Raw genomic sequence first — 576,716 nt, 5'->3', positions numbered from 1 at the left:
CTTAGAAATCATCTTTCTAAATTCACAAGCCAAGAACAAAGAGTCAGTGCCCTATTTCTTTAGTTTACCCTAAGAGATGAAGGGTTCTGGTCACTTAAAACTTTGCAAAATCTAAGTTTCAATCAAGTTTCACAAGACACTTGCCACAACAGTGAATTTGAACCCAAGAGGAAATAGCAATTCTGTAAAAGTCAACTCTTGATTGCAATCTACAATATGATGTCTGAACCAACTGTTCTCCACAACAGGTGCAACAGATGGTATCCCTCTCCAGTGCTCACTCAGAGGCTTTATTCTGCCCTTTTCACCAGTGGTCAAAAAAGCAACACTTTACTTTGGTGAATTGTGATCTTCTCAGAGGGCAGAGGTTTTGGCTCCCATTTCAATGGTCTGGTAGTTCACAGTGGAGAGACCAGGAAATTTTCAGGTCATGCCACTGTCTTTAGATTGTGAGAAGAAAGAACAGACCAAGCCTCTGCAGGGTCCATTTGGGATCTGTTGAGATATGTGCTGGATTTTTTTTTTTTCATAAATTCATCAAAGTATGATTTCCTCTGCTTTGGAATTAAAGACATCTATGATATGGGAGAAGAGATATTCCACCTGTTAAGTTATGGTGATGTCTACAGAATGCTCTGGAAAAAATCTACTAAAGGCAGTAATATTAAAAATAGATAATGAAGGGACTCCAATTTGGAATGATAGGAAAATTCAGACATTGTCAATATCATCTAGGAAAATAAGTGAATGGGGGTTTAGAAATGTAAGAAATATAAATGTAAAAATTTAGAATTCCTGATCTTAAATCTAAATGGTAACTTAAAGTACTTCAAATACATAAATTGTTTTGATATTGCCAGAAATGTAAGCAATCATCAATTTTATACCTCTATTACATGTGAATTTTAGCAGGAAGGCTTCAAGATGTAAACTACACAAAGAACATCTTTCTTACCATAAACAGTGCTATACTTCAGCGGTTTACTAAAGGAACAAGCAGTACAGGGACATATCATAGAATTTCAGCATAGTTAAAATCCCCCAATGAGTTCACAGGAATCTAATACGTGCACCATGGATGTCAAATAGCTTTTCCCTAAGTGCTTTCAGTAAAGAGAAAATCACCATCTCAAAAGGCAGGCCATTCTGTTTTCAAATAGCTTGAATCATTAGACTGTTCTTTCTCATTTTAAGGGTGAAATCTATGCCCTGTAACTTCCATCCCTTAGTCTACTCTTTGGAACTATAAAAATAAGATTTTTCCTCTTCTGAATTAAAGCCCACTAGATATATAAAGTTCATTATTTTATTCTGCCTAAGTCTTTCCCCTTTCTTAGATAAATATCCTCATTTCCTCAAAGCATTCATAACAGAATCAATAATATTTCATTCCTCATTTATCCTCTCCGATTGTGCTCAAGTTTGATCTTTTGAAATCCCTAGCACATTCCTCTATCTTGAAACTCTCTTTTCCTCTTTTACCTCTGAGTGGTTCCCCTCTTAGAACAAGCAAGCAAGCAAGTACTCTCTTTCTTACCCTCTAGGTTCATTTTATTTCTTCTTTAAAGTCAATGTTTTCAAAAAAGTATTTTGTGCTCACTTTTCCTGTTCCTCCTTTCCAAAACCACTGCAATCTGGTGTCCATCTTCACAATCTGCTGAAATTATTTACGGTAATATCACTGTTGACCCTTAGTAGTGAGTTGGCAAAGGAGCCTGAGAGTGGACCAAGGTGTCAGACAGGTGTGGTTTCTGGGATTCACCAATTGCAAGTTGTGTGACCTTAACAACCTATTTAATTTCTCTCAGTCTTAGTTCTAGAAGCTGCCTATATCTGATTATAGTTTATCGGCCAGAACTTACGATCTGGCCACACCCAGCTGTACTGGAGAGAGGGAAATGTAGTTTGGCTTAGTTAAAAAGTGAAGATATGACTTACCATGGAAGTAGGTCAACTAGCAGTCTGCCATGATCTGCCACGAGTGCTACAATTCAACCATGTGTTATCCATCTTACCATACATAGACTACACTCAACTCTCCCTAAGGGAGGTGTGTTAGTTTTCTAGGGATGCCATAATAAACTACCACAAGGTGGATGGCTTACATATTAGAAGTTTATTGTCTAACAGTTCTGGGGGCTAGAAATCCAAGATCAAGGTGTTGGCAAGGTTGGTTCCTTCCAAGGGCCAGACCTCTCTCCTTGGCTTATAGATGGCCGTCTTTTTTTTTTTTTTTTTTTGAGACAGAGTCTCACTCTGTTGCCCAGGCTAGAGTGAGTGCCGTGGCGTCAGCCTAGCTCACGGCAACCTCAAACTCCTGAGCTCAAGCGATCCTCCTGTCTCAGCCTCCCGAGTAGCTGGGACTACAGGCATGCACCACCATGCCCGGCTAATTTTTTCTATATATATTTTTAGCTGTCCATATCATTTCTTTCTATTTTTAGTAGAGATGGGGTCTCGCTCTTGCTCAGGCTGGTCTCGAACTCCTGAGCTCAAACAATCCGCCCACCTCGGCCTCCCAGAGTGCTAGGATTACAGGCGTGAGCCACCGCGCCCGGCCTAGATGGCCGTCTTTATATTCACATGGTATTCTCCCATGTATTTCTCTTTTTTGTTCAAATTTCCCCCTTTTATAAGGACAACAGTCATATTGGATTAGGGGCCCACCCTACTCCAGTATGACTTCATTTTACCTTAACTAATGACATAGGATACAACCCTATGTCCAAATAAGGTCGCACAGTTTGAGATGCTTGGGGTTAGAACCTCAACATATGAATTTTGGGGGAGACATAACTCAGCCCATCATAGATGATAACCGCTATTTTCTATCCTGTTTTGAAATTAATCCTGAATCTAGGATCCTTTAGGTCAAGTGCCCACACCTGGTTCAAATGGTTGTGGCTGGTGTGCTGGAGAGGAGGGGGGGACATGTTACAGTTGTGACTGCCTTTGTCTGCCAGATGGCCAGTAATATGCTCCAGACGGTTTCCCTTGGAAGGGGGCATGATTAGGTTTATCTGTACCATAGATATGCTGGCTAAACCTACTGACCATGCTGCCTGCCTAACACTTTCTCTGCAGAGCAGCAAATGCTCCCTCTGTTGATACATCTTTTCTCTAGGCATTTGTGTGGCTTAGTCAGATTCCATTCAAATATTTCAGATTCTGTTCAGGTTGACCTTCATGAAAAGGCCTTTCCAGGCCACCCTATCTAAGACATCCCTCTATATATGCCTCCCTCATCACTTTTTAGCCCCTTAGGATGTCTTGTTTTTCTTTCATAGCACTGATCACTACCTAAAATTAGATTAAACATGCCTCTGTTTATTCAACTCTAATGCTCTAATTCAACTCTATATGCTAGAATATAACTCCATTATGGCAGAGACTTTGTATATTTTGTTCACCTCTGTAGCTTCAACACCTAAAACACAGTGCTCAATAAATCGTTGTTGAAGGAATGAATAAATCCTTCAATGTTTTGTTTACCTTATGTAGATCTCATAATCAGTAGATGGAAAATATTCTGAGAGTGGGAGAATGAGTTCTCTAAATTTTGCTTGTGGGCTGATATTTCTGTGAGGTTATAATTCTGTGACCTATAAGGTAAGTAAGCATATAGACATAATGGCTGTTTTTGAGGCTTTGCTTGGTTTTGAGGATTCCACTTAATGTTTCTAGTTTCGCTGTTATACATGCACCAAGGCATAGGTTCTTATTAGAGCAATGTTTTCAAACTACAGGTTAGGATTCATTCGGGGTCATGAAATTAATGGGTCACAGCTAGCATTATTTGAAAAAGAAAAAGAAGAAATACACTAGAATCGATATCAGAACTTGTCACATATTTTAAGAATAAATACTATTTTGTAAAATGTCATTCAATGTTCTATATCTATGTCCACATGTACTGTGTTGCGAAGTAAAATATATTTCCTACTATGGGTCATAGTCAAAAACAGCCACTGCTTTTGTCCTCAGGGAACAGAAATTCAAGAAGCTTATCTTAATGTGATTTTTTACTTATTGAATTTTAACTCATTTCTTCAATTCAGTTCTTTTGAGAACAATTTGGTTAATACTTTTGTTTTTCAAAATAATCTCTGCCCTTGAAAAGCTCATGTTCTAGCAGGGAAACTGGAAATACGGTCTAGTATGGAAGATTCAACATACGGCACAACTTTACAGGAGTCCACAGCAGGGAATGATTCATTTTGCCACGAGAGTTTTCTAAGAAATATATTCACAGTTAGATTTGGGAGATGCATATATCTCATGCTCATGAGAAAAGCACTGAAGACAAGTTTTGCCTCTTTCACACTTTTGATTAGCCCAAGCCCAGGTGGAAGAACAATCTTGGATTTCTAGCTATTGAAACTGTTTAGAGCTTGATTGCATTTGGATACATTTTAATATGAGATATATGTTAATATATATATTTTTCTCCCTTCATAGTTTTGTGTATGGAATTATCCACAGGAATAATCAGATAACATATATTTGTTCTGGCACCCTTAGGAGTATAATAACAATTTTAATGTAGATTTTAGGAACTATAGTTTAACTCATTTATGGAGGACTAGTCCAATTATGTGTCTTTCCATATGATGTCTATTGCCGTCAGCACCCCACATTATGCCACCCATACATCCTAGATTTTTCAAGGTATTCCCATTACCATATAATTTTATTTCTTTCTAAAAAGAGGATACATTAAATATTCAACAAAGTACCACTGGACATTTATATATTTGTAATAATTTGATATAGAAAAATAAAAAATACTAACCACCCCTTTTCACACTAGGAATCCTGATTTGGGGGCTCTAAAATATGGCCAATAGACTCAATGATAGGACTCATCATTTATGGAATTGTTACAACTGGGCCTCAGCGTCTGTTACTCAGAAATTTGGGTTGCAAGTGGCGGGAACCAGAACCACAGCTGGCTCGAGAGGTCACGGGAACGGTCTACCTTTCTCCGCTCTGCTGTTCTCTGCGTGTTGCTTTCATTCTCTCACATTGGCTTTTACTACATATCAGGCAACAGCTGCCAGCAGCTTTTCTCCTCATTCCTCCCTGTTGCACCACTAGGAGGGACCAAAACTCTCTCTCACACTCTAGTCCTGAGGAAACAAACAAAACCTATAGCCTGAGGAACAGTCTGAATTATTTCCACAGAAGTCAGGTACTCCACCCTGGACCAATAACCTGTGTGCAGGGGTGATAGTCTTATGAATCCAGTTTCTGTCAGATGAACATCCCTGGCCCAATCAATGGAGGTGACTAGGTGGGATTTTTAAGAAAGTAGCAATTTCCCTTTTAAGTATATGGCTAAGTAGAGGAAGTGACCCATCTCAGGAACAGGTGATATTTTGGACAGATGAGACCATAAACGTTCACGACATGAGCATAATATTAAGTAGCTTACCCATATTACTTAAGAGAATTCAGCAATGGTACACAGGTAACACTTAAGACTCAGCCCAGTCTGCCATCAATTTGCTTGGTCCCCATGTGCAGAAATACAGGTGCTTTGGGGTCTATCCATGAGGTCATTCTTGAGGGGAAGCCTGATGAATTCTAGAAATTCTGGTCTTATTTGCTAATCATGGAAGAACAGGTTTTATTAATGTTAATAGCTACTATAGAACGTACTATCAGAAAACTCCATGAGAAGGTTTACCTTGAATTTTTCTGTATAAAAATGCTGATTTGACTTATTCTCCCCATATGGGCTGACCCTCCTTCTCTGCTGCTCCTAACAGCTGCTCTGAAGGTTACAGCTCTGTTGCTTACACAGCTGCTTTAGCAGAGTGGCCCAGGCATAGCTCTAGCCTTCAGGCTGTTTGTTAACCCCTTACCGGCTCTTACAGAAGCCTGGTGAGAGAAGCTTATTTTATAGAGAAGAGCTTGCATTCTAATTCCGGCTCAGCCAGTGGGACTGATGATATTGGAAGCTTCCTTCCTTCCTTCGTTCCATGCTCCCTCCCTCCTTCCTCCCTCCCTCCCTCCCTTCCTTCCTCCCTTCCTCAGTTCCTTGCACACATGGGAGAACAGATTGATTTTGTTTCCTTTCTAAAAGGAATGTTACCTGTTACTCGCCCCCCTTCCTCCTCTGTCACAACTCTGGACTCAGTTTGTGTTTTCACTTTACCCTTTTCCCTCAGTAGCATTTCAATTTAAAAATTCCATTAATTTAAAAAATAAGCTCTAGCATGCTATAATTTATTTTAATATATTTTTTTACATATCACAATTCGATTTGTCAAATGTTACTGCCAGAGATATAACAAGGCAAAGATAGATTGTTGGCTGTCATTTCAGATTGGTGACATACTTAGATGTATTATAGTGACAAGAACATGAGAAGTAGACTGGATTCTAGAAAGACATGAAAATTGTCTGCTCAATCAAAACAACCCACAATTGAAGTACTCTTAACTATGATGGCTTATTGACATCATTTGATATAAGATAAACGGTACATAAATGCTATTTTGGCCTGCTCCAATCAAGAAACTATGAATGACAGAAGTGGTTTATTCAAGGATTTATCATGTCAGACATGTGCTAGTCATGAAGGTATGTAAGTAAACAAGACTGATACTGTCCCTGATATGACGGAGCTTACTATTTAGTGTAAGAGACATTAAATAAATATTTCCCCATGTCACTAAATTACAATTCTTATGAGAGTTGTGAAAGAAACATACAGGATGAGATGAAAATATGTAATATGGGGCTGATTCCTAGTCTGGTGTTTGGGTGAGGGGGGAATTGTATGGACGATGTCCCTGAGGCAGGGACAAATAAGGATAGACTGAAGGTGAGCATAAGTTGGCTAGACCAAGGGAGAGAGAAATAACACGTGTAGAGGCCACAGTCTGGGAAAGGGCATTGGCATGTGTGAAGAACTGAAAGACTGGTTATAGTACAGTGTGGGGATGAAAAAGAGGAAACACGGCATAAGGCAAGACTTGAGACTCACAGCAGGCCTTTTTGGTCATATTAAGGATTTCTGAGTTGATTTTTTATGAAGCTGTATCAGTCAGCTATTGCTGCATATCCAAGAACTGCCAAATCTCAGGAGCATAAGACAACCATTTATTTCTTACTCACACAAATCAATCAGGTGGGCTTGGCTTCAGGCTGCAGGACTGAGGGTCAGCTAGCGTCTCTACTCCACATTACATTCTGGCGCCTGGGCCTCACGGCCAGTAGCTACCTGAGTGAGCTCTTTTCATGGTGAGGGCAGAAGCACAAAAGGGTAAGCCTGACTGCAAGCAACAGGTTTCTGCTTGTGTCACATGAACTACCCCGGCACTGGCCTCAGGAAGTCACATGGCCCAGCCCAGCACCAATGGGAACAGAGGTATATTCTTCTAAAGGAGGCAGGTGGGGGAGGAAGTGCTTTTTCTACCATAATCTAATCTATCACAGAAGACACTGAGGGGTTTTAACCTAAAAGTGGGGGAGAGAGATAGATTTGGTTTTAAAACAGGTATATTGATTGGTGTGAAGAATGGATTAGAGGATTCAAGAGTAATTATAGGAAAACAAGTAAGGAGATTACTGTGCTATTATAAGGGAGAGATCATGGTGGCTTGAACTAGATGGTGTGAATGGAGTTGGATTGGATGAATTAAAATATATGTAGTAGACAGAAATACCAAGATATGTTGAGAGAGAAGGAAATGTCAAGAGCATCACCCTGGTCTTCGGTTAGCTCCTGGGTGGGTGGAGGTACTACCCATTGTGATAGAAAAAGAGAAGCTTTATCAGGGGAGATGATGAGTTTATGCTTATCTCTACTAAATTTTTGGAGGGAAGGTAGATGTTTAAGTGAAGAATCATCTGTGTCATCATTATGAATCATATCTTACATATCCAGTGCTTATTTTCACAATTTCTCCAGAATAGTTCATATCATACTCATATTTGCTAGCAATTAGAAGAGATTGCAAGCGGATATTTCAACAATAACAAATAAATTTAATTTGATAGAGCTTAGAGATAATTTAGTCTAATCCCTTCATTATCAAGAAATACCCAGAGAATTATTTTATTCTCTCTTGAATAGATGCATTATTTTTAAAAAGCATAGCCTATGTACACCAATTAATAAACACATGTTTATGGAACATTTATGGAATGTGTCATACTTTAATTGTATGGTATACAAAATAACTATTACTACCAGTTATGACAATGACAGTAGCAAATATCTTGTAATTGTTAGGTGCTGGGCATTATATGGAGTATTTTTCATGTATCATCTCATTTATTCTTTACAAAATAATGAGGTTATGAAGAAACTGAGATGTATAAAGGTTAACAAAGCTGTCTGATGCCTATGTTCTTAATTATTATGCTATATCATTTTCATTCCTAACTTCAAGCAACCAAAAATATGGTGTGTGGTGAAGGGGCAGACACTACAAAAACACTTAGAAAATTGTAAGGAAAACAATTAAATACTAACTTGTGGTGTTATAGACTAGAAACTTATAAACTTATATGGCTTGGGGAATTCAAACTAGAAGGATAACAATGTAGGCTTTATGTAAAGTTCGGTCATCCTAGGTTCAGGATAATCTTTTTTGTTTGGCATCCTATAGAGATTGTTTAACATGATCGAACTTTGATCTTTTGTATAAATTGACTGTTTTGGGATGTAAACCTTGTGAGCTTTATCAGAATCCTTTGACCACTTCCTTCTTGTTCTTGTTTGGCACTTTGCCTACACTGGGATCCTTTTGCTTTTGGACTTGGATGAAACCCCTCAAGGTAGAGCATGGACTGTACAGTCCTGAGCAATTATCCACAGAATGGAGGTGTTGGGGAGTGATATCCCTTGGAGTAAATCTTATAGATGGGAGATGGATAAATTCTCCCTCCTTTCTCTCTCTCATGGACTCCTTCGAGGTCTGGTTTCTCCGTACCGCCCTCCCAGAGCGTTCCCGTGTGCTGTGTGAACCCACCTAATCCACCTCTAGGATCGTCATCCTGACCTGGAGATGGGCACTGTGCCCTGAAGGCAGTGCTGTGCACCTCACCCGACCTCACCTTTCCCATCACCCTCGTTGCTCATGGCTGGTTCCCCTCATATAAAACATTAGCATCTTAATCATTGCTTTTGGTTCTGTTTTCTTGAAGACATGGGTTAAGAAAACATTTAAGGGTTCATCTCTTTGCAACTGACATCAAGATTTCATCCTATGTAGTAATGTTTAATTTTCTTGAGGCAAGAATTTGAATCATGTGCCCATCATATTTGGCGGGTGGGATCGAGTCACTGGGATAGTGAGTGAACTCTGAAAAGTGCTAAAATTCTGCATGAGAGTGGGGCTTGATTAGTCTATATTCATTCTTCATCACACTTTTGGGTATAAAGCATATACCATAGTGTTCTCAAAAAGTATTAGGATATCAGTGACACATGCATTAATGCAAATATGTATGTTACTTCATTGGTGATTGGCTCTGGGACACCCAGAACTCCCAGCTCTATGGGCTCGCCCTGGTCATTTCAATAATCTTTGAATAATATAATTTTATAAGAGAGAATTTTGTGGATCCCACTTATAGCACCATGGTCAGTTTTAAATATATTTCATTCCATTGTTACATTCAAATAAATGGACATATTATGCATTAGAATGCAAAACTGCATGTGAATTTTAGAAGATAAAATACAAGACTCCAAAGAAATAGTGTGCTTGCCATAGGCTACTTTGAGATAACATGCCCAGTTCCTCCTGGAGTTCTCACTTGTTAGAAGTAATTAGGTTGGAAAATTTGAGAAACATTCTGTGGTGTATGTATAATTTTCTCCCATTAAATATATCTGTACATCTACAAAGTGAATTAAAAAATGTTATTTGAAAAACTTCCCTCATGTCTGTTCTAGGGGGAGGTAACAGAATTGTTTGTCAAAGAAAGATTGCTTTTTAGTTTGGAAAAAAAATTTTCAGCAAGCCTTTTGGTTTGCAAAGTTAAGTAAATCCCAGAAGCTAGTCTAGAAGGGAAAGGTTGAAACATAGAGGGGTGGAACTCCTTCCTCCAGTAGTGTAAACAGCTGTTGTCATTCAGCATAGGTTAGTAACTATTGCAGACTATTACAGGACTACTTAGCTTAGCCTTGGCTGGTTTGGACTAAGGGAAAAGGAATGTTTGAGTTCCAGACACAGGGGGAGAGGCAAGAGCCAGATTCTCATCTGACCTGCACTGGTTCCAGCGACCCAGCAGCTGGCTCGGGGCTCTGGAGGAGACTGGACCCCCTCTTCAAGGGTGATAGCTAATGCAGTGAAGAGAATGAGAGCAGACATCCACATTTCGGTTCTCCTGTTCTTCACTGAAATTCTCCTATGTCCCTAAGTCTTCAGTTGTGTTCTGGAGGTCTGTGTTTTGGGGCAATGTGTGCCTGCCTGCAGACTGTTGGGGTAGCATGTAAAAGCAATGATGAGACCACCAGAAGTGATTAGGAAACTCTGGGAAGCAGCAGTTTGGCCAGAACAGCCAACAGCAGAAGAACGTGAGCATTTTCTGGGTGTTCTCAGAATCCCACGGGGCTCTGGAGTTCGCCAGGCACAGGGGTTTCAACGTGCTTATTAGAATAATGGCTACGGAGTCATCACAGAAAAGAGGAGAAACTTGGGATATCAGTTACATATATATGGTGTTGTAAATGAAAATATGGCTTGTTTATCACTGATAGGGTACCTGGAGCGAAACAAAAACAACAACAAAAAAGACATGGGTCAGTGAATGAGGCCCTTGTCTGGGCTCTGAGGCCTCAGAAGGATGGAAAGATGCAGCAGTCTCTGAGGGCAAAGTCGGGGTTGCACAAGGGTTATAGGATTTTGACAAAGATGTCTTACGGAAGGGACGTTACACAGAAAGTAGAAAGGGGAATAAAGAGTGCAGGGTGACGGGAAGATTACGAGAGTGAAGACATCACTCTTTAACATCAGCCACAAGGAGTTCTTCTTATACCAAGAGGGACCTTTTAAAAATCCAAATCCAATCCCATCGTCCATCCATTTGAGACACTTCCACAGTTTCCCATTGCCCGTAAAATGAAGTACAAAATTCTTACCTTGCTTGGTGAGACTGTCTGAGCTGGCTCATACCTAACTTTTCAACCTTTCTCCTGTCATTCTGCTCTATGCTCTTTCCACTTCAGCCATGCTGAGTATTTATTTATTTGCTTTTTAAACTTCAGTTTGTTTCTATCTGAGCCTTCAAACAAAGTTTTTCTTCCACCTATATCTCTCTTCCCTCTCCTCTTCTGCTCATGATTTAAGCATCAGATGGAATGCCATTTCTTCAGGCTACCCTTCCTCAGCCCTGTGGACTGGGTGACATCCCCTGGCATGTGCCTCCGTGGCACTCTGTGCTTCCTCTTGCATATTATGCATTCAGCAAGTATTTATTGAGCCGGGCACTGTTATATGCACAGGAGACACAGCAGTGAAGGCAAAAGACAAAAACCCTCACCCTCACAGAGTTCTCTGGGGAGGCAAAACGTTACTTTCCTCTCCTAGGGGTCCAGCTTGGCCTGAGAATTAAATTGCCATAAGACAAATTAACAGGAGAGAAACATACAGATTTACTTAATATAAGTTTTACATGACACAAGAGCCCTTATAAGGAAATTAAGACCCAAAGAAGTGGCAAAATCTAAATGTTTTTCTACTAGGTTGAACAGAGAGGCAGTTGTGAAAAATTGTAACTAAAATACATTAAGAGCCTAAAGGAAGGTAATTACTTTAGCACAGTCTGTTCATACAGAATTCTTTTGGTCTCAACCTCCCGTCCTTGGTCATGAAAATGTTTCTTCACTCCTGGTACAGGGAGGGCAGATCTCAGGTGGGAATTTTACCTCCTTTTTTTTAAGAAACAGAAAGGGGACCCAGAATGTCCTTTTCACATCTGCTGTTTTTCAAGTGCTTTTAACTCAAAATGGTCAAGATGCTGAAGTGGCATACCTGGGGGAGGCAGGTTCTGAACTCCTTGAGCTTACATTCACCATACTTGGATTTGTTTACTGTTTCTATTATCTGTTAGATCCAGTTCCAGGAGGGCAGAGAATGTACCTATCTTTTTTTTACCATTTTATATTCCAGAACCTAGTTTCAAGCCTGACACACTATAGGTGCTTAGTGCATATTTGTCAAAAGAATGAATGGTTTAGAAGTTGGAGATTCACTGGGACTGATAATATCTGTAACCTGGAGGTTTTAAAATGCCTTGGCAGATAGTTTTAGCATAGTCAATGGCATAAAACTAAAACTATTCATCGAACTTGGAAAGCCACAAAACTTGCTAGAAATTATGATTGATATAAAAAGGTGGACTGACCTGCTAGATGGACACATTGCAGGCTTTCTAAGCCAAATATACATTTTAAAATGTTTTAAAAGGATTTAATGTTGAAGTGAGTAGGATGGAGCAAGAGCAAGAGCACCATGGCCACAGTGGCTTGGCAGAAGCCTTGGCTGGCCTCCATAAACACTTACTGCAGAAAGTATTTTGAAAGCAATCTTACATTTGTTTGGGGGAAGTTACAGTTGTAGAATGCTTAGAATGGTCATTTCTTTTATCTCTGTATCTGTTGGCATGAGAAAACAGAACTAAGTGGGAAAACTAATTTTGCTTTCAAAAATGTATTCTTTTGTAAATTAGTTTTTAACTACAAATAAATACTGGTTCTGAATGAGAAATTGGAAAGAAAGGAACTGTTCAATTCTAGACAGTAAATTCTTTTAGGACAGGGTCTGTATCACATTCACCTTTGAATTGAAACTAGAGGAGAAAACTACATTAAGAAAACATCCTTAAGAAAAGTCAGCAATTTAGCATGACATTTGGCTCTGAGTTTCCTGTCAGCCAATGTAAGGAGGAAAACATGATAGAATACATATTTCTCATTGTCCAGAAGAAGGGAAAGTCACAGTTCATCAGCAGAGACAAACTTTTTCCTGGCCCTGAAATCTGAGATAATTTATCATATTGGTCTTTATATAAAAGACAGGGAGAAAAATAGGGGCAAGATCCTTAATGTCAATTTCAAAAATAAAGATGAAAAGACAATATATGTAATGCCACTTCTATTTTCAGCAGTGGATGAGAGATGAGGACATAACATTCAGTCATGTTTCTACAAAAGCTATTCCCTGAGGGTGAGATGAACAGTTTTTGTTTCTCTGGAATGATATGGCATAAAATTTGGAGAGGATTAAGAACTGAATATTTTGTATCTCCCTTGGTTCTATGTGTCTCAGAGTCCTGGGATCAGTTGAGGTGTTAGAGGCCAACAGTAGGGCAGTGGATGAGTTTGTGGGGGCTTGGAGGGGCAGGGGAGAGATTCACCCCTACTCCTTCCTTTGCTTCAACCAATGATGTTCCTCTCTTATAGGTTTTATATTTTTAGGTCCTTGTAAGATTTCCTTTGAAAGAAAAGTTCTGCTGGGAGATGTGCAAGTTTGTAGTATTACATACATTTACTAATGAAGCTTTTCCCAACCACCCTATCTAAAAAGCACCCACCTGGCCTGACCCAGAAACACTCCCTATCTGCTTTCCCTGCTTTATTTTTCTCAACAAAACTTGCCACAATTTAATTTACTATGTAATTTACTGCTTTATTTTTTGTATTGGTCAGGATTATAGCAGGAAACCGTATCTTTGAACTGGGTGATCTGGGGACAGTGTAATAAAAGAACTATTAACAAAGGTGTGGGCAAAGTTTTAGAAACCACCAAGGGCTAATGTAGTGTGTTGGGGCCAGCAACAGTGGAAGTGTTGGTGGGGCACCATTGCCACCCCCAGGCTTGTAGGGACAAAGTGAAAGTACAGTTACTGAGATGTAGACAGGCACCTAAAGAGGATAACAACATGGACAGAGCTGCTTTGGGAGAAGAATGCAGCCCTCCCTTGGTGAATAAACTCAACAACGTTCTCCTTTTGTTCTTTGCTCTCTACTAAGTGCCTCCCACTGGCTAAATCCAACTGGAGGTGGAAAAGCAAGTGAGCTTTTTGTACAGTCCAGACAGGTGGATCTTGCAGGGCACAGATCAGGGTGGAGAAGGCTGGAGAATGGGTCAGGAGGCATATACTGAAGATATACTCTATATTTCATTTGTTGTCTTTTTCCTCTCCCTAGAATGTAAGTTCCATAAGGCTCGGAGGTTTATCTGCTTTCTTCTCTGTTGTATCCTCTATGCCTGGAACAATGTTTGGCTCAGGGTTGGTGCTCAATAAATATTTTTTGAATCAAGGAGTATCAATGGTTTTAATGTGAGTTTCAAAACTCAACTACAATGGAACAGTTATTACAGGCTATTCATAATATATCACCATGGGAGACACTTTTTCAGTTGGTTTTTTGTCTCCTTGATTTATGGGTAATAAATGGTTGATACTCTTTCTCTCTGTATCTCTATGTATGTATCTGTATATGTGTGTGTATATATAAAATTTATGTGTGTGCTTATAGCCCCAAAGTAGTATGCTTAAAATTATTATTAACCTTTTTTGAAATGGTCTTCCACTAGATTTTGAGTACCTATATTTAGAAAAACCACCTGCATAGGCATTTTCTGTATAATAACATAATTCAAATAATTAAATCATCTTTACTTCATATATGTCCCCTGTTGCCAAGGATAGCATTATCTTCTTAAGTCCTATACATTTCAATACAGAAATAATCACAGCATAAAACATCAAGTACAACATTTATACTACTAAACTGGTAAAGATTTATCATACAGACAACTGTTTTGAACACTCTTCTGCTAGAGGGGAAAAAAAAGGAAGGTCAGTGATTTATTTGAATGGACAGATGGCTCATAATATATTCCTTCATAGTGATCTAATTTTTTCTCTGACAGGCTGTAAAAAGAAGTGACTCAGAGTACAATGTCCTTCATGGACACAAATGCAGGGCTCCAGGGGAGGAGCTTCTCTACCTACCCTGTCCCAGGGGCTGCACAAGGGTTGAGGTCTGTCTCTTTAGGTATCGGGATCATACAGTCTTGGAATTACAAAGACCAGGAACAACACCTTGACTCCCCTCAAGGATCCTCTAGGAAACCAGTGCCATCTGTCAATGTCATAGGAGCTCAACTCAACATGGCAGGCGTGGCTGAGAAAATGAGCAGGTGTCTGCTGCCCTGGCAGAATCTCATGAACAGTCTTGAGACTTGGGCTCCATAGATGGCAATACTAAGGTAATTTGGGGATGCCAGGATGGGTCTCCACCAAAATGAGTGTGGTAGATTGTATCATTGCTCAAAATGTGTGCTGCCCCTCCGTGGTGTGCTGCTCCCTGAAGGAGGATTTTCCATTCCCTCTGTTGTTATCAGGAGTGGCCGTGTGACTTGTTTTGTTGATGAGTTGGGGACAGAAGCTTGTGCTTTGCCGTGCTTCATTTGCCTCTGCCACAGGCTTAATATTCCCTGGAAAAGTTGTTCCATTAGCTTGGGTCCCAGAGTAAAGACAACGTGCCAATTGGCAATGGACATATAATATAAACGGCAAATAACCTTTGTTCTTATAATACACTGAGATTTGGAGGTCATTTGTTACCACAGCATAACTTAGCCTACTCTGACTAATAAAGGAAATCCATCTCCCACTGTCCCTTTCTGCCCACCCTATGGCAGGAAACAGCTGTTACTGTGGGCAAACTGTCAGTGTGTAGAGCTCACCAGCCATGTAAGATTATAACACAATGAAAGCTGATGAAGGTGAAGAAGGCATTATCAGGGTAGTGGGGAATTAGCAAGACACGATGATTGCGTACTGAGAAAGAATTTGAACTCAAAAGTGGCCTTACCCAGGGTATGTCGGTTGTTAAAGAGGCTGTGACGGGCTCTTGCTGGTCTTTGGACTCCCTAAATGACACATGAAAGGGGGCCAACCAGTGAACTGCGATAGCAGTCTATGCCCAAGACAGGGAAACCACTGGCATGTTCGGGCAGTAAGTACTGCCACAATGTAACAATAACATCTGGAATTGGCACTCCAGAAAGACAAACATTGGAAGTTGTAGGAGGTGGAAGCATTAATAACTGTCAAGTGCAGAGCAGACAGGCTGACTTAGTGGGTGAGCTCAGCCACTGCGGGGCTGATAAGTCCTATCACTCTCCCTCTCTACAGTCGCTCCTCCTAGGAGGCGTATAAATCATAGCCAATGACCTAATAAAATAATAAGGTTTGCCTGAGTTTTGACAACAGAAAATAATAGAGGACCTCAAATTCAGAGAGACAAACAGGCATTTTAAAATTGCTTTCTCACCAGAATAGGGGAAGGCTAGAGATCGACAAAAAGTTATACTCCATCCACAAATTGTCAGTTTTCTGAAAATACTCACAAATCTATGACACTTTAGAGAAGCTACAAAAAAGGTTCAGGTTCAGTGGGATTGTTTTTCTGCTGGTCTTTGTTTCTGTATGGTGCTCTTTCTGGCATGAAATTAATTTATTGGAGATTGATCTTGCTCTTTCTTTCTTTCTTTTTCTTTTTTGCATTGCTTGATGGTACATGGAAAAGGTGGGCTTTTAAGTTAGGCAGATCTGAATTTGAATCCCAGCTCTGCTTTCTAGGCCCATGACACTGGCAAGGTACTTAATTTTTCTAAGTCCGTTTCTTCAGTAGTGTTGTGAGCAATGAAATGAAACAATATATTTAAGGTGCTTGGCGCAGAGCATGACACTTAAGAGCTCAATCCTTGTTAGCTTCCTTCTTTAATCTTTTAGAAATGCTTAAAAGGTGAGAGAGGATTGGAGCTGCTGTTGCATGTTACTCTGGGCATATTGACTATAAGGTGCATTTGGTAATCATTATAATTAAAAGAATAGGTGACTACTGAGTATACCAGTTGCCCTGTTAGGTCACCTCCATTTGCGGTTCCCTACCCCCAGGCCTCGGACTGGTACGGATCCATGGCCTATTAGGAACCAGGCTGCACAGCAGGAGGTGAGCGGCAGGCAAGCAAGGGAAGCTTCATCTGTCTTTACAGTCGCTCCCCATCTCTGGCGTCACCACCTGAGCTCTGCTTCCTGTCAGATCAGCAGTGGCATTAGATTCTGATAGGAGCGAGAACCCTACTGTAAACCACACATGTGAGGGATCTAGGTTGCATGCTCCTTATGAGAATCTAAAGCCCGATGATCTGAGATGGAGCTGAGGTGGTGATGCTAGCACTGGGGAGCGGCTGCAAATACAGATTATCATTATCAGAGAGGTTTGACTGCACAGAGACTATAATAAATCAATTGTTTGCAGACTCCTATCAAAACCCTATCAGAGAGTAGCAAGTGACAATGTAATAAAAATAGAAATAAAGTGCACAATAAATATAATGTGTTTGAATTATCTCAAACCATCCCCCACCCTGGTCCATGGAAAAATTGTCTTCTATGAAACCGGTCCCTGGTGCCAAAAAGGTTGGGGGCCACTGACCTACATGACCTGTCCAGCCCAGTGTTCTGTTCTAAATATCTGTACCAAATTTTCAGGTGACTGGTTGCTGGGTATGACGTGGTACAATGACACCTTTTCTTATTCACTAGGAGCTGGTAGTTTGTGCCACTAGTTAACATCTATTGAATCCTATAAGCAGTTGAGTCCCCATTACAGGCAAGGCACTGGGATAATTTATGAGACTGTCCAGTTCCCCGCCATCTTCTACTCTCCAGTTAATGGAAGAAAAGGTGTTGCTATTCCTGTTGTACCCGCGTTCTCAATTCCATCCTTTCCAGACCCCCAGGGAACTTGCTTTATCAGTGATTTCTCGCTTATTTATTGTCAGTCTCCTTCTTTCTGCTGGCTCCTTTTCCTCTGCTGGGATGGAGAGGAATAAACATCCCTCTCCTCAACACACAAATACTCACAGGAGCACCATTACACAGAAGTGAGGCACCTTCTTCAGGCAGCCTCAGGACATGAGCATGAAGGGGGAGAAGTGTTTGGGGCAATTATCAAAATAAATAAATGTATTCAAAGGAACTGGGCTAGTTGGACCCCTTTTCTCTCCCCCGTACTGAGCAGCAGGTAGCAAGTAAGCTCACTGCCACCAAATAAAGTTGTGGAGTTCTGACAACTTATTAAATAAAGTGAGTGAAATTTGTGGTGCTGATCTATCATGAGTTATGAGTCTTGAGAAAAAACATGAGAGTCATCTGGAACTCTACAACAGTTAGGAGCAGGAAAGAAGGAAACAGGAGACTTCATCATGTCCTGCTAGCATGAAACCATGATGGAGTTCAGTAAGTGTTCTGATGTGAGGGCTGCACGTGGGGGTGCTAGCACCAAAGGACAGGGGACCCCCCACATTCAATGCACCAGCCACCACGATACTCTGCTGTATTGGAAGCTGGAGCCCTCTTACAATCAGGGGAGGTGGAGAGTTGTAGCATTTGGATAAAATTTTTCAAAACAGATCTAGTATTGTCAAATTCTTTCTTTGACAAGTGAAGAAAATTGTTGCTGCTATGGTCTGAATGTTTGTGTACCCCCACAATTCATATGGTGAAACCTAATCTTCAAAGTGATGGTATTAGCAGATGAGGCCTTTGGGAGGTGATTATGAATGGGATTAGTGTGCTTATAGAAGAGGTCCCTAAGAGCTGCCTTGCCCCTTCTAGGACACAGTGAGGTAGCACTAGATATGAACCAGGAAATGGATTCTCATTAGACAAGCAATCTGCTGGCACCTTTATCTTGGCCTTACCAGCCTCCAGAAATGTGAGAAATAAATGTCTGTTGTTTATAAGCTACACAGTTTATAATATTTCATTATGGCAGCCTGAATAGACTAAAATAATAGCTATGGACTAAATTGTACCCTCTCCCATTAACATGTTGAAGCTTTAACCCCTAGTGTGATGATGGTATTTGGAAATAGGACCTTTGAAGGTAATTAGCCTTAGATGAGGTCATGAAGGTAGGGCCCTGATGATGAGATCAGTGCCCTTATAGGAAGAGACATGAGGGCGCTTGCTCTCTCCCTCTCATGCATTCTCTCCCCCCCACCCCACCCCCCGTCTCTCTCTCCACCACGTGAGAACACAGTGAGAAGATGGCCATCCGCAAGTTAGGAAGAGAGCCCTCACCAAAACCTGACCATGCTGGCACCCTGATCTCAGATTCCAGAACTGTGAGAAAATAAATTTCTGTTGTTCAAGCCACCCAGACTGTGGTATTTTGTTATGGGAGACTGAGTAGACTAAGACAATGATCAAGTAATGGGAAGGGGTCAATATGTTTGCCATTGTACTATTTGCTTTGTCTTATTAAAAATTCTGATATCATATTTTTCATATTACTATGAAACATCATAGCCAGAAAACTGAGTCCTAATGTGATAGATAGGTTCAGGCTATTCAAGATACTACCTATACTATACAAGCCATTCAAAATCATAAAACATGGTTTTTAAAATTCATAAAATAAATCTTGTCCTTTATTCAAGATAGTTTTGACTATTCTAGATCTTCTGTATTTCCATATAAATCTTAGAATCAGGTTATCAATTACTGCTTCTGCTCCTTAATAGAACACTCTTGACCCACTGATCCATTTTGTTGAACTTGAGCTATATACTATCAATAGCAAAATGTAAATATAGAAAATGTAAACAATAACATGTAACTAGCACAAATACGTGAATAATGTGCAACTAATGTGAAAATACATAAACTTCCACAGGTAGAACACACACGTAGAACATAGGTAGAAGCTGTCACAGCTTAATTTGGAGGCAAATGGGCTGCGTAGTATGAGGGAGAGAAAAGGGGTACAACTTGTACAGCTCCTTTGGATAGAGTCCTTTAATGAAAATGTGAAAATATGTAAATAATGTGAAAATACATTAACTGAGAAGAAACTTGTGCTATTAACTGAGTGTTAGCTGAAATGAACTAATTTATGTCCTTTCGGTACTTGCACAACTTTTAAAAACTCGTGGCTATTAGAATGTGATGAGATTTCTGTGAAAAGTCTGTCTTGGTCTATTCAGGCTATAACAAAATACCTTAGAGTGGGTAATTTATAAACAACAGAAATTCATTGCTCACAGTTCTGGAGACTACGAAGTTTAAGATCAATGAACCTGCAGATTTGGTGTCTGCTGAAGGCCTGTTCCTCATAGATGGCACCTTCTAGAGGACACCATGTGTCCTCACATTGTGGAAGGGGCAAACAGCTCCCTTGCACCTCTTTTATAAGGTCACTAGTCCCATTCACGTGGGCTCTGCCCTTATAATTTTATCACTTCCTAAAATGCCCCACCTCTTAATACTATCACATTGGCAATTAAGTTTCAACATATGAATTTTGAGGGGAAAAATTCAGACCATACCAAAATCGTTAGTAATCTAACATTTCAAATTGGGGAAATGTATGTGAACAAAATGGTTTCAACATCTTTTCCTCTAAAATTGTCAAACTGCTGGCACATGATTCGATAGATCCCTGGAGACCACCAATTAACCATGAACTATAAGAAACACCAAAAGTCAAGGTGACAATGTGAATTTCAGACGAAATGGAATTTAAGGTTGAGAAATGCCACACTGGAAGAATAAAGATATGCAATTTTAAACCCAGTAGAGGAAATAAAGTTGAATAAAGAAAACAACATAAGCATTTTCTCATGTCATAAAAAATTTTTCAGAATGTTTCCTTTAATTAGCTATTTAATATTCTACTGTTCAGTTGACCAGCAAACTGAATTCACCAGTATAGTAAAAGATTTCTCCATCATATCAAAATGACAATGACTTATTATTAGAACTTTCATTAACACTATAAATCAAATCAATAGGTTCAGAGAAAAATAACAATAGATAGCAAAAAGGCACTTGATAAAGTTCCACACCAATTTCATGTTTTGCTATGTTCTTTAATAATTTTTTACAGCACAGAGATTTATAGTTCCTTGAATATTTGTAAAGACTGAAAAAAATCCTTCCAAATAATGTTTATTTTTAGGATACTGATTTGATAAACTTTTCATTTCTTGGTTACTGATGATTATTGATCTATTCAAATTTTCTTGACCTTCATAAGTCAATTTTATTAATTTATATTTTCATAGAAAATTGTCTAGTTTTTAATACTAAAATTTATGGGAATGAAATTATAAATAGTCCTCTATTATCACACATTATTCTTCTTTCTAGCTTTTATAATAGCTCACTTTTTGTCCCTAGTTTTTTGGTTGTGATTTTCTGTTTTCATTGATTAGATTTGCCAGAAGTTTGTCTATTTTTTCTTTTTTTTTTCTTTTTTTCTTTTTTTTTTCTTTTTTTTTTTTTTGAGACAGAGTCTCACTCTGTTACCCAGGCTAGAGTGAGTGCCGTGGCGTCAGCCTAGCTCACAGCAACCTCAAACTCCTGAGCTCAAGCGATCCTCCTGTCTCAGCCTCCCGAGTAGCTGGGACTACAGGCATGCACCACCATGCCCGGCTAATTTTTTCTATATATATTTTTAGCTGTCCATATAATTTCTTTCTATTTTTTTAGTAGAGGTGGGGTCTCGCTCTTGCTCAGGCTGGTCTCGAACTCCTGAGCTCAAACGATCCGCCCACCTCGGCCTCCCAGAGTGCTAGGATTACAGGCGTGAGCCACCGCGCCCGGCCCTTGTCTATTTTTTCATCAAGAAATTCTTTCTTTATAAAAGTTACTGTTAAAAATTCATTAATTTCTGCTTTTATCCTTATTAATTTTCTGATTTATTTAGAGATTTTATTTGTTTGATAAATTGATTGCTGTTTATGTCTTTCAACTTGAGTTGGATTATTTTCTTTTTAAAATTTTAATTATAAAAATCAAGATGATATATTTGCCTTTCACTGGAATTATTAGCTTATTCAACAATCTTATTGAATGTCTGCTGGGAGCCAGGCAATATTTCAGGTGCTGGGGTTACCACAGTGAACAAAAAAAAATCTCTGGCTTCATGGAGCTTACATTCTAGTAGGAGATAGTGAAAATTAAGTCAAAGTTGTAACAAATTATGTAGTATATAAGAAAGTGATAAATTCTAGGAAAAAAATAATAGCAGAAAGGGGATATAAGAAATTCTGGATAGTGGAATTTATAATTTAATAGGTTAATTTTATTTTTATCTATATAGTATGAATTTGCATTCCTTTTTCTCATTTGCAAATAGTTACTGAGAAGAATGATTTAAATTTTATAAATTGATTTAGAAACTCTTATTATTCATTTCTAGCTTTGTTGAAGTGTGGTTAGAAGATGGGGCCTGTACAGGTTTTGCATTGGTGTGTTTATTGATGTTTTCTTTATGGCTATGTCAGTTCACATTGTCCTTACCGAGGGTGCCTGAAAACCCAACAGAGAGACTTGAGTAAATAAGGGGCTGATTTGTGCCCTAGAACATGTCCAGAAGAGAAACTCCAGGGCTGCCTTGAAGGAACCAGGCTCTTTCTCTTTTCTTGCTCTGTGGGCAAGTAGAAATGGTGCTACATATTGAGTACCCTGTGTATCGTCCAGGCAGGAAGGAAGGAAGATGAAGAGGCACAGGCAGATTTGTGCTTAACGTGACTTTGGTCAGAACTCAACCACATGGGCACCATCAACCACAAGAGAGCCTACAGCTAGGTTCTTTCTCAGTTATCCAGTCTCTATCTTAGAGAATAAAGTTTATAATGATTGTCAGGTAGGCCAACCTAATAAATCTAGAACATTATCAATTTTAATGTACATACTAAAGATACAAGAACTATGTATTTTTTTGTATGAGTCCTTTTCTCCCTATATTTAAAATTCTATGTGTCATTGTTTATTTTTGCATATTTGATCTGTCAAAAGATAAAAAAAATGGTCTAATAAAGTCTTCTGAAATAAACATATTTTTGTTTCTGCTTTCATTTTTAATAATTATTACTTCCTATATTTTAAAACCATTTTACTGAGTGATTAAAGGTCACTGATCTGTCTTTATTACAGACTGATGCTTTTTATCCTATTATTTCTTTTTGACTTGAGTTCTCTTTTTCACAATTTATCCTGCTCCCCTGCTTTATTTTAATTTACACTGGGCTGGAACATTGTGGCCTATTCTCTAATTTTTAATCTTTTTCAGTTTGGTTAAGTACATCTGTTATTTGCATCATACACTTCCTCATTTATCTATTTATTCATTCATCATAAATATTTACTGAGTGCCTACAGTATGGCAGGCAGCTCTTAATGCAGGAGATACAGCAGGAAACAAAACAGAGTATAATTGTGAGACCATTACATTGAGAAAGTATGACCTATGGAATGTAATCATTAAACAGCTTTATTTATATCTACTGATGTCCATTCTAATTTATACTGTGGGCCTAGTTCTTTCCCTTGCTGATTTTCTCTTCTCCTTCCCCAGGCTCCAATATAATTGGGTCAAAAGAACTAGCTTAGAAGAGGAGGAAGGGCAGGGGCAGTGCCAGGAAAGAGAGAAGAAACCAACAAACCACGCTTTTTCCACAAAGGGTTAGTTTGTAAAAGGACTGAGTTGGGAAAGGAGATTATTTTTGAACAGAGTTTAAAGTTTTATTACTTGTCCTATTAATTATTAGCTGAACAGGAGAAGAAAAGTCATGGTACCTGCCTTAAATTTCATCTCAGGAGGACAAAAGAACCAGGTCCATGTTCATAGTTTTCTCTCTCCCTTCCGTATCCAACCAGCCGTTTCTCAATTTGTTGCTACAATCTGGGGTTCAGATTATACTTATTACATTGTAATTGTTATAAACCTATTTTTGAATTATTTATACCATATGCATTTGACTTTGTAACTGCATTTTCAACATTTAGAATAAATTGTCTTTAATTGATGTTCATATTTTCAACAACACTTTTTTAGATCACATATTTCTCCTTCTGAATTTAGATTACTTTATCTCTAGGATGGTATAAGTCTTAATCTTTACTTATCTGAGACAATATATCTGTTGCCTAAGTTAATTATCAACAATTCATTGGGTTATTACATTTTTGAGTCTCACACTTTTCTCTTCATAATTTGTAATCTGTGTTTCATTGTCTTCTGACATTAGGGTTACACAAGAAAAGTTCGAGGTGAGGCTGATTTTCGTATTTTGTAGGAAACCAAATTTTCTGCCTGAAAGGCTATAGAAAATTTTCATTATTGTTGAAGTTCAGAAATTTTGCAGAATAGTTGACAGTTTAATTTCATCAATTTTATTTGGAATGCAGTTTGTCTTTTTAATCTGCCTACTCAGCACTTTAAATAAAATTTTCCTTAATTCTGATACCTCAGAGCCGTAGTCTTGTTCTTACACACTTGCAAGTAAATTTAAAAAGAGTATTAAATTCAAATTCAAATACATGAAGTATAGTTCTTTTACATTCATTTACTTTAACACAGGGGTATTTGAGTAATAAGATTAAATAATTCAGTAAAGTCTATTTTTACCTACAAAACCAGATTTGTAAAAAAATGTCTAACAATCCTTAACAAAAGAAGTCTAAAAGCCTAGATGGTATTATCATGCCAATTCAGGATAAGAAAAATGTAGATGGTATTATCATGGTAATTCAGGATAAGAGTGAGGTAGGAGAGGAGATAACAAAAAAAGTTAGGTTAAAGTTTTTTTTTATAAGTATGTTAAAGTACTTGTCTTTTTCAGGGAAAAGTATAGCATTCATAATTTTTTTTTTTTTTTTTTTTTTTGAGACAGAGTCTTGCTTTGTTGCCCAGGCTAGAGTGAGTGCTGTGGTGTCAGCCTAGCTCACAGCAACCTCAAACTCCTGGGCTCAAGCGATCCTACTGCCTCAGCCTCCCGAGTAGCTGGGACTACAGGCATGCATCACCATGCCCGGCTAATTTTTTCTATATATATTTTAGTTGGCCAGATAATTTCTTTCTATTTTTAGTAGAGACGGGATCTCGCTGTTGCTCAGGCTGGTCTTGAACTCCTGACCTTGAGCGATCCACCTGCCTTGGCCTCCCAGCGTGCTAGGATTACAGGCGTGAGCCACCGCACCTGGCCAGCTATAGCATCCATAATTTTAAGAAATTTATGGAAAAAATATAAAAATGAATACTCATAAGAAGAATAAAAATAGAATGTATAACTTTAACATCAGACAAATAAAATTTTACCTACTCAGTGGAAGATAGAAAATCAAAAATAAAATAAAGTACAGTAAATAGAAAATAAGGTAGCTAAGGAAGTTCTAACACAGCAAAAATCAAAATAAATACAAATGGGTTGAACTTCTGAAAATTCAGATCCTCTAAGATTGAATTTTTAAAATAATCAATAATATCTAGCAACATTTGCTCTCTATATTATAGGGCACTTGTGCCAGATTGATTGTGTGTAAATGTCATTGAGAACTGTGGTAAATTTCCCAGATTGTAAAACCTGGGAAAATAGTTGTAACACCTGTCAGAGCTTTATAATCTCTATAAAGTGGTCTATATGGGGAGGTAAGGGAAGATGAAACAGTTGACTAGTCACATGAGAGCCAAGCTGCCTGCATGGTGACTGCTGGTGATGTACCTCAGATCATCTCAGGAGAGAGTTGTGTGTGGTGAAAGCTGTGATGTGCTGCCTAGATTCGCCTTCAATGAGTGGCTTGTTTGCCCCAATTCCTGGGCATTTTGTCAGCAGACATAAAATATAATTTCATGCCCAGCTAAACTATGGTTGAAGATTGAGTTTAAAATATCGATATTATTCAGATATACAAAAAATAGTTTTCTTTCCATAAGCCTTCGATTAAAGAGCTTTTTACAAAGATTTACTCTAACAACAACAACAACAAAATCTGGAGGGAAGAAGTGTGATGACTAATTGGTAAACACATTTGTAAATGAATTAATACTTATATATTAGGAGAAATTCAGTGTGTAAAGTTATAATTTTATTATGAGGAAAGAGAAAGTGATACTTTAAATTTTTAATAAATAACTATCAAATTAATTCAAAGAAGTAAACACCAGAGAAACAAAGAAAAAGCATGATAAATATAAAACATAATGTGGCATAAATAATTTTAAGTATTTCAATAGTCACAATAACTGGATGAGAGACTCATCTTTTGGAATACAAATAAAAGCCTTTATAAAACAAGCTATTTACGGTTTATAGACATATCCATAAAATAGAACCACAAAGCACACACTAGACCATAATTAAAACAGAACCTATAATAGCAATGTTAAAGTCAAACTAAAGAAAATGTCAATCCACAAAGAAAGCATGATAAAATTATGATCATGTATAGACTTGATAACATAGCCTCAAACTATAAAAAGCAAAACCAAGAGAACCACAAAGAGAAATGGAAAAACCCCACAGTCATGGCTGAATTTAAGAAAACTTGATCAAAAGCAGATAGATAAAATAGACTAAAATTAGTAAAAATAAACAATATTTGGTCTACTAAATCAAGAGTTTATCATACACAGGCATCTATGCACACAAGACATTTTGCCTAATGTGTAAAGAATATACATTCTTTTTAAGCACAGATAGAATATTTACAAAAATTGAACATCTATTAGGTAACAGAGACTATTTCAACACATTTCAAAGAATTAATATCACATAAACCATGTTCTTTAACCATAATGTAAGTAAATTAGAAAGTAAAAACAAAATGATAGTTAAAAACACCCCAAGCCTGGGCAACATGGAGAGACTCCATCTCTATAAAAAACTAAAAAAAAAAAAAAAAAATTTAGCCTGGCATGGTGGAACACACCAATAGTCCTACCTATCTAAAATAATTATTATTTACTATTAGGTAAATTATTATTTAATTATTTATATAATAGTTCCCCCTCTGTTTGGGGGAACAAACAGGATTTTGCACTTAAAAATTCCATAGGTGATTATTAATAGAAAAAAACTCTCTGAGCAGGTGATGTTTAAGTTGAAGCTTAAAGGCTGAAGAAGGCAGCTGTGTAAACATCTAGGACAGAAGTTCTAGGCAGATAGAATAGCAAGGGCAAAGACCCTGCAGTGGAAAAGTTTTCATTTTTCAGGAGGCACCACAGGGCTGGAATGGTTAGATTGTTGTGAGGGCACATGTGTAACAGATGAGACAGCACAATAGCAGAGGCAGATCCTACAGGGCCTAGGAGACTATGGTAAAAAGTTTGGATTTTATTCTAGGAGAAGTGGGAAGCCATGGAGGTTTTAAGCAGAGGAGTGACAACTGCTTTATACTTTCAAAAGATGACTCTTTCCTCCACACCCACAATTGGTCAATAATATCATTATTTTTATATCATCAAGATTTATAGTACTTACATTTTACTCTATAACTAGATACCTCACCTATGATTTGTCTACAAGTTGATCTGAAAATTGCAACCAACGGCATTTGTATTAAAGTTATATGAATATACACCATGGCAGAACTGGGTAGGCTATCTGGTAAGTTTTGCTATAAATAGGGGTTTGCCCTCTGTGGGGGCTGCCTCTAATTTTCTAGCATCTATGGAACATGTGGGTAATTTTATCTAATTTTGGATTAGAAAGCCCATTTTGTCACACCTGTGCTATATTTACAACAGTGCTCTCAGTAATAAAGCAGACCAGAATTCATGCTCTTGGCAGGCAGGCAGATGCCACCAGAGACAGGAGTTGTGTTTGTTTTGTCTTATTACAAACTCACCAATCAGATATGTTCTTCCTCCTCTTGGTGGAGGAGTTCAGTGAAAGGGCAAAGACAGACCAGGAGTGTGACTTTGGAAAAACTCCCTCCACAAGGAAGGAACCTCGGGGAGTGAGAAGTGCTTTTTATTATACCATTTTCACTTTTAAGGCTGTTTCTCACACTTTTCTTCTCTCTCCAATCTTCTCGCATGCTCCTGTATCTTGTTTTTTACCTGGGGGAGACCAACCTCTGATTTCACATGATTCCCAGATAGCTTTCATCTCACACCGGGTTGGATCTCTGTTGGACCTATAATTTGTAATCTTGTGTATTTACCTTCATCTACTGTGGCCTTGAAAACTTGTGGATGTGCATGTGAGGTAAGTTTGAGGACAGAGTATCTGCTATGCAAATTATGGCCACAAGTAAACACTTAAAAAATCGATTACACTATCCATTCCTTACACCAGACCTGTGAAGTTACTAGCACTCCTGTTTTATGGAGGCATACACAAAATTTTAGAAAATTTAAGTGACTTGTCCTCAATCTAGCTCAAAAGTAGAAGAACCAGAATTCTAAACTAAGTTTTCCTACTTTTGGTCATGTGCTCAGTCTACTATAATGTTCAATGTTTCTTTTTTTCCTTTCTTTTCAATGTTTTTGATTTTCTAGTCTCTTTCTCTATAGCCTGCAAATGAGAGAAGAAAATGCCAGAGTAATTCTAGAGGACAGACATAGATGAGAATGGCTTTTCCTACATGTTTGAGAGAATTCTTATCAAAGTACTGTAACAGTGATGTGTGTACACAGTCCTGTTTAATTGGTGCTATTATCTTCCCAATGCATGGTCCCTGATAGTCCACATCGGGGTGTGGACAAGTGGGTTGAATCAGGAAGAAGTAGTCCATTTCCTGCAGATTCTTTTTTAACTGGTCAATCTCCCCAGAAGGACAGGTATTATGTCCAACTTCCTTTGGGTAGATTAATTGCTAAATATAGCTGACCAGTTGATTCTTGAACAATGCAGGTTTGTACTGTGGGATCTACCTATACACAGATTTTTTTTTTTTTTCAACCAAACGCAGATGGAAAGTACAGTATTCGTGGGGTGTGAAACCTCCGTATACTGAGGGCTGAGTTTTCTTATCTTCTGATTCTGCAGAGCCAACTGTAGGACTTGGTATGTGTCGACTTTGGTGTCTGCCAGTTGATCCTGAAACCAATTCCCCACAAATAACAAGAGATGACTATAATACTTTTCCAGGCAGGCTGGAGAGTTTTAGTGCAAACTTCTGTTTCCTTTCCTCATCATTCACACACTCACCTGAACCCACTTCCATTAATTTCAGGCTCAGTCTTGCCCATTCTCTTAATTATTTTTTTTAAACCATTAACTTTTAAGAAGAAAGTATTATAAAAAATTTCAGGAAGTCCTTGCCAAGACCAATGTCCTAAAGCATTTCCCCAATATTTTCATTTAGTAGTTTAATAGTTTCACGTCTTAGATTTAAGTCTTTAATACATTTTCATTTGATTTTTGTATATGGTGAGAGATAAGGGTCTAGTTTCATTTTTCTGCATATGGATATCCAGTTTTCCCAGCAACATTTATTGAAGAGACTGTCTTTTCCCCACTGTATATGTTCTTGGACCCTTGGTCGAGGATAAGTTCACTTATCTTTCTAGGATACATGGATTTCTTTCTAGGTTCTCCATTCTCTTCCATTGGTCTATGTGTCTCTTTTTATGCCAGTGCCATGCTGTTTGGTTACTACAGCTCTGTAGTATAATTTAAAGTTAGGTAATGTGATGTTGGGTAAGAACCTTTGACTTTGCTTGTGGGTGCTTTGATGGTGATTTAGGTTCTGGATGGATGCCTTGGTTATGGATATCCTTAGTGTGGTGGTTTTCTTAGTTGCTAGTTGTTTGTAGGCTGTAGCAGTGGTGAGCTATGTGTGTGGACAGATTTTCTGTTTCTCTTTGATGAGGGAGGATGGAGCTCTTTAAAATCCTTTCTCTTTTCCCAGCCCTGTCATCTTTTCAACAGTGTGAATTGTATTGGCATACTCAGTTTAATCTCTGAGACAGTAGGTGGTGCTTGTCATTAAGAGTCAACCACACACTGTATGACTGAGTCAGCAAATGTTGTAAAGGGCTGTGCAAATTTATCTCCCTGTCAGTAGGTGGCGCTTTCCCAAAGGAACAAGATGTAGAGTTATTTTTATGACTTGTGACTGTGTCTATCCCCTCAGGAGAAGCACTCAAATGCCCCAGGTGGTGGTAGGTCCCTGGAACTTCCAGGTGAGTCCTTTATTCTCCACGACAGCAGAGGTGGGTGGGGTAGTGATGCTGGGTGGGGCTGGGTTGTGTGAACCTGCCCTCAGGCTCCACAAAAGATGGTAAGGTAGCTGTGTTGGCAGGGCCAGAGGTCTACTCCCAGGCTTCTGCGGAAAGCTGCCAGGGAGGGGCTGAAGTGGCCCCACCCAGCCAGAAAGTCTGCTTGTAGGGTGGGGCTGAGATTCACAGTCCAGCTGTCAGGAGTGGGTTTCTCCCTTCTCCCTCCTCCACTGTTTGATGATCTCCTGCCGGTGTCTGTCAGCATGCAGAAGCTCAAACTAGCTGAGCCCCTGCATGATGGTGTTGTGGGCTAGGAGCTTCCCTGTCCAGGGCCCTGGGCTGACAGCATGGCCTTCCTGTGCAGGGAGGGGTGCTCCACGATTGTGCTGCAGCTGGGACCCACATTATGCTCTCTTTTCAATTCTGCCCACACAGGCTCCCTCACCTCCCGAGATTAGTTCACAAATCTTTCTCCCTCTGTGTCCCCAAGCAACATGATCAAGTCCTGTGGTTATGGTGTATGGCCTACAGGCCTGTCCCCAGTCCCTGAAGATCAATCCTTGACCATGCCACGGAGAAGCTCACTGGTCCTGAATTGCCTATGGGGTGCTCAAGCAGGTTTGATGTCCCTCCACTTGGGGTGTGCCCTGCTCTGATGAAGCAGCCAGGCAAGCAGCACTGGGAACGGCACCCCTCAGTCTGCTGCAAGTCTTTAGAGGAAAGGTTTGGGCCCTACTCTCTGTGGAAGCCTTGGTGTGGTATATGCATCAACACAAGGGAAGCAGCAGCTCCTGAGAGCCCCATCTCAAGCATCTCTTTTGGCAGCCATAGGTGGGGGAGTAGAAGGAGAGGGAAAGAGTCTGGATGGAGGAAAGCTAGCACTCTGGTCATCTCTGCTCCTCTCTCCAGAAAGCGGCCCTCCTGGAATATCCAGGCTCTGAGGTCACACAGATCTCCCAGGACCCATCAGCTTCCTGTGACTCCCATAGTCTGGGCCAGAGTCGGGAAATGTTTATGTGGGAATGAGCAAGATGATAACTGAGGGGCTGAAGCCTCCTTGGGAGGACAAAGGCACATGGTGGATGGAGAAGCAATATGGTGCCTGCCATCTCAGTTCAGGTTTGTGGTGACTGGAAGTGCCCCAAGGGGACTGGCAGCCTGATGCTTTATCCTCAACAAGTTCCCAGTTCACTGGCAGCAGCAACTTTTGGGCTTATGAGGGTAGAAAGGCTCTCCAGCAACTTGGGAGCCTGCTCACTGCCACAGATGTGAGGGCGGGAGAAACAAACCACTCCACCTACCCTTGATCTCTGCCAGTATCTTGCTCCTTCTTGTTCTGCTCCACAGTTTCTTCCCCACTTTGATCTTTATTATTTCTTTTCTTCTAATTTTGGGTTTGGTTTCCTCTTATTTTTCTAGTTCTTTGAGATGCATCATTAAGTTGTTTATTTGAAGTTTTTCTACTTTTTAGATGTAGGCACTTACTGCTACAAACTTTCCTCTTATTACTGCTTTTACTGTATCACATAGGTTTTGATATGTTGTATCTTCATTTTCATTTGTTTCAAGAAATTTTTAAATTTCCTTCTTAATCTCTTCATTGACCTGCTAGTCATTCAAAAGCATATTGTTTAATTTCCATGTGTTTGTATATATAGACTCGAGACTATGAAACCACTAAAAGAAAACATTGGGCAAACATTTTAGGACACTGGTCTGAGCAAGGACTTCTTGAGTAATATCCTCAAAGCACAGGTAACCAAAGAAAAATTGGACAAATGGGATCATATAAAGCTAAAAAGCTTCTGCACAGCAAAGGAAACAAGCAACAAAATGAAGAGACAACCCACAGAATGGGAGAAAACACTGGCAAACTACCTGACAAGAAATGAATAACTAGAATATATAAGGAACTCCAATAACTCAATAGGAAAAAAATCAAATAATCTGATTAAAAAATGGGTAAAGGAGCTGAATAGACACTTCTCAAAAGAAGACATACAAATGGCCAACAGGTGAGTGAAGAAATGCTCAACATCATTAGTCATCAGAGAAATGCAAATCAAAACTACAATGAGATATCATCTCACCCCAGTTAAAATGGCTTTTATCAAAAAGGCAATAATGAATGCTGGCAAGGATGTAGAGAAAAGAGAACCCTCATACACTGTTGGTGGGAATGCAAATTAGTACAACCACCATGGAGAACAGTAGGGAGGTTCCTCAAAAAACTGAAAATAGAACTACCATGTGACCCAGCAATCCCACTGCTATATATCCAAAGGATGGGAATTTAGTATATTAAAAAAATACCTGTACTCCCTTGTTTATTGTAGCACTATTCACAGTACCCAAGATATGGAATCAACCTAAGTATACATCAACAGATGAATGGATAAAGAAATTGTTGTACATATACATGATGGAATATTATACAGCCACAAAAACAATGAAATCCAGCCATTTGAATCAACATAGATGGAACTGGATAATATAATAGTATGTTAAGTGAAATAAGCCAAATACAGAAAGACAAATTTCACATGTTGTCACTCATATGTGGGAGCCAAATATTAAAAACAATTGATCTCATGGAGACAGAGTAGAATGATGGTTACTAGAGGCTGGGAAAGGTAGCAGGGAGGAGCGGATAAAGTGGGGATGGTTAATGGGTGCAAACATATAGCTAGATAGAATGAACAATATTTGATAGCACAACAAAGTATCTATAGTCAACAGAAGTCAAGAGTAGACTTTAAAATAACTTGAAGAGTGGAATGGGAATGTTTCTAACACATAGAATTGTTAAATGCCTGAGGTGATATAGATACTCCAATTCCCCTGATTTGATTAATTCACATTGTATGCATGTATGAAAACATCATATGTACCCTATTACATGTACCCTGAGATATACAACTATTATGTACCCATAATAATTAAAAATAAAAAAAATGAGAAAAAATTTCAAACATCCACAGAAACAGTATAGTACAATAAATCCCCACATACCTATTATCCAGAATAAGCAATTATAAAAATTAGGGCACACTATAATATGTATTGTTTTTTCTTTGTTGAAATATTTCAGAAAGTATATCCCACACTTCAAATCATTTCACCTTTACATACTTCAGTATGGACTGAGGGTCAAGCTTTAGATGTCATCCACCAACATTCTTCTAAGAAGTAGGGAATTTATTCTCTAGGCTCATGATTCACCAAATTATTTCAGACATATCCTACACATTTGGTGTCCAAATTTCTAACTTAGCTATATAAATTATATATTAAACAAATCAGTAGAGTGTGTTCATTCCAATATCTGGAAGAAAAGGTTGACATAATTTAAAAAGTGTATCAGTGAGTCAATGGATCCAGTTGGGTGAAGAGGCAGGGAAACCCAGCTGGATGGCTGCTTCTCTAAGTGACTGCTGCCCCACAGGAGGCTCTGACCTCCCCCTCCGCAGCCATGCCACCAGAATGACTGCAGTTGGAAGCCCTGCTCTCTACTGCACTGTTTCTTCTCAGCTGTGCAGAAATCTGCTGTCTGCCACAATGGAACTATTCTTTAAGACCAGCTATATTCCCACCTGCTCTATGAAGGCTTTCCTAATTATGGCTTCCAGTGAACTCTCTCTTCCACACACAGTTCAGCAATTACTGCTTCATGCATACATCCTGCCTCCTCAAATGCAAGATAGCAAGGATAAGAATTCTGTTTAGTTTTCTGTAAAGTAACTTTAAAGTACCCAATAATGATGGCATAGCAGGTGCTCAGTAAATATTTATTATGTAAGGAGCAAATGCATCTCACCTTAAACTTTCTTTAAGGCTGAAGTGTTAATTTTTCTGCTCAGAATCAAGTCGTAACAAAGAGAGAGAAGAAAAAACATCCTGCGGAGGTATTTCTAAGAATGTATTAGATAAAAGACGTGCTGCATTGACTTTCATCCATCCACTCATTCAACCTGCCCTACAAGTCCTCTTAAGTCCTGCCCATTTTGTCTTTGCGCAACCTACAAATGCCTTTTTCTTTTTTTTTCCCTTGTGCAAATAACTAGGGCAATTGTCTGTTGTTGGCATATACTGCAGTACGACCACATGTTTAAGAATCATGAAACCCTACAAAAGAAGTCAGTCCCTAACTGAACCCTTACCCAAAGCAACAGGCTCACTCCTGCAGCAGCACCATGGTGCCACCAAGTGGACAGTTTTTGAACAATTCAACTCGTCATGAACTGACAAATCATTTTGGAGCCAGAGCATTTATGGACAGCTGGTTTAAGGAGTTGCAGACTTTACACTTTGCATTCTTATACCTTGCATATTTAATGAACTCTAATACTTGCTTCACACGTGCTTCTTGAAATTTTATGATTTTTAAATCCTACTTGTCACTTCTTTAAGAAAATTCTTAATGAAAGCATTTATGATGTAAAATAACATGGGGACTTACCTTTTATTTCACTATATTTCGAGAGAAAAAAGTTCCTCCTTATATATGGTAAATTTTTAAAAGATTAATTCTGTTTTCTAGGAAAGTCCACTTAAAAGGGAAGAAAGCTTGCTTATGCAATGTATATGTTGCCTATGTGCAGCTTTGATGTTTGAAATTTTCTTGAGTTATTATAAAATCACTTATTCTGAACATCAAACAAATGGTGCTGGTACAACTGGATGTCCATATTAAAAAAATAATCCTCAACTCTTACCTTGAACCATAAAAAAATTAACTTGCAAAGGATCTAATTGTTACAAATATCTCAAGTCCCAGCAGACTGTCCAATTTGAGAAAATCATTGAAGAAACAAGGCAGCTCTAGTATACCTTGCTCTCTTTTTCTTACCTGAGGCAAAAAGTATCTCACCTGCATTTTCCTCAGTAGAGGCCTCATAAGATGAGTTTTCTTTTCTTTATAAAAATGTATTTGCTCATTTCAATATTTAATTTTTCTAAAAGCTTATTTTGGCTCTATATAGCTTAGGTCAATGTATGTTTTTGTTCTGCATGGGAGGACTGAAAAAATTTTGAATTTATATATCACAAAACTAACTTATAAAATGTAGGCAAGTGCTAGGAGATCCGACGTCTCATCCCAGGCTGTTTCTAACAAGCAGCATGGTCATATATTTGACACTTAAGACTCTCTCTTAGTTTTAACATTTGTAAAATGAGGTAGTTAGTGCCCCCCCTTTTAAAAATTTTGTGTATTCCCAAACTTTCTTTAATGAGTATGTGTCCTGTTAATAAGGAAGTTGAGCAAAATCTTTTAGATTCCTTCCTTGTTTCCCGTTTGATGTTTTTCATGACTGTGCATATTTGCAAGTTAGTATCCTTGCAATATGAACTCCTCATTTAAAAGCTGTTCCTCTTGAAACCTCAGACTAATTTTGATGAACACTTATGGAAAATTTCTCAGAGCTACATATTCCTTTCAAATTTGCTAAATATGTATTACAACAAATGTCTTTCTATATTTTTGCCAAATTTCAAGTTTGTTTAAATACTAATTTCAGAACCACAAGCCCTAAATATGCCATTTAAAAATACCTCTACTATTTTACATACAAGGTAAAGCACAGGTTGACCTCAGTGCACTGTACCTTGGGCCATCATGCCAGGGTGTATGCCAGCATTCACAGGATGTGTAGGTACAATGTTGTTAATACTATAAAGAGGCATCAGGGTGTAGTAGGTATGCTCTGGACAGGCAACCAGAGCCTTGGATTTCAGCTTGAATCTATTACCCTCTAAGCACCTGATTATGAGGAAAGATCACTTAACGTTTCTGAGCTTCTGTCTCCTTATCTGTAAAATGGTGAGGATAAATCCTGCCTAACACATTCGGTTGTTCTAGGGGGTCAAATGAAGTAAGGTTCAAGGTAGCACGCTGGAAACTCTGAAGGGCAACTATGATGGGAATCTGTCATTTAGTAGGAGGAGACTAAGGAGATTAGGAAGGTATGGGGTACCATAAGAATCAAGGATGATTTAGAAGCAGAAGCAAAAACTGGTGATGCCCTTTTGTGGGGCTGTCAGAGCCATGAACTCTTCCTGGTCTCTCTCTCTCTCCCCTATTGTGGGAATGATGGGAAAAGACATGACCTCTGTCCATGATCTATTTAGCTCAGGTAACAGGCAGGGAGAGTAAGTTTGATGTCACAGTTTAGGGATCAATAGAATAGAAGGAGGGAAAGAACAAGAGCAGAATTGGAGAGGGACAGGAATTAACATTACGTCATCATGGTGGCAAGTCTGACATGGTGCAGCAAGCACTGTGTGTACACTGTTCCTACAAGCAGGGATGGCTTTTGGATTCCCACCGGTAGAAACAGAACCTTCAATGGATGAATATAAAATAGTTGTTAAAAAGAGAAACAAAGAATGAGGAATGTTCTTTTAAAAAAGAAGAAGACTGTAGTCTTTTAAACAAATGTCAATATCATAAAAGACAAAGAAAGGCTGCGAAAACGTTCAAGATTAAAGGAAGCTAAAGAGATGTAACAAATAAATGTAATACCTTATCTAGGCCGAATCCTGTACTAGGGAAGAAAAAAATGCTATAAAGGACGTCATTGGGTTGATTGACACAACCAGAATATGGAAGGGAAATTAGATAAAAGCACTATATCAATCCTAAATTTACAAAAGTTGAAAACTATACTGTGGTTACGTAAGCAAATACTCATTATCGGGAAACACACACTGAAATATTTAGGAGTGATGGGCTGTGATGCATATAACTTGTCTTTAAATTGTTCAGGAATACCAAGCCAGAGAGGGAGAGAGAAAGAGAGTGTGAGAAAATGAGGAAAAATGTTATAAATAGGTAAATATGAATAAATAGTATATGGGTGTTCCTGGTGCTATTCTTATTTGTGCCACTACTCTAACTATTCTGTAAGTTTGAATTTGTTTTCAAATAAAACTTTATTAAAGTAAAATAAATATTTTGATGAGGTCCTCTGATTCATTAGACATTCTACCCTTTTTTAAAATAATTAAATTGAATATAATTTAATATCTTCAAGGCTCATAATCATTTACAAAGTACTTTGACATACTTTATTTTGTTTAATCCTCATGAAGAAAGCCCCATTTTGCAGATAAGGAAACTGAGAATCAGAGATTTCTTGTGAGACCTTGGCTAATCATCTTGGTACCTTCACTGCCTAACTCAGTGAATTCACAAACCTAGCACTGCAGGTAGGACTGAGACCGACAGCTCAATCAATATCTGTTACTCCTTTGCTATCAAATACCAAAAAAATCATACTTAAATCTTAGACTAGAATTAACCATTATTTAGTTACTCTTTGGTGATTCACAAATCACATAATCTTACAGTGGCTTAGGCTAACTTCTATGTAGGCCATTTATCACCCTGTAGCTAAGGTAAATACCAGTTGAAAACATGTTAATCAAATACTGGAAGAATGAGACTACCTTCCAGTGAAACTCAGTATATTGCTTTTACAGGAGACGCTATTTTTTTTTTAAATTTCAAAATACTATGGGGGTACAAATAATTTTGTCACATGGATAGCTTTTGTAATGTTTGAGTCAGGGCTACTAGTGTGCCCATCACCCAAATGATGGCCCTTGTACCCATTAAGTAGGTTTTTGCCTCTCCCCTTCTGCCCCTCCCCACTGCTTGATTTCCAATGACTTTTACTTCCCTCTGTGCATGTGTGTCCCTTGGTTAGTACCAATTTAATAGTGAGTACATGTGGTGTTTGTTTTTCCATTCTTGAGATACTTCATTTAGGAGATGCTATTTAAACTAGTAAGGTAAAATTATTTTAAATAGACATTTTGCTCAGGCATGAAAATGAGAAAGATGTTATCAAGTTGTCTACACTGCTTACTTTGGTGGTAAACCTTACCCCTAACATAAAATCTGATGTACTATTATGTTGAGCACTTCAAAAATTTTTATTTTTTATTTTCAGCATTTAAAATGAAAATCCTAGCTAGCTAAAGGAATTTTCTCTCACAGGTAAAGGAGAGATATGTTAGCAGCAGCAGAAATAGTTTCTGGGAACTTATCAATCATCTTTGTTTTAAACAGTGCCAAGTATTTTCTGACATTTGCTGAACTTGGCTTCTTTTTAAAGTGCAAGAAATTATAAGAGTTAAAAGCAACAGCAGCACGTAAAAGAATTAAAACAGAAGTATTAAGAATGAGAATAAAATCCTAGACCGCAGGTGGTGGGAAGGACTGCCTAGTCTAAGTGTACATATCTGGGCCATGAAGAAAATCTGGTATCAGAGGCAGCTGTGGGAATATGTTATGACCGGGTCTACTTTCATGAGTGGGTCAACCTGTTCACCCACCTTTCAGTACATAAGTAATGAATTTAATTCTAGATACTCATGTGTGGTGTTGTGTTACAGTAGAGAGAAGACAAAAGTGTCATCCTGTGAGGACAACTGGACATTTGACAAGGCCTGAAATGTGATTACACCAGTGTATTGTTGCCTGCTAATCAACCTCCATATGAGCAGTCCTTCGGGACAACTAGACATGGCTATGACTCCTCGTTGTGCATTCAGCTTTCCATCCGTCCTCCAGTAAGTTCTATTGCTCTGCTCACCAGTAGATTAAAAATGAGACACAAGTTGATTATTAATGTTTGGCCAAAAGAAAATGTTTTAGGCAACTATCCTTATATAAATTCCACTTTGCATGGTTAATAACAACAGAATCTTCTCCTGTGAGTTATCCATCCTCTGTGAGCGCTCAGTTTGGTAGGTTAGAACCTCATGCTAATGTGAGAAGACAAGCCTACAGGGTTCATTTTAGGGAGAGCAAATTTACTCCTCAATTTTTCATTCACTATACTTCATTCAGCATATTTTTATTATTCAGTATACATGGCACCTATTGTATGCTATGGACTGAAGACTCAAAGGTGAATAAAACTGACTCCCTGCTTTTTATAATCAGGGAGTCATATAATTACACAGATGATCACACACAGACACAACACATGATAGAACGGGGTGAGCATCGTTTCTATGGAAAAAATTTTGATAGGCACCCTAACCTATCCTTTGATAGTCGCCTGACCCCTCTGCAGATCAGGGAAGGTTCTACGGGAGAAGACAGATAAGCAGAGCATTGAAGCACACCTATAAGTTAGCCAGCATAAGGGAAAAGAAAAGAAGCAGGGAGTTCCAGGTAAAGGGACTAAAATATTAAAAGGTCAGAAGGCAAAAAGAGAGCAGGGTAGATTTTGGGAACTGCAAGAAGTTGGTATATAGCTGGAGCTAAGGAAGTGCCAGATCATGAAGGTCTTCAAATGCCATTCCAAGAAGTTTGGATTTTATTCTGATGATTTTAACAACACTGCAGGGTCTTAAACAGGAAAGAAAATGATTGAATGTGTGGCAAAAATGATCGGCATGTGGGTGAGTCTGGAGGCATGGATTCTAACTGGGAGGCTATTGTGAAAATGCAAGCCGAGGAAGGAAGGTGGTCTGGAGGGCCACAATTCAAGTCCCCAAGTGCAGCACACCTTCCTACAGCTATGTGCTGTGGATAAAAAGTTGGCTGCTAGGGTAAGAAGAGATGAGGATGGAGAAATTTTGAACCCATCGGTGTTCTCTGCCTTTGTAAGAGTTGTTAAATCATGTCATCTTTATTTCTAAAGATTCACACACTCAGAATGGCATGGTGTAAATATTGTAATTTGATAGAAGAAAAAAGTCATGTTACTCAACACTGAAATACATCACTGACACCTATGTACCTAATAGGCAGATCATACAAGTTAGGGAAATGATCAGAGTTGTCAAATTTCACCAGTTGTTGCTATTATAATCTTCCATGTTTATCTTGTGAATTCTACATGGAATATCTACAAATAAATGTGTTTATAGGTTAGAGATAAAAAAAATTTTCCTTTATTAATTCTTAGTTTTAGAGTTAAGACGGCTGACTGTATCTTGTTCATTTTGGCACACCCAGTACCTCAGACAGGGACTGACATATGGTAAGTGCTTAATAGGTGGTTGAAAGTCAAGAATTAAAAACACATTGCCTGAAATAGATTTCCTAGGGCCTTTAATGATTTTCATAAAAATTCTAAGAAATTTCTTTAACATCACATAAATATTAATTGGATATAAAATAAACATCATATTCATATGAGAAAAATGTAGTTTCAGATGTATTTATACAACTTACAAAAAATCAGTGGGAAATGTTTGAGTGCACCTGAGGAATTTGGCATTTTATAACTTTGACCTATCTGAAATGAGAAGGGTTAAGTGGTTAAAAAAAATGGATGGGAGGAGCTGGAGGACTAATGGCACCCCACAATTTTCTTCCCAAGGCTGTGACTACAGAAAAGCATTTTCTAACTTCCTCTAATGCCCACAAAGATGATTCTAGACCAAGGACTGGAGGGCCTTTGAATATGAGCTTAAAAAGCCTTATATGGATATATACACCTAATCATCAACAGTGTCCAAGTCTTAAGGTACAATTTATATAAATTATATAACGATAATTTATAATTATAAAAATGTATTAGTTTCAAGAAAAAAGTCATATGCTTTTTAAATGTCAGTATTCCATTCTTTTCCTCGTAATTTTGAGTGATACACTTCTAATATGAAACCTTATGTTTGCAATAGAAGCAAAACATTGCAGCCAAGTGGAGTGCACATTATATATCTCTACTCTTATATAATAGTACAGGCATAAAAATGTATTATGCCAGCCAAATTTGGTACTAAATGCATGCTACCATTTTCTTTGTTTTTTTTTTCTTTTGTATTTTAGTCATGAGATTTCTATAGATAAGGAATATAATTTTCATGGAGACTCTTTACTAGATATTTAACAAAGATTAGTCACTATCAGTGATGTCCATAATGAACTTTGCACTCAGAGCATTTGCCTTTGAGTCTATTATTCCAGACGCCTCTTTTTTTTTTTTTTTTTTTTTTTGCTGTTTATAGGATGTACTTTTGTTTAGTTTTAAATTTAAGTTTCATGCATCCAGGGAGATTTTTCCCATTTTTTTTCTGTTGCCCATACTATGCCTTACTTTATTTAACAAGAATTTTTAGTAGGAAAAATGGAGAAGTTTGGTTTAAGTGGAGATACTGGGACTTGCATTCTCCTGTTGGTGGCAGCACTGCCTTTGATTTTTTTGTGTCCAGGACAAGAAGGGTTTGAATTCAAAGTAATCACTACCAATCTGAGCATTTAGGGAGGGGATCTTTGCGTATAGAATGTTTTGAATCAATTAGGTAAACAGTAATGAAACTATCACATATCTATAGTAAAGCAGCCTCATTTTAAGTAAACCAAATAAATTCACAAAAACAAATTGATTTAGGATGGTATAATTACCTGACCCAAAAAAAAAAAAAAAAAAAAGCAAAATCCTTCCAATAGTGAGATTTTCTATTGAATTGAATTTAAAATTTGACATTGGCATTAACATTTTTAATTTAGGCACACCACCGTAAAACATACCAATTTGTCTGATGATAGACTGCTTCGCATTTGATAGCTTTTTGCAGTTCTCAAGGCCTATTACTGTGCCTCATCTTATTTTCATCTTCTGCCAACTATGTTTTATATCCTCAGCTGTCAAGGTCACAACCTGGTATAGAAACCAGAACTTGTACCTTCTAATCCAGCATCACTTTCACAAAATTTCATTCTTACAAGTTTTTTGTTGTTGTTGCTGTTTTTAAATTTTTTTTTTTTTTTATTTTTAAATGGGGGCACATGTGTACTACAAATTGCTTTGGACACCTGGCTGTATTAAAATATCATTGCATTTAGTGCAGAGTATTGAGCTATGTCTTTTAAACTTGTAAATAATAGACATTTTATCACATTTTAAAATATTCTTTTTACTTAAAAATGTTTTAGGTAAATCTATTATACTCACATATGGCAAATTTGGGATAGATGCCAATCTTCTTAATACGTTAAAGAATATTTGACTGATATTTATGTGACATTTTGGAATAATAATTTGACATTAGCCTTCCTATAATGAAAACTATTCACTCATCAGTTTATGTCATGCCCATTGATTTCATTTGAGGAAATAATATAAATGTGCCTTTGATCCAATGGTTTAAAGAAATATGCATAACACACAAGCAGAATGAGTGAAAATTCATGCTCACCATCACTCATCACACATTGATTTAATAAGAGAGGCAGAATCTAATTTATTTTGCCAAGAACAAAAAGAGGATGGAGATGTGCAAAAGCATTGGGTATTCGGGTGAAGGGTACAAGTATCAGTCTGTTAAACTGAGTAATTTTTTAAAAACTCCATTTAACCAGCATTTTGCACATAGCTGATGTTTAATAGTATTAACGGGTCAATTAACTTTGATAACTTATTGCTTTGACTGGCTTATTCCTTATCTGTTTTCCTATTTGTTGCTTAGTGGGTTGATCTCATATCAATTAGTTTCTAGCTTCAGGCTAGGCTTTTCCCTTAAAACTAACTTTCTTACTGTTCTTTTGCTTTATTTTTTGAAATGTTCTGTAAAGAACATTATTTTTGAGCAGGGGAGATGGCAAACAATGACTGGACTTCCAGTTAAGTGAAGAGATGGCTGCAATGAGCATAGGAGGGATACAAGGGCTGTCTATAAAGGAAGGCAGAGCAGAGTAAGGCTAGGTGTCTGATTTTCTAGAGATGATTTGCTTCCTTTGTCACCCAGTGGTGACAGACGTTTTTAGTCCTGGGGAAAGTGTGAAGTAACAGGTGTGGTCCCAGTGCTCTTACTCTATCATATCTCCTAGCTCTGGGGTCCTTTGAGCCTGTCAATCCCCTACACTTTTCCAGCCTCCCCATATTCCTCAGCATTCTGTTTAACCAGCCTCCCCTGCAGTGGCATCCCATTTCCTAAGACCATTCTCCCTGCCCCACCCCTCCAAGAGAAACATTTTAATTTCAGCAGGAACTTTGCCAGCTGGTTGTTAAAAGAGCAGCAATTAAACCAATGCACACCAATATGGATAGTAATCTTTATAAGGGTATTTACACTTTAGGAGAATAAAATTTTAAACCAAAAAAAATTAATCTATAATGATAATTTCCTATCACTAAAGATATAGTTGAGCCAAGAGTCTTCCAGGTGCTTATTAAGCAGAAGTTTATTCTCATTCTTATTCTATCTAGATCGTCTGAAGAATGAGAATTTATTGCGATAAAAGCTAACAGTTTGCTTATAAACTAGTGCCATACTTGGTCAATTTCTGCTTGCATCTGACAGCCTTGTAAATGGTTAAGTGGCCATGTAGTTTACTCAGGAGAATCTCAGTAATTTAATTTAAGACTTTCTTTCTCATATATGAATGAAAGGTGTTCTTAATGTTGTGGAATTTGTACTAGAGAGACATTAAAGGCAGTTTCTGTCTTTTGCTGGTTAACATGTGGCCTTGCAAGGCAAGTCACAGAACCTTTCTAAGACAGCTTTCATATCTACTTCATGTCGCTTTTGTGTGTGATTCCTAGATAGGGAATATCATTAATATCCCCAAATTTGTATATAAATTTAAAACAATTATCAGCATTTCATTGCTGTTGTTGTTTTTAATTGGTCAAAATAATTCTAGAGCTAATATGGAAAAATAAGTGTACAAATATTGTCAAGAAAATTGTGAAAGAAAACAAATAGTAAAGGTGAACTTGCCATACTAGATATTAAAACCTCCTATATGGCTACTATGATCAAAATAATATGAATATTGGCTCCAGAATGAATCAATCAATCAATGAATCAGAACAGAGAGCACAAGAACCAATTCAAGATCCAAATATTCAAAATAAGAACTTAATATATGATGATGCTGACATTTTAATTTAGTGGGAAAAGGAAGAACTACCTTATAAACAATGTTAAAATATGGAATATTCACCTGAAAGAAAAAAAAATAGATTTGGAACTTATAAAAAATACAAAGAGAAATTCCAACTGTATAAATGACCTAAGTACAAAGTACAAAGATATGTAACTACAAACCACTAAACTAAATGAAGGACATGATAAATAACCTTGGGAACAGGGTAGGGACCTTCATGGGCAAGACAAAAATGCAGAAACCATTAAAAAATGGATTGGCTTGATCACATAACAACATAAAATTATGAGTGGCAAAAGGCATCATTATAAAGTTGAAAGATAAATGATAGACTGGGAAAGAATATTTGTAGGGTACATGACAAAGTGTTAATTTCCCTTATAATAATTACCCTTGCAAATGGATAAAAGATAAGAAATATAATGAAAACACTGTTACATAATTTGATCTAGCAATTCTCAGAAGAGAAATGGTAATACAAATAGCCAATAAAAATGTGAAAAGATACTGTATCTCAGTGGTAGTCAGAGATATGTATGTTAGAGAAATAACGATATCATTTTTCATGTATCAGAGAAACAGAAATTTAAAAAATTGATCAACTCCACTTTGGCAAAAGTGTGAGGAAAATAGATACCTATTAAGCACTATGGTTGAGTATATAAATTGCTAAAACATTTTTGAATGTCATCTGGTAATATTAATATTAAATTTGAATGTGCATATCTTTGACCTAGAAATGTTACCTCTCGGAATCTAACATAAACAAATGCGCTTGTTTTTAAGAAAAAAGATGAGTGAAACTGTGTATTGCTTCATTGAAAAAACTGGCACCCCAAACCCTAGAAACACCTCACTGTGATTTGAATGTATCCTCCAAAATTCATGGACTGGAAAATTAATCCCTAATACAACAGTGTTGAGAGGTGGGACCTTTAGGAGGTGATGAGCTCATGAGGGCACTGCCCTCATGAATGAATTAATAACATTATCACAGGACTGGCTTACTTATTTTGGGAGTGGGTTCCTGATAAAAGGATAAATTTGGGCCCCCTTTCCCATGCTCTTTTGCCCTCCTGCCCTTCCGTCAAAAGATGATGCAGCAAGAAGGCCCCCAGAAGCAGCCCCTTGATCTTGGACATCCTAGCTTCCAGAACCACATCAAATAAATTTCTGTTCATTATAAATTACCCAGTCTCAGATATTCTGTTATAGCAGCACAAAACAGACTATGACATACCCTGAATATCCACCAATAGGGTTTGTATTGAATAGAATATGACTTATTTATACTATAGAATATCATGCAAATATTTTTATAAGTCTATACTCATTGATTCAGAAAAATATCCAGGATACATTGTGACATGAAAAAAGCAAATGGCTAAATAATATGTGCAATATGACTTAATTTTTATTAAAAAAGACTATTCGTGTTTAAAGATAAGACATGTATGTGTTGTGTGTACAAACATGTGTGCATGTCTGTGCGTGTGTGTGTGTATAGGTATAGAAAGGCTTATGGAAAGATATATTCCAAAAGTTAAAATTGGTTCAAAGCAGAGGAATGGGATTGGATTGGGGGAGAAGGAGATCACTAATTTTTTATATCTCTATATTATTTGAAATTATTACAGAAAGCCTTTATTACTGTTATGGATTGAATTGTCCCTCCCCAAAATTCATATGTTGAAGTCCTAACACTCAGTGCCTTAGAATGTGACCTTTTTTGAAAACACGGTTATTGCAGATGTAATGAGTTAAGATGAGGTCATACAGGTGTAGGTGTCCTTATGACTGATATTCTTATAAAAAGAGAAAATATGGACACACAGAAGACATGCATAGAGCAAAGATGATGTGAAGGGACATAGGGAGAAAACAGCCACCTGCAAGTCATGGAGAGAGGGCTGGAACAGCTCCTTCCCTCACAGCCTTCAGATGGAACCTATCTTGCCAGCACCTTGATTTTGGACTTCCAGCCTCTGGAACTGTAAGACAATAAATTTCCATTGTTTAAACACCCAATCTGTGGTACTTTGTTATGGCAACCACAGCAAACTAATACAATTACTGTTGTAGTTAAAAATCAATAAAGCATTTTTTGAAAAAGTGAGGAATGAAAACTGTATTTTCTAAGTTTACTCATTCAAGAATCATTAAGCATCTATAATGTGCCAGGTATTCTATATTAATTATTTTACTTAATCTTCCAGAAATGCCAGTGAGTAAGAATTAGTATCCACATGTTACAGATGAAGAAACTGAAGTTCACAGAAGTTTAGTACCTTTTCCATTGTCACAGTGAATAAGTAGTGGGGTAGGAGTTGGATCCCAGGTTTGGCTGACCTCAGAGCCTGAAGCCGTAGCTGCTTTTCTGTGCTGAATCCCCCTGCTGAATGTGGGATCTCATCATTGTTCATTTCAAATCTTTAGTGAGTATTCAGTAAAAAGTTAGTCCTTCTCTCCCACTATATTGATAATGTCAACATGAGGCATAGAATAAAATTGCCAGAATTAGACTGCCTAAAATACATGATACCAAAGTGGAATTGTTTCATGGATTCTCCTTTTATTGTATTGTATTGAAGAGAAAGACAGTGAACCATGGTTCTAGCCTTTTCTTGGTTGTTCTTAACATTTCATGTTCATTTTTATTTTGCCAGTTGTCTAAGCTAGAGAGCTAAAAAAATAGAAATACAGAAGAGATATTTCAGAAGTCATCTGACTTAATCATAGATAGGTGGTTTGGCTCAAGACATATTTCAGGGTTTTATCATGGATAAATCAAATAGAAAATAACCAAGACCTTGTGATACAGATGTTACACTTTCTAAATCTCTTAGTGTAGTGAGAGGTTTCTTTGATGTTCTAACTACTTGGGAAGGGCACTTTGATTACGTTGTCTGTTAAGTCTAGTGATAGCAGTTATGCATATTTCATGCTATCATTTGGGAATAAACTTATTCATCCTTAACATCCAGCTCAATTATCACTTTCTATCATACTCTCAAGTCAATTTCTTGCACCTTCCTCTTTGCACCAGTAACATTTTTACATACATAATGTATAATAATTTTTTTTTTTTGAGACAGGGTCTCATTCTGTTGCCCAGGCTGGATGGAGTACAATGGTACAATTATAGCTCACTGCAGCCTCTAACTTCTGGGCTCAAGTGATCCTCCTGCTTCAGCCTCCTGAGTAGCTAGGACTATAGGAGTGTGCCAGCTACACCCAGCTTATTTATTTATTTATTTGTTTATTTATTATTTTAATAGATGTAGGGGGTACAAGTTGAATTCCATTCTTGTATATATTTCTATAGTGGTAAAATATGGGCTCTTGGTATACCATCATCTGAGTAGTATACATTTTATCCCATAGATAATTTTTCATCCCTCAGTCCCTCTCACCCTACCCCACTGTGAATCTCCAACATCCATTATACCACTTTGTGTGCCCGTGTGTAGCCAGTTTAGCTCCCACTTATAAGTGAAAACATGCAGCATTTATTAAATATTTTTCTGTTCCTGAACTACCTCACTTAGAATAATGGCTTCCAGTTCCATCCAAGTCGCTGCAAAAGACATTATTTCATTCTTTCTTATTGCTGAGTAGTGCGCGCTCTCTCTCTCTCTCTCTCTCTATATATATATATATATATTTATGTTTATATTTATACCATGTTTTCTTAATAGCTTATCAGTTGCTGGGCACTTAGGTTGATTCCATATCTTTGTGATTGCGAATTGTGCTGCAATAAACTTATGAGTGCAGGTATCTTTTTGATATGATTTCTTTTCCTCTCGGTAGATACCCAGTAGTGGGACTGCAGGATTGAATGGTAGGTCTACTTTTAGCTCTATGAGAAATCTCCATACTGATCTCCATAGAGGTTACACTATTATAATTTATATTTCCACCAACAGTGTATATGTGTGTGCTTTTCACTGAGTCCCTACCAACATCTAACATTTTTTTACTTTTCAATAATGGCCATTCTAACTAGAGTAAGATGGTATCTCACTGTGGTTTTAATTTGCATTTCTCTGATGATTAGTGATGTTGAGCATTTTTTCACGTTTGTTGGCCATTTGTATACCTTCTTTTGAAAAATGCCTGTTCATGCCATTTGCCTACTTTTTAATGGGGTTGCTTTTCTGTACTTGCTGATGAGTTCCTTGTTGATTCCAGATATTAGTTCTTTGTTGGACGTATAGTTTGCAAATATTTTCTCCCATTCTGTATGTTGTCTATTTCTTCTGTGGATCATTTCTTTTGCTGTGCAGAAGCTTTTTAGTTTAATTAAGTCCCATTTGTCTATTTTTGTTTTTATTGCATTTGCTTTTGGAGTCTTAGTCATAAATTCTTTGCATAGGTCAATGTCCAGAAGAGTTTTTCCTAGATTTTCAAGTAGAATTTTTATTGTCTTAGGTCTTACATTTAAGTCTTTAATTCATCTGGAGTTAATTTTTGCATATGGTGAGAGATAGAGATCCAGTTTCATTCTTCCGGATATGACTATCCAATTTCCCCAACACCATTTATTGAATAGTGTCCTTTCCCTAGTGTATGTTTTTGTTTGCTTTGTCAAAGATCTGTTGGCTGTAAGTACATAGTTTTATTTCAGCGTTCTCTATTCTGTTCCATTGATCTATGTGTCTACTTTTATGTCAGTATCATGCTGTTTTGGTTACTATAGCCTTGTAGTATAAATTGAAATCAGGTAATGTGATGCCTCCAATTTTGTGACATTTGCTTAGAATTGTTTTGGCCCTTTTTTGGTTCCATATGAATTTTAGGATTTTTTTTCTAATTCTGTGAAAAATGATATTGTTATTTTGATAGGAATTACATTGAATCTATAGATTTCTTTGGGAAGTATGGATATTTTAATGATTCTTCCGATGCATGAGCATGGGATGTTTTCCCATTTGTTTGTGTCATCTATGATTTCATTCATCAGTGATATGTAGTTCTCCTTGAAAGATCTTTCACCTCCTTCGTTAAATTTATTACTAGATATTTCTTTTTTTGTTGTTGTTGTTATTGTAAATAGGATTGAGTTTTTGATTTTGTTCTCAGCTATGGTGGTGTTGGTGTATAGAAATGCTATTGATTTTTTGTATATTGATTTTATAACCTTAGACTTTGCTGAATTCATTTATCAAATCCAGGAGTCTTTTATAGGAGTCTTTAGAGTTTTCTAGATACAAGATCATATCATTAGCACACAGAGATAATCTGACTTCCTTTTTTCCAATTTGTATGCCCTTTATTTCTTTCCTTTGCCTAATTGCTTTGGCTAGGACTTGCAGTACTATGTTGAATAGAAGTGGCAAAAGTGGGCATCCTTGTCTTCTTTCAGTTCTTAGGGGTAATGCTTTTAACTTTTACCCATTCGGTATGATGAAAAAAGTTTAATGAATTAAAATGCATAATAATTTATGAATTATGTAAGTCTTTATCTTTTTACTCATATAAGCATTGCCCTCCCATCAATAGGACACCTAGATATGCACAAAAATTATTAAATTTAGTAATCTTTTATGTTTTGCCTACTTTGTAATATAAAAGCCATGGCTTTACAATTAATGTACTGTCATCATGAAGGTCTATTTGTTAAGGCAAGAGGATATAATACATTTTATCTGGAGTTCTTTATCTTGCCTTATCATTTTAAACATAAGATCTAGAACCTCTATTTTCACTTTTGCCCTGGGCCCTGCAAGGTGAGGGGGCAGGCCTAGGACTCTCTGAAGATCTGAGGAGAGAATGTTCTGGGCCAAGAGAAGAGCAAATGCAAAGGCCCTGTCTTAGTCTGCTTAACCTCTGCAACCAAATACCATACACTGGGTAGCTTAACCAACAGAAAGTTATTTTCTCACAGTTCTGGAGGCTTGAAGTCCATGATCAGGATGCAGCGTGGTTGGGCTTTTGCGAGGGATGTTTTCTGGGCTTACATACAGCCATCTTCTTGCTTTGTTCTCACATAGCAGAGAGATCATGAGCAAGCCAGCTTTCTAGTATCTCATCTTATAAGGGCACTAGTCCCTTCATGAGGGCTCCACCCTCATGCTCTCATGTAAGCCTAATTATTTCCCAGAGCCTCACCTTCATCACATTGGGGAAAATATAAATTTGGTTGGGGGAGGGGGCACAATTCAGTCCTTAGCAGGTGCTGACATAAAAACAAGCATGGCATCTTTAAGGATCAGCAAAAAGGCCAATTTTAGCTAGAATGAGATGAGCAAAAGGTGGAGTGGTAGGAAACAAATCAGAGAAGTAGGCATGGTCAGATGATCTAGGTCTGCCATTATGAAAAACATGGATTTAGTCCTAGTGCGATAGGAAGTCTTTGGAGATTTGAGAAGAGGGAAATGACACAATATGTATTTTTTAAAGAAAATCACTCAGGCTGCTATGGAAGAACAATACTGGGAATACAAGAAGGGTCATTAGTTTATTAGAACAATCCAGATAAGAGATAATGATGACTTAAACTAGGGACATAGTGGTGGAGGTGGTAGGAGGTCAGTGACATTGGAATTTATAGTGAAATTAGAGTCAACCGGACTTGCTGATAAGTTGGTTGTGGAATGTGAAGGAAAGAGAGAAGTCATGGATGATTCCAAGGTTTTTAGATTGAGGAACTGGGTGAATGATGGTTCCATTTATTAAGATGAGAAGACTGGCAATAAACTGGGTTTAGGGAAGAAAATCAGGAAAATTGTCTTGGATTAAATCTGAAACACTTCTTAGACATCCAGATAGAGATGTCTAGTAGGCAGTTGGGTATCTGAGTTGGGAGCTCAAGGGAGAAGTTGGTGATGCTGGAGATTCAGTGTTGCAACTCAGGAGCGGAAGGTACTATTTAAAGTCTTGGGATAAATGTAATCGTCTAGGGAGTGGATGTAGATAGAGATAAGAAAATGTCTTTCAATGTTTAAAGGTCAGGAAGAGAAATAAGAGCCAGAAAAGGAAACTGGAAAAGAGCAACCAGGGAAGGAAAATCAGAAGGGTGTGGTGTTCCAGATGCCAGCTGAATAAAATGTTTCAAGAAAGAGGGGGTGAGATATGTTTATTATTATAATTACATATTTTTAAATAAATAACAGCACTTGAATTTCAGTTTATCTTGATTGCATCTGGAAAACATATTAATGGTAGTTCAATGTTCACACACGTTTTGAAATCCTCCCTTGAACCAACTGTTTTCACAAAGAATAGCCTTGGTTTCTGCTTGGAGTTTCTATAGCTCTGGTTTCACATCTATGTTCTGTTCAGTAAGCTCTTTAGGCAATCTTTGCTATGCATGTGTATATGTGCAAGCGCACACACGTGTGTGTGTGTGTGTGTAAGTGACTTAGTCTCATCTGTACCCCATGCATATTGAACGACTTGTACTTCTGTAATTCATAGTACTTAGTCTTATTCTTCTTGTCTTTGAGATTTTGCATATACTTTCCCCTTCCTCCCTCTTTCCCTTAATGCACCTCCAACCCCGATTTTCCTCTGCAGTCTCAGCTTATATGTCACTCTCTGCAGGAAGACTTCCCTGACCCTTCAAGCTAACTTTTTCTCCTACTAATTGATGTCAAGTTACCCTGTATAATTTACATCTATCAGTAGACCTTATGGCAGTCATTGCAATGGCAGGTATTGCAATCCCCTATTTCTCATCCCCCACCAAATTGTGAGCTTCTAGAGGAGAGAAATCTTGTCTTCTGTGCTGTTATACCCACAGTACCTTGTGTAGTGTCTGGCTTCTATTAGTGATCAATAAATATTATTGAATAAATGAATTATTTTGGGATTTGTAAGACAGCTGGTGATATTTATTATTTTGGTATTTCAAATTTGGAAGAAAATTGAGGGGATTTAATAATTCTTATATTTAAAAGCATCAAAAGTGTTCCTTTTTAAAAACTGTTGATTTTATTACAATCTTCTAATATCAGTAATTTTCCCAATTAAAGTATCTTTTATTTATATTTAGATAAATATATATGCAAAATATTTAAAAATTCATTATCTCAGGTATACATGCTCATGGATAGGAAGACTCAATATTTTCAAGACATTAGTTCTTCCTAGCTTGATCTGTAAGTTCAACACAACCTCAAACTCCCAGCATGTTATTTTGTGGATATTAACAAAAGGATTCTAAAGTTTATATGGAAAGGCAAAAGGTCCAGAAGCCAATATACAATATTGAAGGAGAAGAACAAAATCATAGGACTAAGTTACTATCAAGGTACAGTAATCGAGATAGTGTGGTACTGGTGAAAGAACAGACAAATAGATCAGTGGAACAAAATAAAGAACCCAGAGATAGAACCACATAAATACAGTCAACTGATCTTTGACAAAGGAGTAAAGGTAGTAAAATGGAGAAAAGATAAGTCTTTTCAACAAATGGTGTTGGAACAAATGGACAACCACATACAAAAAATTAATCTAGATACAGACCTTACACCTTTCATAAAAATTAACTCAAAATGAATCACAGATCTAAATATAAAATGAAAAACTATAAAACTCCTAAAAGATAACAGAGGAGAAAATCTATATGATCTTGAGCAAGATGACGACTTAAACTGGACTTGATTAAAATTAAAAATTTCTGCTCTCTGAAAGACACTGTCAAGAGAATGAGAGGTTAAGCCACAGACTGGGAGATAATATTTGCAAAGGACATATCAGATAAGGACTGTTATTCAATATATACAAAGAACTCTTAAAACTCAACAATAAGAAAATGAACAACCTGATTAAAACACGGGCAAAAGTAATATCTAGTAATACATATTACTAAGTGAAAGAAGCCAATTTGAAAAGGCTACATATTGCCAACTCTCTGACATTTTAGAAAAGGCAAAATTACAGAGACAATTAAAAGCTCAGTGGTTGCCAGGGCCTGCGCAGGAGGGAGGGATGATTAGGCAAAGCCCAGATGATTTCTAGGGCAGTAAAACTATCTTATGATATTATTGTGTATGATATTGTATATAATGGTGGGTATATGAAATTATACATTTGTCAAAACTCATAGAATGTAAAACACCAAGAGTGAACTCAATGTAAACTATGGACTTTGGTCTATAATGACATGTGGATGTAGGATCATTAATTGTAACAAATGTACCACTCGGCATGAGATGTTGATAGTATATGTAGGGGGGAAAGGTAGGGGATATAAGAGAACTCTTTGTACTTTCCGCTCAGTTTTCCTGTGAACCTAAAACTGCTCTAAAAAATAAAGTCTATGTAAAGCAATCATTTCAGGCATCACTATCCTTCACTTTCTAATGTCCAATGTCTTGAAAATCATTGTTTCAAGTGTGTGTGTGTGTGTGTGTGTGTGTGTGTATGGTGGGAGGATAAGTCTGGTCCCTGTTACTCCATCTGAGCTGGAAGTGGGAGTATCTTTCTTCTAACATTTGTGCTGGTCTCACTTCTAAAAGTATATCAGACGAGATCAGGCACCTTCAGGGTGGTATAGCCATAGACTAAAAGTATATCAGAATAAATGAATTATACATTTATTTTTAGGATAAAAACTACAACTTGGTATATTTAAGCCAGGGAATATAAATCTAAATTACTTTAAGAGCTGCTAATTGTAGGAAAACCTTTAGGAGTAGTCCACTAATAGGCATAACCAGATTTTACGCCCAATTTCAAAAAAGGCAAAGTCTTCAGTATCACCCTGCTCAATTAGGTTGGGTCTTACTTCCCATATTCAGTGTTTTGGGGGCCTCATGGCTCTCCAGTATTCCTTTCACATCCTCTTTACTCAAGTCTTCACTCCCTTTTGGTTCAGACAATCTGCTCTGGACTGTGTCCTGCTCTTGGCTAATACATACTATAGAGAGAATGGATATTACCGGGTAAATGTATTATGTCGACATGTTAATGGTTTCTGTGAATGATGTCTTCATGCACACAGCAATGACTCTAATGACAGAAATTCTAGGTACTCTGCCAGGCTGGTGGAAATGATATTTTGAGGTAGGTCAGAGTTTTGATGTTCCTGTATCATATAAATTTGGACAGCTCATAGGTTCTTTTCTTTAGGGTCAACCCCATCAACAGATAAGTGCTTTTGGTTTTCCCTTTATTAATAAAAATTAATTGGTTTCCATTTCTAAATTTCTCTGTATTTCCTTTAAAAATGGCAACAAGTAAGAATAAAATGATTATGTCATTCTTTCCATCCCTATTAGTCAAAGAGAACAGCCAAAGAGAAATGATGGCAGTTAATCACAGAACTTAAGAACCTAGGAGCATTTTTTTGGTTTGTAAATGTCCTAGAGTTATATACTTGACCATTGAAAGTAGTTATCTGAAAACTGTGAGGTTTTTAATCTATTTGAACCTGTTCTAATTTTTAAAATATAACAATGACATTCAAGTAGCCTCCAAAAATTAGTGGTTGGGGCAGACACCTAGAAATCAAAGAAATAATGCAAAGTAAAATGGAAAGTTAGCAGTTAATAATCTGCTGGAAGTTCATGACAGCATATGTTAGCTAACTAATTTGACAATATACTGCTTGAAGTTCATGAATAAATGCCAGATTTTCACTTTGTGACAATTAAGTAATGGAAAAAGAGGGGAGTTGCTAAGTCATGAATAACATTTCTTATATATGTATCTATCAGGTAAGGCATATGTAAGAGAATGCTGTATGGCTGTGTCTTTGGTGTTGGGGAACAGAAACATAAAACAGCAGAAGCAGACGCATAGTCCTTGTCATCAAATAACTTATAATGTATTTGAGTCAATTCCAAAGAAAAGTATTTAATTAACCCAGCAGAAAATAAAAACATGGATGGTGAACCAGCCCTCAAATTTTCTTACTGATTCATACCTCTATGAATCTTCCCATTCTTACTCATGTGTGAGAGTGATGATGTCCTTAATGTTAACTTAAAAACGAAAGCATGGAGTGCAGAGCTTTCAGATCCCAGGTCTGTGGCTTACATTGCATCATCTGAACTGAAGTTTCACTGTAATAACAGACTAGGGCTATTGTGATGAGCCAACAACTACATGGATGAAAGAGTCTGGTGAAAGAGTCCTATATTTACACAAGTGGTTCTGTCTCATGATCTCATACTCAGTGTGGTTATGTTTAACTCATTTCAAAGCAAGGGATATCTGTTCTATCCTAAAAAGGCCAGACCACTGTAAAAGAAAAATCTCCCTGCTTCATTTAGAGAAAATATATATTTGAGTATTATAAACTGTATAATCAACAAGAAGAGTACAATGCATTTCTTTTTTTTTATGCCTCCCTTCACACTCTGACCAGAGGAAATGCATTTCTGTTATATGAGTTTTAGATACTGATGATATCTTGATTATTTACATGGGCACAAGATTTTCAATATATAAAAATAATTATGGATAGTCACAGCAGTTGCATAACTTTCTAATTTATTATTTGCTATTGGAAAGAAAATTTGTTTATTATAACCAAAAGATGTGTTATAGGGTTATTTCATACATGGGAGATTTTCAAAGTCCTGCAATGATGACATTGATATAGTGCCACTACTTTGTTATAACCTTTGTATATTATTTAAGTGTAACAAATACTTCATTCATTGCTTGCCCTAAACTTTGCATTTGGTGACATTCTTGCTGCTGTGTTAATATCAGGTCTATTAAGCTGGACCTCATGGTCCATTACCCTTTCTTTAGATTTGACCCCATGAAGTTTAGGGGTCTTGAGCACAGTGTGAAAAAGCAAAGGGTTTCACTCTCACCCAAGGAGCTCATTAGGACTTTATAGAAACACAATAAATACTCACACAGTACTAACATTTGCACTGAGGGATGCTCACCAGACACACAGCCTGGTGTCAGAAGGTGTTCATTGTTCCCTTTATCCAGGCCTGCACACTGATTTAGCCTGCTAACTAAAGAGAGTGCTCATTTGTAAGCTGGCATTTTTTTTTTTCTTTGTAGGAAAGACTCATTTACTGGTATCTTAACTTTGTGGGATTTTTTCTGCCTTTCTGTGTCTTGATCCATTTCTTAAAGCTTCCACTTAAATTTTGGGTTGCATAATTTAAACCAGCCTCCACAGTTCATGAAGGCATTCCAATGAGAACTGCTGATAGCAATATCTGGATCAGAGACCTTTATTCTCTCATAAACCATATTGCAATTCATTAATCCCATTTGCCTTACTAAACAGTTTTATAATACAGGTAAATGCAGATAAATATTGTTAGATTAGTTTAGGGGAGACCTGCCACAAACAGAGCTACCCTAAGATACATCTTCTAATATTTTGATATTTTATAGTAAAGAGTCATGTCATTACATAGACCAAAGAAATTTTGATTGTATCATATTATCATGCCCATCCACTACCATAACTAGGTTTCCCTCTTTAAAATATACTTCAGTCTGACCGTGTTATGAAATACTTTCTTCCAGGGTCATGTAGGCAGCATGAAATAGGATTTGTCTCCAGAAGTAGAAGCAGCTCGTTACTATGAAGTCCTTGTTTTTAGAGATGGCTTTTATGAGGTAAGGTTGGAGACTCCAATTCTACTATTCACATTAATCAGATTTTCTTGGACAGAATGCCTCTGGAACCCCTTACAAAGACTCTTTTCCTCACCCCTATTCTGCAAATTACTTAATGAAAACAAGGGATTATACAGAACAAAAGGGTTTTCCTGTTTATGTCAATCAAGCTTTGATGATTTGTTTTTGTTTCTAAATCGAGAAAATGAAGGGATAATTTTGTTTTTACAAAGTCTGGATTAATCACCTTACCTCTGCATAACTTTCCAAGAAAATTTCACTGGAGCCTTGGGAAAAATATTGGCAACTCAGCAATTTCCAATTAAAGACCATGTGATAAGACTCAAATACAAGCTAAAATAATCATCTTGTTTTTACCATCCAGCTACTTTTAATTTGAGAAAAGTAACTTAGGATATGGGGTATGCTTCTCTTTGGCATATGCTGAGAACATTTACTACTTTATTATGTCTTAGAACTCTGCTATTCATATTATAGATCCAAAAATAAATAAGACTATTCTAGGAGACACCAGCCTGGTGGGACAGACCCAACTAACCATCATGAAACATAGCAACATGGACCATTAATGGAGGCTGGGCTGGAGGTGGGGAGAACTAAAGGGATGGAGGAAGAGAGGGAGAACTAAACTTTGAAGGAGCATTTCTCTAGCAGTTAGTGGGGAAAAACATTCTGCACAGGTTGCACAGCATGAGGAAAGACACACAGGTATGAAAGTTCATGGTGTATTTAGGAAGTAGCTTGTACAGTGTGCCTGAAGCAGAAAGCCAGGAGTTGGGAAAGTGATGAGAAATGTGGTTGGAAAAGTAATTTGGGGCCAGAGTGTGAAGGGCTCTGGATACTATGCTAAGAAGGAATTTGATATTTTTCCCAGTGACACTTAAGGATTTTAAAGATCCATTGAAGGAAATGAAAGAAACCACTATTACAGTCAGATCAATGCTTTAGGAAGATAATTGATGGCAAGGTAGAGAATAATTTGGAGAAGAAAATAATTCATTCCTGGAGAATGATAAACAGGCTACTGCAAGAATCCATGTAGGGCCTAAATTCAGGAAGTGGAAAACAATAAGAAATCATATATTTAGGAGACATTATGAAGTGGAATTAACATAACCTAATGATCAACTGCACCTAAAGATGGGCAACAAGAGAGAAGAAAATGTAAGGATAAGTCTAAAGTCTCTAGGCTGGTTGGTTGTGTAAACAGTAATACCTAAGAGTGAGTTTCCTGGAGTATAGTATAGCAAGTATGGTTTTGGATAAGCTGAGTTTGAGACAGTAAGTGGAGAAAGACTATAGTCATTGGAAATACGTATCTAGAGTTCAGGAGAAATGTCAGGATTGAGGTAGAGTTTGGGAGTTTACGTCTTTACAGAAGTAAAAGTAGAAGTCATAATAGATGAAATCATTCAGGGAGACAGGTACACAGATCACCAAAAGATTTTATGTTGCATGCCACCTCCAAATGCCTGATACTTTTCCAAGGCACTGAGAAAGAATTTAAGGCCACCTCCAGGTATAGTGGGAAAGCTCCATGAATGATGAGAAGTGTCTACCATCGGTTTTAGAGAGGGAAGGGACTGCACCCGTGTCAGGTGTTAGCCATCTCCGGTAGAAGGAGGAAGAGACTCAAGAGCAAACCCCTGGAAAACACCAATCATTAAGGAGTAGTGGTAAAGTTGTGCTGGCAAAAAAATAAGAATAGTAGTCAAGAGGTAGGAGGAGGTTGGTCCGAGTGCAGTGGTGTTTACAACTAATTGATCACAATCAGTTACAGATTCCTTTGTTCCTTCTCCACTCCTACTGCTCCACTTGACCAGCCTTTAAAAAAAAAAAAAAAAAAGAGGTAGGAGGAAAATAAGCCAGTACATAGTACCTGTGGACATCAGATTCAATAAATATTTGTTGAAGGAATGGATGAGTTAATAAAATCAAGTGTTGACAACTATACTGCAATTGGAGCATGATTCATACCAACAACCATTACCACTCTGGCACTTTAGGCTGAAGAAATGCATGCTTTGGTTAGTTTCTTCAAAAGAGCATTCTATTTTCTCATTTTTCACATAAATATGAAAATTATTCTAGGGTACGAACAACATTTAGAATATCTGGGATACAACTACAGAAAAAATCATGAAAACGGTAACAGGATAAAAGTTTGTATGATCTGATATAGAATATTAAATTGAGAAATTTAGAGTAGAAAAGAAAAAATGGAAAGGTACTATTTGGAAGGTATCTAGAGAAAAGTAAGCTAATGTCTCTTACACACACTAAAAGACAAATTCTTTTAAGGATGAAAAGAGAGAAGATGCTCCGTCTACACAGATAACGTAGAGAATTAATCAAATTCGTCCAGCTCGTAGTGGGCAGGTAAACACCAGTATCCTGCTACTCAGGTATTTCGTATTTGAAGAGACTTTTTTTGCCCCTGAAATTGGAGTCTAAAAATAATTACCTATTCATCCATTCAATAGTTTTTCATGCGTATTAAACCTGTGCACACCACTGGCTGACCAGTTAAGGGTATGTGGTAGCATAAAGGAAAGGATGGGGAAGATGTAGACACAAGTGGAATGCGGTTGCTGCCCACGAAGAGAGGACCATTTGGGGTTGTATTACATCTGTTGCATGGCGGTAGGGCAGGGGAACGAGTGCCAAGACAGAAACACCAACAGCTAAAATATTCAGCAATTATAATAAGTATGGTGAAATAAGAAAGTCCAGAAAAGGAAGAAGTCACATTTATTTTCACTGCAGAAGGGAAAATCAGAAAAGCCTCTCTGGAGAAGGTAGGATTTGCACTGAACCTTAAAGGAAGAACACATAAAATTTTAGTTGATGGGCAGTAGGAGATAAAGCCATGCAGGTAAACTTGAGCAAAGGCAAAGGAAGGAAAGGTCTGGCGAGTTCTAGGACAGGCAATGACCGAATTGTGACAGAGAAGACACTTGAGGAATCTTGAATCTCTGACTCTGCTCTTCACTACCGTATCTTACTCCATCCCACCCCTCTGCATATTCTGGGCTTTGGGTCAGGCACTGGCCGCTCCGCGTTCTGTCAGTGGAGAGAGAAGTGCTACAGCTCCTCACCCCGACCCCACCCCATGCCCCGGGTGTCCTTCTGTCTCTTATGCTTGATCATGTTCTGTGATGCCAGCACAGGGTTTTCTAAGCTGGCTTCCCCCAGCTGTTGGAAGGAAGAATTTTCTGAAATAAGTCTGAAAAGCTCAGACCAACCTAGAACAAAAGAACACTCACGGCCGGGCGCGGTGGCTCACGCCTGTAATCCTAGCCCTCTGGGAGGCCGAGGCAGGTGGATCGCTCGAGGTCAGGAGTTCGAGACCAGCCTGAGCAAGAGCGAGACCCTGTCTCTACTAAAAATAGAAAGAAATTATCTGGCCAACTAAAATATATATAGAAAAAATTAGCCAGGCATGGTGGTGCATGCCTGTAGTCCCAGCTACTCAGGAGGCTGAGGCAGTAGGATCCCTTAAGCACAGGAGTTTGAGGTTGCTGTGAGCTAGGCTAACACCACGGCACTCACTCTAACCAGGGCAACAAAGCGACACTCTGTCTCAAAAAAAAACAAAAAAAAACAAACACTCACTAAAAATGAGAAGGCAGGAATTAGTTATTTTACATGTGCTATGAGGAGGTGCTGGAGGAGGGACTCCAATATTGCTGAACTTTTGGTAGCTTTAAAGTTTGGAAAATATGATTTATCTTTGGATAAGGATCTCACTTTTTCTAGGAAGCATAATTTTTCTTTTGGTAAGCATTTTAATCATGCAGATGTGATGTGCCCTACTTATTGTTCCAGCAGAAGCCCTGAGTTGGTAATATAAACTTGGCTCTTTCTGACAGAGGCAGAGTAGCCTTGCTTGTGATTAAATGCTACAATTTTGACTTTAATTTCTCAGAATTTGGTAAATAACCTTTTCAATGGAAAAATTTACATTTTATGCTTCTTTTCATCTGCCACAAAACCTAGCATTTTACTTTGTTTAGTATGTTATTCTGTGTCAGTTGAATATTGCCCGGCCCTTTGCTGACTCAGCATTATTTAAAAATAACATTGAAGTAGATAAGCTCTCAAAAAGATTTTCATCATCCCTTGGGGATAATGGTTTAAATAAAACTTATTTTTTAAAAGCATAAAATAATACATTTTTCACAAGAGACAAAAATTGGAAATAATCTAAATGTCCATCGATAAACAAAATGTGGTGGTATATACATACAATGGAATATTATTCAGCCATAAAAGGAAATGACATTCTGATACATGCTATAACATGAATAAACTTTAAGGAGATTATCCTACTCGAAAGAAGCCAGACACAAAAGGTCACATCTTGTATGATTCCATTTATGTGAAATGTTCAGAATTGGTAAATCCATAGAGACAGAAAGCAGGTTGCAGGAACTGGGGAGAATGGGGAACGGGGAGTGAATGTTTAATGTTTGTGGCGTTTTCCCTTTGAGGTGATGAAGAAGTTCTGAAACTAAATATTACAGTAGTGATGGCTGCAAAATATTGTGAATGAACTTAATACCACTGAATTGTAAATTTTAAAATGGTATATTTTATGTTATGTGTATCTTACCAAATAAATAAAACATAAAAAAATTAATTTCATGTTTGTTTTAGAAAATTTATCCCCCAATAAATTAAATTACTTGACAGTTAGGGTTGCCAGATAAAATACTAATAGTAAAACTTACTCACTGTTTACTGAAATTCAAATCTAACTGGACATGCTGTATTTTTATTTGCTAAATCTGGCAACCCTTTTGAGAGTAGAAATATTGTTTTTATAATTGCTTTATCCAAGCACTTAGGACAGTGCCTGGAACATTGTAGGTCCTCAATATTTGTTACATGGATATAAATTTGAAAAGACATATAAAACTAGAAACTAAACCATGAAAGAAGAAACTAAAATCATTCAGAGATCTGCCAACCAAGGAAAATCACTCAGAATTTTGTCTATTTCCACCTAGAGCCTTTTTTCTATGTCTTTTCTTTCTATGTCTTTTCTTAGTGGTTGTCATTACTATATGACAACTGCATATCCTACTTTCTTTATTGATGATTTTAACATAAGCATCCATCATATCACCAAATTCTACTAAACATAAAATATAAAAAGCTGAGATGTATTATGTTGCAATTTACTTATTTTTATATTGTGAAATATGTTTTAAAATTTTTCAATGATTTATATGTGTCAGTAAATATGCTGGTCCCTAAATCTTGATTTTTTAACTCCCTAAGATAAATTAATAGAGAATTTATTAGATCAAAAGAAATATACATCTTATGGCATTGCAAAATTGATTTTCAAAGAATTGGGTTAATACACACTTCTACCTGTGATGAATTCAGTGTTCATTTTACCATACTCCGGCCAGTACTATTTAACAGTTTAAAAATCTTTGCTAATTTGACAAGGGAAAAATAATATTATCTTGTTTTAACTCAAGACATTTTAAAAAATGAAGAATGAACATTTTGGCACATATTTGCTACTCATTTTTTCTTTTGTGACTAGCTTTTGCCAATGTATTAGTGGAAGGTCTTGCAGTTCTCATTATTTTGTATGTGCTTATTATAGATCAGAGATAGGAATCCTTCATCTGCCATTCTTTGAATAAATATTATTTTCAGTTTGTTTCTTAATTTTGGTCATGCCTGTTGGGAGAAGGGCTTGATTAAAGGGTAAGATATTAGCTGATCATTACTGCATCTGATGATTTCCTTTGATCTGAAACACTGGCAGGCTTAGCATCACCTCAGGGCCCGAGTATCTGGGGGTCAGACAGAGGGAAAGAAGGTAAAGGAAAAGTAAGAGAATTTGGTCACTGGAGAGGATCACTATCCAAATTGGCGTCCCTTGTTCCCTTCCGGAGTTTTGTTAGTCTCAGTCAGCCACAGCCTGAACCCTTGCTCTACCTACTTGGGTGTGTGTGGCCTTATTGTCCAGAGCCCCCCTGTGCCAGCATGTCTGACTTTTCCCGTTTTTCTTTTATTATTATTATTTTTAGAAAATTCACTTTGCCTAGTTGATGTAGGTCACTTGCACACTCATTCAATGTTTTTTTTTTTGGCATTACAGACAAGTTTTCAGGGCACTTATACGATTAAAAGTTTAGTCTTAGATAATTCATTTTAAGGTATAGTTACCAAGAATACTTTATTACTGAAAGTTTAGGACTATCCTGTAGGACAATAAAAATGATGCACTAAAGAAAACTTGACTCTGATGAACTGACTGTCCTGTGACAATAGACCAATGTACACGATGATCTGTCGGGGCTTGAAAAGAAAATATTAGAATGTCTACTTACATTTATTTTAGATTACACTTTAAAGTTTTTATTATTTATTCACTTAATAATGTACATAATATTTTAGTAAATAAACATAATTTCGAGGAATGTAATAACTTTTTTCTAAGGGTGCAAAATCAAAAATGCTTTGGAGACTATGGTAAGAGATGACTGGAAAGTATAACCATTCAGCGAAAGGGGCACTAAAGAAAAGAAGAAAGATGCAGAGAAGCAGTGAGTAAGGCTGCACTCACATTATTAGTTAGTCCTCCATCAGAGACCTGCATGGCATCCCAAAGTTACTTTTTATAAAGATGGTTTTCACTTCCTGTGAGAATATTCAAAATGAAATTTGATTGCACTGAGGAAACTTGGGTAGGAGGTCCAAACTCTGCCAGTGGTAAATCATCAGTAATTTTAGAGCAAAAATCCTTTTTCTTTTTTTTAAGAGATAGGGTCTCACTTTGTTGCCCAGGCTGGAGTGCAGTAGCCAATCATACCTCACTGTGGCCTGGGCTCAAGAAAGCCTTCACTGCATCAGCCTCCCCAGTAGCTGGAACTACAAGTGCCTACCACAATGCCTGGCTAAATTTTCTTATTTTTTTAGAGACATGGTCTTGCTACGTTGTCCAGGCTAGTCTCAAACTCCTGGCCTCAAGTGATCCTCCTGACTCAGCTTCCTGAGTAGATGGGATTACAGACATGAGTCACCATACAGCAAATGATATTATTTTAAATCAATTCAGCTAAGTTTTATTTCTAAGTATCTTCTGCTTAGCAATAAACGAAGACAAATAAATGAACTGTTAGGGTTTGTGGGAGGGGGAGTTTCTGATATATACTATAATATGTTCTGTTTTTGTGAATTAACATTTTTAAAATATACTTTATTACCATTCTTAATTTGCTTTATGACAAGGTTAACATCAGTATGTGACCAGATATCTAGCATTTCTACTATTTCCTATTCCAAGTTTGTCTTAGCGGAAAACTAGGGAAACAGTAGCTGTGACTGCTCATAGTCTACACTTTTTGTAGTGTCTTCCCAGCTCACGATGACCCTTTACCTTCTTTCCATTCCACTGAGGCTGGGCTCCTGGCAGCCATTTGGAGAAACATGGCTTGAAGGGTTCCCCCTGCCCCCATTTCAAGAAAAGCTTTCAGTCTTCTTGAGGGGCTGACCACAATATGGTGAGAGGCCATATACCACCATGAACATAAGGGAGCAGAGAAAACTAGTGGGAAAAGAGAAAAACAAAACAAAACAAAACAATGAAATAACACACAGAGAGGAGAGCTGAGAGGCAGGATTAGAGATTTGCTGGATTCCAACTTTCAGTAGCCATGAGCCTCTTCTTCCCTTGAATCCTGCGACATCACTATGTCCTTGTAATGAATTTTTCTTTCTTTATTTTTTTTTTTAAAGATAACCTCAATTGATTTCAGTTACCAGCCACTGGAGTCCCAACGAGTACACTACTAACATCTGGGGCTTCACAACTTTTGAGTGTGGAGCAACATGCTGGAAAATGGAAGGCCGTGTACGCTTCCAACAGAAAGGAAATCTAGGCACAGCCTCTGTTCTGCCTAATTCAGTAGTCACAATTTCCCTCCAGGTCCCTTCACATATCTCTTCATAGTCTGCGTGATCAACTAAACTGCAGTTGGTGAAGTGGCCAAAGTCACTGGCTTTATTCTAATGACATTTATCTTTTCAATGTGTTGCATGATCAGAAACTTATTCCCTGTGATTATTCAACTGTATTACTTTAAATGTGTCCGTGGTTCTGTGGGAGTATTTTTCCAGTGACGCCATAGTCTTCTGGGAGTCTTTGTCTGAAGAAGTGAAGAAACAGAGATTTGACAGAGGCCAGACTTGAACACCATAAGGGATTTCTTTTCTAATGGCCTATAGGAGGATGCTGAGAGCACCCTTCGAGGAGCAATAAGTTCCTTTTGAGCAACTGGGAACTCCACTTTGGAATTTTAAGAAATATAAAATTACTTTGTAGTCAGAATGGTGAGGTCTGAACATACTAGTTACACTACTAATAATATAAATAAGAGATTCTGCTTAACTCATCAGCAGACAGCTGCTCTCATAATTTGATTTGAAGGATGCTGCAAGGTTTCTCTCTCCAAAAACTAATTCCCTCACAAAGCACATCACCCACTCCTACAGGAAATTCCAACCCTTTTTCATCAGACAACTAAGGGGGAGCCAGGAATTGTCCCCAGAAGGTTAGTGTTAAATGGCAGATGTTATCTAGGAGCAAAGGAGAATCCTGGGGGTTCTATTGATCGTCTCTTATTTTCAGTTGGCAACCACTGGTTTATTATTAGACTAGCAAACTGTTGCCTAGGAAACTAGAAAAGAGAAGAGCTGGGGGTGAGAGGTAAGTGTGGGTGGGGAATAAGGTTAGGGAATGTTACTGAATAACTTGGAGTAGACAAGTTATCAGGGATGAGCATGGAAGGTTGGCACATCCAGAGCCCACACAATGACCCCATTGTGGCTGGATGCTAGAGAGGCAATAAAAGAGACCAAGAGCAGTGTGAAAAAAATATTCTGGGTGACGAATTAAAAGCAGAATGTCTTTTTGCCTCAAAGGTTTACCTTGGCTATTTTGTTAGTCAGAACAACTATCTACTTGAAGAATTTAACATGTGGAATTATAGCTCCTGAATTCTTTAACTATCTACTATGTACCTGTGAGAATATAAGGATCAAGTTATAAGTGATTGCCTTTGTTCTCTGCTCTTTGTTCCCCCAGAAATACTACATTCTCCTTACATGAAGGGGATTCATGGTGGCTATACACACATTGCTACAGCAGAATTGGATGGGAACAGCTTTACATCCACACTAGTTCACTATTGCCTGGAAATTAACTCTGACAGTGGTAAAACTGGCATGTCTTTGGAAGAGGGTTGCCAGATTTAGCAAAACAAAACAAAATAAAACAAAAACAAGATGTCCAGTTAAATTTGAATTTCATATTCAAATTTTACGAAGTGTCTTATATTACATCTGACAGCCCTACTTTGGAACCAATGGGGAGTGTCTTTTTTTCAGAGAGGAACTTATATTTATTAAATATAGAAAGCAACTAAAACTGGTCATCGTATATTCAATTCAATTCATGAAACAATTACTAAGCACTTCCTTTTTGTGAAATATTGTGCTAGGCTGCTGAGAAGTCAAACATGATTAAAATATGGCCACTGTTTCACATGCTTATTATCTAGTGGGGAAGGCATTTGTGTAAATAACTACAATAACACAAGATAGCAGGAAACGTGCCAAATAGATTGTGTGTTAAGACAACAGAGGGAAGAGTAACTAAATTGGGTGGAAAGAATCCGGGACTTTAAGAATAAGTAGGATCTCTGTCAATGGGAAGCGGAGGAAGGGCATTTCAGACTCAGGGAACAGTAATTACAAGTAACAGTAATTATGATGGATTGGTGAGGCAAGAGTCTAGAGGCAGGAAGTTAGCTTAGTAGGATGATTGCAATTATTGCCAAATTAGAATTTATACGATTTTTTTTTCATATAAAAAAACTTATATGATTTTTTTTTTTTTTTTGAGACAGAGTCTCGCTGTGTTGCCTGGGCTAGAGTGCCGTGGCATCAGCCTAGCTCACAACAACCTCAAACTCCTGGGCTCAAGCAATCCTTCTGCCTCAGCCTCCTGAGTAGCTGGGACTACAGGCATGGGCCTCCATGCCCAGCTAATTTTTTCTATATATATTTTTAGTTGTCCAGATCATTTCTTTCTATTTTTAGTAGAGACGGGGTCTCGCTCTTGCTCAGGCTGGTCTCGACCTCCTGACCTTGAGCGATCCTTCCGCCTCGGCCTCCCAGAGTGCTAGGATTACAGGCGTGAGCCACCATGTCTGGCCTATACCCATGATTTTAATAGAAATTAACCCCTGTGTCTTTAATATACTGAAAATCCTACTTTCTGGGTTTGAAGTGGAGCAAGAGCCCCTTCCATGCCCCCTCTGTTGTTGATCCTAGCCTCTGAGGTCACACTTGGACCAGACATGCATTTCTCTCCCCGTAGCTGGTAGCTCTGTGGATTGCAGGCTGCAACATTCCCTTACATACCTAAGAAGTGCACAAGACACTCTTGGGATAACAAATATCCCTGTTCCTCTATGGATTCAGAACTTGGATTCATCACTCTGTACCCAAAGTAAAAGGAATTGCAGGTGTTAGTGTTTGTGATGGTTACAAGGATTGGGGAAGCAAGAATAAATTAATTACCAAGAGCTTCCATCAGTAGATTTGTGATTTTATGTTCTTTCTAGAAAGGACAATTTTATTTTACTATTAAGAATATAACTTCAGAGTAACGGTAACACTATCTTCATTTAAATTGCATTTATTTGTCACATTTATATCTGTAATATAGAGAGATGAAATAAATTAATACCCATAATTGTAACTAAAATTCACTATTACTAAACACTTAAGATTTTCTAATCACTGTATTAAGAACTTTATGTGAATTATCTCATTTAATTTTCCCACTGACCCTCTGAAAGGATCAGAGATGTTATTAAGAGGTAATTTATATAAGGAGAGCAATGAAAGAATCATAAACATTATTAAAATTATAAAATATGTGTGAAATAGATGCATATTATTTTTAAAAGATACCATTTTCACTTAATTATTTGCCATAGATTAAGAAGAGATAGCACCAAATGTTGGTTTTGATATAGTCTCATGTACTTCTGGTAAAATAAAAATTAGTAAGACTTTTCTGGAAAGCCATTTTTTAATGAGTGAAATATTCATGGCCCAATGATCTAGAAATTATATGTGAGGGAATTTTCCCAGAGAAATAATTAGAAATGTACACATAGATTTTGGTATAAGAATGTTCATGACAATATTATTACTGGGAAATAAAAAAGACCTAAATCTTTAACAATAAGAGATTTGTGAATCTCTTTATTTAATTTGGTCAGGAGGATGAAAGTTGATGACTTTTTGTTTATTCTTCAAATTTCCTTGGAAAAATAGTTTTAAAACATTTAAAAAATGGTCTTCATGTAACTAAGACATGATACAATATATGATAATACCGTGAAGAAATTATTCAAATTTGCTTAGTTTCTTTTTCTTTATACTCTACTATATTATATCCATATTTTGGAAGAATAAATATGGCTTAAAAGTTTAGCAGTTAATTTTTTGTCTTCTTAATTAATAATTAATACTTTTAAAACACAATACAAATTTAAAGAATTATCACTATATAATAATCTATACATTCATATCCATATGCCCATCAGATAAGTTTTGTCATATTAATTAATTTTTCTGTATGAGTATTTTTTCATAGACTCAATTCATGCTGTAGAAAGCCAGTGGGTTTATTTTATTTTATTTGCTTTTTAAATTTTTTCTTTAAAATTCATTTTATTTTTGAATGAGAAAAGAGAAAAGATTTGAACACCTAGCCAACCCATCAAACATTTTCCCCCTGTTTAAATGAAATTAAAAAGAAATAATTATCTTGAGCTCTCTTGCTGCTTTAATTTTCTCTGTAAATGCTTTAGGTTTTATTTCTCACTCAACATACAAACTTGGTTTCATTTTGTAAAGTCTAGTGGGCTCCCTGTCTAAATTTTTCTATCCACCTGACAGTCAAAAGAACTCCTGGTTTCTGTAAGGATTAAGTCAGGAAGCAGTTTTTAACTACAACAAATTGAAACGTTTGCACAAGGAAGTGTCGCTTTTATAAGTGATGGGAAACTTCAAATTTGATTACAAGCAACCTTTGGCTTCCTATCTCTTCAACAATAGGCCATGTTGTTAAGGGCAATTTCCATGCACAGCATGTGGGTCCCATTTTTTCATCCTTAGACATGGTTGTTTACTGTTCAGCACTGTTTATGCATTTTAATCAGGCTTTTTCAGTCTCCCTTAATAAATCACTACAAAGCGAATGTACCAAAACAAGAACTATTATGCAGTATTGGTTGCCCTTACACATTATTTGCTGCCCTGGAGCAAATCAGTACTTAAATTTAAAAAATAATGACACCAGGAGCAAAATCTATATCCAAATGTATTATATTTACAATAGCAACATTTCTGGCTAAATACCCTCTTTGAGCTCCATTCTTTAACAGTAGGAGCCTGACTTTAAAATTCAGTCCAAGCAAGAATGACTTAACAATTGGAACCTGCCATCGGTCCTTGGGACTGAAAGTCTTTTTGATGGGATGAAGCTGACAGCCTAGTTCCTGCTTGGCAGGCATTCACATGAAATGAGCCTGTATTAGTATAGATAAATGTTTAGACATTCAGGTATTTTGCTGTCTGAGAAGAGCATTACTGGTTAAGGCAATGGTAGTCAGAAGAAAAAGGAGTTTTCAGGCATTTATGCCTGAGTGAGAAAGGACAATGACTAGTTAGCATCATCTGGCAAGCAGGCAAAAGAAACAAAGTTTGATCTATCTCTCTTCCCTCCTTAAAGCTAAACTTTCATTTGCTTTTAAACGAACTAAGAAAAAAAGTACGTTTTTTTCTCCAAGAATTTTTTGTTGTTGAATGGAATGGATTTTCTTAACTTTGACTTCTTGCATCAAAGACAGATTATTACTAAACCATAATATTTTAAAGTACAAGCTAGAGGTAAGAATACCCTGAAGGAAAAAGAAGGCAAGGGGTATTGGACAATGTAGATTTGCACTTTAAAATATGACTTGGCACTTAGAATGTAGATCCAGTAATCAATATTGACATAGTTTATAAGAGTTACTAGAAAATTAATAGCATAAATCTTATTGCAATTTGAGATACAAGGGAGAGTTTAGTAAATATAGGAATTATAGGAAAATATTTTAAGTGAATTACATGGTCCCCAAACCAAATAATTATTTGGAAATGTCTGTGCTAAACTACTTTGCAAAATGTCTTATATTACCCATTGACATCACTTTATAAAATCCCCTGGAGTCCCATGGCCTTTAGAAGAGGCAGTTACTTTGCATATTCTTCCTAAACCCAGTTACCCAAAGTGCTGTTTTGAACATGTCCTGGAGAAAATATTTCATGACTAAGAAATACAGTGTCATGCGTTTCATTGAAAGGTAGATACAAATGTTTGAGGGCTTTTTTTAAAATTTCAAATTATTTTGGGGGTACAAATGTTTTTGGTTATATGGATTGCTTTTGTAATGCTCAAGTCAGGACTTTCTTTTTAAAAATATTTATCATGAAAGTAACAAGCACATTTTTTTGAGGTATTCTGATTATAATTCCTGCACAGTCCAACACAAAAATATTCCATCTGAAAAATATGAGCTTTGCATTTAATTTACAAATTCTCCGAGCTGTATCAAAATGCCCTGCAATGTGTCCTTCACCTATCCCTTTTCATTCACAAATTTTTAGTCCTTTCTTTTTCAAATAATTTTTTTCTCCAACCCAGGCTCTCAAGCTTTGATTTCTTTCCTCATAATGCCTCCTAATGCTGTTGGTTGCATTAGGATATAACATCCTAGAAAATGTAATCTTTGCACAACAACTTAATTTAGGCTTTCAATAGATTCATTATAATGCTCTTTATTTCTTAATCCATAGTACTTTGAGGCATAGACTATTATGTTAACTCCTAATATTGATTCTTCCTTCTGCTTTAGTGAAGGAGCACTGATTTTAGTTAGGCACATTTTGCACAGGTAAAAAACCACATTACCCAGCCTTTCTTGTGGCAAGGCATCATGATGTGACTACAATAAAATGGAAGCAAAAGTATTGAGGTGATCGTCCAAAATATCTTTTTAAAAGGAAGGAGGATGCTCTCTGTCAAACCCCTTAGTTTACCCACAAATCCAACTGCCTGGAATATAAATGTGATGTTGGAGCTCTAATAGCTGCAAGGACCTTGAGGACTATTACCACATCGGATAGATGACAGAGCAGTGAGCTATAAGGATCCTGGCCTTCTGGTAACTTTATGAAGCTGTCATTACAGTCTTGAGCTATGTTAGGTTTCTCTGTTATACATAACTAAAATAATCCTGTAGATATACTCTGACCCAAGTATGAGAAAAAAGTTAAGAAAAAGTATGGAAGATTTGACATGGTTAGTAGAAATTTACTAAACTATTAAAAAAAATTACAACTATTAAAAAAAAATAGCTTAACCCAGCTGAAATTTTTGGGTATGTGCTTTTGATAAATGTGTCTGTTTGAAGCTATATATGTTTATTATTTGGACAAATTCTCCCTATGGCCTATGATACATCATTGATTGGTAACATTTATAAGATTATTGGCATAAGGCTTTGAAACAAATGCTGCCAGACACTGGGGAAACATGTTGGGAATTTGCATTTATATCTAGTTTGGACAATACAAGACATTCCCCTAAAGTTATAAAGTTAATAGTTTGGTTTTAAACTGCTCACAGCTAAGAAGAAACATATTTCCAAAATATCATAATAATTAAGATAATAGTATTATTATTCCCACTAATTATTGAGCACATATTACATGCAAACACTTTGCTAAGTGCTTCACCTATATAAATTTAATTCTTTCATCTATAAGATGAAGATGTCATTAGTATCCTCATTTTATGGCTTAGGAGATCAAAGCCCAGAGAGTATATCAGTGGCTTTAAGAAATGAAAGATAAGGTCTTTTGAACTTCTCATAGACAACTAGAAAAGCTGTGGGGAAAACCTCCAAAATGTTTGCTTGAAGGTATTAGATTGCTGATGAGGTAGTGAGTATTATAGCTCCCAATCCAATAGAATGCAGAAATACAGAGATATAAGTTTAGCATTTGTGGGGAGGGTATATAAAAAGAGGGAAACATTTCCTCTGTTAGAACTCAAAAGTTTGAATGGCTAAAAATGACTGAGAGAAGTATTTTTGACAGGCTCATCCAGGATAACAAAGGTTGAATTCAGCCCTGTGAAGGTCAGGGATTCTCATATACTTTGAGTTAGAACTCTCAAGAGCTACACTTTAAAAATAAAGGTGAACCATAAGTAATCCAGCCCTTCCATTTATGACCTAGAAAATTCAGTTCTTTAAATTGAATAAAGGTGATTCTGGATTGCTAGCATTTGCAAGTGCCTGATAAAAGTGAAGGAAAATCCTCTTTAGAAAAAGATAACATTATCCTAGGTCTCAAATAATTTCACAAACAAATTTTTATATACAATGTGTATATAAAATCAGAGATAACATGACACAAAAGGAGACTAGTTAGCAGAAACAACAAACAATAAAAAATAATGCTAGGAGCTCCAGATATTAAATTAAGAAGACACTGGTTTTAAAATCACTTGCTTGCTAAGTGCAAGGGATAAAAAATAATATTGAAATATTTCACTTCAGGGATGGAAACTACAAAAAAAATGATATAGCATATTTGAGCCCTCCAAAAAACACTTATCCAAATAGAAATTTTAAGTAAAAAATATAATAATCAAAATTTAAAAATTAGTAGATGAATCAAACAGCATATGAGACACAAACAAAGAGAGAATTAGTGAACTGGAAGAGAGTTCAGAAGAAAATATCTAGACATCAGAGGAAGAAGTAAGATAGAATATGGGGGAAATGAGAAAGCCCAAAATAAACATAAAGGCTAGAATGTAAAGTGTAAAGGTCTAATCTACATTTAATTGGAGTGTCAGAAAGAAATAACGGAGAAAATGGGGAGAAGCAATATTTGAAGAGATAATGGCTGAATTTTTTTTTAAAGGCTGAAAGACAGCAAATTACAGATTTAAGAAGTTATGTAAATGAATTCAGGATAAATAAAATGATATCCACATCTGGACACATCACAGTAAAAATCAAAGATAAACAATCAAAAAGATAAAAAATATCCAGGAAAAGAGTACATTACCATCAAAGAAATAACAGTCTGAGAGGTGATCTCTAAACAGAAACAATGAAGCCAAATGATGATAGTTTAACATCTCTAATCTGCCAATCTAAAATTCTTTACTCAATCAAAATATACTTCTAGAGTCAAGATAAAATGAATAAAAGTGGAGGAATTTACTACCAGCAAATCCATAGTGAATGAAACCAGAAACATATTCTTTAGGAATAAGAAAATGGATAGCAAGAAATAATGAATATAAAAGCAGAAATTAATGATATAGGATACAAAGAGACTGATTAAAAAAAAGAATAGGAAGTGAGAGATTTAGGAAGGGAAGAAGAATAAAAGAACTGGTAAAAATTTGGGTAAATATAAATAAATACTGACTATATAGAGAAATAATTATCTATCATGACTTATGTAGTTTAAAAAGATACAGAATTAAAATATATGACAACAATAGCATATAAGTTGGGAGGAGAGTTAATAAAGTATTTCAAGTTCCTTTTAATTAAAATGATGAAAAAGGCTCATTTCTTCAGGAAGATAAAACAATTATAAAAGTGTACTTAATAACATGACCTCAAAATATACAAAACAAATTGACAGAACTTCTAGGGAATAAAGGACAAAGCCACAATTATACTGAATAACTGTTATAAAAAGCAAACCAAACATAAAACAAAACAGTACAGAATATTTGAACAATACAATTAACAATCTAGACATAATGGAAATAGATGTAACACTCTACTGAACAACTGCAGAATGCACATTATTTTCAATAGTGAACAAAATGTTTACAAAGATTGACCATATACTGGGCCATAAAGCAGATCGCAACAAATTTCATAGGATATTTTCTAACCAAAATCTAATTAAGTTAGAAAAAAGTGATAAAAAGATAACTTGAAAATTCTAACATATTAGGCAAATAAAAATACACTTGTAAGTAATCTATGGTAAAGAAGACATTTATATTGGAAATTTTAAAATATTTGAACTAATTGATAATGAAAATAATGCAAATGAAAACTTGTAGTAAATGCAGTACTTATGAAATATATACTTTTAATTGCAAATACTTGAAAAAAAAGGCTGAAATTAATGAACTGAGTATCTATCTCAAGTAGTTATAAGAACAGCAAAATTAACACCCAAAGAAAATGGATAGCAAGAAATAATGAATATAAATAGCAAGAAATAATGATATAGGATACAAAAAGACTGATTAAAAAAAAGAAAAAATAGAAAAGGTATAAATAATATGTTAAGAATAAAGAAAACCACATATTACAAATAGTACATACATTAAAAATATAGTAAGAAGATATTATAGGCAGTTTTATGCAATTATATAAAAATGAGGTAAAATAAATACATTCAAAAAAATATATATTTGGTCCAATATCAACCAATCCAAAAAGAAGTAGAGAATCTTAACATTATACTTATTGTAAAAAATACTAATTTTTTAATTTAAAATTTTTCTACAAAGAACGCTTCATGGCCACAAGGATTAACTGGCAAATTCTAAAATATTTTTAAGGAAGAATGCTTTCACACTTGCAAAATTCTTCCAAAAAATTGGAACAAAAGGGGATACTTATGACTTTTATGAACTCATCTTATCAAGCCAGCATATCCTCATTCCAAAATCTGATAAGGATGTTACAGGAAAGTAAAATTAAAGGCTATTCTTATTCATAAATATGATGAAAATAGCAAACCAAATCTAACAGTATCCAAAGTAGCTAATACATTAATTTCATCATAAGGAAGTTGAGTTTCCAGGAATTCTAGATTGGATATAATTCACAAATAAATTAATATAATTTGTTACATTAACATAATAAAGGAGAAAAATCATATGATTATTTCAATAAATGCAGAAAAAAGCAACCTGCATTTATAATTAAAAAAAAAAAACCTTTTAGTAAACTAGGAATGGGTTCCTGATAGAGCATATCTTTGAAATCCTATAGATGTCTTCATATTTAATGGTGAAATGTTGAAAACTTTTTCTTGAAATAAAAACACAGAGAAGGGTGTCTGTTGTCATTGTACCTATCCAACACTGAACTGGAAAGTATATGATTTAAGACACTTTTATGTACAAGTAATATCCAATTAAATGTCGATTAAATAATAAGGAAAATTTTTTTATCTCACATGACGGGAACCATGATAAAAAGTTCTGAATTTCATTAATTCTTATTCTGTATTTAACGGGAGGAAAATCTGTCCCAGAATATCTCTGGCAGACTTTCTTCACATCTCACTGGACAGGATTGGATCACAGGCCAATACCTAACTTCAAGGGAAGACAGAAAAATAGTTGGTATTTCTGGCCTCTGTAGGGGCATGAAGGCTCTGTGAACCAGAAAAAGACAGAGGAGAATAGGTAGAGAATGTCATTTGTAGAGGGAACAATAGTGTCTGCCCTAGAGGACTTCAGTAACTCACCCAAGGTCACACTTCTAAGTAAGTGGCAGAGCTGGATTTGAACCCAGGCAGCCTGACTGGGGACCACACTCTCAACTCCTATGCATTCTCAGCCTATTGTGTGACTTTGAAAGCAACGCATTTTCACTATAACTTAATTCCCCACCCAGAACCACAAAATAATCTGGGTACATTGACTTTTAGTGCCACCCTCAGAGTCTTCATAGTACTCTATTATAGTATTCACAGTAATTAATTGACAGTAATTGTAAAGCTTAAATAAGCTAAAAGTAATCTGTTTTCCACAGAAAAGTTTTAATTTCACATAGAATTCTTTTAGAAATAATTATTTACAACATTTGGGAATTTAAAAATCAAATCTATCTTGTGTGTTTGAAAGAATGTGAGAACAGCTCATCAACTCTGAAAAGCAGTTATATGCATACAAATCATATAAAAGGTTTATAAGAAAATTAAGTATCACTAAGCAGAAAAAGAAACACAAAATACAAAGACACATTTAAAAATAAAATGGACACATCTTAAAATAAATCTTTTCAGCAAAGTTAAAATAGTAAAATATGCTTACATAGGGAAAAAGTTTTTAAATTGTGAAATCATTACATTTTTACTACATAATGCATTTAAAACTATATACATTCTATTAAATTACATTGTAACAGAACAATTGTACCTACCACCTGTTGTAATAATAAAAGCAGACATAGTTGATTCAAAGTGTCCTTAAATAGTTGTAATTAAGTAAACAAAAATTAGTTTTTATAAGCTTGTATGTACATGTGTATTTAGTATTTGTAAACATGATAACTTTGTGAAAATAAGGTACCCTTGGCTGTAGCTATTACCATGAGACCAGTCTTTTCCCCTCTATACTTCATAACTATATTTTTATATTTTAAAAAAGAGCATGTGAATACCAGGTTTTTCTAGTTTCCAGCCCAACATAGACAGTATTTTATTTTCATATCTTGCATGAGTACTTCCATAGATCACAAATTACAAGTGACTTTTCACAGCCCTAGGTTGTTTATCCCCAAAAGGTACTGGCCTTTGGGATTGGGGAGAAGAATGAGGTAGAGGCAGCAGGACCACCTCTACTTGGCTCATCTATGGGTAATCTTTACCACTATCTTGGATACGGTGCTGAAGTCTGGAGGCCTTGGGGGGAATAAAATGGAGAATTTAATTCATTACATTTCTATTGACTTTTGAGCACAGTTCTAAGTACTACAGAGAACACGGACCGCTCCACATTTGCAGTTCAGGAGCTCTTAATCTATTGTAGAAGAAATAACTATACATAAGTGAACAGGTAAATGGCAGATTATGTTAAGCAATTATTAGAGGCATGTGGAGAGATGCATCTTGACTAGGTGAGAATGTGGGAAAATTTCTTAGAGGAAGCAGGAGAGAGGAGGGATAAGCCATATTGAACAGAAGGATCAATATGAACAAAGGTGTACAGGATACTTTGGGACAACTGTATACCTAGTGGGTGGGAGATTGAATGGGTAGGGGATTTCAGAGAAGTGTAGCTGAAATCAGACTGGAAAGGTAGAGACCAAATCCTTGACCAAATCCCTCTTAGGCCATACTTCCCCATTTATCACAAGAGGTTTAAGCCCTTAAACTCTTCCTGTATTGCCTGGACCTCTATTGCCACTGTACACCCAATAATCTATCCCAAATTCCACTTGTCACTGACCTCCAGATCCTTCCACTATGTCCTCTGGAATTCACTGTCATCAGCAAAGTTCCTTCTCCCCTCAAATTCTTCCTTTGAAAGCTCCCTTCACCCACTTGCTGTAACCAAAATCTGGTACTCGCCTAAGGACACAGCATCACCCAAGTCTTCTCAGGTGATGGCTGCTCCTGCCCCACTTGGGCCTGGATGTGGGATGGGATAGGTGTCCTTTCACTCCTTATTGTTGTCGCTATTCTTACCTCCTTGCCCCAAAATATTTCCTCTTCTATATTGGATTATCACCCTTCACTCCACCATGTTGCAGGCATCCACAATCCTTCTGGTCACTTTCCCCTATTAATTGAAGATTTGAGTATATCCCTTACTGCTTTTCAGATGAACGCATGTGACTCAGCGACCTGCCATAATTCTTTGTTATTTTTGTTTCCAAATGACTGTTTTATCTCAAACTCCAGAACTTCAGTTCCTCCTCCTCCCTCCTGTGATCTTGTTTTTCAACTCCACTCCAGCAACCTATGGCCATAGAACTTATCATTACCAAAAAACACTCCCAAAACCAACTATCCCACCTTCTAGAGAGTACCACGTCCTATCATTTTAACTCAGTTCTTCTAATACACTGACTTTAACAATTCTTTGGTTCCATGGGGACTTTCAATTTATTGATCCTACCAATTTATTTCAGTTTATCGCCCATCCTATACACTTGCACCTGTTTTGATCCAGCTTAGATTTCATGGTTCATCATTATAATCACTCCCTTCCATCTAACCTCAGTTTCTTGCCTCTCTCCCCTCCTTTGTACTCATTGGCAAAACCCAAACCATACTAAGTCCAACTCTCTGCCTTCTCTGCTGCTGCACCTGGTTCAGCTAAACTCACAACCATGCTGAAGGCTCTCATTCTAAATTTATGATCACAAATCTTAGTAGGATCTACAATATTTACCAACCAGGTTCACTTGCTCATTCTTTGAGAATAATTCTTGCTAACACTTTTTCCCCCTGAAATATAACATTAACTCCCTCTCCATTCATTCATTGTTGGTATCTATTTCATTTTATTTTTTATTTTTTGAGACAGAGTCTTGCTCTGTCACTCAGGCTAGAGTGCAGTGGTGTCATCATAGCTCACTGCAACCTCAAACTCCTGGGTTCAAGCAATCCTCCTGCCTCAGCCTCCCAGAGTGCTAGGATTAGAGGCATGAGCCACTGTACCCAGACTGATATCTTTATGTATTTCACTAAACAGAAAAGTAGTTGGTTTAGAACTTCCTTATCTTCTCACTAACAAATCTACTAACCCATTTATGTCTGTACTCATACCTGTAGTCTCTGCCTTTCTACCTGTTAAAATAGAGGTATTGTCCATGCTCCTGTATAAGGCCAAGTAACCTGGTTGTGCAGAGACTCAAGTAACCTAGTTGTGCAAGTGAGGATCCTCTCACCTACCCCTGCAGTTATCTTTCTCTTGAAATGCCACTTTTTCCTTTTCTTTGTGTTATTCTTGTCAGTCTATGAGCATGCTGTAATAGCTCTCATGAAAAAAAATTAACCTCACATATGCCCTTTTGGGTACTGCTCTATTACTGTGCTCTCCTTTATGTTTAATAGTAAAACTCCTCAAGAGATTTCCTTAAATGTGTGACAGCTCCTTTTTCATTTCCTACATTCCTTTGAACACATTCCAGTCAGGCTTTCATCTTCTTGACTATACTAAAATAATTATTGTTAAAGTTCCTAAAAATCTCAATTCTGCCAAATCTAATAGTCACCTCTTTTTTAAAACAATATATTTCTATTTAAAAATCAAAGAAAAAATAACCAGGCAGGAGAGTTTGGTCCAGAAGAGCCTTGTTACTCAAGGCGTGGTCCACTAACCAGCAACATCTGCATCACCTGGGATTCTAATGGAGATGTAGGGTCTTGGGCCCCATCCCAGACCTTGGGAAACCTCTCTGAGCCTCACTTTGTTCATCTACAAACCAGAATAGTCAATTCTTGATCCTCATCTTAATTCGACCTTGCTGCAATAGCTGACTGACTAGTTGATTCTCCTTCCTTCTTGAGTCACTTCCTTTATTTGGCTTCTAGGATGCCACATGGTTCTGGCTTTCCTTCTACCTTACCTGAAACTCCTTCTGTGTCTCTTTTGCTAAATCCTCTTCTACTTTCTGACCTCTAAGTGTTGGAGTGCCCCATGGCATGCTTTTTCTTTTTTTCTTTTCTTTTCTTTTTTTACTATTTTCCTAACCAGTGTGAATGCACAGATTATAAATATTCCTGAAGTGTGATTCCTCGAGGGTCTGAGTCATCATCTCTACCTGCAGGCAGCTTTGTCTGTCTTCCTCCTCATGTGTACCAACAGTATAATTTTCTATGTGGGCCCTGACATGAAAAAGAGTGGAAAGGACTGCCGTGGATGATCTCTCGCGGTTGCGTGGCTTTAAATACTACATATATGTAGATGATTTCCAAGTTTGTATCTCCACTTCCAACTCTCCTCTGAACTCCAAACTCCTGCATCCAGTTCTCTAAGCAACATCTTCACCTGTCTAATATGCATCTCAGACTAAAAATACCCAAAAGGTGATCTCATAGTACCTCATGGCATCACGGCATTCTTGTACAATTTTGAAAAAGAGAATGATCTCAACTCCCCAGTCCTTCAGCAAATCTAGGAGCTAAATTCAAAATAGGCTCCAAATATGACCACTGCCTCCACTCTACTTTAAGCCACTGTTTTCCTTTACTCGGACCACTTCAATTTCCTCTTAACTCTCCTACTTAGCAGCCAGAGTGACTATTCTACAAAGTAAACCAAATCATGTCACTTCCCCGCTCTCAACTTTCCATTGCTTGCCCATCACACTTAAATAAAACCAAACAGGACCATTTCTAGCTTTGGATGATCTATGAAGCTAGAAATGGTCTGGTCCCAGGTTCTCTCTCCAACATCATTCCCTCTCTCTCCCCAGCGAGCAAGCCATGCTCCATCCACACTGGCCTCCTGACTGTTTTTCAAAACCACCAAGTGTGCACTCACCTCAGGCCCTTGTATTTGCTGTTCCTCAGTTTCTAATTCTCTTTCCTAGATATTTTCATGACTTGTGCCCTCATTTTATTTAGATTTTGGTCCAAATATTACCTCCTTAGAAAGGCCTTTTGAAAATCCCAAATAAAATAATATTACTTGACACTCTATCCCCTCACTGTACTTTATTTTCTTTATAGCAGTTACTTCTATCTGCCAACACAATTTACATTTAATTTATCTGTTTGTTGTTTGTCTCCCCTGGAGAAAAAAGTTCTATGAGATCAAGTGAGCACTTGCTTTGTTCACTCCTATGTCCTTGCAACCTAGAACAATACCAGGCATACAAGTGCTCAGTAAATATTCATTTTATTTTGAATGAAGGAATGTTGGAAATGTATATGATGAATGTCAGGGTGGTGTGGCTGGAGAAAACAGAGACAAGAAGCAAGGAAAGTGGGTGGGACACTTGTTAGAGGTAAGAAGCAGCGCTAGAATAATGCCTTGGGAGTAGTTTTCAGAAGAAAGCGGAAGAAAAAAGATACATGCTGATAAAATCCAAGGAGAGCCATTTTGGTGTCTTCTTGAAAGTACAAAATAGAGTATAGTTAATTATTATGAAATGACATTCAGTTTGTTAATTGTTTTATTTGGCATATATATATTGCTACCCATAATGTGGCACATGTGGAGATAGAGTAATAAGTTCCCTCTTTGAAAGGAAGAAAAAAAAATACTATGTCAGAAAATATGAGTCTCCCTTTAAGAAGGAAATCAGCTTTAGTTCAGGGGAGATGATAAAAATTATTTAAACCAAAGAGTACTTTGTTTAGTCAGATGCCTTCTTATAAAATGTCTGTATATTAAGGAGGCTAAATTTGATTAACTAATCACATTTTAAGATTAAATTTGACTGTGCTCTGTGCTTTATCATAAGCTATATATTACTTTGTTGCATTTTCTGCCATTCTATGTAAAGAAAAGGGAATTTTTTTGGTATTAGATAGTAGCATCATTATATTAATAACAGAGCTTATCTAATAATAAATGTATTTCTTAGTTTTTTATGGATATCAAGATTTGAGAAACATAATTTAGATAATAAAAAGTAATTAATACATAATAGTAATAGTTTATAAATTGTACTTCTTATTTCCAAAATAATGAAATTTAACATGAACTACTATTTTAAAAATTATTTTCCTGCCTAGAATTACGTTCTTTTGTTTGCTAACACACTAAAAACTTCAGTGTAGTTCCTTAAATTTGAAATAGTGTGATTCTCTGATACAGTTTTTTGCAGCAAGTCTGTATTACATAAAAATGTAAGAGTCTATTTCAAAACACAAAACACAATAGTGAGCATTGTTTATTTTCTTCTTCTGCACAGGAAATGTGTTAACTTCTAGGAATGAACAAAAATGACCCAATTTCATTCACAGGAATCTTATTCAGGTGGAGAGGACAGCCATTCAATTTTTTAAAAAATAATTTAATTACACTTAAAGCACTCTCAGGGTGCTTTGAGAGTGAATGACATGGGGAGCTAACCTTGGCTGTTCATGAGATCAGAAGTTCAGGGAAGGCTTCTTCAGGAAGAGACATTCAAGATGAGACCAGAAAGACAAGTGGTCATTTTTCCGGTAAAGCTGGGAAAGAGAAGAGGCTTTCAGACAGAGAGAACAGAGGCTCAGAGGTAGGAAAGAACATAACATCTGGAGGAAGTGAACAAAGAGCAGTAACCTAGAGGATAACTGAGATGAGACTGACAAGGTTGCCAGGAGTTAGATCATTTTGGGCCTTGAAGAACATATTAATGATTTTAGATTCTATCTAAAAAAGAAAAATAAAAAGAAAGAAAATCAGTGAAAGGTTTTAAGCAGGAGAGTTATATGGCTAGGTTTATACTTTAGAAAAAGATTAATTTGGCTCCTATTAAAAAATAAAGTATTTCTATTTCTGATAATTTGGGGAAACTAAATAAAATTAAAATCCCACTGGTATAAAACAACCAAAAATCAAAAACTAAAAGATAAAATATGACATATTTATTTTAAGTATATAGCTTGGGTTGCAGTTTTAATTTCCCAAGTTGTGTCTTCCCAAAACCTCATCTTGGCAGGGTTGAGTAAATTGTAAGAAGTAGCCACAAATTGTCTCTAGAGAAATATATGTTAAAGTCAGACTATGGTGGATTTTGGTAAGATAAAACTCCATTAAATATGACTTTGCAATCTAAAATTAGAATACATAAAGAAGCAATCTAACAGAAGCAAATTTGATATGACACATGAAACAACAGGTACAGAATCTTAGGATTTTCACATAACAGAATTATTGATAGAACCCATAAAATGGTATGTGTAAATTATTTTAAAACATAAAAAGAATTAAAATATGAGAAAATGTCAATATATTATTAAAATGGCCAGCAAGATTTGAAAAGAGAACTAGCGGAACACCTAAAAGTAAAATTGAAAATGTAATCATCTAAGTAAGAATTCTACTAATTCAATTAAATAGCAAATTAGACAACTGAAGAGAAACAGTGCCTGGAATATAGATATGTAGAAATTACCTAAAACAGTAGTCCCCAACCTTTTTGGCACCAGGGACTGGTTTCATGTTAGACAATTTTTCCACAGACCTGGGGTGGGGGAGATGGTTTCAGGATGATTCAAGCACATAACATTTATTGTGTACTTTATTTCTATTATTATTACATTGTAATATATAATGAAATAATTATACAATTCCCCATAATGCAGAATCAGTGGGAGGCCTGAGCTTGTTTTCCTGCAACTAGACAGTCCCATTTGGGGATAATGGGAGACAGTGACCAATCTGACAGGAGGCAGAGCTCAGGCGGTGATGCGAGCAATGGGGAGTGGCTGTAAACACAGATGAAGCTTTGCTCGCTCACCTGCCGCTCGCCTCCTGCTGTGTGGCCTGATTCCTAACAGGCCACGGACTGGTACCAGTCTGCAGCTCGGGGCTTGAGGACTGTAGACCTAAAAGACTGAAGAGTTGAAAAGAGGAAAAAGATGATAAAAGAAATGAAAAATAGAGCAAAAAAGTCTAGAATTCGTCTAATAGGATTTTAGCAGAGAGAGATTAGATAATGGTTACAAGAGAAGTGATATTTAAGGAGATAATAGCTGAGAATTTCCCAGAATTGATCAAATATATGAATCCTCAGATTCAGGAAGCATTACAACTTATTAGAAAGGAAAAATGAGTAATCACTAGATATATCATAGAGAAACAGGGAGATCTTAAAAGCAACCAAGAAAGAAAAGACAGATTACCTATAAAAGAACAACAATTAGACTTACAGCAGACTTTATACCAGCAGTAATAGGATCCAGAAGACAATGGAATATCTCCAGAGGTCTAGAGAAAATGTAAATCTAAACTTAATACACAGCTAAATTGTCATTCAAATTCAAGAATGACAGGAAACTGAAAACATAAAAATTGTCAATCAGTGAAAAAAAGAATGTACTTCATAAAGATGAACTATAAACATTAAAAAAGTTAATTATATGCAAGAAAGAATAGGTTAAGAAATCTGTAGCTTAGTGTCTATAAATAATCATATTAAGGGTATAGAAAAAGATGGAAGTAAATTACTGTGGAAAGATAGCATATAAGTAAAGTTGTATTTAGAGTTAAATTGTTCAAGAAAACTGTAGAGATATTGATTAAATTTACTATTAAAATGTTGAAATTAACCATTAAAAGAATAGAAATAGCGTACACATCTTTTGGCCCAGTAGAGAGAGAAAAGAGAATAAATAAAACATTAATCCAATAGTAGGCAAGAAAGAAAGAAAAAGAGAAATCATACTAAAGAAGGGTAAGTAGAAAGCACAAAACAAAATGGTACAGATAAATTGAAAACAGAAGCAATCATACTATATATAAATGAATTAAATACATTAATTAGAAGACTGAGGTGGTCGTATTAGATTGAAAAATTCCACCTATATAAAAAACACACATCTAAAGCATAAGGACATAGAACATTTAAAACTAACTAAAAGAATATAAAAATATACCAGGAAAATAGTAACACAAAACTGGTGTGACTATATTAATATTAGACAAAATAGACTTAAAGATGAACATTATTAGAAGGAAGATATAAATTTGAAATTTTATGTGTCACTTAATGATGGTGACATGTGCTGAGATATATCTTGTTAGGTGATTTTGGCATTGTGTAGTCATTATAGAGTGTACTTAAACAAACCTAGGTGGTATAACCTACTACATACATAGGCTATGTGGCATAGCCTATAGCTCCTAGACAGCAAATCTTTACAGCATGTTGCTATACTGAATACTGTAGGCAATTGTAACACAATGGTGATTATTTGTATATCTAACCCTATCTAACATAGAAAAGGTACAGTAAAAATATGGTAGTATAATTTTTTGGGACCACTGTTATATACATGTTCTGTTGCCGACCAAAACATTACGTGGTACATGACTGTACATATGTATGGGTTTGTGTGTATATATGTATATACATATATTTATGAGTATACATTAAATACAAACAGAAAGAAAACCTAAATACAATGAGAGATTTTAATAAATTTCAGTAATTAAAAAATTAAACAGATACATGATTTGGAAAACTATGAAAGATTTATAAACCAGCTTGATGGAATAAACACATACAGAACCCTGCAACTAAAAATAAAGAGATCTCCCCTCTCTCTCTCTTTCTCTCTCTCTCTCTCTCTCTCTCTCTCTCTCGCACACACACACTTTCTTTTGGCCAACCAGAGAAGAATAGGCTCCCGGCTAACACTTCATGTAGTACTAAATTAACCCATCAGATAAGGTAAAACAATCCAAATCTCAGCTAAAATAAAGGCAGCCTCGCTATTTAAGATGGACTCAGGGAATAGTTCTTAATTGTTTCCTTAATCAACCCTGGTTCTGGAGTATCTTCTAATCCCTTCTTAAATACATTTACTTATATTTATTTGTCTCATAGTTGTTTGATATCTGTAGTTCAGAGTTTTAAATACTTTGGCACAGCCACTTTCCTGGCAGATGATTTAAATGATTCCAGACAAACACAGGATAAAATCACATTGATCAATGCTCAATCTAACAGTCAGTTCTCTACAAACCAAATCTTGAATCAACAACCATGGTAAGATCTGGAAACTCCTTAATTATCTGTTCTATAGCTCTGGATGAATGAGAAACAAAAGAAAGAACTGAGAATTTAAAAAGTTTTCACATGCATTTTCTAAGACATATTGGTCTGTAACCATGGTAACAAGTAGCCCCCTGAATTGGTCTGAAACCTGTTCAATATATGAACAATAACTTCCCTCAGTAAACACCCTTTTGCAAGTCAATCCAACAGTTATCAGCAACCTACTCCTGAAAGCCACCTAATCAGAGACAGACTCACTCCAAAAATGTAACATACCTCAAGTGCTATTTGAGGCAACCACGTCTTAGCTGACTAATCACACTGTTACAACTATAGATGATGTCAATCCATTTAGGCCTTTGAAAGTCTGCCAACCCCTGAACTCCATACTGCCAAAAACTCTAGGTAAAATCAACAGCCTACTCTGCTCAGAGACCATGCCTAACCAGCAATAAATTCAGCTTTGTCTGATATTTAAACGTGTTTTCATCATGCTTTGATAATTTCCTTATCTCACACCATTCACAAAAGTATTTACAGATGAATTAATTATTATTTATTATTTTTTTAACTTAAGCTTTCACCTATTTATTCAACAAGTGTCTTTAGGAGTTTAAAAACAGACTAGACACTATTATACTTTGTAAATAATGCACATAACCATTTTTTAAAAAAACAAACTTCAATGTATTGAAACACTTTAACAGCAAACCCCCATCAGTATTTCTAAACTGTAAACAATGGGGAACTAAGGTGTCAAAGGAAACACATTAGGGATCATATATGATTGATAGACAAAAACGCTTACATTTCCTTATTGCCTTTATACAATCAACACATAGTATTTAAGCAAAACTGAATCATTATTATGCAAACATTTTTGCATATACTGCTTTCTCTTTATCTTTCTGTGCCTTTATCTTCTGTTTGACTTTCAGCAACTCTGCCTGGATAGCTTTATCTTCTGGCACTATCTCCTGAACTTTCTTAAGATCGGCCAATGCTTGATCATATTCTTTTAATCTTTGCCATCCTTGAGCTCTGCAATACAGAGCTTTGGTATTTGATGGGTCTATTTCAAGGGCCTCCAAACAACTGTCAATTGCTCCCTGCCAATTTGACATCTTCAGTTTACAAGCACCAATATTCAGTGCACAGCTTAAAGCCACAGGTTGCAGCTTAGATCTATCTGCTTTCTCAATAACAGCCTTTGAACCATCCACATATCTTAAAACTTTTGTATATTTTTTAATGGCCATCTCCCAGTTCTGGGACTTGAAAAAATTATTTCCAATGTTTTTTAAGTCTTCTGTTATTAATAAGATTTATCTACATCTTTTAAATCAATATCCGCATCCTCAGGAAAATCTGGATGACTGTCGCTAGAACCATCTTTTGGGACTATTCCCCAATTATCCCCTTCCTTCAATTCTCCACATTCTGCAATAACACAATATTTGGTAGGCTTTTCACCTTTCACTTCTACATTTTCCAGTATCCTTGCCACACCTATTCCTTTAATTACTTGGCCAAACACCACATGTTTCCCATCCAAATAGGAGTTGGAACTGTTGTGATAAAGAACTGAGAACCATTTGTATCTCGGCCTGCATTTGCCATGCTCAATAAACCCTCTCGATCATGCCTGTAATAGAAATTTTCATCTTCAAATTTTTCGCCATAAATACTTTCTCCACCTGTTCCATTCTGATTTGAGAAGTCTCCACCTTGAATCATAAATTTCTTAATAATTCGATGGAAAGGGCATCCTTTGAAATGGAGAGGTTTCCCAGTTGTGGGTCCAGTGCTTTTTTCTCCTGTACATAGTGCACGAAAATTTTCTGCAGTTTTGGGTACAATATCTGCAAAAAATGCTAAGACAATTCGACCAACTCGCTCCCCTCGGATGTCCACGTCAAAGAACACTGGGGTTGGAGGGTTTAGCTTGGGGTGAAGGGTGCGACATTTCGACTTGCAGACGAGTTTGGAAGCAGGATCCGGACACCTTGTGGCGGCCCGCAGCTCAAACTCTAGAGCGCCTCTCTCCGCTGGAGGTTGGAGGAGCGAATTAAATATTTACATATGAGAAGCAAAATTTTTTAACTTTTGTGAGAAATTATGAGACAATATTTGTTACCTTAGGTTAAATATTTCATAAAACAGGTTTCAATTATAAAGATAAAGAAAAATAAGAATATTTTTATCATATAAAAACTCAAAGATTTTATATTAAAAGACATTTTAAGCCCGAGTGCAGTGGCTCATGCCTGTAATCCTAGCACTCTGGGAGGCCAAGGCAGGAGGATCACTTGAGGTCAGGAGTTCGAGACCAGCCTGAGCAAGAGTGAGACCCCATCTCTACTAAAAATAGAAAAAAAAAAATTAGCCAGTCAACTAAAAATAGAAACAAAAAATTAGCCGGACGTGGTGGCTTGAGCCTGTAGTTACAGCTACTGGGGAGGCTGAGGCAGGAAGATCACTTGAGCCTATGAGTTTGAGGTTGCTGTGAGCTAGGCTGATGACACGACACTCACTCTCAACTGGGCAACAAAGGGAAGCTCTGTCTCAGCAAAAAAAAAAAAAAAAAAGAAGATGTTTTAAAAGTAAAAGTAAAAGGTATAGCCTGGAAGAAGAAATTTGAAATATATATATAGCGGATTCAGGATCAGTATCCTAATCTATTTTAAAAGAACTGAGAACTTAGAAGAGACAATAAAGCAAAAAATAAAATGCATAAAGGATTTAAACAATCGGTTCACAGAAAAGGAAGTCTGAAAGGTCAATAACATCTGACAAGATGCTTGACCCTGCCAGTGATGAGGGAAATGCAAACAGAATAAAGAAATACCATTTTGCTCATACCAGACTGGAAATAGGTTTCACAATATCAAGTTTTGTCAAGGATATGGAGCATATGGAACTTTCAAACACTGCTGGTGGGAGTGTCAACATTATTACTTTATAGAGCAATGGGATAATGTTGGTAAGCTAGAGAAGCACATATCTCTGAAGTATTTCATTATTAATAAAAAAAAGAAACAGAGGGCCAAAGGTAGACAGGAGAAGGCTCGTTAGAATGGTTCTCCATTCATACATTCATTCAACAAATATTTATTGTGTGTCCTTATGTACCAAGTACTGTTCTAGTCTCTAAGGATATAGCAGTGAATAAAAAAACCTCTCTTTTATAATTTATATTCTCATGGAACATAAATTATAGTGGTTATTATAGTAGAATCAGCCAAAAATAACAAAGGCTTGGATTAGGGTCTTGTCAGATGGTGATAGGATGAAATCAACAGATTGGAAAAATATTTAGAAGATGAAAATCAGTAAGATTTGTGAGTGGCTGGATATAGGTGTGAGGGAGTGAGAAATGTTAAGTATGATTTAAGGATTTTATCCTGAGTGTGGGAGGAGGTGGTGCCACTTCCCGAAACGTGGAACACTGCCAATATTAATGGGATTTATAAATAGTACTTAAGTCTAGCCTTAAATATTTACATTAGAAAGGACAAAAATTAAATAGCTAAGCATTTAACCCTCCAATTTGGAAAGAGTATATCAGAATGAATCAAAAGAAAATTAAAATTAGAAAAAGGATAAAAATATAACTAGCAGTTATAAGACTATAACTAGCAGAAAATAGAAAGCACATCAATAATAGTGGGATCAAAAAAGTCAAATTTATACTCTGTGAAAATTAATAAAATTGACCAGCCAACACCTAGCAAGACTCATCAAGACAAATGAGAAAAAGAACTAATAATAATATTATAAATACAAAAGATACAAATGCTGCTGAGATTAGACAGAAAAAGTATAATTTTTTTGCCAATAAATGGGAAATTAAATTAAATATCTTTCTAGGAAATACAATTTACCAAAGAAAGGAAACCAAGGAAGATATAGGAAACCCAAGCAGTTTTTAATCTTTAAAGAAATTAAATTACTAGGTACAAATCTTTCCCCCCAAAACACCTAATCTATTAAGTTATACAATAAAGCTTTACCAAACATTTCTGAAACTGATAATTCTACTCTTATAGAATCTTCCCCAGAAAACAGAAAAAAGCAGAGAAAACATAAAAAAGGATAGCACAGGAACACCAAATGATAGGCCAACCTGACATTAATATAGATGCAAAAATCCTAAACAAAATATTTACAAACTAAATCCAGCAATGCCTATGACAAAGTTGAATTTATTTCAGGAATTAAATTTAGTTTGGGTTTCATGGATTTCTTTATCATTCTGGTAAAGTTTATGAACTCTTTTTCAGAAAACATGTTTTTAAATCATAAAATAAATATAGAGGATTAAAAAAGAAATTAACTATGTTGAGAAACAGTTATCAAAATACAAAAAAGCAATTTTGTGATATAATAATATATGTTCTTTCCTATTAATCTGTTAATGATAGGATCCAGTGGTGGGTTTAATAACTACCAAATTTTAAAGTGGTGATAAGCATAAGTAATATTTTGAGATATATGCAACAATTGTATTTTGATATAAAAATATCTGTGGTTTCTATTGGTACAGGTACTGATAATTCCACTGGGGTTTGTTGCCTACATTTGTAATGAAAAAAAGGCTAAATTTCAGTTAAAGATTAGGCAAAAGAAAGATATACATTTTTCTCATCCAAGTTAATAGACACTTCTTAATTCTACATAGACCTCCCAATGGGTCTGAGGGCTTGAGCTTAAGAATTCTGGTTCAGAGGGAAATCTTGGCTAGAGATATTTGAGAATTCTCATCATGAAGATAGTAGTTGAAGCCATAGGGATAGATTTGAGAGTGTACAGAATAATTAGAAAGGAATTTCCTAAGGAACAGCAATATTTAAGAGACAGGCAAAGGAAGAGACACTGGTAAAAGAAAATGAGATGTAATGTTAGAAAAGTAGGAGAAAGATTAGAAGAAACTGGGTCAAAACAGTTACAGGACGGAATAGTTTCAAAAAGGAGGAAATGTTTATCAGTTACACCAGTTTAAGAGAAATGAGGACAATAAGGACCAACAATGATCCCTTAGATTTAGCAAAGGAGATAATTGACAACTTAGGCAAGAACAGGTGTCTTCAAGGTGGGAGAGGAAGAAATCAGGTTGCAGTAGCTTGGGAACTGAATGGGAGGAAGAAGAGGCAGAAAGTAGTCAACCCTTTCTAGAGAGCTAACCTTGAAGGCAAAAAGAGAAGGAAATGGAGTGATTACTAGAGGAGAAGCTATAGGGTCAAGGAGGAGACACCTGAGTATGTTTAAACACATATAGGGAAGACCCAAAGGAGAGTGACATATTAAAGGCGCATGTGATGGGTAAGTCTGCAGGCTCTGAGATCCCATAGTCTTGCTCCACACAACTTTCTGTTTATGTGACTTTAAGTAAATTTCATCTTCTGTGACATGGAAATAAAAATAGTGCCTATCTCAATCGGGTCATTGAGTCCTCAAGGAGGCAGTAGAGAGTGGTATTTGAGTTATTTACTGTTGTGTAACAAACTTCTTCAAAATTCAGTGGCTTAAAACAACACAATTCATTGTTATCTCTCATATGTTTGTGTATTGACTGGACTCGGCTGAATAGCTCTCTTGGGGTCTTATGCACTTGCCGTAAGAATAGGGGCAAGAGCCTACTGACAGATCACCAGGATTGGACATCCAAGATGGCTCATTCACATGTATGCCTATTGCCTTGATGTGTCTTGGTATCTGTCTGCTTCACTCTGATACTCAGCCTGTCTGTGCTTCTCTAAGTGCCATTCTCTAGGGCCTTTTCGTGTGCCTTGGGCTTCTCTTAGCATGATTATCTTTGGGTAGACATATTTCTTATATCGCAACTTGCTTCCAAGAGGCAGGAAACAGAGGTCTCCAGGTTAGTTAAGGGCTACACGCAGCACCACTGTCCATCAGCAAAATCTGGGCTGATTGTTAAAGGTATTGATTCTAATTCTGACTCTGATTCAGAAAGTGCTGACTGATGCCTGACATCTGATTTTTAGCAAACACTATGCAAATGTTACATACATTTGCCAGGCTTATGCACAGCCAGGCTTTGGAATTACAGGGCTAGGGAACCATAGGAAAAACACTGATTGTTCCAGTTGGTTTCTCAGCATCAACCGTCTCCTACCCTTCCTCATCAAACTTCTCTTTCCTCTCAAAGATCACAAATTTCCTTTTTCAACTTCATGATTCTTTCCTCAGGGTGAATCCTCCCTTCATTTCAGTACCATAGTTCTTAAAGGGAAACATGCCTTTCTTATTTGAGTAATTTGAACCAATAAATCAAACAAATTCAAAGTTAAACATAGATTTCACATATAAAATATCCTCTTATTGATGAAATTTTGTTTATGGGAAGCAGTTTTAAATGGTCAGCTTCTCATCTGTATCTCATTTTTTCTATAAAGAAGCATCTACGTTTTATTATTTCACCACTTTCTCACTATCAGACTGGCCTGATTTTACTTCTCTATGGACCCACCTTGATTCTCTGGCCTATTTACTCCTTTTTGAACACAAGCAGTGTCTCTACCCTCCCCAATTCAATTGTATATGTCAGCAAAACTTCAAACTATCCATTTTCTCCATGCACAAACATGAGCAGCTGAAAGTTACTACAGAAAATCAAGTCGTCAGGCTGACTGATTTACATTAAAAACCTGAACACAATGCTCAACCACACCACACAATCTTAAATGCAGTCCCAGTAAGTTTACTTTACTACCTTTCAAAAAATAATGTTCTATTTTATACCTACACCTCCATCCTCAAACTGCCCCACGAGTTTTCTCCATCTAATATGTCTCTGAATATATAACAGCTGTCCAGGAACTCTATTTTATCTTTCTGCCACCAAATAGACAAACTGCATTGATATCTCTTCCAGTGTTCTATGCAGTTGCAATAGAGGATGTGTCCTTCCTCTCCAAAGACCCAACCTTCCATAGGATAGTGGATCCTATCACTCCTTTTCTTAAAGACAGTCCTTCAGTTTTACTTCTTCTCCCTTGCATCGAGAATCTCTTTTTTTCTATTGGATTATCCCCATCAGTATACAAAAATGCTCTAGTATTGTTAAACTTTTTTAAAAAAATTTTTTAAACTTTTTTTTAAACTCATTTTTACTTCACATATTTTTTCATTTCTAGCTTCTGTTTTATAGCAAAAATTCTTGAAAGTGGCCTTTGCACAGTTTCCATTTAACTCTCCTGCATTCCATTCTTCATTTCAACCCCTTCTACCTAATAAATACTTTTCCATTCTTATCTTTATCCACCTTTCAGCAACATTTAATACAGTCGGCCACTTCTGCACTCTGGAACTACTCTCTGCTCACCCTTGGTGTGTGGCTCCGCACTCTCTGGGTATGGGAGGGAGCTTCTGAGATGACTCCTGATGATCCTCACCTCCCACGTGTGCTGTGTAATCCCCTCACCTTGAGTGTGGGCTGGATCTAGGGACTTGCTTCTAAATGAATAAAATATGACAAAAGTGATGGGATGATATTTCTGGGATTAGATTACAAGAAGTCTGGCTTCCCTCTTGCTCTCTTTTTCATTCTTATAGAAGCCAGGTTGCCATGCTGTGAGCTTCCCTCTGGAAAGGCCCAGGTGGGAAAAAACTGAGGAAGGTCTCCAGTCAACATCTAGCGAGGACCTGGAACCTGCCAACCAGCAGCTGGTGAGCTTGGAAGCACATCTTCCCCAGGTGAGCCCTGAGGTGACTGTAGCCCCAACACCTCACTGGCAGCCTGAGAGGAACATCTGGCCACAGGACCCAGTTAAATTGAGCCTACATTCCTGATCCACAGAAACTGTGAGAAAATCTTTGTTGCTTTAAGCTGCTAAATCTTAGAGTAATTCGTTATACAGCTGTAGATAACTAACACATAGGGTTTACCTCAGAGGTCAGCAAACTATAACACATGTGCCAAATGTGAGCTACCACCTGCTTTGTACTGCCTGTGAGCTAAGAACGGGTTTTACATTTTTAAATGGTTGAAAGTGCATAAAAAGGACAATACTATTTCATGAAGCATAAACATTATATAAAATTGAAACTGTATCCATAAATAAACATTTGTTGGAACATAGCCACATACATTCATTTATGTATGGCCTATGGCTGCTTTTGTACCATAACTGCAGAATTAAGTAGTTGTGACAGAGACTCCTTGTGGCTTGCTAAGCCTAGAATATTTGACTCTTTACAGAGAAAGTTTTCCACTCCTTCTCCACTTTCTTTGCTGGCTCTACCTCCTCTGCTCTAACTCTAAATCTCATACTTTCTCAGAGTTCTGTTCTAGGTCTTCAATGGCTTCAAATGTTTTTGTGTGTGTGTGTAGGTGTGCGAATGTGTGTCTGTACACATAGATGGTATTCAAAAGCATGGGAATGGTTTGAATGTCTCTCTTCCTCTGTGTCTCTGTCTCTATCATATATCATGTAACATGTTATGAACATTATATCACACAACATATATAATGTTTATAATATGTTATACATTCTATATTACCCTCTATTTGCTGTTTGCACTTGTATATCTAATAAGCTACTCAAGCTTAACATATCAAAAACAGGAGTCCTCTGCTTCCTGCTTCCCCCAAGCCTGATTTTCTTCTATTCTTTCCCCTCTCAGAAAATACCACCATTTACCCAGTTGGTCAGTCTCTCTGGTTGGTCTAGCCAGACACTGAGTGACCCTCACTTCCTCCCTATCCCTCATCCTGTACATACAGTCAATCAATAAGACCTATATATTTTATTTCCAAAATATTTCTTGGAATACATTCAGTCCATCTCAATTAGTTCCCTCAACACAACATCCATTTCATTTTCTTATCACTTATCACAATCTATATTTTATTTATTTAATAGTGTATTTTCTATTTCCTTAATGACAATTTAATCACCCTATGAGGACAGGGATCATTCTGTCTTATTCACCATAGTATCCCCAGTGCCTTTCCTACTATACATACAGATTGGGCAGCTGATAAATATTATTGAACAAATAAACCTGGTAGATGCTTGATAGGTAGTACCTATACCTCAGAGGGCATTAATTTACTTTTAAAAAGTGTATTTTTACTTTTTTACCTTTTGCTTATTTGTAACTATATTTAATAGAAACAAATATCATCAACTCTTAAAAAATGGGTGATGAGGGGAGAAGTTAATTCCTCTATTTTTTAACTAGAGAATTTCATTAAACTATTTTTTTTTTTTGAGACAGGGTCTCACTCTGTCACCCAGGCTAGAGCATAGTGCTGTGATCATAGCTCACTGCAGCCTCGAACTCCTGAGCTCAAGTGATCCTCCTGCCTCAGCCTGCCAAGTAGCTGGGACCACAGGCTAAACTATCTACTTTTAAAGAATAAATAGTTATGTTGTTTTAATGATTGAAGAAACAAAGACTGTGGTTTATGTAGAATAATTTATAAGCTACAGTTTAAAATTTATTAAAAAAATTATGCCCATTATATGTATCATATAAAAATACCACCAAAGAGTATATCTTTCAATACTGCCTCACACTGCCTAATGGTTATATTAGGCAAAGTAAGAAAACTCTAGATGATTAATAAAAATAAAAGAAAAAGTACTTGTATCTAAATAAACAATTTAATTGAATTATTATAAGGACTTGTTACTACTCACCCAAACCAAATGTAAGTTCTTATATAAAAGTGAATCTATTGGTTTATATCATTATGTTTTCCTTTGATTTCACAACCTGGCAGTAGTGCATTTATGTTTTGATTTCTAATTGGTGCAATATTTTCTGTGTTAGGATATTATAGTATATTCTATAGTATATTAATATTATTGTTCACAAATATACAGTTCCCCTTTCCATGGGAAGATTTTATCCTCCCGACCCCCTGTTATTGAACCCAGGCACAGCTGTGAGACTTGCTTTAGCCAATGAAATGTGAGCAGAAGTGATATATGCCACATTAGGCAGAAACTTTAAGAGTCAGCGTGTGCTTTGCTACACTTTCTTTTCTCCTCTACTAAAAGTCTCAGACAGAGATTACTTCATAGGCCTTAGTCCAGGAATGAATTCTCTACAGAGGGGAGCTGTAGTTGATCCAAGATGGACATAAACTTTTATTGCTTTAAGGCATTACAAATTTGGAGTTGTGTGTTACCAGGGCATAATCTACCTATTCTTGTCTTTGAACATTATATACATTTGGAACAAGTATAGTAAAATCTTACATCAATCAGGTGTTGATTAGGAGAAGGCCATTTTGAATTAATAAGAAAACAAAGTTGTAGGATATTTTAAAGAAATCAAAACCTATCATTTTCAAATATAATAAGAATATCAAATGGAAGACTAATAAGTAGCCATTATACTCCAATAGAAAAGTGAGGCACTGGGAGAATCTATCTAATTAAACAATGCAATCTGTTAGATGCAAATTGTAATCTAATAACAAACGAAAGACATTGGTGTCCCATTTAGCAAGTTTGTTGTTGAACAAGTCAGGGTGTTTAGGCTAAAGGAAGAAAGTGTAGCCAGGGCTGAGGTGTTGGACTGGGACAGAGGGAAGTCTGCAGATGGAATGATGAAGGAGAGGGTAAAATGTATGTATAAAACAAGGGGAGGATATTTGAATAACATAAGGAATATCATTTGAGAATTATGTCATGCAATTTAAATGGGTTCAGAAACTTTGTAATATTACTCTAGTTTCCAAACAAATGGAATTTCCAAATCAAGGCTATGAAACTCAATAGAAGACTAGGGGACTAGGAAAAAAACTATAGGGAATAATTTTTGTTTATGTGCCTAAAATGCCTACTGTATTGCACACAAGACAAATTCTTACCAGAGAAATGACACTCTAAAGCAAAGAGATTAGCACATCTAAATTTGGTTCAGAAAGCCAGAATTCACAGCCTTAATGCAGAGCTTCACAAGGGATTAACTCCTCTGTGTGTACTTTATAATTGCGGCAGTAGTGTAAAACACTTAGAGTTCATCTGAAGGGACTATTTTGGTATAAATATTGGGAAATAATGACCAAATTCACAACGCAGTGTGCATCTTTGCTTTTGTCTAAAGGTCAAATTACAAAACGTTGTAGGATTTCAATATGAATGAGAGACACCTGTGACTTTGAGGACCCAGAGATAAAGAAAAACAGTTGAAAAGCCTGCTACTCAGTAGTGTCAGAGCAGTTTCCTCAAAATCTTTCAGTAGTCTCACATTTCACTTTGGGCCAAGCAGTAGAAGTGGAAAAACGGTTAGAGATAATCAATGAGCAAGTCATGCCAAAGAAACTGAATGGCCGGGAAAGAAACTGGGAAGTCTCCCAGTAACAGAAGAAAGTCAGTAAAATAGAGCTTGAAGGTAGAATGCAGGGCACGGAGATGAACAATGCCTGAGGCAAGGCAAAATCATGCACAAAAAGCCAAAAAGGGCTAGCTGGGAAAGACATGTGCAGGAAAAGTAGGACAATAAGAGCCTGAGTCCTGCCAGAGCAAAATGGAAAACATATTTATAAATGTCTTTCAGAGGTGAGCCAGAGTTTTAGAATTTATTTTAAAAACCCAAGAGTATTTGAGGGATAGGGTGGGGTGGATGGAAGAGGAGAATGTTTAAGAAAGTATAGAATTATATAAATTTAACTGAGTAATGATTATTGAAGCGGTTGAATGTACCTCTTAACATGTTATTGTACTTTCTTTAAAATCTAAAAAAAATTTTTCTCTTTGAAGAGAAAAGAACTCAAGGATTAGGATATGATCTGCCCAAGGCTCTGAGTCTTGCGTGGGTGTTGGGTTGTGGAGACAATCCCCACAGTTAGCAGTTACTGGGAAATATTTGTTTCTCCCTGAGTAACCATGCACCAGCCAGATTTCCAGCAGGTCACTAAAAAGGCTACAATAATTCTCTTGAATCTTCTCCTTTCAGTGGAGAACAGAACCTAGCTCCCCACAGTCTTATCTTCTTTTTCAAGATGTCAGATTGCTGGAGCAGGTGCCCAGAGGCAGCCAGTGAAAGGACAGCTGTTCATTCCTGGAGTCCATCATCTTGAGTACATATTACAGCAGCTATGAGGTTTCTCTCTCCATCAAGCACAGAGGTGTCTCCTGCTCAAAGAGAATTCAGCTGATCATGGAGGAACAGGGAAGAACTTCTTCAGACTCCATTACAGGAATCCAGTTTTTAATAGAACTATTGTAAGTAAGTTGTGTTAAAAAAACAACAACAACAACAAAAAACCTGCCTGTTGTATTTAAAAAAAAATTTATATAATTTTTATTGATACATAAATAATTGTACATATTTATGGAGTATATGTTATATTTGTTTATTATTTATAGGATTCAGAAGGCACACTAAATAGATATACATACAATAGAATCATTAAAATAAGTATAAAAGATTTAAAGTCAAACAGGGAGAGGATGAAGATGAGAGAAAGTACATACTAAGAGAGTTACTGCAACTGAACTCTAAAATTAACTCAACTTCTTGGCAGCCAAAATATATCAGGAAACACAATGGACTGTGTAGTTCTCATGGTCTTATAAAATTAAGCACACTAGTTCCTCAGGAGAGACAAGATTTTCTCTGACTCTAAATTCAGAGGATGGATTCCACTTCCTAGATAACTCTCAAATTCTTCTGCTTCTATCATCAGTGCCACAAACTGAGTCAAACTACAAGCATCTCTCATTTAGATTACTTTTAACAGTTTCCAATCAGTGTCTTCAGATCCTAGCATAGTCTTCACACCATAACTAGAATGGTCTTTTAAAATGCAAATGTGATCACATCTCAGTGCTTTGAGGACAAAGTCCAAAATCCCAAGTGATGAGTGATGCATACAAGGCCCAGAATGACCTGGTCCCAGTCTACTTCTCTGGCCTAGTGACAACATACCTCTAGGCACATGCTTTGTTTGGCAGGTTCTCTCCCCTCCTCTCAATACGCCTTCCCCATTAATAGCTAACGGCGCACTATTATTTTATAACTGGCTTCCCATAAGTTTTATCCATCTGACCCTGAAGACATTTGACTTTTTTTTTTTTTTTTGAAATGAGGTCTCCCTCTGTTGCCTAGGCTAGAGTGCAGTGGTGTCATTGTAGCTCACTGCAACCTCAAACACCTAGGCTCAAGTGATCCTCCTGCCTCAGCCTCCCAAGTACCTGGGACTACAGGTACATGCTATCACACCTAGCTAATTTTTTTTAATATATCTTTTTCAGAGATGGGGTCTTGCTGTATTGCTCAGGCTGGTCTTGAACTCCTGACCTTGGCCTCCTCAGCCTCCCAAAGTGCTGGGATTACAGGTGTGAGCCACCTTGTAGCCTTGCATTTGAATTTTTGATGATGCTGTTTTGTGGGGTGAGATTTCAGCACATGCCAAAGTGGTTCTTTAAGGAACTGCAGCAAAATGGCCTGAGCCTATTTGGACATTCTGAATTATTAGGTTCTTTTTCTTAAACACCAGTCGCCTATAATTACTAATTAAAGGATATAGAGTTATCCACATAATCTTACTACCAGGTGTGAAAACAAGTGCCAAATTGAATTCTATGACATATTTAAACATTTATGTGCAAACAAGCACAGAAACAGTCATATGATATGTTTTGTAAGTACAATGATGTCCCAACTCTTGGTGCTTTCAAGTTCCTATCCTGTATGAAAGATTCATTGAAGGAAATGTGACAATGTTCCAGTCCTGAGATGTTAACATCATTGTTGGGTTTAGGCAACAATGCTCTAAGTCAGTGACTGAATACAGGACTGGTTCAGAATTTAAGCTCTGGGCTACATTCTGGAAAGTATAGGCTTTTATGTAAAGGTAGGAATGCTTTTCTCCACATCTACAACACCACTTTTTTATTTAGTGAAGAAATCATTTATAATGTCCATTGTCATAACTAAAAAACCCTCTGGTGTTAATTGAAGATAAAAATAACTGAATCCTCTTCTGGATTATTGGCTTTTGATTAAATACCAACCAACCACTCCTGAGGTATGTATAACTAAGAACTACGTAACACAACTGTATAGACTCAGTTTCATAGGCTAAAATATTTTAAAGTAAACTACTGGCCTCATGACAGATACATAGTATTTCAAGGAGCTAAAACTACACTGCAAGATAACCAAAATAGAACTTAAAAAATGCAGAGAAATGGATTTTTACATTTTAGACATGCTATAAAATATATTTTTTTCTCAACTACATTTTTGACAGAATTTTGGGAGATATCAGTACAAGACTGAATTCTCAAGCAGATATATCCCTATGTAGGCTGAAAAATGATTAGTTTGCTTTATGTGTCAAATATGCTGGTGGCAAAGTTGATATTACTTTTAACTCCAAAAAACTGGGGGAACGACTCAGGCTTTTGGTTGAACAGAGTGCTGATATGTGAGTTGCAAGATTTTCCTAGAGTAGTGGGTTGATACTGCTTAAGGCAGCACAGAAATTTGACAATTTGGGCCTGGGATATTTTAAGGGTAAATGTTCTTGCTTTGCCTTGATGACAAAAAAAGTTGTTGTTTCCAGAGTGTCTTATTTTGAACATTGCTTCCAACTGTATGATTTGCTATCAAGTTGATTTTGCCCTTCTGGTTATTACATAAATTACTTAGGACCTACATTTTACCACCATCATCAACTTCATCATGATCAACATCACATCACATGCAATGACATATTTATCAAATGATTCCTAGGTATAAAGCCATATATTGATTTATATGGGAGGTCTTCAAAGGTTCATGAAAATGCATATCATGAAAAAACTATGCATGAATTTAAAAATTACTTTGCACCAAAGTAAACTCATACTCACTTGTTATAACATATCTAACCAGAATCTACTTCGAAGCACTAAGAAGGATAAGACATCACTTTGAAAAGAGCCCCTATCCGAGCAACAGGAATTCTGCTAAAATTGAAGCAAGAACAAACATCTAATTTATGGTGAAGTTTGGGTAGAAGAATGGTGAAATCTCTGATTTTTTGAGAAAAGTTTATGGGGACAATGCCCCAAAGAAATCAGCAGTTTACAAATGGGTAACTCATTTTAAGAAGGGACAAGACAACGTTGAAGGTGAAGCCTGCAGGCAGCAGCAGATCATCCACTTCAATTTGTGAAAAAAAAATTAATCTTGTTCGTGCCCTAACTGAATAGGACTGATGATTAACAGCAGAAACAATAGCTGACACCACAGGCATATCAACTGGTTGAGCTTACTAATTCTGACTGAAAAATTTAAATTGAGCGAACTTTCCACTTGATGGATGCCAAAACCATTGCACCCAGATCAGCTGCAGACAAGAGCAGAGCTTTCAGTGGAATTTTTAAACAAGTGGGATCAAGATCCTGAAGCATTTCTTCAAAGAATTGTAACAGGAAATGAAACATGGTTTTACCAGTACGGGCCTGAAGACAAAGTGTAAGCAGAACAATGGCTACCAAGAGGTGGAAGTGGTCCAGTTAAAGCAAAAGTGAACTAGTCAAGAGTAAAGGTCATGGCAACAGTTTTGGGGATGCTCAAGGTATTTTGCTTGCTGACTTTCCAGAAGGCCAAAGGATGACATCTCCTTATGAGGAGAGTGTTTTGAGAAAGTTAGCCAAAGCTTTAGCAGAAAAACACTGGGGAAAGCTTCACCAAAGAGTCCTTCTTTATCACAATAATGTTCCTGCTCATTCTTCTCATCAAACAAGGGCAATTTCGTGAGAGTTTCAATGGGAAATCATTAGGCATCCATCTTCCAGTCCTGATTTGGCTCCTTCTGATTTTTGTTTCCTAATCTTAAAAAATCTTTAAAGGGCATCTGTTCTTCTTCATTTAATTATGTAAAAAAGACTGCATTAACATGGTTAAATTCCCAGGACCTTCAGTTCTCTAGGGATTGAATAAATGATATCATTACCTACAAAAGTATCTTGAACTTGATGGAGCTTATGTTAAGCAATAAAGTTTATATTTTTACTTTTATCTTTTAATTGCATTTTTCCATGAACTTTTTGAAATGAGATCATATAGGTGTTCACATAATATGCCAAAAACATGGACTTTGAGGATCTTTTAGTAAAGTAAATTTAAGTTTTGCTTCCTTAAGCAAAAGTTTCAGAAGACTCTTGTACACAATTTCTATTAAACAATCATTTGGTGAAGAGGGAAATTATATACAAGGCTTGTCTATTAATGAATGACTCCAAAATATGTGTCATTTAATTTTTAAAAAGTGTATGTATAATATCTATGGGGAAAATTTTTCTTAACATAAAATAACTCTATTACACTTTTGATATCAGAGTAGAAAACTAGTCAAATCTCACAGTCTGGATTTATATATGTCAAACTTCCCCCTGCTTTAAAATCATTATACATACATATATTCATGTAAACATTCAGATGTTTGCTATTATGTAGACAAATACCTGGGGAATTTAATTTACTTCACTTTTTTGTCTTGTGCAGTATGATTCACATTGTTTTAAAAATTATATATACATACATATATTAATATATATATAGATACATATGCATTTGCCTTCATGTGTATGTAAGGTGCCTGGAAAAATATATAGAAAACTATCAGGGGTAGTTAATTCTAAGAAATAATTTGTGGGTGATGAAGGACTTTTTTGTTTATTTTTATTATGGAAATTAAAAATATATATACGCATGCAGAGAGAGTAGTTTAAGCCAACATACCATTATTTATCTTCAACAATCATAAATTCCCTATTGCTTTTGTTCTGCTTCATTTATCATTTCCCAAACCCCATGGATTATTTTGAAGCAAATCATAGTTACATCATTTCATCTGTAATTAATTCTGAATATATCCTACATGTTAGGGACTCTTTTAAAAAATTAACTAATATGCTATCATCATATCTGAAAAACATACAATAATTATTCCGTATCATCAAACTTTATCGATATTCAAATTTCCCAAATTATCTCACATCTTTTTACCATTAATTTGTTCCAATCAGTATCTAAGCCAAGTTTACCTGTTCCATTTTATTAATAATTAGATCTCTTTTTAATCTATAACAGCTTCCCCTTCTTCTTTTTTCTTGTCATTTATTTATCAGTGAACTCTGTTATTTGTTGTGTAGAATGTCCCATATTCTGGATTTTGGAGACTGTCCCTGAGGAGTCATTTAATGTTTTTTTATTTCCTGTATTTCTTCTAGAGGTTTGATCAGATTTAAGTTTTATTTCAATTTTCTGGCAAAAATATTTCTAAGGCTGGGATCTAGCTAGACTAGGACTGTCTTGGTTGGATCAGCTCTGCTCTGCTCCATGTGGTCTCTCATCTTTCAGGGGGTTACTAGAGGTTTATCCTCACAGAGATTTCAGAAGTGCAAGGAAGGAAGAAGAAATTCTCAAGTGCTTTTTTAAGCCCCTGCTTACTGTCCACAAGCCAAAGTCAGTCACATGACTGAGTTTAAAGTTAGAGTGGAGAACATGGATACAGAGAAGCCACTAATTGGGGCCTTCATCAGGGAACACAATATCGGTTTGTTTCTTGAGAGTAAACAGATCAGTGGATTCAGGTGTTGCCTGCCCCATCCACCTATTTTTCAGGTAATGATGATATGCTAATTCAATTATTACACCTGCATTTATTGGCCTGCACTTAAATTCTTCTATAAAGGAACACTTAACCTCTATCAATTATTTGATTATGCAGAAATACAGGATAAATGCTTATTTCCATGTATTTGCTAGTTTTTAAGATAGTGAATTGGTGCCTTAGCATTCAAGTATTCCAAGGGGAATGAGTTTAGTTGTTTTTTTAGATACCATTATGAATTGATGGATTTTTAACCTATTGGATGCATTTTAGTCCATTACAGTCATTATTCCTTTTGATGCTCAAGTGGCCCATCTTTTCCCCGCAGAAGCCCCTTCAATTTGTCTTCTGTGTCTTTTGATGTGATCCCAGATAGCTTTGTTGCGTTCTTATAAGACTAGCTCTTCCAAAGTCATTCTGCTGCAGAGGAAGACTCAGCCATTTCTCCAAGGAGTCCTGGCTCCTTTTACTAGAAACTATTTAGAGACCACAATCTAATCTGGGTTCTAGGGAGACAGAGGCTTTAATCTACAGGTTCTGTGTAGACAACATTACAGTCTTACATAAGTGGTGAACATTTAGGTGCAATTTGCTTGTTTGCTTGTTTGTTTTAGTATACCAGCCTCCACCTCATTCTTCTGGGAACAGCATTCCATCTTTTGGGGAACTGCTCTTTTTCCTCACTCCAGTCATCTGTTTCTAATCATTGTACCCTTCCTCTCTATATCTAAGTGCAAGCTTGTCACTACAGCTCTCTGCCGGCACCTTCTGAGCTAGAACTGGAGAGAAAGTGAAGTTACCCACAAAATCCTAAGAGTGAGGCTCTGGAGTGGTCACCAGCCATATTTTCTACCATGTGTAGGAAGCTGGTTTGACATCCTTGGTGTCTATGGGGACTTTCCATCTAATGCCTCAATCTCAGATATCTCTAATCTTCTCAAACCCATTCTCTTGGACTTCCTGCCACTATAGCCTCCCACTCCCATGACCATTATCTTGGAATGTTTCATTAATGAGAACTGCTCTACCTTTGAAATCGTAACTCTTGCAGCTATCTCACTGGTCACAATCATTCCCTTCACCAGCACTCTCACTATGGTATTCCTGATACACAAATTTTATACCCTACTGAGATCACTGGTGCCCTGATTTCTCAGGGTCCCTCTTATCTTCCCTCTCCAGCCTACCCTATAAAACCCGTATCTTTAGCCACACTCATTGCTCATGGTTCTTTTTTCACGGCCTGCCTGCAGAATTGTCACTATGAAACAGTCCCACTCTCTCCCTTCTACTCTTAGATCTTTTCGGAGAAAATTAGACAATAGTATGTGCCTGTTAATGAGCCACAACAAATTCATCAAATTCATGGTCTCTAGTCTCAGCTAGATCTTTGCAGCTGTCTGGTACATACTTTCCTGTTCCTCAAATGGCTATTCCAGACCTTCCCCTAGCTGTTGTCCTCACTCAAGCTGACTCTACTCTATAGCTCTCATTCTCAGCAGACAACCTCATTTTTAACTTCATGTTAACAATGATGCTAACTTGACTCCCTTTTTCTTTCTTTCTTTTTTTTTCTTTCAGCATATTACAGGGGTACAAATGTTTAGGTTTCGTATATTGTCCTTGTTCCCACCACCGTGAGTCAGAGCTTCAAGCATGTCCATCCCCCAGATGGTGCTCATTGTACTCATTATGTATGTATATACTTATCCCCTCCTCCTCCCCTCCCATCTGCCCAATGCCCGATGAATATTATTCCTGTATGTGCACTTAGGTGTTGATCAGTTAATACCAATTTGATGGTGAGTACATGTGGTGCTTATTTTTCCATTCTTGGGATACTTCACTTAGTAGAATGGGTTCCAGCTCTATCCAGAAAAATATAAGAGGTGGTATATCACCATTGTTTCTTATAGCTGAATAGTACTCCATGGTATACATATACTACATTTTATTAATCCACTCATGTATTGATGGGCACTTGGGTTGTTTCCACATCTTTGCAATTGTGCTGCTATAAACATTCGAGTGCAGATGTCTTTTTTATAGAATGTCTTTTGTTCTTTTGGGTAGATGCCCAGCAATGGGATTGCTGGATCAAATGGTAGATCTACTTGTATCTCTTTGAGGTATTTCCATATTGCTTTCCACAGAGGTTGAACTAGTTTGCAGTCTCACCAGCAGTGTATGAGTGTTCCTAACTCTCCACATCCACATCAACATTTGTTGTTTTGGGACTTCTTGATAAAGGCCATTCTCACTGGAGATAAACGATATCTCACTGTGATTTTGATTTGCACTTCCCTGATGATTACAGATGTTGAACATTTTTTCATGTGTGTTGGCCATTACTTTGTCTTCTTTTGAAAAGTTTCTGTTCATGTCCTTTGCCCACTTTTTGATACGGTTGTTTGATTTTTTCTTGCTGATTTTCTTGAGTTCTAAATAGATTCTAGTCATCAGCCCTTTATTGGATGTGTAGCATGCGCAAATTTTCTCTCATTCTGTAGGCTGTCTGTTCGCTCTCATGACAGCTTCTTTGGTTGTGCAGAAGTTTTTTAATTTGATCAGGTCCCATTTATTTATTTTTGTTGTTGCTGTGATTGCTTTTGGGGTCTTATTCGTAAATTCTTTGCCTAGGCCAATGTCTATAAGAGTTTTTTCCCACATTTTCTTCTAGAATTCTAATAGTTTCACGCCTTAGATTTAAGTCTGTTACCCACCATGAGTTGATTTTTGTGAGAGGTGAAAGGTGTGGATCCTGTTTTAGTCTTCTCCGTGTGGCTATGCAGTTTTCCCAGCACCATTTATTGAATAAGGATTCTTTAAACCAGTGTATGTTTTTGTCTGCTTTGTCAAAGATTAGATGTCTATATGAGGATGGTTTTATATCTGGATTCTCAGTTCTGTTCCACTGGTCTGTGTCCCTGTTCTTATGCCAATACCAAGCTGATTTAATAACCACAGCCTTGTAGTATAGTTTGAAGTCTGGTAAATTAATACCTCCCATTTTGTTCATATTTCCTAAAATTGCTTTTGCTAAATGGGATCTTCTCTGGTTCCATACAAAGCATAAAATTATTTTTTCTATATCTGTGAAAAATGATGTTGGTAATTTAATAGGGATTGCATTGAATCTGTAGATCACTTTGGGTAGTATAGACATTTTAACAATGTTGATTCTTCCAATCCATGAGCATGGTATGGTTTTCCGCCTGTTTATGTGCTCTGCTATCTCTTTCCTCAGTGTTTCATAGTTCTTCCTGTAGAGGTCTTTTACCTCCTTGGTTAAATATATTCCTAAGTACTTTATTTTCTTTGTTGCTATTGTGAAAGGTATTGAGTCTTTGATTTGGTTCTCAGTTTGACTGCTATTGGCATATATGAATGCCTCTGATTTGTGTGTATTGATTTTGTATCCTGAGACTTTATTGAATTCATTTATCAGTTCCAGGAATCTCTTGGTGGAATCCTTGGGGTTTTCTAGATATAATATCTTATCATCAGCAAAGAGTGAGAGTTTGATCTCTTCTGCCCCTATTTGGACACCCTTAATTCTGCTCTCATGTCCAACTGCTCTAGCAAGGACTTCCAGCACTATGTAGAATAAAAGTGGAGATAGTGGGCAACCTTGTCTGGTTCCAGTTCTAAGTGGGAATGCTTTCAATTTTTCCCCATTCAGTATGATGTTGGCTGTGGGTTTGTCATATATGGCATGTATCATTTTTAGGTGAGCCCTGTCTATGCCTATTTTGTTAAGTGTTCTTATCATAAAAGGGTGTTGAATTTTGTCAAATGCTTTTTCTGCCTCTATTGAGAGAATCATATGGTCTTTCTTTTTGCTTCTATTTATGTGGTTAATTACATTTATAGATTTGTGTATGTTGAACCATCCCTGCATCTCTGGGATGAAGCCCACTTGGTCGTGATGGATTATTTTCTTGATAAGTACCTGGATTTGGTTTGCTAGGATTTTGTTGAGAATTTTTGCATCTATATTCATAAGGGATATTGGTCTGTAGTTTTCTTTTTGTTGTTGCATCCTTTCCTGGTTTTGGTATCAGGGTTATGTTCGCTTAATAAAATGTGTTGAGGAGGATTCCATCCTTCTAGATGTTATGGAATAATTTCTGCAGGATAGGCACCAGTTCTTCTTTGTAGGTGTGGTAAAATTCGGGTGTGAAACCATCTGGTCCAGGACTTTTCTTTTAGGAAGGTTTTTTATTGCTGTTTCAATTTCAGTACTTGATATTGGTCTGTTCAGGAACTGTATTTCTTCCTGGTTAAGCCTAGGGAAGCTGTGTGTTTCTAAACATTTGTCCGTTTCCTCCACATTTTCCAGTTTGTGTGCATAAAGGTTTTTGTAGTGTTCATAGATGATATCTTGTATCTCCATGGCATTGGTTGTAATTTCTCTTTTTTTGTTCCTGATGGAGCTTATTAAAGTTTTTTCTTTTCTGCTTTTTGTTAGTCTAGCCAAAGGCATATAAATTTTGTTTATTTTTTCAAAAAACCAACTTTTTGTTTTATTAATCTTCCATATAGTTTTCTTGTTGTAACTTGACTCCCTTTTAAGTGTCAGACACTGAGCAAGATGTGTTGAATGCGTTATCTCATTTACATATTATAATAGCTCTATTATACAGAGATAAATATCCCAGATTCTAAGAAAGGTTAAATGATTGTCCCTTGAGTATTCAATAAATTTTTAATAACAAACCACCCCAACTTATCAGCTTAAAATAATTATTTACTATTTCTGATGAGTTTTGGGAAACTCATTGACTAGTTCTGCTGCTCTGGACTAAGCTCACTCAAGCATCTGTTGTTAGCTGGCACATCAGCTGGGATCTTTGAATAATTCAACTTTGATCCATGTGGTCTCTCATCTCCTTCCATGGGCTACTCCAGGTTTATTCTCATAGAGATTGCAAGAATACAACAAAGAAAGTAGAAACACCCATGTGTGCTTTGTAAAGCTTCTGCTTGTTGTTCTATGGTCCAAAACAAGTCCCACAACTGAGTGCAGAGTCAGAATGGGAAGGGACTACAAAGTTGCAAGGCAGAGGGATTTCACTGATTTAGACTATAAATGAAACTGACCTACCATACATAGCTAATAAGGTATATAGATGAGTTTCAAACCCAGCTGTCTCTCCCCACAGAGTCCATTGTCTTTCCTCTATTCTCTACAGCTTCTTCACCAAGAAAATAGAACTCATGAGGCAAAAACGCTAACACTTTTTCTTCCTCCACCAACAGATCTCTCTGAATTCAACCATTCTCACATAACCTTTTCTCTCATGTGAGGGACAAAGTTGTCCTTTCTTTGTTCAATTTTAATTGCCCCCCCCCTTGGACTATGGATCCTACTTCTTCCTACCTCAAAAAGTTTGCTCCATCTAATACCCCCATCTCTCCTGACCTTCAGCCTCCCCTCTGCAGTACCTCTTTTCTCTCATCATATTCATCTCTTCATGAAACCCTGTGAATCCCTTTGACTTTTCCCATTTCTTTAACTTCTGCCTCCCATTTTCTTACTTTTTATTCATCCCCGACACTCTATAAGCTAGTTTCTGCTTCCCATGCCCCCATGAAAAGCTCTTGTCCAAGTCACTAACAATCAAGTAACTTCATCTTTTGGTCTGAGGCATTTATAGAGTTAGTATGTTAATTGAGATAGGTGAGGATTAAACTGTGGAAACCAATTCCTAAATCACAATGGAATTACCCAGTAAAAGTTTATTTTTCATTTATGTCATGATCTACTTATGTATTTGCTTTTTGGCCTTCAATGTGGTGATCTAGGGACTTAGGCTCCTTTCATTTTGTAGCTCCACTATCTCCTAGGGACTTAAGGCCCTCAGCTGGACCTCTGCATCTGGCAGCTGAAGAGTGAAGAGTGTGGAGGATTGTGTGAATTATTAGAAGGGGACAGGAAGAGAAACATATCATTTCTACCCTTATTCCCTCAGCGATAATACAGCCTGCAAGGAAGGCTGGGACATGCATTGTAGTGATATTCCAGTTGGAAAAAAAAAAAGCCCTGCTGAGTGTATTCCAGTTCTTTTCCAAAGTCTGCCACCCTTCCTTTCTGAAACTTCTCTCCCTTGTCTTGTGTGACACCACTGTCTCTTGGTTTCTGTCTTCAAATCCTGACTGCTTATTTTCAGTATCATTCACAGCTCCTCTTTCTTTCATCCACCCCCTTAAATATTGGCATCTCTTAGCATTTTGTTCTTGACTCATTTCTCTTCTCACTACACATTTTCCTTGGAAGATTCCATAAACAACCAGTGGATCTATCTCCATGTTTTTGTTCAGACCTTCATGGAAAACCTGTTCTCCTTCCTTTAAGTCTCCATTTTGGTAAGTGGGCATCTACCCAGCCACCACACCAGAAACTGGAAGTGATCCTACATTCCTCCCTTATCTTCTATAACCGAGGGTTCTCAACCTTGGCCCTACTGACATTTTGCGCTAGATAATTTTTATTGCGGGAGATGTCTTGTGCATTACAGGATGTTTAGCAGCATCTCTAGCTTTAATCTACATGATGCCAGTAGGACATCCCTCCACATATGACAACCAAGAAAAACATCCATATATTGCCAAATGTCCTCTGGGGAGGGGGAGATTGCCTCCAGTTAAGAACTGTTCTATATCATCAGCCATTCCTATAGATTCAGCCACAAAATTGTTTCCTTCACTTAATTCTTTTTGCCATTCATTTTATTAAATTTTATATCATTTTGTGTCTGGATGTTTCCCATTGCCTCCTATCTGGCTGTGGTAGGCAAGTTGGCTCACCCAACAGTCATTCTTGACTCAACTCTTCCTTGCTACTATCCACTAAAGAAAAATGGAATACTTGTTTTTCAGCCTCACTTGCATATAGGGATAGACAGATGACACAATTTAGCATGGAAAATCAGGTTCATGAAGGGGAAGATAGTTGAAATTACAGGTTAATAGAAAGCTGTGGAATCATCCAGCTTGGGCTGCATCTCAGCCTCATCATTCTGATAGTTATGCAGCCTTAGGAAAGTTATTTAAATTCTCTGTGCCCCATTGGTAACACTGTGACAATAATGCTACCAACCTTATATTATTGTGAAGATAAATGAGTTAATATGTATATTTAGTACAAGTATACCTCATTTTAATGCTCATTGCTTTATTGTGCTTTGTAGATACTGCACTTTTTATAAATTGAAGGTTTGTGTCAACCCTGCATCAAGCAAGGGTATCAGTGCCATTTTTCCAACAGCATGTGCTCACTTTGTATCTGTGTCACATTTTGATAATTCTCACAATATTTCAAAGTTTTTAATTGTTACTATTAATATATCTGTAATGGTGATATGTGTTTAGTGATATCTGATGTTACTATCATAAGTGTCTGGGGGCACCATGAACCACATCCATATAAGATGGCAAATTTAATAATAATAAATAAATGTATGTGTTCATGGTTCCATAGACTGGCTGTTTCCCCATCTTTCTCTCATATCTCTCTCCCCTGGGCCTTCTTGTTCTTGAGACAAAACAATATTGAAATTAGGCCAATTAATAAACCTACAATGTCCTCAAAGTGTTCAAGTAAAAGGAAGAGTTGCATGGCTCTCACTTTGAATCTAAAGTTAGGAATGATGAAGCTTAGTGAGAAAGGCATGTCGAAGGTAAAGATGGGCTGAAAGCTAGGCCACTTTTTTATTTCAAAATATTAATTAGTGGGGTATAAAAGTTACATGGATACCTTGTATAATGATTAAATCAGGGCTTTTGGTGTGTCCAACGTCAGAATAGTGTTCATTGTACCCAATAGGCAAGTTTTTATCCCACACCTCCCATTCTCTTTTCTTGGTTTCTCATGTCCTTTATATTACTTAGTGCCTGTGTGTACCCCTTCATTAGCTCCCACTGATTAATGAGAACATATGGTGTTTGTTTTTCTATTCCTGAGATACTTAACTTAGGATAATGGTCTCTAGTTCTATCCAAGTTGCAGCAAAAACATTATTTCATTCCTTCTTATGACTCAGTACTACTTCTTGGTATATATACCACATTTTCTTTATTCACTTGTGAATTGGTGGGCACTTAGGTTGAGTCCGCATCATTGAAATTGTGAAATGTGCTGCAATAAAAATTTAAGTACAGGTGTCTTTTTGCTAAAATAACTTTTTTTCCCTTTGGGTAGATATCCAGCAGTGGGATTGCTGGATCAAATTGTAGGTATATATTTACCTTTTAAGGACTCTTCATACTGTTTTCCATAGGGATTATACTAATTTGCAGTCCCACCAATAGCATGTAAGCATTTCTTTCTCTCTACATCCATGCCAGTGTCTATTGTTTTTTGACTTTTTAGTAATGGCCATTCTAATAGGAGTAAGGTGTTATTATAGTTTTAATTTGCATTTCCTTGGTGATTAGTGATGTTGAGCATTTTTTCATACATTTGTTGGCCATTTGTCTACCTTCTTTCAAAAACCTTCTGTTCATGTCTTTTGCCCACTTTTGATGGGGTTGTTTGTTTTTTTCTCACCGATTTGAGTTCTTTGTAGATTCTGGATTTTAGACCTTTGTCGGAAGTATAGTTTGTGAATATTTTCTCCCATTCTGTAGGCTGTCTATTCACTCTATTATTTACTTTGCTGTGTAGAAGCCTTTTAATTTAATTAAGTTCCATTTTGTTGTTGTTGTATTTGCTTTGGGGTCTTAGTCATAAATTCTTTGCCTAGGCTGATGTCTAGAAGAGTTTTTCCTATGTTTTATTCCAGAATTTTTATCATTTCATGCCACACATTTAAGTCGTTTATCCACCTTGAATTAATTTTTGCATATGGTGAGAGATAGGGGTCCTCCTTCACTCTTCTGTATGTGGTTATCCAATTTTCCCAGCAACATTTATTGAACAGGGCTTACTTTCCCCAGTGTATGCTGTTGTCTGCTTTGTCAAAGATCAGTTGATCATAGCTATATGGTTTTATTTCTGGGTCTTCTATTCTGTTCAATTGGTCTATGCCTCTCTTTTCTTACCAGTATCATGTTTTTATGATTACTATGGCCTTGTAGTATAATTTGGAGTCAGGTGAGGTGATGCCTCCAATTTGTTCTTTTCACTTGGGATGGCTTTGGCTATTTGTGCATCTCTTTTTTGGTTCCAAATGAAATTTAGGATTATTTTGTCTAGATCAGTGAAATCTGATGGTATTTTGGGGGGATTGCATTGAATCTGTAAATCACTTTGGGCAGTATGGACATTTTAATGATGTTGATTCTGCCAGTCCATGAGCAAGGGATGTTTTCCCATTTGTTTGTATCCTCTGCTACGTCTTTTATCAGTGTTTGTAGTTCTCTTTGCAGAGATATTTCACCTCCTTGGTTAAGTATATTCCTAGGTATTTTATTTTCTTTGTAGCTATTGTGAATGGTATTGAGTCTATGATTTTATTCTCAGCTTGACTGTTATTGGTATAGAGAAATGTTACTGATTTGTGTCCACTGATGTTGTTCCCTGAGATGTTGCTGAACTTATTTATCAATTCCAGAAGTTTCTTGGTGGAGTCTTTGGGACTTTCTAAATATAAGATCATATTGCCAGCAAAAAGCAATACTTTGACCACCTCTTTTCCCATTTAGATATGCTTAATTTCTTTCTCTTGCCTGATTGCTCTATCTAGGGCCTCCAGCACTACATTGAATAGAAGTGGTGACAGTGGGAATCCTTGTCTTCTTCCAGTTCTTAGTAGAAATGCTTTCAATTTTTCCCTATTCAGCATGATGCTGGCTGTGGGTTTGTAACATATGGCTTTTATAATTTTGAGATATATTCCTTCTATGCCTAGTTTGTTGAGGGTTTTTATCATGAAAGGGTGCTGAATTTTATCAAATGCTTTTTCTGCATCTATTGAGATAATCATATGATGTTTGTTTTTACTTCTGTTTATGTGGTGAATCACATTTATCAATTTATGTATGTTGAACCATCCTTGCATCCCTGACATGAAGCCCACTCGGTCATGGTGGATTATTTTTTTGATGTGCTGCTGAATTCAGTTTGCTAGTATTTTATTAAGGATCTCTGCATCTATATTCATTAGGAATAGTGGTCTGTAATTTTCCTTTTTGTGTGTGTCCTTTCCTGGCTTTGGTATCAAGGTGATACTGGCTTTACAGAATGAGTTGGGGAGGATTCTCTCTTTCTTGATGTTATGCAACAATTTCTGCAGTATGGATACCACCTCTTCTTTGTAGGTCTGATAAAATGCAGCTGTGGGTCCATCCAGTCCAGGGCTTTTTATTTTTGTTGGAATATTTTTTATTGCTGCATCAATCTCATTACTCGTTAGTGGTCTGTTCCAGAATTCTATTTCTTTCCAATTCAGTCTTGAGAGGTTATGTGATTCCAGGAATTTGTCCTCTATGTCTTCAAGTTTATGTGCACAGAGATTCTCATAGCATCCACAGATTATATTTTATATTTCTGTGGTATCAGTCATAATATCTCCTTTTCCATTTCTGATTGAGCTTATTAGGGTCTTTTTCTTCTATTCCTCATTAATCTAGCAAGAGGAGTATAGGTTTTTTCTTTTCAAAGAACCAACTTTTTGTTTTGTTGATCTTCTGTATTATTTTTTTATTTTCAATTTCATTTAGTTCTCTGACCTTAGTTGTTTCTTTTCTTCTACTGCCTTTGTGTTTGGTTTGCTCTTCCCATTCTAGTTCTTTGAGATGTGTCATTAGATTGTTAATTTGTGACCTTTATTTTTGTTGTAGCCATTTAAGGCTATGAATTTTCACTTTAGGACAGCTTTTGCTGAATCCCACAGACTTTGATAGCTTGTGTCCCCTTTGTCATTCAGTTTGAGGCATCTTTTGGTTTCCATCTTAATTTCATCATTGATCCAATCATCATTCAGCAGGAAGTTGTTTAACTTCCATGACTGTGTATAGAACTGGGTGCTTCTTTTGGTGTTGATTTCTAGTTTTAGTCCACTGTGATCTGAGAATATACATGGTATGATTTCAATATTTTTTATTTGTTGAGCCATGATCTGTGACCTAAAATACTTTCAGTGTTAGAGAATGTTCCATGTGCTGATAAGAAGATTGTATAATCAGTAGTTTTGGGGTAAAATGTTCTGTAAATGTCTGTTAGGCCCATTTGTTCTACAGTCCTGATTAAGTCCAGTGTTTCTTTATTTTCTGCTTAGATGATCCGTCTAATTCTGTCAGTGGGGTGTTTGATGTCTCTGGCAATTACAATGCTGCTGTTTATCTCTTTGCTCAGACCTAGTAGGGTTTGCTTTATGAACCTGGGTGCTTCAGTGTTAGATGAATAAATATTTAGGATTGTTATGTCTTCTTGTTTCCCTTACTGTTATATAATGACCTTCTTTGTCTTTCCTTACTATTGTTGATTTAAAGTTAATTTTATCTGATACAAGAATGGCAACATCCACTTTCTTTTGGTTACCATTTGCATGAAATATTTTTTTTCCATCCCTTCACCTTTAGTCTGAATGAGTCCTTGTGGATTAGATGTGTTTTCTATAGATAGTAGATACTTGGTTCATATTTTTTTTATTAATTCAGCCAGCCTAAGTCTCTTGAGTGGGGAGTTTAAACTATTCATGTTGATTGATAGAAATGATACATGGGATGCTGTTCTGTTCATATAGTAAAGTAGTGCTTTGTTGCTTTGTTTTACCTCTTATACTATTATTTTACCTCTTATACTATTGTTTTATATGGACTCTGAGCTTCAGCTTTTGGGTGGTTTTACACTGGTGGGTGACAATTGTGCTGATCCATGTATAATACAGTTCTGAGTATTTCCTGCAGGGCAGGTCTGGTCTTGACAAATTCTCTCAGTGTTTGCTTGTCTGGAAAGGTCCTTATTTTTCCTTCATTTATAAAACTTAGTTTTGCAGGATACAAAATTCTAGGCTGGTAGTTGTTCTGTTTAAGAAGATTGAAGATGAGTCCCCAATATCTTCTGGCTCAGAAGGTCTCCGTTGAGAAGTCTGCAGTTAGTCTGATGGTAACTTTCCTTTGCAAGTTACTTGATGTTTTCGCCATATGGCTCATAGGACTTCTTCCTTCATGTTGACATTGGCCAGTCTGATAACTATGTGTCTTGGTGATTGCCTCTTTACGACAAGTCTCCTAGGGGTTCATTGAGCTTCTTGTATCTGGATGTCTAAATCTCTAGCCAGACCTGGGAAGTTTTCCTTGATTATTCCCTCATATAGGTTTTCTAGCCCTGATGTGTTTTCTTCTTCACTTTCAGGGATCCCTATGATTCTTACATTTGGCTGTTTTACATAATTCCGTATTTCTTTTAGGCTTTGTTCATTCCTCTTAATACTCCGTTCATTATTTTTGACTGAGTTAATTTGAAAGAGTTGTCTTCAAGCTCTGATATTCTTTCTTCTGCCTGGTCTGTGTTTTGTATTCCATAAGTGAATTTTTCATTTCCAGAAGTTCTATTTGGTTTTTCTTTAATATGTCTATCTCTTCATTGACTTTTTTATTCATTTCCTGAATTGTTTTTCTGGTTTCCTTGAGTTGGTTTTCCATTTTCTCTTCAATTTCATTGAGTTTCCTTCAATCCATATTTGTATTTTTATGTCATTTCCACATTTTCATTGTGGTTGGCATCCACTGCTACAGTGCTAGTGTTCCCTTTTAGGAGTGTCCTTTTGCTCTGATTTTTCATATATCCAGAGTTCTTTTGCTGACTCCTTCTCACCTGGAGCAGCTGTCACTTCCTATTTTTGGATTTACATTTGTTTTGACACGGCTTCTCCCCAACCCCTCACTCATATGGGTGTATTTGTAGCATATGTTGGGTAAGAACCTTTTGCTTTGTGGGTGCTTTGATGGTAATGGAGGTTCTGGGTAGAAGCCTTGGTTATAGATATCCTCAGTATGGTGTTTTTCTTAGTTGCTAATTGTTTGTAGGCTATAGTAGTGGTGAGCTATGTATGTGGACAGATTCCCAGTCTCACTTTAATGAGAGAGGATGGAGGTCTTTGAAATCCTTTCTTTTTCCCCAGTCCTGTGGACTTCTTAGCCATGTGAATTGTATTGACATGCAGAGTTTAATCTGAGACAGTATATGGTGCTTGTGGGTGAGAAACGATCTCACCCTGTAAGACTAAGTCAGTAAATGGGTTGGATGAGCTTCCCCCCTCAGGCTCCACAATAGCTGGTCAGGTAGCTGTTTCAGCAGGGTTGGAGTCTCCTCCCAGCTTCTGCAGAAAGCCACCAGGGAGGGCCTGAAGTAGCCCCACCCAATCAGAAAGTCTGCTTGTGGAGACAGGACCATCTGAGATTCACAATCTGGCTGTCTTGCTCTCAAACCTCCCCCTGGCCTGCTTATCTGGGCCACTAGTGTGCATCTTAGCAAAACACCAGCAGGTAGGAAGCTCCCAAATTGGGCACCCCAGGTCCACTATAAATTCTCTAAGGAAGAGGCCTGGGCCCCACTCTCTGTGGAGACCTCAGCCTGGAGAATGCACCCACTGGAGGGAGGTAGCCACTCACCAAAATCTCAGTTCAAACTACTCTCTCAGATGTAGGGGATGGGGCAGGGATGCAGCTCCAGATTGGCCTGAGTGCCCAAATCCACCGTGCCTGGTTGTTATGGCCCCAGAGGGTGGGCTCTTCCTCCCTAGAGGATCCACCCCAATCCAACAGGGTGGTTTTTCCTGTGGGGAGTACAGGCACTCTCCTAGCTTGTTGTGTCTCAGAACCCCACAGTTTCCTACCATCAGTTCTGCTCACGTGGGCTTCCTCTCCATCTGGGTCCAGCTCCCAGACCTACGGCCTATGTCCCCAGTAACCCGGTCAAGTCAACGGGGCACAGGGTCCAGCCTGCTTGTCTGACCTGCTGGTATGTGACTCTGTGAAACACTGGTGGGCAGGGAGCTCCCAAATTGGGCACCCTGGGTCCACTACAGGCCCCCAAGTAGAAAGGCATGGGACCCTCTCTTTGTGGGAACCTCAGTCTACAACATGCATGCACTGGGGGGAAGTGGCCACTCATCAAATTCTGGGCTCAAACTGCACTCCCAGTTACAGTGGTTAGGGGTAGGGTAGGGGAGGAAGCATCTGAATGGAAGAAAGCCAGAAATTCGGCTTTCTGGCCTCTTGTGACACTCCCCTTAGAGGGAAGCCCCACATGAATGACCAAGCTCTGGGATTACGAAATTTCTCCCCACTATGCCATGTTTGCCACAGTGCCTGGGTTTATGGGGGGTGGAAAAGCTTTCAAGAAACTTGGTAGCCTGCTGGTCACCAAAGGTTTGTGGAAGGGAGAGATGAATCCCTCCCTTACCCTTTCTCTGGGCTCTGAGCCTCCCTGGGTTTGATCCTTGTGGATACCTCTTTTTCTTTATCTTCTTCCTTCTCTGCTTCGCAATTTTCCTCTGTGAAGGCCTGGGAAGGCTCTGGCACCTCTCTCTATGATCTACACCTGACCTGCATCTCTTTTCCCCTCTCCTTTATCTGAAATCCAATCTTCCCTCTGGGATGGTCCAATAAGTTGTCACTAATCAGCCATCTTAGCACCTCTGTCAAGGAATCCTTTGATTTCCATCTTAATTTCCTCATTAATCCAAGGATCATTCAGTAGTAAGTTGTTTAAATTCCATGACTTTGTGTTGATTTGAGTGTTTCTCTTAAAATTTATTTCTAGTTTTATTCTCCTGTGGTCTGAGAAGGTACATGGTATGATTTTAATTTTTTGGAATTTTCTGAGACTTTATTTGTGGCCTAAGATATGATCAATCTTGGAATATGTCCGATGTGCTGATGAGAAAAATGTATATTTGGTATTTTTGGGGTAGAATGTTCTGTAAATGTCTGTTAGGTCCATTTGCTCTAAAGTCCAGTGTTTATTCATTTTCTGCTTTGATGATCTGTCCAGTTTTATCAGTGGAGTGTTGAAATTCCCAGAAATTAAGATGCTACTATTCATTTCTTTCCTTTGATCTAGAAGAATTTCCTTTAGGAAACTGGGAGCTCCTGTGTTAGGTGCATATATATTTAGAATTACTATGTCTCCTTGTTGAATTGTTCCCTTTACCATTATATAATGACCATCTCTGTTTTTTTTTTTAAGCATTGTTGATTTGAAGTCTATATTTATCTGGTATGAGAATGGCTACACCTGCTCACTTTAGGTTTCCATTTGCATGCAATTTTTTTTTCCATCCCTTAAACTTGAGTCTACGTGAATCCTTGTAGTTTAGATGTGTTTCTTGGGGACAGCAAATGTTTGGGTTGTGTTTTCTTTATCCATTCACCAGTCTATGTCTTGTGAATGGAGCATACAGATCATTCACATTGAGTGTTAGTATTGATATATGGGATCCTGTTCTGGTCATCATGTTGGATGATACCTTACTGTTTTGTTTTCCCTGTTATGCTATTGTTTTATAAGAGCCGTGAGCTATAACTTTTGGGTGTTTTTACAGTGGTGAGTATCTAATATGCTATTGTATGTATACTCCAGGGAGCAAATGAATAAGAAAATGAAACAGCCTTATTGCTAATACGGAGAAAGTTTTAGTGGTCTGGGTAGAAGATCATAGCAACCACAACATTCCCTTTAGTCAAAGCCTAATCGAGAGCAAGGCCCTAACTCTCTTCAATTATATGAATGCTAAGGAATGTGAGGAAGCTGCAGAAGAAAAGTTTGAAGCTAGGAGAGGCTGGTTCATGAGGTTTTAGGAAAAAAGCCAACTCTATAACATAAAGTACACCGTGAAGTAGCAAGTGCTGATGGAGAAGTTGTAGCGAGTTATCCAGAAGATCTAGCTAAGAAGATGGCTACACTAAACAACAGATGTTCCATGTAGGCAAAACAGCCTTCTGTTGGAAGACAATGCCATCTAGGACTTTCATAGGTAGAGAGGAAAAGTAAATGCCTGGCTTCAAAGCTTCAAAGAACAGGCTGACTCTCTTGTTGGGAGCTAAAGTAGTTGGTGACCTTAAGTTGAAGCCCATGCTCATTTGCCATTCCAAAAATCCTCAATCACTTAAGATTCCTTTCAAAATACTATTGTTCATTGTTAATGCACCTAGTCACCCAAGAGTTCTGATGGAGATGTATAAGGAGACGAATGTTGTTTTCACGCCGCTAACACAACATCCATTCTACAGCCGATGGATCAAAAAGACATTACGACTTTTAAGCCTCACTTTAAAAAAAAAAATACATTTTGTAAGGTTATAGCTGCCATAGATAGTGATTTATCTGATGGATCTGGGGAAAGTAAACTGAAAACCTTCTGGGAAGGATCCACCATTCTAGATGCCAAAGAACATTTGTGATTCATGGGAGGAGGTAAAAATGTCACCATTAACAGGAGTCTGGGAGAAAGTTGATTCCAACCCTCATGAATGACTTTGAGAGATTCAAGACTTCCATGGAGGAGGTAACTGCAGATGTGGTGGAAACAGTAAGAGAACTAGAACTAGAGGTGGAATCCGAAGATGTGATTGAATTGCTGCAATCTCATGATCAAACTTGAATGCATGAGGAATTGCTATTTAGGGATGAGCAAAAGGAAGTGGTTTCTTGAGATGGAATCTATTTCTGATGAACATGCTGGGAACATTGTGCAAATGACAACAAACGATTTAGAATAGAACATAAACTTAACTGATAAAGCAGTGGAAAGGTTTGAGAGGATTGGTTCCAATTGTGGGTAAAATGCTATCAAACAGCATTGCAGTATAGAGAAATCTTTCATGAAAAGAAGATTCCATCTATGTGGCAAACTTCATTGTTTTAAGAAATTGCCACAGCTACCCCAACCTTCAGCAACCACCATTCTGATCAGTCAGTAGCCATCAATACTGAGGCAAGACCTTCGCCTGCAAAAAGATATGACTCCCTGAAGGCTCAGATGACTATTAGCATTTTTAGCAATATTTTAAAATTAATGTCTGTACATTGTTTTTTTAGGCAATACTATTGCACGCTTAATAGACTACAGTATAGTGTAAATATAACTTTTATATGCTCTGAGAAACCAAAAAACTCGTATGACTCACTTTATTGCAATATTCACTTTATTGTGGTGGTCTGGAACTGAACTGGCAGCAACTCTGATTTGCACCATACTGTGCCTGGCTGCATGTAAGCATTGGGTAAAAATGGTGGTTATGATATGGTGATGACAGTGGTCATGTGATCTTTTTTTCCCCTGCTTATTTCAAATGTTACTACTTCACATCCTCTCCTCAACCACTATTCACCTTTTAAGACTCACTTAAGGGGAGACTTCCTTTGGCAAGTTTACTTTTACATTTTCCTTCCAAATTAGATGCCCTTCCTCAGATGTTACTTGGTTTTCTCCTACCCCTCCCCCACTAGGCTGTGAATTCCTACAAGGCAAGGATCTTTCTTCTCTCTTCCCAGGACCACCAGAAGTGCTCAATAGATATTAAACGCTCAGTGAAGTTCTGTTGACTAAATCAGTCAATGAGTGAATAGGGTAGTATACATCAGTCTTGCAAATAACTTCCCTTGCATTTAACAGCAGGTAATGAAATTGTCTATCAGCTTAGAAAAAAATTCCAGCTTTATTAATTTAGCTACTTTTGCTTATCTTTGAAGAGGGTGGACCTTTGAAAAGCTTTGCACATAGCTGGTATAAATAAATCATAAATCAACCAATTCACCAACAGGTGAATTTAAAAAGAAAATTTATCTCAGTAGCCTGACAACTCCAGCCAGCTTTTAAGTAAATTGAGGCCAGGGACCAAATTATTCTTAGGGTAAAGAGGAAAACTATACCTATGACTCCAAACTTTGCAGACATCTTTAAAAAACCTTATTCTAAATAAATTCATCTAAATTTGGACAGAAGAGTAGCAATGGTAAGTGTTAATTGGCAGAAAAGTCAGTTTAACACTCCCCTATTATGGTTTCCAAAATGAGAAACTTTTAAAGTTGCCTTGTAGTTAAAAAGCCTTTTAATCTCCCTCTTTCTCTCTCTCTCTCTCTCTCTCTCTCTGCACAATGCTTTTCATCTGCCCAGTCCCCACTTAGCAAACTGTCAATAAATTTAAAAATAGTTAAATTTTCAGGGGGGAAAAAAAAAACACAGCAGCTGTGATCCTATGTAATGCAGTGTTTTCATTCCAGTCTCTGTGCGGAGGAGTACCCAACCACGAATGGCCGGGAGGGCTTGGTGGTGGCTTTTCTTTCCTGGGTTTTGGACCAAAACATCTGTCCTTTTGCATTTTACCAACTTTGACTATGATCTCCTTCTGTAGATCAAAATTTATTAGATCATGTCTTCCAGAGTAAAGGAGCTGTCGACACCTCTCTCCACAAGCCTTAAAACAAATCTTATTAAAAGGTGAGTGGAAATGAATCAGTGGAAACTGAGAAATTTCTTTGGAGTCTCCAAGAAAAACACAACTTCTTTCTCCTCCTAACACAGGCGCCCCATTCTATGTGCAAACAACCTACTCTTTAAAAGGTAACTTTTCAGTTGTCCAACCACAACAGCCTCAGTGACACTTTCGACTTTCCCTGAAGACAACAGCCCTTCAAACCACTAGCGATTCCGTTCATCCATGGGAACCCTGGATGCCCATGGGTTCCTGAAGAGGTTAACAACCAACACTAGAGAGCCAGGGCTCACTCAACAGGTGGTACGCGAGGCCTCGGGGCCAGCGCCGCCGCCTGCCGGCCCTCAGGGCGCTCCCCGTCGGCGTCCACCAGACCTCGCGCCCTGGGACTGCCCGGGCGAGGGCCGCGGCCCAGCACGGCGGCTGGGAAGGGGCCAGCGCCCCCGATTCACGTCGCCTCCACGCCCACCTCTCCCGGGACGAGTCCCCTCCCCTTGCCACAGCACGGACTCTCGGGGCTGCCGGTATTGTTGGCCGCGTCTGTCACTTTGTGGGCCGGGTGACATGAATGGATGGGCTGGACACACCTTCCAACCTTCCAGAAAACAACCGGTCCAGATCTGCATAGAGAGCAGGAGAGACTCCCCCCCAGCGCTCCCAGAGCCTACGCCGCCGGCCAGGGAAACGCACAGCTTCCCCCTCCCACCCTCACTCCTCCCATCCCTTAAAAAAACGCCCAACGCAAATAAATAATATCGTTCCAAGCCTGCTGCCGTCTTCGGTGCCCTCTCCTCCCCGCCCGGCTCGGCGCGCTCCAGCCCTGAGGAAGGCGGCGGCGGGACGGTGGCAGGAAGCGGCGGCTCGCGGTCCGGTGCGTGGCGCGCGGGCGCCGCACTATGCTCCCCAGCGCCGTGGCGGCTCACGCCGGCGCGTACTGGGACGTGGTGGCTTCCTCCGCGCTCTTCAACCTGCCCGCAGCGCCCGGCTTTGGCAACCTGGGCAAGAGTTTCCTGATCGAGAACTTGCTGCGGGTCGGAGGCTCCCCGACGCACGGGCTGCAGCCGCCCCCGCCCCACGGTCGGGCGGCCGCCGTAGCCTCGGCCGCAGCCGGCCCGCAGCTCCGGCCCCTGCCCGCCAGCCCGGTTCCCCTCAAGCTGTGCCCTGCGGCCGAACAAGTCAGCTCCGCCGGGGCGCCCTACGGCACGCGATGGGCTTTTCAAGTGCTCAGCCCCTCCGCGGACGGCGCGAGGCTGCCTGGCCGGGCTCCGGGCGACCGAGACTGTACCTTCCAGCCTTCAGCCCCAGGTGAGCCAGCTCTTCCCTCCCCAGACGCGCCCGCGTCCCCCGGCCGGTCCCAGGATCAGGGGGCGCCGGCGGTGCACACAGCGCCGGCCTGGGACCTTCCTAGGGGCGTCTCGAACTTCAGTGGAGATGCCACTTCGGAAGGGGGGGGGGCACCACTTTCTGTAATTCTTTTTTGCCCTATCCCATCCCACCAATTTTTTTCCCGTCTCCTTTCAACGAGTGCTTGACTTTGGGGCTTTAACCGGGAAACCCTGAAGACACCTCTGGCGGGCAAAGGCAGTCCGGAGATCCTTGGGCTGGCTGGACCAGTTTCACAGGGTTTCCCAAGTTCAGCGTTCCTAACCCTCCCGCTCTTGTCCCCGAGGCTCGGGAACACCGGCTGTCGGGAAAGTTCTTGGCAAAGAGAGCTTGGCGCGACCCCCTTTTGGTGCTTTTGCCACTCAAACTGCTACGACGGTCGGGGTCGTTCAGGAAGGCGCGCAAAGACGTTTGGAAGGAGAGTTGCGCAAAGTTTTGGCTTTCTCCACTCTTAACGTTTTGGATCACTTAAGGCGCAAAGAAATCAAGGCCGACTTTTTCTTCGTGCTGAGCTGAAAAACAGCTGAATTGGCAACTGGAGTAGGAAGTTCACCAGTAAATAAGAATTTACTAAAAGTAGGGCAGTTTTGGTTTATTTTGATTATCATATAAAACCTAACTAGCGGGACAGAGAAGAATGATGCCCACAATTTAGTCAAACATTAGCTAAAGCTTATTTAGGGGCTGCCCAAATTGGCGGTTTGATTAAAGGGAAAAACCTCCTAGAGACTCAAAAACTGAGATCCAATTGGATTAATTTTTTTTTTTGGCTGCGTCCTTAGACGATCTTAACTCATTCTTTTAATCCCGATGGGTTTGTCCAGAATGACTAATAGACGCTTTTTCAGCAGTTTCCATTGTCCCAGCAAACTGCCGGATCAAATTTATTGCTAATGGCTTTATAGAATTTAACATGTTTAGAACCTGTCCTGGTCTTTCAGTTTGAAATGGTTGCTAACAGAATGGAACAAATATAATTATATGAACACCGGTCTCATTCACCTAGAGTAAAACCTAAATGCTAAATGCTAACCTTTTGTACTCTGGGAGAGAGACAAACACAGTTAAGGCAAAGTTTATATGCCTTGGAAATTTGGGCCACTCTGTTCTTTTTGAAGTATTAGGAAAATTCGATATATAAAAAGCAGGTTCATGTAGACAAGAATCAGTAAATAATGTCTCATAAAAATATCATTTTCAAGAAAATTTGGTGATTTGTATAACTTTTGGTGGTTTGGCATTGTGTTCATAGATATTCTTTTTCTAAGATTCTTAAATTGTTCCTAATCATAATTGGCTACCCAACCATGAAAAGTTACTCAGTTTTAATCTTTGCAGATTTTACAGATTAAATTTAGGTAAACTAAATGCAAATCAAATGCAGATATTTCAATACCCCTCAAAAATAATTTCATATGCCAATTCATTTCATTCAAAATATTGCAACTAATGTAGTAGCTTCCTAACCACATCCTTTTTGTTTGCAAGAACATATTCATCCTTACATGCTTACTAAAGTGCCCAAATGCAAAAATTATTTTTGGAATAATTAAGAGGGTTGTAAGAATTTATATTTCCCTTTGAAGTATTTTAATACAGTCTAAGCATGTATTTTTGCAAATATTTTATTCAATCCTCACTGACGATTTGATGTTCTAGCCTAGGTTAATTTTCATTTAAACAAATAACTTTTTGTCTCACAAAAAAAATCATTCTTCTAAAGAATATATTTAACTTTTGAAACTAGAAAAATATCTAAAGAAAATTAAAATCCCATGAATTTGTCCCCACAAATATGCTGCTTAAAACCAGCGTTTACATTCACTTATTTTTAGAATTTGACAAAGAATGTAGTTTTATGAACATTGCCCCAGTTTTATTTAAATGACAGTCTTGCCCTACCAAATGTTATAGGAATTCTTTTATACAGTGTAGAATTATGAAGCTATAATGAGTACCAACAATTTTAGCTATCACATGGAAATTAGGTAAGGATGAAATAGTGATTGGATGTTCTATAGCGAGTGGAAAAGAGAAAAGCTATTGTTTGGAGGAAAATGACAATATTATGTCTCTTTCTGAAATGTCAGTGAACAACTAGTTTCTGATCCTTTAAACACTAAGTTGGGGGTGGCTCACAAAATGTGATTTTAATAATTTCATCATATTGACTACCCACTTTTTTTCCTTTTTTTCTTTTTAAATTTTTTTTTTATAGATATTTTTATTTTATCCAGACCCATGCCTAAGAAGCCTTGAGCAAGTGGACTCCCTACTTTTTTCCCAATCTTAATTTGTTGAGTGCACAAGTCTAATTGAATAAGAAAACCCCAGAGTTATTTTTAAGTGAAATATAGACCATTAAACTAGGGGATTTATGCCTCTGCATGCATTTTTGCTCCATTATTTTTGTTACCTACTATTAATTATACCATATATTTCATTCATTCAGCAAATGCTTACTGAGTGTCTCCTATGTGTCAGGCTCTGTTCTAGGCCATTGGCATAATCAGTGAACAAAACAGATAACTGTTTCTGCTCTTGTAGAGCTTACATTCCACGTTCTGTACTGCTTTATAGGTTGCCGAGCATTTTCACAATCATTAGCTTCTTTAGTCCTTGTAATAGGGCAGCAAGGTAGCTATTGGGATTCTAATTGTTTTTCTACAATGATTCTTTCACTTGCTCATTTTCTTTTTGTCTCAAGCATCATTTTAAACATCTATGGATTTGTGAAAGAAAAAAATGCCCCAAATCTTCAGGCTCTTATCTTAGGTTAGTGTTTTCCTTGCCTGTAGGAAACTAACAGAGGAATAATGGCATAACCAATTACATAGTATCACAATAATAAATTAGATTGTGATTTTTGTGTCTCAGCTCATAAGGAAAGAAATTGACTTATCCTTTCATCTTCTTATAAGACATATCTGAAAGGTGGTAGCAGTTAAATGGTAACGCAGATTTACAGGTCATGGATGAAAGTCTAGCCGTTAGTGCTTCATCCCTGAAAATTGACAAGTTAGAATATTTACAGCAAGAAAAGGCACACTCCCATAGCTATATGCTGTCAAGTTATATGGAGTAGTTTGAAAACTTTAAAAATTGAAGAGCATTCCTCCAGGCTTGAGAGGGACATATTTAGGGCAATATTGGGTAGTAAATCGGTTCTCCTCTAGGGTTTATATCTAAAAAAAAAAAAATTGGTGTGGATCTGTTACAGTTTATTAGTGGGAACCAGGAGGTTTTGTGAGTAAATTCTAATCATCGGAGATCTTTCTCCAGAAGTTCACTTATGTTATTTGGAAAATATTGTGCTAAATTAAAATAACCATGTCTTTGTATATAAAAGAAGGTTTTAAAATGTAAAAAGCTGAAATATTGAAATTTCTTGGTTATAGAATGACATCACTTTTCCGATTGATGGTTATGCCATCAATTCTCTTCAAAATAAATAGAATAGTCTTTCTTTTAAAATAGCATTTGTTATTTTAAACATTTTTAGAAAATGTTTGACATAAAAATAATTTCCTGAATATCATTTCCTTCCTTGTTTGTTAAATCTACTCCTTCTACTGCATATAAAAGAATTGGGAAAGCAAATATTTATTCTGGATAGGTGAGTTTAATTCTTTTTTTTTTTTTTTAAGTAGTTTTGCCAAGTAAGTCATACTGTGTAGTACTGAAATGGAAGATACATAATTTTTTTTCTGACATCCAGTTTGGGTTGTTTCTGACCGTTAATACTTAGCATGCATTCTAGTTTTCTTGTCTACCACCCAGTCCCAGGTATTGTTTACCTATTAATTGTTGACTCTGTCTGAAACTTTTTGCGCTTATGTTTTGTACTGCAAATGGTAAGTTTTTTCCTCCTTCATTGAGATACACTGAAAGTGTGAGATAAAATTGCCTCTCTTACATTTTTTTTTTTATTTTTTATTTCAGCATGCCTCTCTTACATTTTAGGCACTTGGAAGAAGGAAAAAATGGATTTGTGCTCAAAGTGGACTTTGTGATCTGATTTATTAAGCCGTAGTTTGACATTTTTTGTTGCTAACACTATGCTCTATGTTTGTTTTAGAAAACTAAAATTACAGAATTTTGAGTGTTGTTCATGTTGAACCAGGATGAGAATGGGGGATTCAGAACAGGACAATGATGGGACCTATTCTAGAGGTTCTTTGCTTAGGCCATCACCCCAGTCATCTTTTGGAGGAATTTGTAGATAATACCAGAGCCATATTCTTACTATATCTGTAAGTTTTTTTGTAATCAGCTGAACATATCTTTTTATATACATTAACATATTAATAAATTTTACGTAGTTAATGAGTAATCAGCTCTGAATAGATTGTTATATGGTCCCTAAGTTAATAAACATTTTCAGGTTCAAGAAGTTCTTGCAGTAAATAGAACTAATGGAACTAATAGTCCCTTTACATTTGATACTTATTGAGTAAGCCACACTCCTTAAAAAATAATGTCTGAGTTGGAACTATTAATACAGTGGGGTGGCAATTTAAGTGTATTTAATTTGCCTCCAACTTTAACACCTATCCCACCCCCTCAACACATGCTTTTGTGCTTTGCTCTAACATCAAGCAAATCTCAATCTGGTAACATGTATTGAAGCTATTGAGGTTTAATAATAAAACAAGAATACACGTAGCAGGCAAGTGGGATCATTTTAGAACTTTCCAGTTAACTCTTATTCTCTTAGGAATTTGAGGATCATTTTAAAAGGTACATTGGTTTGAATGTCCAGAAATTTACATATGAATTTATGTAGGATTGAATTAGGATTCAGAGTGTTCAGGGTTATGCTACGTATATCAAAGGATCTATGTGTTATGGTCAATTTAAAAGGATTGTCAAGGGTGGTTTTATCTATATTTGTTTGCCATTGGCGTGGCTCAGATGTTGGCACCTAAGCTGTTATATTCCTCTTTGGGTGTGCCACCTCCTTCCTGTTCTTGTGCCTACCAGAAAGTCGCTTTTTACTGTGCAAAAATATTTTATGATTAGGTTTGCTGCTGAACAATGATAGAAATGGTAGCCACTTGAGAGCAAAGGACACAGAATTATGTATAATTTCTGTTTAATAGTTGTGTTCATAAAATGCTTTGAGATTCTTTGCTATGAAAATTTTTACAGAAGTGAAATGTTATCATTTTTAAAATATTTAAACAAATGTGTCCTTATGTTACGGTGGGCAGTAAATACTTCATTTACTCCTCACTCAACCTGCTTTCCATAACCGTGGTTTTTTTTGTTGACATTGTCCATAACTTTAGAATCCCTATTACTGTATCTTTTGTGGGACTTGATATGCGGCCCTTAATACAGTGCTTGTCCTTAATCTTGAGTTAGAAGAGGCTCTAGTAAAGTTTTTTCTTAATTACAGTGGTTTTTCTTTTTAATATGCAATGAAAGCACACAAATTTTGTCAGTTTATAGAACTAAATTTTCATTCAAATGCACCTGGAGTCTGCCAAGAATAAAAAAGCAAATTGTAAAATGAAACAATATGATTTTTATCTAGGAATGCTTGTTAGAATCCTCATTTAAGGCCTTGTTAGATCATGTTTCTATTTTATACTCTCTTAGTAAGAAATTGGATTTTTGCCTTAACGTATAACATGCTTACCAGACCCTTGTATATTTTATTCCAAAATATTTTATTTTACTTTCTAGCAATGTTTCCGCTTTTAATGAATTCTCTCCCTCTCATTCTTTTTAGCCTCCAGTCAATATTTAACTTGGCTATGTCATCACTTTACATGAAGTTACCATAACTGATATCATTTTTAATAGTGGTATTCATTTTGTCAACCACTTATTAGGTGGGAATATTTCAGGCACACTTTTGTGAGTTGTGCGACCAGTAAAGGCACTAAAATTCTCTCTGAAGTCAAAGATCAAAAAGCCTGTGTTAGTTTTTAGACTATTCTTTCAGAAGCAAAGCATCCAGGAAAAGGAAAAATAAAAAAGTTTGAGTCTTTTTTAGTGTATTTTTGAATATTTGTCTTCTTGCTTATAAACATTACAGAGATGAACTAGGTTTTTTACTTTTCTTTCACATGTTCAGACGCTGTGCCATAACCACCTTAATTTTATTAATTCTAAGTGACCATCAGAAATAGAATACATGTTATGTACATTTCTACAGGTCTTCTTGAGAAGACTTAAAATTTCTTATTCTTTAAGACTTTAAATCTCTAAATGCTTTTTAAATTAAAATGTATTAAAGAGTTAATAAGTTATTCTTTGAGAAAATTTATGTACATTAAGAAGGGAGTAAAAACCGTGACTGCTGACAAGTTTTTTAATAGACAACCTCAGGCTGGATTGAGGTTAGGTGTATTGAACCAATTCTGTAGTTATATTGAGTCTGAAACAAAAAGTCTGATTCTTCAAAGCAGGAACAAAGTCATGCCTGTTTGTTTACATATCTTCTATAGGTGCTTTTGTTATAAATAGAATGATCGTAATAGAGACCTTATGGCTCACAAAGCCTAAAGTATTTACTATCTGGCCTTTTGTAATAAAAGTTTGCTAATGCTTGCTCCAATGCGTAAATGGCAAATTGAGTAAATTTTAAACTACTGTATAGTTTTCTGAGCTGGTTTTTAGCAGCATTCCTATAATTTTAAAGTCTAGATTCAAGTCCAAGATCTTTATATTACTGATTGTATAACCCTAAGCAATTCACAAAGCCTCATTGAGCCTCTCTTTCCTCATTTCAAAATATATACAGATGTTAGGGTCAGCATTTGACTTTCAAGCACATGCCATTGGTAAGATACAGGAAAAGATGTAAAAGACTCCTTTCCACCATAAGTGAAATATTGGTAAAAGGTGTATTGCTGTATAAGAAACCATCCCAAACTTAGTGGTTTAAAAGAATAATTTATTATTTTCTTTCACAGTTTTGTGGGTTGACTGACTCAGCTAGGTTCTCTCACTTAGAATCTTGAGGGGCATTAGATGCCAACTGGGGCCAAAGTCATCTGAAGGCTTGACTGGGCTGGATGTCCAAGATGACTACTCCAGTGGCTGGCAGTTGATGCTGGCTGTTGACTGGGTGCTCAGCTGCAGCTGTTCGTTGCAGCATCTGCATTTGGACTTTCCAAGTGTCTTATCATCTTATAGCATAGTGACTAGGTTCTGGAAGGGAGAGTTCCAAAATCCAGTATGGTTTGCAACTGTGGCCATTCTGGACATTCTTGAACTTCCAAGATGTTCTGGGACTTCTCATAATCTAGTCTTGGAAGTTCCAGAATGTCACTTCTGCCATATCTCTTGGTTAAGGAAGTCACCAAGACCATCCCAAATACAAGAGAAGGAGACATAGACCCCACCTCTCAATGGGAAGAGTATCAAATAATTTGTAGCTATTTAAAATCTGCCCCAGGGTGAAACCAGGATAATCAGTATCAGATACAATCCCTGCTAGGTCCACCTTTGCTGGGATAGACCAGTGAAGGAATAAATTACACAGAGTGGTATAGCTGGGAGCTCAAGGAGCCTTCACAAAGAACTACCATTCTCTTACAGTATTCTCTTCTGTGACATAGACTTTATATTAATAATAATAAAAAAGCAAGGCATTTGCTCAGATTTAGTTCATTTTTCCAGTGCCGTTTAATGGAGACTCCTTGGAAGGTGAGGCAGCAGAGGTGGTGACCCTGGGCACCAATGATGGTCATAATGAACTAGTGTCCCACAGCTTTCGGGGAAGCCAACCCTGTCAACTTGGTGTTGTGAGGATACATAAGAAGATGTTGGTGGAAGAGTCCAAATAAATGCTTATTGTCACCTATTGCTATAGCATATTTTGACCGCAGTGAGAGCCTTCTCCTTGGTGCCTCTTTATTCCACTACATGTCACCCTCCACTGCCAGGTGAATTTTTCTAAAATGTATCTTTCGTCATATCACCAAGCTACTTAGGAAAACCTAAATTATCACATTTGAATACAGATCAAATGAAAATACTCTGGCCTTGAAGACCTTCATTCCCTCAGCTGCATTTAGCTCTTCTAGCCACATTGCTTAATGTTCACCCCTTTGGCCTTGTCCCAGGAGCCAGGCTGATCTCTGTAACCTGCCCCAAGAGTCACTACCATCTTTTCCTCTTTTCCTCTGTTCAAACAACTTTTCCTTCCTGGACTGCTGTCATTCTCTTCTTTTGCTGTTTCAAGTACTTTCCAAATCAGGGTCTAAATTAAGATATTTCTCCTTTTCGAAGCTACCTTTGACCAACCCTTGCTAATAATAATCTTTCCTTTTTACCTGCTTCTGTATTTCAATAAAGTCTGGGCTACTACTTTTTACATATTGTCTTAGTATTGATCTCACATAATAATGGCCAGAAGAAAGGCTGACGTTTATTGAGTGCCTGCTGTGTGTCAGGCATTGTTTTATGTTTTTTCAATGGTTTCATCATGGCTACACATTATAATCATCTGTGAATTTTTGGAAAAAATGCTATGCTAGGGGACCACTCATAGCCAGCTTGATTTAACTCAATTGATGTGGAGCCCTGGTATCTGTATCTTTGAGAAGCAGCCTAGATAATTCTAATGGGCATTCAGGGCTGAGAACCACTGGCTAGAGAAATGCACAGTTTGAATTTTTTTGGATCGCATCTCCTTTTTGGGGAGTGTGTCAGGTTTGGCAGAACAAAATTGAATTTGGAGCACTAAAAAATTTACATTTCATTTTTTGGACCAGCAGATTCAAATCAAGTTAAAAAACATTAAAAAAACCCATAAATTCCTCCAGGAAAGGCTGTATCAAAACATTAAGACCTTTATTTTTCTGTCTCTAAAATACTAGTGAGGCAAAAAATGCTGACTTCCCTTGCTTTTTGATGAACAGAAAGGTAAAGGATGAATTCAGCTAACTTGCATTCCCTGGTGATTGAAGGCAGGGTTTACAGTGGGATCACATAAATGAAGTACTTCCAGATTGTGTGATGAAATAAATCAATCCTCATTAGCTAATTGATACTTGTTAGGTCTAACTACTGAAGACAGATGTTTGCTATTTTTTGGAGTCTTGTTTTTGGGTCTATCCTAGTCCAGAAAGTCTTTTCAATTATGTATTATTTTCAAGTCTGAAGTTTATATTTCTTCTTATTCCCAGTACCCATGATCATTAAAACCATTTTTTGGAAATTATTTAATTTCCTGTTAATTTTTCCTAGAGTTTTTTTTTTGGGGGGAAGAGCGGTCCTTTGGTTGGTTGTAAGATATTTTAAAACCTTCTCTGATTTCTCTTCATCATTCTTAATGTGTGCTGCCCAATCTGCACAGCATTGCAGTGGGCTCCAGAAATTTATTTTAGAGTTTTATTAGTGGTCTTTATTTGAAATGTCAGCTCAAGTCAGTTGGTACTGTGGTTTGCATAGATAATCAGAACGTTGTTTCACACCATTTAGATTCCCATTGTTCTTCAGTAAAGAGGAATGAAAAGAACAAAAATCAATTTTAAAAATTATTGTTTCCTAGAAAACAGAATTTTGAGAATAATTTCTCTGAAGCTAGGCTTGTAACCATCCTTGGCTGTAGGTACTTAAATCATAGAACCGTCTGGTAAGTTAAGTTAAAAAAAAAAATCAGGCTAGTTCATCATTAAGTTTCCATCTTAAGTGAAAATTCAAAATAATTAAAAGATATCTTGAATCTGTGTCTTCAAATAAGTCAGAACATCTGATTAAGAAGTATGGGAAGTTCGTGAAGTTTTCTATGATGTGATTTTGGTCATTTGGATTCAGACAGGCCCCAGTTTAGTTCCAAAAATTTTAAGTCATTTTGTTTGTAACTTGTAACAGTTTCACATAGAAATTGGAAGTTAGATTCGTTGGTGGGATATGAAATTTGGAGCGTCCTGCAATGTTGTACTAAAAGAACCTAACATCCTGCTGTAGAACCTGACCCATGTGCATTTTTTTTTTCCAGAGGAAAGGCCATTTATTTTTCTTTCATGGAAATCTTCAGAGAAATGTCCATTTTCCAGGCTCCAGCCCTTACTGAATAACTGGCAGAGTAGCCGTTCATGCAGTCACTATCCCTCATGGTTAATAACTATTTATTATACTAAAATATTTGTTGTTCCTCTTGTCCTTTTTAAAAAATAATTTCCTGAAAGCAGTCATAATCACATTCCAGATGTATGCCCATTTGAGCTCCAATGTTGATGAATCACTGAGATAGCATGTGTTAAATTCATAGCCAGTCCAGTGCCCGACATATAGTAAACACTCCTTAAATATTATCATTATAAATGTCATTCAGTAAACCTACAATGAATTGTTCCTAACATGATAAATGATAAAGTAGCTGCATCTAGATTGCATTGATGGGGTTTGAGGTGCGTGTTGTCCAGGATGAAATTGCCTTGCTTTCTGCCTTTTTCAGAGCATTTTCAAAGTAGTTATTAAGGGCTTCCAAAGTTTTAACACATCTGTCAACTTGTCACTTTGTTTTCATCAATGTTAAATTTCCTCTTTTGCTCACTACTTTCAAAAAGTATGTGGTTTACAAACGTTAAGAGTGTAATATATATATTTTAAATGCATTGTGTTGTTTTAAATGGTTATTTCCTAAAGCCATTCAGTACTCCTACAATCATATGCTCAGCTGGATTAGCATTTGCCTTATGTCAAAGTAGAAGCATGTGAAAAAAAAAGCACTTAATTGGAATTTCACAGTGATTTCCACTTAAACCAGCTTAAACAGGTGTATTTATGTATAGTAATCAGGAATTGACTAATCTGCTGTGTAAATATGTGTGTCAAAGGGTAATTTAAAACGGTGAAGAAATTCTACACAATAGAACTTCAAGCCTGGTCATGTCACAAAATGTGAAAGCCAGTTTTTTAACCCATACTAGAGTTGTTACTGTAGATTTTGATTATATTTTTTGTAATTGCAGATTTGATACTGTCATTTTGATTACAACTTTCATATATTAAGATAGGGTAATATATAGCAATATAGCAAACTGTTCAATTAAAAGTTTTTCTGGTTAAATTCAATGTTAAGATCAGACATCTCCAAATGATATTTATCACAAATGAATTTACTTGATCACTTGTCTCAAACCATCCGTTTTAAAAATCTTTTAGTTTTCCACTCTTAAGGCTATAGAGTTAGGCTGAGAAATATTTTGGCTAGAATAGGAAAAATTGTAATATTTGATACCCATATCAATTTTTTTTTTTTTTTTCTGAGACAGAGTCTCACTCTGTTGCCCAGGCTAGAGTGCTGTGGCATCAGCCTAGCTCACATCAACCTCAAACTCCTGGGCTCAAATAATCCTCCTGCCTCAGCCTCCCAAGTCGCTGGGACTACAGGGGCATGCGCCACCAAACCTGGCTAATTTTTTCTGTATAGTTTTAGTCGTCCAGCTAATTTCTTTCTATTTTTAGTAGAGACGGGGTCTCACTCTTGCTCAGGCTGGTCTTGAACTCTCGAGCTCAAACGATCCACCTGCCTCGGCCTCCCAGAGTGCTAGGATTACAGGCGTGAGCCGCCACACCTGGCCACCCATATCAAGTATTATAAGTTTGATATGATATATGTAAAATACATAAAATCACAAATTTGATATAACATTTATATAACATGATACCCCATATCATTATTTCAGTGGTATCACTAGTGTCTGATCTTATTTTCTGTGCTCTATATTGAGCAAAAACAAAAACAAACCCTTTTTGAGTATTTCCAGCTAACATGGTAAGTGTTTAATTTTATGTGTATAAATGTAGCATTGCTGAGTATTTTTTCTTTCTACCTCAAAAAATACAAAAAGGCATACAGCACTATAGCCATGATTTAATTATCTATAGAGTATTAATTATGGAGAAGAAATAAGTTAGCTAATATAAATGCTTGAGAATAAACATAATGAGGCAACTTTTATACTTAGAAATATATTTCCATTTTTCAAAGTTCTTCATATATTCATAGTAACAATGGAAATGTAAATTCTGCCTAAATAATGTTGTACTCTTTCTTTTTTCTGATCCCCTCACCCAATCAGTGCCGTACTAATAATTTAAGATGCAAAATTCAAATGAAATGATTTATCATTTCTGTGATGGTTTTATAGTCAATATTAGAACTGAAGATAACAATGAAACTTCAAAAAAATTTGCAGAGCTTTTTGAACACTAAAATGGGTTTCCTTTTTATACTTTCACTTAGTTGCCGTATTTTCAAAACAGCATTAAAACAAATACTATATTCCTTGAAAATTGAGATAGTAATAAAACTGAAAACTTCAATATTGATGACTTTCCATCATATTATATAGGAAGAAAACTGCATTCATAATTAATTTGCAACTTTAAGGCATTTAGGACCCTGAAATATTATAAAATTTTTATTGGGCAATACACTTATTTTGATACATCTTTCAGAGAAATTGGTGAAAAAAAACATACACTTATCAGTTGATTAAAATACAAGTCAGAAATTATTGTGTTCTTCAAAAAGGTATGTAGTCGTATCAAAACAACATTCACTGTATGTGATTAAGAAAAAGAAAGAAGTTGCCACTTGAATATGAAGGGAAAATAATAAAAATATTTATTTTCAAGTCATGTTTTTTATTTCAAGGTCATCTGTTATGGAAGATACCATGTTTTAGGATGTGTCAGAAAGCAGGGAAGGGGTTAATTCTCAATCCTCATTCTTTCCCTAAGAAGACCAGGGGAGTTTCCTCTTTCTTAGTTTGGAAAATAATTTATTCAATTACTAAAAATTCATTGACTGTTTAGAATATGCCAGGCACTCTGCTGGGAGCATCATGGTATTAAGCAAGTGCTCACTTATAGGAAATATCAGGCTACATTATATAGTATTAAACCCATTGTATTAAAGGACATGGTGTATTTAAGGCATGGCATACAGTAAGTGCTCAATAAGGGAGAGTTATTATTCACATCTTATGACATCGTTCACAGCTGTTTTCATCTACTGAGGTACAGAGTTTAAAATTTCATGTAAAATTTTAAATTCAAATGAAATTATAATTTATATGATGGTTTCATAGTCAAAATATTAGAACAATATATAATAATGAAACTTCAAAAAAATTTATAGAACTTTTTGCACACCAAAATGAGTCTCCTTTTCATACCTTTGCTACAAGAGTAGTCATAACTATTCCACGCATTTTTCTAGAAAATTTTATGAATATCATACTTTAATAAATTGAGCAGAACAGAATTATACGGCAACTCACTATACTATAAACACTTACAAATGCTTTCAGGTTAACTGGATTTCTCTTGAGATAAAAATGTGATTATTGTTAAATACTTTAAAACATGTAAATGTGGTCAGAAACACCACCTTTTATGAAATTGCTCATTAACTGTTACTAACTTTGGACTCCAACTCACTATTTCAAAGAACCATCTAAAAATAAACAGTTAAATAATACAAACTGTAAAAATTAAATGTAAACATATAACATTTAAATTATTTCTTGGTAAGTATTAATAGAATATCTAGAGTTGTGCTGCTTAATATCACCACCCCTAGGCACATGAGTTTATTTAAATTTAAATTTAATTTAGATAAAATATTCAGTTACCCAGTTATCCTAGCCGGATTTTAAGCGTTCAGTAGCTGCACGTGGGTAGTAGATACCTTGTTGGGTAGTGCAGATACAGACATTTCCATCATCACAGAGAGTTCTCTTGGACAGTGTTGCTCTAGGGTATTTTATTTTATTTTATTTTATTTTTATTTATTTTTTTTTTTTTGAGACAGAGTCTCACTCTGTTGCCCAGGCTAGAGTGAGTGCCGTGGCGTCAGCCTAGCTCACAACAACCTCAAACTCCTGAGCTCAAGCGATCCTCCTGTCTCAGCCTCCTGAGTAGCTGGGACTACAGGCATGCGCCACCATGCCCGGCTAATTTTTTCTATATAGATTTTTAGCTGTCCATATAATTTCTTTCTATTTTTAGTAGAGGTGGGGTCTCGCTCTTGCTCAGGCTGGTCTCGAACTCCTGAGCTCAAACGATCCGCCCACCTCGGCCTCCCAGAGTGCTAGGATTACAGGCGTGAGCCACCGCGCCCGGCCTAGGGTATTTTAAATAAAGGAATATTTGATACATTTACTATTTACAGTTATGACCACACAGAAAATGAACTAGGAAGCTGAGTGTTTGATATATTCGAGTCTTCCTACCACAGCTTCCAAATCTTGATAAAATTATTTGGAACGCTCTTTAACAGATGAAGGCTACTGTAAAATGACTTTGAGTTCAGTACAAGATATAACTAAGTAAAGGCTCAGAAAATGAAGTGTGTTTACTCGATGACTTTTGGGAAACTGGAGTTTTGAATATTTTCTGAAAGAAATGGCTAATCCATGAGATCAATGCTTTCTCTGCAGCACCTTCCAAGCCTTTTCTTCTGAGCGCCCCGCCATTCTACTCGGCATGTTGTGGTGGGTCCTGTCGGCGCCCTGTGTCCTCCGCTGCTTTTCCAAGTAAGTTTATGCTTCATCAGCAATGCCTCTGTTATTCTGTACACTAAAGCAGCAGGATTTAATGTGTTCTGGAAAACTAATTGGTAATGCAGTGGCAAGGAGCTAATTCCTCACTAAAAATCACAGCGATCCTATTCAGGAGGTTTCCAGAGATTTATCAAACCTCAGCACACTGAGCAATTGTGAGCGGTTTCCAATGGCATTGAAACCCAGGGCTGACACACCAAGGAAAGTGACTTGTTTTCCATTTGCTATATAAGATTTCAGAGGGTCTAGTTGGGCTTTTTTTGAAACATGTAACACCACTCCTTTAAAAAAGAGAAAAGAGAGGAAAAAAGGCAAAAAATATTTGTGCTGCATAAAATCCTCGTTCAGCTTAAAATGTGACACAAAAAGTCACTGGGTGTCTATAGAAAATAATTAAAAATTGTCAAGATCATAAAAGGAGATAAATCTGTCCTTTTTATCATCTTGAAGAGAACCAACCAGGGTTGTAGGAAATATTTTCAAGAGAACTCTTGTCCAAACATTATAAAAGCAAAATTTTAGTAGTATCTGGGGGTGGAGTAAGGACGACAAACTTTCAGAAATTTGTAGTGTGTGTGCACATGCAAAGAAGAAAATGTCTAAAAGTAAAGTTCACGTTGGTCTTGAGATTTCTGGGTCAGAAAAGAATCTGTAGGCAGAGAATTTGAGTTTATGGTAAAGAAGTCCAGTTGAGGGGTGCATTTATTTCAACTGCTGGAGAGAAAACATTTATTCAGGTTAACAGCTTTGCCAGGTGAAAAGTGAAACAAGGGTTGAGTCAGGCTAAAGCGCTGAGCTCAATCACACTGGAATTCAGATCCCTGCCACCTCTGTGCATGTGTTTTATGAATGTTTCAGGAGAGCAGTTGCTCGACAGAATGATTCCTGACAAGTGAGGCAGCAAATGCTGGCCGTTTAATGAGCTGCAAGCTCTGAGCATCTCTTTAGGGGGTTGATACTTTCCCACAGAGCACTTTACATGCCTGGGACCCAACCACAATGGACGACAGACCCGTGACCAATCGTCACTTTCACTTGACTCATCCACACGCGACCTCACCACGATTTTTCACTCTGCAGATGAACTTTAGGAACCATTTCACATGGAAAAGGCTTGGGCAAGGGTCAGTTGCCCTTTTGTATGGTCATAAAGCAAGGCTCTGTGTGTCAGTCTTTTCTCCTGTCTCACATTCCAAGTGAATTTCTGGACACCATTTAAAGCACTTGACTGAAAAATAAGGCAGTGAATGAAACTGACTTTTATAGACTCATTCTAGCTCATCTTCCCATAGAACCCTGTCTACCTGAAAAGGGATTTAGTGGATGAGCTGAGTGTATACAGGGACTCACTGAATACACAGGCCCATTATCAACTGTGGGGATTGTTTATTAACCAGGACTGATACACTACTATTTTGGAAGTGACCTATTAATTGTCCATTTAACTAGAATGTATTGAATTCAAATAGAAAAATAGAAACCGTGACTAAACCTTTTACTCGCTCCTTCAAGGTGGTCTCCTATGTGGGCGATTGAAAACTGTTGTGCAAATTAAGGAAACATTTATCACCATATATTAGAGTATCAGGAAAAGACTTCTGGAGTAGAGACTTAAAACCCAAATATCTGATACTGTATCATAGTAGTATCTCTGTGGAATTATGTCTTTGGCGTTAGATTTTGGGAGTGGAGATTAACTAAGCCACACGTAGTTCGGTTATTCACCTTGGTGTAATGCTTTTACTTTAGCAAATCTCGAGCAGCACAGTTCAGGTAAGTGGAAATGGACAAAAAAAAAATGCATGTAATAGGTGGACTTTCATGTATGTATGTGTGAATGTGTTATTTTATAGTGGTATTTTAAGAGTCGCTAAGCCGTAAAAGTTGAGCCAGTTCAATAAATAGAGCACATAAAAGTAATTCTTAAGACATTTTCTAGATGACTTTGTCTTCTCAACTGCTTGAAAAATTACTTTAAGTGGGTCTCATTTTCCTCCATCTGCTTCTTAGTCCTCACTTTGTGCCTTTTACATAACTGTTCTAAATTATGGTGTTTATCCCTAGAGGTTATAAAGTCCTGTGTTTATCTTAGTTTGTTTTTTTTTTTTAAATAAACACACAAGCTGAAAATCAGCACAGCTCAGATCAAGAATAGAAAATGTTGCATTTAGTTCGTCTTCATTTCTAAAGTTGCCATTTTAAAACAGTTTGGTGATGACACAAGTGTTCTTAATGAACAGTGGCATCTCATTAGTTACAACTCTAAAATGAATTTCTTATTTTTTTATTTGCAATGTTCATTGGTATTGGCAGTAAATAATAATGAAATGGTGGAATTAAGCTGTTAATAAAGAATTCTACATAGATAATCATGATACCAAGGAGTAGTTAATAAGATTTACATCTGTACAATAATCTTTTTTATTTAGGCATTTACTAGATTTCCTTTTTTTCTTCTTTTTAAATTAGAATGGTTTTTATGCCCAAGCTTTTAAATTATTTTCCATCATACAAACAAAGGAAAATGAACTAAGTAAATTTGTATTAAGTTTCAGCTTCAACAGCCAAAATTGAGGTTTATATTAAAAATTTTAATAACCGATGAAATCAGTTGCCCTCATCATTGTTTCACAATATTTATTTCACTCTTTCCAAAAGACTAGCATCAGATCAACACATTTCTAACTATGCAAGTGAAATATCATTTTGACTTCTTTAATATGATTCATTTGTTTCATATTGATTCAGTTTTTCTTGTTACCTTCGTAGATTTACAATTGACTTCTTGTTGCAATGTGGAAATAATCATTCATCCAGTGCCCTTCTCACACACAGTTAAATAGTTTAATAGGTTATTTAAGCACAACCCTTACAGTGGGGAAAAATTAAAAGGCAGTGGTAAAAGTTCTCCCTTCCCCCAAAGCAGTATATGGAAAATCTTTGATTACATCCATAAGGTTCTTCTCAAAATAACACATTTCACAACATGAAATGGAAAGTTGTGGAAATTATGTAGATAATGACTTTTTAAAAACTACTTGAAAAAGTATAGGCATCTTAATTATGTAGAGTAGTTGATTGAATTAATCAGATAATTATTTTGTTTCATCTTTGAGTACCTAACTTGAATTTCACCTTTTGAGAATTTTATGCTTTAAAAGACAAAGCTTAAATTTGGACTGGCATTATAAAAATCTGATCAGGGAAAATATTCTTTTGAGACAAAACGCTCTGCCTTTTTTTTGTGAGATGAACTTATATCGTACATTTTGAGGTCATCATACTATCTTCATGTTCTTGTTAACACTTAAAAGAACATAATGTACTTTCCAAGTTTGAATTTAGGATTTTGTGGAAGGCAGCAGGGAAGAGGCATTACTTTTTTTTTTTTTTTTTCCTGTGAATGTAACTTGGTTCTGTGAGTTTCAGGTCAAAGATGGGTAATTGACTGATTATTATTCTTGCCACCGGACCTGGCTGTGTTCTTTTTTTTTTTTTTTTTACTGCTCTCAGTGGGAGTGGCCAGTGGGCTGAGGAAACTGACCAGGACCTATGGAAATGCACAAAAGGCTGCATACAGATTTTTTAAAATAAGAATTTAACTTTAGCACTGTAAGATCTTCAGAGTGATGCAGCATTTTTTTTTCCTAACAGAGAAAGAAGCTTAATTATATTGTCTAAAACATGATAGAGTTTGTGCAATAAGATGAACATAGGTATTGACTTCTCAAAAGTGAAGGGAAGGGTGTTCCATAGATAAATGACATTCGGTCAACCAGGAAAAACGTTTAAAGGAATCAGAGACTCAAAGACAATAGATTTTCCAAGTTGATGGCTCTATTCAGCAGTTCTGGAGAGGCAGTGAAAGTACTGGACTAACATTCCTGCAATGGAGTCTTTTTCTTCCCATATGTTCTTAAGCAGTTAGGGGGGTGGGGAAGGGTGTGGGTGATGGGTTGGGAAGGGGAACTGCTTAGCATTATGGGGTACTTGTCCTTGATCTTATCTATAGCCCTTGCCTGAACATAACATGGAATCTAACAGGGCTGCTTATAAAGTCCTGATTTTAGGTTTCTAAAACCAAGTGGACAAGTATGGAGTAGGAGAGGGAGAGAATGGGCTGAATAGAACAGAGTAGGAAAGAGAGGTACTGTCAGCTCTATATTTGTCTGCAGAATGATACGGGGATGCTAGAATGTGCTTTTAGAAATAAACTATTCAGAACAAGGGTGATTAGAGTCTGCTGGGCTCTGAAATGGTCAGACTACACCTGTTCAGTTCTGGAGGGCTATGTAGAAAGGTACATTGAACAAACTCTCATATAAAATGCAGGTTAAGAGGTAGGGAGCAACTAAAATAGTGAAGGATTTATGTGACCAGTCAGGAATCTTGAAATAAATTGGACTGGTGGAGAGAAATGATAGGGAGAACATGTATTTTCAAATTAGATCTATGGTATGCAATATAAAGGCTAGAACTGGGACCAATGAGTGTAGTTTGGGGGAAGTTAAATTTGAACTTGATATAAGGGAAAAATTTTCTATCAAATCAAGGTATATGATAAGTAGTAGTATATAGCACTCCCAAATAACATATTATGTAGAGATTAGAGGATAGACTTTTAATTTGAATAGGGCAAGTTAGGCAAATGCTGTTATCTTCTCTCTCCAAACTTAAAATCTACAGAAATTCCCTAAGATACACACACATGCACACACACATATTTGAAAATAAGAAGGTTAAGGAAGTTCTTCATTGAAGAGAAGACCCTGGAAGAGAAACCCCCTGAAAAATAGGAGTCAGCAGGAAAAGATGAGCCCACAGACAAGAACCATCCCACATTTGAGGAAAACTGGTTCCAGGAGGGAGAGACACAGAATCAAGGTCTGAAATAACTTACTTTTGAGGAAATAGTTAATGGCATTTTAGCTGGCCTGGTGGAGAGGCCTGTATTAAACAAACAACCTCTTGTCTCTTCCAGCTCTGAGAAGCTATTGAATCTATATTAAAGGATGAAAGAATTCTGTTTCTGAAAGGTTACTGGTAGCCCCTGGCTTGAATTATCCTGAAATAATTTTATATATATTTTTTTACTAAAAGCCTTGAGAGGTCTAGATTCAGCGGTATTTCATAGACTTGTGCTGTCCCTTTCCTTACAAAGTCAGAGGGATACTAGGTTATGAATTAGTTTTTAATATGAAAAACTGTTAACTCAGAAAGCAAAGCTTAAACAAACAACATGGCTTATTAGAAGTGGCCTTTATATAGCACTCCTTGGCCTGTTGTGACCTCAGGGTAGCCCAGATTGGAAGTAGAGGCTGGAACGTAACAGGAAACAGAGCAAGGCCAGTACCACAGCAGGGGCTAGAAGCCACAATGTGGCAAAAGGTGGCCCTGGACATGCATGGTCCAGAAGCCTTTACGGGGCTTCTTGAAGCAGTATGGTGAAAGGATATGGGACAAAGGAAGCTCGTCAAAATGGGATCAATAATCCAGAGATTCAAGTGAGTCCAGTTGAGTCTAAACATCATATAAATTATTGGCACACTATTCATAGGATGGGATTCTGTTGGTTTGCAGTGGTGGAAAGACAGGACAGAGCTGTAGCTATTTGCTTTTGGTCTGATGTCTAGAAAGTGACTGTATAGGGTCCCTCTTTGTTCTGTAGTGCTTGGTGGCTGCTATAAATAGCACCACCCTGTCTTCAGAGTTGAGACATGTCTTCTAGAGGTTGAGGCATAGAGAGAGGCAGTGGCTACCACTGGATTATCTAATGCTGTGTTTCTGTCTCCTTCCACCTCCCCTCCCCAATAACATCATGCACACACTGCACACCTGCATTGGCAGCACCCTCCACTAGGCCCTTCATACAGGTTTTCTCTGGAGGAGGGTGATTGGGGAGTATCTCAAGATCATCTTAGGGAGTTGTCTATCCCAGGTCATTCTGCCCTTTCAAAATGACACTCCTCACTTCCCCACCCCTAACCCTGCCCACTTGTAACTTTGACAGTCTTTGGTATAATTTTAAAGAGCATTGATTTGGCTCACTCTGATTTGATGTGTGATTTCAACTGCACAACTTAACTTTCTGGAGACTCAGTTTTTTCCTATGGAAAATGGGAATCATAGTATCTACTTCTAGGGATTATTGTAAAGATTACATGACATGATGTGTGTAGTTGGGACATATGTCAGCTGATGTTAAACCCCAAATATATGGAAGCTGCATTATAAAATAATAGTAATAAGATGATACTGATATCCTCAAATTGATAGAGCCTGTAGCACTTTGAATTGGTGGCCCTAGCTTTGAAAGCCTCATTTATGCTACATGCATTATACTCCATATCTGTTTGTTTTTATTTTACATTATTTGTTTGTTAATTTTTTTGTCACCTGTAAGTCTCTATACAAGTCAGACATTTGTCATAAATTTAGGAATCATTGGAGGTGTTTGTTGCTTAGAGCTTTTTTGTAGCTTCTGAGAGGATTTTTGAGTCACCAACAAGTTCTTGAAGTGCACATGTATGTTATACAGGCATAAATTTAGACACCTACTTGTATGCTTAGAAGGTGTGAAATGGTGTAGGTTCCTCAATGTGGTTTATGGTTAGATCCAGAGATAGCCCACGAAAGACACGTGGGTGAGCCATGGGAGGAGCATCCTTGGTGGTCGTGGCAGCATTGCTTCCTGTAGGACCCTGAGGCACATCATGTTATGAAAACAAGTATGATTTGTGTATTGAGACCAATGCTAAGAGCAGCCAGGCAACTAGCAAAGAAAGGAAGAATGCAATATTCTTTATCTTTGTCATATTTTTTTTGCTTGTCCATTGGTTATATTTGTGTTTGTTTTAGAGCACTGAAACCTAAGGACCAGACCCAGTAATTAACCCTTTGACCCTCACAACAACTCCAGGTCTCTCCTTCTAAGATTGAGCACTAGTTTGGGTTCATGACCCACAAAATGTTAATATTTGGCACAATGGGGAGAATAATTTATTTGTAGATTTTCTTGATGGGAATCTTCTTTCTCTTTACTTAAAAATAACTCATTAGGAAAACGTGTGGGTTTCTATTAAAAGTTTTAAGGGCATTTAAATGAGCTTTATTTCCGCATTGTTTTATTTTAATGTGTAGGTCTTGGTGAAGAAAGAGCTAAAACAAGTTGAATCATGAGCCTTACTTATAAAAACTCTAGTTAGTAAAAAAATAAATGTAGATATTTTTCCACTACCTTTATAGGTCTATAAATTTGTTTTGGACTCTGTATGATATAAAAAATTTTATTAACAATAAAATATCTGCCTTTCCAAAATGCTCTGTTGGTTATGTCCTTCTTGAAAGGCCTCCCTTGACAAGTTATTACCTAAGCTTGTTTCAGTCACCCTTGGCCCTGACCTGCCTTTGCAGCCTATCTCCTGTGTTCTTCCCAGTCGAACACTGCAATTTGGAAATGCCAGGTTGTGCGAGATTCCTAGATCCCCCATGTTTCACACTTGTCTTCACCCAGCTTCATGCCTCTGCAGATGTTAATCCCTCTACTCTGCCTGCCTTTCCCCCCATTGCCAGCAAGAGGAATTGCTACTCTTCTAGCTGCTGCTCTCTGCTAGGACATACTTTGTGGGCCTTCCAGACTCAGCAGCTTCTTATCTGATGCTCTAAATGCCTTCTGTGCTTTGTCCACGGGTCTTCATCTCACTGTATCGTGGCTGTCTGTATTCTTGGGCCTTTCCTGTCAACTGTCAGCACCTTAATGATGGATTGGATTCATCTCTGATTGTCACTCACTAACAACTCAATAACTCTGCCAGGTTATTCCCAAAAAGATTGCTACAATATTTGCCTGTTTCTGTTAGAAAATAGAACCAAACTTAATGGACAGTGGAGGTAAGTTACTTGTCCATAATTCTACAGTAGCATATCTTAGTGTTTATTTTTGTCTTTTCAGTCTTTTTACCTTGCATTTTTACTTAGTTGTAAGCATAGTATATATCTTATATATCATGATTTAAAAAAAATTATAGTGTAAGTACTTTTCTGTGCTGCTGCCTGATCTTCGTAGTCCTCATCTTTAATGGTTCATTAAAATTTTACCAAGTGAATAATTTACTTATACATTTCTTTACCTTTGGATATTTAGTTTTTTCCTCCTAATTTTTAATACTATGGTAGATTGGATACATTTGCAAATTAGGAATGACAGAATACAGATGAAAGAGCCAAAAATTTGACTTCAGAGGGTCTTGGTGCCAGCTGAGCTCTGTGTCCTTAATGTATCTTCAGACATTGATTGCTCTGAACACGTCTTTATCTGTAGTGAATGATATCTGTGGCGTATGATTCACATAAGGATCAAATGAAATCCAACAAGGGGAAGTAAAGTAAATTTGTGGGATTTTTAATGTGGGTGAGGTGCTAAAATTTTTTTATGCTATTTCATCGAATCCTGGGAGCAGCCTTAGATTAGCTGAAAGAGACTGAGTAACTTGCTCCAAGTCACACAGGTAAATGCTGAGATCCAAACCCAGTTCTTCCGTTCTCCAGAGTCCTTTTTCCTGAGGCTTCCTAGAGAGATGTGAGCCCAGCAGGTGAATCTGAAGTCTGAAATAGTGCAAAAGGGCTAATTTCAAGATTTCCATGCCAAGGAATGTTCAGAGAAGATAAGCATTCAGAAAAAGATGAACATATTGTTTATTATTGACCAACATTTCATGAAACTGCCTAAATCTCTGATAAAGAATAGTGGATCCGGTTGTCAAAATCTGACTTCAAGAAATGACCTTGGCATGAGACAGGCAAAAAGAATTAGTGCTATAGAAGGAGAAATAACCAAGATCCCATATGAGGATGAACAGAATGGGCATCAGTGAAAGTGGACCTATGTACAGAATGGGGCATGCTGACACCCCAGGACCACGGCGTTGCTCAGGAGATGCAGAGCTACAGAGCTGGGAGCAAAGAGGGAGAGGTCAGTGGTTCTTTCTGCAGTGTGAGGATGAACTGGAATGGAGTGTAACCCAGGGCTGAGAGACTAGCCAGGAAAGGTTTGTAATCTGTTAGACAAATAGGAAAGGAAACTGTCATATTATAGAAGTAGAATTGACACGATTTATTGCCATTTTCCTTTTAAATACAAATCAGATCATGCCAGTATTGTGTATGGTTAAGAGCATTTGTTTTGGTGTCAGTCTTTGGACAAAGTTACTGCATGTTCGTAAGCTTCATTTTATTTCTGTAAAATGGGGGGAATAATAGTAGCATTCATGACATAGATTCGCTGGGAGGATTAAATGAAATAATGCACATCAGTGGCTTAACACAAAGTAAGCGTAACAGAAGTGCTGGGTGTGTGTTTATTGTTATTGTGTCCTGCTCTGCTTGAACATCTTCTGTTGAGCTTCACTGTCCACTGCACAATGTCCCAAATGCTTGTAGTTCTCTGTGATCTGACTCCATTCCACTCCGTGATCTCTATGCCAGAGGTCCAAATGTCTTCAAGATCTTAGCAGGTAAAGAGAAAGCTATGTGAGGCTGTAGAAAATTGGGGGCCACAGGCTCCATCTAAGGGGGGCACCTGCTAGCCACTCCGGTAGCTCTTTGCTTTTTGGGAAGGTGAGCCCTGTCTCATTACCTTTGAAGAGGTGTCATAAATTTGGATTTCATGTGACACTTCCCAATTATTAAATCTGGACAACTGTATCAGTGTTTTTAACCAATATGCTGAGACCGAACAAAGCCCATCTGCAGGCTGGGTATGGTTGCCGCTTGCAACCTCTGCTTCATCCCTTTCTCCAGCCTTGAAGACTGCTTGCTTTTCCTTGGATAGATGTTATTCCTTTGTGCCTTAGTGCTTTCAGACATGTAGGTCACTCTGCCTGGATTGGCTTTGGTTCTGTCTCTCTTTAACTGTATCGTTCATTTAGACTTGGCTCAACCTGTTACCTCTGAACTCATCATTTCCTCCTTTGTGAAGCCAGTGCACTTTGCAGACGTTTCTATTCTAGTACTTAAGACATTCATTTACTTGCACATTCAGCAAATAGTTATTAAATACCAAAATGCATACCAGGTACAACCGCAAACTAGAGGCCCTGCTCTGGTGGTGCCTACAGTATGAAGTGAATATTCATGAGTCAGTCCCCCCATGAGAAGGTGAGCCTCTTTAGAGCAGGGACCATGTGCTGTTTGTCTGATTTCCTCAACAATTAGCCCAGGGAGCCTCATACCCAGGGTATTAGTTTCCTATTGCTGCTGTGATAAATTACCACAAACTTAGTGTCTTCAAAGAACACACACTTATCTTACAGTTATAGAGGTTAGAAGCCTTAAATGAGCCCATTGGGCTAAAACCAAGGTGTCAGTAGGGCTGTGTTCCTTCTGGAGGCTCTGGTGAGAATCTGCTTCCTTCTTTTTTCCAGCTTCTCCAGGCTGCCTGCATTCCTTGGCTCACTGCCCCTTCCTCCATCCTCAGAGCCAGAAGTGTAGCATCTTCTCATCTCTCTCTGACTATGACCTCCAATTGGCATCCCTCTCTCGCTTACAAGGGCCCTTGTGATTACAGTGGGCCTACAGCTGGGTAATCCAGGCTATGCCTCTCATCTCAGGATCAGTTGATTAGCAATCTTAATTCCATTTGCGCCCTTAATTCCCCCTTGCCATGTAATGTAACATAGTCACAGGTAGGACATTTCTTGAGAGGGCCGTTATTCTGCCTGCTACACCTGGGAAGCAGAACAAGTGAGTGAATGAAGGATGAATGCAGGTAAACTTTCAGAGGGTGGGAATCAGTATTGTGCTAGCCACAAAAGGCAGAAAAAGGAATAAGGAGTTGATAATCATTGGAATTGTGGGGGAGAGTGCCTGAGAGTCCTCCAACTCTCCCTTTGGTTCTCAGATTAAACATCTCTGGCTCTTGCAAACTTTCCCTGACTTGCCAGATTGAGATTGGACTCCTCCTTAGGAACACTTCATCACATTTGTGATGCTAGTTCATGAATTGCCTCTCCATTAGATTTTACTGGAAATGAGGGCAATGAAACATATTACTGCTATTTCTCAATGTGTAATATTGAGCAAAATATTGAGCGGAGTGCCTGACATATGGTAAGTGTTCAAAAAATGGTTGAAAAAAATGAATAAATAAACAAATGAAGGATGAAAGAAAAACAAACCACCTACTACTTTTTCCACATTGGGGCTTGGACTTTTTGACATGGCATGCAAAGTTGAGAGGACAAGCATGTGTACCCGCCCCGCCCACTGGGGGGCAAAGAGCTTTATCAGATTCCCAAAGGAGCCCATAACCAAAAAGAGGTTAAGAAGCACTGCTCTAATTATGCAGAGTTGAGAGGAGATAATTTGGCCATGATACAAAGCAGGAGGATACTGTGTTATCCTGGGAAAAACTGACGTCTCTCTAAAGCTAACTAGGCTTCTGTATCTTTTTCCTCCACCCCTAGGAGGGGAGAGCGTGCTGCCTCTCTTGACACAGGACTCTAATTCCAAAGCTCGGAGGGGCATTTTAAGAAGAGCTGTCTTTTCTGAGGACCAGAGAAAGGCTCTGGAGAAAATGTTTCAGAAGCAGAAATATATCAGCAAAACAGACCGAAAGAAACTTGCCGTCAACTTGGGACTAAAGGAATCACAGGTACTAATGAGCAGGAGGATGCCTACTGCTCCAGATTTCTGAAGAAATACGATGAAATCCATTTATTTGGCAAATGTTTCAAATTTAATGGCAAATGGTGCTGGACCCTGAGGTGTTTGTGAAATGCTTTTCACAGTTTTTCTGGTGGGTGGAAATATGTGTCACAATCCCTATTTGGAAATAGGTCCGTTTGCTGAGAGATCTAGGTTTTTGCTATTGGGCTGATGAATTCTTCCCAAATGAAGAGAAATGCTAAGGATGTGGTATTTACGTCACAAATTGTTTGTTTTGCATTCAGAAAAGCAGGATAAATCATTCCTTACAAAAGCAGGAATCAATTTTCTTGTCTTTCTCTTCAATTCTAATCCAAAATGAAAGCATGAATGAGTGACTCATGAATACTTCTTAATGGGTTGTATTATTTTCTACTTTGGGTTTAGGACAAGTACAGTTGAGAAGTTTCACATTTGAAACACTTGCATACCTTTCTTGAACATTGATGTTTCATATAATTGTGAATGAGACTTTCTGGCCTTTTGGAGTTACAGAATACTTCATTTAATGATTGGCCTACTTATAAATAACACCATAAGGTACTAGCATTTTCCTATTTAATCCTCCTTATAATCACCATATGAAAAAAGCACTATAATCATCCTCATTTTCTAAATGAAAAATATGTAGAGAATTGAACAGAGGTCCAGTGTCATGTAGCAAGACTTGTTTTGGAGCTAGGCTCCCAGCCCAGGCAGCCTGACTCTGGGGTTTGTGTTCTCTTTAACCTGGAACCTCCATGTACAGTTGTGCAGGATGCTCACTGTGCAACGGCATCTGGCCAAAATGGATGGTGGTAGCTGAACTGCAGCAGGAACTCGGTTTGCCAAGCTGAATTTCCTGTGCAGTGCTACATCCACCTGAATTTTTTGAATTAACATAAAGGGACTGAAGGGCTAGCAGAGGCTTTGTCTTAACCACCATGCTCTACTATGCTTCCTCATAACAAATGACCTGGTTTTTAACATTGGACCTTATTAAAACCAGTTATTATTGGATGAAACTCTCCTTAACCTTGCTTCCGTTCCCTGGGGAAGTGATCTGTCTGCAAAACCTGCACACACACCCCAACTCTTTAGAGTGACAGAAAGAGGAATTTGGTATAGAAAAGGGTAAGTGGCCTAGGTCAGTCAGTCTGTGTTTTCCTTGCTATCTGGTACTAATGAGTGTACAACCTTGATTGGTTGCTCTGTGCCTCAGTCTCTCACTTAAAAAATAGGAACAAATACAGAAATTCTGTCTATAATACAGAGTAATTTTATGTATATAACAGATAAATCAGTAGCTATATCTTGATGGTCTTTTGTGTGCAAGACAACGTTAGGTAGGCAGTAAAAGGAAATATTGATAAATACTAATTTGTACCCCAGGAACTTCCACACCCAGTAGAAACTTGTAAAAAGTTAGAAAACAACGTAAGTCTATAGAATAATACAGGGAACATCACCTGGTCAGTTAGATTTGTGCCCAATAAGGGGATCAGTAATTCTCAGAGAAGTTAGGTATCTCTCTGGAACTTTACGTTAATCCCCATCTCTGGAAAGTACAGCCTCACGACTGGTCCATATACCCCTGGGAAATCTAGTGATGGAACTAGGCTGCTGGGCCTGAGTGAGGACTACATGGGGGCTCAGTAGGCCTGGCCTGCATCTTGTTGGTGTGAAACCCCCATAGTCGGAGGGGAGGAAATATGCAGGTTTGGAAGGTTGGGGAACTTCTGGTTGAGTTGGAACTTGAAGTAGGTATTAATAATGGAAAGTAGCTAGGTTGCATCTCACAACGCTCAGAGAAATTATAAAAATCTCTGATAGTACATATCATGTTCCTGAAAAGAGACTTTTGAAAAGAGAATGCAATAGCCATATTAAAAAAATATTTATAGGGAGATGACCACAATCTCTCTACCTCAAGAAAACCAACTATTATTCTATTTGTATCCATAGATACATAGTTTTAAATATTATTAATAAATTTTAATTATATTGTTTTTAAAATTCAGGTGCCTCTGGAATGAATGCTTTTTGTCTCATTGAATTTGGTGAAACTTCTCAGACGCAATTTAACATTTTCTTATTTGCATATATATCAATTACACAATTAATACATGGTATTTATTATCATAAATGCAAAGAAAAGGGAAATTAGTAAAGTTAAAAATGAAACTCATCTCAGGGTCCTCTCCAGTTCAACTCCATGATTACTATTGTCATTTATAAATGGCTCCTTGAATTTATTGACACATCACGTATTATTTTAAAAATAAATTTATCTGCATGTCATATATACACAAATATGTAATAATACAAACACATGCTTGCTTACCCTTTGTCCTTACATTTGATGTTCCTTACAAAGATCCCATGGAGTAGCTACTTTTATTACTCCTGTTTTACAAATGAGGAAGCTGAGATCCAGCATTGTATGTGTGTTTATATATATATATGTTTAAATGAAAATGGTATCATACTGTGCATATATTTTGGCTTTTTCTGAAGAACAGTATAAATCACCTGTATAACTAGCACACAAACCAAGCAGTAGATCCCAGCAACCCCCCAAATATCCCTTCCTGTCCTACCTGCTCCTCCTTCCAAGGGTATCCACTATCCTGACTTCTAACAACATAGATTAGTTTTGCTTACTTTTGTACTTTATATAAAAAAATTCAGAATCATTTATGTAATTAGAATCTTACCTACATTTTGGTATATGGATTCTTTTACTTAAGATTATGTTTGTAAGATTCTTCATGTTGTTGCATGTGGCAGTAGCTCATTCACACTTACTGCTGTGTGGGTACTAACATTACATGGGATACCACAGTTTATCCATTTACTGATGGTGGACAGATCCATTGTTCCCAATTTTTGGCATTATGAATAATGCCACTGACAATGTGGATTGTTTCGTGCTTTGATTTTTTTTTCTTTTCAAATGTTGTGGGGTGCATCCTTTCATGTTAGTACATACAGATCGACTTCATTCTTTATTTTGTGTTTCGTAACAGACTATTATATGGATATATAATTCATTTAGTCATCTTTAACTTTAAGCTACTTCCAATTTTCACTATTGCATATCTTTATGCATTTTAAAAATATATTTGTAAGATAGGAAATTAGGAATGAGATTAATGGGTTCAAGTGTAGGTATTTTTAAAATTGTAATAGATTAAAAATACCTTTCCAAATACAATATTGTATCAAATTAGATACTGAGTTATATCAACTTTTCACTCATGTTAACAAATAGTACCTTTTTGCAAAGACTCTACCATTTATCATTTTAAAAAATGTCCCCCAAACCTCATGGGCACTGGTGTTTGTTATTTTTTAATTTGTATTTTCCTAACTACCAGAACTAGAGAGGCTTTTAATTGTACTGGATATTTGTAGTCTGAGAATAGGCCTTTCCATGGCTCATCATTTTTCTATCATATTGTCTTTTTGTTCATATGTAGCAGTTACTTTCGCTGTTAATCAAAAATTTTGAAATATTATGGTTAGTAAAATTTTCCTATTACAGATGTTGCAGAAGTCCTCTCTAAGCTTGTAGACTTTTTTATCGTGGTAAAGTATATATAACATAAAATTTACCATTTTAACCTTTAAGTGTTCAGTTTAGTGGCATTAAGTACATTCACATTGTTGTATAACCATCATCACCATTTATGTCCAGAATTTTTTTCTCCTTGTAAAACTGAAACTCTGGATCCATTAAATAATAATTATTCATTTCCCTCTCCCCTCAGTCCCTGGGAACCACCAGTCTACTTTGTTTCTGTGAATGACTAGTCTAAGGATCTCACATGAGTGGAACATATAGCATTTGTCCATTTGTGACTGGCTTATTTCATGAAGCATGATGTCTTCAAGGTTCATCTCTGTTGTCAGAATTTAATTTTCTTTTCTTTTCTTTTCTTTTCTTTTCTTTTTTTTTTTAAATTTGAGACAGAGTCTCCTTCTGTTGCCTGGGCTAGAGTGAGTGCCGTGGCGTCAGCCTAGCTCACAGCAACCTCAAACTCCTGGACTTAAGCGATCCTAATGTCTCAGCCTCCCGAGTAGCTGGGACTACAGGCATGCGCCACCATGCCCAGCTAATTTTTTCTATATATATTTTTAGTTGGCCAGATAATTTCTTTCTATTTTTTTGTTTTTTAATAGAAACGGGGGTCTTGCTCTTGCTCAGGCTGGTTTCAAACTCCTGACCTCGAGTGATCCACCAGCCTCGGCCTCCTAGAGTGCTAGGATTACAGGCGTGAACCACTGCGCCTGGCCAGAATTTTCTTTCTGAATTTTATTTTTAAAGCTTTTTAATCTTGCACATCCAATATTGCATTGTATGTACATAACCACATTTTGTTTTATCCATTCATCTGTCCATGGACACTTGCTTGTTTCCACTTTTTGGCTGTTGTGAATAGTGCTGCAATAAACATGGGTGAAATATCTTTTTGAGACCCTGCTTTTAATCCTTTTAGGTAGTTTGGGGCTTTTTCATATGTGTATGGTATGTTTATGTATAGAAACTTCTCATTTTTATGTATTAAGCTCTTGTCTGTCTTTTCCTTTGTGGCCTCTGTTTTATGTCATATTAAGAAACCATTCATCTCCCCAAGACTATAATGATAATCTCTTATATTTTCTTCTAGAACTTCTATAGTTTTGTTTTTATGTTCAGTTATTTAATCCATGTCAACTTTGTTTTTGTATTTGTTGAGAAATAGAATTTTTATGTTTTCCCCCCAAATATGTACATTTGTCCTGACACCATTCACTGTGAGGAAACTCTTTTCATTTTTTTTTTCATTGAGATAGCACTTAAATATTTCTAGGCATACAGAAAAGCTAAGAGAAGAAGAAAATAATGAATGTGATGAGAAAGGCAAGAATCACTACTGGGAACAAATAGCTGTCTCAGTGAAAACCCATTAGAAATACTTGGCATGCTTTCTAGGAGTAAATGCCCACTGCAAATAGTAAATGAGTTTATGAATAGAACCAAATTCTCTAGCATGTATGCATTAGTACTTCTTTCTTATGAAAAGCCTTAATCACAGGATTGTAACCGAGATGGCAGTCTTTTGCACTCAATTGCTTGGGGTAGATTTAATTTTGAACATTGCCAATCAAGTTGAAAGATGGAAGAAACTTTTACCAATCTGAAAAGACAGTCTCAGATAGAATTTTTTCTTTCATTGAGAGAAATATTTGGTTGGTACACTTTAATAATTATTTCTTCAGGTAAAAATTTTCTGGTTTTTGTTTTGAGAATAGAAATCTAAATTGTTAGTGTAAAGGTGCAGTGTAATACACAGGAAAAGAATGTGTTCAGCTTTTAGGATATCAGGAAACCAATTGTGAAGTTTTCTACTCAGCCACAGCTGACTACAGTGGATAAAGAGGGAGGTTAATAAAAGAGAGAGACTCAAGCGAAATGGATAAGGGTATGGCTCCAATTAGAAACCACCATCATAAGCACTTTTAACTTAATTACAATTAATTGTTATTTATGGATTTTTGATAAATTCTGGGAATAATCAAAACTTGGAAACTGTTTAAAGCCTGCAATTCATCAAAACATTACAAAATGTAATGTTAATTTTGTCTCAGAAAACTCCTGATGAGGTCTGAATGTTTATAAGAGCCTGGGCCCTGGCATCGGACAGTCATGGCTTCCATTTTACTAGTTGTATGACCGTCAACTGGTTAATCTTTCCAAACTTCAGGTTTTTTTTTACATGTGAGTGAGGACTTCTTACAGCCATCGTGAGAATAAACACTCAGATGCTATTACAATCCGATACGTTTCCTCTGAATAAATAATTTATCACACACTAAATGATGTTTTAAAATAGATCTAAGAGTTAAATCAATTTTGAAAGATATTAGACTTACAGGATGTAACCAGTTTACCTCAGTCATTTTGTTTCAGAAGTGTGTATGGGGCTATTATATTGAAGTAATTTTTTAGATATTTTTTAAAAAGTCTAAGTGAAAAGCCACAAGGACTTTTCCAGGTTGGCTGCCATAATGAGGTATTTTGTAGAAGGGATAGGAGAAGCAATTACTGTTTAAAATGCTGAAATGAAATAACTTGGAATAAGTGATCATTTTGTCCAATTATTTTGTCAATAGGTGAAAATTTGGTTTCAGAACAGAAGGATGAAATGGCGGAATTCCAAAGAAAAGGAAGTGCTCTCTAACAGGTGTATCCAAGAAGTGGGCCTTCAAGAGGATCCTCTCTCACGATCCGCTCTGGGTTTCCGTTCTCCATGTCCTTCAATGTGGGAAGTCCCCCAGCCACACTCAAGTCCAAGATGGAGGGAGAATTCTCCAGAACCTTCAGAAAGACTAATCCAGGAGAGTTCAGGGGCACCACCCCCAGAAGGAAATTCACTGCAAGGTGCCTTGTATTTATGTTCTGAAGAAGAAGCTGGAGGCAAGGGTGTACTTACTGGGGCCATCTGAATGGAAGCATTCCATGTTAATTTAAAAGAACACTTAACTAATAATGTTTGGATTCCAAAGCCAGCTAGCATGTGCCTCATCAGTGCCTAAAACCTAACACCTTTGGATTGTTGCATAAACTAATGCTTTAGGAAACCCATTCCATGTTCTTATTTGACCTTAGATCAGCTTAATTTGTAAGTGGAATAGAATCTCCCAGGAATTATGATGGAACTGAAAAGAGTAAGAGCAACAGCTGGCTCAGTCACTGCTCTCTGAGTATGTGTATATATGCATGTGTCCCTATGTGTGTATATATATATAAATATTCATTAAAATACATTCGTAGAAAGTAGTTCCTTTTTATTTTTATTTTTATTTTTTATTTTTTTTTTTTATTTATTTTTTTTTTTTTTGTTGAGACAGAGTCTCACTTTGTTGCCCAGGCTAGAGTGAGTGCCGTGGCGTCAGCTTAGCTCACAGCAACCTCAAACTCCTGGGCTTAAGCGATCCTACTGCCTCAGCCTCCCGAGTAGCTGGGACTACAGGCATGCGCCACTATGCCCGGCTAATTTTTTCTATATAGATTTTTAGGTGTCCATATAATGTCTTTCTATTTTTAGTAGAGACGGGGTCTCGCTCAGGCTGGTCTCGAACTCCTGACCTTGAGCAATCCACCCGCCTCGGCCTCCCAGAGTGCTAGGATTACAGGCGTGAGCCACCGCGCCCGGCCAGTAGTTCCTTTTTAAATATTGCATTGAGCAAATTCATTTCATTTTATATGAAGAAAAATAAACCATTGATAGAATATTATTAATTTTTTGAAAATAATGTAAAATTTGGACTTTAGTACAAACTTTCATCCATAGGACATGTTTGTAAAAATTCTCTATTTCCTGGTTTCTTTTGGTATCCAATTGTAAGTGAATTTTAACAACTCAGCTCAACAGTCCTGATCAAATGAACCACTGTTAGATACATATACTGAAAACATATATTCAAATGAACCCAACAAGCAAATTAGAAAAATTTCTGAATGTAATTATTAGGTATGTTTAATTTCCAAATCTCTGGACTTTATCAGGCCATTTAAATAATAATTATTTTTTTAATCTCTTCTCTGTAAGGACGTGCCTAGACCAAGGTTTGCAAAATAAAATGCCTTTAAGGGTCTGTAGGGTAAATAGAAGGCTAGGCCCACCTAAAGATGTTTGAGTTCAATAATTTTTCAAATATCATGTTGGACAAACAAAATGTCTGCCAAGCAGTTTGTGACCTCTGGTCAAGACTAAAGAAAGCCATGGTGTCACACTTCTTAAAATATTCCCAACTGGACTTAAAAACGTAGTACTGATGGAATCTATGATGATTTTTGTTTGTGCTTCTAGTTATAGACTCAATTTTCCTCTTAGGGAGCATGCACTGTATATATTTGATAATTTTTATGTATGAACAAACATTACACAGATGTTTTATGTTTTTTGACTCCCCTTAAGTAGTATTTTTATAAAATTGTACTTCTGGTAACAATTTACTTAGTTAATCCAGAAATTTTTACTCCAGATGCAAGAAAAAATTGTTTCACTTTGAAGGAAATGAAGCAGAAACAGGAAATGATGTGGTTTTGAATTAAGCTGTTACTAATCTGTGGACAAGAAACATTATTAGAGGTTCATTATGTGGCATTTTGTTAGTAAGCAGGGAATGATGGTGACTTCTAATTTGCTTAACTTCAGCTCTAGCCTTTGAGGGTTTCGTGTTTAGACAAGGTAATATTTCAGAAGATAATGGTTTTAATCAACATCAGGAAATTATTTTTCATGAATGGAATTCAAATTGATGTATGTTAAGCTCTGTCTTTATCACACAATCTTTTACTTAAAAGTCATCTTAGAAGCTTGTCTCAGTGCCTCATTGTGGGGAGTGGGGACGGGGATCTGCTGACAACAGTTTAAATTTTAAAACCTGTCTTAAAATGATTTATAATATGGCTTCTTTTCTTTATATAACGTTAGCCTCATTTGCATTTATAGGGCACTTTCTATGTGCTAGAGACTGTGCTAAGCATTTAGGGAGGATTAACTCCTTTAATCCTCACAGCAATAACCTTATGCTGTAGACAGTATTACTGTCAGGATTCCTGTGACCCAGACGAGGGAACTGAGGTGCAGAGTATGATTGGGGTAATTATCCAAGGTCATGAGGTTAATAAATGAGGTTTGGACCCTAGCAGTCAAGTTTCAAATCTTAACCAACCATGTGGGGAGGCATACCAGTGTGGAATGTGTTTATACCAGCTATGGGATGCATTGTTAAAGATACATTTTGGTGAGGTTTATTAAAGAAATTCACAAGCACATTATACCTCACAATATCTTACCTGGGGAATGATTTTCTCTTCATTGTTCTCTTTTCTATTAGATTTTGAAGTTTAGGGAAAGTAAGTAATTGCAAAAGCCTTCAACTATAAAGCCTCTATAGAGAATAGTCCCATAGGAGTGTTTTTAATTGTGAAATGGAAATGTATTTTTTTATTACTCACTGCTAAAAATCATAAAGTGCTTCTCTCTGGTCAATGTCTCCTGAGAATAACTTAAAAATCAAATGAGAGAAACCTGTGTCATGGCTAGCTGATTACCCATGTTGTAGAAATGGGCTAATTGGATCTTAAATGATCCTCCTTCGGGGTTTCACCTGGGAGCTCTCCATAAGATTGACCTGATATTTGAGTATACAAATCAATCTTTTAATTGTCTTCCACTTTGAAATACCTTAAAGCTTAAGGGAAGCATGCTTTGGATGGATACATCAGTGGTACTTCGGAGACACACATAAACATAATACACATATGGTACACATACGTGTGCCTATTGTGCTTTTTCTTTGCCTTCACTTGCCTGAATTGTTGGAGAGAATGGCTGAGCCCCACTATCCTATTGACAAGGACCTTGCTTCTCTCTTGTTCTCTACTGTCACCCCTCCCCAAATGTAAAGTATTTTTCTCTGCTATCTAGAGACTCCTTTTCTTCAGGTGATCACCTATTAGTATATTTACTATCTGCTTTTCAGACAAATACTTCTCTAATAAGCACCATGGCCATAGAAGCCTGGAGGCTGAGCATTTTAAAATTTTTAAAAGAAATTGTCAAATGGATTTTAAGCAGATGAGAAGAAAAAATGGTAAGCATTATCTCCTAAGCTTTTATAAAGACAAATATTTAGGGTTAGAAATATACGAGGTCTGTCCAGAAGATATCCAGCCATTGTTAATATAATGAGAATGGTTAGCCCTACATCCATGTAACCTGGCAGCCAAGGAAAGTGGACGGGAATACGCATGCGTGAACAATGACCTCACTGTACTAGTCAGTGGGGCACCTAGGTGCCGTTGAGTGAGCATGTGCACCGTGTGGCCGGGCATTCAAAATCACTGACCGAGTAGAGCAACAAATCTGCATCACATTTTGCATTAAGCTTGAACATTCCTCCACAGAAACTATTCGGATGATTCAGAAGGTGTTTGGGGACGATGCAAAGGGAGCAGTATAAATAAAAGTGTGGCACCGACACTTCAAAGACGATGGAGAATCTGTTGACAGTGATCCACGTTCTGGAAGGCCTGCAACAAGCAGAACACCTGAGAACGCCAAATGTGTATGGGTTAGTTGAGAAGACACTGGGAGAACTGTGTAAGATCCCAAGGGGCCTACTTTGAAGGGGACTGAGACGTCATTGTCCTATGTACAGCGTTCTTGTGTCTTCAATAAATGTCTCTATTTTTCTTATTACATGGCTGGATACTTTCCGGAAAGACCTTGTATAAACAGATTAGGGATGATAACTGGCTCTGGAGACAATGAAGGCCATGATCATTAATGTGTAAAGGGCAGCTCTATTTTCTTAGTAATAAGGTGGTTTGAGAGCCAGGCATGGTGGTGCACACCTGTAGTCCCAGCTACTGGAGAGGTTGAGGCAAGAGGTTTGCTTAAGCCCAGGAGTTTGAGGCTGTATCATGCTATGATTGTGCATGGGAAACAAAGGAATACACATTGTCTCTAAAAAAAAAACAGTGGTTTGAATGGTATGAGGAACCCAATTATTTAGTCCAGTGGTTCTCTACCTTTAAAAATTCATGCTCATGAACATGCCATACCTTCAAGCCAGCTTTGGATGTACATGCAGATTTGGACATACACTTTATACACACACCTTCAACATCCATGCCTCCTATCCCATCCCACTAGAATCATTAATACACATATTTTTCCCTTTTCAAATACAAAATCATAATGAAATATGCTTGTCTAAAGCACACACATTCTGGCCCACTTCACTCCCGTTTCTGCTGAATCCCTTTAAAAGCTACATTACATACCCCCCCCCCCATGTACTCCATGACCCACCCGTGGTTGACCAAGGAGTCTATTAAGTTCTGCTGGCTTTTAATACAATGAAGCTCATTCCACTGTGTTTGTAGCTTATTACAGAGATACTGCGTCTTCAGCTGTCTTTCTTTCTAGATTTCAACACTTACTGGGCACTATGTTGAAGTGCTAGCCTAAACGAATATGAGGAAGAGCATTGTCCTTGCCCTCAAGCAGCTTATAATCTAGTCTTCTTGCCAAGCAACTTGTGAAATTTTCCATGCTGATAGTGACAGGATCTAGTGACTTTGGGGCAAAAAATAATCTGACCTCCTCAAAAAACTCCCATCACTCATTTTGCAGTGGGAGGGTTCTTAAGTGCTCTACTGTTCAGAAAAATACAAGTTGCTTGATGTTGCTGGTTTTCTACACTATCTCTCTTCCATTCAGGCCACAGGGGTCCCAGGAGGAGTCAGAAAGAGTCCAGGGAAGAATTTAGTAGCTTCCTTTTGTTCATAGTGCACCCTATCTCTGTTTTTTCTTTCTGCATTCTCAGTCTCAGATCACCTATTACTATGGTAAGTAGAAAGAGAGAAGAAAAAACAAATAATGTAAATCAGGATGACTGTTCTTGAATATGTAGGGAAAATTTTGCAGAATTAATTTATATCCATTACAAACCATTTCTGAAATATGCAACTACCCTAAAGACATAGTACTTGTCCCACAAAGATGGTCCTTAGCTTCGAGCTATTACTTGGGTTACATGACATTATTATTTTGGTTATAAAGAAACACACTTGAAAATATAGCTAACAAAGTAAAATTCATACATAATTCTACCATAGGGAAGTAGCCAACTTTGCTCTTCTGTGAAAATTTTTAGTCATTTTTGAGTGTATGTATGTGTGTCTAAACAAATTTAGATAATAGTGTATATCTAGTTTATCCTGCTTTTTTACTCAATTTTGTACACAGAATATTTTTCCCGTGTCATTAAAAATTACTTGAAACTATTTATGATGACTGTATAATATCCCTCTGTAGCTTCTTCACTTCGTGAGGTGGGCCAGGGCATGGGACCAGGAGATGACGGGGCACAGAAAGATCATGGGCTCCTATACCACAGAATCTATAGGATTTTTGCCATCTCCTAAAAATAATCTGATGTTTATTTTTCTTTTAACTGAATGAAGGCTCAATAAACATAAAAGACTTAGAGTGAAAGTTGAGGAAGTTTGGAGTTGCACTTTCAGTGGGGCTGAATATCAAGGAGTATCAAACATACCAAAAGGAGACTCTCTTTCAAAAAGCCACCAAAAGCTTATTAAAACATATCCCATTCATTCAAAATCCAAGGGAGCATATACACTTGGATTTGAGCCCACAGCAACAAACATTAAAATATAGGATAATATTCCACCTCCCTCTAATTGTGTGCTCTGCAGTCAGATTGATACATTATCCAGCTTTTTCAAGTATGTATTATTGTCCATAAAGGGGGCAGGAGTTCTGATAACTAGAATCTATTTAGAACTCAGGAAAATCAGCAAGAAAAAAATCAAACAACCCTATCAAAAAGTGGGCAAAGGACATGAACAGAAACTTTTCAAAAGCATACAGAAGTATGGCCAACAAACATGAAAAAATGCTCAACATCTCTAATTATCAGGGAAATGCAAATCAAAACCACAATGAGATATCATTTATCCCTAGTGAGAATGGCCTTTATCAAAAAGTCCCAAAACAATAAATGTTGGCGTTGATGCAGAGAGATAGGAACACTCATACACTCCTGGTGGGACTGCAAACTAGTGCAACCCCTGTGGAAAGCAATATGGAGATACCTTAAAGGGATACAAGTAGGTCTACTATTTGATCCAGCAATCCCATTGCTGGGCATTTACCCAAAAGAACAAAAGACATTCTGTAAAAAAGATATCTGCACTTGAATGTTTATAGCAGCACAATTCACAATTGCAAAGATGTGGAAACAACCCAAGTGCCCATCGATACATGAGTGGATTAATAAAATATGGTATATGTATACCATGGAATACTATTCAGCCACAAGAAACAATGGTGATACAGCACCTCTTGTATTTTCCTGGATAGAGCTGGAACCCATTCTACTAAGTGAAGTATCCCAAGAATGGAAAAATAAGCACCACATGTACTCACCACCAAATTGGTTTTAACTGATCAACACCTAAGTGCACATATAGGAATAACATTCATTGGGTGCCAGGCAGATGGGAGTGGGGTGGAGGGGATGGGAGTATACATACATAATGAGTGCGATGCACACCATCTGGGGGATGGACACACTTGAAGCTCTGACTTGAGGGGGGACAAAGGCAATATACATAACCTAAACATTTGTACCCCCATAATATGCTGAAATAAAAAAGAAAAGAAAAGGGGGCAGGAGTTAAGAAAACTAATGGGGCTCTGATATCTGTCACCACTTTGAAGGCTGAGATGATAAGTCTGGTTTGTCTATTTTGTTTAGAATCTCCCAGTTCTTATAAATTTATGGATATACTCAAAGTTGCTTAAATGACAGAAATTATGGGGAGAATCTTTTGGGATCAGAACATTCCAAGGTTAGAAGGGAGCTGGGAAACCTTTTATGTTATTTAAACCCAAAGCAGAACCATCAAGTCCTTCATGTTAATCAAAAAAGTGAAAAAAAATCAGGTATGTCAAATTCGAATAAAATACAGTGGTATAATTAATTAATAATTTGTATCTAATCCTATTACTCTGAATTCCATTTCAATCAAATGCTGAATAGCCATTGTAGTTTCCTAGAGATGCCATAACAATTACCACAAACTGTGTGGTTTAAAACAACAGAAATTTAGTCTCTCACAGTGGTCGAGGACAGAAATCCAAAATGAAGGTGTCAGCAGGGCCGCGCTTCCTCCAAGGTGGGAAGCTGCTTCTTCCAGAGTCTGGTGGTTCCAGCTCTAGGCATTCTTTGGGTTGGGGCCATATAACTCCAGTGTCGACCTCTGTGTTCATATGGTCTTCTCTCCTATGTGTTCTCCCCTGTGTGTCTGTATCCCAAAAGTCCCTCTGCTTTTCTCTTATAAGGACACCTGTCATTGGTGTTAGGGCCAACCCTAAATCCAGGAGGATCATGTCTCAAGATCCTTAATAGCATCTGCAAAGGCCCTTTTCTCAAATAAGGTCCTAAGGTTCCAGGGCTTAGGACATGTCTTTTGAGGGACCACCATTCAATCTATGACAATCATATTCTATGGTATCGGAGAAAAAGGACTAGAATAAACAAAAGCAAAAGATTTAGAGGCCCTTGGCATTCCTTGTAATGGAATTTGATTTATATTGCTTGAAATTAAGCTTTTGTACCAATCAAGCAATGCACTACTTGCAAGGATATTTTGGGCAGGGATATTTTTGTAAAAATTGTCTCCATTTTGGATTTCTTTTGACACTGGGAAAATTTAAGAAAATACAATGCTAATTTTTTAAAGCTCTCACATGGATTCCAGATGTTGACCATTTAATCCAAGGTGGTGTTTCCTTATTATCCAAATGTGGTGCACATCAAAAAATTGGCATTGTTTAATTTATGACTCACACGTGAACCATTGTTTTTTGTGATGTAGTTATTTTAAGTGATTCATAAACTAACCAATGCCAATATTTTGGACACATACCATATTTGTATAATGAGGAAACATTTTCTTGCATTAAATAGTCAACATCTGGGATCCATGTGAGAATTTCTTTGAAATTTTAAGACAAATTAGCATGGCATACATTTTCTCATAGATGTAACTAGCTGGTAATCAAAAGACGGTGAACTTGGTACTATATTGTGGTTAAGAAAATGGGGATGTTGTTGATAGAAACATCCAATAATGTTTTTACAGTACTATTTTGAGGATGGGGTAAATGGAGGTGTGGAGTGAAATGCAATATGGGCAGTGTTGATTCAGGGATCAAAAATCAATACAAGCGTACTCTCTTAGTGGGAGTGTAAGTTATTAAAATCTTTCTGGAGGGCAATTTGGTAACACAAGCAACTTGTTAAATGAGCATGCCCTTTGACCAGACAATTCCACTTACTGGAATTTATCTTAAGGAAATAATAAGAAATGTGCAAACAGTTTTCTACATGAGAATGTGCTTTCATTCTCTCTCTCTCTCTACACACACTCACAAATACACACACTAGACTTTATTTTTAGAGCAGTTTTAGTGAAACAATTGAGTGGAAAGTACAGAGATTTCCCATATATTCCTTACCCTCACATACTTTCAGCCTATAAACATCTCAAACCAGGCTAGTATATTTGTTACAATCGACAAACCCACACTGACATCATCGTTGCCCGAAATCCATAGTTTACGTTAGGGTTCCTCTTGGTGTTGTACTTTCTATGGGTTTTGACAAATGTATAACGAATACAGAATAGTTTCATTGTCCTAAAAATCCTCTCATAATATATTTTTTAGACTAATGGAGTATTGGTTAAATGAATTTTAGCAAATTATATAGCGAAATCCTATGTGGCCATTGAAAATAATGTGGAAGAATGATATCTATAAAAATGGCCTGATTCATTGTTAGGGGGAAAATAGATTACAAATGTTAATAGCCTAATGTGTGTGTGTGTGTGTGTGTGTGTGTGTAGATGAAAGACTATACACCCATATATTAACTGTGGTTGTCTCTCGGTAGTGGGGTTAAAAGTGATGTTTGCTTTATTTTCCATGTTCTCCATTTTCCAAATAATGTACTATAAATCCATATTGCTTTTAACATCTGGAAAACACACGTCTTGACTTGGATGTCTCACGGACATCTCAAATTCAAATGAGCTCTTCTTTCACCTAAAATCATCACCAGTATTTCCTTCTTTCAGTAAAGAGCAAAGTAGGCTAACCAGTGGCTAATTCAGCAGCATGAGAGTCAGCTTGACTCTTTCTTCCCCCTCTTCCTACGTGTATAATTAATAATTACTGAGCCTTGTCTATGCATTCCCCTAAATAATTCTTCAGTTTGTTCCCTTCTATCCATCCCCACAGCCACTAATGCACCCAGATCACCTTTCTCTCTCTCCTGCACTTCTTGTTTCCTAGAAGTCTCTTTCCATTCCTTCCAGCTCCCTTCCAACTCCTGCTCCAGTCTGTAGTTGGAATGATCCTTCTGAAATGCAACTCTGATTGTATTAGTCAAGGTTCTGCACAGAAGCAGAACCAATAGGATATACCTATATCTATATCTGTATCTGTATCTATTTACCTAGACACAGATGTGGATATATACATATATAAGAGGGAATTTATTATGGGAATTGGCTCACACAATTATGGAGGTTGAGAAGTACCACCATATGCTACCTGCAAGATGGGAACCAGGAAAGCCAGTGGTATAATTCAGTCTGTGTCCAAAGGCTTAAGAATCAGGGGAGCTGATAGTATAACTGCTAGTCTGAGTCTGAAGGCCTGAGAAGAGAGGGGGAAGCACACTGGTTCAAGTCCCAGAGTTTAAAGGCCCGAGAACCAGGAGCTCTGATGTCTGAGGGCAGGAGAAGATGGATGTCCCAGCTCATGGAGAGAGAATGAATTCACCTTCTCTCCACCTTGTTGTTCTGTTCAGGCCCTTGAGGGAATAACTGATGCCCACCCACATTAGCAAGGGCAGATCTTCATCACTCAGTCCACCAATTCAAATGCTACTCTCTTCTGAAAACACCCTCACAGACACACCCAGAAGTAATGTTTTACCAGATATCTGGGCATCTCTTAGCCCAGTCACATTGACACATAAAATTAACTATCATACTGATCATGCTAGTCCTCTGATTAAAATCTTTCTATTAAAATATTTTGATCCTTAGATCAAGACCAGCCTCCCCCACATAGTTTACAATGTCCTTTGGAATCACTCTCCACTTTCCCTCCTCTTGCTTTCCGAATTCCAGACATACTGATTTTCTTCACTTCTTTAGATGTATCAACCTCTCATAACTCTTCCAAGCCTTTGTACCAACTAATCCTGAACTGTTCTCCCTCCTTTTTCCCCATCTACGTATCCCCTATCCAACTTCTACTCACCCTTAAGATCTTTCCTGATCTAGGTTAAATCCCTTTACTCTCTGTTCCCACAGCAACCTGAACTTTCCCTTTCCCAACACTCTCACCACCCTTGTAATTACCTACTTATTTTTTGTCCTCTTGGCCTTACAAATCTAGATCGATTTTAAGCTCTGTAAGGTCAGGAAACTTGTGTATGTATTTTTCCCCTCTCCATCATTAATGCCTGGCAAGGAGCCTGGAATGTAGTAATCCCATAATGAATATTTGTTGGATTAATTTGAAATTAAGTAATACTCAAGGGTTTTGCTCCAGTTTGCCCCACACATATGTCTCTTATACAGCTCTCTTGTTAAATAAAAGTCATGCATACAAGAGGAAGAGGCAGGGAAGTCAAAGTGTCATGAAGAACACCTGCTTCAGTCATCCTAGGGTTGGTCATGACAATTGACAAAGTATGGCCGGCCCGGTGTTAAACGACTGTAGTTTTCTACAGTCCAGTGTTCTTCATATGTGGTACAACCGTGAACACAAACTCAAATTATGTAGGGCAGGGAAAGCAATTGGCAACATACTAAGGCAAAATGGCTTTCTGTTAAAGGCAGAGTAAAAAGCATATTTATATTAGTCAGCTGAGGTTGTCATAACAAAATACCACAGACTGGCTTAAACAACAAACACTTATTTTCTCACAGTTCTGGAAGCTGGACGTCCAAGATCAAGATGTGAGCAGGGTTGGTTTCTGGTGAGGGCTCTCTTCCTGACTTGCAGATGGCTGCCTTCTCACTGTGTCCTCTCATGGCCTTTCCTCTGTGCATGTGCAGAGAGAGATCCCTGGTGTCTCTTCCTCTTCTTATAAGGATACCTGTCCTATCCAATTAGGGCACCACCCTTATGACCTCATTTAACCTTAATTACCACCTTCAATGCTCTATCTTCAAATACAGTCACCTTGGGAGCAAGGGCTTCAACAATTTTGGAGGGGCACAATACAGGCTATAACAATTTTATCCATATCTCATTCTATTCTATGTTGTTAAGTTTGAAACTGTATTTTGAAACATACAAATACTCATTTTCTATGGCTGCTTTCATAACAAATGACCACAAACCCGTGGCTTGAAACAACAGAAATTTATTCTTTCGTATTTCTGGAATCAGGAATCAATATTACTGGGCTGACATCAGGGTGTTGGAAGGACTAGCTTCTTCTGGAGGTGGTAGGAGAGAATCTGTCCCTTGTCTCTTCCAGCTTTTGCTGGCTGCCAGCAGTCCTTGGTTTGTGGAAGTATCACTCCAATCTTGGTCTCTGTGGTCATGTGGCCTCCTCTCTGTGTCAAATCTCCCTTTTCCTCCCCTTGCAAGGCCCATCCAGATAATCCAGGACAGTCTTTCCATCTCGAGATCCTTAACCACATCTGCAAAGTCCCTTCTTCCAAATGAGATAACATTTACAGGTTCTAGGGATTAGAACCTGGTAGCTTAAGAAGCCATTTTTTCAGCCTACCACAATTAGTGTAGTATTTTAAAATATCCTACTCTTTTACAGCTGAGTCTTGCTCTTAAAGTACACTTTCCTTTGACTGAAAGAGTGTTTTCCTACTGTGATCCCATAAATATATGTAAGTTTTCTTTATGATAAAGAACTCCAAGCCATAAAGGCCAGAAATAAAAACAAACAGAGACCTAATGTAACTGTTTTAAATGGGATACTATTGTCTTCTTTCTATATATCATAAAACTTTACAATTCCTTTCGTGTAAATAATAGAAATTGGCCATTTCATTGTTTACTTGTGCTGAAAGAAATTATACACTCAATCATAAGGTTTTTTTTTACCTCTCTATCATCTTTACTTATGTTAAGTTCAATTTATGTGTTGTTGTAGAGTCCTCTTGATTATTTCCTCTAGGTATTTTTAATCACTGCATTTCTGAAGTTTTATTCCTTTTTACTTTGTTATTCTCTTTTCTTTCCTTTCATGAAATATCTATAGTAACTGTACTGTACACTATTTATTCATGCCATATTGCTTTTACCTGTACAAGATTTGTCTTGATTTATCTCTGAGAATTTATATGTTGGGTTTTTACTTTAGCAATGGAATTTGTTGAGCTTGTATTGTGAGTTCCACAACCAACTTCATGTTTAATTCAAAACGGATTGCATCTTCCTCTCCAAATGAGCTCTACTTCTCTATCTTTTAGACTCAATGAATGCACTACCTTCATCTAGCATCTAAACCAGAAGCCTGGGAATAATCTCAAATATCTTCAATTATCTGTGTCTCTCTCTCCCCCAAATATAGTTTATCAAAAGTACAGTCAGCTCTACATCCCATACACTGCTCCATTCTAGGCCATCTCCTCTCACTGGGAAAGAACTTTTAAGTAGTCTCCCCATTGCCAGTTGAAGAAGAGACTAACTAGCAATAGTCTATTTTTTAAACTCTATCCTGATGTCTCAAAAACAGGGTTTCTTAAGCTCAGTACTATTGGCATTTTGGGGCCAGATAATTCTTTATTGTTAGTGGTGGTTCTGTTCATTGCAGCATCCTTAGCAGCATCCTTGGCCTCTACCCATGAGCAAATGTGCCCTCACCCCAGTTGTGACAATAGAAAATGTTTCCAGACATTGTTATGTGTCCCCAGGAGAGTGGAGAGGATTTCCCCAAGGTGAGAACCACTGCCTTGAAACATAAACTTGATCATGTCACTCCTCTCCTGCTATTTCAATGATTGCTTTCTTAACTCATTCAACAAATATGTTTTGCACAAGATTCTGTGCTAAAGGAATATGATGATGAACAAATTAGATGTGGTCATTGCTCACACAACTTATATTCTATTTTAGTAAACAGACAATCTAAGTCCACAAAAATGTATAAATTTTAGTAAGCTCTACAAAAGAAACAATGTGGAGATGGGGCAAAATTTGCTCCAGGTGGTAACACTTCAGGTCCGTCCTGAAAGATGATAAGAAGCTAGATATGCAAAGAGTGGTGGGAGGAAGGTTCCAGAGAGAGGAAAGATCACATGCAAATGCTTTCAAGCAGAAGAGCATGATATGTCTGCAGAACTGAGGCAAGACCTGTGGGGATAAGCATTGGTCACCAAGGGAGGCGAAGAGTCTATATACTTTAGCAGGACCAGGCCCAGTTGTATAAGGTATGGTAAGGGTTTGATTTTATTCCAAGTGAAGTAGGAAGCCACGGGTGGATGAAGGAATAATCTTATTTTTTAAAAAATCATTTCCTGGCCGGGCGCGGTGGCTCACGCCTGTAATCCTAGCACTCTGGGAGGCCGAGGCGGGTGGATCGCTCGAGGTCAGGAGTTCGAGACCAGCCTGAGCAAGAGTGAGACCCCGTCTCTACTAAAAATAGAAAGACATTATATGGACAACTAAAAATCTATATAGAAAAAATTAGCCGGGCATGGTGGCGCATGCCTGTAGTCCCAGCTACTCGGGAGGCTGAGACAGGAGGATCGCTTGAGCTCAGGAGTCTGAGGTTGCTGTGAGCTAGGCTGATGCCACGGCACTCACTCTAGCCTGGGCAACAGAGTGAGACTCTGTCTCAAAAAAAAAAAAAAAAAAAAAATCATTTCCTGCTGTGTAAGGAATGGAGTGGGAAGGGATAATCTCCTTTTCTTAGGAGACCAAGATGGGAAGTGACAGTGGCCTGGACAAAGCTCGTGTCGTTGTAGATGGAAAGAGATGGACATATTTGAGACAGGTTTGGGAGCTAGAATCACTAGCACTTTCTGATGGATTAAGTGTGACAGATGAGAGAAATGAATTCTATCAAGAAGATTCTGAATCGGGCAACGAGATAAGCAATGAAGGGATCCTCACTGAGATGATGAAAGTATGGGTGGTGGGTTTGGATTGGAAATTCAATTTTGGACTCATCCAGATGGTGTGACATTCAACTGGACAATGGTTAAAGTTTGTTATGGGTACCTGGGGTTGAGAAGAGACATTTAAACTGGAGATATCAATCTGGGGAAATCCCCAAGGCCAGACCAGCATACTTATTTACGGGGCCCAATGGGTGGGTGACTAGGTCTCTTGTTCTACACGTTAACACAATCACTCTTAACCTGTTGGGGAATCTGATAAAAGCAAAGGACCCACACTCTAGTCTAGGTCAGTGGTTCTCTAGGTATATTTGTAATGTCTGGAGAAATGTTTGATAGTCATGACTTGGGATGTGCTAGTGGCATCTAGTGGGTAGAGACAAGGCATGATGCTAAATATCCCCACAACAAAGAATTATCTGGTCCCAAATCTCAGTGAGGCCAAGGTTAAGAAGCACCGCTCTAGGTAAAGTCATGTCAGCATGATACACAAAATTTTGAACATAATTTCAGGGACTTCCTGAGCCCTATTCATAGATCTACTCTGAGTCTATTGATCCCAGATCAAAATACCCTGCACCAGCTAGTCCCATTACAAGAAAGACAGATGTCTCTGAGTCTTATTTCAAACAACTGAATTAAATTTTAGAAGGATATAAAAAATGTGTTTAATGGTATAGAGTCTTTGAAATAAACTATACATTTTTATAAAAACTTTCCACTTTATTTTCAAATCAATGTGTATTTTAAGCCAAACATGATACAGATGTTTTTGATTCATATACTAATACATTAAGATGTTATTTTGAATGGATCATTCGATGTTAGCTAAGTCAGATGAGCCTTCTATTTAGTAAGTCTCGAAGGGGTGATTTAATTTTTAACGGTAGAAGATCATATTTTTCCATTAGGAAATTCACTGACATGGGTTCAAATCATGTTTATGTACAAAATCCCATCAGGATTTGGAGAAAACAAGCAATCTCTTCCTTATTTTATCAGGCTTATGAGATATGCAAGTGCTTGGGGAATGACTTAAGTGATTGGCTAAATGGAACATTGTTCTATTATATTGCCAATAAAATTTAGGCAAAGTAACTGTTGCCTCATTAAAGCAGTTGAAAATCCCAGGAAATAGTGTAAAGTTCTTAGGTGAACAAGTGTGCTAATAACTTTCATAAAAATCTCACTAATTTGGAATTTATAGAACATTCTGCTGTGGTCTGGTGATTCATTAAAAAGCTGGTGATATCAGCCCTTCATATACATTAAAAGGCACATTTTATCGATTGCTAAATAATGTGCTCTGACTTCAGAAATATTTTATTAAATACATGCTATTTACTATTTATTGTTCTGGGATTAAAAAGTGGACACATTTAAGAAAAATGCACTCCAAGTCATTGAGCAATCTTTATGTTTATAATGCCATTGAACAAAATAAATGCCACTCCTCATGCTTTTAACTTTGGTTTGCATGTGTTTTTGATTTAACATGAAGGCATATTATTTGTACCATTTTTCCTCTCTGAATATGGAGCTTAAAATCCTAGAAACTATGATTATGATTACAGCTTAAAATGTTTATTAATGACTATATTAGGTGTTTCAGAAATGAAATGAAGTACTGAGGCAATTATTAGGGTTTTTATCCATTCCATCTTTTATTAAACAAACATGTATTTGTTCTAGGCTCTGAATGAGGAATTTAGGGTATTATAAAAATGAATAAAACAAGAATCATCTCCTTAATAAGTCAGTAACTTGAGGTAGGAAATGAGGCAGACGAATACTTATTGAGCTCCTATTATGTTACAGGCACAGTTCTAGGCTCGGGGGATCTGTCAGTAGAGAAGAGAAAAGCCAGAATCCCTGCCTTTACCAAGCTCACACAGAGTGAAGAATGTATTGGGAGGGATTTGGCAAGGGGAAAATGGAAAGAAGTTCACTTCTGCAGAGGAAATAGAGAAGCAATAATGCTACGGACACACTCTCCACTTATTGAGCATCTGCTATGTGCCAGATACTGTGATAAGCTCATTTAATTCTCCATTATCTACTGAAGTAAGCATTATATTTTTATTTCACAAATTAGTAACCTGAGGCTTAAAGAGACTAGAATCAATTCTTTAAGGCCAAAAACTATATGCATTATTGACTGAATTTGAATAAAATTCTATCTTCAGACCAAGAACCCTATACTATATTATGTAGGTATCGAGGAACCACCAAAAATTTTTGAGCAGTGCTTTAGGAAGCTTAATTTGGCAATATTTATATAACATGAGTAGCAAGGAGGGATGCAAAAACTACTGTAACCTCATTTGCTCCATATATTTTCCTTGACAACTTTCTCCAAGCGTTATCTGATTATCTATGGCACAAATACAGTTTGTTTTCTACATGTAGGTATGTGAGTATAGTTCATTTCACATTTTGTTTTGTAGTATCCTGTAGATATGTCTTTGAGAACATTGTCATCTTCTTGAAAATCTGTAGAAAAGATTAGTGATCTTATCTGCCTGACATCCGTTATCATGTCTCTTGACAAATCCCATCCATTCCTGAAGAGAATACATTCCATGTGATTTGAGGGAAAGATACAGAAGATGACACATGCCGTAAGTCTAACCAATTAGAGCACCCCAGTCCCCTGGCCCTGGTGCTCAGTTAAGGTGGAATTGTCCCAGGTAATTGTCTCCTAGAACTACCGGGGAAGCTGCTTTCTTTCTAGGGAGTTGCTAAGATAGCATGATGTGGGTTCTATGGGCTACAGCTATTCATCATGCCTAGAAGAGGTAGCTGTCCAAGAAAGGGAGAGTGAGAGCCATATATGACTACCTGGATCAGGGGTGGGCAACCTGTGGCCTTAAGGCCACGTGTGGCCTTCTAGGTCCTTAAGTGCAGCCCTTTGAATAAATCCAAATTTTACAGATCAAATCCTTTTATTTTTATTAGTACATTTTTTTTGTCTTTTATAGTTTTATTTTATTTTTTAAATGAACATACTTAAAATACCAAAATAAGTTTCAATGAAATGATCCTCCCAGATGGACTGGGACAATTAGAATATTAGTAAGCCATAAAGGCTAAATGGATGGCTGCTACACTCATGATTTAGTTCTAACTTCCCCGGCCTGACTGGTGCCACTATTGCAGTAGGCTGGTTGGTGAGAGTTTATGGGGGTTGAGTTTGCCAGTCTGTTATCAGCTTTTGACAGCAGTGCACTGTGTTTCTGTTTGAAGTGGAACTTGTGAATGTTTGCACAGGTTGGCAGTATTTTTTAATTCTGTCTGTTTAACAGCCCATCATGTTAAAGAAGACCAAGAGAACATTGAAGGAAGAAAACAGATTTTTTAATGAGGACTGGAAATTGTAGTATTATCTTGTTTGTTCTAAAGATAAGATGATTTGCTTGCTTTGTGATACTGCAATATCAACATTAAAAATCAAATGCTCATCATCATCAGTATTATAACACTCATAGTGACCACAAATATTTTAAATTAGAGGGAGAGGCATGAAAGGTTGTATTGCAGAAATCAAAAGATGAAAAATAAAAGCAAAGACAATTCTTTCAAGCAGCAATAAGACCTGGGAATAATGCCACTGAAGCAACTTATAAAGTAGCTTGTATACTCAAAAAGGAAAAAAAAAAAAGAGAGAGAGAGAGAAAGCCATTCAATGATGTAGAAATTGTGAAAGAATGCATTGTCGAAGTTGTAGGATGCTAAGATCCTGATAATGTTTCAAAGTACAAAAAACTGTCTCTTTCAAGGAGAAGTATAACTAATTGGCTGAATGATTTAACCTTCAACTTAACAGAACAACTTCATGTAATACTTCAAAAGAAAAATATATATCACTCAATTGCTTTGGATGAATCAACTGATACTACTGACTTGGAGCAGGTTTTATACTTCATTTGGGTCATAACAGAAGATTTTCTTTGCTATGAACAGTTACTATCTGGGCAGTCTTGTGAACACAACACAGGGAATAGATATCTTCAACAACTTTAAAGGTAAATGTCGTGAAGCTGGAATGAATTTGGTATATTCAGTGAATATATGTAGAAATGGTGCACCTTCCATGACAGGAAAACATGAAGGATTTATTGCACAGATAAAAATAGTATTAACAGAACCAGATGCTCTAATTTCTTTTCATTGTATCTTGTATCAGCAAAATCTCCATGTTAAAGCTACTACTTTTTTTTGTTGTTGTTGTTCTCTGTTCCCTGGGGTAGAGTGCCGTGGCATCAGCCTAGCTCACAGCAACCTCAAACTCCTGGACCAAAGCAATCCTTCTGCCTCAGCCTCCTGAGTAGCTGGGACTACAAGCATGTGCCACCATGCCTAGCTAATTTTTTCTATATATTTTTAGTTGTCCAGCTAATTTCTTTCTACTCTTGCTCAGACTGGTATAGAACTCCTGACCTCGAGTGATCCTCCCACCTTGGCCTCCCAGAGTGTTAGGATTACAGGCATAAGCCACAGTGCCCACCCTAAAGCTACTACTTTAAGTGACACTTTGCAACAAGTTATAAGTATTGTTAACTATATTCATGCAAATGCAACACAGCATCATGAGTTTCATAACACGCTAAATTTGAAAGATGAGGTATTCAGTATAAATTTGCCTTATCATTCTAAAGTGTGGTGGCTATTGCAGGGACACGTGTTAGCCAAAATTTTATCTCTACGAGAACAGATAGTTAAATTTTATGAAGAACAGAGTCAGCAATCTGAATTATGGAAAGAAGATTTCTATAGGAATGCAGATTTCTGTGTGATATCATGTCAAATCAAAATGACTCGAATATTTCTTGGCAAGGTAAAACTAAGTCTTTATGTGATATGTGGCAAAAAGAAAAATCCAAGCATTTTGAAAAAAAGCTACCCCTTTTCAAAACACTTCTTCTTCAAAAGGAAATTTCAGATGAGCGTTTTCCCCAGTTAGCAAAGGTCATTGATGAGCAGGATGATATATATGAATCATTTGAAGAACATGCAGCTGTTATAGATCTATTAATAGGAGAATACAATGAAAGTTTCACTGACTTTGAGAATCATAACATCACCCTCAAATTAGTATTTCAGTCTCACCTAGTTGATACCACCAAGGCACCTAAAGAACTATAGAAGGAATTGATTGAGCTATCAATAGATGACATTTTGAAGTCATTATTGGGTATTAAGAAAGATCCAATTGAAATATGGAAAAATGCAGTAGAATACCCATGCCTTCAGCAACATGCCCCCAAAAGGCTTTCTTGCTTTTCTACCACTTATTGCTGTGAATATACATTCTCCCACTTAACTCAAACCAAGACACCCTTAAATTTACAAATGACTGATACACATTTAGAGGATCAACTGAAACTGGGGACCTCCATGCTGCAACCAAATATTCAAATGCTTTCCAACAAAAAGCAGACACAACAAAGTCATTAAAAGGTTAGTTAACTTTAAAATTAAGAAATAGTTTTCATTTTTTGAAATTATTAACTACATAGTAGTTAGGTTTTTACAAAATAATGTACATTTTTAAGTATATCTAATGGAGTTTCTTGAATGTGGCCTTATTTGATTATAGCTAGATTAATGTGGACTTCCAACATGAAAAGTTTCCCCACCCCTGACCTGGTTCCTACTATGCCTGAAGCTAGAAACCTATGAATTTTTTTATTTGTTTAAGCTAATGAAGTCTCTATTTTGCTCAAGATAGTTTGAGATAGGGTTTTATCACTAGCAATTGAAAAAGTCCATACTAACAGAAAGGCCATGACATTGATCTCTCTTCTATTATTCATTGTGGTTTGATCAGAAAATACTAAGTTATCAAGCCCAAAACTTTGTGAATTCAAGCAATTAGAAATACACAGACAAAAATACAAAAATACTTAATATTTATATAGCTTTGATAGCTGTCTTAGTTATCTACTTTATATTTCAACCACATTGTAAAATTCCCAAGTGATGCAGAACATGGTAGCAGATTTTTGCTTTTAAATAGAATGCTGGCATTTGGGCTTTTGAGATCACTGTAATAAATTTCCCAAGGGAAAGTCAACAATTCAGATATATTAGAAGCTTGATGGAGATAGTGGAAGGTTTATGAGAAGCAGTTTAGGATGTTCAGATATTGAATCACAGAATACATTTTCATTCAAAGCAAAGAAGCAAATATTAATAATATCTCATGAATCCTAAACCCTGTGGAAACTTCAGAAATCATAGAATCAAAGTCGTAAGTATTACAGTGACAGGCATGAAGCCTGGTGAGGGATCATACTGGGACACTGTATTGATAAATTGATGAGACTCTGACACGAAGCAACAGATGGAGGCAGCATTGGGAGTTGAATCATGTTTACATAAAATTATTGCCTTCTGACATGCACAGCAGGGTGAGCATTGGGTAAAACCTATTTGTCAGTTTTCATCTGCGTATTTGCCTCGATGTCTGTTATACTTGTGTGCTTTAAAAAAAAGTACTTAAAGAACTGCAACTATCCGTCTGAGGAATTGAATAAATATCCTAGGGTCTTAGTAGGACTAAATCGTCTTCACAAAAGCTGTTCAAGAATGTTTCCATGAAGTCAGAGACCATGGCTTTGTTACTGGAAGTGGCAGGTAACCAGTGGAATGGACTTTCATCTTCCTGGAAAAAGAGCAACAGTTTACTCCACTTGTTATCAGTAGCTAAGCAGTTGGTAATATTTTCTTAGTACAAATTATGTGCATCCCAATCTGGTTTTATCTCATTTATTCTATCCCTAAACCATTCTATATGCCAATGGCATATTATTCTCCTTAAAATAATCATGATACTATTGCATGTTGAGCCCTAATTAGCACCAGACAGTGTCTAGAGGCTCACATACATTTTTTAAACCATACATCAACCCTGAAAGGTTCATATTATTATAACAGTTTTATAGATGAGACACTCAAGGCTTAGACATACTAAGAAATTTAAATCTCACAGCTGTAAACTTGCAGAACTTGAATTCAAACTAGGATTGTTTGACTTCAAAATTCATGGTTTTATTTTGTCACTCCCTACTTAAAAACTTTTGATAGCTTTCCACTGATTCCAAGATAAACAAAAATTGTACAGAATATAACAAAACTACTAGACAGGGTACTCAAGACTCATAATCTGATTCTCTTTTTGTATCATTATTCCCCATCAGAAACACTCTATTGGTGTGTTCAGTTACAAAAATAAAATTTATGCATCCCCATCATAAGCTATAAAATACCTTAAAATTATTCCCTACTTGCAGTCTAAATCCAATAGAATCATTAGGAACTCTTCTCTATACGAACTGCCTTTCCATGATGATTATTTCACATTTCAATTACTAGGCTAGTTTCTTTGCCACTCAATCACTTAATATAACCAGGCCTTATAATGGTTCTTCAGATGCCTCAGAGTTTGGGCTACATTTAAAGATTTTCCTGTGGTGTTGTTATATAATACACATGATATTTACTTCCAGCCAGATAATCCGGGACCTGAATTCATTTCTATAGTTAAAAATTTTTTTTTAAGTTTTAACAGCTTTATTGAAGAAAATTGACATATAATGAAATACACATATTTAAAGTGTATATGAGTTTTGATAAATTTATATACCCATGAAAACATAACCACAATTAAAGTAATAAAAATATATATCACTCTCAAAGGTTTCCTTTTGCCTGTTTGTAACCCCTTCTTCTCATCTCTCCCTTTTACCCGCTGGCCCCATTCCTAAACAACCACTATTATTTTTTCCTTTAATTTGAGTTTCCACTAATTTTCTTTATTTTAAATTTTTAAATTGCCATATAAAAATTCTATACATTTATGCCATACAATTTGATGTTTTGATATATGCATACATTGTAGAATGAATAAATTAAGCCAATTAGCATATGTATTGCCACACATATAATTTTTTTTTGTAGTGAGGGCACTTAAAATCTCCCTTAGTAATTTTCAAGTATACAATATATTGTTATTAACTACAGTCACCATGATATAGAGTAGATCTCTTGAACTTATTCTTCCTGTCTGGCAAAATTTTGTATCCTTTGACCAACGTCTCCCTAATCCCTGGACTTCCAGCCTCTGGTAACCACCATTCTGGTAATACCTCCACTTCTGTGAGTTCAACTTTTTTAGCTCCCTCATATAACTGAGATCATGTGGCGTTTGTCTTTCTGTGTCTGGCTTATTTCACTTAACATAATGTCCTCCAGGTTCAGCCATGTTGTTGCAAATGACAGGATTTCATTCTTTTTAAAGACTGACTAGCATTCCATTGTGTAGATATACCACATTCTCTTTATCTGTTCACTCATTAATGGACACTTAGATTGGTTCCATACCTTGGCTATCGTGAATAGTGCTACAGTAAACATGGGAATGCAGATATCTCTTCAACATAATGATTTCATATCCTTTGACTATATACCTAGTACTTATAATGGGATTGTTGTAGCATATGGTAATTCTATTTTTAACTTTGTGAGGAGCCTCAGTATGTTTTCCATAATAGCTATACTAATTTACCTTTCCACCAGAGGTGTACAGGGTTCCCTTTTCTCCATATCCTTGCCAACACTTGTTATCTTTTGTCTTTTTGCTAATCTAACAGGTGTGAGGTTATATCTCATTGTGGTTTTAATTTTCATTCCCCTGATGATTAGTGATGTTGAGCATTTCTTTATTCACCTGTTGGCCATTTGTATGTCTTCATTTGAGAAATATGTGTTCAAGTCCTTTGTCCACTTTTTTAAATTGGGTATTTGTTTTCTTACTGTTGAATTGAAAACCACTGTTCTGATTTCCCTTAATCTACATTTCCACTAATTTTGATTTCCAAGAATTTTATACAAATGGAATTAAACAGTATATACTCTTCAGTCTGGATTTTTTTTCCTAAGTGTAATAATTATTTTGAGATTCATCCACGTTGTAGCAAATCAATAGTATAATTCTGTACACTGCTGAACAGTATTTCATTGTATGGATAAACTGCAGTTTATTTATTCATCTGTTTATAGACATTTGTGTAGTTCCAGTTTTTGGCTATGACAAATAGAGGTGCTATAAACATTTGTGTACAAGTGGTATACTATGATAGTTAACTATGTGTCAACTTGACTGGATTGAGGGATGCCCAGATAGCTGGTAAAACATTGTTTCTGGGTTTGTTTGTGACAGTGTTTCTGGAAGAAATTAGCATTTGAATCAGAAGACTGAATAAAGAAGATCTTCCCTCACCAATGTGGGTGATCATTATCCAATTCATTAAGGATCTGGATAGAATAAAATTTGGAGAAAGGGTGAATTTTCTCTCACTTTGAGCTGGGACATCCTCGGGAGGCTGAGGCAGGAGGATCATTTGAGCCAGGAGTTTGAGGTTGCTGTGAGCTAGGCTGCTGTCACTGCACTCTACCTGGGTGACAGAGTGAGAATCTGTCTCAAAAAAAAAAAAAAAATCAATTGGATTCAATCAAAACAAAATTTTTTGCTCTTCAAAAATCACTGTTAAGAGAATGAAAAGACAAGTCACAAACTGAGAGAAAATAATTGCAAAGCACATATCTGATAAAAGACTTGTGTTTAGAATATATAAAGAAACCTCAAACCTCAAGAATAAAAATAACCCAATTTTTAAAAATGGACAAAATATTTGAACAACAGACACTTCACCAAAGAAGATATAGGAGCAGGAAATAAGTACATAAAAAGATGTTCAACATTCATCATTAAGGAAATGCAAATTAAAACCACAATGAGATGCTACTATACATATATTTACCTTATAATTCAGCCATTATACTCCTAGGTATTTACCAAAGAGGAACAAAATGTTCATCAACAAGTGAACTGATGAAACTGGGTTATATCCATGCACTGGAATATTACTCAACAATTAAAAGGAATGAACTATTGATTTGCAACAGCATGGATAATTATGCTGTATAAAGAAACCACCCCCCCTCAAAGTGTATACTGTGAAATTCCATTTGACAAAAGCAGAACGATGGTTATTTGGAGACTGAGTCAGACAGGGATCAGTCAGTCAGAGCAGACTGGATTATAAAGGAATGCCAGGAAACTCTTGGGAGATGAACATTTTTACTATCTTGATTGTGTTGGTATATTAATATATCTCAAAACTTACTGAGTTATATACTTTCAGTGTGTGCAGCTTATTGTATGTCAATAGAGGGTAGATCTCAAGTTAAGTGTTCTTATCATCATTTTAAAAAACCCTAAACCCCTCAATGAAGCTGTTTTTAAATATTCAATATACTCTCTTAAGTTAAAAAATAGTTTTAAGAATATTTTATCATTATGTTCATAACCAGAGTTGTCATTTTATAAATGTTTTTTGTATGAGTTCATTTAGAAAGATAAAGATGTCACTAAAAAACACAAAAGCAACAAAACAAAGTCCATTCATCTCTATAACACCATAGCAGTAACTAATACAAATGCCACCGCAGAGGATGTGCCAATGATTCAGCAGTGTGCTTGCCAAAGTAAGGAGGGGAGATGGGGAATGTATATTAAAAGTCTGTGAAGAGCCATCCAAAGGAAAAGGCCAGTAATTCAAGTGTAGAGAAGTTGAGTTTAATATGTTCAAAGAAAGGGCACAGTCATAAATAGATATTCTGGCTATGATATAATGTAGAAAAAAAGATCAATTGCTTGATTTATCCATTTGACTTCTCTGTCTTGAGTGTATGTCCATGATTCCCTTGTTCGGACATAAAAGTTCCGCCATTTCAAAGTTGGTTGCTTGGAATTTTTCCATTGAACTCCTTAAGAAATGTTGGTTGTGGGTCAAGAAGAGCTCACAGATAACCCACCCCACAACCACTCAACCCCTTTTGGAGATGAGTGATGAGCATGTTCGAGATAATTTTATCATCCCTTGTGCTAATGGGTAGAAGTTTCACTGTGCTGAGTTACAGGGATAAATGAACATGGCCTTTCCAACTTTTTTGTTTCTTTGAGGCTAGAGTAAGAGCACCCAGACCATATCCCTGGGGGTGGAAATTTTGTGTACAGTTGAGGAGCTGCCTGTCTCTTGTGCTAGTGGCTCACCTCTGAAACCTGACTCGGTTTTACATCACTACGGTAAGAGAATCTGAGTAGTTCAGACAAGGTGTGTGGGGTGGGCAGGCTAAGCCTGCTTTAAGTGGTAGGCAAGCCCTCTCCTTCTGGCTTGCTATTGCTCCTGTTCTCTCTTCTTGCCACCAGAGTTCTTTGGATCAGCCTTTCCTTGCTTGAAGTAGAAAGAGCTGAGATTAATGTTTACACTTGAGGTGGAAGGCAAAGCAGGGTTTTTGGCTTTATTTAGTTTGCAGCCTCTCAGACCTCCCTGGCTCAGGCAGAATCTTCCACAGAGCACACTGGAGTTTTAGTTGAACTGTAGGTCTAAATCCCTTGTTAAAAATAGTGTATCCCATTGCCTAAGTTTTGTTCCTCATGCTTACATTTCTTCCAGCAACCTTTCAGAGAATGGTGGTCAGTGGAGGGCAGTATTCATGTGTCTGGAATTTGTTCCTTGACCATCAACCTCCCTCAATGTAAATACCTACTGGCATCTCATTTCTACACAACTTACAGTGGCAAAAGCCAGGTTAAAGGACCCCACACACCTAAGAACTATTTAGAATGTTACTTCTGTCATAAGTGCTTTCCTTGGTATTGGCCTAGACACCTATAACTTATTAGTTTTCTTTGCAACACAAAGCAAAGTATTCTAGGCAAGAATAACTTCAAAGATGTGAATTGAGAATGAAAGGCAGTTTTGCCCATGACAATTGAGGGCCTTAGGGTCCAGATTTCTGTATTCACCTCAAAATTAATATGTTTAGATATTTATAATTCAAGGGATCCTCAAACAGGGATTCCTACATCTCCATAAATCTAAATGTGTATATGTATATATATCTTGCATATGCTTGTACATACATATTTGCATGTATATTTCTTTTCTTTTTTTTTTCTCTTTAATACTTTTATTTTTTTTTTATGTTTTTTTTTTAATTTGGTATGACTTTTTTTTTTTTTACAATAGTTTCATATTTTTTCCCCACCCCCCCTTTCCAGAGTCAGCACCTTCAAGTGTTACCACTCCCCAAATGGTGTGCAATGCACTCATTGTGTAGGCATACCCCCATCCCCTCCCCCACCCCCCACCTCAGTCTGATGTCCAATTGGTGTCGTTCCCAGATTTGTATTTAGGTGATGATCAGGGAAACCAATTTTCTGGTGAGTACATGTGATGCTTGTTTTTCCATTCTTGGGATACTTCACTTAATATAATGGGTTCCAACTCTCTCCAGGAGAACCATAGAGATGTCGTATCTTCATCATTCCTTATAGCTGAGTAATATTCCATGGTATACATATACCACAGTTTACTAATCCAATCATGTATTGATGGGCATTTGGGTTGTTTCCACATCTTTGCTATTGTGAATTGTGCTGCTATAAACATTTGGGTACATGTGCCTTTGTTACAGAATGACCTTTTTTCCTTTGGGTATATGCCCAGTAATGGGATTGCTGGGTCAAATGGCAGGTCTACTCGAATCTGTTTAAGATACCTCCATAATGCTTTCCACAGGGGTTGCACTAGTTTGCAGTCCCACCAGCAGTGTATTAGTGTTCCTGTCTCTCCACACCCACGCCAACTGCATGTATATTTCTATATAAACATATCTTTATAAGCACATGGAACTATGAGTATACTATATAATGGTTTAAAAAAATAAGAATCCTAGGTTTGAGATACAGACATTAATCACTTGTATGGCTTTTTCTAGAGCTCAATTTCTTCTATATCATATTTGCATGGTGGATTAAATGTCCTCTGAGATCAATTTCAATTCTAGCTCTAAAATTCTATATTTCTATAACATTATGGTAACAAGTTTTTTGTAGTTATATATGTAGTTATCTGTACCTTCCTTTGTGTTCCGAATACTTGAGTTCAATCCCTTACAATGTTCAAGTAGATTCAAGGGGCTCATAAAGAAAAAGACCTGGTCCCTTTCTAAAGATATTTTCACTATAATGGGGAAACTTGCAAGGTACAAATGGCTTATGATTTAATAGGGCAAACTGATAATTAATTTCTATGTAATGTGGTAAATTGAAAACTAGAGATTTTCAACTCTATATCCTTCAAGATTACCCCTCCTTCTTTAAGACTTCACTTCCTCCAGGATGTTTTTATGTTCCCCAGGATTGAACTAATGGCTTCATCTATGTATCCTGAGACTTTATTCATGCCTTTATCACACATTTGCCATATTTTATTGAAATAATTTTCCCCATATTTTTCTTACTCATGAAACTAGAAGCTTTTTAAGGGTAGGGACTATGTTTTATTTATGTTTGTATTCCCAGCACTTAGCATATTCTCTGGCACATATTAATATGTGATTATTGACCTGAATAATAATGGAAATTGATAAAATTTTATAAAACTATATTACTATGTAATACCATGAAGTTCATGAAATTTTTTTACATTACTTTTTTCATTTAACTTTTACAGCTATGAAATCTACATCCTGTTATTATTTCCACTCTCTTGATAGAGAAAGGGGGTCTCATAAAACTAGCAATAGACTAAACAAGGAAAATCTCTAATTATAGTGTTGGGTTTTTTTTTGATAAGTTATGCAGAAGTACTTTGCAAACTGTACAGGACATGTTATATTGTACTTATGGATTACATCACTTTGAATTTTCTTTCTGCTTCTATTTTGTTTGGATATTTTGTCACCCTCCTTTCTGGCCCTTAGTAGGGTATAAAGAGTTCACTCTTACCACTTCAACACCCATTACAAATTAGGGAATTCCCACCCTGACAAAGTGGAGAACTCTTACCACGCAAAGGGCAGTGGATTTTCATGCCAATGAAATGAAAATTTGAATAATACATAAAGATTAAATAACTACCTTTTAAAATGAGGTTTCAGATGACAGCAGTAAACTGAACCCAGTGTGGTCTGGGTGGCTTATCTACAGGCCTCCCTGAGGAACGCTGCCTTTTTGACAACGGTGGCTACAGCCAGCCTTTTATACGTGGAATGTTCTACTTTGTTCCATGTGACCCTGATACTCTGACAGTCTGGTTTTGAGTATAAGCCCAAGGATCAATGCCTGACTTGGAGTCAAACATCCATAAACAATAATCATGGCTTAAAAAATCATGGCATATAATTTATATACCATAATTACGGCATATAGAATGCCTGTATATTAGTAGTTACTAACTGCTTCGTGCATGTCCAATCGGATCCCTATTCTTAGGGAATTTAAATGCAAGTATGCAGCATTGTATCTCAACATATTGTCTGATTTCTAGCTCTTTTTTCCTGGTATTTTGAAAGTATCCTACTCCACGTCAGAAACGGAAACAAAGATTAAAGAAACCGATTGCTAAATTTGAGACCAAAGTTTCCAATGCTTACACAAAGAACCATTTTCTTTCTACTTCAAAAGATTAACTAAGTCTGGAATAGGGAAGAAGGGAAAAGCAAGAGGACAACTGGGAGGAGAGAAGAACACGTGGGGGGAGTAGATTTCTCCAGTTGAGAAAGGAAAGAAGAATCACACGGAATAGATAGGAAAGTGAAGGCGACTCCAACCAAGATTCCCTTGACTTGAGGTCAAATGAAAGTTCGAGAATCTTGGACTCTGCTAGACCTCCAGAACTCAGGGGCTCACAATTCCTGCGTGTAGGTTGGGACACACTATGATGGAAATGAACTAAGCTGTTGGGAATTTCCCTAAGAGCTGCAGCAATAGTAGACTCACTGTTTTTGTTCAAGAAACCTTATAATTCAATGCTGCTGCAGGGATGACAGAAGAGGGATGGAGGGTAAATGAGTCCCTATAATGTGAAAGCACTTGATTGTCAATCAACAGGTGCTTGCTGCTGAGAGGACCATAAGGAAAACTAGTGCCCCCTTGTATACTGTACCCATAAGACTTGGTTCTGTGGCAGCTAGGACCGTTTCCTCCAACTCCTTACTTTCTTCTGTATATACCATTACAATGAACACTTACTAGCCAAGTAACCAGAGCATATGTCTCTATTTTTTGAAAACTTCAAGAGCCCAACACAGTCACCCTGAATGAAATATGGGAGATGTAATAATCAAGATAGCCTTGGTTATGCTGTAGTAGCAAATATACAACTCCCAAACCTCAGTGGCTTAAAATTGTTGGCTTTACTTCTTGTGACATGCTTGTGGGTAATTTGAGGGCTCTACTCTGCAGTAGCCTCTTTTCAGGACTCAGTCTGATAAACCAGCTCCACCTGGAGGTTGCTGATCACTGCGGCAAAGGAAAAGAGAGCTGGGTACTTTACTATGACGATGCACTGGCTTTTGAGGCTCCTGCCTGGCACTGATGTTCACATTTCATTGGCCAAAATGTGTTACATGGTCACATGTAACTTCAAACAGACCCAGAAAGTCATCCTATTAGGTGCCCAGGAGTTCAGCCAGAAATATTTGGTGAATAGTACTAATGGTGACTGGAGAAGAAAGGGATAATCCAGACGAAATAGGATTTCTGCATTTTTGAAGCATTGGGATATATCATTTTGAATATTCATTTAAAAAAGTAAATCATTTGTACTATGGCTTTGAGATCTTTTTGTCAGATAGTTATTATTTTTCTTGAAACAGTACTTGAATTATAATGATATTTGCAAGGAAATTTATGACAAATCTTTCTTGGATAACATACTATTCTTAGGGGACCAAGGAACCTTTGCAGTGGTAGATTAGAAAAACTGTGATCATGTGTGGTCATGCTCTATTTTCTTAGTATGATAATATTCTAAGTTGATACTTGATGATCTTTAGGATTTATAACTTCAGCACAGTGGCAACAACTATGAGATATTGTCAAAAAGAAACACAAATTTAAAGGGGATATAATTAAATAAACTTTATTCTTTCCTTACAAATCTAATATTCATTTAGCACTTTATAAATTAAATCTTGAAGAATTTTCAGGCCACTCTAGATTTAAGCAGGCACTTTATAGAAGTATCACATATTTAAACATTTTCAAAAGTATTTCTATCATGGGAAGATCCATAGAAATTATTATAAGATCCTATATAGCAATAGAACAAAACTAGCTCTCAGACATATTTTGAAGTCAGACAACAAAGTGGAAATTCAATGATGATTATGGGAATTCCAGTGTGGGAAGAAAAATAGGTTTTTTGTTTGTTTGTTTTCTATTTATTGTTTGGAGCATTTAATGAATAAAGGTCTGAAATTATATGTTCCTATCTCCAAACTGAGTTCATCATCATTAAAAAACATCGTAATTTAAATATCAAAGAGTCAAGCTTACATGTCTTACATCTTTAGCAGACCTTCACTAATTTCAGTCCTCTTTACTGGGCGTGCCAGATGTTGTCTGGGTGTGTAAGTCACACTGGAATCATAATGTTTTATAGTAAAAAATTCTTGGCACAACCTCAGTCCTTTCTTGTGCAGGAGAGCTGTAGGAAGAAAATAACTGAATTTCTAGAGTATAATTCTTGAAGATTTTCTGCTTAATGATTTTTATACAAATTCCACCCTCACCCCCCGCTCCACTCCATTCTTGCAGAGATTACAAAAAAAAAAGGTATGTTTTTAAAAAAACTTTAATCCTTATAAAAATCCACTGGAATATTATGGTTAAGCATTTCAAAGGTCTTCTATTAATGCAGGAAACTGTTAGAGTGCTTTGAACATTCACTGCTTTGTTTCCTAATTATTTCAGTTGAAAACGTAACCGAGGTTTACTTCTGCTTTGAAAGTTCACGCAAATGTTAAAGAACACAATTTGCCTTAAGATTTATGAGAGCCTGTGGTGATGTTGGATATTTCCATACTGTTTACAAGAACTTTTCAATAGTTGACAATAGTTTAGCAAATAGATATTCTGTTAGTAGTATTTTAGTCTGTTTACACTTTAGAACTTACTCATAGAGATTTGCAAGCGGCTCCCTGCTTTTAGGATATTTTTAAAATTTTTATTAAGATCTTATAAACACCTGTGCATTGCTAATTTGCATATCAGCTACAACAGAATTGGATTAATTTTCTGGAGAATTTTGAGAATCTAGCTTGGTGGATGAACGTAGGGAACCACTGTGAAGTATTCCCAGTATGTTCTCCTTAGCTCCTTCCAAAATCAGTCAATCCAACAGGCCGCTGTCATGGGACTTTTCCTACGATCACACTTTTTTATTCAGTCTTTCTTCTACCTGAGAACCTTGTGGGTATATAACATAGTGGTTAAGGGCTCTGGAGTCACGCTGCCCTAGGTTTGAATCCCAGCCCTGCTCTGTATTAACCTTGTATGGGGATAGACCTCGCTCAACATAGAGTCCACAAGCCCTGAACAAGGTCTCTGATAAAATAGGAGACGGAAGAAACTGATCAAAACAAGCCAGAACTCAGACAGCCACTGAAAATGACCTCAGGGTGGACTTTCAGGCAAGATGGCTGACCAGAGACACCAGCTGCCAAAGCATCTCAGTAAGAAGAAGTTTTAGATGAAGAGGAAAAACCAACAGACAGGTAAACATAGATCGGATGTGGTTTGAAGGAAGGATGCCAGAGCCTTTGCAAGATTCCACAGGAAAAAGTTCCAGTGCAGAACAAGAAGGAGCAAGGTATCAGCGAAGATCAACCCCCGGGAGGCTTGAAGTCTGGAGAGTAGGGTAGGTGGAGCAGTTTGTTTCTCCCTCTCTCGCATCTCTGACAGCCGATGGGTTCCCGAGCTGCTGGAAGGACTTTCTGCCCACATGAGCCCAGAGGCTGCTGCTGCCAGTGAGCTGGGAACTTTCTGTAAATAGGGCACCAGACTCCCAGCACCCCTGAGGCACTTCCCACACCCACAGACCCAAGCCGGGAGGCAGGCGCCATATTCCTTCTCTACCCACCGTGCACCTTTGTCCTCCCCAGAGGACTCCCACTCCTCAGGTTTTGTTCTGCTAGTTCCCACACTGACATTTCCCAACTCTGGCCCAGACTGCAGGAGCCACAGGGGTCCAGTGGGTCCCACGTGATCTGCGTGACTCCAGAGCCTGGACATTCTGAGTGGACTGCCTCCTGAAGAGAGGGTTGGACACAACCAGAGTACTAGCACTCCTCCATACAGAGTATTTTCCTCCCCTCCCCTCCCCTCCCTAGGGTTGCTGAGAGAAAAATTGAGCCACTACACTGAGGGAGGCTTCCACAGAGAGTGGGGCTCAGGCCTTTCCTCTTGTGGTCCTGCAGTGGACCGAGGGGTGCTCAGACTGTGAGCTCCCTGCTCACTGGCCTTCACTGGTGCTGCTTCCCCGGTGGTTCCATCAGAGCAGGGCATGCCCCGAGGCAGAGGGACATCAATCCTGCTTGGGAACCCCCTGGGCAAGTCAGGACCACTGCGCTGCTCCCTGGCATGGTCAGGGATTGATCTTCTTGGTCTCAGGGGGCGAGGGAGCCCACGTGGGCAGGTCTGGAGGGAGAATGCAGGGTGGGTCCTAGCTGCATCGTGCTCTCGGGGCACCGCTTCCCCCATGGGAGGGCCACTCTAAGCTAAGGCTGGGATCCTGGGCAGGAATCCTCCTGGTCCACATCAGTCACTGGGGAGCTCCGCTAGCTTGGGCCTCCACAGCCCACCATATATCTTTGTCTGCCACCATTTCTACCTCTTACAGTCTTTTTTCCCCGCTCCATACCTGACATATAGCAGTAACTCCATATGTGTTGAATGAATGAGTGAATACATTAATTTCCATCCTCATCTCTTTGCTCTTATTGTGTAAAATAGCCTTTTACTTTTCTGCTCCCTAATAAATCGTTGACAGATCCTGATTAAATGTCTGGTAGTGTGTTACAGATACTATGCTGTGTACTTCAGGGGATGACAAAATTCATCAGATGTAAATGCTTCCCTTTCCACTCTGAATAAATTTAAAATCTTGTCGAGATGATAGGATATATTCCTGAATAATAATAATGGAACAGAGAAAGTGATATGCCATGAGAGAGATACAGAGAAAGTTCTGAAAGACTTAAGAGGAGGAAAACATTATTTTGTGAGTGGTGGTAGTGCTTGAGATATTATGCCTTGAAGCGTGGATGGAACTAGTTCAGACATTGGGCAGGGGTGGTGGGGAAGAAAGCTGGGAGTGCATTGTTGATATGTTAGGCAGAATTATCAGGGTGAACAAAAGTACAGAGGTGGAAAGATCAAGTGGTTTAGTTAAGCTGAAGGAAAGAGTTCAAGGGGAGCAGCAGAACATGCAAATGGAAAGGTAGGTGGGAGCCTGCTTTGATTGGCCCCATCTAGTGAATGTCCATAAAGGGAGGGAAGGAGAGAGGGAGGAAAGGAGTGAGTGACAGAGAGAAGAGGGGAGGGAGGAAGGAAGGAAGGAGGGAAGGACGGAAAGAAGGAAAGAAGGAAGGGCAGGCTAACCCATTCTTAAATTGGACTAAGTGAATATTTTTGCTTTTTATTTCAAACCAAATCTGTGTAATAACATTTGCATCCATTCTTTTAACTCATTTACTATGTTTACCTGTAGCTTTTTTTTTTTTTTTTTGAGACAGAGTCTCACTCTGTTGTTGGGGCTAGAGTGCCGTGGCGTCAGCCTAGCTCACAGCAGCCTCAAACTCCTGGGCTCAAGCAATCCTCCTGCCTCAGCCTCCCAAGTAGCTGGGACTACAGGCATATGCCACCATGCCTGGCTAATTTTTCTCTCTCTCTATATATATACATATATATATATATTTTAGCTGTCCATATAATTTCTTTCTATTTTTAGTAGAGATGGAGTCTTGCTCTTGCTCAGGCTGGTATCGAACTCCTGAGCTCAAACTATCCGCCCGCCTCGGCCTCCCAGAGTGCTAGGATTACAGGCATGAGCCACTGTGCCTGGCCTACGTGTAGCTCTTTAAAGTACTTTATGTGCTTAATATGAAAAATATAAGCAAAAATTTAACAAATTAATAAATTAAATTATTTTCCTGCTTGCATTCTTCGTAGAATGATTAGTTGTAAACACATATATAGGTAATATACCTGTTTTTTGGTTCTTTTAGAAAATGCAACTATCTTTCTGGTATCTGTTCCTATCATAAGGCAGATAAATATGCCTAAAGTACAAAACATTAATCCATCCAAAATTCAATAGTTGCTGTTTTCAAAGAGCTCAACTCCAGTCTGGAAAGTAATAAATTAAAAAATATGAGGTGAATGCAGTAGCTTCAAGGCATAATATGGATAAAACAACACTTCTGTATTCAGCAGAAGGAATATACAAAAGTGAAATCGTTATGGGCTAAATATAAATTGCATATATATTCTCAGCTGAAACAAGTATTTTTGATGTCCAGTTGTGTCACAGCAGTACTGTGGGAATATTACACAGCTACCAATTATTGCATGCTTACATTGTGCCAAGAATTTTACATATATTTTTATTCTTTACAGTGACCCTTTAATGCATATGTTAATATCCCCATTTTCCAGATGAGGAAACAGAGGTGGACAGGAATAACTCATCCAGGGTCATATGACTAGTAAATAGCTAAGCAGGGATTTCAAGTCAGTTCTGCCTAGCTTCCAGGCTTGTATTTATTCCTGCACATTGCACTATACTTTTGAATTTTTTGTCCTGCAAGGCTTCTTGCCCTAAGGCTTCTGATATTCCAAACTGGGATGTTCCAAGCACTCTGGTTTGGAAAGGTCTCAGCAGAATGCCTGCCTTGCATATCCTGATTTCTGTGCTTTGCTCCTTTGGTGGAATAGTCAACCTGAGCCAAGAATGTTTTTATTTCTGGTTTCAGATATTTACAATCTATTTGGTGACCTGGTGGGATGATCCAAATAGCAGTTTATTTGCATGGAGGCTAAGAAACTTTTTGGAAAATACCTGGAGGTGTGTGCCTCCACTTGCAAAGGTTGAGATACATAAGAGAGATATGTCCATTTCTCCTGTGAGAAAAGAATTCCTAAGAGGGAAAACAGTTGTAACCTGCTGTATCTCAGAAGAGAGATGTGTTTCTGAAAATACCTTAGTGACTGTTATTTGAATTGCGGTTGGTATGAATCACTAGTTACTTTTATTACTCATCGATACTACCTATTGATTCAGCCACTGGACCTATGTCTGGTTGTCTACACTCATCATGCCAACAACCAATCAACTATTCTCTGCCAATATTGTGAAGACTTCAAATAATAGAAATCGAGTTCAGGAAAATCACAATCACCACTAGTCTTCACCTTGCTGAATAATAGACGACTCTGAAACCAGTGAAACAAAGCATTATGAATAACTGTGCACTGAATGTCTCATATTATTTTTATTTTAAAAATTGGCATCTTGTTTTCTCACAGATGGGAAAGCTTTTGCAGAGAATTCTTGGGAAATATTTTTTTCAATATTTTAGAAAACAGCCTATGTGTTTTCCTTTTAGTTTTTTTTTAGTTAAAAACAAAATACATGCTCGTGTAAACTCATTTGACAAGCATCTAAGACATAGAATCTTACTATGTATATATAACTGATGATAACTTTTTGATATATTTTACTATCTAGTTCTTTTTGGTACTACCATTTACAATATAGTCTTTTGGCAACAATTTTTTATACATAGTTAATATACTATATATATTATACATATATACGTGTATATAAACATAGCTTTCATATGGTTTTACACATATGTATATTTTATATAGTTATGATAAGGATAAGTAACATAAAAAGTAAGAGGTTTAATTCTCCCTATTGTGAATAAGGGCAGAGACTTCTCCTTACTCTTTTCTTTTAGAGTATTTACTTTAGAAAACTTGTAAATACTTTCTCCTCTCTTTGAAATGTATATAAATGTTTTGAAAACAAGATAGACCTTTTGTCAGCTTTGTGACCCAGGAATGTATTTCTCAAGGACCTGGGAGTCATCTGCTTGAATGTAGACACCAAGGGAGATAGCAGCCCTGTCTCCCAGGCGCTGTGGGAGGATAGCCTAACTTTGGAGAGTACCTTGCTCCAGGTTGCAAAACTGTCTCCTGCCATAAAGATATGAGAAGTTTGTTTCTTCCCTTGATAGAGCCAATTAGCTAACAGAGATGGTCACTTTAATTACCAGGTAAATTGAGGATGAACTATGCGTGGCAAATGGTGCAGTCAAGTCCTATTACTTGAGGACCATTGTTTTTCACGAGAGCATGTATGTAACAGGTTGTGCCTGCTTGGCTGTATAAAATGGTGAGGTTTTTTTCTGTCTGTGCAATGTCTTAGTGGACTGCCTGTGATGTGCATCACATTTTGCTTTAATGCTTATTCAATAATAAAAGTGTGTTTTTTTTTTTATTCTACTACACTTGTGAGAGGATTTCTGGGCTGGGAAAAAATTTTGTTTTTAATTCTATTTCCCTGACATTATATATATGTATATATATATGTGGGGTGTGTGTGTGTGTGTGTGTGTGTATAAATTTATAGCAAAGAAATATTCTCAAGTCTTAAATGACAGATATCTGAAGAGGGGCTTGGTGGGACAACTACTTCCTTATTTATTATTAATATTTTAAAATATTTATTATTAACTTTATTTTATTATTTATAATTTATTTATCAATATTTCTTAATTAAAAATACTGAGGTTATCCAATCTGGGTTTTAAAAATACATAAAATAATTATTTGTATTCCCTGACTGAAAAATAATAATTATGCTATATATGTATTTCTAAATTTGTACAAGGACTACCTGTCTCAACTTACTTGACAATAATGTTTCTGAAAAGTGGAAGATAATTCAAAATAAGTTAAACACCAATTACTTTTTCAATAAGAAATGAAGAAGATTAGGAGATTTGTTCCACCAGATTAAAAAAGTTAGTCCTAACACCTTTATTTTTTTGCCATATTGTTCTAATATAAGGAGCATTTAAATTACTTATGGGGAAAATGAATACATAAGAAGGTTATCTCTGCAATGACAAATGAATGGGAAAATTTGTAACTGAATGTAAATGTCATTATTATGGAGCTATCTTATATCTGCTTTATGTGGATTATTGCATTCAAGGTCATTGTCATGCTTGCTAAAATTCTAGACTCAATGTTATTTAATTTTGGTGGCATTGTCATATTTTTCTGATTATTCTTTTACTAGAGTAAAAAGTGACCAATGTTAGTGACTTTTTGTTTTAAAAAACAGGCTTGATAGAATGATTTTTATTTTGACTATAATGCTAATCGTCTTTTACTGGTTCTTCCTCTGGAGGTCTTGCCGTGAAGTTAACTGACTTCTTGTCATCATAATTTCACTTAGAAGTTTAGAGTCTACTCAGGAAACACCTAAGTCCAGAGTGCGTGACTTCAGGATGCCTGAATAGGTCGCTGTTACACTGTGCTGGCCAAGGAGTTGGTGACTGGGGGACCGCCTTGCATCATGCTTGAATCTCAAGCCTAATTTTCAGTGTTGTTCCTTCATCTTTTTCCCACATTTTCATTACTATTTTGGTTAGGAAAGAATATTTTGTGGGCTGTTACCAGCAGTATTCTTGAAAGCCAGAAATTTAATAATTTTTAACTATAAGAGTGATAAATGCACATTTTAGTCAATTTGGACAATACCAACAAATGAAAGGAGAAAGTAGGAAATAGTTATCCATTATCTCATCATTGAGATAAACACTAGCATCATATCTTTTCTTTGAAGTCTTTTTTTCCATGCCCATAAATAGCATTGAACTCTGCATTAAAGGGCCTTTAGAACAATTTACTTTTAGATCTTGTAAAACTTGGCATTTGGAAATTTGTAATCATGTATTCACTAAAGTGTTTATATAATTAATATAATTCACTTTTTTGGGCAAGAGATATTAGTTCATTGCTCGACCTATAAATAAATTGATTTTACAGGTATTGGAATTTCAAGCCACACAGTAATTTAAAAGTAAGCACTGATTATCAGCCACGGAGTTTAGTTTTTGTTACTTCATTGAATGTGTAATAATAATGTTGACTGGTTTTGATAAAAGAGGTAAAAAGTTGAGTAGAGTGAAAGATCAAGATAGACAAACAATGTGAACTCTTAGTTCCCAAACTCCTTTCTTCTTCCTTTCAAGCTCCTTCCTACCTCTTTCTTTCTCCTCTTCTTCCTCTGTCACCTTATGCCACCTCTGCTGCTAGGGGTGAGGGCCACTATGCCATCACTGAGTCTATTTTTTTTTTCTGAGGTGGAGTGTGTTTTAGGAATAATGGTCATGAAATTCAGCACCTGAATTTGTACAACTGCCATTTGTGAATTGTTTGGAATTTTGCTTATGCCGCTGGGTTGGCAGGTGATGAGATGAGCCTGAGCTGGTTTGGAGATGAACAGTGCCTCAGCAGGGGCACAGAGGAGGACACATGGCCTTGAAGTCAGAGTAATCCAAATGCATATCATTAACTCTTTGATCTTGGACAGATACTGGGCCATCCATGCCTTGCTTTACTTATTGGTAAAATGAGGAGAAGAGTACCTACCTGGTTAGGAGGCCCTTGCAGACTGTTGACTCTTTTCACTGTTGATGCTGCAGACTTCTCCTTCATAGCACAGTCTGCCGGACACTCCAAGGGTTCTCTATGACACGGTCACTAACATCACAGTCCCCAAAGTCCAAGAAATCCATCATTATGACCAATTACCTCCAATGATTTTTTGTTCTTACATTGATCTGGTTGATACATGGCAGGAGGCTAAAAGTTGATACCTGAACTCTGGATCCACAATTCACGACCAAATGGTGTATCTCTCAGTTACTTCTCTTTCTATGGGATACAACATTATTAATTCCTTGCTTGATCTTTCTAAGCAGCAGCCAGACCCAGGATTATGTCTTTGGCATGGGTGTCATAATGTCTATATTTCATTGTCCGTTGTCTTATAGCTTATCAGTGGAAGAATGCTAAGAATACAGCACCTAGATTTAGTTCTTCACCCAGAAGTATCAAGTCCAACCAGTCAGTTGCTGAACTGCAAAGGCCATTATTGAGGTATTTTTAATTAGACATTAGAGTCCTGGCACCACCCTTTACTAGCTTGGGACCTTGAGCACATAACTCTAAGCATCTGAGGCTAAGTTTCCCTCTGAGGAGGGTGTAAGGAGCATCTACATTCTCAGTCCTCCCCTTATCAGGAAAAGTTCCCTGTTAAAGTGCTAAAACCTTTGGTCTGCAGAATCCAATAATCTAACTAAGGCACTAAACTTTAGGGCCAACGAATTTATCAGAGCCATTTATGGGAGGCAATGTAGCATAGTGGATTAAGAACAGCAGGCATTATCTCTTTAATTGGTTTATTTCTTTCTATTCTGTGGCCACTTTCATTCTTACTGCTACAGTAATCTCCAAGCTGGTTTCTTCTTACTTTTCCCTGAGTATTTCCAATATCTATTCCTCATAGGAGCTAGAGCAATTTAAAAAGTTTTTTAAAAGTCCAATCTGGTCATTTTAATTCTTTGAAAAAATTTTGATAATCCACTATTTTTCTTACACTTGCCAATTTCTCCCAGTATTTCTCCCTTTGCCTTCACTTTAATTCAAGCAGATGGTGGTGAATTTTATATTCTCTGCCTCAGGCAAGGCATGTGTCAAGAAGGAAAGCAGAAAAGTCACTCACAGATTTTGATTTCCAAAAGTCTATGCTTATTAAGGAGATTATTCTAGGTGTCTCAAACAAGAAAGATAGTGAAAAAGTATAAAATAGGAGGCTTTTCTTCCGTATTAGAAGTGATTATCTGGGTTAGGGAGGGTAGAGTCCAGGAAGACATACTAAGATCAGAGATAGCTGTGTGTTCTGAATAGATGGGACCTATGCCTTGCATTTAACATGGCATAATCCTAGGGAGGTATCAGGACCCTAGAGAAGAAAGTGTGTCCATAAATCTAGGTAGCTATTCTTGTGTCCCAGCATAGTCAAAAATAGCTATATCCTTATGCATGGCATTAAAAAATTAGCAGAGTTCCCCAGACTGATAGGGCCCCTGTAGATAAGAATAAGGGACAGTGTTATGATTTCCCTTAGAAAAAATTCTGGGGATGAGAAAATGAGGGATAGTGATGATGGGAAAAAAAATCAGATTCATGGAAATCAATTTTCCAACACACGAAGAAATGAATTTTATCTTTATTAAAGTATTACATGCAAATTATTTTAAGGACAAAGAGTGTTAAAAGGCTTATTTTAAAGAAGTCCTTTATTTTCTCTCTCTTTCTAGTCCTATTCTCCAACCCATACGAAGCCACTTAAATTAGCTGTTTCTTCTTTCTCTCCCCATTTGTATAATTTAAACAACAATTTTTTGAAGTATACTTTTAAGTATACAATTTGATGAGTTTGGACAAGGGTATACACTTGGGGAGCACTGACACAATCAAGATGTAGTACATATACATGACTCCAAAATACCCTCTTGTGACCCTTTCTGGTTAATCCTATCCCCTGCTCCAGGCCCCAAGCAACCATCTGCCTGCTTTCTATCAGTATAGATTACATTTGTCTGGAGTTTCTTTATATTAATACCACATATAGTCTTTTGGGTCTGGCTTCCTTGGCTCAGCTGCATAATGTTTTTGAGATTCATCCATGTTGTTGAATGTATCAATAGTTTCCTTTTATTGCTAAACAGTATGCCATTGCATGAATATGCCACAATTTGTTTATCTATTTATCTGTTAGACACTTAGATTGTTTTTAGTTTTAGCAACTGTGAATTAAGTTGCTATGACATTTATGTACAAACCTTAGCCTGGATAAATGTCTTAATTCCCCTTAGGTAAATTCCTTGGGGGTAGGCTCGTTGGGTCATTTGGACAGTGTGCGTTTAACTTTATAAAAAACTGCTTAACTGTTTTCCAAATGTACCATTTTTACATTCCCACTAGCAAGGTATTAAGAATTCTACTTGTTCCACATTCTCACCAACACTGACACTTTGAACACGTTACTGAATGCTGTAAACCTCCATTTACTTTTGCATAAAATGAGGATAAGCACAACAGTTTTATCTGGTCTGTATGTGTGTGTATATGCATATAAGTGATGAGATGCTAGGTTGAAGTTTTGAGACAATAGGGTAAAATGGCATCGCATACCGAAGTGAGATATCACATCAAAATGCAGATTTTGAAAGCATCTGAACAAAAACCAATTTTGTGACTCTTAGAGATTTCATCTAGAGATAAGGTTATCGACTGCTGCACTTTGACTAGGACTAAAGGGTTTGCTGGGATGCAGGGCTTTCAGTGTTAAAACCCAGACACTCCTGGGCAAACTGGGGAGGTTGATCACCTATTAGCGACACAAAACATTCAAAGAGTGAAAAAAGGGAATATTTGTGAAAATATTTCCTAGGAGAGAAATTCTGTCAAATTGTTATTTCAATACATCCCTTTCAATGAGGCAGGATAGGGGTTTTTGCCACCTTTATCTCAAGCCTGGAGGGAGGGGGCTTCAGCGGGATTACTCTGACAGCTTAAGATGTGTCTCCTGGATTTTGGGAGACCCAGAGCCCGGGATTTGATTGCCACCCAAGAGATCTTGTGTGCAGGAGAGACTAGCAGTGAGACAGACTGTGGGAGAGTGAACACAAGCTGCCGAGTTTGGGCAGTAAGTGCACTTTGGAGCTGTGGGGGAGGAGATGTGTGGATGCTCCTTGCAGACTAGGGTCATAGCAGAGAGAGCTGTTGAGAGCCATTGGAAGTCCTGTCCAAGACCTTTCCCTGGAAGAGACTGTGTGGAGGGTAACACCAAAAGCCAGGGATGGAGAAGAAGGGGCCAGAGGAAGTAGAGGCACTGTCCCCTTCATTGAAGCTACAGCCAGAGGGGCCCAGCCGAGGAGCTTCTGATGAACCTTCAAAAGCACCTAGAAGTAAAAGAATCATCTGCAAACATTTGTCTGGTCCAGAGAAGTGAAGGAGTCAGAGTCAGTTCAAAAACAAACATCTGTATCCATTATTCTTCCTGGGTGGGAAAGTATAGAACTGAACTGAGCTGGAGGCTGGCTGACCTATGAAGGGACTAGCATGAGAGGACCAAGGACCAGGAGCAGGAGTACTGGGAGGTAAGAAAAGGAAACTAGTGGCCACACATGGAAGAAAGGCACTGCTAGGGAAGGTGCAAAGACAACCAAACAAACTTGGCTTACTTCTCATTTACCCTCTTGTTTAATTAGTTAATTGTTCAGTATTTATTAAGTTTTCTCACAGTGACATGAACTGTATTGGGTGCTGAGAACACAGCATTAAGTTGGGTACCCAAGCAGTTCACAGTTCAATTTAAAAGATACACACACACACACACACACACACACACATATATAATCCAGTATGATGCATTCACAGACTACATAGAATATTCATTTTCTTTTATTTGTATATGAGGAGAATCAAGGTTTCATCTTTTATAATAACAAACCAACAATTCCCCAAGTACATGTGGGAATTGTACATGGCGAATATAGAAGGAGGAGAATGTGGTTTTAGGCCTGAAGTCAGAATGGATCTCCCCACTCTGTGTCTCTGGTAGTGAAAGGCCAACCTGACTTGTCTCCCAGATCCAGGTGGAGAATCCAGATGTATTAAGCCTTGTGCCCAAGGCCCCAGCTTGGGGAGCTTATTGCATGCAGTCAGGAAGAGCTGGTTAATTTGAGTCTTAATTAAGGCATTTACAAATCAACCAGATTTTAATTCATTGTGGGCACATATTTAAGGTCCTACCTATTTATGTTTTTGACTAAAGTCTATCACAACATTTTTTTGAACAATTAATATCTGCACATGTGGCCCTGAATAAGGGATGGATACAAGATTTGGCACTTTGATATCAACATAAAAGAGGTGATGTGTGTGACAGAGCATCGGAGGACAGGTGGGTGGCCAGACCTGGGACAAAAAAGGCTGGTGGTAAAGTGAAGGGAGGGGGGATCCAAAAGATAAAGCTGAGCAAAAGTTAGAACAGCAGAACTTATTTCTCTAAACTTCAGTTTTACAATATATGAGAAGGGATATATATATTAGTTTTCTATTGCTGATATAACAAACTACCACAAACGTAGTGGCTTAAACTACACAAATGTATTATCTTATGGTTTTGTAGGTTAGAAACCTGACAAGAGTCTCACTGGGCTAAAATCAAGGTATCAGTAGGGCTGTGCTCCTTTCTGGAGGCTCTCACAGAGAAACAATTTTCCTTGATTTGTTAGCTTCTAGAGGGCACCTGCATTCCATGGTATGCAGTTCCCTTCATCTTCAAAGCCATCTTCTTGGCCAGTCAAGTGCTTCCTACACTGCCACCTCTTTGGTTTCCTAATAGGAAAGTTTCTCTTCTTTTCAGGACCCATGTGATTAGATTGAGCACAAAGGATCATCCAGGATAATCTCCCCATCTCAAGGTCTTTAGCCTTAATCACATCTGCAAAGCCCCCTTTTCCATGTAAGGTAACATAATTACAGGGCCTGGGGATTAGAACATGGTCATTGTTACGGTGGGAATGCTGGTGTTTCTCCCAAAGTCATATGCTAAACTCAGGGTGACAGTATTAAGAGGGGGGCATCTGGTAGGTGATTAGGTCATGAGAGATCCACCCTAATGACCTTAATGAATGATATTGGTGCCCTTATGAAAGATGCTTGAGGGAGCTGTTTGCCCCTTCCACCATCTGAGGACATATAGAAGGTGTCATCTATGAGAAATCAGATTTCAAATCTGTTGGTGCCTTGATCTTGGACTTCCCAGCCTCCAGAACTGTGAGCAATAAATTTATGCTATTTATGACTTTCTCAGTCTAAGATATTTTGTCATAGCAGCTCAAACAGACTGAGGCAATCATATTTGGGTGGATGGGGATTGTTCTGCCTACCACAGGATAATAGCATGTAGCATTTTAACAGTGTCACAATTTTAACATGGTGTCTGTTAAAATTACATGGTAAAAACTTATGAAAATGCCTAGCAAAAGGTACCTGGCATGAAGAAGAAACTGAATAAATGTAACTAACAATGAAGATAACAATTCAGTAACTATGTAAACCTTGAAGGTAGCGCCAAAAGTCTGCAGCAATAAGCAGACCTAGAAATGAGGGTAAAGTCTACCTTCAAAGGATGTCTTCTACATATATTTTCTGCTATGAAATAAATTACCTGGGCATGGTAATCAGGAGCTGGTATATTTGGGAGACTATAAGCAGGAAACTTGGCTGGAGTGAACAGTCTTGACTTAAAGGAAAGCAAAGACTGTTAAGGAGACTTTAGGAAAATGATGACACCACCATTCACCCTTCACACCTGAAAGGTAACATGCTAACGTTAATAACAGCCAACAATTATTGAATGCTTACCACGTGCTCAGTCTGTACCCAGTGAATTGTTTGATTCCAAATTCATGATGATTTTTGAGGTATGCACTATTGTTACCTTGGACAACTGAGAAAACTGAGGCTCAGAGAGCTTAAATAACTGGCTCAAGGTCACACAACTGGTAAGGGGTGAGCCGGAATTCAAACCTAAAATACTCAAGGCCGTCTGCTTTAAAGCTTGAACTCTTAGCTTTTGGAACCTTTTCTTTCACATTTTGGAACTGACATGAAAAACATAGCCTTTTACAAAGGTGACTTTTTTTCAATATCCTTTGGAATCAGTTTTTGAAGAACTAGTGATTTAAGTCACTCTATTAATAGAACCTGTTCCCTGGGGTCAGCATGTGGCCATCCTCTAAAACTAGCTATCTAAAAACAGAGATGGTACTTTAATGAAGATGTAATAAGTTCCTTTCCTCACTTTAGAAGTCTAGAATGTTTAAAGAAAGACCCTATTGTATTTGAATAGAGAAATTGGTCTATTGAGTGCTCACTGGTGCATGCCACGAATTCTTCAAGAACTAGAAAGAATATAGTGTGGAAAATAAACTGTACCTCACTGAGATTTGACTATACATAATTCAACTAAAATTTCACTAATTCTCTCTGCACTAAAATAAAAATTCAATACATTTTTGTAGGAAGTTGTTAAAACTAAGACAGCCAAGACAGAAAACCTGAGACATTTAGTTATTAGACATTAGATCTTTCATAAAAGGAAGTACACAAATATTCAATTTGACTATACTACCAACAATTTCCAAATCCCTCACATGTTCACCCTTGGTGTAAACTGCACTTTGTGTCTGACCCATTCTCACCCACTCTGATATAAACCACCTTCGATTCTCCCCGGGTCTGGCAATAACTCCTGACTTGCCTCCCAACTTCCACCTGCGTCCCCTCCCAGGCTACTTTGCTCATGACAGCCAGCCAGGGTACCTCTTTACAGTTCAGTCAGATCCTGGCACTCCCCTTCTTAAGGCCCTTCAGGGGTGTCCCTAAGCTGAGAGCTCATCAGTGTCTCAGCCTGCCTGCGGGCTCCCTCTCTGAGCTGGTCATCTACCCCTCTCCTCACTCATTGATCCCCAGCTCTTACCTTCCCTCAAACATGCCAAGCCCACTTCAACATCAGGTTTTCACTTGCTGTTTCTTCTGCCTGAGTCCTTGTTCCCCGAGATCCCTGCGAGATTCACTCCCTGTGCGGCTCTCCCTCCCTAGATGTTGTCTTCTCAGTAATATCTTCCCTAACCTATTACTATATCTCCCTATCTCCTTACCCTGCTGCTTGGCCCCTCCCCTCCATAGCTCTTGCCACCATCTGACATTCTGTTTCTTTACATGTTAATTTGGTTGTTGTCTGTCTTCCCCAGTTCCCCAAACACACACTTAAAAAACATAGCTCCATGAGGACAGGCCCCTAGTTTTGGTTCCTGCTGTATACCTAATGCCTAGAACAGTGCCGGTCACATAGTAGGTGCTCAATATACATTTGGTTAATAAAGGAATGTTCTTTTTTTTCTGGAGATAAAATTTATTTTAGAGAATGTAAAAATATAGAAAGATACCAACAAAGAACATGAACTCCCAAGGAGATAGCTACTGTTAGCATCTTTTACTGGATTTCTTCCAGGTTTTTCTAAAAATGTATTTTTCCTTTGTATGAGATCAGGATTTTATATATTATATAAAATTGAACCCAGTTTTCCAATATAATTTTATACCAAGAGCATTTCCACATTAGGCATGCCTTTTGGTTTGGTATTTTCCTTGTTAAATTATACAATTTTTGGTCCTATTATGTGTTTCCCAATTGTTCATGTAACTTGATAAAATAATAATTGCCTATGCTCACTTATATCTGGAGGGTATTCAGTAATTGAAATCATTTTAAGAAATTTAACAATAGAAAAGAAATCTCTTTCTAGAGTACTGAATACTTAAAGTATTTAGAAAAAAAGCCCATGGTGGCTGACATAATTTCCTGAAGGAATAATTTTCTAAACCAAACTTGCTGTGTTGGCATGTCAATATTTCAGGTACCAGGGCTACTGAGTTTGTGCTAGGACATTTTAAAATTGCTTTATGTTCAGTCCAGGGGTAATTGAAATAGCAACATGCTTTTGGTTTCCTAGAAAAATGTATGTCATTAAAATACTCTTTATATGCAACCCTGGGAACATATCCCATGCATAACATATTCATAAAAAGTTCATTTTATTTACAGCTTGTCACATAATATGGTATAAGGAAGCACAGTTCTGATACACTTCAACTGAATTATGCTCTTCTTTTTGACAGAGTGGGGAAATATATTGGTAAAAATGAATAAGCACACCTTGAACTGCCTAATATTTTGAGGAGGCAAAAAGAAACACATTAACATTATTCTGTTATTAAACCATCTATGGTAATAGACATTTTAGACATTTAATAGCTGTTTGTTTTCTAAATTGGGAGCATCAAATACTTTATGTGAAAACTTGATGACAGCGACTTTAGAAAGCAGTAAACTCCTAGAAAAATATTTCTCAGAGTTGCAGTTTTATACTGTGGATATGAAAAAAAATCTGTTGTTGCCTTTTCTAGCAACTAGTCTTTTGATGTTTAAGTCAAAGTAATTCAAAGATTAATTTTCATAATTGACTGGTATGGCAAATTTTCTGCTATTTCAGATATGAATAGAGACAGTGCTTGTTTTTACAGGACAATGTACCAGAACAACATTTAGACATTTTTTCATGGCAATATAGGTAAACATGCAGTCAAATAAATTACTTTTTTCTCCTTAATGAATTCATTAATTTACAGATAAATAAGAATAGAAAGGGTAGAATGCTGAGACTGAAGAGGAAATGAGACGTACTCTATAATACTTTAAGACGAGTATAATATCCGTCTACTATGGTACATTTCTAATGAGGTCTAAATTCTAGTGCAATATCTGTGTGAACTATTTAGTATTCCTTGCAATTCTTGGGCCATGCATTAATTCCTGCACCATCCCCCTCATATCTTGTTCTCTGCAAATACATGCCCCTTGATCATGAGAAGTTCCAGAAGAGAAAGCAGTTGGATCAGTGGAAATTTAGCATTATTACAGAAAGAAGAAGAAAAAAAAAAAGCCCAAGTTCAAAACTCTAAGCACATACTCTGCCAAAGGGAGACTAATCAAAAGTCACCATATCAGTTAACAATTGTGCATTAACTGCTTTCTTGATTAGAGGATGGAGAATTATTTTAATAGTCATTTCTGTGTGTTTCTGTTTTTTTCCTTGATGAGAATATTAATTAATAGAAACCACCTAATGGAATTAATTGACCCCATTTCTATAGCTAGATCCCCTATTAGGAATCCACGTGCTAGTTTAATGTCTCCAGACAATAACTCTAGCACTTATATTTCCTTAGTAAAAAATGCAGCCATAACTATCTGGTCTTTTGAGAGACTGGGAGGAATAATCTGAGACTAAGGTGAGACATTTGCGAATGAAGGCTGGGGAAAACTGACTCTGTTGAGACTTAAAGTTTAAAACCTAAGCTGAGGAAGTAACAGTTTAAATACAGGCTGATGTCGGTGTTCAAGGGACTAATGCAAAGACAGTGGGACAGGGGAACCTTCTGGGTGGCAGCATCAGGTAGGATTAGAATCATTAAACAGAGAGCTGTATGTGCCTGATGTTGGCATGTTTGACAGGTGGACCCAGAGGAACAGAAAGTAATACTAAGAGCAGAGACCAATACCAGGCAGGAGCTAGTGGAAGAGGTTGGCCCCTCTAACTATAGCTGCTCCTTACCCTGCTGATTCTGGCAACTGTATTTCAGGATGAGGCTATCAGAACCTTGGGAACCAAAGGTACCAGACATACAGATGAAATTTTCATTTAGACATACTGGCTATACTTGGTAGGAGATTACATAGGAAGACTACAGACTGATGTTCATGAGAACAAGAGAAAATTTATGTCCAAAATACAAAACAGAACAGATCTGGGAGAAGCAGATATTTCCAGGACATCTCATATTTCACTATATCTGGCTCTTATTGGTCTGGAGTCTGGGTAGATCTTGACAGAGGTGCCAGATTTATTAAAAGTAGCTGGGAGAGCACAGAATGATACTACCCAGAGTCTCAGAGATCCCAATTGTATTAGGTTAAATAAAAATAACAAAAACAACAAATACAACTTCCTTTTACTGAATACATTCTAATTTTGAAGCACCTTCTGATACAAGTACTTTACATTTTCCAGATAAGGAGACTAAAGCTTAGAGGAATTAAATATATTATTTACTTATCACATCATGCTAATAAATGGCAGTTCAGAGTTTGAAGACACGTCTGTCTGATCCCAAAGCCTGTACATATTCTATTTTTTTTCTCATTCTGACATACAACTTTTTTCCTTCAAGGCAACCTATTGTTCTGGATATGTGTGAAAAGCCAGAAATCCAGGTAGAACGGTCTTTCTCTACTAAGCATGTCAGGCATCAGAGACCCACAAAGCATTTTAGTCTAGCTCCTCAAATAACCAGAGGTTTGTCCCCTACAACTGCGGTTCCCAACCCCCCCCCCTCCTCCGGCCGTGACGGCCCCCGAACCCCACCCCCGCGTCTGTGGAAAAGTTGTGTTCCATGAAACCAGTCCCTGGTGCCGGAAAGATTGGGACCGCTGCCCTACAATCACAGGGTCTCTCTTTTAGCCTCCGTACCCACTGCTGGTCGGTGTTCAGCACGTAAACCCCACCACATCCCGGGAGTCGTTTCCTTCCACGGCCCCCAGAGGGCAGCCTGCGGCGACAATCCCTCTGGGCCCTCTAGTGGTGACTCGGAAGTTCCCACCTTCACGTGGGGATCAATGTTCGCAGGAACATTCTCAAAGCCCTGTGGATGTTGCCCAGGGAAGCAAGACTAGGTGACACCACCCAGAGTCTCCCTCATACCTTCCCTTTAGGTGCTCCTGTGGACTGTCCACTGTCACCACCCCAACACAAGATGACTTCTCAAACCTACCAAGTGTACGCTCTTGGATCCTACAGGGTAGATTCTGTCATTAAATTTCAAGAAGAATCAAATACAGGTATCTAGAGGATGTGTCAGCAAGTACAAAATTTATTTTTGTATGTCCCTCAAAATGCACACGGTGGCTTATTTAAATTGACTCCCAGAAGCAGGTCTGGATATCTTATACTTTCCCAAGGTAAATATTTAAATAACTCCCGTGACAACCTAAGGGGTAGTATATTTATGATTTTGTGGGATGTTTTTGGTTATATTTATATAGTATATTTAAATAACATTAGCAAACTGCATAGTCTAATGCAGGAACGCCATCAGTCTTTTTCATGATTTTAATATAATCATGATGACATATTACAGTAGTTATTTTCTTGTTATTAATTTATTATAACAACTCTAGATTATTCTTATTTTTGAATATAAATATATGAGTCTGTATTTAAACATACATATATTTTAACATGTATATTTTGGTTATTAAATATAGATACCAAGTATGTATCTATTTTATTGCCTTTACTGGAATTTATGAATATTATTTTATTATCATATTTAAAATAACTCAATATATTTCTTTAAAATAGCTGCTGCTTTTAAATAATTACAATATAAAAGACTTTTAATAAAATAGGAAATAACATTTTCCTAATAAAATCATCCTGTTATCTACTTAATTATTATAAACAAATCAAGGCAAATTTGATTTGTTGAGAAAATATTTATAGGGTAACTCACTACAGTGTTAAGTGCTGTATAAAATGCAGATAGGAATAGGACACGATTTCTATTTCCACCCTTCGGGGGAGAAATAAAGGCAAGTATGTAAATAACTTTGAAAGAAGAGTTAACAGTGGAATCCCATCATCTCAGCTAAACAAAAGCAAACAAACAATCTCAGAATAAAGACGAGAAAAAAAATTGTAATTTAAATAATGTGGTTAGTACTGCCCACCATTTCTTTTAATGATTATCTGGAGTGAGCATGACAATGGAGACATATCTGTGGTTCCCTCAGTTTGTCTCTGTTGGGGGGGTGCCTCTCAAATGCAAGCATATCACTGAGCTGAGTATGATTCTAATTTTTAAAGATATGCATATATGCATTTTTCATGTAAAATGGACCCTAAAAGCAAGCCAACTACTTCATCTGGTGCTCAACCAAAGAAACAGGAATCTGTTCCAATGCTGGAGGAAGAACTGGCTGTGCCAAACGGACTCGTGGTTTCCAGTGGAGTACCTCTCGAAGGACTTTTCCAAGGTAGTTTTTATTGTTCGTGATTTTCTCACTTCTGATTTTAGAATTTAAGAGGTTTGACTCTATTTTAAGATAAGTATCATGAGAGAAATACAAGCTGCCTAGAGGGGCTTGTGTGCCAGGTTAGATAGCTTGACTTTATTTTGCCAAATGGTAGCAGGCTGTTAAAAGTTTCTGAATAAAAGATATCATAACACTGGGTTTTAGAAGACTAATTTGGCAATAATATTCTGGACAGACTGCATGGTGGAAAAACCAGAAGCAGAGGGGCAATTAAGTAGCCATTATGATTGTAGAGGTGAATAAGAGGCAATGATTATAGACCTAGGGTGAAGGTAGAGTAAGTGGACCTTTCTTATTGACTAGGATGGATTAAAAATAGAGGTTTTAAGTTTGGATGACTATGAGATTGGTGGCTTCTCTAACCAAAATTAGGGAAATCAGGAGAACAACTAGTTTTGGTTAGGAAGATGAGTATAATTTTCAGTGGAGTGTGAGGTGACTTTAGGGCATCCAGGTGGAGATGTTCAGCAATAGTTGGAACTGCAGGAAGGAATTCTAAAAAATGTTTGGTTTGGGTGTCCATTCTGTTTAGGAATGTCCCTTGAAATCATGAGAATAGACAACATGGCTAACAGAGATCAATTTTGTAGAAAGAAAGAAATCCAAATGTAGGTTTTTGAGGATTACTGGCCTTTGGAGCCTGGAGGAAGAAAAGAAGCCACTAAGTGGCCAAAGAACGTTCAGAAAAAATATTCAGGGCAAGAGAATATTAAAAGGAGAGGTGATATTAAGTGTTGCTATAAATTCAAGAATTATATAGAAAATATTGAACTAATTTTGGAGGTAGAAGGAAAAGAATATAATAGGAGGATAAGAGAAGAGATATAAAAAATTGGACAGGAGTTAGATAATTTCAGGAGAAAAGATAAATGGTTTTAAGCGTTACTGAAATTTCAGGGAGGAATGGAAACTAAGTTTGGAGAGATGGGAGTTTTAAATTAGGATATGTGGTCTATTAAAGGATTTTTTAAATTTATAAATAAATTATAAATAAATAAAAATTTATAAATAAATTTTTTAATTTATAAATTTGAGTTTTAAATTAGGATATATGGTCTATTAAAGGATTTTTTTAATTTATAAATTTGCATGAGACTAACAAATGTATAAAAATCAGCTCATATTTAGCTACATAGTTCATTCCTCATATACTCAAAATAATAAAAGTATAGGAAACTGGGGTTTTCTCAAAAATGACTATCTAAATAGTCATTGGTAACCTTTTAAGAGAATGTGGGCCAAAGTCAGATTGCAAGCCAATGTGTGGAGTTGAAGAAATATAGACTTTGCTTTTGAGAAGTTTAGTGATAAGAGCAAGGAGAGAGAAGGGTATGATTAAAAGGTAGGAAAGGCCTGGAAGACAGCTCAGACCAGCCTGATGGTCTCACCACAGCTTCGGATTGTATTTCAGTTAATCTTTTGTGTATTTGTTCAGCCCTTTTCTTTGCATATGCCATTTTGAAATCACTTAATATGTCACAAATTTTGTATATGTCCAGTTTAAAAAATGGAAAATATTCAGCATTTGCTGCCATGTGAAACTAGAAATACACGGAAACTACATTTAGTACATCTATCTGAGTGGACAGTTCATGCAAGGGTTCAATCAAAGAAGATGGTTTCCATCAGTCTTTAATAACTTCTAAGGTATCTTTAAGGTTTCTCCTGGCCGGGCGCGGTGGCTCACTCCTGTAATCCTAGCACTCTGGGAGGCCGAGGCGGGTGGATCGCTCAAGGTCAGGAGTTCAAGACCAGCCTGAGCGAGACCCCGTCTCTACTAAAAATAGGAAGACATTATATGGACAACTAAAAATCTATATAGAAAAAATTAGCCGGGCATGGTGGCGCATGCCTGTAGTCCCAGCTACTCGGGAGGCTGAGGCAGTAGGATCGCTTAAGCCCAGGAGTTTGAGGTTGCTGTGAGCTAGGCTGACGCCACGGCACTCACTCTAGCCTGGGCAACAAAGTGAGACTCTGTCTCAACAACAACAACAACAACAACAGAAAAAAAAAAAAAAAAAGGTTTCTCCTGTCTATGAAATAGTATGACTCTCCATACTTTCAGTTCAAAAGTCTTTGAAATAGTGGGGTGGGAGATGTGGACCCTTTTGTGGCAGAGATATTTCTCATTATAGAATGATACTGCAGTACCAAACTTGCAGTACCAAACTTTTCCTGAGTGCCAAAGTTCTTTAGTGAGATACGATTTTTTTTTGCCTGTGCAGTATTTTCTATTGGCCCTTTCAAGCACTTACAACACTTACTGATCATAGAGAATTAGCTATAGCTTTTAGCACACATTAGTTTTAATGAGACAGGAAACATGATCATTACCCTTAAGGAGTCAAGGTAGCACTAAAGGGGATGAAAATGCTTTGGAAATATTTGCCTCAAAGCAATCAGTTAATGTTAACAAAGCATTTCATTCTGAGGTGAGAAGTTACAAATATAGTAGTCATACCTACCATATGACAGTTTTTAAAATGTGAAATTCTTAACTTTCACAGCACACAGGGCCTGAAGATGGAGCAGGTATCATCGTTTCATTACCTCATCCAGAAAATATCTCATCTTTCCTTCTCTCTCGAAATCCCTAACTCATGGAGGCCCAGGATGGAGGACTTTCAATGCTAAAACCAGAAAAGTTTTAGCACTGGGAGGAGTTGGAACCTCTATGTGGAGCAAGGCCACCTGACTATACGCATCCTTCCATCCCATAGTAATCTACCAATCTCTTGGTCAATCTTGGTGAAGATTTGAACACCTGACTTAGTTCTTTCTTTCTATGACTACTTGCGGTTTATATAGATAATCAACCCCACCCCTGATTTTTTCAAGTTCCTTGACCTTTTTTTCCATTGCAATATTTTTATTACCCACTTCACCCCCTGACCTTAGCTGCCAGTTATACTTAGCAACCTTAGACTGTGTTGTTATAAATAACTCTACCACCCTCCTTGGCACTCTTGGACTTGCTGAAGTGATTGCAGTGCCTGGAATCAGGAGAAATTAATTTCATAGGTTCATACGAGGCAATTAGAACTGTGCTGGGAAGAAAGGAATAAGCATAGTTTGTAGGAAAAGGAAAATCATTTATGATCATGTTTATGCTGAATTCTACTTAATATCAGATCATTTAATAGAAGCAATTTTACTTGTGATAAATTCAGTTCCATGAATTTTGGAGGACACTGGAAGTGGAAAGGGGAAAGGGGACACTTAAAGATGAAACAAAAGAGCTCATGGCAACATGGTGCTGAAATTGGCCAAGTTATTATCTTCATTTAACTAATGGAAATTCAAGAGCTAAATTGGTAGAACTAAGCCAGGCACAGTGGTTCATGCCTGTAGTCCCAGCACTTTGGGAGGTTGAGGCAGGAGGATTACTTGAGGCCAGGAGTTCAAGACCAGCCTGGGCAACATAGAGAGATGTCATCTCTACAAAGAATAAAAATAAAAAAAATTTGAGGTTGCAGTGAGCTATGATCAGGCCACTGCACTCCAGCTTGGGTGACAGAGCTGGACTCTGTCTCTAAAAATAGTAATAATATATTTTATAATTAATATATAATTATAATAAACAAAAACTAGAACCACTAGGATCAGAATCCAGGTTTTAGATTATTTGCCTTCCAGACTGAAGTACAGAAAAGAATAAAGTGTGGCTAAATTACAAGTTTAAAAGCTATTCAAGTGGAAAATGCTCGAAAGGGTGATAAAATAACCACAATAACTATCCTTGGCATTTTCCACTTAACTACCTCAGAGCTGTTAAAGAACCTATTTTTGTCTTTTTCAAAAAGACCTCAGATTTTTTTAGCCAGTCACTCTTAGGATTTTTGTGTTGATACAATTAGATTTTCTTTTTGGAAACCCATTTTTGATGAAAAATGAACAAGAATATAGATGGGTAATTATATTTTATTATTAAAACCCCAAAGCGTACATTTTGAGCAAATTCATGGTTTAAAAATATCATAATAAAGTTGCTTAACCACCTTAGAGGTTTGCTATGTAACACCAAAATTTGAGCACAGTTTTTCTATTTAATTTTGAGTTTTGGTAAATATTGTAAAGCTTAGAAGTTTGGTTATACAGTTTACACCAAACCACTCTAAAAAAAATAATTGTGTTAATCATGGTAGCTACTTTCTATTGAGCAACTACTTATACTCAGCTATTTATATCTGTTATATCTTTATTTTATTTTTATTTTTATTTTTTATTTTTTTTGAGGCAGAGTCCTGCTCTATCACCTTGGCTAGAGTGCCTAGTTGCATCAGCCTAGCTCACAGCAACCTCAAACTCCTGGGATCAAGCAATCCTTCTGCCTCAGCCTCACCAGTAGCTGGGACTACAGGCATGTGCTACCATGCCTGGCTAATTTTTTCTATATATATTTTTAGTTGTCCAGCTAATTTCTTTCTATTTTGTTAGTAGAGATGGGGCGGTGGTGGTGGGGGGTGTCGCTTTTGCTCAGGCTGGTCTCGAACTGCTGAGCTCAAACCATCTGCTGGCCTCGGCCTCCCAGAGTGCTAGGATTATAGGCGTGAGCCACCTCTCCTGGCCTATATCTATTATATTTTTATTCCTTACAATGACTTGATGAAGTGGTGTTATTATTCTTCACAGGAAGAAGCTGAGATTCAGAGAGATTTAATAATTCTTCCATGGAAATTAGAAACATGCTTGCAGTCCTTTTACTTCTGATGGAAAAGGGAAAGAAAACAGTACCAGATACTATACCTGGACCTTGTTTAACTATCTTGTTTAATCTAAAGTAGGCATTAAGAAATAGATTGCAATATGAGCTTTACTTGAAGCACTATGTATTACATGAGTACAAGTCTGAATGTCATTTTAAATTAGAGAAATTTGCAGTATGTTATAATGACTTCCCCATTTCAGTGTTGCATTTTATATGTGATACTTAAATCCTTGACCCTACAGAGAGCTAAAAGAATTATTTCACATCAACCATTTTCCTCTTATTTAATGACTGCTGAAGCATTTGTTTTTTGCAAACCAGTTTATAAAACTGTTGGACCCCACCTAAAAATAGAGTTGTTGGGAATTAGGTTTTTGATCTATATACATATGTTGCAATCATATTGTCCCTATTTCAGCATTTAAGCACACAGCTAGTACAGGACATTTTGAACTCGTCTTCTGACCGTGGTTTCTTTAGAGGTCTTTACATCCATGCAGTTGTTGATGCAAATATTTTGAGGTAAGTATCTAAATGTGTCTCCCCCCCTAAAAAAGTAGTAAAAGTCATAACAGAAATTGGTTTTCAAATTTATTTCTGTTAATGGTTTATAAAACCTTCTCTTTCTGTGACTGCTGCTAACTCTTCAGTAATCAGGTGTTAATGTTTTTTTGAGACAGAGTGTTACTCTGTTGCCCAGGCTAGGGTGCCTAGTTGTGTCAGCCTAGCTCACAGCAACCTCAAACTCCTGGGCTCAAGCAATCCTACTGCCTCAGCCTCCCAAGTAGCTGAGACTACAGGCGTGCACCACCATGCCCAGCTAATTTTTTCTATATATTTTTAGTTGTCCAGCTAATTTCTTTCTATTTTTAGTAGAGACGGGTCTCACTCTTGCTCAGGCTGGTCTCGAACTCCTAAGCTCAAATGATCCACCCGCCTCGGCCTCCCAGAGTGCTAGGATTACAGGCGTGAGCCACCACGCCCGGCTAGGTGTTAATGTTTTAAGTAAAAAATAAAGTCCAGGCAGGGGTGGTAGGAGCTAAGAGTTGAGAGAGGACAGAGGTAAAGAGGAGGGAATTGAGAGCAAATGTACTATGCTGGGGGATACAAGTCATCTTCTTGGAAAATGTTAATTTTACTCATTTTATTCTTATTAGTTCTCTATCATGTCAGTAACCTGCTTCTTTAGATTTTTCTTTGCTTAAAGAAAGAAAATTTTACAAAAAAATCACCCCAAAGTTTGCACCCCCAAATATAAACATAGATATATAAGAAAACAGAGACAATTTTTCTTTTATCTGCTGCCCTTGTTTGGTCAGAAGATGGAGTTGTAAAAATATATTAAGGACTGGAAGCTCCAAAACAAGAGCTTGGTAAATGACAACCTTAGAAATAAATCAGCACCACTACTGTTCAGTGCTGGTTCGAATGTCTTAGGAATACCCCTAGGATTCTTACTCAGGAGCTTACCATTGTGGTGAAATACAAATATTGCTGTAAAACAAAACTGGTTCAATTCAACAAACATGTTGATTGTTGAATTTGCGGTGATTGGGGTTAAGTATAGAATGATGAATGAGATAGTATTGATTTTTTAAAAGCTCATAGTGTTTTAGGAGAAGCAGGTAGGTAAATAATTATTAGTATTTTTATTCATAAGGAGTTCCATATTAGGTTATGAACAAAATATTGTGGCAGCACAGAGGAAGGAGAGGGCATTAATTCTACAAAGCAGTTGTTCTATATTCTGCTTTTTCCAGTTTGTATGGGATCCACAGTAAGTAGTCTGGAGAATACTTTGAAAAGTATGTTGGAACTCAGGGTTCAGCCAGGGTTTCACCATTCGGTTCTACCCAGTGATTTGGGGGAATGAGTGAAAAATGTTTTCCCCTTCTCTTACCCTTCAGGGTTCTGTTCAGTGTCCTTCCATGAACTCCCAGACTAGCCTAGGGGCCTTGTTTTAGTCTGTTTTGTGTTGCTGTAAAGGAATTCCTGAAACTAGGTAATTTATAAGGAAAAAAAGTTTTATTTGGCTTATGATTCCGATGTCTGGAAAAGTTCAAGATTGGGCATTTGATGAGGGCCTTAGGCTGCTTCCACTTATGGCGGAAGGTGAAGGGGAGCCGGGGTATACAGAGATCACCTGGCCATTGGAGGAAGCAAGAGCAGGGGCGGGGGCGGGGTGCTCCTTTTAACAGCCTCACCTGGAGGGAGGGCATTGATTTATTCATGAGGGATCTGCCCTCATGACCCAGACACCTCCCATTATGTCCCCCTTCTAACATTGGGCATGAGATTTCAGCATGAGTATTGAAGGAGACAAATATCCACACCATAGCAGACCCCCATGGCCTTCCTGAGCATTTCCTCCCCCTTGAAATGATACATGTACTTTCCTAGTTCCTAAGTGTCTTGAGGAAGGGGCTGCATATATCCATTTTTTTGGCTCCCAGGGCCTAGCCAGTGCTTGGCGCATTATAGCCTCTCAATAAATTCTGGTTAATTGAACTAAAAATACAAAAGAAAGAAATATATGCAGTTCCAGTCTTATTTCCTTTCACACCTCCTTGACGTATTCCCTTCTTTCTGATTGTGGATATTAAGGGATATGCCTCCTTAATAAGTTCTTCAGAAACTATGCCTCAGCCATGTTAAAGTTTTCTTTATTTTATTTCAATTTTAAAAGAGGGATGGAAATGCCAAAACCTCCAGCTTTATTCCTCTGCAACCCTTACCCCCTTTTCAGATTCCTTCTTTAGTTCCAGGGCAATGTATAATATTAACCTTACATTTTTCTTTATCCATAACATAGACATAAATCACGTGGTTTCTGCATTATGTATGTGAGTGCTCTAGGGTAATAGTGGCTTTTGCTGTTTGACAGATGTTTCAGAGTAAAGTGTTTTAAAATAATAGATCATTAAATGAAACTAGAATTGATGGCCAAGAAATTCAATCAATTTTTTTCCTAATGGAATCAAAGCATTTCACTAATTAGATACTTTATTCCACAAGATGGCGCTGTAGTTCTTCTGATTATTTGGAGTTGCGTAGCTCAGGGTTTTATTTTTAAAAAAGTATGTTCCCCTTCCCTTCTTTCTTTACATATGACAGTGACTTCTAAGAAAAGATGTAAGACTGTCACTTCAAAATAGGCCAGTTTTACTATATAACTTTAGAGAGGTCCATAGTTAATTGCTATAAAATAGTCAATAAAAGGAATTAGTACACAACCAATAATAACCAGAAATGAGATATAGGGTTTTTTTGGCACTACTTTTTCTATGAACAATTGTTTATAAAGAAAAACAAAAATTGTTAAACATTATATAGGTAGAATATAAATTAGGAATTATTTTTTAAAAGCTTAGAATTGGTTAGAATTTTAATGTTCTTTAGTGCTACTTATACTTTGGGTGTTCAAAATTAATGAACTGTTTAATTCACTAGATATTTCAGAAGTCTTTCGTAACAATTTTCATAGCTCTCCCATAGGCCTTTGTCCATTTCTTTAGGATAGCTCAGCAATGCCAGTGCTGTCTGTGTCCATCTGATCTAACAGCATGGTCTTCAGAATGGTTACTTCTATTAAAAAAATTCAGTTTGTTTAGTATCATGTAGAAAACATTAGATATAGGACTTATTGTTTTTTTAGTAAGAATTTTAGTATGTAATTGCATCTTCAGTTTTGTTTTAAACGTTTTTTAGTTTTACTGTTTTGAAGTTAAAACTTCCCAAAGTTTCCAAATAAATTTGTAATTGAATAAGTTTATAAAATGATTTTGTTCCCTTTATGTGCAAAGCAGTTTCAGTTGGATCTGCCGAGGGAAAAATATTTTACTATTACTTTTTTATAAGCCACTAAATCTGGAAAGTAAAAGAAAATTGCTTAAGGTATGTTCAGAAGACTTATATTTAAAATATTTTGGGAGTGAATTATTTTTGAGATTCACTTTGACCAAATTGGGTCCATTTAATGAAAATTATATATTGACCCAAAATACTGAAGGTTGCAGTTAATACCCTAACATAGTCTCCGTATTAGAATCAGAAATTTATTAAATAGAGAAAAGTCCAAGCATCAACAGAAAACAAATAAATTAGTGTGTGCAATTCTTAATTATGTCTAATTACAATGAATTTGTAATGCATTTACATTCACAAAATCTCTTAATTTATCAATGTCTATGACAACAGTTTGTGTTTATGAATTGCACATTTGTGAGGAGTGAATTAGTTAATGTGCTAATTAGAATTCTTGCAAAAGAGAAGACAGGTTGTAGTTCACTTTTATCTATTTCTCTATTTGGATCTTACAGTGGTGAGTGGGTGGAAGAGGCATGGTTGAGTTTAAAATCTCTGAATGCACATTAGCAGATATGTTTGTGCTTTTTAGTTGGTGCTTGAAGTATTTAAGCCATTTATACTCTTATTACTACCACCACTAATTACATTTTTTAAAGGCTTACTATGAGTAGGCACATCAAGCTTTTATTTAATTCATACAATAGTAGTATGGAGCAGGTACCATTATTCTGCGTTCACAGATGAAGACACCAAAGCTTAGAGAAATTAGATAATTTATGAAAGATCAGGCAGCTGTTGAGTGGGGGCTGGGATCTAAATGTAAGTTCCTGGGACTCCAGTGTCTGTTCTGTAAACCACTAATCTATATTGCGTATGTAACTGCCATATCCGGTAGTTTTTAGTGAAGCCAATTTAGTATGAATTATTATATTTTTAATATGTAAAGATGGCTTAGACCTTCTAATTGTGCTGTCTATTTAAGGCATAATAAGGGCTTTACAAAAGGGATTTGTCAAGTTATTATGGTACAGACTGCAAACCAGAGCTTTCTGTCAGATACTGCTAAGACAAGGGCTACCAGGGTAAAAAAGAAGCTCTTGTTTCCTGCTCCTTACTCCCTTACTTTCTGCATCTCACTTTTTCAATGTATAAAGGACAAGCCAACCTAGGTTCCACTGGGTGAACTCCAATTATTATTTGTTTATTTATTTAGAGACAGAGTCTCTCTCTGTTGCCCAGGCCAGAGTGCTGTGGCGTCAGCCTAGCTAATAGCAACCTGAAACTCGTGGGCTCAAGCAATCCTCCTGCCTCAGTCTCCATATTAGCTGGGACTACAGGCATAAGCCACTATGCCTGGCTAATTCTACTATTTTTTGTAGAGATGAGGTCTTTCTCTTGCTCAGGCTGGTCTCGAACTCCTGAGCTCAAGCTATCCTCCCGCCTCAGCCTCCCAAAATGCTAGCCACTGCTCTCGGCCAAATTGTATTAATTTTAAAAATACCTGAAACACACCAAACTCATTGCCTCCCAACTGACTTAGTCAAAAGGTGAAATGTTTCTCTTCCAAAATGCTGTTGTATTTTTAAAAGAAAAGAATGAATTTTTAAAAAATACTTGATAAACTAAAATTGCAACTGAAGGGCTTTTGGTCTCATTTATTAGGGAACATTTTCCACATATTCTGTTTCTAAGTACCTAAAAGGTATTGAAGGACAAAGAGTGCATAGGTGGTCATCCCAACGAGATGGGTTTGGGTAAAGTGAAGTCTGAATAGAGAAACCAAATTCTTAATCCCAACTCTAAGGGTTCTTTGACTCTCTGAATGATGCCAGAAAGATCAACTGAGTTGTGCATGGAACTGCACGAAGCACAACTAGAGAGACAAAGTAGAGCAACACATACCTTGTGGTAGAAGGTTTTGTGAATCAAATCCATTTGCTGAATCGTTCTTTCCTTCAATCAGTCATTTATCCATCTGTCCTCCCGCTATTGTACGCTTACTTAGTATTTGTAGCATATTCAATTCAGTATTTATTGATCTATCTATTACGGGCACTGTGTGAGGTACTGAAAACCTTAACTTGCACACAAAATTAAGTAATCAATTCAATGCATTTGCCTCAGTGTGTGCTTATATCTTTTACAATACCGCTGATTCAACCATTTTGGGCTACAGTCCTTGCTTTTTATTGCCAGCCTGTTTGAGCAGGTGATAATCTGTCAATTGATAAAGAGTCAGTGGAATTTAAGTTACTTGGGTGACTAAATTGATCTATTTTGTTTGGTGTTTAAAGGATTTGGTGTGTGTTTTATATATAGTCATTTGCATATTTAGTAAACAGAGTGCCAAGTCACATCCACATAGTATTCTAATAGAAGTGGTAATCGTAGTCATATTAATAATTCTTATAATAGTAAATTTAACTTCATTGGTGGTAAGCAAACTTCATATGTTAGCATATGTTAGCACCTTAAATTTTCTGTTAAGAATCTGACTTGTCAAATTCTTTCCTAGAAACACAGTAAAAACATGTGTTATCTTGAGCAAGTTACTATTATCTTTGTTCCTTAGTTCCCTCCTATGTAAGACAAAGAAGTTGCACTCGATGATTTCTAAGTTCAAGACCAACGCTAAAGTTTTATAATTTTAGAATTTGGGTTTGTTCCTGATCTTAGGAATTTGAATAATTCTATTTTTAAATTTTATTTGTCTTAGCAAGTAAACAAATATAGTTGAGTGAATAAAAGCATATAAAGCATTAGACAATGTCAGCTTTACATTCATTTAATGCCTATTAATTGAACATCCGCTATGTGCTGGGCATTGATCTACGTGCCTGGAACCTCACAGTAAATTGGATTAGGGTCCTTTCCTTCGTGTGGTTTATAACTTAGTGGGGAAAGATGGGTAATAAATTTGTAAAATACCAATAATTTTAGACAGTAACAAATGCCTTGCAGGCCAGTGGAACAGACCTGAGGTAGGCGAGGTGTGCATAGATAGGGTGGTCAGGGAAGGCCATTCTGCCATGTGAAGATTAAGGTAAGAATATTCGAGGCATTTTGAAAAGCTAAAGCAAAGATCTTGCCATAGGAGTGAGGAACTGGTTTGCAATGAGGCTAGAGTTGGTCAGTGTTCAAATGGTGTCAGTGTGTTTTCTAGGACTTAGTAAGGAGTTTGGATTTTATTCTATATGTAATGAAAACATGAAGAGTCTTAAATACATACTTAATTCTCCTGTTGTATTAATGTAAGTGTGAAACCCGAGATTGTGGATGTTGAAGCATTCTTAGCCAAAAATTTCCTTTCCCTTTCTTGTGTCCATAGTGATAATCTATCAGTTTGTCTTTGAAACTCATTTCTAAAATTACTTCATTAAAGCAAGAATGTCTTTCCTTGTTAACAAAATTGAAGATTGCAATATGTCCAAAGGTCACATTGAGAAACAAGAAGCAAATATGGTAAACTCCAAGAGGAGATAAAACATAATATTTGTAATCTATTTTTAGGAAACTCAGCATTTACAGATCCATTTTATTTAGTGAGATTTCTGCAACAGTGGGAGCCAAATCTCTATTTTGTGATACGGTGTTACAAATTTGGGATTTTCCCTTAACATACTAGATATTATGAATTAAGGAAGAGTACAGATAGACCCATCAGGGAAATAAGGATTTTACTTTACATTTCTAAATATGACCTCAAATGGTGACAAAGAGAAATAAGGAAAGCTCTGAACTGGAGTGCAACGATGTTCTTTTATAAGAGCTTTACCATATAATGTAGGGTGCCAGCAACCTTTGAAAGATAACTGGGAAGTTGATTCATGTCTATGAAAATAAAATTGAACTAAATGACTTCTAAAGAGCCTTATAATACCAAAATCTCTATAATTCTATGTGATCAGCACAGATAAGTTAATTACACAAATAGTAAGGAGAATACAGGAGAGTGCTTATGTTACAACTTATGATCAATTATTGAATCAGGGATTACAGAAGGGAACAGAGTAAGTCCATTTTAAGATGTAAGACCTTGCAAAGATTGGTTGGTTAGAATTAAGTTTTTGTTTTGTAAACAATAAAGAGACATCTGAAAATCTGCAATTCTTTCTCTGAATTTAGTGGAAATTGGATTTCATAAACATTCCCTGATATTGGCCATTTGAAAAACAACTTCTGGAAAGAAAACTTTGTACGTGTTATTGCTTCCTGCATGTGTTTTCACACTCCTATGACCTGAAGGCAGATCTGTGAATTAGTCATGGTGTTAAGTCATTGCTGTTTCTTGCCCCTTTTCTAGTCACAAAGTTCTCAATAATCCAAAGTAATAGCAGAAAATGAGGGTAGTTCAAAGTTGAGCAGGGAATAAGAATTCAATCTGATGACAACTTTTCTTGAGTTTGTATGTATATATTTATATAAGAAGCTCAAATACTGCAAGGCAAGTTGATTTCTTGTATGGGAAATATTTATCTAAAACCTACTTGGAGTTGATAAATAATAAAGAATAAATACCAAGTGATTTAATTGTTTTAAGTTTACCATTGATAGATATATCTAAAAAATTAAATTTTATAATTACCAATAAGCGAAATTAAAGATCTCAATATTAAAAATAAAATTCTGAAGATTTGGTGTTTTTTGGTATATGTTTGATTAAAAATAACAATTAAGCAATGGGGGAGTTAATATCAGGAAAATTTTAAAAAGCCCTCTAGATTGCAAAGAAATTAGGATATATCCAGTACTTTACTTTCTCAAGACATAGTCCAAGACCTTTTCCTCTTCTCTAAATACTTTTATCAATGCCCAAAGCTTCAGTTTGTATCTATGATTCTTTATATTGATGTCTCTGGCCCAGGCGTCTCTGCCAAGATCCAGACTCATCTGTGACCATGGCTACTCCACATCTGTATGTGGATGTCTCATTGGAACCTAAACTTAATGTGGTCTAAACTAAACTCTTTTACCCACCCCCCACTACCTGATTCTCTTTCAATTCCTTATCAGAAAAAATGATCACCCAGCAGCATATGCCAGAAACCTTGTTCCTGTCCTTCCCTCTTCTGCATCTGATCCATCAACAATCACAATCTTCTAGGCTTTTTTTTTTGAACCACTTACACAACCTTGAATCTTTCCATTTCTTCACAGCTAGTTCCCTTCTCTAAGCTACGCTTATCTCTCTTCCAGACTGCTGGAATAGCCCCTAGCCCGTCTTTCCATGTCCACTCTTGCCTGCTTCCAACACATAGCCAGGAGCCAGAGAGAAATTTTTAAAAGGTAAATATGATCAATCACTTTTCTTCTGAAAATTCTGCAAAGGTTTCCCATTGTCTACTAGGATAAGGTCAAAATGCTTAACCTGGCCTCAAACCCTATAGGATCTGGTCCCTGCCTGGTTCACCAGACTCACCCTGATGTAGCCTCTCCTTTACTCTTTGAGCCCGAACAAACTTAACCTATGGATTTCTTAAATGTGCCTTTCTTTCCTGCCAAGGGGCTTCAGAGCGCTATTTTCTTGGCTTCAAACATTCTTCCCTGTCTATTCTTCAGATTAACTCTTATTAGTTCCCAGTAATCAGTTAATTTATTTTTCTTTTTTAGGATTTCATGTGCTCTACAGTTCTTTTTTTATTTCAAAGTATTAAGGGGGTACAAATGTTTTTGTTACTGGATACATTGTATTAATATAATGCTGAAGTCAGAGCTTTTAGTGTGCTTGTCACCAGAATAGTGATCATTATACCCAATAGGTAAGTTTTTATCCCTCACCCCCCTTCCACCCTCCGCCCTTCTTTGTTTCCAATGTTTTATATCTCTTTGTGCCCGTGTGTACCCATCATTTAGCTCCCACTTTTTAGTGAGAATGACTGCAGATTAGTACAACCTCTATAGAAAACAGCATGGAGATTCCTCAAAGAAATAAATGTAGACTTACCATCCCATCCAGCAATCCCATTACCGGGTATCTACCCAAAGGAAAGGACGTCATTTTATCAAAAAGACAGCTGTACTTGGACGTTTATTGCAGCACAATTGTAAAGATACGGAATCAACCTAAGTGCCCATCAATTCATGAGTAAAGAAAATCATCAGTTAATTTCTATTTATTACTCTGCCAAACATCATTTCCCACTTTTATCTGTTAGAAAAGATCACATCTCTTTAATAAACACTCTCTTATCACCCTGTATCATTTTTCATTCATTCATTTAACAGTTATTGGGTGTCTACAGTACCATATACTGTTCTAAAAGCTGGGGATAGAATGAGAAGAGACTGACAAAAATCATAGGATAAAACAAACAAGGTGATTTCAAATAGTGATGAAGACTATAAAGAAAATCACAACTAACTACTCTACTAGAGAATGACTTGAGAGAGGTACTTTGGTTAGGATGTTTGCAGTTGTGATTAAATGAGTGATGATATTATTTTGTTTGTTTAATGTTTATCTTCTCTGCAAAAACATAAGCTCCCAAGAACTGAGACTTTGTTGCATTTATTCACACCCTATCCTAGAACTTGGTACAGTGCCCAGGACATAGCAGATTCAATAAGTATTGCTGAATGAATGAATTGGCTGACCATGTTAGTTCTCTAGAGCTGCTGTTAACAAAGTATAACAACAAATTGGGTGGTCTAAAGCAATAGAAATTTATTGCCACAGTTTTGGAGGCTAGAAGTCTGAAATCAAGGTATCAGCTGGGCCATTCTTTGTCTGAAGTCTCTGGGGAGAAGAATTCTTCCTTGCCTTCTAGCTTCTGGTATTTGCTGGCAATCTTTGGCATTCCTTGGCTTGCAGCTGTGTCACTCCAATCTCTGCCTCTATTGTTACATGGTCTTCTTCCCTGTGTGTCTGGTCTAGTCTATCTCTGTGTTCAAATATCCTCTTCTTACAAGGATACCAGTCATTTGATCACGGCCCACCCTACTCCAGTATGACTTCATCTTACTTTCACCTGTAAAGACCTTATTTGCAAGTAAGATCACAGTCACAGGGATGGAGGGAGTGTGTGTGCGATTAGGACTTCAACATATTTTTTTGGAGGACACAATTAAAAATTCAACCCACTATACCTACTTTTCTCAGTAAAAGGAAATCTGAAAAGTTAATATTAAAAAAGAGCATGTAGTATACTTTCTAAAACAACTTATTACTAAGTAAGTTGAATATAATGTACAAACATTTGAAAAGGCATTACTATGTTACTTTGTATAAGTATCATAAATTGTTTTGATTTGTCCTATGCTATTTGGTTGAATTGTAACCACACCAATATCCATGCCATCCTAAAAAATAAAGACTATGATAAGAACCACATTCAACTCATATTCTCTATTCCCTTAGCAAATGAGAACTTACTTCTTCATATATTAAAAATAAATCAATGTGGAAGGATACTTGTGACACTCACGTCTTAAAAATTCACCACAGCATTTTTACAAAGACCGTGTGTGGGATGTTGACATATTTTTGTTATAAAATGATAGTTTTAGTGCAAGTTGTTCCCATTGTGACCAAGGAGAAAGAGCAAACAAAAAAGAAAGAATAAGTTACAATACCATCCACACATGAAGTGAAGCTGTCAGGCAGCAGAATGGCAGAAGTACTCTCTGAAAGGATAGAGAAGTCCTTTTGTGTATGGTAAGTGCGGTGGGCGGGCGGTGAGAGAGTCACTAATGCTGTGTATCTATCTTAGAAAAGTCATTTCTGACTTTTCCATCTGATGCCATCTTATGTACTTTGAATTCCATTAGCATTTTTTTTTGTTTTGTTTTTCAAAGGACCCTTACCTAATACTTATTGCTTGTTCTGGTCTAAGTGCTTTACACAGGTTAATTCAATTAGTCTTCATGCTAACCCATTCCCACAGCCCAGCTGAGGAGCTGAGGCACAGAGAAGTTATGTAGCATGTAAGTTGGAGCCACAAGTCAAGACGGCAGGTCTAACTCTGGGGCCCATGCTCTTACCTATCTTCCTCTACTTCCTGCATAAGTAGTGAATTTTAAACTTGTTTTATACCTCTGCTGGATTGTAAGTTTCTGAGAACTTAGCCAGTTTGTCTTTTTTATATTTGTGTCTCCCATAAAGTGCAGTATTTTGTGCATAATAGGTACTCAAAATACATTTGCAAATCAGTTGAAATTAGACCATGGTTTGCACAAGTCTATCCAGTGTTTAGGTCTCTGACCTCCATGTCATCATGTTCATTTGCAAAAAATAGAATCCCAAATAGATATGAGTAACAGAGGGAAACTGACAAATGTCGGCTTTGGTTATCCCAGCCTCCATCATGGGTGCTCCTTTCCTCCTCATCCTCCCTAATCCCCTGCCTGCCAGCTATAAAGATTTGCCCATAGGGTGGGATCTCAGATGTTTTCCCTGAGAGTAGCTTAAAGTGTTACCCTCTTTAGGAACGTTTGTATTTTCACAGGAATTAATCACTAATAATTTCAGCCATCAGTCAGTAAATGAGGGGGAGGTATTTATTTGAACAGTGGAGCTGTGCCTGAGCTGCAGAAATTATATCCCTTCTCATGTAAAATTTATCATTTTATAGGTCTTTGGGTAACTTTTGCACTTGGTTGTATTCTCTGTCTCTGTATAAATATAAGACTAATTAAAAGCAAATAAAAACTTTAATCTTCAATTTAAAATCTGGCAGTTCTGAAATAATGTAGACATATTGGTATTCATTTGCTTGCAGGAAATTCTGCTACATAAAAATTTAAATTTGATTTTGCCTTTTTATTATGTGATATGTGCATCACAAGCCTGTGGGCAATAGATGAGCTTTAATAAAGCTAAAAATAAATAAAATGGGAATGTTAATAAACCTTGTAGCTCATTAAACATTTGGATTCACTGAGTATATATCTATTAATTTTAGATGAGACTACATTAGGAAACCTTTGTTACATGAAGGTTGTAATTAAGTGAATAATATATTCAAATTCAACACAAAACATCTTCTTCCACATCTTTTACTGACAATTCTTTAGTAAGAAATTTCAAGGAAATGTTAAGATTTAAAAAGTAATGATTAAATATGCAAATATAACAATTTATAATTCTTTCTAAAGAATTAAAATTTAAAAGATATGTCCAAATGGATTCTCTTGTTACATCTCATTATTATCTTCTTAGTCTACTTTAGCAGTTGTGATTTCATCATTTTATTAAGGAAGTGCACTTGTTTCTTAACCCTCTTTATTGTTCTGATTCATTTCTATATTTGAAATTTCTCCCTTAGAGTTTCTGTTTCCTCATTCTATTAAAATATATAACTTCCAAATTATTCCTTTTTCTTTCTCTGTGAAATGCCTCATTCCTTTGGGAAGCTCTCCAGTTTCTAGCCTTAAATTCCATGTGTTAAGACTTTATTTTCAGAATATTTTTTTTGCTACCATCAATTATCTATGAAAATAAACATCAGTTTATGAATGTATGACTATGAAAAAAGTGAACACTAATTTTTTGGTCATTTTTTTGCTTGTTTTCCTTTGGCCTTTGGGTTTATTTTTTAATATAAATGTGTGTATTAGCATGGCAAAACACCACAAACTGGTGTCTTAATCAACAGAAATTTATTGTCTCACAGTTCTAGAGGCTAGAAGTCTGAGATCAGGGTGTTGGCAGAGTTGGTTCCTTGTGAGGGCTGTGAGGACGAATCTGTTCCACACCTCTCTGCTAGCTTCTGGTGGTTTGCTGGCAATCTTCGATGTTCCTTGTCTTGTAGACCCATCACCCTGATTTCTGCCTTCATGTTCACACAGCATTCTCCCTGGGCTCGTGTCTCTGTCCATGTCCAAATTTCCCCTTTTTATAAGGACACTGTCATATTGGATTAGGGGTCACCTTAATGACCTCATCTTAACTTGATCATCTGCAAAGATCATATTTCCATATAAGGTCATGGTCACAGGTACTGAGGGTTAGGACTTTAGCATCTTTTGGGGGGGGCACAATTAAACCTGTAAAAATGCAGTTATATTCAACATGGGTATATAGGTAGGCCTGTGTTAAATTGATACTATTTTATGTTAATATTATACTAATAATTAGTTTATCATCATTACATATTTACTACATGCTGAGCACTGTTTACATTCATTATATCATTGAATTTCCACAACATTCTTAAGAAATGGACACTATGATTTTCTCCTTTTTTACTGCTGGAAAAACTGAGGTTTAGGGAGTTTAATAAATTGTTAAAGATAGGCAAGTGTATCATTTAGAATATTTATGGCTACAAGTAGTCAAGTAACCCAAAAGTGGCTGACACTAAGTATTTATTTTCTCATACTCGAAGAAATCATTGGCTGAGCAGTGTCATCAAGAACTCAGGGCTCTTTTTATGTTTTTACTCTGTTATGCTTAGCATGTTAATTGTCTTTGTCAGGTCCTTTTAGGGTGATATGCCGATGGCTTCCACAAGGGAGGTGGAAAACTACCTGGTGGTGTTAGCCTCTATACTGGGGATCAGAGACTGCCTGCAGGGGGAGAGGGAAGCAATGAGCTCTGCATGCCACCTTGCAAAGGACATTAATAGAAAGGCTCCTTTTGGAAGTTAAAGATAGTGCATGTAGTCTCATATAAAACCATTAGTGAGCAAGGATGGAAGAATGAGGCTTCATCATGTGTTCGAATATGAATTGCTTAGAGCTACTTTTAAATGTCCTTTGCGTGTGCAAATACAAAAAGAGGAAAACCAAGGTTCCCAGGTTCTTCTGATTGGCAGGAGAATCTACATGTACCCCCCCACCCCCCGCACAAATATGCTAAGTTAACATAAGGCTAGTGAGGTCATTACTGTACTCAAGTGATTAATACAAACTATAATAGATTAATATCAACTACAACAGAGATGGTTATGACTTTATGAAACTTGTTAAAACATATTTTGCAAGCTAGCTTTGGAATTAACACAACTTCAGATTGAATGGGTTACATTCCAGATGGATAAAGAGAGTCTCATTAGCAAAACAATTTGATAACATGGGAGTCCTTTTCTCTTTCCTCTAAATGTGATACTAACACAACAGAGAGGATCTGTACCTTAGGATAAAAAACAGGGCATAATCAAATTTAATTGTAAATATTGTGTTTCTCATTGTATTACACCACCCCAGATTTAGCATCCACTGATGCTTTCTGCATGAATAAATGTTTACTATGATGGTTGCATCCATTTTTGCAAGCCACACTTTAAAGGAAATTTAGCTCAAGTGGAGGCGTTTTGGTTAGAGTAACCAGGAAAATACTCTTGAAAGTTCTTTTCAAGAGGAAAGGACTCGAAACATTTCAACAAAAATAGTTGGTGCTTAACAGTATTAGTTTTATACTGCTGTAAAACAAATTATCACAACCTTAGTGGCTTAAAATAATGCACATTAATTATATCAAAGTTTCTGTGTCTCAGGAGTCTGGACAGCTTAACTGGGTCCTCACAGAGTGCATTTGCAGTGGCATCTGGGCTGCATTCTCATCTAGAGACTTGTCTGAGAGAGGGTCTGCTTCCCAGCGCACTCAACTTGATGGCACAATTCATTTCCTTGAAGCTATATGGCTGAGAGCTCTGTTTTTTTGCTGGCTTTTGGCTGGAGACTTCCCTCAGGCTCTAGAGGCCACCTTCAGTCCCTAGAGGCCATCCAGTAAGTTGTCACATGAGCTTCTGTAACATAACCCCTTACTCCTCAAGCCCACGGGAGTCTCTCCTGCTTGGAGTCTTTGGACTTCAGGAAGGGCCCAGTCACTCTTTTAAGGTCTTTCATCTGATTAAGTCAGGCTCGCCTAGCATAATCTTCCTTGTGATTAACTTGAAATCAGTTGATTTGGTATCTTACCTCTGCAATTACCAGTGGGTATTACCTCTGCAGAATCTGTTCATTTTTGCCATATCCTATTGGCTCAAAACAAGTCACAGGTCCCACATGCACTCAAGGGGAGGGCATTATACAGAGTATGAACTCAAGAGGTGGGAATTAGGAGACCACCCTGGGGTCTGCCCACCACATTTACGTAGAGAAGGCTCAGGAGGACATGACAGCACTGTGCCGGCTATATGCAATATGTTATCTCCTTCCACTCTCTCTTAGTTATTATTATCCTCTTCTTACAGGTGTGCAAACTAAGACAGCTTCGCTGAGGTCACTCAGTTAGGAAGTGGTTGGACCTGGTCTCTCTGAATTCAAATGCTATACTCTTTCTATGTTATAGTGTTCCTTTTTTATACTGTATAAGCATCAAGGAATCAGACTGAGACTAATAGAGGGAAGTTTTAGAGAGATAGATCCTTTGACATTTTCTAGTAGTAACTCTCCCCTGGTGTGGACTAAACTTAGTTTAGTTCAGGTTCTCAATCCTGGCTGCATATTAGAATCACTTGCAGAGCTTTAAAAATATACTAATTCTCAGGGATGCTTTAACCAGATCAATAAGATGAAAGTCTTTGTGGGGTAGGTCCAGTTGCTTTGATGTTTTTATGTTTTCTTATCAATAAATATCCTGGGCAAAATATTTAGTTTGAGTGGCATAAGAATTGAATAAATAACAGGTTGAAGGGATATTTGAAGGTAAAATGGGCCATTTTGGAAGATGGTGAATTCTTTATCAATCAACATGTTTCAGTAAAAATAATCTAGCTGCTTGGCAGGAATATTATAGAGGGACTTTGAGAATGGATGCTTGGTTGGACTAGAGGACCTGTAGAGTCTTCTGAGTTGAGAGTTTATGATCCTATGGTACTGGTATTCAATAAGTGTTAAATATGACTTATAATGGTTTGACTTGAAGGATCTCAAATTTTTTCATTTTCTTGACTTTCATATGCTGTATGAATCTCTTCCAGGAAAATCATTGCATTGTGGTGAGGAAGGTGGGATTTGTGGTTATAATGCTAGACCAACGAGGAGTGCTAGGGAGGTACAATGGAGTAAAGAAAGCTCTAGAGATTTTATTGGAAAAGAGATTAAGAAAAATTCACAACAATGACCTATTTACTATTCATTTCCACCATATTCCAGGAATTCCCTTCTTCCTTTATCTTCACTTCAATTATAATAATTTCCATTTTTAAAAGTGGAGGTCTAGTGTGATGGTTGCTTATGACCATTATTATTATTATTATTATTATTTTTGGCTTAGAATCCATTTCATTTGTCTGATTTTCTATTTTACTATTCAGGTTGTTTTTATATTTTCAACCTAAGATCTTGCCTTTATACTGTTTCTTTTCCTCATTTGACTTTCCTTGTCTATTTCCTTTACAAAATTTTAAATTCTTTCTTAGCTTCTTAATCTTCTTAACTTTAAACCTGCAGTTATTTGCAGCTTTCATATGGTTAAGTTTGGCCTGTTGATTGCCTACCGTCTGCATGGTCGGCACCCTCTAATACATGTTACTTGTTAAATTATGTAGGCTTTTCCAATACTTTAACTTTGATTTAAACATACTTGAGATACATAATGCAGATTTTAGAAATTTAAATATAGTAGGTGATGAAATACTACATTTTGGAAAGTAGTGGCTGTGAATATCCATTAAAGGTGTTTGAAAAGCTTTTAGAATACTCTGGAGCTAGGCATCTTCCAGCCCAAGTGTATTTTCATCATGTTGAAACAAACTGCAGTGATTGATGAATGATGTCATTTAAGAAGCACAATGGGTCAACAACTTCATACATATAATTAACACAAATTAACGAGCAGTTGTGGTGGTTATTTTATAATACTTTCCCCGCTTTTCACATCTGTTCCTACAAAATGCAGACAGCAGAGTCTTTGAGGGGACTGTTCTGCATTCTAATGGCTGATTCTCAGTAAAGTGTTGTCTGACCTTGGGATCTGCATTTATTTTTTTGAAGAAGCTTCAGAATAAGTTTCAAATTATTGGGGAGAGAATTGTAATCTCCATTTACTTCCAAGTATACTACTTTCAATTCCCATATGTCCTGCCAGTCACCAGTACAATTAAATGGTCACAGAATACAAAGAATAAAGATAGGAATTCTTTAGAACCAATACATTGTGTGTATTTCAGTTCCTTATTAGTGTTCTGTGGTTGTTGTGTAAGATCAGATGGTAAACAGAAGGATGAGAAGGCACGCACATCCTTTACTTACTGAGAAGACAAGATAACCATGAATATGAAATAAAGCAACATGCAATTAGAAAGCAATAAAAAGTTATTGATTTCAGTCTCCTGAAATTAGTTACATATTGTGTATCTTTTTAATCACCTTCATTTTTGTAAATTTTGCTAATTTGAAATTTACAAAAAGTACATAATTTTTATCCATATACTTTTCTGGCAAGTGCATTATTTTTGCCATTATGCTTTTCCAGCAAATATTGTGAAAATGAGTTCTCTTGAAAGATTTGTTTTTACTGAATACAGTCTCTTTAATTTTAATGCCATCTTCACTGACAGCTATTAATAATAAAATTACATCCCCAGCCCAGGCCTCTCTCTAGACTCCAGGAATTTATGTCCAAAGGCTTACCCAACACCTTCACTTTTATGTAATACTTGCGAAATATTCATTGAACAACTACTGTGTGTTAAGCTGTTCTAGACTCTGGGAATATGTCAGGGAATAGAACAGAGAAAAACCCTGTCCTCCTGAAGCTTCCATTCTGTTGAAGAGAGACAATGAGATAACTAAGAAACATATGTGGATGTTAGATGGTGTTAAATGTTATATAGAGAAAATTCTGGGAGGGGCAATAGGAGATAAATGAGTGGGGTGGTTTGCAATTTTAAAAGAGGTGGTCAAGGAAAACCTTATTGATAAGGTGACATTTGAGCAAAGTGCAGAAGGTGAGAGAGTGAACCAATAAGACACCTGCAGGAAGAGCATTCCAGGCAGGAAGAACAGCATGTACAAAGGCCTGACTGCTTGTTCTAGAAATAATAGTAAGGAAGCCAGGGAGACTGAAATGGAACGAGGGAGGGAGAGTGAGATCAGGGGAGTAACATGGACCAGATCGTGGAAAGCTTAGAAAGTACTTTAGCTTTTACTTCAAGTGAGATGGAAAACTGCTGAGGGTTTTGGGCAGAGAAGTGATATGACCTGACTTATGTTTTAAAGAAAGCACTCCTCTGGATGCTGTTTTGATCATAGACTAAGGGAAGAAAGACGGTAGCTGGGAGACCAGTTAGGATGGTGGCTTGAACCACAGTGGTTGTGGGCGAAGCTGGGAAGTGTCCTGATTCTGGCTATCTATTGAGGAGTAGCAGACAGATATAATAAGCAATTGGGTGTGGGATGTGAGAGAAATAAATGACTGTATGATTTTTGGCCTGGGAGCAATCAGAAGGATCCATCTAGCATTTACTGAAATGAGGAATATGCTTTTATTCAATCTGGAAAGGGGAAGAACTTTTAGGCTTTATTATTACAAAATGCCTATAGGAAGACATCATTTTTCATTCATAAAATGTGAGTTCTTAAATTCTTTCTCACATTTTAATTTTAAGATAACATTGAAACATTAATATAAAACATTATAACATGAAAAATGTTATAAGGAAGGTACAGTGACCTGAATTTTCAAACAGCTATGATTTCAATGTGAATCATATTGTTTGTTTTTAAAATATATTAATATTCATGAATTTTTAATATGTTAAGATTTTTAGAACCTCTTTGGTAAATCCACAAGAATTTCAAATTTGAAACATAATGCTGAATCCTATCTTGGCCTCCCAATTATCTGTGGCTACTACTTTTGGACTGGGACAGAGAAAATCTACTCTATCATATTCATCTTTGTTTTTAAGCCTAGTTTGAGAGCTGACTTTTAAAATAATTATTTGTGAATATAAAACTAAGACATACCCATTGTGTAAAAATTTGAAAACTAGTTAGAAGTATAAAGCCGAAACTAGAAATCAACTTTATTCCTTCATCCTGCTGTTACATTTTTATACCCTGACTTTTTCAATCAGGTGTGTGGAGAAAATAATGAGAGCTAGGAGACTTTGGCTCACCACCTAGGGTAAAGATTGACGTTTCAATAAAGCTTCCTACTTAAGGGAAGAGCCCAAATGGCCTTGTGTTATCTCATTTTCACCAATATCTAAACAGGCTACTGATTTATTACAAAAATTTGCCAGAGTAAGTGTGCCATAAACTACTTTGGGAAAGGGAAGAAAAACACTCCCTCTGACTCTAGCATATTTATTTGATTTATTTAACAGAAACACACATTGCGCCTATTATATGCCAAAAACTTTTCTAAGAACTTTCTAAATATTAACTTAATCAATTTCTAGTCATCAGAATAACCCAAGTTAGGTACTGTTACAATTCTCATTTAACAATAGCACAGAGAAATTAAGTAATTTGCCCAAGGTCACATAGCTAGAAAGTGAAATAGCCAGGATTTAAAGCCAAGCAGTTTGGCTACCAAGTCTCTGCACCTAACTACATTACGACACTGTGATGAACTTGCATCCTTTACAGGAAGAATTTAAGTTCATTTTGTTTTGTTCATATTTAACCCAGTAAGAATCTAATATTATTTTTATTCATATGACCATAATTTGAACTCCTATAGCTTGTGAACTTTTATGCATTATTAGGCTTAGCATGTAGAAGGTACTAAATAAATATTTATTAGGTGGAGGAATAAATAAATGATGTCATGTGGTGGGAAGCCAATTTATGTCGCAGTGATTTCCCCATTGCCCCAGTAGCAATTTTCAGAATACATTCCCACAGAACATTAGTTCTCTGATTTGCTCCTTTTAAAAAAAAGGTTCTATTGTCAAATTAGTCTAGAAAACTGCATATTCTATTTCATTTTTGAGATTTGCAATGTGTGTTAGCATAATATATTAAGAGGCAAAGAGAAGTCCTAGAGTAAATACATCCTTTAAATTTTGTTTAACCCCATTTGATCCAGATATGTCACCTTTTTCATGTAATAATCCTTCAGTATCCTATAGAACTAGTGTTCAGTGTAACATGCTTTGGCAAATAACTACAGGATGAAGTCTAAAGTCTTAAAAATAAGTTACTTACAAGGTCACTTTTCTAATTTCATTTTAAAAATTCCTCATCCATTGTCTCTCTTCATAAACCACACCTCTCTCTTCACAGTTAACTAAATGTCCTATGCATTTTCATTCTTCTATATTCTACTGTTTCTTTTCCTTCTGCATGGGCTTCTTCCTTCCTGATACCACCCTCCCCCTATACACAGACACTGAGACCTTCAATCTGAACTCCAACTCAATCCTCAAGGCCCATGAGAAAGATTTAGTCACCCCCTCCTTTTGTGTCCCCTAGGATTTTGTATACGAAATATATTGTAAACATATATTTTGTTTACATGCATGTCTTTCCCTCTAGTTTGTGGGTGACTTGAAGGCAGGGAGGTATATGTACTCACTTTTGTTTCCCCAGAACTTAGCACATAGTAAATATTCAGTCATGATAGAGCAGCTATCTTGAAAAGCTGCTCTAGTTTTCATTTACCTTTAATTTTGATTTATTCACCCAAACCAGGTTGCCCATAAAAATTTTGTACTTTTCTTTCGGGGGAAGATAAAGATTAAATATAGGCATTAGCTTCCTTTTTTATTATGTTTTATCCATTTATCTTTGTGAAAGATTGTAATTTGTGAGTATAATTTAAAACGTAACGTGGAGGCAGAGCAGTCAGGCAAGAGAAAGAAATAAAAGGCATCCACGTTGGAAAGGAGGAAGTCAAATTGTCCCTGTTTGCAGATGACATGAGCTTACGTATACAAAAATCTAAGTTTTTATCAAAAACTCTTAGATCTGATAAACAAATTCAATAAAGTTGGAGGATACAAAATCAACATACAAAATTCAGTAGCATTTTTTTTTACACAATGAACTTGCTGAAACAAGAAATCAGGAAGGCAGTCCCATCAACAATAGCTACAAAAAATTTAAAATACTTAGGAATAATTTAATCGAGGAGGTTAAAGATTTCTACAAGGAAAACTACAAAACATTGATGAAAGAAATTGAAGAGGATACAAATGGAAAAACATCCCATGCTCATGGGTTGGAAGAATTAATATTGTCACAATGACCATATGCCCAAAGCAATGTATAGATTCAATGCAATCTCTATCAAATACCTATGACTTTCTTCATAGAAATAGAAACAAAAATTCTAAATTTTGTATGGAACCACAAAAGACCCCAAGTAGCCAAGGAATTCTGTGCAAAAATAATGAAGCTGGAGGTATCACACTACCAGACTTCAAAATATACTACAAAGCTATAGTAACCAAAATAACATGGTTTAAAAACAGATACATAGAACAATGGAACAGAATAGAAAAACATAGATATTAATTTGCATATCTTCAGTGAGCTGATTTTTGGCAAGGACACCAAGATTATACTTTGGGGAAAGGACAGTCTCTTTACTAAATGGTGCTAGAAAACTGGCTATCCATATGCACTATAATTAAACTCCCATCTCTCACTCTATGTATTAATAAAAACCAGCTCAAAATGGATCAAAGACCTACACGTAATACCCAAAACTATAAAACTACTAGAAGAAAACATAGAGGAAATGCTTCAGGACATTGCTCTGGGAGAAGAAAGATTTCATGAACAAGACCTCAAAAGCATAGGCAATAAAAACAAAAATAAACAAATGGAATAATATAAAACTAAAAAGCTCTGCACAGCAAAGGAAACAATCAACAAAGTAAAGAGACCACCTACAGTATTGGTGAAAATATTTGCAAACTATTTATCTGACAATGGATTAATATCTAGAATATAAAAGGAACTCAAACATCTCAACAGCAAGAAAACAATCTGTTTAAAAAATAGGCAAATTGTCTGAACAGACATTTCTCCAAAGAAGAGAGAAAATGGCTAACAAATATATGAAAAATACTCATCAATAATCATCAGAGAAATGCAAATCAAAACCACAATGAAGTATCATTTCACCCCAGTTAGGATAACTATTAGCAAAAGGACAAAAAATAAATGCTGGGGAAGATGTTGAGAAAAGGGAATTCTCATGTACTATTGGTGGGAATGTAAACTAGTATAGCCACTATGGAGAACATTATGGAGGCTCCTCAAAAAACTGCAAATAGAACTACCATATGATCCAGCAATCCCACTGCTGGACATTTATCCAAAGGAAAGTAAATCAGCATATTGAAGACACATCTACACCCCCATATTTATTGCAGCACTATTCACAATTGCAAAAATATGGAATTGACTTAGGTGTCCAACAACAGATGAATGGATAAAGAAAATGTGGTATATATACAAAAAATGGAATACTATTTAGCTATAAAAAAGAATGAAATCTTGTCATTCACGGCAACATTGATGGAACTGAAGGACATTTTGTTAACATTGCATGTTCTCACATGTGAAAGCCAATAAAAAGTTGATCTTATAGAAGTAAAAAGTAGAACAGAAGATACCAAAGGCTGGAAAGGGTAAGGGTAAGGGGAGTTGGGAGAGATTTGTTAAAGGCTACAAAATTATAGCTAGATAGGAGGAATGAGTTCTAGTGTTCTATAGCACTGGAGGATGAGTATAGTTAACAATAATATATAAATTCAAATAGCTAGAAAGAGGATATTGAATGTTCCCAACACAAAGAAATGATACAGGTTTGAGATGATGGATATGCAATATAATAATTACCCTGATCTGATTACTATATGTTATATGAATCACAACATCATTATGTACCCTATAAATATGTACAATTATTATGTGTCCATTAAATTTTTTTTAAAAGCTTAAGGAACTCCCCTCCCCCATGTAACTTGGAATGTTCAGTGTTTACTGCTGAATCACAATGTCATCATATAGCCAAATGGTTACTCTCAGAAATATATGTTATTTCTTACTATTCTCCTTGAGTTTGAATGAATGTAATCAATGTTCAGAATGATTGGAACAATATTCTAAAACTTGCAGTTTCCTCTATTGACTTTTAAGAGTTAAGATACTGTGGGAGGAAATAACAGTATGTTAAATAGCATAATCAAATTGTTTCCTTCCTATAATTCCTCCTGCCTCTACATTTGGAAAATAGTGCTTTGTTTTTAAAAGTAAGTATTTACTTTTTCAGCTTACTTAATGGAGCATTATGTTAATTTCATAATTGTTCTATTTTTGTGTGTTCAGTGATAGCAATTTTTTAAGGTCAAACACTTTTAAAGTGAAGCTAAATAAATTATTTCAGCTAACCCTTCTTTCAGAAAAAAGTCAAAATACATTAGTCTTATGGGTTCTTTTCCGAAGGACTCCTTCTGCAGAGGTCCCCAATCTTTTTTGCACCAGGAACCAACCAGTTTCATGGAAGACAATTTTTCCATGGACCAGGCGGGTGGCGGCGGGGGAGGGGTGGGGATGGTTTGGGGATGATTCAAATGCATTACATTTATCGTGCAGTCAAACCTCTTTGCCAATAATGATCTGTATTTGCAGCTGCTCCCCAGCACTAGCATAATCACATCAGCTCCACCTCAGATCATCAGGCATTAGATTCTCATAAGGAGTGCACAGCCTAGATCCCTTGCATGTGCAGTTTACAGTAGGGTTCGTGCTCCTATGAGAATCTAATGCTGCAGCTGATCTGACAGGAGGCGGAGCTTATGCAGTGATGGGAGCTGGGGAGCTGCCCTAAATACAGATGAAGCTTCACTGGCTTGTTGCCCTGCCACTCACCTCCTACTGTGTGGCCCAGTTCCTAACAGGGACTGATGCTGGTCCACAGCCCAGGGATTGGGGACCGCAGTTCTATAGAATGAAAAGGAACGGTCCAACCTTAAAGATGCCAGGATGATTCGCCCACTTCTCAAGAGATTCCTTTTTAATCCTGTTGATTGAAATAGCTTTCAATTTTCTGTCTTTCTAGTGTGGTCATCAATGTCCTGTAAAAGACAAAAGCAGTTTCTGTTATGAATACCTTATTTTTAGTAGTACAAATGTTCATCAACTCATTTACTTTAGACTACTTGTTGAATATACACTTATTGGATATTTTAGGTCCTGGCTCACTTTCACTTCTTCCAACACTACTCCTGCCATAAATCTTAAAGATTTTAATGTCCATGTGGATGATCTTTCTACTACTCTAGCCACTTGTTTCCTTGACCTCCTTTTCTTCAGTGATCTTGTCCTCCATCCTCCTTCAGGCACTCATCTCTATGTTCATTCAAGACCATAAGTAAGAACTGTAACCTTAACAAAATCTCAGTTCCATGCATCTTTCTCTGACTACAAACTCTTATCTTTCCATGTTATTCTTAAATAACCTGACTCAATAATCTTTTTATTCCTACCTACCTACTATCTCTCATTTCCTTCATATTTTACCATTTGTCTTACCCAGCTTAAATTTCATGATTAATCACTATACTCATTCCCTTGTACATACCCTCTATTCCTTGGCCAAATCATAAGATTGATTAAATACAACTATTCTTCTATTTCTTATCTATCCTGCATAGCTTCCTAGGCTTATTGTTCTCACTTCAACTTCTGTTTTTACATTTTTTAAAATTAAAAAATTATTTGTAATTATTACAGGTACATAATAACTGTACATATTTATGGTGTTCACTTCAAATTCCTGATCATTGAACCAAAGTAGACTTTTAATGCTGCCTGGCAATCATATTTCCCCATGCCATACACATTTCCTTACTTAGATATCTATTCATACTTTCTCTCTCCCCAAACCCCCAGTATGTCTAGCTCATCTTAACTTTCAATGGATAACAGCCTTGTTTCCTATTTCACTGAGAAAATAGAAGCAATCATTTCAACCTATATTTATCCAAAGATAGTTCTTTGGATGAAGAACTATCTACTTTCCCAATAAATGCCAACACTTTGCTTGTGTACATTTCTCAAATGTATTCAGGAACATCATTTCCATGATTCTCCCTCCTCTTTCCTCAATCGCTTGTTTCCCCCTCTCTAATGGTTCTTTCCCACCATCTTAAAAACATGCTGTTTTATCTTCCATCTTAAAGCAAAAAACAAAGACAATCTCCTTTGATCCTACTTTCCCTTGTCTTCAGCTACCATTGCATTTCTCTCTTCCTTTTATGGTAAAATTGTCCCAAAGAATTTTCCATCTTTACTAGCTCTAATTTTGCTGTTTTAATTTTCTCTTGAATCATTTCAAACAGACTTCTGCCTTTATCATTCAACTCAAATAGCTCTGGCCAAAGTTTCCAATGACTTTCATGTTGCTAAATCCGAAGGTCAAATATCAATCCTTACTTTATGTGACCTACAAGCAGCACTTGACACTTCTGTGACACCACTCTGTTTTGGTTTTGCTTCTAATTCACTAACTTATTGTTCTCAGTCCTTTGCTATATCTTTCTCTTCTTTCAGAGCTCTTAATGTTGTAGTGCCCCAGAAGTCTTATTCTTCCCTTTCCTGTCTATTTTTACAGTCTTTGTGATCTCCTTTGGTCTTACAGCTTTAAGTACCATCTACATACCAATGATTTCCAGATGTGTATTTTTTGTGTGTACCATTCCTTTGACTCCCAATCATTTAACTCCAGCTGCTAGCTAAGTATCTCCATTTGGAGGTATATCTTAACAGTCATCCCTAGGTTAGTGTGCCCCAGACTTAACTTCTGATTACTACTTCTTTTCTCCAAACCAGCCCTTTGTCTAGTTGTGGTTTTTTTTTTTTTTTTTTTTTATCTCAGTGAATGCCAATTTTATCTTTCTAGTTATTCAGGTAAAAATCATTGATTCCTCTCTTTCTCTCATACCTCATATCCAGTTTGTCAGTAAATCATATCTGCTCTGAATTCAGTGTATATCCAGAATCTCACCAGTTCTTACCACATCCATCCCTTGTTGCCATGGTTTGAGCCACCATCCTTTTTCACCTCGATTATTGCAATAACCTCCTAACTGTTCTACCCTTTTCTCCTTCAGTTAATGTTAACATAGCATCCAGAATTAAACATTTTAAATATAAGTCATATAATACCATTCCTCAGTTCAAAATCCTTCAGTGACTTTCCATTTCACTTAAAGAAAAACCCAAAGTTCTTAGAGTGACTCATGAGACATTTGACACCCTGGTATGTCTTTGACATCATCTCTTTTTACTTTCTCTCTAATCTCAATCATACTACCCCTTCTTCAGGCATACTAGCGTCTTTGTGTTTCTCAAGTATGCCTAGAACATTGCCACCTTGAAGCTCTTGCTGTTCCCTCTGCCCAGAAACCCTCTTCCCTATGATATCATCACAGCTTACCTTGCTTCCTTCAGGTCTGACTTTAATGCCAATCTATGTGAGGTCTCCACTAAACACCCTGTTTAAAATGTTAATGTCTTTATAAACTTCCTGTTTCCCTTTCCTATCCCATTATTTCCATAGCGCTTATTACCATCTAGCATACTATGTAATTAATTAATGATAGCTAATTTAGTTTATTATTTGTGCCCCTCTGATCTCAATAAATAATTCTCTGAGAGGTTGGCAATTTTTATACGTTTTGTTCACTGATATATCACTAGTGTCTGGTGCATGGTAGATCGTCATTAAACATTAATTCAACAAATATATGTATAATAATCACACCAAAGGAACATCTTTTTGTAAAGATTCAGATCAAAGGGCCCACTATGGTGCTGTGAGAGCTAGCCAGATGGTGTATGCTCCATTTTCAATTGTGGGATAGTCTGATCATGATATGGGCTAGAAAAGAATATGAAATAATTCAGTTTATCTTAAAAAGTAATTTGAAAAGAGACACTAAGGATCCCTCAGTGCTCAGATAACCAGATATTGAAGAAGGAATTTATATTCACTGATTTCTTACACATTTTCTGATCCCTATGTTTTTGCTTGGTCATTTTGGTCTCATTGAAAACTCACTTTAAAAATCTTTACTAGTAAAAGAAAGCATATCTTACAGAAGAAATATAATTGAGAATTAGAGTCATCCAAGATAAGATTTATAAACAGTTATAAGAACTTATGCTTAGAACAATAAAAATTATCAAAACAGGAAATTTAAAAATATAAAAATTACCACAGAAAGTAGAAATTATCAAAATATTAATAATAAAATACACTGAACATAAATAATGAGAAAATACCAGATTAAAAGTACAAATACATTAGTAGAAGGAATAAAGAAAATTTAGGAAAAATATGTGAGTAAACTTATATGAAAGTCCAGGTTAAGTATCCCTAATCTGAAAATATGAAATCCAATACTGATTTTCATGAGTCCCGACATGATTCTCAAAGGAAATGCTCATTGGGTGTTGGATTTTCAAATAAGGGATATTCAACCTATGCAAGAAAAAGTCTATATGATCAGAATCCTTACAAATAATATTTTTTTAACTCATAAAGCTAGAGAAAATTTGATCCAATAATTTAGTGTTCAGGGTCCTTTTGTCTCCTCCTGAAACTCTGTCCAACCCTCACTGGACAATGCCCCTAGGGAAATCATGATGGAATAATCAAATACCTAGTGAACCATCAGCCCACCTTGTTTTAAGATGTAAGGATTAGTGGTTCTACCCCTTTCCCTAAGTCATTTCTCCTCAACTTTACTTTTTATTATACTAGAAATTTGCTTATATTTATAGCATAATGCTTTAGTGAAGTGCTTTGAGGAGGATTAAAATATAAGTTGTATAGCTTTTTATTTTTAAATATAAATAAAGTTTTGGGAGTCTATAGTAGTCAGATGTACTGACTGCTATAAAAATCAATCCCAAATCCAGTAGCTTTTATTTCTAGCTCAGATCCAATGAGGATCAGTGGGAGGTAAGAGGAAAGCCTCTCCTCCATACAGTCATTCAGGGAATCTAATCTCCTTCCATTATATGGTTTCTGTTGTGTTTTGTTTTTTAATCTTCAAGGGACCTCAGAGCATTCCACTGGATATTTTTGCATCTGTCCAGCAGGCAGGAAAAGAGAGAGAAAATATGGAAGTTTTAGGAGCCAATCGTGGAAGTTGAATATTACTTCTACCCATATTCTATTGGCTACAACTCAGTCAAGGGCTCTTCCTAAGCAAAGGGAGCTGGAAAATGTTTTCTTTCTGTGTCCTTAGAATTAAAGAAAATGGGATGTGTTGAATAAAGAGCATTATTACTATGACAGGGTCTGACCTATCTTTTTCCCATTTATTATATTGGGGATATTTAATGCAATGAAGTAACACAAATATTTTAAAAATAAATTTATTGTTTTCATTTTCTATCTTTACATTAGTGATCCAAAGGAGTCCTATACATATGACAGATTTGTTTTGAGTGCTTCTGACCTACATATTCATTTGCCTAAATTTTGGAGATGTTAAGTTTTAACATTAAAAAACACTCCTCACACTTAACTGGCAGAGGAGATACCATGATCACTAAGGTGGTTATCCCAGGGTGAGGCTTATCCATTGCATTCCAGATGTGCTGACTCCTGTGATTTCCTGAAATGTGGGAAAATCTACTGCATAATTTGTGGTAGTGGGGAACTGTGTTCATGCTCTACCCTGAAAAAAAAAAAAAAAGAAAAATGAAAACCCTCCTCTTCTCCATGTATTATTTTGTAAGTGTGAACCTTCATTAGTTTTCTGTGGTTTCAGAGAATGTTATGATCAGTTTCTGCATTGTGTTCTGTGATCTGGCAACCGTGACACATATTCTACCAGCCTCAGCAAGTGATTATTATGCACAGTCATCTTATTCAATTTGAGAGGATTCACAGCTTCATTTTAGCTTTCTGATTTTACCAGCACTGTATAGATGGGCCTTTTTATGAAAGCATTTCAGTAATATATTTAGTATTTATTTGTACAAAAGAGCAAAGGACATTTTAAAGTCCTCCTTTGATTGAGTCACTCCTGTGCTTAAAAACCTTATTGGTGTTCTCCTTTCTTCAAAATAAAGTCCAGAGTCACTGTACCTTTCACAGCTATAGGCTTCTCTTGCCTGTCCATTCTTATCTCCTACTTGTTCATCTCATGCATTTAAGCTAGACTTTCTTTCTTTTTTTTTTTTTTTTTCTTTTCTGAGACATAGTCTTACTCTGTTGCCCAGGCTGGAGTGTAGTGGCACAATCATAGCTCACTGAGGCTTTGAACTCCTAGGGTCAAGCGATCCTCCTGCATCAGCCTCCTGAGTAGCTAGGACTACAGGCATGAGCCACCATACCCAGCTAATGTTTAATTTTTTTTGTAGAGACAGAGTCTGGCAACTTTGCCAAGACTGGTCTCGAACTCCTGGCCTCAAGCAGTCCTCCCACCTCAGCCTTCCAAAGTGCTAGGATTATAGGTGTGAGCCACCACACCTGAACTAGACTTTCATTCTTTAGTTGGGAAGAAAACATTTGCCTCTGATGTGCCATTTATTGAGAATGTTCCTTATCTGCCCTTTAAAAATCAACTTATTTACTTACTTACGTTAAAGCCAAGTCAAACATTCCCTCCTCTGTGAAAATTTCTCTGGTCTTCCAGTTGCTCGATTGCCTTTGTCCTCTGTGTTTCTCGATTAATAGAATCAATTACATATTGCTCTGCCCAGTAGTTTTCATATGTATACATACATATCTTCCTGAATAGTCTACACTTTCCTTAATGGCATGTGTTCTTAGAAACATACACCATTGTAGCTCGCATTACTCCTGTGTATACTTTGCTTATAGAATTTCTTTAAGAAATGTTAGTTGATTTTAATTAAATTTTAAAAATTATAGTACTATTTGTCATTAATTAACAAGGATATTTAACTAAGAGTTGGAGATGTTAGACATTTCCTATCAGCTTATTTAAGGAAGCCTATAGAGCTTACCTCAGCTGAATATCTTGAACTAAAATATACATTTTTTTCCTTCTTAAACTTTGCTGTGTATTTCATATTAGCTTACACTAGCATATATATTTAACAACTATCAAGAATTGCTTAGTTGGATGATTTTTGTGAAGTGGCACAACTTTTACACTTTAAAAAATGACATCTCCTTGCTTTCCAATTTAGCCAAACTAACACCTGTCCTGATAACCTATCTGCCTATCTTACTGAATGATCACTATTTTAACTACTTTGACCTAAATGGAAATCTCAGACTCCTGCTTTTTTTCTTTATTCACAATACATTACATGCTTTATTTTCCCCAGCCTAAATAATCAGACCATAGCACTTTATAAAACCAAATATAGCAAAATGTGTTTTATTTATAAATGTATATAGTTATGGTTTATTAGTTGTCAAATAGAGTGTTTATCGGTATAGACATGTTAGACAATAATGTAATCCAGTTGTTTACTCCATTTCTATTTATGTTGATGATATAATGCCATTAATGAAAGGTGGATGATTTCTTTAGGCTGTGGATATCAAGGTGGAAGGATATGCCCAGGTGTGGTTGTGGTGGTGGTATCAAACTAAAGATGGGGTGATATATGATTTCAGAATATGAATTACAGAAAATAAAACTCAACAAAAATCTTTTTTAGTGGTAGAGACACAAATCAATCTCCTTGGGGTTTATGTTTATAATGGGAACATGGGCTAAAAAGAGTTGGAGCACTATAGCCTAGGGCTTCTAATTCAACTACATGAGATGCTTCTAATTCAGCTACATGAGATGATCACAATCGCTTAACAAAACATTGGCTCCGTGTGTTTGTAATAGAGATTTAGACCAGACTGTGATTTTGCATTTATCTGCAAAAATGTATTTCTTATAATCATCAGTATGAATACTAATCTATTATATAAATAGATGCAGAAAATGAAAAACTAATTTTAAGCAAAGCTAAGATAAATATAAATCTTAGATCCAAATTGAGATTTCCTCTTTGCGTTTCAACTGCTCCATTTTATTCCTTTTAGCTAAGCTGAGGCTCCTTACTAAATTGTTGTAATCTCATCATACCACCCTTTGACCAGAGCTGACACTCACTCACCCTGGGAAATAGATGCTCTTCTAGCATCACAAGCAAAAATCCAATCTGCTATGTTCTCTAAGTGCAAAGGGGAAAGGCTGCAGAATTCCTTTCTCCATAGGGCTTTCTACATGTTCTACTTCCTGTCCTTTCTTCTAGCCAACTCCAAACAATCAAATGGGAGAACAAAATGTGAAAATAAATATCACCTTTTTTCCTGACAGCTCCCTTGTGATTCATACCCTTTATCCATGTGTTTACTGCTCCATATTTCTTTTAGCTCCCCTTTATTGTTTAACCAGGATTGTATGTCTATTATCACAGTTTCTAGCCTAGGTTCTAGGTGGAATTTCTTATAAAGAGATTGAAACTTTACCCTCTCTATTGATCCTCCTCAGAGCATCTTTGAGTTATGAAAACAGGAAATAGTTAATTGAAAATGTGGCATACAATACAATCAGTTTTTACTTCTATATCATGTTACAAAGCTCTTTTTAAAATCAGAATATAATTGAGGTCTATTTTTTAATCTAAACTTTTTATATAAAGATGAACTTAGACAAACATTTATTTTATTCATATGCACTAAATGGTTTTAACGAATAGGATTTATAAATGATGACACATATTGATTTTCATTAGATTACCAATTTTAAAAATCACACACCCAGTATAGACTTCAGATGTCAGATTTTGAAGTTCTATGGAAATAGCAGTAATGCAAATATCAGGGTAAAATAGTTTTATGTAGAAGTAGCTTCTAATGGTGCAACTGTAATTATAGGAAAACATTCTGGAATAAATACCCAGATTAAGAAGCTTGTGTCAGAGTGTAATTAAAATACACTACTTCCTTCATTGAAAAAGTCTTGTTATGAGAAAAATGTCAGCTGAACTAAATAGTGTGCTTAGTGACACAGTAAAACTTGTGAATGTTGTAAAGGCTAATATGTTAAATTCTACATTATTCTCTTTATTATGTGATAATATGAATAATATGAAAGCTGATCATAAGCAACTGTTTTTGCATGCTGAGTTATGATGAATATAAAGGGAGAACATTCTGTTGAGAATGTTTGAACAACAAAAGAAACTCTCAGTCTTTCTACAAGAAAAGAAATAAGTTTTATCTCAACATTTTAAGATCATGAACTGGACAGCATAGGTTTATTTATATATCTCATGTCTTTGGTGTTTTCAATGATCTAAATATGTCAGTGCAAGGAAGGAATGCAAAATATTTTTCAATAATAGGTAAAACTGAAGGGTAAAATTGAGAGTTAGAAGCTTGAAGAACAATTTGTACAGATTGTTATGACATGTTCCATAATTTAACAAAAATTATTGATGAGATAATTGATGATCTTGGTATTACACATCCATGAGACATATCACTGAGTGCCTTACAGATTTGATAGACTGTTTGGAATTTTACTTTTTATCAAAAGAAGATGCATGCATGAGAAAATAGTGGATCCAGCATCCCTTTCCATTTTTGAAAGATAATATAAATTTAACCATGACTTTACAGGATAAATTGTTGTAAATGTTTACTGATAAAGGACTAAAGATGGATTTTGAAAATACATCATCACCTACCTCGTTTTAGATAAAAATTAAAAACAAATATCCTGAGCTTACTGTCATTTCTTTTCTTCCATTCCTGTCAATTTACCTAGGTGAGTGTTAATAGAACAAAACTAGATGCATGTTATCCCCTGAGAGTACCATTGTTGTCAGTCCAAACTAGATAAATTAACAAGAAGAAAACAAGCTCAACTATTGATATACATGATGTTCATTCAAAGTGTGTGTGAAACAATTTAACATGGAAAATTACTATTTCCTTTATAACTTTTTGTTGTTTATTATTGTGAATGACAAAAGTTATGAGCATAATCAGCAATTCTCCATTTTAATCTCTTCAATGCACACTTTCAATGAACAATATATATAGTTTCTTTAATTTTTTACTGCTCTGTTTTTCTGATTAGATTTATTGAAATGTAATTTTAGGTCTGCTGAGTTTATATGTTTTTTTTCCACTTATTTTTCTACAAGTTCATTTTATTATACTTTATGAATATAAATTTTAAAATCTTTACTCCATTGATTCACAACAGATTAGAGAGTAAAAAAGAATTAGTCTATCACAACAAAGAGCTTGAGAAGCACTTCTATAGGCCAGGTTAAGGATTTTGGACACTGTCCTAAGGGCAGGAAAAAGCCTTTTCAATGATAGCTGTTATTCTCATTATTTAGGAGGCTGTGTGGGCGTTCACAATTAGGAAACTTGGGAGGCCCCAGCCGTCATGGTTGCTTAGGTTTTGGGAACAGGAAAACAGCCAGCCTCAAATCCTGTTGGCGTCCTGGTTTAAGTTAGTACAGCTTCCAGCTCTGTCATTCCCCCTGATGTGCAATGAGAAAGCCACAAACTCTTCCTCTACCCTTTCTGAGCAATAAAGAGGTACCAACAAATTCCCAGAAATACTTAATTTAGCTGTGTTTAAAATAATGTTAATGCTTGTCATTTAAGTGAAGACTGTCCTTTTATGTGAAATTATTATTAGCAAAATCATGATTCTATGATTATATTTATTACTAAATATATAAAGACATAATTTGGCTATATTTTATTTAGAATAATAGAATTTTAGAGCTGAAAAGGACTGGGTATATGTAACTTAATCTCTGATAGAGAAAATTGAGGTTCATAAGGGTTCTTTAGAAAGAGCTGATTAAGAGTTGGAGTCTTGGAATCAGAAGTTGGAGTTATGCTGCCACAAACCAAGGAATGCCTGGGGCTACCAGAAGCAGGAAGAGGCAGGCAAGGGTCCTCTTCTAGAGGCTTCAGAGGGAGCGGGAGCATGACCCTACCGTCACCTTGATTTCAGAATTCTAACCTTCAGAACCATAAAAGAATAAATTTCTGTTGTTTTAGGCCACCCAATTTATGGTAATTTATTATGGCAGTCCTAGGAATCTAATACATGGATTGATAGAATATTGTGAATAACAGTTTTTTGGTATTTGAATTTCTGAATGAGTGTAAATAATGTCCTTTGTTGGATTATGATGTTAAAAAAAGAGTTTGGGTCTCGGAATTAGATTGTTAAATGCAAAGCTCAGTTGTGCCCTTGCTAGTATTGATGTTGGTTTCCTCATCAGTATTAGTGTGATAAAAACATTAGAGTAGTAGTATTTACCCATAGGGCTACTTGTGATGATTGTTTAAATGAAATAATCCATAAGACATTTTAAGCATGGGCCTGAAAGCTGGTAGGATATTTGTATGTGTTAGGTATTATTATGATTATGATGGTGATGGTGCATGGTGGTGGTGATAGAGAAGATCCTTTGACCTGTCCAATAGGACAGTGGCAGAATCTGATGTGGAAGTCTGGAATGCTGTGTGTCATTCTGATGATGTTTCTACCTCTGCTCTAGTCATTCCAGTAAACTGTTCACTCATGCACTTTTATAGATTGATCTAATATACCGATTCCTTTTTCAAATGCTCACATCTTAAATTTAAGATGTAAGAAAATCCTACTCCTGACCACACACATCTTCTCTCAGCTGGGTGACAGCCTCATAACTTCACCAGATGTCTCACCCAGTGTGGGCCAATCACTAGGGTTAGAAAGGAAACTTTAGCACTGTGAATATACTATTGGAATAGGCTCATTTTTTTACTGTGGTGTATTTGAAAACAAGTCTTTAGTCTTTAAATTATACTGTATTTTACCAATGTATTTGGTAAACATATCTACATAACTAGTAAAATATATTGTTCTGAGATCCTCTCAGGGCAGGGTATGGAACCACATTCTACACAATTGAATAGGAGAGAGAGGAAATTCCCTTTCAACTTGATTAAACAAATATGCATATATTGGGCTCCAACTTTCTGCTTAGCATTATGCTTGGCCCTGAATCTTATGACTAAGATTGGCAAAAGCCATGTTCTTACAGAGCTTTCAGTATAGTAGGAAAGCTATAAAAAGCCTTTTTCTATACAGAATTCTAACCTACAGGAGGAAAAAAAATCACTCATAGGAATAAAAAGAGAATAACATGTAACCACCTTAAAAATTAAGAATGAAAAAAATTCAGTGATAAAACAATGACAACAACAACAATAGTATAAAAGACATTGGCTCTTGAGAGACATGGCCTCAGTGAGCCTGAGCTCCAGCAGTGGTCATGGCTAAGCCAATAGCAGAGGAGCCTTTATGGGGACAGCCTGCAGGAGAACTAGAAGAACATTATTACCTCTCTAGGGGGTATGTATTACATATGGATCTGCCAGATATTGGGGCATGGAGAATTTTAGCAAGATCTGCTCCCGTGGCTTCAGTTACCATTTCCATGCTAGCCCAAAGTTCTCTTCTTGGTGCCAGTCTATTTGACATTGTTGCATGGATGTCTTGCAGGCCCATCAAACTCAAAAATCATATGGCAGGGCATAGGAAACAAGTATGGTATCTTCTGAGTTAGGAACACCTCAGACGGGGGCAAATGACCACAGGGGGAATTTGGATACCAGTAGCATATCTTAACCTGGAGGGATGATGATGGAGAAGATGCCTTCTCTACCACTGTCATAATGAATGTATGCACCCTTGGGGACGATAATATGGAGGAGCAGAATTTGGAACTGATTTTAAACTGGAAGTCACCTGAAAAAAAAAAACAACAGAGAAGTGATTGATATAAACCTCGAATTCACTAGACTGATTTTTCTAGCAGGTTTTTAAAGAGGATAGGTACAGTGGAGTGGTTTAGAGAATCAACTCTGGAGTCAAATTACCTATGTTTGAATCCCAGCTCTACCACTATCAGCTATATAACCCCTGAAGGTATTTCATCTTTCTGTGCCTCCCTTTCCTCATCTGTCATGTGGGTACCTCATAGAACGATTATGAAAATTAATGAGTTAATGCTCTTAGAATAAAGTCTGACACAAAGTAAACACTTGGTAAACAATAGTTATTATTCTTTCACTGGGAAAAAATAAGGTCTTAAGTTGAACATGAGATACAGAAAATAAAGTTATATTTGTACATACCTGAGTTTTGTTATTTAAAATAACATATCTTCTTCAGAGGGAAACAAGATAATTGTAGTCAAATCAAGGGAAAAAATAATTTGATGTATGAATAAAGGGAGCAGAAAAGGAAAAAGTTGAAAAATGTATCCGTAATGTTGGCAAAATAGTTGTCAGTCACATTGATGCAATATGCTGTGGGACGGGGAGAAAATGAAATGAGTATCTGTGCTCTATCCCAAGTTTGAGGCATTCTGAGGCACATTCTTGTGTATAATCAATAAGAACCTGAAATACTGAGATAAATAACAAGCGAAAATAAGTTGTCAATTTCTTTTCCTTGCTAAAAAAATTGTGCTACAAAACTGCTGCAAATTTTACACAGGAGGTTTTGCTCAGGAAGTTAGATCTCCATCACAAATCATTTGTTGAACCCATTTTGAATGTAGAGTAGTGATCTAGAGATGAAAGAGGCATTCTTTTCCCATATTTTAGCAACTGGGTAGAATATTCTGCAGATGTTAACAAGGAGATTTTGCATTCCCTACATGATGCCCCCCTGAGCAATAGCTTGCACACTTTCACTCTAGTAAATTCCAAGTAATAATATCTACCATTTTTTGAATGCCTTCTGTATGCTAGACACATACTAGGTGCATTTATATACTTTATGCTTGTACTCCACAAATATTTATTGTGTCAGACACTGATGTAGGTATTAAGAATAAAGCACTGAACAAAATCTGTAAAAAATGGACCTTACATCCTGCAGTGGAGGACATAGACAATAAGCAAATAAGTAAATAAATAATAAAATATATAAATAGGTAAAATTGAGCAAGGAAAGGGGATAGGAGGGGCTGGGTATGTATATGGATATATATGGGGAGTTGCAATTTTAAATAGGGTCATTTGGAAAGGACTCACTGAGATGGTCTTTACTTATCCAACCACACACTCTTACACCTCCACACTTTTTTTATATAAATTATCTTATTCCACTTATTATTCTTTTTTTATATTATACTTAATCATTCTCATTTTGACACACTTCTTTATTTTAATCTTTTTTTAAATCGTTTTTCTTGTTGCTATTTTACATCAATCTCCTCTAATCTCTTTATGCCGTTCCTAGTCTAATTCTTCTGGAATCATTCTGTTATTTTATTGTTTAAAAGAAGGCTTCACAAATAACGTCTTAAAATGTGAGGCACTTTCAAATTACGTATGAAGGAAGGACATTTGAAAGAGGTGAAGGAGCAAACACATGGCTGTGTGGGAGAAGAGCATTCTAGACAGAGAAAACTGAATCTGCAAAGTTCCTGAGGCAAGAGCATGTTGAATGGTTCAAGGAACAGCCAGGAAGTGTGGGAGCAGAGTGAGCAGAAGAGAGATAGGGAGAGATTTAGTCAGAGGGGTGTAGGTGGGGCCTAAGTAATCCTTCATGTATGTGATCATGGAAGTCCATTGGGGTGGTTCCTCATTTTCTGGGAAGATCTAGAGGCAGCAGTTATATTTCTGGATCAGTCTGTGATTTTTCAAAGGGACCCTTTGACCAAAGTGGTACCTGGATCCTAGTTTGAGATTCTATGATCTGTAGCATGGAGCACTGTACTTATTACATATTTGGATCTCCACAAATATCTGTTGAATAAATGAATAAAGAAGGAGAATGAAGCTTAAGAGCCAACTCTGTCATTAATTAGCTGTATGATTTTGAACAAATTACTTGATTTGTCTGTGTCTTGGTTTGCAAAATGAGAACTCGTCATGCTTTCCTATTGTATGATGATAAAAGATGGCCACTCTTCCCAACAAGTCCCTTGCTTAGTGCTGTGAATATTGAGTCAGCCAGCATAAGGAAAGCATGAGGATGACCTGAACATCCCCTCTGCCACTCCTGCATTTATTTAGCTGCTCACTCAGCAGCACTTTCTTTCTGTTTGCATTCTCAGCTCCAGTCTTTGGCCAAGATAGTAAAGATGGAGACAGAGGCAGGCTCTGGCAGGGTGATAGAACTCTTGGGCATTTTTTCCGGTCAGAGGATTGGATGATACATGTGAACAGATACTTTTTGGCCAAACTAATGCTGAATCTGGATCCCTTCCAGCCTTTTAAGATACTAACGTAAACTTATCCTTGTTCTCCAGCCATTCATTTGGGATACTTGGCCTGGGCTTTCCATCTAGGAACTACACATTCATCAAAAAGAAGATTCTCATGACAGTAGCTAAGTACTAGCAAAAATTATGTGATGAAGCAGGAAGAATTTTGAATTATTGTACCTTGAGGCCTAAACTTAATAAATTTTCTTTTAGGTGTGGACTACATTTAGCCTTAGAAAAAGAGAATTATTTTTGGTGATAGCAGAGGCAGAATCAAATAAAAATCTTTCTTTGAAAATTGGATTTCTAATGACTTTTATATTTGCTATTTCCAGAGTTAAGTTTAAAGGATGAAGAGCAAAATCTGATATAAGTAAAGCTGATTTCTGGATATCACTAAGAATGTTCTGACTTTTAGCTCTTTAGAGAAGGGTTACTTGTCTCCTAATGCTAGGCAAAGCCCTATCCTTTAATAGAAAACCTTAAACAAGGCCAGAAGCCAACAGACTGACTGAGCACATGTGGATGCTTCATTCTGTTCAGATGAACAATAAGTACTGCAGTGCATTGGCAAAAGCAGCCAATGCTCACTATGCTTGTCTATTGGCAGTTAAAAATAAGGGCTGCATGGTGGGATAAGCTTTTGAACTGATGATTCATGGCTCTTGGAGACTGATACATTTGATAAGTCAGTAAGTCAGTCCTGTGCTCAGAACGCTATATAGATTTTTCTAACCAGTAAAGCTCACTAGATAACAGTGCTATTTAGTTAAACTTATTCACATTTCCTGTTCTCTTTTCCTTGCCTATTCCTATGGACTGGCTTAAATTACCATTATTTTGTGTTATGATAACTGAATCACAAAGGGGAGTGACAGAAATAGGCCAATCCTGATGTGGCACAGTTTAATATGACAACAACAGGAAGAACTAGCATTCATAAACTGCATGGCACAGTAGACATGACCCTCAGCAGCCCTGGGATAGATAGGCATTAGTTGTCATGCTATTCTAATGATAGGTGCAGAGAGGTTGTGTCTGGTCCAGGAAAGGGAGAATAGGGAGCTAACCCCAGAGCTCTTAACCAAATTCCAACTTTGTTTCTTTTTTGCCAGGCTTCCTCTAGAACTGTGTTTGAAGTAACACTTCTCTTGCTTTTCTTGGAGAGTTTCAGTGCAGTTGTGTGACTAGTTCAAAGTGTGTGGTAAAAACAAAGAATGTTCACAAAAACCTAACCTCCTCCCATTACCCAAATAGGGCATCTCTTAATTCTTTCTACTCTGAACAAGTGAATAAGAATGTGCTTTGGAAGGAAAGACACCTTTTTATATAAATTATTTTATCCCACCTACTGTTCTTTTTTTTATATCATACTTAATCATTCCCATTTTGATATACTGCTTCTTTATTTTAATCTTTTTTTCTTTTATGGTTTTTCTTGTTGATATTTTAATTTTTACCGATCTCCTCTTGTCTCTTTGTGTCCTTCCTAGTCTAATTTCTACTTGCAGAATCATTGTATATTTTATGTGGTCTTATTGTTTCCACAAAGCTTCACAAATAAAGTCTTAGAGTGTTAGGCCCTTTCAAATTACATGTGAAGTGTGGGAGGTGTCACAGTGCGTGGTTGAATAAGTAAATCTGAGTCACTCCGCCTTGCTCCCTGAAATAGAAACTGAGGTACTGTGATGATTGTTTATATATAATGAGGAGAACGAGAATACAAGTCAAGAATCACTCTACATTCAACCCAGATTTTGTTAACAGGCAACAACAGTGTGAAATGAGCGTGCTGTTGCATGTTTTAGTAGTTTGTTGCTTTTCATTGCTGGGTAGTGTTCCATTGTATAAATTTACAACACTTTGTTTATTAGTCAGTGGATGTTTGGTTAAAATGAGTAAAGCTGATGTAAACGTTCAGAAATGAATCTGTATGAGAAAATATGTGCTAATTTCTCTAGAATAAATACTTAGAAGTGAATGTTTTACTTTATAAGAAGCTTTCGAACAGTTTTCCACAAGGCTTGTACCTTTGTGATTCTCACTAGCAAAGAATGAGAGTTCAGGTCACGTTGCATCCTGTCAGCATTTAGAATTGCAACCTTTTTTAAAGCCACTCTAATAAATGTGTATCTTATTGTAGTTTTGAATTTTCCTAATTTGCATTTTTCTAACTTGGATTTTCCTAATGACTATTGATGTTGGGACACTTATGTTGTACTTTTTTTTTTTTTTTTTTGCCTCCTGTTCATCTCTTTTCAATAGTGTTTGTTTAAATATTTTGCCTGTTTTTTTTAAATTGATTTTTTTTGGTCTTACTGAGTTACGAGAGTTCTTTATATAATCTAAATACAAGTCCTTTATTGGATGTACTTTTGCAAACATTTTCTCCTATTTTGTAGCTTAACTTTTAATTTTCTTAATGGTAGCTTTCAAAAAGCTAGAAGCTTTTAATTTTGATGAACTATAATTTATCAAGTTTTTCTTTTAAGGTACTTGCATTTTACGTCCTGCTTAAGAAATCTCTGCCTAACCCAAGTCAAAAATATTTTATTCTAAAAGTTTTATAGTTTTAGCTTTTGTATTAATGATTAAGCTTATCATCCATTTCAAGTTAATTATCATAGATGGTGCAAGATAAGTTTGGGATTCCCTTCCTTCCTTTTTTCCTTCCTTCATTCTTTTCTGTCTTCCCTCCCTCCCTTCGACCTTTCTTCCTTTCCATATAGATGTCCTATTGTTCAAGCACCATTGTTAAAAAGATTATCTTTTATCCATTGCAATATCTTGGTACCTTTGTAAGGATGAGTTAAGCAAATATGTGGTTCTATTCCTATGCTCTTTATTTTGTTTAATTATTTTATATGTCTAGCCTCATGCCAATATCATACTGTCTTGATTTCTATAGCTTTATAGTGTAATCTTTTTTTTTTTTTTTTTTTTTTGAGACAGAGTCTCGCTCTGTTGCCTGGGCTAGAGTGAGTGCCGTGGCGTCAGCCTAGCTCACAGCAACCTCAAACTCCTGGACTTAAGCGATCCTACTGCCTCAGCCTCCCGGGTAGCTGGGACTACAGGCATGTGCCACCATGCCTGGCTAATTTATAGTGTAATCTTGAAGTCATATACTATGATTTCAGTTTTTCTCTTTTGCAAAATTATTTTTAGGCTTTTCTGTTTTCTTTGATTTTCCATATACATTTTATAATCAGCTTATCAATTGCCATAAAAAAAAACCTGCTGGGATTTTGATTGGGATTGTTTTGAATCTTCAGCTCAATATGAAGATAATTAATCTTCTTATCCATGAGCATGATAGATCTTTTCATCTATTTAGGCCTTCTTTAATTTCACTTAGCAATGTTTTATAGTTTCCAGTTAAAATTGTGCCTATATTTTGTTAGAATTCTCCACAAGTATTTTCTATATTTAAATACCACTGTGAATGGATATTTAAAAAATTTATATTTTCAATTATTCCTTGCTAACATATAAAAATATCATACAATTGATTTCTGTATATTGACATTGTATTCTGCAACCTTACTAACTCACTAACTAGTTTGTAGCTTTTTCATAGATGCTTTAGGAATTTTAAAATGTAGATGACCGTATCATCTAGGGGAAAAATGTATTTGTTCCTTTTTAATATGAATGTCTTTTATTTCTTTTTCTTGCCTCATTGCATTGAATGGAACCTCCAATACAATGTTGCCTCCTTAGATGTATGATATTTTTATAATATATGCCTTGTATTAGATTGAGGAAGTTCCCTTCTATTTTTTCTTTGCAGTGAGTTATTTATGTTACCATGACAAGATGTTCAATTTTCTCAGATGCTCTTCTTTCATCAATTGATTTGATACCATGGTTGTTCTTCTATAGATTATAAATGTGATGGATTAAGTTGATTGATTTAAAAATATTTAATCAACCTTGCATTTCTGGAATGAGCCTCATTTGGTTGTAGCTTATTATTCTTTTTATATGTTGCCAGATTTGACTGATATTTTGTTTAGAATTTTGTATGTTCAAAAGGCATATTTTGTGCTATGTTCTAGTTTTCTTTTTCATTTGTACTTTTTTTTCTGGTTTTGGTATAAGGGTAATGCTGGTGTCATAAAAGGAGCTGGGAAATAATCCCTCTTCTTCTATTTTCTGTAATATTTTTGTATAATTGGTGTTATTTCTTTTTTAAATATTTGGTGGAATTTGGCATTGAAACTATATGGGACTACAAATTTTTATTGAATACAAGAGAGGGATGTGGAAGTTTCCAAATATAATTGTGGATTTATTTATTTCTTCCTTCAGTTATGTCATTGTTTGTCTAGGTAAATGTTTTATATATTTGAATGCTTGCTGTCAGGTGCATACATATTTAGGATTGTTATGTCTTCTTTGTAAACCCTTTTATTATATGTAATGTACCTCTTTATTACTCGTAATTATTTTTGCTGTAAAATTTTCCATTTCTGATGTTGATATAACTACCCCAACTTTCTTTTGATTCATGTTTACATAGTATATCTTTTTTAATCCTTTACTTCTTATTTACTTTATTATATTTAAAGTGGGTTTCTTTATAACAACATATGGTGGGGTGATGTTTTTCAAATTCATTCTGACAATTTTATTCTTTTAATTGTTGTCTTTAGACCACTTACATTTATTGATATGTTTGGATTTTGGTGTACCATTTGATTATTTATTTTCTCTTATTTTCTTCTATTTTCTGTTCTTCTCTTAACCATTTCCTGCTTCCTTTCAAGTTATTTGAATATTTTTTAGTATTCCATGTTATCTATTATGTCTTTTAAACATATATCTTTTACAGTACTTTAAATTGGTGTTCTAGAGAATATAATATACATACTTAACTTTATATCATCTTCTTAGAGTCCATATGTTACTACTTCAATTGGAATGTGGAAACCTTACCACCATATAGCTCTCTTTATTCTCATCTCTTTATGTTTTGGTCATCTTATATTTTAAATGTGCATACATTAAAACCCCTCTAGACAAATTTAAAACACTTTCTTTCAATCCCTGTGGTAGCCAGAAGAATGACCCTAACAAAGATGTCCACACCCTAATCCCTAGGATTAGGTGAATATGTTCCTGTGAATTTGTTACCTTACATGGCAAAGGAACTTTACACATGTGATTAAAGTTAAAGGTCTTCAGATGGGGAGATTATTCTGGATTATCCAGGTGGCCCTAATTTAATCATCTAAATCCTTAAAAGCAGAGGACCTTTCTAAACTGTAGTCAGAGAACCAGAGAGAGCATACTGTGAGAAGGACTTAGCCGGCTGTTGCTGACTTTAAAAATTAAAGAAGAGGGTAATGAGCCCAGGGATGGATGCAGAGACCCTCTAGGAGCTGAAAAAGGTATAGAAATGGATTCTTCCTTAGATTCTTCAAAATGGAATTTAACCTTGTTCACTCCTTGATTTTAGCTTGGTAAGTCTGGTGTTAGACTTACAACCTGTAGAATTGTAAGATTATGAATTTGTGTTGCTTTTAAGATGCCAAGTTTGTAGTAATTTGTTACAGCAGCAACAGAAAACTAATACAACCATCAAACGTATTTTACAGGACTCAAGAGAGGAATATGGTATTGTTTTACCAAGATATTTGCCATTTCTACTCTGCCTTCATTTCTGCTTTGCTCGTTGTCTTTCTGGTATTATTTTCCTCTGCCTGCAGAACTTCCTTTAGCAATTCTTTTAGAGAAGGTCTGCTGGCAACCAGTTTTTAAAAGCTTTTCTTCATCTGAGAATGTTTTTCTTTCATCTTCATTCCTGAAGGCTATTTTCAAAAGATACAGATTCTGTGTTGACTTTAAAATTCTTGGAGCACTTTAAAAAAATGTTATTCTACTTTCTTCCAGCCTCCATGGTTTCTTATAAGAAGTCTGAATTTTTCAACCTGTTCTTCCTTATACGTAATGTCATTTTTTTCTTGCTTTCAAGATTTTTTTCTTTGTTGATAGTTTTCTTTTAATATTGTTTTTAGCAGTTTGATTATGATGTGTCTGGTCATGGATTCCTTTAGGTTTATCCTGTTGGAGTTCAATGAGCTCCTTGTATATGTAAGTTTATGTCTTTTGCCAAATTTGAGACCTCTTCGGCCATTTTTTTTTTTGAAATATTTTTTAAGGTACTATACTCTTTCTCCTCTTCTTCTGGGATTCTGATGGTATTAAGGTTCTTTTGGCTTTGTCCCACAGGTTCCTGTGGCTATATTTATTTTTAAAAAATCTTCTCCTGATGTTCAGATTGGTTAATGTCAACTGATCTATTTTCATACTCACTGACTCTTTCCACTATCATCTCCATTCTGCTACTGAGCCCATTCTAATGAGTTTTACTTTCAGTTATTATGTTTTCCAGCTCTAAAATTTCCATTTGGCTTTTGCTTATATCTTCTATTTATTTTCTGCCACTTTCTATCTTTTCATTTGTTTGAAGAGTATTTGTATTTATTTTTTACAGCATTTTTATAATAACTTCTTTAGTGTCTTTTTCAGATAATTCTAATGTCTGTGTCATCTTGGTATTGGTGTCTGTTGATGGTATTTTTCTTATGCAAGTTGAAGTTTTCCTGGCTTTTCATATGCCAAATACTTTTATATTATATCCTGAACATTTTAATATTATGTTATAAGACTGAATTTTATTAAGTACTATGGAGAATGTTGATTGTTCATTTTTTAAATTTTAAGCAGGCAGTTGATCTGGTTGGATTTAGACTGAAAGTTTGACTAGTCTTCTTTTGGTATTATTTTAAGACTTTGTAGTGCTATCCAGGTGTATCTTATGTGTGCACCACCCAGAGGTCAGCCTGTGACCCAAGTGGTGATCTACTTCGTAGAAGTACTCACTGCCAATATAGTGGTACTTTAAACTCTAGTCTTCTTTCCTAACTTGCCTATTAGTATTTAATTTTCAGAGTCCGCAAATACTCCATTCATTCTATCCAGGTTTGATGGTATTTAGGGGGGAACAAAGGATAAACTGTGCATATTCCATTTTACCCAGAATTAGAACCTCATGCCATTCTTTAATTTTTGAAAACATTTAAATGAATATTTAAATGTTTTCTATAACAATGTCTATCTCTATTCTCTCTTATCTATTATTCCATATCTCTAAGTACTTGTGTTTTGGATCTTTTAATTCTAGCATTAATGTTTTGTTCATGTTTTCCATCCTCCTTATTTGTCTTGTCACATTTTTGGTAATATTCATAGATCTGATTTTTTGTCCTCAATTTTTTCTTCACTAATTTTTAGCTCTATTTTATCAGCTGTTTATTATAGGTAATAGTTTTAATATTGTTTTTAAATAACCTTTTTTCTATATACTTATTTCTAGAAGTTTTATTTGGTTTATTTTGAAATGTGCCTAATATTTTCACATATAATTTCTGTAGCTTCATTTTTTTTCTATTCCTTTAAAAAATCTACAATCATTAAAACATCCTTATTTTATACTATCTCATTTTTTCCTGATAACTGAGTTCATGTGATACTAATTCCCTTTTCTGTGTGTGTATTTCTTCTCTTTCATGGTATTTTATTTCAATGTAATTTACTATTACTCTTATCATTATTATTATATAAAATTATTAGAAATTTTCCTCTTGTGTGCCAGAGATTGTGGAAGGGCACTTAACAGAAGTTTTATATTTGCTTCTTCAGAAGACCCTGAGAGTTTTGCGCAAATTTTTGATTTTATAATTCCTATACCAGTGGGGAGTATAATTTTGGACCTTGTACCTGCAAGTGGCAAAGCTTGAGATTTGATACGTGTTATAGGTGACTTTTATTTTCCACTTAAGGTCATGTGCAGCTGGCAAGCATTTTGCCACTTCTTGGGCCAATGTGCAATGTTTTTAAAGTTTCTTTTTATTGGTGGTGTAACCCTTCCAAGCTCTCTGCTCCCATCAGAGGATCACTAACATCTTCACCTTTTCTGACTTTGGCCATAATTCATTGTTTTCAACTCTGGAGTAGATATTAAAATCCTACTCTATTGTCTTAGGGTCCCTATAGAGTCTGAAACCCTGTGTCCTGTGTCCCTGTCATGGTGTCAGCTATTGCTTTCTCTGCCAATCTTCTGCTACTTCTTTTTGTCCTAGAATCTGGGAATTTTCTTAATTTAAAACTCATCTATGAATTAAAAAAATGGACATTATATTTAGCTTTGATATGTATATATGGCAGGAGAACATCCCCTCGGGGTCAGTGGAGTCAACCATTTTGACTGAATTTTTCATCATGTGGTTAGTATTTATATTAGTTTTCTGTGGATGCTGTAGCATATTACCATAAATTTAGTGGATTAGAACAATGAAAATTATTATCTTACAGTTTTGTAGTTCAGAAGTCTAAAGTGGTTCTCACTGGGCTAAAATCAAGGTATCAGCAGGACTGTGTTCCTTTCTGGAGGCTCTAGGGGATAGTCCTTTTCCTTGCCCTTTCCAGTTTCTAGAGGCTTCCCACATTCCTTGGCTCATATCCCTTCTATATTCTTCCATCTTTATAGATAGGAACAGGAAGACAAATTCTTCTCATATTGCATTACTCTGACCTCATCTTCTGCCTCTCTCTTTTAAGGACCCTTGTAATTATATTGGGCATACCCAGATAATCTAGGATAATCTCTCTATTTTAAGATCACCTAATTAGCAATCTTAATTCCATCTACAACCTTAAATCCCCTTTGCCATGTGATGTAAGATTCACAGGTTCCCAGGATTAGGACATGGAAATAGTTTTTTGAGGGAAAGGAAAGAAGGGTATTATTATGCTTACCACAGTGATGGCAAACAAAAACTTTAACGTTGTCCAAAAGGAGTTTTAGTGTATGTTGATACAATGTTTGAGACAACCATCACCTAAAGAGGTGAGGATATGGCAGTAAGGTTTCTATATTCCAATTGAAATGGTAACATATGGACTCTAGGTAGAAGGTGAAAAGTAAGAATATTGTAGTCCCTAGAACACCAATTTAAAAAGCTGCACAAAGGGATACAGTCAAAAGACACATAGATAAAATGGAATATTGAAAATACTAGCATCTAGTGCATAGAGACCAGGATGCTACTAATCTTCCTACAAGGCACATGACAGCCCACACGAAGAATTATCTGACTCCATAATGTCAGTAGTGCTAAGGCTGAGAACCCTTATCCAGGTTGAGAAACTCTGCCTAACTCATAAAATGATTCACCTTTATTATGGTTTTCCAAACTTTATACCTTATAGAAACAAATCTCCCCCTCCCCATATTCATATTTTAATGGTTTCTGTAATATTTGATTAGGTCAAATAATTACAGTGGCTGGTTCAACTGGGATAATTTTGGGTACAAAATACCACTGTTATGGAGAGAGCATAAGTATGTGTGTGGTACTAGAGACAAGCCTAATAACCACCAGCTTTCAGCATGTCATGGGTGAGAGTGAGATAAATTGGGGAGTATCCCTAATTCTGTGAGTTGGTTGAATACACTAGGTTAGGAGAACTTCTACATGTAAGTATGTATATATGTATATTTATGTTTTCCTCCTGTTAACTCTTCCAGTAGCATTTTAAATAGTAGCATTATTTAAAACCTATTTTATGTTATTTTTGTAGATACTTCTTACAATTTAATATTTTGAATGTACTGTTATAGAAAGGACTTTAATTCTATGATAAATAATTTCCTTTGAATCAATTAAATTTAATTATATTAATTTTATTTGGTGTGGTTTTGCAAATTGGGAAGTTTCATGCAACAATCCTTTATCACATAAAAGTACCAGAATATTTCTCAAAGTTTACAAAATTACAAATAGAATTAAATGGAAAATTTGGTAATGAGAGAGAATTAAAGATAAATTTGGAAAAGTTCCCAAATTCTGATTTTTCCCTTAAAAATTCCAAGGACAGAGCTAAAAATGCCCTTCCCACTAAAGTAAAATATAGTACATATAGTATATTATATTCTAATATCTACATTTATACCTATAGGTGTAGATATAGATATAACATATATTCCTACAAGAACCTCACACTACCCGGTAGGTATTTTGTAACTGTAGCTGTGTAGGATTCAGTTCGAGAATTCAGTATCCACCTGTTTGGATGGAAGGTTAAGAAACTCAGTTCATCTTTGTACAGATTAACATTTTAATAATTTTGAAACTCTTAACTTCCCCCAAATGGAAGTTGAATGTCATTCCTCAAAATTTACCTCACAATTTTAGGGCTATGTAGAAAAAATGTTATGTTCCATTGACTTTGAATGTACTTCTGCCTGTTGAGAAATACATCTCAAGTGACCCCATTTTATGGACCCAGGCATGGTCAATAATGGGTGGCTCTTTTCTCTCGCCTGTGCTCTATTTTCTCTTTCTGCCTCTTTCTCTCTCTGTCTCTCTTTGTGTCTCTGACTCTCTCTGTCTCTGTCTCTGATCTATATATCCTTTTCCGCGTGGATAGGCACCCTGGCTCTGTGCCGCTCGCCTCCTGCCTGTCCTGGAGAACCCGAGGCCGGCTCTCCGCGCCGCGTTTGGCAGGGGGCGCGCGAGGTCCCGGAGCTGTCCAGCAGCTCCTGGCTAAGTTTTCCTATGCGCTCTCCGCTCTGGGGAAGCTCTCCAGCGCCTCGCCCCGGGCAGGGAACCTCTCCACTAGGGCTCCCAGGGCTTCCACCCGTCTCCGCGTGTCTCTCTCTCTGCCAGTCTCTCTGTACTTTGTCCAGCTCCATCTCGGGAGTCGAGCGTGCCTGGGCAGCCTTCCTCCGCACGACACGACGGGGAGGGGAAGTGTCCTGCGCTCCGGGGCTGCTCCGGAGCTCAGTGCTCGGGTGCACGCCGGCTTCTTTTTTGCCTCGCCTCCTACAGTTGGGTGGTCCTTTCTCTCTCTCCATCTGTCTTTCAGGACACGCGCCCGATATCGAGGGGTGAGAGCAAAGACCACCCATTAACTTAGCACCTTGAATTTTGATCTTCTGATCTCTAAAGGAGGTTGGCGTTGCCCGGGTCATCAAGAGAGGGAGGGAGGGAGGAGAGCGGAGGCTGCGGCGGTTCCGGGGGCTCGCTAGACCCGGGCTTGGAACCGGGGAGCCCGTGCGGGAGAGGCACACTGAGCGCCCGGCCTCGCCCTCCGCGGCCCCTCCCTTCTCCTCCTCTCCCCGCCTCCCCCCGCCCCTCCCTCCCGGGAGGAGCGGTCTCTCCGCGCGTCTCCCCGCGCTCTCTCCATTGTCTCTGCCTTTACAACAGGTTCGGGCGGCGGAGAAGACGGGCGGGTGCAGGGCCGCCCCAGCCCAGGCTTTCTCGGGGCCGCCTCCCTTCCTCCGAGTGTGCCAGTCTTTGGCTGCTTTTATTCGGCTGGGGAGCTAATTCCCCGGCGGCGGGGCAGCCCCGGGGCGAGTCCTGCTCCTCCCTCCAGACCCCCCTCCCAGCCCGCGCCGCTGCCTCGGCTCTGCGTGTGGGAATGATGTGCGCATTGGAGGGTCTAAGTTCTTCACGCGCCTGGGGGGGCCTCCTTTTTCTTTCTTAGGCAACCAAATCGTATTAATCCTACTAATCAGTAAATCCGAGGCAGCTGCAGGAGAGGCAAGCGCTATTTTTCCGCTTGATTCCAAGAACCTCTTTGATTTTGATTTTTATTTTTAAAGAGGGAGACGATGGACTGAGCAGATCCACACCATGGAGTCTCGGGTCTTACTGAGAACATTCTGTTTGATCTTCGGTCTCGGAGCAGGTGAGTGGCGGCAGAGCCGGGGCAAGGGAAAGGGATGGCTCCCACCTCGGAGCAGCCTGGGCTGGTGGGGAGACGCCTCGCCTTTCCCGGACCCTAAGTAGGTCTGGAGTGGGAAGACTGGAGTAGGGGCGGGTTTGGATTTGGATTTTTCTGTGCTTGCCTTGGAGACGGCGAGGCGGGTCACGCCCCTAGTCCGGTGTCTGAGGGCTGAGGGGGAACTTTGCACGAGAGGGGTTTAAAGTAGGTCATGGAAATGGGACTGGGTGCTCCGCTATTTAAAGCTTGGCTGCTGATCTCAGGTAAGGCTCTCCGTGGCGGAGGAGGGAGTCGCCTTTCGTCATCAGTTCCCAATATTGTCGCCAAGACGCGGTTTTCTGCTTCCCTGGAGAAAAAGGCTTGCATTTTGATGGAGCTTTTTCTTTCTCTCCCTTCCCCTTGACCAGTTTGGGGGCTTGGTGTGGACCCCTCCCTACAGATTGACGTCTTAGCAGAGTTAGAACTTGGGGAGTCCACGACCGGAGTGCGCCAGGTCCCGGGGCTGCACAATGGGACGAAAGCCTTTCTCTTTCAAGGTATGATCCAGCGTGCTGAGTCCCCTGTGTGGTTCCAGTTCTGATAATCCCACGAGGAGTTGGCCTCGCCGCCCCTCCTAACTTTGTGTTGCCTCGTGGATGGCAATACCTGAACTGAGGTGTGGAGGGGTCAGTGTGAGACACATATCCCCATCTCTTTCTAAGTGCTTGCTTTTTCTGCCCTCCCCTCCTTTTTACTTTGTACTCTTGCCAGTTCTAATGGATAGTTCCTTAATTACCGTACAGAAACTCCGATGACAGATGGTTGATTTTAGAGTCTGGGGAACAATGAATTATAACACAATCGCCTCATTTGGGTGAAATTGATTTAGGTAGGAAACAGTATAGCTTAATCTTAGTTAAGTCACTGATCTCTAAAAGTTTCAGGTACAATGGTGCCCTGCTGGGAGAAATTTCTTTATGAGAGTAGCTTTCAGAGTGTTTTTACCTACTGTCTATCACAAACATACTGTGTTTGAGGCAAGATTCATCACTGAAAGATCATCATTATTCCTTCTCCACCAATGACAAGAGAGAAGGAATAATATTCACGAAATTATTTTGAAAAGATTTTAAGTAAACGTTAATCTAGAAGTTTACCCTTGTATCATTATTAATTGTATACTTGGGATTTTAAACTTTTTTTTTGAAATCAGTGGACATTGGCTATGTACAAATGTCTACATTTCAAATTACACTTAAATGTGTTGTGCAGTCAGAAGCAAATTCCAATGCATCAAGCCTTCAACTTTGATTTAACAGAGCTTTTGAAGATTGCTTGGTTTGTGGAAAGATGCTGTAATATGAGCTTTTAAAAAGTGGCTAAACCTGTATGGAAAGACTAGAGTCACATATGGTGAAGTATAGATGAAAGCAAAAGAGAAATGGAGTTTGGTTTGACATATCTGATAGACTAAAGCATCTTCTCCCACCTCACCCAGATTTTTTTTTTGTGATTTTGGTGCCATGGCTTCAAAACTGGTGCAACTCATTATTACTAAAGAGTTGGATATGCAAAATAAAACCACTTCAGCAAATCTGCCACCAAGAAATAGAAATAAAATAAAACTTCAGTGTTTCTGTAGTGGTGTTGTTGCCTGATATAGCCAGTATGTGTCACCATGGACAGTAACACAAAGCTTACATTTGGGAAAGGAGAAAATTGACATGTGTTGCATTTATTTAAAACAAATTTGCTCTTAGAAGAAATTAAAATGTGATTTTCTGGTTTTTAAAAATTGTTTAAATTTTCTGTTTTGATTAATGTTTTGCATTGTGAAAAATATTTGTAATAATATTTTATTTACTTAAAGGTCCTTTTTAGAGGGTGGGGCTTGAATATTGAATCCTTTAAAAACAATGACCAAATCAAATAAAGGAAATAGTTTAGACTGTCAGCAAAATTTCAGAGTTGAATAGATATGTTATTAGAGTTAAGGTTCTGTTTTTTGTTTTGTATTGTTTTGTTTTTATCTCTGATTTTCAATCTCTGTGAACTGGAAACAAAGTTATCTCTGGACTGCCAATTTGAGTAACTGGAAGGCTTTAACGAATGTAAAGCTCCTAATAAATGGTATCGAAGTGCTCTTAAAATTTTCAAAAGTCCTTTAAGTTTTATTAGAGTTCTTCCCAGCTTCCTCTGGAGAATATCTGAGCTGTCACAAATAGAAACCTTCAGGATTGTGCATTTTATGTTCAGATGCTAAGCAATTAGACAATTTCTAGGAAATAGTCTCAAGAGATCAATATCTTTTCCTAGTTAATTTTTAAAAAGAATTCTTCTTTTTCTTTTTTTCTTTTTTTCTTTTTTTAAGGAGAGAGGGGCTGGGGAGTAGGAAGGGGGAGGAGTTGGGGTACTAAAAAAAAAGAATTCTTAATATTCATTTTTATTTAAAGTACCAGCTTCCTCAAGGTAGACATTGTGTTCCAAATACATAAGACACAAGAAACATGTTTTCCTTGAATTGTCCATGGTAACTAGATATCAATGCATATTGATGAATTGGTCGTTTTTGTTTCCTTGTTGATACCAAGCCCATTATTTAGACAGAGTAAATGCATAAAAATGTAGTTTATGAGATTTCAAGATGTAAAATTTCATTTCCTGCCAAATTATGAAGTTTATTTCATATAGCTAATCAACCAGCCAGTATTACTGCATGCTGTGTTCTCAGTAGGCATAGCTTACTGATGTATTGATTATGCTGCAGTGATTTCTCTTCTTCTAAGATTTGGATTCAGAAATTGACAACAGGTGGACCTTTGACCCTCGTAGAGTAGTTCAAATTATCTCAGAAAGGTCTTTTCTCTGCCATTAGTATGTGGAAACTGTTGTTTTGAAGTCAGTTTTGAGTCCTGCTGCTTCACTGAGATTCCATTGGTTTTGAGAGACAAAAGCATTCAGACTCTGAAGATTTTATAGATTCCACTTATAGGGAGTTGATGGTGCTGCAGATATTTTGTATAGTGTGTAAAATGTCATAGCAGAAATAGTAACAAATTATAAAACCAGCAAGATGCTTTCGGATTTCATATGAACCTATGATACAAGTTTCTTTGTGCTATTGGATGTGTTCTATGTAGATGGAAGAGATTTTTGAACCATCAGATTTTTCTACTGCAAAGATATCTCACCATTTTCTTCTTTCTCTTAGCTTTAAAATAAAGAAACATCAACATATGCTTTCCCAGTGATTTTTGCTCATTTAATATTGCTTCTCCTTTTGCCTGCTTTATTTTTTTCTTTAGTAGTTTCTGAGATATATGCAATTCAGTACTTTTTTAAACTATAAATAGTTTTTGCAAATTATTGTGGCATATAAATCTACTATTAACATTTTATTATGTACATATAATAAAAACAAATGGAAATATATTTTAAAGTCATACCTGATTTTTTTGTCATAATAACCACCATAGAATCACTAAAATATTTTTGTTGTTGAAATATGAGTTATGGTTGCTTTGGAAATTTAAGCAATAAGATGCTAAATTAGATCATCCTTTAATAAATGTGGCATTTGATTGGTGTCAATTATAATTTTTTAAAAAGTGTCCAGGTAATCGTTTGGAATCTGTATCAAGATTTTCTAGTCATTTCTAGCTATAATCTGACTTGTAGCCCCCAAAAAACACATTATGCTTTTAATAAACAGAGGAATGACTGCTGATGATGAAAAGGCCTAAGAAAGGTTATAAAGAGTTCTGAAATATTAAGGGTTAATACAATTATAAATAGAATTCACCTACCTTATTTTAAAGTCTGGGAAATATTTTCCAAGATTATGATCATAATACTGTTCCTTCTGCTGTGTACATGAAAGCTCAGGAATGAGAGCATACAGAAGCACAGTTCTAGGACTTTCTAGCAACGTTAGCGTGATTTTTAGATCTTTGATTTTAAGTCTTTGATTTTAGATCTTTGTCTGGCCAGGTTCCCAGAGTAGATAGCTTCCTCTGTTGGTTTAATACAATTTATTCTGAAGTGTTCATAGATTTTATAATCTCATTAATCCCCACAAGAGAAGTAGTTAAATCAAAGCATATTTTCCTCCAAGTTGGTAATTTGAAAATAAGCTTAATAGTTATTTTTAAAGAACTTTAAGACTTTAAAGGAAAAAAGAATGTTCATAGGTCTACTCTTACGCTGGTGTTTGAAAACAGGAATGAAATAAGGTATTGGTGGTAGCCCATGGATTTAGTAGGCAAGCAATGCAAGTAACTGCATTAAGGAAAGCGAGGTAGCAATGAGTGTTTGTCTTCTGTATGATGGTTAGTAAGCCTCTGTGAATTTAGGGTAATTGTCACTGGTGCCCTAGTAAAGTAGAATAACACAATGATTAAGAGATGGGCTTAGAAATCAGATAGACTCAGATAGAATCTCATTAGTTGTGTTGTTGGTGAAGTTACTTAATTTCTCTGAGCTTCAGCACCCTCAATTATAAAATGAATACTGTTATAAAGATTGAACAACTTATGTTTATTCATTCAAATAAATTATTGTGCAACTCCTATACTGCTAGGTGTTAGGCATAAAAGAAATGAAGAAATTAGAACTTAACCTTGCCTCTATAGTGCCTTAAAAGTAGCCATCAAACAATTATTAATATATAGACAATAATTTTAATCACCATTAAGATAAATTATATGAAGAAAAACTAAGGATCTAATGGGAACCTAGATTCTAGTTTGGGAAGACACAGTTTCAGGGAAACCATCCTTGAATAAGAGTCATTTAAGTTGTTAGCTGAAGGATACGTAAGAGTAGTCTGGAGAAGAGAGGCTGTGGGGATTGAGAGAGAGAAAGTAACACAGGCAAAGGGAATAGCATGAGCAAAGGTTCTGAGGCTGCAACGAGCATGGTGCATTTTAGAAAGTGAAAGAAGCCTAAAGTAGTGGAGACATAGGGGTAGTAATATAAAATGAAGCAAATGAGGAAGGCAGGGACCAGGTTACATGGTGGGGCATATTAATATAGAAGAATTGAAATTTTATCACTTTACAGTGGTATATTGTGGTGGGAAGAATAATGATCCCTCACAGATGTTCATGTCTTAATTCTGGAACCAAAGAGTAGGTTATGTTCTTTGGCAAGGGGAAATTAGGTTGCTAATCAGCTGACCTTAAGGTAAGGAGGCTATCATAGATTATCTGGGTGGGCCCTGTGTAATTACCAGAATACTTTAAAATAGGCAGAGGGAAATAGAAGAGTCAGTGTCAGGATGATGTGATGTGAGAAAGACTAAACTGGCCATTGCTGCTTTGAAGATGAAAGTGGGCCATGAGCCAAGGAATACAGGAAATTTTTAGAAGCCAGAAAAGGCAAAAAAATGAGTTTTCCTATAGAGTCTCCAGAAGGAACACAGTACTACCAATACCTTGATTTTAGCCCAGTGAGACTCATTTTGGACTTTTAATCTCCAGAACTGTGAGATAATAAAATTGTGTTGACTTAAGTCACTAAGTTTGTGATTATTTGTTATAGCAGCAATAAGAAACTAATACAGATTTTGATACTTGTTATTGTAAACTAGAGGAAGGGGGATCTTTGCTATGTAGTGGCAGAAAGCCTAGCTGTTGTTATGTGGAAAGCAAAATTTGTAAGCAATGAACTTAGATATTTAGCCAAGGTCATTACAAGCAAAGTGTTGAAGGTGCACTCTAGTTTTTCTTGCTGCTTATAGTAAAATGTAAGAGAAGAGAGATAGATTGAGGGAAGAGCTCTTAAGCAAAAAGGATCCAGAACTTGGTATTTGAGAAATTCTCAACCTATCCAGATTCCAAAAGATTTTAAAATAGGAGATTCACTGTGAGGAATGCCTGTTCTGGAGAGAAAGCCAAGGGTATGGCTGGAAAATCTTTTGCTAGTGCCTCAGAAATATCCAAAGGTCTGATTATTCAGTTATATAGAGGGCTCTTTGAAGAATATATGTGAATCACAGATCCTCTCAACCGTTTCAGCAGAGGTCAGAAATAGAGATGGAATTGTCCAAGAACTATCTGTGGAAGTATTTCTGTCTAATGGAGTGAATCCTCATGACATACATAGGAAACCTACAAGGTTCTTAAGAATATATTATATTAGCAAAAATGCTGCTGGCTTTGCCTGACAGAATCAGTGAGAGGATAAAATGGAAGAAAGTTGTTGGATCTTCAAAATTCTACAAACAAGAAACAGGTTGATAAAACTACTCAGCTGTAAACATGGAGCACCTTTCATGGAAAAAGAAGGTTGGCTTAAAGGGCAGAATTGAGAGCCCAGATCACAGAGCTGAGAGCCCAGAGGGTGGAGGCAAAAATCACAGACGATTATTTCCAGACCTTGACACTAAGTGGAGTTTGCCTGGCTGGATTTCAAAATTGCTTGGGTCTAGTGATTTTTTTTTTTTAAACTTCTATTTTCTCCCTTTTTGAATGGGAATATCTATAGCTATTATCCTATATCTGTCCCACCATTGTATTTTGGGAGCAGATATTTTGTTTCAAGTTGTGCCCCAGAATGGGGTATACTCAGAACTTTACTCCTACCTCAGTTAGATGATTTAGATGATGAGATTTGAGACTTTTGTTGTTTTAAAATTTATTTAATTTACTTTTTAAATTGACAAATAAATGTTGTGTACATTTATCATATACAACATGATGTTTTGAAATATATATACATTGTGGAATGGCTAATATGAGCTAATTAACATATTAATTACCTCAGATACTTATATTTTTTTGTGTGGTGAGAACACTTAAAATCTACTCTCAGTAATTTTCAAGAATACAATACATTGTTATTAGTTCTAGTCACCATATTGTACAATAGATCTCTTGAACATATTGCTCCATTTAACTGAAATTTTGTATCCTTTGACCAACATCTCCCCTACACCTCTCCTGCATCACCAGCTCCTGGTAACCACCATTCTACTCTCTGCTTCTATGAGTTCAACTTTTTTAGATCTCACATAAAAGTGAGATAGATCATGTGGGATTTGTATTTCTGTTCCTGGCTTATTTCACTTTACATAATGTCTTCCAGGTTCATCCATGTTGTCACAAATGACAAGATTTTCTTCTTTAAAGTGGAATAGTATTCCATTGTGTATATATACCACATTTTTTTGTATTTATTCATCCATTGATGGACACTTAGGTTGATTCCATATGTTGGCTATTGTGAATAATTCTGCAGTGAACACAGGAATCCATTTATCTCTTTGACATACTGATTTCATTTCCTTTGGATATACATGTAGACGTGGGATTGCTAAGTCACATGGTAGTTCTGTTTTTAATTTTTGAGGAACTTACATACTCTTTTCCTTAATGGTTGTGCCACTTTACATTTTCATCAGCAGTGTGCTAGGGTTCTATTTTTCTACATCCTTGCCAACACTTGTTATCTTTCATCCTTTTGACAATAGCCATTCTAACAAGTGATATCTCAATGTGGTTTTAATATACATTCCTATGACTATTATTAATGATGAATATTTTTTGTATACCTATTGGCCATTTGTATGTCTTCTTTTGAAAAATGTTTATTCAGTTCCTTTGCCCATTTTTAAAAATCAGTTTATTTGTTTAATTGCTATTGTGTTGTTCAAATTCCTGATATATTTTGGATATTAATCCCTTATCAGGTATATGATTTGCAAATATTTTCTTTCATTCTCCCATTCTGTGAGAGGATAAAATGGAATGTTGTCTTTTCACTCTGTTGATTGTTACCTCTGCTGTGCAGAAACTTTTTAGTTGGGTACAATCCCATTTGTCTATTTTAGCATTTGTTGCCCATGCTTTTGGTATGATATCCAAAAAAATCATTGTTCAGGCCAATGTTCTAGAGCTTTTGCCCTATGTTTTCTTCTAGTAGTTTTACAGTTTCAGATTTTATGTTTAAGTTCTATAATCAATTTTGAGTTGATTTTTGTATATGGCTTGAGGTGAGGATCTCATTTTACTATTTTGCATGAAGATACCCAGTTTTCCTAACATTATTTATTGACAAATTTTTCTTTCCCTTTTGTGGGGTTTTGGAAATTTTGTTAAAAATCTATTGACTGTAAATGTGTGGATTTATTTCTGGGCTCCCTATTCTGTTCCACTGGTCTATGTGTCTGTTTTTATGCCATTACCATGCTGTTTTGATTACTATAGTTTTGTAGTATATATTGAAGTTGAGTAGTGTGATGCCTCCAACTTTGCCCTTTTTATTCAAGATTGCTTTGTCTATTCAGGGCCTTTTGTGGTTCCATATGAATTTTAGGATTCTTTTTCTATTTCTGTGAAAAAGTCATTGGAATTTTAATAGAGGTGGTAGATCACTTTGGGCTGTGTGAACATTTTAACAATATTCATTCTTCTAAGCCATGAACACAAAATATCTTTCCACTTATGTGTGTCTTCTTCAATTTCTTTCATCAGTGTTTTATGGTTTCCAGTGTATAGGTCTTTCACTTCCTTGGTTAAATTTAGACCTAAATATTTTATTTTTTTCATAACTATTATAAATGGGATTGTTTTCATGATATCTTTTTGAGATAGTTCATTGTTAATATGTAGAAATGCTACTGATTTTTGTATGTTGATTTTGTGTCTAGCAACTTTACTGAATTCATTTATTAGTTTTGATAGTTTTTTTATTGGTATCTTTAGGGTTTCTGATAGGTTTATGATATCATGTCAGCTACACACAGGGATAATTTAACCTTTTCTTTTCCAATTTTGGTGTCTTTTATTTCTTTCTCTTGGTTAATTACTTTGTCTAGGACTTTCAGTACTATGTTGAATAGAAGTGGCAAGATCAGGCATTTTTATCTTGTTCCTAATCTTGGAGGAAAATCTTTCAACTTTTTACTAACTCTGTTGAATATGATGTCAGCCATAGGTTTGTCATATATGACCTTTATTGTGTTCAGGTACAGTCCCTTCTATACCTAATTTGTTTAGAGTTCTTATCATTAAAGGATGTTGAATTTTCTCAAATGTTTTTTCTGCATTTATTGAGATAATTGTATGGGTTTTTATCTTTCTTGGTCTGTCACATTTATAGATTTGTGTATGTTGAACCATCCTTGCATCCTTGGGATAAATTCTACTTGATCATGATGGGTGATAATTTTAATGTGCTGTTGAGTTTGGTTTTCTAGCATTTTGTTGAGGATTATTGCTCCTCTGTTCATCAGGGATATTGGCCTATAATTTTCTTTTTTTGTAGTATCCTTGTCTGGCTTTGGTATCATGGTAATGCTTGCCTTATAAAATGAATTTGAAAGTATTCCCTCTTTTTCAATTTTAAGGAAGAGTTTGAGAAGGATTAGTATTAGTTCTTTAAAAAGTAGAATTCAGCAGTGAAGCCCCCATCAAGTCTTGGGATTTTCATTCATGGGAGACTTTTACTATAGATTCAATTTTCTTACTTGTTATTTGTTCAGATTTTCTGTTTCTTCATGATTCAGTCTTGGTAGTTTGTATATGTCTAGGAATTAATCTATTTCTTCTAGTTAATCCAATTTGTTGGCATAACATCGTTCATAAGAAATCTCTTAAGATCCTTTGTATTTCTGTGGCATCAGTTGTACTGTCTCCTCTTTCATTTGTGATTTCATTCATTTGAGTCTTCTCTCTTTTTTTCTTAGTTAATCTAGCTAAAGGTACATCCATTTTGTTTATCTTTATTAAAAAACCAAGTTTCAATTTTGTTTATTTTTTCTATTGTTTTTCTAGCCTCTATTTCATTTATTTCTCCTCCAATCATTATCATTTCATGTCTTCTACTAACTTTAGGCTTATTTTGTTCTTTTTCTAATTCCTTGAGATGTAACATTAGGTTATTTGTTTGAGATCTTTTTGATGTAGGCATGTGTTGCAGTAAACTTCCCTCTTAGAACTCGTGCATCCTATAAGTTTTGGTATATTGCCTGTCCATTTTTGTTTGTCTGAAGATATATTAAAATTTCGCTTTTAATTTCTTCTTTGACCAAGTGATTGTTCATGATCATGTTGTTTAATTTTTGTGTATTGTGAATTTCCTGAAATTTATGTTGTTATTAATTTCTAGTTTCATACCTTAGTCCATTCCAGCTGCTGTAATAAAATAATTTAGACTTCATAATTTATAAATAATAGAAATTTATGTCTCACATTCTGGAGGCTGGGAAGTCCAAGATGAAGGTGCCAGTATATTTGGTGTCTGGTGCAGCCCATTCCTCATTACAGAACCTTCTGTATTCTCATTTGGTGGAAGCGGGGAGGAACATTATGTCTTCACATGGCAGAAAGGCAAAAATGTCTAGCTTGCTCACTTCAACCTCTTTTTTAAGAACATTAATCCCATTATGAGGGTGAAGTGCTCATAACTTTCCAAAAGGCCCCATCTCTTAAAATACTATCATATTACATATTAGGTTCCTACATAGGAATTTTGGAGGGACATGTACATTTAAACCATAGCAATACCATTGTGGTTAGAAAAGATTCTTTATGTGCTTTAAATATTTTTAAATTTTTTAAGACTTGTGGACTAATGTATGAGAGTGTACCATGTGTGCCTGAGAAGAATGTGTATTTTGCTGTTGTTGGATGGAATGTTCTTTAGATGTCTGTTGGGTCCATTCAGTCTAAAGTATAGTTTAAGCTAATGTTTCCTTATTGATTTTCTGCCTGGATGATCTATCGATTGCCATTGCTCCCTTGCCAAAAGTTCCCTACTATTATTATGTCACAACCTATCTCTTCCTGAAGGTCTATTAATATTTGCTTTATATTATATATTTAGGTGCTCTGATGTAGGTGCATTTATATTTATAATCATTATATCCTATTGATGAATTTACCCCCTTATCATTATGTGATGACCTTCTTTGTCTCTTTTTACAGTTTTTGTCTTGAAATCTATTTTATCTGATAGAAGTCTAGCTTCTCTTCTCTTTTTTATTTTTTAATTTTCATGGAATATCTTTTTCTATCCCTTCACTTTTAGTCTTCACGTGTCCTTAAAAGTGAAGTGAATCTCTTGCAGGTAGCATATAGTTTTTTTTTTCTTTCCTTATCAATTCAGCCACTCCATGTCTTTTGGTCTTTTGATTGGAGTATTAATCCACCTACATTACAGGTAATTATTGATTGGTAAGAACTTACTGTCCACATACGAATCCCCAGAACTGGTGAATATGTTATATTACGTGGCAAAGGAGGATTAAGTTTGCAGATGAAATTAAGGTTGCTAATCAGGTGACTTTAAAATAAGATTAGCCTAAATTATCTGGTTGGCCCCATGTGATCATAGGGTCTTTTACATGTGGAAGAGGTTGGTATTTGAGTATTTGTCAGTGTGATGCAGTTGCTAGCTTTGAAGTTGGTAGGTGGCCATGAGCTGAGGAATAGGGAGAGCCTCTAGAAGCTGTAAAAAGCAAGAAAACAGGATTTTCCTTAGAGCCTCCAAAAGGAACACAGCCCTACCGGCACCTTGATTTTAGCTTAGTGAGACCCATTTTGAACTTCTGCCTTCCAGAACTGTGAGACAATACATTTGTGTTGATTTAGCCCCTAAGTTTGTGGTGACTCGTTTCAGCAGAAAGATAAAATTAATGTATATCTTGAACATTCACATTTATTTATTTTATAACTGAATTAAACTTTCTTTTGATCCCTCTTCCAACTGTGCATCAGAGTGTGTTTTTGGGGTAATTGGAAACTTGATCTTGACAGATAATATTATCTTAGTCATTTGGGGCTTAAAATACAGGTTTTTTTTTTTTTTTTTTTTTTTTGTAACTCAGTACTATCAGTCTTCATAGTAAATGCTGAGTCCTTAAGAGAGATTCTCCCCATCATTTAACTATGAGCTAATTCTGAGAACAGAGTGTCAGATTTTTTAGTTGTATTCTTTTTTGAAAGTGCACCCTTCCTCCCTCAAAAGCTTAATTCAGATGAGGAGGCGGAATAAAATAGAAAGCATGAAAATTTTGGAGATAGAAGGGGGCAGCACTTAGCATGCTGTTTGGGACCCAGTGAATGGTATAATTATTGAAAAGGTCAAGCATAACGAGAAGTCTTCTCTGAAAAGTACCAGGGAACTGTATGGAACATCAATTAAGTTTGATTTGGGAGGAGGTGAACTAATTTTGACAGACTCTGGCAAGTGAATGACTTTGAATGTCATGGCTGAAGTACACCTTGAGCAGCAGATGAAGTGAAGGGTTTCTGTCTGTCTTTGGTTTTATTCCACTTCTCATTGGGTCATCCTCTTCATGCTGATTGTAGACCTCATACTTGTAGGCATCTGTCCTTTTTCCCAATTCTTGTTGTTATCTGTCCATAATTCAATAACGTGCTAAGGTGCTAACTGATAACTTAGGCATTAGACATTGAGACCTTGTGGTATGACATATGTTCTATTGATTTTATTTCAATTCAATTTAACAAATATTTATTACACTGCTTCTATTTTAATGATGAGGATCACAATATAATAGACAAAGGAAAATGTATACATAAATTACTTCAGGAGATAAAATAGGAACCAAAATTTTATTGTACATAGTGAAAAAGAAAATCTGAGACCTTATCTTGAAGAATGACTAGAAACTATGAAAATGGTTGTATCCTAGCTATATATGACAAAATGTGGGTAATCATTTAACCATGATGAGCTAATTCTAAGAAGAAACCAAGTAAAATCAAGTATTGAGTTTTTGTTGTTGTTTGTTTTTGCAAAAATACCTGAGGACTTTCTCTTAATCGTTGAATGTGAAATCATTCTATTTTGAAATACTTATCATTCTGGTCAAATTTTTATTTTTAATTTTTAAAATTTATCTACTTATGTCAGATTATCATAAATTAGTGCCTTTGTCATTTGAACACTTCTCTTACATTGCTTTTATCTTGAAATTTTTCATCTTTTGCTAGATTTCAGTTTCTAATTGACATTGAAGGGATAGATGCTAGTCTTATATAAAAACATTTTTCTAAGCAAACAATTTATTATTGGATATTTTTGTTATGGTGACTTTTGGTTCCCTATATAAACTCATATTTGTAGAGACTCAGATATTGACTCCTGTAATTAAAAAGGACTAGGGAAGGGGCTGCTGGGGAAGAGAAAAGCATAGCATAGCTCCTTCCTCTTCTGTTTGGCTGGCTGCAAGGAACTGGGTGCTTGGGCATGTATTACTTGAGCTGTTCTTAATGGCACCCCTGCTGACAGTCTTCATTCTGGGGAAGGAATAAGGAATCCAGGCAACTATGTTTCTCTCCCTAGGAAGGGAGAATGAGGCCAGTAAATCACTGTTCTGAAAGGTCACACTCAACTGGTCTAGAAAAGGGGAAGAAATGATGGAGTTACTGAGTTCATGTTGTTGTACAGTAGTAGTTCAAGAGTATGGGCTCTGGAGCTAGACATCTTGGGCTTCAGTCTTAACTCCTTTATTAATTGGTTGTATGAACTCGATCTTGTTACTTATCTCTGCCTCAGTTGGAATAAAAACAGTACTTCTTAGGGTTGATGTGTGGATTATAGTAATAAAACTGTTCCTGACATTTATTAAACATTTAATAAATGTTAAATATTATTTTAGAATTAGCTTATCGGTAGGTCATGCTTCCTTGAATTTTTTAGGGAATCCCAGGTGCTAGATTTTGTGGAGGACCTGAGGCAAGGTGACTTTCATATAATAAAGGGCAAGTAATCTGGGCTTGGGGAGAAATTTACCTGAAGCACCTTGTGTTCCGTTTTTGCTATTTTGGGCCTTCTTAGGGAGAAGAAGATATGTAGATTTGGGTAGAAAGAGATGAAAATGAATGGCAAATTAGAGGAGGAAAGGGTATAATCTGGTTTATATACCACTGTTTCAGAAGTTGGGGGCACACAGAGCAAACCAATAAAAGAAGATACAAGGTGTCGCTCCTCTACATAGTCAACCCAACACACATTATTTTTCAAGCACAATCAAAGCTCTGGTTTTGACTTACATGTTGTGGGGAAAAGTACTAGAAGTTCTAAGAAAAGTAATTGTTTTACCTGGCTCTGTCTGGGTAACCTTAGCATTTCTTGACAAGGTATGGGTTTGGTCTGTTGGTGGGAGCTGGTAGAGGAGGATAAGATTTTGGGGAATTTTGAATGGTGATTCAGGGCCAGTATAATGTTGACAGACCTGTTGGTGTGGTCCTGTGGACCTTTTATGAATCAGAGTCACTTTTCCCACATTTCCTGATTCTTCTTTGGCATCTTTTCTTGAGTATCTTGCTAGCATTACTGTTTATTTCTACAGTCCAAAGTCCCTCTGCTGATTTTGATTCCAGTAGCACCTGTGACTCTAGTCTTTAAGTGATTAACTGTCTTGTTTCCCTAATGAGCATATAAGCTTCCTAGAGAAAGGATTATTTTCTGTATTTCTCCTGGGCCACCAACAACTCTGTGCTGGTTTCCTTCTTTGAATTGTTCTTCCTGGCTCTTTTTCTTGGTGAACTTTTACATATCATTCAGGACTCAGGTAAGTTGTCACTTTGGCTATAAAAGTTTTTTTGGTGGAATTATTGTTCCTTTTTCTGTGCTCTCTTAACATCCTCTGTTAAAATAACCACGATGCTGTATTATAACTAGTTTTTTAATAGGTAAAATCTGACCACTTCTCTTTTCCTTCCTGTTACCTCCTTGGTCCAAGCCACCACCGTCTCTCACCTGGATTACTGCAATAGCCTCTTAGGTGGTCTCCCTGCTTACACTCTTGCTTGCCTGCATTCTGTTTTCAACATAGTTGCCAGAGTGATCCTTTTAAAATATAATACACATTATGTCACTGCTTTGTCCCAAACCTTTAGTGGTTCCCCATTCCACTCAAAATAAAGACAAAGTCCTTATTATGCCCTACAGAGTCTTAAATGAGCACTCCTACCCCCACCCCATTACTTTTCTGACCTAGTCTGCTCCTCTCTCCCTGGCTCACTTTGCTTCAACTCCGCTAGCCTCCTTGGTGTTCCTCAAACAGGCTAGATACTCTCCTGCCCCAGGGCCTTTGCACTGGCTGTTCACTCTGCCTGGAATGTTCTTCTCACAGAATAGCTGCTTGTTTTCCTTCTTTCTTCAAATATTTTCTGAAATATCAATTTTTTGATGAGCCCTACTGTGATCACATAGTAAAATTTCAAATTGTCTTCTACCCCAAAAGTATTCTTGATACCCTTTATTCTGAGCTGTTGGTTTCCTTAACATTTATCATCTAACATATTATATAATTCATCATTTTTATCATTTGACTTGTTTATTGTCTGTCTCTCCTGCTAGAAAGTAAGCTGCATGAAGGCAGTGATTTTGAATGTTTTATTTACTGATAGGTATATTTAGTATATGTTCTTACTAAATGTCTAGCATATAGAAAGAACTCTATAAATATTTGTCAAATGAATATGCTTGTCTTTTTGACTAGACTGTAATCTCCTTTGGGCTTGGGACCCTACCTTGCTCCTTCTGTTTGCCTCTTAGCCTCCATGTGCACATAATGTGCTTAGTAAACTATTGTTGAGTGAATACTTGTGGCATTGATTGAACCCATTTATTCACAGCAAATCTGATTTTTTTGGTGACATTATTATGTTTCATACTTACATAACTTTAAAGAAGGCTGAAGAGCCCTTCTTTTAAATCAAACCACCTACCTTTTTCTCTAGTCATAAAGACAGGTAAGAGGGTTGAGAGGCATGGGGAAAAGGTAGTTCTGCTTAACTTAGTGCTCTGAATTATTCTGAGAGGGCTCCTCTCCAGCCCACGATGAAGTGTGCCACAGAGGAAGTAACAGCATTTTGAAGAACTAGAACATCCTGAATGCTTCTTGACAATGAGAGTTAAAATTTTTAGTTTGAAGTGTTGTGAATTCAAAGTTTAGCAGAGACACTCATATTCATATGACAATCCTGAGAAACATTTCAAAGGCAGATAACGATTAATTTGGATTATTTATGCTATGGTACTTCTCCATTATTGTGAATAAGCCAAACAAGCTGGAGTGCATCCAGAGGACAGCAACCAGGGAGTTGAAAGGTTTGGAAACCATGCCAGCTGAGGACTGTTTGAAAGACCTTGGAATTTTGAGCCTGTAGGATAAAAGACATTGGCAATGTGACAATTTCTTTTAGATATTGGAAGGATAGTCATAGATAGGAGGACTTGGATTGATTTGGTGTTGTTCTAGAGCAGTAATTCTCAAATGTCAGTTTGATGATCAGTGGTTTATTGACTGCCTTGTTAAAAAGACTTCCTGGCCTTCCTAAACTTACTGAATCCAATCTCTGGGGATGAATCCCAGGAATCTATATTTTAAAAAAGTTTTTTTTGTGATTCAGATGTTCAGCCAGGTTTGTGAACCATTGTCTCAAACTGAGCTGTCTAATACAGTAGCCACTAACTACAGGCAGCTATTGAATACCTGAAATGTACCTAGCACAAGTTGAGATATGATGTAAGTATAAAAAAATGCATACTGGATTCTTAAGACTTAGTGTAAAAATAATGTAAAAATATCAGTAATATTTTTATGTTGATTGTATGTTGAAATAATATCTTGGGTATAGTGAGTCAAATAAATATATTATTAAAATTAAAATCATTTGTTCTTTTTTTTCTTTTTTTTTTTTGTCTTTGTTTTTTCTTAATCTGCTGGCAGCTCTGATGATACTTTTTAAATGTGACTACCAGAAATTTAAAATTATTATGTGACTCACCTTAATGGCTCTCATACGTCTATTGAACAGTACTGGTGTGGAGAGCAAAATGAGGGTCTATAAAGAAAGTTGGAAAGAGTCAATTTAAGAAAAATACTTTGAACAAAGTCCCAAAATTAAGTGGCTTGTTTTAAGGACATTTGTCCTTTTGTCCATCTGCTCATGTTTGTCCATTCATCCATCCATACAATAAACATATTTCTAATAATTAAGAAGAAATTATAATAGATGACTATATTTCAGGAAAATTGTTTCAATGGGGTGTGGATGGAAGTTAGATTAAATGATTTCTAAAACTCACTTGAGTTCTAACTGAAAGTAAATTATTTTCTCTTTCCTTTTAATTAACTTTTCTTTTTCTTGTAACTTCTGGTGTGCAGAACATACTCTTGTTGATCTATCTGACAGTCCTGAACATTCTCTTCAAACAGTTTTCTTTTAAAAAGCATCTTGGATTGTTATAATACTTTGAAATTCCCTACTGAGAGATATCCTGTCCTTCACTACTGTGCTATGCATTGTGTATGTGTTCTATAAATCTTTATTCTTAACGGTAGCGATCCACTTTATTTCTTCCATACACTGGTGTTTTAGTGTTTAATCTATTTTGCTTGTCTCTTCAAATTGAGAATCTCCTGGGCAAGCACTGTGTCTAATTCTATGTTTGTATAGTCTAACACATTGTACTGATGGACCATTAAATGTCCCAGAAAAAGTGCCAAATAGATTAAGTATTTTAGAGCGGAACATAACCTATATATTTAGAACTTATTTAAATTTCCAGTGGTAATTGGTAGCTGAATATCCTCACTATGAATTGTGTTTGTTGACTATACTTGTAACTGAGCAGAATTCTTCCTAGAAACTGACAGATTATTGAAAAGAAAATAAGAAAGGAATATAAAAATGTTTGCTTTAAGCCACCAATGAGATGCAGTGTTCCCAGTAACTGAATATTGAACCTAGATTTTTCCTGAGAGCCTGTCGACTTTGTTTGGAGGAGGACATGTCCTTCACTGATGTATTCTTCCTGCATTTCATCAAATTGCTAATTATGCTATAAATATAGATTTATTTAAAGTATATAAGTACTCCAGAGAGGCAACTTATTTTATGATACTATCATTGATATGTTTGTTCTTCCTTCTGAGACTGATTTTCAAAACTTCTGTTGTAATGTAAGTATTGGTGTTATTGCTTTTGTGAATACTTTCTATCCCCTGATGTTGAGAGTGAATTTATATAGTATACCTAATAGATAATTTAATTCAAGCAACTTAGAAAAGCACTGTGACTCTAGACTTTATGTTTTTGACTTTCAAATGAAAACAGAGGAATTTTCTCTCTGGGAGAAGGAACATCATACCCCAAATAAAGGGGAGAAATGCTTTAAAATGTCTCAAACGAGGGATTGTGGACTCCAAATTTGAGTCCAAAGAGTTCAGATTTGGACTTGCCTGGGGTTTTAATACATTTAATGTTTTACTACTATTCCAAAAGAAAATGCATAGAAATGACTTTACCAAATTCCTTAAATTTAAAATTCAAGGGGTCAGAGATTGGACTTTTAACATTCCTAACACAAATATAGATTACCCTCACTAAATTCTTCTTGAAGTTCATCATTAATTTCTATGATAAACAGTAATCCTGAAGATATAGGGCACTGTTTTAAGTTATACTTTTTATAAGACTATTATATTATGGGTGAAAATTAAGAATTATTTGAAGTTGAAATGAAGAGGATGTAAGAACTTGATTTGGAGTATGAAGTTAGAGCATGGGAATTCATAAGAAAGGAGGCCTGTAAAGGGAAAGAAGAGAATACAAAATAGATGTGTATTTGTTGCCACTTACCTTGAAGACACTATGCCTCTGATGTAGAGGTCAAGTTTTTAAAAGTTGCTGCAAAAATTTCATTATCCTTATCGCAGGTACCTCTCCACAACAAAGCATCTCATAGTACATTTTCATTTCTTCGCTGCTGTGGGTTCAATTTTTAATAATTGGGTTGCATTTCCACTGAAAATAGTGTAATTTAAATTGTCCTTTGATAACATACTTTCAAATTAGAACACGTTTCAAAGCCTAATGGAAAAAAACGAGCGTTCACTCTGTGAATCATTGACCAGGCAGGAAACTGTCGCGTGGGGGAACCCACCTATTTAATGGATGATTACTTTTTGTTATTTTGGTCAGCAAATTAGTAAAGTCAGAGGATGAAGTTGGGAAAACGCCAGTTAGGTTGTGGAAACTTGCAGGCTCAGTCTTATTTCTAAAAACTTTCTGAGACTGATGTTAATTACACAGGCATCAGACAAGCAAAAGAAAGGTTTTAGGTAAACACTATCTTAGCGGCCTCATGAAGAAGCTAGAGGGAATGTTTAAACGGCACCCTTCTGTGTGTGACAAAGTTTTTCTCTCATGGCAAAAACACAGAATAGAGGTGCAGATGCAGAAGTACCTTATTTTAGACTTTCTGACGTTATATAACCATGCAACAAATATGTGCTACTGGAAAATATTGGAGGAAGGGATTCATTTTCCTTTTCCACACTGTCTTAATAAAAGAAGTAGGTAAGGAAAATGTAATTTGTTAACTTTTTTCCTCAACAATGTATATTGAGATATGGATCTATAGAAATACATTTTTCAGGTATTTAAATTGAGATATAGAATTTCAGGCTCTTCATTCAAAGAAAAGGAGTAAATCAAAGGCTCTGTTGATATTTACAGTGAATACATTTGTATTGCAGTGGATTAAATGGAGAGGACTCATTCAATATAAATCTATAAAAATATGATATGAGGCAGGACAATGGGAAGTATGAAATAAATGTTACCTTTAAGTTCTTTCTGCAGAGAGACTTGTTGTTAATTAGAGAGGGTTGAATGAAATGTGCTTAAAAACAGAAGATCAAATGTTTTTGAAGGGCAAAATCTGTCCTTGTGGCATTGTAGGTATTGAGGAAGAACAAAACATGGTGTGAGACTCCACAAAACAGATTCAACTTTCATGTGATGCATGAAAAGATCTGTGCACTGCTGGCTCTGGAACTGGGTCTCACTGGTACAGATTGCTGCCAACATTGGAAACCGAAATTGGCCATTTTGCACACGGCACATCATCCTCTGTAGGGGAATGGGGTTTATAAATATTACTCGGCAACTATTCCCTCCTCCAGACAGACCCGTTAAGCATTTATTTTTGCATTATGATTTTGAAAGCACTCTCATGTTTGGAGCTATAGTTTAATTCTATCTATAGCTATAGCTGTAAATAAACAAATTACTGGTAAAAAGTGAAAATGACAGCAAAGTCATAAGCAGGATGCTAAAGAAGAGTGAAACAAGATAACACTTGACTTTGTGTCATCCTGTTTAACATTATCATGTACTAATTGTGTTTGATTATCTATTTATTTTTTATATGTGCACATCTTGTTATTGACATGCAATCATAAACAATCCAAATTTGGGCTTGTCTGAGGCTTTAGTATATTGAATGTATCACCATTATTCTGAAAGAAAATGTATAGAAATGGCTTTGCCAAATTCTTTACCAAATTCTCCCTGAAGTTTAACTATTAATATTTATTTGTGGGTGTGAATTTATTACTCCTCTTGATTTATGGTAGTGGTGAATGGGTGAGTTTGGAAGACTAACCAGTCAGATATTGCTACTATTTCCAGCACAGTAGTATGCTGACTGGAGGGATTCAAGTATTTGTGTTATGAACAATAACTCTTTAGGGTTCTTTCATTGATTCTTTGAGCAAAAGAGGAAGTGTTAAATTACTTGATTAATACTGAATATGTAGCACTTTAGCCTAATTTCATTAACAGTTATATAAATATATACATATAACATAGATATTTTAAGTAACTGTATGTAAGTTAATCTTAGCCTCCCACATCCTCCTAATTAACACCAAGAGCCAAATCATATTTGCCTGTTTCTTCTAATTCCTTCATCTGGACCCACCACTCTCCTTCTAAATTGAATGTTATGCTTCCTAATGTCTTTGATCGTTCTCTTTAATGTGGACATCTGCATTATCATTGCCATTGCCAAAGGTTTATGGAGTCCCTGTGGAAGTAGGCTCAATTTAATGGTATTGCCTGTCATTTCAATTTATTCATTTTTTTGCTGTTTTTCCTGTATTTCAATTTGGAAAATTTTGCAATGACTCTGAAGTACTTTGTTTCATAAATTTACTTTTTTCTATGAGCCCTATTTGTTTTAATATATGCTTCTGATGTCAACTTTTTATAGAATAAAGCATTACTATTTGGTATTGATGCTGTCTTTGATAAATGAAGGTTCAACTCTAATTGAATGTAATCTTCAAAAATTAAATTATAACAATCTTTAAATAATGACTGATAAACCATTAATATATTATGGTTTTGAGCAAATCAAATATTTTTGAAATGGCTCTCCAGATACCTTTAAAAGAAAAATTACCCGTAAGTGCATGGAATAGACATTCTTGTAATTCCATCTCTCATACTATCCCATTTACATGGAGACTTCCTTTCTACTTAATTCATTTTTATATTGTTGGAATTATTTATAAATATGCATTATTTTTATAATCATGAAAAATAATATAAACATCTTTTTCAGGACTACTAACTTAGTAGTTCTGTTCCTCAAAATTATCCTCCCATTTACTGTGCCCATTTACTTTTTATTTGTATCTATTTTCATTGAGGCATAATTAACATGAAATTAAATGCACAAATCTTGAATGCTTAGTTTGATGAGTTTTGATAATTGTACACAATCTGGTAGCCACTACCCAAAACAAGATATAGAACATTCTCTTTCCCCCAGAAAGTTCCCAGTGCCTCTTTGCAGTTGGTTTTCCACCCGGTGCCCTACAACTACTCTGTGGTTTCTCAAGTGATAGATTAGATTTGCCTGTATTTGGATTTTATACAAGTGAAATCAAGCCGTATATATTCCTTTGTGTTTGGCTTTTTTCACTTAACATAATGTTGTGGCAATTTGTCTATGTTGTGTGTATCAGTAATGCATTCCTTTTTATTGCTGAGTGTTATTTCATTGTATGAATATACCACAATTTGATAATCCATTTTTCTACTGATAAACATTTGAGTTGTTTCTAGTTTTTGGCTATCATGAGTAAGGCTGCCTTAAATATTCTCTACAAGTGTCTTTTGGACATATGCTTTTATTTCTCTTATGTAAATATGCAGGAAAGGAATTGCTGGGTAGATGTATATTTAACTTTTTAAGAAACTGCCAAACAGTTCTCCAAAGTTGGTCATACCATTTGATACAATTCTGTGCTCATACAGAAATGTATGAGAATTCTCAGTGCTCCGTATCCTCATGGACGTTTTTGTAGTTTTTTTGAGTTTTCCATTTTAGTGGGTATGAAGGAGTATCTCATTTTGGATTTAATTTGCATTTCCCTGATATCTCCTGATATGCTCACTGATCATCATATATTTTCTTTTTCTGAAATGTCTGTTCAGTTATTCTGAAAATGGGATTTTCTTCTTTTTATTGTTGGCTTGTAGGATTTGTTTGTATATTATGGATATAAGACATTTGTCAGATACTTGTTTTGTGAATATTTTCTCCCAGTTTGTGGCTTGTCTATTTTCCTTGTGGAGTCCTTTTGATGAGCAGGGATATTTAATTTTGTTAGAGTCCAGTTTATCATTTTTTCTTTCATGGTTTGTCTGTTTTGTGTCATGTCCAAGAAATCTTATATCCATCTAATTTAAAAAACCTTTTTAAATTTGTGAGTTCCTATTTCCCAACATGTGAATTCAACAGAAAGAAACAGACCTAATTAATCTTAAAATTTTAAAGCAACCTGTCACAACATGATTGCTTACATGGGCCAGGCAAGTAACATAAATGAGTTCAGTGAACCAGATATGAGATTATGAGCAGCAATGTGTTCAGTGGCCAAGTGGGAAGTACAGGTGTCACCTAGTGCTATTCAAATTCAAATTGGCATGTCTAGAAATGAGTGAGCCAGTGTGGGATTACTGGCTTGTGACCCCTGCCTTAAAGAATTGTTGAAATATTAATATATTGTTAAAAATATGATTTTTTGTTTGGTGACCACTTCTTAAAGCACAAGCTCTTTTTAGATGGGAAGTAGTGATCAGTTGCCTGATAAAAAGGCCCAGTTTCTCAGATGGTCTGCCCCTTCTTTTTTTCTTTTAAAATGATAGTTCATGAGGAGAGGATTATGGCTTTTTGGTGACCTCATGCCTAAAGGAAAGACTTGAGATCTTTGGCAGTGTTCTCTGGCTCCTCTCTGGGTGGGATGAGGCTGGGAAGGAAGAGGGTCAATGTCCTGTCTCTCTGCCCCTCTCTGGGATCACGTCCCTTGCCCACCTGTTGCTATGTGTTTTGCTGGCAATTGTAGCTCCAGTCTATGGCTGCTGTCACTTGTATACGGTTTTTTGTTAGCTCAGTCAGAGCCTGGTGGTATCTCCTGGCTGACTGCCCTGTCTTGGCTCCTGCTTGTGCTCTAGAGCTTTATGTGGTCTGGCTCCAACTCCCATTTGAGCTTAGCCTGGGTGCCAGCCTCTGCATTGCTTTCTGCAAAGCCACCTCACTGCTTCTCTGGTACCCCTTCTGGCAAGGTCCTCAACCAGACCTCGGGAAAGGTAACTCTAAGGACATCCCTTCTCCTTTACCCACTACACTTCTGAGTTTGCTTTGATGCAGCTGTGCCCTAAGTTGATAAAGTGCAGTCCGCAAAGCCATCCTCTTCCTGAGTTCAAACACGGAGTGAGCAAGAGTCTTTCTCTGTTCTCTTCGATAACCTCACTTATTTAGTGCAATTCCTTCTTTCCAGGCCAAAACCCCAAGAGAGTAAAATTTCTCCTCTTTGCTCCTCTTTTCCTTTTCTTCAAAACTCTTTCCAGTCTTGCATAGAGTAGGTTATGTTATTTTTTTTAATATATATATATTTTATTTTCTTCTCTTTTGTGTTCCCTTGCTATTATTGGTGAAAGCGGTGCAAGGCTTTCTTATTTGCATTTCTTCTGCACTGAGCCAAAATCTTCCTCCTGGGCAGAAGGATGCTTAGGCTAGCTTAGGTGAATGCATTCAGAAAGGCACATTAATAATTTATAAAATACTGTTTCTGTTACACATTAGAAAATAGATGTAAAGCCACTGTGTTAACTCTGTTGTATTAGTCTCAGTGGAGTTACACAGTCAATAGTAATAAGATATGATTGTAATACTTAAGGAACATACCTTAGCTTAAAAGATAGGATTACTACAAGTAAAACAGATATAAGTAAGATAATAATCTAATATACTTCTTTCATGAGAATGAAGATTCAAATATTTCACTCTTAACCCTTGGCATGGGGTGAGTTACTGCTGGGCCAGTGGTGATAATGGTGATGGTGGTGACTGTATATGCCAAGTCCCTGTGGACTTACTGTGGTCTTTTTCTGTCCTGATCTGTCAGCCCTGGAGCTACTGTAAGCATAGAATGTTATATAATATTCTGGGTTCTGATATAAGGCATTGTATAGTATGGGAGAAAACTTTGCTTGGCAATAATCAACTGCTCTAGCACTCCCACAAGATTCTGAGATTACAAAACCACTTTCAAAAGACCTGTGGCCTATATGGGCTTCAGAACATTATTGTTTATGAAATCTCAGAATGCCATAGTATGTAGATGGATTGTTTTTGAAAGTGGCATAACTTAAAAAAACCCAACTAACATTTGTATGTATCATACATAGAGAACTCAGATTGAAATCGAAATATCATTTGGACAACTTAAAAATTATCAAGTATAAATATATACAGTACTTGCATAACAAACCACAGATGCTGCTGGCCTGGGAAAAACTAGAAAAGATATGTTTTAGGATTTAGTTTGCATTGATCATCTTAATGGGTTCCATTGCTTACAATAAAATATCATAATGCTTTAGCATATTGCCTGAAAGGGAAAAGTATGGAAGAAAAATTAGAATTTTTTCACCTGGAACCTGAAGTACTCTGCTACTGCAGCGACTTAAAATGCAATAGGTTGCAGAAACAACAATATTGACATGACAAATGATAATGGTTCCAGAGGAGCTGTGCTGATCAATATTGTTAGTGATCCATAAACAGAGGACTCTCTTAGAGGGGTTTGATATGATTAGACCACAGTGGCACTAAAGAAGCCATTCCCATCTGCGGAGTCAAGATTCTTCATAAAAACGGAATGTCCGTGTTGATGCTGACACCATAGACTGTCTGGCAATGCTGGAATTTTTCCTTAATGTAAATGCATCATTTACTATGATGGCTCCAGAGGAACTTTTGTGGTCATTGGGGGTAAGTAAGCTCTAAATATATACTTGCATAATGAACCACAGATGCTACAAGAGTACTTTCAGACATCTGGCCTGTAAGTTGTCTCTTAAATGGCCTTAAACCATGTACATGGCCAAGTCAGTAACTTCAAGGGATCTACTCCAATCATTAGTCCATATGGTTATTAGTGCTCCTGTTGTAGATGTTCCAAGTCCATTTTCATTACATTAGCATTTTTATAAGTCCAGAATAAGCACTGCCTTAGCATAGAGTGCAGGCCATTTCCTAAGCTAGAGTCTTGAATTCTGAAAGCCTTCAGGATTAAACCCTTGACATAAATGGAGACTAGGCAGTCAAAGAAAAAGTACATCTTGTCTCAAAGACTTTCCCTGCAAGTGGAGGCAAATTGAATTTTGCTGCTTCAAGTTCTTTACGGAAACTTTCATGTGACATGAGAATAGATAATAACAATGATTGACCTTTAGTTTTTGCCTTAGGGCTGTGTGTGTGTGTGTGTGTGTGCGCGCGGGTGTTTATGAAAAAATCTCTGGTTTGCAAAGTTCCAAATCTTAATCTTTAGCTTTGGGTCATTTCCTTTACTTCAGAATACTGAGTTTCCACTGAATGTACAATGTAGGTTTTACCTTAGAACTGTCTTCCACCCCAGCTTTTCTCTAAATCAGAGCTGTCCAATATAATAGTGTGATGGAAATATCCAGTTCAATATGGTAACCACTAGCTCCATGTGGCTGTTGAGTACTTGAAATGTGGCTTATGTGAATGAGGAACTGAATTTTAAAATTTTATTTAAATTTGATACTGTAGCCTTATGTGGCTAGTGTACTGATCTAATTACTGTACACTGCACTGTGCATTATACTGTACTGTACAGAACAGCATGGTTCTAAATTTTGTCTTCCTTTCCTGTCCCCTTTCATGTACTTGGTAGACTTTAACTCAGGAATCATAATACTTGATTAGGAAAGGCTATACTTGGTTAATGGGCATTATCTTTTTTACACGTACACTCATTTGTGATGGCGAAAGTCTTGCTTGACAGGTATATAATAGGGAAGCTGGGTTTTTAGAATAAAATTTGAAGCCTGTACTATTTAATCACAACTTTCTTAAGTTATAAGTGATCAAATACTTTAAACTGGATTTTAAAATTGAGTGGACTTATATTTTTGCTCATTTTTTAAAATATTTTTGAGATCTAATTTATTATTTTTTGTTTCAAAATATTAAGGGGGTACAAATGTTTTTGTTACATGGATACCCTTTAGAATGCTTAAATTGGGGCTTTTAGTGTGTCTATCACCTGAGTAGTGTCCACTGTACCCTATAGGTAAGTTTTTATCCCTCCTCCCTTCTTGATTTCCAAGGACCTTTACATCTCTTTGTGCTCATGTGTGCCCATTGATTAGTTCCCAGTTATTAGAGAGTATACATGGTGTTTGTTTTTCCATTCCTGAGATACTTCACTTAGGATAATGGTCTACAGTTCCATCCAAGTTGCTGCAGCAGGCATTATTTTATTACTGTTTATGCTCTATGGCATATATATACACACTACATATTCTTAAGTGTTCTAATTTGTATACAAAAAAGTACACAGCTCAAACCTGTGTATGCCATATCTCTTCACTCCAGGTACTCCAATATTTCTCATGTAAAAAAATTTCAAGCATCTTTGTTCCTCTTTCCAGATGATGCCTGCCACTTCTTCCTTATAGAAATCAGTAAGCTGATTTCTATAACAATTGCTTTGTTTTGACTGTTGTAGTGCTTTGTGTAAATGGAATCATATAGGAGGTAATTTTTTGTGTCTAGATTCCTTTGTTTCCCATAATGTTTTTGAGATTAATTCATGTCGTGATACAAAAAAGTTTGTTCCTTTTTATTGCTGAGTAACAGACTATTATATAAATATATCACAACTTGTTTTTCCATTCTTTTGTTGATAGATATTTGAGTGTTTCCCATTTGCTATAGTTTGCATATGTGCTCTCCAAAATTAAAGTGCTGTCGATGTGATAATATTAAGAAGTGGGCTCTTTAAGAGGTGGTTGGGCCATGAGGGCTCCTCCCTTGTGAGTGGGATTAAGGCCCTTATAAAAGATGTTTCAGGCAGTGTTTGGCTCTTTTGCCATGTCACCTACTGCCATGTGAGAAGATAATATTCCTCCCCTCTGGAGGATGCAGCAACAAGATGCCATCTTGGAAGCAGAGGGCAGCCCTCACCAGACAAGAGAAACAGGCTGGCCTTGATCTTGGACTTCCAGAACTATGAGAAAATAAATTTCTGTTCTTTACAAATTACTCAGTTTCTGAGATTTTGTTATAGCAGCACAATAGATTAAGACACCATTTTTGGTTATCATGATTAAAGCTGCTATGAACATTCTTTTTAAGACATATGCTTTTATTTGTCTTGGTAAATACTTAGGAGAACTGCTGGTTCATAAAGTAGGTATACATTCAACTTAATAAGAAATAAGCAAACTATTCTCCTAAGTTGTTTTACCATTTTGTATTCCCACCAGCAATGTCTGAGAGTTCCAGTTGTTCCACGTTTTCTCTTACAATTCGTGTGGTAAGGGTCTTTAATTTTACTCATTCTAATGAGTGTATAGTGATGTCTCTGGCTTTAGTTTGCATTTTTCTGCTGATGAATAATGTTAAGTACTTTTTCATGTGGTTGTTTGCCATTTATATATCTTCCTTTGTGAAATTTCTGTTCAATTCTTTTGTCCATTTTTTCATTAGTTTTCATTTTTGTAATTGTTGAGCTTTCAGAGTTCTTTACCTATTCTGGTTACAAATTCCTGAAAGAAATATATTTTCTCTTGCATGTACCTTGCTTATTTGTTTTCTTAATAAAGTCTTTTGACAAACAGAAGTTTTAGTTTCCTCAGGCTAGTAACAAATCACCACACAGTTAGTCATGTAAAACAATAGAAACTTATTCTCTCACAGCTCCGATTGCTAGTAGTATGAAATCAAGTTGTTGGCAGTGCTCCCTCTGAAGAATCCTTTCTTGCCTCTTTCTAGTTTCTGGTGTTTCCTGGCAATCCTTGGCATGCCTTGGCTTATAACTGCATTATTCTAGTTTTTGCTTCAATCTTCACATGGCCTCCCTCCCTCTGTGTGTCTGTTTCCGTGTCTCTGGGTGTTCACATGAGCCTTCTTATAAAAACATCAGTCATTGGATTTATGGCCCAGATCAATCCAGTGTGATCTCACCTTAATTAATTCCAAATAATGTTACATTCTGAAGTTCCAGGGGACATGGATTTTTGAAGGGACACTATTCAATCCAGTGTACTTAGTTATTTTCTTAATGAAGTCTTTTGATGAACAAAAGTTTTTCATTTCGATGAAATCCAATTTATCTATTTTTATTGATGCTTTCTGTCCTCTGTCTAATAAATCTTTGCCTATCCCAAATTCTCAAAGATATTCTCTTGTGGTTTCTCCTAGAAGTTTTATAGTTTTTACCTTTTACATTGAGATCTATAATGCATTTTGAATTTATTTCTGTTTGTATGGTGTGAGATAGAATTCAAAGATGATTTTTTTTTTCTGTATGGATATTGAATTGTTCCAGCATGGTTTTTTGAAAATATCCTTTTTGCCATTGAATTTGTTTGATGCTTTTGTCAAAATGTATTGAACATATAAAGATGCCTCTGTTCCTAGACTCTCCAAGCTCTTCCAATACCCTACTATCCTGATTACTGTGAACTTAAAGTCTTGAAATTAGGTAGTGTAATTCCTCTAACTAACTTCCTTCTTTCCTTTCTTCATTCATTCATTTCTTCTTTCCTTCCTTCCTTCCTTTCTTCCTTTCTTTGTTCATTTCTTCTTTCCTTTCTTCCTTCTTTCCTTCCTTCCTTCCTTCCTCCCTCCCTCCCTTCTTTTTTGAGGTTGTTTTGGCTATTATGGCCCTTTGCATTCTATTTGATTTTGTTACCTTCCTTTGAAGGATGCTGAGTTTTTGTTTTGTTTTGTTTTGTTTTCCAAAAGGCAGTCAGCTTACTGGAAAGTTATCTTTATTCTGTTCAGCCTTGGCTTTAGGATTAGTTAAGGTGGCTAGAGAAGCTAAAGTGGCTCTACTCCTCAGGCAGGGTCTTTCTGGGATTGAACTGTCTGGCTATTCAGAGAGGTTGCTTCACTCTGAATGCACTTATAGATCTAATGTTTCCCAGAACTGTGTGACCCCTGAAATCTCTATTCAGCTCACAGCCCCCAGGAGCTGTTCACTGCCAACTGACTAGAGTCTTGCCCTCAATCCACATGACTTAGCCATTGGCCAAACTTGGGAAATTCATAGAGTTCTTGGGGAACCCTATACAGATACCTGGAGCTTCTTCTCTGCACCTCTTTCTTTCGCCTCTACCTAGCACACACTGCTGCTCTCTCTTTGCACTCTATCCACTTCTTTTTGCCTCACAGTTTCAAAAGGGCCCCTAGGCAAAAAGCCAGTGTTCTCTCAAGGTTCACAGCCATGTGCTATATGATTTCTAATGCCTAAAAATAGTTGCTTTCTATATTTTGCCTAGTTTTATAGTTTAATGTAGTGGAAAGTAAGTCTAATAGCTATTACTGCATCATGGCTGGGACAGGAAGTCTGTGCTATCCTTTTGGGAAGAAAAATATAAATAAGATTACTAGTCAATTAGATTCTTGAAGAAATGTGGTATTTAAGGATTTGATCTATAGAAAGTTGAAACAAAGTACATGATAAAGAAATAAGCCCTGTGAAAAGGATCATGGGGTCTGCTTAAAGAAGTTCAATTACTTTTGGTAATCAGGGAGATTGCAGCAATTTTGAAATGTCATACCATATAGCCTGCCAATTTTTGTTCTCTTCTATCCATTGTACTTTTAGCTAATAGATTTCTGAGGCATTGCCCAGTGTACAAGTGCACATTGGTCTATGGAGTTTTAAACTGTTGAATTTTAATAAAATACTGTGATTTTCTCCAATAGGTGATAGAACATTATTTTCAGGATATTAAAAATATCAAGTTTAGAGTTCTACCTGCCATAGTGTTTTGCAAAACTGCTTGTTAGCTCCTCAAATTTAGACACATACACAACTGTCATAGAAAAACATTTGCAGCAGTTTAAAAGATATCTCTTCTCCATGTATTTGACCTATTTCTGCCTTGGAAGAAAGGAAAGAAAATGAATTGCTTGATATTCTATAGCACTTTTAATTTACTCACAGTCAATTTGTTTTAACCTAGAGATCTATATCAAAAAATGATTGACATTTCTGTTGGCCAGGAAATGCCTGTGTTTGATTTCTTACTTAGGGTTTGTTAAGAACGAATACAGTGTATATGTCCTATATTATGCCATTTTGAAAGAAAAAAAGAGCCTTGCTTAGGGAAGTACAAGTCAACTTTAAAGCAGCAGATACGTGTTTCATACCGACTCTGGGCCAGTATGGATTTTGACTTTTTGGTCATGGAGAGATATTAACTACTTTAGAAAGGGCCACTATATGAAATGTCTGGGAACATTTAGTCAGTATAAGTGTACCATATAAACCTTTCTTAAAGGCAACAAATTTTTTTTTTTGTTGACTCCCATTATGTACCTAAATTATTTGTGTTATATTGTTCTTTAAATTTACATAAATGTAAAACAAAGTATAAACTCATTGCACTAATAACACATTCTACTTTTAATTAAAAGCAAATTTGTAATTTTCATACAAATAAATCTGTAAATACAAAATAACATTAGTTTAATGTGGTGAATGATGTTTTTGCTGAAACGTAAATTGTTGCTTATAACATAAACATGGTGGTGACTGCTATGATGCAGTTTCTTGTAAGCCAATTTATATACTGTTGGATGACTCAATTCTCCCATCACTTTGTTGTGAATACTGTAAAACCTTTCTTCTCATAGTATTCAGTGATATAACTTGCCTGTCTCTTGACCTGAAGCCATCATTTATGTTATTTATGTATATCTTTTTGCATTTGTCTGTGACAATCAAAATAGTCAATAAAGTTGGGAATCAATAAAATTATAAACTGGAGTCAGTGAAATTATAAACAAAAGCACAAGGGTAGGCACTAAAATTTCTTGACAGTCTTCCATTAGAAGGTGATTTTCCAAATGTTCAAGAGTATATTAATAATAATATTTTTCAAAGTACTATCATAACAAATCATGAAATGATACAATTCTTATAGTAAACTATGGATTTATATCTACACATACAGTTTAATAAACAATTTTGTGATTTTATAGAATGGGTTTAAGGAGTGGAAGATTGGATGTAGAGAAACTGGGAGACAATTGCAGCAGTCCAGAAGTGGGATATTGAGAGATTGGACTAGAGTGGAAGTGGTGGAAATGAAAAAGAGTCAGTGGTGGTGACTGATGGCTAGCCCCAATATTCCAGTTTATTTGAAAGATCTTATTTGTCACTCAGTCATTCATTTCTTCATTTGTCCATTTATCATTGGTAGGCCACCTTCTGTGGTGACTATAAATCTGATTTTTGTTAACTGTCATTTCCTCATGGGATTGTTGAATGATAAAAAATGTAAAATCTTGGTCTATGGTAAGTTCTCAGTAAATGGGGGCTTTTCCTAATCCACTCACATTTATTGAGTTTTAGATTATGTCAGAAAGTGGGCTAAATTGGTATAGAAAAGACTTGAGGATTGCCCTCAAGGGGCTCATGTTGTAATGAGGAAGACTGACGTGCAATCAAGTAAATAGCCTACAGTATGGGAAGCTCTCCAGTGGAGCAGCACTCAGTGGACTGGCACTCTTGAGGAATAAATCACCAACTATATCAACTTATCCAGATCTTTCGGACTGCATCCTTAAGCAAGCAGAGTGCTTGATTGAGTTGGAATTTGGGAATCATTTAGGTGCTGGTTTGACAGGCCAATGAGGTAAGGATGGACATTCTAGGCAGAGGCATAACATGTACAAAGATAAGGGGAGTTTAAGAACTTGGTGCATTTGGAGGCTTGCAAATGGTTGGTGTGGTTGGAATTCAGCACACATTTGGGAGAGTGGCCTGGGATGAGGGTGAAAGGGTAGTGACAATTAGACAGCACTGAATTTTGAGAAACAGAACAGAAACTTGACCTGAGGCATCTGTCTTGCAAGTGTGCGTCCTTGGTCATGGGAAGAACTGAGAAAGCGTAGGCTAAGCAGTACAACTGGGCATGACTGACATAAAAGCAAGCCAAAGCTGTGTCCCCAGATGGCAGTCAGATAGTGTCATCATGGGTGTGAAGAGCAGCATTCTTAATGGTCTTTCTCAGTGATGTCCTTACAAAAACTTTTCACCATGATCATAGCCTTGACAGCAAACTTGAAGAAATGATAGTCCTCAGGTGAAAACTTCACTAAGTTGTGTTAGAAGTTTGAAAAATATTCTAATAGAGAAAAAAGCTTGGAATTAGATTGTTACATGTACACGTTTCATACTATTAATAGTATTTCTGGATAAAACTCAAGGGTCCTTTTTGGAAAGCATTTTTGTGGTTATTATTCTTAGGATAGTGCAGGATTCCCCTGGTTTTATATATGAATGCCTATGTTCTTAATTAATATTAATGTACAGAAATCTTATGGATACTTAAAACACTGATCTGGGTCACTATTACAAATAATTCTTTTTAATGAGTTCTGTTGCATATCATTTGTGTATACAGATCATTTTTGCTTCTTCTAATACAGTTTTGTTTTTCTTTACTGCCATTATTGTAAGTAACATAAAAACATAAATATAGACTGATTTTTCTAATAATGGCTATAGTGCCTTAATTGTCTTTAAAATTTTTGTTTGGGGTTACCAAGGTTACCAACAGGCACATACATATTCTGCAGAAGCGTAATTAGTACAATGGCAGACAATTGTCCTTCACAGATAGTATAAAGGAATGAGAAAAATTTTCAAATTATCAGTGAGAACAGGAATGGTGTAGCATAAATTCACTCATGTGGCACAGATTGTAGCATGTGTGGGGAGGTGTGGGAGATGCACAAAATTAACCCTCCTCATCACACTTTGTAAATTGCCATCTTGCAGTCATCGGGTCCTCCTCCTTCTCAGATGTTGAAGCTGGGATCCCAGACCAGCAGAAGAAAATTTTATAGTTCAACATATTCCCATTTGGTTGATGAATGCATTTACAATTATGGCTACTAAAAGCTGATGATGTGCATGTTGAAATGACTGTTCATATCCGTATCTTTTAGAGAAGTGTTCTACTGTTCCCATGATTTTTCTGCCACTCAGAATGTAATAAAAATGTAAGTAGTTTAGTTCTGCTAAAAGAGCTACTGTAGACATATCAGTTGACCTGGCATTGAAGATTTGGCTGTTTTTTCATTCACATTGTAGTAACACACCAGTTTAAATACAAATTATCAAAATGTGTGTGTGATATGTTAATTGGGCAGTTATCATGTGCCAACCACTGTTCTAAGTGGTGGTTCATATATATTAGTTCTGACAATCATCGTATGTATTATTATTATTCTCATTTTATAGATGGGAACTGCTGTGATTTGGATATGGTCGGTTTCGCCCCTCCAAATCTCATGCTGAATTTTTGTCCCCAGTGCTGCAGGTGGGGCCTAGTAGGAGGTGTTTACGTCTTGGGGACAGATCTCTCATGAATGACTTGGTGCCATCCTCTCGGTAATGAGTTCTCACTATTAGTTCCCATGAGAACTGATTGTTAGAAAAAGCTTAGCACCTCTCTTCCACACTTCCTCTTCCCTTTTGCCACGTGGTACCTGCTCCCCTTCACCTTCTATCATGCGTGGAAGCTTCCTGAGGCCTTAACCAGATGCTGGGCACCAATTTTCTTATACAGACTGCAGAACCGTGAAACAAGTAAACCTCTTTTCTTTATAAACTACCCAGCCTCAGGCATTTCTTTACAGCAATGCAAACAGATTAAAACATGAACCAAGCCAACCAAGGCCCAGAGAGGTTAAATAACTTGCTTAAGCTGGAAAATGATGGGACTGGCATAGAAATTCAGTATACACTGACTCCAGAGTTTATACATTTATTAAAAAATGCTTATTCAAGATGTAGGTACATTTATGCAGTAAACTACCGATACTCACAATTTGTATATTACCTAAGTAATTCATATTGACATTATTTACAAAACCCATTTTTCACAATTGTTATACATGAATAGTAGCTGCTGGTTTTTTCAACACAGTCAACAACATAAGTGCTCTCGTTGACCTTTCAGGGTATCCTCTGTTGACATAATTTCAGACATCCTTTTTGTGCTTTATGGAACACTGTGATACCAAATTTTGGTGCCATAATTTCTCAGTGGGGTTTATTACCTTTAATAAGGGACATTTTTTTGTGCTACATCTTCTAAATACTAAAAGACAGGTAGAAGGATTTGAAATTTAAACCCCTTGGACTTTAGTTTCTAGATAAATTTAAAAAATGAGAGAGGTAAGCTCTATGGACTGTGGTTTGCTTACGTTGTTGTTAGAGTCCAGGCATCCGTGAAGTGCGTTGGCAGCATTACAATTAAGGAACCCCCCGTGCATGCAGGTTTCACAAAGACCATTTTACTTTTGGAAATCACATCTTTAGGAAGCTATTCTCTAGTGATTTGTGCTTCTACTTTAAGATGATTTTAAAGAATTATAATAAAACTGGCACAATATAAATCTTTAATGCCACATAGAAATCAGAATTGATTTAATGTGGAAAATTTAATCCATTTTTTAGTTTGGTAAGGAACACTGCTGTTATCAAAAATGGGACTGAAAAATCAGGGCCTTAGCAATCAGAAAGCCCAAATGTAGTTCTGAGTCCTGCAAAGTATTTGGAAAAGTATATAGCAGATATGAATTAACTTAAAAAATTCCTTTAAATTATTCTTCTATAGTGTTTGGTTTCAAAGGGATTTATCCAGATGGGCATCTGTTGCGACAGTTAGGGGAGGTGATACTGGAAAGCTCTCAGCATGGCGCCTGGCTCTCACAGTAAGCAGTCCCTAAATGCTCGCTGTCACATGCTCCTCCGGCTGCTGTAGTGTAGAGGTTAAGAGCACAGTCTCTAGAGTTGTCTACCTGGGCGCAAGTCTGGAAAACCTAAGCAGTGGTTCTCAACTGGGGGCAGTTTTGTCTCCCAGGAAACATTTGGCAATGTCTAGAGACATTTTAGATTGCCATGATTAGGGATGGGGTCCTACAGGCAGCCAGGGATGCTGCTAAAACATCACATATTATACAGTGCAGCTCTTCACAACAAAGAATTATCTGGTCCAAAATGTGTATAGTGCTGAGCTTGAGGAACCCTGACTTAGACAAGTGACTTAATCCCTCAGTAAAAGGACATTAATAATACCTGCTTAGCCAATACAAAGAAAGCATTTAGGATAGTGCCTCAATTAGGAGACACTTAATAAATAGCTGTCGTTATTTATTCAACAAATATTGGTAGAGTGCTTGTTATGTGCCAGGCACTATCCTAGATGCTGGGTATCCAGTGGATGCAAAATAGCCCTGGTCCCTACCCGTGAGGAGTTTGATGTTCATGACTGCAGGGTTTACTGCAGAGGAGACCTCTGATTCGTAGGGACAGCGGCATCTGTCCCTCTTAGGGCTACCTTATGCTATATATACCCCTTCCTCTCAAAGTATAATGTTTCTTCCTCATCTTTTTTTTTTTTTTTAACAAATCTCTCTTCTAGACCTAGAAGAATCTATAGCTATATATCAAAAGTACATTATCAGCCCCAGCTTTCCCAACACTCTGATCTGAACTTCAGCATCACAGACCCCAGCATCACAGATACTGCCGGTATTTGCAAACATTTGGGGAGGTTTCTTCCATGCCAACGGCTCTCCAGTTAGAGAGTCCTTGTTGCCCTAGGACTTCCTCTCTTCCTTCCCCACTGGCTGTAGATATCCCAGTTTTTCTTTATTGAGGCTGGGATCCCTGAGCTTTTCCTGTATCCTCCTCCCTTTATTACTTGAGAGCTGCCAGGAGCATCTCAGGCTCCTGCTCTTGATCCTACAACCTAATAGGGGCCAGGGAGGGAGAGTCTCCATTCTCTTTGCAGGTGCTGCTTAGAGAGGAAACATTCTTGAGGTTCTAAGTGTGGCTTCACCTGGAGGCCAAGCTATAAATGACAGCCTGTGTCAGCAGTTCTAGGCTTGGGTAACCAAGGCCCTGCATGCCAACTATTCCCTGTTCCTGAGCCAGTTCTGACCAGAGCAGAGAATACATTGGGACATCACCCCACTAGTGTGGGAATAGAATTGGAATTCATTGTGCTAATGACTGGTGCTTGGTGTTCCTAAGAAAAGCCCTGTGCTGCTGCATGCTGACTGAGTCATAGCTTTTCCGTATGTTCCGCTCTGCTGGCCCAGTTCTTCTGCTTTGATTTCCTCGTAGCCCTGCAATTCTCTGAGTAACATAGTGTCTCTGAAAAGGCCGATCACACAACTATGATCTGTTCCTAACCACCTGTCTAGACTCCTTCTACTCCCCCCTTCCTCCCTCCCACATACCTTATGCTCCAGCAATATAAAATACTGGGAGGCCGACGAATGTGCCATCCTCCTTCAATCCCCCATGCTTTGCACATACTGCTCCCTCTGCTTGGATTTTTTAACTTGATTAATCCTGAGTTCACCTTTACCCTTTGACTATCATATATTAAACTGCTTGTTCAGTCACTCTGTCACTCTATCTTATCTTGGCTTCCAGATTCTTCCCTGTCCACCAAAGTGTCAGGTGTTGCTGAATTCAGCCTATTGGATTCATGAAACCAGAATCTATTGGATTTAAATAAGCCACAGCATACTATAGTAGATTAAATTTTCTGAGGACTTAGACAATCTTATACAATATTGCTTCTGTGAAAAAATGCCGGCTACAGTCCTAAAAAGTGATCATTAAACAATGTTTTGGAATACAGATACATTTATAAATTATAGATCGATTATAGCAAAAATGTGTGTGTGTGTGTCTACATGTAAATATACCCACATATATATTTATACACACACATATATAGTTATATGCTATATTTATATCTTTATATCTATATGGTATTTATATCTTTACTGTATTTATTTATACTTTACAAAACAAGAGAAAAGAATGAAATAAATGGTAAAAATAAGAAAGCATAAGAGAAACAAAATTAGTATATGTGTCCAGTGAGTGAATGTGAGATTGTACAGATAAGAGAGAAGGAATGGGAATGAGGGGATATGTGAATGGATCAGTGGATGTCAGTGTTTAAATAGGAAATATATTGTTAAGTTTGGGCCTAATTTCCTAAATTAGAAATGAAAATTACTATTTCTTTCATATATCTGTGTGTAATTCAGAGACATATCTAAATGTGGTATTGAGGTAGAAATGCCCATTTTATCATCCAAATGCCAGAATGAAAACAATTTTGTGGAAGTGAAATATGAACCAAGGAGGAAGAAATATAGGACTTGAACTAGCATTCGGATAGGAAATGCTGGGATGGAAGAAAACAGATTGTTTTAAACTCTACTCAGACATTATGGTTTCAATAGGATTTTAAATCCTAACAACTTTCCTAACCTGGACTAATGAGATAGCTGGACCTGGTAATTAGTATGGACTCTGCCTCCCAGGACCTCCGCATAAACCTTTGTGCAGGATAAATGGTGTTTGTGTGTGAGATTATCAAGTATTGCCTAGAGCTGTGTTGCAAGTCCAGGGTTGTAAACCTTGCTTCACTGGAGCATCAGGAGGGGAGGGGAGTAACTTATTCTTACCCAGCCAGGTAGGCACATTGTTTTATCTTCCAAGCCTTGGAAAGGAAAATTAATTGAATTCCATTCAACAAATATTTATTGAACCGTTTTCTCTGTCTTGGGCTATAATTGCTGGTAGTTACTGGGGTAGAAGAGAAGTATAACATACAGTTCTTTCCTTTAAGGCGATAAAAATCTGTCTTTCTAAGAGTGTAAGACTGGCATATAAAGCAATTAGACAAGAAACAGAGAAAGATGTAAGGAAGCATAGAGTGCTACACTGAAAAATAGTGAAAGTGTATAGTTAACAGTCAGAGCTGTGGACTATCATGAATGGAAGAGAACTGTCAAGAAGATGGGATGTGAGATGTTAAATCCTGATTGCAGTATAATTCCAGGATCATTTTGATGTCCAATTCTCCTCTGTTTTAGAATGTAAAATGTAGTGAAGAAGTTATCTGTAAACCATTTTGTAGAGCATCCAACTTTTTGCCTGAAGTGTTTTTTTAAAATGGAATCTTATACAGCAAAAGAAAAACAAAAACAAAAACAAAAAAAAACAAAAAACAAAAAAAACAAAAGCAAGAACAGTATTTGTTAAGTGTTCTGAACATTCTTTGTAGGTCACCTACCCCCAGAACTTATGGTGGAATTGAGAGAAGACAATTTCAGTGCTTACATTTTGTTCCGGAAGGTTTTTCTAGCCATTCAGTTAGTAATTATTTTCTCTGATATTCTGGAAATTTATAATATTTCTAAGAAAATACTCAAACCACACTGTAACCATCTGAGGGGAAAGTTTTGTACCTATCATCAATTTAGGTCTTCTTTTATCCCTTTTTCTAGGAACATTCTCAGCTTAGAATACTAGAAATGATCAAGTTCTATTCATAAATCTAGGATCCTCATGTAGACTTGCCAGTCAATATCATCCAAGGGGAAAGGAGAGAGTCTTTTTGTCTTAATATATAACAATAAAAAACGCTATTGTAACTTTTCTAGTATGTGTTCTAGTTTGGTTCTAGTTGGTTCATTGGGGTTATCATCTACCCCACCTTTTAAATCATAACATTAAAATAGATGGCAATGCCAAGAAATGTTGAAGGCAAAATAAATCTGTAGCCTTTACTTAGTTACTTGGGTAGACAACAACATGCTCTTTGTTATGAAAAGGCATGAAAGTAGGTGGCAAAGTCATCCATGAACAAGACAGCTATACTTATTTATTTTCTTCATGAAGATCACTGTGCTAAAGAGAATTACAGAATTGATCCCTGCACTTGGAAAGCGTATCACATAATGAGAGTAGATAGGATATACCCCAGCATATGCATATTGACACCGATGATGGAAACTAGATAACAGACTGTATTTACCTCTTTCCTTTTCTGCTTCCAAGCATCCAGTACTTGCTCTAACTAAACCTCTTATCACATTGTTTTGATCTTCCTTTCTAGACATAAACATAACCAACTAAAAAGGTAAAAGAATTTCTATTTAGGGGAAATTATATCTAAATTTATTGCTTCCAGGGGTCAGTAAACTATAGCCACATGGGCCAGATTTGGGGCCTGTTTTGTCTGACCCCTTGAACTAATTTTTAAAGGATTATAAAAAAGAAATGAAAAGGAATATGTGACAGAATTGTATGTGGCCTGCAAGGCCTAAAATATTTTCTATCTGGCCTTCTACAGAAAAAAATTTCTGGTCCTTGTTTTAAAGAATGACACCCCAGGGAAACATCTGAAGAAATCATAGGAAACTGAGGGAGATGTATTGTTTAGGGAGTAGGCTAAGCTCTTGTAAATAAGCTCTCACCAAAATGCAGTGCTCAAATAAGAAAGAAATTTATTTCTCTCTCATGTAACAATCTAGAGATAGGCAGATGATCCAGGGCTGATGGGCATCTCTGCTACCTGAGATTATTCAAGGACCTAGGTTTCTGTCTGTCTTCTAGGTCAACAATGCCCTTGTCCTAACTGAGGAAGCTGGCTTATTACCACCATATCCCTATTCCAGTCTGAGGGAAAGGAATAGTGGAGGGCAAACAGTTTCTTTTGTAATCATAAAGTCTGGATTATAGCACATATCACTTCTGCTCACTTCCCATTGGCTAGGATTTAAGTTGCCTAGTCACTGTAATTTCAAAGGATGCTGGGGAATGTAGTTTCTAGCTGGGTAACTGTGTGCTCTGATAAAAGTGGACAGTTATATGACTAAAATGAGGAAAAGAGTTATTGCTATTGGAGGACAATTAGCAATCTGCCACAGTGACGTAGATACTTCATGCTATTGGATTATTCCTGATCTTCATTGTAGAATTCTCAACGTGATCATTAATGTAATATATACTGAACACTTACTATGTGCTCAGTATATATTTGTTGAACTCATTTCAAGTGAGCAGGAAACTGGAGGCAATCTTTAGTCTAGGAATGGGCACTTAAGGAAGAAATCTTTCCTGGAAATGGGAGAGACACTAGCATGGTGCGAATCACACCTTGGGAGCTGTGTGAACTATTTTCCAAGTTGCATATAACTCATGCACAGAAAACAATAAAAAATAATAAAGTTTTCATTAAATTAGAAAAGATCATTTTATTTTCGAAGTTTGTATTCTATTTTTCTAATAAAATACTATGGCCCCAAGGGAAAAAAAAATTTTTTTTCTAGTGTGGCACTCAATGTGTTAAATAATGACTTTAATTTAGAAACAACTCATAATTGTGTGAAAAACTTCAAGAGGGTGGTAAGATGGGGCTGGGGGTGGGGTGTGAGGATAAGTGGCAGTTGGGGGTGGTGTCCAGTCCTGTAAGTGGGGCAAGTCCAGTGGTCCCTACAGCTCAAAGGCAGGCAGGCAGCATTTGATAGATCTAGCATTCTGATACTTTTTAGCAAGATTCATCTATTCAGGGTGGGGGGAGAGTGAGAGTGAGAGAGATATTTGGCAAAATCCTGACGGAGCATCAAAGCCTCAACCAAGCAGATGAGTATGCAGGGCAGAGTGTTGAGTTCCAGGCAGGGAGGTCAACTTTGTAGGCTGGGCCAACATGGTGGGGTTAGGAAATGATTTATTTTAGAGGCACAGATTTCTAGAGCTCTTTTTTTTGTTGAATCTGTGATCAACAAGACTTTTAATTTTAAGTCCCACTTGTGATTTTCTGGCATCACGATTATAACTGGCTCAGAAACCGAGGGAAGCCATATATGGGGCCTGGGAAAACCAGGGCAGGTACTGACATGAAGGCTAGTGTCTGAAACTCTGGACTGAGAAGTTGATTACAATGTGCCCCATGTCCTTTGGTACTTTATAATGCTGTTTTCTTTCTTGCAGTGAAAATAATCACAGAAAAAAATAGCTCAATTTTGATAGGGTGATTAATCATGATAACTGATATTTTGGTGTCTTGTTATTCTGAAATAATTTGATTATCATAATTAAAGAAGGATAAAAGCAGAACAAACTCCCAAAATTGATGTCTCAGGTCAAATTAGCCTGTTAGGTAGAAGATGAAATTGTGCATTTCAGCACTTCAGCTTTGCATAATTGATGGGGCACCATGTACTATTTCTTTGGCTATTCAGCAAAGATTCTCTTAGAATCTGCTTGTGGAATCTGAGGTTGCACAGTTCATAACCTTCACATTTTATGGATGTAAAATTATTTTATAGATCATTATTCTTTAGTCCTGTCAATTAATAGGTATCAATAAAGTATTGAAGATACATAATAGAAATCTCACCTTTATTTTGTTATTTTTTTTCCTTCTTTTTACACTAACAATTTTACTAGAGCCAAGTCAAAACTATAGCATATGTGTGGATAGAAAGATAACTAGTTTTTTGAAAGGACATTTTTAATTTCCTCTTAGGTACTGTGTGAATATTTGATCAGCCCTCAAATAAAATAAAGGAATGGCTTATGATTCAGTTTTCACTTGAAAAAATCAGTTTATACACATTTCTCTTTTGCATTTATAGTTACTCTCATAATCAATAAGCACTTTACAAACAGTAACTATATGTGTATTTAAAATATAGCTAGATATTATATATGGATAATTTAACAATGAGAAAAATTACCTAATTCATGAGTTTATAAACTTTAAGACTAAAGCGAGTGATTCATTAATTTAAGCAATACCTCACACACCAATAACTGTCAGTATAGGAAGGTGCAGTTGAGCCTTTTTATGTACTCTTAAGAGGAAGAACAGTGGAAACTCAAGTTTTTTTTTTCTTTTTTTAAAAATAAATTCAAATAATTCATTTATTCAGAGTTTTAATGGCTTTGGTCAAGACAGAAAGATATTCTGGAAATTATGATAGTCCATTAATTTAATGTTCCTTGTGTATTTGAAGACATTGGTTCATGATGTTAGCTGACAAATTATAGGCATTCAGTTTGGGTTCAATTTGATGTAACATTTTGGATTGGCTTAAATAAAAGTCTAGCAAATTACTGGCTCTTAAATCTGCTACATGTGTTCAAATGATGTTGTTGAGACTGCCATTGATAGAAAATGAAGAAGGATCAACAGGGGGGATGCAACCCCTCTATTAAAGTTATGGATGACATCATCATCATCACCACTATCATCATCATCACCACCATCATCATCATCATCATCATAGTCATTGTTGTCATTGTCATCATTGTCTATCATCATCATTCCTTTTATTTGCTTAATGTTTCTGCCTATGTGATCTTATTCTTAAACAGTATTATAGTTGGAGGAAGGAATGGTAAAAAGGAGGGCTGTTTTGGCTGGTTTCTCAATTTTGCTGGCATCAAAACAGCTGGTTAACTTCACTGATGAGGTTCTGAGAGACTGTTTCACACTAGCCAAAAGCATTAATCTGATTATAAACCCAAGTGCCAATTTTAATTTTAACCTACAATGAGAATTACAACAGTGAACTAGAATATTCATAGTGGTTGATCACTACTATTCTCTCTGAAGGAAAACATACCCTAGAAGCCAAATTATCATCGGAAGTTTGCTTCTTAGCATGGAATGAAAACAAATAAAATGGAATTATCTTAATAACTTGTATTATATCTGTTTTGTATAAAATTTTAATATTTTAATTTTAAGCTCCATATTATAGGGGCATCTTATTGTTTGTAGCCCCACCCCATATCCTTTTGTTCTTTTTATTAATGAAAATTCCAACATGTGAGTCAAATGATTTGCCTAAGGTCAGTCATTTACTTGCTGGATCCAGGAGTAGAACCTGCTATTTGTTTTTGTTTGTTTGATTGGTTGGTTAATGCTTATACTTCTAATTTCTGGTTGTATTAATGTTTGCATGTTTTTATGTGGTTGAATATTCACAACATTAAGCCAACACACGTTTTTGTTAATAATACATGAAGAAATATGTTTGTTGTGAATTGAATTAAATTATAATTAGTTGTAGGTTTGAAAGACATTTTTGAAGTTGTTTAAGGGTTTAATGGGAATAAAAATGTAGAAGGGGAATTTCCAAGTTGGCTTTCTAAGGGTATGTTTTTGTACTCTCTTAACCTAGAGGCATATAGATGTCTTAGGGTGAGGATGTGGCATAATTAAATGTGAGTTTGTCCCATGAAAAAGTTGTGTATTACTGATACATTTTTCCCAATTACTGTTTAAGCAGAATTATTTAAAAAATGTCTTTTTAAACAGCTTTTTGTTTTAAAATTTAGTGCAGTTTACTCTTAGTAGTTTAGAAGGGTATATAGCTGAGAGATTATATGATATAAATAATTTTGTATATTTGAAAAGCCTAATTGATCTAAAGGTCAAGCAAAATTTATTTATCTTCAGAATATATTTTTACAAAAGTTAATTTAAAATGAGGGTTTATCTACTTGTGGAGTGTGCATCGCCATGGTGTTGGTAGGACACGGTTGTGTAATAACAGGAAGCACATTGGCCTTGGTTAGGATTCTGGCTCTGTCACTTTAATTTGGTGGGTTTCTTCCTGCACACTGCTGCATTTGTTTCTGTTATTTCCTAATGTAGTAAGTTCATAAAAATGAGCTCTGATTTTGAGCTACTTATAAGGATTACCCCAACTGTTTTGGCTTCTCTGTGCTTCTCTTTTCTCATCTGCAATTTCTGTTATTATGGAGCTAACAATCCTATTTATTCAAAGTTGCTGTGAAGCGTAAATGAGATTGTTCATGTTTAAAGACTTTGCAAACTATGTATATAGCATTAATCAAATTTTAATGGCTTTTAAATAAGTACTATTTTGTAACCTGAGACTTTGCTGAATTTATTTCTTAATTCCAGGAGTCTCTTGGTGGAATCTTTGGGGTTTTCTAGATTTAAGATCATATTGTCAGCAAAAAGCGATAGTTCATTCAAGATGGATAAAAGACTTAAATGTAAGGCATGAAACCATAAGAATGCTAGGAGAAAATGTAGGAAAAACCCTTCTAGATATTGGCCTAGGCAAAGAATCTATGAAGAAGACCTTAATGGCAATCACAGCAACAATGAAAATAAATAAATGGGACTTGATTAAATTAAAAAGCTTCTGTACAACTAAGGAAATAGCAAATAGACAACTTACAGAATGGGAGAAAGTATTTGCAAGCTATACATCTGATAAAGAGCTAATAACCAGAATCTACAAAAACCTCAAGTAAATCTGCAAGAAAAAAAAACAAACAATCTTATTGAAATGTGGGTGAAATATATGAACAGAAGCTTTTCAAAAGAAGACAGACAAATGGCCAATAAATATATGAAAAAATTCTCAATGTCAGCAATCATCAGGGAAATGCAAATTAAGACCACAATGAGATATCACCTTACCCAAGTTAGAATGGCTTTTATTAAAAAGTCCAAAAACAATAGATGCTGGCATGGATGCAGAGAGAAAGGAATGCCTATACAGTGTTGGTGGGACTACAAATTAGTACAGACTCTATGGAAAACAGTATGGAGATTCTACAAAGAACTAAATATAGATCTACCATTTGATCCAGCAATCCCACTACTGGGTATTTACCCAAGGGAAAAGAAGTCATTTTATCAAAAAGACACCTGCACTCCAATGTTTATTGCAGCATAATTCACAATTGCAAAGATGTAGAATCAACCCAACTGACTATCAATGCATGAGTGGATTAACAAATGTAGTATATGTATACTATGGAATACTACTCAGCTATGAAGATGGATGAATTAAGGCCTTTGCAACAATTTGGATGGAACTGAAGACCATTATCCTAAGTGAAGTATCTGAAGAATGGAAAAACAAACATCACATGTACTCACTATTAAATTGGAAATAACCAATGAGCACACATATGCACAGAGGGAAGTAAAACTCATTGGAAATCGAGCAGGGGGAGGAAGGTGGAGGGGATGGGCAAAAACCTACTAAAAGGTACAATGAACACTATCTGCATGATGGGCACACTTATAACTTTGACTCAAGCATAACAAAAATGATCCATGTAACTGAAAACATTTGTACCCCCATATTTTGAAATAATGAACAAAAGAAAAAAGAATAAACTCCAATTGGATTCTATTTTTCAGTAAAAACCCACATTTTCTACCACATATATATAGGTAATTACATTGAATGCAGTCTATTTTAGAAATTAGTTATTTTCTTTTTCTTTCTCTCACTCCTTTTAGCGTCAACTATGTACGTATATGGGGAATACATTGTACCACGTTGTTTAAATCCCTAGAAATTGTAACTACGTTTACATATGAACTCATGACTCCATCCTAGTGGTCCCATGACTAAAAATGGATATTTTGATGTAATTGTTTCTGAGCTTCTTCATTATTTATTAATAATTGCTTTAAACTGCCAGTAGTTATTTTCTTAGTGGGATTTTTAGACTCTATGCACAACAAAAATGGGAAACATTGAAATAAATTTTAGGTTTAAACTCAAGCAATTCTCTAATTAAAAAGCCCCAATGCAACATGGGAATCTTGATAAGTTTTTCTGTAGAGCTTCATAGTAGCATTCCAAGACTCATTTTCTCAGCCTGTTTTTCTTTGAAGAGGTAATTCAAATGATCTTTGCCCTGCTTTGAAAAGAATTTCAGTGTACATTGATTTTTGCCCATAAAAAATGATCATTCATAGTTCTTTAGAAACAGAGAGTGGTAGGCAGGATTGTAAGAATAATTTAATTGCCAAAAATGTTATGTCAATGTTCACACTTGGAAACTGATATTTTGGGATACTTAGAATGAAAGTAAGCTTGGAAAATCACAAGGGCACTATGGCAGTTGGTGGTTTTAGTGGGTTCTACAGTTTCATTACTTGTAGGAATAATAATTATTCTAATCTTAAGAGCTAACTCATGGTGGTTACTACATGCTGTGAACAGATAAGAATCTACATAGCTGGAATTGGAACCTTGTCTTTTTGGTTCAGAGTTTGTTCTTGTAACCGCTACACTTTATTTTTCTATATTTGATTATTCCTAATAGGAGGCCTTGTTGAGAAATTGCTTAATACTTGTCTGAATTTAATTTTCAATTCTGAAAACTTTAATGATAACAAAAATAAAGTAAAATTAATTCTTATATGGTCATTTTCTTGACTTAATTTTCTAGTTAGTACCAGAATTGGGTTTTATAATAATAATCCTGGGAACTCAGAAGTCTCTCTGAATAGTATATAATCCTTGAGATGAAAATGGAAGGCAAGAATGCCGATTTTACAAATTCGGAAACAGAAATGCAAATGGGGAAAATGACCTTTCTTAAAATCACTACTAAGCTAGTTACTTAAGGAACTATAAATGTTATCTTATGTAATTACTTTTTTCTGGATTATTTTCTGTTGGTGCTCTTAGTTGCACTTGTTTGTGACTGGAAACTAAGCATGGATAAAGGATGCCATGTTTAGGATACAGTACCATTAAGTGGAAAGAATACTGGACCAGAAATTGTCATCCCCATTATACATCTAACTTGCTGGTGTCTTTGGGTGAACATGTAATTGTTTCATGGTTTTTTTTTTTTAAACTCATTTTAGAAAACGAAATAGTAATTGTTGCTACTGTCAAGTTTCCAGGGCTTTATGAGAACAAAATAGAATGTGCGTTTAAAGAAGAAAAATATATTATACAATTGTGAAGGAAAAATTGTATAGTATTATATGTGCAGTATTATATATGTGTGTGTGTATGTTTGTATTTATAAAGTTTATACATGCTGCCCCTCCTGTGCTACTGGTTTAGTATTTCCACGGTCTACCCTTTCATCCTCCTCTATTTCTATGATTCCTATAATTTACTCAACACTCCTGTGATTTTAGATACCCCATTCTGATGACTTCTAAATCTAGTTGTCAACTTTGATCTCTCTTGTGAAATCAAATTCTGAAGTGCACAAATACTGGGCACTTCCACATACATGTCCTATGGCACTTTAAAATCACCATTTCTAAAAGACAACTGAAAATTATGATGCAATTATGATTTATAATCCCTGTAGGTACTCTCTCTGCCAAATCTGGAAACAGAGCATCCTGTGTCCTGGGCCCCTGGGTGGGAGGGCCAGGTGAGGAGACCATCCAAGGCCACGGTAAAGCAGGCCAGGTTTTCTCCCTCCCACAAGATTTCCACGCTGTTCCTCACTCCAACATAGGTGGGAAGCTCATGCAAGCCCTAATTTTTAAACACTTGTGCAATGAACTTGGTTAATCAGGGTGGGAAAAAGAAGACTGATGGGGCTTTTGCTGGCCATGTTCATGCTGTGAGGTCCCTTCTTCTTTCAAGTCACCCTTCCCCTAGTGAGGGAGCAAAACAGGGAGATAATGGGCTAGAAGGAGAAATCGGACAGGGTAAGTGATCCTGTCCTAGATTGTGATGCTGCATAAGTGAGTAAACTTCAAGTCTAAGCTGGATGGAGGCCTCATAGCACACCACTTACCACCCTGGTAGGGTGGAGGATGGTTCTGCTTTGCAGATCTCCTTAAGGATTTCTTTAAACATTTCAGTGCAAATCACCCATTGGTGTTCACTTGGCCCTCATCGAAATGCCTGAAAAGCAGTGCAATCACTACTAGTTCTGTATGTCTGTTACTAGTCAAAGCCAAAAGAATCAATTTGATTTTGGAAAAGTAAGATGTCAAAATATGATATTAAAATATGATGTTTAAAATACATAAAATATAACATAAAAGTTAATGATTACTGAAGTTGCCAAACTTTTCAAGTGTTCTTTGTTTCCATTTTTTTCTTTCTTCAAGTAACCTTCCACATGGCCACCAGTGAAATTTTTCCAAAATGCAGATCAGTTTTTTTAATTGTTACCTTCACCTACAGTTTCCTTCACCATGTTTTCAACCACAGTGACTTACATTTTTACTGATACTCAAATAATATCATTCTTTTGGGTTCTTCTCCCTTTCACTTTAAGACCAATCTTTACATGCCATTGCATCTGAAAGTAAAACAAAATTAAGAAAACAAATGAAAATAATACAAACTCAACTCTTCCCCCAAATCTGACTCTAGAAACAATGGAGAATAATATAGAAATTTAATGAAAGTTTTCTATGCATACCAGACAACAAAACTGCCTAAAAATCTTTGAGCATCATTTTTCCAAAGTTCCACCTTGTAAGGTAGCTACCACACATTGCTAAATTCCTTTTCTCTTGCTGTAAGAGTTCAAGCTCGCTGGGACACATCCTTGGATGTCTCTGTGGGTCTGATCATTTGTGTATTCACTGTAGTCCTTTCTCTATTTCCCTCATTTACATCCCCATCTATCATCCTGCTCAGCAAGACAAAGGATGCTGCTCAAGCTCTCCTGCTTGAAAGAGGAGAAGCAGCATAATAAATATTTATAATTTAATTTTAATTTGCTTTTATCTACCTAATTAAAATGAAGTAATGAAGTTTGTGAATGATTCACTTCTGTGTAAGGTAGAGTGAATTAAAAGTTAACACTCGATGAAATCTTTCTCACAGACGGACAAGCTTCCTTCTGGAGCTAAGAGGAATTATACAAAATCCCTTCCACAGCCTGTCCTATCCCTGATAGAGCCTGGGAGGAACTACTACCTTGCCCATGGCAAAAGCTGCAGATTATTGTTATGCTTTTCGGTTGTGAATGTTGAGTGGGAATATGGACACTTCTTTTTGGCATTAAGAAAGTTTCTTTTTTTCTAAAAATTAAACAACTATCCTGAGCCTGACTCTGTTGTCCTGGATTAGGGACCCATTCCTGAACCAATTACCAGGGCAGGGATAGGTGATGCCCTGATTGGTCAGGGCTGTGTCACATGATGAATTCTAGCAGAAAAAGTCATGGTCATGGGTTAAAAGTGGGAGTGGGGAGTGGCAAATATGAGGTGTTTTTTTTTTTTTCCCCATGAGGGTAAGTTGATAACAGTGATGGAAACAGCAGGTGTCCATTACGTTGGCCTACAAGGTCCAGCCTCATCCAATCCAACTTTCCTTTCCCAACCCATCCAGCAATACATTTCAGCTATGTTGTACCCTTTCATACCTCTCTGCTTTTTCATAAGGTATTTCTATGACCAGAATATTCTTCCTTCCTTTCTTTACCTATTGAACTCCTGATCAAATGGCATCTATTTTATGAGGCTTCCCTCCAGATGCTGTTGGCTACTTTTCTCTCTGATCCATTAACACTTTGTACCTACCTCTATGACAGCATGTCTTTTGTTGTATTGGGTTAGTTGTCTTTTCTGCTATTACTTGAGTATCTCAAGGTCTTCTCCATGTCTTTGTATTCCCATTGATAGACACAGACGAGGTGATTATATTTTTATTCAGTAAATTTACGGGCCTAGACAGGTGGGAAATTTGGGGTTGATTTTCTAATCTGTTTCATCAAGGTTATGATTCTCAGTCAGGTTTCTGCTGTACCACTTCCCAGGGAATGTATGGAAATGTGTGGGAGTACTTTGGGTTATTGCAATGATCGGGGGCTGAGTGCCACTGGCATTCCTTGGGCAGGGACCCAGGGGTGCCAGATGTTTTGCGATGCAGGGAGCAGTCCTCCACAGGGAAGGATTGTCCTCTCCAAATGCCAGTTCTCTCATGGAGATCTACTTAGGCTGAAGCATAGAAAATAGGAGAATGATTTGGTCACAACATAAACTGCATTTCTGACTCCCATCAACCCTTTATGCACACTATGAATAGGAGAGCCTTTTGCTCAGTTAACAGATTACTTGAATGATAGGTTTTTGCTGTCCACTAAATCTATCTCTATTCCTATTTTCTCCATATCCTCTAGATCCTGAGGCTGGAGTACAAAACCATGTGGAAGTGCAGGGTAAAAGTTTTTCCTCTCCCATACAAACCTCCCTCGGCTAAACTTTCTCTTAGCCTGGGGAGGAGATGGAAATTAAGTTCTATGTATTTTTTTCACAAATATGATGAGATAATTTGGTCTTAATCCTTTATTCACTGCACAGAAGGCTGAGAGTGACTAATTTCAACAATCTTTTAAAAAAATCTATATAGCAAGCCTTCTGGCTAAAGACACCAATGTGGAGGGTGGCACATAGATTTAAATCCAGTTTTCTCTCATGAGGTGTCAGAAAACTAAATGGTCTAGCGTGGTTGTTTAGGTCCTATTCTAGGAAGTGCATATCTTTGTTCATTGTCGACACCAGTATGGCTATGGTATCTAGGATATAGGGAGTGTGTAAGGAGAAAACTTGGAAGCATACTTCTTCAAATAAGGTTCTTTAATTCTTTGCCTCAAAAGTGACATTTTTGAAAAAAGTTTCCTGAAACACAAGTTCAGCAATTCATGTGATTTCACTGTCCTGTGTTATATATAGCATAAAGTTTTGTTGAAAGAATTTACCAAGAGAGTCTAAAACTTGGTATTTATCAGTTATTACTGATAAAGTTTTTTGAAAGATGTTGCATGTAAAAGGCACCTTATAAAACCAAATTCTAGTCTATTCTTAGTGTGTGTTTATTTCTTTTTTAGATACTCCCAGAAGCATAAAAGCATCTGCTGCTACAGCTGAACAGTTTTTTCAGAAGCTGAGAAATAAACATGAATTTACAATTTTGGTCACCCTAAAACAGACCCACTTAAATTCAGGAGTTATTCTCTCAATCCACCACCTGGATCGCAGGTAAGTGTGCCTGCTGGAGTTTCCTGTATTTTCATTTTATATGCTTAAAAGAACATACTAAAGAGAAATGAACAAAAGCCAGATATGATATATATATAAGATTGGTTTAAAACAGAATGATTTTGCTACATTACACAAAATCACAAACGCAAGTAATTGAGAGAGGCCTAAAAGCGGAAGGAGCTGCTGCTTTTCAGGTTGCTAAGAGCACCCAGAAGTCATCATTCTGAAAACAAATTTATTAATTACTAAGTCCTTCAAGAGGTGTCTTTCTCAGTTTTGAAGCCAAAAATACTTCTTAATTTGTGAATAGTTATCGACAAAAATATTATATTCTATTTCTTTGCAAAATAGCCTGGGTTTAGAGTTTAATAGTCTTATAATTTTAATCACTGACAGATAACTTTTTTACCTCATAGTTTATAGCAGTTACAGCTGTATTCTTTGACATGTGTTGACTAAAAATGCTGTCTACTATCTTCTTGCTTCTCTCATATATAGAAGCATGATAGGAGAACTGGTGGGAGTAAGGAGGAGGAGGAGGTAGAAGGAAGAAGAAAGTCATTCATGACACTTGGCATATACATAAATTGCTGCTAAATAACACCAGATAGCTTCAAATGATTCCTTCCTGAAAGAATAACCACAGTTCTGACAATGAAAGTTTCTTCATGTTCATTTTGAATCCCTGCTCCACCACTTACTATCTGTGGTCCTTGGGCAAGTCACATAACCTCTCTGGGTCTCAATTTCCTCATCTGTACATGGGACTCATAGTGCCTATTTCACAGGTTGTGAAGGTGAAAGATATATATATATATACACATATATATATATATGTAAAGTGCTTCACATATATAAAAGCTTTAATGATCCTGTCCAGGTGTGGGCATGAACTTTTTTATTTGGTTTCTCTTATTGGAGATGAGGCAGCCTAGGACTTTGCAAGTCTTTACTAAATACTAAAGGGCAAACACAAGCAAATGTATGTGGAGAACAAAATATAGCACGTCTCACTTAGAGAGGAGGGTTCCTAGGGACACTGTGTCTGGCTTGCTCTCAGGGTTTGAAAGCCCCATTTTGTTCCATCTTTAGCTCCAAAGGATAACTTCCCAGGCCCCTCACTTGGTCTTCTTTCTTTCCAGCTTCTGGCCTGTGTTTGAGGGGAGGGCGCCATCCTAATGCTCACTCAGTAACTGGCAGAGCAGAGCGAGAAAGGAAACTGTTCCATCTCCAAGGGTTCACTGGGCCTTTTTCCCTTGGTATGTTTCTGTTCCCAGGCACAGGCCTCATGTTCAGGTGATTGAGATCAGGTGAGCTCCTCGCTTACAGCAGCGTGCCTCTCACCACGTCATTTGAACTTTTAGGTAAAACGAGTCATATATAATAAAGAAAGATTGTTTCTTCACAGAGCAACTTGATTTATTGCTGATTATCTCTACTTAGCAGGAAAATTTCCCTTTTATTTTGTGAGCTAGATTTTTCTTTCCTGTAACTTTCTTCCATTGCCCTCTTTGTAGAGACGTGGAACCCGCCCAGCTTTCTTCCAGATTACATCCTGTACATACATATGCGACGGCCACTGCCACATCCTCTCTTACTGCTTTTGTCTCTGGACTAACCCATGCTGCATGCTCCATCTGCTCCACTGGAGGCTGGATGGTTAGCACTTCACTAGATCTACTGCCCTCATCTATATGAGTGACAGTGGTCACTGTGTGCATCGGTCCCCAAGGTTCAACACATTAACTGTACACACTCTGACCATCACAGAATCTTTGTACTCTGCAAACTTTCCATCTAATACTTATTAAATAGTTCAATATTGTTTTAGCACCTGAAACATTATAGAGATATAGACAGCTGAAATATCTGACCTTCATCAGGTGACTTGCTGTCAGGTAGATCCTTTCTCACTCTTCTTATGAAGTAGATTTGTTAAGGTAGCAGGTATAGCTTTAGATTGACTTATTTCAATTAAATATAATATTTGGTTTTTTTTTAACTTGTTATAGCAATGTATTTTCATCGTAGAAAATTTGGGAAACCGACAATTGTAAAGAAACAGGAAAATGCATACAAATCATATTACCAAAAGACTAGTGCTGAAGTTCTGTCATATTTTAATACAGTCCTTTTTTTTGTCTGTGTATGTGGATATGCCATATTTTGTTTGAGGAACCTCTTACTTTTGGATATTTAACTCATTTCCTTTTTTAACTTTAATAAATAACACCATGATGAATACACTTATACATAAATCTTTGTGTTCAGTTTTTATGCCTTCTAGTTATACTTTTTACATTTAATATTAATTCTGCGATTTCTTTTTACGTATTCATTCTGCTTGTATCATCTATAAATTGGATAACATTTACCTACACAATACCATATTCGGGATATAGTATATCTTTCCACAATGTGAAAAATCATTTAGATTTGTAAGGTACTTTTCATTTGCCGAGTAAGCTGTTATTAAAGGCTTACTATGTGCCAGACATCGTGCTCAGTGTATTCCATGTTATTAGTTCATTTATCCTCAGTATTCAATAGTGGAAAGAGAGTGCAGACCTGGACATGAAGGCGGGCGTTCCAGTCATAGCTCTGCCACTTACTGGCTTTGTGACCTTGTGCAAATTACTTCCCTCTTCTGCACCTCAGGATTCCCCATCTGCAAATCCATGCAAAGTGCTTGAAAACAGTAGCTAAAAAAAATCCACAAACATCCCACAATAATACAAGGTCAGACTGTCATTTCCATTTTACAGATGAGAAAAAAAGCTTTAGAGATGAGTTGTTAGAGCTTCCACAGGAGTAAGCAGGAGTAGATATGAGTATAGAGCCCGCCTGTTGAACCTTGGTGCTATGCTGTCTCTCAGTGACTACGGGAGATCGCAAGATGAGGTTCTCTTCTGCCCATTTTTTTTTTTTTTTTTTTGCAGCATCACTTAGCTGGTTAGTAACAGTAGCAGGACCCAAACCCACTTCTTCTATTTATTGATTCTGGTATTTTTATCAGTGCACTGTGACATAACCTCACCTCTTATCACCTCGACAGATCTTGTGTCATGGCTTATATTGTTTTTTTTTCCTGTTATGGTTGCTAAAACTAACTTTCTTTAGTTATCTTGCTTTTTTCTCACCCATCTCTTTAGTTTCATCATTTCCTGAACATTTATTTATTTTCTGCTTTCTTTCACAAAAAAATTTAAGGTGGTTTATAGAGATACCAATGGGACAATAAGATAAAATAAAATGAAACATGCAAATCAGGGCAGAGAGAAAAATAGAAATCTAGTTAAGTAATCAAGAGAATGCATGAGGAGGGGCAAGATGGCTGATGAGAAAAACTACCAGCCAGTGTGCCTCTGCAAAAAAAGATAGATTTTAGAAGAAAGTGAAACAAAAATAAACAGGCAGGCAAACATAGATCGAATGAGGATCAGAAGGAAGGGTGCCTGAAACTACAGGAGACTCCAAGGGAAGAAGTTGAGGAGGAGAACTAGAAGGAGAAAGGCCCCCTGAGAGACTTGGAGACCAGTGACACGGGTAGGTGGAGCAGTTAAATTTCCCCTCCCTTGCATCGTGGACTGCTGGTGGGCTCCTGAGCAGTTGGAGAGATGTGCTAACACCAGCCTAGAGACACAAGTTATCAAAATCAGCGTGACACAACTAAAGCATTCCTGAGAGGAAAATTTGTATCTATAAATGCCTACATCCAAAAGACAGAAAGATCACAAATAAACAATCTAATGAATCATCTCAAAGAACTGGAAAAGGATGAGCAAACTGACCCAAAACCCAGCAGAAGAAAAGAAATAACAAAGATCAGAGCAGAAGTAAATGAAATTGATCATAAAAAAACCATACAGAAGATTAATAAAACAAAAAGTTGGTTCTTTGAAAAAATAAACAAAATAGACATACCTCTTGCTAGATTAATGAGAAGCAGAAAAGAAAGGACTCTAATAAGCTCCACCAGGAATGAAAAAGGAGAAATTACAACTGATGCTACAGAAATACAAAATATCGTCTATGAATACTATAAAAACCTCTATGCACATAAACTAGAAAATGAGGAGGAAATGGACAAATTCTAAGAAGCACATAGCCTCCCTAGGCTCAATCAGGAAGAAATAGAATTCCTGAATAGACTAATATCAAGTACCGAAATTGAAGCAGCAATAAAAAATCTTCCTAAAAAGAAAAATCCTGGACCAGAGGGTTTCACAGTTGAATTTTACCAGACTTACAAAGAAGAGCTGGTGCCTATCCTACAGAAATTATTCCACAGCAAATGGGAAATGATGTTTAGGCAGAGTAATAAATAGAAATTAACTGATAATTTTCTTTATCTACTCATGAATTGATGGGCATTCAGGTTTATTCCATATCTTTATGATTGTGCTGCAATAAACATCCAAGTACAGCTATCTTTCTGATAAAATGACTTCTTTTCCTTTGGGTGAATACCGGGTAATTGGATTGCTGGATGGGATGGTAGGTCTACATTTATTCTTTAAGGAATTTCCATGCTGTTTTCTATAGAGGTTGTACTAATTTGCAGTCATTCTCACTAAAAAGTGGGAGCTAAATGATGGATACACAGGGGCACAGAGAGATGTAAAGACATTGGAAACCAAGAAGTGGGGAGAGTGAAAGGGAGGTGAGGGATAAAAACTTACTTGTTGGGTGTAATGATCACTATTCTGGTGACAAGCACACTAAAATCCCTAACTTCAGTATTAAATTATTCAATGTATCCATTAACAAAAACATTTATACCCCTTTAATATTTTGAAAAAAAAATTAACTGATCACTGGGAACTAATGAGAGTTAATCTGAAGAATAGACAGGGAAGAGTGTTTGAAGCAAAGAAAATAGTGCTCTGAAGCCCCTTGGCAGGAAAGAAAGGCACATTTAAGAAATCCATAGATTAAGTTTGTTCGGGCCCAAAGAGTAAAGGAGAGGCTACATCAGGGTGAGTCTGGTGAACCAGGCAGGGACCAGATCCTGTAGGGTTTGAGGCCAGGTTAAGCATTTTGACCTTATCCTAGTAGACAATGGGAAACATTTGCAGAATTTTCAGAAGAAAAGTGATTGATCATATTTGCCTTTAAAAATTTCTCTCTGGCTCCTGGCAATGTGTTGTAAGCAGGCAAGAGTGGACATGGAAAGATGGGCTAGGGGCTATTCCAGCAGTCTGGTTGAGAGATGAGGGTAGCTTAGAGAAGGGAACTAGCTATGAAGAAATGGACAGATTCAAAGGTTGTGTAAGTGGTTCAAAAATAAAAGCCTAGAAGACCGTGGGAGTCGGGGTTGGGGGTGGTGCTGTGGTACTTCCTCTGAGCGCACGTTCTTGTCTACCTGATTGCAAGCACAAGAGAAAGAACTTGAGCTCTCTGCCTGTGAACTTAGGCTCTCTGAGTTAGACCACAGAGTGTCTGCTGGAGAATAAACACTAAATAAATGTTATTGTTTTTAGGAATGATGTGAGACTGTTTCTCTCTTCCTTATATCACTTCCTGACTCCAGTCTTATGTCCATTTGGGCTAATTGCAGTGAGCACCTGGCTGTCACACAGCCTGCTCTGAAGCCTAATTAGGGAAAAGGTAGGAAGTGGGACTGTGGGAATGGCAGCTCCAGCACTGGTGGCAGTGGGGTAAAGTGATATCCTTCAGTAGGAGTACAGGTACCGGGCATGTGGCCAGTCTGCTGACCAGCCCTGTGTCAGCCTTTTCCTTTTTTTTCTGTTTGTCCCAATCCTGCTCATACTTTCAGAACTCTGCTCCTATCTCCATGAAGCGTTCACTGATTTTTCCAGTTTACATTAATTTTTTTCCTTTATTAGGTTCTAATGCATTTTGAGAATTTTTGCCACTCCTTTTGGCATTGTAACATATGTCTTACATTATTATTTAAATGTTTGATGAATATACCTATGTATTAAGTATATAACATTAAAAACTGAGTCATTAAAACCTCATTTTACTGAATTTCATACAATTGTAGCAAATACAAATTGTTAAAATTTAACTTCTTTTTTTGAATTGGTAATACATCCTATGGTTCAAAATTTAAAAGATACAACAGGATTTAGAGGAAAAAAAATGCCTACTTCCATCCCTGTCCCTTTATGCTCAATTGCTATCTCTGGGGATGACCATTATTATCATTAAGGCATTTTGAAAACAAGAAAAGTATAAAGAAGAAAATGCAGCTCATCCAATCAGTGGTATGCTGGAGCCAGCTTGCCTACTAGCTTACAAGAGTTGAAACTTTGTGAACCAGTAGACATTACTTTAGTAGCTTCACATAGGCCACGATGTGAGTAAATTATACCGTGGAAATCGGCAAATACTACAAAGCAGGGATTTTAAGAAACACACCTCTTTTTCAATGAGCCTTTTTTTCCCATATTTTTCTTCTACTATCTCCCATGTACAAATGGATAAATGAACCAATATCTTAGCATTATTTCTCTAGAAAACAGAGAGTCAATTGTTAAACATTTACCAGCATGCTACTGCCTATATTCCTGCCATCTAGAGATAACCACCATTAACGCTCTGAGGTGCAGCTTTCTGATTCTTTTCTTATGTGAACTTGTGTGTTGGTGTAAAATATTTACATAGATGACAGCAATTTTTGATTAGATTTTAAGTTTTTCTGCTGTCTAGGATTGTACATTAAACTCGTACATTCCATCTGTCAAGCTGTCATATGCCGTTAGATGCTGAATAAATATTTGGTGGATGATGAAATGAGTGAACGATGAAGAGAAACATCATCATGAATACACAAGGAATCATAAATGGCATCACAAAATTTTCATCAGGCTAGGACAATAGGATTTGGAGAATGCTCGAATTGCTATATTGATGCAGGTTGCCTAATCTATCTTGAAATGTCATTAACTCTAGCATGGGGAATTTACTAACTGGCAGCTACTGCCTGGAAACAGCTATAAATCAAGTTCTTAGAGAATAATGACAACTGTAATGACCTATGTAGCAACATCTTAGCCGCTGTGCTGGATACCTAATCACACAGCTTTGTTGATTTGGACACATGAGACTAATGGGCATGGTCTGGATTCCGGGGTATCAGAAGTAGGAAGGGCAGACTATCACAGCGTCTCGAAATTGGAAGTGGGCTTCAGTCATACCTTGTCACCGAAACACAGCTTCAAACAAAGTGGTGTAATTATGAAACTACTGAGAACCTCATCAGCAGTGCCCTGGTGTGCTGTGAGCAAAACCTCATTTAGCCTCCCAACCTGAGATGCTGGTTTCAGATGGTGTTCTTTAAGTAGAGGCTAATATTAAAAATTAAACCACAAACTTCATGCGAGCACAGTGTACAAACATTGTTGGCTCTTCAGCCATTTCTGTAGATGTTAACCATCATCAGCATTACCTAAAAACAACAGACAATAATATATGGCACTTGTTGGAAAGAATTAAGACACTCAGGCTGATCAACAAAGTCCTCTAATCATGGTTTTCTGACTATAGTGTTTGGAAGGGGAAAGAATAGAGAATAGAGAAATATTTTTACGATATTGATTCATGTATCTATTTGTACAGGAAGCATAGAAGAAGAGAAATATGAAAAAAGTAAAGGCTCATTGAAAAGCAATCTTCCATGTTTTACAAAACTGCAGTTTTCTCAGGATAAATAAAATTCTTTTGTTATTCCTTAGTGTAGATTTGGTACAGTTGCCTAGATTGTGTTCTGTAGTTTATAATATTTCTTCTTTATTTAAAATAATCTTGGGCTTTAGATAAATTGGTTTTCATAGGGTTATTAGAAATTTTCTTGGTACCTAAGCATAATTTATGCTTCCAATTTGAATGCTTTGCAAATAGCATACATGGAAATAATTTGTGGCAATAACTTTGCAAATAAATACAAAACTGTCTTGTAATTTGCCGTCATCTTTTACATTAATAAACTTGAGGTGAAATAAATGAGATTTTTTTTCTACTCTCTTAATATTAATTATACATTCTGGGTGAGTAAGAATGTATTTATGTATGAGGTTGATAAAAATGTATCTTCATATTTGTGAGTGCTTGTCATGTATTAAGCCATTTCTCTTTCTTGACATTAGTAAATAAAAATTAAACTTGCTGGCCATATTTGCTTGGCTTAATGGTTCTGAAGTAAAAGATGACTTTGTTTATTATGGATGAAATTAACAGACTGACATAAAAGCTACCACACTCTTTACTTTTTGGTTGCACGTTAATAAATAACATTAAAAATCATAGGAGTTATAAATTAAAATTTCAAACTCCAAGTTCTATGTAATTAAAAAACCTGAGATTTCATTCTATTGAAGTATTTCTGTATCATTATTTGTCTCTAACAAAATTGCATCTCTAATGAATATTTTAATATTAATACCTTCCTTATTATTAGGAAAGTTGCAATATATAGTCTAATGTGGCTAAGTGTGAATATATCACTACCAAGCAGGCATGGTCAGGTGCTCATCGAAGAAACTGAATTAAAGTTAAGACTCAGCAAGCAAATGAGACTTCTCATAATTCTTATGTGTACCAAATTTGTATATTGGTGGAGCAATGGACAGAAATACACATTTTAACATAGAGAGGTTTTCTCATGGAGCACAAATCTTGCTTTCATGCTAAAGAAGTGAGACATTTTTTTTCCTTCTTGTCAGCAGGCCAGTCTTTTTGCAGAACCAAAGAATAAGTCAATTGGCTGCTGCTGCTACAACCCACAGACTAAGCTACCCATATCCACTCCCTAAATTGGGGTATTTACCTCCCTAAATGGGATGCAGAGAAGCAGGGGTATTTCCAGACCACCATCTTATTTTGACTATATCCAGTTATCAGGCCCTAAATAGCTGAGGCCATTACAAGACCCTTCCACTGCAGCCATCTCGTAGCCTCCTTGCCTCTACTGTCTTCCCTCCAGATGGACGGAACACAGGTATCATGACCAGAATAGGCAACTGTTACTGCGGAGCAAGACTCCTGTGTTTTAGGAAACCGTCTTGGTGTTCCTGCTTGAATATTTTCATACTACCTATTTCTGTGTTGCCATATCATTTCTTTTTAAATGGTAGTTAGGTGAATTGTTCATCAGAAATAATTGGCCCATGTGGCTTTTAATGATAACTTTACTATTTTTTTTTTAAAGGACTTTTTTGGGCATTAAAAAATATTTCTAATAATTTAAAAATTTTCTAAATACTTTTTGTTCACTTAAGAATGGAAAGTTTGAGATTGGTATTTAGTTTTTTTCTTTTACTTTGCTAAGGACTTGTGACTCTGTTATTTTCCTTTTTGCCGTTTTTGAAAATGTTGACATGTCTAAATTTTAGGGGCCTATAGCTCTTCCTGATTTTATTGACTTCATAAGCTTATAATGACCCAGTAATTTACTATCTAATACCATGTTTCATATAGAAATTGTTTATGAATTGAGATTTTTTTAGTCATTAGTTCAGAATTTTTTTTTTTTTTGGTAGAAAGAGCAAATCCATCAAATGTACAAATTCCTATTAAATGTAATGTTTCAGGCAGAACATTTTGTTATTTTTCCTTGTAAATGATGCCTTGTAATTAAATGCCACACCATTAGAGGTTATAACTTTCTTGAGAACTTAATTTTTTTTCTTTAAGAGGATTTTTGTATTCTGAGTACTGCTTATTCATGTATGTTTATTATTTGCTTGTTATTTCAATTAATTTCTTCGTTGTAGATTCTTTTTTTGTTTCAAATGTTTTTCCTATACTGAGATCAGGTAGCCTTGTTTTTTAAAATTTTTTTTTATGGTTTCCCTGTCTAACTCTTGAAATGTAAAATTTATTTTAGTGAAGTTAAGAAATGAGGCTTTTAACAATTTTCAAACAGATAACTAAATGTTCCAACAACATTTATTTAAATCTCTCCACCTCCATTTGAAATGGAATCTTATATTTATATTATAAATAATTTCTGGGCTCTCTCTTCTGTTTCATTAGTCGGTATGTTTGTTTTTCTACCAGTAACACACTTACATAAACAACTTTTTTCACATTATATATATAGTTCTTCAGTGTACACATTTAAAATGCAAATGCAAAAAAGTCATTACTCAAATGTAACATATTGTTGTATTCACGGGTGATATTCAAGATATATAATAACCAGTATGGCAAGGACAATAAACAAGCAAAACAGGAAAGGATGAATTAGAAGGGACCCTGATTATAATCAACCAGTTTGGCTATTTCTGTGTACACTGGGTATGCATACTTCTGAATTTTATGATATTGGATAGATACATAGTTATAGATATAAATATAGATATTCTTATCAAATTTGGCATATGTATAATTTCCTATATATTATAAATATATATATAATACATGTACAAGGTTTTAATTCACAGCAGTCTCATTAGCAAAATGCCTACGTACCTACTTTCTTTAACAATGATTTAAAATTTTTCCAATTCAGTAGGTGAGAAATGACACTTTGTTGCTGATATTGAATACTTTTCATATATTCTCCTTGGTCACTCTGGTCTTCTTTTACAGATTGCCTTATATATATTGTCCATTTTCCTATGTTCTGTTTTCTTAACCGATGTGCAGTGGAATCAGTAATTTCTATCCATAAAGGGTGGGATTATGTTAATGGCATAATGAAGAAAATTTTTTTCCCCCTCAAAAAGACAAGGCCAATTAGACAATTCAAGAAAAAGAATAAAAATTTGAAAATCTTGTATGACAAATTTTTGGTCCAATATATGTAATAAAACAAAATTTAGCATGATTTTGAGAAATTGTTAGAAGTAAGAAAAAAATTAATCTGTCCTTGAAGCTATTAACATTCTCCTTTGGGTGTCGAAGAGTTTATGTCATTCATAGTGAAGGAGCAGTTATCTCAGTACAGTATTTGACTTCACAATTAATACCACATGTAGGCATAAATTCAAATACTGTTGATTAGTTTCCTATTGATCTTTTAATTGGGATCTGAAAAGGGGATAATAGTACATCTGTATTGAACTTTCCATCTTAATCTGCCTTACTGTATCCAATGGCTGATCTATTTTAATGCTCTTTAGTCCTGCCTTATAAAAACAAATTGATGTTTTGGACTTAGATATAAGTATAGTTATCTAGTACAATATCCAACAGAATTAAGCTGGTGGTTTCAATGGCGTTTTTTCAACATTCCATTCTTTTCTCGCAGATATGTAATGCTACCTCAAATCTCCATCAGTGTGGAGGTCTGTTTCTGGGCATTCGATTCTATTCTATTAATTTCTTTGTTGACTTCTGTAGGGAGACCACACTACTCTGATTACTGCAATTTTATAAGACTACACTAGATAAGATATAAGATATCTAATAGTGCAAGTCTCTTTATTCTTCCTGTTAGGAAATTTTTGCTGTGTTTGAAACTTCATCCTTTAATATAAACTTTAGAATCAATTTGTAAAGTTCTATGAACCTAAATTCTATTGAGATTTGTATAGGTGTTGTATCACATTTATAGGTTATTGTGTTAACCTTTTTATGTTACTTAGTTTTCTCATCCAGAAATATGGTTTATCTCTACATTTTTTATGCTGTCTTTTATCTTATAATTATCTACAATTAAGGGCATACAAATATTTCATTATATTTATTACTAGGAACCTTATGGGCTGCTGATATGGGCTCTTTATTTTTATATTATATTGTCTAACTTTTTAAAAGGCTTTTAAGTTGCTATTTTACTAGAAAAATGGATTTTATTTTGTATGAGAAATAACATTTTGCATACTATTTAAATTGCTTTCTCTTTTGTCTTTGTGACAAAGTTAGATTCTTTGTATCAACTCAGAGTATAATAACAAAGTTTTCAATGTGCCATCAGAGTTCATTTAATTGTCTTTTATTAGTCTGCCATACATTGGTATGCTCTGACATTTTAATCTTTTCAAGATGAATGTTGAGGAATTGTTGTAATATATTTTAATTCTTTGGCATTAAAACACTTCTGCTTTTATTCTTCTCATGTCAATGTGAAACTTCAAAAATGCTCTTTAGACCCTTGATCAGTTGCTTAAAATAATTTTATAAAAGGTTCATTTAAAAATTATAATGATCTTTCTACAGTTTAATATGCAGGAAATAGAATTCAACTTCTTTTTAAGTTGTTTTATTATTTCCTTTAGTTATGATGAAGTGTGTACCTTTTTTAAAAGTCAATGTAAAATGTTAATTGGTGTCTGGACAGTGGAGTTTGTGTTATCTCTATTGCTTAAGAAATCTTATTTCCCTTGCTGTTGTGTACACTTGAATTCCATTTATTTTGGAGAGAAGTCTTATATTTTTGTGTCTGAAATCATGTATTGATGTGTTTTATAATAGCTGAATAAAAGTAATTCATATTTTGACTCTCTTTTCAGTGATTTTATCCACTGATCATTTTGAAAGAAGATGATTGACATGCTGTCATCTTTCCTTTGTACTTTAACCTTTGGTTATTTAAAACTCTAAGTGTTGTAAAAATTACATTTGATTGTAGGATGACACATTTTTGAGGATACTGAATGAACCACAGAATACATGAATTACTGAATATTTCAGCTTAAACCCATTTAATTCAGCCAGTAAAAATATCCTGAACAGCACCAAAAATGAAGTAAGATATGTGTTTTGAATGAACTACAAGAAAACAATTTGCTTTGCAAATTACTTAAACTTTAAGCTATAAAATTATACACTTAAACTTTAAACTACACATTTACACTACACTTTCAAGCATTGAGCTTTATATTTAAAATAATGTTTTGCTAACATAACATCTGAAAAATGGATATAATTCCTAAAATTTACTGATTTTTGAGTATTAGTGAGTGTGAACAATTTTAAATACATTTGTTAGTAAATTATTGGTATCTATGGTGGGTAGTTTCTAAATATCCTTTCCCATTTTTATGTGTCTTGCCATTTTTCTTGTTTAATTGTAAGGACTCTTTATATATTAAGGATGTCACTGTCAATCATATATATGCAGCTTATATGTAGCAGTTTTCCCAGATAATATTTGCTTTCAATTTAAAAATTGAAATAATAACAAACCTACAGAAAAGTTACAAGTGTAGTTCAAATAATTTCAATTAGCAGATTTCCTAATTGGTAATATTCTTAGCTCGTTTGCTGCATCACCCTCTATCTCTTATTCCAATATATCATTTACTGACAAGATGCTCCATCACCTTTAAAGACTCCAGTGTGTACTCTATAAAGATAAACAATTATTGTATACCCATAATAATTAAAAATATAAAAGAAAAATACTCCAGTGTATATTTTCTCAAAACACTGATACTCTCTAATATAGCCAACGTATAAAGCCTTCCAATCAAGAAATTAACATTGAAACTACAATATTATCTAATCTACAGACCCCATTCAAATTTCACCAGCTATCTAAACAATGTCTCTTTTTTCTTCTTGGCTCAGGATTCTAGCAAACGACACATGTCTCATTTGGTTGTCATTTATCATCATCTCCTTCAATCTGGAGCCATTCTAGTCTTTCCCTGTCTCTGGTATCTTTTATGGCCTTAGGATTACAGGCCTTTCATTCTGTAGGATAACCCTCAACCTGGGTGTATCTGATGTTTACTTATCACTCAGGCCGTGCATTCTTGCCAGGAAATCCATAGAAATGACGATAGCTCTTCTCAGTACACTACATCTGGAGGTACACTATGCCAATCCATACTATCATTGGCGATGTTAACCTTGATTACCTGGTCAAATTGGTGAACTGATAGGTGCTTCATTATTTTTCCCTTTGATTTTGATGAGTGTTTTATGGGGGGGATATTCCAGTTTTGTTCCAATATCCTGATCCTCATCAGACCTTCACCCACCTGCCTGAATATCCATTGAACATACCCACCTGTACTACACACTGTTGCTTCTTAGTGACATGAATAAAATGATAAAATTGAAAATTGACACTCATTTTTACATTCATATGCTAGTGGTTTCAACAATTTGAGAATATGTACTTATTTAAAAATACATTCCTAAAGAATGGTAGCTCAGACATCTTTTACAACTCATTTTAAATGCATATCATCATTTACTATGTAAAACATTTTTAAATTAGCTACTATACTTTTTCTTATTTGGAATTTATTCATGTATACGGAATGAAATTCAGAGAAAATAACATCATATTTCCATAAGGGTGATTTGCTTACCTTTTCCACCTTTCTCTTGATAGCTTTATGTACAGTTTTGCGTTTATTGAACTAAAATATCACAGACCTTATAAAAAGCAAGATCAGAGTGTATATAAGATATATTAGAGTCATATTTTGGTAAAGGCCTCTTACATTTAGCCTGATATGACTGCTCTGTTTCTGATTTTTCAAATTTTTCATTTCATGTAGTTATTGGTAAACAGTAAATGAAATGGATTCTCATTTTTCAACATTTCTAAGTGGTTAAAATGTTTGTTTTTTTCTTTTAAAAAATAAATCTGATTGTTTTTCTGTTAGCCAGTAACTTAAATAAATACATGACAAAATCTTTCCAATCTCCAGTTTATCATAATTCAAGATCTATTTTAGGAGTTTTGCTTAATCACAATAAGAAAAATTGTGCTTAAATTTAAGCTCTCTTCTAAGTAGATTTAATAATGTAGAGTAATATGAACTAATAAATACTAAAACAGTACAAACATGTCTGGTGATGTGAAATAAAGATTTGGCAGAAATGCAGGAACTCTAGATAGGGAAAAGGAAGGACTTACATCAACATCCTAGGGAGTGTCGATTCAGGAAAATGACAAAAATGATGAAACGGGAAGTTCTTTGAGGGTCTGGACTCTGTCTCTTTTTCTCTGTATCCTCTGTGCCTGGTGCAGTGCCTATCATATAGATGGCTAATAAATATGTGCTTCATAGATGACTGAAGGGCATCTGCTGATATCAGGTCTGGTGGTAGCTGACTGATTTCTTAGATGCATTGAAATGTTTTCTCTTCATTACAAGGGTTAACACTTTATTAAGTGCCTACCCTGTGTCAGGCAGTCCCCTAAGCACCTTACATGGATTAATCTCAATAAATGCTTTTCACCATCTTGGAGGTAGGTCCCATTACTATTCCCGTTTTACAGATAAGGAAACAGTGCTCTGAGGGATTAACTCTCATGTCTAATGTTATAGTAAGTGGAGTGGCAGAATCAACATTTGAACCAGGCTGCCCGGCATCATAGCCTGTTGTCCTAATCACTATCTTGATAACTGCTCTACTGCTTATGTTAGAGCAGTGCCATGACCCTTGTGCTTCCTTCAAAACCCAAGAACTCTCTTGTCAGGGTTAGCACTATTGCTTCCTATTGCTTCTGAAGACAGTAATAATGTATTTTCTTCTATTGGACTTTTCTGTTCATACTAAAAGTTTTTATACAGAATTTTTCTTCCTCACAATTTACTTATTTATTTCAACAGCATCACCGTGGCCTATTAAAGTTGATGAAATATAAATAAAGCTGTCATGGTCTGCATAATTGGGAAAGTATTTTATCTTTTAATTTTTCTAATTGCCTCTTCATAAAAAGTTTATGGTAAAACTTAAAAGTAAAGTCCCTAGCGTTTTGGCATTTCTATAGTAGCTAGAATTTAGAGCCAGTTTGGTGCTATTTTCTCTAGTTAGGGATGTAGTCTGTACCCATTTCAATTGGGAACTCTTGAGGTAATATCTTCACTATGATCAAAATGTCACCTAGCAGGTAGCCCATGAATCCAGTTTCCTTCTTCCTTGGCTTTTGTTTATACTGAACAATTGGTGAGACATGGTGACCCATGAAGCATGTCAGAAAACAAATGCTGCAGCGTTGACAGCTTACTCTCTCCCCTGTGACTAATTCCTCTTTCCAGTACAGTCTGCCTAGAGCTTCTAGCTGTCATATATGCATCAATGCTTTTCCTTTATTGCTGCCCATAGTTTCAGAATATGTTGCCTATAAAGCTGCTGAAAATTCCTACACAGGCCAGGCTTTATTGTTCTAAAGAATTTCTATCGATTTTTAGGACCTTAGGAAAGCAAATTGTTAACTTAAGAGGAAGGTTAGAAACCAGATAAAATATTGAGGCGAATCATAAGGCATTGTGGACCTTTGGGAGTCACTTAGTCACTCTAGATTGATGTATCACTAAAAGCATCGTGAATCATGTTTAAGTGAAAGTGAAAATGAAAAGCTACCATTTTGAGAATATCACTTTCTTCCTAAAAAAATTCTTTGTTCTTTGAAAGAGTGAAATTGCATGCACACCTTAATAGACTTGTAAAACCACTCAGATATATGGAAATTGAAGAGAACATTACTATATTCTCTTGATAATACTCTCTCTCTCTCTCTCATATACAGTCAAATCTCAATTCATCCCAAACCGCAGTAATATTTATGCGTAGACTGGATTTTAAGGAACCACTAAGTTGTTTCCTTTAACTTTAGGCAGAGCTGACTTAAACCACTCTAACAGGTAAAACTACATTTTCTTTTCACAAAATTAAGACCTGGACTTGAGTAACCAAATTTAGAAATTAAAAAGTGACATATTTATCATATTTTAAAGTAAAATTGTGTTTACAGTATTTTATATCCTAAATGACTAAGTAACTAATGATCCCTTAATGAATATGTTATTCCTTTGTGGGCCGTGATCTACCTACGTATGTTTGTATATTTGTAGATTCTTTCATATCAAAGTTGATGTGTTCTGGGGATTTGGTGTATTAAACACAATTTTTATTTTGAACTCTAATTGACCACTAATACCCATCACAGATGGTTTCACAAATCCAGTGATCACTTCCTCTCTGTAGAGAAGTAGAATAACATTTATACTTAGTAGAGAAGGAATTTCATATTTTATATAAGTAGCTCTTGGGTAGGAGCTATTTAAACAATTAAACAAAGTGATAATTCAGTCAATAAGTTAATAAATTCTTTGGAATCATATGTATTTCATAACTATATGAAATGCACATATACATATTCATCTTCTTCAAATCCTTCAAAACAGAACCACTACTGGTTATATTTAAATGATCAAATTCTTCTAATTTTCTTTTCTAATATACTAATCTGAATTATATGAGAAAAATTGTGACCATTTATGAAATTAGAAGAATATAATAAATTATAATGGTATAGTAAGATGGAAGACTTTTGGAAAGAAGGAACAGTGTAATGACTCTTTCTCAACCTACTGCATTTCAGTAAACACTTGGAGAAGTAGAGAAGGCTGTACTTCTTCCTTCCTTTCAATATCCCCTGAGTTGAAGCCAAGCCTAGAGGCAGAATAGCTTTGAAGCTTCCATCAGGATTTTTGGGGTTTAATTTGCTTTTCTTTCTCCACCCTCCTGAGATAAATGTTTAAATCACTGATTTTCATCCTTTTTCTTTTTCTAATATATAAACTTAAGGTTATAAATTTTCCTTAGTGCAACTTCATATACGTCAAATTTTGATATGTTTTATATTTAAAAATCACAATTAAGCTCAAAATATTTTCTAATTTTATTGTGACTTGTTTGACTCATGAGTTATTTAAAAGTTTATTGCTTAATTTTAAAACACTTGGGGATTCCCTAGTTGTCTTTTTACTATTGATTGCTAAGTTAAGTCTGCTTTTGAGTATGACAGTCCAGTCAATATCAGACAAACATTTCTATTGAGAGAATCTGAAGAAATAATTTAAAAAATGAAAGACATATATAGTAAAATTATAATATTTGAGATTATTTGAACAAAATATGGGACATGGAACAAAGGAGAAATAAAATATGCCATAAATTTCTAGCATTGTTTTGGAGGTATTTATGGATTTTTTTATCTTCTTGAAAGTAAAGGAAGAAAAACAATTGACCAACACAGCAAAATGAAGAAAAGGAAAAAGAGAAAAAAATAAGAAATAAAAATAACAAGAAAACATAAGCTAGCACAGTAAGAATAAGGCATATATCTCAGTGATCCTTATAGGAATTTTGATTTTCCTATGAAAAGACTTTTATATTAGGTCAAAAATATATAATCCAAATTTAAACTACTTATAAGGGCCACACCTAAAAAGATAAGATTTAAATAAGGGAAAGAAAAAACAATTGAAACAAGTTAAAATGAAAAAGAAAATATGAGTGGCAATATCAGACAAATAATATAAAATTCATTAAATTGGAACTAGGGTTATTCTACATTGATAACAATTTTGTTCTCTAGAAATATTAAACAAAAGCAATGTAGAACCAAAATATAAATCAAAAGGGTTAAGACATATGGAAAAATTTGGAAAGCTAAAATTTTAGTGGGAGATTTAACAAAACTTAGCACTTGATAGATCTAATAGACAAAAATGAATATAAATATAGGATTAGGATAAAACAATTGATCATTTTTGTTTCATATTTATTTATTGAAATTAGGAACTTAGAAATAGGAAATACACATTTAAAAAAGGACTATGTAGTATTTACAAAAAGTATTAGTATGCTGGTACACACACACATATCCATCCCTCAAAAAATTTTCCAAAGGACAACTTTTTATAGAGTACATCTTCAACTATAAAATAATAAAATGTTAATAACAAAGCAATCTAAAAATAAAGCTAAGTGATAAAACAAAAAACATTCTTTTAATTAATTCTTATAACTGAATGAACATGAGACTATTACATATAAAAATCAATGGGGTGTTGCCAAAACCATATTTATGCACTTTAATAATAAACAATGAATATAGAGGGTAAATAAATTAAGCTCTAAATTCAAGAGTTGTAAATAGAAAGATAAAATAGGATGATTATAAAAAAGTGTTAATATAGATAAATGTAAACATTTAGAAAGGAGAACCAAGAGCTGGTTCTTTGGATAAGTCAACTCAATGAACAAGCTTGATTAAGACAGGGAGATAATACACAAATGAAGGACATAATTGACAAAGAGTGAATAATAGAGGAGATTAAAATGTATAAAATAATACTAACATCCAACCTTATGCCAATAGATTAGAAAATTTAGATGTAATGAATGATTTTCTATGAAAACACAAATTAGAACAACAACTAAAGAGTAGTATAGAAGATCTGGATTACTAGGAATTATTGGGGGGGATAAAAATTTATCAAGGAATTGGATTCCTTCATCCTTTCATCCTGAAGTCATCAGACTCTGACTTTAATTTTTTCCTAACTTGAATTTCTTCAGTCCTTCAAGGAACAGATACTTATGTTATGTAATTTGTTCCAGAGTGTGGAAAAGAAAAAGAATACTCCTCAGTTCACTTCTTAAAGCTATCTTAATTCTGATTCCAGAATCTGAGGATGAAACAAACATATGTGTGTGCACGGACATGCGTGCACACACACACACATGATTATAAGACAACCTCATATATTAATATGAATAGAGATACTAACATTCTTACTAAAATACTTCAAATTAACTCCAGAAGTGTATTAAAATAATAAAACAACAGGACTAAAGTGGGATTTTTTATAGTTATGTGAACATAAATTTTCTAAACCAAATATTTGCAACTGTTAAAATTGTCTACTAATGAACCTGTAAGAATCAACTGAAAAGCTATGTATAATTAACACGCGGGTTTAGTGAGATGTTTGTGCACAGGAATATATATACATATATGCGTGTGTATGTATACACACAGAAAAGCAATGATACCCATTGTTGATGAAATGTGTAGGTAAATGAGTCGTGTTATGTTTTTGGTGTACGATGATTTAGTGATCAATTTGGCAGCATTATTTCTTACATTTGCATATAACCTACAATCTGGTAATTCTGCCATCTTTTCACTGTCCCTCAACCACCTACATGTACTCACTTTTGTCTTTTCCAACTTAAATTTCAGTCCATCTTTAGAATGTTTCTCACATAGAGACTGTCATCTTCTATGTCCTGTCGTGTTTTAGTCTTTGCTTGGCAGAACCAAAACCCGTTAACTCTGTCTCTCGGCCCAATTGTGGCTGAACTTGGCTATAGAAAAACACAAAACCATGCTGACTGAACTCACTTTAAATGTATCATAACTTACCTGGAATGAGTCCTTCATGCTGCCGTATTTTCCTAGTCCATTCACTCTCACTCTGTTAGATGACCGTTTTATACATTTACCTCTTTCCTTATACTTCTAACACCTCCTTCCACATCCTCACTTAATAGATAATCTTGAGTCCTAAAGTCAATCGGAAGAGAGCAAGTTCCTCACTTGCTCTCTTTGAGTAGATTACTCAAAGCAATCTACCTTCATCTTTGCTGATACAGTTTCTCTTGTTTCTCTCTTTTTACTTAGGTTTAGTATCCTTGACCCTTGTAAGGGCCAACTGTTCCAGCTGTGTATTCACTTCCATCCCCTCTCAAGGTCATTGCTCAAGGAATTCATTCCACCTTCTCTTGCATTATTTCTTTGTTCCTTTTTTATTGGATCTTTCCATCAGCATACAAATATGCTCTAATAAACGAACAAACAAACAAACAAAAAACAAAACTAAAACCCTCCATTGATCTCACTTCCCCACTCACTTACAGCCTCTTCTCTGTTGCTTTTTTGGCTATCTCCGATTCCCTGAACCCACTCCAATCAGGCTTTGATCTCTCTACTTCACTAAAAATCCCTTGTCAAGGTCACCACTGATGTCCATGTTGCTAAATCCCTTATTCAATTCTTAGTCCTCATCCTATTGGCCTTTGAGCATCATTTCACCTGGCTGGTTGTTCCCTGCTTCCAAACACTTTCTTCACTTGGTCTTTACAGCTCGCCTTCTTCTGAATTTACTCCTCGGTATCCTAACTCAGTCCTCCTCACACCCAGACATCTCAATGTAGGACTGTTCCAAGACTTGATGCTCAGACCTCTTTACTATACAGTATCCACTCACTTCCCAGGTGATCTCATACTATCTAATGGCTTTAAATCACATCTCCATGAAACAATGATTTCCTAATTTTTCTTGTCTTTATCTTTGCCTTTGGACTCCAGACTCATATAGCCAGTGGCTCAACTGCATCTTCATTTGGATGTTTAATTCGAATATCAAACTATGTATGTCAGAAATCAAACTCATTATCCTCTTCCTCAAACTTACTCTTCCTCAAACTTAAGTCTTCCCCATGGCAACTCCTTTCTTTCAGTTACTCAGGCTAAAAACCTTGAAGTGTTTCTTGATTCCTAATTCTGTCACCTGCACATTAAACCTGAGAAAAACTTTGGTGCCCTCCCTCTAAGACATCTCCAGTTTGACCCTTCCCACCACCTTCCCTGGTCCAAGCCACTGCTAGTGATAATCTTCAAATTAATCTTTTTGCTTTAGCCCTTGTAACCGCTCACCCTTCATGCAGTCTATTTCTGACACTGCAGCCAAGTGGATTATACTGAAACTCAATGCGAAGAACACTCTGGTGTCTTTCTATCTCTGGCAGCCAAAGTCATCCTATTAGACTGTGAGGCCCTAAATTATTTGCCTCCCTGCTTTCCGATCCTTTTCTAACCTAATTCTCTACTATTCTTCTCTTTGTTCATTGCACTCTAGCCACACAGGCTTCATTGATATTCCTTGAACTTGTGCAGTAGGCTACTGCCTCCAGGTCATGGTTCTCCTTCAGGGTTTCACTAGATGTCACTTTCTCAGTGATGCTTTCCTTGAACATCCTATGTTAAATATCACCTTCCCATAGTTTGTATTCTTCTTTCCTACTTTTTCCATAGATTTTTATCACCACGTAACTTATATATTTTACTTATTTATTCATTCATTTATTTATTGATACAGGATCTTGCTTGGTCACCCAGGCTACAGTGCAGTGGTGTCATTATTGCTCGCTGCAATCTCAAACTCCTGGGCTCAAGTGGTCCTCCTGCCTCAGCCTCCCTAGTAGCTGGGACCACAGGTGCACACCATCATGCCCAGCTAATTCTTCTATTTTTTGGTAGAGATGGGTCTTGCTCATGCTCAGGCTGGTCTCACATTCCTGACCTCAAGCAATCCTCCCACCTTGACCTCCCAAAGTGCTAGGATTACAGGCGTGAGCCACCACGCCAAGCCTATTTATTTTATTTTAATATAAACTCAATGAAGTCTGGTATGTTTATGTCTTTGGTTTACTTCCATATTGTTAGAACCTCGACCAGAGCCTAGAACAAAATAGATATTCAAAAAATATTTGTTGAGTGATAAATGAATGAGTGAATATAACAGATCCTTTGAAATGTACATGCCATTTGAACCAGCAATTTTATTTCTAATAATTTACTCCAATAAGATAATTGTACAAGTGCACAAGGAAACATATATTAAATTATTTTTATTAAGAATGAGATTAAACAGTAATGGAAATTGGATATTAAATGAATTATAGCCCAACTATGAAATACCATGCATCTGTTAAAAAGGGTGTGGGTTTATGTTATTGATATGGAAAGACAATGTATGGTTAAGTGAAAAAGACTGCAAAAGGTATGCCCAAAATGTTAATATTGATCATTTCTTGCCAGTAGGATCACTAGTGATCTTAATGTTCTTCCTCATGATTTTTTGTATTTTCTGTTTTTTTCTAATAACCTATTATTTTATATCACAAAATTGTATATATGTGTATATATAGTTGTCAAGTCTTCTGCAAGTAGCCAAAGAAAAACTTTCTACTTTTTCCTCTTATTAGTCAGGAATACTTAGTTTGGGGTCCATGAATAGACTTCATGGAATCTGTGAATCTCTTGTAAAATTTGTAAGCTACATTTTTTGCACACTTACATGTATGCATTGTCAGATCATCAAAGCAGTGCATCTTCTTCAACCTTACAGTAGTGTGCTTTTGTGTTCATCTTTGATAAAATAGGGAAGGCTCATCTTTTTGAGCCTGCCACTTCTTGAAACACTTTCTCTCCATGTTTTTCTCTAATTTCTACCTACATGGTCTCAGTCACAATTGAGCTGAGATATTGAGAGGGCCTAATGTTAATTGGTGCCACCCTTTATCTGATGGCTTATTTTAACTCTTTAACTCCTGTGGCTATCCCTGAGCTGTAGAGTACCCCACTTATTTATCAGTGCTTTGTCATATCTGTTCTTTCTTAATCTTCGTGTAAGACCTTTTCTCAGATTGATATTTTTTGAAATACATGTAATGCCACTAAATTCCCCTTCCCTCTAGGATCTTAGCTCTAAGTATTATTTCTTCAAATTTCTTTGTGTCTTTCTGCACTCATCATTAATAGTAATAAATTACCTCCATTTTATCAGTGGCCATTTTGCCTTTTTTTATTTTAAGGTCAGTTATGTAGGGTAATGAGATGGAGAGGTTGTTATTAAAGCCATCACGTTGGATGCCAGGGCTTCAATCACAAATTAATTCCATTTGCTACTCATCTTTTCTCTTGGTGATATAATTTTGGCTCCTACACCTATATTACTCATGAAGAAGTTTTGTTATTCTCACTGATCTGGCTACGTTTCTCTTCTTACAGCAAGACTTTCAGATTGTTATTGTTATTATTAGTTTTGAAATGGCTAAACTTAATTTACACTTAATAATCTGTTATTATTTAGGAGCTTTAAGCTTCAGTGTTGTTTGTCCTTCTTCATTGCCAGATTCTTGGTACCTATAGTAAATATTTGCTGGAATAACTGAACTAATAAATTATTGTTAAAAACATCTTTTCTTTATGCTTTCACATAAGAAAGGTTTTTAAAATACATATTAAATGGTCTGCCTTAGAAGGTTATGAATCATTGGTTGCTGAATGTATTCAAACAAACTGGATGACCGTTTGGACAGGAACATCATAGACAAGATTTAAGCACTGTTATTTGGGTAGATTCCTGTTAAAATACTTTCTATCCCTGTGATTCATGCTTGTTTAAGTTATAATCAGTCCTGAAAATTTTCTGCTATTTAAATAGAATGCATAATTATGTCATAGAAAATATAAATCATCATCATAACATGTATGGAGTGCTCACTCTTTACCAGGGACTGTGTAAAGTAAGCACTTGTGTCTTTTATTTCATTTAATTCTTCAAATAATCACCTAAAGTTACAACTGTTATTATCCCTATGTATAGAGGAGAAAACTAAGGCTTAAAGAGAATTTTTAACTTTCCTGTTATCACAGGTGGTAAACTTTAAGAGACTCTGAGTCCTTGGAAATTGCCGTGTTATACTGCCTTGCTGATGACCAAATCCCATTAAAAACAAACAAGTTAACAAAAATAGAATCAATATAGTTCCAATAAGGGATGCCAAAAAGTGTACCTTTTTGTCTCTGTTCTCCCATCTCCCTTAACTTCAGGGAATCACTGGAAGTGGCAAGGTGAAACAATTTTCTATAAGAAATAAACAAAGCCACCTAACTCACAATAATTTTGGCTCTACCACTGGACTTCATTTTTTACATTTTGTTGATTATTGTAGAGCCCCCATAATACCAGTGCTGGCTACTAGTTTCTGTAAGAGTGGATTAATCTCCTATTTTTGCTTCTAACGTCTCCTGGTTTCTTCATTTTTCCACTTAAAACTGTATTCAAATTGCTTGTTATTCACAGAGTTGGCTTTAAGAAGCTAGACTTTATAAATGATGCCTATTGGGTTATTAACTAATAAAAAATAGTTAACCATTTATTGTGTGCTTACTATATTTCAGGCACCTGGTTTGATATGGATTATTACATTGAATCATCATTGTGCAGATCAGGAAACAGACAGTGAGGGGTCAGGTCATCTGCCCAGGTCACAGATAGTAGTGAGAGGCTGAGCTAGGTTTTCAATTCCAAAAAGCCTGTGCATGTAACTGCTTTGCAGTTGTGCCATCCATGAACTACACTGATGATATATTTGTCACTATAAGGGCATGTGGCTTTTCTTTAGGTGACTAATTTACAACTGGGTTGTAACAGCTTAATGTACTGAGATCATCTGATCATTTTTCTATTTAAGTTTAATTTAAGGCAGCTGAAAAATTCTCATTTCATGTTGTGTGCAACCTTTTTGTCAGATGAGACGTGACCTTATTTTTATCTTTTGATCTTGAGTTATGAAAGAGGTTGTTAAAATGAATGATGTCCTGCCACTGTTGCCTTTCTCTGAAGCCTAATCTTAAATTAGTTTATATTTCTGCCAATGCAAAGGATATTTGAATAACAAGAGCATAAATTTTTTTATAAAGGGTGAACTTTATTTTTGATTCTAGTTACCACTCAAAATTATGACTAACAAATCAGGGAGACATGATATGTTCAAGTGTGACAGATTATTTTCTTGGGATTTAAAATGTGATTTTTAATTTAAGGTAGTAAATGCTTGTTAAAGACAGAAGGGAACATAAAGGATAATAAAAAGAACGTTGAAAATCACACATAGTTCTATCACTCCAACGGTTACTTTAAAAATGTTGATAGATTTTATTCCAATTGTACATTTTCCCCATGGTTATAATATTTTAATGTATCCATTAGAGCTCTTGATTGTAAGGTGATTTTTGAAGGTGGTGAATGGGAGGGCAGCTTATAGACTGATGGGAAGCTGAGGCACCAGAATTTGGGGTGGGAAATAAGCAAAAGTGCCCTGGTTGTCCAGTAAACAGGAAGCAAGATACATAGTGACCTTAACATAACTGACCAGGATGCTGCCGCCATTACACAGTGCAGTACTATGACTGAAATGGAGAGGTTATTATCTAAAAGTTTCTGTCTTGCTAGGCTGCCCCTTTCCTTGGCCTTTGGCTAGAGAGAGCAGGCTTTTGTTGGAGATTTTTTGGATCTGCATTCATTGGTATTCCCAGGTTGTGAGCTTCTTCAGCTCCAAGTCTTTTTTTTTTGCAGATTTTCATTCATTACCCAAGTCCTTCCTTTCCATATGGTTCAAGTGATGGAGGTTACAGTCTATCCATATTAGTACAGAATAGAATAAATCAACATTCTCAGAACATTGAAAGACTAGGATCAATCACCCCTAAAACTACTTTCCTTTGGTTCCTCCTCCTAAATTTTAAGTTACCCTTTCTTTCAAGAGGCAGTATCTCAGCATTATTGCAACAATATTTTATATAGGGATTTTCCAAATTTTATAGGGAACTGAATCTGTAAGCAGGAAGAAAGTTTCTACCAGTGAATAGTTTATATAATAGCGAAAAAATATTTTAGAGATTTATTGCAAGTTAATTACTGTCTGAAAAACTGAGTATTCTTTCTCACCACAAAGGTAATAAATAATCTTTAACTTAATTCAAAAAGGAAGAAAAAAAAAACCAAAAAATTAAAAATTAGCCAGAAAGCTATAGTTTGTTTTCCTACTCAGGAAAAAAAAAAAAAAAAAAAAAAAGGATAACTGATAACAAATATGGTGCAATTTCTGTAACTGGATATTTTTCAAATTACAAGGCTTTTATTTATGAAAGCATAAAGAGCTATGACACACTTCTAGTCAGCTTAATCTTGTCAGAAGATTGACAGTCTCAGTACTTTTCTCCTTTGCTATTATATAGTCTAAAGGTAATTCCTTAAATAAATTCATGTATTCCTAAAAATGCAGACTGAAGATGAATGGGCAAAGGTCCACGTCATAGTTTTAGGGGATAGGAGGAATTATTCCCAAAAAGCAAAACTTTTTTGATGATAAGTAATTTGCAAGTACTTACCAATTTTATTCTTTCCTTTCACAACTGAACACAACCACTTCAGTCTGAGGAGCATCTCGATTTCCAACCTTAGTCACCATTATGTTTTAATATGCACATTTTCCCTTTCTCAGTCATTTTTACAAACTGAGGGCAAAACTACAATAACTGTGTGAGTAGTGAGTACATGAATTTTCCTGTGCAAAGACAGTGTGATTCTACTAAAACTGAAGTTCTGACTCACAAACATGGCTCCCTCAGCTCCAAGTCTGGATGCAAAACAAGAACCCAGGAAACTCACTGCCACATTGTTCCTTGGGTTCTGATTTTCTTTCTTTTCTCTTATCTTTCAGACTCTTTTTGTGTTCGTTTTATGTATGATGTCTAGTTGTACTTAGTGAGAGGAAGAGAAGTAGTACATCGACTCCATCTATCTGGGGACAGAGGTCACCTCAGTCATTTTGGAGCTTTATTTCAGTGTGTCCTATATGTCTCTTTCCTGTGCAGGTACCTGGAACTGGAAAGCAGCGGCCACCGGAATGAAGTCAGACTGCATTACTGCTCAGGCACTCACCGCCCTCACACGGAAGTGTTTCCTTACATTTTGGCTGATGACAAGTGGCACAAGCTCTCCTTAGCCATCAGTGCCTCCCATTTAATTTTACACATCGATTGCAATAAGTAAGGGAAATGTGCTCATTTCGGGAAATGGAAGATTCTAAGAAATGACTGCCTACTCATGTTGCTTCTTTGATGTTTCTTTTTTGCAGAATTTATGAAAGGGTGGTGGAAAAGCCCTCCACAGACTTGCCTTTGGGCACAACATTTTGGCTGGGACAGAGAAATAATGCACATGGATACTTTAAGGTATCTTTCGGATAAAGTCTGAGCATCAAGTGTAAATGTAACTGCTTTCTAATGAATTTGGAAAAATATATTTTACTTTTTATGGTGTGAAACAAAATAATTTGATTTACATGGTTTTTTACATTTGTGTCTATTTGTTTTCTATTTCTGTTTTTTTGCACTCATATTTCATTTAGCCAGCAAACATTATCTATTCCTCTTTTTTCAATGACTTTGATCTTTGTACATTACAGAGATGATCACAAGGCTGCAATCAGGGCAGTTAACATGTCATTCTTGAAATTAATCTTTCAAAGTAATAAAAATCTAAAATGTTAACATACAGATAATTCTCCACCACAGAAATATAACCTTTGATGATACTTTTACAGGGATGTTAATAGAGGATCAAAAGCTTTTCAATATTTATTATTCATAGTCTCCTTGTACCAAGGAAGGTGAGAACGAAATATATATATATGCACAAATCTGTCAAGATAGGAAGCAGTCATAATTTATATCTTTTTCTTTAGTGTGTACTTAGAGACAACACTCCATAGAATTTCATCATTGGAGAGGATCTAAAAGACATCCCATTTAAATTTCTGTATTTAAAAAATGAAGAAATAAAGTCCAAAGCACTGCTTGATTGCAAGCCCGTAGTGTAATCATTTTCCCCCAGTGACTATGACAGTGCCTACGATAACAGAAGTGGCTCAACAAATGGTTACTAAATCAAAGAATGATAGGTGATATGTCCAACTCACGGATTTCAAGGTAGAGTAGGTACCAGTAAATTTTAAATTGTGTTCTCAGCAAAGTTTATAATTCTAGTAAGGTATTTTAAAAACTTATTTAAACATTGTTCCCTGGAAACCAAGTGTTTTAAATATATTGTTACATCTAATCCTAGGCTTGCCAGTCTTGATACAGGGTCTTTTTATTCTCTTTTACAAATGTGTAAACCTGCTCAGAGAGGTTAAGTAACTTGCTCAAATCCAGGTAGCTAGTAAGTGACACAAATGGAGAATTGATTCCATTCTTGCAAATCCTAAAAATCAATGCTCTTTTCCCACGTAAGGGATGGCAGATATGTGCTGTGAGTGACAAGTCTCTCTGTTTAATGATGACAGTCTTTCCCATGGAGCCAGGATGTGGCCTTAGAATCTTCACGTATCAGTGATGTGTACAACTCTAAGGCGTCATTATCTTTATTGTCTGTGAGTGGTGTCCGCTAGAGCTGTGCAGTGCAAAAGCTCTATAACTGTACGTCTTAGCCTTGTTTTCGTGATGCTGTTCTAAGTGATAGGAGTTTGTACACAAGTTGCATTATGAATCCAGGCCCAAGCAATCAACAGATCCTGTAACTGTCACACACTATACTGAAATATTTGTCATTCACATTGATACATTCTATTAATCAGATTAAATAAGTAAAAGATATGCAGACCACTATTTCACTGGTAAATCTTTATAGGTACATTCAAAATTGTCTTCATGTTTTGTTGGTACTGTTACCCCTGTCATTAGACACTCTGTTTGTATTTTTCAAAGGGGTAAGGTGAAATATCAGTTAAAGAAAATATATAAAGTCGATGAAGGAAGGTGGGGTGGTAGATAAAAGGGACAGCTGGAGTGTGTCTGATGAGTTCATTTCTGAGCTACCATTGGCCTTTGCTTTAAGAGCCCAGCAAGCTGGAAGCTAATTATACCTTGATGACTAAGGATGCATGTAAATTTTGCCTGTAAACATGTGATGAAGCCTTCTGTGTAAAATGGGTCATTTCAGCTGGCAGTTTAAAAAATTTCGTGCTAAACTTTCTGTACTCCTAAGGATTCATCACTAAGTCTTGCTGCAGCTGTTTAATTAATGTATTATCATTTTGAATTGAGAATTAGTTTTAAAAGATCCAACTGAAAAATGAGAACTGCTCAAATGAGCATGCTTTCATGACTTTTCCACCCTTTTATTTTAGATGATTACAGTTAATTTAAAATTGGTATCAGTTTCAGTATTGCTGAAACCACAGTGATTTTCAGGTTGATTTTTAAAGGTCATTTTCAAGCCATACTTCGGTGGCTAACTAAAAATAACTTCTCAAAACAACACGACTGTTGCCTCTTAATTATATCTTGGCATTTAATCTTAAGGCTTTAAAAATATTATCAATAAAAGAGTACATGGGTAATCATCTATTTTGCCTGATGAATTTCTTTCCCCTTGGTATGAAGTAGAAGTAATGTATTAAGAAGGCTCTTTACTCAGGGATTTTGGTGAGTCTATCTTGTAATGTTTTCCTTCGTGAACCTGACTATTGAACATAATTTGGGTAAGTGAAAGTAATATGTCTTTCTTTTTAATTTTTCACACACAGGGTATAATGCAAGACGTGCAATTACTTGTCATGCCCCAAGGATTTATTGCTCAGTGCCCAGATCTTAATCGCAGTAAGTTTATTATTTCTTGCACTGTGGAGTTCCAATATCTTAGTTGTCAGCATAGACTTAACCAGATTTAACCCCTTATAAATACAATTTGATCAATGTAGTGTTTGTAATTCCAGCCTGTCCAACTTGCAATGACTTCCATGGACTTGTGCAGAAAATCATGGAGCTGCAGGATATTTTAGCCAAAACATCAGCCAAGGTAAAAACTACACAGACATACAGTGAGGAAGCTCAAAAATCCTTGAGGTTCCTAATAGTTCCTTTTATAACCATAGACTTTCATCTTTGAGGCTTTTCTTATACTATACTTCTTGCTAGGACTGAATCTAAATCCCTGCTTAAGGAAAGGACTTATAAATATTCGAATGTAGCCATCTGTATAACAAATGCTTCTCACGAATGAGGCAGATTATCTGGTTTATACACTGCTTACTACAGTAAGATTTATTGTTTAATTTTTATTATTATTTAGCTTCATTACAAGTGAGGGGGTGGGAGGACAGTGCAAAGAATATGGACACTAGAATTGAGTCAAGGAAATAGTCCCACAAATGCTTTCTACCACTATGTTATAATTGTAAGATTATTCACTAATGTTTTAAGCACGTATCAGATTTACCTACAATTTCACCTGGCTTGTAAGCTTGCATAGTAGGTATGTATTATCTGAAGGTTGTGTTGTATGATGTATGATTTCTTTCTTATACAATATAAAGTCTGAATTTTATTTTTTCACTTGTGTAAACACATTGATGAAATTAAACTTTTTTTTTTAAATGGAAAGTGCTTCTCTGTATTTTGGGTGTTGCTATTTTGAATTAGTCTTCAATTCCTGTCTTATACATTCTGTTTTTTTATTTCTAAGGCAGAGAACCAATTTACCACCAAAGGAAGAGGAGGAAAAAAACCCTTTCTTTTTAATTAAAGGTTTAAATATATTCATAACAAGTGGTTGATGGGCACAGCCATCATTACTGCTATATGGTTAAAAAATTTAGATGCCTGCTGGAATGTTTTGCATTTCTGTGTTGCTGGAATGGTGAACAATGTAAACCCCTTCCTTTGTGCCACAGCTGTCTCGAGCTGAACAGCGAATGAATAGACTGGATCAGTGCTATTGTGAAAGGACCTGCACCATGAAGGGAACCACCTACCGAGAATTTGAGTCCTGGACAGATGGCTGCAAGAACTGCACATGCCTGGTATGGCTTCCCTTTGAGTTCAGACTAAGGGGACTCAGATGTCCCCACTCTTTAAAAATTTATTAAAATAATGTAATCATGAAAATTTCAAGAGCCATTTTCTCAAGACACAACACTAAGGTGCTAGCAAACATGGTCGCATCTAAAGAATTGTGTGTTGCATTATTAAAAACACTTTCTATCCTGTAAAGATGATTATGGTTTAGGAATGCTATAAAGTTTAAGTTTATTGGTATACACATTAAGTTAGCAATTTAAATTAGGTGAGTAAGGTGATTCCCAAAGGATTCTACCTTTTTATCCTTGACATTTCCAGACATTTTCCCCTTGTGTTTTTATTAATGCATATTAATGAATCTAAATTATACACTGCATTAAATATTGTGTCCCGATTGAGCAATATAAACAAATAATGGAGTTTAAATAAACAAGAACATCTTTAATAATTTACTAATACAGTGCAATACATATTGTAGAGTTTAAATAAACATGATTTTCCTAATTGCTCACTAATAGAGTATTTTATTGCATTATTATTTCAAAAATATATGTTCATTTTCAAAGAAAAGTTCAAAAGAAATTTGGTTTCCATGTGAACTCATCTGTTAAAGCTGATTTTCTGAAAAGAATCCAAAGATATGTGTGAATTAACCTTTTAAGAAAATTTCCTCAAGTTCATCCAGTTTATTCAAAAGAATATCATGCACAGAAAAGGATCAAGAGTAGTTTGGAAATAACTGTGTGTGTTAGTTATATGATTTTTATTCAGAAACATATGTTCCTACCAAAATTATAGCATTTTACAAATATGATAAAGCCTTCCCAAACTTGTTAAATGGTGATAAAAATGAACTGAGGGAAATACAGGATGTGGTATAGTGAGGTCGATAAAATGGCTAGGAAAACCTGGGAGCTCTGGGTGACCATTAGAAATCCAATTCCTTGTGGTCCTGGCTCAATTTGGCGCCTCCTTGTGGTCATTGCCAGAACCCCCTCATTTCTTGGTGGCCTGTCCAAGCTTAATACCCTTGGGGGGATTCTGGGTTTTGAGTCTGGGACTTCCAGGATGGCAGCAGCTATTCCAGAAATCTCCTGGTTTGTTGATGCTCATTTTGTGAGTAATCTGAGAATGTCAGGTGTTCCAGGCTTCCCTTTATCCTGCCATTTCTCTATCAGATTGTGCCCACCATGTCCTTATCCACATCCCTACAGAAGCTGAGTACTCCATCTCAGTTAGGATACATTGCTGGACAGAAGATGGGAGCCATTCACCATGTTCTAGCTCAGTTTGCATTACTGTGGGTCTCTGTATTATGGGTTTTACTGTATAACAACTAAAGAGAATAGTGGTATTTGTGACATTTTATATGAAGAGTTTGAAATTTAAGAAACAGATTCAAAAATCCTTGAAGGCTACGAAACTCCAACTTGGAAATTCTTTAAATATTGTTTTCTTTACAGAATGGAACCATCCAGTGTGAAACTCTGATCTGCCCGATTCCTGACTGCCCACTTAAATCTGCTCTTGCGTACGTGGATGGAAAGTGCTGTAAGGAATGCAAAGGTAAGCAGAGCTTTTATGATGAATACTATTCTTCTATTCTAGCAGGAAATTGTTTTCTTGGAGAAATCTATTCTGTGTAGTGATGGGAGCAGGAAAGGTGCGTAAGACGTATAACTTACTGGAAGGCATTTCACTCATTGCATCACTTGATGTAAGGACCCCCCAAGAAGGGTCCACATTCAGCCATCATAACCAAGGAAATCCATGGTACATGTTGAGGTGACCTTCAGCAGCGGATGCTATGCTACTTCATTAACCCAAACAACAGAAATCCACATTACTATAGGATCGTCCAGTGAGGATAGGGACCATGGCCTTAATAAAAAAAAAAAAAAAAAAAAAAAAAGGCTCACACCACTATGTGAGGAAGCTTTCTTGCCTTTTAGCAGTCATTGTATAGCAATTCACTTCTGATGTCAGGAAATGCTCTTTGAATCATCTCTAGCTATCCTCAGATGGGTTCTAATCATTCATTAAATAACAGGAATCATTTCATCTATATTACTTATACTTTAAAAAACTTCACTTTAAGCCTTGTTAAAGAGAGCATTTAAAATATTTAGTTATTTTTGTACAAAGGAGTAGTAACATATATGAACACTGAGTTCTTAGAAAGTTTGTAGAATATATAGAGCTGTGTAAGTATAAGTGTTTAATATGCATATGCTCACAAAGACAGATTGGGGGAGCAGAGGGAGAGGGGAAGGAGGAGTGAGAGAGGAGAGAAAAAGGGGGGGCAGGGAGGCAGGCTGGTGGGGAACAAGAGGGAATTAATAGCTGCTTGTGCTGGAATTTTTATATTTACCCTACTCCCCTACCATTGCCATACCTTACTTTTGCCTACATTGTATACAGTGTGCTACTGAGAAAAATCAGGAAGTTACTTGGTAGTCCCTTGATTTAATTCCCTCAGGATCTCTTTATATTTAATTTATTAGGCTTTACATTGAAGGCAATCCCTTTCATGAAGTGTATTAGCTTAGTCAAGTAGATTTGGCGGAACTAGGAAGGATTGAATACAATTTTTCTTACTCATGCCACTGGCTAATTTCCTTGGTGAGAAGTTATCTGAGTTTTTCCTTGGACTTCTCTTAATAACTAGAAGCTTATGGCGATGTTGTGTAGTTTTCTTTGTAGGTAGTTGGAGGTAGGAGGAAGAAGTACCATATGTAGAGTTTTATATTCATAATATAATAATAGCAAGGAATTATGCTTTTTGCTTTAATTTTTTTTATCCTTCTTTCCATCAATAATTTTATGTTGTTACTTATAAATTTGACATATTTGCATTAAGTGATTTTATTAGCTACAGGCTGATTGAAATAATGAACCATCATGATGGATGCATTACTCAGAAGTAGCGAATTTCAATTCTAATCTTACGATTTGTCTCTGTTACCAACAGTAAACTGCTTACTAAATCAGGCTAATGCTTGAATTCTTCCCAGCAAGCATGCAGTTAGACTTAATGAAATGATAAAATATTTGAGACTCATTAATGCAGAGTGTTTCTGGCTGACTTTGGTGTTAATGATTGAAAATCGATTGTTTGCTTCATATGTAAAATAGTGAAAGCTGGAAGTAAGTAATCAGTGAACAGATAATAACATCACTGAAAAAAAAAAGCTGAAATGATTCAAGTCTCTCATTGGGTACCGCTAAAAAATAATAAGGATGAGATGACTTTGTCTTTCTGGCCATATCCAATGACATGCGAGATAACTGCCATGGAATATGGGGTTTATGTCTATGTTTGCTTGTTATTTAGATGTTTGAACTTCTTGTTTTAATGGATTTAACATTTTACTAGAGCTAGCAAGACATTTCTGCAAACACTTATAAATCTTTTTTTTCCTAAGGGAAATAAGCATGTAGTTCATATGGTCAATATTAGAGATTTTTTGGGAATGAGTTTCCACAAAATATAATTTTAAAACAAGTTACTAACAATATTTCAGAAACTGTGCTTCTGAAAAGCCTTGTAGACGACAAATAACACTTAAAATAAGTTTAGTCATCCACTAACTGACTTGTTTAGATGGTACAGATTTTCATGTGCTTAAAGTGAAAGAAACTAATAGTTCACATATCCATGATGTCTTGTGCCTGTGTGTGTGTGTGTGTGTGTGTGTGTGTGTCTGTTACATACAAAGAGAAAGTCTCATTTTTCTATGTTAATTTTCTCAGTAGTATCACTGTTATAATTTATGAAAACTTAATTTTAGTGGAAAAGAGGTTAATTTCTATGTTTTTACTCTTTTAAATACAAATATAAGCCCTCCTCCTAGACCCCACACTCATCCTAACTATCTTTGAAACTCTTCTGCTCAATTGCCTTTTTAATGACAAAAATTAATAAAATATATTTTTCAGTGAAAACTATTTAAAGAGATTAATCATTTATTGTTTCTAAAGCCCTTGGAAGGTTAAGCACGTAACCTAACTGCTGAACGTTCCTCTGCCAAGACTGAAATGAATCAAACAAGTGCATGTGGCCAGTCACTTTTTGGTGTTCTTCCTTTAATGCTTTCAGGCTCACTTCACCAGACTTGTTTGCACAATTCCGGGCAGTCTTATTTCGCAGCTTCCTTTATGTTTTCCCTCAGTAACTTCCATTCCAGCCTTTTATCTGAATATAAATACAGATGAATAGCAAGAAGGTTGTTATTCTGAGAAAGAAGTCAGAAAGAACCAAGTGTGTCCCTTTTCTTTATTTCGAATCTACATAAACAAATTGTTGGGAGAAGGGGCTTAATGTTTCCTTCTTCTACCATTAAGCTACTGTGGTGGAATTAACCAGAGAGGATAAAGTCTGAAGTCAGGAATGCCCAATGCCAAATCATTAAAGTAGTAGTATTCACAGCTGTAATGAAGTCACATCATGTCTATAGGTTACAAGCACATACTTTGTTCCTCATTTGATCTTTACAATTCTATACGTAGGTATTTCCTCCGTCTTCCTAATAAAAGGGATTGCATAACTTGTCCAGGAACGCACGATTAGTTACAGGTCCCAGAGATGTTCCATCTGAAAGTGCTGTGCTTTGACAGACTGCTTCCTTCTTTAAAACCATGTGTTAGAATAAATCTAAGTGAGTTACTTTTATCTATCCGTGGCAGAGCTCACCAAAGGTGTCTTGCAGTCCTGGCTGAGTCTAGGCAGCAGTTTGCCTTTGCCACTCATCTTCTCCCCTTTCAGACACTGTCTCTGTATCCTTTATCCCAGTCTCAGGCTCTCAACTAGCAAACAGTGAGATTCAGTGACACAAATTTGAGATAGCTCTAGAAAATGTGAAGTATAAAAATTTTGAGTGACTTTAACTGTGAAATAGAATGAGTTCAAGATAATTAAAGCACGTATAATCTCAACCCAGATTTTAAAAAGCAAAGATGAATAATTCACTGAAGTTCTAGGAAATAGAAAGTTACTAAAAGTCACTGAAATTAAAAAAACATTTTAATTTTTTAATATTCCTGGTTGTTCCTGATAATAGTACATGAATGTAGCGTCTTCATTTATTTTCTTTCAGTGGATTATAGATTCAGGCTTGTTCACAGAGCTCTGCTTCATGGAAAAGGTGGTTCATGAAAACAGGGAATCTGAAAGCAAATCTGAACTGATGCTATAATGTCTTTTGTAGGAGAGGCTATGTTTAAAAATAAAAAAGAAAGTGGACTTTTCCTCTATTACTAGAGATATATCAAATATGGGAAATGTGAACATGATCATCAAAACGAGTTGGTACTTGACTAGTAGCAATAAAGTGATGCTTCCTCAAAGAAGCCAGATTTATATGAATAAATTAAAATAGTCATTGTTTTGATTGAACAAAATTAGAGTTTCAGTACATAGTATAGATTACACTTTGATATTCTCTGTGCTGATGGGACATCAGATTGTTTTAAACTTAGTTTTAAAAGCCCTCTTGGTTTAGATAAAATGGACTTACTATACTGTCTTTGCATATTGAGTAATTAAGTCTGTGGGTTCTGAGTCAGATTTTTTAGGTTTGAATTCTGGCTCTACAACTTATTGGCAGTGTGACTTTGCTTAAGTCACTTAACCTCTCATGGCTTCAGTTTCCTCATCTGTAAAAAGGAAATAACAATTATATCTACTTCATAGGGTTTGTATAAGGATTGAATAAGTAATAGATATAAAATACTTAGAATAATTTTAACTTTTATTATTTTTATTCAAATAACCACTCATGTTTTTACTGATAAAAATACAAAGTAATGAAATAATCTCATTGGGTCATAAATCTTAAAGCTACTCAGGACGTCAAGAGATCTTCAAAATAGCCATTTGCTTTTGAGAGATAAGGTTTCATTATTCCCAGTTTACAGAGGAAAAATGAAACCAGGTAGGCCAAGTTACTTTACTAAGATCAAACAGTAGTATGTAATGCAAGGTAATTTTTTATCTCTCAGATTGTGTTCTGATATATGGTACTACTTTCCCCAAGACCATTCTCTTGATCAAGGTTGACACTCAGAACTAATTTCTCATTATTATGCACCTTTTTGTGTGTCTGGCTTCTTTCACTCAGAATCATACATGTAAGACTCATCCATATTTTTGATGCAGATCATTCATACTTGTTGCATCTGCATTTAGGTGCAGATCATTTATACTTCCTGGTGCATATATTTTATTTGTATTAATGTACCACAAATCAGCCTATTGTTGAAGGACAGTTAGATGGTTTGCAGATTTTGACTATGTGAATAGTACTCCTAGAAACATTCTTTATATTTTTTGGGGGCTTTGATACGCATATATTTCTGATGAGTATTGAGTGGAATTCTGAGTAGAATTGTTTGGTCATAGGGTAAAACTGTCTTACTTTATGGTAAACCCATTTTTCGAGTTTTCCAAAGTGGTTATACTAGTTTATTATCTCACCAACAATGTATGAAAGTTCCAGTTGCTCCACACTAGCATTTTTGGTCTTTTTAATTTTAGCCATTTTGATAAATGATGATGACACATGATGCTGTATTGCAGCTTAAATTTGCATTTTCCGGGTGGCTAATGCACCTTGTCATATATTTATGGGCTGCTTTCCTTAAAATAATAGCAAATAAAAGAAAATGTTTTTATATGTACAGTTTTTCCAAAGAGCATTTTTTCTTGCTTTTAGCAGGAGGTGGTAATTTGGGAGGGTTGAGTCTTTTATTTGCACATTTTATTTGCACATTAATATGGATGATTCTAGCTCTGTCACTTGAAATGCATAGCAAAGTAGAGGTGGAGATTAAATGATAGCTGCCCGAGTATTTGGGGATTTTCAAAAAGGGGATGATAATCTAATAAAACTGATTCAGAGATTTCTGAACATATGTTCATGGCTTTTGAACAAAAAAATCAGTGGAATATAATTCACAGAGAATCTCTTTGTACTTAAAACAGGGAAAAGCATAATTTATATGGACTATGTTAAAAAAAATTGGAGCAAGGTAACCAATAAAATGTAGCTGTCTCTAAAGTAATGCTGGAAGCATGGGAAATATTCAGGATGTGCTGGAGGTTCTCATGCATGAACACAATTATAAATTAGTTGACATTACAGAGACACAAGGGGCTGCATGACCAGAATGCCAATAGTGAGTAAGGGGAATTATGTAATAATGAAAAAAGTAGAAATAGCAATCAAAGGGAAAGCATATTGTTTTACATATCAGATGCAATATTTTTAGAATATTTCCTGAAAGTCTGTGGTCAATAAAGAATATTATGTCACATGAAAAATTGAATGAGCTGCAAGTTAGTGGTGTCCCTGTAAATCGTGGGTACAGCCTTGGTTTGGATTCAGTTCTTTCTTGTTAAAACTATCTTAATTTAGTACTTGAAATAATGAAATCATAGAATTAGGATACTTTTATATATAATTCTATAGGTATGTGTGATAAATTGGCAAGAAAATAATTCATTTGTGCGTTACTTTGTTGAGATAATGAGCTTATGATAGGAAGTATTTTTACTAAAGACAAACAGCTGAGTTTTATTAAAGAGAGGTTTCATCAAAATAATCCTATAGGCTTCCTAAATACTGTACTGTCATTATTTTTTAAAAATAAGCTCTTCAAAAAGGCATTTGGCATACTGCTATCTTTTAAACATTATAGAAACTGATAAATGTCAAAAATCAGTGGAAAAATACTGAATTGGCAATATATTAATAAACAAGAATAATTAACAATACAGCCTCCAGATTAATTACTGTGAGACATCACATGATACATTTTAATGATCTTTAGAAAAGATGTAAATCTACTGTTAATTAGTCACCTTATAGCAGAGCTGGGATGCCAGGGAAACGTAGGGCAGAATCACAGGGTGACAACAATGTCACAGTGACTTAGCTGCTGTGTCCTGTATGCCAGTCCTGAGTAGTATGAGTGGTTTATCATTCTTTCTTCCTAATTCTTCTATATTTTAACATTTTAATTAAAAATAATGCATCAATATAGTAAATATTCAAACTATATAAATAGATATAAAATAAAATAAAAATCTCCCTTTTTCTCCCTCCTCCAAACTTCCAGTCCTTGTATATCCTTCCAGATGATTTCTAATGCATCCACTAACATATGCCTGTGCAGCATTTTTATATATTATAAATGATAGCATACATTTTCCTGGCCTTTATTTTTTATTAACAATATATGTTGGAAACATTTTCATATCAAATAAAAAAGTTGCATATTATTCCACTGTATAGTTTGTTAGAATTTTATTTCTTCCCTCTCGAAAGATAATTTGGTTGTTTCTAATTTGTTTTTATTTTTCTTATGAGAAACAATATTGCAGAATGTCATTCATACATAATCTTGATGTACTTTTATGGCTTTAATCTATAGGGTAAATTTCTAAGGGTGGAGTTGCTGGACCAAAGACTATGGCACTTTAAGTATTGCCAGCTCTTGCCAAATTATTCTACAAAAAGAAGATCCCGGATGTTTTATTCCTTTAGCCAGGGAGCACTAGGTGGCAGCGCTGAGGGAAACCTGAAAACAGCACTTTTCTCTCAAGTTTCACTAGGTCTTTAGAAGGGCATTAGGGGGGCTTTTTCCTCTTTTTCCCAAGAAACCTTGAAAAGATAATATCAATTTGTGGGGATATCCTTTAATGAGAAATAGTCTATGGAAGCCCAAACATTCTTGTTTTACCACAAACAATGTTGTCTAGTGAGCTCATATGAAATTATTGTTAAAATTAATTGCTATTCTGCATCCTCAGTAAATTCCACAGATGACATAAGAATATACTGAATTCATTTTTTTCTGAAATGAAAATGGTTTTTCAGAAGACATAACACGGGATAGTGCCCTCTAATTCTAAGGCATTATGCTGTGCCTATTTAATCATGTTTTATTTTAAAATAATAGAGAGTACTCAGCTTCTAGTTCTTCACTCTGAATTGTAATTTCTCTTCATTATTAAAATCCTTGAATAAATGTATTTTGTGGATTTTATTATTTTTCATGCCCCATTACATTTTCTCAAAAGAATTTCTCTGCCCATATAATGACATTGCTCAAATGGCCTAAAACTCTTCAGAAGAAAGCTTTATGCAAATCTGTCTGTAATAATAATTAATTCAAACTGTCTAGCACAGTTCTAGGGGACTAAAAATGGGACTCTTTAGTTGATCAGGAGGCTGGTCGTCCTTGTTAGTAGCATAAGACTTTGAAACAAGTGAGAAGATTTCAGATCTACACCAAAGCAAAAGAACGATAATCTCAGTATCATTCATATGAGACTCAATTTAAGAGGGAAGAGAAACACTTAGGCATAAGACGCAGCTTCTTATCTGAAGTGTTGTTAGGTAATTGTTTTAAAAATGAGCTTATTTTCTTCTCAGTGGAGATCATACAAAATGGCATTTTGAAATAAGAATAGGGAAAAATAAGATATATACAATAAAGCATCTTAGAATTGATTTTGACAATTATGTGGAAAGGAGTGACTCAGGAAGACCAACTGCATAATAAAAGTAAATGGACGTCGTAGAGCCCATGGGAGATAAGGCCATAGTGCCCACATCCTCAACAAAAACTGTAAAACAACTCAGCGGCACTGTACTCTCTACTGGATGCCTTGAAAACTGTATATGGCCTTCATTTTTCTGAACATATTTTTGGATTGTATAAAATTATTAAAGATTAAGAATTAAATGAAGACAACGTATGATATAGAAGTTCAGTATGCGAAAGGGACAGGAGGGAATTCAGTTTTCTGGTTTAGAGATGGTTGCGATAAGAGTACAATTCAGGTACATTTCTGTTTAGAGATGATGGGGATGAAGTACAATTTAGGTACATTTCTCTTTATGCAAAAGCTGGCCCAAAATTCAAAAGTATTTGACTATAAAAATGCATATGAAATCACATGAAATTGCCTTAAGATTATTCCTGGAATTGGTGGTGGTAAGAATGGAGTTGCATCCAACTCAGGAGCGTTAAGCTGGTAAAATGTCTATTCGTCAGAATGGCTGCTGCAGTCCCACTCTGGGCCACATTATGTATCCCACCCACATTATATATTAGGGCCTCTGCCTAGATTTTGTTTCTAAATGGCAGCAGCTCGTGTCCACACCTGCTTCACCCCAGTTGCTAGAATTTTGCCCCTATTAGGGAACTGGCTATATGGTTTCTGAAGTTGGGGCTGAGCTATAGGGCTACACTGGCTTTTATGAAGGCCCAGATTTGGGGGTTATTGGTTGTTTTATACTTTAGTTACATTGTGAGTGTAAAAAACATTTCTGGGCAGTCTTCATGATGACCCTCACTTATAAATATTATTGCAAGTTATAAAGAGATGTCTCACAAACACTTGTGCAACCAACTCAGCAACTCAGGAAAGAGATTTTAAGCCCATGTAGCACAATAGATAATATACAGTGTAATATTTATGATTTTAACTGTTGGCAAGTGACCTCAATGATCCATGACACATAACACTGGTAATTTTGCTGAGACCTGAATTTTTGCCAGACAAGCTGTAAGGCCTGCATGCAGGAGCACACCACTTAGCTCGGTACTTTTCACATTTTAATGGGAATATGAATCACCTGGGGACCTTGTTAAAATGAAAATTTTGATTCTCTGGTTCTGGGCGGGGCCTGAGAGCTTGCATTTCTAACCAGCTCCCAGTGATACCTGCACTGCCTGTGTGTGGAACACACTTTGATTAGCAAAGACTTAGGTAGTGGATGTGCTTCCCTGACTGTCCAGGATTTCTGTGTAGCTTTTAAAATGTTTTCTCTTTTTGATCTCATGTATGTAGTAAGGTCCCAGGGTATATGTTTTAGGGTTTATGTTCTAAGCTGACATTTTAAAAGTATTTTCCAAATATGAGAACTTAACATGAATCATCACTCCTGTTTCCCATAAAGGCTCCCAATTTACAGATGATGAAACTAAAGCTTAGGGAGCTTACATCACTTGCCTGGGATAGCCCAGCCAGTAAAGTGGCAGCACCACAATTTGAACATATGAAGTGTTTCTCATACACTACCTCATAGGATGTGCAACAATATTTTATTAATGGAAATACAAGATCAGTTTGAATGGAGAAGTGAAAGAGTTTGTGATGTTCTGGAGACAGCAAGGATCATATGTTGAAAGGGTGTATAAGTACTTAGGAAATACAATTTTATACTACCCATTTCTATATGAAGTAAGGAAGGAGAGAAAAATCAAATAGACATCATCTAGTATTCATTATTAAAATGTACCTGTATTAGGAAGCACAACTTTTCATTAGTTTGTAGTACCTCGTATATGGAACAGAAACTACCAATTCTGATAGTTCAGGAAAACAAATTTCAAAAGAAATGTTCTCTGGGTGGATTTTACTTGATTTTTGTAAATAAAGAATAAGGAAAGCACACTGAATTAAAAATTAACAGTGTCTACATAAAATGTCCAGACCTACCTACATTATTAACTGGAATTCTTCAATGTTAGTGTTCATATAGAATTCTTCCTTGGTACCAGAACTTTAAAAAAAATTTTTTTCTTTGCATTTTTATTAGAAGAGGTCTCTTTCTGAATACTTGTGGAATAATTCATATCTGTCTAATTTCCCAGGCCTTCAGTAGCTTGCTATAGTCTCATAAAATGTGTCGTTTTAGTTTGTGCTGGGTGGTTCTGCTGAGATGGATTGTGCTGCATCAATGTTAAACTGTCCTCATCCAACTATTATTATCTCACATACATTGAAGTCTTTGCTTTTTTATTGTAGATCTTGTAAGAATAAAAAGATTAATAAAAGCAACTCGGTATTAGAAAACTTTAGGATGATGCATTTTCCACAAGCGTAAATTCCCATTTCTCCTTGGCAAAAATTTTCCCATTAATTCATGCTCCTAGAATTGTGCTCTGTGCCGCTTGATTCTTGAGGTTATATTAAAGTTGGTAATTTACGAGGAGTTAGTGAGCCTTTACAAATATACCTCATGATGCTAAAACTGAGCGTGTGCAGATGGCCCTGGACATTTTCTTCATTTTTATACAACTTATTCAAGCCTTATTTTTTTAACCAGTTTCAGGTCCTCATAGTTTATTATAGCATTAGTTGTAAGAAAACATGAACCAAGAGCCTTTTTTTTTTCCCCAGAATTATTATTATTAGATTAGGGAAGCTGATTCTTTGTTATGCCAGGAGGAAGAGAAAAAATGCAGCGGGTAACACATTCTTTTCACACTGTTCTGTCTGTAGGCATCATGCTTTTAAACTGATAAAAAATTGAGCTTTCCTGATCACAAATTAGGACATCTCACAGCAAAGCTATGTTAATAATTTGCCATCTGTGTTCATGCCTATAGTCTACCTCAAACATTTCTCAGGCCCTGAATTTCAGAAAGGTCAGTTTTATTTATTGGTTGGGAAGAAGGGAGGGAGGGGGCTGGTATAGAACAAGATGGACATTGTACTTGTTCACTGATTTATTTAATCTACTACTGTCTCTCCAGACCACAATTTCTAAATACTGAAGGACTTAGAGCTGGGGGAGACAATCCATAGACTGTGAAGTGAGATGTAAGAATTGGATTAACTGTCCTGGCTGAGTTTTCCATATGCCCAGGAATGAATTTAGGAGCTGGGGAATATTTCTTGGGATAATCCTGGAAATAGTAGTATGAAATGATTGTTCTATACATATAGAAATTGAGGGAAGTAAAGGTGGAATTGTGTGTCTTACCACTGAGTCTCTTTTCTATAATTTCCGTTTATTTGAAAAATAGTTAATAATAGTAAGCACTTCCTATGAATTAGGCTCTGTTAGACACTGGGGATACAGTGGTGAACAACATTAAATTTTTCTTTGCCCTTGTGGAGCTAATAATCAAGTCAGGGAGATAGACATCAATCATATAACGGTCAAATATACAGTGCAATGGTGCAGTATTAGGTTGTTGATAAAGCACCTATAATAAGTGAAATTCAACCAGCAAGGAGATCATGGAAGGTATCCTTGAGAAAATGATGTTGGAGTTCAGTTCTGATGAACAAATAGCATTAAACTCGTGAAGAGGAGGGAAGAATGTTTAGGCCGAGGGGATTGAACATGTGTAGGGAGGTGACATGTTGTAAAAGAAAGCAGGGGTGACTGTTGTGCAGAGTCCTGACATAAGATGCAGCTGGAGAGGTAGGAAGGGACCAAAATAAAGAGTTTTATTATTAGACTAAGGGTAATGGGATGCAGGTTACATACTTTAAGCAAAGCATGTCTGTTTTTGCAGTTATACAGGGAAGAAAGGATGGTAGCTTCATTAGGTGAAAGTCATTGGAAGTGGTTAGATTTTGGATATGGTGTATTTTGAAGGTAGAGCCAACAGGATTTTATAATAGTGGGAAATGAGTATGAGTAAAAGAAGAGTCTAGCATGGCTCCAAGGTTTTGGATCCAAGAAGTAAAAGGACAGAGTTGCAATAACCTGAGATTGGGAAGGCTTCTAATTGAGCTGGATTTGGGAGAGTGGCTAAAATTGAGAGTTCCATTTAAAGATGTTTTGTTTGAGAGGTGCATTGGCCATTTAAGTGGATATGTAGCACAGGCAGGTGGACATATGGGTCTGGAGTCTGGGACAAGGGATTGAAACAGAGGTAAAAATATGGATGGTTGAATTTCTTTTTTTCATATGTTTGTTGACAATTGTATTTTTTTAAATTAATTTTTAATGTACATTGTCCACTTTAAAATTTAATACTTTGGGTTTTCTTATTTGTAAGAGCTTTTTTATAATAAAATTCATCTAATATATGTCTGTTGCAAATTATTTTCATAATGTTGCTTTTTTTAGTGTTTTTCAACAACAAAAAAAGATTTAACTTTATGTAATTGAATCTTTTAGTCTTTTCCTAATAGTTGTACCTTCAGCGTTGCCATGCTTTAAAAGGCCCTTTTCTCTTTTTATTCATAAACTATTTACTGTCTAACCTCTGAATGGCCTCTCCTTTTTCATTTTAAATTTAAATAATCTGGGATTTATTTTTTGTGTACATGAGATAATTATAGTTACCTTTTTGTTTTTTGATCAAATTAATGAATAATTCTAATACCATTTGTTAAATAATTCTTTTGTTCACTGATCAACATGAACCTTTGTTTTATACTAAGTATTTACATATTTACATGTATTTGAGTCTGTTTCCAGGATTTCTATTATTCTCTGCTAATCTATTTGTCTCTTATGGTACTGTTTCTATGATATTTTATTACAACTTTCTAGTAAGAGTTATTATCCAGGAGAGCAAATCTACAATCATTCTTCTTTTTAAAAAATGTCTTTGAGTTATTTTCTCTCATTTGTGCTTCTAGATGAATTTTATATATCATAGGAATTATGTCTCTAAACGGTTTTTAAAGCTCAGTCATATATATTTCTTATTCTGGTACCTTTTTAAGATAATTCTGTGATGGATACCACAGAAATTTTTTCTTATGGTTATTCTTGTTTGCTTGTTATTTTGTATATATTAATGAAAGAAGCCTCATCGGTTAAGATTTGAAATATTTCAGAGGTGGAGGAATTTTGGGTGTTGAAACATTCAAGGGTATGGCTACAGAAATGGAATGCCTAAGTGGTAAGGGTATGGAATTCACTGTATACGGGGGGGAGGGGGGGCAAGGAGTCAGCAAATTTTGATTTTAAGTATTGAACAAGTTTTCCAAAGGCCTTTCAAAGTTTCTCAAGACAAATTGCTGCTTAAATTTTAGAGAAAGATTGTTTTCAGGTTCCAAAGTCCCCAGTGGCTCTCCTGTAGACAGATGGTATCAATGAGGAGAGGTCTGGAAAAGATGGATGTCATAAATATTAAAGGAGGTTGAGTTCTTCCATGGGGGCCAAAGAATGATATTTTGGAAGTGACACTCCTTTCTAGCTCAAGCATACATGTGGTACAGGAAATAATCTAAATGAGATGGTTTCCAAGAAAGCAGCATTATCCTCACTGAAAATCCAAGTTTCAATCAGAGCAGGGAGATGGAGGGTGCATTTTGTGAAGTGTTAAATCTATATGAACAATGGCTGAGAATGGAGGATAGAAAGCCTTTTTTATCATTTGGCTTTTGCTGGGATATAGCAAAACATCCCAGAATTTAGTGGCCTAAAAAAAATAGTTTGGCAGATTGGATGCAGACTGAGTTCAGCTGGGATGATTTTTTTTTTTTTTTCTTTTGGTCTGGGTCTAGTTTGTCTAATTGTGACTGGGCTTTCTTATGCATGTGTAGTTAGCTGGTGGGTCAGTTGAGCTGGTTGGTTTATGATGGCCTCATTTTTTGAGACTGAGATGACTGGAGCCTCTTTCCACGTCTTCTTTCAACTAGCATGTTAGCTCAGCCTTGTTCATATAATGGTTTCAGATTTCTAAGAAAGTCCATGCTTGCAAAACCTCTTGAGTCCCAGGCTAGGAACTTGGATATTGTTACTTCTACCACATTCTATTGACTGAATCAAGTCACAAAGCCAGTACGGGTGATGGAGGACCTATAATGACACATTGAAAGAGACATAGAAACAGGAAAGGGAAAGCCTGTAACCATTTCTACAATCTCCTACAACCCAAGAGGATTATTCGGGGGGAGGAAAGCCAGGGAGGTAGGAAGATGAAGGCAGAAGATATGTGTCTAGGAGCTGTTTTCGAATTGGGTGGTGTACCTAAGAATGACAGTGTTCCTAGAACACCAGGAAGTATAGTGGTCTTCATTGACCTCAGCATCCTGCTTCTTACTCTTGCACTGTTTTATCATTTGGGCAGGCTGCATTCTCAGAGAGCTTGGTGAAACTAGTAGTCAATTGACATGTCTGAGGTCATCTGTGGTTGAGGCAACACATGGTATGTAAGGGGCTGGAGGTTTTACTTTTTGGACAGTGTATCAAATAGGACAGAATATAAATGTGATATGATGCCTTTAAAGAGTACTAACCCCAAAATGCAGGGGTCAGAAGTGTTTCACTCCTAGGATTTCACTCAAGGTAGAAATGACAGTAGTCCTGAGTGAGAGTAGCAGGCAAGGAGTGAGTTTTCTGAAGAAATTCTAACTCAGCTTTATATTGAAAACTGAATTGAGTTTATATTGAATGAATTGAGTTATTCTGATTCACACAAGGCGGGGCCCATGTGTCATGTATCTTCATCACTTGACACAATATCTAATGCATAGTAGGTGTCCAATAAATGTTTGTTGCATCATTTATTCAGTGAAGTGTTCCATATTTTGGACCCTTTCCCAAGGATTTTTATATTGTTCCATCTCATCTGTATACATTAACAGTAAGTTGAGATTATTGTGCTTGTGTATGTTCTGCAAAAAAGAATAATTGGTGGTACTTTCCTTCATTGTGTCAAGTTTATTCCTTTTATGTCTTGAAGTGGGGATATAATAAGGCACAGTAACTGGGGGTTATGTGTGGCAGCAACTGACACAGCTAATGGCATTTAGAAAAGGCATTCATCCTGAAAATAATAGAAAGAACTGTCTTTTCTAAATTCTTTACTTTGTCAAAATATTTCAAACTTTCACTCACAGTAAGTTAAGACAATTTTTTTGATTTGGAATACTTTGAGGATAAAAAATTTCCCAAATGATCTAGTTATCACACATAACATATGGGAAACGACTAAAAATGTTCAGCTGGGACAGTCTCTTTAGATTGTGCTAAAAACAATGATGAGTTTTCATATATGCAGTATTAAGGCTGAGTATGTATGTGTGTGTGTATATGTATATATCCTATATCAAAAGAGACGTTTTCCCCAGGTGAAAGAAAATATGTTCTACCAAATAAACAAAGCCTGATGCTCATTGGTTTCCATGTTTAATTATTAGAAAAACATTGGCACAATTATTATATTAAGTTCAATATGAAAAAGGGAAATTTATAGGTTGAACATTATACAGAATATGCAGAATTTTGACACATTTCGCCATATTCTCAAAGTTTACCAATTTACACTTCAGCAAAATTTGAAAGTGCCTGTTTCTTACACCTCTGCCAGCACAAGGTATTGTCATCATTAAAAAGAAAATCATTTCTAATTTTATGTATGGTATATCATGTCTTTCCAGTGTGATTTGAGCAGAATGAATGGTTCGGGAATCCAAGTAGAGTATTTTGGGATGAGGGTGGAGAGAGAAGTAGTGACCAGATAATGCAGGCCTTTCAGGGGATTTGAAAGACTTTGATATTTATCCCGAAAGCATTAGGAAGCGTTTGGAGGGTTTTAAACAGGAGTATGATGTGATTAAGTATTTCATTTTAGATAGATGATGCTATAGCACTGTGGGAACTGGGTTGAAAAAAGCAGGAGGGGATATGGGGACATTAGTTAAGGACTTTAGTATTAGTACAACCAAGAGAGGCTGCAGTTTGGGGTAGGAAATGGCTGTGGAATTTGAAAGAAGTGAATGGATCTGTATATACAGGAAGTAGAATAGATTGCTCATGGTAAATGGATTTTAAGGGATGGGAGAGAGAGACAGATCATGAATGAATTTCATATTTCAGACTTGTACAAAGTGGATGGATGGCAATGATGATTATGTTATTTATTTGAGGGAGAGAACACTGGAGGACAAGCAGGTTTTGAGTTCAGTTTTGGACATTTGGAGTTTGAGATGCCCATGGACATTTAAGAGGAAATGTTGAAGTTTGACACATAAGTCTAAACTTTAGAAGAAAGGTCTGAACTGGAGTTATAAATATGGGAGGCATCTGTGTAGAGGTGCTAACTGAAGCCATAGGAATGGTTAGAGTCACTTAGGAGAGAATATAGTGAAAGAAAAAGAGGGCAAGGACAAATCCTTGAGGAGCTCCAACATTTAAAATGTATAAGAGGTGGAGAAGTCTGTAAAATAGCTTGAGAAAGAGTTGCCAGAAAATTATATGAAAATCAGAAGTATTGTTGTACCATGGCAGCTAAGGGAAGAGTGTTTTAGGAATAAGGAAGTGATACATGGTAAGAAACAGTGCTAAGAGGACAGAAATGATGCTTTTAACATTTTTCATTGGACTCAGAAGGTGGAGAAGGTTGTCTTACTGAAAGCATTTTTGATGGACCAGAAAGGAAGCCAGATTAGAGTGAGCTGTGGGGAGAGGGTGGGAGGAGATATAATGATACTTTTTGCAATAAATCTGGCTGTGAATGGGAGAAGAGATGAGGCAGTTACTGGAAGCACATGTAGGGTTCAGGGATGTTTATTTTTCAAGATGGGAGGGAATAGGAAAAGACAATATTTAAATGTTGATGGCATGTATACACTAGCATTTGAGAGAGAGAGAGATTGAAAATATAAGGGAGGAATTAACTGATGGTGTAAATTGAGCAGAAAGGATACGATTCAGAGTATCAATGAAAGGTTTGACCTTTTCTGGGAGTAGAGGCACCTCCTATATAGAAATAAGAAGGAAGGAGAAATGGTTGTGTGTGTGTGTGTGTGTGTGTGTGTGTGTGTATAACGAAATGTATAGGTTTGATGGAAAGGAAGTTGAAGTAGTTGAGTCTGTGTCTGACAACTTTTGCTTTCTCTGTGAAGTGAGACCCAAGGTGAATTGGGGAGAAGAGGCAGAGTCAGAGGTGAAGTAGGGATGGATTGAATTCTGCCTAAGAAATACAGTGAAAGTGTTCAGGGCCCCAATAAAGTTGCTAACCAGAAGCTGTGCTATTCATTCATCTGGTTATACAATTTCCCTCTAACCTTTTGACAACCCAGAGATAGGCATGAAGAAGGTGGATGGATTGATCCATGGCTGGGATTTTGCTTTCCAGATAAAGAACTTTATGGCATTGATAAAACTGATAAAAACTAATTAAACTTGGAGACTTAGAGAGATTTAAATTGGATAGAGAAGGATAGTTGAGAGCTTATCAATAAGGAAAGAGTTAGTTCATGTTGAACAGGAAGCAGTAATGAGAGTGAAGAATGAATGCAGTGGGAATAGTTGAGGAGGAGACCTGGAAGTATACAGAGTTGTAGTTGGAGGTTAGAATGTCTGATTTAGAGCTTTTGGAGGTGGAGCAGTTTTGAGTGATGACAAGTACAGACTGTGGCTACACAGGGGAAGTGGGTGTGGTGGCTGGGACCTACCCAGCCCAAGAGGCCAGGGTGCTGGATTGCTCAATCATATGGATGTCAAAATGATCAAGAATATTGCAGACATTGAGATGGAGAAAGAGATTGTGACCCAGATTTCAAAGTCAGCAATAAATGAGGGGGCTGTTTGTGTGTGTGTGTGTGTGTGTGCATGTACCTGTGTGTGCATGTGTATACACACATGTGCATATGTAGGTAGGAAAGATGGTGACAATAATCTCAAAGAGCAAATATTTGTGGAGGTAGAAAAGTGACACCAACTGTACCTTCTGACTCTGAAGTACAGAATGTGTACTTCATGATATACATGAGGTGTCCGTGGTGCTAACAGAATATACAGCTACCGTTTGAGAGTCATAGACTTGCTGATAGTAAATCATGATGGGAAAATATTTGGTTTGCAGTGCTTTTCACAGTATTTTACATTTGTTTTTTGTTGCTAAGAGAATAGATTTTTTTTTTTACTTTATATTTCTTCAATAAGTTATTATTTGTATAAAGGAAAGCTATTGATTTTGGTCTACTTATTTTATTATTCAATTATTGGTTCAAGTAGTTATTCAGAGATTCTCTTTTATTCCAAGTAGTCAGTCATATCTTCCATTAATAGCAGTCATTTTTTCTGTTTTCCAATATACATCTAATCACATTACTTCTGATAATAGTGGTGATTCTAGGAATCCCTGTCATATGGGTCTTTTGGACTATGGTAAGGACTGTAGATTGTATTCCTGGAAAATTTGTGTGATAGTCTAGGTTAAAATTAATGGTACTTAAACCAGGATGGTAGCAGTGAAAATGAAAGAAAAAGAATAGGTTTGGTAATATAAACACTTGGAATTTTTCTGAATATAGAGTCTGGAAGAGAGAAGGATGATTCTAACATTCCCATTTAAGTAACAGAGAAACACAAGGACGATGTCTCATGCTTTACCTTTAAGGATAGAATTATTTCCTTGTAGTAAACGTTTGAAAGAGTAATAAATAACTCAGCCAAAGACTACCCATCATTTTAATACTTTTTCCACAACTATCAAATTGTATCCAGTTATACCAGCTATGTTACTATATCTCTTCACCAACCCTGGATACCATTGTTTAAAATTGGTTGTAAGATTGGTAGGAGTAAAATGGTAGGTTGTTCTTCTTTTATGAACTCTTAAAATAGCCTTCCGTAACTTGAGGTCCAAATATTCTCTTAATTTTTCTCCTGGTATCATTTTAATATATTTAGGTTTAAATACATTTGGGATTTATCCTTGCTCATGGTGTAGTATGGAAATGATATTTCCCCTTCTAAGTGTGAAGTAATTTTTTGTAACTCAGGATGGATAACATTTTGAAAGAGGAAAATGTAGCCCAGGAATTCCATGTGAAAGGAATGACATGCAAACAAAATTTATTCATTTGGAATATTCATTAGAAATAAATTTAATAAAAAATATTCACTAGGAATAAATTGAGTGCAAACCCCTCGCTATGGCATGTAAAGCCCTAAATCTGCAATGGAAAACTGGCAGCCAGCAAGCCATTGCAGTATTAGCTAATATTTATGGAATGCTTCCTATGTACCAGCCCTTGTATCAACCATTTTATATATGCTTATTATAAATATATTACCTCACTAAATCCCTAAAACAGTCCTATCAGGTAAGGATTATAATTCATTGAGGAAACAAAGTGTTAAAAAATAGTATATACAAGATCAACACAGCTAAGTCCTAGTCCACTCTTCACAGGGCATTTCACCAACCTACTCACTTTTCCCTAGAAATAACTTACATGTTACCAACTCCGTGTTTTGCTTTGGTGTAATTTGAAGACATTGACAGCTTTGTGAATGATAAAGGCAGGGAGGGAAAAGAGAGCAGAAGGAAAACCAGTTAGAATTCATCCAGATGTTCATTCATCCTTTCATTAAACAAATAACTCAGTGCCTCCATGTACCAATGTACCAGGCAGTAGTTGAAGGGGCAGGGGACAAGGTAAGGAATAAAAGTGTTAGAAATATTTTTTTCTTTTCTTTTCTTTTCTTTTCTTTTCTTTTCTTTTCTTTTCTTTTCTTTTCTTCTTTTCTTTTTTTTTTTTTTTTTGAGACAGGACATCACTCTTGTTGCCTGGGCTAAAGTACAGTGGTGATGGTGTCATCATAGCTCACTGCAACCTCAAACTCCTAGGCTCAAGCAGTCTGCCCACTTTAGCCTCCTGAATAGCGGAGACTACAGGTGCACACCACTGTGCCTGGCTAATTTTTACATTTTTTGCAGATAAAGAGTCTCGCTATGTTATTCAGGCTGGTCTCAAATTCCTGACCTTAAGCAATCCTACCTCAGCTTTCTAAAGTGCTAGGATTACAGGCATGAGCCACCACACCTGGCCAAATCTCTTAAGTCTCTGACCTAAATAGAGCTTACTGTCTTGGGAGAAGAGAGCAATAAGTGCAAAATAAATTATAATGTGAGGTTTAAAGTCCTGTGAAGAAAAACAATCAGGATGAGGGTATGGGGCATGATGGGGGCAGAGTGCTGTGGTCTCTGGAGGAGGTGGCATTTGAACTGAGATCTGAATTAAATGAAGGAGCCAGCCATGTGGTTATTTGGGGGACAGTAAGTGCAAAGACTCTAGGGCAGATTTGTGCTCGACCCAGTGTGCAATGAACTGCAAAAGTTCAGGGCAGTGGGGTTGGGGAGTCCAGGAAGCATGGTGGAAGATGACATAGGAAAGGAGCCAGGGCTTACAAGACTATGCAGGGTCTTGTAAGCCATGACAAGCACCTGGAATTTTATTTTCAGCCTGTTTGCAGTGGTTTAGGAGATAGCAATGAGGACTTAAGCCTGGGTGGTGGCAATCAGTGGCACCACTGATTGCTGTGGCAGTACATGACTTGGCAATTGATTGAATATTGTTTGGAGGAGGAGTCAATGAGGACATTTTCAGTAGAGGTAACTGTGAGATTAATGATGCTGTATAGAGAGAGAAGGATAATTTTCAGGAGACAAGGATGCAGTCTGAAGGAAGTTGGGGAACATATTTAGGGAATGTATTTTATATTTAGGGAACGGAAAGTAGTAGAGGAGCAATAGAGAGGCAGCAGGGAAACGAAATGCTGAGTCCTGGACAAAGGTCTGGGTCACTTCTCAGCACTGTCTGAATTGGATTTTATTGGCCCCCAAAGAATGTCATTCCCTGTGTTGGGAAGCAAAAGCTGTAGTGAAGTGGTCATTAACTGTAGTCGGATCTGGATCAGAGTCCAGTCCCTGCCACTTCAGAGCATCGTGAACCTGGGTGACTCATTTAAGCTCTCCTTGATTTCGTTGTTGGTTTGTTTGTTTACTTGTTGTGAGCTTAAATGAGATACAGCAGGCCAACCATACTGCTAGAACAAAATAAGCACTTATTAAATGATGCTATTATGATAATTATTAGACACTGGATAAAGTATATGAAAGAACTCCATGAGTAGGAAAAGGATTGTGTGTGAGATATTAGCTATATTGAGAAAACAGTTCCTACTCTTCTCTGTATTGCTTTCTAACTGTGATAACTCTTTCGTTAATTTTATAATTTGAGATAATTCTATAGTAGTCAATTTCTATAAAAATATGTGTAAAACAGAATGGTGGTGTAACCTGTTGCAAGAAAGTTCAAATTGAAAGCTTAGATAATGAATGCACTGATTAAAGTTCAGAATAATTTTTTTTAGTTTTATAGCAAAATTATACATTTTCATATTTCAAATTTTGATGACTTTGTTATTTTTACCTCAAATTTCAGTGAACTAAGGAAGACTTGTTTAAAAGTTGAAGCAATAATGTTTTACAATATATACAGTTTTAGAATTATAGACTCAAAAGTAAAAACAGAAAAAATATGAAATGATATCTTGGCCATCCATACATGTGGATTTTTAATCTTATTATCAGTTCCTGCTTTTGTGTTTTATAGATATATTTCTTGAAAATGAAGTTAAAATGAAATACGTGCACAAATTTGTATAGCTAAATAGCCAATTTTAATGAGTATTTTAAGAAGGAAGATAAAGTATGCTTTAAATTTCCAATGAAATATATGTGAAATGTAGTTATCTCAAAGGCTCAGATGCTTCCAGCACCTGAGCCCCTCCCTTGAGGCCATGAGGATCTCTCTCTATCTAAAACAGAATATAAAGAATAAAATATAATTGAATGGAAAAAAATCTGAATTGGTCTATGAATGTCCTTAAAGAAAAAAAGGATTCATCTAAAACAGTATTTATTAATGTCTGCTATTCCTTCTTTGCCCCTTCTACTTACTCTGTAATTATATTTTAGCTCCTATTACCCCGTCTTTCATCCCTTAATGACCTCAATTTTATGATTGGTTCTCTTTGACCTACACAGAAGCCTGCTTAAGCATTCAATGAATTCTTTATGAAATTCTGTGGTAATTTAATCTTCTCTGAGATCCTTTTAGGAGCTTTGTGCTGCTTTCTAACTTTTAGACAGGAAGGCTGTTGTTAAATCCTGATTTTTATTTTTCCTCCTGTCGATAATATTTTATGGAGAACCCAGACAACTTCCCAAATATTGTCTGCTCTTTTATAATGGCTCTTGTTATAATTTTCTTTTGGTATTGCATCACTTTTAGAAATACAGAATTCCAATTAAGTCGTTTGACTTAACTGCATTCATAACCTGTTATCTTCATTTTTCCATGTAAAATATTTGAGTGCTTGTAATCAAGCCTTATCTCTTTGGGTGTGTATGATATATGCAAATCTGGAGATACAGAAATGTAATACAAGTGGGCTTGCCCGCGAGCTTTGATCAGCCCTGTTGTCTTAGGCTGTTACGGCATCTGGGAGAGGGACATCTGAGCAAAGGACTCCTTTTCCATGAGCAACGGTTATCTGAATCCAGGGAATTTTGTGGTATTTCAAGTTTCCGATTATCTTCTATTAATCAAGGCTAGCTTTGGTAATCCTCATCTGTTTGTAGAACTGATTTTTGGAGTTGCTAGATTTTGCTTGCTTTATGCAATATAACCCCATGAAAGCAAATGAGCTTATAAAGCCTGAAAGACTTCTTGTTTCCTATCAGTGAATCCTCCAGCATTAATGTATTAGGAAATATCTACCTTCTTGTAAAATTCTCAAAATAATTTGTCCAAACGTGTAATTTAAAAACATTTTCCCTTCTTATCTATCTAGGTAATTATGGGCTTCTCTGAACACCGTCTGCTGTAGAGACCATAAGAAGGATTCCCCTTTTCATTTTCTCTTTAGCAGTACACACGTGTTAACTCTATTTTATTTTTAAAAACCATAAAGGGAAAACAATCTCTGCTGTGTGGTTTTCTTTCTCTTTGAAGGATGACACCTTTCCAGTTCCAACCTCTTTCTCCCTATTGTAGTAATAATCTTGTTGCTTGAGAATATTTTCCACCTTTTCTGTCTCTATGCAGTCACCAAGTGACAGGTTTTACATAGTGTGCAAGATAATTCTTCTTACCTTTTGGCCATTTATCTTTTTTGGTGTTATTTGCCCTTCTGTGTAATTATATTCCGAATGATGGCATCACCTCTCCTCTTCTCCCATCACAGTCTGCAGGTGCTCTAAGAATGCCCTCTCTAGACACTCTCCTTCCCTGCTCCAGTGGGGACTTCACCTCATTATTTGTGGTAGCTAAGCAGAATGGCATTTTGGAAATACCTGTAATAATCCTCAAATGACAATTCTTTCTTAGTTTCTCTTCTGAGGAGGTGACAAAATAGGTTTGTCTATAGACACTGGAAATGTTAAAAGAAATAACATGTGTGAGCAAGAAGAGGTGTCATTTGACACCTGCTTCAGCGCTGCAGTAATTTTTGATATGTGCTGCATATGTCCAGGCTGGGAAATGCCAGAGGGAAAGAAAAATGGCCAAAAGTACATTCAGATAGAATCAGGAAAAATGGTAAGTCAATGACAAAAATTTACATTCTTTCTTTTACATTTAAGTATACTTCAGAAAAAGGGTAAGGAAATATAAAGACAAATAGAGATAACATTGAAGAATATTGAATATATATAATAATATATAATAAATTTTTTTTATAAAGCTGATAATGCATTATTTATCTTCTCACCTTTACAGTAGCTTCTGCTGTACTGAATTCTCCAGGGAAATTTCTTCTGCAGTTTGCCTTTAGTTAAATCTGTTGGGAGAGACTAAACTGAAGGAATAGGCAACTTCAAGAGCATCATTACCTGCCAGTCTTTGATTCAAACCTTTGTCAATGTTAATGAAATATCAGACTAGTCCTTTTGGAGTCATCTTCTTGTTGAGAAAACTAATATCATCATGCAGGGTTAATGTGCCATGAGGGATATTAATTTAATGATGAGATCTCTGTATCAAAACCATTTTGCCTTTTATAGCCTCTAAATTATTTATGAGCATGTGCAAATTTACCATAAAACTATTTGTATAAAGTGGAGAAATATTAACTTTAATTTTTTTGGTCTCTTCTCTCTTTGCTAGCCTTTAATATTCCCTCTTTGGTATTTGATATTATTGCTTGAATATTTAATTTGGAAAGTTGATCTTAAATCCTGACTCTTTTACTTTGGTAAATGGATCTTTTCATTGCTCTCACACTGTCCAAATTTGAAGAATGTGGTTTGTATAAGCCAGAGCTGCCTGGCTGTTTCTAATCCTATTCAATAAGTAAAAAGTATGCTTTATTTAATTACAGTCCTCTGGAAACTAAGCATTTCTCAAAAGTTAGTCATTTATATGACCTGTTAGGAACCTGGCCACATAGCAGGAGGTAAGCAGGATGGGTGAGCGAGCTAGGCTTCTGCTGTATCTACAGCCACTCTCCATTGCTCACATCACCGCCTGGACTCTGCCTCTTGTCAGATCAACTGTGGCATTAGATTCTCATAGGAGCATGGACCCTACTGTAAACTGCACAAGTGAGGGATTTCGGTTATGTGCTCCTTGTGAGAATCTAATGCCTGATGATCTGAGGTGGAGCTGAGGCAGTGATGTTAGCACTGGGAAGCGACTGCAAATACAGATTATCATTAGCAGGGAGGTTTGAATGCACAATGAATGTAATGCCCTTGAATCATCCTGAAACCATCCTCCCACCCCTCACCAGTCTGTGGAAATACTGTCTTCCATGAAACTGGCCCCTGGTGCCAAAAAGGTTGGGGACCGCTGATTTATATGATTCTCTTCTAAGCTACATTATAGGTATAGTGATGACAATAATGCCAACATTGATTTATTTAGATTTGATTCCTTTGCATGAGCCATATTTAGTGTTTTAAATATTAAAGAGTATATAATAAAGTCTGTTGAATACATTGGATAGGATCTTTAATTTTATTAATTCTATAAAATATAGGATCATGAGGAAATGGAAAAGAAGTAATTTCCTGTCTATAAAGAATAAAGGGTAGAGAAAGAAATACTCTTACAGATGATTTATGAAAGCAAATCTGGCTGGGTGTGGTGGCGCTTGCCTGTAATCCTAGCACTCTGGCAGGCTGAAGAGGGAGGATTGCTTGAGGTCCAGAGTTTGACACCAGCCTGAGCAAGAGCAAGACCCTGTCTCTACTAAAAATAGGAAAAACTAGCCAGGCAACTAAAAATGGAAAAAGTTAGCTGGTCATGGTGGTGCACACCTGTAGTCCCACCTACTTGGGAGGCTGAGGCAGGAGGATCGCTGAAGCCCAGGAGTTTGAGGTTGCTGCGAGCTAGGCTGATACCACAGTGCTCTACCCCGGACGACAGAGTGAGACACTGTCTCAAAAAATTAAAAAAAAAAAATTAAAAAAAAATGAAAGCAGTCTACTGTCAAAGGGCTGAACATTTTTTGTGGTTGAGTACGTTTCAGACATAAAGAAGTATAAACGGACACTTTTATTTATACATTAGCCTGTATGAATGCTAATTTATTTGTCTTCTAAGATGATAATATTGATAAATGCGCCCATTAATTTGAAGTTTCCGAAAAAGCCTTCTAATCTTTTGTTGGTACTAAGTGCTGGTAATTTACTCTGTCCACATTTTGTAGAGGATGTTTCTCCTCTGATGAACAATACTCATTTTAAAGATAAGAAAACTGAGTCAGATAAGGGAGAATATAATGTATTGATTAAAAGCATAATTTATAATGATATATGTGTGTGTACTATGAAGCAATACCACCTGGCTTCAAATCTTGCCATTGCTAGTTTGGTTAGTCAAATGGATTTATTGGTAGAGTCAGAGTTAATATATGTAAAGTACAGTTGATTCTTGAACATTGCAGGGGATAGGGACACTGCCCCCTGTGCTGTCAAAAATCTACATATAACTTTTGACTCCCCCAAAACATAACAACTACAATTGACTGGAAGCCTAACCAATAACATAAAGAATTGATTAACATACATTTGTATGTCATGTGTATTATATACTATATCCTTACAATAAAGTAAGTTAAAGAAAAGAAAATGTTAAGAAAATCATAAGGAATGGAAAATACATTATATTATTGCTATATTTTTTATTATGTGACCCCTTATGACCATATAGATTATCCCTATCAGTACTAGATATCTGATACATGTGCTGTTGTCATGACACATGTTGCCCTCATAGTATGCCATATTGTAGTGTACCCGCCTCTCTTTGAAATTCAGAGGCACATGCAGAATAGCAGGACGTGTGTGAATTTTAGACCTCCCTTGGTACAGCAGAGGGATACCTTCATGGCAGCTGCTAGAGAAGAAATAAAGTCCTGGCCAGACAGGGTGGCTCATACTTGGCACTTTGGGAGGCCAAGGCAGGAAGATTGCTTGAGGCCAGGAGTTTGAGACTAGCCTAGGCAACATAGAGAGACCCTGAGTCTGCAAAAGGAATCAATAAAATTAGCCAGGTGTGGTGGTGTGCACCTGTAGTTCCAACTACTTGGGAGGCTGAGGTAGGACTTTCTATAGCAAATACTATAGCAAGTTTTTTGTTTTTTTTTTTTTTACAAGTTCATGAACTCAGTACAGTTTTGGATTTGGCTGTGACTGCTCCCAATGCTTTTGGGTCCAAGTTATAGCAAACTTTGATACAAATTGACTGAAAAGAAAGAGAACATTTATGATTTCATGCAAGAAGCAATTCACAGATAGGGCAACACAGGGAAAGATGTGCCAGGGTTTCTCCTTTGCTTTTCTTTGCTTCCTTTTTCTACCCTCTTCTGTGTGTTTGCATAAAAATTCCAGGAAGTACATCCAGATACAGGTGCACCTAGAGGAATAAAGAAAATATCAGTTCTCTGTATTTGTATATCGTTCTTAGAAGCAAGAAAACCTTTCCCATAAGTCCCCTCCCAGGTTTACCCTCATTTCTGATTGGCCAGAACTAGGTTGCACATCTGTAACTCAACTAATCATTACCAAAGGGAATTGGATTACCACATTTGGCCCAGAATAATAATTTGGGTGGAAGGGAGATTGGCAAATTTTTTCTGTAGAGGGCCAGACAATAAGTACTTTTGGCTTTGCATGCCACGTGGTCTATGTTACAGCTACTAAACTGTTTTTGTAGCATGAAAGCAAGCGGTCACAAACAATATTTAAAGGAATGAGCATGGCTGTGTTCTAATGAAATTATGTTTATTGATACTGAAATTTGAATTTCATATACTTTTCATGTGTCATGAAGTATTATTCTTCTTTTAATTTTTTGTAACCATTTTAAGATGTGAAAACTAGTCTAAGTTCCCAAGCTATATGAAAACAGGTAGTGGATAGATTTGGCATCTAGGTAGTAGTTTTTCAATGCGTGAGTCAAGCCCTAGGACCACTGCAAGATATTCTGATCAAATAAATTCTGATATGAGATTTGTATGTGCTCTAGGAACTTCATGTTTCACACCATTCATATATATATATGTGTGTGTGTGTGTGTGTGTGTGTGTGTGTATAGATAGATAGATAATATTCTTTTTTTCCCCACTGAAACTACCTTTGGGGAAAAATCCCACAGATCCTTATTTTTAGTTTTCACTTTGTATTGGTTTGGTGGTTAAGGATACACATGTATGCACACACACATATCATTACAAATTATGGTAAGTGCAATATAGGAAAAGTATAAGGTGCTATGAGAAGCAACTCTTTGTATTTAATTTACCCTGGGATTCAGGAAGATCTTCTCTTTAAGATCAGAAGATTGAGTATGCAAAGTGTGTGTGTGTGTGTGTGTGTGTGTGTGTGAATGGTAGTGGGGAGAATCATTCTAGAAAGAGGACATAGCAAGTATTAAGGTCTTGAAGCCATAAAGAGCTTGGATTTTAAATGCTAGTATATCTGAATCATTTTAGTCAATGAGTAAGAGATGGTACTTTTTTAAATTAAAAATTTGATATACCTGTACATTGTGTAATGAGTCTCCCTATCAAGCCAATTAACTTATCACCTCACGTATTTACCTTTTTATTTTTTGGTGAGAACACTTAGGTTCTTACTTTCTTAGCAAATTTCAAGTATACAATGCATTATTAATAACTATAGTCACTATGCTGTACTTTATTTTATTTTATTTTTATTTATTTTTTTGAAACAGAGTCTCGCTCTGTTGCCCGGGCTAGAATGCCGTGGCGTCAGCCTAGCTCACAGCAACCTCAAACTCCTGGGCTTAAGTGATCCTCCTGCCTCAGCCTCCTGAGTAGCTGGGACTACAGGCATGCACCACCTTGCCCGGCTAATTTTTTCTATGTATGTATTTTAGTTGGCCAGATAATTTCTTTCTATTTTTAGTAGAGATGGGGTCTCGCTCTTGCTCAGGCTGGTCTCGAACTCCTGAGCTCAAGCAATCCACCTGCCTCGGCCTCCCAGAGTGCTAGGATTACAGGTGTGAGCCACCGCGCCCGGCCTCTGCTGTACTTTAGATCTCCAGAACTTACTCAATGTATAACAGAGAGTTTGTACCCTTTGACCAATACTTCCTCATTCCTCCCCCTCCCCCTGCCTGTAGCCCCTGGTAATCACAATTCTACTCTTTTTTTCTGAGTTTGACTTTTTTAGTTTCCCCAAATAAGCAAGATCATGCAGTGTTTGTCTTTTTGTGCCTTGGTTACTTCACTTAGCTTATTGTCCTCCAGGTTCATGCATGTTTTCTTAAATGGCAGGATTTTCTTTCTTTTTTTTTTTTAAAGGCTAAATAATATTCGAGAGAGAGAGAGAGAGAGAGAGAGAAATCACATTTTCTTTATCCATTCATTTGTCAACAGGCTTTTAGGTTGTTTCCATGTTTTCATATCTTGGCTATTATGGATAGTATTGAAGTAAACATGGGAGTGCATATGTTTCTTTGAGATATTGATTTCATTTCCTTTGTATATATCTCCAGAAGTGGGATTACTGGATCATATGTTCTGATGATACTTTTTTATTCATTAAGCAAACCCTTATTTTTCAGGAACTTAGTTAGATACTTGATACCTGAACATAATAATATACTTCTCAGTAAGTTTACAGTTAGTGAGGGACAATAAATTACAATATAATGTGCTTGGTGGCATGTTAGAGATATGTGTTCATAGAGCAGAGGAAAACTTCCTTCATTTGGGGAAATCAGGGAGGGCTTCTCAAAGGAGTCATATTAGAATAAACTGGAACTTTATTTATCCTCTAAGAAGTCTTCCTTTACTAGTACCAGCTAGTTCCTATGACTTCCTTATTGAGTCTCTTAGCAGCTGGTCCATATTTTTATCTTGTTAATTTGTAGTTGGTCACACATTTTTTTTTTTTTTTGTAGCCAAAGTTTTGTCCTTTTTGTTCTCATTTTTATCTGGATTTTAATTAGATCATGAGGGCCTTAAGAACAAGAATTCTCTCTTGGTTGGATACCAAGGGAAGTTATGCAGAAATGGAGAGAAAGACTTAGTTTAATAATTAAATGACAAGATGGAATTAATGAAGAGCAAAACCCATGTATAATATCCAGCAAAAGAGTGGGAGAATGATTCTCTGTGGGCCAATACTCATTTAATGATGCAGGTTGATCACAATTGTTATGCAGCCAGGTAACAATGCTCTAAGTGCTGGACTTAATGTATTTATCATGGAGCATTATTACAGAGCAACAAGAAATATGTGCTAAAAACAATAATAGGAAGTAACAATATTCTTAGAGACGTCTTGCATGCAAAATTGGAAAGAAATAGGGGAGGAGTGGGCAAACCAGCACAGAATCTATCTATTAAAGAGGTATAATTTTATCAAGCAAAGAACAAACAGGTGTTTTGTTATTATGACAAATTATTGATTGTGAACTAAATGTGTGCTGGTTGACACTGTTTTTCCCAGTTATTACAACGGCCAATACTGCTGTATTCTGAGCAATTATGCATGACTGAGAAAATGGATATTTAGCAGCTACACGTGGGAGACTTAGAGCAAAATAAAATACTCAAAAGTGGGGCATACTTTATGTTAATTTGAGCAACTTTGCTCTGAATGTTAGAAAAGAATTAACTTTAATATAATATGGGATAGCTTTTTGAATTTTTCATATATATAATTTATACAAAATAAATTATTGTTACCTATGAATATTTTGATAAAAGTTTAAATGTCTAAAAGGAACTTACAATTTTATGTAATTAGTTACAGCATTGAAAATAAAATATGACAGTAAATCTGGTCAAGGGGTAAATAGATATGAGGATATTTACATTGTCATAGTCACTTAAAGGCATAAATTTATAAAATAAAAGGAATTTTCTATTACTTTTAAGAAAAATTAAATTTATGCTTGCAATATGGGCTTGAAGGCAGTATTAAACTGTGTATAATTTTCCTTTTAACTTCATTGGGAGGACTAAGTGTAGATCAGACATTTGCTGATCGCATAACTGTAATTTTTATATAAAATTATTATTTTAAAATATCCTGTGTAAAATATTAGCAATATGATTATTTACTTTTAAAGTTTAAATTGTGTTATGACAATTAGTCTGGATTGATTTCCAATGCTAGACATTTTGGGGTAACTTATTTTCTGATCTCTTTTAGTATACTGTTGAATCTTTTGAAGTCACATGTTAATAAAATATGGCTTAATTAAGAAAGTACATATGTAAAATTCTGATGTTTACTCATGATTGCTGTCTTTTTTTGTTATTGTCATTAAACAGAGCAGATCCTAGCATATGTTTGATATTGACCATTATTTAGTCTAGTGTTAGTATCTATGTTGCCTTTTAGAATGCTGGAATTTTAGACTTTGCCTTGCAATTTCTGTGTGGTAGGGTCTAGGCAGAAGTATGCAATTTTTTTTTTTTTTTTTTTTTAGCAGCCCTTAATAGAGTTACCCAGTGCTGTTTTTATTTTTTAAAGAATTGAGTGATTGTTTTTAATTTTAATTGACTTAAATTTTTATTAGTGATTAATCTGAAATTTACAGTCTCTTAGTTTTTACCAACAAAGGGTTTATATTCTTTTCTTTTCAATTAATTAAAAAGATGAAAGCTGAGAATGGAATTTCCTGTTTTGAGTAAAGTCTGACTAAAGTATTTGAACTAACCTCTTCTGAAAGCAACGAAAAAAAGAGGATAAAAATATTTTTAAAAATTCTTAAAAACATTTAAATGTTAAAAATAATATTAATATCAAGGGGTTGCCAGATCAAAACCAAAGAGAAACCCATTGAAGAGACCCCAGTGAAATAAACAATCAGTGGAGCTGCTTTTGGCTTTTGCTGTGAGGGTCTTTGTTTCTTCCTGGAAAATTTGAGCTTTCCTTTTGATGGCTTTATGGAGAGGTGGGGGGAAGGGGACTTAAATAAAAGCCTATCTCATATGCCTAGGAGAGAGCATACAGAAGACTCTCATCACAATAAGCTGGTGTGAGAGTGTTTGTTCATTCCTGGAAAATTCGAGCTTTCATTTTGATGGCTTTATGGGGTAAAGGGAACTTAAATAAAAGACCAGCTCCTGTAGTAGGAGGGAGCATACAGGAGACTTTCATCATAATAAGCTGGAATTCCAAAAGAAGCATCTTCATGATAAGGGCAAGGCAGGAGTAAACCAGATGTTACATGGACATGAAGCTTGGGTTGCTGTTATCTAGGTTGTTCCAGGAGATCAAGCCTTGGATTCAGTTTAAGTTCATGCATTATCCATTTGACAAAGATAATGAAAATTCTTTCTGGATGAATTTACCTTCATCTTAGACCTCAAGTTATTTTTAGAAATATATATATTTTTCTACTGCTACTGGTCATCCAAGGAAATAAAAACACTAAGAATGAGAACTGGTAGAAACTACAGACAACAGAAACAGACTGAAAAGATGTCAGACTGGAATTAACCAGCAGTTAATGTGATACAAGTGTACTCTTAATGTTTAAAGAAATAAGTCCGGGCATATCTTCAGGGAACAGGGAAACAAAAGATAGCTAATTGAAAAAAGAAACATATAGAAGCTCTTGAAAAAAAATACAATAACCGAGGGAGAAAATAATCTCAACATATGGATTTAACAGCAGAATCAACATTAGATACATAGAGAATTAGTGAACTAGAAAATAAGTTAGAGTAAAGTATCCAGAGGGTAGAACCCCCAAAATGTTTTTTAAAAGTTGGAATGTACCAAAGTAAAAGAAGAAGACAAGGAGGATGGAGGATAATGTTTAGCATACTTTCTGAGTCTTAAAAAGAGAGGAGAGGAAAAATGGCTGAAAATGATGTGGAACTGATAAAAGACACCAATCTGCAGATTTAAATAGCCCAGTGAATCCCATAAATTTACATCTAGACACAATATAGTGAAACTTCATAAAACTGAAGACAGAAAAAATTCTAAAAATAAACCAAAGGCAACATTAATGCCAGAGGAATAAAGAATAGACTGATCACACTGACTTTTCAATGAGTTGAGGCTAGAAGGGAATGAAATGCTATTTTCAATATATAGAAAGAAAATAGCTTCTGACTTTGAATTATATACTCAGTAAGAGTATCTTTAAAGAACGAGGTAGAGAAAAATATTTCTGAAAAATAAAAAGCTGAAAAATAAAGTTATAAATACTATATAAATCTACGTGAATATTGACAGAATAAGATGATAATATAATCATCACCCTCATACTATCTTATGGAATTTAGAAAATATATAGAAATTTTAAAAATACAACAATAATATTATATTGGAGGGGCATAAAATGTGTTAAAATAGATTAAGATCCTTCTGTTGTCCCAGAAGACAATTATTATTGGCTAAACTTAGTTTTTTATTAGTTAAGAATAGAGGGTGTAAAATACCTCAACTACTGAGTGTAGGGGAAAATGGAAGGAACAAAAATAAGTTGTAAAGAGTGGCAAGAAAAATAAACAGCATAGGCAGGAAAAATAGAAAACATAAAATAAGACAGTATGCACATTGTTGTACAGCAGGTATCTAGGACTTTCTCACCTTGCATGATTGAAACTCTATAACCATTGAATGCCAACTCCCCATTTTCCCCTGCTCCCAGCCTCTGGCAACTACCATTCCATTAATACTTGCTGCTTCAATGAGTTTGACTACTTTAGATAACCTCATGCTAAGTGGAATCATGCAGTATTTGTCTGGTTGTTACTGGCTTATTTAACTTAGCATAATATGCTCAAAATTTGTACATGTTAGAACATATGACATGATTTCCTTCTTTTTATGTCTGAATAATATTCCATTGTATGTATATACTACATTTTCTTTATTCATTCATCCATCAGTGGACACTTAGATTTTTTCCACCCACTGGATATTGTGAATAATGCTGCAATAATTATGGGAATACAAATATCTCTTCAAGATCCTTATTTCAATTATTTTGGAAAAATACCCAGAAGTGGGATAGCTGGATCATGGTAATTCTTAATTCTTTGAGGAACCTCCATACTGTTTTCATAGAGACTGAACCATTCACATTCCTACCAATGGTGCACAAGGTTTTTAATTTCTCTACATCTTGTCAACACTTGTTATTTTCTGTTTTTATTTATGTTTGTTTATTTGTTTTTGGTAATGACCATCCTAACAGATGTGAGGTGATTTTACATTGTGGTTTTGATTTGCTTTTTCCTGATAATTACTGATGCTGAGCATCTATTATATCTACTGGCCATTTGTATCTCTTTTTGGGAGAAAGACCTATTCAGATCCTTTGCCCAATTTTTAATTAGGTTATTTGTGCTTTTGCTATTGAGTTGTAGGAGTTTTTTATATACTCTGGATATTAACCACTTACTAGATATATGGTTTGCAAATATTTTCTTCCATTCCATAGGTAGACTTTCAATCTGTTGTTTCCTTTACTGTGCAGAAGCTTTTTAGTTTGATGTTGTCCCATGCATCTATTTTTGCTAGTGTTGCCTGCGCTTTTGGTGTTATATCTAAAAAATTATTGCTAAGACAAACATTATGAAGCTTTCCCTTGTGATTTCATCTAGAAGTTTCATAGTTTCAGGTCTTGTCTTTAAGTCTTCAATCCAGTTTGAGTTGATTTTTGTGTGTGGTTTAAGATAAGAGTCTAATTTCATTGTTTTGCATGTTGATAGCCAGTTTTCCCAGCACCATTTATTGAAGAGACTACTGTTTCCCCATTGTGTGTTATTGGCACCCTTGTTGGAGATTTGAACATATATGTTTGCATTTATTTCTGGGCTCTCTATTCTGTTCCATTGGTTATAGGCCTGTTTTTATGCCAGTACCACACTTTTACATGCTATAGCTTTGTAATATGTTTTGAAGTCAGGAATTGTGAGGCCTCCGTCTTTGTTCTTCTTTAGTAAGTTTTTTATTTTATTTTTTTTATTGGCTATCTGAGGTCCTTTGTGGTTTGGTATGAATTTTAGGATTATTTTTTCTATTTCTCCAAAAAATGACATTGGGATTGTGATACAGATTTCATTGAATCCAAAGATTGCTTTGGGTAATATGGACATTTTGACAAAGTTAAGTATTTCAAACCATGAACACAGGCTGCCTTTCTATTTATTTATATCCTTTTAAATTTCTTTTAGCAATTTTTTTTATTTCAAAGTATTACACGGTTACAATTGTTTTTGGTTACATGGATTGCTTTTGTAATGCTCAAGTCAGGCTTAAAAGTTTGCCTGTCATCCAGATAGTATTCATTGTACCTGTTAGATAGGTTTTTGCCTGTCCCCTCTGTCCTCCTGCCCCCTGCTTGATTTCTATTGAGATTTACTTCCCTCTATGTACATGTGTGCTCATCAGTTAGTTCCAGTTTGATAGTGAGTACATGTGGTTTTTCCATTCTTTAGATACTTAACTTAGTTTTAAATTTCTTTCAGCGATTTTATAATTTTCAGTGTACAAGTCTTTTGCCTTATTGGTTATATTCGTTCCTAAGTATTTTATTATGTCTGATGCTATTGTAAATGGTATTATTCCCTTCATTTCCTTTTTGGATTGTTCCTTGTTAGTGTGGAGAAACAACTGATTTTTGTATGTTGATTTTGTGTCCTGCAATTTTGCTATGTTTGTTTATGAGTTCTAACAGTTGTTTTGTGGAATTTTTAGGGTTTTTTTCATATAGGATTAAGTCATCTGCCAAAAAAGATAATTTTACTTTTTCATTTCAAATTTGGGTGTCTCTAATTTCTTTTTCTTACCTAATTCCTCTAGCTAGCACTTCTGGTACTATATTAAAGACAACTGGTGAAAGTGGGCAATCTTACTTTGTTCCTGATCTTAGAGGAAAAGCTTTCAGTGTTTCGCTATTGAGTTTGATATTAGATAAGGGCTTTTCATATATGGCTTTTATTATGTTGAAGTACTTTCCTTCCATTCCTAGTTTTCTGCATGATTTTATTATGAAAGGGTGTTGAATTGTATCAAATGCTTTTTCTTCATATGAGGTGATCATGTGATTTTTTAGCCTTTGTTCTGTAACATGGTGTATCACATTGATTGATTTTTACATGTTGAGGTAGTCTTGTAACCCAGAGATAAATACCACCGTATCATGGTATATAATCTTTTTAACATGTTATTGAATTCAGTTGGCTAGTATTTTGTTGAGTATTTTTAAATGTATATTTATTCGGGATATTTGCTTGTAGTTTTCTTTTCCTGGTTTTCTTTATCTGGCTTTGGTATCAAGGTAATGTTGGCCTCATAAATAAATTTGGAAGTGATCCATTCTCTTCATCTTTTTTGGAAGAGTTTGAGAATGATTGGCATTAATTTTTCTTTAAGTTGTAGAATTCTCTAGTGAAGCCCTCTTATCCTGGGCTTTTCTTTGTTGGGAGACTTTTGATTAATTAATCCACCTCCTTATCAGTTATAGATATGTTCAGATTTTTTAGCTCTTTATAATTCCATCTTGGTAGGTTGTATGTTTTTAGAATTTATCATTTCTTTTAGATTATCCTATTTATCGGTATATAATTGTTTGTAGTAGTCTGTTATGATCCTTTTTATTTCTGTGGCATCAGTTGTAATGTTTCTTCTTTCATTTCTGATTTTATTTGTTTGAGTTTCCTCTCTTTATTTCTTAGTCTAGCCAAAAGTTTGTCAATTTTGTTGATATTTAAAAAAAAACAAATCATCATTTTGTTGCTTTTCTTTATTGTGTTTTTTTATCCACTATTTTTTCTGCTCTAATCTTTATTATTTTCTTTTTTCTGTTAACTTTGAAATTAGTTTGTTTCTCTTTTTCTGGTTTCTTGATGCATTTACATTCTTTGAGATCTTTCTTCTTTTTTAATGTGTGTATACTGCTATAAGCTTCCCTTCTGTACTGCTTTTTCTGCATCCCGTAAGTTTTATGTTGTGTTTTTATTTTTCTCTCAAGATATTTTCTAATTGTCTTTTTGATTTCTTCTTTCACCCACTGATTCTTTAAGAGTGTGTTATTTAATTTTCATATATCTGTAAATTTTCCAGTTTTCCTGCTGCTTACTGATTTCCTAGTTTCATTTCATTGTGGTTGGAAAAGATATTGGTTTGATCTCAATCTTCTTGACTTTGTTACAATTTGTTTTGTGATCTAATGTGATCTATCCTGGAGAATGTTCTGTATGTTCTTGAGAAGAATGTGTATTCTACTGTTGTTGTGTGGAATGTTCTCTATATGTCTGTTAGGTCCATCCAGTTTATGGTGTTTTTCAAGTCCTCTGGTTCTTTATTGATTTCCTGTCTGGGTGTTCTATCCATTATTGAAAGTGGGGTACTGAAATCTATTATTTTGTTGCTGTCTATTTATCCCTTTAGTTCTATTGATTTTTTTATGTGTGTGTATATAGGTACTTTGATGTGGGATGCACATTATTTATAATTGTCATACCTTCATGGTAGATTTACCCTTTTATCTTTATATAATGTTCTTCTTTTTCTCATGTCCTTTTTGTCTCCCTCTTTCCTTTGTAACAAATTACATGTTTTTATGTTGCATGTCCATTAACGTATTTTTATAGTTATTTTTATACTCCATCTTTTAAATTCTTTACCAAAATTAAAAGTGATTTACATACCACTGTTAGAGTAGTACAGTGTTCTCTATTTCTATATATTTAAATTCACCAGTGAACTTTATACTTTTATATACTTTTGTGTTGCTGTCTGATAGCCTTCATTTCAGCTTAAAGGATTCATGTTATCATTTCTTATCAGGTAGGTTGAGTGTCAATGAACTTCCTCAGCTTTTGTTTATCTGGAAAAGTCTTTATTTCTTCTTTGTTTTTGAAGGGTAGTTTTCTTATGTATAGTATTCTTGGTTGACAACTTTTTTTCCCTTTCATCACTTTGAACATATCATTCTATTTCCTTCTGGCCTGCAATGTTTCTGCTGATAATTCTGTTACTCTTTTGGAGCTTCCCTTGTTGCTTTTCTGGTTGCTTTTCTCTTGCTTCTTTCAAAATTCTCCTTGTCTTTGACTTTTGACAATTTGATTGCAATGTGTTTGGGTGTGGCTTTGTTTGTTTTAACCTAATTAGAATTATTTCAACTTCTTGAATTGGATGTACCAGATTTGGGAAGTTTTTAGTCATCATTTCTTCAAATAAGCTTTCTTACCCTTTCTCTCTATTTTCTTCTTAGACTGCAGAAATTGGTTCATTTGATGGTGTCACATAATTCCCTTGGGCTTTCTTCACTTTTACTTTTTTTTTCTTTTTGCTCCTCTACCTGGATAACTTCACATAAGCTGTCTTTGAGTTTGCTGATTCTTTTTTCTACTTGATAAAGTCTATTGTTGAACCCCTCTAGTGAATTTTTTTAATTCAGTCATTGTATTCTTCTTCTATTTGGTTCTTTTTTCAAAAAGTTATGTTTTTTTAATAGATATTACTATTTTGTTCATGTATCATTTTTCTGAGCTCATTGAGCATCTTTATGATGGTCATTTTGAATTTATTTCAGGTAATGCTTTTGTTTCTTTATGATCAGTTTCTGGAGATTTGTTTCTTTGATTGGATTGAGCACACCACCGGGCACATAATAGCCACTTAAGAAATATAAGCAAGAACATTTCCATAATTTTCTTCTCTGTAAATGAACCTGAGGGGAAATCCATCAATACATATGATAGCATCATTGAAAGTATGAAAAATTATGGGAAGCCCTTTTGCTTCTTGTTTAATTCTAGAGGCTTTGAGGGGAGATCCATTCAAATTTTCATACATTATTATGAGAAGGTTAATTTTGGGGGTAATTTAATTCTTAATTTCCAAACTTAACATAATGTGTTTAACATTTTAACCTCAATGTTTTATTTAGCATACCTGTCAAAAATTTTACTAAATTGACTCCTAAAGAAAAAAACCATCTGAGAAGAAGAAAAGGTGATGTACTTCAACAAGTATTTTTCTCCAAAGTAAAATTACAGGTGTATTTAATGAGGCTCAATCTCTAGTGTTACAATATACATCAAATTCTCTCCCTCTCTCTCACCCCCCACCTCCCTCTTTCCCTATCTCCATTTCTCCCTCTCAATCTCTCCTCCTTCCTTCTTCTCACTCTCTCCTTTCGTTTCTCTTTATTCTTCTCCATCTCCCTCTTCCTCACCATTTCTTTCCATTTCCATTACTCATTTATAAGTGAATGATTTAAAAAGTAAAAACCTTCTGGAATAATTTGGTCCAATTCTTGTAGTAAAACCCTGTGAATTACTGACTGAGATTATCCAGGATTGAGATTTGTAGTAAAAGCTCCCCGAATTGACTAGTTGAATTAGTCTACACCAGTGATGCTTAGCACTTGCCATACATTAGAATCACCTGTCACGCCTGTAATCCTAACACTCTGGGAAGCCAAGATGGGTGGATCATTTGAGCTCAGGAGTTCGAGACCAACCTGAGCAAGAGCGAGACCCTGTCTCTACTAAAAATAGAAAGAAATTATATGGACAACTAAAAATATATACAGAAAAAATTATCCGGGCATGGAGGTGCATGCCTGTAGTCCCAGCTACTGGGGAGGCTGAGGCAGAAGGATTGCTTGAGCCCAGGAGTTTGAGGTTGCTGTGAGCTAGGCTGATGCCATGGCACTCTAGCCTGGGCAACAGAATGAGACTCTGTCTCAAAAAAAAAAAAAAAAAAAATCACCTGGATGCTCTTAAAAGCTTTTTATTGCCTGGGCCCTTCCCTAGAGATTCTGATTTAATTGGTCTGGGCTCCACACATTGGAATTTCCAACATTCTCCCTATGTACAATCTCATGTGCAATTGGGGTTAATAATCACTGAACTATAACCTTCCTACTCAAAGTATGCTCATGAACCAGCAGTATCAGGTCTCACTCCAGATCTACTGAATCAGTGTCTGCATTTAAATAAAATCTCCAGGTTATTTGGGAAATGCTCATTGACAATTTCCATTGGTTCTGTTAAAAAAAAAAAAATCCACTGAGCTTGAGGCTAAGCCTACTTATGTTCCCATAATATGATTTCCTTGCTAACCAAGAGATAGGGATTTTCTTCCAACCCAGCTTGTGTCCATTGTATTGATGTTATAATTGTAATATTATTAATATCAAACTGTTATAAATAAATACATACATAATATGTAAACCAATAAGATATGAATATGAAAGGAAAGGAATTTTATTTTATAAATTTAAGTTGAATGATTCGAAAAAAGTTGCTAAACTCTAATTACTAAAAAAAGTACTCTTAAATTAAGTGTCAGTAGGACAACTATAAAATGTTGTGGAAGAAAACATAAAATTAGAAAGATCCCTCTCAGACTGTTGGGCAAGTGTCTATTCTACTCCACTAAAAAAAAAAAAAAAAGAACTAAAACTTATACTGGAATTTTTAGGTAAAACATTATAAGTTTTATTTATATAATCAGGACTATAATGAAACACAATCAAGGAATCCATGCTGAAGAAAAGTATTCTACATCAAAACATCTTAGAATGAGTGTAGATTTGTGTGTTTAAAGTTAAAATGTTTAAGATACATATTTATTATTGTCTATGATTCCTCAGTTTAACTGATTATTTTCAAATAAAGGACTAAATGCCCATCCAGATAACATAGGATAAAAAGGCTTCTACTGAATATCCATGTGACTATCTCTGTTTGAATGTTAATTTTATTTTTCTCTTTTCTTAGTCCCCTTTTCTCTGTGTAACAAAATAGTTTTCAACTTAGCTGTAGCTGGCTAGCTCTAAAAAATAAAAAGGCCCAAGACCTACTCTCAGAAATTCTTTTTGATTGGTCTGGCATGCAACTGGGGCATAGAGACTTTTAAATGTTCTTCAGGTGATTTTAATATGTGTCTGCAGTTAAAAAACATTGGCCCAGTAGGTTGGGAGTATGTGTAAAACCAATTTATAATGAATCACTTTTAGCTTATATAGGTTTCTTGACTGGATGTTCATTAGGATCTTGGTACAAAGTATATTATTATGATTATCATTCTATTCTATTCTTTGTATATATCATGAGTGCTCTTTCCCTGATTTAAATCATATTACAGCATTTCTCCTTCAGTGCTCACTTTCAAATGTTCCTTTTCTCTAAAGCATTTCCAATTCCACTCCTGTAAGATGTTGTTCTTTCTCTCTGAGTTGCACGGAGTTACTTCTGTGTGTGCTCATTGTTTGGCACAGGAGGCTGAATGCTCCTTGAAGGCAGGGAAGGTAACATTCTATACACTGCCTGGCGGATAGTAGGTTATCAATGAATGTTTCTAATTTTCACCAGGTGTTGCCACTCTTGCTACAGGTCTTTGTGAAATTATTTTCCTTCTCCTGTTTACCCTTTTGTTGCTTTCTGCTTTTTTTCCTCTTGCTCCATCTTAAGTACACTTTTTAATGCTTCAGTTCCCGACTGCCTCCTCCGCTCTTTTCCCTCCTCTGCTTGTCTTCTACACAGAGCTTGCTCCCTTTAACTTGGTGCTTTTTCTCTTCCCTTAGTTCATATTCTTTGCATAATGGAAAGAGTTATTAATATCCCTCTCTCAGGAAACTGCATTTGAAAATGTCCTCCTCATAGAGCTATCCCCTAATAGTTTCTCTCTTTTTTGTTTTACCTGCACACCAGAGACTGTTCTAACACAGCAAAATCACTATTTGAATGTCTTCGCTTGTACTATCTTAATTGAGCACTAGTTTGTGGTTTATAATGGAAAGGATCATGCTTTACAATTCGTGAAGCATTTTATGCTTAACATCTCCTTCATTATAATATCTAAACAACATGTAGCTAAATGGTGCCAATTATTTTGGAAAAATGTTCTACAAAGTTAAACCAAAGATTAGATGTTCTCATTTTGACATAATTCACTGGATTTTAGTGGTAAGAAAAGATACACAGAAGGACTATCAGATGGATTCTAGCCCTGGCTTTGAAACTGACAATGTTTGAACTTTTCCTTATTATACATTATATTTCTGTGTAAAATGATAATGAAACCTGCTTCCTCATGTGTGTTCATTTTTCTGTCATTTTAATAGCATTTGATTATTGACACACATACTATATTTTCCTCCAAATCTTTATCTTCACTCATTCAATTTATTTTTCTTATCCCCAGGGGACCAAATGAATTGATTGCATTATCTTTTTAAAAGACTCTGTTCTATGGTGTATGAGCCAGGATCAAGAATAAGACTAGTGATGAAAAGGTAGCTAAATCAAAAGAATTTCAGAATATACTTTAGATTGCAATTTAAATGGGTAAAATTAAGGTAGAGTCAAAAGCACTGAATTCTCCCTTCCTGCAATAGACTTTGCCTTTTTGCTGTTATCCTCTAAGTACCCAATTCTTGTTTTCCCAGCATATAGGGTCTCTAACCCAAAGGCTCATCTGAATGGGACGTTTGAATTTCTGCTCTTGTTCTATTCTGGAAGTTATTTTTGTCCTCCTTTGCCTCCTAACCCCTTACTACTGCTAAATTTATAGTATTTTAGCTCCTGTTCTCTTTTTGGAAGAATAGGCTACTGACCTAAATTGAGGCCCCCTAGGAAAAGCACTCTTTGGTTCTTTAGAAGACCAAGGACATGACGTATATGAAACAGGAAAAGGAGGGTTGCACAACTACTATTACGATCTCATTTCCTAAACTCTAATATTAGTTTTACACACAACTAAATTCCCAAACAATTAATGAGATTTAGTTAAAGGAAGTGATCATGTATAATTAATAAATGTGTGAATTATTTAAGCACTCTGAACTTTTGATCATTTTAAATAGCATTGACTCACAAAATTTTTATTTAGAGAAAGGACAAAGTTTTGTTATCAAATTGTCCAAGCAGACTTTCTTTGAGCAAGTTAATTTCTATTATTTATGTTAATAAGTTACTGGTATGACAGTAACGAGCTACTTTCTCACTAACTGATAGACAAATCTCTCATTTCAGATGTTTTGGATCTATTCCAGTGGAAAGTAAGCTGTCATATTTATAAAAAGGGCAAAATCTTTCTGTGAGACCTAATCAGTAGAACCTTTATTATAAGATTCAAAATCCAAAGTTGAGACCAAATGTAAAAGGAAAAGTGAGGTTAAGAGATATTCAGTTCAGTTCACTTATTTTCAAGTTTTTCATCAAACAGGAAGCCAGAAATTTAACAAACCTTGGGAGTCTATTATATAGGGCCAGTGCTGGATACTGAATAAGATCCAAAGATAATTAAGACACTGCCCCTGTCCTCAGGTAGGAAAGATGAAAAAATGTACAATTAACTAGAGAAAAGGTAAAATGTGTTCAGTGCTTAATAGAGATTTAAGCATTGTAGAGAAGAGAGATTAATTTGTATCAGTTAGTGCTCAAGACTTTTATTACAAATATATTATTAAGAACTGACTCCAAATGGGTCCGGATTACAAGAAAAGATTGTGGGCAGGATAAATGCAGCGTAGCTGATTGGAGTCTTTTAAGAATATTGAAAACACTTTTAGATTTTTTTATTTGACTGTACAATCTTCACCTGCCTCATGAATGCATTTATTGTACATTCTTCTTTAAAATCTATAATAAAATGCAGATATACATAATTACAGTTAATGAGATATTTTCTCATCCAACAGCTTTGATTTGTGTATGGCTAACAAATAACTATCATGTTGGCTCAGAATGAAATAACTGCTATGATACATGAGATTTTTAAGATTCCTTCCGAAGAAAATCAAGATTTGAAAGAAAACCGTATGAAAGCTATGACTATATAAAAGTCTGTCCTTAACAGAGAGTTTAATCGAGCCAAAGATCACTGGTATTTAGTGTTTTTCAAAAAGAATTTTAAAGAGACTGTGAGTCCTATATCTGACCTAAATGAATTATACTGTTTTTTTTTTCTTGGTATCTGACACTTTTAATTTTGTGTTCAATCATTTTTGGAAGTGTTCCTACCAACTGGGAAGTTTAAAATAGATGCATACATTTTCAAACCAGTAATAAGAAAAAAAGCTAAATACGTAGTAAGGAAATGTTTAGAAGTAAAATATGATATGCCCTTTTGCTTATATATTTTAAAATATTTTTAGATAGATTTGGATAATTTTTTCTACAAAGGTTTGCAGAAGTTAATTCAGATCTTAGTGAAGGAACTTGAAGTTATTATCTCTGGATTAATTATCAGTTAATCAGGATTTTAATGTATAACTTACAATTTTCAGAGTTTTACTGGCTTCTGTTTCATTTCTCAGTCTGTGTGGTAAATCACATTTTACTTTTTAGCAACTGATGACTTTCAAATTTGTATCTGTACTATCTCTTGCCTTCCTATTTACAGTTAAGTGTATTTATGTTGCTAAAATGGGGAAAAACGAAGTAAAAATAATTCATATTAATTGATTTTTCAGACTTTCTCATAATTATGGTACTAGTAACTACATAATTTGTGATGTTTAACATAGCCTTGATAAAGTATATACATCAATTGTTATGTCATCCTATTGAATTTCCTCAAGTTCTTGTTAATGTTCTCACTTATGGCTGAACAAGCTGTGGACTAGAAAGCTCCGGGTAACATAAATCACATAGACCATAGGGCTCTCACTAGGTAGCCTCTCCTAACTCTGGCTTACATTGGGCTCTAGTGAAACCATTTCCTCCGCTGTTCTTTAGCTCTAGGGTGATAATGACTTCCTGCTGTTACTGGAGTCTGGATCCTTGACCAGCCTTTGTTTATTTTCTTAATCTTAATCCAGCTGTCCCTTCCCAGAAGTTCACCACTCAGTTTCCAGTGTTTCCATATAATTTATGAATTCTTTAATTATAGAACTTCAGTTTGGCTTCTTTGGTAGTTATTTGTGTATGAATCTGTCTGCCCTACTAAATAGTGAGGGCACAAATCACATTTCATTCATCTTTGAATCCCATTACCTGGCAGAGTATTTGGCATGAAGTAGGAGCTTGGGCCATGTTTGTAAAATGTATGAATAAATTAATATGACTATTATTCCCTCAATCTTCTCTTAGAAATGTTCTAGGGCCATTCTAATTTTTATGATTTCTTGCAGTGTTTTGAGGATCATTATAGCTATTCTGAGTTTCTTCACATTTTCCCCTTAAAGAGCCTAGGGAAGACATATGCTAGCAACATTATTGAATATTCCATGTAAACCTTAGAAGTATGGAGAATCACAGCAACTTATCAAAAAAGAAACGAGACAAAAATCACTCACTTTGCATTCTCCCGGTTTGGGCTCATTGCTTGAAACGGAATGAAGCAATTGTGATATCATTTTTGTGCTTTCTCCCTCTCTGTCAAGCTCCATTTAGTGCCCTATTGTCCCACAAGTTGCCTATTTGAGTCTTTAGAATTAAGAGTTTAGAACAGAAGGTCCATCTGCTCTGCATGAATATTAAATTATCAGAAGACTTTGTATAAGGAGAATTTACCCTTGTGTTTTTTACAGTGTTTCCTTTCCCCTCTGTGTAAGAAAGACTTAGAGCATGCATCTTTTTCTTCCATATACCCTTGGCTGCAATTATCAAGTCAGATAATGTATTAGGCTTAGAAACCTTTGAATGGCAGGTATTGAATAGAAAGAAGTAAGAAATGTTTTATTTATTCTCATTAGTTTATAAAATGTAGTAGTTATTAAGTATAACTGAATATACAATATGCCAGATCTTGGTATTTTAAGCTTACTGGGTTTCATTAAAAAAAAAACCTCTAAAATTATATGTTGGAGATATATTTTGCAATAAATCAGAATTATTAATTAAATTCACATCATTTTAATTAATAATATGATAGATAATATGTAACTGACAAACATGTAGCTTCATTTTGAATATTCATAAGTGAGCAAATTTCAGCCAGCCTTTAAGTAATATATTTAATAATTTATGCAAGTAAGTTATATTTTTTTCCTGCAAGCTCCAAAATATTTAAGATCACTTGGCTGGTAGATATATATTATGTAGTCAAATTTGTTAATGAAAGCTGAGTAGGAGATCAGGTTAAGGATGGTTTTTAAAATGTGCATGGTTTCCATTATTTAAATGTGCAGCATTAAATAATCAGTTAATTTTTCAGTGCAAGTTGGGTTATACTTTGTATATGAATATTTATACAATAATATAGTGTTATTAATAAAAGCATGTCTAATTTCTTTGTTACTAATTATTATTGGTAAGTTGATACTTTTAAATGTAGTGGGTAGATATGAATTCCAAAGAATGAAAGAAGTTCTTCTAATTCACACCATGTAATTAAAAGAAAATGTACAGATTTATTTTGTAAAACTCATAGTTAAAATCAAAAATTAGATTTAGTAAATTTGAGGAACAAATTGCCAGAGTCTGTTTGCATCAGATGATCACTTTCATTGGTCTTTGGAGTAATTATCTTGGAGTGGATCTAAGTATTATGGGAATCTGAAGCATCTACAATAGTTTGTGCCCTTTAGAAGAAAAACAATATAAAATTATGAAAGCATAAGTTAGTTCAAAGTCTTAGAAGGAGCCTAACCCAGAGAAGGACCCTGATGATTAGGCTTCATTAGCTTCAGGATAAATCCATCTCTGGTTAGGTGCTGAGTCAACATGGGTATGTGAAATATTTATTGCAAAACAAACAATTTCTATTGGCTAAATGTTTGTGGGAATTGTAGATATTTTGCAAGTTTAACAAAAAATTATTTGCTACTCAATGCATGTCATGAATTAAAAATATGTTTTTCCATTGAACCTAAAGTTATGTTTAAAAATTTATTTAACTGGGATGGAAGCAAAACAGATCCAGATTAAGACTTCTCAACATCCTAAATAGGGTACCCTAACTTATATATACTTACAAATAAAATAATACTAAACTGTGAAACATAAGCTTATGTGTATGTGCTGAAGTTAAAATAGCTTCTTTCTAATTTTGTGTTTTAAAGTTCTATAATGGTATATAAAAAATGAACTTTTCTCATATTGTCCCCTGATTCTCACATTTCCCCTGGTTTGTTGCCGCCCTAAGCACCTACTTAATATGCCCTTAGTGGGACATCATCTATCAGGCAAGTAATTGGCTGTGAATCTGCTTTTTGGCACTCCTTTTCAGAATCTAATTCTGGTTTGCCATTGCCCTTTATCCTTTTTGTACCTTATTTTACTCTCTCAACTTAATTTGCATGACACTAATTTAAGTTTATATGTACCATGTGGTGCAGTAGATTGAATTAGTGTGTAAGTCATTCAAGCAAATTGGTTTCCTTGATCATCACCTAAATACAAATCTGGAAACGACACCAATTGGACATCAGACTGAGGTGGGGGGTGCGGGAGGGGATGGGGGTATGCCTACACAATGAGTGCATTGCGCACTGTTTGGGGAGTGGTAACACTTGAAGGTGCTGACTCGGGAAAGGGGGGGTGGGGAAAAAAATATGAAACTATTGTTTTTAACTTGCACTGTTCACTTAATAATTTATCATGAATATTTCCCATATTATTTCATATCATTGTACAAGAAATAATGTATACATTATGAGGACATACTGTATCTAACAAGATATACTGTTAGACTCTTTGATTCTGTAAAATTAAATAAAAAAAAATGTAGCAGAAAAAAAAGAAAAAAAAAAAAAAGAAAAAGGTGTAAAAACATGTGAAATGCTGTTACAAAATGATCTGAACACCTCTAAGCTATTTTTTCTAATAAATAAACATATATATGTATTTTTTTATTCCAAAGCAATATGCCAATTTCAAGGACGAACCTACTTTGAAGGAGAAAGAAGTACAGTCTATTCCTCTTCTGGAGTATGTGTTCTCTATGAGTGCAAGGTAAGAAGACTATTCACAGGCCTTTCAAAATTATTTCAATTATATAAACACAGTAAACATTTCTGTAATAGCTCACTCTTATAATACCCTTTTCAAATTCTAATGCAAAGAGAAAATTCAAAATATTATTTATAGTTCAAATGTAAAGAAATTGCCGTTATGTTTTTGAACATGTAAACTAACAAACATGTAAACATGGTTGTAAAATAATTTTTTTCCAATAAATAAATATGCTCTTTTGTCAAATTAAGGTTTTATGAAGTTGTCTTATATTTTCCAAATCCAAATCAGCTCCTTGATTGGGGTTGTGAGGAAAATGTAGATAAGGTCAGACTCAGCTTGGTGTCACTTGTGATTTTGAACCATGTGGGATATATCATTCAATTCAATTAAAAACAAACCATAAAAATTACCTAGTAAAAATTAACTGTTGGATGGAGTTGAGACTGATATTGACCTTAATTCTTTGGGATGAGTATCTTAAATTAAAGGGGAATTCTAAAAAACTTACTTGCCATGATATCTTGCTGTATGTTTCTGAAGTAAATATGATTCATTTGAACTCTGCTACTTGACCTACTAATTGAAAAACTAAACACGTTTCACAGCAATTTTCATATGTTTATTTTACAAATTAAAATGTTATATTTCTTGACCTTAATGTTATATTTCAAGCCATAGTCTATCTGAAGGAAACTGTCTACCTATAAAGTTTATGCTTTAGGGTTTCATTTATATTTGATCCTTAATTTTCCTCTTTAAATGCTTCCTGTACATAGGTTTAGGGGATGATTTAGCATGTATAGATTATGTGGAAAATTAAGATAGTGATGTACTCTGCTGATACCACCAATACACTATGAGCATCTATATGATTATTAGGAGTTGGGGGAAAGGAAAATCCTAAGAATTTTGCCAAGATAAATTGAGTTGGAAATAAGCTAGTTATCCACTTTATGTATCTTAATTTGGAAATCCTTTGGGATAAACAAGGGGGAGATGCTAAGAGGCAAGCAAGACTGTGACAGATTTGATTTATAGAATATGAAATCTCTGATTTCTTCCCGTCCATAAAATATTCTAGCTGCTTTTTTGGGTCTTAAATCGGCTTTCTTATGATGTAGGTTACTATCTTAAAGATAAGAGAACTGAGGCACAGGAACATTAAAATGAATTGCTCAACCTACGTTTTAAGATGAATTTTACTCTATCAGCATCCCTACACCAATGCTGTTTTGAGTGGAGTAGGTCCCACTGTAGATAAAAGGATTGGAAGACAGAGTGAGCTCTAGGAACTCCAAAATGAGAAAAGGAGCTCAGAGAAAAGTTACTTCAAGGCGGGTGGAGAAATTTTGTCAGCTGGTTTCTAGTGGTAATCTCTAACGTTGAAATATCAGCTCTAAATTTAAAAATCTCGAGAGCATTTGAAGTTTCTTTACTTTGTGTGTGCGTGTGTGTGTGTGTGTGTGTATGTTTGTGTGCACACGCACGCACATGTGCATCTTCTTTTCATTTGACCAGAGTATGTCCCATAATACTGATAACTATGGTTTAGAAATTTACTGGTATAGTTGCCTGTTTGATTTTAAAGTTGCTATAAAATCATTTGATTTTAAATTAGTTCAGGTAGAGGTTTGTATAGAGGCTAAACTGCAGGTGCTCAGTAAATATTAGATGAATGAACAAATGTTACCTTTTATTTGCTCAAACAAAAGCACCATTTCCTACCTTCTAATGCTGTGCTATGTAATAAAATATGATACTCAGCCACAAACAATTTTTGTTGGGCTAAATTTTCTGTATTTAACCCCATATATCCAAAGTATTATCATTTCAACATGTAATCAATATAAAAATTATTAATGAAATATTTTACATTTTTTGATCATACTAAGTTTTCAAAATCTTATGTGTATTTTGCAATTACAGTGTTCAAGAGCCAGATGTAGCTAATGGCTATTGATTGGACATCACGGCTCTATCGGATGATCATAGCTTTTTAGTTCGTGATTAAATTCTTGACATTAAGTATTTCCATTATTTCTTTTCTCTTCAGGCCCCTTAGCTCCTGTATTTACAACTTTACATAATTGACAGCTCTCTCATGCTTCCATTTTCTGGACTGTCAGTTCTAGTCTCCGTTTGTTCTTTTATTATCAGTTTTGTGGCTTCTGAAATATTTCCTAGGGGTCTGTGACTTTAATAGTAGCACAGGAAAACACTGTGGTTTTGAAAATAAGATTACCAGAACTTATATTACTGTCAAACCAAAGGAAAACTAGCATTTGACTCTGCTGTATACCTGTCTCCTGCCACTTTTTTGACAAGAGATTGTGATTTGGAGAAAGTCCTTTACATAAATAAGCCAGGAAAAGACAGATATTGAAATGTGTACTTCTTCCATGAAAATAGTGCTTACAGAAATAATATCTAAAAATCTAAGCTAACGATGCAGTTAATGTAATAATGCAGTCATTAAAATGGAAGCCTGCAAGTTCCAAGAGTTATTTTAGTACTTATATAATGGTAAGCATAATATAACATAGTTAATGATCCTTGTCCTGAAGATATTGGAGACTGACAGTATAGAAGCCATATGTTTGCTCCTAGTACAGAGATATGACAGTTATCAGAAAAGTATTTTGTATTTTTGTTTCTCCTTAAGAGGGATTTAATCTATTTGGTTGCTAGAACTATAATGATTTTACGTTGATTCATTTAAGAAATTTTTTTGAGTGCTAACTATGTGCCAGAAAATGTGCTAGATATTCATTTATAAGAGACATGAATCCTGATCTTATTTTCCTTATGTTTTTGTGGGAATCTCCAATTTCCTTACCAGAATCATCTGTGAGAATCTCTGTATAATAAAACTTTATAAGAAAACTTTGAAATAAGCATGTTTAAAAAGCTCAGTTTTTATTTACTGTTTTTCCTAAAGTGAGCTGTTGATCTCATTCAAACTGTATCTTGCCAAAATTGTCATCTAGATTTGCAAATGTGTTGTAAAACTAGCAAAATTTTCCAGAATTACCCAGATGCTTGGCAAATTACATAGACATGGCTGCAGTGTGGTGTGCTCTGGTTCCCAGTGTTGCTTGTCCACGCTAAAGGGTTTCCAGTTGGAATTTAATGTCATTTCGGGAGTGAGCCAGGGACCTGTGCAGAGGTCCTAAGGATGAAAATTTCACTCTGATGTTAAAAGAACCTCAGATGCTGTATCTGAAAACTTCTTAGTAAGTCCTATTATAAAGTTTGAAGGTCTTCTTTTGTGTTGTCTAACAGGACCAAACCATGAAACTTGTGGAGAGTTCAGGCTGTCCAGCTTTGGATTGTCCGGAGTCTCATCAGATTACCTTGTCTCATAGCTGTTGCAAAGTTTGTAAAGGTAAGACTTTTCTGTAAAGCGAGATTTATGTGCAAGGGTCATTCTAGAAGGCTAGTAAAACTGACAGGAAATAGTAATTTCTATAAACAAGTTATTTCCAAAGCTAATAGTATTTCCCAAAATGCTTTCTTAATTTGGCACATGGTTGGTAGTCATGAAATATTTACTAAATTGAGTTAAAACCAGGATGGTCCCATGCATTTCTGCAAGGTGTCTTGTACCTGTCTCAAGCTCTGGATCTCTAAACCTATCTCTGTGTGCTGGGTCTGAGTCAGCACAACTTTGCCAAAGAAAGTTACACAACAGTACTGAGTTGGTTATTTTATTGACGTTGTTTGACAACAAGTTTTTTTGTTCTCAGCTTCTTTTTGTAATTGACCTAGGCTACTTTCCATCATGACTACTTTAAATCCCTCTCCTCTCCGTTCAACTCTCCCTCACTCATAGGCTTCTAGATTACCGAGAAGAGAGAGGCTATCATGCAGGCATTGCTCATTCTGTGTTGCCTCTGAGATAATCGGGTTAGACCCAATAAGTAGAAGGGACTTTGATAAGAAAACACCCAAATTTGAGCTATTGAGAAATGCAATGGGCCACCTCAGCAGTCAGTGAGTTCTCATCACTAAAGTTTTTTAAACTTGGTGTCTTGTTGTAGATTCAAATATTAAACTAAAGCATTGATCATATGGAACTCTTTAAGATCCTTGCCAATCATGAATTACTTGCACATTCCTGTATTATATTGAAATCATATACTTGTGAATCCATCTCGTGCATTAGACCTTGAGGACAAGCCTAGGTCTTTATTTTCATTTCCATATCTTTAATATCTACTATGACACCTGGGATGTCATCAGTGCTCATAGTGGCCCAAATGAGCCACTAGCACTTGTTTGAATAATGGCCTCTATGCTGATGTAAAATGAAGCTTAAATAGAAAAAGCAAGACAAATAAACTTTGTAAAATATATAACATTTTGTTTCCTTATAACTTACTTTATTAAAAGTAGGCATAAGGTCACCCACTCCCATTTTTTGCAGGGCGGTACAATTTATTTTTGTTAAGTTCTTTTTCCATCCATTTAAGAGTTTTAAAATCTCAGTTCTATGTGATGCACTTTGGGAATTACAAAGCTGTTTTGGACTTGATCTGCCCTGCAAGGAGTTTTCAGGGTAGCTCTGAGGAAATAAGGAACACTTTTAAAAAGAAGTATGATCAAAGGAGCATTAGTGTTTTCACCTTCACAGCGCCTGAGCCGGTGCCTTACACAGCAAGTGTAGAATTTGATATGAATCAAGACTTCTCATTTCAGTCATTGATTTGGGACTCCCAGCTTGTAGCTTGACTAGAGGATCTTTGGCAGCCAAACATGGTAGGATATACCAGTGTTTCTCAAACTTAAATGTGTATACAACTAACTTAGGGATCTTACTAAAATGCAAATTCTGGTTCAGTAGATCTGGAGATGGACCCAAGAATCTGCATTTCTTAAAAGCTCCTAGGTGATGCTGATGGCAAACAGGACCACACTTTGTTATCCATTGCTGCGTCATAAACTGCTCCAAAATTCAGTGGCTTAAAACAACTCTTTTATTATATATCTCAATATTGTGGGCCAGGAACCCAGACAGGACTTGGCTAGGTGATTCTTCTGCCTCATGTGGTGTTGACTGGGATCACTCAGTGCTGTACAAGTAGAAGCTGAGCTGTGCTGGAAGGTTCACGGTGGCCTCACTGTATGCTGGGCATCCTGGTAGGGACAGCTGGAAGGATGGGCACAGCCAGGACTCCCTGCCTCTCCATGTAATCTCAAAACTCCTCCCCAAGGTCTCTATAGCAGGATAGTAGTCAGATTTCATAAATGGTAACTCAGGGTTTATAAAGACTAGGTACAGAACTGGCACAGCATCGCTTCTGCCACATTCCATTGGTCACAGCAGTCACAGGCCAGCCCACACTCAAGGGGAGGGGAAACAGACTTCACCACAGATAGGAGGAGTGTTAAAAATCTGTGGTCATCTTTAATTCACTACAAGTGTCCAAGGGCTACTCAGAGGTTAGAGAAATGAATAGCATAGAAGTTAGTCAAGGTTGGGTAGGAAAAGGTTTGGATAAGAAACTGAGATAGGGCCTTTTAGATACCAAGAGAAACCTTGGCACCATCCATTTCTTTTTAAAAGAGTCCTAATATATTACAAAAAGAAAGTTAATAAATGGAAAAAGCTATCATAAAAATTGTGTTATATTTAAATTTTTTACAGTTTTAAGAACTCATGTGTTTACATAGCATACATAACAATACAATGACAAAATATACCAAGACCTACACATCCTCCACTGGAGATTCTGATGTTATTGATATGAGATGGGTGGGGCCTTGGCATCACTATTTTTAAAAACTCCCTGATAAGTCCTTTTACGCAGCCAAAATTGTGATACACTGGATTAGATAATTCTGAAACTAGAATTGCACAGGTTGGCCCTTGAAACATTTAGCACCATTTATAATAAATATTGCATCAGTTTCTGACTTCAAATATCAGAATAAACAAATGAGTTCTCCTGACATTCTCTGTCTTTCAAACTAAATAATAAAAAGTCCAAAAGCAATAGATGCTGGTGTGGATGCCAAGAGAAAGGAACACTTATACACTGTTGTTGGGACTGAAAATTAATACAACACCTATGGAAAACATAGGTTCCTCAAATAACTAAAAGTAGACCTCCCATTCGATCCAGCAATCCCACTATTTCATATCTACTCAAAGGAAAAGAAGTCATTTTATCAAAAAGATACATGCACTCAAATGTATATTGCAGCACAATTCACAATTGCAAAGATATGGAATCAACTCAAGTGTCCATCAACTCATGAGTGGATTAATAAAATGTGGTATATATATACCATGGAGTACTACTCAGCCATAAAAAAGATGAATTAATACCTTTTGCACCAATGTGGATGGAATTGGAGATTATTATCCTAAGTGAAGTATCTCAAGAATGGAAACACAAACACCGCATATACTTACTATTAATTGGAATTAACTGAGGAGCACACATGTACACAGAGGGAAGTAAAACTCAGTGGAAATCAGCCAGAGGGGAGGGGAGAGGAGAGGGGCAAAAACCTACCTAATGGGTACAATGAACACTATTTGGGTGATGGGCACACCTATAGCTGGGACACAAGCATTACAAAAGTGATTGATCTATGTAACCTAAAACATTTGTACTCCCTTAATATTTTGAAATTAAAAAAGGCATATTTTTAGTCAACTCCTACACATATGTGATGACAAATTCCTTTATTTTTTATTGAATATTACAGGGGTACAAACAGTTTGGTTACATATATTGCCACTTATGTACACATATGGGCAAATTTCTTTATAATAAAATTGGCCTCCAATTTCCAGGCCCTTCTGCCTAGTGCTAAAGATGCTGTGTTCACATTGGAAAGAGTAAGTTGTTGCACTTACTCAGTTAGTAAATATTTCCTGAGGGCAGAACATGAGATGAAGTGTTGACCTTTCCACTAGAGGGTCTGCCAGTGGTCAGAAACCAAGCTGTGCACTGAAATAAGATTCCAAATCGGTAGGCACCCAATCAAACCCAACTAAGACTGTATTCTCGGTACTGTGTATCTGGCTGTCTTCTGTAGTAGCAGGTCAGAAGAAATGTAGCCAGAAAATTTTTTTCATTTTTTTCAAATTTAAGATCCCTTTCAAGGAAGCTTGTAACAGTGATCCGGTGAGGACTCTGACTTAGAAAGATACAGCAATAATATGGACAGCTTTTTTTATCACAGTCCTTTCTATTCTCCTTCTCCTCCTTTGCCTGCTTGCAAGACTGTTAAGCCCTATTCACTAGATGTCCCATGTTAATTTACTTTATTGTACCTCATAATTATAAGTAATAGGGGCCCCCACATGGCGAAGGGTGAGTTGGTGTAGATTGTTCTCTCTCACTTCTGAATAATCCATAGTTTCCCACATTATTCAATTCTCACCTTCATGATTCTTGCTATCTATGTATTACTAATAACATTATTTTGTTAGTTTTTTAGTGTCTACTGTGAATCTACTCATTTTTTAAAAATTTAGTTTCATTCCTAAGCAGTGGTATTCATAAAATTAAATAGAGTTATTTGCTAGATTTATGTATTTGTTATATGCATTAAAAGAAATCTATTGCTATTAGTGTTTTCTTTTTATGTTCATTCACATATGTGAGCTATACTTTGGGAAACATTAGGATAATCCATTATCTTGCAACCAACACCTAAATATGTTGGTATTCTTTTATATGCAAGTGATAGAACACTCAGTTCAACTGGCACAAGCAAAAAATGGAAAATATATATAGGCCCTGATAAGTAGAGGATAAATTGGCTTCAGGTGTAGCTTGATACAGCTCTAAAATTCTGTTCCTTTGCCTAGATGTATCTCTCAGTTGACCTCCTCAGAGGTGGTTTTATTTTCAGACTCTGTGTTCCCAGGTATACCCTTGACATTCTTATGCTCATATCAGTATGCTACCCAGGTAGGTGGAAGAAAAAGCTTAATATACTTGTTAGTTGAATAAAAATCCCAGAATTGAGTTTCAGTGGTCTTCATTAGCTTGAAGTAGATTGTGTGTCCCGACCTGAAGAAATTATTGTGTCCAGGCCAGTAGACTGCCCTGACTGGTGTAGCGTTATCCTGTGGGGTATAGAGGGGTAGAATCCATTTTCTCATAAGCACCTGGGCTAATAGTAGGGGTGAATGGTTCTTCCAAAGTATAACTAGGTAATTATTTTTTGTCCACAAAACTAGCAACAGGCAGATGCCTATAGGCAAAAACCAATAAATATTCAACACAAAAATTATTGTATTCTTTCTCCTGATAATTATGTATTACCATTATGTATACTGTTCTTACTCATAATCTTTTGAAGCCACCTTTCCCTATGTTTCCAGTTATAGACAAATGCATATTTATGTTTTATAGAAAGTTCTACACAATAGAGAAACACAGAACTTCATGTAAATTTGTAAAGCTTACAAAGGGAATAGAGAACAAACAAAGGGAATGGGATCCTTGAGGTTAAAATTCAAAGAAGGAAAAGAAAGTTCAGGTTGTGTTAAATAATTGGTTCATCCATCTGTCTGTAATTAATATTTGAATTTTCTTCTGTTTTATGGATCTCAACATATTTGGTTTTTGCTTATTGTTTAGTAATACTACTCTAATAGCTTTAGTTATTAATACATACTATACTATTATATATGGCATAAGCTTTTACATAGATGATCTCATTTGAACCTCACATTTTTACAAAGTAGTTATTGTACTAATTTTACAGGTGAGAAAAACTAAAGGCTTAGAAAGGTTAATTAATGTACAGCTAGTAATTTACACAGCAAATAAGTGGCAGAGATCAGATATAAACTCAGGGCTGCCAACTGCAAAAGCCAAGCACATATGAATAGCAATCTGGATATGAAGATAATAGGACTATGTTGCTAACCCACATTGTGATTTTCTGAAGCTATTCCTTATGGACTAGAAACAACCCACTTTAATTGAGTCTGAATTTTCTACTCATTAGTAGTTGGCCTTTTGACCCTGGCATTTTATAAAATAACCAGTAGATTCAATCAACTTATTTGTTGAAAGAATAGATCAAGATAGCTGACATTGTTTACAGTAAATGAGAATTTTATTTTATTTTATTTTATTGACTGAAGTTTATAGTTTTCAAGTCTTTGGGTTAATAAAACAAACCTATCTAGTAAAAAGTAAAGAAAGCACTGCCTAACTTTTACCTAAAGCAGTAAAAGTATTATCTTACAGTTAGAAAATTCTTGTGGCAATTAAACAATACGTGGAGAGTGTGTGTATAGTTTAATGCTGAGATGAGAGGCTTCACCGTGACTGAGGCAGAACTGAAAATGGGTTGTAATACAGGTGACATGTCATACGACATAGATAATATTGGGCTCAGTCTTAAAAATAGAAAAGGAGATAATTATGCAAAGTGAAAAGTTGAAAGATAGTTTTGAAAAATATAAACCCATAAAAGAAAAATAATAATGAGTCAGAAACAGTGCCCATTCTTAGTCAAAGCCCTGTAATAATTGCTTCAAACAGTTCAGGTAAAATTATACAGAGATTTGGCACTGTGTTAGAATGTGATCTCTGTATTCTCTGTGTATCTAAGGAGTGGGCTGTTTTTTTAGTAACTTTGTTATAATTTAGAATAAATATGAAGTGATTTTTTGAAGCCTTTTTATTTTAGTTTGATGATGTGCTGAGCTATTGGGATAGATTATGAAGATGGGTTTTTAGCTGAAATCATTCCCCCTCAGGCATTGCAATAAGACAGTGGAATACATTTGAAGAAATGTGGTCTCAATTTGGCTACTTAAGAAGGAAATATGAAGACCCTAGGAGAAAACATTTTTAACTTTTCCCCTTAAGAATTTTACTTCTAAATGTTCAGCCTTAATCATGAGAATTTAGATTGTGAAGAATCTTGTCAAGAAAAGTTAAGTTGCCAAGTGATTTAAATGTTGTTATTGACTATGTTTTTCTGGTCTTAATATATCTATGTTCTACTCTATTTTACTTTATAGAAATCACTAATTAATTTGATTTTTTATATTCCTTTTTAATGACATTATTGCATTTTTGGAACATTACCTTTATTAAGGCTTTTTAAGTTGTAAGAGTCATATTTTACTATACATCATAGTTGCATTAAATGGGGACTATGTTCTGACTCTGGAGTGATATTCAAGATAGTCAGTATGGGCACCAACCAATCAGAATGAACACCATTCAACCAAAATGGACACCGATTTGATTACAAATAAGATGAACCAATTTAGAACTTCCATCTTTATGATTTTCTCAAGTCTGTCTTTTCTTGGTTATAGGTAGATGAGATTATTCTAAGCTGCATGAAATATACTCTTCTTTTTTACATGGGCTGAAATAGTAATCCATTAGACAATATAAAACTAGGTAGATAACTAATGCATCAGGCAATTTAAACATTGTTTGAATGATATATAATCATGTAATTTCCATTAAATGTGGATTCCAGTGTTCAGCCTTTTCATTACAACATCTTAGATGATCTTTGAACAAGGGGTTTAGACAAGAAAAAGAGAGCCTGAGAAATTGCACATGATTGGTGTCACTGTTTATAAAATGTACCATTTTTCTTTCCTCTCATAAAGACTGTGGAATCTGTGAAATCTCTGTAATTCATAAAAATTTTCTTCTTTTGAGTGGACATGCTTTGCCTTGAAGATTTCCAGAGAAAATTAGATTTAAGTGATATAATACTCCTTTTTAACACATTAGGAAGTTTTTTTTTTTTTAAAGGATGCTAAGCTGTCTTTTTCATTTCTTAAATACATGATAGACACATTTCGTCTGGCCTGGTTTGTATTACCCACAGGTATTGATAAAGTTGAACCTCTAGTTCTTAGATTACCTTCTCATTGTATTGTCTTCTATATTGTAAATCATCGTTTTAGGCTCCAGAATTCTTTCTTTGTAGATATACGGAGAACTATAATTAGAATATTAGGGAACTAAATAGCTATTATAAAGTCAAATATGAAAGAAGACATGGAATTAACTTGAAATATAAATTAATTGAGTTAAACATAAAGAAAAAGTTTGGTACTCATAGCATGTAGTTCTTCTATAAACATTGGTGAAGATACTAATTTGTAAAAAACTAATTTAGGGAAACAGCTTCAAAATTAAAGAAAATATTAAGTACACTAAGTTTATTTGCTTTATCATAGTTTCATTTACCTTAATACATTTCTTTCTTTTTTTTTTTTTAGGTTATGACTTTTGTTCTGAAAGGCATAACTGCATGGAGAACTCTGTCTGCAGAAATCTGAATGACAGGGCTGTTTGTAGCTGTCGGGATGGTTTTAGGGCTCTTCGGGAGGATAATGCCTACTGTGAAGGTAATCCTTGTAATGATGTGTAGCTCATCTGTATAAATTTCCTAGGATTACTGCATGCAAAATTTATTAATTTCCCAGGTTGTCAAGTTGATGGGCCCATTAAAAGCAGTGAATTTAATTTGAAGCATATTAATCAGCTAAAAATAATTATGTTTCAAATTAAAGTTTTTCAGCTATCTGCTATATGTCAGACTAATAAGTTAATATGACTGGTTTCTTGAATTAGAACAATTCTTCCACTGTGAAATTGCCTTCTTTTTTTTTTCATAATTAGATATTCAGATAGCTCACATATTGACATGATTACTGTGGCTTGCAGTTAGAATTGTAGTCACATTCTTCCAGACAGTGTTGTGTAACAAAGGCAATCAATTAACAGAAAGATAAAGTACCCACCGCTATTTTTGTTTGCTATTGTAAGCAATCTCAGAGGTTATATTCATGCTCTCTAGTATTTAGTAAATAGCTCTAGTGGAGTAAATAATTTCCTGGTTACTTTTAAAAACCTTGACTAATATCCAAGATAGTTTATTCTCTCATAGAAACAGTCCATATACAGTGAGCGGACCCTTGGTATTCACAAATGCTCTGGCCTTAGCTATTCCTGAGAGTAGTCCATGAGATGCAGTAATTTAAGATTTCCCTGAGGCATAGATTTGAATCATTCTCATTAATTGTTTGACTAGCTAGTGGGTCAAATAAGAACAAGAAAGAACACTGCAAACAAGAACGCTGATTTGGTGTTGTTTGGGCATTTGGAGGGTTTGAAGGGTTCTAGACTTAACCTTTCCAGATGTAAAGCATGTGTCATAGGTCCTTGGAGATGGAAAACCTTGGGTATGAACACGCAGCTTCTGTTTAGCTACAGGATGATTTGTTGGCCCTTGAGAAACCAACTTCTGTTCTTTTCCTGAGCTTTACATAGACTTTCTCTGTCTTAAAAATTTGTATTCATTTTTAAAATTGACCTTTGGATCACAGTATTTCTTTAAATGCTTCTGATTCAGTCCTAGAGGGACCATTTTATTTCCACTGAAGGTAGGGCACCATGGCTTCCCTCCCCATTCACGCTACAGATTTATTTAAAATTCCTAATTTTAAAAGGCTTGATATTAAAAAAAATGAATTTTTACCTAATGATTACATAATGTAGAGGTAAACTATTTTAATGAACTAATGTATTTTCATTATGACATTTGAGCTCTCTAACATTCAATAAGTCCCACTGATACTGTTACTGTGTATAACATGAAACCACTTGATACAAATTCATGTGATACTTCTTTTTGAACCTTAATTATATAATCATTATTTTGATTTTGGGCTACTGTTTTTGTTGTTATCAAGTATATTAACTCATGTAATAAATATTTAATGAACACCTACTCTGTATCAAGCACTTTTCTAGGCTTGCTGTAAAGTGCAGTAAATGGTAAACAAGATTAATAAGCCCCTGTTCTCGGGGGCTTTATATTCTTTATATATTCAGGGGAAGACAGAGAGTGAGTGGGTAACTACAGAAATAGAGAAGATAATCTCAAGTAGTAAAAAATGACAGAAAGAAAATGAAATAGGATGATGTGCTAGAGATTGGTTAGGGATTAATTTAGATAGAGTAGTTAGCCTTTGGGGCAAAGGGCAGGGGAAGGGTGGTGGTTAACCTGTGATTTGATAAGGAAATAGCCATGGAATGATCTGGAATGGAACATTTCAATCAGAAGAAATAAAAAGTGGAGGGGCCCTAAGTGGGAATGAGCCTGGAATAGTCCACGAACAGAAAGAAAAACAAGGTAATGGAGCAGGCAAGTCAGAGGAAATTCTGTTGGGAGAATTAGGTATGGGCCAGGTAATGCAGGGAGGCTTGCAAGGATTTTAGATTTGTTTCACGTAGAGGAGTGAAATGCTCTGAATTGTATTGAGAAGAATAGCTCTGGCTGCAGTATGGTAGATGAACTATGGAGTAGGGGGTACTGGGGGGGAACAGGAGTATAACGAGGGAGACCAGTTGGAAGGCTGTTGTAGTAGTTCAGGCAAAGGTGTGGGTGGCCTGGATTAGGAAAGCGATAGAGGAGGTAAAGAGGAGGGGGCGTAATCATGGTATGTTTTGAAAGTAGAGCCAGCAATGCTTGCAGATACTTTATTGTGGTGGAGAATTGAAGAAGGGATCAAGGTTTGCAGTTTGAGCAACATGTGGATGATGTTGCCATTTGTTGGGACAGAAAAGAAGTTAAGGAAAGAGGCCAGAGATTTATACACATTGTTTAAATTATTTATCAATGCAGCTTATTTGAAAATTGCTTTAATCACAAAGACTAGGTCACTCAGTTTTTATCGGCAAGTTTTATAAATAAAAATTATACCACAAATTGGCAGCTGTTTTCCATCTTGAGTGCATCATATTGAAAAATAAATTTTTTTATACATGAGAACTTGTAATATTATTATACTTTTTGTTATTTACATGTTAATAGGTTTTGCAGTATTCTTATTGAATTTTATTTTTCTTTTGATTCTAGTATTGCTCCTAACTTTGAGGATGTTTTAACTTCTCAGGAGCAATACCTTTTTAAATTTTTTTTATGCAATATTAAATGTAACATATCAGCCTTTCATCTTGTAGAGTTCTTTAAGGAATTACACTTGTCACTCTACATAAAAATAACCAAGCACTAGTTTGTAAATAACATAAATTTTATTTACTAGATCTATGGGGTTGTTTTAATGATATGACTATAATTGAAACTATTGATTTTACTGCGGTTTGCTTGATCAAGATTATTGTAGCACTAGTAACTGCTGGAGTTCATTTATTTGTTTGACAAATATTTATTGAGTACCTACTTTGTGCAAGGCCAGAGCTAGGAGTGAAGCAGTAATAAGATATACATGACTGATATTCTCTCAGGCAATAAAGACAATTAGCAAATCATTTCACTACAACAAAGAACATTTAATGACAAATGTGGCAAGTGCCCTAAAAGGGAAATAGGTTAACAGGGCTTATGATCTGGGTGGGTGGTGTGCTTAGGGGAAACTTTACGTGAAGAAGTGTTTTATTCTGAAATTTTAAGGGTAAGTAAAAATCAGGTAGTCATAGAAGGAAAGGTGAGAAAGAAGGGAATCTTCTAGGTGGAGGAATCAGCAGGTTTAAAGACCTCGAGGTGGACAGAAGCACTTTTTAAGAACTCAAGGAAGGCCAGTGGCTGGAGGCAGAGGACAACAGAGAGGTGCCCAATGAGAATGATGACAGGAGGCAGGACCTTGAAGGTCACACTAAAGATTAAACGTTTCATACTAAGAATAAGGGGGAGCTAAGGAAAAGCTTTAAGCAGCGAAGTGTCATGATCACATTTGTGTTTTAAATAAGTCACTTAGGCTGCAGCATGAATGTGGGTAAGGTTGGATGCAAGGAAACCAACTCGTGGGTGAGACGATGGTAGCTTGCCTTAAAAATGGAAATGGAAATTTGTATGCATTGGAGAGCATTTGTGAGGTAAATCCATCCAGCCTTAATAATTAACTGGTGATAAGTAGATGATGAGGGGAGAGGTTTAGAGGTTGATTCTTAGGTTTTTGGCCTAAAAAATAGGCAGATGTTGGTGCTGCTCAATTAGGGAACAGATTGAGTGAGAAAAGCATGTTGAGTTTGGAGTGTTTATGGGACATCTAAATTGAATAACTACTTGAATATACTTGGATCTGGCATTCAGAGAAGTTTAGATATAAACTTTTATAAAGTTTTAAATATAAAAATTTGCAATTCTTTGGCATGTAAATGGTAGTTGAGGAGATGGAAGGGACTGCCTAGAGAGTTTTGAGCAGCATTTGAGCATTTTATAGAAAAGATGATTTGGTGACACAGAGACTGAAATGTAGGAGAAACAAGAAGAGAAGGTGGTGTCACAGAACCCAAGGAAAGAAAGGATTTCAGGAAGAAAGTGGAATACTTCTGAGAGACTGAGAATGATAAAGACTGAAAGATGTCCTTTGCGTTGAACCACATCAGCAATAGTGATTTTGGTGCAAAGTTGGTGGTAAAGTCAGTTTAAGGTACATTGAAGGTTGTCTAAGGGAAAAAATGGATCTGAATAAGGGAGAGAACTCCTTCTAGATGTTTGCCTATGAAGGGAAGGAGAGAGGACAGTAGCTTAAGGGGAAATGCAGCTTTTTTCTGCCCTACCCTCTTTTTTTCCTTTTAACTTCTGTCCCATTCTCTCAGTTCCAGCATCTCAGCCATGCAGATGATAACTTCTTGTTCTTGAATGAGTTTTGTAATTCTTCAGATATTTAGGAACATGGCATAATTTTAGGATTTTATGACTACATGGCTTGTCCAGGTTTCATATAAAGGATCTAGAATATCTGGAAGTATATTGGCCTACTTTAGTTTCTCATGAACTGTATGTTTACCACATTTCTCTTTTATTTATTTTTATTTGTATAAATTTAAGGGGTACAAGTACAATTTTGTTAAATGAGTATATTCTGTAGTGGTGAAGTCTGGGCTGTTGGTGTATCCATCACCTGAACAATGTACATTGTACCCATTAAATAATTACTCATCATCCACCGCCCTCCCATTCTTCTGAGTCTCCGGTGTCTATCATTCCACACTCTACGTCTATGTGTACACATTATTTAGCTCCTGCTCATAAGTGAGAACAGGTGGTAATTAACTTTATGTTTCTGATTTGTTTCACTGAAGATAATGGCCTCTGGATCCATCTAAGTTGCTGCAAAAGACATGATTTTATTCTTTATTGTGCCTGAATAGTATTCCATTGTATATATATGTGCCACATTTTCTTTATCCAATCATCTGTTAATGGACACTTTGGTTGATTCCATATCTTTGCTATTGTGAATAGTGCTGTAATAAACATCTTTTTGATATAATGATTCCTTTTCCTTTGGGTAGATACCCAGTAGTAGGATTGCTGGATCATACAGTAGTTTTATTTTTAGTTCTCTGAGAAATGTCCATACTGTTTTCCATAGAGGTTGTAATAATTTACATTCCCACCAACAGTGTGTAAGCATTCTCTTTTTTCTACAACCTTGCCCACATCTGTCATTTTTTGACTTTTTAATAGCTATTCTGCCTGGTATAAGATGATATCTCCTTGTGGTTTTAATTTGCATTTCTCTAATATCTAGTGGTGTTGAGCATTTGTTCATATGCTTATTGGCCATTTGTATGTCTTCTTTTGAAAAATGTCTATTCATGTCCTTTGCCCACTTTTTAATGGGGTTATTTGGATTTTTTTCCTGTTGAGTTATTTCAGTTATTTGGAAAGTCAGGATCTTAGTCCCCTGTTGGTTGCACAGTTTGAAAATATTTTCTCCCATTCTGAAGGCTGACTGTTCATTTGGTTGATTGTTTATTTTGTTGCATAGAAGCTTTTTAAGTCTCATTTGTTTATTTTTGTTTCTATTACTTATACTTTTGAGATCTTAATCATGAATTCTTTGCCTAGACCAATGTCCAGAAGAGTTTTCCCTAGGTTTTCTTCTAGTATTTTTATAGTTTTACGCCTTACATTTAAGTCTTTAATCCATTTGGAGTTGACTTTTGTATGTGGTAGGAGATGAGGTCTAGTTTCATTCTTTTGTAGATGACATTCCAATTTTCCCAGCATCATTTATTGAAAAAGGTGTTCTTTCCCTAGTGTATGTTTTTGTCACTTTTGTCAAAGATCAGTTGGTTGTAAATATGTGGCTTTAGGTCTGTCTTCTTCCTATTCTGTTCCATTGATCTATGTGTCTATTTTATACTAGTACTGTGCTGTTTTGGTACTACTTTATCTTTGTAGTATAATTTGAAGTCAGGTAATGTGATGCCTCCATGTTTGTTTTATTTTTTTTTTTTGGTTAGGATTGCTTTGGCTATTTGGGCTTGTTTTGGGGTTCCATGTGAATTTTAAGATTGTTTTTCTAATTCTGTAAAAATGACTTTGGTATTTTGATAGGGATTGCATTGAAATATGCAGATAACTTTGGGTAGTACAGTCATTTTAACAATATCAGTTCTTCCAGTCCACGAGCACGGGATGTTTTCCCATTTGTTTGTGTCATCTAAATTTTTTTTAAATCAGTATTTTCTTTGTAGAGATCATTCACCTCCTTGACTAAATATATTAAAAGTTATTGCAAATAGGATTGCCTTCTTGACTTGGCTCTCAGCTTGATCATCCCAATACCTTTGCTTTTTGATTCAACAACCCATGATTTAATTGAACCATCCTTCTAGATTCTGCTTAATTTTTATCTTCTTGTTGAATATTTCCCAATGAATTTAGTATGCCTACTTTTTTTTTTTATTTCAGGATATTGTGGAGGTATAAATATTTTGGTTAAAAGTTAGGACTTTGCCTCACCCAAGCCAGGGCCAGAGGTATGCCCCTCCCCCATACAATGCTCACGGCATCCATTAGTTGTGAGTTTACTCACTCCCCCAACACCCAATGAATATTACTATCATGTGATCACCTTAGTGTTGATCAGTTCGTACCAATTTGATGGTGAGTACACGTGGTGCTTATTTTTCCATTCTTGTGATATCCTTACTTCAAAGGACGGGCTCAGGGTCTATCCAGGATAATATGAAGGTACTAGATCACCATTGTTTTTTGTAATTGAGTAGTATTCCATTGTATACATATACCATGTTTTATTAATCGACTCATGGATTGAAGGGCACTTGGGTTGTTTCCATCCCCTTGCAATAGTGAATTGTGCTGCCATAAACATTCGAGTGTAGATGTCTTTATTACAGAATGTCTTTTGTTCCTTTGGGTAGATGCCTAGTAGTAGGATTGCTGGATCAAATGGTATTTCTATTTTTAGCTCTTTGAGGTAAAGAGCTCTTTCAGCTCTTTAATATCTCCAAATTATTTTCCACAGAGGTTGTACTAATTTGCAGTCCCACCAGCATTGTAAGAGAGTTTCTATCTCTGCATATCCTCGCCAGCATTTGTTATTTTGGGACTTTTTGATAAAAGTCATTCTCAGTGGAGTTATGTGATGTCTCATTGTGGTTTTGATTTGCATTTCCCTAATGATTAGAGATGTTGAGCTTTTTTTTATATGTTTGCAGGACATTATTCTGTCTTCTTTTGAAAAGTCTGTTCATGTCCTTTGCCCATTTATAGATGGGGATGTTTGATTTTTTCTTTTTGAATTTTTTGAGTTCTATATAGATTCTTGTTATCAGACTTTTATTGGATGTGTAGAAAGCAAATATTTTCTCACATTCTGTAGGTTGTCTATTCACTCTACTGATAGTTTCCTTGGCTGTGCAGAAGCTTTTTAATTAGATCAGGTCCCATTTATTTATTTTTGTTGCTGCTGTGATTGCTTTGGGGGTTTTCTTCATAAATTCTTTGCCTAGGCTAATGTATAAAAGAGTCTTCCCTACATGTTTTTTTAGGATTCGTAAGGTTTCATGCCTAGGTTTAAGTTTGTTATCCAATGTGAATTGATTTTTGTAAGAGGTGAGAGGTGGGGATCCAGTTTCAATCTTCTGCACTTGGTTATCCAGTTTTCCCAGCACCATTTATTCAAGAGATTCTTTTCCCCAGTGTATATTTTTTTTTTTGTCTGCTTTATCAAAGATTAGATGACAATATGTGGATGATTTCATTTCTGGGTTCTCAGTTGTATCCTAAAGGTCTATATCTCTGTTCTTGTGCCAGTACCATGTAGTTTTGGTTACTACAGCCTTGTAGTAAAGCTTGAAGTCTGGTAGACTGATACCTCTCAGTTTGTTCTTTTTACTTAAGATTGCTTTGGCTATACAAGGTCTTCTCTGGTTCCATACAAAGTATAGAATTGTTTTTTCTAGATCTGTAAAGAATTATGATGGTACTTTGATAGGGACTGCATAGATTTAATTTCTCAAATCTTTTTAAATTTTATCTTACTGAAGTATTAGCACTTTATTCTGTACTGGTTTATATCTAATTGTCCAAGTATATTAAACAACAGGTCCTCAAATAATGTCATTTCATTCAACATCTTTTTCTTATAACATTGATGAGAAAAAAAAAGTCAATTCCTTGCTTGGACCACTGTCTGTGAGGAGTTTTCACGTTCTCCCCCTGTCTGTGTGTGTTTTCTCTGAGGACTCTGGTTTCCTCCAGCATCCCAAAGATGTACACATTAGATGAACTGGTGTGTCTACATGGTCCCAGTGTGAGTGTGGAGTGTGTGTGAGTGCGCCCTGTGATGGGATAGTATTCTGGCCAGGGCTGGTTTCCACCTTGTGTACTGAGTGGGTAGGATGGGTTCAAGCCACCTGTGACCCTCAACTGAAATAATGGGGTAAATGATTATCTTAGTTGTTTTTATTGTTCTTACTTAAATTTATGTATAGCCTGCATTTATTTCAATGTTTAACATTAGTAGTGTTTTGGACTTTATTTAGAAGTTTCACGATGTTGTTGTGGCCAGAAATATGCCATGGAAACTTAACTCTTGTTTATGTCAGTTAGCTTTTGGTAAAACTGATTTCATTCCATATACGTCCTTTTGTTTAAAGCTGTTTCCAAGAATCTATTGACATTAAGTGAAGACTTACTGTATTTTACTATATACTATGTTATTTATTAAGGAATTCAGACATGTCTGTATATATTTCTCCCAACAATAAGTATCTAGTGGTCATAGACTGTTTATTTTCCTTGAATTCTCCCAAACGTCTAAAGTAGAGGAAATGTAGAGCTTAAGAAATATTTGGTTATTGATGGTTTGAAATGCTTAGATATATTGAACAGATGGGCACCTTTAGGCTACCTCATCACTACCAAATTATTCAAGATAAGCACTGAATTTACTGAGTTGTGTTTATATTGTGCATAAGAAAGTCTAATTGTGATATTGATTTTTGTAGCTAAAAAGGGATTCAGTTTTAAATGGCTGTGTTGGGCTTTAAAAATCATTTTGAATACTACAATAAAAAGAATTCCTTCATTCATAATATTTGCTAATTTGTTAAGTTATACATGCACTAATAAATGATATACATATTTTAAGGAGTCCAAGTTCTAGGAGTTTTCCCACCTCCACCATTGATTTTGCTGAATACTCTAAATTTTTACCTAAGAGTTTAATTCTATTCACAGTTTGCAAACCAACTCACTTCAACATGAAAGTCTGGTATGTAGAAAGTGCTTAATAAATGTTGGTTAAACTTGGAGATTGGTATCTTGTTAAACATTTGTGTAGCACTTTTGATGGTTCAGACATGGAAAACCCTCAAACATAAACTATGAATTATTATACTTATTATCCAGTTCAAATATCTATTATCTTTTTCATTAAACCCTTCATATTTTAAAAAAAAAGCATTGTCTCCTCCCACCTCATTCCTATCTTTTTAATGTTATTCTTTGGCTAATGATGTCTCTTCTACCTTGTTTCTTGTTTTGCATTTCAGAGAATTCTAGCCTATGTACAAAGTAATTTGAGCAAAACTCTTAATGAAAACAAGTATTTGCTGTATTCTTATCTATTGTGTATTCTTCTTTCTTGCTATAGTTTGTCAGTAGGACTATAATAAAAACAACACCAACTACTAATAATCATATGGTTCTTTGGAGATGTTTAAAATACTTTTTACATATATCATCTTATTTCATTCAGGAATCCTATGATGCAGGCATTATTATAATCTCTTGTTTTGTATTTGAGAATACTGAAGAGCTTGGAAATTAAATGACTTCAGGATTCAAATTCATGTCATCTATCATTGAATTTTTTTTTTTTTTTTTTTTTTTTTTTTTTTTTACTTTTTACCACTTTCAATTTATTTGTTGGATAGATACCTAAATTTTTTACAAGCAAGACTAGCATATAGAGTTTTCTTTAGAAAAACATTTTTAACACAGGTAACTGCTTTGAAAATTGAATGTTTCTACAAAGGAAACAAATTCTCTATTTCATCCAGAAAGCAGCTCACTGGCATTAGAGAAACTGTAATATGCTGGCTTCATATAAACAACCTCCCTCTCTCCTTTCCTCCCTCCTTCTCTGTAGCCTTTCTTCCTTCCTGCTTTCCTTCCCCCTTCCTCTTTCCCCTTTCCCCTTCTTCCTCCTTCCCTTCCTCCCTACTTCTCTCTTTTGCTTCCCTTATTTTTTTCTCAGCTGCTTACCAACTCACAACTAATTCATTTAATGATGAATTCTTGACATAACCAGTATTTGCAAGTCATTAACTGTGAGATACAGGGGCAATCTGCAAGGATTCCTTTAAGAATGAGATGAGTGATAGCCTCACAGAGTTGCTCTAAGATGTATGAAAGGAAAGACATAGAATGAGCACAATTCTCTGTTTGCAAACCCAGCACGCAAGTACCCACTGGGGCTAATGGGCAGCCTGCTAACACAGCTGGAATAAATAACCTAGAGAACTGAGCACTGTGGGATTAATTAAGGAATTCTAGCAGACATGGTGGCTTTCAAAACTATAGTTAATGATGCACTCTCTGTGGTGTGTTATGGTAGAGTTTCTTAAATAAAAAAATTCCAAAAATACAGTATTAGGGTTTTCCCAAGAAATAGAACCAATGGGATACACACACACACACACACACACACACATATACACCCATATATATGTACATGGATGAGATTTATTATTATAAGGAATCATCTCACATGATCATGGAGGCCGAGATGCCCCAAGATCTGGAGTCGGCAAGCTGGAGCCCCAGGAGAGCTAGTGACATAGTTTCAGTCTGAGTCCAAAGGCCTGAGAACCTAAGAGCCAGTGGTGTAAGCTCCAGTCTGAGGTGGGAGAAGACTGATGTCCTAACTCAAGCAGTCAGACAGGTAAAGTTTCTCTCTTACCCAGCCTTTTTGTTCTATTCGGATATTCAGTTGATTAGACGAGGCCTACCCACGTTAGGGGGGAAATCCTGCTTTACTCAGTCTGCAGATTCAAATGTTAATCTCATCCAGAAACACCCTCACAAACCACCCAGGATAATGTTTGACCAAATGTTTGGTTATTCCTTGGCCAGCTGAATTGTCACATAAAATTAACCATCACAGTTAGAAATTAATAAAGCGAGTGGGTGGGTGGGGGGTGGGGAAGAGAGAGAGAGAGAACACAAAAGCATTTGAGATGTTTCCAAATATGATTATATATCCATTCAACCAAGTAAAAATGTTGCCACATAAAACAGCTCTCCAGATTAATGTGATATATGGAAATGTTAATGTATTTTTAAGCTTTAAAGAACATTTATATAACATGTTTTCAATGCTGAGGAAATAAAAGCAGTGGTTCCGTGGTGTAGTGGTTATCACATCTGCTTTACAATGCTGAGGAAATAATGGATTTATTTTTTCATAAGAATTATTCCTTCAACAGAGGAGTTTTGGTGTGGAAGTTCTGAAAATCTCTACCAAGTGACACGGCTAAATTTGAATTTGCATTAGCCATTCTTCTGGGCTCATTCATCATTTACTCTCTGCTATCTTTAACTTCAGTTTTCTCTGACTCAAAAGCAATTTTCATTCATTTGTAAACTTGAATATCATTAAGGTATTCAAATCAGTGAAAAAGGGCATTTTTTAATTTGAAGCAAGAGTCTCCTCTGATATGAAAGGAGGACTTTTAAATTTTAAAATCAAACCTGATAAAGATGAAAACTTTCTGAATTTCTTCTTAGGTATGATTTCTCTTGCAAAATAAGTTGAAGAAGCAATCAGTGCTACCCATTTAAAGGCATATGTCAGAGATATTGGTTTGGTTCCAGACTACTGCAATAAACTGAATAATGCAATAAAGCAAGTCACAAAAATTATTTGGTATCTCAGTGCATATAAAAGTTATGTTTACACTGTACTATACTCTCTTAAGTGTGCAATAGCATTATGTCTAAAAAATGTACATATTAATTAAAAATTACTTTATTGCTAAAAACTAATGATCATCTGAGCCTTCAACAAGTTGTAATCTTTTTGCTGGTGGAGAGTCTTGCCTCCATGTTGATGGCTGCTGACTGATAGGGTTGTGGTTGCTGAAGGTTGGGGTGGCTGTCACAGTCTCTTAAAAGAAGACAACAGTGAAGTTTGTTGCATTGATTGACCCTTCCTTTCATGAAAGAGTTCTCTATAGCATGCAATGGTGTTTGATAGCATCTTATCCATAGTAGAGCTAGTCTCAAAATTGGAGTCAAACCTTTCAAACCCTGCTGCTTCTTTATCAACTAAGTTTATTTAATGTTCTAAATCCTTTGTTGTCATCTTAATAATGTTCACAGCATCTTCACCAAGAGTGGATTCCATCTCAAGAAACCACTTTCTCTGCTCATCCATAAAAAGCAACTCCTCATCTGTTAAAGTTTAATCATCATGTTGCAGCAGTTCAGTCACATCTCAGGCTCCACTTCTAACTCTAGTTCTCTTGCTAATTCTACCACATCTGCAGTTACTTCCTCCACGGAAGTACTGAACCCCTCAAAGTCATCCATAAGGGTTGGAATCACCTTCTTCCAAACTCCTGTTAATGTTGATATTTTGACCTCCTCCCACAAATCATGAATGTTCTTAATGACATCTAGAATGGTGAATCCTTTCCAGAAGGTTTTCTTTTTTTTTTTTTTTTTTCAGTTGACTTTGCCAGATCCATCAGAGGAATCACAGTCTATGGCAGCAATAGCCTTACAAAATGTACTTCTCAAATAATAAGACTTGAAAGTAAAAATTACTCCTTGATCCATGGGCTGCAGAATGCATGTTGTGTTGGCAGGCATGAAAACAACATTCATTTCCTTCTACATCTCCATCAGAACTCTTGGGTGATGAGGTGCATCATCAATGAGCAGTAATATTTTGAAAGGAATCTTTTATTCTGACCAGTGGGTCTCAATAGTAGGCTTAAAATACCTAGTAAACCGTGCTATAAACAGATGTGCTGTCAGCAGGCTTGGTTGTTCTATTTCTGGAGCACAGGCAGAGTAGATTTAGCATAATTTTGAAGGGCCCTAGGATTTTCAGAATGGTAAAAGAGAATTGGCTTTAGCTTAAAGTCACCAGCTGCATTAGTTCCTAACAAGAAAGCCACCCTGTCCTTTGAAGCTTTTAGGGCAGGCATTGCCTTCTCCTCTCTAGCTATGAAAGTCCTAGATGGCACTTTCTTCCAGTGGAAGGCTGTTTTCTCCACATTGAAAATCTATTGTTTTGTGTTAGCCACCTTCATCAGTGATCTTAGCTAGGTCTTCTGGATAACTTACTGCAGCTTCTCCACCAGCACGTGCTGCTTCACCTTGCACATTTATGGTATGAAGACGGCTTTTGTCCTTAAACCTCATGAACCAACCTCTGATAGCTTCAGAATTTTGTTGTGCAGCTTCCTCACCTCTCTCAATATTCATAGAATTGAAGAGAGGGCCTTGTTCTGAATTAAGTTTTGGCTTAAGGGAGTACTTTTGCTGGTTTGATCTTCTCTCCAGACCACTGAAACTTTCTCCATGTCAGGAATAAGGCTGTTTCACTTTCTTACTATTCATGTGTTCCCTGAATAATGTGTAGCACTTTTAAATTCCTTCAAGAATTTTTCTTTTGCATTCACAACTTCACTAATTGTTTGATGCAAGAGGCCTAGCCTTCAGCCTGTCTTGGCTTTTGACCTGCCTTCCTCACTAAGTGTAATCATTTCTAGATTTTGATTTAAAGTGAGAGGAGCGCAACTCTTCCTTTCACTTGAACACTTAGAGGCCATTATAGGGTTATTAGTTGGCCTAATTTCAATATTGCTATGTCTCAGGGAATAGGGAGGCCCTAGGAGAGGGAGACAGATGAGGGAATGGTTGGTGGGTGGAGTAGTCAGAACATACAGAACATTTGTCGATTAAATGCACTGTCTTATATGGGTGGAATTAATAGCACTGCATAAGAGTTACAGTAGTAACATCAGAGATCACTGAGTACAGATCACCATAACAGACATAATAGAATTGAAAAAAAATTAAATATTGCAAGAATTACTAAAATGACATAGAGACATGAAGCAAGCACATGCTGTTGGAAAAATGGTGCCAATAGACTTGCTTAAAACAGGCTTGCCACAAACCTTCAATTTGTAAAAAAAAACACATGTCTATGAAGCATAATAAAATGAAATGCAATAAAAAAAAGGCATGCCTGTACTCTTCTTTTGAAACAACATACCAATGTGTGACTTTCATGGTCAGCTGATTTTCCCCCAAGTTTGCACTTATCTATGAAATATGCATATTTAAGTCTATTGGAGTTCCTGATCACTTTGGATGCTATATAGATAAGAAATAATAAATTCAGTCAGCAATCAGTGGTATATCTATATGTTAAATAGAATTAAGAACAAGCACTTTCTTTTTTCTGAAGTGGATCTACAGGTTCTCCTTGGGAATTTTACTTATGATTGGCTTCTATCATCAGACTTAATATAGAGAATAGTATTCAGCATTTATTTGTTCACAGTATTTGTTAAATAAACACTGTGTACCAGGGATGTAATGGACGCTGGTCAGATAGCCATGAGCAAAACCCTACTAAACCTCTGCTCTCATGGAGCTGACTTTCTAGCTGAGCTAAGATTTAAAATCTATATTCATTTTCCAGATGTAGATGGAAATGAGAGTTTTGATTGCTGGTTTTGTGCTTTTTTAGAATAGTCTCTTTTTATATTCTTTTGGCAGCTTCTTTTTTTTTTTTTTTTTAAGACTTTAATACTCAAGTTGTGGTCCAAAGACCAGCAATATGGGCCATCATCATCTGGGAGCTTGTTACAAGTGCAGAATCTTATACTTTATCTCAGACCTACTGAATCAGAATCTGCATGTTAACAAGATCTCCAGGTGATGCCTATGCATACAAAATTTGAACAGTGCTGGTTTAGGGCATAGAGTTTATTAATTTATCATCTTAGTAATTTGGGAGCTATCCAATACTTCTCAGCCATATGCTCAACTGGAGAGGAATTTTAGCGTTCATGTTCTCAGTGTATTCTCATCAGTATACAATTTGGTTTCCTAACACTGTTTCTTAGAATGTGGCTCAAGCTGCATCAAAATCGCCTGAGGAGCTTGTTAAAAATGCACGTTCCTGGACACAAGCTTAATTCTGCTTCAGTAGGTCAAGGATTGGTCTCAAAATTTTTACAAGCTTCCTAGGTGATTCTTATGCACATTAAAGATTGAAAAAGACTATCCTAGACTAGTTTTATATTGATTTCTTTCTAAGGATAGATTTTCAAAAATTATTATTTTGAGTCTTTAGTTAATATGCTCCTTTCTAGAAAGATGAATTTCAATCTGTGGTCATGTATTTCTGTGTATCAGAGTAATTTTTGTTTAAACCAGGGTTTCACAATCTTACACCTTTGACATTTTTGACTGGTTAATTCTTTGTTTTGGGGGGGCTGTTCTTCACCTTGTAGAATATTTAGCAGCATCTCTGGGCTCTACTCACTAGATACCAGTAGCACATGTGTGCCCACTTATACTAACCAAAAATGTCTGCAGACATTGCCAAATTTCCCCTGGAGGGAAAAATTGCTCCTAGTTGAGATTCACTGGTTTAAACTAAGTAAAGAAAAGGAACATGTGAGTGTGACCCCCACCCCAAGTATCTGTTTGTATTATTTGATTCTGTTGAGGGCTTTTAGTTTTATGCTAAGAGTGAAAAGAGGTTTAAGTATGAGCATGTATGGGCTGCCTGACCCTTTGGGTTGGTTTCAACACTCTATGGTGGGGAGACATAGTGTGATAATAGGGAAAAGGAATAACTCTTATATTTGATACAGAAACAAGGCTACTATAGGGCCTAGGTCCCAAAGAAAAAACAAAATTACACAGAAGAACTTTTTTTTTTTTTTTTTTAAAAGACATTCTGAATATGCTTGCAAAGACTGAAAATGCTATGTGGTATCTCAGGAGTTTTGCAGCTTTGGACATGGGAAACCCCTTCTAAAGGGACAAAATAGGAACACAGGAATCTACATATATACTAGCTTTGGCAGAGACTCAGAGGACATGGAAAAGGCCCAGAAGATGCCCATGGGCACAGGGTAGTATGTATGTGTTGATTTATTCCTGAACCCATAGGCACACCAAGTGCACACTCAGAAGTAATTGAGGAGACACTGAAAGATTTCATATTCGTCAGCAGCCAGGGAAATTTGTATCTGTAGTGTGTAACATTAGGAATTTCTGGTATGATTTTGAGTTTTGTTTGGCCCACTGTTCTTACCAGATTGCTTACCTTTGCATTTCTTTGTAGTGGTATGATAGCAACATTTACCGCCTGCCAGTGTTAAACAAGTACTTGTAATTCTCACCCTTTTCTAGTCAATTTTGTCAATACTGAAAAATAAATGAGAACAAATAACTTATTTTGTACTTACTCCTTGTGCATAGTCATTCTAGTACCTGGATGCATATTTTGCAGGTTTATATGTGCAGCCACCTGTAATTATTTTTTAAAGTATATGTCAGAAGAAATTTTGGTATTTAATAGATAAATGAATATAAAGGGTTTATATGGATCATATAAAAACCTCTAAATTTTTGACAAATGGCAGTTTTGATGTTATGGAAAGAACATTGCACAAGAAGACTTGGATTTAATTCTTACCTCTGCTATTTACTAACTGTGGAAACCTATGCACCTTGTTTAACATCTCTGAGCCTCAGTCTCCTCATCTACTAAATGGGGAGAATTTGTCTCATGAAGTTGTTGGGGAAGTATAGGTTATATCAGATTAAGTATATGAAATGTCTTCCAGAAAAATAAGTCTTTGGTAAAAGTTTGTCATTAAATTTGTATTTTTCACATATATTTGTTACTGCCAGTGTATCAGTTAGTTCATGCAGCACGATTTTATTTTTGGAACTAAAATATTATGTCATCAATTTACTAGAAACTAGAGACAACAGTACTCTTAGAGTTTGTGTGATGATGTTGTCTTATATTTGAAGCCAATTACAATGAGATCTTTAGCTACTTTAGTAACTAATTTACCATGGATTATTTCCAGAATCAAACTACTTTATGCCAGATTCCTTTCTGATCTAAATAATATTCTAACCAGTTCTTGGATATAGAGTAGGTATAATTTGTTCTCATTTTGCAAATTATATGGCAGGTCTTTAAATGTAAATATGGGGATTCATGTTATTTTTCTGTAAATGCATAGCAAGTTAAAATACTTGATAATTACATGTGCATGTAGTTGTTTATTAATATTAGAGAGTAAATGTCTGCTTAGAATTAGGCAATTTGTTTTAAACAAAAATCAGTTGCAGGTGTCTTAAGCGATGCAGCCATTAATTATCACTTTTTTCATTTGAGAAATGCAAATTGTTAAAAATAATAAACTACCTCTCTGGAAAGGAATCCTTTTGAAATGACATGTAAGGTATCACATGATTAACAATTTTAAAAAATATAATTGATAGAAAAAGCCTTTTTCAGTGCTATTAAGTTTACCTTCAGGTCTTCACATAGACATTAAATTATAAATATTAGGTTTATATTTCCTTCCAGGAAATCCAAGTCACATGTTCTGGTTATATTTGCTAACAGTGCTGAAGTCAATTAACAATTACTTGCTTGAAGTGAAATAAAACTATTATTAATAGCAGTCCCTTAACAATTCTCTTCCTCTCTTTATTCATTATCTTTCAAAAAGAAGAACCAACTCCAGTATAAAATAAGATTATCATGTACAGCAAGGACATCCGAAAAAAACTTGCAGATAGGAGATGGAAACTCCTTGGCAGGAAAACAGTGTAGCTAGAAATGTGTAAGGATTGCACAAATAAAACAAATCTAACTTTGATTCAGTTGTCCTGACATTGATTGTATTTGGGATCTGTTGTGAAAACATGTGATGTTATGAAGAAAAATGAAGTGACATAGTCAAAGCAACAGATATTAGAGTCAATATTAGTTTCACTATTAATATAATGAATAGAAAGAAATAGGAATAAGTTTTAGGAGAGAACAATAACCGTGTATTGTGGGAAGAAGTTATGTACAAGTTAAATGAATGTGACAGAGAAGAGTGAGAGATTTGAGTTACCTGTTGAAGAAGGACCTGTCTTACTTGGGCTAATGACCATTCCACAGCAAAAAGCACCTCATGTGTTTTGACACAAGGGACAGTTAGGAAATTGGTGTTGCCTTTAATGAACATGAAGTGTTGGTGGAGAGGCAAGGACATTATGGTTCTAAATTGCTTCTTAAAAATAGATCCCTGGGATTTTAATGACATGTAAGATTTTCCTCTTTACTTTAAATTCAAAAAACAGCTCTAATTCCATTTTAAATGTCCTTCAAGTGATTTTTCTTTAATAGGAAGAATGTACTTCCAAGTAGAGTTTTTAAATTGTTCATGTCCTCAAGTGGAAATGTGATGGTGAAGAAATGGGACTGAAGTCATGGAACAAATATGTTTGTACATGCTGAGTTGTTATAAGGTCCTACTTCCTAATCAGCATAAAACATTGATTAAGATTGTCAATTCCAGCAATACAATTTACTCAGCAATTTATGTATAAATAAGCAATTGGAAATTGGAGTGGCTCCATATCTTTCATGAAAGCACTGACGTAATGTTTAATCCAATAATTCTGAATGGGTAGCAATTGAATAGTTATGACTGAAATACTTGTTTTCTGGCAAAATAAATGTATATTTGTTAAATTAGTTTTTATTATTTAAAAATAATAGTCTGCCTTCTTAGAAAGAATGCTATTCAACTTGATGAATTTTCCAATCCAACATGACAAGGCAATCATTCAAATGAGCCTTTCTGTTCTTTAACTTCAAGCAAGTTGGACTCAGCCAAGACAGCTAGCGACTAGCCATGAATGAGCACAGACAAAAAGTGCAGAAGTAGAGACAGATGGAATCCCCATGGCCACAGAGCTTCGAGAAGATATCGTGTAGGAATTGGAACTTCATCTGGGCCTTGAAATGTGAATCCAATTTAGATTGGCAGGGAAAAAGTAAACAAGGGGAAAGAGCAAGACATATTTTGGAGTTTTTGTTTGTTTGTTTGTCTGTTTGCTTTGCAACAGGAAGTTTATATTCAGGCGATTAAACTGCAGAGATAAGGACCAGATTGTGGAGAAACACTGGATAATGAGTGATCCTACTCTAGATTTGCCAACCACTAACTTATAATGGGCTTCTCAACTTCACAGGGGTTCCTTGGCTGTGAAAAGGGGGTGACTGTTCCCCCTAGGTCACAGAGTTATTGTGAGAACTAACATCTCATGCGTATGAACATGCACTGTAAAAAGCAAAAGTGTTATAAAATGTCAGATGGTAGATCTGTACAACTGTATGTTCATGTTACCAACCCTAGCTGGCCCTATATTCTGCTGGGTAATTTCGCTGTGCATCCCAGCTTAGTTTCCTCTCATTTCTACAAAGATTATTTCAAACCTTCAGCATTCCCTGAAACCTTTGACTCTATCCATTCTCTTTTTCCGAGCAGATAACTTCTGTACGAACAAAACAGAAATGGAGAGTCACTTCCTCATCCTCCTGCTCCCGTTTCATAAGGCAACATGCTTTAACGCCACCCTTTCTTCCTTCTCCCTAGTTTCCTCCTTCTAGGAGTAATGGGTCCATCTGAGTACTGAATCTCATCTCTTCCTGTCTTCAGGGGAAACTTGCTCCATCCATTATCCCTCATACTCAGTTTTCAACTTTCTTCTCTCTATTTACTCCTTCCCAGCAGCATTTAAATATGTTTAATCTCCCTTAATTCCACATCCTTTCTAGCTTTTGTACTATTGTTCCTCTTCCCCCTTATAGGTAAATTTCTTCATATCATGATTTATTTTCACTGTCTTCACTTCTTCATGTCAAACACTCTCTTTAACCCACTTCAATTTGGACTTTTTATCCCATGCTCCCTCTAAACTACTCTCACCGAGGTCACTGATAACTTCTCTATTGTTATATTAGACACCTTTCAGTCTGTATCTTGCTTGACCTCTAGGCAGTAATTAATTCTATTGATCACTCCCTACTTCCAACGCTTATTTACCTTGTCTTCATGATACTACCCTGTATTGATCATGGTTCTGAATTGCAAACAACAGAATCCACTCTGACAGTTTAAGCAGAAAAAGAATACATTGAAGGATGTTAGGTAACTCACAATGTATGTGGGAGGACTGAAGGACAGGTTTAGATGATATTCAGCCAAGATAACACCTAATACATCTGGGTACAAATCCCACTCCCTCTGCCTCTTGGTGTCAACACTACAACTTACATAAATATTGCATACTTTTCACTGATGACATCCAGGATTGCACTCCAGAAGTGACACCACTGCTACTACCCTAAATGCTGAATAGCTTTTTTCATCATGCTTGTTATATTTCACAACCTTGCTTGGTCATGAATTCTCTTCTGAATTGAATTTTTATATGAGTGCCCCTGATTAGCAGTGCAGGTCACAGGCCTATATAGTAGCTTCTAAGGGCACTGGAAATTTGAGTCGTGATTTCTGTTTTAGGGAGATGAGGATTTCCGCAAATACAGAAGGTATGTTCAAAAAGTCATGGCTGACCACTATTTTGACATGTCTTCATCTAACACTCTTCTAGTTTTGCTGCTACCTCTCTAAGCAATCTTTTCCAGTCTCCTTTCTTTACTTGCCCCTTAAATAGTCAAGTTCCCCAGGGCTCCCTTTTAATTTTTTCCCCTCATTCTGCACCCTCTCCCTGGGTAGTGCTGTCTAGCATCATGTCTAACATTCTCTGTACTATGACTCCCAAGTCTTGATCTCTAGCCCAGTCCTCTCTTCTGAGTGAGCTCTAGACCTGTATGTCTCACTGTCTCTGGGACATTTCCATCTGGGTATGTTATAAGGACTTCAAATTTAACATATCTACAACCTTGCTTCTCTGTAACCCAGATGCATTCCTCCAGTTCCCCACAGTATAAATCCACCCAGTAGTTTAGTTAAAAAAGAAGGATGTAATCCTTGAGAGAGCTTCTCTCCCTAATCTTCAGGTATCTAGTCAGTTCCAGAATGCAAGCAATTTTAGATCTTATGTATTTTTTTTAATCTACCACACTCCCTCCAGATTATGCTATCATAGACACAAGTACTGAAACTACTAAGTGAGCTTTCTCTTAGTTTACAGTTTTATTCTTCTCTAATTCATCCTCTACCCTGTAGTTAAAAAGATATTGCTTAGCAGTTCATATCATCTCATTCCCCTGCTGAACACCTTTCAGAGGAAAAGCGCACACATATACACACCCCCAATGTGTATGCTTATATAGGTGTAGAATATATCTGGTGAGTTACACAAGAAATTGATAGCAGTGGTTGTCTCAGGGATTAGCAGTGGGAGAACTGAGCGGCTGACAGTCAGATTTACTTTCATAGTATACTCTATTGCATCTTGTAAGTTTTATACCATGTGTACATATAATATATTTTACAATTATTTTTAAAATTTCAGTGATTACCATTAATCATAGGATAATGTCATACTCTCACTTAGTTTGCAAGACCTTCATGCAAAACAGCTTCTGCTTACTTTTTTAGGCACGTTGAATGCTTTCTTATTCTTCAAACATATCAAAATCTTTCAATTTCCAGCACTTATACATAGGTCTCTTGTTTGAAGTGCTGTCTTTTCCCCCCCATCTCACCTGGCTAACTCTACTTCTCCTTTAATCCTTTGCTTAAATGTCCCTTTCTCCTTGCCTGAAAGACTAGGTTTGGAACCATCACTTTGTTTTCTAGATGGCATTATCCTTGTTAAAGTTTCATTACTTTTTTTTTATGTTGAAAAATTATATATATATATATATTTATTTCAGCTCATTATGGGGGTACAAAAGTTCAGGTTACATATATTGCCCATGCCCTCCCATCCCCCAAGTCTGAGCTTCACAATTCACAATTGCAAAGATGTGGAAACAACCCAAATGCCCATCAATTCATGAATGGATTAGCAAAATGTGGTATATGTATACCATGGAATATTACTCAGCTATTAGAAATAATGGCGATATGGCATCTCTTTGGTTCTCCTGGAGAGAGTTGGAACCCATTCTATTAAGTGAAGTATCCCAAGAATGGAAAAATAAGCACCACATGTACTCACCAGCAAACTGGTGTCCCTGAGTGCACATTTGGGAATAACACCAATTGGGTATCGGACAGAGGTCGGGGCTGGGTGGAAGGGATGGGTGTATGCCTACTTGATGAGTGCAATGCGCACTGCCTGGGGAATGGACATGCTTGAAGTTCTGACTGGGGGGTATGGGGGGCGGGGGAGGGGATGGGTGCATACCTACATGATGAGTGCGATGTGCACTGTCTAGGGAATGGACACACTTGAAGTACATTTTTTTTTATTTGTCTCTTTTGTCAGAAAGACTACGGCTCTGCAAGGACAAATACTGCATCTGTTTTATTCAAGGCTGTGCTGTTGGTGTCTAAGTTAGTACCGTGGACATAGGAATTCAGAAAATATTATATAGATAAACTACATATTATTTTATTCCCCCATTCCTTAATACTGCAAATTCTCTCATCTTTCCCCATGGATATTATTTTATGATCTACTTGACTAGGGGTTAGTTCAAGATCCTTATCTTCAAGCTTTGAGATTCATTCTTCTGCATGGTCTAATCTGTTGCTGAAGCTTTCTGTTATATTTTGAAATTCTTTAACTGACTCATTTCATTAAGTTCTGTTGTATCCTTTCTTATGTCGTCTAGGTCTTTGGAGACTTTTTCATTTTTCTTCATTGATGTCCTAAAAAATATGTTTTTGGCTTCTTTGTTATCGATTTTTAACTTTCTCTTCAATCCCATTCATCTTATTTGCCATCTATATTCTGAATTCTATTTCTAACATTTTTACAATTTCCTTTTGGTTGGGGTCTGTTGCTATAGATCCATTGTGATCCCTTGGGGGTGCTGAACTAGCTTGTTTATTCATGTTGCCAGAGTTCTGTTGCTGGTTTCTTCTCATCTGAAGCCTCTTCTCTCAGCTCAGGGCAGATAGGTTTGTAGCACACCTGTTCTCTTTTGCTGGGAACTCTCCTACTTAGTGAAAAGATGGAGAGGTCACTGCATGGTGCTTTTCTAACCTATTGTGGATAATTGACCTTGTAGGGGAGGGTCAGATGCACTGAGGGTCTGTAATGCAGCTGATCTGTGTTTTCCTGTTCCTCTCTGATTGTCACAGTCCAAGCCAGTGCTGGATGATCTTTGTGCAGAGTGATAGGTTGTTCCCCAGGCCATTGTATGAAGCTTGGGTTGTGGGCTGGACTAGTCCCTTTCCACAGAGGCTGGCATTGCAGGAGATTGCTCTGCCAGGGTCTCCCCACAGCAGTGATTGTGGCAGCTGGATGAAACTATCTAGGTAGTGGTTGTGGGTTTCAGAGCTATGGTTGTTCATGCCAACTGGTTCAAGGTGTGATGGTGCTCAAGTCTAGCGGGCCCCTTGCAGTGCATTTGACTGTGGGGTTGTTCCTACCAGGCAGCTGGTGGGAGCCATGGGGTTGGGGCCATGGGTTGCAGTGGCAAGGCAGGAGCCTCAGGGGCAGGGAAGCAGGACTGATTGCAGCGGGGAGCCTCAGAGGTGGGGCTACAGGGCTGGGCAACAGCACGGCAATTGCAGGGGCTGAGCTGTGGGTCTGAGCCATGGGGCAAGGTGGCAGCTTGGGGATCATGGGGGCAGGGCCACTGAGGCAGGCCACTGGGCAACTGGGGTTTTCCTGCTGCTCAGGTCCTGAGAAAGTTGTTGCCGCAGGGCTTCTCAGGGGGTCTGTGGTGTCTATTTGGCTCAGATCCCCTGTGGGAGGAAGGGATGCTTGGCTCTCAGGCACAGAGCACACAAGGGCATCCACTCCTCCTGCTCCCTCCCTAGCTCAGCTGGGGCAATGCAGAGGCAGCCTCAGTGAAGCTGAGCCCTGTGTAGACCTGATAGTCTCGACCTGAGAGCTCAGAATGGCATCAGTTGCAATAACCTCTGAGCAGGAGCCACTGAATCCCTGCTGTGCCCACTCTCCAGTGCAGTGTTGCTGCACAGATTCCAATGAGCTCTCTGATCAGTCTGGAGGTCTGTGATGGGGTGGGGGCCTACTCACAGCTTGACTGGAGACACTGTGCCTGTGGGAGGTGTGTGGAGCCCCAGGGTTCTCTCCGCCAGTCCTTCCCACGTGGATTCCCCCCCCTCCCAGCCCCAGGTACCTTCTGATCTTGCCAAGTGGATTGCCCTGTCATCTTCTCCTTCATTCTGACTGTCCCCTGTTGTTTCTCCAGTGAGACTGCCCAGCCACAGGTGGGCATCCACCTGCAACTTTAGATCCTCTTCTTGATAGCAGTGTGAGCAAGCTGCTTCTAGTCTGCCATATTTAACTCCAGATTGGTTCATATATAACTAATACATTGAAATTAATATTTTATAAACAAACTCATTAATGCCACTGACTTTAAAACATATGATTGCTGGCAATTCCTTTCAATGGTAGCTCATTTGTAAATGACATTTTAATTTATTCTTTACTGATTTTTCCTGAGCAGCCTACTTACACTTGCAAATTTTATGTTTTTAAAAATATTCTTATCTTTCCAAATGGTACTCTCAAACCTCTTTCCAGAATTACAGTTCTCAGAACTTAGCCTTTTTCCTGGTTTGTGACTTAAGTTATTGATACCTTTGCCAACTTTGCCCAGCCAATACTACACAGCTGGTGAGTGAAGACGTAGCAATAACCCATACCAATTTGTATTGTCCTTTAATATGTGGAGACCTTGCAGCTGAGCTGCATCACTTCAAGATTTTATTGGCTGAGCAAGAAAGCATTAGTGTTCATTAACATGCTAATACAATTCTTTTACAGGGTCAAATTGAGATAAATGTTGTAGCCTTAGAAATATATCATGCTTTTTTAAAAAAATAAATAGCATCAGCACATCCAAGGTATAATGTAGGGTAGCTCATTGACATGGCAGAAGAACATGGGAGAAGGGGCATTGTGCCTGAGTTTAGTCTGGAGACCAGTCCCTATACCAAAAAGAACATTAATTTTCGACCTGGTGTCTAGAAATGTTGTTCTTGTTATGACTGCCACTCATTAACTGTATAAGCTTGTGCTGGAGGGATCTTCTAAAAACATAGAACTGATCCAATTAATCTGCTCTTAAAACATTTCCCATTTCACATAGGATGAAGTCCAAATTCTTTAATGTGGCTCACAAAAGCTTTGAGATATGATCCCTTCCACCTCTGTAATTTGTTTCTAGATTCTATGTGCCTCCATTTCTTAAATTGTAAATTACTAGGGTTAGGTTAGATGATTTCTAAAGTCCCTCTCAGATCTAAAAACCTATGATTCTGAATAATTACAAAGTCAGCTTCAGCTTTCAGATAGGATAAAAGAGAATTTATAAATTTATAAATTCCAGTTTCTAAAATAGACTAGCTGGAATTATCCTGGGGCAAGAGAAGTTGTTCAAGTATAAGAAACACAGTTTACTTTTGCTTTTTATGTTTGTTGGAATATGACTGTGTAGCTCACGAAATCCTGGAGGACCAGAAACTACTGCAACCATATAGATCACATTCCCTTTGTTGGAGTTGCAAAGTTTTAGTGCTGGTAATGACTTTAAAATTATCCTTTGATGATGAAATTAAGGTCCAGAGAGACAAAATGCCAGTCAGGTTTGTAATAGAGCCAAGACCAGAATCCAGGGTTCTTTATTCCTACCCCAGCTTTCTTCCACTATACAAGATTGTTTCATCAGAATGGCTTATGTTTGCTGTTCATACAAAAAGACCATGTCTAAGTAAATGCCTGCACAGTGTACTAGGAAAACAATGGGTTCATTCTGCCAAGTTGAGCTTCAGGTAAGATCATTGTGAATGAAGATACTTTCCTCTTTGTCCTTTCAGAGGGCAACCCATGAAAAGATTCATTAATTCATTTAACAGATATTAACCAGGGCTAGCCATTGTTCTGGACAAACTCTATACCCTCCTGAATCTTATATTCCAATGGAAATAGATAGATAGCAGATATATTAACAGAAACATAATAGAATACTTTTAGATACTGATAAGAAATATGGAGAAACTGGGGCTGTCAAGGTTACTTTAGATTTAGTAACCATCTAAGACTCAGACTTTCATTAATTTATAATAGCTCTTCTTACCTTGACTACACCTCCCTTACAACTCCTCAATTGTACCATTTTATCAACTCCTGTGATATTTATTTGTCTATAGTACCTCCCTATGCCCTTCTTCCAAATACTTTAATGTTTTCATATTTCTGCAAAGAAAATGCTTTCCTTGTATTTGTTGGACATTTGAGTGCATTCACATTATATCTTCTATCCCATAACTGTATTTTTATTATTTTTATGGGCAAAATTCATTCAAATGGTGTATTCATTCTTCATGTTTCTGCTGCTTCTGCTACCTACCCTAGCGTTGAATCTCTACAGTGTCCCCACTTACTGTTGAACATTTCAGACAGGAAGCTCTTCTGTGGCATCCCTCCAACATTGTGCAGGTCTTTCACTTTAAGCCTACTTCTTCTTCAAAATTTGCCTCTGCCACACCATTATATTTTCCTTAGTTGCCTCCACTCTTGGTCATCAAAATTCCTCTGAATATCAGTCCTTGTAGGATTTGTTTGTTTGTTTGTTTTTGGCACTTAGCATGTAGGACCTCATGTTGTTATTCATGTAAATATGTTCTGACTTCTTAATTTCATTATCATCTTCTCTAGTTGGGGGGAAGGGACAGGTTTATAAAATTGTGTATATCACCAGATATAAATTCCCAAATGTGGTCTGCATTAATAGGTACTCAGAACAAACAAGCACTGTGTTTATGGAAACAGAAATTGGTTGCCACCTATTCAATGCACAATGTATATGTTTCTTTTATATAGTATGTATCACTTTATAACATTATCATTTGTGTGTTATTTTCTCCAGCTAGAATTTGTATTTGTTGCCTAATGCAGTACTTGGAACATAGTACATGTCCATTATATGCTTCTTGAGTAAATGAAGCTTTAAAAAAACTAGGTATCTCAGAGCTTGTAATTTGCTAATGTATATTGTGAATTTTTAGGAAAATACTGGAAAGAGCTACAGTATATAGTGGTCTTGAAATTTATTTGGTCATGCAATATTTTGTTTCCAAGGAATTCTGAACTTCTATTAGAGATATTGCTCTCTAAGTAATGCAACTTGTGAAATGGTAGCTTAAAACATAGAAGTCCCCTAACTGGATGACAATGATAATGATCATCATCATCTATTTCCTGGATTGGAAGCCCTTATAAGTCAGAGTCTACGTTTTAACTCTCTTTTTAATAAATTCTGGAAGGGATTTTAAGGACCACATGGTCCAACAGGGCACCTTTTGAATCTCTACAGCATAACTAGCTCATGTTAGGATATTTCCACTTGGCAGCCCATTCCAAATTTGTGTGCAGTTCTTTCTTTGCTTAGTAGACAGTTATATTGAGGCAAAGTCTATCCCTGGTACTATCCACCCATGGTTGTAGTTCTATTCCTCAGGGCCATCAGTAGATGACCGAAAATTCAGTAAAGTGCCTTTGTACATAGAGGGTCCTCAATAAATGTGTAGAGAGTTGAACTGAATTGTGAGAATTTGACTCATTAAGCTTTTGAATTGGGATTTGGAACTAAAATACACTCTAGACTAAATTTGAACATGATTTTCCACCAGATTACTTTTTAGTCATGCTGTTTTTATGCCTGTGAGTATCTGTACATGGAAATAACATTTATGTAACTTTGCAGTTTTGGTACATAAATGCTGCTCTTTGGGGCATTCTTTTTCATCTGAAGACAGGGCATGAGAAATTAAAAAGGCAAGTGTCAATTAGGTCTACAGTCTTATGGTGGTAGTCTTTGGTATTTTACTTCCTCACAACACTGCTTTAAGTAATTGGCTGACACTTTAGATCTCTTGGTCATGAATCCAATATGCCTATGAGATCCAAATCATTGAAGGTCCTAAAAGGTTTCATATTAAAAAGACTCCTTGCTTTTGCTTTACGACTCTACATTGAGTTTTCCCTGACCATATGGTAGCTTAAAAGGAAAGCATACACACACACACAAAAAAAAATAGGTCAGTCTTTCAACTCTCTGGGATGTAGACCCAACCTTGATCAACAGTGAGAGAAAGTATTTAGAAGGCCAATTTACCCTTGCACAAATTTCTCTATTTATGTTTATAAACAAAATTATCCACTAACTTGTGGCTGTGAATAGGGTCACATTAACAGAAATAATTCTAATTCACTGGCACTTTTTCCTACCTTCTCGCATAGGACTTTGGTGCCATTAAAGTTTCCATCCCTTAAGTATTCTTGGGAGGGATCTGGGGTGTTTCACACATACTTGTGAGTTCAGTTTGCCAAGTTTAGTAGCTACTCCAGCTGGAGCAGGCTTCTTCTGTAGGATATTGGTTTGTCTTTGGAAAGACGGTGCCTCCTGGAATTAGTGCTTGCTCCAGCTGGGACTCACAGCCCAGCTCTGACCACTGAAGCTGCTTTCCCATCTCTACCAGGAACTATGGTCTCTTACCAGGAACTACTCTTGTTTGAGGAAATTCCCCAGTATGTTGAAAGTAATTCCTCTCTTTGGTAACCAAGGTGTTTTCACTGAGTTATATTTCTTATTTTTGGCTCTCTTCCCCAAAAGTAAATTCTTCATGCTTTTGTGCACATGCACTTCTTGATGGCCACCTCTCTAGCTCATAAGCTTAAGTCCAGGGGACTCCTGCTATAGCTTTTTAGTAACTTCCACTTCTCTGCAGCACTCTCTCAGAGGCCCTGGGTTAAAGTTCATTCATTGATTGAGCTGAGCACATTGATGATCCTGTGTGATTCCCATTATGATCTTAAGACATTATAAAATGAGTTTTTATCACATTTCCCCAAGGTGCTTGTAGTTTGATTCTTAAGCTATAACTCAGTGTGACACTTTCCTTGCAGACCAATGCAAATATTTAGAAGTAGCATGGTATCATGAGAGTATTATATTTGAAGTCAGAAAATCTGAGAGCCATTCTTAAATCTTCATAAACTAGCCTTGAAGGATTTATTGACCCCATAATGTCCTAGAAACCTTACAAGTATTGTGGATATAAAAATGAGTGATATATACTCAGTGATTCTTTTTTATTGATACATATTAGTAATAATTGTACATGTTTTTGAGGTGCATGTGACATTTTGATATATCCACACATTGTGTAATGATCAAATCAGGGTATTTAAGATATCCATCACCTGAAACATTTGCCTTTTTTTTTTTTGTTGTTGTTGTGAGCATTTCAAGTCTTCTTTTCTACTTATTTTGAAATATATAATAAATTATTATTAACTATGGTTACCATATTGTACTATTGAACACTAGAACTTATTCCTTCTATCTAACTGTATGTTTGTATCCATTAATCAACCTCTTTCCATCCCCACTCACCCTTTCCAGCCTCTGGTAATTCTAACTCTACTCTCTACCTCCATAAGACCCACTACTTTAGTGCCTACATATGAGTGAGAACATGCCATTTTTGTCTTTCTGTGACTGGCATTTCACTTACATAATGTCCTCTAGTTCCATCCATGTTGTTGCAAATGATAGGATATCATTCTTTTTTATGGCTGAATAATAGTCCATTTTGTATACATATACCATATTTTCATTATCCATTCATCCATTCATAAACACTTAGGTTGATTCCATATCTTGGCTATTGTGAATAGTGCTGCAATAAACATGGGGTACAGGAATCCCTCTGATACACTGATTTCCTTTCCTTTGGTTAAATACTCAGTAGTGGGATTGCTGGATCTTCTGGCAGGTTCCAAAATGGTCCATTCAGATACTGGTGGCAGAGGCAGTGGGCGGGCAAGGCCTGTCCTCATTCCCTGGAATGGCACTCAGACTAGCTGGTCCCCAAACCCCTGAAGTCACGTGCACCTGTGTGGTAGCCCTACTACTGAAAGAGATGGAGTTGTCAGTGAAAGCAGCTCCAAGCAGGTGGCTCTCAGTCCCTGGCGTGCATAAACTTCAGCATTCTTTGTCCCAGCGGCTGCCTCCCTGGTGCACTGCACTGCCTGATCCCTGGGGTGTAGAACATTGTGTGGGCTAGAGTTCTGGGGAACTGGGTTCAGCCAGCATTACAATACTGCAGCCCCCTGGGTGGGCATGGAGGGATATCAGCAGAGCTCCAGAGATGTGGAAATGCAAGGGCTGCTGGGATCCAGAGCAGCATTTAGTCTGGTAGGGCTGGGCTCACAAAAGGGCACCATGTTACAGCTTCTTGGGTCTCAGGGTTTGTGTAGGACCCAGCACAAACTTCCTCTCTGGAACAATACCATAGTTTGAACTCCAGGCAGCTTCCTATACTAAATTCAGGATCTGTGATGCCCAAAGGGCTTTCTTGTGGCTAGGATTGCAGAAGTCTGGAGTGAGAATGTGGACCTCTGGGGATCTCTTCCTTACCCTTTCCCTGCAATAGATAGTTTCTCTTGGTTCCAACCTGATCTTGGCTGGGCCAGCTGCTTCACTTTCCTCTCCTTCCTTGCTTCAGAGATTCCCTGTCACTTCCCTGCTGAATTCCAGTGTTCTTTGTTAGAAGTTCTCTTTGGCATGTGGTTATCTACTCACTGTTGTGGTTTTTCTTTGTGGCAGAGGTAAGTGCCTGGAGGTCTAATCAGCCATCTTGAAGCCCCACCTACTCAGTGGTAATTCTTAACCTTAGTTATGCATTAGACCAGGAATTATCAAACCGTGGCCTGTGGCTTACCATCCATTTTTGTAAACAATCTTTTATTCTAACACTACCAGGTTCATTCATTAATGTATTGCCTGTGATACTAAAAACCTAAAACATGTACTGTGTGTGTCCTTACAGAGAAATTTTACTGACCCCTGCATTAGACTCATCATGGAGACGATTCAAAAACAAATCAGTGCCTACGGTTTTCCCACAGATAATTTAATCAGAATTTGAAGCAGGGTTTGGGAATTGGTCCAAGAACAAGTTATTTTTAAGTGTATCCCAGATGAATATAATGGGCAACCAAAGTTAAGAAACACTAATAGATAATTTCTATCCTTGAGGAATATATGGTTTGTTTGGTAGAAAGAAGTTTATAAAAATTAATAAAAATATAATTGATGCATCTATAATGGAAACATTTACAAATTCTCAAGGGAGCACTACACAGGGAGCATTTTAGTTCATTAGAGAAGTTTTCACAGGAGAGATGTTTCAGTAGATTCTTGAAGGATGAATCCACTGGTGCACAAGATCCACTGTATTAGTGTCAGGGAGAGGAGCAGCAGTGAAAAGTAGAGAGAACAGCATGTGCAAAGGCAGGGAGGCATGAAAGGACATGGCCCATTCAAGGAGTAATCAGAACTTCAGTGTGGCCAGAACACTTAGAGGGGAGAAGGGAGTAAGGTCATGGGATGTAAAGCTGGAAAAGTAGGGACCAGGAAAAGCTTTGTATGCTAAGAAAAGTGGTTTGGAATTTGTTATATTGACTATGGGATTGAATGGATAACCGAGTCTCTGTAGGACTTAGTTTTTCCTTCTGTAAAATAAACAGCTCAGATGATTGCTAAGAACCCTATAGTTCTAAAATATAGGTTCCTGAGATTACGTCAATTACTTCTTTTGATGCTCTCAGGACTAGAAACATAATTGGGGTTACATGAAAAACATGTAGTGGTGGGGCACCAAGCCATCTCCTATAGTAGATCCATTTCTGTTAATAGTACAAATGAGGTCAATGCTACTTTGTGAATTCATCACAAGGGTTTGAGAAAGTAGATTTTTGGATGGGAAATGCCTTATCTGGTCAATGCATTTAAGGCCCTTAATAAAGAGTTTTACATAATGATATAATATCTGTAAAATGCTTTATGTTCCATTCAGAGAGGTGCTATAAAATGGGGACAGTTTTATTATCAAAATTCACATTCTTCACAGTTAGTATCAGTGCTTATTATGGCTTGGTATCTATAAGTTTTTATATTCAAAACTTAGTGTGTGAATTATACTCAAAATTGGTGTAAGATATTCAGTATGATGTTTTACTATTTCGTAACTTCTCATCTATATCATATAGTTATATTACAATTTCATCTCTGTTCAGACACTGGGGTAACTATATCACTACTTGTATCTTTAATAAACTACATGTAATTAGCTTCATATCATTAAGTGAAGTTACTCAAGTTCTGATGTACATTGAATATTTTATTTACCTCTTTCAGGGTCTCCTCAAGTGTACAGAATAGCTGGTGAATCTAATGATACATGGTGGGCTTAGTGACTGATCCAAGATGCAAAAGCAGCCCAATCTTTGCATTCTGATTCATTTTATCAAACATAGGTAGATGAATGCCTTGAAAAATGCAGATTGAAATAAACAGACCTCTTTGAAACTCCAGCAAGAGCTGTTGGGAAAAAATTCATGTGGTTTCTATCATTTGAACATCAAACACTCCTATTAATGTAGATATTTTGAATGCCTTTTAAAAATGCTATTCAATTAGTATCTATTCCTCTCTCCCCACCAAAGAAAATGATAGAGAAACTCTAGAATATTGACCACAGTTGACCTCTTTGGCCTACTTTTTCTTTACAGACATTGATGAGTGTGCTGAAGGGCGCCATTACTGTCGTGAGAATACGATGTGTGTCAACACCCCAGGTTCTTTTATGTGCATCTGCAAAACTGGATACATAAGAATTGATGATTATTCATGTACAGGTAAATGGCGGTTATTTATGAAATAAAATCTTTCTATGCCTTAAGTTTACTTTTAAAAATTTCTTTTGACTCTAATTTTTTTTGAGAAGTATACCATAAATATCTACAACAAAACATAAGCAAAATAATATCATCTTGATTTGGTAGTTAATTCTGAATGTGTCCTAAAGAAAAGAATACCTACTTGCTCTGGATAAGTTTCATACTTCTTGTTAGGAAGATAAATAAAAATTTTAAAACCAAATAAATTTTATACTAAATTTATGCAGTATTTATACTGAAAAGTTGTGTGAATTACTATGGCAAATCTGAGAAACAACCGCTAAATGGCATTTCCTTTATATGATAGTGAATTTTTGAATAGAGGAATAATAACATAAATAATGTGATGTTTTTCAGAAATTGATACTTGTAGTTCTAGGATAGGAAATATTAAAGAGAATTGAGCTTTTTCACACCTCTGGGAAGTGCAGTTGAGCACTACATCAAAGAGGTTTTTCTTATTTTTGTTGTATGAAATATCACTCCTTTTAATACCATCCAAAGTCCTGTTCAAGGATATCTTGAGTGTTAGTGATATCTGAGGTTGGTCCTGGAATGATACAACTTATTCCCTTCATGTTCCATAGGTTCCTATCTATATAATATGGGGAAAAAAATGATGTTAGAAGAGTAGCTTGAAGACTGTGGGACTTGAGAAAATGTGGGTGTGAAACAGGACTTCTTTTTGGGTTTCTATTTTTTTAAAACAGAAAAAAATAACATTTTTTTAAAAAACACGTAGAATCATAAAACTAGAGAGCAACTAAAATGTCATTCTTGTCGCCTTTTACTCTACCTCCAACTTTATGATCTTTATCAGATGCATGTATAAACAAAATTGAGATGTCTCCAGAGAAAGAGACTCTCTAACACTTCCTACCATAAATATGAATCTATAATAAAGGTGTCACTTTGTCTTTGATTTAGTTGTTCACTTCTAAGTCTTCATTATAATGTCCACTCTCTGTGCTAATTGATATCCTGTTTATCAGAGCAGAAGGAAGGGCCTTCCTCTAAATTTAAATATACTATTCCAAAATGATGGAATCAAAAACAATAAGTAACTTCTTAGTCTATGAGGAATAACTGAAAATATCCTGAAGGCAGAAAAGGTATTTAATAAAAAGATGCCAATGGATTTACAAGTTCCTAGTTTTTTGTCAGTTCATTCTAAACATTTCCACATTATGGAAACAATTCTGCACTTTTTCTTTAGACAAAATTTAAATCACATCTAGTGGTAGAATATCTTGAAGGAGAACTACAGAGATGCTTTCCAACATAAAAAATAAAATAACAAGTCATAATAAATAAATAGGGAATTGAATATACAGTTTACTTTAATATTAGTGATACTAGTAAAGCTGAGTTCCATTTTAATGGTTAACAAAAAAGCTATCTGATAAAGCTCTTGCATCTTAGAAAGCAGATATTTCAAGATGTGCTCATTAAAAATGAGAGTGCTGGCAATTTCTGAGTCTGTGGATTCTTTGCAATTAGAGTCTTAAAAAGCTTTGTACATTTTTATACTTCCTAGTGATTCTTTTTGTTTTTCTTATATTCTTAAAATAGTGTTAGAAAATTTTTAAGAGAGAAGACATGACACATAACTGGTGTTGAATGAGGTGTGTTTCTCAAGGGCAGGATATTTTCAAGAGATTCATTTCTGTTCTGGGTCTGTTTGTTGGATATAAATCCAAGGAATAGTTTAGCTTTCATACATTACAGAGAATCTTTTACTTTGGCTTTTACCTCTCCCAGTAATCTTCCTTACAAATAAAACCCACAAATTACTGTTTATTTTTGACTACTTGGGGGAATTTTCCTTTACAATTTCAAAGGATCTAATGATATAAATGAAGAATCCCTTTGTAGGAATGTGGAGGAAAGCTGAAATCATTTTAAGAAAAGCTGTTCAAGCTATGATTTTTGTGCCTAAGGAACCAGAGCCAAGAATTTCAATATCTGGCAGATGATGGAATGTATTTCCTTAATGAGGCACTAGCATTTCCAACTAGCACCATTATTTCTATGCTTCCACTTGAAGAGGAGAGACTTTCTTGCCCTTAAATGTCCTATCTACTCTGACTAGGTCTACAAGTTTGAGAATTTACATCTGTACACAAAAGCTGGAATTTTTTTTTTTTTTTTTTTTTTAGGAAATATGAGTAGATTTTATTTTGTAGTGCATAGTCAGATGAACACTGTCAAACATTTCTTTATGTTAGGTCATGGAGAGTCAATGCATATTCAAGGTTTCTGTAAAGGAAATAAATGTTTAAATGCTATGCCCTTGGACTCCTCCTCCCCATACTTTGATATTAGGAGTTGTACAAAAGGCTCAAAGAAATGACTCCTGTGCTGGAGGTTTGCCTTGTGCCTGAAGGTATCTAGGCTATTCCTTCTTAAGAGCTCCCTTAAGACCAAAGTGGGACTTTATTTCTCTTATAAAGATTGATATTTATTTTCTCTGAATTTTAGTAACAGACATTTACATACTTGTAGTATAAGACCTTACAGTATATTAATAAGTGTCAAGACACCACTGTAGAGCCATTCCCTGATGTTTGTGGCTGAGCTCTTGGAGTTCCACATTTGTTTTGTTTCTCTATCTCTGCCCCTCTTTCCTGTGAAAGAGACCCCTACCATAACATAACAACTGACACTTTCAACACTGTGCCCAGCAACTCACAAAGTTACTTATCCCATCTGAAAATTAACCACAGAAATTCTAATTCAAAGGAGATTCCAAGAGCGATACACATGACTTTATAGTCAAGAGCTTTGATCAGTGAAAGTCTTCTTTGCTTTTTTAACCCAGTAGCTCTGGCATACAAATTATGTATGTTGCTGAGTAATTACATCCTGTTGTTGGTCAGATTGCACATTGGTTTTCTTTCAGTTTCAGAAATTTGAGTTAGATTTTCCTCATGATCACAACATTTTAGAGATGGAAGTATTCTTTCCATTTAGTTCAATCCCTTAACTTTCACAGATGAGTAAACTGAGGCTCAGAGAGATTTATTGCCTTACCTATAGTCATACAGTTAAGAGGCAAAAGGGTCTGGAAGATAAGCCTCCTTATCATACTTAACTCCTGTACTATTCACCCTGTATATAATTTGCAACCATATAAAAATAAATGTAAGGAAAAGACTCATATTGTATGTAGAAATATGTTATTCAATTTATAGTGCTCAGTAAATTAGACTACCTTGTTTATAGATTATTTAAGTTCATGAGCTTCAACTCCAGGAGAATTTTTTTCCCCTACAGCTCTTATAATAATAATAATAATAATCCTAAATTAAAAGTCACTAGAATAAATATAAATCACCATTTTCTGGGCCTCTGACTGTACAAAGTTATAGCAATGACTCAGTCACACCATTTGCACAAGTAGTGTATCAGTTTATACTCTTCTAAACTCATTAATAAAAATTTCCTTACAGTGAAAGTGTTATTATTTTTCCTAATTCTTCATAATTTCTCCCCTCACATCCTTTTCTCTTGTTATAGAAGAAGAAAGACTAGGTATACCTACAAGGAAAGAGAGAGTTAGAGAGAGAGAAGAGGGTAGAAAGGGAGGAAAGGGGAATAGAAGGAGGGAGCAAAGAGGGAGAACAGAAAAAAGGAAAGAAGGGGAAAGGTGAAAGGAAAGAGAAAAGGAAAGAAGAGGAAAGGGGGTTTGGATCACATGAGCCAAGATGTCCGAAGGCCATTTTTCAGGATTTCTGCAAAAACAACCTAATTTTTATGTATAACAAAGTTACTTATCTGGCTTTCTTGGTTAATCAAATTGGGCAGATCTTGTTGAGTCTCACAAGGCATCTCTTCTTGGAACTGGTCTTGTGTAATGGACAAAGTGTAAAACATCTCTAGAAACAAAGATGGAATCAAGAATTTTAGATAAAGATCTGAGTGAAGAGGCACTCATTTCAGATCTTCCTGATATAGCTCTTTGCTCTGATTATGACAATAAAAAAAGAGTTCTGATTCTTCTTTTGCATTGACGAGTTTGTAATCTTCCTATGCTGTGCACTTTTTTGGAGGTGAAACAGAAGAATGGGAAGGGTGGGCAGGTAGAAGTGGTAGAAAATGCCCTTGCCTTGCCTTAGGGATTAAATTCATCCTTTAGGGCAGTGGTTATTAAAAAAGAAGTGATTTTGCCTTCCCACCTGCCAGAGGCTATTTGATAATGTCTGGAGATATTTTTGGTTATCACAACTGTGGAGAGTGGGTTTTCTATTGGCATCTGGTAGGTAGAGGCCAGGGATGTTGCTGAATATCCTATAATATTATTGTTACAATAGCTGTCCTCTTGAGGAAATGTTTTATTTCTCTGGGACTCTTTCAACTGGGAACTTTTTTCTGGTTACTTTTCAAGTGAGTCCTTAATCTTCATCCTGCACAAAACATCTGGCTCAGGACAGCACTCCTCCCGAAGAGTACATGACCCAAAATGTCAGTAGTGCCCAGTTGAGAAACCGTGCTTTAGAGTTACCTGATCAAAATTGTAAGATGCAAACTTTCTTTTTAACTTTACCTGTTCCTATTGGAGTTTCTGTTGGCCCTGTGTAGTGATGCCGTCTCTCACTTCTTATGGTCTCTAGTGTCCTTTTATTATCTTTTGGCCACAAAAGGACCCCTTTTCAGTAAGCCCCACTCCCCGCTAAGTTCTTCCTTCTCCTTTCTTCTATTAAAACTTCTTATCTTAACCTAGGGGAATGATTCTTCAATGGTGAAATTGCTGACATCAACAGAAACAGCAGAGAGGATTTCTTAGGGCTCCTCAAATGATGCTATCCTGATGCTTGCTCAATACACTTTCCGCTGACTCTTCTGATTCTGTTATCCCAGGGCTTTCTGATGCTGGCTTTGGTCCATGTCACATATCATTGGAGGTTCATAAAGTATCTAAGCACAAGGAATTCTACTAGATACTTGATTTTTGTTGTTAAAAAAAAGTGCCTCCTCTGGTGTTCCTCAAGGAGTTTCACTTCTGAAAGTACTTAACTTTTTATAGCATTGGATACGCCTACTGCTTACATTTTATGATCTTGCTGTGGTTACTTTTCTCTAAAATAGTCAATGCTGATTTTTTTTTTTATCACTAGCATACTGCTTGTCAGGCTTGTTTAATTTGCTGATTATGGAGAAAGAGTGGTGAATTTTATGATGATATTAAGTTTTCTTCACTTTTCTTTATCACTGTAGATTTCTTAGCATGAAAAGAGTCTTGGATACTATTGTCAGCTACAGAAGGTTACAGAAAAGGATTTACTGCTGGGCTACCGAAGCAGAGGTTTTAAGCCAGTGGTAACCCAGGCATGCCCCTTCCTTAAATAGTGCCGTGTGTGGTTCTTTAAAGGTCTCTGTCAAATCATGCTTACAAAAGGAAATTTGCTTAAAGTGTTTAAAGAAATGATATTTTGGAAAGGCAGAAATAATATTTTTTATTCTATATTCTTCCAGAAAGAATTTATATTGAACCTAGAAATTTATTGTATGGATGAACAATGGCTATGTAAAAATAGCTCTTGGTAGATTTATCAAAATCGCAAGTGTAGAACAAGGCAGTTAATTCATTGTGTGTGCATGTACCACAATTACTGGTATGGAAACAGTAAAGGAGGTGAGATTACTCGGGGCAATGACAGAAAGGAAAGAAGGCCACAAGAAGCACAGATCAGAGAGAACAATAGTAAAGAACAGGAGGTGAAAATGTGCACATCAGCTTTCACAAAAAGTCTTAAATAAAGCTCTTTTCGTTGGGCACTTTCTCATTAGTAAAATGCCTAGCAGAGAAGAAATGCCTATTAAATGTTAGCTGTTATTATTATTTTTGTTGTTACTATTGCTGTTGGGATTAGACCAGCTATCCTCTTGAGGAAATGTCTTTTTTCTCTGAGAGCCTTCCAACTGGGCACTTTTCTCTGGTTACTTTTAAACTGAGTCATTAATCTTGATAACATAAATAGCTTTGTTATAGCAATGGACTCAAACGCATTATTGTTTATTCAACTGCGCTTACTACGTACCTGTAAATAGGGGCTTCAGAAAACAGAAAGGGAAACCTTGGTGTAACTGAATAGCACTTACTCTGGAAGTTAGAAAAAATTCCTTCCTGATGAGTTTGTTATACTCCTTAGCTTCCCATTGTTCTTGAGAATGAGTGTTGTCCCAGGGCTAGATGGATGCATCCAGGGCCCTACTTTGGCTATGAATCTGCCCAGGGTTGAGAATAGGACATCTAAGCAATCAGTGAGTATGGTCAGTTCTCAAGCAGGGCAGATTTTTATGAGCCTTTTTAGAAAAGAAATCCTCTATGTGGATTTCTTTTCTAAAGAATCACTATCAACACTCAGACAATCCTACCATCTGGCTGCTAGTTGCCATGGCTATTGAAAAAGACTTTTGCATTTTTGTGAACAACTACTACAAATTTTCTTTTCCTGGAATCAGCATTGCAAATTATAATGAAATTGTGGCATACAGAGGCCCTTTTATAAAACATGAAAGTCAGGCAACTTTAGGTTTTAAAATTTAAAGTATGCCCCCTAAAGCTAAAGGAAGCCTCATTCATCTCTTGTAGTTCATTATATAGTATTATACTTTATAGTTATTAATTTAAAAATATAAACATGATCACAAAAGCAAATTAGAATACCAAGCCCCAGGACTCAAAGGATCAATGATGAAAACTATTTCTAAACAAACATCATCTAGGAAGCGTCTTTAGAAGAGTGGGCACTGTGGTTACCAGGAAGGGTTAATGTTTGGAAAACTTCAGGCCACATTTAGAAAACGTGAGTGAACAGAAGTGAGACGTGTATGCACAGTTAGTGAGGAGGCCAAGGCAATGCGCTTATCTCTTTCCTGAAACACATACGTGCATGCATACAATTAGCAGTCAGCTCAAAACCGAACAGGCTCAAAGGCTCAGGGAGCTGAATTGCCTTTTTGAAGATGAAAAGCTTGGAAAGGAGTCTGTGCTCTTTGTATCTGTCATTGAGTGGGGGAAGCACACCAGCTCCAACGTAGCAGTTTCCAGGCTTGTCAGAGCCCTTATGCAGCCTGGCATGCAGCTGTCGTATCTATGTACAACCTCCAGCCCGGCCAGCCGTAGTTTGGTCTTCAGAGTGCCCAAGGGCATGTGTCTGTGCAGCTGACTCTATGCAAGCTCACCTGAGCCCCTAGAGGATGGGAGCTGCCTCATTAGCAAGCCTCACCTACTTTGATTGATTGATCAGTAAACCCTTATTCACCTTTGTCCCAAATGGATGTATTATTTGAGATTTATTTCAAGATTTTTATACGAAAAGCATAGAGCTGAAAATTCACATAGGGGAATAAAAGGATTATACGTGCCAGGAGTGTAACAATAGCTGTGTCTTAGCAACAGACACCTGTAGAGGACAGGATTGCTGAAGTTGAAGCTCAACAGATGCGTTTCATTTCCTTTCTTGATTTTTGGCTTTGACATGTTAGCTGGAATGAAGTTTGACCTTTCTTATGCCTTATCACTGTTTGAGTGCTCCGTGGAACAGAGTTCATCTTCCCGTTCTGCTGCTGATCTAATCTTGCAATAGGTATGTAACCTCCTGGTGACATTGCCTTGTCCTGCTGCTCTCCTTTCCTCCCCTGTCCAGAATGTCTTTGCAGTGTCACATCCATGAAAAATTGTGGCTTTTGGCCCTGAGGTTGAGTATCTTCTTCCGAATCAGGAGGCTTATCTGTTCTGTAAGCTTCCGGCAGGGGGTTGGGGGGTGGGGAGGGTAAGGCACAGCCACACTGACTGCTAGGATTGTGCTTTCTTGGGGTGTCTGTGGCCCAGGAATCTGGGAATGGCTTAGCCAGGGACTCTGCTTCAGGGTCTCTCACAAGGCTGCCATCGAGATGTCAGCTAGGACTGGGGAATGGTTTATTTCCAAGCTCACCTATGTGGTCATTGGCTTATTCAGTTCCTCACTGGCTGTTGCTCACTGGTTGCTTTTAACTCCTTGCCATGTGGGCCTTTCCAACGTGGCAGCTTTCTTCATCAAGTCCAGCAAAAAGAGACAGCCTGCCAGCTGGGTAGAAATTACTATCCTTTCTAACCTAACCACAGACCTGACATCCTGTTACCTTTGCTGTAGTCTATTGGTTAGGAGCAAATCACTAGGGGTAGGAGATTACACAAAGGCATGGCTATCAGGAGATGGATAGCACAGGGGATCATTTTAGAAGCTGACTACTATATACATGGAATATTATATATGGTTAATTAACCCATTTCAGCTAAGTACAAATAAACAGTACCAGGTCGAAGAATAAGAGTAGGGAGAGTTAGAATAGTAAAAATGTGTTGTGTAAGAACTCTGTGTGAGTGATTGTGAAAAACTCATAAGCTGTCACACATGTCTTTTACTTTTATTTACACTAGAGCTTTAGTATGGGTGCTTAGTCGGTTCTTGTCCAATTTCATAGATGGAGATAGTGTAAATCAATCACTGCAGCACAATGTGGTACAATTTGTAACAAAGAAATGTGCAGAGAGCTGTGGAGAGCCCAGAGAAGGCAGTGAGTAATCTGGCTGGAGCCTGGATATGGCCACACATCACTGGCAAAGTGCCATTGAAACTGAGATTTGTAAGTATGAACAGACATTTCAGGAGAGGTAGAAGTGAGAGAAGACATTTCAAGAAGCAGGAAGAGTAGGTACAAAAGTATAGGTTGTTGTATAATAGCAAGTTTAGTGTAAACAGAATTGTAAGAGATAAAGCCAGAAAGTCCTGTAGAAAATTCTAAGATATTTTCCAGTTTCTGAAACATTTCAGTCAGTTTTTGCACATTCTAATTAAGATGTGCACATTGAAGTGTTAATGCTTTATTTTGTTTCTATTGTATGTCATTTTTCTTTTCTGCTGACAAGTAGTTTATTAAATTGAAGATACTTCTGATAATCAGTGCAGGCCTAGGATCAAGGTGATATGGTATTTCATTTCAAAGAAGACAGAATGCTTTGTTGGTGTTCTTAGAACTCCATGAAAGCAGATTTTCAGTGTGGTCTAATGAGAACTGATTTGAGAATTTTTCTAAACAAAGTCATAACCATTAAATTATTACCTAAGGCATTTAAAAATAGATTTGCATATTCATGTCCATTAAATATGGAGAAATACAACAACAACAAGACAAGAAATGACTAAGGGATCTATAGAGGATCTCTTTTAGTTTGTTCAAATCAAATCATAATCTTCCTAGACCCCTCTTCTCTATGAACATTTTGTGGCATTTTAGCTTGTGGATAATAGCTCACTCAGGCTTCTTATATTTGAGTCCTTGTTCTACTACCCACTAGCTGGGATCATGAGCAATTTACCTACTCCTTTAGCCTCAGTTTCTTCAAATTTAAAATGGGATAATATTACAGACTTTATATATTTTTATAATTAAATGAGATAAAGCATATAAAGCAATTAGTAGAATAGCTGGACCGTAAGTTGTCAATAAGTAATAGTTATTATTGTTGCTATTTATGGTAAGTAGAATAATGGCCCCCCAAAGGTGGTGACACCTTAATCCCCAGAACCTGTGTATATGCTACCTTACATGGAAAAGGGACTTTTCAGATGTGATTACGGTTAAGGACATTGAAATGAGGAGATTATCCCAGATTATCTGGGTGGGCCCAATCTAATCACATGAGTCCTTAAAGAAGAAGGTTTTATGACTGTTGTTAAGAGGAAGGTGTGACTGGGGGATATTTGTCAGAGTGACGCAACATTACTGGCTTTGAAGATGGAGAGGGGGCTGTGAGCAGGAACATGAACAGCCTTTAGAAGCTGGAAAAGGCGAGGACACATTTACCATTAGAGCCTCTAGAAAAGGAATGCAGCCCTGCGGACATCTTGATTTTAGCTTGGCAGATGTATGGTGGACTTCTGACCTAAAAAACTGTAAGGTAAATGTACATTATTTCAAGCTATGGGGTTTAGAGTAATTTTTTGCCAACAATAGAAAATGAATACACTATTAATATTAGCTAACACAGTTGAATTGTTCAAAACTATATTCAAAAACAATTCTTATTGAATTGTTGAGGACAATCAATAACTCTGGAACAAGTCTGGTGTCTATAGGGAGACTTAGAGGGGAGTCTGTAGAGGAAAGGATGATTCAGTTCATATTTATGCCTAAATTCCTTGCTTTAATGACTGAGTTGCCTTCTTCATATTTGGTTTTGCTATAAAAGTTAGGGTTGCTCATTATTTCAAAAACATGTTCATACTCTGCTTCTAGTGAACACAGGCACACACACACAAAATCACACAAAAATAGACTGCACATTTACCCAAAATGTAACAAATAAAACAATGATATAGTACATTTCTCATTGGCCTTCTTTTTTTTTTTTTTTTTAGGAGATTCTGAACTTAATAACATGAAGGAACTTGACAGACAATAATTTTGAAAGCACTGTTAAAAAATTCATTTGTAGACTTAGGTGGTTATTGGGGTATCATTGCTGTCATAGATCTTCAGAAGATAGGGTTGTTGAAAATGACCTTTTAATTCAGGAAGGCTCCATGCCAGCAAGGCTATATCTGAGCCACAAATTAGTGACTTATGGGCTACAATTAGCTCTTGGTGGGGATTTATTTGGCTTTGGGGGCATTTTAATGATTCAACATTTAAACATTCAAAGGATTTCATTTTAAAAATCTGGTTTTCCAGCTAGATTTTCACATTGTTTGCTATTAATTCTGGATCCACTTTGCTGCCCCTCAACTATGGACCACAGCTGCAATAGTAGCAGCCCTCCTAGAAAAAAAAGCTGACTCCCCTTGTGGTCACCAAAACTCAACAGTTCTAGTGAGAACATTAATGTTCAAATAAATGCCAGAATGCCTATAGCTGGTCTGTCTCATACCCATTTACTTTATCTGTCTGACCCAAGAATTGGAGCTTTTTTATTTTGTAACCCGTGATTTATAGTATTAAAGTGATTATAAAAAATGATCATCTGAAGCCATAGAGATTTTAATATAGAAATAATGTCAAAGATTTGACTTCTTTATGAGTCATGTTCCTAATAAATTCACAAGTCACACTGAAATAAACCCCAGAAGAATCAGTAGATTCTTCAATAAATTTTAAATTCATCTGTTTTAGTTTTCCTTTCAAAATTAAATTATAAAGACCTTAAATACTAAAGTCACAAAGAGAATATATATGCCATTATAGTGTAGTATCAGTTATTTGGCCAATTTTAAAATCTCCTAGAAATTTAATTCATTGCAAAGTTTATAGCAGAACAAATAGTTTAGATCGTGGGACACATAAAATTTGTTGACAAAGTAGAAAAGATACTGTATGTTGTTTTGTTTTTTAATGGGCTTTATATTAATCTACTTAAGCTGCCATAACAAAATACCATAGACTGGGTGGCTTAAACATCAGAAATTTATTATCTCACTTTTCTGAAGGCTAGAAGTTCAAGATCAAGGTTCTGTGAGTGCTCTCTTCCTGAACTGCAGACAGCTGCTGTCTTGCTGTGTCCTCACATGGCCTTTGGGTGCAGGTAAAGAGAGAGAGAGAGTGAGCTCTAGTGTCTCTTTTTATAAGGACACTAATCCTGTTAGATCAGGGCCCCACCCTTATGACCTTATTCAACCTTAATTACTTTCTGAAAGGCCCCATCTCCAAATACGGCCACATTGGGGGTTAGGGCCTCCACATGTAAGTTTGGCGGGAGTGGGACACAAACATTCAGTCTGTAATGGCCAATCTGTTCTTGAGTAGATGTAATTATCTTTCAAAAGGGGTTTGCTATGATGACATGTAAGGAAGTGACAAGATATTACAAAAAATAAAATGTAATCATCCAACGGAATATATCACCTAGATACAGTTTGTAGGATTTCACTGTGAGTTAATCATTGAAAGAAGGTATGTTACTGATTATAACTCCTCTGCAAGAGGAATGGGGCCTGGGATTATAGGCTTTAGCTTAGCTGATATTAAGGATGCTTTTGATTTTATTTAGCTTCTCTTTGCACACATTGCAATTAATGGTATTACTTCTTTTTTAGCAGTAATTCTTTCTACATTTTTTAAATTTCCGAATATTACAGGAGCACAAACGTTTTGGTTACATGGATTGCTTTTGTACAGCTTGAGTCAAAGTGTAAGTGTGCCCATCACCCAAATAGTGTACATTGTACCTATTAAATAGGTGTTATTTCCTATCCCCTCATCCCCATCCCACCTGCTTGACTTCCATTGAGTTTTACTTCCCTATGTGCTCGTGAATGCTGGTCAGTTAGTTCCAATTTAATAGTGAGTACATGTGGTGTTTGTTTTTCCATTCTTGCAGTACTTCACTTAGGAGAATGGTTCCCAGTTCCATCCAGATTGTTACAAAATGTATTAATTCATCATTTTTTCTTATGGCTGAGTAGTAGTACTCCATGGTATACGTATACCACATTTTATTAATCCACTCATGAATTGATGGGCACTTGGGTTGATTCTACATCTTTGCAATTGTGAATTATGCTGTAGTAAACATTCAAGTGCAGGTGTCTTTTTGGTAAAATGACTTTTTTTCCATTGTGTAAATACCCAGTATAGGGATTGCTGGATCAAATGGTAGGTCTACTTTAGTTCTTTGAGGAATCTCCATACTATTTTCCATACTGGTTGTACTAATTCACAGTCCCACCAACAGTGTATAAGTAAGTATTCCTTTCTCTTCACATCCACGCTAACATCTTTTGTTTTGGGACTTTTTAATAAAAGCCATTCTCACCGGAGTTAGCTGATATCTCATTGTGGTTTTGATTTGCATTTCCCTGATAATTAGGGGCATTGAGCACTTTTTCATATTTATCAGCCATTAGTCTATCTTCTTTTGAAAAGCTTCTGTTCATGACCTTTGCCCACTTTTTAATGGGGTTGTTTGGATTTTTTCTTGCTGATTTGTTTGAGTTCTTTGTAGATTCTGGTTATCAGCCGTTTCTCAGATATATGGCTTACAAATATTTTCTACCATTCTGTAGGTTATGTATTTGCTCTGTTGATTGTATCCTTGGCTGTGCAAAAGCTTTTTAATTTAATCAAGTCTCATTTATTTATTTTTGTTGTTGTTGTAATTGCCTTTGGGGTCTTCTTCATAAATTCTTTGCCTAGGCCAATAGAAGAGTTTTCCCTATGTTTTCTTCTAGCATTTTTATGGTTTCATGCCTTACATTTGAGTCTTTCATCCATCTTGATTTAATTTTTGTGAAAAGTGAGAGATAAGGATCCTGTTTTAATCTTTTACATGTGGCTATCCAATTTTCTCAGCACCATTTGTTTAATAGGGATTCTTTTCCCCAGTGTATATTGTTGTTGCTTTGTCAAAGATCAGATGGCTATATGTGGAAGTTTTTTATATCTGGGTTCTCAGTTTTGTTCCATTGTTGTATGTCCCCCTATTTTTCTGTCAGTTCCATGCTGTTTTGGTTACTGTGGCCTTGTAGTATAGCTTGAAATCTGGTAAGGTGATGCTTCCCAATTTGTTCCTTTTGCTTAAGGTTGCTTTGGATAATTGGGCTCTCTTTTGGTTCCATACAAAGCGTAGAATTGTTTTTTCTAGATCAGTAAAAATGACTTTTTACATTTTTATGCAGAATTTGACAAATCCAGTGATAAACAACTGATAGCACTTAGTGGGAAGAGACTTTTGCACCTCCGCTCATGATGACAGGCAACTCTCAGCCTTTTTGGATCTCAGTTTCTTGTTAGCAAACAGCAGGAAGATATGATTTGTTTGTGTAGTCAAGGCTTTTAGTTGCAAATAATAGAAAATCTCTGGCTGTCTTCAGCTTAAAGAGATTTCCTGGAAGGGTGTAGGTGGCTCAAAGAATACACATAAAGCTTGAGGAGCACTCTGGGAAATGTACAGAGATCACAGGATCTCTGAGGCCTTGTCAGGATGGAGCAATTGCAGGATGTATCGCCACTGCCACTGAGGCTACTGCAAGATGCTGTATGGGAGCACACAGCGCTGAAAATGAATTCTGTCTCTTTGCCTTTCAGACACTCACTCCACATTCAGAATTCCTGGACAGAAGCATGTAATTGTCTTTAATTTACATACATGGTTGCAAGACCATGTATTTGCCAAGTGGCAAGAGATTGGTGGGAGAGAAAGTATCTTGCTTTTGGCTTCCGTAGTGGGAGGAGATCCCTGTCTCCTAACTAGATTCACCCAGTAGATGATGTTTCCAAAATATAGAGGTGGTTCAGATGCTGGATAATTCAGGAAGAAAGGAAGGATGGAAAGAAAGAAGGAAAGGAGGGAGGGAGAGAGGGAGAAAGAAAGGGAGAAAAAGAAAAGAAAGGAAAGGAAAGGGAAAGGGAAAGGAGAGGAAAAAGGGAAGGGAAGGAAAAGAAAAGGGGAAGGGAAGGGGTGAGGAGAAAAGGGGAGGGGAGGGGAGGGGAGGAAAAGAGGAGAGGGGAGTGGAGGGGAGGAAAGGAGGATAGGGAAGAAGAGGGGAAGGAAGAGGAGAGCAGAAAAGGAAAAATATAAACATTGTTCCTCCTTAAACTGCTTGGCTAGTGTAGGATTGATTCTATGGTAAAATTATATCTAAAATAATGCTGAATACCTTTCAAAGCATTATAAAAATGTAAGGTGGTATTATTGTTCTTACTGCCACTATCTCAGTTCAAATCATCATTGTTGTTCATGTGGACATTTTAGCTATTCTACTATCTTACTGTCTATAATTTTTCCTTTTTGTTATGATCTCAATTTTGTCACCAGCTTTATCTTCCTCAACAGTGTAGTCATTTCCCTTTCTAGAAATTTCAGTGAGTTCTCATTGCCCACAGAATAATACTTGCAAAGCTTAGCAGAGCAGTCTTCCTTTCCAGCTTTATGTCTTTCTACAGATTTTGTATCCTTCTCAAACCACAGCCTTCTGCTTTGCAAAACTATTGTAGTTGGAACTCAGTAAGTTACCATGCTGTATATCAAATGCCAACGTAACTGGCTTCAGCCCCCATTCTCAAACGGGGGTGAGCTAAAGGTCTTACTTAGCCTTTCTGAAGTTGAGGGAGGAAGAAGGGAAGTAGGAAGTGACTGACTCATGATCATTTGAGACTTTAGTAGTAGTTACATTTAAAGCATATTTAACTTTGCAAGGATTCAACAGAAGGTACACCCTGAAGCCTTCTTTCTAGCAGGAAAAGGCATTAATGCTTTCAACACAGGTCAATCCCAAAGTCCAGCCCTATACCTCTCCCCAAGTGCTTCTGCCTGGCTCTTCCATACAGTGGGGTCACATCCAAACATAGTGACCTGTGCAGCTGTTTCCCCTGCTCTCTTTTAGTCTCGGTGAAGAAAATTGAATAGGTATGTTGCCTAAAACCCATTGTGGCAGCCACACCTGTCCCCTCCCCTTCCAACCACACGATGCGTCACCTAATAAATGGACAACCAGCTGAAAAATTGTATTTCTCATTAACCTCATAAGGTTGCTACCTTTATTTTACTCCATTGGATTTTTTAGACCCCACTTATCCCATTATGGAAGGTTTACTTGTATCATTCTCTGAGAAGGTCTTTGCTGATGCGGTTTTCACTGGCCAGAACAGCCTTTACCTTTTTCTTCACTTATTGAAATGCTACTCACCTTCTGTGGCTTAGTAAACATAGTCTCGCCAGTGTATGTTTCTTTAAGCCTTCTCATTAGAAAGTGCTAGTTAATTTAGCAACCTATGGCATGAAATTCAAGTGGATTTAGTATTCACCTTCCTAGTCACAGTATGACATTTTCAATAGAGTTTTTCATCTGAATTTCTATAGCTCTTAATTAAATCTGTTTGGTTTTGTATTAGTTGTTTATATATTTGTCTTCCCCTATTAAATTACATGTTATTTGAAGACAGGCTTTATGTCTTTTTCATCTCTTTGCAGCAGCTATCCCTGTTGCATAGATGAGAAATCTGAATCTCAGAGAAATTGAACAACTTGTTTTAGTTCTCAGATTTTATAAGTGGAGGAATTTTTATTCAAAAAAGGAGAGGAAAAAAATTGGCTACTCTTTTCTTCCATCATTTTAGGGAAAGCAAAGCCATCCCTAGAATATATGTGAACCAAATGTGTATTAATAGTTGTGAACTTTGACTCTGAGTGTCACCATCCTCAAGTTCATGTCCATCAGGTTATGTGCAAGTTCCAGATGGAATTGTGTAGGGGGCTCTGCTACCCACTCCTTGGCATTTCCCTCTATGCTCTTGGTTTCTGTTAGCCTCAAATTCCTTCTAGATGTTTGGGATAGACATGTGCTGTTGCACTGTGGTATGTCCTCTCCAGCAGAACTCAAGAATTTGGGTTTAATATGTGGTAGACATAATGCTAAACCCTTTTTACATTTTCATTTAGTCATATTCACCATCTTTCAGATCAGTACTATTTATTATCCTCATTTTATATGTAAAAGAACTTAAGCTAAAGAAGTTCAAGTAAAATCCCAAATCTTTAAGCTTTTAAGTGATAGAGCCGCTCAGAGAGGCAAAAATTAAGTATCTCAGTAGTATTTTGACTTAGCAATTAAAATACCTTCATGGAGCAAAAGTGATTTTTAAGCTCCATTCATTCAAGTTTTTCTCTGACTTCTTTTGTTACACTGAACTTTTCACTTCATATTCCCTGGACAGTGTGATAATTCCTCCTTAGCTGGGATTTGCTTTGCGTGGTTTCACTTATCTACAGTCAACCACAATCCCAAAATAGTTGAAAACAGGACAATAAGATATTTTGAGACAGAGAGAAAGAGAGAAAACACTTACATAACTTTTATTACTGTATATTATTACAGTTGTTCTATTTTATTACCATTGTTTTTAATGTCTTATTGTGCCTAATTTATAAATTAAACTTTATCATAGGTATGTATAAATAGGAAAAAAATATAGTGTGTGTATATGTATGTGTGTGTATGTGTGTGTGTATATATATACATATATATATGGTTCAGTGCTATTCATTGTCTCAGATATCAACTGGGGGTCTTGGAATATATCATCAGTGAATAATGGGGAACTACTGTATAGTACTGTTCACAGGATCCCTATGGAGCTCGATCACCTGGGTTTGAATTCTCACTGTGCAGCTTATTAACCGTGTGACGTTTGGCAAGTTGCTTAACTTTCAGTGCCTCCTTTTCTTCTTCTATAAACTGGGAATTAATATGATAATATCTCATACTCGATGCAAGGATTATATGAGTTAATATATATTTAAGATGTTTACAGCAGTGCCTAGAATAAGTGTTTTTTAATAAGTAAATATATTTATTAACTGCTATTTGGAAGACATGCTTAATGCTGTGCATGATACAAATATAAATAAGACCTATAGACTGTATAATCCATGAGAAGTTATTCAACTAAAATTAATAAAAGACAAAATGAATTGATTGCTAAACAGAGTTATAAGCAATGTGCTATGGCCACTTGCTTTCATGAAATTATAAGGATGGATGCAAAATCAGGGTAAAAGGAGTGTGCTATATTGGATAAACATTGGCTAGAAGTTAGGAAGTGAGAGATGTATAGATAGACCCATTCCTAGCTGGGAAACTCAACCAGTTATTAAACCTCCCCTGAGACTCTCCTTTGGTAAAATGGAGAAATTATGTTATACATACCTTTTAAAAGTATTTTAAAGATTACAAGTATTAATAGGTGTTTGAAGTACCTACAGGAATGGTTTTGAAATAACATGTAGTTAACCAAATAATATGAAATTTTATCTATTATGCAACTATTATGCAACTAAAGGAATTATTGTACCCAAGGAGCAAGTTGGAATTCAGAATAAGAAAACATTTCTCTCCCGATTTTACCAATTTCGCTAAAGCCCTGGACAATGAGGCCACTCTTGATTCCTCACTCACTCCCCACCCCCAATTTATCTACATGTCCTTTATTTTAGTTTTTAAAATAAAATGCTCAAATCCAAACCCTTGTCTTTTTCTCCCTCCCATAATACAAGTCTAAGTCATCATATTGCTGTCATTGCTATATTGGTTTTTCACTCATGCTGTCTGCAATCTGTTCTGCACACAGCATCTAGAACAATAATTTAAAAGCAAAAATTGGCCCATCTTATGCCCTTGCTTATTAACATTTAGTTCCCCCTTCCTGCCTCTCCTACCTTGTCTCATTATGCTCTTGCTTTTCATATTTAGTCCCCTTGGCTTCTTATTTCCTGGAAGAAATATCAGTCGTTCTTCAGGGATTTCCAATATTCTGTCCCTTTACTTGGAACACTATTCCTCCCTCTCCTTTTGCACGGATGGCTCTTGCCCATCCTTTATGTTTTAGCTTAAATATTACCTTTCTTGCCCACTGTATCTAAATAGCTTCTTCCCCAACTATATGGGTTCTCAGACATTTCACCTACTGTCTTTTCTTCAAAAGCTAACATGCACAGACCCTCTTTCCTTGTGTTTTTCTTACTTCTTATCTGTCTTGCCCCAGCTTCTATGAGTGCCTCAAAGGCAAGAGTAGTGTCTGTTATTTCTGCTTTGTTCATCACTGGATACCTGGTGCCTGGGAGGTATTTGATAAATATCAGCAGATGTTTGGGTCCATTAATTCAGTCAACAAATACTGGCTACCAAGAGCATCAAAGCATATCACATTAGAGTTATAAAGAATAAAAAATAAGTATTGGGGAGTGTGCAGTGTTACCTTGTCTGGTATAGGATGTCTGCAGGGTTTATTAGTCTCTCCAGAAAATTGACAGTCAAATAGTTCTTCACCAAAAAGCTGAGCCTGCATGAAATGAAGACTCTCCCTCCTTTGTCACACCTAGTTGCAGCGCTTGCCTTATTCTTCTTGCGGAGAAGTTTAGAGTATACCCTTGAAATACCAGTAGGTGGTTGCTGTGGCTCTTTTCCATTTCTTAATTACATTGCCTAGAATTTATCTCAGATCTATTATATAAAATTCAACTCAATTACATGCCACACTGTGAGCTCATCTCTCTGTCAGTCCTGCTAACCCCTTACTCATGTTTATTACTCTTTACAAAACCCGGCCTATTTTGTCTGTATTTTTTCTTCTTACTGCAACATAATGACCTGAATGTGTTATTCCAAGATTGTCTCGGCAGAGGAATAGAATGAGATTGTTAATCTCCTTATGCTGGCCTCTGTGTTTATAGTCTATCAATAGCTGAATATTCTTTTGTAACAGTGGTAAATGTAAGTTTGGGGCACTTTGGACCCAAACGTCCTTCCAGTATTATTCCTTTGTAGTTCGTCTTGTTCCGAAACATCTCTCTGATTAAATTAGGTTTTCCCTGGTGAGATGATTGATATTGTTCCAAGTGGAAACTCTTACCCATATTTTCAACTCCTTTTCAGATCTTCTAAGGGTTTTTTAAAAGTACAGACAAGCATTTTTTTTTTCATTTTGCAAAATCTTTGTGTCATTATGCACATCATGGAACCATTCTAGCAAGATGAATTTGAATAATATTTATCAAAAGAAACTCCATTGAAATTCAGGGGGAAACACAGATATTGTGAAAAGCTTGACATTGCTTAATTTAAATACACCACATTTACATGATACCCTAAATTTGCTGCTTTTATGTTACATGTTTTCTTTTATATATGTGTCATTTTTCTTTCTGATACAGATGTAGTAGATGTACATGGTATAATAAATACAGAAAGCCCAAAGAAGGAAATTAAAATCCCCCAGTATCTCATCTCTTAGTGATAATACTATTAATATGCCATAACTTTTTATTCTTTTATCTATATATTCAATGCCTGTGTACATTTTTAAATTACATGCAAATCATATTGTCATACCATTTGTTTTTAAATCTTAAAATGATCAATTCAGTGTGAATATTTTCTCATATCAATGATATTTAACAGAGTAATTTATAATGGTATTGTAGTATTCTGTAATACAGATAAATTATAATTTATTTAGCCAGTCACATATGGTTAAAATGTTAAGTTCTTTCTAAAATTTGACTCTTACAGATGATGTGTCATATGGAAATTTTTGTAATCCTTTCTAATAATATCCTTAGGATACATTTCTATAAAAAGTATTATTAGGCCCAAATTCTGTACATTTTACTACTTCAGCTATATATTGCATTATCAAATTATCTTCTGAAAGTTTGTATGAATTTAACTCCCATCACAAGTGTGTGAGAAGGCTGGTTCTCTGAACTCTTGTTTGCTTTGGAACTGTTTTCATTTTGTAGGTTTAAATATGCGTGTGTGTATAAACACATCTTGGCGCTTTCAGTGTCTTTTACTTATATTGTGGTAAGAACACTTAACATGAGATCTACGCTCTTCACAATTTTTAAGTGCACAGTGTTGTTCATTATTGACACAATGTTGTGTGGTAGATCTCTAGAACTTACTCTTCTTGCATAACTGAAAACTTTATATCCATTGGATATCAACTCTCCATTTCCTCCTTCTCCTAGACCCTGGCAACTGCCATTCTATTTTCTCTTTCTATGAGTTTTACTATTTTATATACCTCACATAAGTGGACTCTGCGAACATTGTTTTATAATATCATGTATGTATTGGCTTTTTTTTTCTTTTGCGAATTGCTTGTTCGTGTCCTTTGACCCTTTTATCTATTTTGACTGTTGATATTTTTCTTATTGATTTCTAATGAACATGAGTGTTTTCAAAATCATTTTTTGTTTGGATAGTATGGCTCTCGGGTTAAGAATCATCTAGGAACTCTTGCCTAGCCACACCTATCCCCAGGGACTCATAAATTGAGTTGTGGGAAACTGTAATAGTGAACTTATGGATCAATCTTTTTTAACTTCACAAAAACCTCTTACTTAGGCAAGGAAGACAATGTTATCCCCATTTCATAGAGGAGAAAACTATGACTCCAAATATTAAGAAACTGGTACAATTTTTAAATGTCAGGGCCATAACTGACTAGGTTTTCCAATGCCAAATTTGGGGATCTTTTTGCTATACCACCTTACTCATGTTCATAGTTTCCTTTTTCTTCTTCTTCATTATAATTTTATTCTTATCACTCTTTTTTTTTTTTTTTTTTTTTGATGACACATGAGCACCACCCTGGGGAGTTTTATCACATGGTTTTTTGGTTGCCTCTCAAGTTGTCAGGTGAGATTGGCTTTATGTCAGACACTGGTGTTAGTGGATGCCCTGCAAAAAGTGAATTCATCTCATTATCCTTCATTTTGTCCAAATCCATTTTATCATGAATTAAATTTGATTGAATTTTACAGTTTATTTTATTACTTACTCCTAAATGTATAATGTTTTAACAATAAGCTGAGGAAAAAGAAATATGATTTAGCTGACAAGGAAGTGAGATCCCTTTGCATTGCTCCTAGTTCATGCTTTAGATATGTATTATGTACTTACACTTTTTCCCCTTAGCAAGATGTCACTGATTTATTTTTAATATAAGATGATAGTATTAAAGCCACTATTTTTCAGATGTGTGCTTTTTTTTTAATTTTATTTATTTTTGCTAGTGGTGATAGCTTTGTATGGAGCTGGCCATATGCTCCTTCTCGGTTACATCTGGTTCCAAGAGAATGCTGAGAATTCTGGATAGAATGTGTTATCTGTGCAACAGTTTTTTCCCCTTTATAAAGTAAATATAGTTCTCTCCAATTCTACTGCTGTTACCTGGTTCACTTCTGAAGTTTTAACATCTTTGATTTCATGTTGCAACCTTGTTGGATTCCAAATGCATTTGATGACTGGAAGAAGTATTAGGAAACTAAAACAAAAACATTCCTGAACAGAAAAGCATTCATCTTACTGTTTACGTATTATTATAGATTATACCAAATTTGCCCACCTAATTCCTCAGCTATTTCCATATGAATAATATATTACAAAATACAATCTAGAAGATCATTCAGTCTAATAGTGCTTGTTGCTATGCAACCACATTCCCAAAATAGCAACTGAAGCAGTGCAATGTCAGCATAAGTTATCTAAACACAATGTAGAATGTAGAACGTAGAAAATGATCATATATGTGCTGATTTTATAATTTTTGAGTTGTTAGTATGGTTGTTCATCAAAGCTAGAGAAAAATTAAGTACCTAAAGCTTTTGGAAACTCAGGGAAGCAAAATCATTAATTATTTGTGGAGGTGAACAGATCAGGGTTCAAATCTCAGTTCTATTATTTAATTACTGAATGAAAGAGGGCAAAGTTTTACCCCTTCAGCTGTAGTTCTACCATCATTATTACAGTTGGGATAATAGAATCTACCTTTGTGGGGCTGTTGTGAAGGTGTGAAGACTAAATAAAAGACTCAGTAAAAAGTGTTTCCCATAGTTCCTGGTGCATAGCAAGTGTCCAGAAATTTAAATTGTGATGGTCATGATGCTGATGATAGTTTTAAAGGTCTTAAAACCTGTTTTTTAACCTTTTCCTATTTGTGAACCAATCAACAAATATTTATTGAACATTAGCCTTTAGCAATAAACCATACAATTGAGTCCTTATCCTTGAAGAATTTGTAATTTCTTTTGGGAGCTAGATATATATACTAGAGAAAAAAATAATGACTGCCTGCCAGGCATATACTAAGGCCCTGAGTTGGGATAAAAAGTTGGTGTGTTTGAGGGGCTGAAAAGAGGGCTTGGGTTTGTAGCACAGTGAACTGGAGGCAGGTGGTGGGTGGTAAGAATGAAGGTGTAGGATGGGGCCAAATCATGCAGAGTCTTAAACCATAGAAAGAATTTGGATTTTAGTCTGGATATCATGGTATACCATTGATGTGTTTTAAGTAAAGCAGAGACATAATCTTATTTGCTTTAAAGACATTCCCATAAGAACTAAAAGGACTAGTTAGGAAGCTCTTACAAACAATAGATGGTGGTAACCCAGACTAAGGTGACAGCCCTGGAAATGGAAAAAAGTAGACTTGTGATTTATGGGTTGCACAGAATGAGGGGAAAAGGAGGAGTCAAGCATGACTCATATTTCTAGATTGAATTGCTGAGTAGTTAGTGATAGGGAAGAATGAGTAAAATGTCAAGATTAGTAAGGAAGGGGAATTGACAATGAAGGAATTTAAGTTCTTGTTAGGAAATATTATGTGTTGAAATAGTATTTTAGATATATTGGATTGAATAAAATATCTTAAAATTAATTTTATTAAAAATTGTAATAGCACTATTAGAAAAATTAAGTTACGTATGTGACTCACATTTTATTTCTGTTGAACAGTGCTGATAGAGATTATTCCTAACTCATGCCAACTTACCCAGGCCACCTGCAGAGTGAACATCCCTTATGCCAGTTCATAGTTTCTTCGAGGCAGAGATTCTGTGGAGCAAAGCAAGTGAGGATAGTGTGGATGGGTCATTATAGGATGTGTTATCAGCAAACACTTAACCTGGGTCCTTGGGTGAAGTCAGAGGTCACATGTACCCACAGGAGAGCTGTTAATTCTCTATGACTCAAAATATGGGATATCTGCAAAATATCCTATAGCTCTGCTGACTTCTCTTCTCATTTTTTTTCTTGTTCTCCCTATGACATTCATCTCTTTTTCCTTAAGGTTTGTGTGATAGAGTTTGCCTGTGCACTTTTCCTGATCAGTTCTTCACACCTGGAATTATGTGTTGTGCCTTTTACTGCCATGAGCCTGATAATGTCCTGATGCTAATCATAACAGAAAATGCTAATATATTGAGGATTTTTATATAACCTGTGTACATCTTAGAATACTCAAAAGCCTTCAGTGGTACCTATGTTGATGACATTTGCTAGTGAATTCTGTAATGACATTATAGGAGCATTAAGTGAGTGATGAGGTATGCAAGAGATCAAAGGAGTTGTACATCTGGTCAGAAATTCTTAGAATAAATCTAAAAATCACCTCTATTTTATTGGTTAAGAAAGACTACATGAAGGAGGAGGTGTTTCAGGAATTACTAAGAGGATAGAGTTTGCAAATTAAGGGTGTGCATGAGAACAGATGCTTCATAAATTTGTAGAGCAAGAAAATTCTAGGGGGTGAGAGGTGAAAGTGCCATTGGGAAGAAGCAAAGGAATGAAGTGTGTGCAGAAGATGAGGGAACCTTGCAAAGGGCTTTAGAGGTAAATAAGAGACTTTGAAATCCCTGGTTCATACTATAACCTAAAGGTCCCAATGAAAGAAGTTAGAGCAATGAGTCGAGAGAAAGGCTGTTGTAGTAATTTTGAAAATCAGCTAGACAGGCTGGTATCATAGACAGAGGAGGTTAGTCTCATGAGGATGTATTTCATTTTGCTACATACTTTTTTCTCATGAAGGTGTATTTTAATTTTATACCTGCTTCTTTCTGAAATTTTAAGGCTTGTTTGATGTCAGATTTTGCCCAGACTAGGGTTTACGAATTTGGTCCCTCTCCCTCACTTCACTGGAGACACACACCTTTTCTTCAGTTCTCAGACACACGAGGCTCTTTCCTACGTTTAGGTCTTTTCACACCTATTCCCTGTGCCTGCAACAGTTCTTTCTCCTGTTTTTGCTGGACTAGTTGCAACTTGTGCTTTAGATTATGAGATCACCTAGGACCATACGTTTTAATATTGGTCTCCCTGTTATTCTCTCACAAAATATCCCAAAATGTTTCTTTCATAACATGTACTGTGACTTGTGTATCCGCTTGTTCAGTTCCTGTTTTCCTCATTATGTTTAAGCCCCACAAGTGCAGAAAACATGCCCATGTTTTCACCACTGTATAACCAATGTGTAGCATAGTATCTGGTATACAGTAGGTGGTCAACAAAGAGTTGTTGGATAAACAGAAGGGTTTAAAAATGAATGGTAGCTAGTATAAATATTTCTTCCATCAAATAATAAGTCTTTGCTTTTAAAAGTGCTTTACAATTTTCAGAGTATTTCACATACGTTTTCTTGAAGTAGCTCTGTAAGTTAGTTACATAATAAAAGAAGGAATTGGATCAGTGTCAGTTATATATAAAAAATGTGGTCAATTAAAATTTTATTTTAAGACAGAGCTTTTCAGCTGACAAACTTTTGTTGTGTCTGAATATATTCTCTCTTAGGGTAAAGAATTTTACAGGAATGGTTAACAATATAAGAAGAGAGGTAGCAAATTTCCCTACACAGTAGAAGCTCTTTTAGCCAAGGATGACTTAACCAGTTCAACAGATAAACTGATATTTTCCAAAAAGTGGTGTTTTACCAAAAATAAATTGAATATATAGGAAAAACTTGATTTGGTCAAGTACTTAAAAATGTATTATCAAATTAGGTGTGTGTAAGAAAACTGTAAAATATTGGAAAAAATCATAGAAATCTATTCTTTATTCAGATTGCTCTGTGTCTTTAATTTCTCACTGCACTTAAAACAAATCAAAGCTGGAACTCCTACAGAATGCACATTTGGTGTGATTTATACAAGCATGACTTTGAACTCAAAGCAAAAAACTTAGCCCTCCATTAATGACTGACAAGTAAATGTTCATTTATATTTTTAAGTTAAAGTATTTAAGATATTTAAAATATGTGCATATTTTTTATGATTTCTCTCTTTATCACATTACTCTAAATCACACTGGGTGAAAGAGTTTCTATGGATTTGACATTTTGTAGAATGGAGAGAGGACCCCACTTTGGCTACCATCCTAACTCATCACAAAATAAATCGGTGAAGAGCATGGTTTGATACTCCATGATTTTCCAGCATTTCTTTACCACACTCTTTATTCACCTCTTGTAAACTGTCTTCTTTCTTTCCTCTTCTGAATTTACTCACATGGAAATCACCAGTGACCTCCTAAATACCTATTCTAAGTGCCTTTTCTCATGCCCGTCTGGTATTTTATACTATTGTCCTTGCCTCTCAAACCTTTCTTCTTCTTGACATCCCTTAACCTGACTGTTCTAACTTTTCTTTGCCTATTTATATGCAGTTTTCTGGGGGTGGGGGGGCAGGTATGTGTGGGAGGCGTGTGTGTGTGTGTGTGTGTGTGTGTGTGTGTTTTCTCTGACTCCTTCCTGGGCCCATATTTCTTCCTATATACTATATACTATTTTCTATTTTCTATTCTTCTTATTTTTATTTTTTTCCATACACAATTTTGACAGATAGTCCTATCCACAATTGTAGTCAAGAAGACTCTAATGCTGTCTGTGGCCTAGTTACAGCATTCTCCTTAGAAACAAAAACTATAGGGATAACTGAATTATAATTAGAGAAAAGAAATTAATGAAATGATTCTAGGGAGATTGGGATACTGGTGTATTTGGTCAATGTACCCCTCTCCGAGATAATAAAGGAGGAATATGCCGAATTCTCCTTCCTTAGGTTTTCTTTTTCCAGGCTTCATGCAGACTCTCTCTTTCTTCTTTCTTTAAATATGTTAATGCAATTAATTAAATGTTAGTCAATATTTCATCACTTTGTTCTTCTGGGTTTTGAAAAGAGGGTGTTGATATATTAAAAAAGATTACCTTGCATGTATCAGACATGGTTCTAGATACATTACTTGTATTATTTAATTTACTCTTCAAAATACCACCGTAAGTTTGGTATTATTATCCCTATGGCATAACTGAGGAGCATGAAGCATGGAGAATTCTCAATAGCTTGCTTAAAATCACACTACTAGTAATTACAAGTGCCCAAGTCTGCTCATTTTGAAGGCCACATTTTTTCAATGAATGCATTTAAGTCTGTAAATTTCTATCTAATCTTTACTTAAGCTACATCCCATGAATTTAATATCTAGTATTCTCTATATCATTTAGTTCTAAATGTTTTGTAATTTCCATTGTGATTCCTCCTTAATCCGTGGGTTATTTGTATGTGTTTCCCCATAACATGTGAAACTTTTGCTTTTACTAATTTACTAATTACTTTTGTTAATTTACTTATCTCAAATATCTTTTATAGATATCTATTATCATTCATTAAGTTTTGAATTTTATTGGTTTAATCTCACGAAAATGAGGGGAGTATTACAGCATTGTTTCCACACATCACCTTCTTATGATATAGAAGTGAAAGATATGGACTCTGTTTTCAAAGAACTTGGTCTGGAGAGTTTTTATAACAAATAAGAGCAATCAAAAGAAGCCAGTATGATAATGCCTAGGAGTTCTAATGATGGGAATTCATTAGGAGTTGTCTCAATCAGAAACATTTAAAGAATGGCATGTGAATTACATGTTCCAGGAAGAATAGAATTTGGGTAAATTGGATGAAGGAAGAAGATTTTAAGCAAGGAGGCCCGTGCAAATGAAGTTGACGTTGAATAAATACTGTATTCTTGAGCCATCCTTATTTTGTACCCTAGAGCACAGAAAAATAAGTCTAATCTTTGTTCTATATAACAGCATTCAAAATAATGCTAAAAAAACCAACTCTCTGGGAGTATCTTTTTTGTTTTATTAGCTCATATGCCCCCAGTTATTATTGCTAATGAGTTTCTTCATTATTATGACTGTTCTATTGATGTGTGTTAGTTAATCCTTATTCTTCCTAAAGTGAAGTCCTTATAAAAGGACATGACCCTTAACCCCCAAAGTGAAACCCACAGGAAGCACCAACTCTGAGATCTTGAATATGGAATAGTGCCTTGTGTTAACCAAATCCACAAGGTGACTGGGTTGATCTGTAAAGCAGTTAAGGGGCAACATATTTGCTGTAAAATATGGTTTAAAGTGAAGAAGATGGATTAGTTCAATTAGAGCTTCTTAATTTATTTTAACATCTAAGAGTTCGGACTTTGAATTCAATGGATTTGACTTTGAATCCTAGCTCCCTCAATTAAAATACTATGAGGAGGCTTGTTCACCCTCTTCATGCCCTATTTACCTCATCTATATAATGGGATAACATTACTATTTCATAGGGTCGTTATGAAAATTAATTAAAGAACAAAGTAAATCATATGTTACAGTACTTGGCACATTGTAAGTACTCACAAATAGCTAAACATAAGCTTGCATATAAATGCAAGCCAAATGATGAGTCACTTTTTTCTGTCCATTATCAACTCTAGTTGATTAATTCTGAAAGTGGCAGAATATTAAACATGCAAAATATGCAAATAGATATTGCTTCCATATGGATAATGAAACACCTCAACATGATTAATAGGGCCATTAGTAACACAGAACAAAGTAATAATGATTCACTATTTATTATACTATGTAGCCAACAGGTCAGTCCCTTTAAATATGCCCTTTCTGAGTTTAGTCAGTGCTATTTATGGGAATGTCTTCAGAAGGACAAAGGCAGATTAGAAAAGAGATTTCTAGAGCCAGATGATATTCTAAAACCCTTCATGAACTTACAGTTCTAGGTCAGGAAATAATTGTAGTGTAGTTGAAAATTTATAACAGTGTTGGCAAATATATATCATAATGCAAGACAGCTTCTGTGGTTGATGGTGATGTCTGGGGAAAGTTATTTGTTAATAAATACTTCCATTCTCCATTTTGCTGCAGTTATCATGCTATTCATAAAAACGAATGTGGAAAGTAACCTTTTAACCCAGAAGTACCAAAGAAAGTTATCAATGCATTATTTCAGTGTATGTGCTCAATCCATCTCTGAAGTATGGAATCCATCCATGAAAACCTTGTGTTAATATACATGACTGTAAAGGTGACATCCTGTGCGTTTCCGAACAAGCATACCTCTGACATCTTTGTGATGCTTTGCTGCTGATTCATTACTGCAGGAACATTACATCTCTGCATCCTACTCCTAAACTCATATTTCTTTAACTGAGTCTCCGTATTTCAATCCTTTAAAAAATCAATCTGGATAATTCTATTGACTAGATAATCCTATCAATAGGAAAAACATGTTTTCAATCAACCTTTATTTTTTTATTTTATGATAATTTCCAAATGATTTTTTGAAGATCATGAACATGATCTTCAAAGCTTCATAACATGAAGCTCTGCTAACTTGATATTTTACCTTTATAGTGGACTCTGTTAAAATGCTAGAACTGAAACTATACCCTTTCATGCTTTAGTTTGAAAGTCTTCTTTATTTAGGCCATTTGTATTGAAATAATTCTCACTTATGGTTAAAATTAATACAGTAGAATGAAATTATATTATTGGACTCTTGTACACAAATTTAGATACACTTTATATAATCATGTCTCTTGAAATGTAATTGCATTCAAATAAAAGCCTGATATTATATAGTTATTCTACCCTGAATAGAGAAGCTATTAGTCTTATCCCTCAACTGCATATTCACTAGTCTTCAGACCTATAGATTTTCAAATTTAGAGTTATGAAATATGGACAAAGGTATATATGGGGGAAAGCCCTTTAGTCTGAAAGATACATACATCTAATTCACATTTAATCAAGAGCCTGCTCTGGGCTGGGCACGGAGCTGGTCACACAGTTCCTGCTCTCACTGACTTTACCATCTGGTAGGTGGGGTGGGCAGGTGAATTAGTAAACAAGCAAGTTGATGAATGTTATCAAATGCTTAAGAGGTGCTATGAAGGAAAGCTATAGAAACCAGTCTTGGGGATCTACTTAGATTATGTATTCAGATAGGACCTCAGTGGAGTCCTGAGGGATGAAGACAGGGGAAGACATTTCAGGTCAGAGAAATGAGCAGGTCCAAAGACTCCAAAACAAAACACTGACTGGAAACAAAGGGCAGATGTCAAAGCTGGGAAAGTTCTGTAGAACTCAGTGGCATTGGAGACTGGATGAACAGATTTAATCACTTCGAACTCAGCTTGCATGAGACCACATTTTGACTTGGATTGTGTTGGTAGTGCAGTAGCCAAGTGTTTTACCATCCTCTACTATGTGGGTGGGCACGCTGCAATTCTTGAGCAATCACTTGATACTGCAAAGTCTAAGAAATTCAGAGAGGACTTACTGATTTACCATTTTCATTTCCAAAAGTAATACTGCCCTACTCATTGTATTATTAATTAGCATTGCATGTTGCTATATTTTAAAATGTAAAATTTTCTCCTTTTAGTACATTAAGATGTAAGGGTATATGGAGAATTGTACCTTTATCTTTCCTCTCCTTGATATTCATGTAGCATGTCCATCTTGATATTTGGATAGCACTTATTTGTTCTAATTTTGTTACAAAGAATATTAAATTAAAAAGTTAAGATGGTTTCAATTCTTTTGTGTAACTATGGAATGAGGATCTCTATGTCAAATCATCATGTACTTAAATTACATATTAGCCTTCTTTTCTCATTTTTGCTTTTCACGGCTGTGCACTTTCAGCACAGATTATGAAGAGCACCTCCTTTACTTTTGACCTCTTCACCCATTTATTCATTGGTTTTTGCTGATGGCGCCAAACTATTAGAACAAGTGAACCCAATAAGGACATGATTAGTTTCATTTGATGATAATCAGCCTTCTGGTGTGGTTTCCAGGAAGATAGTAAAGCAGGAACCACTTATTTGCAAAATCAAAATCATCTCGTTAATAATATACTTCTGTTAACATATTGGTGTTATCCACAGGGGACAAAAAAGTATGGTCCTTGAATATACTTGCAAAAGAGCTTGTACTACTTTTTCATAAGTGGGCTGCTTTTTAATACTATATTTAAGCTATTTAATCTAATCCCAGTCTTAGAATGGGAATTTGGTGATTCTACCTTTTTTTTTTTTTTTTTTTGCTGTTGTTGTTAAAGAAAGGGAAACAAGTTATATCTGCAGGCAAGTATGTCCCTGTGCATTTTTATTTTTTTATTCTGACAGCCTACCTATAATTTGTGAAGGATTTTGGCTGGCAGCCAAACTCAGAGCAGTCAACTATTACAATTGTTTGTGTCTGTGTGTATTCTCAAGTGTCTTTATGGTTGAAATGAAATAAGTAATAAGTTTGGTGTACAGCAGACCACTCTAGACCAGAGATTTTGGCAGATGCTTTATTTATTCAGTTCTCTTTTTTTTGTTTGTTTTCCTGCATCTGCTTTTTCTATGAAGTATTCTGTGCATCTTTATAACCAGTGAGAACAGATTCTTGATTTAAAGCAAAACTTTGTTAGAAAGATTTCCATTTCAATGCAAAAAATTAGATTAAAGCAGAATGCATACATAATACTTGAATTACGCTAAGTAATAAATGTCCACTTAGATTTGGGCTCTAGTTTTTAAATGTGTATTTAGCAAAAATACTGCCCAAAACATGTAGGCAGAGATTTTGATTGGATTGACAAGAAAAGCAGTTCTGAATTTCATAAAGCAGTCACCAGGGAGACTGTATTGTCAGCAGCAGTAATTACAGCAGGTAATTGTGTCATTTACCCTGTTACAGACCACTGAATGTGACGAGCATGGGACATACCAGCTGTCACACCCTGTTAGCTTTCACGTTCTGGGATTTGCAAAATCACACTAGGGCTCACTGTTAGTGAATGGAAGGAAAACAAAAATAAACCAAGATTAAAAACTATCACAGTTTTATAGAGACTTTTCTAGAAAACAAAAAGTGTAAATTTCTGTAAAGTGGAAATTCATTCTGGGTATCTTTTGCTTCATGTTTATTTCTTTATAGTCAAAAGCTGTTCTGTTGGGCTGAAAGCAGAGATAGCTAAGATCCAGTTCTGCTACTTATTATCTGTGACCTTGGATAAGTCATTGAGTCTGCTTGGGCTTCAGTTCCTTCATGTAGTCAATAAAAAAAAAAAAAAAAAAAAAAAAAAAACTGGTGAAAGATGCAACCTCTAGGTTCCAATTTCCCTTTTAAAATTCTCTGTGTTTATGCTCTGACAAATTCTCTCTTAGGTGCTATAGATGTACCAGTGAATAAATGAGGGTCTCTGTCATCATGGAATTTTTATTCTAATGAGGAAGATAGACCATAAATATAAAAGCAAATAATTTTGTATAGTTAGATAGGAACAAGTGCTATGAAGAAAGAAATCCAGATAAAGAAGGGAGTGTGAGACAGAGCCTCTGTGGAGGTGCCCTCTGAGCAGAGTCCTAAGGTAAGTGAATGGGTGCGTGTGCTATGAAAACCTGTGAATTAATAGCAACTCAAGAGGAGACGACAGCAAAATGCTCTGTCTATTCAAGGAACACAGAGAGGCCACTGTGACTGGGAGGAGGAGAGAGGTAGGCAATTGCACTGTGAGCACACCATGGCCATGGCAAAGACTTTAGATTTTATTCAAAATGTGAATAGAAGCCAGGGAAGAATTGAGAGCAGAGGGGTGTCATGACCTGTTTTGTGTTTTGAAATGATCATTCTGCCTGCTGTATGGAATAAGGGTTAGGCTTGCATATGAACAGAATACATTCAAATATACTGATAAATGTATGGCCATTTTTTAAAAATCATGTAGTTTTAAACTTACAGGGAAAAATTTGGGTAGAGACATTATAGAAGATTAATGATTACAATTGAGGTTCTTCCCATATCCTTTGATTATTTTTTCCAATTACTATTTGACTTTCGTTTTACCTTAGATATTGTAGAATTGTGGGGATTATTAACAAAGGAAGTAAAAACACTAGCTTCATTTGTGCTGGCAAGCTTAAGTGTTTCAACCCAATTCAGGTAGGATTTGGAGATATGATAATGAGTTGTTAGATTTGAGTAACTGCAGAATAATGAATACTTTTCTGGATTTTTTTTCTCTAGAATAGTAGAGTGGAGACAAAGAGAGGAGAGTCCAGGAGTATCAATCCAATTAAACCTGAAGAAAAACCTTCTGTTACAAATATTCAGCATAACATCCTAGGTGGATTTTTTTTCTTCTTCCTATTGGAGTATCATGCCAAACTGGTCCATTTTTTTCATGCATGAAAACATTCAATCAACAAACACAGATGGAGCACTAAATTCCATTCACACACTCTGCCAAACAGGATACAGCAGGGATACCTGCGAAAGGTTTGGCAGTGATTATATGCTTGATGTAGGGAACTGGGGGCTTCCTCTTGCAGCTGCATTTACACATCAGACATACATACTGTTTTTACTTGGATGTGTGGGGGCAGCCTCTGAGTTGGTTAATGCCATTATGGTGGGGCTAACTCCCCTTTAACCACTCTTTGTTATGTTAATTGGGGTATAAAAACAAAGCATACCTTCCTTGTAATCAAGGAGCTTATAACCTAGAAGCAAAGATCATCAGTAGGTAACTGCAATCCACGGTGTTTAATACTGTGATAGAGAAAAGCACAGCAGGCTAAGGGAACAGCTTAGGAAAAGATGCTGAGTCATGAAACTTATGAGGTCATGGCAAAGAGACAGAGGATTTAAAGAAAGAGAACTCCCCTGTTTCCAAAATAAATCTATGACTAACATCAGTAGTGTACTTCCCCTAACATTCACTTGTTCAGAAATATATATAGCTGAATGATTTTCATCTTCTCTTTTAGAAAATTCAGTTTTTCAAAAGTTTTATATCACAATCACATCATGTCTCACCTTCTTTTTTTTCTTTTGGCATCCAATGCTATGTCATAAATGTCTCACTTTCAAAATAATCATTTTAGTTTAGTTTATCATTTTACCTTGAGGATGGAGAATGCAGAGGCCAGGTTACCAGGTTGGAAGACAGAGAAGCTAGAACATAAGTCCTGGTCAGCTTGATCAATCTGTCATGTCGTAGAAGCCCAGGAGGCTACCTGAGCCAGCTCTTCTTTGGTAACTGCAACCCTTTTTCATTTTTCCTCCCTGCCTTCCTCTTTTTGTCCCACTTTACCTTAAAGGGACATTCTGAGTAAGTGAATGGGTTTTTATCATTTGTGAGAAGATATATGGGACATGTTTAAATAACACTACAAGAGGGCACCCTTAAATATACCTACTTGCCAGTCTTACTAGATCTGGGCCCTCTGAGAAAAGAGGGGGAGGAAAGAAGGCAGAAAGGAGGAAGGTGCTGGGTGTAATTAGAGGAGGGAAAACTGTGAATACGAAGCTGTGAATACAAAGAGTGAGAGTTTTCCCCAGAGGAGGATATTGCTGATTATAATTAAAATACACACTTGCAGTCAGGAGAAGATTACAAGTTATAATTTTTTAAGTGTTTAACTTTGTGGAAGAATATAAGAAAGTGGACTGAGTAAATTGGAAAGAGGTGTAGTGCAGCTTGCAATTGGGAAGCACAGGCAGGAAGCAGAGATGTAAGAAGGCAAGTAGTGAAAGGAGAAGGGAAAGTAAAGAAAGTTAGGATCAGAATCTCTTCCTATGCAGTTGATCCTTAAGCTACACATTTTCTACTCTTAAGATCGAATTTGTATTCATGGCTAAGCAACAGTTCTGACTGGTATTCCAAAGGCCAAAAGCTTATGGGAAAATCATGGGCATAAGGAGAAAGAAGAGTTAGCTTGTTGAGGTGGGGCACACACTATTCATGGAAAGTAAATGATGAGTTGCCAGATTAAAGTATTTCTTAAACTACTCTGATAACTTTCAGTGATTCCTGGGGGTGAGAGCTCCCCTCTGTGAGGAATAGTGAGAAAAGAATTGCTGCAGTTGAAGGAACCTCATCAAGTAAAAGTGATTCAAAATGAGGTTTAGAACAAAATCCATTTCAAACTCTTGAAAAAAAAAATAAAAGGAAGAGGCACTCAAACCATATTATCAAAAGAGAAAATCCTTTTTGTATTTAAAAAGTGACTTTTGAAATAATAGAGAAAAGATTTCACTATATTCCTAAAGCGATTCCTGCCACTCAAGAACAGAACAAAACACAAGTATAAATTAGCCATCAACTTGCTACTTAACATCACTCTCTCTATATTTAGTGCATATAAATTATATACATACACATACACACATATACATTCACACACATACCCACATATATGCACACGCATAAAGAAATACATTTGTGTATATTATTTTATGAGGCAATAACATCTATTAATGTCTTGAGGACAGGGATTCTGTCTTATTCATCTTGTAACAACCACGACTCTTACTTAAGCATAAGTAAGAGACCTTAACAGATATTTGTGTCATCAATAAACACATCATTGCAAACAGAAACATTAAAGGACATTAAAAGATATTAGCTCTAAAAGGTCAGAGATAATTAAGTCTTCTGAAACACAGCACACACAGAAGCATGACTGAAACATGCACAAAAGATATTTTTTGTATTTTATCAAGAACAATATTTATAATCCTTTGGAATAGAAAATAGTCTTATATCTTGTATTTTGCTATGGTGGAGACTCAAATAACATGCTCTAAGAAAGATGAATTTTGTGATGAAGCTCATTTTAAAATTAAGCCACTGAGCAAAAACACTGATGGATCTCTTTTGCCCCATAGTCCCATCCCTTTAAACTCTGAAGAATCATCCTAATTTTCTTTAAATTGGAAGATTACAGTCAGAATACAGTGTCTGATCCAAGTGTGGAAACCTTTTAAGATTTTAAAATGCATTGGAAAGACTATCTAGGTGGAAGTGTTGTGGTGGTTTTTGTTAGATAATTTTATATTTTAGAAGTTCCCTTTTATATTTCATTTTGTTTTGAGATACAGTTTTTGTTTGGTGTAGTTTGTTGAATATTCTCTCTAATCTTATTTATTTGTAGATATTAAAACAGGGTAGGCTTTAGAGTTTTCAACAATAGGATAGATCATATGGGGCTATGTGGGGTGTTACTTTTCTCCAGTGGAGATTTTTCACTAGCTAAGTGAAAGCTTTTTCTTTCTTTCAAATAAATGTTAATAAATGGAAAAACATGCCTCCTGTCAAGTTTAGGAGCAGCACTGACATGAAAACCTAGGAGCAACAAGCTTGAACTTTTACCTTGGTGAAGATAAACATCATGATCTCTTAAGCAACGCATAGATAAGTGTTCTAAATGTTAAATCCCAAGTGTGTGACGTGGATTTTGAGTGCAATAAATGCTAGATGTAAAATACTCTAAGAAATTGAAAAATGTTGATTTTTTTATATATTGGAGCCTGACCATCATTCATTCATCCACACTTATCAAATGCCTATAATGTATCAGGTATTATGGCAAGAATTGAAGATTCAAAGATCTATTATTAAAATTTCCCATTTCAAGATGTGTATTGATTATGGGGGCACAGGTAAGAGAATTAATCCCTGAAAGCGTGATGGGGGCTAATCTAATACTAACTTGTAACGCACTACATGTGGCAGGATCATTCTCAGTCCTTTCCATACGTTATCACATTGGATACGTTATCACATTCCATATGTTATCACATGGATGGATCCCTTATCTATAGTTCTGAACTCCAAAAAGCCCAGACAGCTGTGAAAATCAAATGTTTATTTACCTTATTATCATGTTATTTATTTTTTTTTGTTTTGTCACTAATTTTTACTTCAAAGAGGTTCTACAGGGACATAGTAAAAAAACATTCAAGCACAATAACAATGAGTGAATCTAGGTGAAGGATATAGACAGTTCAAATGTTTATTTTTAAAATTCATTTGGCAGCAAAATTTGATCTGATATGAGGTTATTTCTCATCTTTATTGTTTCTGTTTGGAGAATAGTCATATTTTTACTATAGAAATATTTGTTTGATTACTTAGTACTGTCTCAGATCCTGCTGGGGATTTTACTCCTGTACTATTATTAGGTCCATTTTACAGAGGAAGAGACTGTGGCTTAGGGAGATTAAGTAACTTGCCCTAAACTTCACAGGTAGTAAAAGGCAGAGCCAGGCTTTGAACTGAGGCCGCTTGGCTCCAGAGTCCTTTTTCTTAACCACTACACATTCTTGGCTTTCAAATATTATGATGACATTCTTATTATGATGAAATCCAACACAATACTTGATAGGTGCTATAGGGGTCATATAAATTAGACTGAGAGAGTTTCAAGGAAGATTTTCTGAAGAAGGAGGCATTGTTTGATCTGAGTGGAACGTGAGCAAGAGAGTTAGGCATAAAAAGTGAGGAAAGGCTTTCTGGACAGAGAACAGCACTTGTGTGTTAAAACAGGAAAGCACACAAGAAAGACATGTACAGAAATTGGCTGAGATGATTGTTGACCTTTAGTAGCATCACAATAAATTATATTACTAATAAAATAATGCAATGAGTGCCTCAGTGGTACAGTTTGGTGGGATCCTAGGGTCATAATGAAAGCTTTAATGATGAGATGGTACCTTGATGATTAGTAAAAACAATGGTGTCTCACTAATAGCAAAATCAAGAGAGAAAAGGTGAGAAGGGGGAGAGGGTGGTGGCTGGGAGAGGAGATCATATGTTATGAAAAGTCATTCTGATAATGTTCTGGAGATGGATCAAACTGGAGGCAGTGGTGTCACCATGAGGCTATTGCACTAATCCAAACAAGAGCTAGTTAGTGCCCACATTTTGGCAGCTGCAGAGCAATGGGGATGGAGAAGGGGAGATGGAAATGAGAACTTTAAAGGAAGTAGAATTCAGGTGATGTGGTCCCCAGGTGGATGTGGTGGGTAAGAGGAAGGGAGGGAGGAGACCATGGTGACTCCCAGATTCCTTGTTTGGGAGGAAAAAAGGTTTAAGGATAGATTTAGCTACATATTTGTGTGTAGGTATGAAGTCTGAGATGTTCCCTCCTGAGGACCTGGATGTTTTTCTGTGAAATTGTTCATGGGGACACGTGCTGAGAATGAGGAGATGGACATGGAACAAGCATTTGAAGAGAAAGCAAGAGACGTGCGGCATTGCCACTCTAGAATACCTTGCATATTCTGCATAAGCAAGTCTCTACCTGTTTTGCATGTTAGATTGAGACACACTTTTTATAGTGATTGGTGCATTCTCTAACAGATATTCATTGGAGACCATTTTTGTGCTAGTCATTGCATTGGATGTTGTGGGTGAATGATGAATTAGACCTAAGGATTTACCATCTGGGTGGTTGTCCAATAGACAGATTTTGGATGTGGAGTGTTTGCTATCATTATCAACTGAGTAAATTCATTTTCTTAAGATGGTTGTTTTAAATCTTAACTTTTTAATTCTATTTTCTTCTTTGCCATAAAAACAAAACCAAAACACACAACAACAAAATCCCTAAACACAATAAATTGTCTTGTATCTATTCATCTCACCACCATCTTCTCAGTCATCCAGGTTAAGAACCTGAATTATCTAATGCCTTTCTTCCTCTTGGCCCAAATATTGATTCACATTGGAGCCCATCAGTTCTATGTCTAAATCTGCCCCTCTTTCTCCATCATTTTGTCCATTCTGCCTCAGACCCTCTATTCAACACAGTTCCATTCCACAAAAGCATAGGGGCTGGCACGTGTAAAATGAATAAGATGTGATTCTTGCCTTACAGGGATTTGAATCTTATGATTTTCGTGCTAACTTCCCAACTCTTCCTCCTATGTCCTGAAGTACTTCCTCATGCTGCACATACACGTTACTCAGCACAGTGCTTGGCACCAGTTTCTGTTGTCTTTGTCATTGCCGCTGCCCTTCTCTTCCCCCTCCTCCACTCCCTCTTCTATTTCGTCTGCCCTTCCCCTTCTCTTCCTCCTTATCCTTTTCCTTCTCCTCTTCTCAGTATTGCACAGACTCCTGTCTCAATTCTCTGTAATAATCTCAGTGAAAAGGAATAGAATAAAAGAAAGAGGGATTAAAAAGAAGGCGATGCTAACTTTCTAACATGAGAAGCCCACTTGGTCAAGGGAAGTTAGGCTCTCCTCATCTACACATTACTGTTAGATTAATTTTCTTAAAAATCAACTCTAATTTTTTCATGCCACCTTTTTACTACAGCTGGAAGTGGCTATTTATTGCTTACCAAATGAAATCATGTTGAATGCTGGATCCTACCAACACTTACTCCTTACTATTCCCTTTCAATCATCACCATCTGCCAGCTTAAGCACTTGATGGCCCTATTATACCCCATGCTTTTATCTTCTGCACCTGTGTTTTCTCCACGTGCAGGTGCAGTACTCTTTCCAATCCTTACCCTTTTCTGTTATAACCCTCCCTATCTTTCAAGACCCACCTGTTTGGCCTATTTCCTACCTAATGCTTTCCCAGACCCTTCAGTCAGTCCTCATCTCTTTGAGCTCTTTAAGCCTCATGAGATCTTTCTTTATAGGTTATAGTTTTTTAAAACACTGAAGATGATTTCTGGCTTTATGACTTCCTACTTCCTAGGATGTTGGAGAGGATACTAATTGCTCTAACAAAGCGCTGTATTCTCACTTGTAAAATAAGAATAATAATAGTACCTACCTGAATGGGCTTTTGTGAGGACTAAAAGGGGATACTGTATGTAAAACACTTCGCCTAGTGCTTTATAGGTGCAGTCCCCAACCCCCAGGCCACTGCCTGGTACCAGTCTGTGGCCTGTTAGGAAAACAAGGCCAGGAATCACCACCTGAGCTCCCCCTTTCTGCAAAACATCTCCCCCCACCCCTTGTCCGTGGAAAGATTGTCTTCCATGAAACCTTTTGCCAAAAGGATTGGGGACCACTGCTGCTTTATAGCATATAATAAGCACTTAAGTATTAACTACTGTCATTGTTACTATTATTTTTATAGCACAAAACAACATCTACAATATAGCATAGTTGTTATCTATTCATATCACCAATCCTCTCATAGTTCAAAAATTCCTTGAGATCCTAAATCTCAGACTATGCATCTTTGTATCCTCCAGAGCAGGAGGACCCATCGCAGAAACATCAAAATCATGTGTTGAGAAAACAAATGTAAATGATCTGGCTGATAGTTATAAGACTTTTGTTGTCCTACAATGTGTTCAGCCAAAGTTTATTTCATGAAACACAAAATGAAACAAAACCTCTTTTTTTCCATAAAATCAGAATTTGAATTACCTTGTGAAATTACTGTAAGGGTAGGGAGGAAATTTGAGTGTGCTTTGGTTGTTAAGATTCTTGATCAAATAAGGATTAGGAAAGGAAGCTGAGCACACCAGTGAAAAGATTAGAAGAAAATAAACCAAGCATGTCAAAGGAAGGAAATCTGAACACATTCCTAGTTGCCAAGCAAACTGAAGAATAACAAGAAGTCAGTATTGAATTGGTGTGGTCAGTGAACAAGAAACTTGAATAATGAATAAAAAATGCTTGGGTGTTAAAAATGAGTTTTAAAGGGTTTGTCACTGATACGGGCATTGAGCAAGTTTAAAGTATGATTTCGTGCAACCACTTTAATAGCATTAAAGTAGATTTCTGTTAAAATGAAATATATATCTGTTAAAAAAGACAGTAAATAAACTTTTTTCTGTATTATTAAGTGAGTAAGGTGATTATAAGAAGGAAAATGAAGAGTCATCGGTCAGTATGATAACAGGCATTTTGCCCTTCATGTAAACCATTGAAAGTAGTGGCATTTTGGAAGTCAGAAAAATGTCTAAATGTATGTGATTTCAGAAAAGATTATGAAAAGAGCAAACTCTGTAGGACGTTTAGATTTTCTCCACAGAATTAAAATTAAATGGAAAACAGGATATTATTTAGCTAACGGAAGCAAAAAAATTTTCACACTGAAGTAGATAAGTAACTAATATTTGAGTATCATTTGCCAGGGTCTTTACATTCATACGTTAAGTTTATTCTTCACAACAGCTCTCTGATACAGGTCTTAATTTCTTCATTTTAAACGTAGAAAATGTGACTTTCTCAGGGCCATAGAACTAGGATAGAATGACATCTCAAATCAAGTCTGTCTGGAGATTAGAATTTGTATTGTATCACCCTGCCTCCTTACTATTGCTCATTAAAGTAGTACATAATTCTCTCACTTTTTTCTACTTTATCTTTTAAATTTAGTTAGGGTTCTAGTACATTACAGTTAATCAAGGACATTTTAAATTGTCTAATGAATTATAAAACAATGTCTTCATATACCAGACTGCTAAGTATCTGTAAAGAGAAGGAAGGGAGGGAGAAGGAAGGAAGGAGTTCCACTTTTTTCTTATAGACCCCAAAACCATCTAGAAATTATGTTGTAATACAAAACATTGTTTATACTCAGTTTGTACTCATTTTGAGAAGATCTGCACTAGAATAATTATCTTGTAAAGGTACTAGGAAGCTGTGGACAAGTTCAGAAAATTTAATTTGATAGAATGGAGATGGTATATTTTATCTGAGGACACACAACTGTTGCCATTCTTTTTAGAGGAAAACAAGAGGTCTCAATATGGCAGATCTGTGGGCTGGTTATTCTGATGCTCTTCACAAACCAGTGCAGAGCGCTACGTATTTACTTCGGTCAGACACTTAATGAATGAAGCTTATGGATGAACTTCTGCAAAAACCATTAATATCTTAAGGCAAGCAATCTGGTCTACAGAAATATTAGAGGAAAATGACTAAGCAGCCATATGTTTTTTGAGATAAACCATCCCTCTAAATACATAGTTTTTTAGGTTTTCTTGTTTGTTTGTTTGAGACAGGGTCTCCTCTGTTGCCCAGCTAGAGTGCAGTGGTGTCATCATAGCTCACTGCAACCTCAAACTTCTGGGCTCAAGTGATTCTCCTGCCTTAGCTTTCCAAGTATCTGGAACTACAGGTGTGCACCACCGTGCCTGGTAAATTTTTCTATTTTTTGTAGAGACGGGGTCTCACTGTGTTGCTCAGGTTGGTCTTGAGCTCCTGGCCTCAAGTGTTCCTCCTACCTTGGCTTCCCAAAGTTCCGGGATTACAGGCGTGAGCCACCATGCCTGACCTACAGTTTGAGGCTGTTATTACAAGCTCCTCAAGACTAATTTGTGCCTCTCTATTGGTTTCCTGGCTCCAAGACTTATTTGGCCTTAAGCCTAAGGGAGCTTGTTCTCAGATTTCTAATAATCAGATAATAGTTAATACCAGAGCTAGGTTGTGCCTATGTTTAGGGCCACATCCAACCACAGTCTAAGAGAACTTACTCATTAAAATTTATATTCCAGCAAACACTTGGGGAAAATGAAGCAGCTTTCTTAGTGAAACTTACACTTGTATGTTACTATGGCTGCTGTTTTTCCAACATTTCTAGATTTGGATAGAAGAGTAGAAGATGCAATATCGACAATATATTTCTTATGGCTGGAGAAATACATCAGAGAAGAAGTTTCTGTGAGAGTAGTAGGCCAGCTATGAAGGTATATTATGTTCTGTTAGCAGAAGAGCAGAATCTAGTGTATAAAGGTGTCAGCCAAAGAATCTAGGATATTGCTGGTAAATGTTAAGCAGATTTTCCAGAAACAGTGGACAGTGTTACTAGGGCCTGACCACTGGTATCAGAGGAGAGGACTCTTGGACATTGGAGGTATATGTTTGCCAAACTGGTTTGATGTTGAACTTCAAGAGATTTTTAAGTTGAGGGAATTAGTGCTGGAGTCTAAGTTCAGTGAACTGGTTGCTTTGTTGTGCAGAGGTTTGAATGTGATCATAGTGTCGTCCTTTAAAAAAAAAAGAAAGAAAGAAAACTTCTTTAAACCTTGTGAAAATGTGGATTTTAGTATGAACAGAAAGTCACCTCAGTCCTTGGCTGTAGGAAGCTCTATCTATAACTGTAATAAGGCTCCTTTTGGCCAGTGTTAAAAAAATAGTAGAAAATACAATAAAGAGATGATAACTTCCTAATTGTGAAGCAAAAGAAGACTCCACATACAACAAAAAGACATTAAATTGTGTAAACATTTAAAAACCTCTGGATAATTACAAAGAACAAACTAGGATAAAAAAACCGATTGGGGAAAACACAAGCATTAAATATGTCAGACGACAGTATTGCATAGTAATCGGTAACCCGGATTTTGGAGTCAGATGTGATCCACAACTCCACTACTTACTAGGTGTGTGATCTTGAGCAAGCCACCTAACCTCTCCAAGCCAAGTTTAATTTTCTGTAAATAATGGTAATGTTTCTTAATTAATACAAGGGTTAAATAAGGTAAGGTGTGTTATAAAGTATGTGGCATTTAGTAAGCACTGAATTGTAGCTATGATTATTATAAATCATTCAGTTTTATTCAAATTTGTAAGAGCCTCAATATTCCAAAAACAAAAGAGGCCAAGTACACGGATGGTGTCTTAATTTAGAATCTGAACTTCCTGCCCACCTCCCAACATATGTAAAAAATATTATCCGTGTCAAATTCTTCATTCTTTGTAAAATCATTCCTGGATTCCCACCTAACCCAATCAGAAATGACTTCTTCCTCCCTTGATCTCTTACAACTCTCTGTAAACAGAGTTCACTTTTTTATTATTTCTCATAATGAAGCCATGTACTAAAGACATTTGTGTTTTTCTTTTATATTCGCAAGTAAACTATAAGCTTTTTGAAGTCAGCTATTTTTATAATCATCTTTTTATCCCAGGAACATCATAAACACAATAGACATGGAAGAAAGTGTATTTAATTAAATTTAAATGTAGATATGTTTAAATGATGAACTTTCACTCCTATTTTCTACAGTATTTGTGTTTTTTATCATATTGAAATTCTTGAATAGAACATGTGCTTTGTCGTATTGCATGCCTGTGTTGCAATCATAGTGAGGAAAGCTATGTGAATTGTAGAGTGGCTATTTTGTCTCTAGATAACATATTCATTCTGCAAACAGCTCAATTTAAGTCTCGGTGCATGTTATTATGACTGATGACACTGTTGGGTGTGGAGTCTTAAAAGGATATTAGCTACCTTAACCTACCCAGGTTAATTTAGGGATTAATTAGTGAAAGCAAAGTATTATTGTTATATGTAACGTCTCCATTTAGGTGAATCCAGTTGTGTATATTATTACTTTTTTTCCTTTTTACTATATTGAGCCTTGTCACTGTTATAAAATCAATTTTACATTGTATGTAGAGATGCACAGCAAAGAAATTATGGCCCACAGGCCAAATATTTCCTAGCAATCACTATAAGATTATGGATTCTATATAAAATGTCCTGTAATGATTGACACCCAAATTACTTGTGTTTAGTACTGTTGAGTGATGGTGTTTTCTTTCTATATGTTTATTTCTTCTTTACATTTCATTTAAATTTCAAATTCATAGACACAAAGAATGCTTAAATTAACCGTGCGCTAATATTTTTGATGAAGAAGAGTTAGAAACAGGTGCCTTTGGTTTCAATCCCAGCTGTTACTTGGCTTGTTATATCACATGAACAATGAAATCTTTAATGAGGACGTAAAGATAACATTGAGTCTTATGGATTGGATATTCTAAACTTCAGATCTGAATGTATGCCTTTCAATATATGTGAAATAAACCTTGGAATTCATTCATTATTACATCCTGACATGCTCTTCTCAAACTGTATAACATAGTATTGATTTAAATTTTATCTGAGAATCTTGCTCCCTATTTCACTTATTATATCTTGAAAATGTTGGAGGAAGTACTAAAATGGAGAAGTGCACTGGTGAGTTGATGGTGGAGTCCTGGGGGATGTGTGAGTCAGAGAAAGGGTAAGAAATTAACATTTGATCAAAACTGGATATGGGACAGCAATAATTAACTATTTATTGAGATGACTTTACAGAATATTTTCTCATTGCTTCATTTACATTCTGTCTTAAGGGCTATCAAATTAAAGTTAATTCTTCTGTGAGACTAGAGGCATTTTAAAGGCTTCCTCTAAGGTCACAGTTTAGTTGATAATTATAACTATAACCAACTTTAAGTAGTGTGGAAAAATGTAAAGTGGTGAGTGTAAAGGAACTAATATTTTCCATTTTCAAAATATGTCCTGCTACCTTAATGCATACTTGAAATATCCAAAATCAAATAAAACAACACTGTCGTGAACCCAGTGTAAAACACAGCTCAGGTTTTTAATATTTAATAGCGCTACACTTGGCATCTAATCTACAACTGAACAAATTGAGATTGGCTTGAATGATGGCAGAGGAAGTAGTTTTTCTCTTGCTTCAGTTATTTATACAATCATCCCATCATTTATTCAAGAAACATTCTTTAAATGCTGAAATGAGATACAAAGAGCAATACAAAATTCTTGTCTAAAAATTTACAATCCAGGTGGAGCTTTAAAGAATGGAGGACCAAGGAGAAGTAGGCAATTACAACAAAATAGAATAACAGAGCCTTCTATATAGTGCTGAGGAAAATAAACAGTAGCCCCTGCTCTGTAGGAGGGGAGACTAAGGTATCTTCACATAAACCATGACATTTTAGTGTAATCTTTAAAAATGGTGAGAGTTTTCCAGGAGAACCTGTAGGGAAGGAGACTTCAAACCTAGGGAATAATATGTGTAAAGGCACGGATGCATTTAAAACTGTCTTTAGGCCGGGCGCAGTGGCTCACGCCTGTAATCCTAGCACTCTGGGAGGCCGAGGAGGGTGGATTGTTTGAGCTCAGGAGTTCAAGACCAGCCTGAGCAAGATTGAGACCCTGTCTCTACTAAAAAAAAATAGAAAGAAATTATATGGACAACTAAAATATATATATAGAAAAAATTAGCCGGGCATGGTGGCACATACCTGTAGTCCCAGCTACTCGGGATGCTGAGGCAGGAGGATTGCTTGAGCCCAGGAGTTTGAGGGTGCTGTGAGCTAGGCTGATGGCCATGGCACTCTAGCCTGGGCAACAGAGACTCTGTCTCAAAAAAAAATAAACAAAAAAATAAAAACTGTCTTTACCGTTAAGTTGCTTAGAAGCACACTTACACTTCGGTAACCATGAGAGTTAAATGACAACAAAGGAAACAAGGTTCCAGGTTGTGTAATTATTTAACGTTTATTGAACATTATCGTACTGGGTGCTAAACTGAATCTTGTTAGGCCCTTCCTCTACCCAGTGAGTATGGTCTAATTAAGAAGACAACCAAGGCAGGGATTAAAACAGCATCAAATCAATCAGCAGCTGTCTTTAAAGGGCCTATGGCTGTCCATACAGAGATTTATAGATTAGCTGCAGCACTTTGACTTGCACTGGGAAGAAAATTGGCAGCAGGTGCAAACTTCAGAGAGTAAATTTATTTTGCTTCAGGCAGCAGAACCCAAAGGTAGGTGGGCTGCCTATTCTAGGGCCTCTGAAGTTTGATGGTGGTCCAAGGATAGCCCCAATTAGGAGACCTGTGTGTAATCCAGCTAAATTTTAAGCTACCAATAATATGCATGAATTTATAAAAACTGTGCAAACTATAAAAACTATGATACTAGATAATAAGGGTGGATGTTTTCACAATTTTGGGTTATTCAGCCAGGAATGTGGAAAATAAGATATCCATTCATGCAGTTCTGAAACCATAGTGATTGAAGTCTTTCTATCCTCTGAAGGGTTATTGGAAATAATCTCTAAGAGTTTTATTACAGGGATCTAGTTAAACCTATCACAACTTTGTGCTTGTATAGCATGAGACATAAACTTTTATAGCAAAATGTTAATCTTTATTTTTTAAAAAATAAAATACAGGGCATTGTATTTTAGTAGTTGAATTAAGTGATTTTAGTCTAACTTCAACTGTACATGCCAAAGACAATTTTTTTCAAAGTTAGATATATTACCATTATAATGTCTGGAATACAAAGAGTTCTAAAATGAAAAGCAAACATTTCTTTTGGCTTTCATGATTTACATCGTATGGAATTAATGGCTCAATCAATGTAAGTCATTAAAATATATATGTAATTTTAGGCCTAAATCATATTTATGTAAGAGACCAAGTAATAAGTAGTGCCACTGTAAGGATTTTAGATGGCTGAACTGTAATAATTTGTATGCATTTCCTCACGTATTTCATTTCCTACTCCTCTTGATTTTGGTGCTAGATGTTTGCTTTCTCATATTCACTGTATTTCATTCCTTACATTTACATTTTTGCTGAACACTGAGCTAGAATTCTGAAGTTACCTAATATTCTTGTGAACTTAGGCAGGCCACTTAAACGCTCTGAGCCACCATTGACTCATCTTTAAAACGGTGATAATGGTATCGGTTCTGCCTCTCTCACAGGGGTGCTGGGAGGATCAAATAAGTCAGTGCTTTCAAAAGCATCAAGTTCCAAGCAGTTAAAAGAAGTATCATATTGATTACATATTTTAAAGTTTGTATTTGAACATATTATAAAAGCAAGTTTGTCTTATTTAATAGAGGTGTGATACTTTCTTTGCAGAGGGAGGGAACTTAAGGAGGTCAAACATTCCCCCAACAGTTTGCCTAAGTATCTTTATGCCTGCAAGCCTGGATGCTAGTGTTAACTGCAGACACCCAACTCCTAGAACTTCAACTCCATTATCCTGCGGGTCATGACTCACAGAGCAATACAATTTCACATCCTTTCCTGTCACCACTTGCATGCTTCAGGGAAGAGTTAGGCGCCAGATTTATTTCATGAGAATAACTCACCAAATATTAACCACAGAGACTGTATACAGCTGACTTTGGAATCTACTTCTGAGAATTAATCCTCATCCTTCTCCTCCTTCCAATCATTGTCCAAATCCTTTTGTATTCAGTGTTTGTAGATGTGTAAACTATGTATGTACTTCACAAGGAGTATACAATACTTCAAAATCTGGGGCCTTCTTTAATTTATAATTTATTATGTCTGTAGTTGAAAGAATTGCCATGCAATAACCAAGATGCAGGTGCAGTTTAAAATATAATGTCTTTGAAAATATATCTTTGAGTAACAAAATTGTATTCCTCATTTCAGAACACGATGAGTGCATCACAAATCAGCACAACTGTGATGAAAATGCTTTATGCTTTAACACCGTCGGAGGACACAACTGTGTTTGCAAGCCAGGCTATACGGGCAATGGAACCACATGCAAAGGTAAAAGATTTAAATACCAACACCTCTTCTGTTATGTCTAATGCAATCCATCTACTTTGTATCCTGTTATGTACCTTCTGGGTCCTCCCCAAAGTCACTGAGAGCTTTGGTATGTGGTTGAGAGCCTTCCTCTCAGGTCTCGCCGTCCTCCTGGGTTACTTCAGTGTTTAAGTGGCCCACGCCTTTGACCTAATGTTCCTTGGCCTCAGTCACAGGGGTTTTCATCTCTACTCCTTTCTAGCGAACCATACCCATGACCACATCCTAGGCATTTTTGTCCAGAACTGCTCCATCTTTGAAATCTTAAACTTCAACATTTTATTGCCTAATCCCAAGTTCCTCTCCTTCCAGTTTGTTCATTCTGTTTCTTCTATGACTCTTGATCTTCAGTCTCTTTGAACCTTCCTTTGCATCCAGTTTACCAGTTCTCCCAGCTTCAGGTGTTTCTTTTTGAACCCAAACATGTGTATGTGTATCATGACAGCTATTTTTCTAGCAGCACCATCAACCCATTTATTATAGTGCCATACTCCACTGTGAAACACCTCCATTTGGGGTCAGTCTGTTCTTCTCTGCTCTCTTGTGAGCTGTTGGACACTACAGTAAAAGATGAATTCGCTGTGCACGTTGGGTCTCTCTATATGTTGTAGTTTCCCATTTTAGCTGGTTTGTCAATGCCAATTGATAATTCTTTTAAATGTCTTGTTGAGCTCGGATTTTCATTTCCATCAGAGAATAATCCAACTGTATTTCATCAATATCCATTAACTCACTTTTCCACCACTGTCCTCTTTTCCTTCATCAGATGATCTTACCTCCTATTTCACAAGGGAAATAAAGGACTATTTTGGAAACTCTACCAACTCCCATAGGATAAAGTTTATACTCCTTATTATGTCATGTGACTTGTCCAATTTAGGCATTTCAAGCTTCAAAACTGCCCATTCCTTAAATATACTGTGTCCTTTATCTCAGAGTTCACTGAAAGCAATTTGCTACAATACCGTGTATGTGGGAGGGAGGAAAAAGCAAGGAAATGCTGTTAACACAGCAGCTCATGAGCAGGGGCCTTAAAGGCCTGGTCTGCAACAATGCACTGGAGCCAGTATGGGTGGGCCAGAGGATTATTCCAGTTTTCAAAACTCAGTGGATACCTTTAGTGTAGGTCATTGTGTAAAAGGCCTTCTCATGTGGGGTTCAAATCCCACAAATATTTGCTTGAAAACACTAGACAAATCCTGATAAAAGCCAGACTTTTAGAGTCTACAGTGTAGTTCAGTTGTCCTTCTTTATCTGCAGTTTCACTTTTGATGGTTTTAGTTACCCATGGTCAACTGTGGTCTGAAAATATTAAATGGAAAATTCCAGAAATAAACGATTCATAAGTTTTAAATTCCACATCATTCATGAATCATCCTTTTGTCAAAGAAGACCCATGCTATCTATGCTACCTTCCCATTAATCACTTTGTAGCCATTTTGGTTATCAGATCAACTGTTGTCGAGTCACAGTGCTCAGATTCAAGGAACCCTTATTTTACTTAGTAATGGCCCCAAAGCACAACAGTAGTGATGCTGGCATGTTGTTATAATTGTTGTATTTTATTATTAGATATTGTTGTTAATCTCTTACTGTACCTAATTTATAAATTAAACTTTATCACAGATCTGTATCTATAGGAAAAAACATAGTATATATAGGGTTCTGTACTATCCACGGTTGTAGGAATCCTCTGGGGTCTTTATGCCCTGTGGATAAATGATGACCACTGTACAACTCAACCCTTAGGACTTCTTCCAAAGCATGTGGTGTTCTGAGAGTTTGGGCTTAAAGTTTCATCTGGGAGTCTTACAGCTGCTCTCTCTTATTTCTACTTTATTTTGATTTCTATTTAACATGAAGAATAAAGTTTGTAGGAAAAAGAACTCTTAAAATCATGAGTGGATGCAGACAGATAATTCTTATATTTGAAAAAAGGTGAAACATCAAGGATCTATAAATTACTTCTGGAAGTTAGGACTATAGATTCCTTCAATAAAGACTCTCCAATTCCTGTGTGTATTTCTGATGGGAATAGAAAAAAGCTGAGAGATAAGTAGTTTAGATGTAGGATCTGAATCATTGAATTCTATGCTGTATCAACAGACTGCAACCTAGAAAATTGCTCCAAGGAAAATATGTACATGGTCTGGTAGATGACTTATGACCTTTAAATTCTAAATTCCTTTGCAAATCCTTGCTGAGCTATATTGTTTTTGTATTTGTTTTGCCTAGGATGAAGGACCAAAGAACTTAGGACTTAAAACCAAAAAGCCAGATGACCTCTTTGTGCTCATCTTTTTAACTTAGCACTAGAATTTCAGATTTCTGTTTTATCACTCTGAGAAAATATATCCTACCTAAGTAGAGGAACACATAACAGAAAACTAGAGGAAAAACTTTTGCCCCAATGCCTGGAACAAGCTGGTCTAATTCATTCATGACGGACCTTGTCAGGCTGAGGAAGCAGCCCCTTAGTCTTACAGAGCCAAAGAATAAGCTGAAGTTGAAATAGAAGCTTCTAAGGAAGCTCCATCTCCTTCTCTTGTTTTATTCACCCCTTGTTTTGCTCACATGTCTTGTTTTTCTCTCCTTTTTTCTGTGCTTCTTTGAAGGCAGCACATCTCAAAAGATCACCCTTACAGTGTTTCAGACCTTGGTTCCTTTTCCTACTCACAGAAAAACTTTTCTCCTCATTCCTAAACGCACTCTGATATGCAATGTCTTTGCCCTAGATTCTGGATCCTGACCTGTCCTTGGCAGAGGACTGCAAGATGCTCCCAGAAGACCACTCTAGCAATTTTTTCTTACTGTTGGTTAATTCATCAGCAGGACTGGCTTAGAAATTTTTGAAGGATGGGGTACTTTTTTCTAATATTTCGGCAATTTGACCAGTATGTAAAATGGTCAGAGCCTCATGAGATTAAGTCATTTCCTGTCTCCTGGTCTTATTCTCTGCATAGTGGTTTGCCCCTCTAGGGTAGCTGCCATTTTTTAGGTTTATTTTCAAATTAGATTGTTACAATAACCTACAATCTGAGTTTTATAAATTTCTGTTGTGTAAAGTTACTGTTTTTTTTTTTTTAATTTCAGTATTTTATTTATGGGTGAAATATTTCTTGAACATTGGGAAGAGTATTGTTTTACATTACAAATTGTGTTGAAGTTTATTGCATATACGGAAAATGTATGAATATGAAATTATGATAGCTCTTATAATTTGATGTCCACATCTCCAAGGGAATGATGACAAGCTAGGTTTGGAGTTTATTAAACTACTTACTTCTAAAGTGCTAAAATCATGTATCTATCTGAATTATTTTAGCATTTTGCAAAGATGGCTGTAGGAATGGAGGAGCCTGCATTGCTGCTAATGTGTGTGCCTGCCCACAAGGCTTCACTGGACCCAGCTGTGAAACAGGTAAGAATATCATTTCATCTTCTAGAAAATGAATTTTTACGCCAATGCATAAAGTAATCCATGAGGAAAATAATGTTTCAAGTTTCAAGTGGGCTCTCAAAGCATGGAGCTATTAATAAGGAAGTGCTGGGAGGGAGGGGGTGGGAAGTTTCAGTGATGTGTATTCACTGGGTGATTCCCCAAAGTCACTCTAAAAGGCTTTTGCATCTATTTTAACTAGATGCATATTGAAGTTTTTCAGAAGAATGTGTGGAATTACCCAGGATTTCATGACTTCATCATTCATTTCACTCATTTGTAGCCCATTTTTCCTGGAATCTATATGACTATGTTAAAGCATATAGTTGAAGCTTATGGCCAACTCAGTGCCTAGAACACACTACCTCCTGCATCCACAGTTGTTAATTTTTAACAATTTTTTATCTGAACCATTTAGTATTCATTCCTTGTTGTTTATTTAGAAAATATTTAAAGTTTTCTGCTCCTTAATTATTCCTCATCCAAGTCTATTCTGAACTTACACTTTCTGATGGCTAGTAATACTAGAAACTTTAAAAATAATTTTTAAGGTAATGTATAATCTGTACATAACGTTATGACCCCAAAGTAAAATGTTCTGTCAGATGAAAAACAGATGTTGGGAATAAAAAAATGTGTTTTGAATATTAGGTCCTAATGAAAATTATGACAGTCATAGTTTTGGTTGCTTTTGGTTAAGTAGCTACCAGTAGCAGATAACCTCAGAGAGTCTGGTTCTTTTCCCTAAGTGAAAGCTGCTGCCACTGGTGATAGACAGTTGTCATTTGATATTGCTTTTCATAAATCTCAATTCAGTGCATTCTCTGCCTCTATTCCACTTGCAGAATCATCTGGTTTAATAAAAACACTAACTTATCAGAACGTGAGACAGAAAATGTTCTGCTGCATTTGGGAAGTGAACATTTTACTGACTGGATACTGCCACTGCACAGAAGGATGTTCACAAAAGGGTTGCATCACTAGATCATCATCTCTTTCTACAAGTACCTCTAAGTACTTGTAGACTAAGTACTTCAGTGACTAATTGATTTCAAAAGTATCTAATGGAAAATGCATACTGACTATCTTTGATATGTGGGACTCTTAAGGGAATTATTTCTTAAATCAGCAGCTCCCTAAATTTATCGTGCATATAAATCACCTATAGAGCTTATTAATTTGTTAAAAGTACAGATTTTTGGTAATTAACTCTCATAGGATTTACTAGATCAAAATCAGGCACCGCTAATGCAATGGTCTTTCAATATTTCTATCCCATGAAATCCACTGGTTCACCCATACACGTCAAGGTGCTCTGTGGACCTCCTGTACATCAACACCTGTGGTGACCAGGTTTCCTGAATACAGTATTTTGTGCTACTTAGGGTGCAGAACCTGGATATGGAAATACTGGCTTTTTCAGGACATTTCAGTGGTATGAGGATAATAGTGTGGAATTTTGAAATAAAGATTACACCAGAAAATCTGGGATGAATAATGGCCATGCCCAATCCTGCATATCGTTCTTCCACTAGGAAAAATGTCATGAGATTGTGAAAATCTGGAATGGCATAAAATTAATTTTAGCAATGTAATATTTAAGACTGGAGTTAAAAATACCCCGGCAGAATATGTAGCTCTCTCTATTTAATTATCCTTGAACTTTTAGTCTGTGAGAAGATAATTCCAGACTGACTCTAAGTAGCTGTCTGTAGCAGCCAAGGGCTCTGAGAACAGATGCGGGCTTAAAATCTGATTCTACTGTTTACTTGTTATGTGGCCTTGGGCGAGTTACTTAACTTCTCAGTGTCTTGCACCCTTTATACATCACCTTACTCTTCACAACTCTCTTCCAAGGCACCTGCTATCTCCATTTACATACAAAAATATTGGGTTTCAGAATGATTAATTTTTTTCCCTAAAGTCAGAGTTAGAAGCTGAATACAAAGGTCTTTCTACTCTCAGACCCAGGCTTTTTATCCAGTGCATCCCAGTATGTTTCTTAGAGGACCTTAAATCCAAAGACCCCAAACTGAACTCATCCTCTCCTGTATGACTGGTGCCTCCTCCCCTCTTTCCCTCTTCCACCAAAACCTGATTCTTCACTTCTGTTCTTTATTTCAGTGAATGGTAGCTTTATCCACCAAGTTTTCTAGGCTGGTCATCAGGAAGTCATCTCCTTCTTGTCCTCTTTCACATACAGTCAAATCCTTTTGATTCCATGTTTTACAAGGGTCCCTTTCTTTTCATTCTGGCCAGGACACTATAGTTATTCAGGGCTTTCAGGTTTGTGTCTCTCTAGTCCAATATTCCAAAATATCAGAGCACAAATCTGATCATATCTCTCCATACTGAAGAAAACTTTGGTGTCCCTAATCGCCCTCAGGATAAAGGCCATGTTTTAAACATGGTATATAAGATACTTCAAGACATGGTCCCTGCTTTTCCACTCAGATTCACCCTCTTGTTCGTCTGCCCTGTCGCCTCTTTCCCACCCCAGGCACTCAGCTTCGTGAGGGCACAGGGCGTATCTTGTTCACCTTTGTATCTGCAAGACATAGTTCAAGCCCTGCATCTTGGGAGGTGTTCCATAAATACTTGGTGAATAAATAAATGCATAAATGAGTGATCAATTAGATGATGAGGAAAAAGACGGTGGGGTTGTTTCCATATTTGCTAGACTTTTTTGAATGTTAGTTTAAAGAGATCCTCAGGGTTTTCTGATCCTGTACTCTCATATGGCAGATGAGGTAATTAAGGCACAGAAAGGTGACAGAACTTACATAGGTGTTTTATTATAGATCCAAATCTGCAATCTAGAATTTAGGCCTTTTCATTTCTAGTCCAGTGTTTCTTTTTTCCTTCCTTCTTCTCTCCCTCTGCCCTTCCCTTTCTTTCTTTTTTTCTATGCCATGCTGTTTGCCCAGGATTCATCATACTGTCGTTCTTCATCAAGTCTGTGCTTTTTGCTATGCCCCGCTTTCAACCGCCAAATAATCCAGTTTGTTGCCTTTAACAGTGAAGACTGGGCAGTTGTTCTTTTCCAAGGTAAGGAAAACATACAGATTGTCAAGATTTCTAAGAATAGGAATGGCCTAAATTTAGCCTGCTGGAACTGAATGCTGCCTGGTAGCTTAGAAAGGAGATTGATCCATGGCCCCAGTGGCCATCTTTTGAGTTCTCACAGTGGAATCACTGAGGGTGAAGTAATAGGATTTACTTGTTTTTTGAAAGACAGTCTTAATGTGCATGACATCTACCAACTTTGTTCCTTTAGTTGAGAAGATCTCTCTTGCACCTCCCTCCCCTCATTTATTTAATCTATTTCTGCATCATGTATATCTAAGTAGAAGTGGTTGAATTCATTTACCAGCTTCACAAAGGGGCTATGTGTATGCTTTTTACTAAGTGAAATTAATTTTTCATGGACTTCTATTTTAGCCATTGTGTAAAATCACCCACATGTACAGCATAATTTCATTTTTAATTAAATATCCTAACATTCCATCAGGTGTTTAACTTGGATTTAGCAGAGTGATTATTTCTTGGGCTAACTCAATAAAATGTATTAGAAATCTATGTGCTGAGGTTTACAGCTCTATCACTGCCATGCTGTATTCATCACACAACTGCTAAACCTCAGCAAACATGTGTCTGATGATCTAATTAATATGCAAAGCTGTCTTATTATTACTAAAAGTAAATCTTTCAGTAATGATTTAAAGCATAACTCTAAAAGATTTTACAGTCCCCTCTAAGCAACTACTGACTTAAATCAATTTAAAATGTTTATAACTGGGAAAAAGTTGGTAACAAATGGCAAAGCTGAAAAAAAAAATGCTGCAATATCAAAGAGGAGATCAGACATGTTGATGATAAATGCTTCTTTTTTTCCTGCATGTAAAATAATGGATTTCTTAGCCATTGATCAAAACATGAGATAAGATTTTAATTATTTTTAGTGAGTAGTTAAATGAATATAATTTAAGTTGCATTCCTAAGTGTTTGTAGCTTTTTAATGTATTTTGTTTCAAAATGACAAAAATGAAGCATGAGGCATTATATGAGTATTGCTTTACTTCAAAAGGATTGAGGTTGGTTAAGTTTTAAAAATTTACCTTATTACTGTTATAGATAGTAGAAATCCTTTTATTTAAGCAAAAAGTTATTTTGCTAATAGTATGTACAGTTAGCATTTATTATTACTGTCAAACTATTAAGTTTCCTGATATTGTTAAATTAGCACATTTTCATTATAAAAGATATATGTTAATTTAGTTTCATGATCACTTTTTTTTTTTTTTGAGACAGAGTATTGCTCTGCCACCCCAGCTAAAGTGCAGTGGCATCATCATAGCTCACTGCAACCTCTAATACCTGGGTTCAAGTGATCCTCCTGTCTCAGCCTCCTGATTAGCTGGGACTACGGGCATGCAACCACCAAACCCGGCTAATTTTTTCTATTTTTAGTAGAGAGAGGGTCTCAGTCTTGCTCAGGCTGGTTTCAAACTCCTGACCTCAAGCAGTCCTCCTGCCTTGGCCTCCCAGAGGGCTAGGACTATAGGCATGAGCCACTGTAGCGGGCCACTTTGGTTTTTTGTTGTTTTTTTTTTAAGGCATGATTTTCAGAAGGTTGCATCAATTTATATCATTTACATAGGAGGACTGAAAAAATTTAGAAGCAAGAAAAAATTCTCAAAACATTTCTGACATAGCTTACCTTTTCTTGCCAAAACGACTCAGTGGAAATCCATTATCATAACATTTATCCTTTTGTGGGAGAAGAGGATAATTTGAGATAACTTGATAAATAGCTAAAAAAAGAAAAACTTTAGATAAATGCATACCTTTGCATTACCAATAATGATGGCCTGTTTTTTGGTATTTTAAATTTATTATACTCTAGCTAAACACTTACAAACTTCATATTAAAGAAACACTAAATAAATTATATTGCAATAAAGGAAATTTGGGATGAAGGAAGCTTTGCTTCTGTTCCTTTACTGTCTTTATTAAAGTAAAGTATTTCTGGATCTGAATTTCTTAAGGGAAGAGATGCAAAGCTGACCATTGGGTGCCGTTGTAACGTGGGCACATAGCCCTGGGGGGGAATCTGTTAATCTGCCTAAGAAGGAATCTATACTCATACTTGCTGAGACACATCTGATATTGAAGCTCAGTTTCTAATGATAAAAGCGATTAAATTACATTTGATGCATGAATGTGTATTAATGAACTTTGTGTAAATTGGGGGTTTATATCCCAATAGTACTTTTCCTGTTATAAAATGAAAAAATAAAAATAAAAAAGAAACACTCTCACCAAAGGCTGTTTGGCCATACACTGGGTGAGTTAACATAGGTATTTAAGACATATATTCTCTGTATGTTGGTGATCCTTAACCTCTTTTAAATAAGATTTTAATTGCTTAATGTTATGCCAAACCCTGGTCCTCTTTAAAGAATTTAACATAGTGGTCAAGAACACAAAAATTGAAGAGGGAGACATTGGCCTGAGTATTAGCTCTACTGCTGACTGGTGTGTGACCCTTTTCATGTTATTTCATTTTTCTATGCCTTAATTTGCACATGTATAAAATAAAAAAAAGATGATACAGTCTCATGGGTTGTTCTGCACATTAAACGAAGTAAGACACGTGCATCATCTTGGGTACTTGGTAAGAACTCTATAAATGATACCTGATATGATTATATTATAAATTGTAAGTTAATTTATAAGTAAAATTTTATATACAGTACTATTTTGAGATTTTTGGACATCCTTGAGTTAGCTAAAGATATCCTGAGATGTTATAAAAGAAAGGTTAAGAATAATAAGTATTTCTAGTTTTCTTGGTTCATTCATAAGCCATTTTTAAGTATAATTTTACTATACTTCAGTAGTTTAAAATGTTTAATTTAGCAATTTGCATTATTTACATTTACTTAAAAGTTGTTTTATCAATGTTCTAATGCAAATCTCTAAAAATGAACGTTTTATGGAAATCTAAGTCTTCATATTATTCAAAAAGCAGTTAAGCATTCTCAGTGTTAAATCTCAAAGTCATTCTTCCAAGTCCTTCAGGTTAATTGGAAAAAATCTTACTCTTTCTATGTATCAGTCATGTATAATAGATAACAACTATGATGGGGAAATTTTTCAGACTCTTTTATTGTAAGGCCTACCTAATTAACACTGGAAATGAGGACACATCATGGAATTAATGTAAGGGGAAAAAATAGCATTCAAGCTGTTAGAGAGCAGTGCTCCAAGAAAAAAAGCCAAGTGGAATCATTTGGGAATTTGGAAAAGATCTCCACTTTTACTTTAAAAATATTGATTATTTTTTCAGTGCATCACTTTGTACATTAACTTGCATTTTGCCTTTGAATTTCTAGAATCCCTATCTCCTCTATTTTTTTTATTTGAAGCAAATCAAATAATGTCACTTTTTACATTTTTGTTTAATTATGTTTTAAAATTAATTAACTAAGTACTTCATTAATATTTTGAATAAGCAGTGTATATCCATGGTATAAAATTTAGAAGTACAAAGAACATATACTGAAAAGTAAATCTCCTTTATAGCCCTTACCAAAACATTGCTTTTTTCCTTTAACAATATATCCTAGCATTCATACCATAGATAAGACCTCAGCAGACAGAGTGGAAATAGAGTTCAAATAGGAAAGGCAAGGCCTGCCTGCTGCCACTCAGATAGTAGACTTTTAATTTGTAAAAGTCTGTGGTTGCCAGCAAGAATACCCATCATAATTATAGATAAGATCTTTCTCTTCGTTTGGATACACCCATATGTTGGCTGGAAATGTTCTGTAATTTTTCATTCATAAATTCTAAATGTTTTTTTACACAGATAAGCTGAAGAATTTCTATTCATTAGAAGTATGATAGGGAGAGGTACAGATTTGATATCCTAGAGAAACTTTAGCAAGGGATAGACAACAACCTGTTTGGGGACTTAGTCTTCTCTAATTGAAAATATATCCAGAATGCAGCATTTTATTTATACTAACATTATTTTTTGTTTGTTTCTTGCATTCTATTTCTCCCTTTTTGTTTCATTTGTTTCTTTTTGATGGGCATACTTTAGTACTCGCTTAGAATGGGTCTACCAGTGTCAGACCCTTAGGTGGAGAACTCTAGGTTTTCTCCAAGCACTATGAAGGCAGTATTCCATTGTTTTGGGGCTTCTGAGGTTTCTGTTCAGAAGTCTGCTTTCAATTGTAGTTAATTTGAGAATACTGTCTTTTTCTCTCTAACTGCTTTTAAGATCCCCTTTTCCTTGGGATATGTGGCTTCAAAGTATTGTGCCTGGGTATGAATTTATTTTTATTTATCTTGCTTGGAGCTCTGTTAAATGATTGAATCTGATGAGTCATCTCTTTCCTCAATTTTGGAAAACACTCAATCTTTATCTCCTTAAATATTATGGCTTCCTTCCCATTCTCTTTATTCTCTCTCCTAGACTTCCTGCTGGATATATATTGGCTCTTGTCTTTTCTGTATTTCTTCACTTTCTTTTGTATTTTCCTTCCCTTTATCTCTCAGTGCTGTGCCTTTGGTAATTTCTTCTTATCTCTCCTCCAGTGTATCAGTTAATTTCTCAGCTTTGTCCAATCCTTTGTTAAGTTTATCCATTGAACTTTTAAAATTTCAATAACTTATAAATTTCTGGAAGTTCGCTTGTTCATATCTTTTGGTTCTTTTTTTCCTTCTTGTTCTTTTCTTGTGGTTTTGAATTCTTTTATGTCTTAACAATTTAAACACCTTACATTACATTATAATCTTTATGACAATACTCTATTGTCTGAAGTTCAAGGGAATCTAAATCTATCTTTTACTGTGTTTGCTGACTCTTGCTCATGATGGAGTCTTTCCTCGTGTGTGTGTGTGTGTGTGTGTGTGTGGTACTTTTGATGTCTCATCTTATTATCTTCATTTAAGCTTTACCTGTGAAGTCTGAGGTCCTTTCCCTCCAAGGCAGTTTTGCATTTGCTTCTGCAGGTGCCCCACGAGTATTGTGATCCATAATTTGCGTTCATTTCTTTGCCAAGTGGTATGCAACACAGGTGTTAAAAATGTTAACCTCAAAACTTTGTAAGAGCAAACATTTTTTTCTCCCCACACAAGAGCAGGCAGAAATAGTATCTCCTCCTGATCTCCTGTGCCCTGGGGAGTGTGTGTGTGTGTGTGTTTATCTTACACTTAAACTGAGGGGCAGTCCTTCAAGGATCCTGCTTTGTGCTGTAGTCTTGGACCTCCTATATGACCAAGTCCTCTCTGCTGTCAACCATGTGGGCCATAAGATCCAAATCTGGTGTTCAGCTTCTTCTTATGCCATACAGGAATTTCCATTTTTTAATGAGCTTAGTTATGCATTTAATATTTGAAGCCATATATTTATAGGAAAAATATTTTCAGGTTATACAGTTCTCAGTATTGCTGGAATTGGAAAGAAAATCACCTGTTTTAGACATAAGTATTATTTTGTTGATGCTCAGTGACTCCTGAGAGTGATGAACTTTAGCCATTTATAAATCTGCAGACTGGGAGGTGAAACTCATGATGGCAGAATGTAAACGGGATTGTGGGGGCAAAGGCAAAACTTCCCCTTCTCTCTTGGAAGGTTAGCTGAAAAATCAACTCACAATAAAGCAGATTAATAAAAGAGAAGCTATCAAATTTATTTAATGTGTTGAGAAAATGAGGATTTCTGCACTAGGACTAGATGGCTTTGTCTTCTTAGGGTTATCTGGGACTCTTCTTGTGATAGTTCGTTGTAACAGCAGCTTCTTCAAACTACATATCCAGGGGCACTAATGCAATAATAGACAGTGTAGAGGATGGTTACGACTTATAGGTGGGCATGGAGGATGGCCCTCTGGGTGCACATCCAAGCTCTGCAACCAATTTACTTTTGTGGACTTGGGCAAATGACTGAATTTTTATTTGTCTCAATTTCATTGTTTTAAAATGGAATGATAATAATGATGCCTATTTTATTGCATTGTTGAGAAGATTACATTAGTTAAGACATGGGAAACAGAGCAGTGGCTCAGTAAATGTTAGCTATTATTGCGACCTTACCCCAATCTCTACAAAAACCGTCTACAGTAGTTATCATTACCAGATGAAGAAATTGAGGTTTGAAAAAGTTAAGTGTTTTGCTCTGGTCTGTACAGCCAGTAAAGTGGGATAATAAGGGATTATTTCCAGGGGTGTTGGATTAAAATAATCTGTTCCCTTTCTGCTCTGACATTTGGCCTCCCAATGCACCATAAAATGGTAAAATACCTTTGAAATGGCTGCAAACTTTGTGGAGTATAGGTGCCAAATTATCCACATTGAACATTTATTAAGCTTCTGTGCATGCACAGCACAAGGTGACATGTATGACGATGCTGAAAGTAAAATGCAGTTCTTTGCTCTTGGGACTTTATACCTCTGACTGCCTAAATGCACAGGAGAGCATTTTATCTAAATGACAGGAAAAGAACAGGTGGGGACCAAAAATAATACTAATACCTTTTGAGTGACTATTAACGACAAAGCTTGTCTGGTATGGTAATCTCAGAAGAAATTGCTCTCAAGAAGAATGAATTCTGGAGGTGTAATCCCAGCAATTGTAATTTACAGGGTAAGACTTCACGATAAACTCCTACTGGTGGGACCTGGGAGGCAAGCAAACAGCTGATTAAATGTGTGAAAAGTACACTCTCAAGTGTTAGAGTTTCCATTGCCAATTTTCTCAATATTCATGACTGAATATAATTACAAGGCTGAATAAGAATGAACTTGAACCTTTAGTTTAATCAAAAGCCTTACCAAAATAAGTTAAAGGAACTTTCTGATATTCTTAGCCTTGTAAGATGTAGAACTCTTTCTTGTCCTTCTTAAATGAGGTGTGTTTTCATTTGCCTTGAGCAGCCTTTAAAATATAAATTACTCTCTCACTCAAGGATTTTTTTCCTTCAGATTTTAAAAGGCCTAACTCCAGTCTTAAAATTAACCTTGACTCTGTCCTTCTTATATAAAGCCAAGTATATTTACTACTTGTTATCATTCTCTTAAAAATATTTAATTCAAGGAAAATGAAACCAGGTGACTGCAATTATTTGTGTTTTTTTGCTTGAAAATCAGTCAATCTGATGGACTCTGTAAACATGATAATTTATTGTTCATTGTGATCTTCATGGTTTTGACCATTTATAATAAAAATAAATTAATTAAAACACAGATGTCTATAAGCAAAGCCAAGTAGGCAAGAATCAAGAATAAGTTACATATTATAGGATGCCAAAACCTTTACTCAGTGAATGATGGGGAGGGGACTCTTTCCATAAATTATATAACTTAATTACAGACCAGAAGATACTAAATCTCTATTACACTGATAATTTTGTACCCTACACTGAATAAGAGGCAATATTTAGTAAATATTTAAAATCAATTAGATTAAAATAAGTCAACTAATATTAGCTTATGTAGGGGCAGAATGGGGGGAATCATTAATAAATATTTGTGCTATATTATCTGAGACCAAATCTTTATCATCAAGGAGTTCACATTCTTGAAAGGCAAATAGCAGGGAGAAATTTCTTCAAAAAGTATCCTACACTTGCTGTAGTCATTTACTTTAGACAGCCTTCCCTGCCCAGCCTGTGGAATGACTCTCTCAAAAATCAAATATAATTTCTTAATCACTATTTCCAAAGTGTTCACATTTCTTGACCTTTCTGTATCATTTAATATTACAAACCAAAATCTTTCTGACAACTCCCTTTTTCTTTCATTTTCTTGGCATGATGTTTTCTCTAGACGGTAGTATTGCAACAATCATTATGTGGTAGGTGTTTTTACTCACATAGGTGTTTTCACTTACATTTTTGAAAGAAAAGATAGAAAAGTAAATGAATTTCTGAAGATGACATGGCTATTAAACTGAAGAGCTTGGAATTAAACACAGGACTGTGTAAATCCGAAGCCCACACTGGAAACACTGCAATGTATCACCAACATGGTGGCTTTCACACATGTGAGCTCTCACTGCTATTACTGTCCTACCTGTCTGCCTCTGCATGTTTTTCTTCTTCTTCTCATTCCTAAATGTGGAAGTTTTACAAGATTACATACTTGATCATCTCTTTTTATTCTTAGCACCAACACCATCTCCTTTCTGGATCTCAATCACTCTCAAGTCTTCAAAAGGAGTTATCCTATCCAGACACCTCTTGAAAGCATAACTCCCACATCCCAAGGGGCTACTGTCTGTTTTCCCTCGGACATTTTGCAGTACATTGTGACTGGCTTTCCTTGTGTTGCTGGGATCTGAATGCTTTCCTTTTTCCATACTGGAATAACGTAAGCCTGAAAGACCACCCATTTCCCTTGATTTTCTTCATTCCTTTCAAAGCAATACCTATACAAATAGTATGTAGCAGAATATTAACCAAAATTTTGAGGCTAATGCAGGAGGACTAAAGAGGAACAAAGCAAAGGGAAAAGGCAAAAATGAAATAGAGACCCCATTTTTCTAAAAATGCTTTGGCTATTTCTTCCTACAGAGTCAGAGGCAGATTTTCCATTAAGCTAATAAAACTTAAGCTTTTGCTCTCCTAATCTGAACAGGCTTCTTTCCAGTCCTTGGTAAGAATCCTAACAATGTGCCCACCTGGTCATATATTTTTGCAAAATTTGCTATAGCAATATATTTTGGTAATTTCTTTTTCCTGAGGGGCCCTCAAAATATATAGAATTCTGACCCTGCAGACCCATCCCAGCACAGTTAATTCTTACCAGGTAGGCTACCTCCCACCTTAAAGACCTCCATTCTCTCTAGACTCTCATCTTTTTTCTGACACCTTTATTCTCTCTCTGCAGTTTCCAATTTCAAATATTTACATTTCCTGTCTGTCTGTGTATGTATGTATGTATATATCTACCTATCTGCTCATCTTTTTCCTCTCCACCATGCTCTGGGAAGAGGGAGAGGAAGCATTACCTTTCATACCCAAAGAAGTCATCAGGATATTTTCCTAAACTAAGACCTTTTCCTCTTTGACATAGGCCACTCTCTTGTTAAGCATTTATTATTTTGAACTGCCTTTTTAAATTTCCTGACACATCAGCTGGTCATTATTGAAAACTTACCATATGCCAAACATTGTGTTAATTGCTTTACACTTAATAAATTATTTTAATCATAACAACTTTATGAGGTAGGTATAATTATTTCCATGATCATTTTAAAAACCGATGTTCAGTAAGGTTCAATAATGTGTCCAAGGTCACACAGCAGCCATATGGTGGACTCTTGATTTGAATAGTAAAACCTCAGACCTGTGCTTGTTATGCCTTCTCCATGTTGCCATCCAGATACTACTCTTCTGAGAAACTCTCCTTGGTTTGTCTAACAAGTATTCTTACATCCCTCTCAACTCCCATGCTTGTATCTCTTTTATTCCTCTTCCCTCAAGTTACTTTGTGGTGTGATTAATCTTTTAGAAAATTTTTAAATTTTTAACTGATACATAATTGTACATATTTATGGGGTACAGAGTGATATTTCAGTACTTGTATACAATGTATAATGATCAAAAAAGGCTAACTAGTATATCCATCACCTCGAACATTTATCATTTCTTTGTGTTAAAAGCATTCAAAATCCTCTCTTCAAAAAAAAATCTTCTCTTCTAGCTATTTGAAAATGTGCAATAAATTATTAACTGTAGTCATTCTACAGAGCTATAGAACTTACTCCTCCTATATAGCTGTAATTTTGTATCCATTAACTAATCTCTCCCTATCCCCCTCCCTACCCTTTCCAGTCTCTAGTAACAGCTATTCTCTCTACTTCTATGAGATCATTTTTTAGTTTCTGCATATGAGTAAGGACATGTGGTATTTATCTTTCTGTGTCTAGTTTAGTTCATTTAAAATAATGTCTTTCAGACTTATCCATGTTGCTGCTAATGACAGGACTTCATTCTTTTTTATGGCTGAATAATATTCCTGTGTGTGTATGTGTTTGTGTGCGTGTGTTTATAAAATCACATTGTCTTTATCTGTTCATCTGTTAATGGACACTTAGGTTGATTCCATATCTTGGCTATTGTGAACAGCGCTGCAATAAACATGGGGGTGGAGATACATCCTTGATATATTGATATTCTTTCCTTTGGATATGTACTCTGTGGTGGGATTTGTTGGATCATATGGTAGTTCTAGTTATAGTTTTCAAGGAACTTTCATACTATTCTCCATCATGGCTGTACTAACTTATATTACCATCAACAGTAATATAAGAGTTCTCTTTTCTTCACATCTTTCCCAATGTTTGTTATTTTTTTGTCTTTTTGATAATAGCCATTCCAACTGGGATGAGATGATATCTCATTGTGGTTTTGATTTGTGTTTCCCTGATGATTAGTAATGTTAAACATTTTTTTATATACTTCTCCATTTGTAAGTCTTCTTTTGAGAAATATCTATTCAGATTATTTGCTCATTTCTTAATTAAAGTATTTGCTGTTTATTTTATTTATTTATTTATTTATGCTGTTGACTTGTTTGAACTCCTTGTATATTTTGGATATTGATTCCTTGGATGAATAGTTTTCAAAAATTTTCTCCCATTCTGCAGGTTGTCCCTTTGCTCTGCTGATTGTGTCCTTTACAGTACAGAAGCTTTTTAGTTTGATATAATCTCATTTGTCTATTTTTGCTTTTGTTGCCTGTGCTTTTGAGGTCTTATTCATAAAATCTTTTCCCAGATCAATTTCTACTCTGTTGTCTTCTGCGGTGTTATTAAACTTAAAGCACAAGAACATTATCTTAAACTCTTATAGAGCTTCCTACAGTGCTTCGTGGGAGTCAATCCAGTATTTTATGGAATTGTTTTTATGGCTAAAATGCAATTTGGGTTATATCTAGATAAATGAAATAACTATTATAAAATTCATAAATAGGCTACTTTTAAAAAGTCTGTTGAAAAAGGTAAGCATGTGTTACTTTAAGCAGGATATAACCTATAAGGCTTAGATCTCTTAAGTGGTGAACTCGGACTGCATTTTGGAAAATGTATACCTGTAGCATCCACAGAAACTTGAAAATGCAGTGTGTCATCTTTCTAATGGGTGATATGGCTCTAACAATCAGGAAGCTGCTATTGGAAGAAAGCAGGTATTCTTAGTTGACAGGGGAAGCAACCATAAGCATTATAATTAATGCAACCATAATAAATATACATAAATATATATACCAAAATAATATAATAAATAATGCAACTATGATAAAGCAGTGTAAGCACTATAATTAATGACTTATAATAATAGCTCTCATCTGATTCTGAGAAATTTGGCTACTGGCATAGATGTGAAAAAGAATAAATCAGTACTTATAGATTGGATTATGGCGATTATACAATATTATAAGCTATGAGTTAGGAGTTGGGTGGGAACCAGTATGACTCAATGAAGGGAAGAGGAGGCAGGGATATTTTCTCAGATGGAGCTGGTTATATGAACAAAGTCAGACTGAGACAGGACATCAGTCACTTACGTAACACATAGGAAAAGGTGTGGTATTGAGTGGGTTGGAACAGGTGGGTGATATTGAGCATAAGAACAGGTCTGTGCAAAGTTAGGAGAACTTAAACGGACATTCTGGTTAAGAAATTTTGGTTTTCCTTTGTCACAAACAAAGCCAATAATACTGCTTAAGAGCAACATTAAAGGATATACTTTTTAGCAAGCATTGCTCAAAAGTAGTGCTTCTTTGTGCCTGAAAAGATTGCCTGGAGCAAACTTTTTAATCCTTCTATTTGGATTTAAATTCCATGAAAGGAGTATTTTGGTGCCCAGCAGTTGTCCCCACTGGAACCCCCCCCACTGAACTGACTGAAAGGAATGAGCATAAACTTTAATATGAGGCTAGAACTCAAAAAGAATTCCCAACATGTAGGAAGACCAGCATCATGGTCAAAGGTCTGAGCTGTGGAGTCAGGATGCTGGAGTTCACTATCCCAACTCCAGTATTTACAGGCTCTGTGACACTGAGCAAGTAACTCCATTTTCTTAATCTTCCTTTCCACCTCTGTGAAAAAGGGTTGATATTAATACCCTTTAAGGTGATAATGAGTATTAAGTGAGCTAAAACAGCACATTGCCTGGTACATATTAAGTGCGAAATAAACATTAAATAGTATTATTAAAAGTAGCTGAAAATACAGACACAAAGTTGACTAGATGTTACTGGCGGGTGGGGGTGAGAGGGAATGGGGAGTTTTTGTTTCTGTTTGGGATAATGAAATATTTTGGAAATAGTGATGATGGTTACATAGCATTGTGAATGTAGTTAATGCCACTGAATTGTACATTTAAATATGGTTAAAATAGCAAATTTTATGTTACATATTTTACCACAGTAGAAAGAAAGCATATAAATAATGGCTGTCATTCAGGTTTAGGCCTGTCTCTGATTCTTTTTTTTTTTTTTTGGTTTTGCCTATGCCAGGAAACATACATATACAAATTTTCAGATCTAACACACTGACTGTTTTCATTGTCATCTCCAGTGTCCTATGGGTCAGTGGGAAGATCTCTGAGACAACAGTACCCTCTACAATGTCCCTAAGGGCTTGGAACTCAGATTGGCAGTCTGAAAGGCCTCTAGGGTTCAAGACCAGGAGAGATACAGCTCCTTCAACAGAGCCCCACAGCCTTGGCAGTGAAGGATGGCTTGGGCGGGTGTTTCACATGACTCAGGCTTCCCCAGAGAGGAGGCACAAGGCTTCAGCTTTATGAGTCCAACTCAGCCATGGTGCTGATCAGTCACCACCAGATACGCCCAATGTGCTACTTTCCACTCCATTTAGGTCAAGCAATCTAACACAGAAATTCAAAATTTAAATGGACTTTTATAGCATATTAAAAATTGCTTGTCATTTTTGACCCAAAGCTTTGACTAATTTAGCAATACACTGGTGACTATCAAGGAGTTCCATTATGTGGTACACAAAAGCCATGGAAAGCTACACCTAGGCAGGAATTTTTTTCCCCGAGATTTCGTCTAAGTATTTGATGGACTTTAGAAAATCTAGAGTTTTATTTTTCTTAATTTTTTTTTCTTTCCCAAACAATCTTTATTGCTTTTCTTATTTGGTATACATAGTTCTTTGAAATTTATTCTTGTTATTCAACAGGTTTTTTTTTATTTCAGCATATTACGGGGGGTACAAACGTTTAGATTACATGTATTGCCTTTGCCCCTAAGTCAGAGCTTCAAGCGTGTCCATCCCCCAGACAGTCAGTGCACAACACACCCCTTAGGTGTGAATATACCCATCCCCTCTTGCCTGTCCAACACGTGATGAATGTTGCTACTGTATGTGCACATAAGTGTTGATCAATTAATACCAATTTGATGGTGAGTACATGTGGTGCTTGATTTTCCATTCTTGTGGTACTTCACTTAGTAGAATGGGCTCCAGCTCTATCCAGGATAATACAAGAGGTACTAGATCACCATTATTTTTTGTCGATGAGTAGAACTCCATGGTATACATATACCACATTTTCTTAATCCATTCATGTATTGATGGGCACTTGGGTTTTTTCCACATCTTTGCAATTGTGAATTGTGCTGCTATAAACATTCTAGTGCAGATGTCTTTTTTATAGAATGCCTTTTTTTCCCTTTGGGTAGATGCCCAGTAATGGGATTCTGGATCAAATGGTAGTTCTACTTGTAGCTCTTTGAGGTATCTCCATATTACTTTCCACAGAGGCTATACTAGTTTGCAGTCCCACCAGCAGTATATGATTGTTTCTATCTTTCTGAATCCATGCCAGCATTTATTGTTTTGGGACTTTTTGATAAAGGCCATTCTCACTGGAGTTAAGTCCCAGACCAGATGGTTTCACACTTGAGTTTTACCACACCTACAAAGAAGAACTGGTGCCCACCCTGCAGAAATTATTCCACAACATCCAGAAGGAAGTAATCCTCCCCAACATGTTTTATGAAGCCAACATCCCCCTGATACCAAAACCAGGAAAGGATGCAAGAAAAAAAGAAAACTACAGACCAATATCCCTTATGAATATAGATGCCAAAATTCTCAACAAAAATCCTACCCAACCGAATTCAGGTGCTTATCAAAAAAATAATCCATCATGACCAAGTGGGCTTCATCCCAGAGATGCAGGGATGGTTCAACATATGCAAATCTATAAATGTAATTCACCACATAAATAGAAACAAAAACAAAGACCATATGATCCTCTCAGTAGAGTTTTAAAATAAATATAGCTCTTTAGTTTACTGGAATTATTTAAGAATAAAATCTGCTATCTATCCCTACTTGAAATATAGAGTTGGGCTATGTGACTCCATAAGTTCTTTTTGATTCTGTAATTCTATGTATCATACCCACCCAGCATTATTAGACATGAAAAGACACACCATCTCAAATCATTCCCTTTCCTAAGCTATGACAATACATATAAAATAATACATGTGTTAACAATTTTATAATTTGCATTTAATGTGTTTAGATGATTATTAAACTTAGGTATTTTTAAAATGCTATTCATTAGTAATAAGTGTGATAATTATTTTTAGTCTCATTTCATTCTGAATAGGGACACCTACATATATAACTTCATATTTAAAATATTTAAGTCATTACCTTAACAACTGGTGTTAAATGAGAGAGTTATAAATTTGTATTAAACATGAGGTCATTATGCATTTAGTCATTTCACACATATGTTTTGAGTACTGACTTTGTGCAGGACACTGGGTAAATGATAGGGAAGGCAATTGCCCTCATGAAACCTATTTCAAATCCCTCAAGAACAACCCTTATATCTTAATAACTGAAATGCTAATATGCTATAGAACCAAATGGGGAAAAATTAGATACTACAGTGCATCTATCATTGCACTTAGCATAGCAACCCTATGAAAAAAAATTTATTCCTATTATTATAAGAAATTGCCTTAAGACACACACTATCAGGTCAAATTAATAATGTAGCAAAATAATATCAGTCAAACACTATCAGGCCAAAATAATAATGTTTCTTATTGTAGTTGTTGTTTGATAAATTCCATATAATTATTTTAACTACCTTAGTAGAAATGTGGGAGAAATTTGAAAATTATATAGTCAAATAGATATTGCTACTCTGAGCAGAGCCTGTGAGAATGATAACTTTTTAAAAATTAGCAACAGTAAAAGAAATTATATTTTATCTTAAGAAATCGTATGTGTATATGACATATCTATGTGATACATATGATATATATGACAAAGTCCATTGCTTTTGCCCCACTCACTAGAGCAGTGGTTTTCAATTAGAGGTGATTTTGCGCCCCACAGAACATATGGCAATGCCTGGAGACATTTTTGGTGGTCATAATAGGAATGGGGGAGTGCTAGTGGTATCTAGTGGCTATAGGCCAGGGATGCTCCTAACCATGCTACAATGCACAGAACCACAACAAAGAATTACTGGGCTGTAAGTTAAAAAAAAAAAAAAAAGCACTTGCATTTGAGGTAACCACCACTATGAACTGTTTGGTGTGTAAACTTACAGATCTTTTTATGTATCTGTTTCATTGTATTTACGCACCCATGCAACATACACACCCACATGCTGTGCAAATGAGATAATATTACACATATTATCTTGTGACTTGCTGTTACTACTTACTACAAGTTGGAGGTCTTTCAGTCAATACATTTCATTCTATCTCATTCTTGAGAACATAGCATTCTCTATGTGTAAATATATCATAATTTATTTAACTCTTATTAATGGATATTTAGGTTTCTAATATTTTACTGTTTCAAATGTTTGCAGTGAACATGCTCATGTATACGTTTTTTGTTCAGATGTGAAAGTGTTTCTATAAGACTATTGCTTAGAGGTGAAATTGCAAAGTCAAATTGTATGAACATTGGATATTGCCAAGTCTTCCAAAAAGGATGTATCCAAGTTATATTCCAACTGTCTGTGAGAATGACAGGAATATTTTGAACTTTGCAAGTGTGTTTCAATTAAAAATGAATTTAACACAAGCAAATAAAATTGTGCTTGATTTCAAGAATGTTTAGACAGAGCTACAAAAGACTATCAAGCAATATCAAAGAACATAGTAATGGTCATTAGAAAATAAAACATGATCTTGGAAATCATTTTGCTCCGTAAGCAATAACACTGAGAGGACTAACCCCCATAGCAGGTATATCTATTGTCTACATTGTGTGGGAAACTTACAGAGAGCTAGTGGATTCTGGCTGCCTTGTTAATGTGATCCATTGTGTCATCTGCCTTCACCTAACTGCCTGGTAACTGAAGTAACAGCAATTGTCCATACTATTTATAACGACTTGGATTTTCAGTGAGGCAGTGGAAAAATAAACCTGAAAACAAGTTGCCACTGAGATCATTAGAAAAGGAACCATGAATAAATGAATTCTAAGAATGAGATATTTTTGGCTAGAAATGGAATCAGTAAGACATGAATTAATCTCTTTCTCCTTACCTTTCCAAAACAACAACTTTATAAATAAGGCCCAGATATGTAATACGGGAATGCTACTTAACCCATTAATTTTCCTATGAAACTGAAAGAGATGGTTATAAACCATCATAGATTTGTTGGCAGAAAGAGTATCATGTTATATGAGATACCAAATTACATGGTTGTTTTGTCAATAAATCTTTTAAAAATCTGTATAATTCACATGGCATTTCTAGTACACTGCTGTGTCATTTTCATACAGAAAGACTAGGCAGACTAGCCATCTGGGAATAAGTGCTGGGTTTATTGTGTTGGAAAAGTAGAGGCTTCCTCTTCCTTCTACATTTTAGGAGGAGAAGCATAACTTTAAAAATCAATTATGTAATTATTTAACTACCTTTATGGTAAGAGTTGAAGGTGCTGTGAAAAGGTAAAACAGAGTATCTCACATAGTCAATGGTGTGGGTGGGAAAGACATCCTTAAAGAAGTGATATTTGAACCACAACAGGGAAACTGTGTCATTTGTACGTTTGAATATTTACAGTGTTTTGTATGATACTGCGCATTTCATATGTTTCCTAGTGTCCTTTTCTAGAGCTAAGCTCCTCTATAAAGTTTCTTAAAGATAATAATATTATAAATCTTTTTATTAATAATTAGCATAGTTCATAACATATAGTAAATGCCTAATTAGTAGTTTCTTTCATTTATTTATTTTACTCATTCATCAATGTGTAAGTTGTACACATTACTAATTTAAGCCCCTAAGAGATAGTGGTGATTTAGATGGCAAGGTTCCTGCCCTCATGAGGTTTATATTATGGTGGGGGTGGGGGTCCAGCCAGCATACATATAAATAACTAATATGTAGTGTTAAGCACTGTAAAGAAAATAAAATAGACTAATATGATAGACTGTGAGCGCTAGTGGTTAGGGAAGTCTTTTTTTTTTTTCAAAGAAATGGAGTCATACTTTTGAATCTTACACCATTGGAATATACCTTCCAATCTTTACTGTTCACTTTCATTCATTGAAGATTTCTTTATCTAGCTGACTATGTTCTTCCACTATACTTTCCCTGGCTCTTCCAGTTTGCATGTGGATAATCCAGCTGTCTTAGTACATTTTGTGTTGCCGTAACACAATACCGAGCCTGGGTAATTTATAAAGAAAATAAATTTATTTTTTACAATTTAGAGGCTGGGAAGTCCAATGTCAAGGGCTGCACATAGTATCTTTACTCCATGGAGTCTTTGACTATGTTAAAAATATTAATTCTTTTATCTAAACCCAACTTGATTACATGGTTTATCAATAATACCACCTTCATTGGTTCATCAGTCTAACACTCCTTTGTGAATACCCTTAACTCTCTTTCTCTTTCTCCATATATCATTACTGCCCAGCAAAACCCCAGCCCTGTCAAATATAGTCTTGGCTTCCATTGTGCTCCTGAGCAGCTGACTGTGGCTGGAGAAAAACATTCAACTGCACTGATTGGCCACTGTTTAAATTCATGACCATCAATTTCAAAAGGGAATGCAGAGCTACCATTTCCTTGGAATGTTTCCTTCCCATTCTCCAGAATAACTACTTCATGCCCACTTCTGACTCATCAAGCTTCTAACAGCTCTCTGTCAAAACTACCCCTCCCGACATTCACCCACCCCTACAGTTGATAACCTTATCTATAACTTCTTTGGAATTTAAATGACAAGAAGAAATTAGCCTCTTTTCAGATTTGGGAAAATTGAAGGATACAATTGTTCTGTAATTCTTTTTCCATACCACTGTTCAAAAGTACCAGCTATACCATTGTGTCTATTTAGCAAACTTAACCTTTTTGGTTGAATTGAATACTGAAAATTTAAGCAATCATTAGGCACTTTTTTCTTTTTAATACTTACATATTTTAGGTCCTAAATTGATCTTGCTTTTTCCTTTGCCCACATTCAAAATTTTCAATATGTTTCTAAAGACTTCTACATTCAAGTTATGATCATATTTCTAATCATATTTTTCAATTGACTTTTATTACCTTATTGTAATATCTCAAGGGGACAATCACTTTAAGACATTTAGCAACCTTAACTTTCACTTTAAAAAGAACTTTGAATTTTTTCAAGAAGGCATATCTTATTCTTTCAACTAATCTATATAAAGATAAGTAGTTAAAATGAGCCACTTAAATAATGCTTTTAAGTGTTAAAAGTTACCTTATAGCTAAGATTCATTCCTTTTAGGTAATTTCTCCTTTTATCCATAGGTTGACTGTCAGTGTTTAAGCACTATAAAGAAAGTGTTCTAGATATTTAGAAGTATGTTTTACAATAAGGCTTTAACAGATAACTTCTTAGTCATGACTCAAATTATAACCCTTCATTAGTTTATTCTGCCTTCCATTTACCAAGTGGGCAGTGTAGATGATAAAACAGAATTGTCTTTTTGCTTTTAAATTAAATTTCTGTAAGATGAAGAGTTCTACTTTTCCTGCAGTTAAAACTTATGTACACAAGAGTAGCTGTCCTTTACTGGCATATTGGTAAGTAAAAACTGACAGCTTTAGGTACAGGCTTTAGTCTAGAAATACTAGAAAGTTTTCTTTAGTCACTGAAAGACTTGAAATTGTGTGCATGTGGAAATCCCTAAAATAGATATGGAATCATTTATATAATGTACTAAAGCATTAGGAAGTTGAAATGTAAATTATCCCAGGTAAATATTTAAATTAAAAAAAGTTTGTCTGAAAATTAGGTGAACATATAAATGTTTTACTTTATTGGCCATTTTGCAGTCATATTCTTTTCTATACTGACTTTAAAATATTATGGTAATTTTAAATTCAAACTCAAGCTCTTTCTCCTTCTCAGGGCATTTGAGAAATAGGCATTTGTTAAATAAAATGAGCTGAAATATACAGCTTACAACCAGTAAAACACCCTGAGGATTCTTTATAGTCATTTTTGGAACTTAAAACCAATTTCCATAAATTTGGCAAACCTAAGCCTTCTAATTTTTTTTTAATATTAGTGTATGGATATGTTAAAACAATAAAATTGATTTAAGTAAGTAAATTGCTATGGTTTAAAAGTGAATTGCTTTTTTATGTTATTTCTTGGGAGTAATACACATCAGAGGAATAACTTCATGCACTGGGATCTTTACGGTATCAGTAATTTGACACTAGCTTTTAAAAATTTTTTAATTTAATTATATATAGTAGTTATATCCCATTACTATAGATATTAAAAGTCGAGTGTGGAATGCTTTGTGAGTCCTGGCAGACAATCCATGAGGTTGAATCTACCTTGCCTTCTTGACATGAACCAGTTTCTGTGGAACTTTAGAAAATACATGAGAGGCCACTTTATTCTGAAGGACAGATCCATGTTATGTGAGGCGAGGAAGAGGGGGACACCATGTGAGGTTCGTGGAATCATGTCTGTCCTACTTCTAGCCCAGAGGGTACTTTGTGCCATCTCTGGGGTACTGATCAGTCAGAGCCCAAGGACCCGTGAGGTGAGGCAGTGAGGGCAGCCCGTTGCCCCTTACTCACAAGTTAATCTCAACAGACACCGTTTTTACCCTTAAATCAGCGTGGATGTTCCACATAACTATTCTCTGTTCTGATGAACCCACAAAAGAAGAATGACATTATAGAGTTAAGAAGGTTATGGCAGGGTAGGAGTCTCTAATAAAATTGAATCTTAATATGAAGTGGGTACAAAGTCCACTCAAAGCGGACTTTGGAGAGGCATTCTTTCTAAACACATACCTTTGTAGCACATTTTAAAAACCAGTTTTACCATCCCAGGAAACTTCTCGAGAACTTATTTTTTGGTTCCAAAAAGCCTCTGGATAGCTTAAATGTCCCCATGTAAATAGCTCCATAAAAGTAATGTTGTTATAAATATTTGAATATGACTGAAGAGTTTCATAGAGCTGGAGAATACAGCTCTATGAAATGTTGTTTGACCTCTCAGGAAACTGTTGAGATGTGTATGACAGATAGTCTCCATTTTAGAGGTGAAGTAATTGAGCCTTAAAGGTGTTAACATACTTTTTTTTCTGGTTTCACACAACCAGAAAGTGGCAGAACCAGGAATTAGAGTCTTGTCTTCTCATCCCAAATGCTCCTTGAAAAACAACTGACCCTGTTGATTTAATATGGTGAGAAAGATCAATTTGATTTTGTTAAACTAAATGGTGTTAAAACTAAACTCATATTTAGAAGGTATTCTTCAGCTTTAAGGGCACAGTACTAAATAATTCTGTATTATGTGACAAGGCATATGAAAAGCTGAGGCTATATATTTTAGAGTCATGCGTGAGTGCTGTGACCTAATTCAAACTTCTATTTTACTAAATCTTCCAAACTTGGCTGCCCATGCACTTTAATCTAAAGCCATGTATTCTCTCCTAATCAACAAGTCAAATAACAAGAAGTCAGGGACTAATCAGAAAATTAAATGGGGAGCGGCTTTGATCTAGCACTTGCCAAAAGCTGGCTTAAAATCTCTGATGTTTTTAGAAAGTGAAAATCAAAAAGATATATCAAAATCTATTCCTCTGAGTTCTCTGACCTCCAAACCTCTATTGAATAAAGTAATAAAAAAACAAAATAATGCCTCTGAGACATGCCTCTGAGAAAAAACATAAGTTATGATTGAACCTAGGAGAAACGAAAGTAAGTTTTTGAAGACTCTTTGTTTCTTTGTAAAACAGTAATAAAATATTGACCATCATTTTAAGACATTTCTCTGATAAGTTACTCTCAGATTTCAAACCAGGGGAAAAGTCTGTTTCTTTAGGAAAACCTGTATGTACCATTTTGCCAAATGTTAATAGTTCTCCATATTTTCCTTCTTGATTTTGTTTCCAGGAAGCTGTCTTGCCCAGCCCCTGGTGCACCTTACTTTATCCTGGAGTTTTGGGGTTTTTTTGTTGTTTTGTTTTGTTGCTTTGCTTTAAAGAAAAATTAGTTATAATTCCTTTGGGAAATATGCAGGGTATAGACCTTAATTAAATAAACACACATCCCAAATCTAGGTCTAGAAGAAAGAAAGTAGAATAACCTTCTTATGGCTTCACTGTGATACTCTCATTGTTTTCAAGGCATTTTCTTATTCCTCTTACTCTATTCTCATATCCTTAGGCCTTTTTCTATCTCAATCAATTTCTTTACTTTAAATTTCTTTTCAAAATTGAAATTTTTATTGTTTTCTTTGACCTGTACTTGAAATGTTCTGTGATGGGATGATGGAGATTTTTTTGTTTCTATATATTTAAATATATATTTTCTTTCTATGTATTTAACATTAGATATGCTATTTTTAGAAGTCTCATTATGTTTAAACTGTTTATGAAATGAAAGGTGTTGTTCCTTAAAGAAAGTTAGTAAAGAAAAAAATACTGGTAAAGTAGAGGCTTCGAGAGGGAGAACTAAGAACACTCTAAAACAGAGTCAGAGAGAAATTATGGGTTAAAACAACAATTTAATTCAATAAATAGTTACTAAATATCTATAATTAAGGGATAATGTTTGGTACTGCAGGGTATTCAAAGATAAGTGCAGCCCAGCCCTTATCTCTAAGAAATTTAAATTTTAGTAGAGGGAATTGAAAATACACAAATATAGCACGTGTAGGCTTCAAAAGGTTCAAAGAATAGAAATTACCTCCGATTGGTATGATCTAGGCAGAATTCAAAAATGCATGCTAAATTGGGTCAGGCCATCAGTTTAGGGTCAAGAGAATTGGGACTACTATTATATAATATAAATGCTGTGGTCAAAGGTGTGCTAGTACAGTTAAAGCTAGTTTTAAGAGAAGGCAGGCACTAGGGGCAGATCATGAGAAAGGTGTCCACCCAGGAATGAGATGGCAATGATGTTGATAGTGATGCAGATAGGGATAATTATGTTATTTATTCAACACAAGCCTGCTACTGGGGCAGGTCCTGGGAAGGTGCTGTTATTTAATAATGAAAAAGACTCACCATCTGCCCTCAAAGAGCTCATGGCTTAGTGAGGAAAGAGACCTAACCAGACAATCCCACTGATAATTTACAGATATGACTCTGGTAAGTCCTGAGCTGCTGCACTGCACAGCTACAAAAACTGCTATCTGCATTTTGCACAGGAGGATGGGGTGGAAGGATTTGATCAACTCAGGGATGTCAGAAATGCTTCACTGAGGTGACTGAGTTGAACTGAGATCTAAAGAAAGTGGAAGAGTTCAGTAAGTGAAGTGGAGGAGATTGCTCCATTCCGTGCAGAGGAAACAGCCTATGCAGACAGCCTGTGATGGGGACAGTGTGGCACATTTGAGGAATGAAAAGGAGGCCAGTGTGTCTGGAGCACAGAGATGGGGGGAGCGTGGTGTGTGTTGGGGCATTAGGGGCAGGTAGGGGCCAAACTCTGAGGGCTTGTAGCTCGTGAACCCCTCCAACCAAAGAGAAACAGTTGAATGTTTCTAAGTATCGTTAAATTTTAGTTACCCAGAGATAGCATGGGTCTGGAGATGAGATTGGAAGGGAATAAAAGTAGGAGTGAGAAGAATCAGGAGGTCTGCTCAACATGAGAGATGGTGAGGATGATAACGGGGAATGAAAATGTATTGCACTCTAGCTGTATAGCAGACACTATGCTGAGTGCTCTGTGTGCATTATCGAGAACATGCCTGGAAAGTTGTGGGGCTCTGTCAAAGAAAGTTTACAATTCCACTTCACCTCCAGTCCTACTGCATTAAACAAGCAAAATGCAGTTCTACTAAGATGTTAACAAAAATATTAGAGCCAACTGGATGCCCAAGAGGCAAGACTATAGACCGAGACTTCATTTTATGACATTTCCTTATAAATTACTCTTGTACTTCATATCTCTCTGATGCCAGGTACAGGCAGATGTCAGTGCTTTGTAGCAAAGATACAGCAAATCAAGAAGTGCAGATGCTTTCAAGCCTCTAAGAACCAAAGCTGCCAGGAGTTTGTAAATCATCTGCCTGCATATACCTGACTGAAAATGAATCCTCAAACTTCAATTATTATTTTTACCTCCATTTACTTAAAAGTCTCAAGTATTAAGTAGGTTAAAAACAGATTAAAATAGTAGCTAATAAGATGATACCCCATTGTGCTCAGTAATTTCTATTTATTTTCTTGAATCATTTGTTCATTAACAGATATTTGCTTTACTCACTACTACGTGTATAGCACTATACTAGACACTGAGGATACAATAATGAAGAAAATAGGTGAAAATTTCTTCCTACATGGAGCTTATGTTGTAGGGAGCAGAGGCAAACTATAAATAAGATATGTAAGTAAAATATGTGTGTATTAGATGAGATATATATAGCAAGCAGGATGTATCTTATAATTTATACTAAATTTATACTAGAATATAGCACAGATCCTATAATATATAGTTTTATCTTAAGGAGAAAAGAAAAGCAGAGAAGGGGGAGTGTCATGTATAGGTGCCTTTTGAGGTTGTGACTTAGATATCTAAAAAAGGCCTCACTGAACAGTAACATCATAAATAGCTGAAAGAGATGAGATAGCATGCCCCACAAATATTTGGAACAAGAATATTCTTGGCAGAAAGAACATAAGTGCCAAATCTCTGAAGTAGTAGCATCTTTTGATTCAAATAGTATTTTTTCTTCCTGCTGATTTACAAATTGTGGCAAATTTTTAATATTTAATATAAATATTTTATATTGTCACAAAATAAGATTAAGTGGGGAGTTTTCTTTTTTGCTTTATCTCTCCAAACTCATTTAATGTGGCATACAAGACATTTAGTGTTTTTTTAATAACAAAGTATATATATGTGTATATATATATATTTAAGTTTCTTTGGTTATAAAAAGAGATTATAAGAAATTAAGTGGTTATAGATATTTTAACTGCATTTTTCAGTTTAAGACAATATTGATAATGTCCCTTATGTCAAAAAAGAACATATTTCTCCTGTCAACAGATATTTGTTCGTTTTTATTTTATACGATTTCAAAGTTTATGAAATTTAAATTATTTTTTTGTAACCATAATTTGGAAAGATTTTTCAGATGGTGACTGTATGATGGAAACAAAACAAAACAAACAAAAATTCTTGGTGATGTGAAAGAATATTATTGGGGAGGTCCTTGTATCACAGGGTCCAGGAAGAACTGTCCTAGTAGATAATACCTGAACTAAGAGAGGAAGGCTCTCAGGCTGCCAGCCATGCAAAGATCTGTGTGCAGAGTGTCTCCATGTTGAGCATTTTGTATCAAAATGGTGTGCTTTTCCTATGTACCATTAGACTCTTTCTGTATTGTGGGGAAGTCATGTATTAAATATTTTTAAACATGTTTCCTCTTGCATTTATTAAGGTCTCTATTTCAGAGACCCCAATTACACTTAGCTGAATTATTTTATCCAGCTCTCCATATCCATTAGCTTCATCCTAATTACTTTAGTCTTCTTTTTTCATCCAACTATATATTATGTTTTTATCACAAGTCTCCTTTTAAAGTTGGAAACTGTATTTTAAGAGTGTATTTTGTTCTTTGCTGTTTCTACTTTGCTTCAGTAAAGATGTTTTGATCTTCAAATTTATTTTCTTTAGGCCTACAATTTTCTTTTTTTATTTATTTTGTTTACTCTCTCATCTCTCAGTCTTCTATTATTTAATTAATATATTCCTGTTAAGTGCTTATAGAATATTTCCTTCTGTTTTGGAGTTATACTTTCTTCTAGGCTGGATATTTTCTATCTTTCTGTGCTATAATTTTTATTGTTTTCCATAGTTTTGGGACATCAATTCCATTACCTTTCCTTATATTTTACTCATACTTGGGCCTTTTGGTCCAGCTTTTCTATTTGACTTCTCTCAGCCCTATCTGAGAACTGTTTGTTGTACTTTCGCAGTTGTAGTCTGAAGACTGGGCATTTTGTGTTCTCTCCAAAGAGAGAGCTTGGAGCTTGAGAGCACGATGGGCTGAGGAAAGAGTTGAGCTGAGGGAGTGTCTTATACTATATGAGCTGTGCTCTCACTTCTAGGATTTCATCAAATGTTTGATGTGAGAGCTCAATCCACATAGTTGGAGAACAGTCCCATTCCTGTGTTGGGGTCACCCTCAGGCTTTGGGTCAACCTCCTGACTGTGCACTTTTACCCTTCAAGTATCAGCCCTGTTGTGCACATGTCTTATTTCACCTGTTTTTCCCATGCTGCTGTTTCTACCACTGCTCAATCAGAAGAGGAATCCCAGCAATTTTTCTCTGGGAGTATTATTGAGAAATCTCAGAATCTGGTCTACTCTCCAGCACGGCTTCTTGGAAACAGGGTGGAAAGAAGAATTTGGCCATGTCATGTGTTTACAGTTGGCTGCAGAAACTTAGGTTTGTATCATGCTCATTGTATCGTGCTCATACAGTTGTTGGTAGTGATTTTTGTTGTTTTTGCTAGAGTCTATACTGTTGTTAATTCTACCATTTAAACTGTAAATCTTGGCCAGGTGTGGTGGCTCACACCTGTAATCCTAGCTTTCTGGGAGGCTGAGGTGGGAGGATAGCTACAGCTCAGGAGTTCAACACCATCCTGAGCACAGTGAGACCCCGTCTCTAGAAACAAGAAACAAACAAACAAAAAAAAGACAAAAATAAATAAATAAATAAATAAACTGTAAATCTCCGATTACCCTTATATACTTATATACTCTAGCATTTTCACTTACACATATACAGACTCAAAATCAAACAACACTAAAACACTTTCACTCGGAAAATATCTTAAAATAGGTGACTATTCAGGCTAAAATAAATTCCTAGTATGTTTCCTAATTGACCTAGTTTTGTGTTTACCATATTTCTTAAGAAAATCAAAATTATTATAAAAAATAACAAAGATTTGAATGATTTGGTCTTAAAATATTATTTATAAAAATATATAATGATGGGCTGTGTAATAATAGAATTTCTTTGAAAAGAATAAGAAAATAAGAAATGACCTTCATAACACATTCAGTTATTTCTTTTTTGAACTATATGCTGTTTTGCCAGAAATGTAGAGTCCGTATCATTTTTGTTATGATCTCTCTGTCCTCCTCATTTTCTTTATTTTTTGTTTATTGTATGTGTGGATAAATATAATCTATATTCCCTGAGTATGAAGTTCTTGTGGTTAATATTGAGCCACAAGTTCTTACTAAATAATGTTGAAAACTTAGAAGCTGTTTAAGACCTCCATCGAGAGATATGGCATTCTATCATCATCTTGTCCAGTTTATCTTATAGTCATGGGACCCCAAGAGAAGATCTGTCTGAGGCTAAGGCAAACAACTTCTCATGTTGCATGTATGATGCCGAAGTGCTTCAAACCTCATTTTTGTATTTTAATAAAGATATTTACTAAATACATACAATATTTATCAACACTGTGCATAAAATCAATTCATTCATCTGATCAATATAGATTGAATGCCCACCATGTGGCCTGAACTCTTTTAAAGACTGGAGATTTCCCTGTGAACAAGATAAAATCACTTCCCTTACTTAACTTCACTTTAGGATGAAGGAGATTAAACCTGTGAAAAAATAAGTAATTACCTGAATGAATTCTTAATAAGCATTCTAAACTTTATCATTTCAATTTAGTCATCACTGATGTGAGATCTGAGACAGTATATTATCTCAGGCTAGTTGCTGACTTGTGCCTGAATTGTATGCTCTCTGTGACAGAACCGTCCACACTCTGTTAAGCCAAGAAGGCCCCATTATGCATAAAAATATATATAGATGGGAGAATGAATAGCTGGAACTCTTTAAATACCGCCCCATTTGCTACTCTACCATCTAAGGAGAGGAAATGGTTGTCAGGGCTATTTAAAGACTGACCTCCATGATAGATTTTCCTCTTACTGCTAAAATGGCTTTTGTTCACGCAGCTGTTTTCAGAACACTTCTTTATAAGATCCTACCTGCCTTTTTCCTCTTAATATATAAAGTGTGTGCTGTGCTTTGAGTCTGTTAATAAAGCACAATAGGGTTGTTCTGACCTTGATTCCTTATGGAAGAACCCCAATCGGGTTGCCAGTGCAGCTTCTACAGCTGGCTTGAAATATTAGCTGTCTTCACAAGGCAAGAAAGCAGTACCATGCAACATTTTGCTAAATTTGGTTTAGACATAATGCATTTCTAGCCAATTCTTCAGACTTCATGTACTAACATTCGCTAATTGACACCATATTCATGGTAACAATTTTGCCCAAGTCTGAGATGTGGAAAATGAAGCAATTTAAGTTTCAAGGACAAGTTGGCAGAGAGATGAATAGAGCATTGTATTTCTTAAGAGATAATCCTTATTTAAAAAAAAAAAAAAAAAACAGAAAATCAGGCTATAACCCTTTAACCCACACCCAAAATTATAATTGTGTTTTATCAATTAGTATAATTTTTTTAGCTTTAATTTTAATGGGCATTGACATATTCCATGGCAATGATACCAATAGTAAAATACACTGCATGCCAAGTAAAAAAAAAAAAAAAAGATTGACACATACATTCAATTCATCATGCCTAATTAAGTGTACTGAATTATCAGCTTCACTTGTTGCAAGTGTCATCTCCTTTGATGGTATTGGCCACATAATAGGAGACTGTCACAGTCCCAGTTGTCTGTGGGTCTGTGATTGATCAATTTTTGACAACAAAGAAATGTTAACAGGGCTACATGGTGAGGCAGTCACTGGAAAAATACCTTTCACAATGTTTTTACCTAACTGTGGAGCACCACCATCTCCACACATGATATAGCAACACGATTAAATTTCCTTTTGCTCACATTTAGTGGGACCTACGGGGGTGTGCAGAAATCAATGGGGAATCAGGAGCCTGGAAAATTACATACTTGAAGAATTAATGAACTATAATTCCGTATTACATTCTCAATCACATTGTGCTTCCTTTTCATTAATGGAACTAAATTGGTTTTCCATAGACAGGGTACTTTTAAAAAATGCAATCATGCTTTTGCTCAGATAACGAGAAAAAAGTTACCTGCTTTTTGGATGGGGCCTGTTCTATCATGAAACATGTCAGTAGGAAATTTATAGGGAAGAATTTATCTGCTGTGTTAACTCAACCTGTTGAAGTGCCTTGAAATTAGTCTTTAAATCCTTGGCTAGAAATCGTAACTAATTTCCCAGTTCTTATTCTTTTTAAGGAGAAAAATGTTTTTGAGTTAGATAATACTATCTGATAGAGTGATAATGTTTTATCTGAATAGAATAGACATCTTATAAATATTTCCGTAGGTCAAAATTTAGTTAATATTGAGAATGATTTTAATATCTTAAATATTTCAGAAAGTAGTTCATCCTGCTAGATGTATTGCAGATATTGCTTTCTAAATAACAGGCTAGCTATATTACAGCATTCTATATATGTGTGTGTGTATATAATAATGGATATATATTACATATAATATGCATGTATAAAATGTATGTATATGTATATAATATACACACTGTATTTCAGAATCATAAATGAGCCTGTAGCAGTATAACTTTGTAAAAGTGAAATCTATCAGGATTCACATGTCAGAAACAATTTCATTAATTTCTGGTGATGTTATTATTACATAGACATCCCTCAAATTCTAGCCTTTAAGAATCAGGTCATAGTACTTTCCTTTCTAAATGATTCTCTTTTAAATATTATACTGATAATATGATAAACTATAAAAATATAATACTGTATTCTAAATGAATCAAATCCCAAAGCTTTTATGCTCCCATTCTCTCACTACTGTGTTTCACTTTCATGATACCAAACCTCAAATAAAAATTCAGTCCGAATAGAACTAATGGCATCTCAAATATGGGAATAACCCAATTACATAAACACCAATATACAGTTTTTGTTATTAAGTAAGCCACAATTTGAAAACAAATTATTTAAGGTTGGTTCTCACTGTATGATTCTGCACTCTCTTCACAAAATTGTGATAATCTTCTAGGTTTGAACTTTTCCCTTAAACATACTGAGCTATGTTCCTGCCACCAAACCACATTGAATGTCCTTTCTTTTACAATCTTGTATCAAATTAAGTCCCTTTTTTTTTCAACCTTCTATTCATCCATAAAGCTTTTGATAACTACAGGCTTGTCAATAAGGCCAACCACATACAATACATTTTTCCTTTTTTAATTATTTAGTGTTCACATCTTCAATTATTTTTTTTGATTAGTCTGATTTTATAGGTTGTTTTTATGTGTATCATTTGTGTTTACCTGGATACATCTTTCTACTTAAAAAATTCTCAAACATTAATACATTTTGCCAGAATTCCCAAATTTCCTTATGAAATGACTATAGATTGTGTAAAAGTCTTCACCTATAAAAGAGAAGTGATATGTACAAGATTATTGTAAAACCGTTGTCTGGATGAGGGCAAATATATGTAGCTGAGCTAGGCCAATTTAGACCCAGGAAAGATATTTCTATACCCAAGATGATGATTTAGGGTGAAGGCTAGGCTCTCTGTTTTGGTTTAGGGTAGGAAATTAAGAAAAAGAAAACTTAAGGATAAATGCAATATGAATGGTGTCATATAATAATAAAATGCCTGAAACAATTTTTATATTTTTTTTGTTCATATTTCTAGGCTATGTTCAAATACATACCTAAGTCATTTCCTTATTCCCTTATTTTTGGTCTTTCTTCGAATACTGTTTTTTCTCTTCTTCACTTTCTAATTACTCTAGGGTTACTTAGAAAAATTCTGAACTGACTATAGTACTGAAGTCATTCAATTCTTATTTCTATTTCAAGAACAATTTTTTAGGTCCTAAATATTAAAATCAGAATCTGGCCCTAAAATAGGTTAAATATTTGCATCCTCTTTCTATTTGATCATATTTTTTTTTTACAGGAGGATTCCATTAGCATTACATCTCATTGGCTGAGGTATCTAAAAATCAAGCAGACAGGTATTAAAAATTTTTTTGAAAAAGGAAAATGGTATTGATAGATGAAGGTTGATAAATTTTAAAACTAAAAATAATTTAAGTACTTTCTATCCTGACTCATGAAAACATAACAAGATTTCATTTCTCACTGACGATGTGAAACTCCATATTAGATAAAAATGCATATAGTATGGTACATAGAGCACTTCACAATTTTTTAAAGTTTTTATTTCAGCATATTACAGGGGTACAAATGTTTAGGTTACGTATATTGTCTCTAGCCTGCCTGAGTCAGAGCTTCAAGCGTGTTCATCCCCCAGACAGTGCATACTGGACCCATTAGGTGTGAATATACCCATCCCCTCCTCCCTCCTCCCACCTGCCCGACAGTGGATGAATGTTACTACTATATGTGCACATAAGTCTTGATCAATTTTTAAAATGCTTTTAGAAGATACTATAAAATAGGTGTAGTTCCTGTTTTTACAGATGATGAAACTGGATCAGCAAAGTTAGCTAATTTGCCTTAGATCACAGTTATTAAATGTCCAATGCCAAAATTTGAACTCAAATTTTCTGATCCCAGCTACAGGACTACCCCTAGATATAAACATATGTCAAATTATTGTATTCCCTATTGCTATTCTTAAAATATGTGTGTGTGTGCACACGTGTGAAATATCTACTAGGCTATATGCCAAAAAGCACACCTGAACTTTGTGATTAACATTTTGTTATCTTTTCCTGATTAACTTCATCAATTCCTGATAATATTAACTTACTGTTCATACCATTTCTTTTCCCTGACATTATCTTCTCTTTATTTAGTGATATCTGGGAATGCTAATTATATGTTGATTTCTAAGGTTTTCCATTTTAATGTTTAACTTTCTTAAGGACAACAGCTACTGTGAATCTCTAAAATATGCATCTACTCTCTAAATATAATTCTGTACACTAAAAAATATGGGAAAGATCTTGGCTTCTCTTAATTACTCACTCACTACATCAAATTAACCATCGAGTTATATAACTTTACCCCCTAAGTAGCTTTTGAATCTCTCCAGGAATTCTTTCCCAGTCTTCATCCTGACTGCCAACGCTGTTATCATCCCTCACCTGAACTATTGCCAGAGCCTCCTGAGTGCTCTCTCCCTGTCTCTGTGGTCCCTCCCTTCAATTCCATTGTCCAAACTAACACCAGAGCAGTTGGTCTAAAATGCAGATCAAAGACTATACTTTCAGGGGTCATTTCTATAGTTTGTTTAAATGTAGATCAGACCAATCACTATCCTGCTTCCAGCGACTCCCCATCACCTAGGTGGTAAAGTCTAAGCCTCTTAGGAATATGCAACATCAAAGTCCTATTCCCACTTACCACTCCAGCGTCATCTTCTCCCACTTCCTATTCCTTTCCCCACTAGGCTATTCCCCTTAGAAATAATAATAATAATAATCTGTCATTGAGGGTCTGTTCTGTGTGTTGGACAATGTGTTCAACATTCTATTTATATTCTTATATTTAGCCTTACAACCCTATGAAGCAGGTATAAAATTCTATTTTATAAATAAAAAAACAGAAGGTCAGAGGCATATGTTAATAAAATTAGGTTGCCCCTATGTCATTCAGTTGGTAAGTGTCAACGCAGATACTGGAACTCAGTCTGATTTTACTACTCTCTACTAAGCCTGTGAGTTTCATGGCCCTGTGTCTTTGTACTTGGGTACAAAGGTCTAAAAGGTACCCTGCCCCTCCACAAAGCTTCCTAGCAAACTTGTGTTCATATCTCAACACTGCTTATTTTGACACCCCTTTCACACAAAAGTTAAAATTCAGGGATAACAATTTATAAATTATGTTTCATCAATTCTAAGATGTATACATTTCACATTTTAACATTTTGAAATCAGAATGTGTCCAATAATTGATGGTATGTTATTGTTTAATTGGCAGCAATTTTTCAGTGATACATAAAATTGTTACTGTGTGCAAATTACAATTAGTGAATTAATAAGATTAGATAAAAAGTGGTAGTTGTTAGCATTGAGCATAAATTTTGACACTAAGTCTTTTGAAGTCTAAAACAAAAAGGAGGAGAGTACGATTCACAGATCTGAGGAAGAATATTCTGACAGGGAGAACATTCCTAGCTCCTTAGGGCAGCAGCTTTCTAACTTTAGGGCACACACAGATCACCTGGGGAGTGTGTGAAAATGCATGTGAAAACCTATTACCTGGGATTCTGATTTCACAGGTCTAGGGCAAAGATCAAAAATCTCCCTTTTTATCAGGCATCTTTAGAGGATTCCGATTCAGGTGGTCCACACCTTGAGAACCACTGCCTTAAGGGAAGCAATGCTATTTTTAATTTTTAGCTCTCACATGGAGATTCAGAATAGGCAGGGATTGATATAGGGGATAATACCAGTAATGCCTTCATTCCATAGCAAATGCACAGGAATATTTGCAGGCTGCCTTTGTATGGTGTGTAATGAAAGAAAAACTGAAAGCATAATCTGAAAATTTATCTCAGCGTGGTTTTAGGAAAACCAAAATAACACAGCCTAAATGTACCCCTTGTATCTAAAATAATAGATGACTAGATTACCAACAAGCTGTATTTCCTTCAGGCAGTCCTCGCAATTTTATGTGTGCATACACACACACACACACGTATTTCATGTGTGTGTGTTTATTTTATTAGACTATGAGTCTAATAGGGAACAAACTGTGTCTTTATGCCCTCAGGATCTAGCACAGTGGTTGGCATGCTGTAGATATCCAGTGCTGTGCTTTGACACACATGATTTCATAGTAAAATGCTACACTTCCTTGAGGACACTATATAAATACTGAGAGCTGAAATAATCAGCCCTGAAGACTGTTGAAATATTTATAACATTTAGCTTTTCCTTTGATAATGGCAATTACAACTCATATTCAATACTTCTGTTCTGTGTTTTTATTCTCCATAAAGAATCTCTTTAATGCAGCTTGTTTTGCTGCCCCACTACAAAAAAAAAATATACATTTTCTTCTTTTTTTGTAGAATTTAGGTTATTTATTTTATTTTTATATTTATTTATTTATTTGAGACAGGGTCTCTGTTGCTTGGGCTAGAGTGCAGTGCCATCATCATAGCTCACTGCAACCCCCAACTCCTGGGCTTACATGATCCTCTTGCCTCAGCCTCCTGAGTAGCTGGGACTACAGGCATGTGCTACTGTGCCTGGCTATTTTTTGTTGTTTTTTGTTTTTGTTTTTGGTTTTGTTTTGTTTTTGTTTTTGTTTTTCTAGAGATGAGGTCTGGCTACATTGCTTAGACTGCTCTGGAACTCCTGGCCTCAAGTGACCCTCCCACCTCGATCTCCCAAGGTACTAGGATTATAGGCATAAGCCACCACTCCTGGCTATTTATTTTATTTTTTGTAGATATATAATAAATGTACATATTTTGAGGGTACATGTGATAGTTTAATATATTTTTCTATAATTTGCAAAAATTAAAACTGTAATTGGGATATCTATCACCTTAAATATTTGTCTTTTCTTTATGCTATTCTCTTCTAGCAATTTTGAAATATGCAGCAGATTGTTGTAAACTATAAGCACCCCACTGATATCAAACACCAGGTCTTGTTTCTTCTATCAAACTGTATGTTTGTACCCATTAATCAGCCACATTTTGCTTTCTAGTACTTTCTTCTGCAGGTGCAACTCACTCAAATGTATTAATAGCAATTCCCTATTGACTTGAATTTGATTTTAACTCACTAAGAAATTTAGGGACAATTTTTAGTTTGAATTGGTAAGACAACTATCATATCCTTTCATTACTGAAATTATACAGCTGGATGAATATGAAAAGGGAAATGTTCCCTCATATGTGATCACAAAGTAGTTCATTAAACCACCGAAATTTGCTATCATCTTCTTTTTGTCCTTTTCCAAAATAGTTTTCCTAGGAATATGCATCAACATATGCTATATTCTTGACCTGCGGTAAATTTATTAAAATAAGATTACTGATAACCATGGTGGAAGGTTTTCAGCTGGAAATAATCATAGCATTTTGTGGACCAGAAGCAGGTGGTAATTTTCTACATTTTGTAATATCTGTGACATTAACTTTTCTTTCTTCCAGCATATCTGTCAATTTATTTAGTAAGCCTAAAAATAGAAAAGGCCATTTCTACTGGAAGGTATCAATGAACTGAGAGTTCTATATTTTCATTGAGAATTAATATTTATAATGATTGCCCCAGGGCACTGTAAGATTCTTCGAAACCAGCAAAGAAAGATTGAGTTATGTTCAACATAGTTTTAATAGCTAATGGGTTTTCTTATCTTGTAATTATTCAGAAATGTGTCCTTGGTATATAAGATCTACTTAATTGGATTCACTCTTTAGCTAAGCAGGACTACCCTTTCCCAAAAAAAGTATGGATGAATAATGACTTACTGGGATTAGTATTAGTATATTTATGCACTTTTAAATAATATACCACTGTTAAAGCAGTAATCTCTGCTTTAAATTCAGGATTTAGGATTTTCCTGGTGTCAGAGGCAGGAAAAGAAAAAAATTCTACCTATAATTATCCTCTCCTTTTTCATACCCTGGTTTTTTGCCTTCTATCTGAAATATCAGAGAACAAAATAATTTGTTTTACAGACTATTTTGCATGCATCCAGAAATAACGAAGTGGAATTAAGCTCAGTTATCCATTTTGTATTTTGTATCAGCAATCTTTCCCTTTTTACTTGTCCCATTTCCTCAGCCTATAAATATGCTCAAGTTTTTATTACCTTGAAAAATTCCTTGAATCCTGGCTTTTGCTTTCTTCTCAAAATACCAACATACCCCTCCCCTTTCCTTCATGGTCAAACTTTTTGAAATGAAATCTATGTTTACTATCTCTATTTCCCTTACCTTCCATTCACTTTTCAACTTATTTCAATTTGTACTCCCTGCTACTCTTTGATTGCTATATCCAGTGTCATTTCTTCCATTTTTTCAACTGAACCAATTTGACACTGTTGACAGTTCTCTCTCTTGAAATCCTTTCCTCCTTTTATTGCCCAACTTGCTCTTTCTTAGTCTTCCTCTTCCTTTGATTTTTCTTTCTTAGTGTTATTTCCTATCTTGAATACTCCCCTTTAGCAATTCCATCCTCTCATTCATTTTCATGGCTTTGTTTACAACTGTATATATCAAACAATACCAGATTTGCGCTTGGTTTCCAACCTCTCTTGAATCTAAGACGTGTGTTTTTCAATGGCCAATTTGACATCTTTATCTAGATGTCTCACAACACCAAAAGTTCAACATGGTCCAAAGTGATCTTCCATTATTTTCTCTCCTTTACCCTCAAGATGTAACTAGTTAGTTAGTCACCAACTCTTGGAGATTCCACCTCTCTGGTGCCTCTGCTTCGATCCTCTCTGCAACGACCATCATTATCTCTGTTTGTTGTATTCAATGGTCTTCCTTCCTCTAATTTAGCTCTTTTTCTCCCATCTCTCCTTCTAATCCACCTCCAAACCACATTACTGCCCTGTCTCTACCCTTGACTGATAAACAGCATTTCAGAGGCTAGGACCAAACAAAGAATATTGGTACTTTTTGTTTCTATTTTGCCGTATTTTTTTGGAAGATAGTAGGAGCAGTGGTCTGTTGGTCAAGTACCAGATCAGAGTTTGGTAAATAATCTGTAATCCAAAAGCGGGTAAGCAAAACAGCAGGATCAAGAGATAAATGTTCCAAAGCAGGAGTTGGAAGCTCTTGTTTAAAGCTAGGACCAGGACATTTCCTAGGAGAATGGGCAAGAATCTGTGGGAGCTCTTTATCAGCTTCTTGCAACCATCAGCATGTGGAGAGAACTTCAAGAGACAACTCACGTTTGAACACACTATACTCAAAAATTTTGTTGTCTGCACATTGATTAGAGGATGATATCTAAAATTCCAGGTCCAGCAAACAGATCCCTTCACCATCTGGCCCTAGCCTATATATTCAATATTGTTTTTGTTTTGTTTTGTTTTTTTTTTTTTTTTTTTTTTTTCTTGAGACAGAGTCTCACTCTGTTGCCCAGGCTAGAGTGAGTGCCGTGGCGTCAGCCTAGCTCACAGCAACCTCAAACTCCTGAGCTCAAGTGATCCTCCTGTCTCAGCCTCCCGAGTAGCTGGGACTACAGGCATGCACCACCATGCCCGGCTAATTTTTTCTATATATATTTTTAGCTGTCCATATAATTTCTTTCTATTTTTAGTAGAGATGGGGTCTCGCTCTTGCTCAGGCTGGTGAACTCCTGAGCTCAAACGATCCGCCCACCTCGGCCTCCCAGAGTGCTAGGATTACAGGCGTGAGCCACCACGCCCAGCCTATATTCAATATTGTCTCTTGCTACTTTCCTTCACATAAATATGCACCTGCCACACTGAATCACTCTCTCTTCGATTATTGTCATCTTCCCATGTCAATGCACAGGCTATTCCCTCTGTTTGGAATTTCTTTACCAGCTTATCTGTCTAATCAGGTTAGAAGTCACTTGCCTTGCATAACCTTTCTGGTGGAATGTATACCTCTGTTACAACATCTGCAGCTTCATTTCTGGTAATTTGTTAACATGTTTTATCCCCTGAACTAGTTTCTGCAGAGCTGGATCTCAGATGGGTTAATGCCGTTAATAAAAGTCCTGACTTTGATGGAGGAGGCCAGTTTGCTTTGCTGTAAAAGTGCCAGTGGCTGTTTCTTTAACAGAGGAATTCCCTGAGCTTCCACTGCTTTCTCCTTTTCAGGGATCTTGTATCTGGCTCCTCACCCTATTCCTATTCCCTTTGGGATGATGACTTGCTAAGACTGCCTGTTGGGTACTGGGTTTAGTGTTTGTTTCATCCCTACATGATGCTCATAGATATTGATCTCTCACACTCCCCCACCCCCAAGGGCAAGTTCTGCCCATCCTTCTGTCCCAGTTAGGATTTCAGACCAGCCTTCTGTGTAAGCGCCTGCTTTCCTGGAATGGGGACAAGCTCATTTGTTGTTGAATCCTCAGTTCCCAACATGGTGTTTGGAACTTTTTACACTCCAATAATACTTGTCTGATTGAATCGGATTAAAAGGAAAAAAAAAAAAAACAACCAAAGTAAACTGCGGAGACCTTATTCTCCCCTGTATCATTCCAGTTATGCTGGATTATCACCAAATTAGAGACCCTGTATACCTACCCGCTTTTGTGTATCATGCAGACAAAAGAAGTTCAAGAGCTTATTTTGCTAACTTATCAATAGTGTAGATTGGTGCTTGCTTTCTAACTGCTGTGCTCAACAGAGTGGATCTAAAAGCAGCATGCACCTTGGGCGTGTGTGTACCTAAGGCCAGTGAGCCCTAACAGCTTCACCTCCCAGATCTACGGTGCCTGGTGCCTAGACTTCTCTCTTTAATCAATCCCCTATTGATAAAGTAAGGGAAGCAGGCAATGAAAGATAAATATTGTGTTATACATCCCCAAGGCAGATTTGCTGCTGGATTTGTCTCCTGCTTAGTTGGCCTGCTCAGAAACTCACACGGCAGGCAAGCCCGAGGAGCTTTCTGAATTAGGGGACTGAATTCACATTTCTTGGCCCTCTGTCACACTGGCTTCTGTAACTTTTAATAAAGCAAACCCAAAATTTATCATGGGTTAAAAGATTATTGTGATTCAATTTTGGGATTCCAATGTCCACTCCTCACTTAGGTAGACTAGATGGCTGATTCTGTTTGTAGCAGTGAGTCTTTGAAGGAGATGATGTTGTCCTCTGGGGAACAGAGCTAATGAACCTTAGGAAAGCCTGCTAACACTAATTTTGTTCATCGCTCAATTTTTATTGTCAGTAATATGAGGGATCAAAGAAATGTTCCCCACTGTAGGAACATGAGCTCAAAGAGAGAGCTGGGGGTGATGAGACACACATCAAAATAACTATAAAGCAAGCCGGTTATGTTAGAAGACACATGATGAAACAATAAGTGCTGTAAGTGTTCAGGGGGAAAAGAGATTCCATTTCACACTGGATCTGACTGGCCCTTGCAAGACTCTGCTTTCCACAATTAGGTTCATTGATTTCCAAACAGGTTGAGCAGCCTGCTGCCCACAAACCCTTTTACCTGAACTTCAACCAGTTCTGACTTGGCTGCCTTAGACCCCCAAGCAAGTTATCTTTGCTTTCAGCACCAGCTGGAAGAACTTCCCCAAGACTGGCCTGCTGAGTTTAGTTATCATTCAGAGTTGTACTTCTTCTTCTTCCATCACATGGCTTCCCCGTCTAAAAAAGGAGGCTACCCAGACTGTGTTTCTGAACCTGTGTCTGCAAAATGTCTCTTTCTTAATGTGTGGCTAAACTATTGTGTTCCTGCTAAGTAACTCCCCATTCTAATACTTGAGTTTCCAAACTCACACAGTCTTGCTTCACACCAATTCCCCTTCCTCTGTTCCCCCCCAGATTCTATAACTGAAGGATAATTTTGGCTCCTTTCCGTATAATTAGAAAGCAATTTCTGACCATTGTGATCAATATGTGCATAAAACTGAGAACACATTTTTCATTATATATATTTTAACAACTTTATTGAGTTAAAATTGATGTACAATAAACTGCACATATTTAAAGTATAAAATTTGATAAGTTTTGATATATATCATACATCTGTGAAACCATCATCACAAACAAAACAGTGAACATACCCATCATCCCTAAAATTTTCTTAGTGCCCCTTTGTAAACCTTCACTCCAGCTCCCCTTTGCCATCCCTAGGCAACCATTGATGTGGTTTCTATCACTATGTGTAACTTTGCATTTCCTAGAGTTTCATATAAAGGGAATTATACAGTATGTACAGTATATTATACAGTATATTGTTTTTCTGGTTTATATTAGCTTTATTCCCACTGTGATCCTTAATATTAGTTGACAGGTGTCCAGGCTGGTTCAAAAGGCATGTGCAGATAGATATCTTAACACATTGTGGCTCCATTTGTGGGTCTGCCACCTGTGAACAAGATGGCATCCATTTAAAATTTTTAAATGTGCAATTCTTCTAAACTTTCTATAATCAGAAGATTACATTATTTATAGCTCAAGTTTAGAGTCCATCCTGAAGATTACCTGTTATAATATATTAACATTCCTGTAGCAACTAGCATAAGGTAGTTTCCTACACATAGTAAATGATATCTGCAATCTGAACTCTGTTCTGTTTTGTTAGTACCTTTACCATATTAGAGGCTAATAAAACCATGAAATATTTTGCACCTGGCTACATCATATTTGGGTGGAATTAACACGTTTAAATTAGCTAAGATGCTCAAGTATTAGATTCTAGAAGAAAACAGCCATGCGTGTGTGTGTGTGTGTGTGTGTGTGTGTGTAGAATGGTGTGTGTATGGAAATCAGTTCTCTATTTAGTTTGGAACACTTAAACTCTCTATTCTCACAATGTTCTATTCATTGTCCACAGTCTTACTTTATGATTAACTTTCAAAAATAGGACACCTTTTTTTCAGTTCATTCTTTATTATTATTCCAAAATATTATGGGAGTACAAATGTTTTTGGCTGCATGAATTGCTTTTGTTATGCTTGAGTCAGGGCTGTAAGTGTGCCCATAACCCAGATAGTGTTCACTGTACCCATTAGCTAGGATTTTGCCCATCCCCTCCTTTCCCTGCCCCTTGCTTAATTTCCACTGAGTTAGTTACCTTTGTGCATATGTGCACTCATTGATTAGTTCCAACTTAATAGCAAGTACATGTGGTGTTTGTTTTCTGTTCTTGAGATACATCACTTAGGATAATGATCTCCAGTTCCACCCAAATTGTTGCAAAAGGCATTAATTCATCCTTCGTCATGGCTGAGTAGTATTCCATGGTATACATATACCACATTTTGTTGATCCACTCATGAATTGATGGGCACTTGGGTTGATTTCACATCTTTGCACTTGTGAATTGTGCTGTAATAAACATTCGAGTGCAGGTATCTTTTCAATAAAATGACTTCTTTTCCTTTGGGTAAATACCTAGTAGTGGGATTGCTGGATCAAATGGTAGGTCTACTTTTAGTTCTTTGAGGAGTTTCCATACTGTTTTCCATAGGGGTTGTACTAATTTGCAGTCCTACCAACAGTGTACAAGTGTTCCTTTCTCTTTTCATCCACTCCAGCATCTATTGTTTGGGGACTTTTTAATAAAAGCCATTTTAACTGTGGCAAGGTGATATTTCATTGTGGTTTTGATTTGCATTTCTCTGATGATTAGTGATGTTGAGCATTTTTTCATATGGTTACTGGCCATTTGTCTATCTTCTTTTGAAAAGCTTCTGGTCATGACTTTTGCTCACTTTTTAATGGGGTGGTTTGATTTTTTTCTTTGCTGATTTGCTTGAGTTCTTTGTAGAATCTGGTTATGAGCCCTTTATCAGATGTATAGCTTATGAATATTTTCTCCCATTCTGTAGGTTGTCTATTTGCTCTATTGATGGTTTCCTTGGCTGTGCAGAAGCTTTTTAATTTAATCAGGTCCCATTTATTTATTTTTGTCATTGCTGTGATTGTCATTGGAGTCTTCTTAATAAATGCTTTGCCTAGGCTGATATCTAGAAGAGTTTTTCCAGTATTTTCTTCTAGCATTCTTATGGTTTCATACCTTACATTTAAGTCTTTTATACCTCTTAAATTAATTTTTGTGAGTGGTGAGAGACATAGATCCTGTTTCTTTCTTCTGCATGTGATTATCCAATTGTCACAGCACAATTTATTAAATAGGGCTTCTTTTCCCCAGTGTATATTATTGTCTGCTTTGTCAAATACAGCTTTGGCTGTATGTGGATGGTTTTATTAATATATCTGGGTTCTCTGTTGTGTTCTATTGATCTGTGTCTCTATTTTTGTGTCAATATCATGCTGTTTTGGTTAATATAGCCTTGTAGTATTGTTTGAAGTCTATTAATGTGATACCACCAGATTTGTTTTTCTTTCTGCTTAAGATTGCTTTGGCTATTTGTGATCTTTTCTGGTTCCAAACGAAGCATAAAATTATATTTTCTAGATCTGCAAAAAATATCAGCCCATATTTTTATGATAAAAATAAGTAAATGGGACCTGACTAAATTAAAAAGCTTTTACACAGCCAAGGAAATAATCAACAGAACAAATAGACAACCTACAGAATAGGAGAAAATATTCACAAGCTATATATCTGATAAAGGGCTAATGACCAGAATTTTTTTTGAAGATCTATATTTTAATGGGGATTACATTGAACCTGTAAATCCCTTTGGGTAGTATGGACATTTTAACAATGTTGATTCTACTGATCCATGAGCATGATATGTTAGTCCTTTTGTTTGCCTCATCTGCAATTTCTTTCCTCAGTGTTTCATAGTTCTCTTTGTAGAGCTCTTTCACCTCCTTGGTTAGGTATATTCCTAGGTATTTTATTTTCTTCGTGGCTATTGTGAATGGTATTGGGTCTTCAATTTGACTCTCCACTTGATTGTTATTGATATATAGGACTGCTACTGATTTGTGTACATTGATTTTATAACCTGAGACTTTGTTGAATTTTTTTGTCAATTCCAGGAGTCCTTTGTCTGGAGTCTTTGAGGTTTTCTAGGTAATAGGACACTTTTTTTTTCTTTTTGTAGATATTTAGGGGTACGTGTGATGTTATGATACATGTATGTGATGTATAATGATCAAATCAGGATAATCGGAATATCCATCCTTTCAAACATTTGTCAGGCTACTTATTTTAAGCATTCACAGGGTGCAGAGCACTAAGTATTTACCCCTTTTTTAATCCATTGCATTATGCTTAGTTATAGAAATGATTATTTTGGTGCTTCTTTTTTTTTTTTTTTTTTGAATTTTTTATTTTGAGCAGAAGGAAGAGCACTTTAATTTTCTGAGGTAGAAATTCTTGGGTATATTTAAGAGAGTTGCTTGGCTGTAGATATGAAGCCAAACAGCAGTCTAAAACTATCAGCTATTCTCTTAGAAATCTGCCTTCTTAGGGTCAAAGATCATATTAGGTCATGAATCAACCTGGGAGATAGAGGTGAAGAGACTCATTTATAGGAAATGTTCACCTTTAACCAACCCTCCATGGTCCAATTGAAATGGGGAGATAAATAGAGTAGATAATAGAAGCTGACCAAATAAAATCTCAGAGATGAGAATCCCAAATTATAGGTCATATTTTATGGCACAGTTGGGATCCTTGGCCTGCGGCAAAATAAAATTTGAGAGTCACAGCAATAACTTGAACACACTGAGAAGAGAGCACTATTATTAATGTGGGGCTTTGGGAATGGTTTCCTCAAAATGTAAACACAAGTAACGGGCTCCTTTTTGTATTTTTTCATGTTTTCATATAGTCTTAACATCATGTACTAAAACTTATTTGATAAATGCCTTCTTTGTGGGGAATTCTATATAATGTGAACCGATCTGGAAGTGATGATAACTATCAGAATAAGTCTTTTTTGTCCCTAAAACTAGGAGAAAGCAATAATTATGTGTAAAATATCTTTATTATAAGGACCATGTAATTGAAGTCTTCTGTGAAGTTCAAGAAATACAGTCAGTCTGAGTGGAGAGAAAGTTTAGACTAATCAGAAAAAAAATTATGATTTTTAAGAAAATATATGGAGGCATTTACCACTTTTAAGGCTCAGAAACCTTTGTAGGAGATGATTATAGGACTGTAAGTTTAAGATTGTCTTTAAAAATGGCAGGCTATAAGGGTTATCATTCATCTGTTTCATAATATTGAAGAATGAAAAGACATGTGGGAAAGCAATGCAAATTTACCAATTAATCCTTTGGTAACATTAATCTTTTGGAAAAATTCATGCTTTCTGTACCTGAAAATATTATCAAATTACATGAAGTGAGCAAACTACCTAAATATTCCAATTAAGTGATCTAAAGGTAATCTTTTAAAAAATTGCATAACTTTGCACCCCAGACATCACAGATACCAAATTAACTGTAATATTTCAAGTCTCTGCGCTGTGAGCTCCTGATTCTTAGCAACTAGACCAGTCATTTTCTAGGACTGGTCTCCCCAAACTACGTACAGCTAGGGATGCTTACATGTACAACTTGTGTTTCCCTGGGCTCCTTCAATTTGTATGTCTAGGATAATTTCATTTTTTCTGAGGGGATTCTGGTAGACAGTGTTACAAGAGAATGCTTTGCCTTATGAGTAATAAAAGGTTTTGCTTTCGTTTGCTTCTTAGTTATTACTTGGTGATTTAAAAAAAAGTCACTGTGGGCTTCTCCAATCAAAGTTGGACACTATGTCCTATCTATGCTACCTTCAAATAGCCTTCTGGATGTTTCCCCAGACATAGCATCATCTCCTTATCAGACCACTCCCTGAATTTTCCAAACACCATTAACCACTATAGCCGCTTAAGATTATTTCTTTGAATTTTCCAATTTTTGCTGCTGTTTTCATAGTGTGTGACTTAGTTGTCTCTATGTGAGCTGGGGATAGGTACTAAAGCAGGGGAGAAGGTACTTGGGAGAGGCGAGGCCATTGAGAGAGGAGAGAGAAAGGGAAGTAAACAGGAAGCACACATATTAGTACATTAGGTTATACTCCTGCTACACAGATCTCTTTTACTACCTAATGAGCTTCTCAAAGTCAGGACCCATGTTCTCCTCACTCGTGTATCCTCAAGGTCTAATGGCAGGTTCTCATGAATGAATAAATTAATGAATATAAATGTGGATATATATGACTTATGTATATTACAAGTGTTTCTAGAAAGAATAACATTCAGGTTCAAGGGGGAAGAAATCAGGAAATTGGATACACTACAAATGATACTTGGATTTCCAATGCATGTGTACATGAAAGATACAGATTTCAGATAGTTTATATAGGGCATAGTATTGAATTAGGGGAATATTTTTTAAGCACTTCATTGAGGTATGGTTGATACATAAAAAGCTGTGCATACTTAATATATACATTTTAATGAGTTTGGGGATAAATATACACCTGTGAAATCATTACCACCATCAAGGCCATAAACATATCCATCACTTCCCAAAGTTTCCTTCTGCCTCATTTATTATTCTTATTGTTTTATTTTAGTTTAGTTTAGTTTGGTTTTTGGTAAGAACACTTAACATAAGATCTACCCTCTTAGCCATTTTAAGTATACAGTAGAGTACTGTTAACTATAGGCACTATGCTGTATAGTAGATCTCTAGAACTTATATATCTTGCATAACTGAAACTTTGTACGCTTTAACCATCACCTCCCCATTTCCTTCTACCCCCACCCACTGGCAACCATCCTTCTACTTTGCTCCATGAGTTTGACTGGATTAGATTCTTTACGTAAGTGAAATCATACAGTATTTGTCTTTCTGTGTTTGACTTATTTCATTAAACATCATGCCCTCCCAGTTAATCCATGTTGTTACAAATGACAGAGTTTCCTTCTTTTTAAAGGCTGAATAGTATTCCGTTGTGTATATGTACCACAATTCCCTTATCCATTCATCCATTGGTGGTCATTTAAGTATTTTCCATAGCTTGGCTATTGTAAATAATGCAGCAATGAACGTGGAAGTGCAGATATCTCTTTGAGATCTTGATTTCAATTTCTTTGGCTATATATGTGGTAGTTCTACTTTTAATTTTTTGAGGAGCCTCCATACTATTTTTCATAATGGCTGTACCAATTTATATTCCCATCAATAGTGTATAAGGGTTCTTTTTTCTCTACATCCTTGCCAACATTTGCTATCTTTTGTGGGGTTTTATTATTAATAGACACCCTAACAGATGTGAGATGATGTCTCATTGTGGTTTTGATTTTGATTTACCTGATGATTAATTTTGTTGACCACCTTTTTATAAATTTGTTGGCTATTTGTATGTCTGTTTTGGAAAAAATGTCTATTTAGATACTTTGCCCATTTTTAAATAGGATTATTTGGTTTTTTGCTATTGAGTTGTTTGAGTTTCTATTTTTGAAAATTAACCCGTTATGTATGAGTTGCAAATATATTCTCCTATTCCGTAGGTTTCATTTTGTTGATTGTTTTCTTTGTTGTGCTGAAGTTTTTTTAATTTCATATAATACCACTTGTTTACTTTTGCTTTTGCTACCCATGCTTTGGGTGTCATATCAAAAAAATTATGACCAAAAACCAATATCAAGGAGCTTTTCTCCTGTGCTTTCTTCTAGGAGTTTTATGGTTTCAGGTCTTACATATGAGTCCTTTGTCTTTTGAGTTGATTTTTTTTTTTTTAAATAGCCATACTTTATTTTGAAGATTTTTAAGAAGTCCCTGTCACTACTAAATTGAAACTGACTGATCAACACTTATGTGCACATATTGGGTTGATTTTTGTGTGTGGTGTAAGATAAGGGTCCAATTTCATGCTTTTTCATGTGAATATATAGTTTTTCCCACACTGTTGTTGAAGACAATTTTCTTTCCCCATTGTGTATTCTGGACACCCTTGTCAAAACTTAGCGGACTGTGTATGTGTAGGTTTATTTCTGGGCTCTCTATTGTGTCCCCTTGGTCTATGTGTCTGTTTATATGCCAGTACCATGCAGTTTTGATTACTATAGTTTTATAATTTGAAATCATTAAAGTATGATACCTCCAGCTTTGTTCCTCTTGCTCAAAATTGCTTTGGCTATTCTGGGTCTTTTGTGGTTCTGTATGAATTTTAGGATTTTTTATTTTATTTTTGTAAAGAAAAATGCCATTGGAATTTTGATAGGGATTGCATTGAATCTGTAGATCATTTGGGTAGCATGCACATTTCCACAATATTAATTCTTCCAATCCATGAACATCAGATATCTTTGCACTTATTTATGTCTACTTTAATTTCTTTAATCAATGTTTTATAGTTTTCAGTACACAGATCTTTTCATCTGCTTGGTTAAATTTTTGCCCAAGTATTTTATTCTTTTTGGTGCTGTTATAAATGGCATTGTTTCCTTAATTTCTTTTTCAGATAGTTCATTGTTAGTATATAGAAATGCAACTGATTTTTGTAAGTTGATTTTGGAACCTGGAACTTTACTTAATTCCTTTTTTAATTCCTAGATAGGGGAGTATTAGCAGCAATAATAAATAGAGCCAAAATGCATTATGACAAATACAAAAGAAGTTTATCTCTCATATACCTGACCAAAGTGTTTCTGATTGTCAGAAAGTTTAGGGACTCAAACTCTTTGTAACCTCTCTTCCCCTTCCCTGTGACCTTGTTAACACTATCCAGCCAGCAGAATGGGAGGAAAGAGAGTAGATGCAGCACACCTGCTTCCTAAAAGCCATGGCCACTCGTATCCCATCAGTTGAAACTTACATAGTCTAGCTGTGTGCCAACAAAAAAGAGGAAATCGATTTCTGTGAACTCTTAGGAATCTCTGTCACAATTAGTATACCATAACTATTTTTATTCTTTCCAGGAATTTATCTTATTGGCAGGTACTATGACTCTACTTTCTTCAATATAACAAGAAATTAAATATGTGGGTAGAAAAATTTATAGTCAAGGTGGTAGAATTCATCATTAATTATCTTTGCCTTTGTAATAAATTTCACTGTTGTAGTTAAATGAATTTCTTTTGTTCTCTAGGCACAGAGTATATTAGAGTGAAAGAATTATAGAGGTTATCTCCATAGTTTAGGGAGAACATGCCACTAGGGCATAAATAAAGGTGATTTAACAGAAGGTTTTTTTATTTTATAATCATCTTCCACAGGAAGTAATAAGTATAGAATGCTTAATTTTATAGTTACCCATTACAGCCATTTTTATCCATCATATTTGAAATAGTTCCAGTTACAGAGTAGGACAAATTTAATATTTACTATTTATCTTTAAAGTCCAAAATTTAAATTTCAAAGCAGTTATTGTTAGTGTATTTCTGAAAAAAGTATTGGGTAAGTGAAAATAAAATGACAGATGTCAGTGTATATCATATTCTTTGAATCACCAAAAAAAAAAAGCTTAATCTTTTTCAGGCCTGCCTCTCTGGTTATTTTCTCTTTGATTTTAAAGTCCAAAGATCTTTCTCATTTTATGGTAGTCACTGTGGGCCAAAGTTTAAAAGACCAACATTTATGTTATGTTCTTAAATCCTCTACAGAATCATTTCCTTTGAAGAAATACAATTGCTTAAAGTAATGCCCTTTCGATTGTATTGAAAACTTTATATATGAATCCAAATACATCTGATTCATGACTCAGTCCTGTTTGTTGAGGGTGACTTTATCAGAGTTCAACAAATATTTGTTTATTTATTTATTTATTTTGATACTTTATTGTCAAGGTACATTTATTTTACACACAGTCTCTAAGGTATTTAGAAGACTAAAGCTATGACTATCTTGTTATTGTTACCATTACTACTATTAATAAGATTTATTGAGGCCTACTATGCATCAGGCTGTATCATGGAAGCAGAGGGACTCAAAGATAAAAATGCAACATTCATGCTCTTTAAGGGTTCACATTTTATTCTGATAAAACTGACAGATGTTCAGCAGACTGTGATGAGTTCGACAGTAAGTGTAGAAGAAGAACTAGAACCCAGAGAATTTGGAATGGCATCCTGGGTAAATAAGACTTGTGAAGACCCTTGAAAATGTGGTTTTGATGAGTCAAAGGGAAGGGAATATACATTCCAGAAAGAGGGAGCTTTGTAAGCAAAAGCATGGAGGCAGAAGAGTCTGGTTTGTGTGCAGGGAAAGGGAGGGTGAGCGCACCTCTCAGAGCACAGGATCTAAGGAAAGGGTGCAGTGGGAGAAGAGACAAGATGGTCCCAACTATCCTCTTGAGGCATTAATTTATGTAAGGGGTATATACAAACTACTCTTCTAATTCATTATTGTTGTATTCATGAATGCTAATGTCTTTTGTGCAAACCTTTTAAATTATAAAAGCAATGCATATTTCATTTTAGAAAATTTATAAAATGAGGAAAAATATACAAAATAAAATAAAAACTATCTATAATATTACCAGCTGGAGATAACTGGTATATGATTTATAAATAAGGTACATATCTAAATACTGGAGTCATATTTTTTTCATAATTTTGATCCTACCTCTTTTACATGATATTTATCGCAACTATTATTCCATGTCATTGAGAATTTTCGAAAGCATCGTTTTAAGAAGCTGTATAGCATTCCATTTTATGCATGTGCTATGACTTATTTAATCACTCTCTCATCACTGTACATTAAGATCATTTCCTGTGCTCTAGCAGCTTCATATTAAGACAGTACAGATAAAACTAGACTTCCAAATGTTTCATGTTGTCTGATGCACTAAAGCTACTAGAAGGACAAATGTCTTGCCAAACCTCTTTAAAATGTTGGCAACTCCTCTGAGCAGTAGCAGTACAAATGCCTGGGAAACACATGCTCTGCCGCAGAAAACTATAAGTAGCTTGTGACAGTTCAGTTCATACAGAGATTGTTTTTTGCAGGGGCAGGGATCTTAACATTATCATTTCTCCTATCACTATATAAATCTTTAAAAAATGTATGGGTATAAACAATGACATAATGAAAATTAGATGCAAAATACCTGGTAATTAGTAGCCAAACAACTGTGAGTTACCTTCTCTCCCTTATTCATTTCATTATATCAGATAATCATAAAAATGTAAACTAAAGAATTTTTTTATTTTCAAGATACATTATCCAAATACAGAATTAGGCTGAGTCTGTAAGATCAAGCATTCAGGATTGAAAACCTTTTGATCTGTCATTTGGGGTTGCCTTAGTGATAAAATTGGATTGTACAACTGATCTGATTGATTATGAAGAAACAGGTTGTTAAAGTGAACACAAAATTTAATTAGTCTGGAAAAAGTTTGATTAAGTGACCTTGTATTGACAGAACCAGACAGTTGCCATCCGTCTGTGTGGTTAAGAGGTTTTAGAGCACCATTAAAGAGCAAACCTGTCTTTAAGAAACCCATAGCCTGTTTCACTTAATTGTAATTGGAAGGAGTTATTGGCTTGCTCAATTACTTTATTTTTGCTATTTTTTTCCTTCAATTATCTATGTGAGAGAGATGTGATGTTTTGTTACTATCTGAAAAACCCATATCAAGCTAATGAGAGTTTCAGCAGAAATGGAAGTGGTTATTATAATAAAATGGTCTGAAAGTAGATAGTCTGTCAGGCATTTGACACTTGCTCAAAGCCAATAGAAGTTGTCTATCAGTACATCCCCTAGTTAGGACCCACTCAAAGCTCTATCCAGCAACTTCTTATTCAGCCGTATGAAAACAGTACTATTTCATTTCTTTGTTTATTGGTATTGGTGAGCCTATTTCACTCAAAGCAGTATTTATTGTGATATATGTTTGTCAGTTAGTTTGCAAATAAATACAGAATAGCTATTTTGGCTGTCATTTTTCTATTTCTGGCATACCATTCAAAGCTTGTTTTCCTGAATAACCAGTAAGTAATCTCATCAAAATGCATAAAGCCTTTTGCAGCACTATATTAACAATTAGAAAGCTTGCAGTCAATTATTACACAAAGACATTCTGGCCCTCTTATTCCTACTGTATAGTTTGAGAAAATCAGCTTCTTTCTTCTCCTTCTGAAAATAATCTTGAAGTAGATCAAGTAGACAATCTAATCTTTGCTATTAAAAAGTAGATCTGGGAAACATTAATAGAAATTAAGCCTTGCCTGTTTTTATCCTGATTAAGAGCAGTCTGCTTACTATTATAGAGCTAGCGTATACTTTAAATTCATATTTTCTTGGGGGCCTAACTATTATTATAATATCCTCTAATTTAGGAAAAAAACCCTATTTTAAAAGTAGGTACTTGATCATAATGCAGTAAATGAATAAATGTTTTAAATGATTTTCTAGCATTGGTAGGCATAAAGCTGGAAGTTTCTGCTCAGCCATGTTTTACTCCAGTGGACTAGTTTTCATTGAACTTCTACTGATCAGATTTTCAGAGTGAGGTAATGTCTCCTTCCTGAATTCACAGATTTCTTCACCTGTAGGCCTCAGGATATCTGCCTTGTTATTTGAGCTATTTATGTTCATTCTATATCTTTTTTATAAGACTATGAGCTCTTGAATACAGTCCCATAGTGTCTAGTATGTTTTTGTATGATAGACATTTGATAAATACCTCCCACATGAACGAATGAAACTATTCTAAGTCTCATATCCTACACATTGGCTATGTTATGAAAGGGATAGAAACTACAAAGATTTTTGAGAAGTTTTAAGGAATTTCCAGAATTGTCTGTCATTAAATGCTTGGTTCTACTTGCTCATCTATCAGAGTTCCAATTCTACATTAAATGAGAAATATTTATTCTTAAAAATATATAAAGAGGTAATTGAAAATCCCACTTAGCACTGTTGACAGCCCTCTCTTCTCTGACACTCTCTTCTTTGGTTCCTGTGGTTAGACTTGTGATCTTCCCACCTCCCTGCTAACGATCCCTGCTATAGTCCATCTTCCTTTTCCACCTCACCTCAGTTGTCCTCATGGACTGTCTTTGGTTCTTTCTTGTCTCTCTATAATCTCAACTTTAGTAGTTTCATCCAATCAGGTCCAATTTTAGTAGCATCTTGCATTATCAATTCTGATTAGGTTACCTTCCTTTCTCTAGTCCTAGTATCTTTTCTGGAGTTTCTGTCTTATTTTTCTTTACATCTAGACATCACTGCTAGTTGAATCCCTATCCTATTATACTAACAATTTCTAAAATGGAGCTCCTGAATGTTTTTTAAAAATAGTTTTATGTGGATTAAAGATAGGAGACACGTGATTAAAAGATATCAGATAATATGGCAGGAAGAACTTGGAATGAAAAGCAATAGTCCCCTGACTCACTTCCTGCTCACTTTCTAGCAGCTTTTCTTAAAAGGAGATCCTTATCTGAACTCAAAACCAGAAAATGACCTGAGGGACTATTTTCTTATATCTCCCAAAGATGTCATATGACTAGCATGATATCTGATATACAGGAGAGAAGTTAATTAACAACTTACATGGGATGCCATAGGGAATTAGTGCTTAATGCTCTTTTGAAAAGTTAGTTGAGACAAACTGCTAGGTGGAACAGCTTTTAATTCTTTTAATACGTTTATACCATGCTTGGTTTAATTGGTCAATTTTAGACATTCTCAGTAGTCTGCTGCTTGCGATGGACGAGGATTTTCCTCCTTCATACGGCCACCTTTCCGTATTCACTTCATTCTGATATGGTTATATCACTAGTTTCAGTTTCTCTGTTGGGTACTTTTCTAGTCTTCAGCAATATATATTTCCACCTTCATTTCTCATTTTATCAACTACAGATAGTTTTTCTTGATTCCCTACTATGTAAGATAAAGATACTGCTTCTACTCCTTACCTCCATCTCCCAACTTCTGTCTTCTTACATTATCAAGGTTGATTTTTAAGTTCTTTTAAGAAACAATTAAACATACCATACTTACACTATGGATTGTGTCTAAAATTTGAAAATCCATAGTGTTTATAGCACTATGACCAGGTAAATATTGTTTACTTAAGAGAGTAGTATATACAGAGCATTTTTCTTTAAATTTCTTATCTCAAAGTTCTGAATTGACAATCCTTTTCTTACTCCTCATCACATATTTATCATTTTAACTCAACTCTTCATCATATCCTCTGACATATAGATTTTTCTGAATCAGTCTGCGGTCAGTAGGAAAACAGAGCTACTATAAGTATTATAGGAATAAGAAGTTTTATGTAGAAATTAGGGATTCACAGATATGAGAAGAGTTGGGGAAGTGAATGTCTTGGAGGCTGCAGCCAGAGGATTTGCAAAACATTCACTAATCATTTCAGACTGATACACTAGAACTGAGGGAGAAGCCAGAGCTCCTGGAACAACTGACACTGATTGCCATGACTTCCCAAGAATAATGGCCTCTGCTTTACTTCCCTCTGGGAAATCTCAGGAGTTACTCTCGTTGTTAAACTCTAACACAGATCCACACACAGGGAAAGGGCTTCTGGGGAATGTAGTCTTTAGCTTTCAAACTAGGAAGTTATTGATAACAGCATAAAACCCTGGCAGCTTTTTCCCTCCTGAATTTCTCCTCGAATGAGAAATAGGTTCTGAGCAGAGGTATAACACAATCTGACATATATTTTAAAAAGGATCATCTGGCTGCTAAGATTCAGAATGCACTGTAGGAAGAAAAAAATGGAATCAGGGAGAGAAAGTAGGTTGTTATAGTAACTCAGGTGAGAGAGGACAGTGACATGGACTGGACTGGTAAGCCTGCCTCTGGTTATTAGACTCTAGATATAGTTGAAAGACATTGCCAGTAGGATTTGTTAATGGATTCAATAAAGACCACGAGAGAAAGAGAGAAATTAAGAATGAATCTAAAGTTTCTTGCCTGAGTTACTGAATGGTGTGGTCATTTTCTGCGATGAGGTAGTCAAAATACTTTTGAAAAGGAGAGAAAAACACAGATAGGACTTTCTCCAGAATTGAAGTTATATTAATGAAGTCAGTGTAATATTTATGCAAGGCTAAACCAGAAAAAAGTCTTGTAATAAGTGTTACTAAGGCAATATACAAGGAAAATATGGGGAAATTAATTGTAGTATGAGACACAGACAGATGAGAAGTAGTTAACTAACCAGTTAAGGGTATGAGAAAGAGAGAGAACATTTTAGGCAATAGGAACAGCATATGCAAAGACTCAGGAGAAAAAAGGAATAATAAAATAGTGAGATTCTAAGAACTATAAGGAAAGTCAGATTGTCTCAATTTTCTTCCTTTCTCTGATATTTTTCCCAGACATGTTGACTGTGAACTTGGCAGACCTGACATAAAACACAGGGGACATGAGAGGGACTTACACACTGACCGGAGATAAGCATTTGAGAAAATATGCTGCTTTATCCCTAGTTTTAATTAGGGAAAAATATGTTTTTCCCTTAATTAAAATATTTAGAACGCTTTTTTCATGAAGAACGTCATTCATAAGAATATGAGACTTCCTCTAATCTTGCCCAGTCCCATCTGTCTGACACAGAGCCACTGCCCTGTTCTTCCCGAAGTGCACCTTAGATCCCATCATTCTACTCTTAATAACCCTTCAATGGCTCTCAATTTTCCCCAGAAGAAAAGACATTCTTTTATCTGAACCCAGCTGATAAACTGTTTCTGTTCCTTTTCAAATAAAGCAGATGACATATGCGAACATGGTTGTAAACTCTGAAGGGTTATTTCTCAGGTGAGCATGGAATTTGCACATATTAAATACCTGTCATGAGCCAGGTACTACTTCTCCTGTGAGGTCTTGTATGTTAACAGCAAACTCTTAACACATTGACTGCCACGCTAAAAAAATAAAATAAAAAAAAATTTTTTTCCTTGGGACCATGGTGTTTATCATGAAAGCAGAATAAAAACTTTGAAAACAAAACAAACCTTTCTAATTTAATGAAAAATTTAATGAAAAATGAAACTTATTGACTTCATTTAATCTCACATTAGAATTAATTTGTAAATATTAATTGTAACAATAAGAACATAAGTGAGTAAGATTTTCACAAACCAACTGCAGGATTTTGCCCAGGATTTGCTTCACAAGGCCCTGGGCTCACAACTAGTGTGAGTTAAATACAACTCATATGGCAGTTAATGTGTTAAGAGAGAGTATTATTCCTGGTTCAAGACAGAAAACTCAGAGAGGTTTAGTAACATATTCAAAGCTACACAGCTAACAAGCCAAATAGCTGGAATTCACTCACATTAAGATATACGCTGAACTATCCAAAAGCATAGGCTGTTTCTAGTGGTGCACACATTGGCTGGTCTTGAGAGGCAGCCTACCATGAGGGGAAGACAACTGGGCTTGGAGTTGAAAGAGTTCTGGTCTATTGTGTGACACTGGGCAATGTATTTGCTATAACCACTTTCTTGTCTATGAATAGGGATAAGAATATTTCTTATTGTTACTGTGAGGACCAAATGATGGGATGAAGAAATTATATCTATGCATTTTAATTCGAGTCATTAACATCCTAATTATGAACTATAAAGTAATGGAAACAGCTTTCACTAAATATGCAATATTATCACCCAACTTGTACAGAGGATTTTGTAGTTTTCAAGGTTTATTTACATATGTCATCATATTGTATTTTCAAAAAATTCTTACGAAAAATCAGTCTTTTTATGTGAAATTTTAGACAATATTTTGTTTCCAAATCTGACATAGTCATTAAAAGCAGTATAATTCTCAAATGAGTTTGCATTCCTTGAGCATTTACACCTAAATGTTGAAAACAGACTACCTGCAAGCCCAACAAAAGACAGGGAAATGACATTGTGATTAAAAAAAAAAAGTTTCAGACAATTTATTAATAGAAGGCAAATAACCCACATGTGGGTAATCAAGAGTTAATTAATTGTTTTGAGGACCTTTAATTTCCTGCTGTTTATCAATATAATTTAACTACCAGTGCATGAGATGGTGATATAAATAGAACAAGTGCTATTTTTTAATGAGAAATGATGTCATATTTTTATTAATGATAAACAGTATGAAGGACAATACTCTCATCGTTTGACTTTGCCATTAAAAATAGCTTGCTCATCTTAAAAAAGAACAGGATTTCATTTTCTTTTGTATCCAATATAAGAGCACCAACTAATCAGTTTTCTTGGGAGGTTTAAAGTATGATTAAGGTCTATAGCAAGTATGTATGGTTCTAGACATTTGCACATTTTCATTATTCTTAGTTGTGTTATAGTAGTAATAATAATTGTTACCATGCATGCGAAAGAGGATGTTTATCACTCAGGTGTGTTATTCTGTAACTACAGTTAATTTTACAAAGAAATAATTTGTCATTTTCTAAAAGGACCCTTTAAGTCCTACTGGCAAAAGCCATTTTCAGTTGGTTACCTCTGAAGACAGTGGTCAGTGGCATTGTATTAATAAAAGGTATCTAGTTTTGTGCCAACATACCTGAGGGAGACAAAGAAAACAAGATACTAATTTTTATGAGCTTTTTAAAAAATTTATGTTTCCCTTCTTGTTTTGTTTTGTTTTGTTTTGTTTTTTGCTTGTTGGTTTGTTTTTAATGACTGCCTCAAAACATGTGCTTTCTAGAAAATCTATCCTCAGCAGTGCTTTCCATGTTTATTATCTAAGTTGATTTTGATGTTTGGAGTACGACTGCTATTCATGACTGTCGTTGGATGGCTAACCATCTTTTGGATTTTAAATTCTCCATGCTTTTGGACAGCATCTGAATACCATCACGAGCTGACTGTTCTAAATGTGGCTACTGAAAAAGTTCTAAGGAATTAGTTCTTTTCTAAGACAGAATATATACTAAAATTATAAAATTGATGAAATTTGTCTTTAGCTTTCTATATAATGCACCTACAGGGCACAAAATTAAGGTCCTTATGATTAAGACTAAATCATATGAGCTATTACGGCCTATACTAATCTTTTTGAATACTTTTATTCAGTTTGGAACATAATTTGTTCAAACTTGGTAGTTCTTATATGAAATAAAATAATAAATTGTTTTTTCTCCCCTATGTCTGCTGTTTTCTGTGTATCTAACTCAATTAGATAATATGTAGTTTCTAACTAACCTGAAGAAAGTACTCAAGAAATAAGTTATTTGAAATTATTTTTTACTGCTTTGTGTTATTACATAATATGGGAAGCATAATATGTGCATACTTGAAAATGTAAACAGTATGTGTGCATTTATATATTCTAACTCATGTTAATGTATACAGATAGAATATATACTTAATTCATAATTGTGGATCAGATTTCAATTCTTTATTTACTAAATATTTACTGAGTAACTAAGGTACATGCATACCATCAAATAACTTGCAGATGAGGCTATTTGTTTTATTAGATCTTTGGTTGTAATGAGTGACGTGAGCCAAACAAACATACCTTCTGGTGCGAAATGCATACTTTGTCAATTCAAGCACACTTTCATTTTCTACTGACTAAGGAAAGTAGAAAAATATGCATTAAAAAATGTAAATTACCAGGAACAAATATGTGTAAAATGATATATATTATCTGGCTAGTTTTTCTTCCTTATCCTGAAAGGTAACACATATATAATCTTGAGCCATGACATATATACATCTTTTATAAATTCAGTCATATTTTAGATGAATTAAGGCATTCACTTTATAAGGAATCACTCAGCAAATCCTTTTGAAATGTGAATAGTCCCATACTGTATATTGGCATTTTCAAAACTTCATTGTTTTTGTCATGTTCATATATCATTAATACTAGTATTTGCTTAATATTGTTTCTGTAATTCTTCTCATTTTTAAAATTTAAATATGATTTCTTTACTATAAGTGTCACTTGTCATAAATGGAAATAATTCAGAAAAATAAATATGTAGCCATTGAAATAAAGTATTTGCCCATTATCACCTACATGCCATACCAGGTGGCAGATAAATCACATGTTGGGAAACACTGTTCTATAGGATTGTAATTTCAGATTTTCATAAATTTAATTTTCTTAAAATAAATTTAAATAACTGTTAAACTTAGTGAGGGCAGAAATTGCTTCTGTCTTGTTCATCTTTGTTTCCCCAGCATATAGTTCCAGGTACATAAACAGGTATTCAAAAAATATTGAATGATAAATTAATACATGAAGCATATATAGATTGTCATCAACTTATAATAGACTAACTTATTTTTTTACTTTATGATGGGTTTATTGAAGTATTAAATGAAATTCCAACTTACAATATTTTTTACTTATGTTGGGTTTATTTATTGGGAGGTAACCTCATCATAAGTCAAGGAGCATCCATATTTTCATATTATCCTCTACAATACTACCTAGTAGTCATAATTAAATAATAAAATAATGCTCAGATTTATATGAAAATACCTTATGGTAGGCATATGTTTGTATCCCCAGTCTTCAAAACACTAAATAATATGATACATAGCATTTCTATTGAACTTTAAAGAATATGTTTATAGACCAAGGAAGTAAGGTAGATAAGAGGCAGGTGGTATAGGAATGGGCCTGGTGTTTGGAAAAGGAGTGACAAAAGAGAAAAGCAGTGACAAGACAGAAAAGAAGGGAGAAGTAACAATTAAAGTATGTATCTACTACAGCATGGGGACTGACATAACCCTACAACTATGTTAAGGCAGGAAAAAAGGACTAAATTGAAGGCTTGATGTGGATGATAAAGTCACTTCAGTGGAGAAAGCTCTGTTCCATCAATAGTTACTTTCAAATCACTAACCCTAATGACCAAATTCTTCTAAAATGAGTGACTAAATATCCCTCTCCTAGCCTTCATCCAATAAAACTCACTTCTAAAGCTTAAATTCCAACCTGTTTTCTTTTGTCCATGCACTAAAGAAATGACATAATCAATTTTCTGCATCATTTGGGCTAGAAGAAAACACCACATAAAGCTGAAATGAGCACAGCATTTTGGACCCATTTATAATCAGAGGTTCATCAGTTAGGAAGGCCCCTGAAGTACAAATAGGCTATTTCACAAAACCTTAGTAAATGGAAGCAATCCACATCAGCTACGTGTCAGGAAGTCAATGGTTAGCTGATTTGGCCACTAACAATTATTTTGACAGTAGGAATTACTGACATTAGTAACTGGCTCTAAAGAAAAGGAACCACAGAGCCAAAATGATTCATAGTTCAGAAATAATGCTAAAATATTACAATGATATAAAATATTTGTTTTTTGGCCTATTACCTAATAATCTAAGAGAATGGTTTTCATCCTGTTTTACTGAAGGGACTCTTGACCTATCAAGAAGTAAATGAGCAATGGCTTTTTTCTCTGATTTTTTTGGGGGGGAGTATTTGTCCATTTATTCATTAATTTATCTCTTTCAAAATTGAACATCAGAAAAGAGGAAATTTAAAAAGAAAATGAAAGGACTCTCTGCTTTCAGGAATTTGGAGTTAGTGAAATTGAAATAGGAAGAAATATATTCTGCCAAATAAAGTGGACTGTCTAAGGGGAAAAGACTCTAAAAAGCAGCTGGCCTTACCTTCAACTTGAGGGATGTCATTGTGCCTGGCCACTGCAGCAGTGAATACGACACAGATGTGGGAAACATATAAGAGAAAGGACCACCCTGCCTTTGCAAGTGGGGCCTTCAGTTATGGCGTGGGGCTATCAAAATGGGAGTGAGGTACATGTGGGTGTTTTTAACAGCCACAATGGTGCAGTGCCATTGGATCATTAGGCAGAGTTTGAGTTAAGCCAAAGGACCCAGAAAACCTGGGGGTATTGAGAAGATGGAAACACTTTGTAAGGCAACTCCTAGGATTACTTTTCCTTCTGTGAGCAAAGAAAGGTACTTGGATGGTATTGGATGTGCCCACTATTCAACAGACTGACCAAAAATAAAGGGCTCACAACATTTGGGACTAGTAATAAGCCTCTTGAGAGCTCAATATCCATAGCTCTCTCAGTACAGACATTTTGCCAATTTCAGCATGAGTCTGCTTGTATGAAGGAGCACACACCTTAAAGTTGGGCAACTGCAAACTTTAAGTGACCTTCGTTAAATCCCATAATTTGCTTTTGCCTCAGTATTTTTTTTAATATGTTCAATATACTGTCTACATGGCAAGGTTTTTTTGAGGTTTGAGTGACGTGATATATGTGAAACACAATAAAAAGAGAAGTGGTATGTATTCTTGAAAACATGAAGCACGTTGATGCATAAATGCTATTGCCATATGTATTGGAGATGAATGATGTATTAGTAAGGTCAATATAAGTTATGCTGATAGTAGTAAGAGACCTAAAATCTCAGTGACTTAAAGCAACTAAGATTGGTGTCTTGCCCATAACTATATGTCCATCTCAGGTAGGTAAGGAATATGCCCCACATCATCCTCCTTCAGGAACTCAGCTAGGTCTTTTAGAACTCTGGAAATGGCAGATCATTGTAATGGGGGCAGGGTACGTGTACATCACACACTGCGTTTTAAAGGCTCTGCCTAGAAGTGACACATATCACTCAATTGGCTTAAGTGACACTCCATATATCATGTAGCCACACCTAACTTGAAGGAACTAGAGAACTGCGATCCTAGTTTGTGTCCAAAAGAGCTAGAATTATTTGGGGAACAGCACTAATGACCCTCACAGATGGTTTCTTTCCATTTTCTACAGTTAAATAAGGTTGCATCAGAGAAGCTTTCCAAATATTTCTCCTGTTACTAATAACACTACATTCCTTCTGTATAGCTTCTAACAACTAAATGTACTTTCTTGATTTTATATATTCTCAATATGAAGGATTTACCAGCATTAAAAATTTTAGTATCCTTGTAGCAGAATGTTCTAGCTTCTTCAAAAGAAAAGAAATAATTTTACAAAATTGTACTTTTCTTTTCCCAGACATTGATGAATGCTCTGATGGCTTTGTTCAGTGTGACAGCCGTGCTAACTGCATTAACCTGCCTGGATGGTACCACTGTGAGTGCAGAGATGGCTACCATGACAATGGGATGTTTTCACCAAGTGGGGAATCGTGTGAAGGTCAGTACAAGGGAGATCTAGAATTTAAGAAGTCCTTTTGAACTTGAGGAATATATAGTAAGATGTAGATAGAAGACTACTGCTTAATGGTTAAGTTATTGGCATTTTTTAATATATGTTTACACAATAATGATTGGAAACAGCAAAATCTAACTTTTGTTTCCTAATTATGGTAATTATTTTTAGATAAAGTTTGTGACACTAACCGCGTTCTCTGTGGATTCTTGCAACCATTGAAGGGTGTTTTTAGAATGAAAAAAACCCATAGTATCACATAAATTTTTAAAAATGGGAAGATGCGAAAATATGACCCCAAAACAGGTAGAAAAAATAGATGAAAAAAGCAGGATTAAAGTGAAAATGGAGAAAATCATGATAATGATGTGACCAAGGGTAACATACATAATACTTGCTACTCTGGGCTATTCCTGATGTATTGCTTGGCTGGCAAAGTAAGAGATGGTTAGTGAATGTCAAACCTTGGATACATAAGATATGGTCTCTGCTTCCAAGAAGTTTTCAATCTAATAAAAGTAGAAGATTCAATTAGATTATATTCAGTTAGTTACCATTAATTTTGAATTATTTTCAGTGAATTGACAGCTCTGTTCCTCCATATCCTCTATGAAGGGATACAATTTTTAGAAACTAGACAGAGCAAGCAGAGCCCAGTGAATAATTGGCAGGAAAATCACCCACACTGAATGAGTTTGCTATCAGAAATCTTGACATAAGAAGGAAAACAAAACTAAAGAACTCATTATTTTCTCTATTTGTATTTACACCTTCATAGAACAACTATCAATAGCCTGAGGGAATAATGGGATTATGACATAGTCAATAAAAGCCTTTGAGAAACTAACCTAAAGGTACATGACACTTAAATTATGTCTTTTATCCTTGGGCCTCAAAGGATTTTCACACAAAGAAAAGTGAAACAGACTTGGGTGACAGATGCCAAGGCCCCTCCAGTGCTTTGCCAGCAGCAGGGGAGCTGTTGGCCTTGAGCAGAGGTTCATCAGGATTTTCGAATGGGAATGGGAATATTGTTGCCTTACCAGGGTAAACCCTGGCATTTGCAAATAACCACTTAACTGTGGTCTGAGGGCTTTATCTTGTACTTGTGAATGTTCCAGAGTGAACATCTCCAGCCCTGTAGAGGATACCAGAAACCACACATTGCAGTGCAGAAACTGATTAAACAGTGGGATTTTGTTCTTCCCTGATAAGCTACTTTGCTTATATTCTATAGTGTTTTATTAAGATTGTCTTTTTTAAAGTTATGCACATAAATAATGACTATTAGCTGATTATAAATAATGCAAATCATACAGAAGTATATAGATTAAAGCTGAATATGCATCTTCATCTCTTATGCCCCTTTCCCCATCCTTTCCACTTATCCTCCAGGGGAAAACTGTGCTTCATTTTGGTTAGTATCCTTGTACACCCTTTTCTTTGCATCTGAATGTGAATAGAAAAAGACACATACCTCTTCTGTCTATTTTACATTAAATTTTCAACCCCACTCACTTATTTTTTTAAAATTCTTTTTTATTTCAGCATATTACAGGCATACAAATGTTTAGGTTACATATATTGCCTTTGCCCAACCTAAGTCAGAGCTTCAAGCATGTCCATCCCCCAGACAGTGCACACTGCACCCATTAGGTGTGTACATACCCATCTCCTCCTCCCATCTCCCATCTGCTCGACACCCAATGAATGTTATTACTATATGTGCACTTAAGTGTTGATCAGTTAATACCAATTTGATGGTGAGTACATGTGGCACTCACTTACCTTTATATTTATGACCACAAATATGAAATGGATTGTATCAGATATCTATAGAGGGTAACAAATTACCCCCAAAACTTAGCAGCTAAAACCCAACATTATCTCACAGTTTCTGAGGGTCAGAAATCCATACACAGCTTAGCTGGGTACCTCTAGTTGGAGGTCTTTCAGGAGATTGCAGTCAAGCTACTGGTCAGGGATGTGGTCTTATCTTGAAGGCTTGTCTATGGTAGGAGTGGGGGAATGGGAATCTGTTTCCGAAGTCACTCATGTGGCTATTGGCAGACCTCAGTTCCTTAACACATGGACCACCCCACAGGGTCACCCCAAGATGTGAGAACTGGCTTCCCCTAGAGTAAGCAATACAAGAGAGAGCAAATGCCCAAGATGGGAGCCATAGTCTTTTTAAAACCTTATGTCAGATGTGACATTCCATCACTTCTCCCATTTTCTATTTGTTAGAAGTCAATAGGCCCAGCCCACATTCAAGGGCAGGAGATTACACATGTGGGTACTAAGTGGTGAGGATCACTGGGGGCCATTAGCACTGTCCAGTATTCTTCAGTTACATTCCCTTCCCACTCTAGGATACAACCATTTCATACTTTTTTTTTTTTTTGAGACAGAGTCTCACTCTGTTGCCCAGGCTAGAGTGAGTGCCGTGGCGTCAGCCTAGCTCACAGCAACCTCAAACTCCTGAGCTCAAGCGATCCTCCTGTCTCAGCCTCCCGAGTAGCTGGGACTACAGGCATGCACCACCATGCCCGGCTAATTTTTTCTATATATATTTTTAGCTGTCCATATAATTTCTTTCTATTTTTAGTAGAGATGGGGTCTCGCTCTTGCTCCGGCTGGTCTCGAACTCCTGAGCTCAAACGATCTGCCCACCTCGGCCTCCCAGAGTACTAGGATTACAGGCGTGAGCCACCGTGCCCGGCCAACAACCATTTCATACTTTCTACAGTCTCTTTGGATGTTGGATACCTCTTCCTTTCTCTTCATTATCTATCAATGGCCTATTTAACTGAGAGCACAGAAGTAGTAGAAAAACTAATTCTCTTTTCCACCAAAAGCCATACTAATAGGCTTACTCTCATTTATTTATGTATCCAACTGCTTTCCCTCCCTCTTGCTTTATTGGATGAAGTGTCCCTGCTTCTATCAAAGCTCAAACACTCCATTGTATCTTGCATCTCATCCTCTTTGACCTGCTTATGGACTTTGCCTTTGTGATATTCACTTTTGCTTCCATGTTATTAAATATTCTTTTTCTACTGCATCATCCAGCACACAATCTGGATTAGCAGCCATCTACCAGAACAAAACAAAAACAAATGAAAAGTAACTTCCCTTTACATCGCTTGACTCTCCAAACGTATCCCTATTTTCCTGCTCCCTTTAGAACAAAATTCTTTGAAAGAAGTTTCTATACTTGGTTATCTCTGCCTTCTTGGTTCCAGGGAAGGCTTTAGTCCCACTACTCCAGCCTATGCTTTTCTTTAAAGATTCCTAACAGTTTCCATCTTGCCAAATTTACTAGCTAATTGCTCTCTTCCTACTTAACCACTCAGGCATTTGAACCAATGGATCATTCTTTTCTCTCAAAACATGTCTCACAGAACATAACTTTTTTCACTTGGCTTTGGGGACACTGCTTTCTCTGGTTTTCTCCTTTCTCCTCCTACAGCTTCTGCTTTCATTCTCCAGAGTACTACATATTCAAATGCCCCAGGGCTCAGGCCTTGTCAAGCTTCTCCATCTATTCTCAATTCCTAAGTCAACCAGCTTCATGGTTGAAAATACCATGTATATATTTCTAATTCAGACCTCTGCCCTCACTGCAGATTCACATATCTAGTGGTCTACTAGAGATCTAAACTTGGATTTCTAATAGGCAACTCAGGCCTAATATAATTAAAACATAACTTTTGATTTACTCTCTAAATCTTACAGGTCTCTAAATATATTAATAGTTACCCAAACCTACAACTTAGAGTCATTGTTTCTTTCTTTCTTTTCCTAACACCTCACATCTAATACATTAACAAATCTCCTAATTCCAGCTTTCAAAATACATTCCTGATCTGACCACCTCTCACCACTGCTGCTGTCACCATCTTGGTATAAGCCATTATTACCTCTCTCTGGACCACTATAGCAGTCTCCAAACTGGTCTTTCTACTTCCACTCCTGACTCCCCTGGAGTCTTCTTTCTATAGCACCCAAAACAATCCTTCTAGAACTGAAGTCAGAACCTATCACTTCTCTGTTCACTCTCCCAGAGCCTTTACATCTCTTTCAGGGTAATATCCAAACCCTGATGATGTTTTATGATATACACCCTTGATTTTCTTGCCATTTCTCAAATATACCAAACTGATTCCTTTGCATGTGCTCCCCTTTGTGAAATGTCCTTTCCTGAGATCTTTGCATGGTCCTTCTTTCATTTAATTCAAATTGGCTCTTCCTTGGCTCCCAATTTAAAATAGCCTCCCATCTCTGACACTCTGTTCATTTACCTTGATTCTCTTTTTTTCATAGAAATTATAAAGTCTCCTGAAATTATAGTGCATACTTATTTGCTTGGTTATGCTTTAGAACATAAGCTTTAAAGATAACAGATTTTGTACGTTTTTCATCTACCATATCTCCAGTCCCTAGAACAGTGCCTGACACATAGTAGATGGTAAATTTATTTGTCTAATGAAAGAATGAGATGGATAAAAGAGATAAATGATAGATATATAGTTAATCTTTTAATCAGAAGCACATTAGGCACATAACCTATATTAGAATTTAGATATTAGTATGACATACAGTACGTATGTATGTAGTATATTAGAAGTAGATATATAGTAACATTCAGAATAAAACATAATTAGTGCATTCATGAATGTTCAGTCTAGGAAGTAACAAGGACAATTAAACCAAACTTAAAATAACACATGATAACTATGAAGATAGCAAAGTAAAGGATTCTATCAGACACTTACTTGCACAGAAAAGACTTTTTAAGGAACTTCCACAAACAGATAAATAGTGGAAAACTTTATTTAAAAAAAGCACAATTCAGAAAAGATGTTTCTACTATTATCTACTGATAGAGTTTATAAAGATTATCAGACAAATCTACTCTGTCAAAAGACAATGTGCTCTGAAGTATTCTTTTAAAAGAACCCGCCTGTGTTATTGTAAAAAAAAAAAGACATACACACAACTATCCATTTACTGAAATTTCAGTGATTTTTAAAATTGTAATATTAGTATTTAGAAGGATTCAGTTTTAAGAGTATGATTATATCTGAGAAGGTGCTATTTTTCTGTTGCTTGAAAAATAATAATAATAATAAAAAAAGTATTTCAAAGTGGACAAAGCCACACCAGTGGATTTACAATTACTCTGCAAGTATAAGATTCATGCTTGAAGGCATGAATAAATAACTGCACTGTGTCACTACTTCTTTGGCTACAGTCACGTGATATACAACATGTGTGTTTAAAAGCTGCATTCACACAAATTGTATGCTATTTTGCTCATCTGTTTATCTCAGAGGTTTAGACATTTAATCCCCACATAATGTGCCAGAGCGCCTTTCTCCCTGTCCATATCACCATTTCTACTGTGCCTCAGATTTTGTCTTTCTCTGGGACACATCCCAGGAATGAATATGTGGTGGAATTTCAGTATTTAAGAATTTTAAAATAGCCAAGATTTTATCTTAACTGGTCCATGTCTTCAGTTAATGTTGAAATCAAGTCACTGAAGAAAGATATTTACTTAACTCTTTCCTTAAAATCAACAAGAAATATTAGTGCCCTACTTAAAAGCAATACATTCCATCTTCTCTCTAACCCACTTCTCCCGCCGTGATTTAATTCTTTCTTCCTTGACCGTTATTCAGAGGAAACAGGTGAAATGGGAAATAACTGCTTACTGGCACTCATACAATATCTCTGAAATGTATTTTGGCTTGTGACTTTTAAATGGTGGGGATAAATTAAATTAGTTCCATCTCCTCTTATGGACTTAATACGTGGGCCAAGATACGTTTGCTTTTCATCTGTATGAAAATGCTTTAGGCCGTGATTACCATAAAATAGGTGAGGTCAGGTGAATAATGGGCAGTTGCCAATTGAGTCAGGCAGGAGACAAAATGGTAATCTGAAATGGAAAAGTTAGGAAGTGGTGGATTCTCGGTGAGAGAGATGGTAATTGCTGATGATTACTTGCCCTTCTGTGGGTGAGGGGCAAGGTCTAAGGACAGTGTGGAAACACCTGGACTATAAGGGAAGAGCACCTAGGCAGAACGTGGGAATGAATTTCCATGTGGGGTGGTACAACTGTGAGAACAGGGTTTAAAATTGAATAAAATGCCTTAGGGTTCCCATGACATTTCAGCTCCCACCAAGAAAGGATTTTCTGTAATCACCATTTTAACATTGGGGATGATATCCCCAATAAAGCATCATAGGCACTTTCAGAATTTCCACCGTTAAATGGTGTTTTGTTTGATAAATTAAGCCATATTCTTACTTTGAAAAAATATGAATGTTTCATAAAGACTAATGGTATTTACAGAGATATGAAAGTTGAAATTCTAGCCAAGGTTATCTAGTTTTTAAAATCAAACATGAAAATATTTTCCTGTGAAATCCCCAGATCATTAACATTGCATCGCTTTAGTCAGCATTTAATAGGAAATGCATGCCAGTAAGATGAAAATTAATTTACAGTTGAATGCTTTAAGCCTGGAGACAACTTGCCTGATTACAGTTGTTTGAAACTGAGCTTACTATAAGCACATTGCCTGCTGCTTTTTCTTGGTCATAGATATTGATGAGTGTGGGACCGGGAGGCACAGCTGTGCCAATGATACCATTTGCTTCAATTTGGATGGTGGATATGATTGTCGATGTCCTCATGGAAAGAACTGCACAGGGGACTGCATCCATGATGGAAAAATTAAGCACAATGGGCAGATTTGGGTGTTGGAAAATGACCGGTGCTCTGTGTGCTCATGTCAGGTTAGTATATATAAAACATTTTAATCAATTTTATTGAGTTGTAATTTGCATATATTAATATTTGAAGTATATAGCTTGATGAGTTTTGACAATGCATATATCTATTTGACCACCATGACAATTACTGGAACAAAACATTTCCACTGACTCAAATGTTGCCTATGTCCTTTCTTACTTAGTTTCCCATCCCCAGATCCAGGCAAACACTGCTTCCAGTTCCTGTAGAATAAATTTGTATTTTCTAGAGCCTCATATATTGGAATCATATAGTATATACTATTTTGTGTCTATCTTCTTTCTCTCAGCCTCATGTTTCTGAGATTCATTCATATTGTTACATCTATCAGTAACCCATTACTTTTTATTGCTGAGTAATATTCCATTGTATGGATATACTATATTTATCTATTCACATTAAAATTTTATTACTATGTTATTTTTTCCATCATCACAATATCATATTTGAATAAATGCATAAATGAAGTCAGAATGGACATGCTGTGACCCAAGAATGAAAAAATACCTATTTGGGCTATGTTGCAGTTTTAGAGAGGTATTCTATAATATGTACCCAGTTAATTAGAGACTTAAATTATAGTTAAATGAACAATATTATATATCAAAGACTCAGCTATCATGGAAGAAATTAAGAATAGTTTCTGTAAAAATGTAAAGTTTAAATTATTCTATAAATCTATCAATATATAAAATATTGACTAGCTACCAAATACTAACACACATGCCCTTACACCGAACAAAATTTACTTAGTATTCAAATTACCATACTAATGTACAAATACATGTATATTTATTTGTAAATACATGCATTTATATACACATAAGTGCTATGCAGTGGTGATCATTTTATACAGGTCATTTATGGAACATTTTTTCTGGTCAAGCCATTTGAGAAGTAGCATGTGGAAAGGAGATTGGAAGTCCTCTGGCTTAGGTAATTTCCACGTGGTAGCTATAAAATAGGATTTTAAAGAAAATTTATTATGTTGGGTAAATAGTGTGAATTATTTCAACTTCCAATCACCATCTGATATATATATGATATTAGTATATTGTGAAATAGAGGTTTTTGGTAACTGCTTTTTTTCTTTTTGCAGAATGGTTTTGTTATGTGTCGACGGATGGTCTGTGACTGTGAGAATCCCACAGTTGATCTTTTTTGCTGCCCTGAATGTGATCCCAGGCTTAGCAGTCAGTGTCTCCATCAAAATGGAGAAACCTTGTACAACAGTGGCGACACCTGGGTCCAGAATTGCCAACAATGCCGCTGCTTGGTAAATCTAGCTACGTGAGGTGGAGGGAAAGTTTAGGCCCAGAATCTAAATAGGAAAGCAACCTCGCCCTCCCCATACCTGACCACAGTGTTGGCAGTTACAAAAAGTGAGCCTGGTTAGGATGATGAGATGATTGTTACACAGTCAAGACAGAAGAAGGAGTATTCTGAGGTGGATGTGGTAGGCTGCATGGTGTATTCTTCCACTGAGAATAATCTCTCTTTCAAAAATATTTCTATAGTTCAAAAGAAGAAAACTCTCTCCTAGCTTCCCCAAACCCATCCAATTTAGGTATACGTAAAGACAATTATGGATAGAACAATGGAATTTATGAAAAAAATTATTTTTCCAAGTAGAACTTTTATCAACCCATTTCTATCGGTCATACTCTGACTCAAAAAACAAAACAAACAGCACATATATTTTTTTCCTTCTCAAGATTATGTCAATGCTTCTTATGGGCTTCTATTTTGGACATAATATTGATATGCAATAAATATGCATATGAATTGAATATTTATATATATTTGTGGAACTTTTACTGGAAAATACAGGTTAAAAAGAAAGCAAGGACTTGATAAAAAAAACACCAGTCTTTTTTCAATTGACCACATTTTTTGTTTGTTTGTAATGGTGTAAATGAAAAGGAAAATGGTCAATGTGTCTCTATAGCAGAAAGTTTCACAGAAGTTGCTACTTTTAAAGTCATGCCCAATTCTTTTCTATTCGTGTGAAGATATTTTCAAGGCAAAGCTTTATTGTTCCTTCGTTTTTATACTTTCGACCCAAAAATCAATTGAAATAGCAAGGTCAGTTTCTGTGCCTGAAGGCTGCTTTCATCTCCCAAACCATAAGATTCAGAATTTTGAAGAATATAGGAAACAGGTGGAAACTACATTTTTAAAAGATTCAATTCACACAATTTTCCCATGTGGAATAAAAGAGAGTGAAATACATCAAGAAACATATAAATGAACTAAGGAAAACTGTCACATTCCCTTCATGTTTCACTTTATTTTCTTGTATATGGACAAAACTTTCTTTATGCAAAAAGAAGTAAAGGGGAAGTTATAAAAAAGATCAAAAGAATGAAAAAGGCATCTCATGGGCAAAAAGTAAAATGTCTTCCACATTAAATCACTCTCCTTTGTCATGGGAAAGATAGGGGCATGCACATTTTGTTGTTATAAGAGAAATGATTTTTGCTTTTGTTTTATTATTGTTCTTATTTAATCCCTGAAGTTTGTTTAAAAATCCAGCTGCAGTATAGATATCATTCTGACAGGGCTTTTGTAGATTCCCTGCAAGATTCATGGGCTTGAGGATCTAAGCATAAATATCGATCAAATTAATTGAGTATTCAGTAAACACTGTGCCCCCCTCCTCCTTTCCCGCCTCCCTCCATCTCCTCCTTTCCTTTCCCTTTGCCCTTGCATGTCTGTTTTTCTTACAGCAAGGGGAAGTTGACTGTTGGCCCCTGCCTTGCCCAGATGTGGAGTGTGAATTCAGTGTTCTCCCCGAGAATGAGTGCTGCCCACGCTGTGTCACCGACCCTTGCCAGGCCGACACCATCCGCAATGACATCACCAAAACTTGCCTGGACGAGATGAATGTGGTTCGCTTCACCGGGTCGTCTTGGATCAAACATGGCACTGAGTGTACTCTCTGCCAGTGCAAGGTGAAGCCCATTAAATTTAAGCAGCGAACACTTGGCCGCTGCAGCCAGGGCTCATAGATGTTAATGTGCTTCATCGGGACAATGGGAAGCATTTTATTTTCCTATTTGTTATTCAAACAGAGGTGGAAGGAGTGCCGCTCAGCTTCATTAGCACCAAGGCTGAGGATACCATGTGCATCCTATGATGCATATTCAGGGAGAAAGAGAATGCATGGGCTGAAACCAGAACGCTCAGTTATTTTATACCAAGGTAGAAAGAAGCAAGCTATTTAAATTGCCCTAAGTGTCTAACTGCACACATCTTTAAAAAACTGAAACAACAAACTTCATGTTTCTTCTTTCATGAAGGAAGATAATATTTTATTGATTTTATCTGGTTCTTTTATAAGGTCTGTAAGATATATTGATGAAGTAGATTTATTACATTTTTCAAAGTGGAAATCAATGTGACAAAAATGGGCATATTTCTTCTTTTGAAAATCTTCTGTTCATATCTTTTGTCCCCTTTTTAAGGGGTCTGTTTGATTTTTTCTTGCTGATTTGTTTGAATTCTTTCTAGATTATGGTTATTAACCCTTTATTGGATGCATAGCATGTGACTATTTTCCCCTATTCTGAACGTTGTCTATTTGCTCTGTTGTTTGTTTCCTTGGCTGTGTAGAAAACTTTTAATTTAATCAAGTCCCATTTATTAATTTTTGTTGTTGCTGCGATTGCCCTTTCTAATGTCCAATAAACATATGAAAAAATGCTCAATATCACTAATCATCAGGGAAATGTAAGTCAAAACCACAATGAGATATCACCTAACCCCAGTGAGAATGGCTTTAATCAAAAAGTCCCAAAATAATAGATGCTGGCGTGGATATGGAGAGAAAGGAACACTTATACATTGTTGTATGGAGATTCCTCAAAGAACTAAAAGTAGACCTACCATTTGATCCAGCAATCCCAGTACTGGGTATTTACCCAAAGGAAAAAAAGTCACTTTATCAAAAAGAAATTTGCACTCCAATGTTTATTGTGGCACAATTCATAAGAGCAAAGATGTAGAATCAACCCAAGTGCCCATCAACTTATGAGTGGATTAATAAAATATGTTATGTGTATACCATGGAGTACTACTCGGCCATAAAAAATGAATTGATGCCTTTTGCAACAATCTGGATGGAACTGGATACCATCCTCCTAAGTGAAGTATTACAAGAATGGAAAAACAAGCACCACATGCACTCACTATTAAATTAGAACTAACCAATCTGTACTCATGTGTCCAGATGGAAGTAAAACTCACTGGTAATCATGCAGGTGGGATGGGAGAGGAGGGAATGAGTGAAATCATACCAACAGGTACAAGATACACTATCTGGGTGATGGGCACACTTATTTATAACTTTTGACTCAAGCAGTACAAAAGCAATCCATGTAACCAAAACATTTATACCCCCATAATATTCTGAAATAACAAAAAAAGGAAACCCACCCTCCAAAGAAAACAAAGTACAAGTTATCAAAAAACAAAACAAAAATGGGCATATTTCTTGTGGTCAGTTACATTTAGTTGAAAAATTTAAGATCTGTTGTTTACCATGTTTTATTTCTACAGTTGGAGAAAAATCATTATAAAGTTTTTTCTCATAGGAAAATAGAGCATTTTTTTTTTTTTTTAATAGAGATGGGGTCTCACTCTTGCTCAGGCTGGTCTCAAACTACTGAGCTCAAACAATCCACCCGCCTCGGCCTCCCAGAGTGCTAGGATTACAGGCGTGAGCCACCCCACCCTTCCTGAAAATAGAGCATTTTTGTGCCTTTTACTTCAATGAGAGCAAAAATGTAGATAATGTAAGCAGAGTATGTGGAGTTCATAGCCACAAAGTTGAAAAAGTTCTTATTTCATTATTATTTCTATGAAAATTTAGTAGTGGTTACTGCCCTTCATAGTCATAATTTTGAAATCAACACTAAAATTAAATAAATAATCTGAAGGCTTAAGAACAACACAAAAAAGCAGCGATGTCACATTTTTCTGAATATATCCTAGCCTGATATCTATAACTGTTGTTTTTTAAGTGAGCATGACCATTTTGTAAAATTTTTCAGTAGGGCAATTTAATTCAGTACAAATTCTTGCCAGGATGGCTTAATGTAACAAGACAAAGAATATAAAATGCTTTAAGCTTTGAGATAACCATTTTTATCTATTTCAAACCCAAATTTCTAGCTCTTTCAATCAATGCAATTTGTCAATCAAGCAAAGCTTTTTTGAGTGAACATTTACTGCTGTTTTCTGAAATGCATTAGAAAATTTGAAAGTTACTGTTACTAAAAGTTTCTAATAATATATATGCAATGTTCCTTTATATCCATTTAATATGAGTATACTTCAGAGTGTATATCTCAAAATTTTAGCACTAATGACTAACAGGAAAATACTTTCTGACATTTAATTACCAATAGAGTTGAGTCTTCTTACACCCTTTTTCTAACTGTTAGATTATTGTTCTGAGCAGTAACGACAAAAATACATACTAGATGATGGATGAAAATTAAATATAGCTCAGACAGGTACGTTCAGCAAGAAAAATGCATTCAGTAATAGGCAAGAAAACATTAAACAATTATTTTGGGGGGGTAAAGAGCATGAATGAGCTTGTCATTCACTGCCTTATAAATGACGACTAGAATCGTTCAGCTCTTGGTACGAATGTACTCCAGGAAGTGTATTTTGATATTAAAGTCATTTCTTCTTGTCACATAAGTACTGATTCTTAGAAGTTGCTATTAGATGCCATTTCCGTTTTCTATTATTATTAAATATAAGCTATAAAAATATGCTCAGATTTATCAAATTTATCTGAAATAGTCATTTTTATTACATTTATTTTCTGTGATTTTGAAAATAAAGTTTATGCAAAACAGGCTCTGGGTATTGCATTGGAGATGTAAGCATTCTTCACAATTTGGTGCTTTCATAGCACTGTTTTTACTTACTACCTCCTTATCCTACTCCACCCTGAGTTTAGTTTTAGTCAATAAATACAAACTGGGTTGGGCATTGTGCTGGTACAGGGGTATAATGTTAAGCAAAACTAGGCACAGTCATTTCTAGAAATTATTGTCTAGCAGCTTATTGTCTAGAGCTATACTGCTCAATAGTCATTAGCCACATGTGGCTGTTTAAATTAATTAAAATTAAATAATAGAAATTCAAATTTTTTTAGATGCACTAGCCACATTTCAATTGCCCAATAGTCACATGGCTACTGGCTATCATATTAGATAGCACATGTGGAAAACATTTTTATCATCACAAAATGTTTTATTGGACAAAGCTGTTCTAGAGATCAAGAATGCAGTCTCTGGAACCAGACTGCCTGAATTCAAAGCCTGATCAACCACACTAACTATACAACCTCAGGGGATGTTCCTGAATCTCTATACAGCTCAGTTTTCTCACCTGAAAAATGGGAATAATAATAGTACCTACCTGGGAATGGTGTTAGTACCTACTTGAGAGGGTTGCTGTAAGAATTAAATGAGATGATCCATACACAAAGTTTCTTACAGCACTCAACACATTCAGAGTAAGCACTCAATAAATGCTGGCTATTATTATTATTGATAGTGGAGTATATAGACATTAATAAAGTCATGACACAGATGAAGACAACATTACAGCTGTGACAGATCCTCTGAAGGAAAGGTGCACTGTGCTAGGAGGATGTACAACATGTGAACCAACTTACCATGAAGTAACTCAGTAAGATGAGTTCTAAGAAATAGGAGTTAGCTGGGTGGAACAGGGTAAGATTTTTCCCTTCCCTTTTTAAAGGTGTCTTCAAATTTAATTTGCTTAGATCTAAGAAAAAAAGATTTCTCCACTTAGAAGTTAAACTCTTAAGTCAAAAATGAATTAATGAGATATCCTTTTCTTAATCTAGTAGAGAAGTACCCTTTGGTCAGAGTGTTTTCAGCTTCAAACAACAAAAAGGGATGTATCTAGTTGAGAAGTAAGGAGGGAGGAGGGATTAGAAAGGCCTTTCCTTTAATAAATAATCACTGAGCAGGAAATTTTGGAAATTAGAAACCAGGGGGCCATTTTAACTCCTAGGGAGACTCTAGATATAATGCTGAAATAATTGAGGTACAGAAAAAAAATAGAGTTTTATAGGATAAAGCTCCTGACTTCCTAAATTTTGCCCTTATCTATAAAAAACTGTTGAAGTTGTGAAAGTGGATCTGTGTTCTAACATTAGAATAAATTACTATATCTATCCGTGGAAACAAATAGCTATATATGAGCAACATCATAACAAAGCTTTTAATATATGATCAGGAGAGCTTTTTGCAAATCAATGGAGAAAAGATTATTCCATAAATAATGGAATGACTAGATAGCAATTTGAGGTAAATAATTTTATATAGTACAATATTATATATCAAAACAAATTCCACATGGAGAATGTTAAATATTAAAAATAAATCAAAACAAATATAATTAAATATTTATCAAAATTCTAGAAGGGAGATGTCTTTTTTAACTTAGCAGTGATAAAATATATCTCAAAGAAAAAAATTAGAGCTTCTATGGATAAACAAAATTAGCAAAATAAAAAGTCACAAATGGAGGCTATGAAAATATTTTCAGCATATTTGATTTCTTTATTAGATTAAGAACATATAAAAATAAGAAAAGCACTTATTTTCCCATAAATAAATCACCAAATGATGAATAAACAATTCCCAAAAAAATACAGCTATTAAAATAAGAGAGGAAGTCATTCAACCTTTAAATAATTAAAACTTAAATGATTTGCACCTCTTATCACTCACAAAAATCAACTCATGATGGATAACTGACTTAAACCGAAGGCATAAGACAGTAAGAATTCTAGAAGAAAATGTTGGAAGAACTCTCATAGACATCGGCCTAGACAAAGAATTTATGAAGACCCGAAAAGCAATGACAGGAACAACAAAAATAAATAAATGGGACCTGATCAAATTAAAAAGCTTCTGCACAGCCAAGGAAACAATCATTAGAGTGAATAGATAACCTACAGAATGGGAGAAAATATTTGCATGCTATGCATCCAAGGAAGGACTGATAACTAGAATCTATAACGAACTCAAGTAAATGAGCAAGAAAAAAAATCAAACCCCATCAAAAAGTGGGCAAAGGAGATGAACAGAAACTTTTCAAAAGAAGATAGACTAATGGCCAATAAACATATGAAAAAATGCTCAACGTCTCTAATCATCAGAGAAATGCAAATTAAAACCATGATGAGATATCACTTAACTCCAGTGAGAACGGCTTTTAACAAAAATTCCCAGAACAACAAATGGTGTGGATGCAGAGAGTTAGAAACACTTATACGCTGCAGGTGGGAGTGCAAACTAGTGCAACGTCTATGGAAAGTAGTATGGAGATACCTCAAAGAACTATTAATAAAAGTAGAACTACCATTTGACCCAGCAATCCCAATATTGGGTATTTACCCAAAGGAAAAAAAGTCATTTTATCAAAAAGAAACTTACACTACAATTTTTTATAGCAGCACAATTCACAATTGCAAAGATGTGGAAACAACCCCAGTGCTCATCAATAATGAGTGGATTAATTTAGTTTTTTAAAAAACAAAATTTATATTTGCTTTGATTGAAATGTACATATACATTTAAATTAAAAAAACTTAAATGTAAACTAAAATTATAAAAGATTATTTTCACATTCTGTACGTTAAACTTTTACAGCTTCTAATGCTGGCAGAGATGTACAGGAATTGTTATTCTTAGGCACTGTTAATGTCATTGAAATATACATATCAACAGCCACACACTCACAACCCCCCCCAATATACACACACAAATATCTTTTTCCCTTTAATCTCAGGTCTGAGAACCTAACCTAAGGAAAAAACTATAAAATGCAATTATTATATGATACATTATACTTGTTTACACGCACATATCTTTTTCCCTTTAATCTCAAGTCTGAGAACCTAACCTAAGGAAAAAACTATAAAATGCAATTATTATATGATATATTATACTTGTTTATATATATAATATCATATTGCAATTACATATATAAATAAATGTTATTCAGCCATCAGTATAATAGCAATGGTTATAATAAAAGTTAAGATAAAATTATGATGTATAATTACATTCACTTTGACTGCAATAAGACTGAAAATAAAGGAAGATGGACTCTACTATAACATCCTAAAATATTGATAATAATAGGATAAAAATATAAATATTACTGAAAATTAAAAGTTGACTGTCTTCTAACCTTGATTTTTACAGTTTAGTATGAAGAGTGACATTTTGACTTCTTTATCAATCAATATAGCCAGAAATAGGAAGGTCTTAGGGAAACTTATTTTACTGTGTTACTGTGTAAGAGTAATTATTTTTATAATTAGTTTTGATAGCAGGTGCATATTATTCCTAGTAGTTAGACTAGGTTTCAGTGAGTGCTTTTAGTTTTTATCAAGGTCAGATTTAGTACAATGAAATTCACAATTAATTGTGTAATTTGATGAGATTGATAAATCAAAATACAGAATATATGCAATACTTTAGAGGGTACCTTGTGTCCTCTTTCAGGTAATACCTACTTCCAATAGGCAACCTTAATTTTATTTCTTCATAATATAATCATTCTGCCTATTTTAAAATTTAATATAAATGGAATCACATAGTATGTATTCTTTTATGTCTTCTATTAGATTGACCATTTTATTATTATGTAATATCCCTCCTTATCTCTGGCAAGGCTTCTTGAATTGAAATCAATTTTATCTGATTATTAGCCACATAATATATTGTTTTGATCCATCTACTTTCATACTACCTATGGTTTTATACTTAAAGTACATTTTTAGTAGATGATATATAATTAGTTCTTACTTTTTATCCAGTATGATAATCTGTGTCTTCTAACTGAAGTATTTGTTTAGTCTATTTACATTTTTTGTAATTTTTGACATTGATGGATTTAGGGCTGCCATTTTGCCACTTGTTTTCTATTTGTGCCATCTATATTTCATGCCACTATTCATCTATTCCTGCCTTCTTTTTATTTAATAACATTTTTTATTTTATTCTATTTTAATTGTTCTTTTGGATTTTAAACTATAACTCTTTATAGTATTATTTTATTTATTGTCCTAGGGATTACAATATATGTCATTAACTTATGATTAGATTTAATATTATACTATTGATATAAAATGTAAGAACTTTGCAATAGTATAATTTTATCCCATCAGCCTTTATGCTATAACAATCATATTTTTTACAACTCTATTTTTTACAATTCTATAATTCCATGTTACTATTTTTAATCAGTTATATATCTTTTGGGGAAATTAAGAGAAAAATGATATGTTTCATATTTATCCACATATGGTAGTCCCCCCTTATCTGCAGGGGACATGTTCCAAAACCCCAAGTGGATGCCTGAAACTGCAACAGTACTGAACCTATATATACGATGTTTTCTCCTATGCATACATACCTATCATAAAGTTTAATTTATAAATTAGGCATGGTAAGAGATTAACAGCAATAATAAAAAATAACAATATACTGTAATAAAACGTGAGTGGTCTCTCTCTCTCTCACACACACACACACACACACACACACACATACAATATCTTATTGTACCATACTTACCTATTTTTGGACCACAGTTGACCACAGGTAACTGAAACCTCAGAAAATGAAACTGCAGATAAGGAGGAACTATTGTTTTTACCATTTCTGGTGCTTTTCATTCCTTCTTGCATATTGGAGTCTCCATCTGGTGTCATTTCTCTTCAATTTGCGTAACTTCCTTTAGTATTTTCAATATTGCAGGCCTGATGGTAACATACTCTCTCATTTATCAGAAAGTGTCCTTATTTTTGAATGATATTTTTACTGCATGTGGAATTCAGGATTGACAGATTTCTTACCAGCACTTTAAAGGTGATATTCTATTGTTTTCTAGTTTCCATTGTTTCTGATTCAGCTATCATTTGTATTTTTCTTTTCTTGTATGCAATATGTCCTTTCTCCTTTGACAATTTTCTATGCTTGGTTTTTTACAGGTTTGACTATGATGCAGTTAGATCTCATGTTTTTTGTCTTTATCTTCTTAGTATTTGCTGAGCTTTTTGGATATCTAAGTTGATGTTATTTCAGGAAAAGTTGAGCCATTGTTTCTTTCTTTTTATATATATATATATTTTTTTATTTCAGCTTATTATGGGGGTACAAAAGTTCAGGTTATGTATATTTCCCATGCCCCCCCCCCCATCCCTCTGAGTCTGAGCTTCAAGCGTGTCCATTCCCTCGACAGTGCACATCGCACTCATCATGTAGGTATACACCCATCCCCGCCCCCCACCCCCATCCCCCCGAGTCAGAACTTCAAGCGTGTCCAGTCCCTAGACAGTGCACGTCGCACTCATTACATAGATATATACCCATCCCCTCCCCCCACCCCCATCCCCCCCAGTCAGAACTTCAAGCGTGTCCATTCCCCAGACAGTGCACATAGCACTCATCAAGTAGGTATACACCCAACCCTTCCCCCCAGCCCCCACCTCTGTCCAATACCCAATTGGTGTTATTCCCAAATGTGCACTTAGGTGATGATCAGGGAAACCAATTTGCTGGTGAGTACATGTGGTGCTTGTTTTTCCATTCTTGGGATACTTCACTTAATAGAATGGGTTCCAACTCTCTCCAGGAAAACCAAAGAGATGCCATATTACTGTTATTTCTTGTAGCTGAGTAATACTCTATGGTATACATATACCACATTTTACTAATCCATTCATGAATCGATGGGCATTTGGGTTGTTTCCACATCTTTGCAATTGTGAATTGTGCTGCTATAAACATTCGGGTGCAGATGTCTTTTTTATAGAATGACTTTTGTTCTTCTGGGTAGATGCCCAATAATGGGATTGCTGGATCGAATGGTAGGTCTACTTGAATCTGTTTAAGGTATCTCCATATTGCTTTCCACAGGGGCTGTACTAATTTACAGTCCCACTAGTAGTGTATGAGTGTACCTGTCTCTCCGCATCCACGCCAACATGTGTTGTTTTGGGACTTTTTGATAAAGGCCATTCTCACTGGAGTTAAGTGATATCTCATTGTGGTTTTGATTTGCATTTCCCTAATGATTACAGATGTTGAACATTTTTTCATTTGTTTGTTAGCCATTCTTATATCTTCTTTGGAAAAATTTCTATTCATGTCCTTTGCCCACTTTTTGATAAGGTTGTTCGATTTTTTCTTACTGATTTTCCTGAGTTCTGTCTGTCACATTTTCTCTCTCCTAGTTTTCTGGGACTCCAATTACACATGTGTTGTTTAGATTATTTAATTATCCTGAAGGCCACTAAAGCTCTATTTTTTATTTCACTCTTTTTCTCTTTGTTTCATAAATTGGATAATTTCTATTGCTTTGTCTTCAAATTTACTGACTCTTTCTTCTGCCACCTCTAATCTGCTGTTGGGTCCATCAACTGAATTTTTTTTTCTTTTCAGATATTACGTTTTTCTGTTCCAGAATTTCCACTTAATTCTTTTTATAGTTAAATTTCTCTCCTGAGATTTGCCATCTGTTCATTCATCATGATCATCACTTTATATGTCTTTGAACATATTTAAAATAGATACTTTGCAGTCTTTGCTTACTAATTAAAACATCTGGATTATCTTTGAGTCACCTTCTGTTCACCACTTTTTATCTTGATTAGGAGCTATATTTTTGTTTTTCTTCACATGTCTATTAGTTTTTATAGTATATTGGATATCATGGATGATATCTTCAGTAGACTCTAAGTCCACTTGGCTTCCTCTATAAATTACTGGCCGATCACCTTTTACACTTATGGCAGCTTAGCTTTACCCTTTTGAGGTGGGTCTATTTCAAATTTACCTTTAGTTTTAGGGTGAACCTCTTAATCCTTAGGTATTATTTTGTTCCTAATCATGGCCCTTTTTGGCTTTCAATGAAAAGCTTGAATTATTTGATTGTTTTTCTTTTATTTTTAGTTGACACACAGTAATTCTACATATTTATGGGGTACAGAGTGATGCATGTATATCATGTGTAAAGATCAATTCAGGATAGTTAGGATATTCATCACCTCAAACATTTACCATTTCTTTGTGTTGGGGACATTCAAAATCCTCTCTTCTAGCTTTTGAACATACTTGACTATTGTGCATAGTGCTGCAATAAACATGAGGATACAGATATATCTTCAATATATTAATTTTCTTTCCTTTGTGTAAATACCCAGCAGTAAGGTTGATGGATTATATGGTAGTTCTATTTTTAGTTTTTAAGAAATCTCCAATACAGTTTTCCATAATGGCTGTACTAATTTACATCCTGCCAACAGTGTATACAAGTTCCCTTTTCTCCTCATCCGTGCCAGCATTTGTTGTTTTTTGTCTTTTTGATAATAGCCATTCTAACTGGGGTAAGATGATATCTCATTATGGTTTTGATTTTCATTTCCCTGATGATTAGTGATAAGCATTTTTTAAATATATTTTTTGGCTATTTTTATGTCTTCTTTTGAGAAATATCTATACAGATCCTTTGCCCATTTTTTAACTGGATTATTTAGGGGTTTTGCTGTTGAGTTCTTTGAGTTCCTTGTATATTCTGGATATTATTCCCTTGTCAAATGAATAGTTTGCAAATATTTCTCCCATTCAACAGGTTACCTTTCATTCTGTTGTTTCCTTTACTCTGAAGAAGCTTTTTGGTTTGAGATAGCCCCATTTGTTCATTTTTGTTTTTGTTGCCTGTGCTTTTGTGGTCTTACCCATAAAATATTTACCTAAACCAATATCCTGAAGAATTTCCCCTATATTTTCTTCTAGTAATTTCGTAGTTTTGGGTCTTTTAAATCTTTAATCCACTTTGAGTTGATTTTTATATATGGTGAGGGATCAGGGTCTAGAGAAAACTTGAATTGTTTATCAATCCTTTCTAACTTGGAAGGACACAGATTTTAAATGCTGCTATATATAGTAAACAGCATCTGAAATCTCGGCCCAGATCTTTCAACCTTTCAACAGTGGCTCTCTGACTGTCTCCTTTGAGTCTCTTCTTTAATTCAAAGACCCACCAAGGATTTGAGGGAAGTTTATGTGCTGATTCACTCTCTCTTTTGTAGCTATTTCCCCCTTAATTTCCAGACACTCTGATAGCCCTCAAGCTGTCTGCTGACAGCTCAGGCCTATAAGATTTTGGCATTCTGCTTGAGTTATAGTTATCTCAAGCTGCACAGAATAGGGAGTGCCCTATTCGTAAGGGGAATACCAAGTAAGAAATGAATCTCACACAGTGCATTTTCCTTCTTCCAAAGATTGAAACTACTTTAGTGTCTGCCTAATGTTCACCATTGCTTTCAACTGTTATTTTTATATTTTGTCCAAACTTTATAGTTGTTATCGATAGGAGGGTTAGTCTTAAATAAGAATCTATGCCATTACTCAAACTGGAACTCCAATGGGGTGTTTTATTAATCATTCATGTATAAACTATTCTTTCATAATTAAGGAGCTGTCATTGATTTAGTTTGTAGAGCATTTATCCTTTTATAGCAGAACATATTGATACGGAATAAGAAAAACACTCCAGGAAGATTTTGGGACAAAAACAGTCCCTTCCTAAAACATACTTAGAGGAGCAATACTAATGACTTCTTCCACATAAGCTTCTAATGGTAATTGTACATAACCAGTGGTAGAAGGCTCCAGAAATTCCCTAACTCTATTTCTGCTCAAAAGCCATACAGGGCTGGCTCACACCTATAATTCCAGCACTTTAGGAGGCTAAGGTGAGAGGATCACTTGAGGCCAGGAATTTGAGAACAGCCTGAGCAACATAGTGAGAGCCCCGTCTCTACAAAATAAATAATTATTCAGGTGTGATGGCACACACCTGTAGTCCCAGCTACTCAGGAGACTGAGGCAGGAGGATTGCTTGAGCTCAGAAGTTTGAGGTTGCAGTGAGCTGTGATGATGTTACTACAGTCTAGCCCAGGCAACAGAGTGAGACCCTGTCTCAAAAAAAAAAAAAAAAAAAAAAAATCATCCATACAGCTTGAGGAACTAACTAGTATCAGTTCTCAGGAACTGATACACTTATCATTTCATTAGGCCAGTGAATTAGGAAAAATCATGTAATCAGGTTATGGTCAGAAAACCTATGCCTCTGAGCATGATGACACAGCTTTAAAATGCCACTAAAGGTCTAAGGCATGGTTGAGTCTCTCACTGCCAGAATAAGAACTCTGCTTAATAATAATTTTGAAAGGATGAGGATTAGGATAAATCAATATTATTCTTCTTGGGTATATACTGGCTTTTTCCCTCATTTGGTGTGCTTCAACAAAAGCTAGAGTATCAAAACCTTTTTTTTTTTTTTCCAAGTTTCATCTTATGGAAACAAAGACACCTTATTTTATCATATTAAAGTATAATACATTTCAATCATCAAAAGTCAATTATCTGAGAGAAAATATAGAATAGAGGATGAATTTTAGAGTCAGACTAGCCTGAGTTTTAATCCTAGCTCTACCATTTATTAGCTGTGTGATTTTTGGACATGAAGTATAAGCTTTCTGATCTTCAATTTCTGAATATAAAATGTGGAACTATGAATAGTGAGCCCACTGGGAATACTGTGAGGTTGAAATTAGATAATGTATTTAAAATGCCTGGCAAAGTGTCTGACACAGAGTGCACTCTCAAGCAGTAGGATATTATCATCATTACAATTACAGTTATGGCATTAACATTATTATTATTACTATTAGTTAGCTGGTTGAGAAACATTAATAGTGCAAGGACTCAAAGAATAAGATGTGCATTTTTTCTTCTTTGTATTATACTAGATTGTTTTGCTGCTTTATTATGAAAACTAATTATGCATATCTAGCCCTTACCTTCCTACCTCTCCTATTTCATCTCTATACTGATTTCTTCTCCAGCTTAAAATTCTTACCCAGACATTTTTTTCAGTTTCTTAACTGCACAAAACTCTTCTTATTTCAAAGCCTCTCCTCATGCTGTTCCCTTTGCTTTTGGCCTACCTTTTCCTGCAACTGTATTCAGGTCTTGGTTTAAATATTAACTCTACAGAGAAGTCTACCCTAGCCAATCTTTTATTAACCTCATAACACCATCTAGTCTATTTGTCTGAGTTGATTTGGGCTGCTGTAACAGAATACCACAGACTAGGAGGTTTAAACAATCGAAATTCATTTCTCAAAGTTCTAGAGGCTGAGAAATTCATTTTTCACAGTCCTAATGTAAGTTGCTGACAGATCCGGTATCTGGTAAGGGCCCTTCTGGTTGAAGATGGCCATTTTCTCATTGTATCCTTACATGGCAGAGAGCAGAGAAAGAGGAAGCAAGCTCTCTCATGTCTTTTTATAAAGACGCTAATCCTATTCATGAGGGCTCCACCCTCACTCCCTAATCACCTCCTAAAGCCTTCACCTCCTAATATTATCACATTGGGGGCTAGGATTTCAACATATGATTTTTGAAGGAACACAAACATTCAGTACATAGCACCTTTCTAGCACTTTTCACAATTTTTGATTATATGTTTGCTTGGTATTTACTAGTTTTCTCCACACAGAAACCATAAACCCTGCCCTATAAGGGTAGTGACCGTGTCTTCTTTATTTATTAATGTACCTAGTGCTTAATATACTCAATACATATTTTGCAAATACATAAATAAAAGAACAAATGTGATACGAGAGGATGCCATGGGGTAAATAAAGCCAGTCTATGACTACCACAAATAACTGGATATAATAATTGGTTCTGCAATAGTAGAGTCATGAAAAGTGACCAGATTATTGAACTCTCAGGAATGCAGAAATAAATGATACAGTTGTGTTTGTATGTACTAAGCAAGAAATGTGAGCATTTTCCAATGACTTAAAAATTCATACTCCTCTTTTCTTTCCACTTTTTTTTTTCTAGAATGGCCACATCTGTTGCTCAGTGGATCCACAGTGCCTTCAGGAACTGTGAAGTTAACTGTCTCATGGGAGATTTCTGTTTAAAGAATGTTCTTTCATTAAAAAGACCAAAAAAAAAAAAGTTAAAATTTAAATTGGATGATTTGTGGGCAGCTAAATGCAGCTTTGCTAATAGCTGAGTGAACTCCCAATTTTGAAATTTGTGGAGCTTGAAAAAATCACAAAAGGAAAATTATTGGGGCAAAATTAGACCACAAGACAGCCTCTGCTGTGTCCAGCCTCACCTTGTAGAAGAATGGGTGTGGAACACACACCTTGAATTGACCCTTGAACAGAAAGCCTGAGCCCACTGGAGTTTTGAAAGCCTCCAGCTTCACTGGTGCAGAAAATATTCCACTAGATCAGAATCTTCACAAATCAGTTAGGTTCCTCACTGCAAACAAATGAAATGTAAGGCAGTGAATGAATTATATTTTCAGAAGTAAAGCAGAGAAGCTATAACATGTATGTACAGTACACACTCTGAAAAGAAATCTGAAACAAGTTATTGTAATGATAAAAATAATGCACAGGCATGGTTACTTAATATTTTCTAACAGGAAAAGTCATCCCTATTTCCTTGTTTTACTGCACTTAATATTATTTGTTTGAATTTGTTCAGTATAAGCTTGTTCTTGTGCAAAATTAAATAAATATTTCTCTTACCTTATAACACTGTGTGAGTCTGAGTGTCTCGCTTAATGCGTTCCTCTTTTCTATAGGTGGTTCAACAGGCAAATTGCTTTCCAGTTCTGCTGATGAAAAACTCCCACTATGCTATTTCCAAATTGAAAGTTGATTTTCACTGAATTATATACCTAAGGGAGGGGGCAGGAATGATGGGTACCTTTGTTCTGCCTCTCTGGATCTTCAATTTCTATTCTACCCTATTCTGTATCCTGGAGGGCTGACCTACAGAGACTGTCTTAATGGGTCCTCTTGATTCTTGTCTGGTTTCGGTTATGCTGCAGTGGGAACACTGGCAGCATGCCAGAGGCAAAGTTTGGATATTTACTCTGCTGGCTCCCTTCCTGCCAGGTCACTACCATGATTGGCTGTCGCCTTACTGATGGCTCCAACCCCTGACAGGTGGCTCTCTCTGTTCCACCACCCTCTCCAGGTTCTGATAACTTTGTCCTTCTTCTACATGTATCTTCTGACTTAGGGATAGTAACAACTCTGGCTGTTCTGTCTTTAGGAGGTACCTCCTCTGTTTCTTCTTGGTTTCCCTATTTCCAGTCACATGTTTATAAATGGTCCCTTTGTTAAACTTTTTAATTAGCCAGCTTGAGTGTGCCATCTGTTTCCTGCTAGGACTCTGACTGATGTACATAAGGAAGGGAGTATGTGAGGGCCACGAATGTCTTCATAAATTTGTCCTTCACATTTTGATATAAAAATTTAAAGACTTTCAATTTTAGGAGAGATGATATTACACGTTAAATTTTTTGATGCACTAGGATCTCAGGGGGAATAAAAGAGTAAACAGGCTGAAACGCAGTAAAGGAAGTTAACCCAATATTGCCCTATTCTTATGTTTTATGATGTGGTGAAAAGGAAATACAAATATTGTCAATTTATTTTTAG

At 36.1% G+C, this 576,716-nt stretch overlaps 2 protein-coding genes, 1 non-coding gene and 1 pseudogene across 4 annotated transcripts; 3 read left to right on the top strand and 1 right to left on the bottom strand.

The window, feature by feature from the left end:
- Positions 1–85,905: 85,905 nt before the first annotated feature.
- Positions 85,906–87,005, bottom strand: LOC138397017 (peptidyl-prolyl cis-trans isomerase D pseudogene; annotated as a pseudogene).
- Positions 87,006–121,915: 34,910 nt separating this feature from the next.
- DBX2 (developing brain homeobox 2) lies at positions 121,916–155,116 on the top strand. The gene is made up of 4 exons (XM_069491718.1): positions 121,916–122,324; positions 136,820–136,915; positions 148,405–148,592; positions 154,784–155,116. The coding sequence occupies exons 1-4, from the start codon at positions 121,916–121,918 to the stop codon at positions 155,114–155,116; spliced, it is 1,026 nt and encodes a 341-aa protein (XP_069347819.1).
- Positions 155,117–240,083: 84,967 nt separating this feature from the next.
- Positions 240,084–240,247, top strand: LOC138397819 (U1 spliceosomal RNA). Its single transcript, XR_011235917.1, has one exon. It is a non-coding gene; the product is annotated as a U1 spliceosomal RNA (small nuclear RNA).
- Positions 240,248–260,900: 20,653 nt separating this feature from the next.
- NELL2 (neural EGFL like 2) lies at positions 260,901–575,805 on the top strand. 2 transcript variants are annotated; one of them, XM_069489903.1, is made up of 21 exons: positions 260,901–261,070; positions 261,469–261,554; positions 261,998–262,126; positions 312,415–312,565; positions 339,753–339,926; positions 340,016–340,112; positions 342,467–342,539; positions 342,656–342,738; positions 343,613–343,741; positions 345,203–345,305; positions 392,529–392,620; positions 395,906–396,008; positions 403,860–403,988; positions 436,694–436,819; positions 484,501–484,623; positions 487,988–488,083; positions 551,116–551,256; positions 557,888–558,081; positions 559,197–559,373; positions 560,827–561,051; positions 575,092–575,805. In XM_069489903.1, exons 2-21 carry the CDS (start codon positions 261,500–261,502, stop codon positions 575,140–575,142), a joined length of 2,451 nt encoding a protein of 816 aa, XP_069346004.1. In that variant the 5' UTR covers positions 260,901–261,070; positions 261,469–261,499; the 3' UTR covers positions 575,143–575,805. The 2 variants fall into 2 exon arrangements, with proteins under 2 accessions (XP_069346004.1, XP_069346006.1); XM_069489905.1 differs by lacking the exons at positions 260,901–261,070; positions 261,469–261,554 and adding an exon at positions 261,745–261,853 and having other exon boundaries at positions 575,092–575,802.
- The last annotated feature ends 911 nt before the right edge of the window (positions 575,806–576,716 follow it).

The sequence above is a fragment of the Eulemur rufifrons genome, chromosome 16, assembly GCF_041146395.1.
Source record: "Eulemur rufifrons isolate Redbay chromosome 16, OSU_ERuf_1, whole genome shotgun sequence".
In the NCBI taxonomy this organism is placed as follows: Eukaryota; Metazoa; Chordata; class Mammalia; order Primates; family Lemuridae; genus Eulemur; species Eulemur rufifrons.
This window is presented reverse-complemented; position numbering and strand designations above follow the sequence as displayed.

Bases quoted from the DNA above. Each gene is read 5' to 3' on its own strand.
- NELL2 (XM_069489903.1), top strand. From the start codon at position 261,500: ATGGAGTCTCGGGTCTTACTGAGAACATTCTGTTTGATCTTCGGTCTC. The intron at 342,540-342,655 runs GTAAGTTTATTA...TTGTAATTCCAG, and splicing joins GTGCCCAGATCTTAATCGCA to CCTGTCCAACTTGCAATGAC. The intron at 436,820-484,500 runs GTAAATGGCGGT...TCCTCATTTCAG, and splicing joins TGATGATTATTCATGTACAG to AACACGATGAGTGCATCACA.
- DBX2 (XM_069491718.1), top strand. From the start codon at position 121,916: ATGCTCCCCAGCGCCGTGGCGGCTCACGCCGGCGCGTACTGGGACGTG. The intron at 136,916-148,404 runs GTAAGTTTATGC...CTCCACCCCTAG, and splicing joins GTCCTCCGCTGCTTTTCCAA to GAGGGGAGAGCGTGCTGCCT. The intron at 148,593-154,783 runs GTACTAATGAGC...TTTTGTCAATAG, and splicing joins TGGGACTAAAGGAATCACAG to GTGAAAATTTGGTTTCAGAA.